At 38.5% G+C, this 576716-nt stretch overlaps 1 protein-coding gene across 1 annotated transcript; it reads left to right on the forward strand.

The window, feature by feature from the left end:
- Positions 1–36323: 36323 nt before the first annotated feature.
- SGCD (sarcoglycan delta) lies at positions 36324–485240 on the forward strand. The gene is made up of 8 exons (XM_053567126.1): positions 36324–36459; positions 60606–60794; positions 252497–252598; positions 328321–328408; positions 334360–334479; positions 378731–378803; positions 475103–475226; positions 476599–485240. The coding sequence occupies exons 2-8, from the start codon at positions 60606–60608 to the stop codon at positions 476770–476772; spliced, it is 870 nt and encodes a 289-aa protein (XP_053423101.1). The 5' UTR covers positions 36324–36459; the 3' UTR covers positions 476773–485240.
- Positions 485241–576716: the final 91476 nt, after the last annotated feature.

Below are 576716 nucleotides of genomic sequence, written 5' to 3' on the forward strand. Positions count from 1 at the left end.
TCTGTAGCATATGAAGCACTGAACTGGAATACATGATATAAAGGCAAATAATAGTTTGGCATAAGAAATTTTAAAAAGGTAGGTCAGGAGCCAGAAAGGTCGCAACATTAGGGATGATGCTTGAACTGAAATTTAAGATACCCAGAAGCCAGTCCTATTAAGAATAGAAGTAAGAACATTCTGGCAGAGGGAAATGCATTTTTTAAGGGCCTGAGAAGGAAGAACCAAAAGACGGTCAGTGTGACTGACACACAGAGAGTGAGATGATGCAGTTGTGGGGAGGCTGAGGTTTTTGAACCACGGTAAGAGCCTTGGCCTTGTTGTAAAGCAACGAGACATTATGGAAAAGTTCTAGGCTCAGGAGCAACAGGATTAGAATGACCTGTTTTTCTTTTTTTTTTTTTTTTGTAGAGACAGAGTCTCACCTTATCGCCCTCGGTAGAGTGCCGTGGCGTCACACAGCTCACAGCAACCTCCAAATCCTTGGGCTTAGGCAATTCTCTTGGCTCAGCCTCCCAAGTAGCTGGGACTACAGGCGCCCGCCACAACGCCCGGCTAAGAATGACCTGTTTTTCAAGGTTAGATTGGCTGCCCTTTCTTGCATAGATTGTAGTAGCATGGGTATGGATGCAAGGAAACCACTTGAAAAGGTATTGCCAAGGTATGATGCTTGTGACTCAATCGTATAGGGTGGTAGAGGACATGGAAACAGAGGATCAGCTAAAGATACTATTTTTTTCTTTCCTCAGGCAAAATCGGGGAGACTCCATGATGGTTTGGAAGTCAGGAGTAAATAAGAAGGAGGCTTTGTGGGATGTGAAACTTAAATCCTTATTATTTTAGTAAGTAATTCATGATGGAATCATTTTGAGGCAGCTTCATAAGTACTTTTGAAACCTAACCTCTTGGAAATTGCAGGTTGCTTTTTTTAGTTACCCTTTTCATGGCAGTGTAACCACAGAACCCTGTCACATAGTTAACTGTTCAAAAGTTATCAGCAATGTAGACCCAACAGTCTTCTCCAGTGTTTCCTTCCATAGCCAAAAGTTACTTGACTTTGATGTCTCATTTGTATTTGGAAAAAATGGCTTGCTATGGCGGTGAATGACCATTTGGGGGGACTGTTGAGAATTTCTGTTATATGTACAACTCTCCAGAAACCTGCAACATTGTCCAGAGTATTCAATTTTAGAGATTTTACAGGATAAATTAAAAGATTACATGTGAGAAATCAAATGTAAAGCTGTAGACTCTATTAATTAAAATCTAAAAATTTTATTAATAGCTTATATTTCAAATGTAGATCACGTTAGCAAATATAACACTTAGACAAAGTTTATACCCAATAGATACTCCTGAAAATTTCTCCCCAAATAGATATTTACTCTTTCCCTACTAGTTAACATGACATCATCAGAAATGCTCGGAACAACCCAATGGTGAAGTAGAAAAAATATATATAAATAGATCGTTCAGAGAAGAAGAAATGCATAAAAATAACAAACATATTCAAGAACTTCTCATAACCACCAGGATATGTTCCCCCCCCTTTTTTGAGAAGGGTGGTCATGAAAAGTGTTGGAAAAGTGTAAGTATCTTCACTTTTTTTTCCTTGAACAAGAACTGTATCATGCTATTTTATAAGTCATCTTTGACTTAAGATTGAGAGATAGAAAGTGATGAATAAAGAAGGGCCTTAATTAACTAATATATATTTAACATTCAACATTACTTCCTCCCACAAACAGGAATTTCTAAAAAGCTGCAAAGAGGAGAGTGGAGCTGTGCTTTCAGATAGCAGTAAGTCATGGTGGCTATCCCAGAAATAATCTGCGTAGAAATACTTTCTACTGTGGGAAATGCCCAGAGCCTAGGTCACATACTAGAAAGTGCTATTGAATAATTCTATGGGTGGTGCCTGTGGCTCAGTGAGTAGGGCGCCATCCCCATATACCGAGGGTGGCGGGTTCGAACCCAGCCCCAGCTGAACTGCCACCAAAAAATAACCGGGCATTGTGGTGGGTGCCTGTAGTCCCAGCTGCTCAGGAGGCTGAGGCAGGAGAATCGCGGAAGCCCAAGAGCTAGAGGTTGCTGTGAGTCCTGTGATGTCACGGCACTCTACCCAAGGGCGGTAAAGTGAGACTCTGTCTCTACAAAAAAAAAAAAAAAATTAAAATTATTCATATATATATATATATATGGATTTTTTTATCCTGCTCTGCCACTATTTAAAAATATTTTACTGCTGGATGCATTGTCTAGTGTTTTTTCCTTTTCCCAAATACGATAAACTATTTCTTTGATCAACATGTAGCAATTTCAGCAGTATGCATTTTTGCTGGTATTTTAATGAGGCAAAAGACCCACATTGGCCAACAACTGGCAACAGTGTCATGCTTCCCAGTTTTCCTCTTGTGATGCTGAGTACTGCTCATCCAACAGATTGTTTTTTGACGGTATTGTATGAATAGGTATCCAATCCATTATAACTGGAAACCCATAATGTGTGTCTGATTTGAGAATAAGAGTACCCATGTTAGAATGTGCAATTAGAATGGAAACTGTTGAAACTATCACCTATAGAATCACGACTGGAATGTGCCCAACAATTTTAGAAATTCTTCCTGAGTCACAGAAACTTCTGACTACTGAATCTATCAGAAGACTTCCTAATGGTATTTTTGTTTCCTAGTTTTCAAGTTGACGTTTATTCAATCTAATGAGAAGCCAGATTTTAGAAAATATTTCTTCTCTCTTTGGGTTCTGCAATTATGCAGGGCAGAGAAGAAACAGTTTTAATGCTCTGTTGGATTTTACAGTTGGATGATATTTTTCTTGTTCAGGGGCTGAATATACCCTGGTGTGCTGTTTTAAAAATCAATCAGAGATACATTTACATAGTTAGTACAAGCACAAGCAATCCACAGAGGGGGCACATTTTAGTGTCAGGAAAATAAGAATTAAGAATACAATTCCTGCCAGTAATATCTTGGACCCACTCTCCCCCCATTTTTCCTTTAATGCAGAGAATTTTTTATATTGAATTAGTTTTCCCGCTGCATTGCATTAGTTGGTGTAAAAAGTCATTAATTAGAGCAAACCCATAGAATGAGGTTACTTAAGTAGGAGGCAGTTCTCAAAGACATAGACATTGATGAAAACCCATTACAAAGTTTAATTTAACCAATTAACTAACATCTATTTAATATTCAACATGTATTGTGTGCATATACAATCCCAGAGACTATGTAGGTGATGTTGACACAAACATAAATCAGGAGAAAAAGGAAAAGAATTTACCTGTTGATGTTTTTGAAAGGGTTATTTTACAAAGTAAGTGCTGAGTTCTAATTCTACCACATTCATTAAGGGAGTGGGTCAATAATTTTAACTATTATAAGCCGTGGTATCTGATCCATGGCCCCCCCCCCAAAAAAAATCTGGCTACTGATTTCTTATCTCTCTTTGTGATAATGAAGATCAAGAAATAATGTTATAAAAATGCCATAAGTTGAATGCAAGAAATGATTATCTTAAGGGACTCAGGACATAGCATTATAACTGTGTTGATGGGTGGGTGTCCTATGTGCATTTGTGTGGGAAAAGGGCATAGTGGTAGCGAAGTAAAGGAAAGTTAGGAACAAATGGTGCCTATTATTTTTTGGAAATGATTTTTGAGTGCCTGACATGTGCTAAGTCCTATTCTAGATGCAGACTTGTGATAGTGAACAAAATAGACCTCTCCTCCCCTATCAAAATAAAGCCTTCATGAACTTTATATTCTGCTGGGGAAGAGGTCTGACAGAGGACAAATATGTAAAACATAATAAATGTCAGGTGGGAAAAAAAATAAGGATGACGGGGGTAAGTATGTGTGCCTTCCAATTTAAATCCAGAGATCCAGACACTGGATAGGATGATGCTATCGACACTTTTTGTTTCTCCATCTGATGCTCCATTTCCTTATTCTGCTCTAGACTCCCTTGCTGTAAGCCCAAGAGTTTCAAGCTTATATTCTCACAAAGCTAGTGAACTCAGCTAATAAAGCTTCCATTTTCCATTAGTGCCAACTAATGCATCTAACATGAATCTGAAGTGTTGAGTCTCTTTAGCATGGTCTGGGTCATCAGTCTGACATAAACCAATCATTGGTGAAAAGAAGGTGCTGGTAGACTAGGCCTGGGTCCTGTTACCTTTTGCTGGCGAGGGGTGGGGGGCAGTTCCAGGGGTAGAGTCAGCTCAGTCAAACTAGGTAACCTGGAAGCATGGAAAGGCTTGGTGCTAGGAGTGAAATGAGGACTCTTCTATTACTGGAAGGCAGAATGAGTATCTGGAAAGCAGATGCAAGAGTTATCTAATACCCTTTAATTTGCTCATCTTGATTTTACTTTCTGAAGCAACACAGAATAGAGCTATAGTGTTTGCACTATAGCTCGTGCAGGGGGAGAGCATTGTTTATCTTCTGGAGCATCTTATCTCTTTAGCATAGTCCTGAGATGAAGTAGGCACTCAAATACTTTTACTAAGTAAATGAGTGAAAAAATGAATGAATGGATGACTTCGTTACCTAATTGTGGCTGATGAGGTTAAATAATACTTTCTATCATAAGGAAGTGTAAGGCAGCAGAAGGAAGATTGTAAAGCAGCCATGAGTATTCAGCTGCCTTGTAGGGTGAACAAAGAAAAGTGACTCAGTTGTAATATTGTTGAGTGTGACTAGATATTTAATTGAATAATTACTGGTTTGAATACAACACCCTTTGCTAGAAATATTTCTATCAAGTTAATATACACTCTTAAAAATTCTTTATAAAGGAAAAGGGAATTCCCTTCTATTATAGAAGGAAATTATTGCTGTCTAAAATATTCAGTTGGATATTTACAATGAAAAATATTTATTTTAATAAAAATATGTTACCTAAATGGTAAATATCTTAACTGAGGAAAATGCACTGCTTTTCAAAGATTTCTGTATGTGGTATTATTGGCTGATTCTTAGCTGTGTTTACTATACTTGAGAAATGATTCCAGGTGATTAAATTAGTGTTCTTAGGAAGATGAAAAGGAACACTTTTCATTATGTCTAATAACAAACTCTGCAGGACTGATTTTCTTAAATTATTCCCTGGAGAACTTAGTATGTAATAGGGACATTTAACTAATTAGAAACAAATTCACAGATGGTGGTTGTGGAAGAGAGTGGGGAGAGTTTCTATGTAGTCTATTAAAGAGAAGGTGATCTGTATTGGTCCTGAGGAAAGAGTCACATAAGCATTTCATGCATAAATGGTATTTGGAAACTGGAATACTGGTTTTCTTTGCCCTAAATTGGGCTGTGCTCTGATTCAACATGATAAGTCCAGTTCAGAACACTAACACAGAAGTTTATTCATACTTTTCCTGCCCACTGCCTTTACTATTTTTTTTTTTTTTTTGTAGAGACAGAGTTTCACTTTATTGCCCTCGGTAGAGTGCCGTGGCGTCACACAGCTCACAGCAACCTCCAACTCCTGGGCTTAGGCGATATTTTTTGACATTACTTGTTCCATCTTCCATTCTTCCTACCATTTTTTTCTTAGAGAATTTATCATGGGACAGAAACAGTGCTGAGCAATTTACTACATCATCTCCTACTGCTGTGATCTCTGCTGATCTGGAAAAGTTCATTACCTGTGTTGTTTTGTACTGACCATTGCTCATTGAATTCTTCCTTAGAAGTAGAGTTTTCATTTGAATAGTCTATGATCTGGTGGGTTATGGTCCTAACTCACTGATACACTTGAGTGTGGACAAGCATCACCGGGAGGACTTGTTCAAACAAGTTTCTGGGCCCCTTCTCAGAGTTTTGACTCAATAGCTCTGCTGTTATGCCCAAGTATTTGTAGTTTTAGCCAATTTTTATGCATTGCTGATGGTGGCAAACCACACTTTGAGAATCATTGCTCAACACCAATGAAGTAGATGATTGTGATGAACCACTGTTTGGCACTGAGGAGAGAGTCAGAGGTAGAGTGAGAAGTACTGTTTCCACCCAGTTCTTTCATTTAAAGAATGAGTTGCTAAATTATTATGAACTTTACATTCCTGAAACATTAACATATGCACATGTATGCATAACTTTTTAGGTTTTTCTTGTGGGGATGCGAGTCTAAAAAGGATATGAAATATTTTTGAAAACTGATAGTACTCTTGGGAAGAAAGGTGCCAAAATATGATTCAAAGACCTTACAGGGTGCTGAGACAGGACCAGTGAGTTGTGCTGGTCCAGGAAGGGTGATAATTAGGAGCGATGTTAGGCTTAGAATGGACCCTTTTAAGACATGAAGTCCTGTTGTGTTGTCCTGGTTGGAATGTAGTTACTATTCGTAGGCATGATCATAGCACTACACTCGCAGACTCCAGGGTTCAAATGATCCTCCTGCTTCAGCCTTCTGAGTACCTGGGACCACAGGCAAGCACCACTCCACCTGGCTCAATGATTGCTTTTTGTCCCTGTTGATAATTTTTTTTTAATCAAAAAGTAAATTTATTTTAGGTTAATATGAGGGTACAAACAACCAGGTCAAAATATTTGTTAGGTAGAATCCCTCTTGTAGTTATGTCCCACACTCAAAAGGTATGCCAAACACCTTCACACCGTGCCCCCCGTTCAGTGAGAGCACCCCACTTCCTCATTACCTCTCCTCCCAACTTGAAATGAGTTTTTCTCCTATGTGGGCGTGCATTCCATCGCCTACTGGCTTTATATTAGTATTGAGTACGTTGGATAATTGCTTTTCCATTCTTGTGAAACTTAACTAAGCAGAATGTATTTCCACTCCATCCAGGATACTACAAAAGATGGGTAGTCATCATCTTTTTTTATGACTGAATAGTATTCCATGGTATACATGCCCCATAATTTGTTAATCCATTCCTGAATTTAGGTTGTTGATTTTAATTTCCTCACTGGCTGTATGTATTTTCAGATTTTCTGTTTCTTCATGGTTTAATCTTGGTAATTTTTTTATTTATTTCTAGGAGTTTGTTCATTTCATGTAGATTATCTAGTTTCTTAGTGAACTACTGCCACTAATACTCTCTTATTATCTTTTTATTTCTGTAGAATTGGCAGTAATGTCACTACTTTTATTTCTGATTTTAGAAATTTGAGTCTTCCTTCTTTTGTCTTTATCTAAAGATTTGTCATTTTCGTTATATTTTTGAAGAACCAACTTTTGGTTTCACAGATTTTATCTATGATTTTTCTATTCTCTATTTCATTCATCTCTCCTCTAGTCTTTATTATATCGTTCCTTCTGCTATTATTGGGTTTTAGTGTCTTCTTTTCCTAGTTTCTTAAATCATGAATTGTTGTATTTTCCTTTACTTTCATCTTGAGGTTTCTCTTGGAACAATTATGAACTCTAGACCTTCCTTGACAGGGACCCAGGGGATCTGAATATGGATGTTTACAGCATGTCTTTTGTAAGTTATTTCTTTATCCTGGCAGATGCCTTAATACATGAATGTCTTACCCATGACCTAGTGTCTGTTATAGGAAATTTGTTTATATTAGCAGATGCCCTTGTGGCTTTTATCTCACCCACGTCTAGTTTGTTCCTGCCAAAATTTCCAACTTGATCAGGAAAGAAATCAGGTTTGAATGTGTCAGTCAGGAGAGGGAACTTAATAAAACACATAAAATAGCAGAAGCAGTTTATTACTTACAGATGCAAGAGGGAAGAGAGCAGTATGATTTGCAGGACCAGTGGGCAAGGAGAGCCTTCTGAAACATGCTTGTTGAACCAGAGGGTAGGGAACAATCAACAGAGAATGGGACTTGTAAGCCAGCACCTTTATTAGGGTCCAAGGCATTAACCAAACAGGTTTCTCATGGAATGTTATAATTCGTGGATTTAGAGCAAGCTGGCACAGGTCTATGGAATTACATTGTGAATGAATGGTGGCCACTGTGGTGTATCTGCACAGTCCATTCAGGATGTGCAGGTCAGTGAAACACATCAAATGGGTTTCTAGCTGTCCCATAGAGAGGTGGTCACCAGGAGGTGGTTGTATAAGGCAGATATTTGTATCAACTACTTTGAGGAAATGGGAGGAGGTGGAAAACTGAAAAATATGTCAAAGGTGACCAATTCATTCTTCTTGTATGAGAAAATTCAACTTATATTCAAATGGATGTAAAGGAAACAAATAGTAGGATACGCAATGTAAAGTTAGGGTGTTTGTTGCAGATTTTTAATTTTTTATAGCATTAATAGCTATAAATTTTCTCCGTTAGCAGCACTTTTACTGTGTCACATAAGTTTTGGTATATCGTGTTGTGTATTTTTTTAAATTTATTTATTTGTCTCTAAGTATTTTTTTAAAGTCCTTCGTGATTTCCTCTTTGATCTGTTGGTTTCTCAAAAGTGTCTATTGTCCACAAATTTGTGGATTTTCCTTCTGTTTTTGAATTGTAATTTAATCTTCTGGTAGTCAGAGAATTTACTTTGTATTTTACTTATCATTTTAAATCCAGAGACACATTATTTGTGGCATAACACATGGTTTATCCTGGAAAATTCTCACATGCACTTCAAAGGAATGTGTATTCTGTTGTTGAGTAGAGTCTTTTGTGTATATATGTTAGAACTAGTTGGTTTAACATTGTGTGGAAGTCTTATATTTCCTTACTTATCTTATTTCTGGTTGTGTTCATTAGTTAGAGTTGGGTATTTAAATCTATTACTATTATTGTAGAAATAGCTACTTCTCCCTTTGATTCTTTAAATTTCTGCTTCATATTATTTTGATGGTCTGTTTTTAAGTTTGTAAATTCTTATAATTGTTATATCCTCTTGTTCTGTTGAAACTTTTATTATTATATAATGTCATGAATCTTCTGTAAACTTTTTTTTTCTTGAGACAAGTGTTTTACTTTTTCACCCTTGGTAGAATGCTGTGGCATTGTACCTCGCAGCTACCTCAAACTCTTAGGCTCAAGTGATCATTTTGCCTCAGCCTCCCATGCAGCTGGGACTACAGGCACTGGTCACAATGCTCAGCTATTTTTAGAGATGGGGTCTCACTCTTGTTCAGGTGATCCACCTACCTCCAAGAGTGCTAGGATTACAGATATGAGTTACTGTACCCAGCTGTTATGTAATCTTTTTAAAACAAATAATTTTTTTCTGATATTAATATAACTATCTCTGCTTTCTTTCCATTGCTCTTCTCATCCTTTTACATCCTTTTACATCCTTTACATCTTTTACATCCTTTAACTTTAATCTACTTGTGTCTTTAAAGTGTGTGTTTCCTAGACAGCATATTGTTGGATCACTTTTTATATTCATGTCTTTTATCAAATTTGAGGTTTCAGCCATTATTTCTTCAAATATTTTTCTTACTGGTAAACGATTCATACATTTGCCTGCTTGATGGCATCCCAGAAGTCCCTTAGACTTTGTTCACTTTTCTTTTTTTTTCTCTTCCTTGTACTTAATCATTTCTTTCTTTTTCTTTCTTTCTTTTTTTTTTTTTTTGTTAAATCATAGCTGTGTACATTAGTGCAATCGCCTGTACCCATTCTAAGATGCACCATAGATGTGGCCCCACCCATTACCCTCCCTCCACCAAAAAAACTCCCCCCTCCCTTCCCCTTCCTTGGCCCTTTCCCCATAGTCTTGTGCTATAGTTGGGTTATAGTCTTCATGTGAAAGCTATAATTTAGCTTCATAGTAGGGCTGAGTACATTGCATACTTTTTCTTCCATTCCTGAGATACTTTGCCAAGAAGAATATGTTCCAGCTCCATCCATGTAAACATGAAAGAGGTAAAGTCTCCATCTTTCTTTAAGGCTGCATAGTATTCCATGGTATACATGTACCACAATTTACTAGTCCATTCGTGGGTCGATGGGCACTTGGGCTTCTTCCATGACTTAGCAATTATGAATTGGGCTGCAATAAGCATTCTGGTACAGATGTCTTTGTTATATTGTGACTTTTGGTCTTCTGGGAATAAACCTAGTAAAGGAATTATAGGATCGAATGGCAGGTCTATTTTTAGGTCTCTAAGTATTCTCCAAACACCCTTCCAGAAGGAACATATTAGTGGGCATTCCCACCAGTAGTATAGAAGTGTGCCCTTTCCTCCACATCCACTCCAACATTTCTGGTTTTGGGATTTTGTTATGTGGGCTACTCTTACTGGGGTTCGGTGATATCTCAGAGTAGTTTTGATTTGTATTTCTCTGATGATTAAGGATGATGAGCTTGTTTTCGTGTGTTTGTAGATCTTGCGTCGGTCTTCTTTAGAGAAGTTTCTCTTCAAGTCCCTTGCCCACCCTGAGATGGGGTCACATGTTCTTTTCTTGTTAATATGTTTGAGTTCTCTGTGGATTCTGGTTATTAGACCTTTGTTGGAGGTATAACCTGCAAATATTTTCTCCCATTCTGAGGGCTGTCTGCTTGCTTTACTCACTATGTTCTTGGCTGTGCAGAAGCTTTTTAGTTTGATCAGGTCCCAGTAGTGTATTTTTGATACTGCTTCAATTGCCTGGGGAGTCCTTCTCATAAAATATTCACCCAGGCTGATTCCTTCGAGAGTTTTCCCTGCACTTTCTTCAAGTATTTTTATAGTTTCATGTCTTAAGTTTAAATCTTTTATCTGGTGAGAGTCTATCTTAGTTAATGGTGAAAGGTGTGGGTCCAGTTTCAATCTTCTACAGGTTGCCAGCCAGTTGACCCAGCACCATTTGTTAAATAGGGAATGTTTTCCCCACTAAATGTTTTTAATTGGCTTGTCAAAAATCAAATAACGGTAAGTAGCTGGATCCATCTCTTGGTTCTCTATTCTGTTCCAGACATCTACTTCTCTGCTTTTGTGCCAATACCATGCTATTTTGATCACTATGGATTTATAGTACAGTCTCAGGTCTGGTAGCGTGATTCCTCCTGCTTTGTTTTTATTGCTCAGTAATGTTTTGGCTATTCAAGGTTTTTTCTGATTCCATATAAAACGAAGTATTTTTTCAAGATCTTCAAAGGGTGACAATGGAGCTTTAATAGGAATTGCATTAAAGTTATATATTGCCTTGGGCAGTATGGACATTTTAACAATGTTGATTCTTCCCAGCCATGAGCATGGTATATTTTTCCATCTGTTAACATCTTCGGCTATTTCTTTTCTTAGAGTTTCATAGTTCTCTTTGTAGAGATCTTTCACATCCTTTGTTAGGTATACTCCCAAATATTTCATCTTCTTTGGCACTACTGTGAAAGGAATAGAGTCCTTGACTGTTTGTTCGGCTTGGTTATTGTTGGTATATATAAAGGCTACAGATTTATGGGTGTTGATTTTGTAGCCTGAGACATTGCTATATTCCTTGATCACTTCTAAAAGTTTTGTAGTAGAATCCCTAGTGTTTTCCAGATATACGATCATATCATCTGCGAAGAGTGAAAGTTTGATCTCTTCTCTCTATGGATACACTTGATCGCCTTTTCTTCCCTAATTGCAATGGCTAAAACTTCTATTACAATGTTAAAGAGCAATGGAGACAATGGGCAACTTTGCCTGGTTCCTGGTCTGAGTGGAAATGATTTCAATTTAACTCCATTCAATACGATATTGGCTGTGGGTTTGCTGTAGATGGCCTCTATTAGTTTAAGAAATGTCCCTTCTATACCAATTTTCTTAAGTGCTCTGATCATGAAGGGATGCTGGATATTATCAAAAGCTTTTTCTGCATCAATTGAAAGAATCATATGGTCTTTATTTTTAAGTTTGTTTATGTGTTGAATTACATTTATAGATTTACATATATTGAACCAGCCTTGAGACCCTGGGATAAATCCAACTTGGTCATGGTGTATAATTTTTTTGATGTGTTGTTGGATTCTGTTTGTCAGGATCTTATTGAGTATTTTAGCATCTATATTCATTAGTGATATTGGTCTATAATTTTCTTTTCTTGTTGGGTCTTTCCCTCGTTTGGGGATCAAGGTGATGTTTGCTTCGTAGAATGTGCTGGGTAATATTCCTTCTTTTTCTGTATTTTGGAAGAGGTTTAGTGGTATACGTACTAGTTCTTCTTTAAATGTTTGGTAGAATTCTGACATAAAGCCATCTGGTCCTGGGCTTTTCTTTTTAGGGAGATTTTGTATAGTTGATGCTATTTCAGAACTTGATATAGGCCTGTTCAACATTTCCACTTCATTCTGGCTAAGTCTTGGTAGGTGGCGTGCTTCCAGGTATTGGTCAATTTCTTTCAGATTTTCATATTTGTGAGAGTAGAGTTTCTTGTAGTATTTGTTAAGGATTTTTTGAATTTCTGAGGGGTCTATTGTTATTTCATCATTACCATTTCTGATTGATGAAATTAGAGATTTTACTCTTTTTTTCCTGGTTAGGTTGGCCAAAGGTTTATCTATTTTATTGATCTTTTCAAAAAATAAATCCAGCTTTTGGATTTATTGATCTGTTGTATAGTACTTTTGTTTTCAATTTCATTTAATTCTCCTCTGATTTTGGTTATTTCTTTTCTTCTGCTGTATTTGGGGTTGAAGTGTTCTTCTTTCTCCAGTTGCTTGAGATGTTCCATTAAGTCATTGAGTTCCTCTCTTTCTGTTTTCTTGAGGAAGGCTTGCAGTGCTATAAATTTCCCTCTTAGGACTGCCTTTGCAGTATCCCAGGGGTTCTGGTAATTCGTGTCTTGATTGTTGTTTTGTTCCAAAAATGTGGTGATTTCCTTCTTAATCTCGTCTGTAACCCATGCATCCTTCAGCATAAGGTTGTTTAGCTTCCATGTTTTTGTGTGGGTATGCAGGTTCCTGTTGTTATTGAGTTCAACTTTTATTCCATGATGGTCTGAGAAGGTACAAGGAATAATTTCTATTTTTTAAAATTTGCTGAGGTTAGATCTGTGGCCTAAGATGTGGTCGATTTTGGAGTATGTTCCGTGGGCTGATGAGAAGAATGTGTATTCAGTTTTTTGGGGATGAAATGTTCTGTAGATGTCTGTTAAGTCCAGATGCTGAATGGTTGAGTTTAAATCTAAAATTTCTTTGCTTAGCTTCTTTTTGGAGGATCTATCCAGGACTGCTAAAGGGGTGTTAAAATCTCCAACTGCTATGGAAGTGGAGGAAATCGAGTTGCTCATGTCTGTTAGAGTTTCTGTTATAAATTGAGGTGCGTTGTGGTTGGGTGCATAAATATTAATAATTGAGATCTCATCATATTGAGTATTACCTTTAACAAATATGAAGTGTCCATCCTTATCCTTAATTATTTTGGTTGGTTAAAAGCCTGTTGCGTCTGCAAACAGGATTGCAACGCCTGCTTTTTTCTGCTTTCCATTTGCCTGGAATATACATGACCATCCCTTCACCTTGAGTCTATATCTGTCTTTTAATGTAAGATGCGATTCTTGAATGCAGCAGATATCTGGCTTGAGTTTTTGTATCCAGTCCGCCAACCTATGCCTCTTTAGAGGACAATTTAAACCATTCACATTGAGAGTATTGATAAGCCTTTCGAGAGACCGGTGGACATTTTCAATCCTTTTTGCGACTGTGGAAGGTGGAATTTGATCAAAAAATTTTGGGTTTGTTTACTTTTGTGGTGGAGAATTATGCTGGTCTTTATGGAGGATAGGTCTAAGAATGTCCTGAATAGCTGGTTTAGTTGTGGCAAATTTCTTCAACATGTGAATGTCGTTGAAGCATTTAATTTCTCCGTGATAAATGAAGCTCTGTTTGGCTGGGTACAGGATCCTGGGTTGAAACTTATTTTGTTTTAGGAGATTAAAAGTCAATGACCATCCTCTTCTAACTTGAAAGGTTTCAGCAGAGAGATCTGCAGTTATTCTGATATTCTTCCCTAGTAGGTAATGGTTTTCTTTCGTCTGGCAGCTTTCAGAATTTTCTCCTTCATATTAACTTTAGTGAAGTTGATTATGATGTGTCTGGGGGATGTCTTATTTGGGTTGAGTCATGCTGGAGTTCTGAAACTGTCTGCTATCTGAATTTTGGAATCTCTTGGCATGTCTGGAAAGTTCTCCTTCATAATCTCATGGAGAAGAGACTCTGTGCCTTGTGAAGCCACTTTGTCACTTTCGGGGATCCCTATAAGACAAATATTGGTTTTCTTCAAATTATCTGAGAGCTCTCTGAGAGAGTGGTCTGTTTTTGCTCTCCATTTCTCTTCTTCTTTGAGGGTTTGGGAGCGTTCGGAAGCTTTGTCTTCAATGTCAGAAATCCTTTCTTCTGCTTGCTCCATTCTGTTACTGAGGTATTCTACTGTGTTTCTCAGATCTTTGAGGGATGCAACTTCTTGTCTCAATGTGTCGAAATCTTTGGTCATTTGGTCTTTGAATCTGTTGAATTCTCGAGATAAATTTTGGAATTCTAATTCAATCTTATTTGCTATCCAGATCCTGAATTCAATTTCTGACATCTCAGCTATTTGTTTGTGCATGTGGTCTTGTGCTGTTTCTGCCCCATTGATCCTTGGGGGAGTTGATCTACTCTGATTATTCATTTTGCCAGAGTTTTTCTGTTGATTTCGCCTCATGAGTGTTTTTCACCATTGCCTCTGGCTGTCCTCAGAGTTGGGGAGGTGTCTCTCCAAGATTAGACCCCAGCGGGATCACTCTATTGTTGCTGGATCTTTGTAGGGAGTGACCCTGTGTAGTTCCTCTGGGGCTGCTCTAGCTAGGGAGTTCTGGTTGTGCAAGCAGCTCCGGTTTGTGACACACCTGGATCCAGCAATAGGGCTGTGGGTGGTGCGCACGGTTCTGGGAGTGCCAGGCGCCCAGTGACTTTGGCACAGAGAGCCCAAGGCTCCAGCAGTCTCTGGCCAGGAGAAGAGCTCTGCGCAGAGGCAGGGAGGGCTCCAAAGGGCATGCAGATACCAGAGCTCCTATCCAGATGAACGGGCTAGTGTGGAAGCTGGGAGGATGCAGGGTTGCATGGCTCCCACAGTTCCTTGTCAAGGAATGTGGAGGCCCGGTGGGTGTGGGTCACCATCTGGGGGTCGCTGCACAGCTCTTATGGAGGTCTGGGTGGTGCCAAGCCCAGGAGTTTGAGGTTGCTATGAGCTGTGACATCACGGCACTCTACCCAGGGCAACAGCCCAAGGCTCCAGTGTGCCAAAACCGTCTCACTCTGCCCCTAAATATTAAGGCTGTAAGGCAGCTCAGTCCCCGCCTTTAGGCTGCTCAGTGAGTAGGTTACTTTGACCTGCCCAATCCTTGCTCTGAGACCCTGAGGGCGGAGCTTGCCCGGGTAGTTCTTTCACAATGGCTTCCTGCACCCAGCTCAGTGACTCAGTCTGGGGCCCCAGACAATGCCCAAAGTTCTCCACACTCCTGCTCAAGGTCTCCCCAAGGCAGTTCAACTGAGTGCCAAGTCCAAGAACACCGAAACAGTTCACAGGTAAGGCCCTTCTGGTTTGCAGTTTCACTGCTGCTTGTACTTACAGTTGCTGGCATGATTAGGTCGATCGAACACACGCAACCACTTGCCAGTTTTCCACTGTTTTTGTCCTCCTCTTGGGGTCCAGAAGTCCCTTGCTGGCTCCCTGTATGCTCAAAGGGATGATTATAGGCAGATCCCATCGGCTAGAGATGCCTGGAGTCTTGTCTCCCCAGATTCGCTGTTCCCAGTTGCAGGGAAGCTGTTACTCGGCCACCATCTTTAATCTCTCTCCTGTACTTGATCGTTTCTATTGATCACATCTATATATCATTTCTGTTGTCCTTTCTTCAATCTTGCTGATTCTTTCTTATGCCTATTTAAGTTTGCCTTTAAATCCCTCTAGTCAGTTTTTTTTTGTTGTTGTTATTATACTTTCCAGTGACAGAATTTCATTTTCACTTCTTTTATATCTTTATTTATATTTCTGTTTTGTTCATATATCATTTTCTTGAATTCCTCTACATCTTCTTTAATGCTTTGAGTGTCTCCAAGATAGTTATTTTAAAGTCTTTGTGTAGGAGATATGCCATCAGACCTTTTTTTATGTGACAGTTTCTGTTGTTGTTTTATTGTTTTCAATTTTGGAATATGCCATACTTTCCTGTTTTGTTATATGTCTTACAATTTTTTGTTGAAAAACAAACATTTGAATCTAATATGTAGTAATATGGTAACTCTGGAAATCAGATTATCTTTCTTTAGGGCTTGCCGAGTTTTCCTTTTGTTGTTGTTGTTTTATTTTTTATTATTGTAGGCTATTTCTGTGCCAAGAAATATTCTTAGGTGTCAACTGAAGGCATTTTTCAGTTTTTTAAGGCCTACCCCTTCTCCTGGGCAAGCATGGTAAATTTCAATCTTCTCCATAAAAGTAGTTGCTTCTTTTTAAAAAAAAAAATTTTTTTATTAAATCATAGCTATGTACAATAATGCAATCATGTGGTACAATGTGCTGGTTCCATATACAGTCTGAAATATTTTCACTGAACTGGTTAACATAGTCTTCATAGCATTTTCTTAATTATTGTGTTCAAACCCTTATACTCTTCACTTAGTAAACTTCACCTGCACCCTTCCAAGATGTCCTACTTCTTAATACCTGGCTTCCACAGTAGAAAAAAGAAAGAAAAAACAAAAACCTGATGGTAGAGACAACTCTTTTCATTGTCTTGAAAGTCGCTTTAGTCAGAAGAAGAGAGCTTAGGACATTTGGGCGGGAGAGTGCAACAAGAATTGCTGCTGCTTCTTTGCCTGCATCTCAGAGGAAATAATTCTTGGTATTTGGAGGGCAGGGTTCTTTATGCCCATCCCAGTTCCCAAAAGCTATGTGCAAGCTATTCCATGAGAGGTACTCAGCTGCCTGCTAATGTACTGAGCAGGCAGGAAGTGGGTAGCCACTACTGTGTTAAGATCTGAAAGTGACCAAAATTAATCACAGTTAACTGTCCCATCTTTCCCTTGGAAGTTGCAGCCCTTTAATAGACTCCAAAATAATTACATCAGATTCTATCAGTAATTTTCTTGTCTCATTGAGGAGAACTTCACCATTTTCCTAGTACTTTGTCTACATTTTATTTTTTTTTAATTTGTGAATAGAGAAAATGTCTTGTTCTTACAAAACTTCTATTCTACAGAAAGAGACAAAAATACAAAAAAGTCACAAGAATTAATCATTTCTAATTCTACAGAGGAGTATAGGATTTTTGAAAGCATACCAGGGGTAATAGGTAATGAGTGGTAAGAGAGAAAGATTACCACAGGAAGTGTCTTGTGGTGTTAACTGGGTAAAAGAGAGTGGGAAAAACATCTGGTTAGAGGGACAAGTGTCTGCAAAAGTTCCAAGGCAGAAAGAAACTTTGTGAATTTAAGAAGTGACTAAAAACTCAGAGTTGTATTACTAATGGATTAAATTCAGGAGAAAAATATTTAATTATCAAATGCTGTACTGACTGTAAAGCGTTTTTTCCGAGACATGCTTTCCTTTCTCTCTAGCTCTATGACACCTGCTATTTTACAACTACCTGCTTAAGAATAGTCTTACAGCCTTTCACGTTGTATGACATTTCACAAAAGCCTAGATCTGTGAGCTAAGCCATGAAAGAGACAGTGTCACTTTGAGGAGGTATAGTTGTTGATGTTGAGAAGGGACAGTCCTTTGATAAGACATGTAATTAGGTAAGAGACTTTGACTTTTAATGTCTTTACCTTTTTGTATATTACATTTGTTAGAAATCCAAATGGTTTACTAAAGTGATAAAATGTGTAGCAGTAAATATTTCCTAGAGGATTATCAAATGATTAAAAAAGTGTTCCTTATGATATCATAGAACATAGTTTCTCAGAATGAGAGTCCCTGAAGGACCTAGAAGGACTTTAAGAAATGACCCAGTTGAATATATTCTTCAGTAATGTTTAGAGATCTGCACAGAGGAGGGTAGAAGCCAGGCTTAGGGCAGGGCTCTGTGCTTCACTGCTCAACTCTGTCCAGCATAATTCTGATTGTATTGTTTCTATATTTGAGTTCTATATGATTTCAACATCTTTTGAAAAAAATCTTTTCTCCTTTTGCAAAAAGTATGAAAAACACTGATCAAATATCATAGATTTATTCAGTGGTATGCTATAGCCAACTCTTACCCATTGATGAAAACTGATTAAGCTTATCTCTTCTCAAATCTATGTTTGATGACATCATGTTGGTTGTTTGAAGTTAGCAAATGCTACAACTAGGGCATTCATTCATTCATTAGTTCATTTATTTATGGAGAAATAAGTCACAGCTGGCTAAATGGCATGTTTGGGTAAAGAGACTTGATCTTCTAACTCTGATTCCAGGGCCTTTTCTGAAATACTCAGTATCACAGGAAAGTGAGAGAAATTTACACCTGTTGCATACCTAAATTTACTGAAGGCACTCATGTTGGCTAAGTGATTTTATGCTGACAAAGGTGTTGAGAAGTTCAAATTCTATCCCCCCACCTTTTTTTTCAGGTTAGACACTGGTGTTGGAAAGGATTTATTTGTCCCAAAATATTTGCTTATGAGTTGTGGGGCCAGAGTTCCTAGATGCAGGGATAGCACTAGCGCCTTCCCTTCTACTGTACCAACATTTAGCCTGTAACCTTGAATAAGTCACTTCTTTTCTTTGAACATAAATTTCTTCACTGATATATTTAGAAAAAGATAATCCTTAGCTACCACATAGGGATATAGAAACCCAAGTGAAACATTATGTGTGAGAATGCATTTTATAAATTACAAAGTGCTATTAAAATTACATTAGTCTATTACTCATATAAAATATTAAATCATGACACCACTCTGCTTCAATTTCATATTCATTAATAGGAATGAGAAGCAGTTTAGCATAGCAATTAAGGATGCACACTTTGTCATCAGACAGGCTTGAGATGAATCCCATCTTTATCTCTTATCCATTATTCCACAGAGTGATTTTGGGCTAGTTATTTAACCTCTCTACACCTCAGTTTTCTCATTTATAAAATGGAGATAATTCTAACATCTTGCTCATAGGATTTTTGTAAAGGTTCAGTAAAACAGGAAAAAACACTTAACATGATTCCAGGTGAAGAGTTAGTTCTTAAAAAAAAACAATTGGATTTGTTATCATGATTTTTTACATTTTTTTTCCTAGGTGGTCTTAGTCTTCTCTGTGTCTTTTTTTTTTTTTATCATAAAGAGGTAGATCATGTATACATTAATGCATTTATGGGGTACAATGTATTGATTTCATATACAATTTGGAATGCTTACATCGTACTAGTTAATATATCCCTCACCTCATTTACATAATTATTGTGTTAAGACATTTATACTCCATACTTAATAGATCCGACATGTACCCTTGCAATATGCAAACTTAACTAACCACATGAGAGAATTGTCTTAGCTCTATTTTTCCCACAGATACTGGCTAGATCCTCCTATTTCCTTCTTTCACTATCTTTGACCTTAATTTATTTATAAAGAGAGATGGTATCTCTCTTCCAACCCATACTTGTTTTCATTTTTCTGAAATGAAAAAATGTCCTCTCATCTAAGCAGTCTATCCCAGATCCATGCATATCCCTTATAGCTGAGGTATCTTTCCCCCCTTTTTCTCTTCCATTTTCTCCTCCTTTTCCTCTTCCTTTTCCACTCCCCCTTCCTCTTCTCTTTCCTCTTTTCTTTCCTCTTCCCTCTACCCTTCCCTCTTCCCTCTTCTCTTTCCTCTGCCCTTCCCTTCTTTTCTTTGAAAGTATGTTAACTCACTTCACAGCCATTGAACAAATAATGTTTAGTTATTGAATCAGGATACCTGAAGCTGAATATTAAAAACAACCTATATCTTTTATCTTGAAATCTATGAAAACATTTCTCCTAAATTTCAAAAGATCCAAATTTTAAGTTGTACTTGATTTCCTATGCTTTTTCTTCCTCTATTTCTTTATTTTTCCCCTTTTCCTTTAGAAGTACTTGACTTTAATAGTTTTTTGAGATTTTAGCCCAAAAAAAGTCGTTTAAAAAGTTGTTTTCAAATTCTACACTATGTAAATATGTAATCATAGGAAAGCAAAATTGTTTTCATTTTAAGGACCAATGAGTAAATATAAGCACAATTGGTTAGTTTTGTTTTGCCAGAGCTTTTTTCCTTCCAAATGAGATAAAAGCTCCATTGAAGACCATACTCTGTGTTTGAATTCAGTTTTAACCCAAAGAAGAAACATACCTCCTCTGACATTCATTTGTCCATCATTTTAAGATCTTGGTTAGTTAGCCGTTCGTCTGTCTTCTTTAGAGAAGATTCTATTCATCTCTCTTGCCCAGTGATATAAGGGATTGTTGATTCTTTTTATATTGATTAATTTGAGTTCTCTGTAGATCTAGTTATTAAGCTTTTGTCTGATTCAAAATAGGCAAATATCCTTTCTCACTGGGTAGGTTGTCTGTTTGCTTTGGTTGTTATCACCTTAACTATACAGAAGCTTTTAATTTTAGTTAAGTCCCATTTGTTTATTTTTGTTGTTGTTGCAATTGCCATGGAAGTCTTCTTCACAAAGTCTTTTCCCAGGCCTACATCTTCAAGTGTTTTTCCCATGATTTCTTTGAGGACTTTTATCATTTCATGCCTTACGTTTAGGTCTTCTATCCATATTGAATCAATACTTGTGAGTGGAGAAAGGTGTGGGTCCAATTTTAGTCTTTTACATGTGGATATCCAGTTCTCCCCTAATTATTAGAGAAATGCAAATTAAAACCACCTGAAATATCATCTAACCCCAGCGAGAATAGCCCACATCACAAATTATCAAAGCTTCAGATGCTGGTGTGGATATGGAGAGAATGGAACACTTTTACACTGCTGATGGGACTGCAAACTAATATAACCTTTTGGAAGAAAGTGTGGAGAATCCTCAAAGAACTCAAACTAGACCTCCCCTCCTTTGATCCTGTAGTCCCATTATTGGGCATCTATCGAGAAGAAAAAGAAATCCTTTTACCATAAAGACACTTGCACTAGACTGTTTATCGCAGCTCAATTTATAATTGCCAAAATGTGGAAACAGCCTAAATCCCCACCAACCCAGGAGCAGATTAACAAGCTGTGCTATATATACACCATGGAATACTATTCAGCCATTAAAAAAGGTGAAGACTTTACATCTTTTGTACTAACCTGGATGGAGGTGGAACACATTATTCTTAGTAAAGCACACAAGAATGGAGAAGCAAGAATCTTATGTACTCAATTCTGATATGAGGACAATTAATGATCTAGTACATGGTGGGGGGTGGGGGACGGGGAGAACAGAGAGGGAATGTGGGAGGGATGTGGGCCGTCACAGTGCGTGGCACACCTTTTGGGGATGGGACACAATTATAAGAGGGACTTAACGAATACAATCAATGTAACCTGGTTCTTTGTACCTTCAATGAATCCCCAACAATTTAAAAAACAAAACAAAACATCTTAGTTAGATATATTTTAGCTTTTGCATTAAATATAAATGATGGAGGCACAAGAATCAAAAGGAGAAGGTTCTCTAGAGTCAGAATTAACTTTGATTTTTTTTCGTTATTGTTGTTGTTTTGCTACTGAGTCTCTCTGAGTTTTAATTTCCTGCCTTGAATATTTAGATAGTACAGAGGTTGGCAAACTTCCAGGACAAATTTGGCCTTCCACCTGTTCTTGTAAGATTTTTGAGCTAAAAATAGTTCTTACATTTTAAAATAACTGAAAAAAAAATACTTTGTGACACATGAAAAATGTAAAATTCAAAGGCAGGAATCCACAAAGTTTTATTAGAACAAACCATGGTCATTCATTTATGTGTTGTCTACAGTTGCTCTGAAGCTATAATAGTTGAGTTTATTAATTATAATAGAGACCTTGAGGCCTGAAAAATTTTATATGTTTATTATCCAGCTTTTCCAGAAAAATGTGCCAACCCCTTGAGATAGTATTGTTTTTGTTCTTTTGTGTGTGTGTGTGAGAGAGAGAGAGTGAGAAATGTTGCAAGTAAAGTAATTCTCACATAGTGGGTACTCCATAAGTGCTGGCTGTTATGGTTCTATGTAAATGTTGTGTTAATAATAGTATTACCTTTAGTTCATGGTTCCTGACAATGGTCAGATATTGTAATTCTATAGTAATTGAAATGGTGATGAGATGTTTCAAGTTCTGCATAGTTGCGTAAAACAAAGAGTTCTCAGGGAAAAGGAAGTTTAGTCAAAAATATAAAATTAATGAAACAAAAGGCTAAATGTGGAGGAAGTTTGTTGAGGAATTATTCCAATTGATTAAGGATGTGATATCCAAGGCTACACTAATCAATATAGCAGTTTGAAGTGTTCCATCTTCTGAAATTTAGCCTAAAAGCCAGAGAATAAAATTGAGATGGAAGTTTCATTGGTCGGCAAGCACTTTAGGTATTTAGGCAGAGCATAAAACGAATCATAACTTTGATTTAGTTTTATGACTTAAAATCAACTGCAATAGCAATATTGCCTTGTATTAAGTTCTCTAAGTTTTCTCTCCCTTCTCCTTCATCTAACAATTATTATAGTGCTGACTCCTGCCTTGACACTGTGCTAGGGCTCTGGGGATAGCAGATGAACAGGACAGACACAATGCATTGTTCTCAAGAGCTGACAATCTAGTTCAACATTCCAATAACAAGTGATAACAATAAATAATGGCACATAGTGTTAAAAGAAAACTCCAATATTTGTGTGGAGGGCATAGTAGAGGACATAATGTAGACTTGGTTAAAGAGGGAGGAGGAAGAAGAGACTTATTCTGGATGAAGAGACCTGTAAGCCTTTTCCAGAATGTTATACAGCAGACATGAAGTCCAGATCATTTAGTGTTTTATGTGGTTGGACAATTAAGTTCATGAATTCATCCTAGGAAAAGTGCTGCATACTTTATTTCTGAATATTTTTAAAGTCACCTTAAAAGTGCTCCCATTGGGAAGCTATGCACCAACACCAATGCCTAGGCCACCCTTCAAAGCAATTTTGGAACTCTTTTTTTTGTGTAATGGCCATTAGAACTGTCCTTGTATGAGGTCTGACAATTAGTTGATGTCATGTTCATAAATCATCCTAGAAAAACTGCTTTGAATGGTGGTGTAAGCGCTGGTGTTGGTACATAGCTTCCCAAGTGGAGTCCTTTAAAGGTAACTATAGTGATACTCAGCAGAGGGGCAAGTACTTTTTCTAGAATGAGTTAATTGTCCAACATTGTACAATTCCTTTTATTAAGTTCACATTTTTTTGAGTTGCATTTTTTGCTTCCTCCCAGTTTTTCGGAGGTACAATTGATGATTACATATTATATTTACAAAAAGTGTATAATGCAATATCTTGATGTATGTATGTGTTAATTAACATAGCCATCACCTCACGTATCATTTTTTCTATGTGTGTGGTAAGAACACTTGAAATCTCTTTCACAAAATTTCTAAGGTTTGTTATTAACTCTAGTTACCGTACTGTACGTTAAATTTACAGGACACTTTCATCTCATAACTGTATATATCCTTTGACCAATATCTCTCTTTTTACCCAATATGCCAGCCGCTGGTAACCATCATTCTCTGTTACTATGAATTTGAATTTTTTTAGATTCCGCATATAAGTAGGATTGTGTAGTATTTGTTTTTGTGTGTCTGCTTTATCCTACATAGCATAATACCCTTCAGATGTATCCATTTTGCAAATGGCAGCAGGATTCCCTTTGTTTTCAAGGCTAAATAATACTGTATTATGTGTATGTATCAGTTTTCTGATACATTTTCTTTATTCATCATTGATGGATACTTAAGTTGTTTTTATATCTTGGCTATTGTGAATAATTGTATGAATAACATAGGAGTGCAAGTATCTCTTTAACTTAGAGATTTTACTTTCTTTGGATATATATACAGATGTGGGATTGTTGGATCAGATTGGTAACTCTAATTCTATCTTTTTGAGGAGCATCTATGCTGTTTTCCATAATACATGTGCCAATTTACAATCCCACAGTGTACAAGATTTCCTTTTTTCACATCCTCCCTAATGCTTATTATCTTTTTCTTTCTTTTCTTTTTTTTTTTGAAAATAGCCATCTTTACAGATAAGAAGTGACTTCTCATTGTGGTTTTGATTTGCATTTCCCTGATGATTTATTGACTTTGAGCACCTTTTCATATGCTTTTCGGCCATTTGTATGTCTGCTTTGAAATACTATTTGTTCATAGTTTTGCCTATTTTTAACTAGATTGTTTTCTTCTTATTAAGTTGTATGAGTTCCTTAAACATTTTAAACATTAACCCCTCATCACACACTATACATATAGTTTTCTTGTCAGGCCAATTACATAAGAAAAACAAAGAGAAAGAATCCAATGCAGGAAGGAAGTGGTAAAACTGCGTCTGATTATGTATTATCTTGTTTTATACATAGGAGATCCTAAGGATGCCACTAAAAACCTGTTAAAATTAATAAATTCAATAAAGTTGCAGGGTACAAAATTAGATGTGTTCTATGCATTTACAACTAACTATCCAAAAAAGTAAGAACAATCTATTTATAATACCATCAAAAATATCCAGGAATAAATTTAATCAAGAAAGTATAAAACATGGATGCAAGAAATTGAACAAGATACAAATAACTGGGAAGATACCCTGTGCCCATAGGTTAGAAGAATTAATATTGTCAAAATATGCATACTATCCAATGCAATCTGCAGATTTAGTGCAATCCCATCAAAATTCCAGTGGGATTTTTCATATAAATAGAAAAAAGAACCTAAAATTTTTTTGCCTTTGTCTTTTTCTTTTAATTTCAAAATATAAGGGCATACAAATATTTTTGTTACATGGATACCTTGTATAATGCTTAAGTCAGGGCTTCTCCTGTGTCCATCATCTGAATAGTATTCATTATACTTAATGGATAGGTAGGTTTTTTGTTTGTTTGTTTGTTTTTATTAAATCATAGCTGTGTACATCAATGCAATAATGGGGCACCATACACTGGTTTTATATACAATTTGACATATTTTCATCACACTGGTTAACATAGCCTTCCTGGCATTTTCTTAGTTGTGTTAAGACATTTATATTCTACATGTAGTAAGTTTCACATGTATCCTTGTAAGATGGGGAGGGGAGAGGGAGGATGGGTGGAGGGAAGGTAATTGGTGGGACTACGCCTACAGAACCTAAAACTTTTTGAAGTCATAAGAGATTTCAAATAGCTAAAGCAATCTTGAGCAAGAAGAAGAAAGCTGGAGGCATTGGACTTTTTGATTTCAAATTATATTTCAAGATATAGCAATCAAAATAGTATGGTAGTGGCATGAACACAGGCCCATAGAACAATGGAAAAGAACAGACAGCTCAGAAATAAACCCATATGTAGGATGCATGATCAGATAATTTTGACAAAATTACACAATGGGGAAAGGTTCACTCTTCAATAAATGGTGTTGAGAAATGCAACTTTATCCCAAGAGAAATGTGCTATTTATTCTAAGAGTGAGAGTAACACTGTCTAAAGAGTAAAGAATGCACTGTCAAAGAGCTGAATGCGGAAGACTGGGGGCAGACATAGGACATAACTGACAAAACTCGGAAGAGTGATAATACACACTAAGATCCAACTACTTTTAAGGGAGGACCCATTGAAGAATTGGTATGGAATATTATCTTTTTGCTTCAGAAGTAAATGAGAATGACAATTCTGCTATATATGGCTGTAACAATGAGCTCAGCCAGTAAATGTAACGTCTAAATCATAGGATTTAATTATCATAATAAAATAACTGGGAAATTAGCAAAAGTAAGGTTAGATATTGGTTGACTTTGAATATAAACTCTTGCTTGGCACCAAAGCATACCTGTTTCAAATGTATTTATTTATTTATTTTTATTTATTTATTTTTTTGTAGAGACAGAGTCTCACTGTACCGCCCTCGGTAGAGTGCCGTGGCATCACACGGCTGACAGCAACCTCTAACTCTTGGGTTTAAGTGATTCTCTTGCTTCAGCTTCCCGAGTAGCTGGGACTACAGGCGCCCGCCACAACGCCCGGCTATTTTTTTGTTGCAGTTTGGCCGGGGCTGGGTTTGAACCCGCCACCCTCGGCTTATGGGGCCGGCGCCCTACTCACTGATCCACAGGCGCCGCCCTCAAATGTATTTAAATATCAACTAATAGGATTACTTAAATTGATAATTTAGCAATATCTGCTAATATTTGAGCATTTGTTGCATAAGAGGATAACAACCACTCTGGGTGCATTGTTATTATGTATGTAAAAAAGCCAGTTTTACAGAGAATATGTTTTTAACCCTTTCACAGCCTTATGAGATGGCTGCTGTCTCACTTTATAGATGAGGACTCAAGGATAAGATGGATTAAGTTAACAGGGTATTCTCCTGACAAGGCAGATAGTAATCCAGATGTATCAAATTCTGTACTAGAGCAAAGAAATTATAATTCCTGCAAATCACAAAAATGGCAAAAACTACAAAATTTTATCTTCTATAATTTCTTATAACCAAATATTAAGAATACTTTCAAGTTCATCGTATTAAAACGTAAAGGCTATAGTTTCAAAATCATGTAAGTACTCACATGAAATGTTGAAGTACAGTGAAATTCAAAAATCTTTCCAGAACTCCAAATACATTTGTTCAGTTTGGAAATGTTCTAGATTTTGACTTTTATCTTTTAAAAGCACACATTTTATTGACACCAATTATGTTACCACAAACTACAAACTGACATTTGATTTCACCCTTTACATTGAGCCTTAGTACTGCTGTGGCTCTTTGAATAATTTATCCTTTAAAAACATCTTTAGAATAAAATATTGATGCATGACAATATCTTAGTGACAGGATAACATGAAGTGGCTTAGCTCTCATTATCTCCTATAAATGTATCAAATGGTATGGCTAAGTAATTGACCCATTTTTCTAGCTATAATTGTTCCTGCCCAGCCAGATCCCTTGCTGCTGCCCAGATAGGGGTCAACATACTGAGACAACAGGAGTTACAGCAGACAAAGGGTTTAGTAACGCAAGGGGCCAAATGAGGTAATGGGAGATATTTCTCAAATCCATGTCCTTGAGAATTTGGGGGCTAAGGTTGTTAAAGATATCTTGGAAAACAAAGGGCTATGGAATTGAGTCTGTTGACTGGCTAGGGATGAACTTATAGGATTGGGAAGCAAAAATTGTCTTCTTAGCTGAGACAGTTCCTGGGTTGCAGGCCCTATTGGGTAATTTCCCATGCATGACAACTGGTCTGGTTGATGTCAATTGCCCCCACCAAATGTAGAGTCTGGAATACATTTCAAAGACAAGTCTTAGATTTTACAATAATGATGTTATCTTTAGAAGCAATTGGGGAAGTCACAAATCTTGTGTCTGTCAAGGACATATGACCCTTAGGCAATAAGCAATAATAGCAGTTAAGCAATTACAGGAAGGCAAATTAAGGAACCACAGTGGTTAACTTTTAACCATTTTTATACTTCTGCAGAAATTGGACTTTTATCACAGTTCCTGTCTTATGGCCTTACCTTACTTTGATGGAGACGGTTTCATAAACACTTGACAATTTATTCTGCGTCCTATATCTGGGAATTTATAGATGTTCCAGTAATTAATACTGGACAAGTCTCTTTCCTTAGAGTTCTCGCAGAATGTTTTTGTTTTTTTTCTTGAACTTCAATGAATATCTTAGAAGGCTGATTCTTTCAGCTCAACAAGAGGTCCTGTCTCTCAATGATAGACTCACACACGCCAACCTCATGATTTAGAAATACCAATTTTTAAAACATATAATGAGAAATAGCTCATTGGATAGAGGAAGATACTTCTTATCTCAATCTAATAAGACCTACACCAGAATAGGGACCATTAATGCACTTAGAATTAAAGAAAAGAGAGAGATAAAAAAGGATTCCTTAATGGCATCAGGCTAAATCAGCCAACAAAGATAATTTAATAGTTATACCCAAGACACTGAAAGTCTTCCTCACGAACACTTGTTAGTACCTTGAGGGTAAGGACCACAGCCTGACATGGTCCAGCCATTGAAACTCATAAAAAGGAATAAAATCCATTGGCTTAGACCCCTTCATTCGGGGATCAAATGAACTCCACCAATTTTTTCCTCTTTTATGGTTCTCTCGTCTTTTCTGTGCATCCAGGAATGGTCTCTTGAATGCCACATTCTTTCATTAGATATACCAACATAGTCAAATCAGAGTCTAGTGTATGCTGATCAAGTAGACAATCTCTTTATTCTTTTATATTTTCATTTTTATTCACTTGGTGTTTATGCTTCTTGCTGCTTTTGGGTGTGAGAAGTAGGGCATATCTCTATAGCCTGTAAGTATATTTTGCATGAAATATATCTCTTCAAATCCATTATACCAGCACTTTATCCTAAAATAGCATAGTAATGCAAGTCAGTCAGATTGGCTCAGTCCATTGCTTCTAACATTTTCTGCTAATTACAAGATAGGAGGCTCAGGATATTAAAAAGCTCTGTTGAAGTTGATCAGAATGAAAGCAGTGGGGAAAAATCTCTTGCCATGAAAACCTACAATCCACTGAAAATATAGGAATGTTTATCTTCATTTCATTCTAGCAGATATTTAATGAGCATTCATTCTGTTAAATATAGGCTTAAAGGTGTATGAGACAGCACTTGCCTGTCTTTAACATAAAATAACACTTTAAGCTCATGTTTTAATTTTTTAACAGCCTTATCTGTTTATATTTAGTTTTTATTAACTTACTAGTTAAAAATCCTAAAAATTAGATTTTAGAAACCATCGTGATTACTTAAAAGGAGGTAAGGAGGGTAGATAACCTGACACTATATCCTGGAGCACAAATAGTGTTTTAGGAAGTGAATCTACAGCAGAAATCCCCCAAGTGAGTGGAGAAGTGACACAGTGTCAGTCACCTCCTAGGATCACAGTAATTGCCCCAGGAAGGAACTAGGTATCAGAAAACTGACATCTGTTGCACAACTCCTCTTCTACTCATCTGTGTGACATTGACCATCACTTCTTTCCATTTTTCAATTTTCTCATAGAAGAAATTGAAAGGTTGCACTTGATACACTATGTCCCTCTAGATCAGAAATGCTATAGCAGTTGTGAGCTCTAAAAATTGCATAATCTTCTCTTTTTGGCAATTTACTGCAAAAATGGTACCAGAATATTTTTATGGTTAGTAATGTTCATTATTAGTGAGCTAATAAATATTTATGAAGCAACTATTATGTGCCAGACATTGTGCTAGTAATGGAGTTGCCCAATTACATCTCTGTGTCATATCTAGTGAACTCCTTCTAAAGATCAAATAATTTGAAATGTATCGTGTTGAATTTTCTGTCTTCAGCAGCCTTTGATTGTTTTTTTTTTTTTGTATGTAATCACTAGGGTTTGGAGTTGGATTTTGAAGTGACTTGCCTCTAGTATCAAGTAACATTCCACATTTAAGGAGCTTATAATTATCTTGGAATCCCTGTACTCAACAGTTGTGTTTTGTACCACTAAGCACTGATGTGACTGTAAAACTAAAGTTGAGTGATGCAATGCATTTTTACCACAGTTCTTATTAATTTATGCCTATTATGGAGTCTGGCCCATTTTTATTGATCTATAAATTTTATTTACAAATAAAAATGTGATATTTCAAGAGATTTACTTTACAGAAATTATGGACCAGAATTATTTTTAAGAAACTGATCAGTGTTTTACACCAAAAAAGAAAGAATGCAGAAAGCCATCCATTTATATCAGTATTTGCGTCATGCTCTGTAATTAATTTCTTTTGAAAAGGTATGTTTGCAATACATTTTATTACTAGTCACATTAAATTATCAAATATGTGAGTTTCTTCTCAAAGTAATGACTTAGCTTCATTGTGTACAGAGTATATATTTGAATTTCTAAAACAGAAGATGACTTCAGCTTAGACACTGTCTGACCAATAGAGATATCCTCAAAATGTGTGGGTCATTGAACCAAATGTTCTAGTCCTGATTCCTCCCACAAAAAGAAGTCTATTCAAAGTCAACCAGATATTTTACCCTTGGAAAGTAGCTTTGGATTTGCTCTGCTGTTCTGAAGAACTAAAGCAGGAATAGTATCTTTTCCTATCAGGTATTGTGAAATGAACCCTCAAATGAAAAGTTGGCACCATGTTAATCATCTGCCATTAATTTAACTGCTTTGAACTTGTATATAGTAAACACTTTTTTCTGTCATTTTACTAACTATTGTCTTATAATGTTTCTAAAAATATCTTTTCCTGGGAAAGATGCTCAAGTGTATCTTCTATACTTTGTTTGTCCGTAATTTGCATGGTACACCGACTGCCTTTTCTCAATTCCCTAATAACCCTGCTCAGCCTTTGTGGTACATATGCAGCTGATTGCTTCCCTTTTGCCTCCAGGGTTGTCATATGAACCGAATCTGGCCAACATGAGGACCCCATTCTCCTGGTCCATGCTCAGGATGGATGAGCATATGGCTCATGCTGTGCTATGCAGAGTACTAGTGGAAAGATTTATTTTCCCAATGAAAATGAGCTTAGGACCACCAGAGGATGCCTTAATATTCAATGGAGAGATCAAAACTCATAGTGAAGCCTAGAGAAGAAGAAGGAGATAGTCTTGACTTACATTTTAACTGACCTACACTCAGTCCTGCCTTTGGATCCTATTAGATTTACAGCTTTACTTATATGATTTAGTGCACTTCCCCCACCCCACACTTTTTTCCTTAGGCTAGTTTGAATGAGGTCTGTGTGCTGTAACCAAAGGGCCTGATAAGTACCTCTTTTCAGGTTTGTGACATAGCTACTCTGTGCCTCTCCTTATATGACCTCACTTCATCTTCCCCCATACTCCACTCAAAGTCAGTCAACCAGAGGTGCCCAAACTCCAGTTCTCAGACGAGTGCCAGTGTTTGACCTGTTAGAAACCAGGTTGCACTGCAGGAAGGAGATGAGTGGCAGGCAGTCAAGGAAAACTTTATCTGTATTTCCCAGACATTCCCCATTGCTCACATCACTGCCTGAGCTCTATCTCCTGTTAGATCAGAGGCGGCACTAGATTCTCATAGGAAGGGAACCCTGCTGTAACTGTGCTTGTGAGAGATCCAGGTTGCATGCTCCTTATGAGAATCTAATACCTGATGATCTAAGGTGAAGATGTAATACATTTGAATCATCCCAGAATCACACAAACCCCACACTCCCAATCCATGGAAAAATTGTCTTCCATGAAACCAGTGCTTGATGCCAAAAAGGTTGGAGACTGCTGCAGTATACTATCTTGTCACAGTAAATTAAATATAAAAAATCAAGATTTGAAAATTGGGAATATATGTATGTTCCTGAACTTGGGTCTTAAAAACAATTGTATTCACTTAACATAAAAATATCTATTATGCATAAAAATATCTATCTATGAGCTCAGTGTGGTACAAGAAATAAAATAAAATCCAGGGAAAGCAGACCTGGGCTGTTTATGGAAAGTATCCATGGTCTACCAAGAATATTGACATGAATCAAATAAAAATACAAGTAAATACAGCAAACCCTCTGTAAGTTGACCACCTGAGGGATTGTTAACAAATTACTTAAATACAGAGGTGGTCAATATAAGTAACTAGGTCTATTGTACTGACACTTACAAATTAGGCCAATTAATGAGGTGGTCAGTGTAGGGCAATGGTCAGCTATGGAGGTTCGACTGTATGTGATCTATGTTCAGTGCTAGTTTATAGGCATATGCATATAACAAGAGACTGTGGGTGTGAGGGTTTAGGGGGAAGAGAGTCATGAAGGAGGTGACATGGAGGATAGATGTGAAGGATGAATGGGCATTAAAATAGATGAAAACATGAGAGTGAGAGTAACTTCCAGGAAAAAGTGAAATCTTTCCAGAAGAAGAGAATAGCTTTTTTCAAGCTCCTGCCATGGAAAGATACCTGAGAACTGGAAGAAAGGTTGAGGGTAGGGGCAGGTGAGGATGAAGAGGTGGGCACTGGGCCAGTTCAAGGTGGGCCACTGAAGTCACAGGGAGTCTTGCCTCTTGTGGGGTACTAAGTCATTTAAAGATTTTAGTTCATAGAGTAGCACAATTAGGTTTATGGTTTTTTTAATTCCATAATTTAGTAATTCTTAATTCTGGCTCAAATTAAAATTATACAAGGAGCTTTATAAAAAATATTGTTGCCTGGTTGCCATCCCGTTCCAATGGAATCAAATGGTTCTAGTCATTTTAAAAAGTTTCCTCAAGTGATGCCAACATGAAACTAGGCTTGGGAACCACAGGTATAAATGAGCTTGATAATAGCACCTGCCATGGAGTGGTCCAAGCTGACTTGACTCAGCATGGGTGACTATGATTGCTCTCTCCAGACCTAATGTGCTCCTGGATTGCATTAACAGAAGTAAGAGTTGTTCCTCATCCCTCTGCATTAGACTTGCACACCTGAAATACTTGTTCTCGTCTCAGTACCACACTTAAGGAGGAAAGTAACCAAACTGAAATAGTTAACAGAAGAAAGCAAACAAGGGGATAGAAAAGGAACCTACACGATAATGGGGAGAAGTGACCCAATAGTACCAGGCATGTTTAAACCATAGTCACAATAATGCCTGTAAAAGGATGTTTGTTTTCGAGTAAGTCAAAAGCTGAAAGCTGTTATTTAATCAAAGGGTAAGTACAAGGACCTACTTCATACCACTCCTAGGCTTTGAAAAAAATGGCAGAAAATGACAGACAAAAATCCTTGCATTCAGGGAGCTTATATTACAGTGAAGAATGATGTTTTCTGCTTCACTTTATTATCAATTTCAGATTTTGTTTTTGAGACAAGGTTTCTGTTTCCTTGGCTATAGTACAGTGGCGTCATCATAGTTTATTGTAACCTAGAATTCCTAGGCTCAGGAGAGCCTCCTGTCTCTGCCTTGAAAGTAGCTAGAACTATAGGTACACATCACCAAATCTAGCTAATTATTTTGGGTTTTTTTGTCTTGTTTTGTAGAGATACTCATTATACAGATGAAGAGAATGCAATGGTGTCAAACTATAATTTTTTTAAAGTTTAAAACATGTATACAAACATGAAATGAAATATGTCAAAGATTTTATTTGACTCAGTATTTAACAAGGGTATTAATATGATGAAAAGACTGGTTCTAAGAACATTTGAGGACCTCAATGTTTATGGACACATTAATAAACAAAAGTTAGCAGAGATTGCTAGATTTACACAAAACTGGTATTTCCTATAGGGCAATAAATCATTACTTTTGAGGTTATTTTTTTCTACTGAAAAGAAATTATTTGTATATTTATCAAACAAAAGTATTCACGTTAACCTGTAACTTTACTAAATCTAGAATCTTTATTTAATAGCAAGCAGTGAGTGGCTCATTAACTATTTGCTTTGATTAACCCTAATGCAGAGGCTGTGGAACCCCAGACAGAAATCTGATTCTTTAGAATTTATAGCAGCTTATTCTCCAAAAGGTTTCTTACTCAACTTATAGGATTTTATTTGGCTGCTATTATTAATTTTGGACATTGCAGTTTCCAATCATGGGATGATTGTTAAGGGCTTTCTATTTTTAGAAGAGTAATTTTGAGCTCTTAAGGTATAAAGAGGTCTGGTTCTCTACGAATGGCACTTCATTCAGCTTCACGTAACTGACCGCAAATTTCATCCCACTGTTTTCCTTTCCTGTGAGTTAATCTTCAGGAAAGACTCTGGTGTTATGTTTAGGGAATAAATGAAAAGTAGCTGTGTGGCCGGCTTAATGTTCCAATAAGGCTTTAGGACAGTTTTCTGAGTTTGAGATGTAATCCCTGTTACATCAAGTTAAGGTAGCAGAAAATTTAACTAACCAATCAAATGAATAGTTTATTTTAGAACTCATACTAGATTTGAGAGCACAGTTTTTCTTTTTAGAGAAGAGTTCTGGTTTTTGCTCTGTTAAAAAAAAAGACATAAAACTAAACTGAAATGTATTCATACCTTAATAATAACTTTGCATAGATTGTCTCACTGAATCCTTAAAAATTGTAATTCTGTTATTCCCATGTCACAGAAGAAACCAAGGTCAGAGACATTAAGCAAGCTGACGAGAGTTCATAGCCAGTAAAACACAGAGAGAAGATGAGACCCACACCATCTGACTATAAGGCTTCTCAGAAAAGACTGGATGATATGATGACACCTTCTCAAATCATGCTGCAATAGGAAAGCACATAGAAAGAGCACCAGTTCCATGGTCTGGCCTTAGCTATGGCATTAACCGTCTTTGCCACCCTGGACAAGTCACCTTATCTGTCCAGGCTTCCACTTCCCTATATAAAATGAAGGGTAGACACAATTTGCATTGGATGGTCTTTGGGATTTCTTCCAGCTCTAACGTTTTCTGATTCTGTAATTGTATCCTGACCTTAGATGTGCACATGCAACCCACCACAGACACAGACACACACACACACACAGACACACACACACACACACAATGCTTCCTAAGGCCCAAATCTAATTGAATCCTGCTGAAAATGCCCTTTATAATTTGATGCTATAACCAAGGTCCCACTGAATTATTATTTACAACAGCTTCTCAGGAACACATGACACTTTAAATTTGGCAAGCCAGTTCTTTAGAATAAATTTCTAATGGGGTGTGATTTTTGGAAGCAAAATGTTAATGCTTAAAGAAAAATGAAAGGGAAAAAAGATAGTTCTAAACTAATACTGCTCTCTCTTGAAACTGTCTCTTTTCTTTTTAAAAAAAAATTAAATCATAGCTGTGTACATTAATGTGATCATGGGGCACCATACACTAGTTTCATAGACCGTTTGACACATTTTCATCACACTGGTTAACATAGCCTTCCTGGCAGCCCTATTCATAATTGCTAAATCATGGAAAAAGCTCAAGTGCCCATCGATCCACTAATGGATTAATAAATTGTGGTATATGTACACTATGGAATATTATGCAGCCTTAAAGAAAGATGGAGACTTTACCTCTTTCATGTTTATGTGGATGAAGCTGGAACATATTCTTCTTAGTAAAGTATCTCAAGAATGGAAGAAAAAGTATCCAATGTACTCAGCCCTACTATGAAACTAATTTATGGCTTTCACATGAAAGCTATAACCCAATTATAATCTAAGAATAGGGGGAAGGGGGAAAGGGAGGGGGAAGGTGGGTAGAGGGAGGGGGATTGGTGGGATTACACCTGCGGTGCATCTTACAAGGGTATATATGAAACTTAGAAACTGTCTCTTTTCTACAATGTTACCTTGACAACTTAGCTTTGGCTTTTTAAATAATTTTTTTTCAGGGTGGGAGAAGAGGGGTGTCCTTCTCTTATGTTTTTAGATTTCCTCTTGTTTTATGAAAAGAGGAAATGTCAAAGGTAGACCACAAAGGTGAACTACGTTTGCTGCCAGAATGTCCAGTGTACACAGGACATCTTGAGGGAGTGTCATCTAGAAATAATCACAAGTGCACAGAATTCACACACATTTTGAATCAAGGTACAGTGCCTTTTCCTCTTTCTTTCCCATAACCATAACACCATGCAACAGCCTATAAAATATTACATTTGGGGACCCAGCACAGTTACAGAGCAGAGAGCAACAAAAGTGCCTGAAAAATAATTGCATTATTTTTAGTTACTATAGCGAGAGATGCGCATATCAGGTTGAAGGGACAACTCTGAAGAACTGAACCAGTCTGGAAATGCTAAAAATATTGTTCCCCCTCTAGCAACTGAAATTTTGAGCAAAGACTTAGGAAGCAGCAGGTAGAGAGATGGAATTAGAATTCACATCTCTCAGCTGTAATAAGCTTGTTATCAGGGCTGGCAAGAGCTCAGGGGGGCTGACAGGGTCAGCTGGGGACTCGAGTGTAAGGAGCTAGTTAAAAAGGAACAGTATTGAGCAGAAGAAAGAGAGGTGTTATCTCTTGCATCTAGTACCATAGCGCAGAGCCTGTGTGGAGAATGGCTGAGAAATCAGAATTGGTTCTAGAAGCAGTTTCCCTTCTGGTTGCGAGTATGAGCCCAGCAGATGCCATGAGCACTGTTGCAGGGGACTGAGCCCGTGCTTGACACATGTGTTTCCCATTGATAGCTGGAGACAGCTCAGTAGCTGTGAGTCGGCCTGACAAAGCTGTATTGAAGTACAGACAGAGTACGGTTTCAAAGCAGTCAGAAAAAGAACGGGAATGCTGTTCAGGAAATTCTTCAGGCATGGGCAGGGACTTGGCTGCAGTTCTGCAGTTGGAAAATCTGACTGGGGCAGCTTCTGAACACAGGCTGGGCCTGCTCATGCTCAGCCTGCCGAGTGGCCGCCTCCTTCAGAGTGTGTCAGCACCCCCGGGGATCAGGGGCGATATTCTCCCGCCGATTTGTGCAACAGAGGAGAGAGGTAGGGGACTGTTCAGTTCTGGCATTTCTACGCCTCTTCACTTTCTAAGCTGTCTGCTGTTTGCTTGCAGGCACTCTGAGTGTGTGTGTGTGTGTGTGTGTGTGTGTGTGTGTGTGTGTGTGTGTGTGTGAACTAACAAGTTAGAACTTGATCACGTAGATCTTTGGTGTGGAGTTGTAATCTTTGCTTTCTCCAGTCTTCCCTCAAGATCTGATTTTCAGCAAGGCAGAGATACTTTTGAAAGTTAGGATTTAGCTGGCAATACTATTGTGTAAAGAGAAGTATATGTGTTCCGCGTTGTCACCCTGCTCCAACCGTCTGCAACTTTTCTTTTCTATGTGGAAGGACAGTTCTTGGCAGGAAGGATAATTTTAGATGAAACTATGTTTTTGCTTCACAAGAGTTTTGGGAGGGGAGGTTTTTCAGCAGAAAATGGCTCTCATTCTAGGAGGGACTCAGTTTGAAGTTTCTATTTTGGATCACACTTTCAGAGTTTAGAAGCAGATACGTGTGTATGAAATCCCAGCATCTCTTATTTTTATGTGGGATTTTTGACTGTCATTATCTGGGATTTGACTGTTCATGACCAATTTGTTTAGAAATATGCTAGATGACCGATATTTGTAATTCTGTCTCTATAATCATTTCCAATTTTTCTCACTTGAAGTAATTTGCAGTTTTACTCTCAAAAAGTACTTCAGTATTTTACGAAACATACATAATAGAAGAGTAACAGAAAACAGTAGTTTATTCAAAATTGTTGTTTAAAAGACGTAACACTGTTTTATTGATTGATTTTGCTTTATACATTACTGAGAAAAGTGCTTCTTTTTAGAAAGTCAAATTTTAAATAATTTTCAGCACAAGAGCAATCTCAGTTTTCCTCTTCAGTTTTTGCTTCTCCCTTATCCATATCGACTCTCACAGGAAAGTTCTATTTTATTCTACAGATAGCATTTAGAAAACATGCAATACATTGTAATTGTATTTAAGAGACTAGTTCAGCTCAGATAAAGGTAGACTGAACCTCACCACTGAGTTATGATACTAGCAGAGCCATCTGTGACAACACGATGTTTTCTAAAGGGGGCTTGGCCAAGTGTCTCATTGGGAGATAACACGAATGAATGGATCCTCGGATATTTCTCGAATAGGTAGGGAGTAACTAGACCCCTTAAAGGTGGATCTTTATGAAAACAGGGGAGTGTTTTCCTTCACTCCTAAAATCTCTAAACATGTACCTAATAAGAGACAGCAACTTTAATGGTGAACCAAGAGCAAAGGCCTGGAGTTTCTTCTTTGCTCTGCATAGAACCTAGAATGAATGGGCAGAAGTTACATCCTTATTATAGAAAGTCAGGATTTTCATTCAGCAGTTTCTTTTTATACTTGGAAAGGGGGATTGGGATATGACTAGAAGCATAATATCTTATTCTATGAGATGGCTCATGAGTGTTTTCTTTATGAACCTCATCTTTGTATGGAGTGGTGTGGGGAGAGTTTGGGGATTGCAAGATTTGGGGCTGGGAGATGGTGGTACAGTTAGAAGTCAGCGTGGTGACTTGATTTTATTTTTTGTTTTTCTAAAGTGCCTACTGAGTGAGTAAAATGCCAAGACAGATTAGGAACTGACATGAACCATAGCCAAGCCTACTGCCAATGAAAAAAGAGACTTCAGTGAGCTCGGATGTCGTACTCCTCTAAATTTAGTGCGTGTCAAGCGTTGAGCAGAAGAGGCGTGAAATAGCAACTCCAGGTTGCAGGATTATGAAGAGCAATGCCTGAAACTTGGAAGAAACTCTGTAGTTTCTCTTTTTTTAAAGTAAAGGGGATGAGCCAAACTCTGTTGACATTTAAAAGGAAAAAAAGAAAGCAGAGAGAGGGGAGAATACAGAAGAAGAAATCCAGGCCAGAGGTAGAGGCAGAGAGGACAGAGGGCAGCCACACTGCAGACTGGTCAGTGAGGCTGGAGGGAGGAGTCCTTTGCCCAGGAATGAAACACAGACATTCAAACAGCACAAACCACCAGGCACTGATTTACTGTTTTGGAAGCATATAGATAAACCACAGCCTCAGTAGAGAGACTTGTTTTACCCTCTTCGGAATGGTCAGCCTGCCCTGCCTTCTGGAAGTAATCAGGGTGCACATTGTGTAAAAATAGCATTACCAGAGAGTTCAAATTTCCTAAGGAGGGGGGAAGGCTCTAAAGGCTTTATTTTTAAATGCTATTTGTTCCTTACAGAAATATTTCTGTCCTGTTATGACTGTTGAGTGAAGGGACCAGGTGGAGATGGCTGAATGACCCCAGTGAGCAAAGTTTGTCCAAGACCCTGCCTGTGATTACTTTATTATTAAGATAAACTATCGAAAGTAAATGCAAAGTGCTATATATGCTTTATCCTGATGAAGAAATTTCTTTAATTCTACTTATTGTTTATTAAAAAAAAAAGGCAAAGGGCATATACCACATTGTTGGTTATATAATGTGGTATACGTTCCAAATCCAGACACCCCAAATCTAAAACTTTTTAAGTGCCAACATGATCCTCAAAGGAATGCTCATTGGAGCATTGGGGTTTTCTGATTTGAGATGCTTAACAAGTAAGTGTACTGCAAATGTGCTAAAATCCAAAAAAAAAAAAAAGTTGAATCCAAAACACTTCTGTTCTTGAGCATTTTGGACAAGAGATTCAGAGATACTCAGCCTATATTTGGATTCTCCAGAGAAACCGAACCAATAGACACACACACACACATACATATAGATATTTATTTTATTATTTAGGCAACTTCTGTTCTAAAATATGCACACACACACACACACACACATATAGTGGGTGTTTGTTTATATGGAGATTTATTTGGGGAATTGGCTATATAATTATGGAGGTAGAGAAATCTTATGCTATGGTAAGCTATAGACCTGGGAAAGCCAGAGGTGTGATTCATTCAGAGTCTGAAAGCCTGGAAACCAGGCAAGTTGACGGTGTGACTCCTCTTCTGACACAAAAGATCTGAGAATGAGATGGGGGCAGGTGACACTGATAGAAGTTTTAGAGTCCAAGGCCCAAGAACCAAGAGCTCCAGTGTCTGAGGGGAGGAGAAAGTGGATGTCTCAGCTGAAAAAGAGAGAATTACCTTTCTTCTGCCTTTTTATTCTCTTTGGGTCCTTGATAGATGGATGCTGCCTGCCCACAGTGGTGAGGACAGATAGTCCTCACTTAGGCTACAGATCGGAATGCTAATGTGCTCTGAAAACACTATCACATACACACTTAGAAGTAATATTTTACCAGCTGGCTGGGAATTGCCTAACCCAGTCAACCTGACACGGAAAAATAACCATCACACAGTTGTAAATGTTTGATATTGGTTTTATATGATTTTACAAGATTAGGAAGTTCCTAAAATCATAGTTTTGACCAGCTGATGTAGGCCTTCTTGTTCATTATTTCTTGACTATGAGTCCTGTACAGACAAATAAAAAGGCAGAAAGGAAGATCTGCGTTCTCACTGTTTTTATTATTTTATCATACTAATATTTAAGTATGTATATACTAAATAGGACAAGCCTCTTAGTCATTCATGAAAACTATAACACGAACACAAATGTATGAACTAAATAAAACCATGTAATAGTAGATTATCAATAATGGTTTCTTACATAGAAGATGTTGTACTGGATGTCCTTTGAGCTACACCTAAAAGGAATGTGTCAGTTTGTGTTATACACATTCTGTTTCTTTACTATTACTCATGACAGTTAGAATAGAACCACTGTTGCCAATGATCATACAATGAATTGTGTGGTAGTAGCCATTAGTCATGAATTGGATCTCTCTCTATATATATTTATATATGTATATATACACACACACATACATCTTTTTCTTTTTATTTGCTTACTTATGCAAATTCTATTCTAAAAGACATATACACACACACAGAGTCTTGCTTTGTCACCTTGATTACTAGAGTGCGAGGGTCATCAAAGCTCACAGCAACCTCAAACTCAAGCAATTCTCCTTCCTCAGCCACCCGAGTAGCTGGGACTACAGGCACATGCCACCACACCCAGCTAATTTTTTTATTTTTTGTTGAGATGCTGTCTCACTGTGTTATTCACGCTGGTCCCAGACTTTTGACCTCAAGCAATCCTCCTGCCTCAGCTTCCCAGGATGCTAGGATTATAGGTGTGAGCGACAGCATCCAGGAAGATCTATATTCTCTAGAACAGAATTTGTATAAATAAGCAAATAAAAATAACATAAAAACATGAGAACTAAGTTGGTAAAGAACTCTCAGCTCCCTGGAAAGATCTGAGGGTCCCTGGTGGCCTGGCATCTGCACCAGTTAAGATGTGCTGTTTCTAGCCAGTTCTGGTTGTGTAGAAGAACCCCTGCAGAAATCTGGGAAGAAATGCCTTTCGGAACACTGCTATCTAAATTTCTAATGCAGCTCAGGCACTTTTATTTGTTTCACATATCAGGGTTTTAAAAGAGATTTTATTTGAAAAGAGGGTTTTCATGCTATACCAGAGAAGATTGCATTTGGCTGTAAGTAATTGAAATCCTACTCACAGAAGTTTAAATGTATAAGGGCTTGCTATTTTGTGCATACAGATATAGATCAGACTTACATAGTCCAGGGCTATTGCCTGTCACCCAGGTGGTGTGCTCTGTACCCATTACGTGTGGGTACAAAGGAAGGGATTTTATCCCTTTTCTTCTCTCCTCTCTACCTGCTTGATTACCATTGAGTTTTACTTCCGTAAGTGCACATTATGCTTCTCCCTTTCTAAATAAGTAAACTTTGAGACTGTGAAAGTTTTGTTATTTACCTACTGAACACAACCAGTCCATGACAAAGGCAGTGTTTCAGGCCTGTGACTCTAACTCTGGCATGGAGTACCGGGTGCACGCTTTGGCTCAATAATAACATCTAAGTGAGACTTTGGAATCCATGCTAGAGAAAGTAACTTCATAGTGCAGGTTCCTCAGAAATCACCTGATTCCATGGTTTCACAGAACCTACTGAAACATAATCTCTGAGATTAGAGTTGAAAACTCATATTTTTCAAGCTTCCCCCAGTGATTCTGTTGAAACCATCCAGACACTGGCCCCCAGAATGGGGTTTATTAAAGATTTGTGTGGCTGAATCACTTATTGCAGAAACTCCTTTATAGCACTGCTGACAGGTGTCAGCCAGATGTTATGGGAGTGCCCTCAGAGGGAGCCTCATTACACTGTGAGGGAGCCTGGAATGTTTTTTCCCTCCTCAAGGTTCTTCAGATGCAGCCAAATTTATCACTCTGTCCTGTATAACCCCTTTCCCTTGCCACAGTCTCTCAAGCCGCACCTGAGGTGAGTGGTAGAACCTGGTGAAGAAGTGGGATCCAGCAAGAAAGTAAAGTAGAGGTGGTCAGAGGTCTTGGAATAGGTTCTGACTGCATTAATCTCTGGATCTCAGTTTTCTCATCTATAAAATGGGATCAGATGCCTTTAAGATGTGTTCTGTGTCTTACAACCTATGATTTTTTGTGATTCTGAGACTCTTCCATTTCTTTTCTTTTAAAAAGAAGAAGACTCTTTTTAAGACAAAAGAACACTCTACTATGTTATCCTCTGTAGAGTGCTGTGATGTTACAGCTCACAGCAACTTCCAACTCTTGGGCTTAGCGATTCTCTTGCCTCAGCCTCCCAAGTAGCTGGGACTACAGGCGCTCGCCACAACGTCCGGCTATTTTTTTGTTGCAGTTGTCATTGTTGTCCAGCAGGCCCAGGCCTGGTTCAAACCCACCAACCTCGGTGTATGTGGCCATCGCTGTCACCACTGTGCTACAGGCACTGAGCCAATCTTCCCTTTCTTTAATAGTGTGTCTTACTCTTTCCTTCTCAAGGCAGGCTTTTCTCAAATTATTTCACCCATCCCTCCACCTTTCCCTGCGTTATTCTGTTTTTCCTCCTCTAAACATATTCCTGTTACCCTCCCCTTATTGAAAATGTGGTTCCCTGAACTCAGTTTCAGTCATCTGACCAGCACCCCTTCCCTCCTGAGGACACCACACATCTAGTGCGGGAGAGGAGTCACAGCAAGAAGAAAGTGGAAGGTGGGATCATCTTGCAGCAGAAATAAAGGGTTAGGTTGTGAACTGAGCTCCTGCTCTGAGTCAGACATAGGGCAGGATCCTGACTCCGTGGCCTCAGGCAAGTTACTCATTGCCGCCTGCCGCGACATTCTCTCTCTAAGATGGACATGAAGAAAGTGTCTGCCACACAGTGCATGGTGAGATTGTGTTTCCAATGCACTTAGCACAGTCCTTGGTATACCAGAGGCACTTGACTATATTAGCTATACATATGTTAATGTTAACTGGATGGCACCACACAAATCACCAAAGAATGAAGTAGGGAGACAAGATAAAATGAAGCATAGAGACAACCAGCAGAGGGGGGAATGCTTTACATGGATTTGCCCACGCTGATTTCTCTAGAGATTCCACGGTTCCCTTTATTTCACCTTTGCTGCCACACAGAAAGGTCTTCATCGTTGTTTCAAATTCCTGTTGTAAAGCGTGAACTGCCTCGTAGAAAGCAAAGCTTGTACGCTGCAGCCTCTGACCTGCCTCTCAGACAGATCTGCGGGACTGGGAGAGGAGCACGTCACTGTGATTCACTTAGTATATAAATCCTGTGAGCTTGTTGCTCAGGAAGCTCTGCTGGTGGTGTATTAATGGAGCCCAGGGTGTGTGTGGGTGGATATGGATGTGATCACTTTATTCTTCTCTTTAACCAATAAAGCACCTATTAAAGCAAGGACAATCCCCTGATAAAAACTATATTGCCAGGGATTAGAAACTCCTGCCTTGTTCAGACTACTTTTCTTTACCCGTGTGATAGGATCAGACTGTCTCGTGAGCACCCTGACTTCCAAATAATAGATTGTGAATGCCTGGAAACCTTGTAACTTGCTAGGTTGAAGCATTCAGAGGCTGAAACTACTTTCATTGAGCTCAGAGTAAATAAATATCAAGGTGAGCTCCCTTCTCAAGGCGAATCATCGGGCAACATCCTGTCATACTCAACCTGATTGGGGTTGCAGTGTTGCGACCGGCATATGCTATGAAAGAAGATTGCTCAAGTGTGGGGAGAGCAGGGAACAGAGTGACACTGTGTTTCTGTTCTTCCTGTTCTGACCTATGGCTGCTTTTCTATCTTGTTCTATGTTCTTCCTAGGTCTTTCCCTCTTATTTCTTTATTCTGTTTTATCCACTCCTTGCTGGTTTCTTTTTTCACAGTATGTGCTGACTCCTGCTTTCCTCAGGTGTCAGGAGCACTGGTAATAGACAAGAGTATTATTTTTACCATGTGATAACAAACATCAACTCCTGAAGTTGGCTGTGACCTTTCAAGTCTGTGGCCTCTCTTATGTCTTTGACAAATCTAGAATTTTAGGCTGATGATCTGATCAGCAGGTTATAAACCAGCACCCTGGGGGTGCCTATTAGCTCACAAAGTTTTTTTTAATCGACTCAATTATGAAATATTTAAGTACAATCCAGATATATAGATCATCTAGAAAAAGCTGAAGATGGTCATCCCTCATCTGATTCTCCTGGCACAGTGACTGGTGGGTTTGGGCAGCTCCTCTTTCTTTGAGAGGACCTATGTCCATTCTTATGCTTGACCCCACCTTCCTGATCCCCACGTGTTTAAAGTGGCTCTGTTTTTCTTTTTAAAACATCTCAACTGAACCATGGAAGGTAGACAATGATTGAAGTCGTTATTTTTACCCAAAGGCAGTGCAGGTAGTACCATTCTAGATGCATAGGAGAGAAGTTAGGGTATAATTAAGCTATGGCTTCATTTTCTTGGAGGACACTGCTAAGGTGGGCAAAGTATCTGCCGAAAAGGGATGCAGAAGGAAATCCAAGAACATAGGTCTCAAAATTAGATATTCCTCAGAATAACTACCCCATAGTATTATAGCAAAGATTAAAAAAAAAAAACAAAACTTTAGATGTTTTAGAAATGAGTCACTTCCTCTGGGGATGGGAGTTGATTAAGAAGGGGCATGAGGAAGCTTTCTAAGGCAGTAGAAATGTTACCTATCTTTTTTGAATATTGTGTGCAAATATATGCATATTTGTAAAGTTCATTGAACAATATAATGTTAATGGCTGTGTATTTCACTAGAAGTGAATTATACCTCAGTGCACTCACACACACACACAGGCACACACACATATGTGTATATGTAGCAAAATGCACAATAACTTTTAACTATTGTTGTCATTCTTGTTTCTGGAAACTTTGATTTAAAAAATATTAAATGACCAAAACTGAGATAAAGAACATTTCCTTTCAGACCACAGGTTCTACTGCAAGCATTAGAAAGCACAGGTTATAGCTAGAGATCCTTGCCAAGCACAGCTGTCAAGGGAGAATCTACCAGATCAATGTTAATTTTATGGAACTACTGAATCGCTATAGCAGGATGTTCCTAAATTGTTGTAGCTGCTTTTCATGATGTTGTGAAAATTTCTGAGTTTCAAAGACATATCAAAAATGGTTTACTACCTGGGAGAAAATGCCTATACTTAAGAAGAAATTTCACATTAGTTGGATAAAGTAGTTGCTCAATAATTATTTAATAATTTGATTTAATCCTTGTTGAAAACTTCTAGATAAAATAATTACAAAAATATAGCTTTAATTAGTAATCACACTGTTATTCACCTATATGTGGAAGCATTTAGCACAACAATTAAGAGAACAGATTTCCTAGCCATGTACTCTGGGTTCAAATTCTTTCTGTGTCTTTAACAAGCAGAATGCTTTGGAGTAGGGTATTTAATCTGTCTCAGTTGTCTCAATAGTACAATAGGAATAATTATAGGGCCTGCTTCCCGATCATATGTGTGTGAGGATTCAATACACGTAGAACAGTGTTTAGCATGAACTGTCACTACACAAAGGTTTGTAATCATTTATGTGTGTTTTCTTTATGATAGAGAACTGATATTTGTTATGATTTGTCTTCAAGTATTGTGTATGGTGACTGGTGGGAGTGATTTTAAGCAGGAGTTCAAGTGGAGGACCCAGAGGCCTGGAATTATGAGAAACATACTGGTTTTCAGATTAGCTGAGTTTGATTTTGTTACTAGCTTGCTCTGTGCCTTGAGTAAGTCACTTCACCGTCCTGGAGCTTGTTTTCTCATCTGTTAAATGAGGATTTGGACTTTATATTTTCTATGTTCCCACGAGGCCCTGTTGTCCCTCTTTGATCTCAAGTGTTTGAATCATGCTCATCTTTATTTTATCACCCTGCCTGGTCCCCAAGTAACAGAAGAGCTGTAGCAGCTCAATGGTGATTGTCATTATCTGGTTCTGGCCTGAATCATCTGTGGGGATTTTTTTTTTTATTTTATTTTTTTTATTAAATCATAACTGTATACAATGATATGATTATGGGGCATCATACACTCACTTCATATACCATTTGACACATTTTTATCACAGTGGTTATCATAGCCTTTCCGGCGTTATCTCAGTTACTGTGCCAAAACATTTACATTCTACATTTACCAAGTTTCGCAAATACCCCTGTAATGTGGGGATTTAAAAAGCACTGGCATTGTACAGCACAGGGTATTTGGTTGGCTGAAGAGATCTACTGCTCCCCCTAAGAAGGCCAGCCAGAGAAGTGGCTGCCATAAGAGATATGACATGCAGCCTCCTTTGCATGCAAAAAATGACACCAGTAAATCTGTGATCGATGTCTGAAATTGTTTTTCCTGTTCAGGGATGTTCAGTTCACACATTCTTTTCTGGTCCTCCACTTGTAATATTAAGGACTCAGTTCAGAATGATGCCTCTGAGTTTTACACTTGTGATTCTGTCAAATCTTTGCTCAAGTGTTGCCTTCCTCCTGAGGTCAGGCCTTACCATGCTTTGAAAAATTGACCCTGCTGTACTCCCCACCCCATGGTACTGCTGATGTTTTCCCCTATCTCTTCAGGGGGAGGAGTCATAGCACACATCCTCTTTTAATATAAGTATAATACATTTTGGTTTTCATGTTTATCTGTCTCCCTCATCACTACCTCCTACCACTGCCTTGAGATTGGGATCTTTGCTTTTGCTCATTGATATATTATCCCAAATGCCTAGAACAGAGCCATGGGAGTGTTTATGCCCTTGGAAATATAATCCACACTAAGCATACCTTCATGGTAATTCTCAATACCTTACATTTGATTCAGAGAAAGCTAAGTCTTTGTGTCACTGTGAATGATGCAATAGAGAGAAAACTGGGCCTAAGCTTAAGCCCAGGCTCTGATGACCAACTTACTTAGCGGTCCTTGAGAACGTTCCTGTATCGTCTAGGACAGGCGTCCTCAAACTGCGGCCCGCAAGCCACATGAAGCGGTGTGAATTGTATTTGTTCCCATTTTGTTTTTTACTTCAAAATAAGATATGTGCAGTGTGCATAGGAATTTGTTCATAGTTTTTTCTTTTAAACTATACTCCAGCCCTCCAACGATCTGAGGGACAGTGAATTGGCCCCCTGTTTAAAAAGTTTGAGGACACCTGGTCTAGGACCTCAGTTTCTTCAATTATAAGGCAGTATTAATTATACTGATCTTTCAGAGTGTTGTCAGGACTCTGTCTACCATACACGAGATCTGATAACATCTAGTACAAATCTGTATTATGTGCCCCGCCCCCATCTGCATCACTAACTTGATTAGAATTGAGATTCATGATGATACTAAAATATCTTTTGGCTCATGAGAGATAAGTATTTTATACTTAAATATGAGTCATATTATTATTTGGGGAGTGCTTTAATAATAATGTCTGTTAAAAATTACCTCCATACTTCCATCTAGCACTTTGGTTTCCCAGGCAGGTGTACTTGACCATGTGTGAAACATGTATGCCCCACTCCTGTGGCTTTCAATACCACTCAGATGCTGCAGCCTTACATATTTAGGTCTCGGGGTTTGGTGCTCTTCCTCATGAAGTGCAGACTCTCTTCCAGGTGCCACTGAGATGTCACCCTCTTGGACTTTTACATGCACTCAGCATTAACAGAGCTCCCAACTGAACACGCTCCATTTGCTCCTGCCACACGAGCGCCTTCTGTTCTGCTGTCCCCACTGTAATAAATGGCACGCTCGTTCACCTGGCTGCTTAGGCTAAAGCCTTGGTGTGCTGCTCAACTCTTGTCCTTCCCTTACACCTGAGTCTCAGGCAGCAGCACATCCTGTTAGCTCTCCTTTTCCTCATAGATTCCAAACACAGCAACTCTCTACCTTCTCACCCGCCTCTGCGCAGGGCTGGGCTGCTGTCACCTCTCTCGGGGCAATCACAGTAATCACAGGTCTTTACTCTCTACGTTTCCATTCTTGTCCACTCCCATCTGTTTCCTAGAGAACACCTAGAGTGACTCCGAAGTGAAAATCTGATCATGTAATTCCCACACCTTGGTTCTCCAGTGTCACAATCACTGTCATACCTCAGGTTTTTCCTGGGATTTATAAGGCACTACACATTCCCCTTCCACCTGCACCTAAGTGTATTTTGAAATACTTTCCCCTGCTTCACTCTGATCTAGCCACCTGTCCTTCACATGTGCCAAGCAAGCATCTGCCACAGGGCCTTTGCACTTGCTGGTGCTGTTTTCTCCACTGGAATGCTTCCCCTCCTACCCTCACACTTTGCTCTCCTGCTCACTGATAATTCCCAATTCTCTCCACTACAGAATGTCTTTCCCTGACATTTCCTTACACAGGAGCTCCCCATGCTGTCCTCTTTTGCTGCTCTTTTTTATTTATTTATTTATCTATTTATTTATTTATTTATTTATTTTGAGACAGAGTCTGAGTCTTACTTTATCACCCTCAGTAGAGTGCTGTGGCATCACAGCTCACAGCAACCTCCAACTCCTGGGCCTAGGCAACTCTCCTGCCTCAGCCTCCTGAGCAACTGGGACTACAGGCGCCCACTACAACTCCCGGCTATTTTCTTCTTGCAGTTTGGCAGGGGCCGGGTTCGAACCTGCCACCCTCAGTATATTGGGCTGGCGCCCTACCCACTGAGTCACAGGCGTTGCCCATTTTGCTACTCTCTTTAAATGGCATAAGACTGATTCCTGAGAACAAGTACCAAAAGATACTTGTTTAATTTATCTGTTTCCTGTTTTTCCTCTAAAATATAAAGTCTGTGAGACAGGAAGTCTGTCTTGTTACTGCTGGATGTCTGATGCCAGCAGATGATAGTAGCTGGGAAGTATTTATTGGTTCAAATCTTCATAGATAGCAGAAAATTACCAGAAATAACATCGGTATTCATCCAAGGAATTCAAATATCCATAAAATTAAGAATGGTCCATCAGGGGTATCCAATCTGCAGCCCACAGGTGGCATGCAGATTATTCGAGAACGATTTTGCTTATCTGTGGTGTCAGATATCACAAAAAGTATGCCCAGATCTATTCTTTTGCTCATCAGCTTCTGTTAATGTTTTTGTATTTAATGTGTGGCCCAAAACAACTCTTATTCTTCCAATGTGCAACAGAGAAAAAAAAAATTGGACATCCCTGAAGCTGATAAAAAAAAACAGATTTCTCTACCTTTTTATGGGACTATTGCTTAGATATCGTGGACCAAGTTAGATTTAGAGCAGTGTGTAAAAAATGCCCTTGTTTGTATAAAAAAGAAAAATATTACAGTTTGTAATGTATATGCATTGAACATACATATTGAATAAAACCCACACATATATTGAATGTTTCTATAAAGTACTAGTGGTTGCCTCCATAGAAAGAAGCCGAAAGCATAATCGAGATTTTCTTTACTGTAAGATGGTTTTTAATTCTTTTTTTTTTGTGGTTTTTGGCCGGGGCTGGGTTTGAACCTGCCACCTCCGGCATATGGGACCAGCGCCCTACTCCTTGAGCCACAGGCCCCGCCCAAGATGGTTTTTAATTCTAAGTACATGTGCTTGTCTAATTTTTTTCAGTAAAAGTTGTTCAATGCTTAAATATTCTAATTCTTAGAAAGCTTAAATATGAAATACCTAACTGTTAATCCAAATTCTTTTTAAAATAACGAGATTCTATTCCTGGGCTATTTCAAATAAATGGACATTTACTGTTCTGCATAAATTTTATAAGAAAGAAAATGGTGATTGTTATGTCAAAACTAAAGAAGTGATGAGTTTTTTGCAAATGTCTGAATTGTGCCAAATATTTGCGATCCAAGACTAATGCCTTTTATTCAGAAGGCTGAATAAAAACAAGCCTTGAAAGCAAGTAAGTTTAAATCAGAGACCTCAAAATTAACATGGCTAATGGAAGATTGTTTATGTGCCAAGATAATCCAAAATGACTCTGATTCTACAATAAATTCCAGAAACTGTAATGAGCTTGGGAGGAGACCTATGCTTGATATTTATAAAAACTGTTTATAGTTCATAGTTATGTAATTCATGTTTACTTAAATTTACCCAAAATTTTATCAAGCACTAATACCCAAAATATTGTAGCTCACTTGATTTGCATCACTGTCTTATTTCTAAACAAGACAATAATAGTTTTTAGTCTTGCTGTATTTTTCTTTACTTTGTGTCATAACCTAATAGGTGCCACACCTGTTTCTACAAATTCCCCTTTCACCCTCTCCCCTGAGCTCATTCAATTGTATCCCTTGACCTTGAGCTCTAAGGGCTATAATGGTTGCTCTGCCCTCTGCTATAAATGTGTTTCCTTCTCCCCAAGTCAACCTTAATTTTCACCTGGTCAGAATGGCCTTCCATGATCAGAGCGAGTCACCCTCTATTCTGTGTCATGGGACCATCCTTGCACCTAACTTTAGTTCTAATGGCTTCATCTGTTTACTTGTTTATTGCTCATTTCTCCCATGAAAATATGAGCTTGATGAAAGCAGAATATAATTATATCTCCAGGACCTACTGGCACATGGTACAGATGGTAAAAAATGTTTTGTTTTTTTTTTATTTTTTTCTACTGCTGAAAAACCAGACTGGGTTGAAGGATTTCCTTGCAGGCCAGCTCTGTGCTTTGCCATGCCTCCTTCCCCCACAATATGCAACTAAACAGAGAACTGCACTCATTAGCACCCCCCTCTTAAATTCCTTTATGGAACGAGATATTATGCAGCCCTGTGGGCGCACACAGTCAAGCAAGCATTTGTGAAATGCCTGCCAGTGAATCTCTTGTTCTCAACTCTACCTTATTAGTGAAGTTGATTACGGCCTATAAAATTTTAAAGGCAAAAAAAATTAAAAAAAGGAAAATCTTCAGGAAAGTTGATGACATTGATTTGTTTTCAGAAAGTTGACTTTTATCATCCCTGAAAAGTAATGCATTCTTGCATAGCAAATTGATAATGCAGACACTGTATGTATTTTCCAGATACCTGTCTGACTTGGAGTGGGGGGAGGACATTTGTTCTTCTCTTGAAGACGAGCCCTGCTGGAAAAAAAACACCTGACTAGAGACAAAAAGCGATGGCTTCCAACAGTGTTAGACCAGACTATGGGCTTAGCTTCACAAAGTACACCAGCTGTGTACGTTTCTGCACCAAGAACTTCTATTGTTCCTACATCTTTCACTGAAATGTAGGAAAAGGGGTAATAGTAGCTATTTGATACCTGCCAGATATAGGGAAGGGAGTCAACATGGAGCACAATTCATGAATACCTGGGTATAATCAGGCCGGTTTCTCTGTTAGAATGTCAAAGACTTGTCTGAGAAGTAAGACTTATCCTTATAATGCTCATTGCAGCTTCCTTATCAGAGAGACAATGACTAGGTCCAGGTATCATTTAGACTGGGCCTCGTTCAAGGACCTTGGTGAGTCACAGTAAATGTGGGATTTGAACAAAGTTTAGGAGGCGCCTGAGACAGATGTTAAGCCCAGGTTACTGGAAACAGCTGCATGGGTGTCAGAAAGTCACTGAGGACAGAAGTGAAACAGAAGACGTTCTTCACAAGTCAAAGTCATAACTGTGAATCATTTCCTTGAGATTGTCACGTCAAATTAATATTGAGTCTTGGTTTTTTAATGTTATGTGATCTCAGGTATGAACATTTGAATGCCTGAGACCATGAGGTTACAGCTCTAAAAACTGTGCTATAAGGGCAGCACCTGTGGCTCAAGGAGTAGGGCGCCAGCCCCATATATCAGGGGTGGTGGGTTCAAGCCTGATGCCAGCCAAAACTGCAAAAAAGTAAAATGAAATAAAATTCTGGTGGCACCTGTGACTCAAGGAGTAGGGCGCTGGTCCCATATACCACAGAGGTGGTGGGTTTGAACCCGGTCCAGGCCAAAAACTGCAAAAAAAAAAAAAAAAAAAACCAAAAAACTGTGCTTTAGTAATATGCCCATGCAGAATGACCTTCTTTGGAAACTCCTCATCTCTTATTTTGGCAGCTATTTAATTAGCTCATGATTGTGGGTGGTTACATTATGATATTGTCTTCATAATTGGTAATTTCTTCTTACCGAATGGCAAAGCAACAGAAACTTTTAAATATACTCATTCTTGGGAAAGAGAATCCTGTTGCATTTGATGTTGCAAGAAACAGATTACCTTTAAGTCAACTGGATTTGTTAATAAACAGGTGAATACTGAAAATAGCCTCATGAAGAAATAGAGAAATGCTTTGGATCTAAGCCCATGTAGCATTGGTACAACGGTACGTGCCTTAGGAAGGGCCAAGTCATATAAGTTTTAATTTCTTTACTTCTGATATTATAGTTGTTTACTCATTACTAAAAGATATGCTTTTCTATTTAACATTGGCTTGATTTTTTATTCAATTAATCATTCATTGCACAGATGCATGTGTGTACACCTTCACATTGTTTAGATGCTCTCAGATTTCAAGGGTGCTTTAAATACTTGGGTGAGTTTGGGCTTTATTCAGAGAGATGACATAGATCACTAAAAAAAGTACACAACAATGTAAAGAAGTTCCCCCAAGACTGATGGAAAGTGTTACTGTCTTGTGATCCTTAAGGGTGTATTTGGAGATGGACTCCATTTTAAAATTCGTGAGTTCTATGCACCCCCATGGATGCAAGTAAGCCTCTGAAGAGGCATGTCATTACTAGTTGAGAATCATACTGCTGAATGATTCAACACTGAGGAGTGTTTGGGATGCATGATCATATAGAGCAGCGGTCACAACCCACAGGAACTGTATTAAAGGGTTGTGCCATTAGGAAGGTTGAGAACCACTGGTCTAGAGGGTGGGATAAAAACAGGTGGATAATCATCATCAAACAACAACTATTTATTTAGCACCTCTGGTAGTCAAATGGAACTTTACCCTGGAAGTGAGAAAACTATAACCTAAAAATTGTACCCTCCCATTAATTGTACCCTCAAGTAGACTACCAGTAGTCCTAAAATTATAAATCAGATTATCACTCCCCTGTTTCAAATACTGCTGTGTTTTTAGTTTGTGTGTTTTTTTTCTTTTTTGGTGCCCTTTCCCTAACAAACTAGGCATAGAAGGAACATATTTCACCATAATAAAGGGCACAAATGACAAAGCCAGAGCTAACACCGTAACATCAGCACTTCGTACTGTGGTCTCCAAGGCCCAGCGTCACCTGACTCCAGCCAACTTTTCTGAAATCATTTTGTGCTCATCCCCTCCTTGGTCCTTACAGGCCAGTCACATTGGTGTCCCATGCTTTGGGGCCCTTGTCATTGCTTTCTTCCCTCTGCCTGGATTACTTTTTACCTCTGTCTTTACTTCCCTGTCTTATCTTTCAAATTTCAGGTCAAACGTTATATCCTCGGAGAGTTCTCTCTTGTTCAGTCTATCTGAAGTATCTTCCATCTTGGGATGCTCTCTTTACTACTACCAGCTATATTTTGGTGTAGGCAATTAACACAATTTAATTTCTGTCCTTACGCATTCACAATGCCTATTGTCTACCAACATCCAGACTGTGAGCTTCATATAGGCAGGGTAACTCTGCTTACTTGCAGAATGTTGAGAATCTGGTGCCGTATGTGGAATTTGACCAATGCTCTACGATGTCTGGTGAGTGAGTAAATGGATAAAAAACATTGAGATAGCTTCAATTTGTGATGACAATTGGAGTTGAGGTGGTAAGATCAGTTTTATCCTCATAGAAGTACAAAATGAAAGTAGGACATTGAAATGTCATTGAGGGGAAAGAAAGATAACATTAACTTATAACATGAACTTGAAATAAAGAGCAGAAGGAAATCTGGAAAGACAAATGGCAATCAGAGATTTAGAAAAAGAACCCCAGCCTACAATGTCATGTATGCAAAGAGTTTCTGGGAGAGAAGGAAAGTTTGCACTGACCAAAAGTTCAGATGGTCCAAGGAAAATGAGCAATATGAAAAGTACATTGAATTTTTATGAGCGACTTTTAAATGAGCCATTTCAGTAGACAGATGAAAACCTGAGCGTCCCAGGGTTGACCAAGAATCTGGACGTCCTGGGCACTAATTAAAGTAAAAATGAAACAACAAATAGGATAATAAAGACAAGCTGAGACACAGATGTATCTCAGAGACATTGCAGGTTCAGTTAAAAAACAAATATTGTAATAAAGCAAGCTACACACTTTTTTTGTTTCTCAGTGCATATAAAATTTGTATTTACATTATACTATAGTCTATTAAGTGTATAATAGCATTATATCTAAAAATGCATACCTAATTAGATTTATTGCTAAAAAATGCTGAGAATCATCTGAACCTCCAGTGAGTCATGATCTTTCTGCTGGTTGAGGGTCTTGTCTGGATATTAATGGCTGCTCACTGCACAGGGCAGTAGTTGCTAAAGATCTGGATGGCTATGTCAGTTTCTTAAAGTGAGACAACAATGAAGTTGGACGTGGCAATAGATTCTTTCACAAAACAATTTCTCTATAGTGTGATATATGTATACTGTTTGACAGCCGCTTACACACAGAAAACTTCTGCCAAAATTGGAATCAGTCCTCTCAAATATTGCACTGCTTTATCAATGAAGTTTATGTACTATCCTAAATCTTTTGATATTGAACAATGCCCATATCTTCATTAGGAATAAATTCCATTTCAGGAGACCACTTTGTTTGCTCATCCTTTGGAGGCCATTCCTCATCCCTTCAAGTTTTATCATGACATTGCAGTAAACTCAGTCACACCTTCAGGCTCTACTTCCAGTTCTAGTTCTCTTTTAGTTTCTACCACATCTGCAGTTATTTCCCCCACTGAAGTCTTGAGCCCCCCCATAGTCATCCAGGAGGGTTGGAATCAGTTTATTCCAAACTCCTGTTAATGTCGCTATTTTGACTTCCTCTCATGAATCACAAAAGTTGTTAATGGCATCTAGAATGGTGAACCTTCTCCAGGAGGTTTTCAATTTACATGGCCCAGATCCATCAAAGAAATCACTATCTGTGGCAGCTATAGCCTTATGAAATGTATTTCTTCAATAATAAGACCTGAAAATCAAAATGACTTCTTGATCCCCGGGCTACAGAATGGATGTTGTATTAGCAGGCAAAACCAAACCAAAACATACACACAAATCTTATACATCTCACCATAGGTTCTGGGTGATCAGATGCATTATTAGTGAGTAATAATATTTTGGAAGCATTTGTTTGATAGACAGTAGGTCTCTACAGTGGGCTTAACATTTCCAGGAAGCCATGCTACTATGTATAAACAGATCTCCTGTCATCCAGGCTTTACTCTTCCATTTCTAGAACACAGGCAGAGTAAATCCATCATAATTCTCAAAGAACTAGGATTTTTTGAAGGGTAAATAAGCACCAGCTACAACTGGAAGTCACTAGCTGCATTAGCCTCTAAGAAAAGAGTGAGCATGTCCTCTGAAGCTTTGAAGCCGGGCATTGACTTCTTCTCTCTACCTATGGAAGTCCTAGATGGCATCTTCTGCATAGTTTAAAGTAATAGTTTTTAGTCTATCTCCTTATTCATTGATCTTCCCTAGAGCTTCTGTATAACTTGCTGTAGCTTCCCCATCACAACTTGCCACTTCTTGTTGCACTTTTTATGTTAAGGAGATGGTGTCTTTCCTTAAACTTCATGAAACAACTTCTGCAAGGGTACAAATTCTCATCTACAGCTTTCTTATCTCAACCTTCATAGAATTGAAGAGAGTTAGGGCTTTGCTGTGGCTTAGACTTTGTTTAAGGAGATACTGCAGCTGGTTTGATCTTCTATCCAGACCAATCCAACTCTCTTCATATCGGCCATAAGTTGGTTTCACTTTATCATCTGTGTGTTCATTGGAGTAGAGCTTTTAATTCGAGAATTTTTCCTTTACTTTCACAATGCGACTGTTGTAAGAGGCCTAGCTTTTGGCCTGTCTTGGCTTTTGATATGCGTTCCTCACTAGGTTTAATCATTTCCAGCTTTGATTTAAAGTGAGAGACACGTGACTTTTCATTTCACTTGAACACTTAGAGGTCACTGTACAGTTCTTTGTAAAATTAAATTAAATTTTTTTTTATTTCAAATTAATGTGTGGGTACAAACAACGAGGTCATACTATTTACATTTGTTAGGTAGAGTTCCTCTAACAGTTGTATCCTGCACCCAAGAGGTGTGCCATATACCTAGGCATTGTGCCCATTAAGTGGGAGTACACCCATCTACCTCCCTCCTTGCTCTTGCCACCCCAACTTGAGTTGAGCTTTTCTCTTGTGTAGACATGTTTTAGATCATCTACTGGCTTTCAGGTTAGTATTGAGTACATGGTATACTTGTTTTTCTATTCTTGTGATACTTTACTAAGTTTTCAATTTACCTAATTTCAAGAGGCTCAGGGAATAAGGAAGCCTAAAGAGGAGAGAGATGGAGGAACAGGTGGTCAGTGAATCTGTCAGAATACCTACAGCATTTATTAATCGAGTTTGCTGTCTTATATTGGTGGGTTTTGTGGTACCTCAAACCTATGTTAATAGTGATATCAAAAGTCACTGATCATAGATCACCATAACAGTTATAATAAAAATGAAATAGTTTAAAATATTGTGACAATTACCTAAAAAAGGAATGTCAGAGTAGAAAAAGAGTTTAGCTATTTACAATTAAAACATCTTTTCTCAATTTTACAAAAATGTGTGCCTATGTTCATGTATCCTTGGGCCTCTCCCACACCCTTCAAAGGGGCCTGTCCAAGTCAGGACATGCCCTTTAATTTCATTCCCTAGACAGTAAATTTCTTCTTGGAAGGAACAAGAAGAATCACAGTTCAGAGATCATCGTTCCTCCTTTGTTTTTATCATTTTAACATGCTTTAATTTTTGACTAGAAAAATTAACAGCATATGTAAATTTCCCCTTCCCATGAAGGGATTATTTACAACAGATGTATCCATTACCTTATACTTGCCTTGTAAGGCCTCCTATTATAATCATTTATCGAAAATTACCTCCTGTTCTGTTCCTCATTTATTTATTTTACAGAGTTGGACACTGGAGTATTTTGTTTCATGTGATTCATTAAAGCAGATGTTATGGAGGTGCAAGAGGCTTGTACCCTTCAGCTAAGAATTGTGTTTCCATCTAATTTACTGTGCGGTGGAAAGAGAGTTGCTGCTTTCTGGTTTTGAGCTCCTCGGCTGGTCGGTAATGGTGTTGGACAAAGTCAGTGGTTCTTATGAACCCAAAGCAGACCCTAGTTCCTGCTTTAAGGAGTGGAGCTTTGTTTTTTGCTATTTTAATTACAAGGCTTTTATCTTAAATTGGATACACTTTGAAAGAAAAAAAAAAAACAAAACTTTTTTTCAGGTGTTTGTCCCAAATGCTTGGAATCACCTGGGGAGCATTTATATAATGTACCACCCTGAGCCCCAGATTCTAATGCTGGAGCTCAGAATTTGTACTGTATTTGTTAAGTTTCTTTTGGATTCTGATTTGTTGTTGGGGTCAAGTGACATTATTCTAGACCAGTGGTACGCAGTCCTGTCTATTCTTTGAATTATCTGGGAAGCTTTTTAAAAATGTACATGCCTGGGTGCCACCCCTGTAATTGTTATTGAATTAACCAGAATGTATATACTTTTAACAGCTCCATGAGTGATTTTGGGGTGTACCCAGGGCTGAGAACCGCTACTCAAGATAATCACTTCATCCTGCCAGGCCTCATAATTTCTATGTGAAAAAAAAATTACAAGAGTGATATCCATATCCCCATCCTATCTTCTTATAAATATTTATTGGACACATCATTTCCATTTTATATCTAAGTTATATGATGACACCACTGGTCAGGGTGAATGACAGAGAAAAGGCAACTGGCATAGGGACAATGTCACTGCCTTCTGTACACTTATTTGAGAAGAGTTTCTCACTATTCATCATGCCCATAAAAAGCATAGATTATTATTTTTTGACTTGTCCGTCACAAACCCTGGAGCCCTGCACAAGAGGGTTAATTTCTCTAATCCTAATTTGGCTCATTCATAAAATTAGTTGATTGAAATCAGAAGACCTTGCAGATGTGATTCTAAGATTCTGATTATTTTCTTTCTTTCTTTCTTTTCTTTCCTTTTTTTTTTTTTTTTTTTGAGACAGAGTCACAAGCTGTCGCCCTGGGTAGAGTGCCATGGAATCACAGCTCACAGCAACCTCAAACTCTTAGGCTTAAGCTATTCTCTTGCCTCAGCCTTCTAAGTAGCTGGGACTACAGGTGCCCACTACAATGCCTGGCTATTTTGTTGTTGTTGTTCGCAGTTGTTATTGTTGTTTTTTTAGCTGGCCCGGACTGGATTCGAACCTGCCAGCCTCAGTGCATGTGGCCGGCACCCTACCCACTGAGATATGGGCACCGCCCTGTGATTATTTTCTTAATTCCCCAAATTTTGTTTAATAGAAAATAAAGCCCCAATATTCTGCAGCTTATAAAATGTTCTTTTTACTTTCATTTGATTTGGTATATAAAAAAGCCAATGATTGATGACTTTGTTTTGTTCCCCTCTTCCTACAACACATCCCTGATCTGTAGAAGATTTGTTAGCTGAGGTATAAAATTGTGATCCTCTTACAGTGTAAACTCACTGCTTGGCTGGGAACCCAGTGCTTTGGGAGCCTGAAGTGGAAATTAGCAAGTATACAAACAAGAACTTCCCCATGGTGTTTGGCTTGGACTTCTGTATATTCCTAGGCAGCAGCAAAGCTAGTAACAGATGGGAAATCATTCATTTGGTCATTCTTTATGCATTTGTTTTTTTCATTCATTCATTCCACACACATATTCTATCAAATATTCAGATAAGGCATCAATTTCCATGCTAGGGTAGAGTTTAGAAGGAGACAGATGCCGTGTAGGCCTTCAGGAGCATTTTGGTTGGCCATAGGGACAAATTCAGTCAATTTTTTAAATGGAATTCCACTGATGCCTAATGGCCATGAGTTCTCTGGGTTTTTTTTTGGGGGGGGTGGATTTTATGTGTACATTTCAATGATTATCAAAAAACCATAAAATAGTCATATTCTGAACCACCTAGAAGATGACCTAATATAATAACCAAGGATGTGATCTCAAGGTCCATATTTTGGTTTTTCATTGTGGTCATGTTGGTATCACATATTACCAATTTCGTTGCTATTGGATAAGAGGAAAATAAACAGAGCAAGCCTCATGTTCAGGGAATGCAGGATGCCTACCTGGGGCCAAAGTGAAAATGCCAAAATAATGACTATGCTTTTATCTGAATAGAGAAAGGCAGCAGGGGCATGTTGTCACACGGCTTATGGCAAGGGATGCCATGCTCAGAAGATGCCCAGACAAAGTCCTGGGTACCATATTTATATTATTTAATTTGAACAAATCATCTTTCTTCGCAGTGCTTAGTTATTCTCTGTTTTGAGTGATATCCGTTTTGTAGTTTTATTTGTATTTAATTTTAAAATTTGCTTTGGTTTTAGAATTTTATGGAAGTGATGGATTTATCTAGATTTGGTTGGTACCTAATCAGTAATGCTAGTATAAAGATAATTTGTGTCAACAGCAGGGATTTGGAAAAGCTTCCTTACTTTAAAGGGGATCAGTGTATTACCTTAGATTGACAAATACTTTTCTAATTTATCTCACTCTACTATGGTCTGTGTTTAACTAACTAGTTCATCCTCCCATTCGCTTGAAAGCTCTTGGACGGCAGGTCTACCTTTTGCTTGATTTTGATGATCCATGTGTTTCTTAAGTAAGTTGACAGATAACAGTTAAAATTGCCTAACTCATAAGAACTAACTCATTTATTTATAAAATGTTCTTTTTGCTTTTATTTGATTTTGGTATGTAAAAAGGGCTAGTGATTGATGATTTTGTTTTGTTCTCCTCTTCTTAAAACATGGCCCTGATCTATAGGAGACTTGTCAGGAGCTAAGATATAATTGTGATCTCTTTACAGTGTCAAGCTCACTGCTTGGGTGGGAACTTGGTGCTTTGGGAGCCTGAAGTGGATATTTGCAAGTAAACAAACAAGAACTTTCCCTCTGGTGAGGTTTTCACTAGACGATCACTGGCTGAAGATTTCTGAATTGAGTTGAAGCTTGAGCTTGTGTCCACCCGGACTCCTTTTAAATCTTAAATAGGGATACTACTTTTGCCACTGACTATGTTGCAATACGGAATGATTGCATTTGAGGTTTTTGTTTTTTTTTTCTTTTACCTTCCCAAATGAATTACCTGAATGGAATTTTTACACTATCAAGATGAACTGCCAGTGTTAATTCATTTTCTTGAGCCACTCTAAATTTTGCCTTCAGCCTTAAGTGTCTCCCTCACAAAGAGGTTGGAATTCTAAGAGCCATTTGGAAAATGACTTCCTGGGAATCCCTTTCCTCCCAGTCTGTGCGTGGGTCTCAGTACACATCAAGAGAGATGGCTGCATAAAATGAGAGAACTTAAAGCAAGCATCCAGAGCAGCTCCTTTAGTCCAGAGGAAGCAGATTTTTAGAGTTGTCAGAAGAGTGCAAATGTACAGACAGCAGCCAGCCATATCTCTTCATCAGTTGATTTTTTTTCTTTCTTTCTTTTTTTTTTTTTTCTTCTCTCAGCAGTTTAACGTGAGTGCTTCTCTCTTGCCTCATTTATTTCAGATGCCTCAGGAACAGTACACACACCACCGGAGCGCCATGACCAGCTCTGAGGGGCCACAAGTATACAAAGTGGGGATTTATGGCTGGCGAAAAAGATGCTTGTATTTCTTTGTCCTACTCCTCATGATTTTAATACTGGTGAACTTGGCCATGACCATCTGGATTCTCAAAGTCATGAACTTCACAATTGTAAGTAAAACCATCCAAGGTTTGTTTGGTTCTTGTTGGGGAAAGGGGAGACTCAAGCCAAGATGATGAAAAGATGTGGAAGAGTGATGGGAGGGGCATTCAACATATCTATGGCCTTGTGTTACATTGAAAAAGCATTTCTGTTCAGACCAATTGTGGGCATTGACTTCTGTCTAATCTCACTTCTTCAGAGGCTGGTAATCCAGTTTGGAGACATTTCTCTCCTTGGTGACCTTTTGTGGCTTTCTCTCCATTTTGATAACTGTGCTTTTGTATCGTATAGTTTTCAATCCCTTTGAATAAATAACACAGTATTAAGTTTTCCCCAATAATAGTAGTGATTTTAAAAGGTTTTGTGAGGTAGGAGGTCAAAACATCTTAGTACAATGAGGCTTTGACCATATTCTAAGAATTTAAACTGTCTCTCTGCACCGGGATCATCCATCATTATGGTTAGAGAGTTTCCACAGCTTTTCAGAGGGCAGTCCTCTCTGTCATAGCATGGATAAGATGGAAATGATAGGAGTGTCACTATATTACATTTGAAAAATAATTTGTATTTATGCTTCTTTGAAGAAATTCATGCTGTTGGCGCTTAGCAGATTGGGCATTTACTGTTGACGTGTAAGTGAAGAAAAGTACTGACAAAATGACTTTTGGAGTAACTGAGATTCTTTTTTCCTTAGAGATTCTGTTCTGTACTAGCAATATAAGTAATTTAACTTATTAATGAGAAGAAAGCAGCCTTTAATCTGCGGCACTGAGAATACTTTCTTGTTTTGATGAAAAGAAGTAAGTAGACTAGCAACAAAAACAGCTCCTGTTTGGTAAAGAAGCTTTCCCATTGGCTGGGCATGGTGGTTCAAGAGACCAAGGCAGGAGGATCGCTTGCAGCCAGAGTTTGGAAATCAGCCTGAGAGACAGAAAGAGAACCTGTCTACACACACACACACACACACACATTTTTCAAATTAGCTGTGTGTGGTGGCATGTGCCTGTAGTACCAGCTACCCAGGAGCCTGATGCAAGAGAATGGCCTAAGGCAGGAAGATGGCTTAAGCCCAGGAGTTTAGGCTGCAGTGAGGTATGATGACATCCTATACTCCAGTCTGGATGATGGAATGAGATCCTGTCTCTAACAAAAAAGAAAGAGTGACAAGAAACATGACCATAACAAAGTCAGCATAAGGTTTTTATGTGGTGGTCCCATGATATGTAGTGAATATTTGCCTTTTCTGAATTATGATGTTTATTTTTATCTTTGGCACCGTCTACACTCACAGTCATACTTCCTTGCCTTCGCTTGGGCAGTTTTTCTGCTTAGACTGCTTTTCTCTGTCTTCCCCGCCTCCATGATGCTCCTGTATCTCTGTTTCTCCCGTTATGCCTGTCATTCCAGATGATCATTCTTACGATTTGTGTCCCAGACTGTTTCTGAGAAGGACAAGGGCTGCATCTTTTCTGTGTGTGCCTGTGTCCATCACTCTTGGTAGGGCTTGTTGGTGCTTGATTTAATTAGAACTCTGTAAACCAAGGTTGCAAACACTTCTGCAGGCATTAGGATGGCTCCCTTTTTAATACTTGGGGTTAAAGTTTCCTTGATGTAACAGATTTCCTATCTTGAGGTGGGGGAGTTCAGTTCCTTTGAAAAATACAGAAAAGCATCTGTATTGCAATATTAACTTTCAAAGATTATACTGGTTGGTTTCCATGAGTTTACAAGGGTCCAAGGTGACATGTTCTCGAGTACTGGAGTATACTCAATTCTGTTTCAAAGTCAGACTTCACAAACTCTTTTTGAACCTGGACGTTCTTTGTGAGCATTCAGAATTCACAGAAGTATTTAAGCAGAGAAGAAAGATATGATTATTTTTATATTCTGGAGAACTTGTGCAGTCGAGGACTTCAGAATGGGGAAGTTTCTTAGAGCTGAGGACTATAAGGGTGCCCAGGGTCCATTTGGTCCTGAGTCAAAGTGACCACAATCGCCATCTGTTGACACACATGTTCTATAATGTTCTTAATTTGTATTTTAAAACATGTTAACTAGAAAAGCTTCTGCATTTCACTATTAAGTAGATAGTAGTAGCCTGGGGAGGAAAGAGGGAAAAGACATTTAAAAGATGGAATTGACACATTCAGACTACCAGTTGGATGTGGAGTTGAAGAATCAGAAGATATTTCAGAAGATTCCCAGGTTTGGAGTGATTACATAATTGAGTGGTAGAGTCCAAAAAGCAAAATAGAATGCATTAACTTTGCACTGGAATTTAGCTGGAACTCGGGTATCTCCCTAATCCTCTATTTGAGGCTAATCTCTCTAACCTCCATTCTTGTGTTTTTTTTTTTTTGTTGTTGTTTTTTTTTTTTTTTTTACTGAGTTTAGTATTAATTTAATTTAAAAAACCTAAAAGATGTAGGGATAAGAGATGGAAAATATGAGCTCAAACTTTGCTAACTGTGTTATTGTACAAATATGGCTTCTAAAGTCTGTTTTATCTGGCAAGCTTAATACAGGTATATGTAAATGTATATTGAGCCTCACTTATATGACATTAAGGTAATAATCTATATGAAATCGGCTCTTTCCTGTATGTAGTTAACTAAATTGATTGCCAAAGTGGAGAATTTTTAAAGCTTTACCAAACCAAGTACTTACTGAGGTAAGAAGAATGCTGTTATTAGCCATAATTGATGCTTTATAGCAGTAATGCATTTCAGCAAATAGAACTGAAGTGTTAGAAAATTGGTCTTGCCCCTGAAAGTTAAGAGCACATTTTCCATCAATCACAGCATAAAACGTATTCTTTTAGAATTATAATTCTATTACACAAATAATAATTTACTGACAGGGAAGATCCTGGGGAAAGAATGAGGTATTAAGCAATGTTGTATTGGAAAAAGAGCCAAAAAAAAAAAAAAATCAATGAGATAGCAATAAGTCATTTTATACAGAGATTTTTAAAAAATCGTTGATAGGAAGAAGTCACTATTTTGTATCCTTGGATCATTCAATAATTTGGGTTTTGGGAAAGCTCACACAAAACAAGAGAATGATGTCATCTGAAAGTATTTCTGAAGACTTGGTGATTTATCCATGATTGAATAGCTGGAATTTTACTTTGTTGTCAAACTTGTATTCTGTGCCATCCCCAAGGATCTGTGTCAGAAGAGTCCTTTCAGTCTAGCAATCTGGACTATCATCCAATCAAGTTTGCTTTGTCTCAGAGGTAAATCAGCAGAAAAATTATTTTGCTTTCCTCTGCTCTTAGCAGCGCATCCTGGTCTTCATTACTAGGCAGGAGATCAAGATTACACTTTTCAATTTTCTCCTATGCTAAAGAGTATGCAGTTTCCCTACACTGTAAATGTTCTTTAATTGACTTACCCGAATTTATCACATATTGTGCTATACCAGAGAACCAGTGTTTATTAAGTGTCTCTTCTCTGCTAGTCATTGTTCATGGCCCTTGAACAATTTCTCATTTAATTTTCAAACAACTCTACAAATTAGGTGTCATTCTCCCCATTGTACTAAATAAATGAAAACCCAAGTCTCAGAAGTTTTTGGCTTACTGAAAGACACACCATTCATAAGTGAAAAACTGGCATTTGACTTCATAGCACAAATCTTTCCACTATAATCTACCTCCTCTATGTACTAATCTGGTTTTCCAACAAAATTCTGAAGCTGACAAAATGGCTTTTTATCCTTGCCACTCACCCACCCTGTGTCATCAGTTCTAAATTTCTTCTGCTCTGAGGTATCCATTGGCATTTTCAGCTTAGAGTAGTTCCTGTTACAGTAAAACCTCCATAGTTGACCTACCATTGACCATCTCCTTAAATTGACCAAATTTTCATAGACTGGACATGCGCCACATGTACCTATCACTACCGTAGGCCTGGTTCCTTATCTTTGACCACCTCTGTATGTTGACCAGTTTGATATAGTCCCTGAGTGGTTGACTTACGGAAGTTCACTGTAGTTCCTAATCTTTGGTCGTCATCTCACTTCTCTTTGCATGCTAGCTGAGAACCTTCTCCTTGCACTGTTTTGGTGTGCCCTCTTGTGTTAGTGTAATAAACATTTAATATAAACTTCATATCTGTTTATGGGTTGGTGTGAAGACTCCATGAGTTAATTCATTTTAGGTATTTTTAGTGGCATCTGACATGTGGGAAGAGAGTATTGGCAACAGAAAGTCATGAAAGAACCTTCATGCCGGTGTAGTAGTTAAGAGCTCAGACTCTGGAGAAAAATAGTCCAAGCACAATTCTAGGTTCTGCTACTTACTGTGTGACCTTTGACAAGTTTCTCAACCCCTCTGTGTTACTGCTTCCTAGGAGTAATAACAATACCTACCTTACAGATCTTTGTGAAGATTAGAAGAAGTTATGGTCACGTAGTAAGAGCTTTCTAGAAGTGTTTGCTATCATCATTTATTGCTTTTTCTACACCAGGCACCATATTATTGCAATTTACTGGTTATTTACTGTTGCAGACATTTTTAATTTAGTTCTTGTTACAGTAGATACTATTATGATACCACCTTTCCAAGGGAGAGAGGCTCTTTTGAGAGCACACAGTTATAAGCAGCAGGGTAGAGATTTGAACCCAAGCTGTCTGACTCTGGAGCCTGATATCTTAACTAGTCTGGCATATTTAGGGGCAGTGCTGAAAGTGTCAGAGACTGTATATGTATAAACTGGCCATGAACTATATTACCTTTTTCCTCTGAACCCAGTATAAAATTGAATGAGTTGAACGATATGTCTCCTTCCTGTTTGGACTCTATGATATTATCTTTTGGTCTTTCTCTTGGCCTTGAAGTCTTATTCTATAGAGCAGTGATTTTCAACTGGTGTGCATGGCACACTGGTGCACTATGAGAGGATCTTAGGTGTGCCCCTCAAATTTTTAAAGATCATTAATTAAATTATTTTTGAAAGAAGGTCAAAGCACAGTAGGTATTTTTTATTTCTACTTTTTTTTGGGGGGGGATCAACGTAATTTAAGTGTGCCATGAAAGTTTAACTATAGGTTCAAGTATCCCCATCAGATTAAAAAAAAGAAAAAAGGTTGAAAAGCACTGCTATAGAGGGCTATTGCTTTTGCTAATACTGTCTGGTAGCTCAATCCCAATAACCTGGCCTCAGAGACCTTCCAAAACAACCACAGCATTGATCATCTATCTACACAATTATTTAGCACAAGTGGTTATTAACTGGCAAAACTGAAAAGGCTTAGCAACCATCAGTAGGTAGCGTGATCTCTCACCCCAGTGCCTATAAAATTAGATGAGATAGGAACCTTTGAGGTCACCCCATCAGATTTCCTTATTTTGCAGATGATGGAACTAAAGTGAATAACGATGTTTTCTGAGCCAGCTTGAGCACCCCAGTGACCCTGGAAACTTCTCAGGAGCAGGGACCATACTGTTTGCATTTTTGTATCCCCGCTAGTGTCTGCAGTACAATAAGTTTTCAATATGTGTTTGTTAATTATGAATTACCTTTTGCGGATAACTTTGTGCCAAGTACGTTGTCAGTGCTGGCCATATGGTAGGACCTCAATAAATGATAGCTACCTGTAACTATATTATATCAATAACCTGATTTCTATTTCTCTATCATTCCTTAAAGATTACAAAATCCAAACCATTGTCACTTGTGATCATGTAATATATAATGTCCATTTATTTAATAGAAACTCATACAGAACTTACTTTGTCATTTTCACATATCATAATCATAAAAGCCCTATGAGGTAGGCACTGTTGTTTTTACACATTTTATGGATGTGGACACAGAGGCTCTGAGAAGTGCAGTTGCTGGCCTGACACCACCCAGTTGGTGAGCAGTGCAGCCAGGATGGGCTGCAGGGAGTCTGGCTCCAGAGCCGCTGCTCTTCATCAGGACCCTATGCTGCCCATTTTCCAAGGGCTATTTTTCATGAAGACAAATTGAATTTGTTCAGTACAATGTCTAAACATGATTTATTTACCCTAAAGAAAGATAAAGATCCACTGAGGGTCAGAGGAAGGCATTCTAATACTTGTAAATTGGACACAGTGTAAAACAGTAAAAGCCAGAGCAAGTGGCCAATGTGTTCCATAACTCAGGACACTGACACATCATCTGTTTTGGGAAGGCTCAGGGAACTGTGACCAGTCAAACTAACTCAAGTAGAGAGCAGTGAGGATACACATGCAGTGGGACGGGGAGACGGGTCCCTTGGGAATGTAAGACAGTGGTGCCAGCATGGATGGGACCCAGGGCACTGTCAAGAGCTAAGACCTCTCTGGAATTCCCCCCCTCTGGCTTTCTTGGACCAAATGGCATCAGTCTTGCCTCAGCAGACCTTGTCTTTGCAGGCCTGGTTCCGTCTAATTCTTCCTTTGCTACTGATAAATCCTCTGTTTATTCATGTTTTCTGATTTCTTATAGCCTTCATCTGCCTTTGACCTTCCCTCTATCATTATCTTTTACTGACACCTCCACCTGGTGTAGTCTCTTGCTATTTCCCAGGTGAATTCCCAGAAGGGGAGCTATACTGGCCGAGTAGATTTTGCACATCACTTTGTGGTTTACTTGTATGTCCTAGACAGAGTCAGATGGCCTATTGCCTGTGCCCTGGGAGGGCAAGTTCACCTTTTCTGGAATCCTATTACCTGTGCAGCTGGTCTGGACTTCCTTATTGTAAGAGAAATCAGGATTAACTTGAAAATCATATTCACGCTTGATCTTCTATCAACATTGCCCTGTTTCATACTTTTTATTTTTCTCCAATATCCTCCCAATATAAGCCGATGACTCCTTCCTCTGTGCTTTGCTGGGCCTGCATTCCATTATTTTCCTGTCTCCCTACTAGGCTAGAAGACAGTAACCCTAAACTATTCATCTTGTATCTACAGCTTTAAACATCTTGCTTAGTACATAGTAGATATTTAAAATATGTTTATTGAAAATGTGAATAAGGGAAAATTATGAATAAGCCACTTTAAATTAGAATTATAAAGCTAGGTTAATAGAGCTTTTTATGGCTTTTAAAATGAAGTGTTAGTTGATTTATTAAGGTAGACAGATCATAAATGAGATGAGTGGTTGAATTTGATTTTGAAAGATATTTTTAATATAGACATTCCTGTGTATCATCTACCTGCTACATTTTAATTATATAGGAAGAAAACAGTAATAGACTCCATCCTAGTTAATATGCAAATTTGCTTAACAAATGAGAGAAAATGATATTATTGGCTTTAGTTATAGTTTTTATTTAATGCTGTTAATGAATATATTGTGTGTTTGAGTAGCATTCGCCTCAGTGTGGATGCCAGCTTTGCTTGGGGACTTGGAAGGGCTTCCTCTGCTGAGGATGGAAGAACATCACACTTCCATCTCTAAGTGATTTTGATTCTTGTGATCACTTTTAATCCATTGGCTTACTCCATCCATCTGAAAAATTGCCAAAATGTTATTTTTTGAAGCAACATAAAAATTGTATGCAGAAATACAGAAAATGAAAATTCATTATATTCCATGGTCAAGTCCTAGGTATGTCTCTTTGGTCTGTAGCATCCTTCATTTTATACCTTTTCAAGAATGTAAGTCACAAAAGATGATTTTGACATAATGATTGCTACAACATGGCATGAATCCAGACTGGCATATGATTATCCAATTTATTGGGCAGATTTGCTTCAATCAGTATTTCTTTATCACACTGTTCAATGTGCTATGCTTTGGATAGAAACTAAATTTTACAATAAAAATTATGTATTCTAATAATTTACTAGGGACAAAACCATATGCACAATATTAATGCCTTTTAAAAATGACATATATTTCAAGGAAGTAGAAAAGAAGAAATTAGCTTACTCTAGAAGGCACTAGAAGATTCTTGAGTCTTAAAGTATAAATAAGGCCTTTTGAGTTGTGGTTAAAGCAGAGAAAGTAGCATGATTACAGCCTGGAGGTGGGCGAGTTAAACATGATTTGGAAACCTCACATATGGTGGTTCTAGTATTGAGAATTCAGGCTGCTGAAGAGGAAGGAGAGCCTGGGGAAGGAAGAGAGAAGAGCTGACACTGGACAAGTCAAACAGATGCAAATTATAGAAGACTCTTAGGAGGTCAGACTGCAAAGTTTGAATTCCAATTATAAACAAATTACTGTGCAATTTTATCCTCTTATTTGGATAATACTCATGGTCTTTGCCACTTAATGAGAATTGTGATACAATCAAAATTATGTTTTGCAGTCCTAGAATTAAGAAAAAGAATGTTAGACAATCTCCCAGAAAGATTTTCTGTCTTCATGTATCACACATAGCTGCTCAGAAATAGAACTTCTGGGTCTTACTGGCCATGTTGTTGTGAACTCTGAATAATGCTCAGAAATCAGAAGCTGTTACCACATGTCAATGATCTGTTGTTTCTTACTGAGACATTAAGCAATCATAGGGAAGAAGTGGCAAATCCCAAGAGGCATTATACTAAAGAGAACTTGAGAGTTAGTTCTTCCACAGTTTTTTTTCTTTTCTTTTTTTTTTTTTTTTTTTTGTGGTTTTTGGCTGGGGCTAGGTTTGAACCCACCACCTCCGGCATATGAGACCGGCGCCCTACTCCTTGAGCCACAGGCACCACCCAGTTCTTCCACAGTTTTAACACAATGTTGACTGCCCCAATTTTATGCAGAAACTATTACTTATTATGGGGTGACTTGTGACTGGTTAACAGAATCCAGGGTTGGGGTATTTAGGAAGAACCTGTGAGCATGATGGGGTTTCCAGTCCATTGGTTTCCATGACATTCACTAGTTAGGATTTCGTAGGCTCAGGAGACCTTTGTAAATACTCTTTCTAGAGTGAACTGTCCACTATGGAATTAAAATTAAGTAACATTAAAAATTCATTTCCTCATTCACATTAGCCACATCACAAATTCTCAACAGCTAAGGCTAGTAGCTGTCATTTTTTGTATTTTTAGTAACTATCATCTTGGACAGAGCAGATAGAAAACATTTCTATTGTCACAGGCAGTTTCTTTTTTCAGAACTTGTCTAGGGTCTCTCCTATCTCTTAGACACATCTTAGAGCACATTCTAAGATCCTTGAATAAAGAAATTGTTCCTACCTCCTCATACACCAACCTTAGTCGTTCCTCTTTGTGCCCTAGACATTTCCAACCTGGAGCTGTGAGATTAAGGTAGGAAAACAAAAGCAATTTAATGAAAGAGAAGAAAATTTCTCATAATCTGATTAACAGATGGTAAAAAATAAGGACTTCATTTTTATCACCTTTGTACATTTTCACACACTCATTCTGTCTTCTCTGCCCTTCACTAGGCTTAATTAGGAAGATAGTGAGACTGTGATAGGTTTTTATCTTACCTGAAAGGAGCAATGTAGACCTCTTGCTTCTGTTAGAAGAAGAGCTGTATTGAGGAGAAAGGCTCAGGGACTCTTTCTCAGTTTTATTCTCCCAATCTGTAAAATATAGTTTGGATTAGGATATACAAAGTCCCCTGAGCTCAAATCATTTCAGTGTCTAATTACTAGGTCCTCCAATACTTCTTGACCCAGAATGAGAGAGATGGAAACCATTTTTTCCTCTACAAGTGTGTGTGCACACATGTGTGTGAGTTTGTGTGTAAAGGAGAGTATGTGTTTGCTCATTCTGTATGTAGTTAGGCAAAAATCCAAGATACTAAGTTCCAGGGAATGTATCTCATGCAGTCCCTTAAATTTTTAATCTTAATTAATTTATTTAATGAGTAATTGGTCTGGCTAGCTATTGCTACAGAACAAACTATCCCAAAACTTAGCAGCTCAATAAAAACAGCAGTGGTTTATTTTGTCAGGAATGTGCAAAATTCGTGTGTGTGCTTGGCAGAGCTCAGTAAAGATGGCTTGTCTCTGTTTCCTGCTGACAGTGCCGATGTCTGGCACTCAAGCTGGGTGACTCAACAGGTGGGTTTGCAGTGATTTCAAGGCGTATTCACTTACATGTGTGGGCAGTTGATGCTGGCTGTCATCTGGAACTTCAGCTGGCCAGAACACTTACACATAGCCTTTCCCTGTGGGCTAACTAGGGCTTGCTCTCAGCAGGGCAGCTAAGCTCCAGGGTGTGTTCCACTTAAAGAAGGTACAAATGGTATTGTTGTGACCAAGACTTGGTAGTTTGTGTTGCTTCCACTCTACTATGATGAAGACAGACACCAAGTACTGCCTAGATTCAATGGGAAGGCACATAGGAGCTACATCATGGAGGAATTGAAGGTTCTAGAAGAATATGTGAGCTGAAAGATTGTAATGGTTTGAGTGGTGGCTCCAAAAACGGTATGTCCATGGCCTAATCCTTGGAAACTTCAAATGTTACCTTATTTAGATAAAGGGTCTTAACTAAATTAACAATTTTGAGATAAGATTTATGCTGGATTATTCAGCTGGGTCATGAATTTAATAATAAGTGACCTGATAGCAGCAAGGCAGAGGAAAAATTGACACCTACGGAAGAGAAAGAGGCAACATGATCTTAAAGGCAGCATTTGGAATGATGAAGACACAAATTAAACAGTGCTGATGGCTCCAGGAAGGTGGAAGAGGCAAAGAACAGATTCTCCCCAGAGCTTCCAGGGGCATGAGGCTTTGGTGACAACTCGATTTCTGAATTCTGGCTCTCAGAACTGTGCAAAAATGACATTATGTTGTTTTAAGCCACTAGTTTTGTAGTAATTTGTTATGGTGGGCACAGAAGATGAATGCAGAGATATCGTCATTGCCATCTTTGGAAAGTACAATCTGGTACAACAGTAGCACCACTGACTGCTATTAGGCATGCAGACACCACACCTTGGATGGAACATTCTTTGGGGACAATGTTAAGTGCCTGCCTACGTTATCTCCCATTCCTCACAATGACCCTGTGAAGAATACTGTTATCTTCTCCTTCTATAAAGAGACTGAAGCACAGAGTTTAGTTAAGCTGCCCACTCTCACAGCTGGTAAGTAGCAGCGTCAGTATATACACCCAGACATGGCCTACTTCAAAGTTTCTGCTTTTAACTTTCTCCGAAAACATGTACTGCCAAAAAAATCTCATAAAGAGTAGTGAATTTACTTGTACAAGTTCAGTAGCATTGATGGCCAGGGTATAGGTAGCTAGGACTCATGAAGGATGGATGTATTAAAACACAAGACTTCAATATTGGTTCAGCCATTGGCTACTTAAACAGTTTTATCTTCATGAATAATGTTAAGGGGTCCTACTACATATCTGGTGTTATAAAAATCATGGTTTGGTTGCTTTTGAGTTATTTTTTTTTTGCCTCCCTTATGACACATACAAATGACTACTACTTGTTGCTTTGGAAATACAGAAGTAATAGGAAAAAAATTTCTCAGTAAGAGTATAGCTTTTCTATTTATTAGAGAAACCTAACTTCCTAGTTGTGCAGATAAAATTATGCATTTTTACCAGCCTTTAATGACAAACCAGCTTTATTAAGTGGAGGACTTCTCAGGTCTCATGCCTAAAAAGCACCACAGTCAACCTCCCAACTTGGAAAGAAGAGGGAGCAGTGGATAGCAGCACGAGGCAACTGCAGTGGAGCAGCGCTAGGCAACTGTAGCTTTTTGCACACTCAGGCAGAAGCTGAGTTGTGATAAAACGACTCAGCACATTCTTATCCCTTAGCTAACCATCAAATTTGAGCTCATCAATGTCAGGAAATGTTGACCATTAATACACAAGGCTCTAATCTGCCACTTGAAGTAAGCATGTTTTCTATTTCTGATCATTTCTTAATTATAAACTAAAATACAAAGCACAGTCCCTAAAACCCAAAGACAGAGAAAAAATATTATGAAGTAAGCATGTTTTCTCTTTCTGATCATTTCTTAATTATAAACTAAAATACGAAGCACAGTCCCTAAAACCCAAAGACAGAGAAAAATTATTATTTAGGTCCCTCAGTAACTAACTGGGTTAAACCAGCCCTGTGCCATACATAGTTGATTGCTATTTAAGAAATTAATGCTTTGTAGTTCATTTAAGTAATTTCAGGTATTCTCAATTGAAGTATTAATTGCAATTCTTGGCTAGGAGGGTTTCATGAAAGCTGAAATAATTTGTGCACAAGTGGAGAGCCTTGTGCTTCTGACTTTTTTAAATTTTTTAAAATTGATTTTCTAGTTTCAATTAAACAAATGGCTCCTGTTTCAAATCCTCACCTCTTCAAATGTATTTCTACTATAGTTACACACTAGTGACAGCCTAATGAATAACAGTCACATACTCAACAAAGGCTCGTTGAGCTCTCCCGTGGGCCAAGCACTGTAATGCGTCACAGATACCAGAATGAACATGGGTGAATGCAGTTCCTCCCTCATGGAGTGTTTGTCTACTGGGGGAGAGACTAGAATTATCCACATGATCAAATAACTATAAAAGGGCAGCTATGATAAGTGGATACTATCAGAATGTACAATGGAGTGGTTTAGTATAATGAAAATGAGGTTTTCAAGACAAGATGATTGTATACATGCCGAAATTGAGAATTTAACCAAAGAAGTCAAGAGAAAAAGAGGGGATGGCAATCTAGTAACATTGATTGTGGATTTCTGAAAAATCTGATAACACTGTCCTCATGGTGGTGGGGAATTGAATTGTAGTGATTGTGGACAGCAGGCAGGTGGGAGAGATGAACAGAAGCAACTTTCCTTTGCTACCTTATGCTGTTGAACATTTGGTGAGGAGAATGTACTTATGTAATATTTGTAAGATTCAAGAAAAATTAAAAAATAAAAGCTTAAAAGTATAAAAAAAGGCAGAATCATAAATAGAAGTAAGGACAAGTCATGATAGTTGCTTTCTTAAGGAACATTTGGCTATGTTCTGGTTGAATTGGGGATTTCACCTGTAAAGATAGATTCCTTGCAAGTAATAGAGATATTTTATGGGAAAAGGAAGATGACTTACAGTGAGTCATTTGCCTCCCTCATCATTACAAAACAGGGTTTGTCTACTCACAGGTACGTTAATATTGACCTCACATTTAACAGATCAATTATTGTCACAAATAGGATGAGATGTATTGAGAGGTTATTCTGTGCTAGGTACATAATATACTAAGCACTTAATGTGAGGGGTATTATCCAATCCCTGTTACAACCTTAGGAGATGCATCTTAGATCATCCCCTTTTCCCAGATGAGGCTTAGTGGAGAGGTCAAATCACGTTCCTAAGGCTGCAGCAAATGTCAGAGCCAGGGTATGCAGCCAGTGTGAACTAAGAACGTGGGGTTTTGACATATAATATCCTCATTATTGGAATTTCTTCATTATTGTAATTTCCTCAATAGGCTGCAGTCATAGTTTGATTTCCTCTTTAAAACGAACTCAGAACTCCCAGCAGTTATGCCACATTTCCTCCCAAGAAGCTCTGCAGGCTGAGAGGATACTGTCTTTGTTCCTCAGAGCCCTGAATCTCCATGCTTGTGGCATTAGTAGAAGGGTTCAAATAGTCAACAGCAGGACACATGAAGAATGCTGATGGTCTGTAGTATCCCTCAGATGCTCTCCTTTCTGAAACATTCTTAATGCACACACAAGGATACTGTCATGCACAGCTGGTGCTATGCTTCCCACACAGTTTATTGAGAAATTATTTTCTTTTTATGTTTTCTAATAGACCTTATTGATTCTCTTTTCTCATATGAATCACTTACCGAACTGGGAGAAGTTAAGAGGCCTCACAACCAGCAGACTTCATTACACTGGAAGAAATCCTCCGAGTCCAGACTTCCCAGGTTCTTGGCTCATTTTCCATTGGTCTCTCATTGTCCAGGATTACTCTGAAGCCATAGTACCAAAGGATGATTCAGAAAAATCATGTGATGTGCAAAAAAAAATGTTATTTTAGGAGAGAAGCACTATAATTTAGCAGGCTTTGGAAAAGGCAAACCTGGGTTCAAACTTCTACCCTGCTACTGGTGATCTAGGTGATACTGAAAAAGCAGCTAACCTTTCAGCCTCACTTTGGTGTTTTAGTAATGGGATTAACACCACTTGTGTCACAGAGAAGTGATGAAGATTAGAGATGACCAGAAAGTAGAGTAAGGTAGACACTGAGTGCTAGCTATTGTTACTGTTAACTTTAATCACTGGAAAATCCCCTTACAAAAGGAAAACAGGATTCAGTTGTGAAAATTCAGCATATAATCATAAGCTCACTTTTAAAGGAATGAATAATGGATTCTTAAAAGCACTCTTAGCTTGGGTGTTACTGAAAATCATCGTTGCTATGAGAATTATAATAACTTAGATATTTTATATGTATACATTATTTCTGATTTAACTTAAAATAGGATTCTGAAATACAGGGAATTTTAACTGTTCTGGTGGATAAGACGACCTATAAAAAAAGCAAACTTACTGATAGTGCCCGTAGCTCAGTGGGTAGGGTGCCAACCACATACACCAAGGCTGGCAGGTTTGAATCTGGCTAGGGGCCAGCTAAAAAAAAAAAAATATGACAACAACAACAACAACAAAATAGCCAGGCATTGTGGCGGCGGGTGCCTGTAGTCCCAGCTACTTGGGAGGCTGAAGCAAAAGAATGGGTTAAGCCCAAGAGATTGAGGTTGCTTTAAGCTATGATGCCACAGCACTTGCCCAGGGTGACAGCTTGAGACTCTGTCTCAAAAAAAAAAAAAAGAAAGAAAGAAAAGAAAAAGCAAATTACTAAATAAACAAAACAATTATTGGTTGTGATGTGTCCTCTGAAGTCATCAGAAAGATACACCTGTAATGATGTGAAATTGAACATGGCTTGCTTTAGACATGGGTCAGCATTTACGTCTCTGGAAATGTGAATTCAGGAGAAGCCTGAAGGATGAAACTGCGGCAGCTATAGGAAGAGCTGGGTGAGATTCCAGGCAGAGGAAAAGACAAGTTCAAAATCCCTGCTGGAGAAAAGGCCTGGAGTAAGCAATCTCTGTGCAGTGGCAAGAAAAGGGAGTTGCCACTCAGACAGTCACCAGTGTAGGAGACTTAGCAGAGTCTTAGGGAGGCAATGAAGGACCAGCACACATGCACACACTGCGCTGTGTCATTCGTGAGAGGCCACTTGACCTTTAAAGGTCAAATAGTCCCTTATTTCTGATTTGTATGGTGTGATGTTTACACCATGTTGTTTGAAATCCTTGCCATTTTGGAAGCCACATTCAAAGCCAATTTCCTAATATGTCAATGAGGATCTGAGTGTTGAAATGCTCTGTACATTAGGGTAATGGCATGATGGTTGCTAACCTCATGGCTAGCCCTGAGATCAAACATTGTAGAGAACTTTTCCAGTAAGGGACACACTGGAAGCAATTCATAAAAACACACTTCATTTGTGAATTTTGGAGTGCACAGCAATCTTAAATGGTCTCCAATAGTCAGGGAATTACAGCAATCTATTAATTGCCACTTCTGATTATTTGCATTTAATGAAGGGATGCTCTTGAGAAAATGAAGGACATGATAACCTCAAAATGTGGCTTTATATCTTGGATAATTGACTATAATTTCTGTATTTGCAGCTTTCCTTAAATTGTTTATTTCCCTAGTTGGTTCCTAAAAACGATGGCTTTACCTCTTTTCTTTTGATGGGTGAGCAGGGTTTTCTGATAAAAGCTTATGTGGTTTCATTTTTGCAACTAAATTAAGCTTAATTAGTCAAAAATCCAGATCTGCGATGTGTTTATGAAATTTATACAAGCGTGGTTAATTTCAGTTAATTGCACAAATAGCTTTTCTGTGTAAATGCTAACCTCTTTACTACTCACCTCTGTCAGATTTCAGTTTATCTACATTTCTGGCCTCCCCTGGTAATGCTACATCAACTTGTATTATTCTAGAGGTCTTTTGATTTATGACTTTTATCAAGGGAGTTAGTGATCACCTACACAACTCATGTTTCATGTTTTGAAAATGCAATGAAAAAAAGTATATTGAAATGGCATTGTTGAGGGAGACAAGATGATGGACTGAAGCCAGCTTTCAACAGAGGCTCCCATCCAGAAGGAGAGTTAAGGGACAGGAATTTAGTAAGTATCCTGGTGGACTTAAGCCACACCAAGAGAGAAGGTTGAAGAATGCACAGCAACACCGCTGAGGCAAGCTGTGATCACAAGGACGCAAACAAAAGGTACAAAATCCACCACCAAGCGGACGGGAGTCCCCCTCCCCCATGAGACCGGCTCAAGAGCCCCACAATTAAACAAACAGGCAGAAATTAAAGGCCCTCCCACTACACTCCACGGGAGAGACCTTCTAAAAACTGGACCTACCTCCCCTACTGGGGTGCCGTGGTGTTCTCCTGCCGGGCATAAAACTGAATAAAACTTTAAAAATCCTTTGCCGGCAACCCTGAATCCCCAACACTCCCCTCCCGCCCACGGAGGTCTGGAGCCCTGTCCACAAGCAGTTCGGATTCTTGAGTGATTTCTCAAGGGGAGTGGACAATCCCCGAGTTGCGACTGGTCAGCATTGACTCTGAGGCACGCGAGTGAGGAGAGGGCACCGGGCTGAGGGGGAGTCACGCCTCAGGGCACTTCCCTGTGGTGCGGTGCAGCAGCCCTCCCCATGCATCAATACAGCCAGACATAAAACTGAATGAAACTCTAGCTTCCCCCCCACTCTCACTCAGGGTCTGGGGGCCTGTCCCCCAGGAGTTCGGATCCTTGGGTGATTTCTCGAGGGGAGCGCACAGTGCCCGAGCTGCGACTGGTCAGCGCTGACTCTGAGACACGCAAGCGAGTGGGCTGAAGGGGAGTCACGCCTCGGCGGCATTTCCCTGCAGTGCGGTGCAGCAGCCCTCCCCGGGCAACATTAAGGCCGGGCACAAAACTGAATAAAACTCTAGCTTCCCCGCTGAGCGCCCCTACTCTCACTCGGGGTCTGGAGGCCTATCCCCCAGGAGTTCAGATCCTTGGGTGATTTCTCGAGGGGAGTGCACAGTACCCAAGCTGCGTCAGGTCAGCGCTGACTCTGAGACACATGAGCGAGGAGAGGGCACTCTGCTGAGGGGAAATCAAGCCTTGGCGGCACTTCCCTGCGGTGCGGTGCAGCTGCCCTCCCCGGGCAACAATACGGCCGGACATAAAAATGAATGAAACTCTAGCTTCCCCCCCACTCGCACACGGGGTCTGGGGGCCTGTCCCCCAAGAGTTCGGATTCTTGGGGGATCTCTTGAGGGGTGTGAACCCAGCATAAACTGCGGCTGCTCAGTGCTGACTCTGGGGCGCGAGACAGAGGAGAAAAGGGTTGGCTGAGTGCCCACACCAGAGCGGCAGTTCCCAGAGCGGCTGTCGTTTTTTCTTTAACGGCAGAACGGCTCACTTCTGGATATTCTGAGGCCACACCCCCTGTCTCCCTGGGCAACCAGAGGAGGCCACCAGTGAACAGGGGATTTCCTGACACTGCTCACAAACCTGGGAAGCTTCCAGGGCAGGGCCGACCCAGAGAGGTGATCGGACACAAACCTTCAGCAGCAAAGAGGACACAAACCTCCAGCAGCAAAGACGTTTGAACTCAGAACAGCCCGTCTTCTGTAGGTGATTTCGGCAGGAACAGAGACAGAACCCCGCAAAGTTGTCTGTTCTGTTCTGTTCTGTTAGCAGCATCCAACAGGGATGGGGCTAAACCTGAGCGAACACCTCCTTCCCATCACCTGCATCAAGCACTCAAAGATGTCAGGCCCCATCTCCTCCTGCTAAATAGCGGCAGTCTGCGGGGGCCTGGCAGACTTCCTTGCGATTCAGGCAGGTGCAAACCCCTGGAGTGTCTGTTCACTGCAGGCAACTGGGTTAGCCATCTGCAGAGATACCAGTGACTGGGTCTGATGAAGGGGCAAAGTGGGGAAGGAGACGTCAACCTTCCTAGACTGCTCTGTTTGCTGGGTGGCTCCTCCTGACTCCATGCTGCACTGGGGTGAGCCGTGTCAGAGGAGTCACCAGGCCCCTGTGATCCAGTTCCCAGAGACCTCTTGAACTCTCCCACCCGAGACAGGTGCCGATTGAGACAGTTGATTGGGACCTTTTGAACTGGGCTAATAGACTGAGGACTTTTCAGGCAGTGCCCTGGGTGTGCGGTTGAAGGAAGGTTTGATTCTCCTTTTCCAACTGGGGCCAGAGGGGGGCAGGTGGGGTGACTTAATTGCTGATTTTTCCACACAGCTGAGACTTCAAGCAAGAGTAGAAGTTGCAATAGGATTGAACAGAAACCAGCTGAAAACAAGACAGAACCACTTACCTCCAACACACAAGACAGGGCCCCAGTTTCTCAGGCCACAACACTGTACAGGCCCTTGATAAAGCCCCAGGGGAAAAATCAAAGGGAGTAAAATAACCATGGGGCGGAATCAGCGGAAAAACTCTGGTAACATGAATAACCAGAATAGATCAACCCCCCCAAGAAAAGATATGGCAGATGTGATTGAAGATCCCATTCATAAACAATCGGCTGAGATGTCAGAAATCAAATTCAGAATTTGGATTGCAGACAAGATTAATAAAATGGAATTAGGAATTCGAGGAGAAATTCAAAAGTTGTCTCAAGAATTTAACGAATTTAAAGACAAAACCACCAAATACTTAGACACACTGAAGCAAGAATTTACAGCCCTCAAAGATATGAAAAATACAGTAGAATCCCTCAGAAACAGAATGGAGCAAGCAGAAGAAAGGATTCCTGACATTGAAGATAAAGTCTTCGAATGCTCTCAATCTCTCAAAGAGGAAGAGAAATGGAGAGCAAAAACGGATCACTCACTCAGAGAGCTCTCAGATAATTCAAAAAAAAGCAATATACAAATTATTGGGATTTCTGAGAATGATGAAGTGGCCTCGAAGGGCATAGAGGCCCTTCTGCATGAAATTATGAAAGAAAATTTTCCAGACATGCCTAGAGAATCTGAAATTCAGATAGCAGACAGCTTCAGAACCCTAGCACGATTCAACCCCAATAAGTCATCCCCCAGGCATATCATAATTAGCTTCACTAAAGTTAACATGAAAGAGAAGATTCTCAAAGCAGCCCGGCGAAAGAAAACTATTACGTACAAAGGTAAGAATATTAGAATAACTGCAGATCTCTCTGCTGAAACTTTTCAAGCCAGAAGAGGGTGGTCATCGACTTTTAATCTCCTAAAGCAAAATAACTTTCAACCCAGGATCTTGTATCCAGCTAAACTGAGTTTCATCTATGATGGAGAAATTAAATACTTCAATGACTCATATGTTGAAAAGATTTGCCATAAGTAAACCAGCTCTTCAGGATATTCTCAGACCTATCCTCCACAATGACCAACCCAATCCTATACCACAAAAGTAAACTCACTCAGAAACTTTGGATCAAACTCCAACTTCCACACTGGCGAAAGGATTAAAAATATCCACTGGACCTTTGAAAAACTCGATACCCAAAATTCCACCAGACGTATCACTACTCTCCATCAATGTGAATGGCTTAAACTGTCCTCTAAAGAGGCATAGGTTAGCTGACTGGATACAAAAACTCAAGGCAGATATTTGTTGCATACAAGAGTCACATCTTAACTTAAAAGACAAATACAGACTCAGGGTGAAAGGATGGTCATCCATATTTCAGGCAAAGGGTAATCAGAAAAATGCAGGTGTTGCAATTTTATTTGCAGATACAGTAGGCTTTAAACCATCAAAAGTAAGGAAGGACAAGAATGGTCACTTCATATTTGTTAAGGGTAATACTCAACATGATGAGATCTCAATTATTAATATCTATGCACCCAACCAGAATGCACCTCAATTTATAAGAGAAACTCTAACAGACATGAGTAACTTGATTTCCTCCAGCTCCATAATCGTCGGAGATTTCAACACTCCCTTGGCAGTGTTGGATCGATCCTCCAGCAAGAAGCTGAGCAAAGAAATCTTAGATTTAAACCTAACCATCCAATATTTAGATTTAGCAGACATCTACAGAACATTTCATCCCAACAAAACTGAATACACACACTTCTCATCAGCCCACGGAACTTACTCCAAAATTGACCACATTTTAGGTCACAAGTCTAACCTCAGTAAATTTAAAGGAATAGAAATTATTCCATGCATCTTCTCGGACCATCATGGAATAAAACTTGAATCGAGTAACAACAGGAATCTGCATACTCGTACAAAAACATGGAAGTTAAATAACCTCATGCTGAATGATAGCTGGGTCGGAGATGAGATTAAGAAAGAAGTTGCCAACTTTTTGGAACAAAACGACAACGAAGACACAAACTATCAGAACCTCTGTGACACCGCAAAGGCACTTCTAAGAGGGAAATTTATAGCACTGCAAGCCTTCCTCAAGAGAACGGAAAGAGAGGAAGTTAACAACTTAATGGGACATCTCAAGCAACTGGAAAAGGAAGAACATTCCAACCCCAAACCCAGTAGAAGAAAAGAAATAACCAAAATTACAGCAGAATTAAATGAAATTGAAAACAGAAGAATAATACAACAGATCAATAAATCAAAAAGCTGGTTTTTTGAAAAGGTCAAGAAAATAGATAAACCTCTGGCCAACCTAATCAGAAAAAAAAGAGTAAAATCTCTAATATCATCAATCAGAAACAACAAAGACGAAATAACAACAGACTCATCAGAAATCCAAAAAATCCTTAATGAATATTACAAGAAACTTTATTCTCAGAAATATGAAAATCTGAAGGAAATTGACCGATACTTGGAAGCACGCCACCTTCCAAGACTTAACCAGAATGAAGTGGAAATGTTGAACAGACCCATATCAAGTTCAGAAATAGCATCAACTATACAAAACCTCCCTAAAAAGAAAAGCCCGGGACCAAATGGTTTCACGTCAGAATTCTACCAAACTTTTAAAGAGGAATTAATACCTATATTACTCAACCTGTTCCAAAAGGTAGAAAAAGAAGGAAGACTACCCAACACATTCTATGAAGCAAACATCACCCTGATCCCCAAACCAGGAAAAGACCCAACAAGAAAAGAAAATTATAGACCAATATGACTAATGAATACAGATGCAAAAATATTCAACAAGATCCTAACAAACAGAATCCAGCAACACATCAAACAAATTATACATCATGACCAAGTTGGTTTTATCCCAGGGTGTCAAGGCTGGTTCAATATACGTAAATCTATAAATGTAATTCAGCACATAAACAAAGCAGAAAAAGCTTTTGATAATATCCAGCATCCCTTCATGATCAGAACACTCAAGAAAATTGGTCTAGAAGGGACTTTTCTTAAACTGATAGAGGCCATCTACAGCAAACCCACAGCCAATATCATATTGAATGGAGTTAAATTGGAATCATTTCCACTCAGATCAGGAACCACACATGGCTGCCCATTGTCTCCATTGCTTTTCAACATTGTAATGGAAGTTTTAGCCACCGCAATTAGGGAAGAAAAGGCGATCAAGGGTATCCATATAGGGTCAGAAGAGATCAAACTTTCGCTCTTCGCAGATGATATGATTGTGTATCTGGAAAACACTAGGGACTGTACTACAAAACTCCTAGAAGTGATCAAGGAATACAACAGCATCTCAGGTTACAAAATCAACATCCATAAATCGGTAGCCTTTATATACACCAACAACAGTCAAATTGAAAAAGCAGTTAAGGACTCTATCCCATTCACAGTAGTGCCAAAGAAGATGAAATATTTGGGAATTTACCTAACAAAAGACGTGAAAGATCTCTATAAAGAGAACTTCGAAACTCTAAGAAAAGAAATAGCTGAAAATGTTAACAAATGGAAAAACATACCATGCTCATGGCTGGGAAGAATCAACATTATCAAAATGTCCATACTACCCAAAGCAGTATATAATTTCAATGCACTCCCTATTAAAGCTCCACTGTCATATTTTAAAGATCTTGAAAGAACAATACTTCATTTTATATGGAATCAGAAAAAACCTCAAATAGCCATGACATTACTCTGAAATAAAAACAAAACAGGAGGAATCACACTACCAGACCTCAGACTTTACTACAAATCGATAGTGATCAAAACAGCATGGTATTGGCACAAAAACAGAGAAGTAGATATCTGGAACAGAATAGAGAACCAAGAGATGAATCCAGCTATTTACCGCTATTTGATTTTTGACAAGCCAATTAAAAACATTCAGTGGGGAAAAGATTCCCTATTTAATAAATGGTGCTGGGTGAACTGGCTGGCAACCTGCAGAAGGCTGAAATTGGACCCACACCTTTCACCATTAACTAAGATAGACTCTCATTGGATTAAAGATTTAAACTTAAGACATGAAACTATAAAAATACTAGAGGAGAATGCAGGGAAAACCCTTGAAGAAATTGGTCTGGGTGAGTATTTCATGAGGAGAACCCCCCGGGCAATTGAAGCAGCTTCAAAAATACACTACTGGGACTTGATCAAACTAAAAAGCTACTGCACAGCTAAGAACACTGTAAGTAAAGCAAACAAACAGCCCTCAGAATGGGAGAAGATATTTGCAGGGTATATCTCTGACAAAGGTTTAATAACCAGAATCCACAGAGAACTCAAACGCATCAGCAAGAAAAAAACAAGGGATCCTATCGCAGGCTGGGCAAGGGATTTGAAGAGAAACTTCTCTGAAGAAGACAGGTGCACGGCCTCAGACATATGAAAAAATGCTCATCATCTTTAATCATCAGAGAAATGCAAATCAAAACTACTTTGAGATATCATCTAACTCCAGTGAGACTAGCCTATATCACAAAATCTCAAGACCAGAGATGTTGGTGGGGATGCGGAGAAAAGGGAACACTTCTGCACTGCCGGTGGGAATGCAAATTAATACATTCCTTTTGGAAAGATATATGGAGAACACTCAGAGATCTAAAAATAAATCTGCCATTCAAACCTGTAATCCCTCTGCTGGGCATATACCCAGAAGACCAAAAATCACCACATAACAAAGATATTTGTACCAGAATGTTTATTGCAGCCCAATTCATAATTGCTAAGTCAGAGAAAAAGCCCAAGTGCCCATCGATCCACGAATGGATTAATAAATTGTGGTATATGTACACCATGGAATACTATGCAGCCTTAAAGAACGATGGAGACTTTACCTCTTTCATGTTTACATGGATGGAGCTGGAACATATTCTTCTTAGTAAAGTATCTCAAGAACGGAAGAAAAAGTACCCAATGCACTCAGCCCTACTATGACACTATAATTTGGGGCTCTCACATGAAAGCTATAACCCAGTTACAACCTAACAATAGGGGGAAGTGGGAAAGGCGGGGGGGTGGGTAGAGGGAGGAGGATCGGTGGGATCACACCTGTGGTGCATCTTACAGGGGTATTTGCGAAACTTGGTAAATGTAGAATGTAAATGTTTTGGCACAGTAACTGAGATAACGCCGGAAAGGCTATGTTAACCATTGTGATAAAAATGTGTCAAATGGTCTATGAAGCGAGTGTATGATGCCCCATGATCATATCAATGTATACAGTTATGATTTAATAAAAAAAAATAAAAATAAAAATAAATATAAGAAATGGCATTGTTTTTGTTCCAATGGAAGCAAAAAACACATTAGAAATATGATTTTGCTATGTTCCCTTAAGTTCATTTCTTCTTATAAAGTTACCTAGGCTTTTTTTAGTCTATTTGAATGACAGTTCAAATTACATTGATCAGGTAAATGTCAAAAAGAATAACTATTACTTTTAAAATCTCCTGATATTTCGAGGATTCCATTCCTTGGAGGAATAACTTTACCATATACCCTGGTAAGCCAGGGTCTCTAGGTGCATTAGCTCTTGCTTTTCAGAAGTCTTTACCAAGCCATGTATAATCCTAAGGAATTATTATCTAAACACATCTCTTTGCATTCGATTGGCAAATAAGCTTTTTCATCATTTGCCTAATAATTCTTACACGTAGATTGAAACTGATGCATTCTCCCTTTTTCTCTCCCCCTTCGGGGAGGAGATTGGGTGTTGCTTCATGAGATCCTTAAGAAGACATCGAAGCTTCTTCCCCAGGAGCACCCAGAGAAACTTACCAATTATTTCACTGCCCTGACTAGAGTCACATGCCCAGGTCTGGACCAGGGTTTGTGACCAGGGAATGTGATTATGATCATTTGCTTAGGCCTACGTCATAAGCCCCATACCTAATGGGCTGTGCAGAATGGAATGAGCAGCAGAATGAAAATGAATGAGTCATCCCTGATGTGGGAGGAAGGAATGCACGGAAGGTGGTCACAGACCCGTCACAGAGCTCAGGGTACGCTGGTAGTATAGCAGCAGCAGCTGGAAACCTCTTGACTTAAGAGTCAATTTTGTCTTAAGATGGTCAGTATATGTGAATTTTCAGTCTGCAAAGTATTCTTTCTTCCTTGCTGTATTTCTCCAAGGTTCATTAACAACAAATATTATAGAACCAATTCTAAAGGAACATGTTTTGGTGCCTATCTTATTATTAGCTTTAGGGCTACATTTTTTTAAGTGCATAATGAAATCCGTAGAATATTTAGAAAAACTGTAGCACTTCGCAAAATTGGCTTTGGGGACAGTACATGGTTTATAGTTGAAAGGAAAAGTATCTGACAGTTGCATGAATTGAAAAACCATTGCTCCATTTCTAGGCCGCAATTATTTGCAAACAGTTCAAAAAGGAGAAATCCAGTATGTGTGTGACTTCCAAAGGATCTGTAATGGTTCAGCACCTTTTCAGTTTTGTGCAGACTATAGGAAGGTCATTTTTCCCAATGTGTGTGAGGTTGACATTTCTCCCTTTGTGGGGTTTTTGCTCATTTTAGAAGATGAGAAATGGGGACTGGCTATTGTTAGTGACAGGACAGTGCTTCAAGAATAATGAGAGTCACTCCTCCTTTTCCCTGAAGACTGGTAAGGCAAAAGTACACACTGATTCTGTAGGTGTATGCGGAGAGCTGTCATTACCATTTTCTCTCCAGAACCCTGTAGGGCTTCACCACAAGGACACTTAAGTCATGGCCTGGGTTTTGTCACAAGCTATGGGATAGTAGGCACACTACCTGTTCCCTCCACACACCATAATGTGCACGTGGTTAAAATGGAGAGTTACAAGGCCAGATAGAACCAAGTGAAACAAGGTTGAACAATTAAGTTTGCAAATTCATTGTAGAAAAAATATTTTGAAGGGTGAACTGGGAGGTAGCATTGGCACATAGCTTCCCAAGGGGAGTACTTCAAAGGTGACCATCATGTTATTCAGCAACGAGGTATATAGTGCTTTTTCTAGGATTTCACAAACTTAATTCCATGACATTTTATTTCAAATAGCTTTTATTTCTAACATTGTACATATCTGCCATGGGAAGATGTAAAAGAGACTTTTGGGCTCAGCGCTTATAGCTCAACAGCTTGGGCGCCAGCCACATACACCAGAGCTGGCAGGTTCGAACCCAGCCGGGCCTGCCAAACAACAATGACAACTACAACCATAAAATAGCCGGGCGTAGTGATGAGTGCCTGTAGTCCCAGCTACTTGGGAGGCTGAGGCAAGAGAATTGCTTAAGCCAAGCAAGAGAATCACTTGAGGTTGCTGTGAGCTGTGATGTCACATCACTCTACCAAGGGTGACATAGTGAGACTCTGTCTCAAAAAAAATAAATAAATAAAGAGAGACTTCTGAGTTTAAAACTAGTACTTGTAGAAATGAGCAAGAAACTTGAATAGATATAGCTCCAAACAAGATAAACAAATGGTCAGCAAGCACACGCAGAGATTCTGGACGTCATAGTCATTAGAGTTGTGCAAATAAAACAGCAGTGAGGTATCACTTCACACCCGCTGCCTCAGCCTCTCTGAAATTTTTACTAATATGCCTAAAGATAAAACAAAGAATGAGGGATTATTTTATCGTCAAAAAGTAGGAATAGTAATCAATCTTTTGACAGACTCAGGGAAGAGTTTTTATCAACTTGATGAAAATGATTTACTTTATAACAAATTAGAAGAAAGATTTAGAAAACAGATCAGGTGGTAGTGAAACAGGTAACAGTCATTGTGATTTCTTCATGGCAAGAGAATGAAAATTTAGAAGGACAGGTCAGGAAGACCCAAGAAGGTCTTAGAATCAAGGGAAATCACCTAGGAAACATAAGGGTACTAAAAGGCAACAGAAAAAGTAAAACCCACTTCAGAATCAGCAAAGAACTCATTTGAAGAAAAAGTAAATCAGCTAAATGAAGAACAAAATGGGGTGCTTTCCTAGAACCAATAAGGAAGAAAAATGATAAAGACAATAATTATGATTATTACAGAGGATAGAGAAAAAGTCCTAGAAATTCCTGAGACTGTGGAATAAATTTCCAAGGAAGAGGCTAGACCTGAGACCGACATGTCAGCCCCACTGAGGAGCAGCCTTCGGAGCTGCACCTGCTGAAGATTTTCACTGAGGGCCCAATGGAGTGATGGAGAGAGCCTCACCCAGATACATCCCAGCAAACCATATGTTACCAGTGGAAAAAAAGAAAGAAAGATCTTACAAACAAAAGGCATACTTATCAAAGTAGTTGCCTTTAGAAGAAAGCAGAAAACAATAATAAATCTAGACATTTTTGAAGGAAAAAATGAGTTTGCTCAAGCCTATTAATTACTAAATATAAAATAAGATCCCCCCAAATGAGAGGGTTGTGCTACAAAATGAATGTGGGGTGCAGGCTTTGGAACCATTAACCTATGAAAGGTTTCTGAACATTTTCTACAAACTATAAAATATAGTTGTAAGAAGTTGAAAGAAGATAGATATAAAATTATCTAAAATTTGGTGTCTAAAGTGCCAGATTTACATCCCTGAAGACCAGATGGGATAGATTGAGGATGTAGGGAAGGGCATGGAGCTGTAAATCTGTGTAAACCTCTATGTATTACATGGGAGCAATTTAAAAACTAGCATAAGTGACTTCACTTTGATAGTGAAATATAGATTTAAGAATTTAAAAATAAAAACCTTAAAAGGTTTATTTCTAACAAACCTTGGGGGAAGGAGTGGGAAATTGTAATTCAACAGCAACAGGCAGAGAGCACTGACTAGACAGTCAAATAAGCTTAGAGTATATTCAGGTTAATTTAAAAGACTTAATCCTAGGATTTGTTCATTGTAACATGGAAACAACAATCTCACTTTATGGCATATTTGAACACGCAGAACAAACATTTGGTTATAGATCTTTGACAAAGAAGGTACATTTAGAATATCTGTAGCATTCCCTCTTGTGGTATGGAATGTCCTCACGGGAGTGTGTCAGGCAACAGCCTCATCATGGTTCTAACCACATAACTAGGCAGGGGGTCACAGTAGCCCAAGCTGAGGCCCAGCCACTCTGCTGTGTTTACTGCTGGAAGCTACATAGTTTTGGGTGGTGCCACACAGGCTTGGCGATGCATTATGAACATCAGACCAGGGATAAACTGTGGGAATTATCTGAGCTAAATTTGACCTTCAAAACTCCTGTGAAATGTGTGTCCTTATATGGAAACCATTTGTTCATTTGTAGTTCTTTGGCACTTCAAGCACTTCAAAGGAGTTTCCCCCCAAAGTATTAAAACCCATTCTAGTCTTTACTGATTTGAGACTAGGGTTCCTCTTCAATTATCTTCAGCCTGTACTTTACAAGGTCAGACAATTAAGTTCAAGAGCTCAACCCAAAGAAATGCTACATACCCCCCTGCTGAGTGTTGGTAGAGACACCCCCAAAGTACTCCCCTTGAGAAGAGGTGCACTGAAACCAGTGCCTAGTCTGCCTGTCAAAGCAATTTTAGAACTCTTTTTCTGGACTGGCCATCAGAGTTGTCATCCTACGAGGACTGATAATTAAGTTTATGAACTCGTCCAGGAAAAAGGGCTTTGAAAGATGGACTAGGCTCTGTTGTCATTGCATAGCTTCCCAAAGGGACTACTTTGAAGGCGACCATAGTAACAGCAATGAGGTATGTGGCACTTTTTCTGAGATGAGTTCTCTAACTTAATTGTCCGACCTCGTATGCTTGAGCACAGAAGGATGTCTGTTATGTGCTATCTTATGTTGTGAAATGTCCCTTCTAGGGAAAACCTCTGCCCTAGAAAACAAGAAAACAGGGTTGTGCATTACTTACAACAAATGTCTTATTCTTTCTGGGCTTCTATAGCTTCATTTTTTAAAAAATGGCAACACTTTATGTGCCTCAAGACAGTGAGGAAGAGCAGATTATTCCCTGTAGTTCCTTCTAGCGCTAAGATTTGTAAGTGTATATGGAAGGCTGTGTAAAGGAGAGGATTTAGGCTTAAAAGAAAATATAACTGATTATTAACCTCTTCCAGGCAAGCACAGCAAATTCATGATTTTCACTCTCCCCCGCAGCTTAGAAAGGAGTTGTGAACATAGTTGGTGTTGCATACAGACTTGGGTTTGTGGTGTTGTATTTCCTCCTGTCACCTAAGGATACAAGAATAAGTTGAAGAGGAAATCAGGGGCTTTGGCTTAGGAGTCAAGAGATCACACTGCCAGATCTATATCTAACGTGGCCCAAAAGAGTCCACCTACGATTCTCTGGGTTAAATTTCCTGATTTGTTTAAAATGAAAGGTTTGGACTAGATTGGGGATCTGGAGTGGTAGTTGGCCAAACCATCTAACATAATGGTATATTAGACCCACAGAGTATTGACAATTTTCAGTTAATCTGAAAGCCATTAGAGGAGGTGCATGTGTCCTGCTTTTCAGGGTAGTCCTTGCCGCTGCTATTACATAATCCCAGTCTATTCCACCCATGTATGTTTCCCAGATGGGCCTTTATAGGCATTTGATAGTAATCAATACAAACCCTAAAGGAAGGAGTTAGATTTTAAGTCTAGAGTTAGTGCAAAGGTTTTTGCTTTTTTTAATAGACATTGCAGGTTAAAAACTATTAGACTAATTAGAATGGATTGATGTGGGGAAAAGTGTCAACCTAAGAAGGCACACCAGAGAAATTCCAAATGGGTTTTAAAATGGAAATAGAAAAGTTAAATCAGTGTACTTGTTTTCAGATGCCTTCTCTTCACAGCCATTAGTTTGGCCTGAACTACATCAAAATGGTCTTAATGGCCCCAGTCACAAGAGCTATTACAGATTGTCTAACTTGGTTAAATTCTTTTCTGCTCTAAATTGTTAATGATTCAGCATTTCATGGCTTGTGTCAAGTGCTCTCAGAGGGTGCCCTCTTTAAAGGTCAGTCACTCTCCAGATATCAGCCTCCAAATTTAAGATTACAGATTCCACTCAGTGACCTTGGGAGAATAATTATATGTTAGACATGGGCTTGGAAGACACAGTTTTATGGAGGGAGATTCCTGGTTGGCCATGCTAAGAAAAGCAAAGACATTGGTGAAAAAAACAGGGTGCCAAGAGGGGTAGAGCCTGTGCGATTGAGGACAGCTCCCCAACAGGGTGTGCATGACGCAATTGCAAAGAAGAAATGCCCTGTATGCCACACACAGCTGAGAGCATCACATGCCCGGTCTCCCTTCATCCTCTCAGGGAGCCTGTGAAGTAAGTGCTCTATCACAGCATCACAGATGAGAAAAATGAGGCTTGGAGAGGTGAGGTAACTGCCCGTGCAAGGATATTTTCAGAGTTTGCACAACATTCCATGAAGGGCATGTTACTATTCTCTGCACACGGGTGCCTGATGAATGATTTATTCATTTTATTCATTTGTTTTGATGTTACAATGTCTGAAAATAAGTTTCCAGTAAATGTTGACATGAGAACCCTTTTGTCATCTGCATGGGATTGTCAGTATGAAACTTACAAGGCCGAAACACACACATTCCAAGAGGGAGTGGGGTGGATGCATAACAATTTTTTTATGGAGTTGTTAAAGAGAGATCATTTTATGACATTAACAGGAACAAAAAAAAAGGAGGGGAGGAGATTTTCTGAAGAAACAGATGAGTGATAAATAAGTAGAATATTAAGACAGTCAATGAAGCAATATAAAAATAATTGGCCTCTAATTCCTTAGATTCCGTGGAAGCCTGATGGAGGATTTATTGTTTTTTTTTCCATTTGCGAACAGGCAAGTAGATGATGTGTGTACTGGAGGGAAAAGAAACAATGATATATTTTTTCCCCCTCATGACATGTAGTTACCAGCTTAGGTTTCTATTTTTACTCTACCCTGGTCCCTGAGCCTGTTTTTCCCTTATTTAGGAACCCTGCCTCTGCAAATGTATTGAATTCATTTTCTTACCTTTCTGCTAAATATAGAGAACAATGCTTGTGATTAGTGTCTAGTGATTATTTTAAGCAAAATTGAGAGCAGTTCAAATAGGCAGTGCTCTGCTTTTTGCATCATGCAAAACCAGTTATTTGGGGTTTGTTTGTTTGTTTGTTTTTTCCCTTAAACCCACTCTGGAATATATTTAGGAATAAATTTTTATATTATACATGGAGGAGTAAAATCATCTTTAATATTATTTTCTATGAAGAAAAATGGTTTTAGGATTGATGTTAATCGTGTAAAATTAATTCTATTAATTCTCTTCATAATACTTGCAAGGAATGAAAAACAAGGGAAAAAGCCATGAGTCTGGCACTTGGATAGCAAAAGTTAAGATTTCCTCTAGGAGACCATGTCTAACCAGGATAAGAGCTACAGGCAGGGAAGAAGGCGAGAGAGAGCCAAGATCAGATGCCTGCCATCCTGTTGTTGAGACTGTTCCTTCAAAGAAGTGGGAGGTGAGTGTAGAATCAAAAATGTGTGTCTCCTCCTTAATCTCCGGCAAACTTCCTCCCAGTTTTTTGAACTGACTCTCAGTACATTGGGGACGTTTATGTCCTTTTGTATGCTTTTCCTGTCCTCTCCTTGCTCCTCCGTCCTCACTGCCACCACTGTGACTCAGGCTTTCTTTATCTCATTTAATTTCCCTGGTTCCTGTAGGTCATACCCTGCTCAGCTCATCTTTCTTAAATGCTACTTTCATGCATCACTTCCCTCCTCAAAAATGCTTATCAGTTTGCAATTGCCAACAGTATACAGACAAAATTCCTCTGCATTGGGGAGCACCTTTAGTAGGGAGCCTTCCAACTGTGCATTCCCCACAACCTGGAGGATGAGGGAGTCACTGTCCCATGGTGTGCTCCTTCCAATCTCCATGCCTTACAGCCTGATGTTTATAGCTCATCTTTGACTTATAGGTAACAAAAGACATGATGCAGGTTGACTACACTAACCTGCCTTTCATATGGTGAATTGTCACATTTGTGTAGCAACCACCATTTCAAGCTATTATGTCATAAGGTGACTGCTGACCTTGTTTCCGTCAGGGCTCATGCCATCCATCTAAGAAGGCATTTCCTTTAATTCTCTTATTTTAAAAATTGGATAATAAAACAATTAATGATGAAAAGCAGAAGTCTCAAGAGTTGACAGTGGTGAACTTGTATTCTCTACTGTGCCCTCTTTGGACCTATGTCAGGTGATTTGGTGAGATTATAAAACAAAAGAGCAAAACTAAACATGGCAAAAAGCAGGAAAATTATCACTGAAGATTGTGTAACAGGTGCAGCATCAGAAGATTTATAGGGAGTTAATCTGTTATTTGACTTTCAAACTTTCCTTTGGCATACCATTTTAAGGATGTGGGATGCAGTACGAGAAGATGATCTGTAGCCATCAACAATGAGATGCTACATTGAGATGGGTGATCTCTTAGCACCCATCAGTCTATTAAGAAGCCATCAGTCAGGGTTCATTTGGATATGCTTCCTTCAAGAAGTCATCTTTTGTGGTGATTAGCTTTCCCCTCACTCTTCCATTGGACTGCTTCAAAATTACACTAGCATGTATCACCACAAGGAACCTTTACTTAGAGATTATTTTATATATACATCTTGTCTCATAAACTAAAGTATGAGTTTCTTGCAGGCAGGGGTCTCAATTTATCCAGAATACGCTGGGGGAAACATAAGGCTGTTAATAAGCTAATTATCTTGGAACTAGGAGACACAGCTTTGCCTTCTATGAATTAAATATTTGAAGCAAGGCAGGGCGCGGTGACTCACACCTGTAATCCCAGCATTCTGGGAGGCTGAGGCATTTGGGTCTTCTGAGCTCAAGAATTTAAGACCAGCTTGAGCAAGAGTGAGACCCTGTTTCTACTAAAAATAGAAAAAGAAAAAAAAGAAAACGAAAAAGAGCCATGTATTGTGGAAGGCACCTATATAGTCCTAGCTACTTTGGAGGATGAGACAGGAGGATCACTTGAGCCCAGGAGTTTGAGGTTGCTGTGAGGTAGGCTGACACCACAGCATTCTAGCCTGGGCAACAGAGTGAGACTCAAAAAAAAAAAAAAAAAAAAAAAAAGGAAGTAAATAAATAAACAAAAATAAATAAATAAGAAAATATAGATATTTTGAAACTTTTAAAGCTAGATTCAGCATTTATTCAGGGTGTTGAATCCCTTAAATTTGCCACCCATTGGGCATTAAAATTTATTTTATACGTTCTCAATGTATCTCTTTCAAGTTCAAAGAATCCTCTATAAGGCTTTGTATTTCCCTTCTCTATTTCCTTTAATTATGCACTTGTTTGCCCTGTGTTTTCAGCTTGAGATGCCCTAACGAAGATGACATTTTATAAAAAATAGAGAAATGTAAGGATTTGCATCTGCTTTTGTGCCATCCCAGAGGGATGAAATAGCAATCTTGGTCATGAGAAGTATTGGGTGCTTAAATGCATAGTTAACAGTCACTCATAATTTAGCTGTCCAGGCATTAAAGTAGGTTTCATTTGTGTTGGTGTTAGCATTCATGTCTTTTAGACAATTTACAAAACAGTATAATTTCCTCTAAAAGATATCTATAAGGGAGGACACTTGCTAATCCAATTACATTTTCAACTTCTTATTTCTTTTTCTAAACCCTTTAATAATGTTCTGGGCTTTTAAAGAAAAATGGGCTCCCATATTATTTTTGTATCTATCCTCAGTCAATGCTAATTTTAGTTTTAGTGTTCCCTCTTTGGTATCTCCTCTTCTATTGATTTGGTGAGAGTTACCTTTAATCACTTAAAAGTAAGTAATGCATTAAGACTGCTCAAGGTTAGCCTATATTTGGAAAAATCACTCTATTTAAGAATTAATTTAGCAAGTGTATATTACACATTTTCCCTTGGAAATTCATCAGGATTCCTTCCATCTCTTTGAAAGCATTTATTATTGAGAAGGAATTAGGACTCATTTTAAAGAATGCCACAGTGAGCAAAATTTCCTTACATTTCCAGAAACCTCCATGACTCTGACTTCAATAATAATATTTAAGAATCACAGAATTTCAGTGCTGAAAGAAAGCCATTCAGTGCTGGATAGCCATTGGAATTAGCATATTCCACCCAACTTTAGGTATTTTAAAGCTATTTAAACAGTAAAATAAGGCCCAGAAGAGGGGCTGTTGTTAACTCAGACCAAGAGGGTGTATTTCCACAGATATTTTTGTTTGTATTGTGTTTGTGACCATGTCACCTGGTGGTCCACAGTGAGGGCTGAGCATGGAAGGACCTGTGTTGCTGTGGTGAGGAAGTAGAACAAAGTTAATGATGCTGGAGAAAGAGGGAGTCTTAGGAGGAAAGAAAGTGTTCAGAAAATCAAAGTGCACGGCAGTATCCTTGGTGTTGAGATTCCTAATTCTACTCTGTAGCTTAAAATAGATGTTTGATTTAAGGGGGGGGTTCTTGCCCAAAATCTGTATCACAAAAGATATGTATGAAACAGTCTCACCCCTGCCTGTCTTGATAACAATAAGTGGGGTTTTGGATTTGCAAAGCTGTGGTGAAAGTAACTATTGACCAACTATAGCATAACCCTGAAGTAATCTGCGGGGTTCTTACCACCAGTTAGCAGAGGGAGAGAGGAAGGAAGAGAGATTGGTGAATCTTGGAGGAAGAGCTCTTGAAGATCCTTTACCAAGATCTAAGATTCGCCAGTTATTTACATTTTACTTCATTTGCTTCTTGTTTTCCCCTTTTCTCCCTTCCTTTTTCTATCATTGTATTTGTCAATCTCTCTTCCTTTTCCTCACCATTTTTCTCTGCTCTCTAATATGTGCTTTTAATTATCTCCTCTGAGAGTAATTTAGATATATTGTACCCCTTTTTCTCTTAGGTATTGCAGTGTAAATTTCCTAAGAAAACAATAAAATTCTCCTACATATGCATAGTACAATAATTAAACCTCAAGACACTTAAAATTACTACAGTGCTATTATCAAATCTATAGACCATTTACATTTTATTAATTGTCCCAACAATGCCCTTCATAGCTTTTTTTCTTTTTCTTTTTTTTTTTAACACTTGTTAAAGCATAAGCAATGTTACCTGTGATTCCATAGTCCAGTTCCTTTTAAAGGTACTGGGAAACTTTGAGAGAGAGCAGGATGGTCAACCTTGTATGATATTAATCTCAAGACTACAGGTGTAAACTGGAATAAAATTAGACACACACACACCCCACCAACTAAACAGACCCCTCTTGGCCAAGAGTAGCCCCCCAAAACTTAAAACATGATGAGTTCCTGGACATGAAGAGAAAGAAGGTAAGATACTTTATCACACCCCTTCCTTTTTTGAGTTTTGATATACCCATTGACCAGAATTAATGCTAAAACAAAGATTATAAGACTGACAAGACCTACTCTTTGTGACAATAAGATACTAAATTATTAACAGGCACTAAGGCCAAAGTTAAATCACTTGCAGACCATCAGTTTGCTTAACAAATCACTGGAGTCTGTATATGAAGGCGTGTCTGTAACTGACTTCCTTATTTTAAAAGATTCCAAGCCTTTAGAGACAGCTTCATTTCTTTAACCAATTACAAATCAAAGAATCTTTGAACACACTTATAACCTATAATGCCTTCATCCCCTTGAAGATGTCCCAACTTTTTTAGGTCAAACCAGTATATACCTTCAAGTTATTGATTTATAATTTTACCTCCAATTCCTATCTGTCTAAAATGTATAAAATCAAATTGTAACCCAACATGGACTTAGAATAAATCTGTTTAAATTTTTTTATGGAGTTGGAAGTTTTTTCTTTTTAAATAAGCATGCTATTGGAGCATGTCCCAAGTGTTCTCCAAAACATGCTTGTTTCAAGGAATTTTGTGGGAAAAATACATCTTGCAGTCTGAGGAAAGGAAAAAATGGAACAATTCTTGCTCCACCTAACTCTGTGCATTGGTTTGTAAAAGCATCTGAGTACTGACATATTTAACACAGAATTTCTTGAACTTATTTGACCATACACCATCCATCTCACGCCCTCATCTATTTACATAGTTTAATTTGAAAGCACAGTTCTGTATTGTCATGGTATGTGCTTCATTTTAAAAAATTAGTTCTCTTTTAATTAATTTTTGGACAGTGGTGATCTAGGCAACCTTCTTTTGGAACATTGAAAATGATTGTGTCATTCTATACTATAAAATGTAACATCTATACTTAAAATATGATTGATTTCTCTTATAGATACAATTACAGATAAAAGTTACATGACCTCACAGTAGTGCCTTCCTGTGTGAGGCAGGCACTAGATTCTGTAGCAATTAATTCCATATCAGTAGCTTAATAAAATAGTTTGTTGCTCATTTACTTGAAATACAGTGGCAGGTAGTGGGGAAGGCTCTGCTTCAAGGACCTAGGCTGAAGGAGTTTTTGCAATTTTTATTGCAATGACTCCCCAAAGCGTCTTGAGTTGTTAGAATCCAGATACCAAAAGGAGAGTGAGAGAGGACAAAGAATTGTCTGGAAATTCATGTGGAACTGGCCCATATCACTTTTACACACATCTATTGACAAGAACTCAACCATAAGGTTGCAAGAAGGGAGGAGTACCCAAAAGTTCCATTCCTGATTGGGTAACTGCCTTTAAGTACCCTGTTTCCCCCAAAATAAGACAGTGTCTTATTTTAAGGTGTGCTCCCAAAGATGCGCTAGGTCTTATTTTCAGGGGACGTCTTATGTTTCCTGTAAGTAGGTCTTATTTTCGGAGGATGTCTTATTTTCGGGGAAACGGGGTAGTAACTTCAAAATACAAAAGGTAAACATAAGTCTTTGATGAACTAGTCTCTAGAAATCTGTATTAATTCCTATATAATTTATAAGTTGAATTTTGTTATTATTTTGGATTGACCATGTTATCTTGATTTTTGCATTATCTCTATCAAGATTGGGAGGGCAGGTATAAATATACCCACTCATAAATGGAGCAACTTAACTTATTTAAAAATTAGAATAGAAGAAAATGGTTTATGTGTGTCAGATTTTTTTTATTACTAATCAATTTTTTTCATATTTTTAGCCTGAATTATACTTTTTAGGAAAAATTTACGCTGTTAAGAAAAATTGATTAAATATGCCAAATTCACCCAATTTATTGAGGAATTATATCAAAAGTGAACAAGGTGTTCTTTATTAAAATTGTTTAGTTAAAATAGAATTTAAAAATATATATATAATATTCATCTATTGGCAGACAATGGTGAAAACAGGGTTTGTGGCGTTTGAATCCTGAGTGCTCACATCTCCTATGGTTTCCCATAAGATGTATAAGTATATTTTGAAACCACTAAAACTGAAAATAAAATATTATAGAAGAAAAGAATTTGTATAGAATCCCAAGCCTCTACTTAAAAACTAAATCAGTATTATAGGGATAATGAACTTGGTACCTACTATTTAATTAAACTTTAAGCTAATTAATCTAGTTAATTCAGCTGATAAGCATCTTAATATTGCCAACATTATTCTGAATCATCTGGAGTGTGGTTTTAAATTTGAAAGGAGTAATCTGATGATGCTCAACATTGATTGTTTACATTGCAAAATAAATTTGATATTTTAACGGATGCCCAACTCCTATTATGTTATAAACTGTGTCCTAATTTTTGCTGCTTCTACGCTGCAGTCTAGCCTATTAAGTATTCTCACAGCACATTGTTTTATCATTAAAGCAAATATCACAGCCCAAAAAGTAAAGATTTGTTATGTTTTATGCATTACCAGACTGTTTTCTCTAAATAATGGTAAGCTCCATAAAAGCAAGAATTGCTTTTGTCTTGGTCACTGTTGAATTCCCAAAACCTAGTGCATGGCAGGCATTCCAGAGACAATGGGATACATAAATGAATGTCCTTGCTGAAAGTAAACTCAGCTGTGCACTTTGGGATGGGAATGGTGTGTTCTAGTGTTCAAACTCAAAAATGTGTTGGCATAAGCAAGCACCTACCAATAATGCTCATAGGTACCTCTATTTAGTTATATGTATATATTTTTTTTGTGGGGGTTAAATTAATTATATTCTTGCTGGTTTCATATTTTCCATTAATTGCAAATTCATCTCATGAATGTGAAATCTCTCTGGTGTAAAGAAAAACTCTGTTAAGTCCTATGAACTGTGTTCTTTACCTACTGCTGTGTAACTTACTGGCTTGAGACAACAATAAACACTTATTAGCTCTCACACAATATTTTTAATACAATATGATTCAGCTATTCCACTTCTGGAATATATACCCCCCAAATGGAGACTTTATATCCTTAGTATTAACCTGGATGGAAGTGGAACACATTGTTCTTAGTAAAGCATCACAAGAATGGAGAAGCATGAATCCTATGTACTCAATTTTGATATGAGGACAACTAATGACAATTAAGGACACAATGGGGGTGGGGGAAGTGGACAGCAGAGAGAGAAAGAAGGAGGGAAGGGTGGGGAAAGGAAGAGCAGAGAGGGAAAAAAGGAGGGGGTGGAGCCTTAGTGTGTGCCACAACTTTTGGGGGCAAGACACGATTGCAAACAAATGCAATCAGTGTAACCTGGTTTCTTGTACCCTCATTGAATCCCCACCAATAAAATAATAATAATAATAATCTAAGCATGCAAAAAAAAAGAAGAAGTGAAATCATGGGTATATACCCAAAAGGAGTGAAAACATGAACTAAAGCAAATATTTGTATACTTCTGTTCATAGCATCATTTTTACTAACAGCCAAAAGGTAGAAGCAAGTCAAATGCCCACTGGCAGATGAATGGATAAACAAAATGTGGTATAGACATACAATGGCATATTATTCATCCTTAAAAAGGAAGTAACTTTTCACCTGCTGTCTGATTCCACTTATATGAAGTACAATTGACTACCCAGGGGATTGTAACAGACTGGTCAACATACAGAGATGGTCAACATAAGGCCTCTTGTACTGATCTGTGTATGTGGTGCCTGTCCAGTCTATGAAAATTAGGTCAACTTAAGAAAGGATCAATGTAGGGAGGGATCAGCTGTGGAGGTTCTACTGTATTTAGAGTAGTCAAATTCCTGAAGAAGGAAAGTAGAATGATGGTTGCCAGGGGATGGGAGTAAGAAGAGAGGAGTTACTGCTTAATAGGTACAGAGTTTCAGGGATAAAAAAATTCTGGAGATGGATGATAGTGATGGTTAGACACCATTGTATAAGTTCTTAATATAACTGAAGTAAGTGTACACATGTAAAAAATAGAATGGTAAATTTTGTTATGTGTGTTTTCGCCACAATTTAAAGATATCTGTTAATTTTCAATTTTATGTCCAGATTTATATAAATCTACCCAGCTGTCCAGATCCCTGCAATCTCATTATCATCAATATACTCTCCATTTGTAGAGAGAGTTGAAAGCTAACTTCCATCAATTTACATAAACAAAGCCATCAGTCCTTTCATATCTTTCCACTTTTGTCACTAGCAGTGAGTTCCTGATAATTAGCTTATTTTCTTTTTGTCTCAGTTTTATAGCTATGAAAAAGGGAAATAATCCTATTCACTGTACCACCAGAGGATAACATAAGATGTGGTATGTGGAAAAAATTTATAAACTATAAAGTTCTATCCAGTTGAAAAATAATTTTTAAAGTTACTTCGTATGTGATATATGATAAAATATAGTTAATCCTAAAGTATACACTAAAATCATAGATAACACCATCATCCCAGACACTGCCATTTTATGATTTATTCATTTTTTAAATCCACTCAGATGATGAGTGTCTACTCTGGATCAAATCTTTCTACTTCCATTGCATCTATGTACTTCTTTCCCATAAACCTATACACTAATTACTTTATTTGTTTATTCTTTTTTTTTATTTTTTGGCCGGGGCTGGGTTTGAACCCACCACCTCCGGCATATGGGACCGGCGCCCTACTCCTTGAGCCACAGGTGCCGCCCTATTTGTTTATTCTTTCAACAATTATTTAGAGTACCTATCGCATGCCAAGCACTATTTCTGTGCCTGGCATGTGAGGTCTGACAATTAAGTTTGTAAACTCATCCTAGGAAAAAAATGCTACATACCTCGTTGCCGAGTGTCATTATGGTCACCTTCAAAGTACTCCCTTGGGAAGCTAAGCACTGAAACCAGTACCTAGTACGCCCTTCAAAGCAATTTTGGAACTCTTTCTCAGGAATGGCCATCAGAGTTATTGTTATATTACCCTTGATGTCCTGAATGTCATCAGAATGTCTTTCTTTCAATATTTCCTTTATCTTCAAGTAAATAAAAAAGGGAGTCAGATCAGGTGAGTAGGGAGGGTTTTACAATGCAGTCAACTGTTTCTTGGCTGAAAACTCCATCAGAGACAGGGCCATGTGACCTGATGCATTATCATAACATAAGAGACATGAGTTGTTGGCCAAGATTTTCAGTTGAGATTTTCCTGTTTCTCTATAGATGTTTTCTTAGTCTGCTATCCTTCTCAGTCAGCCAATGATTTTGATGTACAGTTCACTGAATTTTTGCAATGTTTTCATCAGTTTTGTATGTTACTATCCACCCTGAACTCTTTTCATCAGTGATGCTTTCTCTCCCCTCAGAAAAATGTTTAATCCATTGTACACTGCCATTTGCTTCATGCCATAATCCCCCTAAATTTGGGCTGACATCTCACTTTCACTCTTACTAAGTTTAACAAGAAATTTTTGAAAATTTGTTAGTTGCTCTAATTCAAAATGTGACATTCTCATGATGGCACATAAAAACATGAACGACAATAATAAATGCCACTTAGCAAAACACCACTCCATGTTGACACGAACATAACTATGAGACACTGATATACCAAGGTTATGAAACCTTACTAGGTTGTACAGTGTTGCCTGCATAAGCACATGGTAGAAAGTTCACAAACTTAATTGTCAGCCCTTGTATATTGTGCAAGGACACAGGGAGAGAGATTGGATGAGATAGAGTGTGTCACAGTGACTTGAACTCAAGGAGAGAGTGGCTTGGGCCAGAGTGATGATGAAGGAGGGAGGGAGATATTTTTAAAGAAGAGTTGTAGGATTTTCTGCTGGATAAGATGTTAATGGTGAGAAAAAAGAGAGGACTCCAAGATAATACCAGTCTTTTTCCTCTGAAGATTCCTTTGGGATAATTCAGGAAAAAAAATGTCTTAGGAAAAAAACAAAAACCTGACTACAAATGACATTTACGTGTCCCATTTCAGAAACTTGTTTGAGGCCTGGGGTACCTATTATTTAGCATGATTTTCCAGGATATGGACATGATCTAAGAGTTCAGTCTAGAGCCCATCCATCCAAGGCACTGCATTTGTGGTCATGGGTGGTTCCTAAAGCTTTTGGTGGTTGAGTGTTGAACTCTACCCTTTAATTTTCTGTTCTCAGTGGAAATTACCACTACAGAATCTGCTTTAGGTTATTTTTCCTATGTCTTTTGGGCTCATCTGTGTTCCCTCTGGGTCTCAAGAGGATTGCTGTAGTCACAAAGAAGTAAATGTACGGCAAACCTTACCAAAGCCAAATCAGGCATCAACAATGCTATGCTGCCTAACTGAAACTTAGAGAACTCTCATTTGATCAGCACATAATTTTCATTCCTTTTTCTTTTTATTTTTTATAAAATGTAAGTAAATACAACCTTCGTCTTCAAGCCTGCAGCAGAATAAGGTGAGCAGGCTGAATTTACAAAAGCTACAGAAGTGTGCTTACCAGGCACTCATACATTCATTCAAATCAAATCCTACCCAATAATCTGTGTGAGGCCTGGTGACTTGGGTGACTTATAAGGCTAGCAGGTTTAGTTTTTACTTTTAGGAGTAGTGACACCTGAGTAGCAGCTATTTGCAGCATGGATTGGAGTTGATGTAGGTTATGTACTAGTTCAGCTACTTCCTACACATGCTGCATTAAATATACCCTAAACTATGAACTTTGCTTTCATAATCTATAAAATGGGGACAGTAGTAGTAATCTCTCAAGATTTTTTGCTATGAAGCAAAGAAATTAATATAAATAGTATAGTACAGAGTCTAGAACTCTATATAAGTAGGTTGTGGTTTGCATTTTAATCTTAAATTATAAGGAAGTTCCTGAGGGTAAAGCCTGGGTAAAGATTCTAAGGATGCATCCTTTTCTCTCAAGTTGAGTACAAGCAATAAGCATTTGCAGAGGCATTGTGCACCCTGTCTTATCACTAGACTTTGAGATACCATTTCCGTAACTTAGGTCACAGAAAAATTAAGAGTAAATAATGAAATTCTCCCAACAGTCTCTCCCCTTCCTCTCCTGTGACATCAGCTAAAAAGAATGGTAATTGAGAAATCAGAGACCCAAACATTTCAGTAAGAATTTGGAGGTATCAAAAGAAGCCAGGGTAATCATGCTTGTGAATTGCCTGCAACATTGTAGTGGTTCTAAGGCTGTTTAAATAAAGGTAAAGAGGGTTATGAATTGAGAAAATGGTACTGCAGCAAAGCAAAGCTGGCTTGAGTACTCCTCGACATTATGTGATGGCCTCCAGAAAAAGAAAAAAGCCTCATGGATAAAAGGCAGAGAATGAGCGTCCTATGTGAATCCTAATCAAGTTGGAGTAAGTGAGAAAAATCAAATTGGTCTTCAGCTTTTATACAGAATATGAATATCCATCTATGCCCTGGAGATGGTGGCTTGGGAGGCTGGACACAAGGGCATGGCAGAATTTTTTTTTATTATAATTCACTCACAAGTATTAGATTCCATTATGACCATAGTACTTTGCTTAGACAGCCACATGCCCTCATGTAAACATACACCTACAGGTTTATAAGTTAAACAATTTCTTTTAGCATTTTGTACTGCTATGTGACACAACTAGTTGAGTCATCAGTGACTGCGTGGAAAGGCACACACATTGAGGCCAGGTGTGGTGGCTCATTCCTGTAATCCTAGCACTGTGGGAGGCCGAGGCAGGAAGGTCACTTGAGCTCAGGAAACCAGCCTGAGCTAGAGTTAGACCCCGTCCCCACTAAAAATAGGAAAAGAAAATTAGCTGGACATTGTAGTGGGCAGCTCTCGTCTCAGCTCCTTGGAAGACTGAGGCAGGAGGATCCTTGAACCCAGGAGTTTGAGGTTGCTGTGATCTAGGCTGACACCTTGGCACTCTAGGCTGGGCAGTAGAATGAGATTCTGTCTCCACAAAAGGGGGCTTACATTGCTATAGAAGTCATAGAATGATAGCATTTAGGACCTGAAAGAGACCTGTAAAGGGTTTGGTACTGAGCAATTAGGAAGGCAGTAGTTTGATTGGAAATTTTAGGAGCAGTCTACTTGAAGGTATATTAATGGCTCCACCATTTAAGCCTCTGTGACCTAAATCCTTCTTGCCTTAGTTTTCTCATCCATAAAAGGAGATACTGATAGTATATTCCAGCTGTGATTGTTAGAGAAGTATGGAGTGACTAATCTGTGTAAAACACACTGTGCATGGTGGTCAAGTCTGTTTTTACCATCATCGTTATTTTTATATTATCTCCTTTAATTCCCAGCAGTTGTTGAAGTATGTGTGGTTTTGTCCTCATTTTATGGCTACTACACTGAAGGCTCAGGAATGTTAAATTACATGCATAATGTTAGTGGAAACAGGAATCAAACCCAGATGCGTCTCATTCCAAACCCGCTACATAGTGTTCCATCGCCACTCGCCAGATACTTAATCAGTGTCTCGTAGATGGTCATCTGCCATGTTACCATACCCACCTTTGCCCTCAATTTTCCCCTGCCAAAAGAAGACAGCAAAAAGAAGGCAAAATTGCTTTTCAGCCTTCAAAGACTAGTAGAAGCTCACTCATATTACTATATAAGAAATAAAAGTAAAAAATACATCGAGATACATAAACGTAAGTACCAAGAAAATGCCAAAGACAAATTTTAGTGGAGTAATAGAAAGAACATCTTTGTGTCTAGATCCACTTGTAAGTTCAGGCTAAATTTTACCAAGTATTCCTATCTCCTTTTTACTCAAATATCAATAGGTTGCTAGTTAGAACCTTAGCCAAAAAATTGTGGTTTTCAAGAGCTATGTTGAGGAGTTTAAAATAAAAAGGAGTGAAAATCAGGAACACTCAGTTTGACTTCTTGTAAAGATATTAGTAGGAATAGCCATTTTCTAAATTCAGTAGAGGATGTATTTATATTGGGATTTCATTTGTGAGCTTTCCAAGCTCTATTCACTGAAACATGTAAACAAAAGCATATTTCACTCATTTAATTTGAGGTTGCTAGAACTGGTGATTTACATAAGGAATTTTATGGACTTTTCAAAAATTATACTATAATTTTAGGAAAAACACTTCTGAGATTTTAATCTAGTTGATAAGGACATTTTGGTGACTAAAGGTAAGGTATTCCACTCACAGTAAATAGCTATATTTAGTATAGTTGATCACATCCTTAGCAATATCCAAGCTTATCCCTGTGTGTAACAAACCCACCAGGCAGTGTTTTAGGGTTTTTTATAAATGAGATAGGCAGTCACGAATACCACCTGGTTTAAAAGACTGATATTATAGTAAAAAAAAAAAAAAAAAAGATGGAGTCTGGAAGGTTAACCCTGATACTGTCATGAAACCTGGCCTAAGGGCTGTGTGGAACAGTCTCTGCTCAACCCTGGGGTCCATCTACCCAGAAAGCTGGATGCTTAGAGACAGAGCTGTGTACTGGGAAGACAGATGTCCTGGGGCTGCTCCGCCTTCAGTCAACGTAGGGCTAGGGCGAGTCATTGATTTATTTTCTATAAAATGGAACCTTTCATTGAAGTATAAATAGACTAAATAGACTGAAGTCTATCCACTGCCTGTAATGCAAAACACAGATGTACACAAGATGGCCTTGGGCTGTCCCTTCCCATTAGCAATAACATGTCATCTCTGCAGACATCTGAAGCAGCTGCTTCATTCCTCCAGTATTGGAACAGATCATGGTTTCTTCAATTAAGCACCAGATGCCAGATGTAGTAATTGGCTTGTGCTCAGGGGAAGTCATATTAATGTTTATATATTGTATGTGTATATATACACAGGGTGTCCATTAAGTTCATGTGCAATTTAAAATAGTTGGGTAGAAGAGTAATGGCTGGGTAATTGGGAACATAGGGTACTAAACTTTCAGCAAGGGACCCATAACACACTCAGAAAGGAGAAGGAGAAAATAAGTTTCACCTCCACAGGGCAAACCAACCACCTTCCCTAATCTAACTGCCAAGCAGGAGTCCAAAGGTCTCAGTTCGCCTGCCTGCTGATTCTCCATGCAGGGCCAGTCTTGATGCTGGGTACCCTGTCTGGGCTTCCTCCAGGTCCTTTCATCTTCAGTGGTCTTGAGAAGGAACTGCAGAGATGGCCCACCTTCATGCTTCATCCTGAATTAGAGGCCAGCAGAGAGATCAGCCTGTCTACTTCCCACAAGTCAACTTGTTGCCCGAGAGCATATAGCTAGTGAAAGTCACAGCCTGAATTCTGAATCCTCACATCTAGCTCTTCTAGCAGGCAATGATGACTACACTGTTTCCTATTTTTTTCGGTGTAAAAATGCTCACAAAGCCTCTTCCAATCTGTGTTAGTGATAGTACAGTTATCTGGGCTTTTTTTAGTTTACACATTCACAAGTGCTGTTGGAGCACTAATTCTCTGAGCTAAAGTAGATTGTGGAGTCAGTGGTATGATCTGGGGGACTCTATAGTGTGGATGGTAAAGAGAGAAAATGGGTGCTGTAGCCACGCTGTCTGTGATTACTTTCTGACTGTGTGACTCAGGTCAAGTTTCCTGGCCTCTTTGACTCCAGATTTTCCCACCCATAAAAGCAGGTGATTACTCCATATATTTAGAAGTTTAATACAAATGTTACATAGTGTACAGAGAAAATACAATATGTGTGACCAAAGGTTATAGTCATTATCCACATTATCACATTTGATGGAGGAACTATGGGACATAAGTAGAAATATTTTTAAAGGCATGTTTGAAAAGTCAGGCGTAACTCAGGAAAATCACTTTCTCAACTGTGAGGTAGGAGTTGTAATAGTCTTTCATAAAATTGATATATGCTTAAATGTAATAAAGTACCATATTTTGCTGTGTATAATACATACATTTGCCCACGTTTTTGAGGGAAAAATAAGGATGTGCTAATTCTGTGTCTATATAAGTTTGGGCCAAATATGTGGGTGTGCATTATAGAGAGAGCACATTGGACATAGCAAAAAACATATGTGGAAATATTTTCAGAAGCACAAGGCCTCATGTGAAGGTCAGTGGTATGTTGCTTAGAGAATGAAGGGGTTAGGTGTGTGTGTCGGTTTCTCTGTGTTTGATTCCCGTTATATTGGGATCAGCCAAAACCACCTCATGCTCATCCTAGCAAGTCCAAAAATTTTTAGCACCTCTAGAAAGTATTTCAAAATGGTCAACACACTTAAGGTTTATCTATTATTTTCTCTTGTTTTGTTATATTTTTTGGGGGGGAACATAACACCTGTTTTAAAGTGTGCTCTTAATGCCATTCATGAACAGTCAAGAAAGAACATTCAGAAATGTCTAACAGATTCTGGAATCTTACTGCCCTAAAGAACTATCTAGCTCATGCTTCCAAATCAGGAAGGCCTTTGGGAATGTGCTTGACTCCCCTTTCCCTCTTTTTCATGCTCAGTAATAAATGGCTTCATGGTGAAGTGGGTAGCATGAAAGTACGTGAGCCTCACGCATCTGAGTATGTGGCATCTCCAAATGGTGTTGTCTAAAACCATGCTATGTTTAAGCACAAGTATAATCAATGTGTGGTGACATTTCAAAGTTGTGGAAATGCATATTCCATTTCTGCGAGCAGGATGAAACACTGGATACACAACAACTGTTGTCTGCATCACACTACACCAGGTGAAATTATTAATGTGTTTTTAGCTTAAATAATTGGGCAGTGAGGGGGGTGACACCTGAGGGAATGCTAACTATATTTTTAATTGCTATGTAGCTATTTCATTTCCCTGCTAATTCAAGTTCTGCATGGGAGGTTCCATGATACCAGAGGGGCTCTAGGCATGATGTATTGCACCCATAAGCTGAGTCAAAGAGCTAATAGGGCCCTGCTGAAGATAAAATATTCCTTGCTACCTCTGTCTTAGCAGATAAAGAATTAGATGTTGAAGCATGACATGGCTTTGTAAAAGCGGAATTATTGTTTGGCATAGAGTATGATCTCTAAATAACTTCTTGAGGTGTCAGGAAGAAAATGCATTTTCAATAAGAAAACAAGTGCCCAAAAACAACATCAAGAAAAATGTCTTTATTGAGCAGAATGTACATGCTGAAGGGAAACAAGTATTATCTTTGATGTAAGCAAAACATACAAGAAGATGGAGGATGTTAGTTTCCTGTTTCCCCAATTAATATTGCACTCTGAAACTGACCATATCAGTGTTGCTATCTCTGAATGCAAATATACCTTTAACTCCAATTCTTGTGCTTTTTTCTTTCCATTTCAACCTTTCATCTTTGAGAAGGAAAGAGATTCCAAGTAAGACTCAATAAGTATGAAGTGCAAAATTATCTTTCCAGGATCAGTTGATATTGATAGATTGTCTAGCCACAAGATCTGTATAAGTTGGGTTTTATATTCTGCTACAAAGGAGTCATATTTAAATTTTAGAGTGAGATATGAAAAATACAGTAGAATCCCTCAGCAACCGAATGGAGCAAGCAGAAGAAAAGATTTCTGACATTGAAGACAAAGCCTTTGAATGCTCCCAAACTCTCAAAGAGGAAGAGAAATGGAGAGCAAAAATGGATCATTCTCTCCGAGAGCTCTGGGAAAATTCGAAGAAGGCAAATATCCTAATCATTGGAGTTCCAGAAACAGATGAAGTGGCCTCGCTGGGCAGAGGCCCTTCTGCATGAAATTATGAAAGAGAATTTTCCAGACATGCCAAGAGATTCTGAAATTCAGATAGCGGTCAGCTTCAGAACCCCAGCACGACTCAACCCCAATAAGACATCCTCCAGGCATATCATAATTAACTTCACTAAAGTTAATATGAAGGAGAAAATCCTCAAAGCTGCCAGGAGAAATAAAACCATTACCTTCAAAGGCAAGAATATTAGAATGACTACAGATCTCTCTGCTGAAACTTTTCAAGCCAGAAGAGGGTGGTCACCGATTTTAATCTCTGAAAGCAAAATAACTTTCAACCCCGGATCTTGTATCCAGCTGAGTTTCATTTATGATGGAGAAATTAAATACTTTAATGACATTCATATGTTGAAGAAATTTGCCATAACCAAACCAGCTCTTCAGGATATTCAGACCTATCCTCCATAATGACCAACCAAATCCTATACCACAAAAATAAACTCACTCAGAAACTTCGGATCAAACTCCAATTTCCACACTGTCGAAAGGATTAAAAATGCCCACTGGACTTTTGAAAAACTCGATACCCAAAACTTCACCAGACTTATCAATATTCTCCATTAATGTCAACGGCTTAAACTGTCCTCTAAAGAGGCATAGGTTACCTGACTGGATACAAAAACTCAGGCCAGATATTTGTTGCATACAAGAGTCACATCTCAACTTAAAAGACAAATACAGACTCAGGGTGAAAGGATGGTCATCCATATTTCAGGCAAATGGTAATCAGAAAAAAGCAGGTGTTGCAATTTTATTTGCAGATACAATAGGCTTTAAACCAACAAAAGTAAGGAAGGACAAGAATAGTCACTTCATATTTGTTAAGGGTAATACTCAATATGATGAGATCTCAATTATTAAAATCTATGCACCCAACCAGAATGCACCTCAATTTATAAGAGAAACTCTAACAGACATGAGCAACTTGATTTCCTCCAGCTCCATAATAGTCAGAGATTTCAGCACTCTTTTGGCAGTGTTGGATCGATCCTCCAACAAGAAGCTGAGCAAAGAAATCTTAGATTTAAACCTAACCATCCAACATTTGGATTTAGCAGACATCTACAGAACATTTCATCCCAAAAAAACTGAATATAAATACTTCTCATCAGCCCATGGAACTTACTCCAAAATCGATCACATCTTACGTCACAAGTCTAACCTCAGTAAATTTAAAGGAATAGAAATTATTCCATGCATCTTCTTGGACCACCATGGAATAAAACTTGAGCTGAGTAACAACAGGAATCTGCATACTCATACAAAAAATGGAAGTTAAATAACCTTATGCTGAATGATAGCTGGGTTAGAGATGAGATTAAGAAAGAAATCACCAACTTTTTGAAACAAAACAACAATGAAGACGCGAACTATCCGAACCACTGAGACACCGCAAACGCAGTTGTAAGAGGGAAATTTATAGCACTGAAAGCCTTCCTCAAGAGAACGGAAAGACAGGAAGTTAACAACTTAATGGGACATCTCAAGCAACTGGAAAAGGAAGAACATTCCAACCCCAAACCCAGTAGAAGAAAAAAATAACCAAAATTAGAGCAGAATTAAATGAAATTGAAAACAAAAGAATGATACAACAGATCAATAAATCAAAAAGCTGGTTTTTTGAAAAGGTCAAGAAAATAGATAAACCTTTGGTCAACCTAAATCAGGAAAAAAAGAGTAAAATCTCTAATCTCATCAATCAGAAATAACAACAGACTCCTCAGAAATCCAAAAAATCCTTAATGAATATTACAAGAAACTGTATTCTCAGAAATATGAAAATCTGAAGGAAATTGACCGATACTTGGAAGCACGTCACCTTCCAAGACTTAGCCAGAATCAAGTGGAAATGTTGAACAGGCCCATATAAAGTTCGGAAATAGCATCAACTATACAAAACCTCTGTAAAAAGAAAAGCCCGGGACCAGATGGTTTCACGTCAGAATTCTACCAAACTTTTAAAGAGGAATTAGTACCTATATTACTCAACCTGTTCCAAAAGGTAGAAAAAGAAGGAAGACTACCTAACACATTCTATGAAGCAAACATCACCCTGATCCCCAAACCAGGAAAAGACCCAACAAGAAAAGAAAATTATAGACTGATATCACTAATGAATATAGATGCAAAAATATTCAACAAGAGCCTAACAAAAAGAATCCAGCAACACATCAAACAAATTATACACCATGACCAAGTTGGTTTTATCCCAGGGTCTCAAGGCTGGTTCAATATACATAAATCTATAAATGTAATGAGCACTAAACAAATTAAAAAACAAAGACCATATGATTCTCTTAATTGATGCAGAAAAAGCTTTTGATAATATCCAGCATCCCTTCATGATAAGAACACTTAAGAAAATTGGTATGGAAGGGACATTTCTTAAACTGATAGAGACCATCTACAGCAAACCCACAGCCAATATCATATTGAATGGAGTTAAATTGGAATCATTTCCACTCAGATCAAGAACCAGACAAGGCTGCCCATTGTCTCCATTGCTTTTTAACATTGTAATGGAAGTTTTAGCCACCAAATTTAGGGAAGAAAAGGCGATCAAGGGTATCCATATTGGGTCAGAAGAGGTCAAACTTTCGCTCTTCGCAGATGACATGATAGTATATCTGGAACACACTAGGGACTCTACTACGAAACTCTTAGAAGTGATCAAGGAATACAGCAGCGTCTCAGGTTACAAAATCAACATTCATAAATCAGTAGCCTTTATATATACCAACAATAGTCAAGTTGAAAAAACAGTTAAGGACTCTATCCCATTCACAGTAGTGCCAAAGAAGATGAAATATTTGGGAATTTATCTAACAAAGGATGTGAAAGATCTCTATAAAGAGAACTTTGAAACTCTAAGAAAAGAAATAGCTGAAAATATTAACAAATGGAAATACATGCTCATGGCTGGGAAGAGTCAACATTGTTAAAATGTCCATACTACCCAAAGCAATATATAATTTCAGTGCAATCCCTATTAAAGCTCCACTGTTATACTTTAAAGATCTTGAAAAAACAATACTTCATTTTATATGGAATCAGAAATAACCTCGAATAGCCAAGACATTACTCAGAAATAAAAACAAAGCAGGAGGAATTATGCTACCAGACCTCAGACTATACTACAAATCGTTAGTGATCAAAACAGCATGGTATTGGCACAAAAACAGAGAAGTAGATGTCTGGAACAGAATAGAGAACCAAGATATGAATCCAGCTACTTACCGTTATTTGATTTTTGACAAGCCAATTAAAAACATTCAGTGGGGAAAAGATTCCCTATTTAACAAATTGTGCTGGGTGAACTGGCTGGCAACCTGTAGAAGACTGAAACTGGACCCACACCTTTCACCATTAACTAAGGTAGACTCTCTTGGATCAAAGATTTAAACTTAAGACATGAAACTATAAAAATACTAGAGGAGAGTACAGGGAAAACCCTTGAAGAAATCCGTCTGGGCGAGTATTTTATGAGGACCCCCCCGGGCAATTGAAGCAGCTTCAAAAATACACTACTGGGACTTGATCAAACTAAAAAGCTTCTGCACAGCCAAGAACACAGTAAGTAAAGCAAGCAAACAGCCCTCAGAATGGGAGAAGATATTTGCAGGTTATGTTTCTCACAAAGGTTTAATAACCAGAATCCACAGAGAACTCAAACGCATTAGCAAGAATAGAAAAAGGGATCCCATCGCAGGCTGGACAAGGGATTTGAAGAGAAACTTCTCTGAAGAAGACAGGCATGTGGCCTACAGATACATGAAAAAATGCTCAGCATCTTTAATCGTCAGAGAAATGCAAATCAAAACTACTTTGAGATACCATCTAACACCAGTGAGACTAGCCTATATCACAAAATCCCAAGACCAGAGATGTTGGCCCGGATGTGGAAAAAAGGGAACACTTTTGCACTGCTGGTGGGAATGCAAATTAATACATTCCTTTTGGAAAGAGATATGGAGAACACTGAATGTTTATTGCAGCCCAATTCATAATTGCTAAGTCATGGAAAAAGCCCAAGTGCCCATCGATCCACGAATGGATTAATAAATTGTGGTATATGTACACCATGGAATATTATGCAACCTTAAAGAAAGATGGAGACTTTACCTCTTTCATGTTTACATGGATGGAGCTGGAACATCTTCTTCTTAGTAAAGTATCTCAAGAATGGAAGAAAAAGTACCCAATGTACTCAGCCCTACTATGAAACTTATTTAGGGTTTTCACATGAAAGCTATAACCCAGTTACAACCTAAGAATAGGGGGAAGGGGGAAGGGAGGGGACAGAGGGGGAAGGGGGGTAGAGGGTAGGGGATTGGTGGGATTACACCAGCGGTGCATTTTACAAGGGTATATGTGAAACTTGGTAAATGGTCTATGAAGCTAGTGAATGATGCCCCATGATTATATCAATGTACACAGCTATGATTTAATAAAAAAAAATAAAAAAATAAAAAAAATGAATTTTAGAGTGAATCCCTTTTTTGCTGATGCTCCCCCCAACCTGCAATCAATTCTGAATTATCATCAGAAACAAATGTATGTGGAGGCTATTGAGAAATTAAAGATGGAAGAAATCTGTTTTTTTTTTTTTTAATCCTCTTGATGATAGATTTTTTTTTTCCACTTACCATGGGAAGAGAACACTGAATGTTTATTGCAGCCCAATTCATAATTGCTAAGTCATGGAAAAAGCCCAAGTGCCCATCGATCCACGAATGGATTAATAAATTGTGGTATATGTACACCATGGAATATTATACAACCTTAAAGAAAGACAATTGGTTTATTAACAGAAAGACAATTGATGGATGAAAATACAGAAGGCAGATTCATTCAACTGTGTACGAGACAAATGGCAGTCTTTGGCAAACCCCGTAGTCTGATATAGACAGCAGTGAAATGACTATTAGATATGCCCAGTTACTATTATTTTATTTACAAGGACCTGAAGGTGTCATTTAAATTAAAGCCGAATGAAATCAGAAATCAATTAATGACTGATTGCTGTTTGTCCTACAAATTGATCTTGGATTTGGCAGTCTGAAGACCCTATTGTGCCAGAATCTATGCATGGGCTTCATTAAAATACAGCTCGGAGCTTGGATTAGTTAATTAGACCAGTTCTTCTAACTTTTTTCAGAAAAGCTCTGGATTTTACTTAACAAAATAAGTTTAACTTCTAAATTTTCTTTACTCTCACTTTTGCTAATCTTCCAAAACTTTATTAAGCTATAACTTTTAGTAACTGAAGAGAAATGATAGCAATCAGCTTACGTTTTAAATACCCCTAAGCATTTAAACCTAATACAGATGCGGTCTTGAAATATAGAATATTGAAACCAGAAGATTCCCACCCACATCAGCCTTGCAAAAATCAAAATTATGTGTATAATCTACTAAAATCTTATCACACGTACATACCTGAAATGTTGGTTTAATTTTGTAAGGGGCATGAGAGAGAAAGGGAAGATACAGTCCTTATCTAGAGAGAGGCAGACGCAGTACTTACACATTCCCTCCCACCATCCTCCCACAGATTTATAAATACTCAAATACAAATAAGTACAAACTTCTGCAGTTTCCCCTCCCTGAGCTTCTGCAAAGGTAAGGCTCTCTGTCTCCTTCCCATGGGCTTTCTGTTGGTTACTGAATCTGGGGGCAAATAGAAGCTTACCTTTTTGTGTTTATCTATAAGATATAATTTCATTTGAAGTATTATGGAAGGCTTTCACAAAACTGGATAATTGGGAGAAATTCTTGGCTCTTGTTTCACTGGTTAGGGGAGATATTTATATGTCCCCCAAATAGGATTGTTTCTCTCCTTATCAGTAAACTGGACGCCTATCCCAGAGACTTTTTTATTTTTTTTATTTTTGTATGAAATCATAGCTGTGTACATTAATGTGATCATGGGGCACCATACACTGGTTTTATGGACCGTTTGACACATTTTCATCACACTGGTTAACATAGCCTTCCTGGCATCTTCTTATTGTGTTAAGACATTTATATTCTACATTTACTAAGTTTCACATGTAACTTTGTAAGATGCACCGCAGGTGTAATCCTACCAATGACCCTCTCTCTGCCCATCCTCCCCCCTCCCTCATCACCCTCTTTCCGCTTTCCCCCCTCCCTCCCCCCTTCCCCATATTCTTAGGTTATAACTGGGTTATAGCTTTCATATGAAAGCCATAAATTAGTTTCATAGTAGGGCTGAGTACATTGGATACTTTTTATTTCATTCTTGAGATACTTTACTAAGAAGAATATGTTCCAGCTCCATCCATGTAAACATGAAAGAGGTAAAGTCTCCATCTTTTTTAAGGCTGTATAATATTCCATGGTGTACATATACCACCATTTATTAATCCATTCATGGATCGATGGGCACTTGGGCTTTTTCTAAGACTTAGCAATTATGAATAGGGCTGCAATAAACATTCTGGTACAAATATCTTTGTTATAATGTGATTTTTGTTCTTCTGGGTATATACCTAGTAGAGGAATTACAGGATTGAATGGCAGATCTATTATTAGATCTCTAAGTGTTCTCCAAACATCTTTCCAAAAGGAATGTATTAATTTGCATTCCCACCAGAAGTGCAGAATCCACGCCAACATCTCTGGTCTTGGGATTTTGTGATATGGGTAATCTTACCTGAGACTTTTTAAGATGATTAAAACTCCAACTTTTGAACAACTTGGACAAACTCTAGACGTGTTTACGTATAAGAGTTTTAGTACTGCTTGTTTTGTCAGTGGGAGAGCAGAGAATCTGGAGCCAGCTACCATTACTTTCTATATGACCTTGGACAAGTGATTTAATTTCTGTGTGCCTCAGTTTCCTCATGATAATGGCAGTCCACACAGGAGAAGGCTGTTTATGACTAAACGAATTAATAGAGCCTGGTATATTAGTTTCCACATATGCATACACACACAGTCATATGCCACATGGCAGTGTTCAATCAATGATCAACCACCATATACTTATTAAGATTATAAAAGAGCTGAAAAATTCCTATTGCCTGTTCATGTCATAGAGATCCTCACATGGTGTCGCCATATGTTACTCAGGTCTTTGTGCTGATTCTCATGTAAACAAACCTGTGTTGCCAGTTGTATAAAAGTGGAGCACATACAATTATGTATAGTATGTGATAATGATAATTAATGATTATTTTACTCCTGATTTATGTATTTACTATACTTTTATCATATTTTAGAATGTAGTCTTCTGACCTACAAAAAGAAATTAACTGTAAATCTGTCTCAGGCAGATACTTCAGGAGGTATTCCGGAAGAAGGCATTGTCACCATAGGAGATGACAGACAGCTCTGTACGTGTGGTCCCTAAAGACCTTCCTGGGGGACACAATGTGCAGATAGAAGCAGTGATGTTGATGGTCCTGGCCCTGTGAAGTTCTAGGTTAAACTGCTTATGTGTATCTTCATTTTTAACAAAAAGTTCAAAAAGGAAAAAACAAATTTAAAAATTAAAAAAAAAAAGCTTAGGGCGGCGCCTGTGGCTCAGTCGGTAGGGCGCTGACCCCATATACCGAGGGTGGCGGGTTCAAACCCGGCCCCGGCCAAACTGCAACCAAAAAATAGCTGGGCATTGTGGCAGGCGCCTGTAGTCCCAGCTACTCGGGAGGCTGAGGCAAGAGAATCGCTTAAGCCCAGGCGTTGGAGGTTGCTATGAGCTGCGTGAGGCCACGGCACTCTACGGAGGGCCATAAAGTGAGACTCTGTCTCTATAAAAAAAAAAAAAAAAAAATATAGAGTAAGGATATAAAGAAAGAAAATATTTGTGTAGAGCTATATAATGTGTTTTAAGTTAAATGTTATTGCAAAGAGTCAAAAAGTTAAAGAAAATAAAAGTGTATAAAGTAAAAACATTACAGAAAACTAATGGAAATTTATTATTAAAGAAGGAAAATATTTTTGAATCAATTTAGCATAAGGTACAAGGGAAATATGTGGTGCGGACACAACTGAGCAGTGTTTATGAAGTCTTCAGTAATGTCCAAAGCCCGCCTTCCCATTCACTCCATTCATGTAAGTGCCCTATACAGTTGAATGTTTTTAAATCTTTTATATCATGTTTTTATTGTTTGTTTTTTTCTGTTGAGGATGCACATACTGTGGTGTTCTGTTGCTTACAGTGTAGTAACCTGCTGTAGTCTGGAAGCAATAAGCTGTAGCACATCCCTCTGTGTGCAGTAGGCTTTCCCGTCTTAGTTTGTGTAAGTACACTCTTTGATGTTTGCACAATGGGGAATTTGCCTAATGATGCATTCCTCAGAACGTGTCCCGTTGTTGAACAATGCACGCAAGTATGTACAGTAAGCCTTCAGTATCTGTGGGTCACACTTTTGTGCATCTAACCATCCACAGACCAAAAGTATTTTAAAAAACTGATTGCATCTGCACTGAACATATACAGATGTAGAGACTTATTTTCTTGTCATTCCCTAAAAAATGCAGAATAACAACTATTTACAAAGCATTTACATTGCATTAGGTATTATAAGGATCTAGCAATGATTTGAAGTAGATGGCAGTTTGTGTGTAGGTTATATGCAAGTACCACACCCTTCTGTGTAAGGGACTTGAGTGTCCATGGATTCGGGGACCTGTGGGAAATTTTGAAACAAATCCACCACAGATACTTAGGGACAGTTGTTCTTGCTACTACTATCATTTTTTTGAAATTGCACAGGGAAAAACAAAATCATCTAACATTTTCTTTTTTGTTGAAATTTCTTTGTTAAATAGTGGACAAGAGTAAGTAGTGCCTTGTACAATACCACTGCAGTGCAGTTTACTTAATAAGTTATTTTCTGTGCTACCTTTTAATTCATAGTTTTAATGTATAGTGCTGTGCATAAACTGTTTGAAAGTGTGTTGTAATTGGCCCCTATCTGCAACCTTGCTCCTTTTTTTGTTCCTTTTAGCACTCCACATATTGAATGTATTCTAAGTAATCTCTCAAATGCAAGAAACATTAGATCACACTAATAAAAGACTTGCCCTTTTATGGCTCCTGTTTCAAACTCAGACACTTTCTGTCTTGCAGCATTACCATTATCATGTCAGTGTAAACGTGATAGTGTAGCAATGAGATATTCATATGTTTACTCCATGCATTCAAAAAACATTTGTTGAGGTCCAGCTATCAGACATATAAAGGTGAAGAACTGATAGGGGCTTTAACCTAATTGAGCTTACCATCTGGTGAGACTGAAAACATGATAAAAGGGAAATAAGTTGCAAGGAAGCACTAGACAGAGACAGACAATACCTGCCCACATAAGTACAATGCAAGGTAAGCTGGGCCTTTACTACATTATTGATCTAAATCTCCAGTATTATGTAAGATTATTCTACAAAAGTCATGTAGGCTGCATTGAAACAAGTGTCATACTATTTATGGCATGGTGATGCCATCTCATGCTGGCTCTTGACAGCCAATTACCAAATTTTTCTGTTTTATTGTTTGGGATTCATTGAGGGTAGAAAGAAATAGGTTGCACTCATTGCATTTGTTAGATAAAATCCCTCTTATAATTGTATCCCGCCCCCAAGAGGAGCCATACACTGTGACCCCCCCATGCCTCTCTGTCCTCCCCTCTCCCCACTTGCTCATTCCCCTACCCCCCATCTTATATTAGCTCATCTACTGCCTTCATATTAGAATTGAGCACATTGGATTCTTGCCTCTCTGTTTGTGATACTTTACTAAGAAGAATGTGTTCCACCTCCATGTAAGTTAATAAAAAAGATACAAAGTCTCCATCATTTTAGAGTTTGAATAGTATTCCATGGTATATAAATACTATAGCTTGTTAATCCATTCCTGGGTTGGTGGGCATTTAGGATGTTTCCACATTTTGGTGATTGTAAATTTAGCTGTGATAAACAGTCTAGTAAGAATTTCCTTATGATAAAATATTCTTTTCTTCTGGGTAGAAGCCTAGTAATGGGATTGCAGGATCAAATGTGAGGTCTAATTTGAGTTCTAATTGAGGTCTAATTTGAGTTCTTTGAGGATTCTCCATACTTCCTTCCAAAAAGGCTGTTTTAGTTTGCAGTCCCACCAGCAGTATAAAAGTGTACCCTTCTCTCCACCTCGACACCAGCATCTGCAGCTTTGACACTGTGATGTGGGCCATTTTCACTGCAGGTAAATAATATCTCAGGGTAGTTTTGATTTGCATTTCTCTGATGATTAGGCATGATGAGCATTTATCATGTGTTTGTTAGCCATTCATCTATCTTCTATTTTTTTCTTTCTTTTTTTTATATTTATTTATTTATTTATTAAATCATAGCTGTGTACATTAGTATGATCAAGGGGCACCATACGCTTGATTCATAGACCGTTTGACACATTTTCATCACACTAGTTAACATAGCTTTCGTGGCATTTTCCTAGTTATTTTGCTAAGACCTTTACATTCCACATTACTAGGATTCACATATACCCTTGTAAGATGCACCGCAGGTGTAATCCCATTAATCCCCCTCCCTCCACCTATCTCCCGCCTTCCTCCCCTCCCTTTCCCCCTTCTCCCTATTCTTAGGTTGTAACTGGGTTATAGCTTTCATGTGAAGGTCCTACATTAGTTTCATAATAAGGGTGAGTACATTGGGTACTTTTTCTTCCATTCTTGACACACTTTACTAAGAAGAATATGTTCCAGCTCCATCCATGTAAACATGAAAGGTAAAGTCTCCATCTTTTTTAAGGCTGCATAATATTCCATGGTGTAAATATACCACAATTTATTAATCCATTCGTGGATCGATGGGCACTTGGGCTTCTTCCATGACTTAGCAATTATGAATAGGACTGCAATAAATATTCTGATACAAATATCTTTGTTATGATGTGAATTTTGGTCTTCTGGGTATATGCCCAGTAGAGGGATTACAGGATTGAATGGCAGATCTATTTTTATATCTCTAAGTGTTCTCCATATCTCTTTCCAAAAGGAATGTATTAATTTGCATTCCCACCAGCAGTGCAAAAGTGTTCCCTTTTCTCCACATCCGCGCCAACATCTCTGGTCTTGGGATTTTGTGATGTAGGCTAGTCTCACTGGAGTTAGATGATATCTCAAAGTAGTTTTGATTTGCATTTCTCTGATGATTAAAGATGATGAGCATTTTTTTTTTTGCATTATGATGACTTGTTTTATTATGTCATAGATTACAATGAAATAACAATAGTAATTAAGTGCACAGTAAATGTAATGTGATTGAATCATCCCAAAATCATCACTCCTGCCCCAACCCCAGAATGATGAGCATTTTTTCATATGTCTGAAGGCCGTGCGCCTGTCTTCTTCGGAGAAGTCATCTATCTTCTTTATAAAATGTTCTATTCATCTCTCTTGCCCAGTGATACATGGGATTGTTGGGTTGTTTGTTGTTGATTAATTTGAGTTTTCTATAGATCCCAGTTATCAAGCTTTTGTGTAGTTCATAATATGCAAATATCTTTTCCGATTCTGAATGTTGTCTGTTTGCTTTAGTTGTTGTCTCCTTAGCTGCACAGAAGCTTTCCAGTTTAATTAAGCCCCATTAGTTTATTTTTGTTGATGTTGCAATTGCCACAGAAGTCTTCTTTATAAAATCTTTCCCCAGACTGATATATTCAAGTGTTTTGAAGATAACAGTCTGAGGAAATTTCCCCACAATTTCTTTGAGGATTTTTATTGTTTCATGCCTTATATTTATTTTTTTCTTTTTTTTATTGTTAAATCATAGCTGTGTACATTAATGCGATCATGGGGCTGATACATGGTTTTATAGACCGTTTGAAACATTTTCATCAGACTGGTTAACATAGCCTTCCCGGCATTTTCTTAGTTATTGTGTTAAGACCTTTATATTCTACATTTACTAAGTTTCACATGTACCCTTGTAAGATGCACCGCAGGTGTAATCCCACTAATTACCCTCCCTCGACCCATCCTCCCCACTTCGTCCCCTCCCTCTCCCCCTTCCCCCTATTCTTAGCTTCTATAACTGATTTATAGCTTTCATGTGAAAGCCATAAATTAGTTTCATAGTAGGGCTGAGTACACTGGATACTTTTTCTTCCATTCTTGAGATACTTTATTAAGAAGACTATGTTTCAGCTCCATCCATGTAAACATGAAAGAGGTAAAGTCTCCATCTTTCTTTAAGGCTGCATAATATTCCATGGTGTACATATACCACAATTTATTAATCCATTTGTGGATCGATGGGCACTTGGGCTTTTTCCATGACTTAGCAATTATGAATAGGGCTGCAATAAACATTCTGGTACAAATATCTTTGTTGTGACATGATTTTTGGTCTTCTGGGTATATGCCTAGTAGAGGAATTATAGGATTGAATGGCAGATCTATTTTTAGATCTCTAAGTGTTCTCCATACCTCTTTCCAAAAGGAATGTATTAATTTGCATTCCCACCAGCAATGTAGAAGTATTCCCTTTTCTCCACATCCACGCCAACATCTCTGGTCTTGGGATTTTGTGATATAGGCTAATCTCACTGGAGTTAGATGATATCTCAAAGTAGTTTTGATTTGCATTTCTCTGATGATTAAAGATGATGAGCATTTTTTCATATGTCTGTAGGCTGCATGCCTGTCTTCTTCAGAGAAGTTTCTCTTCAAATCCCTTGCCCAGCCTGCCATGGGATCACTTGTTCTTTTCTGGCTTACACGTATGAGTTCTCTGTGGATTCTGGTTATTAAACCTTTGTGAGAGACATAACCTGCAAATATCTTCTCACAGTCTGAGGGTTGTTTGCTTGCTTTATTTACTGTGTTCTTGGCTGTGCAGAAGCTTTTTAGTTTGATCAGGTCCGAGTAGTGTATTTTTGAAGCTGCTTCAATTACTCGGGGGGTCCTCCTCATAAAATACTCGCCCAGGCCGATTTCTTCAAGGGTTTTCCATACACCTCTTCTAGTATTTTTATAGGTTAATGTCTTAAGTTTAAATTTTAATCCAGTGAGAGTCTATCTTAGTTAATGGTGAAAGGTGTGGGTCCAGTTTCAGTCTTCTGCAGGTTGCCAGCCAGTTCACCCAGCACCATTTGTTAAATAGGGAATCTATTCCACACTGAATGTTTTTAATTGGCTTGTCAAAGATCAAATAATGGTAAGTAGCTGGACTCATCCTTTGGTTCTCTATTCTGTTCCAGATATCTACTTCTCTGTTTTTGTGCCAGTACCATGCTGTTTTGATCACTATTGATTTGTAGTATAGTCTGAGGTCTGGTAGCGTGATTCCTCATGCTTTGTTTTTATTTCTGAGCAATGTCTTGGCTATTCGAGGTTTTTTCTGATTCCATATAAAATGAAGCATTGTTTTTTCAAGATCTTTAAAGTATGACAGTGGAGCTTTAATAGGGATTGCATTGTCATTATATATTGCTTTGGGTAGTATGGACATTTTAATGATGTTGATTCTTTCCAGCCATGAGCATGCTATGTTTTTCCATTTGTTAACATTTTCAGCTATTTCTTTTCTTAGAGTTTCATAGTTCTCTTTACAGAAATCTTTCACGTCCTTTGTTAGATAAACTCCCAAATATTTCATCTTCTTTGGCACTACTGTGAATGGAATAGAGTCCTTAACTGTTTTTTCAGCTTGACTATTGTTTTTATATATAAAGGCTACTGATTTATGAATGTTGATTTTGTAACCTGAGATGCTGCTGTATTCCTTGATCACTTCTAAGAGTTTGGTAGAATCTCTGGTGTTTTCCAGATATACAATCATATCATCTGCAAAGAGTGAAAGTTTGATATCTTCTGACCCTTTTCTGACCCTGTATGGATACCCTTGATCGCCTTTTCTTCCCTAATTGCAGTGGCTAAAACTTCCATTACAATGTTAAAGAGCAGTGGAGACAATGGGCAGCCTTGTCTGGTTCCTGTTCTGAGTGGAAAAGATTTCAATTTAACTCCATTCATTATGATATTGGCTGTGGGTTTGCTGTAGATGGCCTCTATCAGTTTGAGAAATGTCCCTTCTATACCGATTTTCTTAAGTGTTCTGATCATGAAGGGATGCTGGATATTATCAAAAGCTTTTTCTGCATCAGTTGAGAGAATCATTTTGTCTTTGTTTTTTAATATGTTTATGTGCTGAATTATAATTATAGATTTACATATATTGAACCAGCCTTGATACCCTGGGATAAAACCAACTTGGTCATGATGTAAAATTTGTTTGATGTGTTGCTGGATTCTGTTTGTTAGGATCTTGTTGAATATTTTTGCATCTATATTCATTAGTAATATTGGTGTATAATTTTCTTGTTGGGTCTTTTCCTGGTTTGGGGATCAGAGTGAGGTTTGTTTCATAGAACGTGTTGGGTAGTCTTCCTTCTTTTTCTACATTTTGGAACAGTTGAGTAATATAGGTACTAGATCCTCTTTAAATGTTTGGTAGAATTCTGACGTGAAGCCATCTGGTCCTGGGCTTTTCGTTTTAGGTAGATTTTGTATGGTTGATTGTATTTCAGAACTTGATGTTGGCCTGTTTAACATTTCCACTTGATTCTGGCGAAGTCTTGGAAGATGACATGCTTCCAACTGTTGGTCTATTTCCTTCAGATTTTCATATTTCTGAGAATAAAGTTTTGTAACACTTTATTTACATAAAGTAACACTTTATTTAACATATTCATTAAGTGTTATTTGAATTTCTGAGTAGTCTGTTGTTATTTTGTCTTTGTCATTTCAGATTGATGAGATTAGAGATTTTACTCTTCTTTTCCTGGTTAGTTTAGCCAAAGTTTTATCTATTTTATTGACTTTCTCAAAAAACCAACTTTTGGATATATTGATCTGTTGTATAATTTTTTTTGTTTTCAATTTCATTTAAATTCTGCTCTAATTTTGGTTATTTCTTTTCTTCTACTGGGTTTGGGGTTGGAATATTCTTCTTTTTCCAGTTGCTTGAGATGTGCCATTACATTGTTAACTTTCTCTCTTTCCGTTCTCTTGAGGAAGGCTTGCAGTGCTATAAATTTCCCTCTTAGGACTGCATTTGCGGTATCCCAGAGGTTCTGATAATTTGTGTCTTCATTGTTATTTTGTTCCAAAAATTTGGCAATTTCTTTCTTAATCTCATGTCTGACCCAGCTATCATTTAGCATAAGGTTATTTAACTTCCATGTTTTTGTATGAGTATGCAGATTCCTGTTGTTACTGAGTTCAATTTTTATTGCATAGTGGTCAGAGAAGATGCAAGGAACAATTTCTATTCCTTTTAATTTACTGAGGTTAGTCCTGTGACCTAAGAATTGATTTTGGAGCATGTTCCGTGGGCTGATGAGAAGTATGTGTATTCAGTTTTGTTGGGATAAAATGTTCTGTAGATGTCTGCTAAATCCAAATGTTGGATGGTTAGGTTTAAATCTAAAATTTCTTTGCTCAGCTTTTTATTGGAAGATCTATCCAACACTGCCAAAGGAGCGTTGAAATCTCCGACTATTATGGAGCTGGAGGAAATCAAGTTTCTCATGGCTGTTAGGGTTTCTCTTATAAATTAAGGTGCATTCTGGTTGGGTGCATAGATATTAATAATTGAAATCTCATCATATTGAGTATAACCCTTAACAAATATGAAGTGACCATTCTTATCCTTCCTCACTTTTGTTGGTTTAAAGCCTATTTTGTCTTCAAATAGAATTGCAACACCTGCTTTTTTCTGATTACCATTTTCCTGAAATATGGATGACCATCCTTTCACCCTGAGTCTGTATTTGTCTTTTAAGGTAAGATGTGACTCTTATATGCAACAAATATCTGGCCTGAGTTTTTGTATCCAGTCAGCTAACGTATCCTCTTTAGAGGATAGTTTAAGCCGTTGACATTAATGGAGAATATTGATAAGTCTGGTGAAGTTTTGGGTATCGAGTTTTTTGAATGTCCAGTGGGCATTTTTAATCCTTTCGCCAGTGTGGAAATTGGAGTTTGATCCGAAGTTTCTGAGTGAGTTTACTTTTGTGGTATAGGATTGGGTTGGTCATTATGGAGGATAGGTCTGAGAATATCCTGAAGAGCTGGTTTGGTTATGGCAAATTTCTTCAACATATGAATGTCATTAAAGTATTTAATTTCTCCATCATAAATGAAACTGAGTTTAGCTGGATATAGGATCTGGATTTAAAGTTATTTTGCTTTAGGAGATTAAAAGTCGATGACTACCCTCTTCTGGCTTGAAAAGTTTCAGCAGAGACATCTGTAGTCATTCTAATATTCTTCCTTTTATAGGTAATGGATTTCTTATGTCTAGCTGCTTTCAGAATTTTCTCCTTCATATTAAATTTAGTGAAGTTAATTATGATATGCCTGAGTGATGTCTTATTCAGATTGAATTGTGCTGGGGTTCTGAAACTGTCTGCTATCTGAATTTCAGAATCTCTTGGCATGTGTGGAAAATTCTCTTTCATAATTTCATGGAGAAGGGCCTCTGTGCTGTGCGACACCACTTCATCACTTTTAGAGATTCCAATGATTCAGATATTCACCTTTTTCGAATTATCCCAGAGCTCTCGGACAGAGTGATCTGTTTTTGCTCTCCATTTCTCTTTCTCTTTGAGAGTTTGGGAGCATTCAAAGGCTTTGTCTTCAATGTCAGAAATCCTTTCTTCTACTTTCTCCACTCTGTTACTGAGGGATTCTACTGTATTTTTCAGATTTTTGAGGGCTCCAAATTCTTGCTTCAGTTGTGTCCAAATCTTTGCTGGTTTTCTCTTTAAATTCACTAAATTCTTGAGACAACTTTTGAATTTCTCCTCAAATTTCTAATTCTGACTTTTGAATTGCTCCTCGAATTTTTAATTCTAAATTTTCCTCTATTCTATTAATCTTGTTTGCAATCCAAATTCTGAATTTGATTTCTGACATCTTGGCCAGCTGTTTATGCATGGGATCTTCAGTTAGATCTGCCATATCTTTCCTTGGGGGGGTTGATCTATTCTGATTATTCATATTACCAGAGTTTTTCTCTGATTCTGCCCCATGATTGTTTTATACCATTTGATTTTTCCCCTGAGGCCTTGTTGAGGACCCACACAGTGCTATGGCCTGAGAATCTGGGGTGCTGTTTGGTGTGGTGTGGCTAAGAGGTTCTCTCTTGTTTTCAGCTGGTCTGTTTTACCCTAGTGAAACAGTTACTTTGCGTGAAGTCTCAGCTGTGGAGAAATACCAGCAATTAAGTCACCCCGTGCCCCACAGGCAACAACTGGAAAAGAAAAATCAAACCTTCCTACAACCACACACCCAGGGCACCACTTGAATAGTCCTCAGGTCAGTGGCTCAGTTCAAAAAATCCAAATCAATTGTCTCAGTCAGCACCTTTCTCAGGTGGGAGAGTTTAAAGGTCTCTGACAACTGGATCACAGGGTTCTGGTGACAACTCAGATATGGCTTGCTCCAGTGCTCTGTGGAGTCAGGAGGACCTGCCCAGCAAATAGATTAGGCTGAGAAGGTTAATGCCTCCTTCCCACCTTGCCACCTCTGTCACACCCACTCACTGATAGCCCTGCAGGGCTGTGACCCAGTTGCATCTAGTGAACAGATACTCCAGGTGTTTGCACTTGCCTGAATCACAAGGAAATCTATTTCTGCTCAGCCAGGCCGCTGTGCTCTGCCTCTATCCATCAGGGGGAAGTGAGGCCTGACAATCTCAGGCACTTGATGGTGGCTGGGGGGTGTTCACTCAGTACCAGCCCGCCCCTATTGATGTTACTGACAGAACAAAACAGAACAACTTTGCAGGAATTTGTTTCTGACCCTGGTAAATTCCCCTGCAGAAGAGAATCTGTTTTGAGTTCCCAGAGCCTGTGACTCAGGCCCTGTCTTTGTTCCTGCAGGATTGTATTCAGTTTGCTGTCAGTTCTAGCCTCCTGCCTTCCTTTGTCTATCGGCTGACAATCCCCTGAGGGCCGGGTGTGTCTTAGGCTCAGTAAAGCTGTCCTCTGGGTCAGCCCTGCCCTGGGAACTTCCTGGCTCTGCATGTGTGTTTCTAGTCCCCCATGCTTCACCCGGGCCCGTACCGCCTCAGGCAAACCCTTTACTCATGGGGCCTGCATTTCCGTCCAAGGTCTGTTCTGTGGTGGTTGCCACCTGAGAAGATGACCAGCCTCCTGTAGTTGCCCAGGAAGACAGGGGATGTGGCTTTGGAATATCTGGGAGTGAGCCCTATTGCTGCCAACAATGGCTGCTAGTCTGTGCCTCGGGGCACCGCCACTCCAGTGTGGTTCCCTCTCAGCCGACTGTCTTCTCCTCACTCCTGTGCCACAGAATCAGCACTGACCAGTTGCAGTCTAGGCCCTGTCCACACCCTCAAGAAATCACCCAAGTGTCTGGACTCCTAGAGGGCAGGCCTCCAGACTTCAGAGTGAGAGTGGAGGGGAGTGCTTGGAGCTCAGAATTGCAGTTAGAGAATATATACAGTTCTATACAGTTTTATGCCTGGCAGGAGAACGCCGTGGTACCCTAGTAGGGGAGGTAGGTAGGAGTTTTTACAGGGTCTCTCCTGTGGAGTATAGTGAGAGGACTTTTGAACGCTGCTCATTTGTTTGTGGGGCACTCCGAGCTGTTCTCATGGGGGAGGGGACTCCTGTCCACTTGGTGATGGATTTTGAACCTTTTGTTTGTATCCTTGGTTTTGTAGCTCGCCTCAGCAGGGTTGACGTGTGTTCTTCAACCTTCTCTCTTGGTGCAGCTCTAATCCACCAGGTTACTTGCTGAATTTCTGTCCTTTAACTCTCCTTCTGGACGGGAGCCTCTGTGGAAAGCTGGCTTCAGGCATACATCTTGTCTCTGCCCCTTGCCATTTACTGTTAATGAAGGCTCTGGTTCCCTGACATGTGTGTTACTTTGTAGATGTTTGTTCAGTAGAGATGCAGTTGATTCCCATTACATTTTGTTTTTGAGCTGTGGTTTTAATTTCCTTCAAATTTTCTCTTAGATAGTGCTGATCTAGCTCTTTTATCTACCATTCTCCTCTGGACAGAAGGCCCCAGTTTAAGGAAGGGAGGGACCCTCGAAAGGAGCCTGGTCTGCCCAGGCTGTGCCCTCAGCTGCCAGGGTGCTGAGAGACAAGCTACTCCTCTTAGCCCAGCTCAAGAGCTCAAAAGCAGCTCATGCCCTATGTTTAGATCTTTTATCCATCTAGAATCAATTTTTATAAGTACTAAGAGGTGTGAGTCCAGTTTCAGTCTTTTACATGTGATTATCCAGTTCTCCCAGCACCATTTGTTAAATAGGGATTCTTTTCTCCAGTGTATGTTCTTATTTGGTTTATCAAAGATCAGGTGGGTATAAGATGTTCATTTCATCTCATGGTTTTCTATTCAGTTCCAAATGTCAATGTCTCTATTTTTGTGAAAATACTATCCTGTTTTGATTATTATGGCCTTGAAGTATAGCCGAAGTCTGTACTATACCCGCATGTTTGTTTTTATTACTAAGAATTGCCTTGTCTATACGGAGTTTCTTCTAGTTCCATACAAAGTGAAGAATGTTTTCCAAATCTTGAAGGTATGATGATGGTATTTAATGGGGATTTCATTGAATCTGTAGATTGCTTTGGGTAGGATAGACATTTTCACAATGCTGATTCTTCTCAGCCATGAGCCAGGTGTATTCTTTCATTTGTTAATATTTTTGTGATTTCTTTTCTTAGAGTTTTTAAATTTTCTTTGTAAAGGTCTTTTCCTTCTTGTGTTATGTATATTTCTAGGTATTACTTTATTTTTTTGTTTTGAAGCCACTGTGAAGGGAATTGTGTCCTTGATTAGATTCTCATCTTGGCTATTATTGACATATACAAAGGCTACTGATTTGTGGACACTGATTTTGTATCCTGAGACATTGCTGTATTTTTTGATCACTTTAAAGGGTGTGGTGGTTGAGTCTTTAGGGTTCTCTAAGCATAAGTAATATCATAGGTAAAGAGCGAGAATTGGACCTCCTCTGCCTCCATTTGGATGCCCTTCATTTCCTTCTCTTGACTGATTGTATTGACTAGAACTTCCAGCACTATGTTGAATAGTAATGGCGATAGAGGACAACCTTTTCTGGTTCCAGTTCTAAGTGGAAAAGCTTTCAGTTTTACTCCATTCTGTATAATATTAGCTGTAGATTTGTTGTAGATGGCTTTGATCAGATTCAGAAATGTGCTGCCTATGCCTGTATTCTTAAGTATTCTAATTAGAAAACCATGCTCAATTTTATCAAATGCTTTTTCTGCATCTATTGAGAGGATCATATGGTCTTTGTTTATGCTTCTGCTGCTATGGTGAATTATGTTTATGGGATTGTATATGTTAAACAAACCTACCATATCTGGGATGAAATGTACTTGATAGTGATGAATGTTTTTTTTAATATGTAGCTGTAATCTATTGGCTAGTATTGTATTGAGAATTTTTGCATCTGTGTTCATTAGTGAAATTGGTCTGAAGTTCTACTTTTTAGTTGGATTTTTTCATGTTTTTTTGTATCAGGGTGATGTTTGCTTCATAGAATATGTTGGGAAAGATTCCTTCCTTCTCAAACTTTTGGGATAATTTCTGCAGTATAGGTATAAGTTCTTAGAAGGTTTGATAGAATTCTGGTGTGAAGCCATCTGGACCAGGGCATTTTTTTTTTTTTTGGCTGGGACATTTGTATTGTTTCTTCAATCTCAGTTCTTGAAAACAGTCTGTTCAAGAGATCTATTTCTTCTTGATTAAGTCTAAGGAGAGGGTGTGAGTCCAAGTATTGATCCATTTACTCCACATTGTCAAATATCTGGGCATAGAGTTTCTTGTAGTACTCAGAGATGATGTCTTGTATCTATATGGCATCTGTTGTTATTTCCCCTTTATTGTTTCTGATTGAGGTTATTAGAGATTTTACTTTTCTGGGGTTTTTTTGTTCATGTGGCCAAAGGTTTATCAATTTATTTTATTTTTTCAAAAAGCCAGCTTTTGTTTTGTTAATTTTCTGAATGATTCTTTTGTTTTCAATTTCATTAATCCCTGATTTAATTTTGGTTATTTCTTTTCTCCTGCTCGCTTTGGGATTAGATTGTTCTGCTTTTTCCAATTCCATAAGATGGTTCATGAGTTTGTTGATGCGTTCTCTGTCTGTGTTTTCAATGTAGGTATCTAATGTGATCATTTTTCCTGTTAAGACTGCTTTTCCTGTATCCCACAGGTTTGAGTACATTATGTCTTCGTTGTTGTTATGTTTGAATAATTTAATGACTTCTACTTTTATCTCTTCCTGAACTCAATTATCATTCAGCATAAGGGTGTTTAATTTCCAAGTCTTTGTGTGAGAATAAACACTTTTGTTAAAGTTGAGTTCCACCTTTATTGCCTATTATCTGAGAAGATACAAGGTGTAATTTGTATTATGTTAATTTTGCTGAAGTTTGATTTGTATCCTAAGGTAGGGTCGATGTTGGAGTACATACCATGCACTGACAAGGAAAATGTATATTGCTGAGCTTTGGGATGGTGTGCTCTGAATATGTCTATTAATCCCACCTGTTCTAGGGTCACATTAATGTCCTTTGTATCTTTGTTTAGTTTCTGTTTATAAGATTTGTCCAGTTCAGTGGGATCTTAAAGCCCCCGACTATTATGGTGTTATGGAATATCATATTGCTCAGACTCATCAAGATCTGTTTCCTAAATCTGATAGCCCTTATGTTAGGTGCATAAATATTTATAATTGAAATGTCTTCTTGTTGTATTGTTCCTTTGAACAGTATAAAGTGTTCATCTTTGTCTTTCTTAGCTTTAGTTTCTTTAAATCTACTTGTATCTGAAAATAAGATTGCAACATCTCCTTTCTTCTGATTTTAATTTTCTTGAAATACTGTTTTCGATCCCTTAATCCTAAATCTTGATTTGTCCTTCAAGGCTAGGTACATATCCTGGAGAAAGCATATGGATTTCCTGTGCTTTTTTATCCAATTAGCCAGCCTATGCCTCTTCAGTGGTGAATTTAGTCCATTGACACTTATGAGAGAATTGATAAGTGTGGTGAAGTTTTATACATCTTATTTTGTGAAAGTCCATTGCGTAGTTTTATCCTTTGCACCATTGTGGAAACTATATTTTGACCTTTAGCTTCTGGTGTTTACTTTGCTGGTGGTCCATTGTGGTGGTCAGTATTGAGAATAGGTCTAAGTACTTCTTGTAGAGTTGGTCTTATTGTGGAAAATTTTCTCAGTGCTTATATATCTGCAAAAGATTCTTCTTCAATTTTGAATCTTAGTTTAGGAGGATACAGAATTGTGGGCTGAAAATTGTTTACTTAGGAATGTTGAAGGTGGATGATTGTGCTTGGAAGGTTTCAGTTGAGAAGTCTGCTGTCATCCTAATGGCTCTGCCTCTATAAGTCTCTTGGTGCTTACTCCTGGCTGCTTGCAGAATTTTTTCTTTCATCTTGACTTTGGACAGGTTCATTACAACGTGTCTTAGAGAGGCTCTGCTTGAGTTGAGATGGCCTGGGGTTTGATATCTATCTGAAAGGAGTGTGTCTGGGTCTTTAGTAAATCTTGGGAAGTTTGATAATCTCCAGTAGGACTTCCATTCGTTTGGGACAGTCTTCTTCCCCTTCAGGAATCCCTATTATTCATATGTTTGACTGCTTCATGGAGTCTCATAGTTCTCTAAGCACCTATTTTGCTTTCTTTCTCTTCTTTTCTGCCTCTTTCACTACCTGGATTACCTCAAAAACTTTATCCTGTAGCAATAAGATTCTTTCTTCTCCATGAACTAACCTATTTTTTTGATACTTTCTACTGCATCTTTACATTCCCTGGTTTTCTCCTTCATTTCCTTAAGCTCTGCCACATTCTTTCCATATTCTACATATCTCTCATCCAACTTTTGGTTCTGTCTTTCCATTTTCTTATCCATTCCTTTTATTGTCTTTATAATCCATATTTTTTTGTTTGTTTTTTGTTTGTTTGTTTTATTTGTTTGTTTTTGTTTTTTGTTTTTTTTGGCCGGGGCTGGGTTTGAACCCGCCACCTCCAGCATATGGGACCGGCGCCCTATTCCTTGAGCCACAGGCACCACCTAGTTTGTTTGTTTGTTTGTTTTATTTTGTTTATAATCATATTTTCAATTACCTTTCTGTCAAATCTATTTATTCTTCCTAGGTGGAGGCTTCTTCAGTAATTGCCTAATGGTCCCTTCGGGGGGGTGGAGGGGGGGTTCATGTTATCTGAATTTTTCTGTTGATTCCTCCTCAGGTGTTCTTTCTTCTTGTTCACCTCCTTGTTCTCCTTTTTCTTCTCACTGTGTCCCTTGTTTCAAACAGAAGTCCTTGCTCTTGATGACAGTATGTTGCAATACTGTCAACCAGGTGGTGCTGTGGGTTTTTTTTTTTTTTTAGGAGACAGAATTAAGTTATTTAGAAACATACACATAAATAAAATAGAGCGTAAAAAAATAATCAAAACTTATCATTTCCTAATTATTCATACTACATTTTATGGTTATTTCTGCTCTTAAAATTATTTAATCTATTCTATCTACATGGTGGTGGAAATGACATATGATAGTGTGCTTCTGTATGTCTCTTCCCAGTTCCATGATCAGTGAAGTCATCTTGACACCTTTAAATTTGCCATGGTGAGAGTATTTAAGCCATAGAAATTGGCAAACACTATGTATCAGGATCCCCTTCTCCCAGAGCTTGTTGTTAAACAGTCACTATCAAAGTGCTGTCTATTTTCAATGTTTGAAATTGAGAATATCCATCTGCCTCTATGAACTGACTGGCTATTTTTGAGATGTTGTGAGATGAGCCAAAAAGAGGCAGAATCAGGAGCCAGGTGACTCAAATTCCAGTGCTGCTTTTGCTGCTGGTGAATTTTGCATTATTGGTGTGTCACTTAATAAATGTCAGTCTTTGACACTCAAATGAATGAGAGGTGACTCCTGTCCTCAAAGAGGCATATTCTAACCAGTGAAAGACAGAGGTTCATTTAATTACAATCAATCCTACTCTAATGGTGATTTGAGAGTAAGATGAGAATGTCTCCTATTGGACACTAGGGAGTAATTCATTAAGAATACGATATGTGAACCAGAAACCATGAAGAATTGATTAGTGCACAATAGGTGAAGGAAGACCTTGGAGGTTATGATTTTGTCATGTCTGTATTTAGAATGGGGGGCTTTTGGAGTGTGGTATTAATGAATGAACCAGGATTGTAAATTAAGAACATATATATTTGTGATAAGCAGTGTGTAGTGACAACAAAATGTTCTTTATATATTGGGTAATGATCTCTTCTGTATTTTGAACATATTAGCTCCTTACTGAGGAAAATATAAATTAAAAGATTAATATATCAGAAAATAGCTGGAAGACCAATTTGGGAATTAACATGATGTAGAAGATTATAAGAGGGAATCTGAACTAGACAATTGATAGTGACTATTACTTTACTCATCCACAGAAAAGACAATTATTACTTTTTATAACTAGGCCACAATACAACTTTTTAAGGCACTATACACTTAAGCATTTGTGGGCCCTTCCCTCACAAAAATAGATTTAAAATTATATTTTACAATTGCATTAGTGTAAAAACGAAAACATTAGTATTATATAAAATATTTTATATATTTTATTTATTTATTTATTTATGCTTTTATTCTTGATTTTAAAAGAGGTTAAAGCATTTTTGTGATCCTCTAAAGTATTGTGTCCTTGGCTTTGTAGTGTGCTTTATTTTATTTTATTTATTTATTTTTTAAATCTCCCAAACCTTTATTATTCTTTTTTTTTTTTTTTTGCAGTTTTTGGCCAGGGCTGGGTTTGAACCTGCCACCTCTGGCATATGGGGCTGGCGCCCTCCTCCTTGAGCCACAGGTAGTGTGCTTTAATGGATAAGTTGATTCTACCTCTGACTCATTCATAAAGTTGATAGTAAATGAGGGAACAATTTTATTCTTTTGAAAGAAGAATAAACACTATACCAACATATACTCATTTTAGAATTCATATTGGCCAGAACAGACTTGAGTCATCACATTGCATTGATTATTTCCTTGGCTTTATCAGTGTATTGAAAATCACAATACTGGCTGTATCTGTCACTAATGAATGACAGCATGTGTGTGATCATGTAGGGTAAGTATGTGTATATTGTGGAAATGAGCAAAGACCAAACAAATGGAAAAAGCAAAGGCTATTTATCTTGAGCTTGCTATAACAGGGAAGTCAAACGCCATCTCTTGTGTTCTGGTGGAGACTCAAAGGCCGGCAGAGGAGTGGGCCTTAAAATAGACAAAAGAGACAGTTTAGGTATGACCTGATTGAAGATCATTGCCGAGAAGAAGCTGGAGGCAGGTTAACTAGGAGCAGGGCATCCCATGCAATCAGCTAGGATATACATTTGGTTTCATCTATTTGATCCTAATTTGGAAGTAGAGACAAAAATTAGGGAAGCTGTCAATTATTAATCACATCATGGCCATTTCAGGCTGGATTGTTATAGAGTCATTGTTGAGCTTTCTGGATTGTCAGTGGAGATAACAGTCTGTATTCCTGCAAGTCTCACTTATAGCAGGCTGGCTTCATGAGTTGTTTATTGTAGATGAGGGGTTGGCTTTCTGGGAAGGCTGCTGCAGGTTGTGGGTCAAAGTTCTGTTTTCATGTATGATCTGATTATTTTTCATTCGCATATTAAGTCTTTCAGCATGTACCAAGCATTAAGCTAAATGGTGCTTCTCATCCTCTTAATGACCCAGTGAAGAAGGTACTCTAACATTTGCAGAGAGGTTAAGTGATTTGTTAGAAAATGTCAGAGTTCTGGTTTCAGATACATGTGTGTCTGCATTCAAGGTCTGTAGGTTTAACCCCCGTGCTGTACTGTGTTACAGCTTCCTTACTTGCAAAATTAGGAGATAAAGATGATTTCAAGAATTCCTTCTAGGTCAAACTCACTGATTCAAAACTTGACCACAATTGTCTCCCTTCTCAGTTATGACCTTAGTTGGTCTGTGAGAGCAACTATTTCCTGCCAACCCAGTGACGCCATGGGTTTAATTTTGGCATATCCACAGGACTTTGATGATGTTCATATTTCTTCACTTAGAATTTAAAAAACTCAAAAGAACTGAAGTCAAGCTACCTGACCAACTGAACCCTTTTTATGAAGCTGGCCCTGGAGGAGTTATGCTTCCATACTTTGCCACCACTGCAATCCATTTTCCCCTGGAATGATTTAATTTCATGCACAGAGATTTGGCGTAGGCGAAGAGAATGCACTATCATGTCATTTAGTCATGTCTGTGATTTCTCAGCTTCTCCCCAGTGCTGTAGAAATGATTAATTCCTTGGGAAGGAAGCCAAGAAAATCATGAAAATAGCAAAAATATTTCGACTGCAATTGTAGAGTGCATAAACTTGTCAGTGGAGAAAACTGCTGGGTTTCCTTTCATTAGCAGCAACGTATTTTATTTATATATGTGGGGTGTGTGTGTGTGTGTGTCTGTGTGTGTCTCTGTGTGTTTATTGTTGCAACAATGAGGCTATCAGGAGGGTCTGGGGCTTAGCTAAGCAGAGATTTAGAGAGAAAATATTTCATGCCCTTGTTGGACTTCTCCACAGAGGGATGCTGAGCCTTTTTCAACAGTATTGATTGGTTAATATGTATTGAGTGTTCCCTGGTGTGGAGCATGATAAGGTACTTTACAATGTATGACGTATTGACCTCTGCATGCTATTGTTGAAGCTGTTTCAAGAGGCAGGCACATGTGAAACATAAAAAGAAAGAGTGTTCTCACAGTCATAATGACAGCTTATACTGAAGACATGCTAGGCCTTCTGCTAAACACAGCCTCTGCATTGTTTAACATAGCCTTCTCTGTAATCCTAGAAGTAGCTACTATAATGATTCCCATCTTGAGTAATTGAGGTTAAGTAACTTTCCAGTGCCTATAAGAGATAAAGCTAGGACTCAATCTGAGTACCCCACCTCCCAAACCCAAGCACTAACCACTTGGATTCACTGTCTCCCAGCAATAACATAAGTCTGAGCTGAAAAGGGCTTTGTCAATATTTTGGTTAAGGCTTTCAAACTATACTTCAAGGAACCTAAGGCGTTTTCAAGGAAGCCCTAGGGTATTGATCAGGTTCTCACCCCTGAATCAACTTGAGCAGGTTGGCATTTGTTCCATATATTCAGTATTTGGACTCCCTATAAGATCTTTTTTAGAGAGATTATTCCTACAAGGGTTGGGGAGAGAACAAATTTTAAAACAAATAAGTTTAGGGGTTTTCCCCCCATAGTTTATATAGTCTTCAAGCCTTTTCAATTAAAGGCCAAAGTGTGAAATGATTATTCTTGAGGTTCATGTATAGTCTCAGTTGTATGCATTTGTCTTCGTTTTCCAATAAACTTGTAAAAATCTAAAAAATATTTTTTGTTCATGTAATATTAAAAACAAACAAAAAAATCAATCTACAGATTATATTTGTCCCACAGGATATAGCTTACTGAACCATGTTGTAAAAGATAAATCCAAAAAGTCCAGAGAAGGAAAGTGATTTCCCTAAGGTAAGACAGCCAGGAGCAGAACTTAGATTGTCAAGCATAGCCTTAGGGGCCCTAATTGGGCAGATAGGTGTTGACTGTGTGCTGTGGTGTGCCAAACACAGTGCTCAATGCTCAGATGGTTAGCATATGTAGGGAGAGGACTCTGCTTCCCCTAGCAGCTGAGAGTCTAAGTTTTTAACCAGCAATACAGAGCCTTCCCCACAGCCATATATGGGTCATTGCCAGGAATGTGACTAAAACTTTAAAGGGTGAGCTTCAAAGAGGCAGGATGAAGTGATTTTTTGACAGCTCACAACCCAGGGCAGGGGCAAGTTTGATGAGTTTCTGGGCAAAGGGATCTGTTCTTCCATATCTCTTCTATTTGCTGAAAAATGGTTTTGAATCTGTCCTGTGGCTGCTAGAGGTAGGGTTTAGTAACATAAGGGCCCTTTTACTTTTGAATTGCCATCTAAACCTTTTTAAACATGTTGTGCAAGTATTCTAGGGAATGTGAGAGTTGTCCTTACTGGGTAGGACCATCTCGCCTGAGACCCTGCCTGAAGTCCCCTTACTAATTATTCCTTCTGGTTAGGTGTTAAAGCCCTTAGTGTAATGTGTACATTTGTCCTCTGGGAGACATGGCAGTATGAAGTGATAGGATTGTGGGTATGGTTCACATGCATGTGTTAATAAGATTAATAACATCTTTTTACTTGAAAAAGAGAAATGGAAAGTATGGAAGGAATATGTAGTAAAGCTGCCCTGTGAGTCTCTTGAGGAACCTATTTAAAACTAGAAAAGCCTATAAGGGAAATGTTCTAGTAAGATGCTTGAACATCTGATGGATAATCAAATGAAATGATATATCACATTTTATCCAAGTCTAGTATTCCATGACTGTAGTTGGTGGGGAGGAGGTGATAAAGGATCCTATAAAACAATTTTTTTCTTCATAGTCATGTATCAGGGAGACAGTTGGCTATTCAACAAAATAATATGTACCTCCTCTTCTATCAGATGGAGTTGTTACTGCAGGTGACTCCATACCTACAGACTACATTTCCCAGAATCTTGCATTCAGATGTGACCATGTGACTAGTTTTCACTAATGGGATAGAAATGAAAATGCCCTTACTTGCCTAGGCCATAAAATTGCCCTACCCACATATTTGTGTGGTCTTTACCTTTTCTAAATTGTTTGGACACAGAACTTCCAGGGTGACCTAAATGATATATGTTGAAGGTGGCAGAGCCCCATCACCCTGGCTTCTATACCTCTTTTGGTGTGTTGTCTAATGCAGGGGCCATTAGACATAATAGCTATTTAAACTTAAGTAAAATTAAAACTCCAGTTCCTCAATCACACTGGCCATATTTCAACTCTTTAACCATTACATGGGACTAATGGCTACCATATTGGACACTGCAGATACAGAAAATTCCCATTACTGCAGAAAGTTCTATTGGATAGGTCTACTTTATTGTATATGAGCTTTTATATATTTTATCACCCATTTTAATAGCAGGCCTATACCTACTAATACACAGGTCATAGACAAGATTGACAAAGAAGCTTTCTTGCCCCCCTAAAAGACACAAATATTTAGTATTTGTTCAGTGCCTATTGGCCACAGTTCCAGTGTTTGGGAATTTATCAGCAAATACAACAAAGAAAATTCCCCATCCTCCGTGAGCTCATTGCAATAGGCCATGTGACTTGGCTATAAGATTTCTTTTCTTCTTCTTTTTTTTTTAATTGTTTCAGGTTCATTGAAGGTACAAAGAATTAGGTTGCACTGATTGCATTTGTTAAGTAAAGTCCCTGTTATAATTGTGTCCTGCCCCCCAAAAGTGTACCATACACCGTGACCCCCATCCTCCGCCCTCCTTTCCTCTCCCACTCCATAATTCCCCTGCCCCTCACTTTGAATTGAGTTTTTCTCTTATGAGGGTATGTATTAGATCATCTACTGCCTTCATGTTAAAATTGAGTGCATTGGATTCTTGCTTCTGCATTCTTGTGATATTTTACTAAGAAGAATGTGTTCCAACTCTATCCAACTTAATACAAAAGTTGTAAAGTCTGGCTATAGGATTTCTCAAGGTACAAGTCCAGGCTTTCTTTGTCCTTATGGCAGCAGTATCCTCTTTCCCAGTTCCTCAAGTTTCAACTTCATTCCAAGCTGCAGACACATCAAACCAGAGACTTGCCTTTCAGATGGCCTAACAAACAAAAACAACAACAACAACAAGCGCAACAAAACAAATCTGGACCTATCTGTGAGGGTATCCAATGTGGCTTTACTGAACAGCCTTCTTAATGACCATGACTATCTAGAGCCCTTGAACTTGGCACTTCCTGAAAGTGTGTCTGAGTAGAGTAGCCTTATGTCTGCAGGGGAAGGTACTTTAGTCTCTTGGGCCAAGGCATCTAAGACAACAGAAGGATGAAAATGGCTTGTGAAGTGAATTAATGACCCAAATAATGTTAAATTGTGCATTTTCCCCCTAATGTGCCTTCTTTTCTTCCTGCACGGTGTGGATTTCACATGTAGCATTCTTTACACGTTCAATGTTTATCTGTCTTCCTTACTAGACCCTACTAGAGTTTATGTCTTGGAAAGAAAGAGATTATGTCTGTTACATCTACCATGATATTTCTGGGGTCTGGCAGGTAGCATAATGCAATGAATATTTGTCCCTGTTACTAATCAAGTAAAGAATGTATTTGCTTTTTGTAATCTGGCATAGCAGTTTCTAATGTGCACCATAGGAATCACAGATTCTATGGAAGTTAAAGGTGTCACATGTAGAGGCAAAAGTGTATGAGTGAATCTGCTTTAAGTACGTGCATTTCATCACAACAGGCCTTTTTGTGCCATTCATATGGTAACATAGCAGTTCTTTAACTTCTCTAAGTACTAGACTTACCTGGAAGGCTGTTAACAATTCACTGTCACTGGAGTCCAGCTCCAGAATTTCTGACTTAGTAGGTTTGGGATGAGCCTGAGAATTTACATTTTAACAAGTACCCCAGTGATGCTGATGTCACTGGTCCAGTGAGCACACTTGGAGAACCACAGTGAAGGTGTATTTTTGATCCTTGGAGAAAAAATAATTTTTCCACCATTTCCCGAAGTGTTTGACAAGAAATCTTCTTAAACCTAGAGTTCTGTCTAACTTAAGTATATGCTGACCTACTTTATAATCAATTGCCAATGAATTACAATTAGTGCCTCCACATTGTAAAAGGGACAGCTAGGCAGAGAACTATTGAAGCACAAACAATGTGAGGCTGCTGATAGAATTTAGACTTCATTCCAAAATAATAAGAACAATATTTTTGGGTGGAGTATCAAAAAAAACCACTTACTTCTCCTAGTTATGAAATGAGTTTGATCACAACCTATATTGCTTGGAAAAGAATTGTTTATAACTCAAATCATTGACATTACTATTGTTTAAAGCAATGCTGAGGCCTCCTATCTGCAGCTGTTCTCATTTAAATACACATTGCTTGGCCCTGACCACATGCTGCTTTTTACTTCTTGGACTCCTCTGATTTGAAATGTGTTATTCATAAGTCTATTACATTCCAAATATTTGAAAGAACAGATGTGGACCTAAAGGAATAATCAACTTTTGCTGATATTGCTCTATACACACACACACACACACACACACATATTTGCATGAGAATAAAGAGCTGCGTTCAGTTCTTTATGTTTTGAGATGCAGGATGGCAGAGTTGCTTTGGGGTAACCCAGTGTTCTATGCTGTTTTATGCTTTTAAGAATATTAATCACTCAATTCAGCAATGATTAATCAAAAGTGATTACAAAATATATGATATAGTGATAGTGATATACAAAATATATGAGACACATTTCTTACCCTCATGGAGATTACAAACAATACATATTCATGAAGTAATTAGAGCAGAGGTTTCTACACTTGTTTGTATGGTAGCTTAAACAAATAAGCAATCAAAAATTCAGGTTCCCAGGGCTCATGCTAGATCTGTTAACCCAGCTACTTAATGTGGTGTCAGAGAATATCTCTAACAAGTGCCCTAATTGATGCTGAAGTCTGGGCAGAAGCAGAACCCACTAATAAAAGATGCTCTATTTTACAGTGCTGCAGGAAGTTCTTAATCCAGATGACACGTTGGCACTCTGTATTTATTCAACAATGTAGTCGGTACTATGCAATCTTGTTCTTTTATTGGTAGGGAGGACTGAATGGTACAAAGCTGTTCATGTCTTTTATTGGCTTAACTACATGGGGCTGCCTTGCCTAGAGAGGGCAGTCTGCAATTACAGCTAAGAATGAATATATTGAAAGAAGATGAATAAATTGTCAAAAAGCAAGATACCATACCAAAGACACAGGTGATGACACTGCACAAGAGGGCCAGGGGTTGGTTTAATTTTTTATTGAGAACTTTCTGAGTCCCAGGCACTGTGCGAGGCACAGGGAATTTGATAATATGCAAAGCAAGCGGCCCCTGCATACATGGGCCCCAGAGTCTAGCAGAGATACATGTAGAAAATAAGTAGCCAGGATCCCTTCCCTCCTTTTTAAAAAACTGACAAAAATATATATGGCACACAATTTACCATTTTTTAAAGCCATTTTCAAGTTCAGTGACATTAAGTACACTGATATTATTATGCGACTATCATCACCATTCATCTCTAGAACTGTTTCATCATCCCAAACTAAAACTCTGTTTCTATGAAACAGTAATTCCCATTGCTCCCTTCCCCCAGCACCTGGTAACCACCACTTTACTTTCTGTTCTCTGTGAATTTGACTTGGTTACCTCATCTGAGGATATCATTCAGTATTTGCCCTTTTGTGTCTGGCTTATTTTACTTAGTATGATGTCTTCATACTTCAAGTTTCATTTATATGGCAGCATGAATCAGAATGTCAGTCCTGCTTCAGAATGAATAATATTCCATTGTGTGTGTGTGTACATATACATGCGTCATATTTTGTTTATTCTTTGATCTATCCATGGACATTTGAGTTTTTTCCACCTTTTGCCTATCACACATCATGTTGCTATGAACATTCATGTACTAATATCTGTTTGAGTCCCTGCTTACCATTCTCTTGGATATATCCCTAGAAGTCGAATTGCTGGATCATATGGTAATTTTACATTTAATTTTTTAAGGAACTGCTATTCTGTTTCCCCCAACAGTTACACTATTTTATAACCATGGGAAGATAATAGAAGTTAGGTACCATTCCTATAAGGAGTTTGTATATTTTCTTCATAACTGTTTCAAAAACATTAGGGTTAGTTACTTTGGAGCCACTCTGCAGCCCCAGGTCCCAGATCCCACACACGTCACCTTCCGCTGTTCATCCCTCCATCTGTCTTCCCCGTGAGGGAAAGCCTCTGCACTGCTTTTCAGTTTTCGGAGAAAGTAATTGAGACAAGATTCTTCAAGCTGGGGGCAGGTAGACTATAATGTGTCACTCTGAATCACACTTTCTATGCCCCTGGTACAATTTTCTATAATTCTATCACAGTACCACAAACGAAAAGCTTTTGGTTTAAAAGAACTCAAAGGCCTGGGGCATAGGCACTGGGAGTTCTGATCTCCACTTGACTCTGTGTTACGCAGCACCCCCCAGGCAGGTCTTTCAACCTCCACCATTCCTCATTCTGACTCACTGAGATGATTATAATGACCTCCCTTTGGAACAAGCGATAAGGAGTAGAGTAAGGAATATTTGAAAGATCTTCAGCCAGATGTTCACTGGGCTGAAAAAGCCAGAGACTTTCTTGCTCCCCTATTTTTGTGTCCACATTTCAAATTGCAGTTCTCAAGGGCCAGTCACAGTGTTGCTCTCAGATAATTTCCTATCTATCTCATGAGGATGTATCTCTGTCTTCAAGTTCACCTATAGCCCTTGTAGCAAAACATATGGTCTATGGTTTGTTTTTGTTTTTGTTTTTTTTTTTTATTAAATCATAGCTGTGTACATTAGTGCAATCAAGGGGTACAATGTGCTGGTTTCAAATACAATCTGAAATATTCTCATCAAACTGTTCAATGTAGCCTTCATGGCATTTTCTTAGTTATTGTAGGTAGACATTTGTATTCTGCATTTAGTAAGTTTCACCTGTACCCATTCTAAGATGCACCGTAGCTGTGGCCCCACCCATTACCCTCCCTCCAACCTAACCTACCGTCTCCCTTCCCCTTTCCTTGGCCCTTGCCTCATAGTCTTGTGCTATAGTTGGGTTATAGCCTTCATGTGAAAGCTATAATTTAGCTTCATAGTAGGGCTGAGTACATTGGATACTTTTTCTTCCATTCCTGAGATACTTTGCTAAGAAGAATATGTTCCAGTTCTATCCATGTAAACATGAAAGAGGTAAAGTCTCCATCTTTCTTTAAGGCTGCATAATATTCCATGGTGTTCATGTACCACAATTTGCTAGTCCATTCGTGGGTCAATGGGCACTTGGGCTTCTTCCATGACTTAGCAATTATGAATTGGGCTGCAATAAACATTCTGGTACAGATGTCTTTGTTATATTGTGATTTTTGGTCTTCTGGGTATAAACCTCTGGTAGCTGTGTGCCCTCCAGAATCCTCCCTGCTTCTGCGCAGAGCCCTTCTCCTGGCTAGAGACTGCTGGAGCCTTAGGCTCTCTGTGCCAAAGTCACAGGACGCCAGGCACTCCCAGAACCATGCACACCACCTCCCGCCCTGTTGCTGGATCTGGGTTTGTCACACTCCAGAGCTGCTTCCACAACCAGGACTCCCTGGCTGGGGCAGCCCCAGAGAAACTACACAGGGTCACTCCCTACAAAGATCCAGAAACAATAGACTGATCCCACTGGGATCTAATCTTGGAGAGACACCTCCCCAACTCTGAGGATGGCCAGAGGGAACAGTGAAAAACAATCATGAGGTGAAATCAACAGAAAAACTCTGGCAATGTGAACAATCAGAGTAGATCAACTCCCCCAAGGATCAATGGGGCAGACACGGCACAAACAAATAGCTGAGATGTTAGAAATCAAATTCAGAATCTGAATAGCAAATAAGATCAAATTAGAATTCCAAGCAGTAACTCAAAAGATATCTCAAGAATTTAATGAATTCAAAGACCAAATGACCAAAGATTTAGAAACATTGAGACGAGAAGTTGTAGCCTCAAAGATCTGAGAAACACAGTAGAATCCCTCAGTAACAGAATGGAGCAAGCAGAAGAAAGGATTTCTGACATTGAAGACAAAGCTTTTGAATGCTCCCAAACTCTCAAAGAGGAAGAGAAATGGAGGGCAAAAACAGATCACTCTCTCAGAGAGCTCTGGGATAATTCGAAGAAAACTAATATTTGTCTTTAGGGATCCCCGAAAGCAACAAAGTGGCTTCACAAGGCACAGAATCTCTTCTCCATGAGATTATGAAGGAGAACTTTCCAGACATGCCAAGAGATTCTGAAATTCAGATAGCAGATAGTTTCAGAACTCCAGCACGACTCAACCCAAATATGGGTGTTTTTTTTCTCCAGTTCTTTAGAGAGAAAATGGAAAAGGATACAAGAAGGGGGTGCTTTTCTGACATCTTATTTCCCCCAGAATTTTCAGTATTGAACACAAAGTGTATTAAGAATGTTACTTTTATTCCCTTCAACTTACCTGTGCATAAGTGTGTGTAGAGCCTTTGTGTTCATATGCCTTCTCTCTCTGGTTGTACCACATCGTCTTTGGTGCAGAACTCAACACTGCTTTATATTTCTCAGGGAAAGCCTAGTGCAGCAGAAATCATTAGAAAGGAACATAGATTCTACTGAAGGTTTCATAAGCAGGACAAAGGGAGGAGTTTACTTTCTCTTACAGCAAAGACCTTAACATTTTCATCAGACATATCTTTCTTCCTAAATAAGTAGTGTAGGGACTCCCCATTCTCTGTCTTCCCCCTTGGTACATCTAGAATCCCCCTTCTCGCTTCTTGCCTCCTGCATTTCACCTCTTTAATCTGAAGTCCCGCTCCACTCCCCATATCATACAGAGCAGCTGTCAGACCAGCTTCTGTCTCAAAGAGCTTTCCATGTATATCTTTCCTTGGAATGCAGTGGTAAACCAAATATTTTGTTTACTTATGTAAAAATGGTTTTTCTATAACAATTGCTGATATCAATAATATTTATATCTCAAGAAGTTTTACTGATATCCTTTGGTATATTTTGGTCTGACTTCACTGCTTCCCTTCTTTGCATAGGTACACTGTGGTAGAGAGAATCTAAGATGGCTGCCAAGATCCTCGCCCCCCTGGTGTACATGACTGGGACACGTTCCTCCCATACAGAGAAGGAGGAACTAGAAATATGATGAGGTGTCACCCTTATGATTGTGTTATTGCCTAAGGGATTTTGCAGATGCAATTAAGACTATTAATCAATTTAATCAAAAGGGAAACTTCTGGGATGTTACTGGCCTAATCACATATGCCCTTTAAATTTGGGTTGCAGACGAAGAAAGAGAATGGAAGAGAGAAAGGGTACTTGGAAGGGAGGTAGCTACCAGGACCATTCAGCAAGACACTAGCCTTGGACCAGGTAAAACCTTGATTTTGGCCTTGTGAGAGCCTCAGCAGAGAACCTAGTTCTGATGCACAGAACCCATGAGATAATAAATGGCTGTTCACTGAAGCCACAAAATCTATTATAATCCATTACACAGCAATAGAAAATTATTACATCTGCTTTAGTCTGAGTTTGTTCTCCTTTCATTTTGGATGTTAGATTATTTTTTTATGAAATGAAGGTCCTAGGTGTGCTAGTAGAGGATACATTTTTTTTTTTTTTTTCAGCACAATATTCCTACTTTGGCTAAAATGTTTACAAACTCATGTCACTTCTCCCTGCTTTATAGGGTTTGTTTGGGAATTTTAGTAAATGATGAAATTTCCAAGTCCAGAAATCACAGATTGTAAAAGTCCCTTTTCCCCTTGTCATCTAAATTTTACTGCTCTCCAAAGCTCACTTCAAGGCAACTTCTTCAAGTGTGTTGAGGTGTCTCCTGTCCCGGAGAAATCACCTTCCTCTTAACAGTGAGTTCTTAAACCCGGTGCCTGAGTAGTAACATTTATTTTGTTGAGATGGTTTTGAATCCTGCATAAAGTTTCCCACTTTCTGTCTGGCCTCCCCAGTATAGGCTTAGAGGCAGGACCACAATTCCTAGCTCCTGTGTCCCCCACTGAGGCTGCCCAAGTACCTGGTGCACAGCATCGACTCCCATGTACTTTTAGATTGATTGATTTTTACAAGGCAAGGGCCCAAACTCCCTACTAAATAGCTGATTAGCACACCTTTGGGTTCCTTATCTGCTCTTGTGTATAGATGTTGCTTGCTGAATTTGGTCTCATCTTTGCTAAAGAAAGTGGAAGTAAGGAGGGTAGGAAGGAGACCTCTGGGCATAAATTCCTCTTTCAGAGAGAGAGAAATAATTTTAGCAATAGCTGGTCCGTGTCATTAAAGATTGAATGACTATAATGTGTTCAGACCATGGTTGACTTGTTAGGAATTCTGTAAGGCAAGAAATAACCTGAGAGCCAGAGACCTTGGAAATGGCACGAAAAAGATTGTTGGTGGTAATGTCCTTCCTTGAGGCATCACGTTATAATTCCTGCACCGTTAACACAGACAGCCTTCAATGACTTCTCATTAAGCGCAGGAAAACCCCCAACATCTCCTCTCCATGTGGCACTGCACCCTTCTTATTCCCTTGTAGCCTCTTCCCCCACTGCTATCTGTGTGCACACTGTGACAGTTTTACTCACCTACCTGCGGCTGTCCCATCCCCGGTTGTTTCTCTCTTCCCCGATTTTAGTGTGTGCAATTCCCTGTTTTGAAGTGAACTTTCCTAGTCTCTTCCTCAATCCCATTCATCCAATGACTTCTACATTTGTCCTCTAAGATTCCATGTAAGTATCATCTCCACTTTGCCTGACCTCTGCAGGGAGTGGACGTTTTGGGATATCATTTATTGAGTTTTTCCCTGGGGTAAGCACTTTATACAAGTTATCTCCCATAATGCTCACAACAGCTCAAATATCCCTGTTTTTACAGAAGATGAAGCTAAGGCTTAAGGAGGTTAAGTTATCTGCCCAAGTTTTTTATAGCTACTAAGCCAGAGCATAAGCTAGGTCTGTTTTAATCCAAAGCTGTGCTTTATAATGTCAAAGCCCTTCTCTTAACCTCTGAGCCACACTGCTTCCTTGGCCCCCACAACAGTGCTTTAGACATCGTCTCGGAGGAAGCAGTCAGCTCCTGCCCATCACTGTTCATGTCTGTCCCCATGATTGGTCTGAGAACCTCAGGGAGGAAGGTATCATCTCCTCTTTATAGTAACATATATCCCCAGCCTCTTATAAAATGTTAAACACACCTGAGCTTAATAAATGTTTTTTTAAAATGGCAAAGGGAACAAGATTCAAAGAGGAGAAACATCTAAGGGATATTCTAATCTGCTCAATTACATTTTCTATGATAAGGCCATAACTGGTCTTGCTAGGAGCACCTTGACTCAAGCTTTTGTTTAATTGAAAGGAAAAGAACTGCAAAGAGAAATTTCTCACACAGGTAAACAAAGGAAAGAGGGGAGCAAGTCAATTTCTCCCACAAGTATGTTGTATCATTGACGTTTAATCCCTCTTGTTTAATAATTAAATTGGATAAAGTGGGTTTTATGCTGTTGCAAAGTGTTCAGGGGATTGGTTTTAAGGCATTCCACTCCCAAAGTTCATTTTTACAAACTTTCCACCTTATGACATCATCTATAACACATGTGGAAAAGGAAGATTTTTTTCTTAAAGGGTAGGGTATAGCATTGAATATTTGGTTTCAGGAAAATAAATGTCCACTTCAAGGATGAAAGATGATATTATAAAGAAACAGGAGCTGTGAAGAGATATTCACACTCTCATTTTAATATTACTATTGAATATGTAATTTGAGATTATAACATCACACCACATCCTACTCAAAAGTTCATCTCTCCTCAGTTCTTTTGTCCTTTCCCCTTTGAGTATGACTGTTTCTCAAAGACTTAAGCATCCTACAAGGGTTATAGACAGCCAGTAAAAACAAGATGAAGAAACCACGTCTTGTACATTTCCTGGACTTGCTGATATAGGACTTCACAGTAAGTCAGTCCTCAAAGTGTCTGTCTTTAGTCAGTCTCTCCTTCTTCCCCATTCCAAAGAAAGGTGTGTGTTCATTTCCAAGGCCAAGACCTTGAGGTCTATTGAAGTGGTGCAGCCTGGGAATTGAGAACCCACGAATCAGATTTACCACTTCCTAGAGATTTTTGGCAAGTCTCTGAGCTTCTTAAAGTCTCAATTTCCACATATATAAAAGAAGGGATAACAGCCACTCTGTTGTACAGTTTCCCTCCAATGAACATAGTTTATGTTCTCTTGGAAGAAGACTAACATCAACCAGTAACATAAGAAAAAAATACAAAATATATAGTTAAGGCTCCTTTATTCTTTAAAAAGAAACAAACTTTTTAAACTCTAGCTCTTAAACCAGGCTTGCTTTTTTCATTTCGTTTGGCTACATTGAAAAAGAAAAACCCTTACTTTCTATCTTTGTGGCCTCATCCACCCCTTAAGCCTTTACAACCCCCCTTTTCCCTTCTTTTCCTAATTTCCAAATCCAACAGCCTTAGTTCATTGTTCTTCTCCTTGAAGTCGCTGTAGTATTTTATCCTGAAATGGTCTGATTCCTCTGATTTGAAACCACTAGGAACACTTTCCTTCATTCTGTCCAAAACGAGAGCTGTCTTTGTATTGTCATTAAAAAGAATGTAATTTTTCTGGTCTCCCAAGTTTCAGATCACATCATGAAGTGTGAGTCACCCTCCACTTTTATTTATTTATACTCTACTAATCCCCAGCTCTATGGAGTCCCCCTTTCCCTTCCTTCCTTTCTCTTGTTCTCACATTCTGTAAACAGATTACTTGTATTGCATCTGTGCCCAGCCTAAAAATAATTTTCTGGCCTTTGAGAAACAACTCACCTCGTCTGAGCTTTGGTTTCCTCATAGGTAATAAGAACAATAATAGTTTTTACCTCTGAGTTATTGTGAAGTTTAAAGAAAATAATAGATTTTAGTTCTATATGTTACTATTTTAAACTGTCAGCACACATTAACTGTTGTCTGTCCCCTGCCACCTCAACATTCTGGTTGGGTTTCTTTTACTGAGCAAGAAACAGTCATCTGAGTTCAGTCCTATTATTTTGCTTTCTTCTACTCTTTCTCATCTAATACTCCAGACCCCCTGTACAAATACTAGATCAATACTTCCATTGCACAGTTGAAAGACTTAGGAAGTCATGTGTTATCACAAGAGTATGGGCTTTGGAACTGGCAGACTTTGGCTTGAGGCTTCAGTCCACATCTTATTAGCTGAGTAATTTTGTTTTGGCTTCTGAACCTCTCTGACTTTCAATTGCCTGTTCTTAAAAATCTAAATAGTTGTAGCTACCATGCAGGAATGATACAGTAATTCAAACAGTCATAGTGCCAAGTATAGATTTCCCACTCAGTAAGTAACAGTTGATATTACATCAGCCCCCTACTCTCTTCAGTTCGGAGAATAAACTCATAAAAGCTTTGATAGACAATCAAGCCCCTCCACAGTTCAACCTCCAGCTCTCTGTACATCCACCATTATTGTCTTACTTCCTTAAATCCTTTACTTGGGTTATTTAACCATGCAAGGGGCCTCATTTTCCTGAGTCTCTGTCCTGCTATTTTTCCCACTCTTCTTTTCTGCAATCCTAATCTGTCCTCTCCCTCTTTCTCTCTCTCTCTCCCCCAACCACCACTGTACCTTCTTGTTCTCCCAGGAACAGATGAGCTCTTACTTTATGAAATGAAAACATACAAAAGATTCTAAGATTATTACTGATCTAGACCTCATAATACCAGTCTATAATTGGTACTCCTTTACAATTATTGTATAAACTCATGGCAGAAGCAAATAATTTTATAGTCTTTGGTATTATTTTTAAATCTTATTTATTTTTTAATTTTCCTCCCTTGATGGATTTTCCTTTGCTGCCTTGTTTCTGATGTATTGCCAAGGCAAGTGTTGAGCAGTCATACAATGAAAGTTCAGTAAACTCTTAATGTTGATTTTCTACATTAATTTTGATGGAATTCATGGCTCACACACCATCGGATCCTTAGGCTGCACCATTTACTGCTTGGCCTCTGCACAGAACTTTTTCTTCAAGATGTTCCATCTGTTTTGCAGATATTACCACATGAGTCGTTTAATTCCCCCACGCTTTTTTGCAAGCCATAAAAGCAGAAGTATGCAGCCCCTTTGGGGTAAGTGAAAGTGTAGGGGTCAGATGAAGTAGTAGGAAGTTTTTTTTCTTTTTTTCTATTTTTTTTTTATTTTTTTATTAAATCATAGCTGTGTACATTGATATAATCATGGGGCATCATTCACTAGCTTCACAGACCGTTTACCAAGTTTCACATATACCCTTGTAAGATGCACCGCTGGTGTAATCCCACCAATCCGCTTCCCTCTACCCACCTCCCCCCTCCCTCCCCTCCCTTTCCCCCTTCCCCCTATTTTTAGGTTGTAACTGGGTTATAGCTTTCATGTGAAAACCCTAAATTAGTTTCATAGTAGAGCTGAGTACATTGGGTACTTTTTCTTCCATTCTTGAGATACTTTACTAAAAAGAATATGTTCCAGCTCCATCCATGTAAACATGAAAGAGGTAAAGTCTCCATCTTTCTTTAAGGCTGCATAATATTCCATGGTGTACATATACCACAATTTATTAATCCATTCGTGGATTGATGGGCACTTGGGCTTCTTCCATGATTTAGCAATTATGAATTGGGCTGCAATAAACATTCAGGTACAAATATCTTTGTTATGATGTGATTTTTGGTCTTCTGGGTATATGCCCAGTAGAGGGATTACAGGATTGAAAGGCAGATCTATTTTTAGATCTCTGAGAGTTCTCCATATATCTTTCCAAAAGGAATGTATTAATTTGCATTCCCACCAGCAGTGCAAAAGTGTTCCCTTTTCTCCACATCCGCGCCAACATCTCTGGTCTTGGGATTTTGTTATATAGGCTAGTCTCACTGGAGTTAGATGGTATCTGAAAGTAGTTTTGATTTGCATTTCTCTGATGATTAAAGATGATGAGCATTTTTTCATATGTCTGAAGGCCGTGCGCCTGTCTTCTTCAGAGAAGTTTCTCTTCAAATCCCTTGCCCAGCCTGCGATGGAATCCCTTGTTCTATTCTTGCTAATGCGTTTGAGTTCTCTGTGGATTCTGGTTATTAAACCTTTGTCGGAGACATAACCTGCAAATATCTTCTCCCATTGTGAGGGCTGTTTGCTTGCTTTACTTACTGTGTTCTTGGCTGTGCAGAAGCTTTTTAGTTTGATCAAGTCACAGTAGTATATTTTTGAAGCTGCTTCAATTGCCCGGGAGTTCCTCCTCATAAAATACTCCCCCAGACCGATTTCTTCAAGGGTTTTCCCTGCACTCTCCTTTAGTATTTTTATAGTTTCATGTCTTAAGTTTAAATCTTTGATCCAGTGAGAGTCTATCTTAGTTAATGGTGAAAGGTGTGGGTCCAGTTTCAGTCTTCTACAGGTTGCCAGCCAGTTCACCCAGCACCATTTGTTAAATAGGGAATCTTTTCCCCATTAAATGTTTTTATAAGGCTTGTCAAAGATTAAATAACGGTAATTAGCTGGATTCATCTCTTGGTTCTCTATTCTGTTCCAAACATCTACTTCTCTGTTTTTGTGCCAATATCATGCTGTTTTGATCACTATCGATTTGTAGTATAGTCTGAGGTCTGGTAGCGTAATTCCTCCTGCTTTGTTTTTATTTCTTAGTAATGTCTTGGCTATTCGAGGTTTTTGCTGATTCCATATAAAACGAAGTATTGTTTTTTCCAGATCTTTAAAGTATGACAGTGGAGCTTTAATAGGGATTGCATTGAAATTATATATTGCTTTGGGTAGTATGGACATTTTAACAATGTTGACTCTTCCCAGCCATGAGCATGGTATGTTTTGCCATTTGTTAATATTTTCAGCTATTTCTTTTCTTAGAGTTTCATAGTTCTCTTTATAGAGATCTTTCACGTCTTTTGTTAGATAAATTCCCAAATATTTCATCTTCTTTGGCACTACTGTGAATGGGATAGAGTCCTTAACTGTTTTTTGAACTTGACTATTGTTGGTATATATAAATGCTACCGATTTATGAATGTTGATTTTGTAACCTGAGACGCTGCTGTATTCCTTGATTACTTCTAAGAGTTTTGTAGTAGAGTCCCTAGTGTGTTCCAGATATACTATCATGTCATCTGCGAAGAGCGAAAGTTTGATCTCTTCTGACCCTATATAGATACCCTTGATTGCCTTTTCTTCCCTAATTACGGTGGCTAAAACTTCCATTACAATGTTAAAAAGCAATGGAGACAATGGGCAGCCTTGTCTGGTTCTTGATCTGAGTGGAAATGATTCCAATTTAACTCTATTCAATATGACATTGGCTGTGGGTTTGCTGTAGATTGTCTCTATCAGTTTAAGAAATGTCCCTTCTATACCGATTTTCTTAAGTGTTCTAATCATGAAGGGATGCTGGATATTATCAAAAGCTTTTTCTGCATCAATTGAGAGAATCATATGGTCTTTGTTTTTTAATTAGTTTATGTGCTGGATTACATTCATAGATTTACGTATATTGAACCAGCCTTGAGACCCTGGGATAAAACCGACTTGGTCATGGTGTATAATTTGTTTGATGTGTTGCTGGATTCTGTTTGTTAGGATCTTTTTGAATATTTTTGCATCTATATTCATTAGTGATATTGGTCTATAATTTTCTTTCCTTGTTGGGTCTTTTCCTGGTTTGGGGATCAGGGTGACATTTGCTTCATAGAATGTGTTAGGTAGTCTTCCTTCTTTTTCTACCTTTTGGAACAGGTTGAGTAATATAGGTACTAATTCCTCTTTAAAAGTTTGGTAGAATTCTGACGTGAAACAGTCTGGTCCTGGGCTTTTCTTTTTAGGGAGGTTTTGTATGGTTGATGCTATTTCTGAACTTGATATGGGCCTGTTCAACATTTCCACTTGTTTCTGCCTAAGTTTTGGAAGGTGACGTGCTGCCAAGTATCGGTCAATTTATTTCAGATTTTCGTGTTTCTGAGAATAAAGTTTCTTTAATCCTTAATATTCATTAAGGATTTTTTTGATTTCTGAGGAGTCTGTTGTTATTTCGTCTTTGTTGTTTCTGATTGATGAGATTAGTGATTTTACTCTTTTTGTCCTGATTAGGTTGACCAAAGGTTTATCTATTTTATTGACCTTTTCGAAAACCAGCTTTTTGATTTATTGATCTGTTGTATTATTCTTTTGTTTTCAATTTCATTTAATTCTGCTCTAATTTTGGTTATTTCTTTTCTTCTACTGGGTTTGGGGTTGGAATGTTCTTCCTTTTCCAGTTGCTTGAGATGTCCCGTTAAGTTGTTAACTTCCTGTCTTTCTGTTCTCTTGAGGAAGGCTTGCAGTGCTATAAATTTCCCTTTAGAACTGCGTTTGTGGTGTCCCAGAGGTTCTGATAGTTCCTGTCTTTATTGTTGTTTTGTTCCAAAAAATTGGCGATTTCTTTCTTAATCTCATCTCTGACCAGCTATCATTCAACATAAGGTTATTTAACTTCAAAATTTTTGTATGAGTATGCAGATTCCTGTTGTACTCAGCTCAAGTTTTATTCCATGGTGGTCCAAGATGATGCATGGAATAATTTCTATTCCTTTAAATTTACTGAGGTTAGACTTGTGACGTAAGACGTGATCGATTTTGGAGTAAGTTCCGTGGGCCAATGAGAAGTATGTATATTCAGTTTTGTTGGGATGAAATGTTCTGTAGATGTCTGCTAAATCCAAATATTGGATGGTTAGGTTTAAATCTAAGATTTCTTTGCTCAGCTTCTTGCTAGAGGATTGATCCAACACTGCCAAAGGAATGTTGAAATCTGCGACGATTATGGAACTGGAGGAAATCAAGTTGCTCATGTCTGTTAGAGTTTCTCTTATAAATTGAGGTGCATTCTGGTTGGGTGCATAGATATTAATAATTGAGATCTCATCATATTGAGTATTACTCTTAACAAATATGAAGTGACCATTCTTGTCCTTCCTTACTTTTGTTGGTTTAAAGCCTATTGTATCTGCAAATAAAATTGCAACACCTGCTTTTTTCTGATTACCATTTGCCTGAAATATGGATAACCATCCTTTCACCCTGAGTCTGTATTTGTCTTTTAAGTTAAGATGTGACTCTTGTATGCAACAGATATCTGGCCTGAGTTTTTGTATCCAGTCAGCTAACCTATGCCTCTTTAGAGGATAGTTTAAGCCATTGACATAAATGGAGAAATTTGATAAGTCTGGTGAAGTTTTGGGTATCGAGTTTTTCAAAAGTCCAGTGGGCATTTTTAATCCTTTCGCCAGTGTGGAAATTGGAGTTTTATCCGAAGTTTCTGAGTGAGTTTACTTTTGTGGTATAGGATTGGGTTGGTCATTATGTAGGACAGGTCTGAGAATATCCTGAAAAGCTGATTTGGTTATGGCAAATTTCTATTGTTGAATGTCATTAAAGTATTTAATTTCTCCATCATAAATGAAACTCAGTTTAGCTGGATACATGATCCGGGGTTGAAAGTTATTTTGCTTTAGGAGATTAAAGTCGGTGACCACCCTCTTCTGGCTTGAAAAGTTTTAGCAGAGAGATCTGCAGTCATTCTAATATTCTTGCCTTTGAAGGTAATGGTTTTCTTTCTCCTGGCGGCTTTTAGGATTTTCTCCTTCATATTAACTTTAGTGAAGTTAATTATGATATGCCTGGAGGATGTCTTATTGGGGTTGAGTCATGCTGGGGTTCTGAAGCTGTCCGCTATCTGAATTCCAGAATCTCTAGGCATGTCTGGAAAATTTCTTTCATAATTTCATGCAGAAGGGCCTCTGTTCCCAGCGAGGCCACTTCATCTGTTTCTGGAACGCCAATGATTCGGATATTTGCCTTCTTGGAATTATCCCAGAGCTCTCTGAGAGAATGATCCGTTTTTGCTCTCCATTTCTCTTCCTCTTTGAGAGTTTGGGAGCGTTCAAAGGCTTTATCTTCAGTGTCAGAAATCCTTTCTTCTGCCTGCTCCATTCTGTTGCTGAGGGATTCTACTATATTTTTCATATTTTTGAGGGCTGCAAATTCTTGCTTCAGTGTGTCTAAGTCTTTGGTGTTTTTGTCTTTAAATTCTTTAAATTCTTGAGACAACTTTTGAATTTCTCCTCGAATTCCTAATTCCACTTTGTTAATCTTGTCTGCAATCCAAATTCTGAATTCGATTTCTGACATGTCAGCCAGTTGTTTATGAATAGGATCTTCAATTACATCTGCCATATCTTTCCTTGGGCGGGTTGACCTATTCTGGTTGTTCATGTTACCAGAGTTTTTCCGCTGATTCTGCACCATGGTTGTTTTACTCCCTTTGATTTTTTTCCCCGAGGCTTTGTCAAGGGCCTGTACAATGTTGTGGCCTGAGAAACTGGGGCCCTGTCTGGTGTGGTGGGGCTAAGTGGTTCTGTCTTGTTTTCAGCTGGTTTCTGTTCTACTCTAGTGAAACAAATACTCTGGATTGAAGTCTCAGCTGTGGAGAAATATCAGCAATTAAGTCACCCCACCCACCCCTGGCAAACAATTGGAAAAGAAACATCAAACCTTCCTACCACTGTGGACCCAGGGCACCACCTGATTTGTCCTCAGGCGATTGGTTCAGTTCAAAAAGTCCAAATCAATTGTCTCAGTCTGTACCTGTCTTTGGTGAGAGAGTTTAAGAGGTCTCTGGGAACTGGATCACAGGAGTCTGGTGACTACTCTGGTGTGGCTTGCTCCAGTGCTGCGTGGAGTCAGGAGGATCTACTCGGCCAATAGATAAGTCTGGGAAGGTTGCTGCCTCCTTCCCCACTTTGCACCACTGTCACACCCAGTCACTGATAGCCCTGCAGTTGGCTGACCCAGTTGCCTGTAGTGAATCGGTATCCAGGAGTTTGCACCTGCCTGAATCACAAGGAAGTCTGCCAGGCCGCTGCGCTCTGCCTCTCTCTAGCAGGAGGAGGTGAGGCCTGACAACCTCAGGCGCTTGATGAAGGTTGGGGGGTTTTCACTGAGGTCCAGTCTCACCCCTGATTAATGTTACTGACAGAACAGAACAGAACAACTCTGCGGTTCCCCTGCAGAAGGGAAGCTGAATTGAGTTCCAAATCAGCTTGTCTTTGCTCTTGTGTTGTCTATAGGCTGACGATCCCCTGAGGGCCAGGTGCATCTTAGGTTTAGTAAAGCGGACCTCTGAGTCAGGCTGACCCTGAGAGTTTCCCTGGTTTGCAAGTTGGAGTTGCCTCAGGCAAATGCTATACTCAGAGTCTCTGGTTGCCCAGGGACACAGGGGGTGTGGCTTCAGAATATTCGGTAGTGAGCCGTATTGCTAGCAAAAGAGGGCTGCTGTTTTATGGCTCAGGCAACTGCTGTTCTGGTGTAGCTTGCTTCCAGCCAACCGTCCTCTCTCCGCTCCCATACCCCAGAGTCTGCACCGATCGGCTGCAGCCCAGCACTGTCTACACCCCTCGAGCAATCACCCAAGAGTCTGGGCCCCTGGGGGACAGGCCTCCAGACCTTGGAGCGAGAGCAGAGGGGAGCGCGGGGAGTGCTGGGAGCCTGGGGTTGTGGGCAGAGAACACACACAGCTTTACACAGTTTTATGCCTGGCCGTATTGTCACCAAAAGATGGCTGTCGCACTGTGCCTCAGGGAACTGCCACTCCGGTGCGGTACCCTCTTCACTGACTGGGACTGGCCTCCAGACCTCATTGTGAGTGAAGGGGAGCACTGAGAGCTCATAATTCCAGGTAGAGACTATATACATTTTATACAGTTTTATGCCTGGCAGGAGGATGCCGTGGCACCCTAGTAGGGGAGGTAGGTCCAGTTTTTAGAGGGTCTCTCCTGTGGAGTGTAGTGGGAGGACCTTTGAACTCTGCCCGATTTTTGTGGGGCACTCTGAGCCATTCTCATGGGGGAGGGGACTCCCATCCACTTGGTCAGGGATTTTGTATCTTTTGTTTGTATCCTTGTGGTCACAGCTCGCCTCAGCGGGGTTGACGTGCGTTCTTCAACCTTCTCTCTTAGTGCAGCTTAAATCTACCAGGTTAATTGCTGAATTTTTGTTCTTTAACTCTCCTACTGGACGGGAGCCTCTGTGGAAAGCTTGCTTCAGTCAGCCATCTTGTCTCCTCCCCCCAGTAGTAGGAAGTTGAAGTAGGTTTAAGTTTATCAAATCCCAGTTTGGGATTATTATCCCCCAAGGCATGGAGAAATTAGGCAGGGTAACTCTGTTCAGTGGAAACAGGTGCTTTGCAACCAGACATTACTAAGCTCAGATCCTGGCTCTGTCTGTTCTGTGTTTTGAGACCTTTGGCAAGTCAATTAACCTCTCTGAGTCTTTGTTTCCCATTCCATAAAGTGGGGACAGAAATACCTGCCTACCTGCCTTCTCATCTAATAGTCATTTTCATCGTCTCTCTAATCTTGTAAGAGATTAATTTTGTAAGATTAGAGAGACTATGAAAATCTCCTAGCATAGTTCATGGCAGAGGGTAATATGAATACTATTATTCTTCAGTCCTGAAGATTTTTTAACATTTGAAGAAAAAAAAAAAAGAGAGAGAGAGAGAGAACGCAGCAGAAATCCTTGATGCATACACCAAAAACTTACAAATAACTTCTCAACCACATTCAGGCCTGTTGTGAAATCACGTTTAGAAGTTGATTATTTTGCTTAACAGGAGACACTTGATAAAATACACCTATGAGCTAGACCTGTTTTTGTTATTTCCTGCCTCACAGCTAGAAAGAAAAGTCTGAAAATTACCTTTCTCCCTTCACTTTAAATTTTCAAGAGGTGATCAATTTTTATGTTCCCTTAAGAAGAGAATTCAATAAGGCAGTTTGGAATTCAGCTAATATTTTGTTTGGTCGTGCATTCTAGGGTGGATCTTGATAGAATGTTGATTCCATTCACCTTTGTGTTTTATGTTCACTCTTTTAAACTGACTTAGGGAAACTGGATGTTGAACAGTTTGAGTGGGTAAGGGTCAGAGCAGCACCTGACATGACCACATCCTACCTGGGCGAGACACACCAGTGCCAAGGCCTTTAGTTTACTCATCATTTCTACTTTAAATGATTAGTGTGACCCTCAATTGACCCAACTTCCAAGGATTTCTAAGTGTAAAATTAGGCCAGTACATAGAAAAGTGCTTTTAAAACCTGAAGTTCTGTATGGATGTAAGCAATAAAATGGATATTTTCCTATCCATGTTTATAAATTGTAAAATAACATAGTAATAGAAATAATAGCTAAGGATAATTTTTTAAAGATATTCCTTGTGCCTCAGAACCAAACTAATTTGAACATCAAAAAATCCTATGGATTAAGGTGTAAATTTTTTTTGGTCTCTTACTAATGAACAAGAAAATTAAATTGCTTTTGACCAGTCTCATCTGTATCAGGTGTCAACACTCAACTGTAGAGTCTGTATCCAGAGTCTAGAACTTAGCAGTCATGTGGAGAAATTGCTTATTCTAGTATTTATTCATCCCTTGATGCAGCAAATATTTATTAATCTCTTATTATGGGCCAGGTGGTTCAAATCATGGGGGATGCAGAGTGAATCAGGTAGGCTTAGTTCTTGTTATCATTGAGTTCATAGCCTGGTGGTTGAATGAATAAACATGTAAGTGTACCTTTATTTACAAAATATTCAGAACTATAATTATTCATTTTCCTTATGTATGATGACTTTATTGTTGGCTTTTGGGACACTGTATAATAGTTGCACACTGTGATAAATGCTGTAACTAAGGCACCATGTGCTAAGATAGAGAACAAAGGTTGAGGAGAGGGCCCTATTTGTATCAGATGTTCAAGGAAGACCTCTTAAAGGTGTGACATCAAAGCTAAGACCCATGAGATGGGGAGAAGGTAGTCTACCACATCAGTGACACCTCAACTTAGCTGTTAAATAGGGATTTAGAGCACAGAGAAGACCAAACCTAACATCTTCCTTTAGACTACAAAGGCCAAACAGAGAATCCCACAAAGCTGGGGAGGCAGGGAACATTATATCTTCCAGATGAAACCTTGAATTTCTAACAGTAGCTGCTCAATTGCTCAATCATTTACCTCATTCTTGAGCCTTCTTAGCATTTAAACCAAACTTTGTCCTTGCCAGACCAGACAATTGAGAAGAGTTTCTAATAAGTTGGCCTCTTTGTGCTGATACTAGGAAAGTGGGGAAAAGGCAGCCTTTTTGATAGTAGCAAGTGCCTTTCACAAAGAGCTTAAGACTTATAGATGGGGGACGCAGTGCTGGGGTTTTGGAAATAGGAGTCACATGAGTTATTGTCCTTAAAACAGTGATAAAACCAAGTCATTTGAGTTTAGGTAACGCAGAGTTTCTGAACTTTCAGAAAGGCCAAATTTCAAACTCTGTTTGTATCCCATGTCTTTAGTTAGAGTGTAATGTTCAATCTAGACAACCCCTTTCTTTACTCCCAGGATTTCTGAGAGAAAATTTAAGATACTTCAAGTAACGTTAAACTATCTCAAGTACTCACGGGAAAATCCAGTGTGAGGTGCTTCCACAAACATTTTATTGCAGTTCTCTACAGCAGACTTCATATAGACTTGTATCAGGCTCCACCTTTAAGTACCTCTTGGTTCTTCTTTCTGGATATTTTTAAATCCATTTATGAAAATCATTTAAAAGGTCCATTAATAGGGCAGTGCTTCTGGCTCAGTGGGTAGGGAGCCGGCCCCATATACCAAGAGTGTCAGGTTTGAACCCAGCCCTGGCCAGCTACTCAGGAGACTGAGGTAAGAGAATTGCTTAAGCCCAAGAGTTGGAGGTTGCTATGAGCTGTGACGCTATGGCACTCTACTGAGGGCGACAAAATGAGACTCTGTCTCAAAAAAAAAAAAAAGTCCATTAATAGGATATCAGTTAAGTTATAAAATTTCTACAAAAGTGAATGATATGTATCTCTCAAAAAGAATGCAGTATATCGACATAAAATGATCATGAAAGGATATTCTTGATATAACATTGACAGGAAGTAAAGCTTATAAAGAAGAAGTTGGTACACCTTTTCCATAAAGGGCTGGATTGTAAATATTTTGAGCTTTGCATGGCCATATTTCTCATCTCTGCTGTTTGGGCAAGAAAGGAGCCATAGACAAATGGAAACAAATGAGCATGGCCATGTTCCAATAAAATTTTTTACAAGTTTTTACAAAAACAGCAGAGAGCTCACAGGCTATAGTTTGCAGACCCCTGTTACAAACTGTGTAGAGTGAAAAATAGTATATTATTGATCAATTAAATATTTGGAAGTATATGTAGCTGGGTACTGTAGTGGGCACCTGACAAGTCCCAGCTACACGGGAGGCTGAGGCAAGAGAATCGCTTAAGCCTAAGAGTTTGAGGTTGCTGTGAGCTGTGACACTACGGCATTCTGCTAAGAGTGACATAGTGAGACTCCGTCTAAAAAAGAAACAAAAAATTTGGAAGTATATGTACCAAATTGTTCACGTTTTATTATATTTTAGAGATGCAATAATGGAATCATTTTATGAGCAATTTGCTAGGTTATTAAAAACAGTTATTGGTTTTATAATCAAGAAAATAATGAAGACTAATAATCATTTTGATAAAAAATCAGATTTTCTATTATTCTGAGTGGCTCAGTCCAAATAAGTAATATTTAACTATATTTTTACTATGTCCTCAGAGCATTTGCTAGTATTTTATTCTTTGGAGTCAGCATCCAGGAGTAAAGTAATTAAATATACCTGAGAACAGAGTGTTGTGGTCAAGTTTTCAGTATTGCATAGAAGAGTATCTAGATATACAGTGAAAGTCTATCTTTAGTTATACTCTGATCTCATTCTCTTGAAGAAGATGAATCTTGATGGAAACCCTTAGGGAATGCAAAATTTAAAATATAATAAAACCTTAGAACTGTGACTATTCTTGTACTTCTTCAACCTGAATTTTGCTTTATCACAGCATCGTTCTTTTGCATGAAATTGCCCTAGATTAGAAGGCACCTTCAGTTGTTTTTTTTTGTTTGTTTGTTTGTTTATCATATGGCATTAATAAACACAACTGAAAGGAGAAAGCAGCTTACCTAAAAGTCAGTCCTGTGTGGTTATCTCTTTTGCCTGATGACAATGGTGAAGGTGGGATTTGAGCATGGACAGGATCAGTGGTTGGGTCCGACTAACTCTATAGGTCCCTTTCAACCCTCAGGTTCTCTAATGCCGTGATTCAAGTGGTGATCAGATTCAGTACTTTGCAAGGTTCACATCATTTACTGGTTTTGAGATAAAATGAATAGCCATAGACCATTCAATGGCTATTCAATGGCTCACGCCTGTAATCCTAGCACGATGGGTGGCCAGGTGGGTGGATTGCCCTGAGCTCCCAGGTTTGAGCCCAGCCTTAACAAGAGCAAGACTCCATCTCTAAAAACATAAAATAACCAGGTGTTATGCCGGGTACCTGTGGTCCCAGTTACTTGGGAGGCTGAGGCAAGAGAATCGCTTGAGCCCAAGAGTTGGAGGTTGCTCTGAGCTATGACGCTATAGCCCTCTATCAAGGGTGACAAAATGAGACTCTGTCTCAAAAATAAAAAATTAAAAAATGAATAGCCATAACTCAGTGTTTTAAATTCAATATCGAGGTCCAGTTGGCTGGACAAGAAAACTAAAATATAACCCAAGTTAGAGCTCATTTTAATGAAAATGGAAGCAGAAATTAAACTGTTGGGTGTTGAATGGCCTGTCCTCTGTTTGACTCCAAAATACCAAGCCAAAGCTTCCCTCCACCTGAGTAATGTTTCCATGTCAGTGAAGAATACTTTTGGTGGATTTCAAACAGTAGTTAAATTGAGCAAAGCTATAGTTTCTAATTTACTACTAACTAGAGGAAAGTCTCTTTAAAACTTTTAACTAAAATAGGCTTTGTATTGTCAAATACTTTGTATTGTCAAATATTCAATCACAAATATGTATTTAGTGAATAAATCGTTCATATACATTGTTCATCAAGTTGCTAGAAAAATTACTTAAGCCATTATTCCTATTAGAGCAATTATAATTATTCTGCTGTTTTTTCACAGATATAACAAATTCTCCATAAATATCACTAGACATATAAATTTGGCCTTATTTTCTGGGAAAAATGTCTGGGAGGAAAATAAAGTGCTTTGGCTCCTAAATTTGTTTATTTTTTCATTCACAAACACTTAATAAGGATCACACTATATGGCAAACCCAGTGTTATGTGCTGGAGGATGAGTCACTAACTTGCTGTGTAATCTTGGGCAAACTCCTTCACATCTCTGGTCTCTTTTGTTCTGTTGACCTCTTTAAAAAAAGAAGTCAAAGGTATTTATAGCCTCAAGGGGATCATAAGGATCCATATTGTCAAGTTGTTTTCCAAAAATTGGCGCAAATTTGCAATGTTATCTGCAATTGTAAACTACGCTAATTTCATCACAACCTTGCCATCAAGGACTTTGTGTTCCACTTACAACTATAGTCACTTAAATGAGCAAAAAAATGGCATGTGATCATTTTATTTTTTTTTCTTATTATTAAATGAGTTTGAAGAATGCACAACTTTGGCCCTAAGCCAAATGCAGTTTCAATTCTATATCATGGTCTTAGATTTTCTTTGCCAAAAAATAAAAATTCTATTTTAGTGGCAGGAAGTAGAAGGACAGCAAAGAACAATGCTAAAAAAAAAAAAAAAAAAAAAAAAAAACTCCTTTTAGGGGGAAAAAGTACTATTTGAGAAAACTTTTTCTATAACACGTTGCACATTGATAATACAGTGATGCTTCAAATGTTTCAATTGAATTTCATGCCATTCTTCAAGGAAAATCCTCAATTTTTCTGTTTTTACCCTTGTTCCAAATGCCACACGTTTATTTTCTTCCCTATTCCACTTTTGGAAATGATTTCCCAAGCATCAAGGTATATCTCTCTACTTGTTAATATTTGATCTTGAACACTTCAAAAAGGAAAACACAATAGATACTAATGACAAGAATACCTCACAGATAAGTGGGGAAAACAAATGAATTATTTGATGTTTGCTTATTTTTGCAAGCAATTTTCATGGAAAGCCTTGGGTGTCATCTTCATCTTCTTGGGCTGCTGTAATAAAACATATTTTTTGTTTTGTTTTGTTGCACTGCTAGTTGCTGGGAAGTCCAAGAACACGGTCTAGCAGGGTTTGGCTTGTGATGAGGGCTTTATTTCTGGTACGTAGATGGCTGCTTTCTTCCTGTGCCCTCATATGGTGGAGGGAGGGAGTCCTGGTGCCTCTTCCTCTTCTTACAAGGGCACCGGTTCTGCCAGATCAGGGCTCTAACCTGATGACCTCACTTAATCTTAATCACCTCCTTCCCCATATTCTTAGATTATAACTGGGTTATAGCTTTCATATGAAAGCCATAAATTAGTTTCATAGTAGGGCTGAGTACATTGGGTACTTTTTCTTCCATTCTTGAGATACTTTACTAAGAAGAATATGTTCCAGCTCCATCCATGTAAACATGAAAGAGGTAAAGTCTCCATCTTTCTTTAAGGCTGCAAAATATTCCATGGTGTACATATACCACAATTTATTAATCCGTTCATGGATCTATGGGCACTTGAGCTTTTTCTATGACTTAGCAATTATGAATTGGGCTGCAATAAATATTCTGGTACAAATATCTTTGCTATAATGTGATTTTTGGTCAGCTGGGTACATACCTAGTAGAGGAATTATAGGATTGAATGGCAGGTCTATTTTTAGATCTCTAAGTGCTCTCCAAACATCTTTCCAAAAGGAATGTATTAATTTGCATTCCCACCAGCAGTGTAGAAGTGTTCCCTTTTCTCCACATCCACGCCAATATCTCTGGTCTTGGGAGATATATTGTATTTCTGGTTGAGTGTGCACTAAGCTTGGAGAGAAAACTTGTATACTATGCCAATGAACTGTTTTATATTTATGCTTGCCCAGGATCACTTGATATCAGCAGGTGGCAGAACCTGGAAGGACTCTTGTGACATGACTCTGCTCCCCAGTATTCTCCACCACAGGCTCTCCCCTCCCAGAAACCAGTCTACCAGCCATGGGGCATCGTGGTTTTGCTTTCTCAACCTCTTCCCATGGTAACATTGGAAAAAGATTTACTCAGGTTTTGTCCTCAACTTTATCATTTCTTCCTCTTTATAACACCTGAGTCTTCTTTCTCTAAGTATTACCTATGTCCTAATTCAGTGAGTCCAGAACACTGATGGACCCTATCTTTATGGTTTGAATGGAGTCAGATAAAATTGTCCAATCAATTCCTACTGTATGATTTTATATCTGAAGATGTTTAGACATAAAAAATGCAATGGAAGCTTTTTTGAAGGTAAAGCTCATAATATCTAATGGAAAGCCAGAGGAGAGTACAAATGAAATTTGTTCTTAGAAAATTTTTAGTATGTCCATACCATTAGGAGCTTAGAGAATATTGGAAGAATTGTCTATAACATGCCAAATAATTGATTAATAATTTTGTGTGAATTTCACAAGACTGTGAATATTTTTTGCCAGATATTTCTATATAATTTGCATAAAAATTCATCTCAACTGAAGCCAGATTCTAGTTTAAAATTCTGCTGTACAAAAAAAATTGTGTGCTAGAGCAACAATGTTCAGGTTTTGCTGAGATAAGAGATCAATGTGATATTTCCATTATGGCTTTTTAAAGAGAGTCTATACTGTGTCACTGCAAAGACAATTAGCTGCAAGCTATAGTTATTACCTCTTAGAAATGAAGGCTGCTTCCCCATGTAAGAACTGTGTTGCCCCTCAATAGTGTTGATAAGATGAAGAGCCATTTGGGGTGCTATGATTCTGAAATGGCTGGTAGTCCATGCTTCTAAGTGGTTATGAGTCAGTTCTAGTCAACTAACAATTATGATTTTTAGGATCTGGACTGGGGCTTTCCATTCAGCTCAATCAGGTGTCTGCAGACAAGCATCTGTTATGTTTCAGTTTCTCAATGTGTTTTTTTTAAATTCTGTTATTTCCCCTAAATCAAATGCTTAGTTTGGCTGAGTTTCAGTTTTTCAGTTTGCCTGAAAATAAAAATGAAAATAAAAATAAAAAATTTTGAAGTTTAAGAAAGCACAAAATAACTTCGAATGGTCTCAATGGGATACTTATCTGAAAACTGTTACGAACAGACACAAAGAAAGTGTGCGAAAGAATGGAAATAGCCCAATTTCTTTCATGCCCATTAAACCTTTATTAATAAAGAGAGTAATAACCCAGCCCAGATTATACAGTATATTCAAGGACATTCCACCAGATCAGTTTAGTAAAACATCACAATAATAAGATTGCAATGGTACTTTTGCATGGAATAGGAAAAGCAGCCATGATTTCACAGCATGGAATCGCATTCTGAATTTACAAACTCCATGACCTTGAATATGTTGCTGATGGCATGTTAGCACTGGTTTCTTCATCATAAACTTGGGGGTTCCACTGTGCTCAGACACAGGTATTTATGAGCCTCTATTATGTATCTGAGACTACATAAATCATTGGAGATTCAGGTAAAAAGTCAAACAGCAAAAATTAGATCATGCTCTTGCCCTTAGGAAGCTTATATTCTAACCAGGTTTAAGAATAATCGATCCTGTTATTATATTCTAGATGTCTGCTGAGGCAAATTGCCCTTTGAGATTTAAATTAACTAAACTCAAAATTCTTATTATATATTCATTAAATAATTTAGCATCTCTCTTTGATATCATCAGAAATTCTTGGAGGAAGGAGACTTTGCATTTTTCATTTCTGGCTCTGAATTCGTACTTTCATTCCTTGAGTGAAATTTATTTGTCTTCTTGCTGATTAAGTTCTGCTGTCTCTGTTCTGTACACTGGGCACACTCTAAGCTTTCAATTTCCCAAGGTTTTCAACAACACAAGGCTATGGTAGAGCAAATGGTTACTTGTTCTTTGGGACCACAGAAGTAGCTTACATCACAAAGTACTTAAAATTTAAATTTCTTTCTTCTCTTGTCAAAAGCCCTTTGGCCATAGCCCTCCCAGAAATCTCTGATAGATTGTTCCTTTTCTGGGCCTGTCTTCCACCATATTGCTAAACTCCCCTTACCTTCAGTCTAAGAGCTCCAGGCCTTACCTGCCAAACCCATAGTAATCAAATGTATCACATACAGATATCTGTCCTGTTTAGAGGAATTCTGGTACTTGTAATTAAAGTCACATTTCTCCTTTCCATTATGTTATAGTTGGTGTTTAGCTTTTCAAATAATTGAGTTACCTTTATTACATACCTGCTAATTTTGTAGCCCATAGCATCATAACATGTGCTTCTGTAGCCCATAGCATCATCTTCATACTTAGACAGTCATCTCTTAAGTGGAGATGTTGCACAAAAGGCATAAACTAAGAGGGGAGAAGTAGATGACCACGGGAGCACACAGGTCACATCTCAATAACCATAGAATTTGAATTTCTAAAAGGACCCTTAAGAAAATGATGGCCTTTAGCAGTACTTCAGGCCCTCAGTTGTGGCATGAAAAGTCCCAGTTCAAAAGTCGTAGATGCTACTTACAAAGCCGGGAAATTCCTTCCCTTGCTCCTTATTGCCTTTAGAAAGATTTTTGATTAAGTTCTGGTTTTAGGATAAGCCTTAATACCAATCAGCAAGCCTTCACCAGGCCCAGTGCTTGGGATAAATGTGAAATGACAGCGTGTGCCCTCCAGAAATTACAGAGATAAATACAGCTTCATATTATGCTGGGCCCGCAAGCCCATAGAATGCTTTTGGAAACATACACCTTTCACCCACCAGCTCCGAGTGTTTTATCAGCACTTTACTAATGCGGTTTCCAACGAAGGTCAGAAAGTTAAACTTAATCACCCAGTAGCCAGGGTTGATAGTTCATATCTTGATTTTATCACTCTGGGCCTCTTTTTCCCATTCCAATTGCTTTTTAAGGACTTAGAGCTATTCACTTGGGGGAACTGTTTGCTGTGAGCAAGAGTCTAAGTAAAAATAAAAATCAAGTCATATAAGGCAGAAACAAAATGTCTGTAACAATATCGCAATTTGCTCCCCAACTATGGAATCTGACCCATCCATTTTTGTCAGAATAGCAAAATTACTATTTTTCTTTCGTCTTTGTGTCCTCTTTCTCAGATATTAAAGAAAAGCCTGTTCTGAACAGGTATCTGTCAAAGGAATCTTCTTTTGCTCTTTCCACCTTGTATTCAAATGTAATTGATGGCAACAGCATCACAAAGCCTTTTTTTTTTTTAATAAAGATTCATTGAAAATGGCTATGCAACTAGATCCTTGTGTGTGTGTGTGGGGTGGGGGTGTCCCCTGCATTATAGGGTGTTCAGCAGCATCCTTGGTCTCTGGCACACTGGGTCTCTGTGGCACACTTCCCACAAAGTTGTGATAACTAAGAATGTCTTCGGACATTGCCAAATGTCCCCTGGAAAGCAAATTTTCCCCTTGTCCCAGTTGAGAACTATTGATATAAAGTGAGGTTAATGCTTCCTTTTGGAGGTTGTTAGGAGGATTAAAGGAAATTTAATCCTTTATTAAATTAAAGGAAATTGTGTGCAAGGTGAAACCAAGAAATCTGCCTGTTGTGAATGCTGTGAGGCCTGCTGTCTTTACTCACAGATTGATTTTACTCAGACATAAAACGCATAGGGCAGGATTAGTCTTAGCAAAGGTACGTGAGGTTCTATTTCACAAGGCGTCTTAGAAACAGCTGAAAAAGGAAATATTAAATTGGCAAAGGGTGCATGTGAACGTGAGTCCCCTGCAATTTGGATGTGAAGGTGCACCTGGTACCTTATATCATTTCTTTTTAAATCTTCCAATTAGGTCTGTGAAAACACTGCCTGACACAGTATATTCTCCAAAATTTTAAAGAAAAGGAGGGAAGGCATTCTTTTGAGAAGAACCCAAGTAATTAGCCAGGCATTGTGCCAAGTACTTGTAGTCTCAGCTGCTCTGGACACTAAGGAAAGAAGATCACTTGAACCCAGGAGATTGAGGTTGCTGTGAGCTAGGCTGAGGCTATGTCACTCTAATCCAGGTGACAGAGTGAGGCTGTGTCTCAAAACAAACAAACAAAGAATATCCCCAAAACCTGATGATCATTTTGGTACAGGCTAAACCTCAACATCCTTTTATCAACTTCAGGATTTTGCTCATGCTTCAGACATGTTTCGACTTCTTCAGTCTACTAACTGTCAATCTTGGCAAGTCACTTTACTGCTTGTGCCTCAGTTTCCTTATCTGTAAGGTAGGGATGTTAAATGCATCCCTCAAAGAATTGTAGTGATAATAAAATAATGTGTGAAAGGTATATATTTGGTATATTAGATGTCCAAGTTTAGCTAATGATTATTTTTATCATCATTATTGCCATATAAGAGTAACAGAGCAAAGTAGATTTATTTTGGAACTCAGGTACAGAAAATTTTGCTAATCATACTCTTCTGTTCATGGCACATTTTTATTATTATTGACCTGTAAGAGACTCTACTTTTATTTTAATAATAAAATATTTGCTTTCATTCCCATATCCCATTTCTACCACCCTTCCCCCACTATATTATTTTCCTAGTTATTGAGTATCTTTTTATTTGTATATTATTACAACATAGTTATTATTTTATAGGCATATAACTTTAATTTTTATGATTTATGTTGTGTTGTATCTATTTTTTTAAACTCTGTTTCTGCAGTAGCAATATATCAAGATGATGACAGTGATGGGTATGTCTATTTATTTATTTTTTAATTTATTTATTTTATTGTTAAATCATAGCTGTGTACATTAGTGCAATCAAGGGGTACAATGTGTGGGTTTCATATACAATCTGAAATATTCTCATCAAACTGTTCAACGTAGCTACCTTCATGGCATTTTCCTAATTACTGTATGTAGGCATTTGTATTCTGCATTTAGTAAGGTATGTCTATTTATTGCATGCTTTTTAAAATCTGCTGGGTATTTCATGTTCCCAAGACCACCTTCAGGTTTGGTAATTTGCTAGGAGGACTCAGAGGACTCAGCATATAATCAGTTTTATTTTTTTTTTTCTCTTCAAAAAGATACTAAGCACATCAGCAAAAGAAAAAGGCAGGTAGAGCAAAGTACAGAGGAAATCAGATACAAGCATTCTGGGCCCTGAGTCTGGACCCACGCTGAATACACTCAATTCTACCAACAACAAGTTGTGGCAACACAAAAAATGTTGCCAGCCAGGGAAGCTTGTTTTTATTAGGGCTAGTCACATAGGCAGACTATTCCTGGGATGTACCAGAATTCCACACTCCCAGAAGGAAAGCAGGTATTCAGCAGAAACCATACTGTTTAGAGAAACAGTTGAAGAATAGACATTTTTATTAGTTCTGGGAATGGTGGGAACTGTCCCCAAATCCAGGTTCCCAAACTTCAGCCAAAAGCCACCCATATAAGCAGGGCTTTCAGAGGATAGCAGTCAGGCCTACCAGGTTAACTCTTTCCTACACATTTTGCTTTTATTATCCATCAGTACACACAAGTAGGTAATTATATTTTCATTTTAAAATGAGGAAACTGAGAGGCTTAGAGAAGTTAAGCAACTTGCTGTAAGTCAAAGAGCTCAGAAGAGAACGAGGTAGGATGGACCCTCAGCTTCCTAGAAAGCAGCCTCTTTTTTAAACAATTCAAAAATTGACATTTTCTCTGCTATGTATTTAGCCTCATCCTTAGTAATTAGACACACAATATTTAATAATCTTCATTTTCTTTGCTGAAAAAGCTTGACCTTTCATTTTCTTGTTTTGAAAACAACTCTAGAAAAACACTAGGTTATTAAAATAACCCAAATGTAGGGTTTGGCCATTGCTACAGTCCTGAGCAAGGACCAATTATTATTATTTTTTAACTGCGTAGGTGGGAACCACTGAGAGCAAAGTTAAAATTTTTGTTATTTTCAACAAATAAGAAGTTAGATTAATTCATACATAGCAGTCACTGTAGAAAATAATGTCTCTTTTTCTGATTAAAAAAAGAACCACTCACTCTGTGCTAAGGAATCTACCTGTATTGTCCTTGCCAGGTAGACACTAATGCTTAGAGATTACCGTCTGTAAGCATTGTGTCCACTGCATCTGTTGAAACCAAACTGTATCTATTTAGTAAGTGGGACAAGTAGGGATCTGAACCAAGCCCATGCTAAAGCCATGGTCGATCCATGTGTTCTCCTGCCATCCCCAGATACTGTTCTAATGATGATCTGGGATCAACTGTGTTGGGAAACAAGCCACCATGAATTAAGCAGGAGAACAAAGAGCCAAGGTGGTGGCTGAACCACCTTGAAACCCCAGTTCAACACTGACTTCATGAGCATTTGCGTACCCCTGTCCCTCTATTGTCTTGTTTTCATAATAAGCCCTACCATCTCTGTGGCTTTATTGTACAGATCAAATATGACTGCAGATATAAAAGTATACTAAACAATTAAAAGGGGCTTATCATTTACTACTATTCCAAATGTCTCCCCTCGTGGCTACAATGGCTACAGCACCTGTTGCCTCAGGAAAGATGGGGAAGCTTCTTACATAGCTCAAACTGTGCCTCCCAGAATTAAGTCTCATTGCTTCTGATTGGCCTCAGTTGGGTAACATGTCTGGCTATACACCGACACCTATTATCAGGATATCCTGAAGGCTCACTGATGAGACCCAGGCCACATGCCACCATTGCTGCTGAGGGTGTGGCCAACAGTAGCACAAGCACTTGGAAAGGTATCATAGAAGGCACGAGGGTCTCTAAAAGAGGCTGTTATCTGAAGTAGGATGATTATATTGGTAAAAAAGATTTGGTGGCATTTTTTTAGTGCTTTACTCTTATTAAAACATCATAAATCTAGGAACACGGTATGTTCCACAGCCTGGCTACTATGAGATAGGCAAACCTCAGATACACTTTTCTAAGTATAGAGTTGAGAGGCTTCCCACACAGGCACATACCATTTATTAACTATGCAGAGGGGAGTGCAATTCAGCAACAGAGGAATTCCATTCCTCTCCAATCTCATTTAAGACTTTATTTTTCAGCCCTTGTCATATTGGTCCACTTAGAGAAGGGTAACTATATAAGATAATTATGAAGATAGTATTTAATTAGTTTTGGTTTCAGAGAAAGGTATTTGTTGCAAACCTGGCCAGCAATGCTGATAGACATTAATGAATGAAGCCATGTGATTAAAACATCTGTCACTGTCAAACAGGGTCAATTCAGGGTGGGATTGCCCTGTCATTGGAACTATGACAATGGCCACAGAAAGCTAAATTAGCTAAACTTAATGTTTCCCTAATCATTAGGTGATTGGGCTGACAGTGATTGGTCACAAACCTCAACGGTGAGCAGTAATGAAGTTGCTACTAGATCAGTTCAGCATAGGTTTTTCAGGCTAATTAGCTAGACAAAAAAATGTTAATTTAATCAAAGAAACATGTATTCATTAAAGGTGTATAAGAGAGCTGTAGGAGAAAATTGGCTCAGTCATTGAGGAGGCGAAATTATAGCTGCCAAGCAAGTCATCTTGCTTCATGAAATCAATTCTTCAATTTACACTCTTAGGAAAGCCTAGTTACACTTAAGCACGTCACGTGGTCTTTTTTTCCTTCAGATCTGCTTATTGCAGAGAAGAGATCATCTTCAGAGCCATGGAGAATAAAAGCAAATGCTTATCTCATTTTATCCCCAGAGGATTAATTAATTCAGTAAAAATATTCTTTTATTTTGATTAATGGACTCTCAGAATAGAAAAAGTTCTTAGAGATTATCTCATTTATGCCATTCTATTTACAAGAAGAAAATAAGGCACAGAAAAGTCACATGCCTTGCTCAAGGCCACGCAGCTTGGCACGTTTTAATGTCTGCCTTAGACACAAGATTCTCTGTGTAGTCAGTGTCACGTAACCTGTGCGTTAAATAATGCAAACAGGGTTTTCCCCTTTTGTCACTATACTCAGGACATCCTGAGGTTTAAGGGGGTGTTTGTTTGTCTGTTTTGACAGAGAGACACTTATCTCAAAAAATTACAACCTAGCTATATATTTAATTGTGAAGAAAATGAAATCTGTATGATGGACAAATGCAATTTGTTTATTTCTTGGCATGGGATCATACATATAAAAGTGCTGGAAGTAGCAAGTGCTATTTAGATACTGCTCTTGCTACGTTACCAGCTAAGATTATTTTCTGTGTCTACTCTTGAATTTCCCTTTGGAAAGCGAAAAGGAGACACAGGTGCTCCTTGGCCAGCTCTGTATCCTATTATTAACATAAGCCTCCAGAGTCCAAGTAGACCAACATGGGCTACTAACCACTAAAAAAACAGAAAATTTCATTTATCTATTTGTCCACCCATTTATTAATTTCATTAATACTTCTGACAAGGGGTTTTGGAGAAACATTGCTCAGCTTATGCCTTTGAGGATCCTTTCTGGGTTGGGAAGGAAAGAAACTCTTGGGAAGGAAAGAAACTCAATGTTTACCCAGGCTATTTTCTGTTTAAGATGCTGTTTGTCCTCATTTTAACCTGATGAATTTCTGTTCGTCTTTCAATGCACCATCTGAATGTTGTTTCCTGTAAATAACTCTCTCTGGATCCAGGCCAAAGTGGGCGCCTCTTCTGTGTGCGCCCAACACTGAAAGCCTCCGTTTCTCATGGCTGTTATCCCTCTGGTTTAAAGTAACCTGCGTGGTCATCTGCTGCTCCCACTGCACCATAGCTTCCTAAAGTGTGGACCAACCACATCAAAATTGTCTGGATGATTTGTCCAAAATTTGAATTGCTTGTCTGTGCTGCACACTTAACCAGAGGGGAAGGGGAAAGGTATAAAGTGGTAGGTGATTCTTACACATTATAAGGGTTGTTTTTATTTTTATTATTTTCTTTTTAGAGACAGAGTCTCACTCTGTTGTCTAGTCTAGAGTGCCATGCTGTCAGCTTAGCTCACAGCAACCTCAAATTCCTGGGTTCAAATGATCCTCCTGCCTTAGCCTCCAGAGTAGCTGGGACTACAGGCACCTGCCTCAAACACCAGGATAGTTTTTCAATTTTTAGTAGAGATAAGCTCTCACCTTTGGTGAGGCTGGTCTTGAACTCCTGAGCTCAATTGATTCTCCTGCCTCAGCCTCCCAGAATGTTAGGACTATAGGCATGCACTACCTCCCCCAGCCAATTCCTATATGCTGTAAGGTTTTAAAGCATTGTGCTCTGTTCTCAGATAGCTGGAGGATGGACAGGATCACAATAAGTGCCCAATATATATTTATTGAAGGAATGCTTGAATAAATGGATTCTGATCATAATCAAAGTCAATAGTCAAATCATATACTAATATTCCCAAAGAATTTGCCTCATAGTTTTTCTGGTATAGTTCTCAGTTCTTACCTCTGACGTTGCAAAAGCTCAGAAATAATAACAATTATGAAGTTAAAAGAGTGCTTGGAAATCCTCCAATCCACTCTTGTGGTTGAGATGGCTAGATGGAAAGAGATTGTCCTAAGACCACAGAGCACGTTCCTGGTAGAGACTAAATCAGAGCTGATATTTCCACATGACTCTGTCACCGTTCCTATTAGAACATGCATCTGCTATGGTGGCTCTACCCTGGGAAGGAGCAAAGCTATCTTTCAAGGACATGTCCAAACTCTCCGACTGTATAAAGAATAAGAAACAAATCAAATTGTTGACACTTCACATGTAACTAACATCTACACCTCTTTCAAACTGAGAGGTTCTTATCAAAATGTCAGTGTGGTGATTATTTCAAGATGCAAAAGTCAATTAGGAAGGCCAGCCTCATGGAATTGGATCATCTTGTATCCAGAAAGGCCCACCCGCTCAATTTAGTCCGTGTCTAGTGTCTCACATATTTTGTTCATTCCCATTCATTGACCACATCCAAATACCAGACATTTCCCTTGGAATGAGATTTTTTAAGAAATATTGAGTTCACCATACATCTAATACCTATTTTAAAATATTATTTTAAATATTATCCTTGTAGTAAGTAAACCATCTTACATACATTTGATGTGTATGCATCACACTGTGGGCTATAACTTTGTCATTATTTTAGTTGGAGTCTATCATCTTCCAGTTACACCATGAAGGGAAATAGTCCTAAATTTTCAAGAAAAAAAAATTTAATTTATGGTCTAATTTAAATTAAAATAAAGATGTTATTCTGCAGTCATCTTAATTGCTCTGAAAATTGTCTATGGCAAAGCATGGTTGACAATCATCTATTTTAATACCATGCCAAGAGCTCTGTATTTATTTTTGGAGACAGTAGGCATAAAAGTGGCTAAGGTAGAAATTAAGGTGTCTTTGTATATTTGGCAAATTTTATAATCTATAAGGGCAGTTTGAATGTTGTGATTAAACAGTGCAGTGTTGCATTAGCATCTAAATATTACATTAATTTTCAAGAAGATTAATATTTATCTAGCTATAAAAGGGACTCACAATTAGCTGATTAAATCTCAACCCACAAGGGAGCTGGCAATTCAGGAAAATGAAAATGAGATAGCTAATGTATAGTATCACTCTTTTGGAGGGGGAAATAAATACATATTTTTAACTCTTGGAAATGATAGCCAAGTTTAAGTTTTGGAATCACCAGTGAGACCCATTACAAGGGGCTATTTGAATGGGTACTCCACATTGTTTTCAGCTACACATTTTCTAGGTTTGATACAGAGAAGCTATGAGAATCCTAGAAGCCTAAAGAATATTACATTTTTGAGGGATCAAAGGCTTATGCCTAAACTTGCTACCTAGAGGATACATTGAGAAGGCTGAATTTGCAACTTCAAAATGGTACCATGCTCAATTGGGAGTTTAAGGATCTCCGTGTGGGTTATGAATTAGAAGACCATATTTGCCAGATTTGGGGACAGTGGGAGATCAACCACTTTGGAAAATCATAAATGAGTTAATGTAGTGTTCAGGACAAGCTGTGAATTGGCCTCTCAAAGGAGGGTTGTTGTAATAACGTGCTGTAAAAATTACCACTGCTTTTCTGGCGGTTTTGACCATATGCTCCTGCTTTGAGAACTGACATTTTCTGGCGGTCACTGTAGCTTAAGGACCTATTATTCTGTGCAATGGACTTTGGCTCCATTTTCTATGTGCTTTCAGGTGGGCAATTTGCAGTAAGGGAAGGAAGCTAATGGAAAGTTAAGTAAAGATGGAAGAATCTCTTTCAAGAGGTGGTTTTGTGTGTGGCAGTAAGAAGAATATAACTCAAAGATGAGTGTTTATATTTCTAAATAATAGAAAGGAAACTTGACGTCCACTCTCACCTCTCCTAGGAGGCTTTCTTCAGCCCTTCCGACTCATGCTGTTCTCTATTGTTTATAAAATTGCAAAGAACCTACAATCTCTACTGCAATATTTGGCGATTAGTCATATTGTACCAGCTCTTTTCTTTTTCCCTTCTATTATTCATGGGGAACCCTAACTAAATGAGGTCCCATTTTCTACATTTAAAAAAAAAGTCTTGATTGAGGCAGAGCAAGATGGTGGCCGAGTAACAGCTTCCTTGCATCTGGGCACCATGAGTCTGGGGAGATAGGACTCCAGGCATCTCTGGCTGGTGGGAACTGCCTATCATCACTCCTATGAGGATACAGGGAGTCAGCGAGAGACTTCTGGACCCGAAGAGGAGGACTAAAACAGTGGAAAACCGGCAAGTGGTCGCGTGTGTTCAATCTGTCTAAACCCGCCCACAACTGTAAGTTCAGTAGCAGCGAGACTGCAAACCAGAAAGGCCTTACCTGTGAACTGTTTTGATGTCCTTGGACTTGGCACTGAGTTGAACTGCCTTGGGGAAGGCCTGAGCGGGAGTGCGGAGAACTTTGGCCGTTGTCTAGGGCCCCAGTCTGAGCCGCTGAGCCAGACGGAGCTAATAGTGTTTGGCAGTGGGTCACACGGAACCATTGTCAGTGATCTGCCCCGGCAAGCTCCGCCCTCAGGGTCGCAGAGCTAGAAACGGGTGGGACTGGTAACCCAGCAACCAAGTAGCCTAAGGGTGGGGTCTGAGCTGCCTTGCAGCCCTAACCCTCAGGGGCAGAGTGAGACCTGTTTTGGCACACTGGGTAAGTGGATAGCCACTTCAGCAGTGATTCCAGCGAGAAAGCTGGGAAAGCTTCTGCTCAGCAAGTTTACAAGTTCAAAGTGCCTTTTAAGTGGGCTGAAGAGAGATTTAGGTTGTCTACCTCCTGGGGTTTGAGAAATCAGCAGCCTCCAGTCGTACCAGAACTGTGATTAACATCTCATAACCCAGAAGACCACGTGTTGCCCAGACAATATTCAATAACATATACAAACTGCTTTGTTTTTGGTTGTGTATTTTTTTCATTTTTTTTGTTTGGTTGTTTTTTTTTTTTGTTTATCTTCACGTTGTTGATGTTCTTTTGTTTTTTAATTTCAATCTTTTCCATACAGATCCCTTTTTCTTTCTCAATTTTTCTAGTTTAATTATAATTTCCAATTGCTGCCTTTTTGAATAACTAGAACTTCATTTTTGCTACTGTTTCTACCGCTATCATTTGGTTTTTCACCCAATTTTATCCCCGTAAAGTTTTCTGTTTGCTTCTTTTGGTTTGATTTATAGCATTTTTGTCTTTCCTCTCTACTTGGTGGAGGTGGGGAACTGTGTCTGATCAGGTTAGCAAAGAGCCGCTGACCTCAAGGGAACCACCAACTGGGCACCCCCAGAAGGTGGGGTTTTTTAAGGTTGTGTCAAAGTACCCTACTGTACACCTATATTGCCCTGTCTCCGTCTTTCTGTGCCTCTTTTCTTTTTGTCAATATTCCTTATCCGCACCCCCTCTCCTTTCTCTATCTTTCTTTTTGTTCTTATCACTCAGTCCTCCTTTCTTACATCCCTTTTTGCTCTTCAACCTTCTCACCCTTCTGGTCCTGTAACCCTTAGTCCACAGGCACAAGAACTTAAAGAGCAAGAGGAAGTGAAAGGAAAATTAGGGCAAGGAAACAGATAAAAGAAATCACTCATGAGGAAGAATCAGCACAAAACTCCAGGCAACATGAAGAACCAGTCTAGAACAACCCCACCAAGGGACCATGAGGTAGCTACTGCAGATGATTCCACCTGTAAAGAAATGTTAGGAATGACAGAAAGGGAATTTAGAATACACATGTTGAAAACAATGAAAGAAATGATGGAAACAATGAAGGACATTGCTAATAAAGTGGAAAATAACCAAAAGGAAATCCAAAAACAGAATCAAATAAGAGATGAACGATACAAAGAGTATAAAAAGGATATAGCAGACCTGAAGGAACTGAAACAGTCAATTGGGGAACTTAAAGATGCAATGGAAAGTATCAGCAACAGGTTAGACCATGCAGAAGAAAGAATTTCAGAGGTAGAAGACAAAGTTCTCGAGATAACTCAGACAGTAAAAGAGGCAGAAAAGAAGAGAGAGAAAGCAGAACATTCACTGTCAGAATTATGGGACTTTATGAAGCGTTCCAACATATGAGTTATAGGAAGTCCAGAAGGGGAAGAAGAATGCCCCAGAGGAATGGAAGCCATACTAGAGAATATTATAAAAGAAAATTTCCCAAACATCACCAAAGATTCTGACACACTGCTTTCAGAGGGATATTGGACCCCAGGTTGCCTCAACTCTAACCGAGCTTCTCCAAGACACATTGTGATGAATCTGTCCAAAGTCAAGACAAAAGAAAAGATTCTGCAAGCAGCCAGGAGTAAGCGCCAGTTGACCTACAGGGACAAATCCATCAGAGTGACCACAGACTTCTCTAATGAAACTTTCCAAGCAAGAAGACAATGGTCATCTACCTTTAATCTACTTAAACAGAACAATTTTCAGCCCAGAATTCTGTTCCCTGCTAAGCTAAGCTTCAAAATTGACGGAGAAATCAAATCATTTACGGATATACAAACATTGAGTAAATTCGCCACAACAAGACCAGCTCTACAGGAAATACTTCAACCTGTTCTGCACACTGACCACCACAATGGATCAGCAGCAAAGTAAGAACTCAGAAATCAAAGGACAGAACCTAACATCCACACTGACGCAAAAGATAAAACTAAGCAATGGACTCTCACCAAATAAGACAAATAGAATACTACCACACTTATCAATTATCTCAATAAATGTTAATGGCTTGAATTCCCCACTGAAGAGACATAGATTGGCTGACTGGATTAAAAAACACAAGCCATCCATTTGCTGTCTGCAAGAAACACACCGGGCTTCAAAAGACAAATTAAAGCTCCGAGTCAAGGGTTGGAAGACAATTTTTCAGGCAAATGGAATTCAGAAGAAAAGAGGAGTTGCAAACTTATTTTCAGATACATGTGGATTTAAAGCAACTAAAGTCAAAAAAGACAAAGATGGTCACTTTATATTGGTCAAGGGAAAACTACAACAAGAAGACATATCAATTCTAAATATCTATGCACCCAATTTAAATGCTCCCAGATTCTTGAAGCAGAACTTACTCAGTCTGAGCAATATGATATCTGATAATACCATCATAACAGGGGACTTTAACACACCTCTTACAGAGCTGGACAGATCCTCTAAACAGAAATTAAACAAAGATGTAAGAGATTTAAATGAGACCCTAGAACAACTATGCTTGATAGACGCATATAGAACACTTCACCCCAAAGATAAAGAATATACTTTCTTCTCATTACCTCATGGAACATTCTCCAAAATTGATCATATCCTGGGACACAAAACAAATATCAACACAATCAAAAGAATTGAAATTTTACCTTGTATCTTTTCACACCACAAGGCACTAAAGGTGGAACTCAACTCTAACAAAAATGCTCAACTCCACCCAAAGGCATGGAAATTAAACAATCTTCTGTTGAATAACAGATGGGTGCAGGAAGAAATAAAACAGGAAATCATTAACTTCCTTGAGCATAACAACAATGAAGACACAAGCTACCAAAACCTGTGGGATACTGCAAAAGCAGTTTTGAGAGGAAAATTCATCGCTTTAGATGCCCACATTCGAAAAACAGAAAGAGAACACATCAACAATCTCACAAGAGATCTTATGGAATTGGAAAAAGAAGAACAATCTAAGCCTAAACTCAGTAGAAGAAAAGAAATATCCATTATCAAATCAGAGATCAATGAAATTGAAAACAAAAGAATCATTCAGAAAATTAATGAAACAAGGAGTTGGTTTTTGAAAAAATAAATAAAATAGATAAACCATTGGCCAGACTAAGTAGAAATAGAAAAGTAAAATCTCTAGTAACCTCAATCAGAAACGATAAAGGGGAAATAACAACTGATCCCACAGAGATACAAGAGATCATCTCTGAATACTACCAGAAACTCTATGCCCAGAAATTTGACAATGTGAAGGAAATGGATCAATATTTGGAATCACACCCTCTCCCTAGACTTAGCCAGGAAGAAATAGACCTCCTGAACAGACCAATTTCAAGCACTGAGATCAAGAATCAATAAAAAAGCTTCCAACTAAAAAATGCCCTGGTCCAGATGGCTTCACTCCAGAATTCTATCAAACCTTCAAGGAAGAGCTTATTCCTGTACTGCAGAAATTATTCCAAAAAACTGAGGAAGAAGGAATCTTCCCCAACACATTCTATGAAGCAAACATCACCCTGATACCAAAACCAGGAAAAGACCCTAACAAAAAGGAGAATTTCAGACCAATCGCACTCATGAATATAGATGGAAAAATTCTCAACAAAATCCTAGCCAATAGATTACAGCTTATCATCAAAAAAGTCATTCATCATGATCAAGTAGGCTTCATCCCAGGGATGCAAGGCTGGTTTAACATACGCAAGTCCATAAACGTTATCCACCATATTAACAGAGGCAAAAATAAAGATCACATGATCCTCTCAATAGATGCAGAAAAAGCATTTGATAAAATCCAGCATCCTTTTCTAATTAGAACACTGAAGAGTATAGGCATAGGTGGCACATTTCTAAAACTGATTGAAGCTATCTATGACAAACCCACAGCCAATGTTTTACTGAATGGAGTAAAACTCAAAGCTTTTCCTCTTAGAACTGGAACCAGACAAGGTTGTCCTCTGTCACCTTTACTATTCAACATAGTGCTGGAAGTTCTTGCCAATACAATTAGGCAAGACAAGGAAATAAAGGGAATCCAAATGGGAGCACAGGAGGTCAAACTCTCCCTCTTTGCTGACGACATGATCTTATACTTAGAGAACCCCAAAGACTCAACCACAAGACTCCTAGAAGTCATCAAAAAATACAGTAATGTTTCAGGATATAAAATCAATGTCCACAAGTCAGTAGCCTTTGTGTACACCAATAACAGTCAAGATGAGAAGCTAATTAAGGACACAACTCCCTTCACCATAGTTTCAAAGAAAATGAAATACCTAGGAATATACCTAATGAAGGAGGTGAAGGACCTCTATAACGAAAACTATGAAATCCTCAGAAAGGAAATAGCAGAGGATATTAACAAATGGAAGAACATACCATGCTCATGGATGGGAAGAATCAAAATTGTTAAAATGTCTATACTTCCCAAAGCAATCTACCTATTCAATGCCATTCCTATCAAAGTACCTACATCGTACTTTCAAGATTTGGAAAAAATGATTCTGCGTTTTGTGTGGAACCGGAAAAAACCCCGTATAGCTAAGGCAGTTCTTAGTAACAAAAATAAAGCTGGGGGCATCAGCATACCAGATTTTAGTCTGTACTACAAAGCCATGGTGGTCAAGACAGCATGGTACTGGCACAAAAACAGAGACATAGACACTTGGAATCGAATTGAACACCAAGAAATGAAACTAACATCTTACAACCACCTAATCTTCGATAAACCAAACAAGAACTTACCTTGGGGGAAAGACTCCCTATTCAATAAATGGTGTTGCGAGAACTGGATGTCTACATGTAAAAGACTGAAACTGGACCCACACCTTTCCCCACTCACAAAAATTGATTCAAGATGGATAAAGGACTTAAATTTAAGGCATGAAACAATAAAAATCCTCAAAGAAAGCATAGCAAAAACACTGGAAGATATTGGCCTGGGGGAATACTTCATGAAGAAGACTGCCATGGCAATTGCAACAACAACAAAAATAAACAAATGGGACTTCATTAAACTGAAAAGCTTCTGTACAGCTAAGGAGACAATAACCAAAGCAAAGAGACAATCTACACAATGGAAAGGATATTTGCATATTTTCAATCAGACAAAAGCTTGATAACTAGGATCTATAGAGAACTCAAATTAATCCACATGAAAAAAGCCAACAATCCCATATATCAATGGGCAAGAGACATGAATAGAACTTTCTCTAAAGATGATGAAGCAAACATCACCCTGATCCCCAAACCAGGAAAAGACCCAACAAGAAAAGAAAATTATAGACCAATATCACTAATGACTATAGATGCAAAAATATTCAACAAGATCCTAACAAACAGAATCCAGCAACACATCAAACAAATTATACATCATGACCAAGTTGGTTTTATCCCAGGGTCTCAAGGCTCATTCAATATACGTAAATCTATAAATGTAATTCAGCACATAAACAAATTAAAAAACAAAGACCATATGATTCTCTCAATCGATGCAGAAAAAGCTTTTGATAATATCCAGCATCCCTTCATGATCAGAACACTCAAGAAAATTGGTCTAGAAGGGACTTTTCTTAAACTGATAGAGGCCATCTACAGCAAACCCACAGCCAATATCATATTGAATGGAGTTAAATTGGAAATCATTTCCACTCAGATCAGGAACCAGACAAGGCTGCCCATTGTCTCCATTGCTTTTCAACATTGTAATGGAAGTTTTAGCCACCGCAATTAGGGAAGAAAAGGCGATCAAGGGTATCCATATAGGGTCAGAAGAGATCAAACTCTCACTCTTCGCAGATGATATGATTGTGTATCTGGAAAACACTAGGGACTCTACTACAAAACTTCTAGAAGTGATCAAGGAATACAGCAGCGTCTCAGGTTACAAAATCAACATTCATAAATTGGTAGCCTTTATATACACCAACAACAGTCAAATTGAAAAAGCAGTTAAGGACTCTATCCCATTCACAGTAGTGCCAAAGAAGATGAAATATTTGGGAATTTACCTAACAAAAGACGTGAAAGATCTCTATAAAGAGAACTATGAAACCCTAAGAAAAGAAATAGCTGAAAATGTTAACAAATGGAAAAACATACCATGCTCATGGCTAGGAAGAATCAACATTATCAAAATGTCCATACTACCCAAAGCAATATATAATTTCAACGCACTCCCTATTAAAGCTCCACTGTCATATTTTAAAGATCTTGAAAAAACATTACTTCGTTTTATGTGGAATCAGAAAAAAACTCAAATAGCCAAGACATTACTCAGAAATAAAAACAAAACAGGAGGAATCACACTACCAGACCTCAGACTTTACTACAAATCGATAGTGATCAAAACAGCATGGTATTGGCACAAAAACAGAGAAGTAGATATCTGGAATAGAATAGAGAACCAAGAGATGAATCCAGCTACTTACCGCTATTTGATTTTTGACAAGCCATATAAAAACATTCAGTGGGGAAAAGATTCCCTATTTAACAAATGGTGCTGGGTGAACTGGCTGGCAACCTGCAGAGGACTGAAATTGGACCCACACCTTTCACCATTAACTAAGATAGACTCTCATTGGATTAAAGATTTAAACTTAAGACATGAAACTATAAAAATACTAGAGGAGAATGCAGGGAAAACCCTTGAAGAAATTGGTCTGGGTGAGTATTTCATGAGGAGAACCCCCCGGGCAATTGAAGCAGCTTCAAAAATACACTACTGGGACTTGATCAGACTAAAAAGCTTCTGCACAGCTAAGAACACAGTAAGCAGAGCAAGCAGACAGCCCTCAGAATGGGAGAAGATATTTGCAGGGTATATCGCTGACAAAGGTTTAATAACCAGAATCCACAGAGAACTCAAACGCATCAGCAAGAAAAAAACAAGGGATCCCATCGCAGGCTGGGCAAGGTATTTGAAGAGAAACTTCTCTGAAGAAGACAGGCGCACGGCCTTCAGACATATGAAAAAATGCTCATCATCTTTAATCATCAGAGAAATGCAAATCAAAACTACTTTGAGATATCATCTAACTCCAATGAGACTAGCCTATAGCACAAAATCTCAAGACCAGAGATGTTGGCATGGATGCGGAGAAAAGGGAACACTTCTGCACTGCTGGTGGGAATGCAAATTAATACATTCCTTTTGGAAAGATATATGGAGAACACTCAGAGATCTAAAAATAGATCTGCCATTCAATCCTGTAATTCCTCTGCTGGGCATATACCCAAAAGACCAAAAATCACAACATAACAAAGATATTTGTACCAGAATGTTTATTGCAGCCCAATTCATAATAGCTAAGTCATGGAAAAAGCCCAAGTGCCCATCGATCCACGAATGGATTAATAAATTGTGGTATATGTATACCATGGAATACTATGCAGCCTTAAAGAAAGATGGAGACTTTACCTCTTTCATGTTTACATGGATGGAGCTGGAACATATTCTTCTTAGTAAAGTATCCCAAGAATGGAAGAAAAAATACCCAATGTACACAGCCCTACTATGAAACTAATTTGGGACTCTCACATGAAAGCTATAACCCAGCTACAACTTAACGATAGGGAGAAGTGGGAAAGGGGGGGGTGGGTAGAGGGAGGGGTATCGGTGGGATCACACCTGTGGTGCATATTACAGGGGTATTTGCGAAACTTGATAAATGTAGAATGTAAATGTTTTGGCACAGTAACTGAGATAACGCCGGAAAGGCTATGTTAACCACTGTGATAAAAATGTGTCAAATGGTTTATGAAGTGAGTGTATGATGCCCCATAATCATATCATTGTATACAGTTATGATTTAATAAAAAAATAAATAAATAAATAAATAAAGATGACAGACGAATGGCTAACAAACACATGAAAAAATGTTCATCATCTCTATATATTAGAGAAATGCAAATCAAAACAACCCTGAGATATCATCTAACCCCAGTGAGAATGGCCCACATCACAAAATCTCAAAACTGCAGATGCTGGCGTGGATGTGGAGAGAAGGGAACACTTTTACACTGCTGGTGGGACTGCAAACTAGTACAACCTTTCTGGAAGGAAGTATGGAGAAACCTCAAAGCACTCAAGCTAGACCTCCCATTTGATCCTGCAATCCCATTACTGGGCATCTACCCAGAAGGAAAGAAATCCTTTTATCATAAGGACACTTGTACTAGACTGTTTATTGCAGCTCAATTTACAATTGCCAAAATGTGGAAACAGCCTAAGTGCCCACCAACTCAGGAATGGATTAACAAGCTGTGGTATATGTATACCATGGAATACTATTCAGCCATTAAAAAAAATGGAGACTTTACATCCTTCGTATTAACCTGGATGGAAGTGGAAGACATTATTCTTAGTAAAGCATCCCAAGAATGGAGAAGCATGAATCCTATGTACTCAATCTTGATATGAAGACAATTAATGACAATTATGGTTATGGGGGGGGGAAGCAGAAAGAGGGATGGAGGGAGGGGGGTGGGGCCTTAGTGTGTGTCACACTTTATGGGGCAAGACATGATTGCAAGTGGGACTTTACCTAACAATTGCAATCAGTGTAACTGGCTTATTGTACCCTCAATGAATCTCCAGCAATAAAAAAAAAAAAAAAAGAAACCAACAACAAAAAAAAAATAATAAAAGTCTTTTTTTCCCTTTATAGCGCCTAGTTTAATTATGACAGCCGGATAGGTTTATCATGGTAATAGCTGCAGTAGTACTAGCGATAATAACAGTCATAGCAACTTAACGTGTATTGGATGCATTTTAGGTGGCAAACACTTTTAAGCTTTCTAGGAATTTGGTTCTTTTAATCTTCCAACAACCCTAAGAGAGTTGCTGTTATTTCCTTCATTTGACAAATTGCAAGGGTGTCCTAGACAAGGAATATGATAAGAGTATGCTCAAAGTCAGAACAAATGCTCACGCCCAAGTAACCTGTCCTCATAGCCCCCACTCCTAACCACTGGGCCCCTTCCCCTAGGGAATAAAAGTGAGGACCAGCAGCTGACCTTCCTAAAGGAGTCGGACTGCACTGGGCATTGCTCTGGGCATCATCAAGGTGGAATCACATCTAACTCAGTAGCCCGGTGAAGTATGTGCTCTTTCTAACCCCGATTTCCATTTGAGGAAACCGAGGTTCAAGAGGGTATTGGTGATTCACTGTAATGCAGCCAGAAAGCAGAGGACCTGGGGAGCTGGTCTCTCAGTCACTGTGCAATGTGGTGCTTCAGGATACACTTACGTTCATCTGAGGGGCACACAAAGATCATTTACCTGTGGATTCCTCCTTAAGGAAACATCCTCATTTCTCAAGAGAAATGGATTTTTCCGGGTTTTCTTTATCTACCCTGAAATTTCTGAATCCCTTGAGAGCTTGTTGAAGTCTTTTGGCATAATGGCCCCCCACTGTGACATACCACAGACAGACTGCATGTCTGTTATGTACTGCATGTGTATTTGTGCTTTATGCATGAGAAAAATAAGAAATTTTAGCCATCAGGAACTAATTTTCATCTCATCAGGGCAATATGATCCCAGTGAGAATGCCTAAGTCTCTACACCCCCATGTTTATGCTGCTCTGCATGTGCTTTTGCAAAGCCAGGTGCAGGAAAAATTTTGATGACAGTATGCTCAGGATGCAGGCTGCTCCACTTAATTGGCCAGGAATCCTTTATGTTTATACCCTTTTCTGGTTGTATAGATTGTTTCTATGAAAAAGAAAAAGAAAGCAAGATTTGCCTTCTGTGTCTTCCACTCTTTTGAGACCCAGAAATCATAGGCAACATATCCAGCAGAAAGTCTGTGCAGTTTTTTCAATTGAGGTGAAATTCATGTACATAAAAATAGTTATTTTTTAAGTGAGCAATTCAGTGGCATTAGGATATTCAAAATGTTGTCCAACTGCTATCTCTTTTCATTTTCACAAGGCATTTTCATGATCCCAAAGGAAACCCCATATCCATTAAACAGTCACGTCTCATTCTCATCCTTTCTGACAACCAACAGTCTGTGTTTCTGTGGATTTATCTATTCTAAATATTTCTCACAGATGGGATCATGCTGTGTGACTTTCTGTGTCTGGTTCTTTAACTTATCATAATCTTTCTGACCCAAAGCCTCATTCTTTTTTATGACTAAGTAAGATTTCTTTTTATAGATTATGCCATGTTTTGTTTATCCATTAATCAGTTGGAGGACATTTGGGTTGTTTCTACTTTTTGGCTATTATGAATAATGTTTCCATGAACATTTGTATACAAATTTTTGTGGGGGCATAGGTTTTCCATTTTCTTGAATGTGGAGAGAAATTGCTGAATCATTTGGTGACTCTAGGATTAAGTTGGGGAAGAACTGACACACTTTTCCGTGGTAGTTGTACTATTTTTCATTTCTACGAGCAACATAAACGGTTCCAGATTTCCTGCATCCTGGCCAACACTTACCATTCAGCTTTTTATTATTGCCATCCTAGTGGGTGTGAAGTAGTATCTCATTGTGGTTTCAATTTACATTTCCCCAAGAAGGAAAGATATTGAGTATAATTTCATGTACTTATTGACCGTATGATATATTGTCTCCAGGGAAATTTACTTAAATCCTTTTCTCCCCTTTTTAAAGTTTGGATTGTCTTTTTATTAAGTTGTAAGCATTCCTTATATATTTAGGACACCAGAGCCTTATCAGATATAAATTGCAAATATCCGCTCCCATTCTGTGAGTTGTTTTTGTTTGTTTGTTTGTTTTTTAACTCTTTCTTAATGACATCTTGTAAAACATAATAATGTTTAATTTGGGGAAAGTATGATTCATTGTCCCCCCCCCCCCCGTTTTTAGTTTGTGCTTCTAGTGTCATATGTAAGATGTACTGGCATTTCAGGGAATTCGTATAGCTATTAAACATAAAGGTTTGGAACGTTCTTATTGTGAAAGTTCCAGCCCTGTAGTAGGTTGGATCAAGACGGGCTTTGGTGCAAAGTGCCCTTGGAGCAGCATCTTTCTACTTGACACATCAGCTGCCTACTCTGAGCACGGTAAAGCCACCTGAGGACACGGACGATGCACTCTACCAGGTGTAGTTCCTTGTCATGGACACGAATTTGGAGGTGAATAGACCTGGGTTTGAATCTGGTATTTTCTTGCTAGCTGTGTGTAGCCATCATAGTTTCCATATTCTGCAAAGGGAAGATGATAATACTGTCATTCTTGTGGACCTTTTGTAAATAGCCTAATTCCACATGTGGTACATAGTGCATGCTTGCCAAATATTATCATCCCATTTATATTATTAATGCTTATTACTTTATTCCTTGCTAATCATTACATATGGTACAGAACTAAAAATGAGTGATCATTTCCACATTCAATGATTCTGCATTATCTATGCCACAGTTAGTATGACTAATTGAAAGATGATAATGTAGATAAGCCTCCTGTATTTTCAATCAAGATTTGCTGTTGCCATGTAGCTCAGATGTGTCTTTCTCTGTGAGTTTTATGAGAGGCCTATTGGTCACCTGTATAAGGGCAGGGACTGTTTGCCTAGAAGCGTGCATGGAATCCAGCCAAAGAAGTTTCCTTACCTAGCTCTCTGCAGTTTATTGTTAAGATGTGATCAGACCATGAGGGTTAATTTCATGTGCATCCTGAGTGCTGTAAAAATTCACACAGTCACCTTGGGATGGAAATAGCTGATTTAGATGGAAGAAATGACAGTGACTCAGTGTACTGTCATAAGAGCACTTTCTTTTCTGTGAAATCAACTCCTTATTCAAGGAGGAAAATAGCAGGCTGCTGTTTATAGTAAACTTCTACATGTGGAAGTCCACTCTGCCCTCAAAATAATGGTACGCTTGCCTGGGTGGCTGGCAGGACAACTAAACGAGGTCCAGGAGAAAACAACAGATTTAGTTTCGAATTTGGCAGCAGGGTTGTTTTTCAGGACAGGGGAGTGATTGAGTGTAATTCTTCCAAGAAATAGTGCACTGTTTTTCTTTATGTTCTGAGCTGATGAAATATATTTAAGTCAGTTGAGTATGTTCTGCAGATGTGACTGAGTTAACATGTAAGGACTCTAAAGATACTCTTAAACCTAGGAGTGGTGAATAGAATAGAAAAAGCATTAAATGGAATTGGTTTACACTGGTTTAAACATCAGTTGTACCATTCCCTATATCTAGACCTTTTATATGTCGCCCACATCTCTAGAAGTCAGTTTCCTCAACTCAAAGTGAAAAACTTGGAGTAAAAAAATTCTTTTGGTGGGTGTTCACATATTTCACGTTTTAAAGGCAGTGAGTATACACTGAAGCATAATATTCAAAGATACAAGACTGTATTTCAATCCATAATATACATAGAATTTTATAGCCTGCTCTTTTCTCTTTCCATGATATTTTGAGCATTTCCCTAAGTTCCCAAGTTATTTTTGTCACTTATATTCTTACCTAATAAATCCCTCTTTCCTTTTCCCAGCTGTTCATCTTGGTAAAAGCCCTTTCTTTGTCTTCTCTCATAAATACTTTCAGTTTTATTTAGGTTAATAAATAGTTCAAGCATTTACCTTGTATCACGTACCATGGACTGTATTGGGGATAATGACAGAAAATAAGACAGAAATCTCAATGCCCTTATAGGCCTTATGTTCTAGTGGAGGATTTAGAGAAAAGAATTTTAGACTGTATTTGATGTCTTTGAAGGAAATTAGCTGTGATGGAGCAAAAGAGGCAGTGGGGCTACTTTAAAGAAGATGTACCTTTCAATGGATGTAGCTTTTTCTATTTTCTTGTGGACTATTTCTTTTTAGTATATTTGAGACTAACATTTCAAGAGATAGTAACAATTGTATGGACCTGTGGTTGAATACACACTAAATTCTTGTTGGAAATAATTTTGTCAGCATGAATTAGCATGTTGGTTTTATAGTATCTCCTTCTCAGGAGTCACCAGACTGAGTCTCTGTCACCATTATCTGGGACCGTATTAGAAATTGGATTGGACTGATTGAAGGCTGGCTTCATGATCATCAACTGAAGTGTGTTTTTCAGGTTCATATTTTGTTCTACGCTGGGTCACAGATGATTGCATGAAAATGACCCTCTCATGACATAAAGACTCCAGAGTCACGGGAAGGAACACTTGTTATCTGTTCCAGTCTCTGACTCTGTTTCACTCTAAACTTCTCTGAAATTCAGTTCCTCATCTATAAAAATGAAGGGATTATTTGTCATAAAATAGCTTCTAGATTTGTATCCCATGGCCCATCGGTAGCCTGGACCACTAGGTCAGTGCCCAGTGAGAAAGAACACACATGCTGGTCATGTCTGCCGTGGGCAAGGGAGAGGGGAAGCTTTGCCACACTCAACTTGCTTTTGCCAACCCCAAATTAGATAATTTGTTCTAGTTATAAAAATCTATTACCCTCAAAATAAGAGAGTCTCAGTTAATTAAGATTGTGTGCATGCTAAAGACCCACCTGAACAAAACAGATACTACCTGTTTTTAGATACCCCACCAGGTTTTCAAGACCCATTGTTTCTATGTGTGTGTTGTATGTTTCCTTTTCCTTCCAACTGTCAACTAACTGAGATCATTAGATGTTGGTCATTCCATCATTAGAGGAATGACTATACCTATCAGGCTTTGTATAACTTCTCAAGAGCCTAGAAATGCTGTTTAGAAAATAACACTTCTATCCTTTGGGGTAGGCAGACTGCCTCTGCTGAAGTGCTTAGCACAGAAGCTGGTTAGGCTTCCAGATGTGCTCTGACTCAGAAGGTAGTCTGCACTTTGAAAGCTGGGCCCCCAACAATGCTGGTTGAAGGTGCACAGCTGGCTCGATGTGCTTAGAGGCTTGCTTGCTTCTGAGAGATGACTTACTTGAAAAGGCTGACAGACCTGAACAGAGAAATCTTTCTGTGGCTCTCCTAACCCCCATCCCCACCCCTATCCCCACCTCCAGACCTCTCTGCCACCAAAACAAATGCTTCTGTTGGGAGGAAGAAAAAGGCTCTCCTCTTTAACTATCATAAATTGCTTTTCCTTCTGTAAAGATTATGGCTAATTTCATTATAGTATATAATGGATGAAGGACCTTCAGCACGAAAATGTCTCTAACCACTGTAATTACATCAACATTTTTAAGCTTACAAAAAAATGTTAGAGAAAGAACTCATCTCACATCTATAACCAAGAATGCTCCACGTGTTTTTACAATAGGATAATAAAGACATAAATGGGATAGATGGGGCTAAGCAGTTTTACAGACGGTGGTTGCATATTAAAAATTAAATTGCTGTCTATAAATAAAACCACTTTTACATTAACTAGGTTACTGCTTTATCTTAATTTAGGTGTAATTGAGAGCATTAACATTCTTCATAATAGCCCAATGAATGTTCTTGCAGACTGTAAACAGGGCTCCATGGAACACTCACTGATGAATTTCCTTTGCCTCTTAGAGCCCCTAATGTAAAAGGTTACCCTAGAAACTCTGATGCTTTTCAGTTCTTCTCTTTGACTGCTCTGACCCAGCGGATTTTAGAAAAGCCTTCTGGGGCTCCACGAGGAAGCAGCATGTATCTCCATTAACATTGATGAGTGTGTGTGTTTTGTGCACTGATAATGTTTCATCGTCAACATTGGCTTTTCTTCAGTATTTTCTTCAGTATTGCTGTAGATATTCAAAAGTATTGATCATTAGATATTGACCTTCTATATTCCTGCTAAAAATAAGATCCATAAAATCAAAATGGTTACAGAATAGGAATCTATTTTGAAGTGTATTTATTTGACTTGAAGATGAGAAAAAAATGTAAAATACAAAATATTACCTTCTGGTTGGGAAGGGAGAAGTAAAAGCGTAACAACCACCTCCACCTTTACGGTATTTTCACTTCCTTCAGCCCAATGTCCATGAATGAGAATAAGGCAGTGTTAGCAGCATGACTCTAAGTGTGGTGTACGCAGCTGGGCTTGTTGGGTTAAAGTCCTCCCTGAACTGTTTGTGGTCTCTGTGACCTCAGAAAAATCACTTAATCTCTCTGTTCTTTGGTTTTCTTCTCTACAAACTGGCATCATAATAAAATCAGTCATACAAGATTGCTATACAGATGAAATGGGTTTATCCACGTAAAATTGTGGGACAATCATGATACATAGTGATAACCCAAAGGTTACACACACGCACAAACCCTTACACGCACCTCCACGTGCACGCGCTGTGCATGCACTCTCTGTTATTTCCATCACGTGCTCATTTTTATTAATTTATTTTTTTTTAACATTTCATAATGTTACAGGGGTACAGATGTTTTGGTTACATGCATTATTTTGTACAATTTGAGGCCAGGTTATAATTGTGTCCATCCCTCAGATAGGGTGTGTTGTGCTCGGTAGGTATGCATTTACCCATCCGCTCTGCCACCCTTCCACCAGCGTGATCACCACTGAATTTTACCACTATATGTACACATGTGTGTTGATCAGTTACTTTCAATTTAACAGTGAGCACACATGGTGGTTGTCTTTCCGTTATTCTCATACTTCACTTAGGAGAATGTCTCCAGTTCAATCCAGGTTGTTACAAAAGGTATTAGTTCAACTTTTTGTGGTTGACTACTACTCCATGGTTTACATATAACACATTTTATTAATCTGCTCAGGTATTGACGGGCACTTGGCTTGTCTCCCCATCTTCACAATTGTGAATTGTGCTGCTATAAAACATTTGAATGCAAGTGTCTTTTGCTTAATAGAATGACTTTCCTTTGGATAATACTTAGTAGAGGGATTGCTGGATAAAATGATTTGAATCAAATTATGGATCCTATTAGTTCTCTGAAGTATCTTCATACTATTTTCTAAATAGGTTGTGCTAATTTGCAGTCTCACAAATAATGCATAAGAGTTGCTATCTCTCCACATCCACACTAGCACCTGTTTCAGGACTTTTGGTTAAAAGCCATTTGTGTGGTCTTAATTTTTTTGGAGAGTATGTACTATGTAGTATGATAATTTCTAGGGAAAGAAAAATGTAAAAACAAACAAACAACAACAATAACAACAAAAATCAGTCTCCAATCTCAAGGGGTTTCTATAAGAATAGACGTTCCAAAAAAAGCAGGATCCTTGTCATTCTTGCCCAGTATCTTCAGTGCCTGACATGCGGTTGGTGCTGAAGACACTTGCCAAAGAGACAGAATGAGTCATCTAAGATCCTGAGCTCCCGCAAGAGAGCCCCAAGGGTTTATCTCAAAGCAAAGTTTACTTACTTTTGTCTAAAGAAGGCAGAATAGGGGCTGGGCATCAAAAATAAGTGCCCCTGACAAATATAAGAGAAGTCTTTATGGGAGAGTTCACACAATGAAATGGAAAACATGTCATAAGACAAGATGAGTTATCAAGGTGGTTGCCCTGGGGTAGGAGGGTAAGAGAAACCTGCTGTCAGGGAGAAGATTCTGATGGACTTTCAGGTGTGGAGAGAGTGTTGGTGGCTGAAGAGAACAGGGAGAATGGTGTTATTGTAGGTAGAAGGAGAAGCCCAGACATTCAGCTTGCTTCAGGGTTGTAGAAGAAAACAAATGTTACACATACATCTTTTTTTTTTTTTTTTTTTTTGGTGTTACAGTGTATGGTGTGATTTCACCCCAACAAGTTTACTTTCCTAATTAAATTTATCCTAAGCAACCCTTCAAAAACAGAGTCTGTAGTATAAAGGGACAGATAGGGTTCCATCTCCCTTCCCTGGCCAAAAGAGCAAGCAACATCCAGGAAAAATCTGGGTGGTAGGAATAATTGTTGTATAAATTAGCCTTTGACAAAACTCCAGAAATGGAGTGATTCCATGAGGATGAGGTAATGTGGAAAAGAATATTCATCCTAGTTAGAGAATCCTGGAGCCCAGTTAAAGAATCTTGGAATTTGGGCGGCGCCTGTGGCTTAGTGAGTAGGGCGCCGGCCCCATATGCCGAGGGTGGCGGGTTCAAACCCAGCTCTGGCCAAACTGCAACAACAACAACAAAAAAATAGCCGGGCGTTGTGGCGGGTGCCTGTAGTCCCAGCTACTTGGGAGGCTGAGGCAGGAGAATCGCCTAAGTCCAAGAGTTAAGAGGTTGCTGTGAGCCGTGTGACGCCACGGCACTCTACCAGAGGGCAGTACAGTGAGACTCTGTCTCTACAAAAAAAAAAAAAAAAGAATCTTGGAATTTTAGAGTTAGAAGAAACCTAGGAGCCCTCTGCTATTCCTTCATTTTATAGCTAGGGAAACTGAGTTCCAGAAAAATTAGGCAAATTTCCCAAGGTCTACATCAAATAGAGGCAAAACTAGAAGTTTAATTCAAGTCTCTACCAGCAAAGGCAGAGACCATGTGTACTTTATCTAAAAGAGCACTCAGAACACAGGTGGGTGTTGAATGGATAAGTAAAGGAGATGACATTCAGTTCCTTGTTTAAAAGTCCACCGAGTATTTACAGTATTTTACTGGAAGTCATGCAGCATTACAGAGACAAATACTTTAACAAAGTTTATTTGAATTACTTCTACTCACCATCGAGTCTTTCTTTAACTCATGAGAAAGGAAAGCATGATTTGAAACATCTCATTCCTGTATAGATAGAACCATATAAAATTGCCAATATCTGACCATTTTGCACACACAAAAATAGAAATTTATGCAGCATTCAATCCAATCCAATACAACACACAAATGAGTGCCTATTTGATATTCAAAGAACGTGGCAATATGACCATAAATAATTCATACTTCCTGAATCCTCTACCCAAATTTTTTAGTCCTGCTGTGGTCATGTCACCTTAATCAAAATTCTTCTTTCTCCTATAATTTGTATCTGCCTCACGGAATATAAATACCCCAATGGGAAACCTAAATGTTTAAAAATCTAATAATATTAAAAACATATTTAAGAGCAATAGGAATCATTACCTGTAACTAAATATTTACCATGTATCAGATATCATGCTAAAGGCTTTAGTATTGCGTTCTCATTACTATCCTCAAAGAGTAGGTAGACATTAACATAAACCTCTGTTATTGTCTGTTCTAGAGGAGGGAAAAGTCAGAAGGTCCACGAGATTATGCAATTTTGTACAAGGTCAAACCAGTTTTCAAGGCCCAGGAGACAGAATTTAAACCAGGTCTGCTGAATCTAGGTCTATAATCTTGATGTTCTTTCCTTTCTGCCTTTATAAAGTCTCATTGTACCTAGTCTTTTTCTCAAGTTATCCTTTCTCTATTTAAGCACTTCCTGGGGCATCAATATGATGAGATGATTCCAGCCATTCAAAAGTTTATTCTAATCTTGCCCCACAACACCTCCCACTCTTTCCCCCTCTGCGCCTTGACCAAGCCTTGCACTGTATTTATTGCATAAGATGTCAATTTCAGCTGGACCACCTATCTGAGTTCTCACAAGGTAAAATGAGATCACATTAATTAGAACACTCTATTCGTGAGGAATTAATACTGATCTCTTAGATCATTAGGATGGAAAACAGTCTTTAATTTCTTATTGGTATAGTCTATGGTATAATGCTAGACAACAGCAAGCTCCCCATGGGACACCTTTGCCAATCTTATCTTTTCACAAAGTAAAAGCAGCATGAGCAGAAAGGACTAGTTGAAGTAGACTCAGCTTGCCTGGAAATTTATTTTCAGGGAATTTCCATACACATATAAACTTACTGTACTGCCAGTTTCCTACTCCAAGGACAGGCACCTGCCCATGATGATGTGTATTGGCAGGAACAGCCTCATCCGGAGGAATGCTAACGTGTGGGAGAAAGGGTTAAGTCCTTGTTTTGTTTTACTGCAAGGATCACAACAAAGCACCCAACACATTTGTGCTAACCCTTCTTTGTAATTGAATTCTCACTTCTTAACAGTGTGTTCTTCAAAAATCAATTCTGTGGGATTGAGCAGGCTTCGCTGTGAAAAAGCATCTTTAGTCAGCTAAGTTTATTAAACACACTGAAGCGGGTTTCTTTACTTCCTTGGAATAATACATCGATCTTATTTGTCAGATTATTTGGATCATGTTTCACACTAGATCATAACTTTTATAAGAGCAGAACTAAATCTGAATTTCCTCATGTCTGAATCTCTAGTAACTAGCCCAAGACCTGAGAGGTTCAATGTATGTTTGTGAACAGAACAAATGACTGAGTGAAAGAATGAAATGAAGGGACTTAGGCAAGGAAGAAAAGGAGGGGGGGGTGTCGTGACCTGAGAATCTACCAGGTGAGAGGAAATAAAATGATGAGGAGAATAAAAAAGAAACTTTTTCAACTTCAGAATTTTTCCAAACCTGGCCCTGCTATACACCGTGTGTGTAAGGTTGGGGTAGTTTGGATTCATTAAGATGGATGGCTATATTTATTTTTAGGTTTTGAAAACCAGAAATTGTGTTTTCTAGATGGAAGGGAGTGTGGGAGCCTCGGGGAACAAACTTACCGTTGTGCCCCCACCCCCTTTCTGGACCCTTCTCACCCTGGCAGCTGGTCAGAGGGGCCCTCTTAACAGGTACTACTATATTTCAATATTCTTCTGCCTTATTTTTCTCAGAAAAGCTTCAGTGGGCTGCAATTTAGTTGCCCATTTTTCCTGGAGATTAGATTTGCCACCTTTGCTGGCAGCTTGTGATTGCCCCAAACAGTCTATTTTTCACATCCACTCACCCTCAGTGGGAACCCAGGTGCAGGCTAGGAATCGTGGAGCTGTGTTTAAAGCCTGCCCAGCTCGTACATGGTCCCATGCACATGACATAGAGATACTGAAGGGGAGTGAAGCTGCCGAAGGCAGGAATTGGTTCAGGAAGAGAGTTCTTAAAGTCATCCAAAACTCACTCTACATTTTTCTAGTGAACATAAATAAATAAGAACAAGGATTGTATACAGCAACCTGAGACATCCATTGAAAGATCAGATGGGTTAACTACATCAACTTTGGAAAGATTTTTTGTTTTCCAAATTAAGAGATTAAATAAAAACAATCATTTCAGTTGTTTTCTATTATTATTTGGGGGTAGTAAGGGAGGAATTGTATTGCTAGCAAAACAATGGTATTCATTTTCAAATCATAGTAAATATGTGTATCGTGTACAATTTTAATTTCTTAAATGAAAACGGATTAAGAGGAGGGTAGCTAGAACTTACATCAGTGGTAGAAACAGAGTAAATCAGTGTGTGGGTATGTGGTGTGTATTTATGTACACTATTTATGATTAAAAAGAATCTTTTCATATATAGGAAATATAGACATATAATGGAAAATTACAAAACAATTAGCAAAAAGTAAATGAATAAAATTTCCTCAGAATCTGATTATTCCTGAAGGAAACTTTTTATTTTCTTTTTCCAGGGATAGGCAAGCAGATTTGTGTACTCTGCCTGCATTTTCATTTTGCCCTCTTTCTCTTTCTTTCCTCTTCCCTTTTTTTCTCTCGTCCTTTCTTTTCTTCTTTCTTCCTTATTTCCTTCTATCCATTCTCATTCTTACTCTTTTTTTCTTTCTTTTTCATGATCATACTTTTTTCCAATGGCCTTTTTCAACTAAAAATTAATGGATTTGATTAATAGATCAGTTTAACAAAATATATATATAGTTATATAAATTATTCTAAAGATATATATATATGTGAGTCTGTGTTCAGTGAGGCATTTAACAATCTTTTGTTATGTTTATATACAAGATGGAGAGATACAGTCTGAATGGCAGGGCAATTAGGTGAGTTCACGGCTGGCTGAACAGTTATACTCAAAGGGTCTTGATTAATGCATAGATGTCACCCAACAATAAGGTGTCAGGGGTATTATAAGAGTATGTCTAGCAAATATTCAGACAGTACCCAGGGTACACCTTGATAAGGATTTTTTTTTTTTTAAAGAAATGCTGGTTTATCTACTCCAGATACCAAAATCTTGATAGCAGCTTTCAAAATCCATTAGATAATGATGGAGAAGTCTTCTGAGAATGGAATCATAAAACTGAAGATGGTGGGCTTGATATTACTATAGGCACAGAGAAATCTGCTTTTCAGCACTGATTTGCTACTAAATGTTGAGGAATTTTTGTAACTAAAGAAGACAAAAGTTCTGAAATATTAGCTCATCATTATTTAGTGAACTACCGAGTTTACTAAATAGTTAACTTGCTGTGGGATAAGACTATAGCATAGTTTAAGGCAGTTATCACACTTCATTCTGTCCATGCTGAGAAATTATTAGCACACTTAGCTGATGGCTAATGAGAATGCCTCTACCTAGTTCTTTGGGAGATAACAAAACTGTTGACCTTTTTGAGCTTTCATTGCACTCTATACCAGATACTCAAGACTTTATACAACTTATTTCATTTGTTCTTTTAACAAACCTATGGAACAAGTATTAGCATTATTCCTTCTTAGAGAAGAGAGAGTTGGGGCAGAGAAGCCCAGGATCACACAGTTGGCAAAGGCTGGAGCCCCGGCCAGGCGGCTGTGCAGCCTGTGCAGCTGCTCCGTGTGGTTGCAGGCCCTTGCCTTCACCTCCTGCCTTAGCCGCCAATCTCCACGCTGTTCCTACTGCCTGATGCTCGTGCTCATCTTGCTTCCAATGACTGCTTCTTTTTATTACCATTTTTTATCCTCATTACCAAGAGGTCATGATCTCTGCACTTATTCAAAAATCACACTCTAGGTATAGTCTCTCATCAAGTGTTTCTGAAGAGTTTTTTTCTCTTTATATTAGCTCTTTGCATAAATGCAACTCTCTGCATTTCTCTCTCTGACCACATTCTCTGCTTGCTTTCAACCCATTTCTCAGATTGTACTGCTACATTTAATAGCCTTTGTAAGCCATCAGCTTTTTAGAAGGAAAAAAACAGTTTCCTCTTTGATTTCCGCATTGTAAAAACAATCTTGAATTATGCAGAAACCAAACATTTCTTCCAAGGTAAACATAACAGCTTTTCTGTCCTATAGCACCAAAGTTTTTAGAAAACACTCACTACAGGCATGGCAAACCAGTGAAAGCCAGCAGGGTTCTTACATTTTCATCTTTAACGTTTGTTTTAAAACATAGAAGAAGAATTGGAAATTATTCTAAAGAAATTTCTGGATGCCACAAAGCTAAGAGACCATAGTAAATGACATAGTAGAGATTCAAATTAACCCCGACATGTTGGAATGACAGCTCATATCGATAAGATGAAAGGTAATGTAAAGGAATATGAAATCCTGTATTCGTTCCATCTCCCAAATAGTTGTAAAAGCACCAAATAAAAGAGATCCTAATTAATAGCAGTTTCCGTGGAAAAATATTGGAGATAGATTGACTTGACCATAAATTTACAATGAACCAACTCAATCCTCCACTACATTATGTAGAAAAGTTTTGCTTAGTGACTGTAAATATTCACCTTTTAAAACTGTTAAATAGTATTTAGTTCAGTTTGGAATATTGCATAATAAAAGTATCGTTGCCAGATTAAAATGTGTCCTAGAGAAGGTGAACAGAATAGTATGATTTTAGACACCATAGTTTCTGAAGGAAGACTTAAGAAACTAAAATATTTTACCCTGAAGAGGAGAAAAATCAGAGGAAAAATAAAATAATCTAACAAGAAAATCATGGTCACATAAAAGATGAAGCAAGATCATCACATTTTCCTCCAGTGTAAAGCAAATAGACAATTTCTCCTTCACGTAGAAAGCATGATGGAAACTACATTGTAGTGTCCAGTTGTAGACTGAGCTAGGTTACAATGTAGTGAGCACCCCTCCCCTTTACGTGTCCAGTTAGAGGCTGGAAAATTGTGTATGGTAGACACTATCGTGGAAAGTATACACAAACATGAATGTTCAGAGGAGCTTCATTCACAGCACCCCCAAACTGGAAACAAGTGTACATCAGTGGGTGGGTAGATAAACCAATGGTGCTCAATCTGTGGTGATTTTGCTTTCCTGGGGGGCATTTGGCAATATCTGGAGACAGTTTGTCACAGTAGAGAACAGGGATCCCAATGGTATCCAGGGATAGAGACCAAGGATACTACTGAAAATCCTGTAATGCAGGATGACAAAGAATTCTCTAGCTAAAAATAGCCATAGTGTTCAAGGTCGAGACACCTTAGAATAAATAAACTCATACATCCATACAGTGGAACTGGTCAGCAATAAAATACGTGCTGCTGATACATGCAGCGACAGGGATGACTCAAGTGTGTTGCACTGCATGGAAGAAGCCAGACACAGAAGAGCACATACTGCGTGATTTCATTTGTGCAGAGTTCTACCAGGGGTCCTCAAACTTCAGCCCATGGGCCACATGAGGCGGAGTGATTGTATTTGTTCCCATTTTGTTTTTTTACTTCAAAGTAAGATATGTGCAGTGTGCATAGGAATTTGTTCGTAGTTTTTTCTTCTTTTTTTTTTTTAACTATAGTCTGGCCCTCCAACAGACTGAGGGACAGTGAACAGGGCCCCTGTTTAAAAAGTTTGAGGACCCCTGTGACAAGGAAACTACTGTGAAAAACAGTATCGGTGATGGCCTGGGGCCAAAGGTGATGGGGGATAATCGGTTGCAAAGGATCATGGAGAATCTGTTGGGGACAGAAGTGTTCTGTGTCTCCATGGCGGTGGTGCTTACCCAGGTAGCTGGCAAGCTCATTTCATTGTGTACTTTAATAAAAGATGTGCTTGACTGTATATAAGTCATACCTCAAAAATTACTTTGAGGCACTCTTTATTAAAAAGAGTGCCTATGTTAAGAGGGGCAACACTCAGAATCTTCCATTTTGCTTCCCAATTCTAACATGCCGTTATTTTATTCCTTACATCCATTATGTTGCTGATCTAATGGACATAGAAAACATCTGTACAAAATATTTCTGTATCAATATGGGTCTACTCAGACAGAAAAAGCTCAATAAGTTAAAGACGGGAAGTTTGTTATAAGTAGCTAATAAATTCTAATGAAAGAGTCACTATAAGACAGAAGGAAATTCTGTCAGGGGTGTCCAACCTTTTTTTTTCTGTGCTGTGTATGGGAGAATATGATTTGTCTTGGGCCACACATTAAATACACAAACACTAATAAAAGCCAATTAACAACAACAACAAAAAAGGTCTGCATATACTTTTCATGATAGCTGGCACCATAGATGAGCAAAAATAAATAAATAAATAAATAATTCTCACAAAATCAGTATGTGGCCCACAGTTCATAGGTTGGAGACTCATGCTCTACATGGTACGCTAGAGCTAAGGGAGAGCACCCAAGGAAGGTTAAACTTGGAAAGGAGCCCTCTCCCCAAGGCTAGGATTCCAATTTTATTGGTGGATAGCAGAGAAGTATTCTCAGATAGGAGCTGATCCATGGTCATTGTTAAAGCAGCATGCAACCTTCTGGAGGGCACATAGGATACAGTCAATCGGCAACTGGTGGTGTGAGTATGCAAAGAAAGGAAGTCAGGGGGCACAGGTGAGCCATGCATGGATCTACAGAGAGAGCAGTGACTCAGTGGCAAGAGCAGTGGCCTTGTCAGTTGCAGAAGAGCTGAGTATGAGCTTGAAGAGGAAATTAGGGATTTCTGACTTCAGGAGAGTTGGACCTTGTAATGTGTGTATGCTGCTGATAAGTTGTTAGACCAGGCAAAGGCTATGATGTTGCTCAGGGACTATGTGGTCTGGGCACATGGCTGGGTCAGAGTTCCGCTGGGAGTACTTACACCCACAATGCCAAGCCACTGTGCAGCAGGCAGGAAGAGCAAGACAGCCTCTTCCTCCTGCAGTGTTTCTTCAGGAGAAAGCTCACCATCACCTTCCCTATGAAGAAGGGATGCTTAAATAAACTCTGACCCCTATTAAAAAGCATGTATTGAGTGGCGAATTTGGAATTGAGGAGCAATAAATTGATACTCAGCATACTCAGTGTTACGTTTGAAACGAGTCCCAAGTAAAGATATATCAAAGTCCTAACTCCTGGTACTTGAAATGTGACCTTATTTGGAAATAGGATCTTTGCAGATGTAACCAAGCTAACCTGAGGTGGGCCCTAATTCAACATGACTGGTGTCATTATAGGAAAAAATTCCAAGTGAAGACAGAGAAGCACAGGGAGGATCCCGTGTCACAGTAGAGTCAGAAACTGTGCCCAGGGAACTATGGGCCAGGGAATGCCAAGAACTGAGATCCACCACCAAAAGTGGGGAAGAGGCAAGGATGGATTCTACTCTACTTGGGTACTGCGTGTCCCACAGACACCTTGATTTCAGACAGCTAGCCTCCAGTACTGCAAAAGAATAAAGTTCTGTTGTTTTGAGCTACCCACTTGATGCTACTATGCTTTGAGCACACTAAAAAACTAAGACAGATTTTGGTACCAGGATATGGGGGACTAATGAAGATCTAAATAAGTAGAAGTGGCTTTGGAAAAGGACAGTGGATAGAGGCTGCCGGCATTTGCAGCACTGGATAGAAGAAAGCCTCGATGGCCTAGAAAAGATTGTTGGTAAAGTTGTAGTTGTTAAAAGTGATACTGCTTTCATGTGAAGGTCCTAAATTAGTTTCATAGTAGGGCTGAGTACATTGGATACTTTTTCTTCCATTCTCGAGATACTTTACTGAGAAGAATATGTTCCAGCTCCATCCATGTAAACATGAAAGAGGTAAAGTCTCCATATTTCTTCAAGGCTGCATAGTACTCCATGGTGTACATATACCACAATTCATTAATCCATTAGTGGATCGATGGGCATTTGGGTTTTTTCCATGACTTAGCCATTATGAATAGGGCTGTAATAAACATTCTGGTATAAATATCTTTGTTGTGATGTGATTTTTGGTCTTCTGGGTATATGCCCAGCAGAGGAATTATAGGATTGAATGGCAGATCTATTTTTAGATCTCTAAGTGTTCTCTATATATCTGCATCTTACAAGGGTATATGTGAGGCTTGGTAAATGTGGAATGTAAATGTCTTAGCAAAGTAACTAAGAAAATGCCAGGAGGGCTATGTCAACTAATGTGATGAAAATGCATCAAATGGTCTATGAACCAAGTGTATAGTGCCCCATGATCATATTGATGATTTAATAAAAAAAAAAAAGTGATACTGGAGAGGGCTCAGAAAGAAGGCTGGAGAGCTGCGGGGAAAGCCTCTGTCAGCTTAGGGAATACATATAGTGGCAGGAACAGATGTTATTAGAAAGATGAACCTTAAAGTTGTTTTTGGTAAGTTCTCAAATGAAAACAAGGAACATGGTATTGGACACTGGAGTTAAGATATGATACTTGTCGGCAAAGGATGGAGGACTTGGCTGACTTATGGTCTTCTGTCGGGAGGAAAGTAAAACTTTTAAGCTGTGAACTTAGATATTTAGGTGAAGAAATTTGCAAGCAAAGTATAAATGGTTCAGCTTGGATTCTCCTTGCTGCTTTGTAGTAAAGTGCAAAAGGAAACGGATAGTTTGAGGAATGACTTGTTAAGCAAAGAAGAACTGGGGTTACCACAAGGTGAAAGAGTTGAGGAAGGTTTCTCCCCTGCAGGTTGCAGCGGGGTTCAGCCCTGCTGACACCTTGATTTCTGACTTTTACCCTGCACAACTTTGAGACAGTAAATTTCTGCTGTTTTAAGACACTAGTTGTTTTCTAAGCAACCTTAGACAACTTAACACATTTAGCAAGTTTCATGTATTAATTCAGATTTTGAATTAAAACACTTCCATGATTACTTTTGGTTTGTTGATTAGAATACAAACAACATTTTATTTTAAATACTGTAATAAGGATCACTTTAATCCAAATGTAAATTGGTCTTAGTGAACCTGTCTGGGCTGTAGCCTTTGCCTAGGGAAATATTTTCACTTTCTAGATCAAAAAGACATTGTTATTCCAACTATATTTTCTTTTTTTTTTTTTGTAGAGACAGAGTCTCACTGTACTGCCCTCGGGTAGAGTGCCGTGGCGTCACACAGCTCACAGCAACCACTAACTCCTGGGCTTCCGTGATTCTCTTGCCTCAGCCTCCCGAGCAGCTGGGTATATTTTCTTTTTCATGTGTGGAAATCTGTGTTTCTTATATACCATCCAGAAGCTGTAATTTTTTGAAATAGTAAAGATTTCAGCAGGGACACTTCATTTTCTTTAATAATACAGATCCTTCTGAAAATAACCTTTTAAAAAAAATAATAAAACCTGCTTTGTTTCCTCAAGTTGGTCACTCCTGCTATACCATTGATTCCCCTAAAATAAGGTCTGGCATATATAAAAGGCCAACTTGAAGTTTACTGATGTAATATGCAGTAGTTATTCACATGAAATTTGATTATTTTTATGACTTTTACAACTTCCCAAAGTTAAATACTTAAACTTGAAGCCATTTCAATAAAAAGTACAAAAAATAAGTTTTTGACATGACCATCCAAAAATATATCAAATATGCCATCCCTGAATGGGGGCTTCAATAGTTTAGGTTATTCATCAAGTTTATACGTCGTTTCAGCTAACCCTAAGAAAAACATGGTAATATAATATTCTCTCCACTATTACGTCTGTCTTTGCCTGGAGACCCCCTGCACAGTGGTGTCTGAGCCTGGGGCACACAGTGACCTCAGAATATTTGAAAGCTGAATCCTTTCCCTGTGTCCTACTCTTAGGTCAGGATGGGAAAGTGTTCCTTCTGCCCTGCTTCTTACTGGTTAGAAAAGTATTTCCTGTTGGAGAGCTGGGGACCTGGGAGGTCATTTAATCCCTCAAACCTTAGTTTCTCATTTGGGGTGAATGTGTGCAAGTGATTGAGAGAGTGACCCAGAGTCCAGTTGAGGTTCTTCTACAACTTAGCTGAGTAACTTTGGGCACCTTGATGTACATCTCTAAACCTCAGATATTTACCTGTTAAAGTGTGAAAAGAAAATACAATAGTCTATTCGTGGAGATGTTGTCAAAATTCAATGAAGTAATTCATCTTTAGGATAAACAACTTGCCTTATGAGATCTCAATCATCATCAACTTCACCTATAACATAGGGACAGTGGTCATTTAGCCCGGATGACATTTTGAGTATCACACGAGTGAACCTTTGTAAAGGGTTTTAGATAACTGACTAGAACGTGGCAGTTTTTCAATGGGTTTTAATTTCTTCCTTTTCTTCAAAATCTGCAACTCTTTGAAAGAGGCCAATTTTAGCATCTTTATAGAGTAAAGATAGTCTTTTTTTTTTTTTTTTTGGTAAAGGCAATTGACCTGAATCATGAAGAATAAAATAAAATCCTTTCAAAGACTATTGAGATTATCTTACTTTTCATTCAACAGAAAGCATATAAGAACATAGGAACTCTTGATTAGATGCCAGAATCAGGAAAAAAATCAACAGAGTCCCAACGCCCTGAGTAGAATAATCTTTTTTTCCTTTCTCTCTCCCTCTTGCCTTCCTCTTCTCCCTTTTTTCCCATTCTCTGCTTTATAAGTACATAGTTGTGTGGACATTATATAAGATTTCTCCACTCACATGTCCTTTATTCTAGAAGAAAGTTTACAGTCTAAGTGGAGAATGCATAGTCTAATTTACTATTCCATTCCCTTAAAATGGTGCTTCTCAAACTTTGGTGTACATGAAAATCACATAAAGTACTTGTTTAAAAATGCAGAGTCTCTTCTTGAAAAAAGAGAGAGTCAAGAGTTGTGGCAGCTATTGTCCATTTTGCCTGTGTGTTTTAAAGGAATTATTTTTCTGGGGCTTCAAACTCTGTGGTTCAGTGGCTACATTTTATACAGGAAGAAGCTAAGAGCTCTTTCTCTATTTTCCACAAATACTCCAGAAGTATGTTTGTTCTAAAGAACTCTTAGTAAATGTCTGTCAGCTTTTGGTAAGTGCTTGGTGATTTTAAGAAGTGCATCTAATGCACTTAAAATACCACCACTGCACTGAAAATTAGAAAAGGCCAATTAACATCTTGACTTCACTTTTTAAAGTAAGGTAATTTTCGAGGATTAACTAAACCGATTTGGAAAATCCTAGGTTTGATTGGACAGAGTGCATTTACCTACTTCTCTTTCCCTCTGCAAGTTGGCTAAGATTTTCTTTCTATGTTCCCTGGAGATTTGAACAAGCAAGCAGGAATTGTCTCAAAGATTCCAGGCTCCTTTACAGGAAAACTTTTATTAGAGACACTCCCATTCTTTCCACCCAGACTATTGAAATGTGTTTCTTTATTGCATATGGCACCATTATAATGAAACCAAAGGCATCAGTAATGGATTGATACCATCTATAAAGCCTCCTCTTTGGCTGAGGTCTTTCCTTTCAAACCTGAGCTGAAGGTCAATTAGAACAATGATAGAAAGCAGTTAATTTCCTAATTATAAATAGACACTAGGAAATGCAGTATTGATTTCTGCATTTCAAAGAGGGGGACAATGACCCTCAAGAGTGGCAATCTAAGGTGATGTAATTTATAAGGCCAGAGAGTACAGTGTTGCTGCGTATATCAAGTGAATAATGATTTTTTGGACCAAGATGGCATTACGTCTATGAGTCTGAAATATATGAAACATAGTCCCTGCCTCTTAAATTAGGAGTTTAAGAATGTAGGCATCAAATCAAGATGTGGAAATAATTAAAGATATAGAAATCATTATCATAACCATGTGTACATTAAATTGGAGTTCAAATATGGGGAAAAATCCTTGGATAATAGGCATCATAATAAACTTCATAAAAGAAGTGGACTTTGACTAGAACTTTGGGGTCCAGTCCCAATAATGCATGTGACTGACAAGAGAGACCAGACCATGATATATCTAGAAGGAGGAGTCTTTTTTTTATTTTTATTTTTTGCTATTTTTTTTTATTGTTAAATTATAGCTATGTACATTAGTGCAATCAAGACAAGCACAATGTGCTGGTTTCATGTACAATCTGAAATAATCTCATCAAACTGTTCAACGTAGCCTTCATGGTATTTTCTTAGTCATTGTATGTAGAATTTGTATTCTGCATTCAGTAAGTTTCACTTATACCCATTCTAAGATGCACCGTAGGTGTGGCACCACCTATTATCTTCCCTCTACCCTAACCTCCCTGCTCCCTTCCCCTCCCTTGGCCCTTTCCCCATATTCTTGTGCTATAGTTGGATTATAGTCTTCATGTGAAAGCTATAAATTAGCTTCATAGTAGGGCTGAGTACATTGGATACTTTTTCTTCCATTCCTGAAATACTTTGCTAAGAAGTGTTCCAGCTCCATCCATGTAAACATGAAAGAGGTAAAGTCTCCATAATTCTTTAAGGCTGCATAATATTCCATGGTGTACATGTACCACAATTTGCTAGTCCATTCGTGGGTCGATGGGCACTTGGGCTTCTTCCATGACTTAGCGATTATGAATTGGGCTACAATAAACATTCCGGTACAGATGTCTTTGTTATATTGTGATTTTTGGTCTTCTGGGTATATACCTAGTAAAGGAATTATAGGATCAAATGGCAGGTCTATTTTTAGATCTCTAAGTATTCTCCAAACATCCTTCCAAAAGGAACGTATTAGTGTACATTCCCACCAGCAATGTAGAAGTATGCCCTTTTCTCCACATCCACGCCAACATCTCTGGTTTTGGGATTTTGTTATGTGGGCTACTCTTACTGGGGTTAGGTGATATCTCAAAGTAGTTTTGATTTGCATTTCTCTGATGATTTAGGATGATGAGCTTTTTTTCGTGTGTTTGTAGATCATGCGTCTGTCTTCTTTAGAGAAGTTTCTCTTCAAGTTCTTTGCCCACCCTGAGATGGGATCACTTGTTCTTTTCTTGCTAATACGTTTGAGTTCTCTGTGGATTCTGGTTATTAAACCTTTATCGGAGGTATAACCTGCAAATATTTTCTCCCATTCTGAGGGCTGTCTGCTTGCTTTACTCACTATGTTCTTGGCTGTGCAGAAGCTTTTTAGTTTGATCAGGTCCCAGTAATGTATTTTTGATACTGCTTCAATTGCCTGGGGAGTCTTCCTCATAAAGTATTCACCCAGGCCGATTCCTTCAAGAGTTTTCCCTGCACTTTCTTCAAGTATTTTTATAGTTTCATGTCTTAAGTTTAAATCTTTTATCTGGTGAGAGTCTATCTTAGTTAATGGTGAAAGGTGTGGGTCCAATTTCAGTCTTTTACAGACTGCCAGCCAGTTCACCCAACACGATTTGTTAAATAGGGAATCTTTTCCCCCACTGAATGTTTTTAATTGGCTTGTTAAAGATCAAATAACGGTAAGTGGCTGGATTCATCTCTTGGTTCTCTATTCTGTTCCAGACATCTACTTCTCTGTTTTTGTGCCAGTACCATGCTGTTTTGATCACTATCGATTTATGGTACAGTCACAGGTCTGGTAGCATGATTCCTCCTGCTGTGTTTTTATTGCTGAGTAATATTTTGGCTATTCGAGGTTTTTTCTGATTCTGTATAAAATGAAGTGTTATTTTTTCAAGGTCTTTAAAATATAACAATGGAGCTTTAATAGGAATTTCATTAAAATTATATATTGCTTTGGGTAGTATAGACATTTTAACAATGTTGATTCTTCCAGCCATGAGCATGGTATGCTTTTCCATTTGTTAACATCTTCAGCTATTTCTTTTCGTAAAGTTTCATAGTTCTCTTTGTAGAGATCTTTCACATCCTTTGTTAGGTATACTCCCAAATATTTCATCTTATCCCAGGGTCTCAAGGGTGGTTCAACATATGTAAATCTATAAATGAAATTCAGCACATAAACAAACTAAAAAATAAAGACCACAGAAGGAAGAGTCTTAACATTATGTCTGATGTCATTTTTCCTGAATGAGTGAGTGAATGAGTGAATGAATGAATGATGTTCTGGGGCTTGCTATATCAAGTCCATATATTCCTTACCCTGAAATGGTTAAACTAAGAGATGAGTCACTCTAGTTTACCACAACTCCAGATTTCTAAACTAAGAGATACCCCATAACACTTCTCCGTGTGCTCTACAGGATGTTACAAGATGGTTCATGAAAAGGAGTCTTCAGGCCAAATAAATGTTCCAAACACTGGGATGAAGTAAAAGCAGATTACATTTTACTACAGGCTTCTTGGAACCTTGAATAGGTGGCTATGCTTTGTGATCCTCTAAGAACTTAACGGAGTACATAACATTTCCCAAAATGATTCAGCTACAGAAAGAAATTAATTAAATGTGTATGTATATTAACATACACTTACTGGTGGTTCTCAACCTTCCTAATGCTTCCTAATGCTGTAACCCTTTAATATAGTTCCTTATGTTGTGGTGACCCCCAACCATAAAATTATTTTTGTTTCTACTTCATAACTATAATTTTGCTACTGTTATGAATCGTAATGTAAATATCTGAAATGCAAGATATATTTTCATTGTTACAAATGGGTCATGACCCACAGGTTGAGAACCGCTGACTTAGACAGACATAGTATAGATTTTTTTTCCATGGCATCTCATAGAGAACGTATTTCCAGAGCATAATTTGGAAAGTGCGTCAAGGAAAAAAGAAGTTATCTTTTGCTAGGATTTTCCTTAATCTATGAGTACCTTTCATTGTGAGTTTTCACCTGTATTCAGACTTTTTGTTTCTTATAACAACTCTCCCTCTTGATAATGTCAGTTCTAAGAAGCTCATGAAAAATATCAGAATATGTGACATAAAATGTACATTGCTTTCTCAAAGATGTGAATATTTTTGGTTAAAAATGCAAAAATGCATATAATTAGGCTGTTTGTTATGTTTTGTCATCCCTGTCTAGTTAACTCAACAGTCGTCAAAATAAGCATTGTATTTCTCATGGGAGTTTCTGTACCGGGACAGCATTACTAGAAATTCTAGAAGGAAGAAAATGAAGAGAACTTTATCACTATTAAATGAAAGTAAATTTAATGTGACTAACAATTGGCTAAAATTAAACAAGTTTATTATTTTTATTAAAGGCAGCTACAATAAAATCCAATTTCCTTAAGGAAAAAGAACAACCTTTTCATGCTGCAAATTACTTTTCATATATAAAATATTGTTAGGAAATTCATTTTTGCCACGGGTTTTCACTCTGTTTTTTCTTCTGGTCCTTTGCCTTCTTTCTTACTGGAAAAGACAGGGACTTTATTATGGAATTAATTTTTACAATCTCACTTCAAATAATTAAATCTCAAGTCACCCATATTGTAATATACTCAATGAGCAATAAGTCTTTGGCTTCTACTTAGAAAGAAGACATGGAGTAGAAATCTCACCCTCATTTGATTTTCTTCTCCTGAAAGTAGCCTTTGTGATTGACCAGGTGAACTTCTATTTCCCTTCTTCCTGGATAAATCAATTCCGTGTTTTCCTCAGTGCTCTATATTAAATCAAGAATAGTTTGAACCATAACTATACCTTGAGACCTTGTGTTTTCCACCTATAATTTTAGCAAATATTACAGATTTGCGCCATACGTAGAACTATGGATACAGGAAGAAATATGTGAAAGCTTTTTATAGGAGAATAACACCAAATTTTATATAGTCAAGTTCAATTATACATATGTATAATATTCCACAAAGGGCAAAAGAAATAAGGTATGGGTCAGGGGGTACAAGGAGAGAAATATTCTGTCTTCTTCTTCCTATTAAAATGAGACCTCGGCCTTTATATTTACGTGGACCAGGCATTCACAGCTAAATGTAACTAAAAATAAAAGCTAATTCTGAAATATTATGTTTGTAATAATCTAGCTCCTGATTTGAAGGGACTGTTTAAAAAAAAAAGTTCAAAATTAGGGTGGCACCTGTGGCTCAAAGGGGTTGGGCGCTGGCCCCATATTCTGGAGGTGGCAGGTTCAAGCCCAGCCCCGGCCAAAACTGCAAAAAAAAAGGAAAAAATTCAAAATTAGCTCAAGCTATGTTTATGTATATATTTCTTTCACTTTCAGTCTTGACTTCTGATACCTATCTCTACTTAACATACTACTCTACCGAACTTCATATTATATAACTGTAGGTATGAAGGAAACCAAAGAGCTTGTTTATTTTAACTACTTTTATTTTACTGTTGTGGAATCAGGACACAAAGGTAATAGCTTAATTTATTGAATTTGGGGAGGGTAGATACAATTTTGATCTCTTTAATTCTAAGGAAGTGTCTCTTTCACTGTGTTTAAAAATCAGATAACCTGGCTTGTTAGAATTATTTATTAATGAGGATTAAGTGGACTTTGAGTGGTTGGTAGTAGAAAAACACAAATGTTTAGAATATAGATTTTTGTCATAGTTAGATTCCCAGAGAAAGTAAGGCTATGATGGGCTCCTAAATTTTATGTATTTGTATAATAAAATTTTATGAATTTAGCCTTTATAGAAGGCTATAGTTTGATGGCTATGAGTTGATGCAAAATTGTGAAGAATAGACAATTATGACTAATATGAATTCTGGATAATTATATTATGATTCATTAAGAGTTTGTTATTCTTGAAAAAAGTCCACCATGGAGTAAGCCCATCTCTTCCTTCTTTCAAACTCTTCCCTACACTTGTAAAGATTGTTGCACACTTTGGCAGAATGGCCAGCTATGGGAAGTATCCAAGAAAATAGAAGCTAAAGCATTGACTTTTCCCATAGAAGTTCGTTTTAAGGAAATGATGAACTTGTAATGAAGATCTATGGCCTTTAGACTTCAAGGCACATTATTTTTTAGCATGAACTGTGCGTTCTTTTGAATTAGCCCTGGTATGGAATGTTGTCACTGAGGCCAGAATAGTGTTTGCTGAGGTGTGAGACAAGGGACAAGTAAGTAGATCTTTGTTTTCCTGATCCCTGCAGTTCACGACCCGGCGTGAGTCGCTCACCTTCTCTGTTTCACACGCTCACAATGTGAAAAACTTCCTCGCTGATGATGATAAGAAAATGTTAGCTAAATTTACTGTGTGACAAATACTGTGATAAATATTTTGTATGAAATATCTGATTTAAAGTCCACAACAGTCCTGTGAAATAGCTTCTTCTATGATATCCCTTTCACAGATAATGAGACTGAGGCCTTCAAATCATACCACTAGTAAGTAGAAGAATCTAGATTTAAATCTAAAACCACCGTTTTATACATGAAAGCATTCTGAGAATAGACATATACAGAAATACAGGGAATTTCTCTCAAAAGACTCTCATTGAAATCAAAGCAATGACAATGAAGAGTGCTTGATTCACCACGTCCCTTTTGTAATAGAAAATTGGAAATGGTGCTTTAACTTCTTCTTCAAGCTATTTTCTCCCTGAACAAATAAAGCTTATACGACACACCACAGTTCGTGAATGTTCCATGTTATGTTTGTCAAATAATGTAATGACATTTAGGAGTGCACAGAGTGTAGCAGGGGTGTTTCTGCCCCCAAATAATTGAAAGGCTTTTATATTGCTGTGGATTTTTTTAAGTCAAAACTTCAACCATTCCCTGGCTCTACTATTAATGACAGCATTTTTCTGCAGTTGAACCTAAATGCTACTTAGGGTAAGGTCATTTTGCACAGTTTGGATTTGTTTCACTCTGTTTGAAGCAAAGTCCCCGGTGTCTCAGCTGCGAGTTGAGAACAAATTAGCTACTGTTGGACACTCATAGTGCTCATTGCTGTGTCCAGGGGCTGTATGGTCACTAGAAGGGTTTCCCTCAAGGAAACCACCTAACTACTCATTAAGTAGGAATGTACTTCAAGTGTGTCCTAAAACCGTGCTTCTCAACCTTATGTGTGCATTGGTCACTGACAAGGCAGTGAACATGAAGATTCTACATTTTCTGTAGCTTTGAAGTGGTGCCAATACCTTCTGTATCCACGTGGAAGGTACTGATGATGTACCACCTCATCTTTGGGAGAAGAAAATCCATGGGCAACTTTCTATAATTAGTTGTAGTAAGGGTCATAGGAACATTATAAAATAATAATTTATTTTTACATATCCCCATAAATACACATGCGCGTGCGCACACACACACACACACACACACATTTTCTTTGCTTTTGTAGCTCGTACTCCCCAAGTCGTTGAACGTTCATGCTCTTCTACCCCTGGGTCCTCCGAAAGCATCTCTCTTCTCTTTTCACACAGCCACAAATCTCTAAGACTTCTGTCTTACCTCTTTCTCTAACCAGATCAAAAGTTAACCACCTCCTGTCTCACACTCTCAGAGCTAATCCTCAAGCTGGTTCCAATCTACTCCATTCACAGCCTTTATCTAGAAACAAACAAATCAGACATATTGGATAGAGAGAGATTTTTGGAGCAGAGATTCCTGGGACCCTTGAGATGGTGTCACACAAATACTGGTTACTGTTTGCAGCCGCAGGATTTAGCACTTTCTACTGGCAGAGAGTCCCTTGTACTCATTCCCCCTAACTATCAGGCTCTGTGCTAACAGACATTTTCTCTTTGTTTCATCAATTCTTGGTTGGGATAGGTTTGGAAAGAAAAAGAAAGCAGTATACTTGTTCCTTCCCTTTGGGATAATATCTTTCTAATCTCTCATTTCTGTGCAGCCTCCCGAGCCTTCTCTGCAGCCAGCAATGTCATATACAAGTTGTAGATAACACCACAAGGCAGGTTAAATTATTTTTCAATATATTCTGAGAGTGAAAAAGCCAAGTCATATATTTTAGTGAACAGATGCAACTATAAAAATTCAGTGTTTCCTTAACTGGGGAGCTTCAGTGGAGGACTAGGTGACCAGGAAAGTCATTTTATCTCTTCTCTTGGTAAAGATTCCTACAACTCGAGGGAGTAAAAACATTCCAGGAAATAAACATATTTAACCCTTGTCCACATTTTCAAAACACAGTATGAACACTAACTAAACTACCTCCTAACTTTAAGAACAAGGAGGACCACAAGGCACTCAGTTAGCCCTGGTGCCTTAATGGAAAAGCTTCCCTTCTATTTCTGGTGGTTCTTAATTCATTTACTCCACTCTTCCCTCTGTCAGGACAATGCAAGGTACCCATAATGTAAGAGTTCACACTCTATTTGGAGTTGGGCAAGACCTGGTTTGGGGCAATTGCTCCTTGTGCAGGGATGCATGGCTGACTTCAGATGCTTTAAGATCTGATTTCCTTGCTTTTATAATGGGACATTACTGAGTGGTAGAAATGTTATGATGTAGACAGAGCTGACTTTTTCATTAACCACAGTGGGTGAAGTGTCCACAAAAATATTTTAATTTCCTTGAAAATAAAAATAAAAAATGAGTTTTTTTTTTTGTTTGTTTTTTTTTTTTTTTTGAGATAGAATCTCACTTTGTTGTTCCTGGTAAAGTGCTGTGGCATCATAGCTCACAGCTACCTCAGACTCTCAGGCTCAAGGGATCCTCTTGACTCAGCCTCCCAAGTAGCTGGGACTACAGGCACCTACTACAGTGCCTGACTGTTCTTAGAGGTCTCGCACTTGCTCAGGCTGGTCTCGAACTCCTGAGCTCAGGCAATCCATCTGCCTCAGCCTCCCAAAGGGGGGAAAAATGAATTTTGAAGTTAAATAAAATGTTTTAGTATAGTCATAAAATATAATTTTTTAATGGAGGAGAAGGCCACAAAGGCGAAAGGGCCTACGACCCACCAAGTTCCTCTGGGACATAAGTCAGAATTGGGCACAGTGACTGGCATGTGGGAAACATGTTGCGGGTTGATAAACATCTAGGGCCAGACAGTAAATATTTCAGGCTTTGCAGGCCAGATGGTCTCTGTTGCAACTACTCAACCCTGTTATTGTAGTGTGAAAGTAGGCAATGTGTGAACAAATAGAGAAGGCTGTTTTCCAAGAAATCTTTATTTACAAAAACAAGCAGCAGGCTAGATTTGGTTGGTAGGTCTTATTTGCTGACTGCTACTTTAAGACTAACACTCTTATTAGTGATAGTATTGAAAACAATTACAATTGTATTCATTCGATTATTAAATATCCCAAAATAATACATTCAAGGGTGAAAGATATAAGTTATATACTTTGAGGTATTCCTGACAGTCAGATGGAATATTCCAACTTTATTAAAATCTCAGTTTTTTAGGATTCATCTAATTAAAACAGGCCATCACACTTTGCCTCACTGTATTAAAGGATGAAGTCAAGCATAAGATAACAAAATACTATCATCAGTCACACTTTGACGTTCCCAGAGACCACCTGTATGGAAAAGTAACACACTCATAAATGCAAATGTTCTCTGTTGAAGAGCAATATGTGTATTTATACAAATGCCTAAACAGAGATGGAACATGATGACATGTTTATTTAGGCTTTCCAACTGTTCATTTCAATTTCAGTTTGCCAATGGATCGTCTCTGTGACTTCTTTGGCAGAAGAGGCAGTTGTTTAAAGAGAAAGGACATCTGATAGTTATGTTGGAAGGACAAGCAAGTCCTCCCAAACAGTAAGTCTCAGTTCAGTTAAAAAAAAAAAAAAAACTTTAAGGACCTAAAGAGGAGGAGTCATATATTAAAGGTATACGTTTGTGCACCAGAGATCCATGTGCATGATCTGCTGAATCTTTAGTACTCATCAGCTTTGTCCTGAAGAACAAACAGCTTACCTTGTTGCATACCCATGAGTAGTAAATTTGGACTTAAATCCAGGGTTTGCTACTTGCTCATTCTGTGGTATTAGGCAGGTTGTTTTCATTTAAGTCTTAGTTTTTGTCATGTTTAGGAGGCAAAACAATATCTATAAGATATAGATGGCAAGTGAAAAGATTACCTGAGATTTTACCTGGAAAGTCTTTATGGCATTGATTGACATGAAAAAGGTGCTCAATAAATGGTTATGTCGTAATTCTTACCAGAGATAGAAATAATCACTGCCAGGAAAAATGACAACAGAGAAGACACTATGTAAAGAGAACAGGGGCTAAAACCATGGGCTCTAGAATTAGAATCTTCCCCTGATTTAATTGTTACATGTGTTACGCTACACAGGATACCTTACGTTTTCTGATCTTTGACTTTCCTCATCTGAAAAATGGGTATAAATGGAAAATACCGCATGATACTGTTGGGAGTATTAAATATGATAATGTATATAAAGCCTGGGATATTTTCTGGCATAATACAAAGGTTCCTGATTCATTGTAAATGTCTATTTACTCCCTTTTCCTGATTATTGCTTATTGTGAAGCGTGCGTTCTTGAAGTCCCCCTAGAGACAGATAGTGGCCTATAAGAGCATATAAATCCTCTTAAAAATCTTTGTATCTAGAACTTGTGTTGTTTTTAATTTTTTATGAGTTATTTTGTCCATATGCACATTTTTCTGGAGTAAAAGCCCATTGCTTTTATCTACTCAGAGAGATCCATAATTCAAAAGATTTTACAAATTGTATTATTGGACAAATAGTCCAGCAGCATATGCTTTGAGCACATCTATAATAGCCTGTATTATAATTACTAATGATTATAATCAACATTATAAAGAAATTGTTCCCTAAAATTAGTATGCCATATACCCAAGGATACATGGGTAATATATTTTAGCATGATTTCCAGATATCGAAGATCTGATTTTCATGTAAAAGAATGAGACTCCTGTTAAAGTATGAATATACGTACTTTCAAAAATTAACTTAAGTGCAGCAATTAATTCTTAATGAATTAAAAAGAATTAATGAATTAATATGAATTAACAATTGAATAATTCTGGCTAATGATCATGCCATGATAAATATTTATATTTATCATGGAATGATCTACTACATGATTACTACTACTATATATAGTAGTAATATGTATTTACCACTTTCCAGGTGCCTTTCTAATGAGTGACTTATATGTCTTGTGCCATTTAGTCCTCAGGACAACCCTAAGGTAATTCATAGTCATTCTTGGTTTCTTGACTGAGATCAATCCATTCATAGATTGGTATCACATGACAACTAGCCATTGTTCTAATTGAAACTGAGAGCAGCTGCAAAAAAACAGAAGTGATTCCATTAGTTATTGTTGGTGATGACTGCTTGGTCAGACTTGTTGTGAGGAAACATGGTGTGAGGGCCAGAGCTCTCATGAACATATTCAGACAAGTGTACGCATGAGCCAAGTAAAGCCAAGGTCTCTAGCACTGCTGGTTCTCCTCTTTCAACTTCAAACTGGGTTAATAAACTCAGAAAATATGCTGGTTGTAAAGAGGAGAATAGTTATCAACTTCTACTGGGAAGTTACCTATAAATTACATTCAGTGCTTCTATGCCAGGCTAGGTTGCTGAGGGCCTTGGAAAATGAAGCTGGCTTATACAATAAACTAGCCTCTTTCTAGATGGGAACAAGCTTTCTTTAAATTCAAATTTATTTACTTTTTGAAAACGTGGGAGGAAGGATAAATTTATGTATGAAAATACTTGTATATTCAACATTAGCTTGTCAACTCACTTCTGGGATATTATGTGAAAAGAAGAATTTATTATGTAAAACAGAAGAATTATTCCATATGCTATGTGTCTAACTATGAATGATTGCTACATAATTCACAAAGTTGCTGTTATTTTGAGATATTTTTTCTATCATTTCTTTTGCTCTGAATTTTCTCAAAAAGATAATTTGCCAAGTTACAAATTTGTGCCATATCAAAACATTTTCAAAAGCATTCATTATGTGGAATAATTTGAATCAAATTATACTCATCTCTAATAATGATAAATTATTAGAACTTTTTGGTCATAAGCAACAATTTGCTTATAGAATTTTTGAAGGGATACTAGATAACTCACTAAAGGAAAAGCTTAGCCTTTGAATTATATAGAGGTATAGAAGTTAGGTCATCTCTGAGGAGCTCGAACAAAACCCTAACCCATGTTTTTGTTTCTGTTTGTTTTGGAGATACTAAATCTGAAGAATTCAGCTTTTCAAATTTAAATTTCCAAGGGAGGAAATTAATTAGGTGACATTTAGCTGGGTGAAATAAAATAAAAATTTGTAAAATAAAATAAAAACCAAGGACTAACAATAGCCAGACCTATTTTTAAAAAGAAATAAGTTGAAGAATTTACACTACCAAAGTTAGTATAAAGCTACAGAATTAAGACAGGTGTACAGATTGGCAAACTGAAGCCAAGGTCTTTAGCAAAAGAAATAGCAAATGGAATGATAGTGCAAAAATGTAAAGTCTGGAAGTTGACTTCTACATGTATAATCAATAATGTCAACTAATTTTTGATAAGGATGCTAAGACAATTTGATTTAAAGAAATGAAATCCTTTTCTACAAATGGTGCTGGAGAAAACTTATTTTTTTAAAGAAGAACTTCACCATTTACTTCCCACTGCACATGAAAACATTTTACCTTGATGAAATTGATTTGAAATGGATCACAGACTAAAACATAAAAGCTAAAGCTATTAAACTTCTGGAAGAAAACATACGATTTTATCTTCATGAGTTTGAAATAGGTGAACATTTTTTACAATATAAAAAGCACTAAACATGAAAGAAAAAATGATTAGACTATCAAAATAAAAACTTGTGCTCATCAAAAGACACTATTATGAAATAAAAGGGCTTGCTTTCTCAAGAGACTTAGAGAAAGAATTTATATCAATAACATATATAAAAAACCTGTAATCAACAGTAAAAGAAAAAAGACAGTAATAAATAAGTGGACAAAAGACTTAAAACACAGCACAGAAGATTTATGAATAGCCAATAAGTACATGAAATGGTTCTCAACATCACTAGTCACCAGGGATATCCAAATTAAAATACCAATTAGATAGTTTCCACACACCAGAACAGCTAAAATTGAGAGGGTGACTGCACCAAATTTTAAGGAATTGAAATTTTAATTTAACTGGAACTCTCATACATTATAGCTGAGAGTGTAAACTGTTACAACTACATTAGTGGATTATTTGGTATTTTCGTAAAAAATCAAGCATATAGGTAAATGACTTTGACTAAGCAATCTCACTTCTAAGTAGCTAAGAGAAATGAAAATAATCTATGTATAAAAAGAAAAGAAAATAATCTATGTCCACAAAAGGGCTTTAAAAGGAACACATGACAAAGCTCTTCTCTATTAGCAGAAAAGTATAAATAATCAAATATCCATCAATGAAAGAATACATGAATTTTGGTATATTCATACTTATCAGCAAAAAATAAAGAACTACTGAGATATACAAGTTACAGATGATTTTTCTTAAATGCTATGTTGAGTGAAAGAAACTAGACACAAAATACTGTAAACTGTGTGATCTCATATATATGATTTTCAATCTATGTGACACAAATCAAAGCAGTGTTTGCCTATGGATTGTGGGACTTGACTAAAATACTAGACTTTAGGGAGTAATAGTATTAACTGAGATGGTTGTTTCACAAGTGTGTATGTTTATCAAAATGCATTATAAACTTATAATCTGTTCATGTCACTGTATGTAAATTTGCCTGCCATAAAAAGGAAAAGAAGTCAAATGGCTGGTGGGATTTATTGAAAGTCATCTAATATCATTGTGGTATATGTATATCATAGAATACTATTCAGCCATAAAAAGATGGAGACTCTACGTCTTTTATGTTTACCCGGATGGAATTGAACACATTCTTCTTAGTAAAGTATCTCAAGAATGGAAAAAAATATATATCCCATGTACTCAATACTAATATGAAAACAATAATAAACAATTACACACTCACATGAATGAAAAAACACAAAAATAGTCTAGTAAGAGGCTGGGGTGAGGAGGGAGAAAGGAGTGGAGAGGGCGATTGAAAGAAGGAGGAGGGCATTTGTGGGATCTCACCTACTGTGCACAATGTGAGGGTGTTCAGCACACCCGCTGGGTGTAACCACTTGTATTTGTATTTTACCTTGCAAGTGAGAACAATGTAACCTAAACTGCAACTTGTATTTTACCTTGGAAGTGAGAACAATGTAACCTAAAACTTGTATTTTACCTTGGAAGTGAGAACAATGTAACCTAAAAATTTGTACTGTTACATTAATCTGAAATTTTAAAAAGTCATCTAACATCAGATACTGCATTTATCCAATGACTACATTGGATAATTTCAGCTAGAAGTTTTTAACTGTTAAGCTCTTCAAATTTCACTGAAGAATCAAGTGACTGTTTCCGCATGTGGCCTCCTGTTTTAGCAACTTTGCAATACTTAGCGCTTTTACTTATCCATGTACGTACAATAGGACTCCCTTATTCTCAGGAGACACATTCCCTGATCTCCAGTGGATGTGCTGGAAACCTGATAGTGCTGAACCCTAGAAAGATATCTCTCAATTTATGATGGGATTACATCTCTGTAAATCCATCATAAGTTGAAAATGAATTCAATACACCTAACCTACTGAACATCATAACTTAGCCTACCCTACCTTAAATGTGCTCAGAACACTTACATTAGCCTACAGTTGGGCAAAATCATTTAATATGGTCCATTTTATAATAAAGTGTTGAATATCTCACGTAGTTTTTTGAATGCTGTATTAAAAGTGAACAATGATCCTATGGGTACTGAAAGTGTGGTTTCTACTGAATACATATTGCTCAGGACAATCTGTATTTACTGTGGTTGTTTTTTTATCTATTAATCAAAACAGTTACTGATTACATGACCAACAGCCAGGTAGCCTGTTGTGGAGGCTGGACAAAGGGTTGAGAGATAGTTGGCAGTATCTGCCTTCATTTTTGGTCATCCCTCCATGGGAGGGTGGGCATAGCTGCCGTTTAGTGAGTACGTACCACATGTTTTGCTATACCCTATAGTGTGCAGGACAGTCCCCAAAGCAGTGAACTGTTAACCCCAAAATGTCAGTGATGCAAGATGTAGAAACTGTGGCATAGACCCGTGGAATCTAACGGGCCAAGATGCACCTCACAGTGATTCAGCCTGTGCACACAGTAGGTGTGAGGGTCTCCTCCAGACTCTGAAGGCCATGCTATGTGCTTCTGCACACTCTCCCTGGCTCCGAACATGAGGCCTGGCGGCCAACATTCCTCTCCTGCAGACAGCTTGAGCTGACTCCTTAGCATGTCTGCAGCAGCCTGTCTCATTTCCTTGACAAAGTGTCTGCCAGCAGCAGGGCAGGGAGCCCTGAACGTGGGCCACTCCAGCCTTGCCGAAAGCTCTCTTCAGTGAGGTGGGAGATGCTCCAGCTGGTTGCAGAAAGAGGAAGCCAGCTGGGTTTAAAAGGAAAACAGATTTAATTTTGGTCCCCATTGAAGCAGAGTCCATCTCGAGATGTGCCCTCTCTAATTTGGGATTCTTAAAATGGTAATTGGGGTAACAGGTAGAAAGGGAACCTTATAACTCAGGATATAAAAAGGGATAGATGCTCGTTTGTGTGCCCAGAGTTTATCTGGCCCATTTTTGCTGTGTAACTAAGGTAGGATTAACTTGCTATGTGTGCAGTACGTGTTAGTGGTTCAGCACTTTCTAGCTATGTGACCTTGGGAATTTAATAAAATGCTGTAAGCTGTAGTCTTCAGACTACAGAATGCTGATGTAATACCAATACCACAGGATTGTTGTAAAGAACACATGAACTAATGCATGCAGAAAAAGAGTTTAAGAGTTTACCTTTCTCCTGCAAAAGGTAGGAGAAAACAAGACACTCTATAACTCCTATTTTCTCCCAGTCCTTCTTGTAGTGACTGATTTGCAAATAGCACTAAATAAACAATGGCCAAGAGCTATTATTCTGTTGCACCACTAACTTGGAAAATATATAGCCTCCAACAGAATCTCACTATACATTAAGCCCCACTCTTCTCTTTTTTATTAATGGTATATTGGCATAAGCTCTCTCTGCCTTACATACTGTAAGTCCCTCTTCAAGATACCCATTCATTATTTTTTTATTTTTCTTATTGTTGGGGATTCATTGAGGGTACAATAAGCCAGTTACACTGATTGCAATTGTTAGGTAAAGTCCCTCTTGCAATCATGTCTTGCCCCCATAAAGTGTGACACACAATAAGGCCCCACCCTCCTCCCTCCATCCCTCTTTCTGCTTCCCCCACCATAACCTTAATTGTCATTAATTGTCCTCATATCAAGATTGAGTACATAGGATTCATGCTTCTCCATTTTTGTGATGCTTTACTAAGAATAATGTCTTCCACTTCCATCCAGGTTAATACGAAGGATGTAAAGTCTCCATTTTTTTTAATGGCTGAATAGTATTCCATGGTATACATATACCACAGCTTGTTAATCCATTCCTGGGTTGGTGGGCATTTAGGCTGTTTCCACATTTTGGCAATGGTAAATTGAGCTGCAATAAACAGTCTAGTACAAGTGTCCTTATGATAAAAGGATTTTTTTCCTTCTGGGTAGATGCCCAGTAATGGGATTGCAGGATCGAATGGGAGGTCTAGGTTGAGTGCTTTGAGGTTTCTCCATACTTCCTTCCAGAAAGGTTGTACTAGTTTGCAGTCCCACCAGCAGTGTAAAAGTGTTCCCTTCTCTCCACATCCACGCCAGCATCTGCAGTTTTGAGATTTTGTGATGTGAGCCATTCTCGCTGGGGTTAGATGGTATCTTAGGGTGGTTTTGATTTGCATTTCTCTAATATATAGAGATGATGAACATTTTTTCATGTGTTTGTTAGCCATTCGTCTGTCATCTTTACAGAAGGTTCTATTCATGTCTCTTGCCCATTGATGTATGGGATTGTTGGCTTTTTTCATGTGGATTAATTTGAGTTCTCTATAGATCGTAGTTATCAAGCTTTTGTCTGATTGAAAATATGCAAATATCCTTTCCCATTGTGTAGGTTGTCTCTTTGCTTTGGTTATTGTGTCCTTAGCTGTACAGAAGCTTTTCAGTTTAATGAAGTCCCATTTGTTTATTTTTGTTGTTGTTGCAATTGCCATGGCAGTCTTCTTTATGAAGTCTTTCCCCAGGCCAATATCTTCCAGTGTTTTTCCTATGCTTTCTTGGAGGATTTTCATTGTTTCATGCCTTAAATTTAAGTCCTTTATCCATCTTGAATCAATTTTTGTGAGTGGGGAAAGGTGTGGGTCCAGTTTCAGTCTTTTACATGTAGACATCCAGTTCTCCCAACACCATTTATTGAATAGGGAGTCTTTCCCCCAAGGTATGTTCTTGTTTGGTTTATCAAAGATTAGGTGGTTGTAAGATGTTAGTTTCATTTCTTGGTGTTCAATTCGATTCCAAGTGTCTATGTCTCTGTTTTTGTGCCAGTACCATGCTGTCTTGACCACTATGGCTTTGTAGTACAGACTAAGATCTGGTATGCTGATGCCCCCAGCTTTATTTTTGTTACTAAGAACTGCCTTAGCTATACGGGGTTTTTTCCGGTTCCATACAAAACGCAGAATCATTTTTTCCAAATCTTGAAAGTACGATGTAGGTACTTTGATAGGAATGGCATTGAATAGGTAGATTGCTTTGGGAAGTATAGACATTTTAACAATGTTGATTCTTCCCATCCATGAGCATGGTATGTTCTTCCATTTGTTAATATCCTCTGCTATTTCCTTTCTGAGGAGTTCATAGTTTTCTTTATAGAGGTCCTTCACCTCCTTCGTTAGGTATATTCCTAGGTATTTCATTTTCTTTGAAACTATGGTGAAGGGAGTTGTGTCCTTAATTAGCTTCTCATCTTGACTGTTATTGGTGTATACAAAGGCTACTTACTTGTGGACATTGATTTTATATCCTGAAACATTACTGTATTTTTTGATGACTTCTAGGAGTCTTGTGGTTGAGTCTTTGGGTTTCTCTAAGTATAAGATCATGTCATCAGCAAAGAGGGAGAGTTTGACCTCCTGTGCTCCCATTTGGATTCCCTTTATTTCCTTGTCTTGCCTAATTGTATTGGCTAGAACTTCCAGCACTATGTTGAATAGTAAAGGTGACAGAGGACAACCTTGTCTGGTTCCAGTTCTAAGAGGAAAAGCTTTCAGTTTTAGTCCATTCAGTAAAATATTGGCTGTGGGTTTGTCATAGATAGCTTCAATCAGTTTTAGAAATGTGCCACCTATGCCTATACTCTTCAGTGTTCTAATTAGAAAAGGATGCTGGATTTTATCAAATGCTTTTTCTGCATCTATTGAGAGGATCATGTGATCTTTATTTTTGCCTCTGTTAATATGGTGGATAACGTTTATAGACTTGCGTATGTTAAACCAGCCTTGCATCCCTGGGATGAAGCCTACTTGATCATGATGAATGACTTTTTTGATGATAAGCTGTAATCTGTTGGCTAGGATTTTGTTGAGAATTTTTCCATCTATGTTCATGAGTGAGATTGGTCTGAAATTCTCCTTTTTGTTTGGGTCTTTTCCTGGTTTTGGTATCAGGGTGATGTTTGCTTCATAGAATGTGTTGGGGAAGATTCCTTCTTCCTCAGTTTTTGGGAATAATTTCTGCAGTACAGGAATAAGCTCTTCCTTGAAGGTTTGATAGAATTCTGGAGTGAAGCCATCTGGACCAGGGCACTTTTTAATTGGAAGCTTTTTTATTGTTTCTTTGATCTCAGTGCTTGAAATTGGTCTGTTCAGGAGCTCTATTTCTTCCTGGCTAAGTCTAGGGAGAGGGTGTGATTCCAAATATTGATCCATTTCCTTCACATTGTCAAATTTCTGGGCATAGAGTTTCTGGTAGTATTCAGAGATGATCTCTTGTATCTCTGTGGGATCAGTTGTTATTTCCCCTTTATCGTTTCTGATTGAGGTTTCTAGAGATTTTACTTTTCTATTTCTAGTTAGTCTGGCCAATGGTTTATCTATTTTATTTATTTTTTCAAAAAACCAACTCCTTGTTTCATTAATTTTCTGAATGATTCTTTTGTTTTCAATTTCATTGATCTCTGATTTGATTTTGGATATTTCTTTTCTTCTACTGAGTTTAGGCTTAGATTGTTCTTCTTTTTCCAATTCCATAAGATCTCTTGTGAGATTGTTGATGTGCTCTCTTTCTGTTTTTCGAATGTAGGCATCTAAAGCGATGAATTTTCCTCTCAAAACTGCTTTTGCAGTATCCCACAGGTTTTGGTAGCTTGTGTCTTCATTGTTGTTATGCTCAAGGAAGTTAATGATTTCCTGTTTTATTTCTTCCTGCACGCATCTGTTATTCAACAGAAGATTGTTTAATTTCCATGCCTTTGGGTGGGGTCGAGCATTTTTGTTAGAGTTGAGTTCCACCTTTAGTGCCTTATGGTCTGAAAAGATACAAGGTAAAATTTCAATTCTTTTGATTGTGTTGATATTTGTTTTGTGTCCCAGGATATGATCAATTTTGGAGAATGTTCCATGGGGTGATGAGAAGAATGTATATTCTTTATCTTTGGGGTAGAGTGTTCTATATGCGTCTATCAAGTATAGTTGTTCTAGGGTCTCATTTAAATCTCTTATATCTTTGTTTAATTTCTGTTTAGAGGATCTGTCCAGCTCTGTAAGAGGTGTGTTAAAGTCCCCTATTATGATGGTATTATCAGATATCATATTGCTCAGACTGAGTAAGGTCTGCTGCTAGAATCTGGGAGCATTTAAATTGGGTGCATAAATATTTAGAATTGAAATGTCTTCTTGTTGTATTTTTCCCTTGACCAATATAAAGTGACCATCTTTGTCTTTTTTGACTTTAGTTGCTTTAAATCCACATGTATCTGAAAATAAGATTGCAACTCCTCTTTTCTTCTGAATTCCATTTGCCTGAAAAATTGTCTTCCAACCCTTGACTCGGAGCTTTAATTTGTCTTTTGAAGCCAGGTGTGTTTCTTGCAGACAGCAAATGGATGGCTTGTGTTTTTTAATCCAGTCAGCCAATCTATGTCTCTTCAGTGGGGAATTCAAGCCATTAACATTTATTGAGATAATTGATAAGTGTGGTAGTATTCTATTCGTCTTATTTGGTGAGAGTCCATTGCTTAGTTTTATCTTTTGCATCAGTGTGGAGGTTAGGCTCTGTCCTTTGATTTCTGAGTTCTTACTTTGCTGCTGATCCCTTGTGGTGGTCAGTGTGCAGAACAGGTTGAAGTAGTTCCTGTAGAGCTGGTCTTGTTGTGGAGAATTTCCTCAATGTTTGTATATCCGTAAATGATTTGATTTCTCCGTCAATTTTGAAGCTTAACTTAGCAGGGTACAGAATTCTGGGCTGAAAATTGTTCTGTTTAAGTAGATTAAAGGTAGATGACCATTGTCTTCTTGCTTGGAAAGTTTCATTAGAGAAGTCTGCGGTCACTCTGATGGATTTGCCCCTGTAGGTCAATTGGCGCTTACTCCTGGCAGCTTGCAGAATCTTTTCTTTTGTCTTGACTTTGGACAGGTTCATCACAATGTGTCTTGGAGAAGCTCGGTTAGAGTTGAGGCAACCCGGGGTCCGATATCCCTCTGAAAGCAGTGTGTCAGAATCTTTGGTGATGTTTGGGAAATTTTCTTTTATAATATTCTCTAGTATGGCTTCCATTCCTCTGGGGCACTCTTCTTCCCCTTCTGGAATTCCTATAACTCGTATGTTGGAACGCTTCATAAAGTCCCATAATTCTGACAGTGAACGTTCTGCTTTCTCTCTCTTCTTTTCTGCCTCTTTTACTGTCTGAGTTATCTCAAGAACTTTGTCTTCTACCTCTGAAATTCTTTCTTCTGCATGGTCTAACCTGTTGCTGATACTTTCCATTGCATCTTTAAGTTCCCTAATTGACTGTTTCAGTTCCTTCAGGTCTGCTATATCCTTTTTATATGCTTCATATCGTTCATCTCTTATTTGATTGTGTTTTTGGATTTCCTTTTGGTTATTTTCCACTTTATTAGCAATTTCCTTCATTGTTTCCATCATTTCTTTCATTGTTTTCAGCATGTGTATTCTAAATTCCCTTTCTGTCATTCCTAACATTTCTATACTGGTGGAATCATCTGCAGTAGCTACCTCATGGTCCCTTGGCGGGGTTGTTCTGGACTGGTTCTTCATGTTGCCTGGAGTTTTCTGCTGATTCTTCCTCATGAGTGATCTCTTTTATCTGTTTTCTTGCCCTAATTTTCCTTTCACTTCCTCTTGCTCTTTAAGTTCTTGTGCCTGTGGAAGTTGTGGGCGGGTTTAGACGGATTGAACACACGCGACCTCTTGCCGGTTTTCCACTGTTTTAGTCCTCCTCTTGGGGTCCAGAAGTCTCTCGCTGACTCCCTGTATCCTCATAGGGTGATGATAGGCAGTTCCCACCAGCCAGAGATGCCTGGAGTCGTATCTCCCCAGACTCACGGTGCCCAGATGCAAGGAAGCTGTTACTCGGCTGCCATCTTGCTCCGCCTCTCCATTCATTATTTTTTTTTAATTGTTTGGGATTCATTGAGGGTACAAACAATTAGGTTAGACTGATTGCATTTGTTAGATAAAGTCCCTCTTATAATTGTGTCCTGCCCCTAAAGGTGTGCCATACATGGTGACCTCCCATCCCCCTTTCTCCTCCTCTCTCCTTGATCCCTCATTCCTCTACCCCCAAACCCCCACCATGTATTAAGTTATCTACTGCCTTTCTATTAGCATTGAGCACATTGGATTCCTGCTTCTCTGTTCTTATGATGCTTTACTAACAAGAATACAGTCTACCTCAATCCAGATTAATACAAAAGATGTAAAGTCTCCATCTTTTTTAATGGCTGAATAGTATTCCATGGTATACATATACCACAGCTTGTTAATCCATTCCTGGGTTGGTGGGCATTTAGGTTGTTTCCACATTTTGGCGATTGTAAATTGAACTGCGATAAATAGTCTAGTACAAATGTCATTATGAGAAAATGATTTTTTTCCTTCTGGGTAGATGCTCAGGAATGGGATTGCAGGATCAAAGGGGAGGTCTAATTTGAGTTCTTTGATGATTCTCCATACTTTCTTCCAAAAAGGTTGTATTAGTTTGCAGTCCAACAAGCAGTGTAAAAGTGTTCCCTTTTCTCCACATCCATGCCAGCATCTGCAGCTTTGAGACTTTGTGTTTTTTCTTTTTTTGGATTTTTTTTTATTATTAAGTCATAAACACATAGATCATGTATACACTAATGCATTTAAGGGGTACAGTGTGCTGATTTCATATAGAATTAGGAACGCTTACATCACACTAGTTAATATATACCTCATCTCGTTTACTTAATTATTGTGTTAACACATTTATACTCTATACTCAATAGATCCAACATGTACCCTTGCATTATGCACCATAGGTGTGATCCCACCACTCACCCTCCCTTGATCTGAACTCCCCCTCTCCTCCCATCCCCCTCCTCCCTCCTTCATCCTGGGCCATAGTTGTGATCCATTCTTCATACGAAAGTGTGAGTGATTGTAAATTGGTTTCATAATAGTGTTGTGTACATTGGATATTTTTTCTTCCATTCTGGAGATACTTTACTAAGTAGGATATGTTCCAGCTCCATCCATGTAAACATAAAAGAGGTAAAGTCTCCATCTTTTTTTAAGGCTGCATAATATCCCATGGAGTACATATACCACAATTTATTAATCCATTCATGGGTCAGTTGGCACTTGGGCTTCTTCCACGACTTGGCTATTATGAATTGAGCTGCAATGAACAATCTGGTGCAAATATCTTTGTTATAAAGTGATTTTTGGTCTTTTGGATATACACCTAGTAAAGGAATTGCATGTGGGCCATTCTCACTGTGAATCAACCCTCATACATGCCCACATATCAGTCTTTCAGCTGCAGCCATCATTACCCTTGACTAATCTTTCTCATCTGACCTGGATCCCTCTGCCTGCAGACCCATTTGGTGATGTCTCTGCCCTGTCATGGTCTGCGTTCAGCACATGAAAGCTCTTACTTATAGTTCAGACTGTGTGTTCTTCCAAGGCTACTGATATTAGAGAGATCAGAGAACATCTAGCATCTATGCAGAAAAGGAAAAAAAAAATCTCCTTTCAACTCTGTGCCGTTTTTTTATGGGCCATGGCAGAGTATACCTCTTATTTAGAAATATGTCCTGGCTAGGTCTATCAGCTCATTCCTCTAGCCCCTTTCTCCAAGGGACCTCAGTCCATCCAAAAGGTAGGAGAAAACAAGACACTCTATAACTCCCATTTTCTCCCAGTCCTTCCTGTAAGCCAACATTTCAAGCCAATGCTTCTAGACAGTCTATCTTTAACCAAGCAAACAACCCCAGACACACCAACAGCCGCAAACAATCCCTGGAGTGATGGTTGTGTATACAAAGAGGTCTATTAGAATCCTGGAAGATCAGCCCAGAGGCCTGGAAAGAGGAGCTAGGAAATGCTTCATGGTATGGAGACCAAACCTGAGGGAGTCAGAAAGAAGAGGAGAAAATAAGAAGTGGAAAAGCAAACAGCACATCCCTCAGAGAAAAATACATTGGGTTTAAAGTTTAAGTTCTCCAGGGCTGTAGAGGGAGAAATCAGAAGCCATAGCCTGCTTTGTTTTGCTTTGCCCTGGCTGAAGGCAAGAGTCATCTATTACCTCTTCTTCATGACTGATGCTGAATGGGCTTGGGTTGGCTAGCCTTAAGTCTCCATGTGATTTATAGTCAAACCAAGCCAAGCACTGGACAGCATTAGAGTGGTTCCCTGCATGGCTATTTCTTGAACTTGGAATATAGGAGAATAGCAGGGGGATCTGTGGAGACCTGCAGGTCTGTCAGCAGCCTCTAGTTGTAACTCTGAGTGTTTGCATTTGAACTCAGTAAAATAGTAAGTTTTCAGTTAATCTTTGAAAACTTGGCAAAATCTATAAAGGAATAAGGAAGAACATTCCAGAGAAGAATTGAGTGTATAGAGAGGTGGGAACGGACAGTTGGAAGCAGAATCAATTTGATAGACAAGCGGGGGATGGGTGACTTAGGAGAGTTTAAAGATTCAGCAATCTTTATTTTTTACCTGTTATATCTAGAAAAACCAAATAGTGTAGTCATTATTTTCAAGCATGGCCATAATAGACTTAAAGTTTAAGACTTTTCAAAGAAAACCATCTGAAATGAATTTTCAAATGAGGCCATTGAAGAAATCATATCTGAAACTGGAGAAAAGAAAAAATGCCTTCAAAAAATTAGGGCATAGTAAAATGCTTCTGTAGCTAAATTTTGCACACCAGAGAATTGGAACAGAGTGAATGGTAAATCCCAAACTTCTACAGCAAGATCATTGTAGAGGAAAATTGTCACCCAGGGGAGGAACACATCCAAGCTGCTTCAGTTATAACAATAACTCTGGGATTCCTAATCAGGTGTCTTACAGGTAAACTAAATCCTTTGGCTTTAAACATACGTATCCACACCAGTGGATATCACTGATCTAAGTCACAGGTTCGTCTCAAAATAGATCTTAGCACTCTGAACTCAGCAGGGATTTCTTTTTTTAGAGAAAGATTTTTTATGAACCTTGAAGCAGCTTTGTTGGAACTCACAATATCCTTGAATTGCAAGCAACAGCAATTTTAGAGCGTTAATTCAGAGAATTTAAGGAGAGAAAGAAAAAAGGGAAAACTCATACAATTGTCGGTGCTAAATGAACTGAAAAGTAGTTTGAGAGAGCATTTCAGACTCAGCTCTTCCTATATTCTATTTTTATGTTGAAGGAATCCTCTGGTATTGTTGAGCCCCATTGAGTAGAATGGTACCAACAAAACTTGGTATTTGTTAGATATGTATGTTTTTATGTAATAGGGTGATGTAACCAGTACATTGAGCAAGTGAGAGTCATAAGCTGCAATAGGACAGAGAGGTTATTCTTCCAAGTATCATAAACCCCATAGAACTCACTCTGTACCCAGAATTTCCCTGTCCTTGGATAAATGTAGGGCAGGCCCCAGGGCTTTTCTCAGATAATGAGGAGTCATCTGGACAATTTGAGACACAAAACAGTCTCAGTAATTCTAGGGAGAAGAGGAAAGGGGACAGAGAAACCTCTTTTGACTGACACTATTGTAGCTGGTGCTGGTGTTCTCTGCACTTGGCCTCTATTAAGGAGACTTTCTCTGGTAAGGGGCTTTTCAGGGATCTCTCACTGGCTGTTGCCTTGATACTGATAGCTGCATCTTCCTGGCTTCTTACAGCAAACATAGCTTAAAAATATAATCATAAAATACAATATCGAGGCCATACATACTTCAACTAAATTTTATTTTAATGATCTGAGCTAACAGTAATGCAGGTAAAATAGGAATCTGAAATTTACCTTTAAATCCACTATTTTCTATGTCATTAGGTGCAAAATGTGGCATTTTTCAAAGTATATTCTCTGGAAGACTCATTCCACAGATAGTTAATAGACAGTAGAAAAAAACAATGTTTTAATCAAACACTCTTGGAATCTCTGGACCACACTGCTACCACTGTGTAGCTAAAGGATGGGGAAAGGGGTGAAATACCAAAAGAACACTTGGAGAAGCATCATGACCACTGAGGTCCAGGTGCCGGGGTCAAGGGTGAGAGTGCAAAGGTTGCCCATGTGAAGTTTGGGTGTTATATAGCATTTCTGACTCTTACTTCATCTTTAAGCAGCAATAATACTTCTGCCTGCAGTGATTGTGGCCACTCCATGACATGTTGAATTATTTTATTTTCATGATTTATCTTTTTCCATTTTTGAGTATACCCTTACTAAGATTGATGAGTAGCTCATATCAGGAATTTGAGGAGGCTCCCTTTCCCCAGTAAGGAGATGGCCTCTGCCTCAGACCCTGCTAGTGGTCACTGATGAAGTTAATCCCCAACCAGGGAGGTCTTTTTGAAATGAGGTGCCTTGGTAGGCAGCTCTATTTCCCTTTCTACTACCCTGAGCCACAGGAATCTTTCTGAAAACTTCCAAGATTGCTGAGTCAAGATCGCAGTCCTAAAGGGAATCCATGTAACCATTGTCCTGTCCCCTCACATGTCTGTGTTAAGCCATTTGAGGGGATCCACACATCCTCCATCTCCCTTCCCCATCTTGCTGAATCACTCTCTGGTTGCCATTCTTGAAAGCAAAAAGCTACCATCTCATAGTCGTTTCTGACAATCCAACCAATTCCTCAATTGTCTTGAGCCTGAGAGCCAAATTTTCCTACTCCAGTGTTTTTATTGATATTCTCAATATTGAAAGGGGAGAAAATATACAAGGTCTAATAATTAAGTTCATGAGCTTATCTTAGAGAAAGTGCTACGTACTCATTGCTGAGTATCACTATGGTCACCTTTGAAGTACTCCCCTTGGGAAGCTATGCACTGATGCCAGCACCTACTCCACTCTTCAAAGCAATTTGCAACTCCTTTTCTAGACTGATAATCAGGGCTGTCATCATATGAGGTCTGATAGTTAAGTTTGTGAACTTGCCACCATGAGCTGATGTTGGCAGCACTGTACAGACAACTCAGTAAGGTTTCATAACCTTGTTATATCAGTGTCTCATAGCTGTGTTTGTATCGATATGTAGCAGTGTCTTGGTGAATGGTGTTCATTTTTGTGTGTTTTTGTGTATTATTTGACAGTTCTAATGAAGGGTTCTAAAATTGCTTTGAGGGGTGGACTAAGCAATGGCATTGTTGCACAGCTTTCCAAGAAGAGTACTTTGAAGGTAACTATAATGATATTCAGCAATGAGATATGTAGCACTTTTTCTAGGATGAGTTTGTAAACTTAATTATCAGTCCTTGTATATATGAGAAAACTTAAGAAAATTTTACATGATAAAAACAGATTTCAAGATCCTTATCAAGGATGTTTGAGTAAGGCTGAGTATTTTGTCCCTGGCAGGGTATGTTCTCTCTAGGTCTCCATGCAAGTACCTACATCATTCATTAAGGTGCTATTCTGAGCATCTGTGGGCATTTGAGTTTGGAACCCCTGCCTTACTTTTTAAAGCACGAAGACATCAGAACACCTTTTAGTCCTGCCCACTGTAGTACCCTACCTATACTCAGAAGTCCAAGAACCCCGAGATGCCCTTTTCCCTAGTACAATGGCAAGTAAAATAGAGAAGATACAAAAGCCACTGAGGAAACTGTCAGCGTGGCTTTCCTGAAAGTCTTGAAGTGATTTAATCCCTCTTCTCTCTTTGTCTAATTGTGTTCTCCTAGACTCGCAGCAGTTCTCAACCTGTGGGTCATGACCCCTTTGGACTGTATTAAAGGGTTGCGCATTAGGAAAGTTGAGAACCACTGTGACCTAGAGGAGGTACAAGGAACAGACACAGACCACTCACTCACAGGTCACAAAGTGGCATTATGGCAAGTGCCACCATCTGGTTTCTTGGTTCTTCCAACACTTTTTATGAAGAAGTTACCTGATTTGACCTGATATAGGAAGCTGCTACAACTTCAAACTAAAGCAGACACAAGCAGCTGCTAGCTTGCTGAGTGCAACAGCCTGGGAGGAGCCCTGTGGGTGAAAGGATCAGCCTGCCATCTGTCCTGCCTCACATTTCTTTCTCCACCTGACTGGCATGGCTGATGCAGCAGTAAGACAAGTTGCTGTCACAGACACTCTGAGTAGTCAGTGGGGAAATGTGCTGGTGCGCACATTCCCTTGGTCCTGTGGATTGTCTGACAGTCATTTCTCCAGATGTACCTATAAGCATATATCCATCTGTACCTAAAAGCTGTGGTAGATTAGACAGAGTGACTTGACTGGTAATGGAAAAGTACAGAATGAGTGAGTGTGAAGTTTTGATTCCATTCTTCTGGCATCCCCTCAGCTTTATCATTTTCTTTAGTTACATTCCCCTCAAATGTTTTTACTCATGATAGCAAAATGGCAGCTTCTACTCCAGGCATTACATGCATACCACACATCCAGAGCATAAAACTACTTCCCCTCTTCCCAAAGACCCCTCTATATAAAAATCCTGGGCTTTGCTATAACTGGACCAACTGGAATGAATCACAGTATAATGGGAATCACATGATCCTGATGGGTTTGAGTCAGGGTCTTCTTTTGGAACTAGAAGAGGAATTGAGTTAGTCTATTTTGCACTGCTATAAAGGAATACCTGAGTCTGGGTAATTCATAAAGAAGAGAGGGTTATTTAGTTCATGGTTCTGCAGACTATACAAGTAGCATTGCACCAGTATCTCCTTCTGGTGAGGGCTTCAGGGAACTTGCAATTAAAGCAGAATTTTAGAGGGAGCCGACGTGTCACACAGCAAGAGCAAGAGCAAAAGAAGGACGTGCTACCAGGCTCTTTAAACAACCAGCTCTCATGTGAAGTGGTAAAGTGAGAACTCTATCAGTATTTCAGGGAGGGCACCAAGCCATTCCTAAGGGATCTTCCCCCTATGACCTAACCATCTCCCACCAGGCCTTATTTCCAACATGGGGATCAGACTTCAACATGAGATTTATAGGGAGCAAACATTCTAACCCTATCAGGAGTTAAAACTTTGTGACTGCTACGCCAGATGGCATAAAAGCAATCATAGCAACTTCCAATGGCTTATTTAGTTAACTAGATTTTGAGGGGAATAAATTAACATTTTCTGAGCCTCTATTCCAAGAATAATGTTGGATGGGGCTTTATTTATTTACAATTGCCACTACCTAAAATTAGGGGGATTTTTTCTTTCTCTTTTTCTTTTCTTTTCTTTTTTTTCTTTTTCTTTCTTTTTTTTTTCCATTAGAAAACTCTGAAAGCTAAATTTCAGGAGGTTCAGAAAGTTGCTTGATGTGTCTTAAGAGCTCCATTAGGTATTAACACTTAAATTTTATTGCTTTAAAGGCCATACCTACAGAATACTATATAAAAGGTCATCAATATTTCCTGAGAATTAGGGGAAAGGAATGCTAAAATAATAGAAAGATGGTTCCAGGAACTGATTCTAACCCATTCACTAAACATTTTTTTTTTTTTTGTAGAGACAGAGTCTCACTGTACCGCCCTCAGGTAGAGTGCCGTGGCGTCACACGGCTCACAGCAACCTCTAACTCTTGGGCTTACGCGATTCTCTTGCCTCAGCCTCCTGAGCAGCTGGGACTACAGGCGCCCGCCACAACGCCCGGCTACATTCACTAAACATTTTATGTAATTATGATTTTGAGCCTATTTTTAAATCCCTCAGCATTGGTTTTGCCATCTGACAGATTAAGAACTCAATAATAAAATGAATGCTGAAATGTTGGGGGGACAATTGGGATCATGCATATGACATCAAAGCACACAGAAGGTTCATAACAAAAATAAGTATTCTTCTTGTATCTAGCATATTGATATTTAAAATCCTACTAGGAGAGCTTTATTTTGTAGGGTAAAGTCTTCCTCATTTAAAAAAATTAAATATGCTGAAAATCTAATACATTAAGCTAAGGCCTCAAACTCAAAAACCTAGAAGGTCTGGTCAGTAACAAATGGATAGGGGAAGACCCTTAGGAGGTAGAGGGGCCATGATACTCTGGACCCGGAGTGCTTAACTATGCCAAAAGGAAGGTGGCTGCTCAGCTTCTGCCTCCTGTAATCATGTGGGAATTTGGACCTTCTTGCTAAATGCTAGGATTTTTTAAGAGAAACCCATAATCAGAATGTCTTAGTTTTTGTTTTGCTTTATTTTTTATTGGAAATACTTTGTTGTTCCAAAAAACTATGTCTGCTAGGCCAAAATAACCCATAGACCCCTAGTTTGAAATATCTAATAGTCTATGTTTCTTGAACTACATGACCCTGGCATTTTCCTATCTGCATCTGTCAGAAGAATGAGATGATAATAATACCGGCCCCCACAGGATTTTAGGGAAGAAACAGAATGGAGATGTTTCTAGAGTGAGTTTCAGACCTCTTCCCGGGGACAGTTTATAAAAGCAGACTGCCCTAGAGGTGTATTCCATGGAATCACTAAGAACCCAGGATCAGGGTCAGAACCCAGAGCCCACGTCAGGCACAGAACCCAGTACCAGCCATCTGTGAAGAGGCACCTGCTTTCTTCTGCATCATTAATCCTGACAGCCCACAGACATTGCCTTCTTGGGCCACCTTTCGGGGCACCTGCAGACAGTGATTCAGGAACCAGCAAGACCCACAGAGTAGGCAAGCTGGCCCCTCAAAAAACCATCTTCCTTCTTTTTCCACTCCCACATTTGGGGTGTCTCACTGTGGGTATTTAATGAGATGTTGAGGAAAACGAACAATGGAAATCGTACCAAAATACCCATCTTGGAGCCGAGGGATCAGAATTCCAGTGTGAACAGTCATTAAGGTCACCACAACCTGAATCATCACTGAGTTCTTGCTGACAGTTTTCAGAAAGTAAATCCTGAAAAAAAATGCTAAAGAGTAGAAGATGCTTAGCTCTCTATTGTCCCATATGGTCCCACAGACACATGTGAGGGTGCTCCGCTCATTGTCTGGTATACAGGAAGGGATTGGTAAAGTGTAACGCTTTTCCACTTTATTGTTACTGAATCAATGAAGGAAGCTCCTGTAATTCCCATTGTTTTTTCCTTGAGGAAAGGGTCAGATGTTCTGTCTACTAATTCTGTTATCTGAAAAGCAGGGGCAGTAATGCTTGGTAACTAGGCTTTGATAAATAAGAAGCTGTGTATTCTCTTTAAAATAAAGATCCTCTTTAAATGCAAAGTGCCATGATTATTGTAAATGAGTAAGGTTATAAGCACCTTTTAAGCCCACTTGTATCATCTGAAGAAGTATCAAGGGCTAAAAAGAAAAAGCATACTTATAAAGCACTTTTTAAAATACTTTGTCCACTTATCAATTTCTATCCTCCCTACAAAATAGAGAGTTAAAGCGAGTGCAGTAGTATCTTTTTTGCTCATTTAAAAAACTGAGGCCTAGTAACATTTGTGTTGTCTAGGTAAAGGTTTTGAACCTCAGCACTTTTGATATTTTGAACTGGATAATTCTTTATTCTGTGGGCAGTCCCATGTTTGGTAGCCACCCTAATTTGTACCCACTATATGCCATTAATTCCCCTTTTCCCTAATTGTGATGACCAAAAATGGTTCCAGACTGCCAATGTCCCATGTGGGAGGGCAAAATCACCTCTAGTTGAAAGCCACTGGGCTAGACCTGTGAAGTTAGCGAAGTGAGTGGAAAATATTGTCGTAGAAGCTGAGCCCCAGCTTTCCCTTACCTCTAGGAACACAGTAGGGTGTGAACAGGAAGGCAGAAAGTGTACTCTTACTTGGGCACAGGGAGGTAGAAGTGGGAATGTGCAGGTTGGCTGGGAGATGTATTTCCCAGGAAAGGAGGATGGATGGAGAGATGACCTGACCTAAGACAGAAGCCAGTGAGCAAAAGAGTGAAATGTATTTCTTTTTAAAACTTGTTCTGTAGGGTGGCTCCTGTGGCTCAAAGGAATAGGGCACTGGCCCCAAACACTGGAGGTGGCTGGTTCAAACCTGGTCCCAGCCAAAAACTGCAAAAAAATAAAAAATAAAACATGGGCTGGAGATGTTAATGTCTCAAGTAATCTTTTACAATGAAAACTCCTCAGTTATAAGTGACAGTAGCTTTTTCCTGGTGTCCTACTAACATTTGAACCCACGTTTACAATGGGTACACCCTTGAGTTTGACGAGCACTAGCTCTTGTAGGATTGTCTCAGACGGTCCAACTATATCCGGTCTTGGCATCACCATGTATCTTGCATGCTCTGGTTTTCTGGCCAGTCCATAATAAATTACTCTGCTTATTTTTCTAATCTTAGTGTTTTGTTTATCAGATATACTTTATGTATTCAAATGTCAGGACTTTTCTGGGTAGGGTTCCTAGATAGGTATAGGATTCTTTACCTATCTAAAACTCTATAGCCAAAAATCAATTACAAAGTGTGTTCAGAAAATCTGTTCCAAACTGTGTCTGTTGACAGCTCTGCCCCCGTACCTACCACACCAATCATACCAGTTTTTGTTACATACCTTAGATCCTCATTTGAGCCAATGGGGAGCTTAGCTCCCCACCTTGGGGGCATTCTTCAAGGTGTTTGGTTGGAGGTCTTTGGTGCCTGGTACTCCCATATCCAGTATTTCCTTTTAATTACCAGCTTCAAAACTCTACCCTTGGCCCATTTCCTTCCCTTTACATTTCTAGTAAAGCCTTTTATTTATTCCCTTCTTCCATTTATCCACATGTCCATCCATGAAGAATTTATTAATGTCTGCACAATATCAGGCTCTGGGCAAGTCTTCCCAGTCAGTGCCTTTAGCCCCAAATTAAACACTAGTTGGGGAATTGCATCTGGCTTAGGTGTCTTTCATATGTTGACTGAAAAACAAAATTGTTTCTTCTTGTTATGGAGAAAATGATGTTACTTACCTCTAGAATGTTTCTGCTAGATGCAAGTTGCCTTTGGCTTCCATTGTACCATTTTCTGCTAACAGGATCATTTGGTTTGCTAAGAAGGATAGAAAACTTCCAAAGCGCCCCTGAGACTCAGACTTGCAGATAGTTCAGGCCACCTGTACAAAATAGTGTAAAAATTATCTTAAACTCATCAGGTCTTCATTTTCACCACCAGAATGATGATACTGGTAAAGTAACCTCTCTGAGCCACATTCATGAGCTATAAAATAATTGTTCTTAATGATTTATAAAGGAGCTTTTGGTTATAAAGTAAATTCTAAATAATTGGAAGAATGTTGCAATTTCTGTATATCTGAGACATTTTTCCGAAGGACTGAAACTCTGGGTTTCTGCAAACAGAACTCTAGGATAAGGTAAGGTTCCCATTTTAATTTATTGCTTGACATTTTATATTGTTCAGTTCCATGGTAACTTTCAAAAGATTGACTGATTTGGCTATTGCTCAGTACTAAGAAACAGAATGGAGAAGCGGAAAGAGCACTGGGCGAGTAGTCTGGAGACTTAACTCATGGCCCCAGTTCTCTACTAACTACTTGTGTGACTGCAGGCAGGTTACCCCAGAGCCTTGGGCCCCAATTTATTTTTCTGTTAAATGGCCAGTTTGGATTATTTCATCTCCAAGGATTCTGCTTGTTCTGAAATTCTTTAGATTTATATCTAGATATACATTGAATTTGCCTCTGATCTAATTTGTCTTCATGACACAGAATCATAAAACATGTTTTTAATAAGTCAATTTCCTATATCTTATGAAATGTGAATGTGGTTAGTGAGATGTACATTTTATTTGATGAGATCTTCAGTTTCCAGACTCACCTGCCAAATTCACTGTATTTTCTGACTATACATTAGTGAGCCCACTTGCATAAGCTTGTTTCTTTTCCCCTATAACATAACGCACCTGCCAATATCCCCAGGCTTTGAGCTGGCAATACCCTTAGGTAGAAAACTCCTGTGACACTCCCTCCCACCCCAAGCCTGAGCCTTGTGTGCATTACAATTTCACAGGTTGGATTCGTGGCTCAGGTTTGACCTCCTGAGGTTTCAGAGCCTGTGATTCATTGTGACAGTTTTGTTGATTTCCGACCAGTGATTGAGCTTGGACCTCTGGATTAGGGTCCCAACCAGCTACTCTTCAGGGTCCCTGGCTTGTGATCTTTAGATGCTGGTGTGATGTCATATCTGCTGTCTGACTTAATTCCCAGCTTTCTGAGTCAGGACTACACACTTGGTCCCATCTCCTTTCCTTTTATATCTCTTCTATAGCACCATACTACTCCATCCATCTATTTATCTGTCTGTCCATCCAACAAAAATTTATTGTACTTTAACTCAAGCCTGAAGAGAAAAAAATGAAATGTGATGGTCAATAGTTCACCCACTGTTAGAAATATTTATAAATCTAGCCAAGGCTTCAAAATCTATTGCCACCTATGGCTCGGATAGAACCAGTTAACAACAAAGTTGGAATAACAACTGCTGATATTTTAGTACATTTTATTCACTAAGGTAGTTTTTCCAATTATTTTAATTTTCTTGCAAAATTTGATAATGGGAGCTAGAATTATTATTCCATTTATAGGTGAAAAAATGACTTGGCTTTTGTGATTTGTCATAGTTAACAAATGATTTGTAAAAATTATTCATTGACCTTCTAGTAGTATATGTGAGGCATTATTCCCGTGATAAATCAAACAATCTCCCTCTCTTCATAGAGCTCCTACATTCTAGTGCGTAATACCAACCACGCACAAGTAAATTAAAATGAATGTGCAATGTTAAGCTGCCTAACAGGATAGATGGAACCAGGGCTGCTGTTGCAGGTAGCGTGGTCAGGGAAGAACTCATGAATAATGTCAGAGCAAAAACATAAATTAAGTGAAGGAGCCAGAAGAACATTCCAGGCAGGGGAAATAGGGAATGATGCAAAGGCTCTGAGGTTGGACCTGCTGAGTGTGTTCAGAGCACCAGCAAGAAGGTCAGTGTGGGTGGAGTGGGGCTGTGTTCTTTTCATCTGGCCTCCTGGCCCCCACGATCATGACTTGCCTTAGACAGAATCCTTCCTTTTCTTATGTACGTGTTTGATATTTAACAGGTGTTAGGCTGTGACATTTTTCAAAGGCAGCATGTCTCAGAAGTCTAACTGTGAAGGAGAAGGGAGTAATCCTGAGGTTGAAGAGAGAGGTTTGATACAAATTGCAGTTGACACAGTGCAGGGCATATTTTATAGGCAGTGCTTACTGACTCCTGCGACATACACAAGTTCACACATTACCTCTATTTTGTATTATGCACCTGCAACCAAAAAGAAGGGGATGTCTGGACATTCAGCAGCTTTATTTCCATGTGGAGTCGATCATGAGGGAAATTCAGATTGTTTTTCTTTTTTCTTTTCTTGTGTATATCTTAATGTCTCTCGAGTGGGTCTCTCAGTGTCACTTCATGTCTCTCAGTGGGTAGCTTGGTGCTGTGCTCATGCAGCACAATGAATAACGCAGGATGTTGTGACCCTCAAAATGAGAGCCAAATGCTATCTTCTCCGTTTAGACTGAGGTTGACTCTGTCTACCTGCCAGGTGATCTAAAATACATAGTTCTGGGGCATCCCCACCAACAGCGACTTTGGGACTGCGCTTAAAGCAAGTCACAGTGCTCTGAGCTAGATCGAGGTGAAGGAGACAGTGCCCTGTACCTGGTAGACTGGCCCTCTCGGCCTGGGCCATGTGACTATTTCCACGAGTCTGAAATTGACGTCCCAGAAACCAGGTCTTTCTTATAAACAGAGAAACTCCAGTGACTCTTTCATGTCAGGCCTGGACCTGAGGGAAATTACTCCATGGACTTCTCTAGATCAACTAAAGAATGCATACTTGAATACATGACATTATCTTTAATGAAAGAGAAAACCTGAAGTAATCCCAGCCTCAGAAATCTCTAGCCCTAACAGATATTCTTTTTTTATTTCCTAAAAAGAGTATGTGAAGTAAAAGAAATACCATTTTTGGAGCACCAATGGCATGCCATGCACTACAGTAGGTGGCTTAACTATATTGTTAAATACACCCATCTTCCTAGATAACTTGCTCATATTTCATAGAGGAAAAAACTGAAGCTAAAAGCAACTTGTACAAGGTCACATAGGTAATAAAGACTACAACTGGCATTTAAGAATAGTTCCTTTTGATACTAAAGCTGCTAGGACACTATTTTGTTAAAAAAAAAAAAAAGACAAATTAAAATCTGAAGTCAGGAAAGTATTGAGTTATTCCCTAAGCTAACATCTGCATTGTATAATTGCTTATTAAACTGTGCACCTTTTCAAGCTATTCACATTTCTATCTTACCCAGAGGCTCTGAAATGGCTTTTTTGGTGTTTTCTGAACATGGGCTCATTCTCACATATATAAGTCTTGGTTACATGAGAGGATTTTTTTTTTTTAAGTTTTGCCCATTACAAGGCATGGTATAAAGAAAAAGCCGACTGAGATGATAAAAGACGATTGAAGCGTTTTCCTCACACCTCTTAGAATGAATAGCACATGGCCATTTATGTCAAAGGGTTTTCTTTTACCTGAGCTTGGTAATTTCCTAGAGTCATCCTGGTAAAATTAGATTTTAATTCCAAATTATTGTTGCTGGAAATGTTCCCACTAGTCAATTCATATTTCCTGAATAATAGGATTTGAGCCAAAATTGAAAAGTGCTAGTAAAGTGAATGAGGAACATCTGCCACATGACCTTTGGAAACAAGTTTTGTGTGTGTTTTTTAACTTAGAGAATTTTACAAGTATTAGTTTTTATTCTTATATCTATATATATATACATATATATTCATACATATATATTTCTGCCATTCCTGAGAAACAGAGGTACTCGTCAGAAGAATCTTTTCTAGCTAAATTGAGGTCTCCCTCACCCTAACACTTAAGTGTGGACTGAGGGATGTTTTATTCTGTCTGCTCATTGCATGCATCTTTTTTTCTGCCAAGTTTGGGTACAAGAGTGAAGGCACCTTGCTTTTTAACCTTGCTTGTTAACAAATTCATGTTGCATAGAATGTTGGAAAAGTGAATCTTACTGTCTTCCTTACAATTAGAGCAGAGGCCCTCAAACTTTTTAAACAGGGGGCCAGTTCACTGTCCCTCAGACCATTGCAGGGCCAGACTATAGTTTAAAAAAAAAAAAACTATGAACAAATTCCGGGGTCAGTTGAGTGTAGCTGTCGAGTGACCACGCACAGTAAATGCAAACGCACGTGCATTCACACCATCTTCCAGGGGGGTACCACAGTCACCATTTTACAAGTGAAAAAAAGGTTTAGGAAAGACTATGGCTAGCAAGTAATAGCATATGGAGTCAAAAATTCCTTTTTATGAGGGGTCTAACACTCACATCAACAGTTTAATCTCTCTGGTTCTAAACCTGTGGTCTAGACCACTGCGTCTACACATTTGGCTGAGCAGAGAAAACAAGGCAGGCAATATACCCTGTTTCCCCGAAAATAAGACAGTGTCTTATTTTAAGGAGTGTGCTCCCAAAGATGCGCTAGGTCTTATTTTCAGGGGACGTCTTATCTTTCCTATAAGTAGGTCTTATTTTCAGAGGATGTCTTATTTTCGGGGAAACAGGGTAATAAAAGTCACATATGACAAACTCACAACTAATATACCGAATAGGGAAAAGGTAAGTTCTTTTATCTATGAACTGGAACAAGATAAAGATGCCCACTGTCACCACTCTTGTTGCTCAGCAGAGTACTAGAAGTTCTGGTCAGAGCAGTTGGGCAAAATTCCAAAAACTGTGGTTGAAACCATCATGTCTATGGACTCGGGTAGGCAAAGGAGGCAGAGAATCCATTCTGAAAAAAAGTATTTAGGTTGAAAAAATTCACAGAATCTATTGTTAGCATGTTCTCTAGTTACTTTCAGAATGAATTCTGACAAAGTGAATTCATCAAACTTTGGTTCTGTCCTTTTAAGGAAGTCTTGGTATTTAAATTGTAATGTAAATCAGCTCCCATCATTCCCTTGGTTAATATGTTGCATTGGTGTTCGGTCACACAAAGAATAAAAATCCAAACATCTTGGTAACATCTTCTTCACGATGTTGTTTTGATTCCCATCCCTTCAGTTCTCTCTGAATTCATCTCCTTCTCCGGCTTCCCTTACACGGAGAAATGCTGTGACTTCTCTCTGGTCACATTGACAATTGGCATTCTTGGTGATCCTCAAATGTACCAAACTGATTTCCTCTTACCTGGATCTTTCCATGACTTCCTTACATAATTTTGGTTTCTTCTTAGAGATTTCTTGGACCTCCAGTCTTAAGTGTGGCCCCTACCCTCTATCTTCTACTTTACTTCATTCTCCACAGCATTTCACAGCTCTGGCCATATGATGTTCTGGGAAATAAAGAAAGAGGTCATGTTTTTGTTCACTGAACAAACAGGATTCTTCAAGAGTTCAGTGATTTCCCATGCAGCTTCTAGTTATTCTACTATTTTGAGAACACATGCATGAAATATGGAAAAAATATAAGAGCTTAGGACTATAAGCAAACAAAACAGCAATAGACGTCTTCTCTGGACAACTACTTCTCTTTAGCTTAAGACAAAACATAATTGTGCAAATTGGTGACACATCTGAAAGACTGTGGGACCTCTGATGCTATCTTTTGGAAGGCCAATTTGGACATCAGAACTTAAAGAAAGGGTCAAATTAATAGGTAGGACATCGCTACTATCACGAATAACCACACTAGCTTTCATATTTCTGAACTTATCTCTTGGAAACCTTTCTCATAAATATCAAAAAAGTACAGAGCCTTTTGAAGCTATAGCCTTTAAGTCTCATGAAAGAGACTGTCATGTACAACTGACAACTTTTCCTAATGAAAACAGAGAGAAGACAGGACAGGTGGCTCCCTTGGGGAATACACCCCAGTGAAAAAATCTATTTGGGTAGGGATTTTCACAGTATGCACTTTTAATATCACTCAGAGCAGCATCTTTATCAGGCTTTACTGGTGGGAAGCACTCACCCAGGAGTGGGGAATGCCATAGTAGGAATTTAATCTGAACGCTTGGCATAGGTCTAATCATATTTCACTTATTTTCTTTTATGTGTCTGTTTAAGATAAATGAGTCCCCTCCTTTATCAACAATAGCTCAGGATTTATAAGCTCACATTTTTCACCTAGGACAGGGGATGTAGCATCTTGCACTTTATTATCCATCTCTCATTTTCTTGCTTCAAGCAATCGATAAATTCCTCACTGATGTCTCTTTTTAAAGGTTGCTTACAAGTTTCTGTTTCAGAACAAGGTGCTGGCATTGGTTTTATGACTAAATCCTCCCTAAATCAAGGTGTACATTTAGAACGATTTGCAGGAGCCTTTGTAAGTATTACGCTAGATTACAAGTCACACAAGATGCCCTAATTGTAGCCTCTCTGAGTAGTAGACACCAGTTCCCAATGACAGCTGAAAATAGTTGCTAAGTTGTATCTCATTCTTGTGCATCAAAAATAGGACCTATATTTCTTTTCTTGGAAGTACAATAGACTTTATTGTTTCTATTGCCCAGCTACTCATTGTAGGGTGGGAGAGAAACAAATCAAAGAGTTGAGGCTTGTCCGTGTTTATACTGCCAGCTAGTGGAAGGGTTCAGGTCAGAACGCAAGTTTTACACTCTTCCTATAATTCCATGTATGGGCTTACATGTCCTCCCACCCAGTCTTTAAGGATAATCTTTAATATCTGGAAGTATACACCAATACCCACACTAACCTAGTTATTTTCTGGAATAACCACCCAGCACAGTCCTGTTCTGCATAAATAGTGTCTGGGGGTTGTTGACTCTTAAACCAGATTTGACTCCATGTGGGAGCTATAACTGTGGTTCATTTTGGCTAACAGAAAACTTTTTAATCCAGTAAGTCAAAATTTACTGTCTTTTTTGAGTCAGGGACTATGATGTGTAATTGGGATAAAAGGACAGCTACAATACTGCCTCTGCCTGCTAGATGCTTGAAATCTAGACAGAGAAAAATGATAAGAGAGTGCGGTCAAACATGCAGTCACTACTTTTAAGCGCCTGTTCTGAATTGACTTTGCATTGCTTAAGTTTCATTAGCCAAACCAATCATACCTAGATGGAGAAATACAATCCTACATGTAACCAAAGAAACAAAGAGCAGTAAGATGTTTAAGGTGGTGGCTGCTTTAGCATTCTGTATCCTTGAGTGACTACCCTGTTCTTTTACTCTCCATGGACATGGAGCTTGGATGAAATGCCTTTGCTGTTCAGAGCTACTGATTGTCTGTTACCATAGTATATCCCTAGCCTCTTTTGACTGATACACCATGGATTCTTTGCCTTAACCCTCAATTTAGAAGCCTTACTTATCTTCATTACCCTAGTATCAGGAAGTGAGTGAGCCAGGATTCTGACCAACGCAATCTGATTCCAAATCTCATGGTCTTAGCCAATATATCAAAATTCTCTGTGTGTCTCTGTCTGTGTGTGTTTGTGTGTGTGTGTGTGTGTTCTTCAGTTATTGAGGAAAGATAGTTTCTAAAGCACTGAGGGGAATCAAGGAAGTCTTTCCAAAGAAATTGGTAGCTAAGCCCTAAAGGACAAGTAGAAACTAAGCAGTTTAGTAGGAAAAAAAATTAGACTCATTCCTTCTGCTTGTATTGGTGGTGGTGGGGGGAGTTGTGGATAATCTTCTCCTCTTTAATTTACCTTCCCCCAGGAAAAATGATAGAGCAAAGAATGCCTGTCCATACATTGCTGTTAGTAACTAGGAAATACAGAATGTTTCAAATACAGTGGTCTTGAATCTGTAAATCATTAACAGGAACATTATGAGATGTTATAAAACAGAAGTAAGAAATCACAATCTTCACCTACCAAAGAAATTTGACAGTTATGTATGTCCTGTGTTAATTCTTTCTCTCTCTCACACACACAGCCACACATGCACGCTATTCTAACCACTTTATGAGCTGTAGCTTTATAGAACTCAGACGTAATAAGGAGAAGAAAGAAAAACTCTATAATCTATCAACATCAGTGGCAAAAGGAAGAAAATATAGACTGAAGTTGAGTTTACACAGCACATGACGAAGAGAATCAGAAGCTGTAACCCAGACACTGAAGGGTCATCTGGTCCTCCCCTTTGCTGCTGTGTTGCCATTTATAATGCTCCCTAAAAAAGAAGGCCAGTGGCTGCCTCGCACACAATCTAGTTATCTTCATCACAAAATATTTCCTGTGTCTAATTCAGCGCTGTCTTGACCCTAGAAATCTTTCATCAAGTTTTCTTTGATGGAAACAGAACACTGCCAGCATATTCCTGTAATAACCCCATACAAAGCATGAATAAGTCATTGCTTAGCTGTTCCCTCTCTGACCTACTCTTTCCATAGCACAAACCTTTCATCTAGTTTTCTTTATTGATGTGGGGAGTCCCTAAGCACATCATGCCATGTCTTCTAAACTGGATCCCTTTTTTCTGTGAACATCATTTCATGTCTCTTACTTTAAAAAATAACTCAATCTTTTTAAGGTTAATTTTCATACTATAATATCTGCTCATTTTTAGTCTATGAATCAATATTTACTATTATACAGCTAATATCATGATCCAATTTTTTCCCCATTTATTATTTTTACGTGTATGCATGAGATACAAGTATAGTTTTGCTACATTGATAAACTGCTTGTGGTGGGGTCAGGGTCATCAGGGCCTGTATCACTGGAGCAGCCTACGGAGCAGCCTACCTTCCTCCCCTTCCCCACCCCTCAGGTCTCCACCGTCCAGCATTCCACACTCGGCTCCATCTGCACATGGTGTTCAGTTCCCACTTACTTGTCTTTCTAGTTCTGAATTGTTTCACTTAAGATAATAGCCTCCAGTTTCATCTATGTTGCTGCAAAAGATGTTATTTCATTCTTTTTCTCCAGGGTGTCTATATACCACATTGTCTTTATCGAATCTTCTATTAATGGACACATAGACTGATTCCCTAACTTTTTATTGTCAATAGTGCTGCAATTAACATGGGAATGCAGATATCTTTTTTATATATTGATTTCCTTTCCCTTGGGAAAAGGAGGGAAGTTACAAAGACTCAGGAAAGGAAACGGTTTGGAAAAATTGCTAGCATGTTATGTGACATAGTAAAGGGAAACTGGCAAGGATGGAGAAGTGAACCAGTGCAGATGAAAAGTGGACTAGCTATTACATTCAGGTGTTTGCTTTTCACTTTCGCTACCCCTGCCATATTATGTTTTAGGGTCTGAGGAGCTGCAAAGAAGATAGTTCAGTTTGCAAATGGTAGGAGTGACCATTTACAGGTAAAGGGATGGAAGCTACAGAGCTCTCAAAACTTAAAATACTCTAATGCAGTATTCCCAACTTTTAAAAACACCATTGTCTCTCCCCTCCCCCAGAAGCATTTTTTGACATTTTTTGCTATTTGCCCCACTCCATTTTAATATGAAAGGTATACTGTGTATATACTCCTATATAAGCTTATTTATGTTTTCTATATTAAAAGAGTAAAATGTTTTCATTTTTCTAACCCCTCAATAACCATTGTTCACCCATAGGGTGCCATATCCCCTTAGTTGGGGGAATGCATGTTCTGATAGATTAGAATCTGGTATAGGAATAGGTATAGCTTTTAACATTTTTATAATCCCTATACTACCTTTCAAAACACAACAGTTTAGAATGAATAAATTGTATCACTCAACAAGAATTTGCTAAGCAGTATTTTAGAAAGTGAGACTACAGCATGAGCAAAACAGTAAAGAAAATCCCATCCCGCATGAAGCTTACATTCTAATGTAATCTTGGATCAAAACTAAGGAATGCCTGCCATTAAAACTGCTCCAGCAAGAGACGGTCTGGAGACCTGCTTACTAAAACAGGACTTGGCATCCCTTCACATCTGCAAATGTGCTGACCAAATTAAAAACCTGTCTCATGCTGACACAGCAAGAAAATCAAAGGAGCAAGAAATAGCAAAATAGCACTTTCTTAAAAGCAACATCATAGCAATTTCGACCCCCCCACCCCACAAGGCCAGCAGGAAAGTCCATCTCACTCAGGACTTCATAGATGTCGTGGTATCTGGCCCAGCACCAGAAAGGCCCCCATGAGGGCACTGGTCACTGTTCTGGTCATGCCGAGGGAACTGAGGCTTCACCCATGCCATCCCTTGAAGTCCTGAGGTTCTACTGTCCCTCTGCCCCTCTAGGATAAGAAACCTGACAGACTGGAGTCCTGCTGCCGTTTCCCTATGAGGCCGATCGGGTTGTAATCAGGAGCCTCAACCTGGGAAAGTGGAATGAAGGTCTTCTCCCATAAGAATGGATGGTTTCAGTCTTGGTTTTGAGGATATTCCTAGCTAATATTGCCAAGTGCAGTCACCAAATGAGCCAAAATCAGAGACAGTAAGAAATCCAGCAAATTTAATATTTATATAAGGATACTACTTTGGCATATATTGAAGATTAGGTTAGGATAGTGACTAAGCATATACAGTCTGAATTGGGAAGACTTGGCTTGGAATTCCTAGTTCTGTCATTAACTAGGTATATGATTTTGAGCAAGTTACTTACCAACAAATTTATTCACTTATGTAATAAAATAAGAAAAATAACTTTGTCATAGGTTCATTGAGAAGATGACATGAGTAGCACTTGGTATGGGATATAAAGTATACATTCTTGGTAAGTGTTCATTTTTAAAATAAATCACTTAAGAACATTTTATTATTATAATTAATTTTTATAGAAAATTAGAAAGTACAGATAAGTAAAAAGAAGAAACTAGAAAGCACTCATAATCCAGACATGCAAAGATATTAAATGTTAACATGTGAGTATATCTCTGCCTAAAATTTTGCCACTATAAAATTTCCACTAGAATTTTTTGTTATTTCCACATGATTGAATGCATAACAATGTGCAATATAGGTAAAATAGGCTTATTATATATTTCTTTAACTGTTTCCCTCATAATGCGTTATGAATCATTTATACTCTTAAATATTTCTAGTATCTCCTTAATTTATTCTATTATTTTAACATGTAACTTTGTGATTGTTTCTGAGTTTTCATTTTTTTTCTCTTATAACTGTCGTGGTGATGAAGAAGTCTATACTAAATACTTTCACATTTACATGATTATTTCCTTATGATTATTTCAGTTCACATTTACATGACTATTTCCAGGAACATGGTAGTTTTTAGTAGTAATAAAGAAAATGAGGCAGTGAATAAAAAGGAAATAGTTATCAATGCATGATAAGTAATCAATAAATCAAACAATAAATAAAGGGTGGGGGATATATACGTAATGTAAGAAAACAAGATGTTGGAATTGCCTTGCTAAATACCACAGATCTTTTATTTAAGAATGTTTGAAAGTTCTTGTTTGTTTTGTGAGCACATCATGTCAAAAAAAAGTTTAGTCAGTTTATAGAAGTCTGGTTGAGTGTGTGTTTCTGTGGGAAGTTTGCCTCTCCAGCTAACAGAAATGAAGACAGTAACCTAACACAAGAGCTAATCTATATGTCTGTCTGGGCAGGGTGGGGGTGCCTTTGGAGGTTTGCTTTTGTTTCTTTCCTTTTTTTGCAAGTTCCACCTGCTGGTGAGACAGAAGCATGTTTTCTAGCCTATTGCCTCTCATACTGGGTTGGAATGCCCAATCTGGGGCCTTCTTGGCAGAGCTGTGTCCACCAGTGCCAGAAATAGAAATGTACAGATGGTACGCTGTCCATGAAGGAACAATATTGACCTACAAGTTCTGTTATAATCCACAGGCTGAAGTGCTTTAATGAAGGGGGGGCGGGAAATTGCCCATTTCCCAGTAGTCATTCAACCCCCAGTGTGGCATCTGCACTGAACGTATTGAGGAACTCCAGCACAATGGCAGTGCCAGAGGGGAGAATCTGCAGAAGTCTGAGGTAACACAGATCACACAGTGACACAGGTTGAGTGGAGACTGTAGCAAACTAGATACCACATGGTACATCCAAACAGGGCAGCGGCCGCTCACCTGAGTGACGGTAGCCACACGAGAAGGCAGGTCAAGAATTACCGGGGCTCTAGTTTTCACAAAGAGCTGGAAACTTGGCGTTTTTTGATTTAGATATTTTAATTTTCAAATGTTATTAGAAAATGGGTGAATACGTAAAAACAAAGCATAGCACAGCATGTGTGTATACAGATACAGCCGTACACACACGTTGCTGAGGGGTGAAAAATCTGGTAGAAGGAGGAAGACAGAAGCTAGACTTCTTTGAATAGGTTTTGTTTTATAGATTGGACTTGGGCCAAATAGTTTACATATCTATAAAATAAAACTGGACTTTAAAAATGTAGTCATGGAAAATTGAGAGGGAAAAAAATGAAACAATTGAACCTCACTGGGGTTCGGACTGGTGGTGTAAACATACAGAAGGGGATTATTTCAAGTGACTTTAAAGCTGATTGGTTTGACTATACTTTTTTCTTTTGGCCGGGGCTGGGTTTGAACCCACCACCTCCAGCATATAGGGCTGGTGCCCTACTCCTTTGAGCCACAGGCACTGCCCAGTTTGACTATACTTTATTAGTAGGATAGACCTTAGAGATTTTAAAAACTGACAAATTTTAAGTTTTTACTAAAATAATGTTAGTATAGTACTGGCATTAGTATTCTTAAACTGTTCTTTGTGTGTTATGGTTAAATCAAATGAGTCATCGTGTTGGTGTTATTAAGAACAGCAATGTGGGGTATGGAAGAAAGGTAACAACACCATAAAATTCATGAAGTCAAGTGGAAATCTTTAAGTTCTAAATTTGAATTAAAGTGCATGTAAAATCATAGTATATTTTAGTAAAACAAAACAAAACTTATCTTCTAGCTCTGAACACAGAAACAAAGGCTAATCTAGCAGCAGTGAGCATCCAAACCCTTCAGCTTCTGGTCTCTAAAGACCAGTCTCCACTATAATAAACCAGAGCTTCTTCCTAGAAATTACTGATTCCAGACCTGGGGCAGAACTGTATAGGATAATCGAGGAACATCTTATGCCCCAAGCAAGAGGGTCATCAAAAATCACCAGGTCATATTACAAGAACTCAGGCATCAACTTGAAGAGACTTTCCTGATCAAAGGTAGGAAAGTTAGATCCTGGGAGTAATAACTATGTCAGAGTGAAATAAATCAAAATGTTCATACTAATACTTTTAAAGTAAAAACCTTTATTGGTTTGGGAGATATTAGATGACGAATTCAATATTTTGAAGATCAGTAAAAAAAGGAGGAAAACTCAAGCTCTGTTAAGTTTCTCTATAAACTGCAGTTTAGGTAAGTAAATAGTTGCTGAGATGAAATTTCTCTTGATGGAATATTCTAGCTAATAAATTAGGAAGAAATAATAGAATTAGGATATAACCAGTTTGAAATTTCTAATGAAATCATGGAGCCTCACTAGGGAAGATCACAACAAAAAATGTTACGTGCTCAGAACTTAAGACAGAATTTGGTAGGCCAAGTATACTAAGTATACTGCATATATATATATATTTAATTTTACACCTAAAACAAAAGGATGTCATTACTAAAGATAAAAAATACATATGCAAGACTTAATGTACTCTTGCTTTGTCAACTTCATGTTACTCTGAAAAGTGATGTAATCTGATAGCAATGTAGTAGTTCAAATAAATCCTTTTACATAATTTTTCAAAAAGTTACATGCCTCCTAATGGAAGTATCCCATGTAGTAAACAGAAAAATACTCCCCATGTCCCAAAGGGCTCCATATCCTAATCTCAGAACTCATGAATATGTCACGTTACATTAAGAGAAATTAAGATTGCAGATAGAATTACTATTACTGATCTGGTAACCTTGAAATAGGAAGATTAAGTTCTGTTTGCTGGGATCTTATTGAATATTTTTGCATCAAAATTCATTAATGATGTTGGTCTGTAGTTTTCTTTCTTTGTTGGGTCCTTTCCTGGTTTGGGGATCAGGGTGATATTTTCTTCATAGAATGTGTTGGGAAGTATTCCTTCTTTTTCTATGTTTTGAAAAAGATTATGTAATATAAGGAGGGGACAGGGTATTTGATAGGATTTCACCTAGTGTGCACAATGCAATGGTACATTTCAAAACTATTAAGAGTAGAGTATAAACATCTTACCGCAACAAATAAGTGAGGTCATGGCTATATTAATCAGTTTGACGTAAGCATTCCACGTTGTATATCAAATCAGCACGTTGTACCCCATAAATGCGTTAATGTACACAGTTATGATTGCATAAAAAAATAGGGAGATTACTCTGGATTATCCAGATGTGTTCAGTGAAATCATAAGTCTTTGGAAATGGAAAAGGGGCACAAAATATTGAGTGTCAGAATGATTGGATGTGAGCAAAGCTCAATCAGCCTGACTTTGAACATGGAAGTGGGGGTGTGATCCTAGAAATGTGGACAGCTCAAAAGCTAGGAAGAACAAAGCAATGCATTGTCCCTTAGAGCCTTCAGAAAGGAGCACAGCCTGTCGGATACTTTGATCTGGCCCACTGAGTCCCGGGTTAGACTTCTGACATACATAACTGTAAGGCAATAAATCTGTGTTGTTTTAACCCACCGTTATTTGTTATTATAACCATATAAAATTAATATACCCCATTGCCTAGGAGATATACATATTCTTTCTAGAAAAGAGCCTGAATCTGATCAAGCCACTTGATGTAACTACCAATTTATAGAAAATACAGCAGGCACAAGATCACATTCTATGAAATTATGGAAATGTTTGGCAAAATCAAAACTCTCTGAAATTCTATTAAAAATTACATTTATCCAACAAGGAGTATGTGTATATATATGAGACACTGACTGACTTTGGAGATTTTAGGAAATGAATTTAGGAAAGATCTAGTATTTTATGTATCAACCAATTGCTATAGGGAACTTAATTCAAATAAGCAAATTGTAAAGAGAGAAAATGCATATTAGTGAAATTTGAACATTGACACTGGGCATTTGATATTAAGGAATGATTTTTATTTTAGGGGTGTGTGTGGAGTAATGAGATTATGGTTATAGTATTTAAACAAAGGAGGGGAAGGATGTTGGGTACAGTAGATAATAATAGTAGGTCAGGTTCAGTGGCTCACGCTTGTAATCTCAGCACTCTGGGAGGCTGAGATGGGAGGATCATTTGAGGCCAGTAGTTCAAAACTACACCGGGCAACATAAAGAGACCTCATCGCTACAAAAAATAGAAAAATTAGCCTGGCTTGATGTTATCACTTATAGTCCCAGCTACTAAGGAGGCTAAGACAGGAGGATTGCCTCAGCCCAGCAGTTTGAGGTTGCTGTGGGCTATCATCAAGCTACTGCACTCTAGCCTACAGAACTGAGATCATGTCTTCAAACAACAACAGCAGAATGATAGGAGTAACCATAAATTGATAATGGTAAAGATGAGTAATAGATATATAGATGTTTGCTATTTATTTTTCTACTTCTATATATTATTTACATAATAAATAAAATATTAATAGAAGTATTAGTAATATGATGTCTTAAATGTTTTCTGATTCAAATAAGGCAGGTCCAATGTCTGTATTTGGCCAACAGACTTCCACTATGAAATTCTGTGTAGAGTTTTGGAAACAGGATCTTTCATTTTAATCTGGAGAATCATCTTTTTCTTTCTCCTGGCTCACCTTCTGCCTCCATTCTTTTGGTGCTGCCTGGCAAAAAGGGCCTCTTCCATCTGTATGCATGAATGAGTAGGGGCATTACAGATTGCTTGGAATAGAAATTTCTCAGAATAAGTGAGCAAAAAAGATAGTATGCATAATTGCCTTGAACAAGGCTTTCTAGTGTTCTATGTGTTTGTACTCCCCTCATCCCATACCCTCAAGAAAAAAAAAGGCAACAGCTTTGTTTCAATTTTAACAACCATGAGGTATTTGGAAATTTTGGCTAACCACATTACTCTGGTATCTCTGTGTTTTTATTTTAGGATGGAATGGGAAACTTGAGGATCACAGAAAAAGGTCTAAAACTAGAAGGAGATTCAGAATTCTTACAACCTCTCTACGCCAAAGAAATCCAGTCTCGACCAGTAAGTTTCTGCTGAAAGAAGGAATTATTGTTCTTCTGGAATCTAAATCGGGGGAAATTGATCTACCCATCTCTGAGCATAGATAAAGGATCTGGATAGAAAGGAGCAATTCTGGTAGTGAGATGAATTTGCATTCATAGCTGAATCTTTGAATATACTCACTCACAGCAGTGGTGCTGTGAGCAAGTAAGATGACCTCTGAGCCTCTTTTCATGCCTGCATAATAGAGGGTAACCCCTGCTAACCCACTTTACAGATTATGCTGCAAATAAGGCAAGACAATACATGCAGAAAAGCTGTAAGTAGTATTAAAATGCAAAACAATATTGCTATTGTCTTTAACTGTCAAGTGCTTCAAAGCCATATCTGGAAACACAGAGCTGAAGAACTAGAATTTTGTTTTCCATTAAAACACTGGACCATGTAGCTAGTGATGGTTAGAATCAATTGAATATCAACAACTGTGTTCAGAAATGGTATTTAAGGAACTTCTGTAGAGTGCGTCCGACCTCCCAGCACCTTGATCTTTGCATGCCTAATCATTATGATAAGAAATGATAGATTGTTCCACTGGCATGGGGACAATATTGCCTCTGTTTTACAGATTAAAGAATTGAGTAACAGGACAAAGATAACAGACTTTTTCTATTGACCACCATCTCCTACCTAAGCTTTTTCTTTTGTTCTTTCTTTTCTTGTTTATCAGGATAGAGGTGATTCCTACATACCTTGCTTTTATTAACCAATATTATCAAAATGATTTTTATTTTTTAGTTGCTTGGTTTTGTCTCTTTAGTTTTAGTTTTTAGTGAGGTGATATAATTTCTGGTTAAAAAAGAATATTAATGCACATGTTCTGCCTAGGACTGATCCCTGTCCATTTGCAAGTAATGAACAACAGGAAAATTTCCCAATGTATCATTTGTACTGCACCCATTATTGAGCATAATTAATGAAATTCAGCAACTTGATGCAGTGGTCAATTTTATTTGAATGCTAATCTAAATCCTGAATTGTTTTAAACTGAGTGCGACTATTGAATTTCCAATAAAGTCATTTTCTTATGTGCCTAGGGAAAAGAGAGGGAGCCAGGATGTTACAGTTATCAAGAAGAGCAAGTCAATCAGTGATTATTTATAAAAATCAGTGGAACCTATAACACATTGGCTTGGGTACTTAAAGTACCAAGACTATTGTTAACATATTCACTGTCATTAGGGGACCTTTACCCTGGCAGTGGTTCTCAACCTGTGGGTCACGATCCCTTTTTTCCATTTGTAACAACCTGGCAATTAGGAAGGTTGAGAACCCCTGCTAGAGGGAGGACCGAGATGGCCCCGTGACAAAGAGGGTCAGGTGATCATTCTTCCTTGGACTGAACAGAGACTGGATCAATCTCAAGCATTTAAGAAATAAGCAGCATGCTCTTGATTTATATCTACTTAGTTATTCTAACCTGGCAAGTTGGCTAGTTAAGTCCCTGGCTCATTTTTAGTTGTAGTTTAGATTAATACTCTTATCCATATTAAACATGTTTAGTCATATCCATCTAGATATGTTTATTGTGAAGGGCCAGAGAGTGAACAAGGTTTTGTTTGTTTGTTTGTTTTAACAATTCTGTCACAGTATAATAAACCATTCTTATTTCAAAGGCTGTACAAAAGTAGGCCACAGGCTATAGTTTGTCAACCCCTCTAATCTGTGTTGGTGATATTTCCAAGCATATATGAAAGCTCTGAGTAGATCGGGTGGGTTAGACAGAGTATATTTGAAGATCATGGATAGAATAGTTGATATAGATTAAGTAAAACATCCTGAAATAAGTTTCTTTGGTGTGGAATTAGAGTTTTATAAAGGAATTGAGAATGTGTTTTGGAAGACCTGAAGCAGGGTACCTACCCGGTATCTCTCTTGAGTTCACATGCAGGAATTCAACTTTTAGCAAATACACCAACAAGCCTGTCTGAAGCTTAAAAAGTAGTGACGATAACAAAAAAACTTTAGCATTGAAAAATCTAAGTTAAACTTAATACTTTTAAATTACTATTTAAAGAAAATTGTTTGAATTTACTGCTTTCCATTGTTCTTAATAAGTTTTTTTTCCAAAGTAAATAAATAACATGTAAATAAATTACATGTTTCTGTTAACAAAATAAATACATCCCAACTGAAGAGAAAAAAATACCTATAAATATACAAACATAATAAAATTCATCAGTAAATCAGATGAGCTCTACCTGAAACCTGGGCCCAAATCCATCCACATCACATGCCATGCCCTACGTCAACCACCATGCTCTCTGTCTTGCAATAACTTGCTGCCTTTCACTTTCAGCCTCATTATCCAAATTGTAGCCAAAGTAGTCTTCAAAATGTCAAGTTGTAGGAGAATGTGGGAGTGTGGAGAGGGGAGGAAGGAGGGGCATCGAGGTTATGGTGTCTGACACACCTCTTGGGGGTGGGGCACAATTATAAGAAGGACTTTACCTAGCAAATACAATCAGTGTATCAATTCTTTGTACCCACAATGAATCCCAAACAATAATAAATAAATAAATAAACCAGGAAAAACCTTCTTTGCAAAGCGTTCTCCATTGACTTCTCTTTGCATCTGGGATAAAATCTGAATTTGTCACTAAGGACTATAAAAATTCTTTGCTAGATGTTTTCATGGAGAACTTCTGATCATACAGGCACCTCAGATGTCACCTTTGTAGAAAGACCTTCCCCCAATCAGTTCATTTAGTACAGTAGACACATCTAAACAGCACACTGTTTTCCCCCCTTATTACTGTCATTATTTCGTATTCTTCTGTGAGAATATATATTTGGAAGCACAGGAGGTTATCTGGATTTTTCCTACTATATGCCCCAGCCCTAATGCTGTGCCCACACACTGTGTGCTCAATAGACATTTCTGAAATTGTATCAATGAAGCACTAAAAATGAAGCTATCCCTTAAATCTACCTGGCAGAGGGGAGTGCTTTTAAAAGTTTTTTATGTTTTTCAGAAACTTCCCACAAGAATGTATTTTTTAAAAAAACCATACTTTTCATACTATTTTGTACCATTTTTCCCTTCCATGTGCTGCCGCTTAACATTGTTTTGGTCAACGACTGACTGCATATATGACTGTGGTCTCATAAATTTATAATACTGTATTTTATTGTGCCTTTCCTATGTTTAGCTATATAAATACTTACCATTGTGGTACAGTTGTCTACAGTCTTAAATGCAGAATCATGATGTACTGGTTTGTAGTCAAGGAGCAATAAATAGAGTGTACCACCTACCCTAAGTACATAGTAGTAATATCACCTAGGTTTGTGTAAGTACACTTTATGATGTTTGCACAATGACAAAATTGCCTAATAATGCATTTCTAATGATGTATACCTGTCATAGAGTGCCACATAATATATTGTTAATTTCCTGTATCTAATATTTAAAATTTTAAGAGTTTTCTTAAGACATAATTGACATACAATAACTACACATATTTAAAGTATACAATTTGATAATTTTTTTAAATATATATGTGCATGTGGAACCACCACAATCAAGATAATGAATGTAGCCACCAACCCTAAAAGTTTCTCCCTCCCTTATTTTTTTTTGGGGGGGGGAATATTAAATGATCCTTTATTGAAACATTTTCCCTTGTACTTTATAACTAGCCAGGCACTCCACTATACCACTATTGATGTCATCTATGATGTCAGGAGGGTGGCGGCCATCAACATTGCAGCCCAGTGACTGGGCAATTCTCAAGATCTCTTTAATGGGTCAAGAGAGTTCTCTGGCTAAAGATCAGTGCCGCATCTGTCTGGCAATGTTGACAGTCTCATCAAAAGTGATATTTCTGTTGTGTTCAATGTTTTTCTACTTCTTTCTGTCTCTTTGTGGTTCTTTGAGGTCTTTGATGATAAGGGCAGATGCAGAAGAGGCCACTTCAATCGGGGCTTGTGTGTTCTGGATAGTCAGTTTCACCGTGATCCTCAGACCCTTCCAGTCACTGCTTGCCTTGGCAATGTCATCAACCATTTTTGGAGATAATCCCAGGGTGCTGATCTTGGGGGCCAGGGCAGATGTGACACTGACTTGACTTTGATCTCATTGGGGTCGAACTTAGGTGGCATGGTAGAGGGGGCTGGCGTCAGATAAACCCAGATTGGGGACAACCAAAAAAAGCTGTACCTTCGCCTCTTCCAAGCTAAAAGCCAACAGCCCCCAGACCCATTTTAATCCCTCCGTCCCACTGCTTCTGTCCTATTTTCCCCACCCTGCTTCCTAGACAAGCACTGATCTGTTTTCTCCCGTACATTACTTTGCATTTCTTAGGACTTTACTTCAGTGGAATCATACAATAAGTGTATCTAAATAATTTTAATAATAAAATTTTAATTTATAAGGGTCTTTTTTTAAAAGCATCTATTTAATATCCAAGTTAAAGATGAATAAGTTTCATTTTGCCTGCAATAGGGTTTCTATCTTGATTTGGAGAGGAGAGATATGAGAAATGGTTTAGGGCATAAACCTTTACTATTTCTCTTTTACATGACAGAGAAGGAAAAAGAGAATAATATATTAGGCATGGCAACAAAGGTGGAATTAGTCTTGCTTTGAATTGGCACAAAAACTGAAAACGAGTATGTTGACACAAAAAAAGTGAAAGAAGAATCAAAGATGGTGATTTAGTCTATAAGGTTCCCCTCTCCTCAAGCACAGGGGTTGTTGTCAGCTGAACAAAACTGAGATCCTGGTAGCAAAGAGGCAGCAGGAATGACTGTTGGGCAGGCAACGAATGGATCTGCCATATTGATTAAATCATAAACTCATGGAGGCTCATTTGAACCTGACAAGTAATTTTGTTACATTTCCTTTCTCCGCTGTGTCATCTTCAGCTTATTGGTTGTTTTCTGATGTGCCTGACCATTGCTTGTAGACCACCTCTGGAAGACTCTCCTGTAGAATTAAAAACAGTATCATTTCTCTGTAGATCACAGCTGCTGCTTCTGTTTCCTGGGGCATCTTCGGCTTTTCCTATTGAAAAAAGATCGGTGTCCAGTTGAACAAGATTATTCAGCTACTTAAAGCAAGGATAACTAATGAAGCAACACTTGACTTAATTTTGGTATTTTGTTTCACTGATCTAGGAACAATTGAGATCAGTTAAGTAGTCTACACAATGTTCAATACTGTATCTGATTACATTATTGAAGGTTACAACCCTGGTATAGTCACTACAAATTGATTAGTGTGATAACAATCACTTAGGAAGATAAACGAGTGAGAAATGTTCATCTTTATAAAGATTTTCATGTGGGAATTGAATGAAAACTCTAGGATCTCCTAGTTTTCAGCCACCTGGAAATGTATCTTCTATGTAGTAAAATATCACATCACTCAGAAAACAGATTGAGAAGTATTATACATTAAATTAAAATTTTTACCATGACAGCCTGTCTTCGAAATGTCACTTGAATGCATTAGCACAGAAGTTTATAAAGAAAAGAAATTTACTGCTATAAAACTCTCTATTATAATCCCTATTTCAATGTGATTAGATATCTCTTTAATTGCTAAATACAACTATAAAATTTTTGGCAAGAGATTTTAGTAGATAGATTGAACGAGTACTAAAGAGACATTTACTCAAAAAGTATTACTTAGGCAAAAGTGATAGATCCCTATTTCTTCAGAGAAGCATCTTACCTTGTATCTCATGATGTGGGAATTAGATGATGCTTTTGTATAATTTAATGTAAAGTGACAAAGCAAGAAGAAAAAAAGCAAGAGTGCTTTTACTGAGCACTTACTTTGTTTCACACTGGTAGCAATAACAAAGTTGCGTAATGAATTTGTGTCTATCCTCAGACTACACATGAGGATGGATACAGAGGTCCTAGCCCACTGCTATATTGACTACGGAAGGTCAGGAGTGGAGGCGAGATCAAATAAAAGTAACTTACATTAGGAGAATACAGTGGAAAATTGTTATATGAGTTTTGAGAGCATTCATATGTCTTTTAAGTATTTTATCCTATTAAATTCTTAACTATTTTAAGATGTTCTTCTATCCAAATCAGTATATAGAATTATGAAATCACATATAAACACGATTCTTTGACTAAGATGCAGTCTAGCCCTGTGGTTAAGCACATGTGACGTCATGTTGGACTTGAGTCACAGCCAGTAGTACCATTTGCTCAGTTAGTGATCTTTGAAGAATTTCTTAACCTTTGCAAACACCTGCTTTCTTACCTGTACAACTGAGATAATATTAATACCTACATCATATGTGTTTGTCAGTAAGTAAGATAATGTTTGTTAATTGCTAATATAGAAGTTAAAATGAAGCGAGCATCCAGAAATGGTACCGGCTGGCCTCATTTTGTGATAATGATGGTGATAATAATTTTCACTGTCTTCATCGTTATCTAATCTAAATTTTATCTGATGTTTGAACTTCCTCTGAACCAGATGGTCTTTCATCCTCTTCTTGAATATCTTCTTAATGACAAACTCACTGCCTTCAAAGGAAACCATTTCATATTCAATAGCTTTTAATTTAAATTTTTTCTTTCACTGATTTACATTCTTCTTAAGTTTAACTCACTTTTCTCTCGTTTTTAGCCTTAAAATTTTTTGCTAGGTCTAGCATTCTCAGAAAAATAGCTTAACAGTATATGTAAAGTACTTTAAAAATGTTTACATACTTTGATTTTAGTAAGGACATTTTCACTCATTTTATGACATAGCAATAGCAAAATAAAATATTTAAAGATCAAAACACATATACACATACCATTGCTTCACAAAAGCCTGTGTAAATGTTGGTTCACATTAAAGTCAGAATTCTGCATCTAAAGTCGGTATTTTTATCCCATTGAAGGTATCAAAGTTTGCCAGTATTTATGAAAGTAGAAAAACATCTGTATACTTTTTTAAATTCTGGTCACCCTTATAAATTTTTACTTTGGGATTGGTCATCCTTTTTGTTTTGCAGAAGAATGAGGGTTTTATTTTAATCCATCTTGTTTTTAGTGTGAGATGTCAGTTGAGATTTATTTCACCAGCCTGAATTACCAAGACACGTCTTGGCTGGAAGTTGAAAGCCCTAAGAATTTAATTATTGAATAGGCCAGTCATTTCATTTAATGGTTGGGGCACTAAGGCCCAGAAATAGGAAGTGGGACTTCAGAACTAAAATCCAGGATTGCAGTATTCTTCCACATTACCACACTCTTTTAAGTGGTAATTGTCTCATGATGCCGTATTTGGTAGAAGTTGAGTTATACATGGTGATCCCCCTCTCATAAGGAATAACTTTGGAAGGCATATTGAGTTTTTAAGAGGCTTCAAAATCACTGAGAAAAGAAAACTGGAAAAAATAGTGTACAATGCAATAAAACTGAGCCTAATTATACCTAATCTAATTACTGTGATGATATTCTCTATTTAATAAATTTCTTGTAAGGGTTAAGTAGTTTAAATGACCTATTGAAATGAAGGCTTATAACAGAAGTTATAAACTGAATCCAACTCACAGACATTCTTTATTTGACTCACACAGTATTTTCCTTTTAACGTGCATATGTTTCTAATATTTAAAATCTGAAGATTTCACATTTTTTATAATAGATGTTTTCTGATTCTCATGAAAGAACAGAAAATCTGGCAGAGAGTTTGACGTTCTTAGGGGCTGGAGCTCAGTAGCATTTCCTTTATATAGGGCATTTGTTCTTCATTTTCCTATAGTCTCCATTGCCAATATATTCTTGGAAACTGTGACTTTAAGTAAAAATGACATATAGCAAAACAACTTTTGTCTCATCATTGTTATAACAATGTTATAACAAAACTATTTTATTTAAGGACCCGTTGTACGTCATTTTACTTAAAGTGACAGTTTTCAAGAACCTATTGACAATATCATGTGAAGACTACTGTATATACCTCATGCCTGAGTCCAGAAATAACGTTGGTTTCATAGGATTTATATTCACTTCTAATTCATTGTTCTTCACTTCTAGTTTCTCTCTTTTGTACCCTATTTTCCCTTAGTGGTCTGGCACCATGAGTTTTCCCTCTCAGTTTTATGAATTATAATTGCCAAGTTAAAAATTGTATATTTAAAATATACAACCTTAATGATGTTTTAATATACATTGTGCAATGACTGCCACACTCAGGCTAATTAGCACATCATCACCTCATGTAATTGCCTTTCTGCTACTAGGTTATTTTTCTTAGCTCAGTGTCCTCCAGACTTATCTATGTTGTTAAAAGTGATGGAATTTCCTTCTTGTTAAAGGCCAAATAGTATTCCATTTGTATATGTACCACATTTTCTTTTTTCATGTATCTGTCAGTAGACATATAGGTTGATTCGACATCTTGAATATCATGATAATGCTGCAGTGAATATGGGCATGCAGATATCTCTTTGAGACATTGATTTAATTTCCCTTGGGTATATATATACAAATGGGATTGCTGGATCATATGGTAGTTCTATTTTTAACTTCTTTTTTTTGAGGAACCTCCTGATAGTTTTCCATGAGGACTGTACCAATTCATGTTCACACAAACAAAACATAGGGGTTTCTATTTCTCATCCTTGCCAATGATTGCTATCTTTGACCCTTTTGATAATAACCACACTAAGATGTGAAATGATACTTCATTTTGGCTTTAATTTGCACTTCCTAATGATTACTGATGTTGAGCACATTTTCTTATATACATTGGACATTTGTATGTCTTCTTTGAAATAAATGCCTGTTCAGGTCCTTTGCCTGTTTTTAAGTGAGTTATTTGGTAGGGTTTTTGTTTGTTTGGTTGGTTGGTCGGGTTTTTTTTTTTTTGGGGGGGGGAGGTTGTTGTTGTTTGATTGAGTTCCATGAGTTCTTTATATATGTAATATTTTGGACATTAACTCCCCATCAAATATATCGTTTGCAAATATTTCCTCCAGTTCCATAGGCTGGCTTTTCACTTTCTTGACTGTTTCCTTTACTGTGTAGAAACGTTTTAGTTTAATGTAAGCCCTACTTATTTGTTGCTTATTTTGCTTTACTTGCCTATGATTTTGATATCATATATAAAAACAAGTCATTGCCAAAATCAACATCATGGAACTTTCCCCCTTTCACTAGTTTTCTTCTAGGGGTTCTACTGTTTCCAGTCTTATTTTTTATTTGATTTTCGTATGGTATAAAACAGGGATCCAACTTCATTTTTTACATATGAACATCCAGTTTTCCAAGCACCATATATTGAAGAGACTGCCCTTTCCCCCATCATAAATTCTTGAAAGCTTCGTTAAAGATTAGTTGGCTGTATGTGTGAGTTTATTTGTGGGCTTTCTATTTTGTTCCATTGGTTGATATGTGTGTTTTGATGCCAGTAACATGTTGTTTTGATTTCTGTAGCTTTGTGACATAATGTGAAATCAGAAAACGTGCTGTGTCACTTTTATTCTTCTCACTTTTGAAATTATATGCAAACTCAATACCAGGTAGTAGTGGTCTTTGAATTTCTGGAGGCTGAGACTATGGCCCACCACAGCCATTCCCACCCTGAGTCTCTCAGAACATGTTTCCTTTTTGTATTTATTCCTCTATCCAATGAAGAGCATGAGCTAGGGAAAAAGGCAGAGACCAGAAAGTGTGAAAATTTGGATTTTGGGTTCTGTGTATGAGGCAATGAGCACAGAAGTAACATGGAGTGGCAGACGCACACATAGTTGTGTACACGCTACACTGACAATTTAATTGCAATGAACAGAGTCTTATCTCTGCTTAGTTTAGAAATCAGATGAAGGCTGTGTGGCTTCTCCTCCGTAAGCAAAACAGCTTCAACTCCCAACTGAACATATTGCACACAAAACAGTATTTTCCATGCCACTTGCATGGAACATGAGCATCTTGCTGTCTTTAATTAAGGAGTTAACTGGACCATGAAGTATTGCCTGAGCAAATAAAAGTGATTTGTACTAAGTCAGAGTGGTACATTAGGCATTTTTGCATTTCTTTGCTCACACATAAATTATGGATATGATTAAAAATTGGAAGGGTCATCCATAAGCCCATCTGTACTAAGAATCCAATTGCCATACCCGAATGTATCTGTTTACATGTTGTAATTTATTATGAACAATAGTGTGAACCAGCTGCTTAGTTGTTTTTTTGTTTTTTTTTTAAACAGACACAAACTTTGAACAGATCAATACTTAAGTGGTATTGATACTTTTGTCAGTTTGTTTATCATGGAAAACACAGGTAGTTATTCAAAGGCTTTTGGTTGAAATGAGGCATATGCTAGAAATTCAAGAGTTATCGAGGGCTTTGGTCACATCTGAATTTTAACTATCTCAGCTAGAGTGCTGGTAGAAGTGGGTCCAAACTTCAAAGAAGGCCGAGAATGTCTGATTGTATAATATGAGGTCCATCGGGGCAGGTAGGCTTCCTCAAAGTCTTCCTTGTTACCTGCTATAGTGCATGAAGATCCATCAATAGAATCTCACTTGAGACTTCTGAATGTCTCTGAAATTTTGATTCCTACCAAATTGCAACTATATACACTCCTCTGGCCCATGCACACATACACATATCCACAAAGGATTGGAAATAACTTATAACAAATATATGTAGTAACATAGTTACAAAAGGGTGATGTGTTAAGATCAGGGAAAAGTATTAATCAGAAAAGAGGCAGAGATGGGGGTAAATTAATAGAATATCGGGGAAAGGCCAGAGTGTCCCAGGTGCTTGAAGTTACTAACTGCACTTAGTTTATCAATTTTCTGTGAAGAAAGACAGTGCATTAGATGACGTCTTCTATCTACACTCTCTAGAAATCTGAATGAAATGTTCCCTATGGGAAGAAGAGATACTGCTTGTTCTCACTGTCTGGTGTTATAGAAAGTGCACTATCCAAAGTTAGGGAATCTGGGTTCGCTTCTCATTGTCCTGCCCACCAGGAGTGAGCCCTGAGCTCATTATTTCTCTTCATGTCTCACTTTATCTGTTAACTAAAGAGGTTGGACATGATTAGTGGTTTTCTATAATTTTTTATTTTTTAAGTCATGGAATCTTTCTCTTTCTCTTTATTGTTGGGCATTCATTGAGGGTACAAAGAACCAGGTTACACTGATTGCAATTTGTTAGATAAAGACCCTCTTATAATTGTGTCCCACCCCAAAAAGGTGTGCCACTGCAATCCCCCACCCCGTTCCTCCTTCCTTCTCTCTGCTCTCCCCTCATAGAATCTTTCTTGAGCCAAATTTTACTTGGAACCACAGATCTAAATGAAATGGAAGTTTAGCTGTTGTAATCCAGGAGGGAATCTCTGCCTCTTATTCTAATTTACCTTTTTCCTGACCTTAATCCTTACAGCCTTTGATGCTACCCATCTAACCTCTCTGTTACTAGCCACAGGGTGCTGAGGCTTCAGCTTGAGGTTACAGACACCACAATTTAAAAACTGCCAGACTGGATTAAAGCCTAGCCTCATTATTCAGGTCTCAAATGGCAGTTTTTCATGAAGACCTTTCCTGACTATCCCATTTGAAATAGATATCTTTTCATGTGGCTTTATTTTCTTATGTCACATCTTATATTAATTATTTGTATGTATTTTATATATGAATTTATTATGCAATTATATATTTATATACTTCCCTGTTTGCTTCCACTGTTACTGTATGATCCCCATGACGGGTGGGGTGGACAAGGAGTACTAAGTGGTATTTAGGAGCAGGCTCTAGAACCCCAACTTTCTAGATTTCCTAGATTCAGTTCCTTGGCCAGCCATTTACTGCCTGTGTGACCTTGAGCAAATTACTTGCCTTTTCTGTGCTTTTCTTTACTCCTCTACAAAATGGGCATCATAATAGCACTACCTCATAAACTTATGATAGGACAATAAGAGTTAATTTACATGAAGTTTATAGATCAGTGTCTTGAATATAAAATGCAATAAAAATTTTGAGTATAATGATTACATATTATCATTAGTATATATTAGTATTATTACTGGCTTTGTTTCTCTCACTATCTCCTTAGTTCCTAGACCAGTTCTTGTCACAAAGTAGGAAAGCAAATTAATTGAATGAATGTTTTCTTAGTTTCTGGCTGAATGTTTCTGTAAGAAGCTTTTAGGGAGACAAAGACAAAATCTCTTTAATAGAAGCTTTTACCTATATTATCTTTATTAGCTTCATACTAAGTATTCAATTAGGTGAACAAAGCCATGAGCCACTGTGTGGTACAAGGCTCTGGGGCAGTAAGAATAAACTAGGTGGAGGATTTACGAGTGGACTGAAGTCCATCTTTTTCTATCTACCGTTTTACCCTCCTCTAGGCCTTGATTCATGCCATCCGTAGCCTGATGAATTGCCCAAGTGTGGAGCGATTAGGACAATTTAACACAACAAAATTGGCACTCCCAGTCCTTCAAATCTTGAGCTTCTCATCATAATCACTATGGCACATCAGCATCATCAAACACTTGATTTCAACAACATCTCAGCTGCCTCTAATGACTACTTGGTCCTGAGACTGTTTCTTTCTTAAAACTTGAAAGGAAAAAAATGCATTCATGTGTCCACTGTGGTTTGGTTTGCTATTTTAATAGTAAGACATAATACCTACTGAGTACTTGAGGAGAAAAAAGGTGAGAGAACCTAGCTTTAAGGATGGCACATATTTTGATATATTCTTAAAGTATGGTATTCTTCATCCCCAAACTGTTGGGAGTGGGGGGGAAAGTGTTGCTTTAAAAAATTATTATTATTATTATTATTATTTAAAACTTCAGTCAAAGAATACTCATCTCCCAACAACTCTGGTCACACCCAATGCTTTGTAATTGCTGTGGGTATGTTAAACTGTTAGTCTTCATTGTAAAAAACTTGTTCATTATATAAAACACTGATAATTTTTCAGAAGACACAGTTTCAGAGGCTGAAAGAACTTCCTTTTTCTATGAAATTATAAGAAAATACTATTACTTTGATTTTGTGATCTCTGTCAGCAGCTAAGCCCAACCTTTTGATGAGTGCTCTGTAAATTGTTACCAGTGATGTTTTAAATGGCAGTGGCCTAAATTAGAATGATTCTGTTTTTTATCACCATGATTCTGCCTCTAGGCAAATACCAAATGGTCTGTAAAACAAATTAGGCTTTTAAGCCTGATAAATATTTTGCAGATGCCACTTGTTGCATGTTGGAGGGAAAGAAGGAAGGAGAGGCAGACAGCGCACTACATTGAAAGAATGAAGCAAGCAGACTGCCATGTTTTCATTTTTGCTTGATGCAATAAGTAAGGTGAATTTCTCCACATCTACTAAGCCCCAGCTTCCATTTTGCAGCATTGAAGTCCTGAAAATAAAAAGTGCAACCTTTCTGCAGTAAAAGACAACTACAGATGGTACAATAAATAAAGTTTTCTACCATTAAGCTTTGTAAATTGGTTTTAGCCATCAGTTAAGGCTCAGACAGTTACGTTGAGAAATATGAGAGTAATATTTATGCAAAGAAAAATTATCCTCAGGCAAAGGGAGGGAAAAAAAAAGAAAAATGTATGCTTAGTTGGTAGCTCATTAAGAGATGAGAAAATGGAGTTGGGTTTATCTTTAAATCATTAATGTGTGGGGATTCATATTACTGGATATGAATAGTTCCCATGTTTGTCGCTGACATCAGTTGTTAACAAACCAAAGTCTTTCACTTATTTCTTAGCATGCTCAATTTTTTTTTAACATGTCTTACCAAGAGGTAGAATTTACCTCCATGCTTTCTTTCTATTGCTGCCACAAAGAGTTTAGTAAATCACAAAGAGTTCTTTTCTCCCTCATCATATCTTAGTAAAACTCAAGTTAGGGAGTGCTGTGGTTTGAATGTGTCCTCTGTAAAAAGTATTTGTTAAAATTTAATGGCCAATGACATAACATTAAGAGGTGGGACCTTTAAGAGTTGATTAGGTCATGAGGTCTCTTCTCTCCTAAATGGGACTACAACCTTGAAAGTGTGTGCACCCTTTCATTCCTTTGCCATGTGAAGGAAGACACAGTATCCCCACCTCTGAGGGAATGCTGCATCAAGGTACCATCTTGGAAGCAAATGAGTAGCTGTCACCAGACAACTGAACCTGCCAGTTCAGTGGGACTTCCCAGCCAACTGAACTGGCAGGACTTGGACATGATCTTGGTCTTCCTGGCCTGCAGAAACATGAGAAAATCAATTTCTATTGCTTACGAATTACTCAGGATATGGTATTTTGTTACAGTAGGATGGACTAAGACAAAAATGTATAATGAGGAGTTTAATTACAAGGAAACAGGATTTGGCAGGATTATTAAAAAATGGCCAACCCCAATGCAGTTATGGATGGAGAGGTATGATTACATTCTCTTAAGTGGATGAAGGTATTGGGAACTCTTTTTGTCATGGTTCTCACCTCCACAGAATGGCACAGGGCTCATGGGCCTGTGGGATCCAGCAATATTGATTATGTGGTATGTAAATCTGCATGTTTTGATCTTAAAGTTGGCTCATATGACAAAAGTATCTATTTTTAAAATTATACTTGTAAAACCCTTAACTCACCCACACTTACCCACAGTATCCATGGCTTTCTATGCACAGCCTTGTACAGTAAATCCAATGTCCAGGAGAATCACTGAGTAAAGGAACAAAGTAAGTAAAGGAGCAAAGGACTCTATAGATGTCTGGACACTCAGACTGTTTCGTTCTTGAGATACTAGCAAATTGCTACCAGATGATAGGGAATGCTTAGAAAATTTTAGAGTATTCCTAGATGACTGAAGGTTTTGCTCTCCTGATATTGACGATATTGTAACTTTAATACATATTAAAATATTTGCTATCATGGAAGTTAAATGAACTACTAGATGTGAAAGCACTTTGCAGAGGGCCCAGCCCATAGTAATTGCTCATAACTATTTGCTCAGTTTGAATCTACATAATGTTATGATTAATCCCCCATGTTGTAATAGCTAACAGGCATAATGCTAATGTAAAATTATCTCATTTACTCCTTATAGTGACCTTACGAAGGATATGTCAGTTTGATCTTCTATTTAAAGATGAACAAAAGCTTAGAAAAGCAAACAAAGAATATATATATCAAATACTCCAATCCAGGTTTACTGTTATACCCTGTACTTGACTGGAATGTTATACTGTATTGAAATAGTAGACAGTAGTTATAGGCTGGCCGTGCTGTTTATCTAACTTGCTTCTCTGTAGCCCAAAGAAACATGTAGGGTCCCTGCCAGTTTTATGAAGAAGAAAGCATCTTATTTTCTTTCTCTACCAATTTCTGATTCTCTGGGCATTTCCCAAGCCCCTTCCAGGGGCTTATCTTCTGTAGGTTTTCTTCATGTAGTCCCAGCTTCTTAGGGAACCCATTATTTCTCCATTCTAAGTATAGATCCTCTACATTGTACCATCCCCTACTACACCATTACTTTTCTCTGTTCATGCCTTTTATTACTTGCATTGTGTTATGTATTTGGAAATAATCAGAGACATGCAAATTAAGGCCTTGAGTCAGAAAAAATACCTTGATATTTCAGAGATATTAGGTTCTGTGGGTAGATAGGTTTTTATCCAGAATTTCAAATTACAAGTTAATTTTTAAATTCCTAAGTGCCTTATAAATTGTTGTCATAATAATAAATATAAGAACCAACAATTATTTTCATTCCTTGAACTGATCCTTCATTTCTTAACAACCCAAAGTGACATATTCACAATATAGTTAGAAGCCCAGAACACCACATATGCAGTAAATATTCTTGGATGAAGTTTTCTTCTTTTTTAAGATGAGGAACTTATTTTTCCACTTCCTTCAGATGGTGGGTACGCATATCAATGTAACTCCATAAATTTGTATATTTTTTGTTCTAATATTTATTAATGATAGCCTAAGGAATAGCTGAAAGTTTGCCTAACCATTTGCATGAATCATAATTAAATGTAGAGAATATATCCGGACACCATCTGTGTGCACATCATTCTTTGTTTGCTGTGAAGATTTACATGATGAACTTTCCTGGCCCTACCCAGCTCCTTGGAGCCATCAGGCATGTCCTCATATTGTGTAGCCTGCAGTGCACAGAAGTGGAAATCTAACTTTTCTGTGTGTCACAATTTTAGTCTCGTACTGACTGCCCTGGCGCAGCCTGGACTTCATTTTTTCACCTACCCTAGCCTTTCCTTACTCCCAAATCATCCTTTTGTTTGTGGCCTTGCCCTATCTTGCTTCTTTGTTCTCCTCTTCTGCTTCTCTAACTTTGATGTGGACTTTTTCCCCTCACCTGTTGTGTGAGTTTTCCTTATTTAATGCTGTGGTCTCCAGCCACGCTAGGAGGTCCTCTCTAGCTCCTCTATGGAAATGCTGTCTCTGAATATTTCCATTCCTGTAGGATGACTTGTGTTGGGCACTTGTGAAGACAATATGGAATAGTAGTAAAGTATATATAATTTAAAGTCAAACAAAAACTGTGTGAAGCTTGGCTTGCCTTCTCACTAGCTTTGTAACTTGGGGCATGTCACTTGGCATGGTAGCACTTTAATTTTTCTGGCCATAATATAGATAATTAATAGTACCATAGAATTGTTTTTAAAATTAAATGAGAAAATATATGCAGGGTGCCTAGAACAGTGCCTGCTGCTTAGCCCACCATAAATGGCTACTGCTATTATTCAAGGCTTCATGGTAAAAGAAACCCCAAGATAAGTCTTGATGGATTGGTAGTAGCGACACACTTATGTCATTAAAAATATAAACAGAGTTCTTTATATTCATTTTCATTTATTAATTCCAGTTATGCTGCTCAGATGACTGATTTTGAATCCTACCAAAATTGCACCTTCTGAGCTGAAGCAAATAGAAAGAGAAATCTTTCTTCTCCAGAAGCCAAAAGCCGTTTCCCAAGAGATGTCTGTTCAACCCACATATGCTAATACAGCTTTGATGGTTTCAGTCAGAGGTGGTTCAGAATATCACACACCAGTGTTAGCCTTAAAGAATGATACAGGACTTGTCACCTCTTGGTTCGTGGGGTATACCCACAAGGAAAATAGAAACAAAGCAAAGGTAGGTAGTCCCACTTGGCACAGTTGATTGACTTTAATAGGTCCTGATTATGCTGCTCATATTCCATGAAATTAAAAAGCTTACAAATGTTATGAGCCATTACCCTTCCATTTAAGGGAGCTTATGACATGTTAGCAACATTTAATGAAATTCTTTTTAGAGTGCTATTGGCAGACTCAGTGAAATTCCATGTTGAAATTCAACTTAAAGAATTGTCTGAGGAAGTTTGTTCTTTACCTGCCTGTCTTTGTAATATTTGTGACCCACTGCAAGGCCAAAAGAAGATTCTTATTAGTTGGAGGATAATTTGCCTGTGTCAAGAAGTATTTCTGCTTTGACTATGCGAGTTTTTCCGGTTGCAGAAAAGATGGCCAAGACGTCTGTGTTAATGTTTGTGGTTAGAGAGTCAGAGACTAGCCTGTATTTTTGCACCATGGCATATTTTAAAACCTACCTCCTTCCTTTTCAGTTCTGTCTATATTTGTTGACAATATTAAACATCATAGCAAATATTTCAAAATGCTGTTGCCTGCCCTGTCTTTGATTAACTATTGCAGTATAATTTTGGAGATAAACTTTTGTGAAAGAAGACAATTAAAGCATAAGAAATGAGGTAATTAAATCCTAGATCATATGGTACTGATTATTTATATAATAAATTTTAGGAAATAAAAATATTACAGTTGGAGGAAGGAGAATTTTTGTAGCCTGTAAGAAAATTTACTGGGGAGACTTAAATTATCGAGAGATTAATTGATCATTTCTATTGTGTAGTCTTTCATTTTGAATTGTATGATGGTAACATTTAATGGTAATAGTCATTCGTTTCATCTGGATACTAGCCATATCACCATTTGTTGGTAGTGGCCCCCCCTACTTTTTGAGATTTTATGGGTAAAGAAAGATACCATATGGTTTATATACATTTTCCTTAAATCCTCCTGACAATCTTCTAGTGTTGATAATACTATCACTGTCCTATTGAAACAGAGAACTGAGATGCAAAATAGTTGGGTAATGGTCTCCAGCCAGTATCTAGAACAATTGGAATTCAAACCCAGGTAGGAACTACCCAAAGATTATGTTTTCCATTTTGATATTGATCTGCTTTGAAGATTGTATCAAGGCAGCCTCTGCTGAGAACTCTTTGCAGGCAGGAGTCCTATGGTGTCACAGCCCACAGCTGCCACCTCTTGTCAGGGCCTGAGTCTCCAGCCCTGGCTATCTAGGTCTGGATGCAGACCGCTAAGCTACCTTGCTAAGGAATGATTGCTCTTAGGTGCCTGAGGACTATTTACTGTAGCAGAGGGAAGAGAGAGAGAGAGAGTCTTAGAGAGAGTAAAGCCGTCTTAGAATAGATCTTGACAGTCTTTAGTAGAGCTTGGTAATCTTCAGCAGAAAGATGCTGTGCTGGCGTTCTGCAGGCAGGAGAGGAGACAGAGTCACAGTGAGTGGGTCCATGATAGAATGTGCACGCTCTCAACTGCCTTCTCCTCCAGTCTAATATAAGGCTGATCTTGTACCTCTTAACACCACAGGTGTAGAGACTGCCAATTCACCTATGTTTTCATCTTGCGAGCTCTCATGCTTGTTAGGAGAACTAAATTCCTCTCTCTGCCCTTTTACCAAGGTGTTCCATTATTGAGCTGTACAGGTATTTCTTATAACTCTCACTCCCCCTAGCCATAGGCTACACAGGCTGCTACACTATGGTAGGACTTAGTCAATATGGTATTCATTTGTGCATGACAATGATTGACACTCAGCTAATATTGGATTGATTTGTAATTAGTATATTAAGAATAACTCATAACATAATTAAAATGCAACTTTATTTTGTTTTCACTATTCTTTTGAAGTATGTGTGTGGGGTTGGGGGGGGGCGGTATTGGTATTTTCTTTAACTTTCCCCACAAAAACGTGGGCAATTCCTACTGGATTTTCTGCCCACTCAATGGTGGTAAACAGGCTGGTGATACTCATAGGAAAAATAAAGGCTCAATTCAGACATTTTAAATGTCCCATCTGAGATATTTATCAGTGCTTCAAATCTCATTCAAAGTTGTTAAATGCTTTTAGTTGCTGGCTGCCTCGGAGGGGATTCATTTCTGCTGGCTGTGCCACTTCATCTTCCGACTCACCAGCTCTGTCTGTAGCCTTAGAGCCTACCAGGGTGGTGGTAATGAGGAGATGGCAGTTCTTGCTTGGTCACCTCGTGGAATTGGTAAAGGAGTAAGCTGACTTCTTCCCTAATGAAGCATTTTCTGGGTTCTTTGAAGATTTCCGGCCTCAGAACTGCAACCCGTCTCCTCCAACAACTCCTGTGGAAAAAGCAAGTAAAGCATTGCATTCTGGGGCAGGCTGCTTCACCTGTCATTCTATTCCTCGTGGAAACTTCTTTGCCTCCTAGAAGTCCTCTTGAGTTAGACTTCAGATGTCTCTAGGACAGCACTCTGCCCCTCTTGCCCACCTCTGTTTTGTGAAAAATGACCATATAACCTGATTCTGACAAACTGCAGTACAGTCTCTCTCTGAAGCAGTAGCCCTCTCCTGCCTCCAGTGTTCTCTGGATGCTCCCTATGGAAAGTTGTGATGACTTTGGTGACAGGAAACACAGATCAAGATCTCAGATAGGATTTACTGAAGCCACCTCTTCTCACTGGGCTTGAGGTTAGAAGGTAGAACCCCCTCCCTAAAACATTCTTATTCACTAATCCCCTTTCCTCTATTTCCATGACCCTTACATCTTCTTGAAACCAGTGAACATGTTCTTTGATAATTCCTCCGTTACTCCTGCATATTTGACCTGCTCCCTTCCTTTGTAGTTTCATATCAGTTTTATCTTCATGCCTGGTTGAAACTTCACGTGTACCATCCTCCTAAATGTGCCCTGTGATTGGCTGGCTTTCACAGTAAAATAGTTGGGTGTGCTAACATGCTGGTCCCTTGTCCTCCTGTATATAAGGTTCTTGATACCATAATGAAAGGAAGAAAATGTTGCTAAGCACTGGGGAAGCACAAGTGAATGGAAAGAAAACTAAGGACTCCAGCGGCTAGAAAAGATACACTCAGCTTCGTGGGGAGGCACATGGACTTCTCTTCTTATAAGGGTTAATGAATGAGAAATGCTGTCTTTTTTCCTTGCAGCTAGGCTTCTCTGGGCCTATTTTGGGGCACTTTCAGAGGGCACCTTGGTTAGTGATGAATTTTCCTTGGCTTTCTCCAGAGTCTGTAGAGTATTATTTTGGCCAAAACTGCCAAAGATAAACTAAGCGGGTGGCTGAAGTTGCAGCCGCTGAATGTTATGGTGATGTCATCTGGAAAAATCCACTGTATTTTTTCAAGAGGAGGAAAGCATATATTTGAAAAACAGGTGAGACAAACTGCAGTGAGACATGTTTCTAATGGAACTGACCAAAACATAGAATTGAGTATGCTGTGCTTTTCTGTTAGTTGCTTTCTTTTGACACTTTCCTTTGCTGGCTTCAGGAAGCAGAGATCGGGATTAAGAGGGGCATTTTCCCTCTGTACCTGGAGACTTCCTTCTCATTTTTGACAAGAGGTACAGCCTATGAGTTTGCTGCTGCTATTACAATTCTATCATTTCTGTTCTATGATTGCTTTCATTCCAGTCTCTTCTACTAAGAAGGTATTTAGCAAGTGTGTGTGGACTCAAGTTTTTGGACTTAATATGAATTAAGACACTGATTTCTTCTTGCCCTACCTTGCCTGTTATATAACACTTAAACCTCTCTGTGCTCTGTCTAGGATTGTGTTCAGTGTTTGGTTATATTTTGTGGCACAGTGTAAATGCTCAATAATGATTATTGAATCAATAAAAAGAGTTAAGGAGGGAGGAATTAGAGAACAAAGGGACACCCTCTCTTGTGATATCTTGCCTTTGCTCAATTTTTCAAGTTTCACACTGTCCCTTTATCCTTGCAAAATTTCTCTGTTGCATTCTTAATTCTTTTCCAAACAGTCCCTAGTTGGAGTTTAAGTCAGGAATATAGATAACAGATTACAGTTTCTCATATTATATCAAGGAATATATACAGTGTGACAAAGTACAAAAAGGACTCAAAAATTAAAATAATATATTTGGGGATTTTGGCAGAGCCTTTTGGGATTTTCTGAGAGAGGTTGCCATGTGAATCTTCTAAAATCATGGTGGAAAGGCTGCCACTCTCTCTGCCAATATCTGGATCTGACCTTTGTGTGTTGAATTGTCCTCAGATCTGTTGGAGGGAAGGAAGGGGTGGGTGTCTTCTGGACTGGGCACACTTGGGTCTCCATCTTGAAGTGAGTTCCAACTTTGATATTTTTCACAAGATGAACAAAAAGGGTATGTTGGAAAAAAAACACAGTCTTTGGAAAGAGATAGGTGTGAAACAAATTGTTGAACCTGTCTAAGCTTCATCTTACTCAATGGTAAAATATAAGTATAAGCTCGTGGAGTCAAGAACTTTGCAAGTACCCTTCAGAATATTAAGTGAACAATATATACCCTTTCTCTTTTACATACATGGTAGCCCTTCCATTATTAAGGAAGGAAATGGGTGCTGAGAGGCTTTAATTTGTCTGAAGATTTACAAGTGGTTTAGACTTTGACTCTAAACTCCCCAACTGAAAAGTCCATATTCTTGACGATAATGTTAAATTTTCTAATTTTTTTAAACTCAAGTTAGAAATAAAACAGAAATATTTCATGTAAAGCACTTGTCACAGTCCTTAGCTCAGCAAGATGCTCAAGTGGTAGGAAGGTATTATTATTTGTTACTTATTTTATTTAGAATTTTTCTTTGTTTTTAATAGCTAACCATTTAGGGGAGAGGTAATACTTATAACATTCTTTCTGAAAGAAGTAATTAGTGTGCTAGGTTTTTGTTCTGTACTTAAATCTGTGACAATATTTGAAACCAACAAAGCTAGAAAGAAGAAATATCTTCCCTTTTGTGTATAATTCCCTTAGCTAAGCCACATAATTTAAATAGGCATTTAAGACCTGTATCTCCTGGAATAAGGGACCTTAAACTACTTCTGCGCCTTGGTAGACCTTAAACTTGTAATTAATTTAACAAGTATTTATTGATTCTTATTTTGCATCATAGTTTGCTGCTTTGTCTCCATACCTACAAAAGTGCTGATCACATCCTAATGAGCTGTGCTCATTAGCTCTAGCTTGTCCATGCTAGAAGCAGTAATTCAGAATTGTGCTATTTACCCCATTGCCTTACTATCAACATGGTGGCCCTTTGTACAATTTTGACAGCAGTCAGTTCATTTTATCTACAAAGATGCATTGAGTTTCCCCTGGGTATTGGGAATGAGAGTATGCACTGGGGATATATATATATATATATATATATTAAAAGATAAGCATTTTCCTGCTTCCATGGAGTTAATAATAGAGTGGGAAAGATAAACAACAAACACAAGAAACACATAAATGTCAATCTGTGTTGAGAGCTTTGAAGAAGACAAAGTGTGATGTAAAGAGTGGTTAATTTAGATCTCGTGGTTATAGAAGATACCTCTGAGACCCAGAGAAGCTAGCCATCGGGAGAGTAGGCTTCAGGCAGAAGGAATGTGAATATAATGCCTCTAAGGTGAAACACTTGCTATGTTCAAGGAGCCAATACAATTGCAAGAGGAAGACAAGGGAAGAGTGGTACAAGCTAAATTGGAGCAAGGCGGTGCAGGTTACACTGGGAGGCTGTGGGTTTATCATGAATGAGCTAGGAAGTCATGAAAGAATTCTAAGCTGTGGGAGGAAGTGTATAAATCTTACAAAGTTGATAATAGCTGATGCACGGTGGGGACAGATCTCAGAGGAGCAGGAGAGACCGGGAGGGTGCTGCTCAGTGATTCATTTGAGAGACAGTGGCAACTCCCAGGGGTTGGGCGCAGAAGAGGGGGGCAGCTGAGAAATGTGGAAGAGGGAGAGGTACAGTTGACAGGAGCTGCTGAGATAACCACTGGGAATAAGGAGAGGAAGAGAAAGGGAGAAATGAAGGATGAGCCTGTGGCTTTTTAGTTTCTGGAGTGCAAAAGTAAAGAAATGTGTACTAGTCTTGCCTACGTAATAAATTAAGTCCTTGGGACAGATGGAGGACAGTGAAGGGACACGTGATTAAAAAGAAAAAGGAAAGCTCCAACATTTACAGAGACCCTAAAATGTATCAGGAATTATGTTAACCTTGCCTGTGCTATTCAATCCTCTGATTTATAATAATCCCATAAAGTAAAAATCATGACATGCACATTTTATATATTAGGAAATGAAGCCTTAGAGAAGTTAACTCCCAAAGATCATAGAGTTGGGAAATAAGGGAACCAGAAATTGAGACCTATCTCCACAATCTCTTGTCTTTCCACAACATCATGCTGTTTCCCAAGGCTAAATTAATGCCATATAGCTTTATATTTTATTCCTTGAAAAGTGACTAGCATTGTGCTAGGCATCTGTTGAATATTTGTTATATGCTGGTTAAGTAATAAATTTAAAATGAATACGAACATTTGTCATTACAGAAATTCCAAACATTCCAAAGTCTAGTAAACCTAGAAAATACAGTGTATTTCAAGACGGATTGATCAAAATAGAAAAAAGGCCTTTTGCATTCATTTCTATTGTGTGCAAGCAAATTGTTGGAATAAAGCACAAAACCACTTTCCCAATCTTTTAAAATTTAATACAAGCCAAATTATAAGATGACGATCTAGGATTGATTGTCAAATAGCGTTGGAAGAGGTAAGAGGAAGGGAAAGAGTTCACTGCATGCTGAGCTGCTCAGAGAATTGTGTCCTGTGTTTGGAAAGATGACTTCTGTTTTGTTTGGCTTTATATGTGTTAGTTTATCATACGATCTGGCTTAGACTACTCTGAGTCTAATCCACATGGTGTCTGAGCATCTTTACCTTGAGCAAGTCACTACATGTAGTTTATATGAGGAAAAAAGGAAGATAAGTTATCAAAACACTGGGAAGGAGTTTGCAAGTTGTAAAACAATAGGCCCACTTTGGAGGGTGGGTGTGTGGGTGTTTTTTGGGAGAAAGCAGAGGATATTAACTTTTTTTAAAAATCAATTCCTTTACTAAAAGGCATTCCCTAGATTTACATACCCCCAATTCTTTTTTGTCTTAATCCAGCTATTTCATATTTCACCTAGTTATAATAACTGTGGTGCCCTTCAGAGTATTAATAGTTTAGTTTGTATCAGATATATTAAATATAGTCACCTGTGAATTCTGCATCTAAATGCAATATTTTATTAGAATCATTTATCTGCATTAGTGGAGTGTAACCTGACTTTCCCAAACCAGCCTATGGAAGTGCAACCAGCTTTCTGGAAAAATTAAGTTAAGCCCTTTTCCATATATTGTGAGGCAATTTGCATTACACATATTAATTCTTGTAATGTTCCTAGCAATTCAGTCAGGTAGGTACTGTTTTTATTTCTATATAACAGGTAAAAAAGTAGTAAAGTGAGCCTGAGAGAGATGGAGTGACTTGTCTTTAAGATCATAAGCTACACACAACAAGTGTTCTCACTTAGACAGTGTGGTTTAGAGCAAACTTTAATTTCCCTTCTTTGCATCCTTTCCTTAACAATGACAAAATTCTTGCTTCCTTGCAACATACTGGCTCAAAATAAAGAATGATCCAAACTTTCACAGCAAATCAAGGGTAAATACAGAGCAAGAATTCTAAATCAAAAGAAGCAAGTACTCATCCACAGTCCTTTGAAATTAAAAACCTGCAGACCATGTAGCCTATGTATGTGAAGTCAGGTAATAAAAGACAAGCATCCAAGACATTGACAAAACTGCAGAAATCTGCAAGGTGTCCCAAAATTTGCCCATAAGGTGCCATCAATGGAGGAAGAATGGGAAATTGTAGCTAAATATGACTTTATTTACAAAATATACATTATAAAATTTTACACAGAGGTGGTCAACATGTAGAAAATATTTTATAAATGTTTTATAACATTTTCTAATGAATATTTTGTAAATAAAGTTACATTTAGGTACAATTTCCCATTTTCCTAATGTGTATGACTACTTCATGGGTGACTTTTGGGACACTCTGTAGACAAAGTTAAGAACAGATGGAGAAACCAAAGATGATCCTGATTCTAAGAAACATCTAAAGGCAGAGGCTTTATTGTCTATAAATATCAGCTTGGCTGGCTTTATTCTAGACCAAGGTTTTCAATCCTTGGACCTATTGATATTTTGGATTTGAAAATTTTTGATTGCAGAAGGCTGTCCTTCCAAAATAGGATCACTGGCCTCTACCCAGTAGGTAAAAGTAGCCCTCCCCCCCACACATCAATCACGAAAGTAAAAAGAAAAAGTCTGTTGGGGCGGCACCTGTGGCTCAGTGAGTAGGGCGCCAGCCCCATATACGGAGGTGGGATCGAACCCAGCCCTGGCCAGACTGCAAAAACAACAACAAAGTCTGCCAAGTGCCCCCCCAAAATTTATAGCCACTGATCTCGATGACAAAAAGATGTAACAGAGTCTATTTATTTGTTCAACAGGTGATTGCTGAATGCTAGGTGCCAGTTTTCATGTGAATATGAGTTCTTTCCCCAGTACTAAAGCAGGGCTCCTGGTTTATAATACTTCTCTGGAGACTTGATACAACTTGCACCTAGGAAGGAGGGCATGAGCTCTGGGTCATCTGCTCTGCATCTAATCCACTTAGAATTTGGGCATCTTTTCTTTGGGCAAGTTACTAACTCTGTTGAGCCACAGTGTTCTCTCTGCAAACTAGAGCTTGATAATAATAATGATGATGATTATGATAATAATAATAACAATAAACATGAGTTTGTTGTGAGGATTAAATGGGAAAATAAGAACCTGGCCCAAGTGCCACACACTGACTAATGTGTGTTAGTGCTTACGTGATACTTACTGTGGATGATACCTGCCCCTGCGCCTCCACGACCAAGGGAACACAGCCTTGGGACCTCTGAGCCCACAGTCATAGAAACTACCTTTGTGGCTTTACTTTTAGAATCAAAGTTTCAGTAAGTGGTCAGTGAAGAGTTTGTTCTCCCATGATTATGGAAAAACTTTTCAGTAAATGCTGGTAGATGCTATGGAGTCACTCCAAAGGGTGGACTGGCTCAGCATCCACTGCAGTTCTGTGATTAAAGGATTTAGGGGATTAACAACATCTCTTCAGGAAGTAGCTCAGAAAGCTCAGTTGGGTGTATTCCAGTGAAGAGGGATTTTCTGAATTAAATCTCTTCTCTGAAAAGTAGGATGTGTGTGAACATAGAAGTAAAGGAGGGAGACCTTAATTTCAAGTTAACAAGTTGTTCACCTAGGCTAAGCAATATCTCCTAGTCTAGATGATATTACCAAGAATATCAAAGACAAGCCATGAATAGGGGGCACCATTATCCTTCCTTTCCCTGATCTGGGGAAAAATATGAATATTGTGCAGTAAAAAGATAGCTAAATGGCTTGTCCTCAAAGCTCAGTTTTATGAGCAATTCCCTATGAAAATTATGGTGGATCACTCAACCTACCTGGACTTAAGTTTACCTCTCAATTAAATAAGAGGATTCTTTTCGAACTAGCAGATTGTGAAATTTGAAAATTCCTAATTCGTAAAATCCAGAATGTATAACTGCACCAAATGTAAGAATTGCTGCCCAAACCTAATCCCCAGCTCTTAGTCCACTGTGGCAACCCATAGGAAACAGTGGCTTACTGAAATGAATCACTGAATAGTGTCATGTGAGTGCTGCAAAGTGATCAACTAGAGAAGCAGCAGGTCGTCAGAAATGAATGTGGTCAAAATGACAAATTCCTTAGGCCTTAAGCTTTCCAACACTAGGGCCTGAGAAGACACCCCCAACTCAGAACCCCTCTTCCAGGTGTTCTAGATGTAATTATTCTGACTCAGTCGTTTCTTTCCATGCTAGTCTGGAGGCTCTGGATGCTGGTGGTAGTCTTCTTGCAATCCATATTTCTCAGTCTGATCCTTCCAAACATCTAAAGGCCCAGGGCAAGGAGTAGGCTGTGAATAACCCAGGGAGATGTTTTCTTCATCCCCAAGGTAAAAACAGACATTGTCAGAATTACATGTGTAACTACTCTCTACATACTGGGGACAGGACAATATTGTAGGAAGATTTTCTAGGGCCTGGAGGAAGAGTCTATCAAGGCCCAAGGAGAAAATAAAAGGGCATTTATCAATGGTAAAAGGCAAAGATGGCTTCTTCTGCATTAACCAGGATCTCAGATTCACCTCCAACACATACAGTGTGTTTACCATCCTGGTACCTTCAGAATATTGAATTTGTGGGTCCTAAGGTCACTATGTTCACTCCCCAGAATCTTAGGGATTGCTTTGTACTATTGTTGGGCCTTGAAGATGCTTCCACCAAGTTTGAAATAAATATGTGTTAGAATGTTGGCAGCAGCAAATGAACTAACAAAACAAAAATAAATGTCAGGATGGTTTTACTATTGGTCAAGAAGGTAAAATAGGTTTCTTTTTTTTTTTTCCTTCTGAAGAACATGGCCTTTATAGTTAAACGTTCACTGTAAGCACACATGTAGTGGCCAAGAGTGTCATAAACACAAAAGCAAACTTTGTGATGAAAATCCAATAGCAATGCTCTGTTATAATCTAATCAGGCCACCTACAAAATTCATTATTTATTTCATATTTGTCATCTAAATGAAACATTAAAAAATGTATAATATTCATGAAGAACTAGCTGCTGAGGATAAGTCCAATATTTGAGTCAAGTTTAAGAAATCCAGATCTAAAAAACACAATAGTATCAATCAAGAAGTAAATGAATGTACTCAATTTTGATATGAGGACAATCAATGACAATTAATGACACGGTGGGGGTGGGGAAGGGGAGAGCAGAGAGAGAAAGAATGAAGGAGGGCTGCGGGAAAGGAAGAGCAGAGAGAGGGAAGGAGCGAGGGGGTGGGGTCTGGGTGTGTGTCACACCTCTTGGGGCAAGACACGATTGCAAGAGGGTTCTTTCCCAACCAATGCAATCAGTGTATCCTGGTTTCTTATACCCTCAATGAATCCCCAACAATTAAAAAAAAAAAATGAATGAATGTATGCTTATGGTATGATAATACATATGTACAACAAACTGCACAGGATAAAAGTTCATCATCAATTAATAATCAAATGCTAGAGATTCTTAAAAAAATTAATTTAAATTTTTCTATCAGCCACAGTTTTCTGGTGGACATGTTAGTTAATAATATATAAACTCTTTAAAGTAGCAGATCACTGTTAAGAGAACCACATAGGTAAATTATCATAGTCAAATAATCACTCCCTATTTATTTAACTCCATTTTTTTGCACTGGGTTTACTTAAAATGAGAATAGTAAACATAAAATGAGAACATTTAATAATACAGTTATACTATAAAAGAACATCAGAAAACACATCTGAAACTCAATCTTGTGTTCTTTCACAGAAATATCCAGAGCTTTACATCCTTCGTAAAATAAGTTTCTTAAAAGGTGAAAAGAAAAGGAAAAAGAAAACACTCTAAATAAGGGGGGCAACATTTTTTTTACGTAAACATAGGATTGATTTGTCTGGGAAGAGGTGAAAGTGATGATGATAATTATATTATTTTGTGTAAGCTTTAACATGAATGCACAAGAATAATAAGGGTAATAATAGTAACAATACTAACAACTACTACTATCCTTGACCACGCTAACTTTCTATACATTGTCTTCCTCAGTCCTAATAAGCATTCAGAGTTTGATATAAATAGCCCTATTTTTTTCAGGAAAAAACAACAGTATATTAGCAAGTTGAATATGAAGGCCAGTAGTTTATACCTTGCTACATTCAAACTTTGTCAACAAATGATTTCTAGTGTTACAGAGAAAAGAGGAGGGAGTTTTGCAAGAGCAGTGGGTTTGCGTGAGGTCTAGAGCCTCAGGTTTCAATCCCAGCTCTGCCAGTGTTTCTGTGGCTGTGATGGAGATGTTAAGCCTCTCTGGGGCCTTGGTTTGGTCATCTAGCAAATGGGAACACACATGACCAGCTTCTCATGCAGAATTTGGAAGGAGAAGTATAGGTATGTCTAGGTGGGGTGGGTATTGGGGCTATTCCAAGCATGCCGACAGCACAAAGTAAAGTAGGGAAAGCTTCTATTGAAGGAAGCCTGGTTTCAGCTCCTGGTTCTGTATTATCCAATGTGTCATGTGGGTGTCAGTTTCTTCATTTAAAAAAATGAAAGCATTAGTTTAGATCAGCATTTCTAAAACTATCTGTCAGGAATAGATGTGCCTCAAAAATGTTTGAGGGACATACATTTGGAAAACACAACATACCCTCCCTCCCTCATAGACATGAGTATTGGCATGTTCTCAAATGCTGTGCAGGAAAGATACACATTTGCTTTTAGATAATGGATTTGCCAAATTAAGTTGAGCATGGAATTCTTTTTTCTGGAACACTTGCTATAATATTCCATGAGATGTATTTGGAAAATTCAGGGTTACATGCTGCAGTTCTCTCAGGAATTATAGAGATTATAATTACCTGTTGGATGATATATCTTCAAATGTTGGGAATCACGTTTTCTTTATTATTCTGTATTCTCTCTCTCTTTCTCTCTCTCTTTTGTCTCTCTCATAAAATTAATTTTACATTCTTATTTGAAGGGTTAGCAGGGATGCAAATGTGTATTCATGTGTATATTTTATTGGCAAGTATTTTGAACATGCAGTTGAGTCTGTTAACTGTGATAGATTCTATGGACAATGATGGAAGAACAATATAAAATATAGTTAGATTCTATGGACAATGGTGGAAGTACAATATAGAATACAGTTCTTTAACCTCTACTGTGGACATTACTATCAATGAATGAAAGCTTAATGCTGAGTGATTTCAGATTATTTTATTTCATTGAATTCTGTGGCACTAAATGCAACAGAAGTTTAAAATAAAAAGCAAAACAGATTATCATAGGTTGAGATAATCGTAGAAAGCTTTATTTTGTGGAAATTGAAAATGTATGAAATACGATGATGTCAGGTAGGAATTACATAGAATAAACCAGGGTGGAGCTAGGATTAGAAGGATAGAAAAAAATATCTTTACTTGTTACAGTGAACTGTTGCAGCCATCATAAGTTATTTAGCAAAGAAATAGCATGGGGACAAATGCGTTTCAGTGGAGAGAGAGCTGTGGAAGTAAGATCAGTAGGAGGCTGTTGATATAAACGCAGGAAAGGTGACTGGATATAGTAATGCATTGTCATGCAAGAAGGAATACATTGGATTTCAAATAAATATTAAAATTGTATCTCACTTCTTCCAGTTAGAAAAAGTCCCACCTCTATAAATATTTTGTAATTAACTTAAATTTCTTACAAGGTAGTTATATTTGTCTCCAGCATCCCCTTCTTCAGCCACCCGTTCCCCTGTACAGAGACAAATGTAATTACCAGTGTCTTGTGCACCTTTCCAGAGCATGTTTCTCAACCTTGACAGCATTACACAGGGGCCAGATAACACACTGTCTGGGGGACTGTCCTGTGCATTGTGAGATGTTTAGCCTCATTCCCTAGCCTCTTACCCACTGGAATACAAGTTGTTTTACACAAACTGAAAACTCCCAATAGAAGAATTTATTGAATAAGCATGAAGAAAGGAAAGAGCATAGGGGGAAAATACACAGGATTTGAAAGAAATTGGATATTGGTAATTAAGTCATGGTTTGAGAGCTTTGGTCCTGGTTCTAAACAGAACTGACTAAGCCACCTGCTGGGCATGTGATAGAGGCCAAGTCACTTTCCTCTCTGTGGGGTGTTTTCCTTATTTGCAAAATTTAGAAAATAAGACCTTCCTTATCACACAGCTAGGAGGATTAAGTGAGGTGCTGCGTGCAGATCCCTGAGTCAAGTGTTGAGCTTTGGAGCACATTAAGTGCACACTCCCTGGTGATGGTGGATGAGCCCATCATCTCTGAGCTGGAGGAGGGAAAGTTGTCCTCAGAGAAGGGGAAACTTGTGATGGTGGATGAGCCAATCATCTCTGAGCTGCAGAAGTGAAAGGTGTCAGCAGAGACAGGGAAGTGAGGACTCTGAACTCACAGGGCAAGTCTCTGATCTTGAGATGATACTCCTCAGACTTAGGATATCCTTAAAGAACTTTGAACAATATCCTAAAATACTCCATGTAAACATCAAAGCACTTTCAAATTTGCTTCAATCCTGAGCTATTTCCCATCCTGTCAACTTGGAAAAATTTCTAGCTCAGACAGCAAGTTATTTAGATCATCCTGCCCTTTCCACCACCTCATTCCCTTCCCTATGTCAAAAGGCAAAATCCAGTAATTTAAACTCAAAAAAAAAAAACCCAAAAAACAAACAAATAAATTCAACCTATACTTGGGAAATATATTCAGTGTTTTTAGGACTATTTAACATTCCGTAAGCATTTAAATTTGGAATTACCTTGCCCAAGGTATGATGTCTTTGATTACAGATAGATATTGAAGGAAAACATCTGTTCTATGGGATTTTTTAGTAAAACACGGTGTGGGATATTTCCATCAGCAAAGCAGGATGCGTTCAGATTGACAGCCTAATTGTGAAGTGGTGATATTTTATATCTCTGGATTATATAAACCTATTTAAATATTAATCTACTTTTAGCATTTAGCTATAGATGTCCATTTATTCCATCAAACACACATTTGTCCAGCATGTGTGAGATAAAGGGCATGGACTTAATTTAGTTGCTATGCAGAGACACTGAAGTGGGGTGGAGGATGGAGACCTGAAACTGGACCCACACCTTTCCCCACTCACAAAAAATTGATTCAAGATGGATAAAGGACTTAAACTTAAGGCATGAAACAATAAAAATCCTCCAAGAAAGCATAGGAAAAACACTGGAAGTTATTGGCCTGGGGAAAGACTTCATGAAGAAGACTGCCATGGCAATTGCGACAACAACAAAAATAAACAAATGGGACTTCATTAAACTGAAAAGCTTCTGTACAGCTAAGGAGACAATAACCAAAGCAAAGAGACAACCTACACAATGGGAAAGGATATTTGCATACTTTCAATCAGACAAAAGCTTGATAACTACGATCTATAGAGAACTCAAATTAATCCACATGAAAAAAGCCAACAATCCCTTATATCAATGGGCAAGAGACATGAATAGAACTTTCTCTAAAGACGACAGACGAATGGCTAACAAACACATGAAAAAATGTTCATCAGCTCTATATATTAGAGAAATGCAAATCAAAACAACCCTGAGATATCATCTAACCCCAGTGAGAATGGCCCACATCACAAAATCTCAAAACTGCAGATGCTGGCGTGGATGTGGAGAGAAGGGAACACTTTTACACTGCTGGTGGGACTGCAAACTAGTACAACCTTTCTGGAAGGAAGTATGGAGAAACCTCAAAGCACTCAAGCTAGACCTCCCATTTGATCCTGCAATCCCATTACTGGGCATCTACCCAGAAGGAAAGAAATCCTTTTATCATAAGGACACTTGTACTAGACTGTTTATTGCAGCTCAATTTACAATCGCCAAAATGTGGAAACAGCCTAAATGCCCACCAACCCAGGAATGGATTAACAAGCTGTGGTATATGTATACCATGGAATACTATTCAGCCATTAAAAAAATGGAGACTTTACATCCTTCGTATTAACCTGGATGGACGTGGAAGACATTATTCTTAGTAAAGCATCACAAGAATGGAGAAGCATGAATCCTATGTACTCAATTTTGATATGAGGACAATTAATGACAATTATGGCTATGGGGGGGGAACAGAAAGAGAGAAGGAGGGAGGTGGGTGGGGCCTTGGTGTGTGTCACACTTTATGGGGGCAAGACATGATTGCAAGAGGGACTTTACCTAACAATTGCAATCAGTGTAACCTGGCTTATTGTACCCTCAATGAATCCCCAACAATAAAAAAAAAAAAAAAAAGGGAGAACAAAAAGAAACAGGAAAAAAAAAATTAAAGAATAAATAAAAATTAAATTAAATTAAAAAAAAAAAAGACTTAGCACTTATTAGACATGTGCTCTATACCAGTAGATGGGCTAGAAATAAAACACATGAGATAAAAATATACATGTTATTTTGTCTAATCCACTTCACCACCTTGTTTTACTGGGCCATATTCATGGCATTGACTTAATTGTGATGTTAATTTTTCTTTGGTTACATGAAATGTACTTCCTTCAAATGCCACGTGTTCAGTTGATAGCCTCACAGACTCTCGGGTTTCAATGCCCTGGCTTTAACTCACAGAGCCAATAGGCAGTTGAACAGAAATTCTAATTCATGGTTGTCTAACCATGGCACCCAAGCCCATTTCACTAAATAACTGTGCTTCACAGATGGACCATGAAGTAATCAGCACCATTAAGAAATTTACTGGTTCATAGATGATTGAAAACTGAGCACAAACAACCACACCATAAGAATAATAATCAAGAGTACTGGACCTTATAAGGAGGCACCCTTCCAAATACTTTATTTGTGAAAACCCATTCCACCTTCTACCATTATTGCTCCAGTGTCACAAATGAGGAGAGTAAGTTGCAGAAAACTTAAATAAGACCTGGTGCACAGTTAGAAAAATGCAAATCCAGGATTTAAAACCAGATTTACAGCTTATAGCCAGGCATCTACCTCTCATAACCACATCACAAGGTTACAAGTGATGCAATTCTACAGAAAGCATAGATAATTTGTACTTATCTGAGAGAGTGGGCAAGGCATTGGGGGTGGAAATGGGATTTGATCTGATCTTTAAGGAACAGAGGATTTGGTTGTACAGAAGTAGGAAAGGGTGGTTCCAGGAGAAGAGCTTTCCAGCTATGAGCTAAAAGGAAAGAGATGCTAGAGCCTACTTTTGTGGTTAACTCTAGATGGCCTCGTGTCCCCTCTAGAGCTGACCACAGAAGTAGTCCCAAATCTAACTGCTGCCATTGCCGTCAGCACAGTACGAGCCTGGGACCCGCTGGTACAGTCCGTGAGAGCTGACTTTATGGTCACAGATTTATCCCCACCTCCCTCAGCCCACAGATACATCACCAAGCACTCCAGCTCCCAGAGTCAGTGAAGGGACGTTTATGACTCAATTTTATTCATTTGCTTGTGCAGACAAGTGAGTGGCTTCAGCTGTGGAGGAGTTGTTTCAAATAAAACATCATTATTAGATTCCCTTTCCCTGAGCTCCTTCTCTTGGCCAGTGGTTATCTCTGACTTAGGACCTGGTTGTGAAGTTTTCCTTTGCAAACTAAACAGTATTTATTAGCAAATAGAAATTTAAGAATTGTGGACATAGAGCTTTTTAAATGGGCTATGGAGGGACTCAGGGATAAGCATGCTGCACGAAGAATGGCGTTCAAATTCTCCCTTAGCTCTCCTGACTTTGTGGGTCATCTTTAAACTCCACTATTGCACTGGTTCATCCTCCCTGCACAGGGCCCTCTCCCCAGGTCTTCTCTGGCCTTGCCTTCTCCACCCTTGTCCCATCAGCTCTTTAGCCCTAGCCCTTCTAACAACACAAACACCCCTTACCTCAAGGCCTTGGCACTTTTTGACTTTCTACATGGGATGTTTTTAGCTGAGATATCTACCTGTCTCATCCCCACACTCCATCCAGACCTCTGCCAAAATTGCCACGGTTTCAGAGCATATTTTCCATGAAAAGTGTGCCATTCACAGCATGTACTGTTTTGTTTTTCTTCCTAGGGAATGATTCCTACTGGACATTTTTGTCAGTGAGTTAGTTTTTCTCTATCTCCTCACAACTCTTCCCTACACTAGTATGAGTGCTCTGTCCCCCAAGTGTTCCCCTTTGATCCTCCGTATTCCTTCCTCTCACAATGTTACAGTCAAGTCTGTCCTTCCTTGCTTCTCTCCTCCAATGTATATTGTCATAGGAAACAGGGTAGGAAGTTATCTGAAGTTTTTAGTGGCTAGAACAGTGCTTGGCGCATAGTAAAAATTGACAAACATTAAATCAATGAAAGGAAGAAAGGAAAAAATGGAGAAGAGAAAAGAAGAAAGAAGCAAGGAAAAGGGGAGGGAGGGAGAAAAGAAGGAAAGGAAGGCAGAAAACATACACAATCCTGCTTTTTCCATATGTGTTAGCTTAATCTTGTTACTGTGCCTTCCAGGACTGGGAGATACTTCCTTCCTGGTATGACAGTGTCACCCATGGTACTAATGTCACTCACCAATGTCACTTCCTTCCTGGTACTAGTGTCACCAATGTACAAATATACCTGTGCCATCCTTGATATGGAAATTACCATTTCCTGATATTCCTATTCAATGCTTTTTCACACTCTGCTTTTCCTATAGCTTCTATTATTTTTTTTCTTGTTTTTCAAGGGCCTGACAAAAACATTGTTTTCACCATAAAGCCTTTCCTAACCAACTTTCATAGAGGGCACTCCTGTTTAGTTTTTTCTTCACTTGACCTGACCACTCAGTTCAAGGCATTTCATTTAACTTGTTTAATTGTACCAGGGAGGAGGCATTGTTTATGAAATGCCAAGACTTTTGTCCATTGCATGGCCATCTGGAAGCAGATCTTCCCCTTTTGGGGTTTGTCATTCAACTGTGGAGCATCAACAAAAACTGCCTACAGCTCAGGCCACAGACACACAGTTCACGTCTCTCTCCAGTGTTCCACTGTTCTCTTCATTTCCCCTGAGAACATGGGGTGTGAGCAAGCAGGTTTCTCTGGGCAACCAACTCAGATAGAGTGGTCCTGCCTGCCTGAGTGCTGTGTTGAGAGATTATGAAGTTGAGTATAACTCAGTAGAGAAAGTGAGCAGCTTTTAATCAGCAGTGCCTGCTCTAGGCACAGCAGTGGTAGTTTATGATTCATGCCTGTCACCCCTACCTAGTGGCATCTAACATTCTGTATTTTTATTTCTGAATAACTCAGGGCAAGCATACCCATATGAATCATTTATCTTTTATTAGAGCCAAATCCAAATGGAAGACATTTGTTTTTGATCCAACTATCTGTATGTAAAGTGGTACAAACAAGTTAAATGGAAACAAGCTTGTACTATACTAAAAAAAAAAAAAAAGTCAGCTTATTAGAAAATAAGTATATCCTCCTGCAGTATCACGGTATCCTTGGATACCCCATCTCTTATTTCTCTCTGAAATAGCAATACTATTAATATGTAATAGTGATAAAAGTAGTGTGGAATGAGTTCTAGAAGGGCACAGTTGTCCTCTGTTTTTGTCATGAACTCAAAATATTTTTAGATTTGTTTTCAGAATCCCATTATACCCATTGATTTAAATCTAATTACCTTTTTTAGCTCATTTCTGCCTTCAAGGGTACTGCCTTGGTCTGTTTAACGTTGCTATAAAGGAATACTTGAGGCTGAGTAATTATAAAGAGAAAAAGTTTTATTTGGCTCAAGATTTTGATCTCCATCTGGTGAGGGCCTGAGGCTGTTTCCATTCATGGTGGAAGGTGAAGGTATGACTCTTACAGAGATCACATGATAAGAGGGGATATAAGAGAGAGAGGAAAGATGCCAGCCTCTTTTTAATAGCCAGCTTTTGAGGGAATTGACAGAGTGAGAACTTATGCCCAGGGAGGACATTAATCTATTCATGAAGGATCTGCCCCTGTGACACTAACACCTCCCATTAGACTCCACCTCCAACATTGGGAGTCAAATTTTAACATGAGTTTTAGAGGGGACAGACATCCAAACCATTGCAGATACCAAATTATACAAATGGCTTCCTTCTTTAAAATGTTCTGAAATCAGATAAGAGTATGTCTATCATAGAATGCTTTGACTTTGAGGTTCAGTATGGAGTCATTAGGTCATTAGTTAACTTCTTCTTTTTTTTTTCCCAAAGTTTCAAAAAAGTAGACAACTAATATTTATAAATAAAAATAAAAGATAATTTCAAAAAACAGATGTACTCTTATCTGACAATGTGAGTGTTACTTTTTTGCATTATTATTATTATTATTGCTCAATATTTTATTGCAGCAATCGTCTGATTTCTTTTCTGAATGTATTTATCTTCATTCGTTCTTTACGAGGTTTTTGTTCCTAGACCTTATCTTAAACATCGTTATTGTTATTAAATGTTAAGCCTTTTTAATTTTTCGAAGGCAAAAAGTGGAAACCAAATAAACACATGTATATGTATAGTGAAAATTAAAAAAAAAATACAGATAAAATGTTCTGAAATCACTTATTACCACACTTTGAATAAGTTTCTCTGATTTTATCTATTTGAAGATCACCCCATGCCCATCCTGCACCTACCTTCCAAACCCTATTTTTATTGAGATACAAGTCATATAACACAAAATCAACTTTTAAAAATAATCCTTTTCTGTGGTTTTTAGTATATTTATGAGGTTGTGAGGCCATCACCACTATCTAATTCCAGAACGTATTTCTCACCCCAAAATGAAACCCAATACCCAGCCACTCTCCATTCTTCCCTCCCTCTGACTCTGGGCAACCATGTATCTGCCTTCTGTCTCTATTGGGCCGAATTTTGTTAATATAATACACGAGCTTTTGCAGCTTTGCTTTTTTGGCTATTATGATAATGTTAATATACATATTTGCAGACACATTTTTTACATTTTTAATTCTCTTGGTTATGTACACTAGCCTCCCCTTTTCTGTAGTTGCACTTTGCCTAGGTTCAATTACCCACAGTCAATCAAGTGAGGAGACGCATATGCACACCACACTCACATCATTTTCATTAAAGTATGTTGTTATAATTGTTCTATTTTATCATTATATTCACATCTTCCTACTAACTTTAAATGTAACATTTATCATAGGTATGTGTATATAGGAAGGTATACCTAGGTAGCCGTGTGTGTATGCATATGTATGCATGGTTCTGTACCATGGGAAGTTTCCAGCATCCACCGGGGTTCTTAGAATGATCTTATGTTTAACTTATTGTGGAAATACCAAAATGTTGCCACAGTAGCTATACTCTTTTACATTCCTTCCAGGAGTATGTGAGGTTTTCATTTTTTTCCTTTTACCAATACTTGTAGTTTTCTGGTTTTGTTTTTTGTTGTAGCCATCATAGTAGTGTGAAGTGATATCTCAATAGGGTTGTCATATTTCCCTAGTGACTAAAGATGTTAGGTATGTTTTCATGGACTTACAGGCCATTTGTATATCTTTTTTTTTTAAATAAATGTTTATTCAACTCCTTTTCCCACTTTTTAATTGGCTATTTGTCTTTCTGTTATTCAGTTATAAGAATTCTGTATATATTCTGTACACTGGACACTTACCGGATACATAGTTTGCCAAATTTCTTCTCATTATTTGGGCTATCTTTTTACTTTTTTGATAGTATCCTTTGCCCTGAAATTTTATGTTTTTGATGAAATTCAGTTCATCTAATTTTTCTTTGATTTTACTTTTGGTGTCACATCTTGGAAGCAGTTACATAATGTAATTCAGATTTACACTTATTTCCATGTAGAAATTTTATTTTAACTCTTACATTTAAAGCTTCAATCCATTTTTAGTTATTTTTTTGTATACAGTGTTAGATAGGCAGGCAACTTCATTCTTTTCCATTTGAATATTCAGCTGTCCTGGCACCACTTATTGGAAAGACTATTCCTTCACTGAATGATTTTGGCACCTTTACTAAAAATCAATTGACCTTAATTGTCGAGGTCGATTGCTGGTCTCTCAATTTTGCTTCTACCTTTATGCCAATACCATGCTGCTTTAATTATTATAACTTTGTAGTATGTTTTGAAATTATAAAGTATAAGGCCTCCAAATTTGTTCTTCTTGTTCAAGATTGTTTTGATTATTTGGGGTTCTTTACCTTTCCATCTGAATTTTTAATAGCTGTCCATATCATTTTTAAAAAGCTGGACTATTGAAAGGATTGCACTGACTCTATGGATCAATGTAGATACTATTGCCATCTTCACAATATTAAGTTTTCTAATTTAAGAACACAAAGTGCATTTTCATTTATTTAAATCATCTTAATTTCTTTTTTTCAGATTAGTACAAAGGTATATATTATTAGGTTACATTGTTTGTGATTGTGAGGAAACGTCTGAGTTATGTTTGAGTTCTTTACACAGTTCTTTACCCGATCAATGTAGATAGTATTGCCATCATCACAATATTAAGTTTTCTAATTTAAGAACAAAAAGTATATTTTCATTTATTTAAATCATTTTAATTTCTTTTTTTCAGATTAGTATAAGGGTATATAATAGGTTACATTGTTTGTAATTGTGAGGAAAAGTCTGAGTTGTTTTTGAGTTCTTTACCCAGGAGGTGTGCCATATACACCTATATTGTATCCATTAGGTAGGGACTTACTGAGGGCTTCTCCCTTCTCTCCCCTCCCCCATTCTTTAATTTAATTATTTTTCCTCTGTGTAGGCCTGTAGTTGTTCATTATAATAGTTTCAAGTTAGTATTGAGTACATGGTATGCTTATTTTTCCATTCTTGAGATACTTTACTAAGAAGAATGTTCTTCAACTCTGTCCAGATAAATACAAAAGATGTGAAGTCTCAATTTTTTACGGCTCAATAGTATTTCATAATATACATGTGCCACAGTTTATTAATCCATTCGTTGATGAGTACTTAGATTGCTTCCAAAACTTTGCAAGTGTGAATTAAGCTTTATTTAATTTCTTTTAGCAATTTTTTTTAGTTTTCTATATGAAAGTCTTTCACATCTTTGCTTAAACATATTCCTAAGCATATTTTGATATTATTGTCAATGAAATTATTTTTCATTAATTTTTAAGCCTTGTATATTTTTTCATCCAAAAATCGATCTTTTCTGCCTGAAAATTCCCATTTCTGAAGTCAGTCATCCCATGCCACATGCTTATTTAATTGTGTTAATAGTAACTGGAATGCTTAGTATCTAAGAAAAATATAGAAGATAAGATATCTTCTGATATAGAAGATAAGAAAAAAGCAGATATGAGGGATGGTCTTCGTGTGTTTATTTACCTTTGTCCATATGTCTCAAGCCAAGTCAGATCTTACTATGTTCCCTAATAGAGCAGAGAAACCCTGAAAAAGATTAAGTTACCCATGATTATTTGTCACCTAAAGGCCTTCGTATCATTTTTGTACCTGTTGTCTCTCTTTGAAGGGGTATTTTTAAAAATTGACCTTTCCTGTGATTTTCTACACTCCTGCTATTCCAGTGTCCAGCTTGGGTATATCCTTACTCCCTTATACTTCTGCTATGTTGTAAAGTTTTCTTCTCTCCACTCTATCTTTATTTGTAGTACCAATATCTAATGCTAATCTAAAAATCAGGAAATTCTTAACAAATGCAACCATTGTAACCTAATTCTTTGTACCCTGAATGAATCCCAAACAAAAATAAATAAATAAATACATACATACATACATACATAAAATAAAATAAAAATTAGGAAATTCATCTTTGGTTTCTAGTGGTTTAAAATAACTAATGCTATTATTGAGATCTTCAAAGATTGTAACTTTTTTCTTTTTTTTAATTCCTACATCCCTGTGGTTCCTCTGTCTGGCAGGATTGTGGGCTAAATACATATTATTTGTGAAACATTTAAAAATCATTTCTTTAAAGTCAAGCCAGTTTAAAGTAAGAACCAATGTGGAGTCAAATCATGTCTATTTTACTCTTGGATGTGCCAAGTATACCCCTTAAGCCCTTCTTTAACATTTTCTTTTTTGATGGACAACTACATAACTTCTGTAAGTTGACCACCTATAGGATTGTAAAAAACTGGTCAACATATGGAGATGGTCTACATAAGGAACTAAGCCTACCATTCTGATATGTACATGTGCTTTACTTTCTTGTACAGCTTTTACTAGAGAGTATTATATAAAATCATACATAATTAAAACACAGTAAAATCATACCTACAATATCATACAAAATCAATACTCACTGTTTTCTCATGGTTTAATCATTCTTGCTGAAAAAGAGTCTATCTTTGTTTCTTATTCTTTCTTTTTCTTTTAGAGACAAAGTCTCACTTTGTCACCCTGGGTAGAGTGCTGTGGCATCACAGCTTACAGCAACCTCAAACTCTTGGGCTTAAGAGATTCTCTTGCCTCAGCCTCCAAAGTAGCTGGGACTACTTCAGGCACCTGCCACAATACCCGGCTATTTTTAGAGATGAGGTCTCACTCTGGCTCAGGCTGGTCTCTAATCCGTGAGCTCAGACAATCCACCTGCCTCAGCCTCCCAGAGTGCTAGGATTACAGGCGTGAGCTACAGCACCTGGCCTCTGTTTCGTTCTCTCCATGCTGGCTACACAACTCAGCCTAGCTGGGCATTTTTCCATAGCAAATTAGTTTACCTGCATTATCAGGTGCCTGACATCCTCTTCTTTTGGAGTCTCAACAATTTCTGTGTCATCCTCATTTGTTTCTTTCACTTCATCAGCTGCTTCATGAACTTTTACAATGTTATGTACTTCATTCAATGCTGCTTGGAAAATTGCTTCTGGGTCAGGTTTATTATACATGTAGTCACCTCATCATCTATTGCAACAAAAACTTCAAAGTCTACTTTTTCAAATTCTTCCATGGGAGATGGACTATCTGATGGGACCAAAACATCATGCTCTTGAATTGTGACAAATCCAACTTTCTTGAAACACTTCTGTATCATTTCTGGCTGAAGTTGATTCCAAATAGAACTGATCCAGAGGATGGTATTCAGAGCATTAACCGATGCAGTAAGTGAAGTTGCTTCCACAGGTGAACTACAGATTTGTGTTTTAGTAGTGACCCACTGCAGGATCTAGGCTTGACAGTGCATTTTAAATGTTGATGATGTCTTGGTCAAGAGGTTGGATTTATGAGGCCATGGTTAGGGGCAAATTTTTAGTGTTACATTTATGAGATGATTAACTTGTGGATATGCAGACAGTTGTTTACTGTTAGTGGAATAGACCATTCTTCTTCATTTTTTGATTTATACCCCTCACCCACTTCTCAAATAGGGTACATTTCATCCTTATTTAGTCTACAAGTGACAGGGAGGTCTTCAGGCATCAGGATCTTGAATGTGTGTGGCTTTGCTACTTTCTTTAGTTTCTTTTCAGTTGAGCTAGCACAAAGCAGAACTGTGAAACATTCTTTGGAAAGTTTTCTACTCATATTTGTCACCCTTCATTATAAGGCTCCTGTCACCTTATCAAGGATAAGGCACCTTGAAAATGATTCCTCACTCATTAGCATTAAAGATGTTGTCATCTTTGAAGCCTCTGAGAATTTTGAAGTCTGGGACCTTTTTTTTATTTCATTGTTGGGGATTCATTGAGGGTACAAGAAACCAGTTACACTGATTGCATTTGTTAGGCAAAGTCCCTCTTGCAATTGTGTCTTGCCCCAAAAAGTGTGGCACACACCAAGGCCCATCCCCTCCCTCCTTCCCTCTCTCTGTTCTTCCTTTCCCCATCCCTCCCACTTCTACTGGAACTTCACTGGATTCACCACACAGGATTCTCTGGGAGATCTCATGTTGTCGTTCAAGTTCCTTAAGCCAACCACTTCATGTTTGGAAATCTGCCACCTGAATTCCTGTATAAATTTTGACCAATTTCTTGGATCTTTGGCTGAGAGATTCATTCAGGCATTCACTACCTCATTTGTTTGAATCAGCTTCATGTGGCTTCACTGATTTCACCCAGGGAAGATTTCCTCCTTTTGTCCTGTAGGTCCTCTGCTACCATATCTCTCTAAGTACTCACGTTTACATTTTTGGATGTTGCTAACCATGGTCTTGCTAGTACCAAAATGTTCCATCATTTTTCTTTGGCTGCTGCTTTCCAGAAAACATAGAAGATCAACCTTTTCCTTCCTTTGAGCCATTATGTCTCAATTAACTGTAAAAATTTTTCAGTGATTATAGGATGTATGATTCAGACCGTCCTTCACATTGAAAAAATCTTCCATAACACATGATAAATAGCAGGACCTTAGGACTAATCCAACATATGAAAAAATACTTATACCAAAGAATAAGTAATGCAACTAAGAGGCAAAGCCTACACCTTCTACCCTTTGAGGTAGAATGGACTTAACTGGTCAAATTGTACAGGGTAGATTAATATTGCATGTTACAGTCCAAGGAACTGGTCAAGATAAAATTTACAGAGGTGGTCGATATGTAGAGGTCAGTCTTCCATTGAGTACATCTGGTCTGTGAGAAGTCTATGAAAATTAGGTCAACTTAAGGAGGTGGTCAGTGTAGGGAGGTGATCAGCTATGGGTGTTCTACTGATGTATCAGCACATAATGTGAGAATTTTCACAGTCTTAAAGAAAATAGCTGCTTTTCTGTAACTGTAGTTGCAGATTATTTTCCATATAGACACATTTACAAAAATAGAGTCTTATGTTTTACCACATGATAATTTATATTGTTCAGAAAGAAAATTTCACAGGTTCTAGAGTTAGGAGATCATGATAAGTATATTTTGGTTTGTCTAATCTTAGTATCTTGTATTTTCTCTAGTTTTAGTTATTTCCTGGCTTTTGAGGACACTTTTGATTTCTCTTTTTGCTAACAGATACTCCTCATTTGAGAAAATCAAACATGGCTCTGAATTTTCCATCTGCAGAGTATATCCATCTTTTAAATATTTTCCCAGGAAGCCACCAGTTGGTTGATCATTTTCAGCCTATAACCCACATAGTTACATCTGCAGCTGAGGAGGATGTTGAAGACTCCATAGCAACACCATCTGTCCCTTCACAGAGTATTTTCCCTCAGATAAAGATGGGAGATATTAGTCATAATTAGCCAAGTTGCATGCTGGGATATGAAGCTGATTTGATTTCCCAAGATTTCTGCACCAACAAGTACTGCTGGCCATGGGGGTATTCGTGAATCTGTAAGAAGGAGGAACTAATACTACTGTAGTGAGATCAAGTTTTTCATGCTAAAATAGAAGTCAACAAACTACAGATCATGGATAAAATTCAGCCTGTGACCTGTTTATATAAATAAAATTTTATGAAACATAGTCACACCCATTCATTATATATTGGACATGACAGCTTTTAAAAATACAGCAGAACTGAATGCTTATAACAGAGACTATATGGCCTGCAGAGCCTAAAATATTTACTATCTAATCTTTTAACAAAGTTTGCCTACCCTTGTACTGGAAGATGATTAGAAGATGTTTTGACCTCACTAAATCGGTAAGGCCTTCATGTGAAAAACACATCCACTGTAGATTTGAAACTGTTAACTTACAACAGAGTACTATTTCCTCCAGGAAGGCTTCCAAGATAGCCTCCCCTCTGCCACCTCCCTCCAGCTGAGTACAGTGTTCTTTTCCTGTCTTCTAATATTGTGGGCAGGTTAATGTTATTGCATATATCTTACTGTATAATTTTAATGATGTGTTATCTAAAAAAATACATCTCTGTGTCTATTATTTCCTGTAAACCTGTCAAAATTGTCATAGCCCAAATGAGCAGGGTCTGAGCAGTCTGGCTGCTGCTCCTGAGGAAGTGGGGGAGGCTCTTCAGGGCACCCTGCTGGGCAGAGCCAGCACATTGAGGGGGTGGTGAGCAATATGGGGCTTCTCTGGAGGTGGTTTGCAGGCAGGTCCAACTGCCCTCTCTTTCCTGTGTGTTCCTTCTGCCTGGTATTGTCTGAGCTTGCAATGAAGTAGTGGTAAAGTTAAATGTTTCTTCTTTTTCTTACAAAGAGCAATTTATACTTTGAAAAGGGTTTGTACTTACAGTCAAGCTCTACTCCATTCTGGACACTTTATGGGGGCAAGACATGATTGCAAGAGGGACTTTACCTAACAATTGCAATCAGTGTAACCTGGCTTATTGTACCCTCAATGAATCCCCAACAATAAAAAAAAAAAAAAAAAAGAAAACATTATCTTTCTTGAGGGAGAAACCTGTCTCCTTTGTATTCCCAACACCTAATATTAGTTCCTGGGGTGATAAACATACTCAAAAAATGGTGAATGAATGAAGGGGCTGAATAAGTTATTAGTAAATAAAAATAAAAACATCATTTGACTGCCCTTAAAGACAGTTTGAGATAGTGATTAAGTGTGTGGTCTGGACTCCAGTGGCTTACCCAGAAACCTGTTTCTTGGTATCTCTGAGTCTTTGGTTAATTTATTTATCCTTTCCTGCTTCTGCTTCCTTACCTGTAAGATGGAGTTGGCAATATTATGTCTCTCCTACCTTGTTATGGAAGAAAAAAAATCATGTTAGTCAATGCAAAGTTTCAGCATGGCACAAGGCACATAAGAAGTGTAATCACCCAACATGTGATGCCCATTACTGATGACTGTCATTTCTTTTAAACAAAATTCAACTCTTTGTCATGTCACTGTTAGTTTTCCCACAGTTGTAAGTTATTACCTGCATGTATGCATGAATATACCCTTCATACACACAACCAATATTTTGGCTCCTACTTGTGTCAGACACTGACTACACCAATTACTTTGTTGGAAAAATGGATCAGATGACATTATTCTTATGCATTTCATAAGCTCATATGCTGAGCTGAAATCTGCCACTTAGCACGTTAAGCTCAGCCACAAAGGGAAATCAGAGATTGATAATACTGAGCATTATTGACCTTCCAGTTTTATAATGGGAGGACAGAGCCCTAAGTGAGTGAAAAGATGCTATAGCTAAGGAATTTCAGGCTATCAGCCAAGGAGTCCAGTGTTGTGGGGACAGAAGCATCCCAATGCCCAGTAAATGTGGAGATACTGTTTCTATCCATGCAGGTGGCCATGGATAGAAAGACACTGAAGTGTTCTGAGCTAAGAAAAGTTTTGTGCTCATTGGACTTCAATAGTATGATTATGACTAACAATTCTCTGGAAGGAGAAAGCAGGCATCTGGTGGATAGATCGCCAGAGCCATGTTCCATCCAAAGAACAGGACTAAGATCTGTTCTGCATGAGACAGATGTGGTTAATTCTCAGCTCCACTATTCACTAGCTCAGTGACCTTTCACAGGCCCCTTTCTTTCTCTGTTTTCTCATCTATAAAATGTGAATGGTCATCACGTCATCTTTATCAGGTGGTTGATCCTAGTTTTAGCCTTAGGAACACAGGTCCAGTTTCAAAAGCTCTCCTGGCTCCCATGGACCAGGAGGTTTCTCATCCTGAAGGCAGCTGCTGTAGACTTCCAAATCTACCATCCTCCCCCTTCCTGGGCTCAGTCTCAGCCCAGCTGCTGCTTCAGCTTGTGACACACCAATGTGAGAGGGCATCAGGGAGTCAGGCAGCAAGGCTTCATTGGTACCCTGAAAAGTGCAAAGCAGAAGAACCTAGGTTTAGTAAACTGTGAAACATTAAAAAGAGAGGAAAAAAAAAAAGCGTATGCTGTTTAGATAGATATTAAGGCTTCTTCTGCATAAAAACGTATAGTGGCCCAGATACAGTGTTTCCAGAAGAGGCAGATTGGAATGATAATCGGTGTAACTGGCTTATTGTACCCTCAATGAATCCCCAACAATAAAAAAAAAAAAAAAAAAAAACACAGATTCAACAATAAGAAGTTTCAAATTTTCCACTTTCTAGACATGAGATCTTTAACTTCTCCTCAGTTTCCTTGTCTGTAAAGTGGCAATATGATCTACCTCTCTGGATGACCCTTCAAATCGAAGACTTTTTCATGCTCCTTAGTAACAGTGACTGTTAAGTAAGATACTGAATTTCTAAACCTCTGTAGGAAACATATGTCTATTCTCTAATCTTTAGCCTATTAGAGATCTGTGCCAGCATGCAGCAATTTACATTCCCAAAGACTTCTCAAGAGGGTTTTTGGCTTTAGGTCCATAGAGTACTAACAACACTGCATTTATTATAAAGCAGTGCCAGTTTCTGTCTAATGATGTTTCAATGATATTTGTCAACCATAGGGAGCAAAACGGATGGGTCTCTTTAACTTTTTCCTTCTGATGAAAGAGAAAAGAGGACAATGTCAGAAGTTTCCATAAAAAGCCTACAATAGTAATAGAGGTCAGAGGTTAGAAATACAATATACATTGCCATGGCGATTTTGCTCAGAGTCTGTTAGGAGCTTGTTTTATTTATGGTTAGTTATTTCTATCATTTTTCTTTCATCATCTTTGTTTTTTCTCAAATTACAAAATAATCAAAGAATTTGGCAAAGAAAATGAGCCAGATGTAACAGTTTCCTCTTAACATTTCCTTAATAGAAGCAAACATGCTGTAATGTGATTTTTTTGCTTTCCTCCGTCAAAATTGCACCCTCCCCCAAGTTCTCAGCTACAGAGCAGTAACAGAGCCCCTTGAAAGTACAAAAGCCCTTATTCTCAATGGAATGTAATTAAATTTAAATAATGTTGCATCAGCTGGTTGAAAAGGGAAAGAAAATCTTCTAGTTTCTGAAATTTACTCCAGGCGATACCCAGAAATCCTGCTAAGTGCTGACTTGAGGCTTCCGTGCATGGTGGACACTAATACCCCTGTGGGCTGTATTTATGCTGTAGTGAAGTGCGCTCAAGGAATCCATAGAATTGAAGGCTTTTATAATAAAAAACAAAAATTCAGATAGAATTTACAACTCATTAAATTAATGCTGGATAATTGTTATCATTTAGGATAACTTATTTTTTTTCCACCCCCTATGTTTTAGGCAATTGAAGTTAACTGAAGATAATTTTGATAGGAAACAACATAGTGCAGTAAAGTGACTTTGGAGTTAGTTAGAGAAACTCCTGCCCAATTCGAATCTGTGCCCTGCCCATGGTTCTCTAGATGGACTCAGTAAGTCAGTTTACATCCTAGATCTTTAACTTTCTCATCAGAGAGGCAGATGTAGGATAATAATGTCCATAACTAATGGCTTTCTGTCTTCATGTCTTTCCAGAAGATTCTCCAAGGATTATTCTGAGCCATTTCTGAAGCCATTGCTAGAAATAATCATCTTTTCCTGAATATATAGAAATAAGGAATGGTTCTTCATTTGAAAAGAACTAACCAGCAAGAATGTAGCAAGGGACTAGCTGAAATTTGTGCAGCCTTATGTCAGCCCAATAAGCAAAGCAATGAAACCCTTAGGAAAGTTTTTCTGACTATTCAGGCCTTGACATCTTGGTTTTGATAAGTTAGAAACATAGGTTAGGACTGTTTCTGTTAGATCAGGGACAGTCCCTGAAGGTAGAAATAATCAGCCTAATGGCATTGAATGGACTTAGGTGGTTTTTCAGAGATTGAGTGGGTTACTCAGGTCACTCCTTCCCGTAGGAATGCAATCTGCAAAGAGACCAATTTTTGTTATATAACATACAGGGTTTTCTTTCATCATATTACAATATGGTCTTATGGAAAGAAGGCTAAATTTAGAGTCAAGAACTTGGGTCTAAATCCCGGTTCTCACATCCATGATCTTAGATAAATTGCTCTTTCATTGAATTTCTGCTGCCTTCTCCTTAGTATGGAGGTAGTCTTCCTCATATTAAAGGATAACCATAAGGATTAAATCAGACAACTCATGCAGACCCCCAGGCATATGTGTTGTATATTGAAGGCACTCAGTAAATCAGTTAATGACTCTTCATTTATTCTTTTATTCAACAAATATCTTCTAAGCATTTACTATATGCTAGGCATTTTTTGAGCTACTTGGGAAACATTTAAGAGCAAAACAGACCAAGATCCTCTACCTTCAAAGCTTACTATCTGGGGCGGAAACACACAATAAACAATAACCATGGTAGAGCAAATAAATTATGTATTACATGTGAAAGTAATAATTATCGTGGGGAAGAGAGGAAACTGTAGCAAGGTGTACAGGATATAAAGGGCCCAAGTCAGTGAGCAGGGGTGTAGGGAAGGTTACAGAATGAAGGAGGGTGGTCAGGGTTGGCCTCTTGAGAATTGGCCATTTGAGCAAGGACATAAAGGAGGAGATGGGATTAGCCTCAAGGCTATTTACCGGAAGAGGGCTCCTGGCTAAAATGCAAAGGCAGGAGCATGGTTGTCACAGTGAGGCACACTCTGGAGGCCAGTGCACTCTGCCTAGAAGCAGAGTGACTTGGACCAGACCTACCAAGGGCCCTGGAAACTGTCATAAAAATTTTAGCTTTTATTCTGAGGAAGAGATGGGGACATTGAAATATTTCAAGCAAAGGAAACACATGATCTGGCTTACACTTTTTAAATGACTTCTCTAGTTGCCATTTTGGGCAACAATAGGGCTGGAGGCAGAGACAGGCTGTTGTAGAATTCCAGGAAACAGGTGATGGTGGTCTGGACGGTGAAGTGGTGAGAAGTAATCAGATTCTGCATATAGTTTGAAGGCCTTTCTTTCTGTTGACCTTCAATTTCATAGATTGTAGTAACAATATTTACCTAATTAACTTAAGAAAGTGATCAACAGAAAGAAGATGGTGATGATAGACAATTATAAATACCCTCACATAGGCACTGTGCTGAGTACCCATCAACCCCATCAGATAAGAGTAATTATTAGGTCCTTTTGACTGAATCTGAGGCATAGGCCAAGAACTATAGCCAAGGTCCCACAACATCTCAGTGGTAGGGCTGGGAGTCAAACCCTGTTGGTGTGACTCTATATCTATCCCATGAGGATGTGGTCTGCATGGTGTGAAGACCCATATAAGGCTGCACTCGGAAACTACCTCCCCCACACCTACCTGATTTCCCCTAAAGACAGTTTTCCCCCTATCCCTCAAGTTTTTCAGACTAAATCTAAGACATACTTGCCACTCTCAGTCTCTTCCCTGTCTGGAATCATTATCAATGGTGGAAGAAGTTTGCGCTTGAGGATTTGGTCAGTTTGTCCATTATTTAATGAATTGATTTATTGGAAAAAATAAGAAACAAGCAATTGTGTCACGACACTTCTTTTTTTTTTTTTTTTTACTCTCCTATGGTCTCAATGATTTTTAATTTTAATTGTGGTGGCATACACATATAAAATTTACCATTCTAACCATTTTTAAGTGTGCAGGTGACTGGCATTAAATACATTCATGTTACTCAACCATCATCACCATCTGTCTCTACAGAATCCTTTTCATCTTAAAAAAACTGAAATTATATACTCATTAATATCTTCTCATTCCATCTTCTTCCAACCCCTAGAAATCACCATTGTACTTTTTATCTGTGCAAATTTGAGTATTCCAGGTACCTAAATACAAGTGGAATCACACAGTAGCTGTCAATTGTGGCCAGTTTATATCAATTAATATAATGTCTTCAGGATTCCTTCATGTTTAATATGTATCAGAATTTGCTTATTTTTAAAGACTAATATTTCATTGTATGTTTATACCACATTTTGTTCATTCATTCGTCTCCTAATGGATCAAAACACATTTTAACAATCTTGTAGCACATTGACTTAACTGCTTGAATTTTACAGAGTCAAAACCAGAAAGCATCTTCCATGCTCCCAGCCTATAAAAAAGGATAGATTGGAAAGATGAGACTCAAAAACTGATGTGTTTAAATTAACAGGACAGTCTTACGTTCCTAGGACAGAAATTTCTGTTGACATTTCTTAGGTAGAATCAGAAATGTAGAACATTTCCCACTGTACTTTTTCATCACATTTATTATTTTTCATGTGCCTTAAGTTAAGCTAATCATCTTATTTGCACAACAATTTACTTTTTGGGTTGGATTTAGGTTTTGTGAAAAATCTTTCTTTTCATGGTGAGTAATAGATTTGTTCAAATAGTAACCTTGAGGAAATGCAATTTGACAGTTCTTCAAAGAATGTATAAAACTAATTATAAGTGAAAGTCATTTCAATTTCAATAATTAAAAAGAAAATCCTGCCAGCCCTAGATTATTCTCTTTCAACTCGTACCATAGCCCTGTCCATCTTTATGGTTCTACACATGCCTGCTGACCAAATGACATGAATCAAAACAGCAAACACTTAATCTTGTGTGTGTGTGTGTTTTATTCAGACTTTATTTTAAAATAAAATTTGCTTAACTTCATTTTAAAAAATATCTATCTACTAAAATAATCAGCATTTATTAAATAAGCCAAGTTACTCACATGGCTTATTTTACCGGTTTTAGATGGCATACTTTATTTATTTTTATTTATTTATTTATTTATTTATTTTGTAGAGACAGACTCTCACTGTACCACCCTCGGTAGAGTGCCGTGGAGTCACACGGCTCACAGCAACCTCTAACTCTTGGGCTTACGTGATTCTCTTGCCTCAGCCTCCCAAGCAGCTGGGACTACAGGCGCCCGCCACAACGCCCGGCTATTTTTTTTGTTGCAGTTTGGCCGGGGCTGGGTTTGAACCCGCCACCCTCGGCATATGGGGCCGGCGCCCTACTCACTGAGCCACAGGCGCCGCCCAGATGGCATACTTTATTATTATTGGAATAAGATCACACCAATTTAAAGGACCCAGCATGTCATCAACTCTCAGGGTAGAAGAAACAGTTAAAATTATCCTCATACTCAACCTGAGCTGAATCCACTTGGTGATCTGTGGTCTTCCAGCCTTTGCTTGAATGGCCTCAGGCCTTTTATACTCAAACTTTCACCATCTGTTTATCCCTTGGAATGATTTTGGATAGAACTATGCACCTTCTTAATGTTTACTTAGTATTTTCCTTTTACTAAACTTCTGTTTTTCTTTGATAATTTAAAAGAGAAACATAACCTTATTGTAAGGCAAAAATCAACACAAATTTCCATGAATAAAAGGTGGATATAAAAACAACTATAAATAGTGAGATATTATACCTGATCCATCTTTGACTTAGAAAAACCTGGAAGTGTTAACATTTTATGGAAGCATTCTTATCACAGACCCAAAATTAGACATTATCCTTAATACCATTAAAGATATTAGAAGAGAACAGAAAAGAAAGCAACCTTCTTACACCCAATACCAAACATTGTGACACCTAAAATCATCTTACATACCACCAAGTCCCAACTTTTAGAAAACAATGTTTCTTCCTCCCATTGCACCCTTTGGACAGCTTGGCTGTCAGAAAATTGCCTTCTCATTGAGTTGACATTTATCTGTATCCATGGAGTACCCACAAATTATTCTATACTTCAAAGTCACCCAGAGCAAGTTTGAACATTCTTTCTTATAACAGTCCTTTGGGTATCTGAAAGCAACTCTTATATCCAAACTAGCCTTTTTTCATGGCCAGACTCACTCAATTCTTCCTGTCTTTCTTCATATGAAATAGTTCTTTAGAATTACTTATTTAATTTAGGCTCCTTCAATATATTTTCTACATAGAAATTACGACAATCAAGTCCACAAACTCATCCTAGAAAAAGTGCAACATACCTCATTGCTGAATATCACTATGGTCACCTTTGAAATACTTTCCTTGGAAAGCTCTGCACTGATGCCAGCCCGTAATCCAGCCTTCAAAGCAGGATTGTAACTCTTTCTGGAATGACCATGAGAGCTTTTGTCATTTTACCCTTGACATCCTGAATGTCATCACCATGTCTTCCTTTCAATATTTCCTTTATCTTCTGATAAATAAAAATCTCTGGGGGCTGTATCAGTTAAATATGGAAGGTGTTTCAATACAGTTATTTGTTTACTAGACAAAATATACCTAACCGACAGTGTCACATAATTTTGTGCATTGTTATGATGTAAGAGCCATGATTTTCATTTAAGATTTTCTTGTTTCTCTATCAATGCTTATTTGGTTTTCTATGCTTCTCAAAGTCAGCTGACAACTTTGATGTAAATTAGATGAATTTTTGCAATGTTTTCATCAGTTCTGCTCATTACCCGCCACCCTGACCTTTTTTCATCAATGACACTTTCTCTTCCTTTAGAAAAACTTTTAGTCCATTTGTACAATGCCATTTTTTTTTGTGACATTATGCCCATAAACTTGGACTGACATGTCCCTGATTTCACTTCCACTCTTGCCAAGTTTAACAAGAAAATTTAATGTTTGTTCATTGCTCTAATTTATACTCTGACATTCTCATGACAACACGCAACAACATGCAATAACAATAGTGAATGCTGCTTAGCCAGACATCACCACATGTCGACAGGAACACAAAGTGAGATTCTGGTACACCAAGGTTACAAACTTTTACTAAGTTGTTAGTACAGTGCTGCCAATGTAAGTGCACAGTGGCAAATTTGTGAACTTAATTGTCAAACCATGTGTATTAGTCAGAGTTCTCCATAGAAACAGAACAAATAAAGTGTGGAGTGAGTAAATGTATGGGGGGATTGATAGATTATTCTAAGAAATTACCTCATGGTTCATGTGATTTTGCAGGCTGACAAGTCCATGATATACAAGGTGAGCCAGTGTGTAATTCAGGTCTAAAAGCCATCTGCTGTAGAACTCCCTCTTACTTGAGAAAGGTCAGCCTTTGTTCTAGTCAGGCCTTCAACTGATTATATGAGGCCTATCCAGATTATGGACAGCAATTTGCTTTACTCAGAATCTACTGATTTAAATGTAAGCCTCATCCAAAAACATAACTCATAATTGACAATATGCACTCAGAATAGTAAAGTAATTTGTCCAACACTTGTTAACAGCTTGTTAGATTGTAGTAGACCCCTGTACATGAAAAAGTCAGTATTCTTCTTTGAATTTGAACTAAGCAGCCCAGAGACTGGGCTGGAGTTATATTGACTCCTTCAATATATTTTCTACATAGAAATTACGACAATCAAGTCCACAAACTCATCCTAGAAAAAGTGCAACATACCTCATTGCTGAATATCACTATGGTCACCTTTGAAATACTTTCCTTGGGAAGCTCTGCACTGATGCTAGCCCGTAATCCAGTCTTCAAAGCAGGATTGTAATTCTTTCTGGAATGACCATGAGAGCTTTTGTCATTTTACCCTTGACATCCTGAATGTCATCACCATGTCTTCCTTTCAATATTTCCTTTATCTTCTGATAAATAAAAATCTCTGGGGGCTGTATCAGTTAAATATGGAAGGTGACAGATACAGGATGAGGACAGTGATGTTATGATCGTTATATTAGCCACATCAAGAATAACAGCTAACATGGATTGAGAGTGTGGTATCTACTAGTCATAATTTTTATCACTTGTCTGATACTGTGTAATCCTTATGATACTCTGTAAGGTAGATTCTATTTTTATTTCTGTCACAGGGATGTAGAACCTCAGTGATAGGAGAATTAAGTTACTTATCCAGGTTTATACAGACCTTGTAAGACGTAGGGATAGATTCACACTCAGGTAGTCTGATTCCACAGTCTATATCATAACCACTAAATGGCCCTAGTCTCTCCTCTTCCCCCACTAAACCATTGAAAAGCACTGCAAAATATACAAGAGTAGCCATGAAGTCTGGAAACCTAGGTGTCTTTCAGCCTTATTGTGCTGTTATTAAGTGACCAGTTAATGCCCATACTTAACTGGCTAAAAAGTCACTCAGAGTGGCACCAAGAGAATGGTACATCATCCACACTGGAGTGAGGAAGAACGTGTGGCTGATAATGTATAAAATCTGGATTGGACCATGTGGACATGTGTAGTGGGCTACCTGTGTGCCAGGTTTGAATCCTTCTGACATACTAAAAGTACAGGTATGTGTGAGGAAATCAGAGCCATGAATCATGTGAAACAATACATCCCAGACAGGAATTCAAGGTTGAAAAGGTATTAATGAACTACTTTTGTTTCAGTTTCTCACAGTTCATTGAACTATGCATTACTAACGAGGAACAACACATTGACCGTATAATGTAATGTCATTGAGCACATCATGTGTTACCATAAAATAGCGTGAAGCCATCATAATGTATATACACCAACATTTTCAGACTTTATGGATATACTGCCATTATCATTTTGATTTTTCTTTTTTCTCTGTCTCATTCTTTAACGTGTAGTATCTGGATCCAAGTGTAGTATTCCAAACATGTTGTCATTATATGTGGCAAAGCAGGACCATCCTTCCCCCTTTTTTAGGTACTAAAGTCTGAAAGCTTTCTGGCAATCAGCGAACTCAATGAAGTTATATTGATACTTATACTTATACTTATTCATCTGAAAAATACTTTTTTTAAATACCTACCACATAAGAGGCACCTGTTTCAGGGACTGGGAATATAATGGTGAACAAAACAAAGTCTCTGCCCCATTGATCTTTTATTATAGTAGGAGGAGACAGATTAAAAAAATAGACGATCAGATGTATGGTAATACACTAAGTCATGTTAAATGAAATAGGGCAGAGAAAGCAAAAGTAAGAGGATAGAGAATGAAGAGCCTACAATGTTAGACAAAACTATTCCTAAGCATTTTATTCTTTTTTATTCTATTGTAAATAGAGTTTTTTTAATTTGCTATGGACCCAAATATTAAGTACAGAGCATATTGAGGTATAAATTGCATCAAGAAGAAGGTCAAGGTAGCCAGGTGGATAGTAAGAGGGGAGGGGTAATTCCATGCACAGGGAATGTGAAGTGCAAATTCCTGGAGGACGTGAAAGAGGCCAACATCATCACTGGAGTAGAAATACTGAGGAAGAACACAGTAAGGAATAAGGGCTGGAGAGGTGGCAGCAGACTAGATCATGTGGGGTCTTGTGGCAGGTGTTTGAATTTCAGCTCAGCTGCAACAGGAAGCCATTGGAGGATTGTTTCTCCCCCATGGGATCTATATAATCTGTGTTGAATGTGAAAAGGGTTACCCAACTGGTCTAAGGATAACAGACTTTCTCAGAGGGCAAGAGTGGGAGCAGGGAAATCAATATGGACTAAAACAGTAATGTTTACATTTCTAAGATAAGTTCATTTTTAATTTAATTTATAATTTAACAGCACTGCAGTCAGAAAATGTGTTCTGTATGATACTGATTATTTGAAATTCCTTTGTGAACTAGCACATCGTTAGTTTTTAAAATGCTTTGGCGTATTTGATAATAATGTGGAGCCTCACTTTGTTGGGTGCAGAATCCTACATATCCATTAGTTCAAATTAGTTAAATATTGGTATTCAGATCATCCATATCCTTGCTATTACTTGGTCGGCAGAGCCTGTAATTTTCTAATAGATTTTTGTTCAGTTCTAGGTTTGCTAAATTGGCCTCACACTTCTGACAACTTTCATTCAATTAGTATGTTTTTAAGTTGCATTGATAGATACTATGTAGTCATGATTTGTATAGCTTCCTGTTAGACTTTTTCTTTCATATGCAGTTTCTATCAAGCACATCGATGCATTTTGCTTTAGATACTCTTTTGTCTAATATTGATAGTCCAATTTCTCTTAGTTTTTGCCTCAGATATCTTTTGTCATATATTTTTTCCCAGCCTTTACACATTGTGTTGTCTTAAATATTTCTTTTGTAAGCAGCATTTCCTTGCATTGTTTTGTTTGGTAGGGATATTTTGTATTCCTACCATGATGGTTTATATTTCTTCTTTACTAGCCTCTTTCTTCGCTCCTTTAAAAAAAAAAGTCTTTCCTGCTGGTGGATTTTTTTTTAATATTCCTTTCTTTCTTTACTGTTGGATCCAAGAATATAGAATATATTCCAGTTATTTCAATGGCCCCTGTAATTCTTACCATGTAGACTTGTTAAGTATTTATATCCTTCTTCTTAAATATAATATAGACATTAGCCTGCTTAACTTTCCACTGACCTCCTTTCTCCTCATTGATGAGCAGGGAGATTGATTCTGCTATCTAATTTCATAGAGAACTCTTAAGGTTCTCTCTGCTTTGCCGGAGCCTAAGCACAGTCACAATTTCCATTACTTGCTTTTATAGATCTTTGCCAGAAAGCCTAAGACGGTAGTCCATACCTTTCTTAGTATTTCTGCTTCTAGTCCATAAAGATGGTTATTAAAAAAAAATTATTATAATGAAATACAACATAAACTACACTATTTTAACTGAAGTGTACAATTCAGTGGTATAGTACATTTACAGGGTTGTTTCACATATTTTTCGTCACCTGAAACAGAAACCCCATACCCATTAGTGGTCATTTCCATTTCCTCCAGCCTCTTCTTTCTGACTTTGTGGATTTGCCTATTCTGAGTATTTCACTTAAATGGGATCATACAGAACATGGCCTGTTGTGTCTGGCTTCATTTGCTTAACATAATGCTGACAGGATTCATCCATACTGTAGCATGTATCACACATCCTTGCTTTGTATAGGGGAGTAATGCTCCTTAGTATGGTTCTACCACATTGTGTTTCTTCATTCATCTGTTTTGGACACTTGAGTCATTTTCACTGTTTGTAATAATAATAATAACACTGCTATTAATATTTGTGTACAAGTTTTTGTTTGAACACCTGTCTCCAGTTCTTCTGGGAATATACCTAAGAATACAATTGCTGGGTCATGTGGTAATTCCGTCTTCAATATATCAAGGAACTAAGACACTGCTTCTCATAGCAGCTGCTCCATTTACCTTCCCAACAGCAATGTTTGAGCTCTCCAGTTTCTTCACATCTTTTCCAACATATGCTCTCTTTTCGTTTTGCTTTTTTTTATGACAACCATTCTAGTGGGTTTGAAGAATTATCCAGGTTGCCAGTCCTACTATAGCTGATGATTGGTTTCCATTTGTGTTTTTGTTGTTACCCTAACATTGCTGTGGGGGTGAAGTAAAAGGGTCCACCAAAACAGGACCTGATCTCTCTATTTTGATTGGCACATCAAATCTTTTATCAATTCTAGCCATATTTCTTAAGTGAATGACCAAGGCAAAAACTCATAAGCCCAGTATCTGAGCATATAATGCCACTACTTTTCAACAGAATAAGGGAGGAAATCTTACCTTTGTAAGGTCAGATAGATCTACACCAATTTAATCCAAGGTTACTACAGCTAATTTCTTCCTTTGACATCATACCTTTTCAAACTAATGCAATGCAGACATTGTACTAGTTAAGTGAGTAGAGTGTAGAATGAATGTGATTTTTCTGTAAGAATTGAGGTTTTTTCTCAAAGGATTGGTGACAACTACAAAATCACTCTTTCTTTCTCTCTTTTGGCCTGTCCAAGAAATTATAAATTTTGACCTGCCAAGAGTGAAATTAAAACCACCCATAGACAGCACCTGTGGCTCAAAGCAGTAGGGCACCGGCCTCATACCAGAAGTGGTGGGTTCAAATCCGACCCCAGCCAAAAAATGCAAAAAAAAAAAAAAAAAAACCCACAAAAAAATTTAAGAAATATACAGGTTGCCTGTTTTTTTTTTTTAATACTTTCTTTTTCAATAATGTGTCACATTCTTTTATGAACACTGTAGAACCTCTGTAAGTTGACCACCCAAGGGACCGTAGCAAACTGGTCAATATACAGAGATGGCTGACTGTACTGATACCTACAAGTGGTGCATGCCTGATCTATGAAAATTGGGTCAACTTAAGGAGGTGGTCAGCTATGGAGGCCCTATTGTATTTTTATGTTTCATATAAAAATTTTATAAAATTATATTCATATTATCATGAACATATACTATAGTCATGATTTTTTATGATCATATGAATGATCATAAAATATATGCTCATTTCTTTTTTGAACAAGAACGTGAAAAGCACATATTATCTGCTACTCCAGTAGTGCTGTAAGTGCTCAGAGGTGGCATCATGAAGGTCACAGCCCTGGATTTGGAGAATGAGCCTGGTTCTAGATCAGTTTCTTTGTGATCTGAGGATTATTGCTTAACTTTTTTATAAGTTTGTCTCAAGTTTGAAATATTTTATGTGAATACTGCCTTTTAATCCATACCTACCCTTCATGACTGCCCCACCCAGGGGAGTCTGATCTAGGGGACCTTAGTGTTTCATGTCCTCATTTTAATCAGTAGTTATCTTGCCCGTCTCCCTTCTCCCCAAGTCTGGTTCTCCATAGCAACTGACAGGCGCATCCCTCCTTGCAGAAGGGAAGGCTTACAGGTAAGGAGCAGCCTTGACCATGGAGCTTGCAGACACCTTTTGTGGTTGAGGTGCCTCTGATGCCTCCTTAAATCATTCTGGAGGGCTGCTTGGATGCGTATCCAGTGTCAGACACTCTGCTTAGTCTTCAGAGTTAGTTACTGTGACCACATATTGAGTGCAAGCTCTTTACTAGGCACTGTGCTATTTGCACATCTTATCTTTTCTCACAGCAACCTGAAGTGGGTGCCGTTCTCTCCCCCATACTTTATGGGTGGGGAAACAGAGACACAGAGATTAAATTACTCCCAATACCACTGATGTGTGGAAGACCCAAGTTCAAGTTCAAGGCCTAGCCTGCCTCATTCTAATATTTCTGTCAATTTGGTGAGGCTGATAGACTTTATTTAGTGTCAACATCAATGATGAATACCTTTATTAAAAAATTACAACTGCTGTGAGCTGTGCGAGGCCACGGCACTCTACCGAGGGCCATAAAGTGAGACTCTGTCTCTACAAAAAAAAAAAAAAAAAAAAAATTACAACTGCAACAAAAAAATAGCCAGGCATTCTTGTGGGCACCTGTAGTCCCAGCTACTTGGGAGACTGGGGCAATAGAATCACTTAAGCCCAAGAGATTGAGATTGCTGTGAGTGGTGACGCTATGGCACTCTACCACGGGTGACATAATGAAACTCTATCTCAAAAATATGGATCTGTAAAGTAGTATTATTATCCCTGTTTTGCACGTTATTATCCCCATTTTCCAGCTGAGAAAACTGAAGCTGTGTGATTTAGGGCCACCAATTCAAAAATGGCAAATCTGGAGTCTCAACCCAGGATTCGGTACCCTCAAAGACCATAAGCACGATAGCATACCACAAAGAAAGATTCGAGTGACCCCTATGTCATTCTGACTAATTTTTTAGGAGGCTAAGCCTCCTTCAAGCCAGACAGCATTAAGCTGGGCGTATTTCCTCCAAAACAAATCAAATGATTTGTCTCCCATGACGTAAGCCAGTCCCTCTGCATCACTTGTTTTTCTGTCTGTTCTTAAGTTCCAGGCACAACTGTACTTCTCTCCAAAAGCCTCACATTGTCTTTGCCCCAACTTTTCTTGAGAGAGGCATTCTGACTTCTGAGAATGTCATGCAGCACTCTGTGAAAGGTCAAAACCCTTGGAGGAGGAACAGTGTGCAAACAGAGCTGAGGAATGTGTGGGGGCCAGCCACAAAGCCCAGACTGCTGCTCTCAGACCTGGGGTGCTCTGGGGCCACTGCAAGGCCAAGGACACCGCACATGCAACAGCCTTGTTTGCAAATGTGGCCAAAAGCCAGACGAGTTTTGCTTTAGAAGTTTCTGCGTCAAAGAAGAGGGGCATTGCTGGGTCATGAAAACAACCCTCCATCTGAAAAGCATATTTTAATCTTGCTGTCTGTCAAGTTTTAGTGCTTTAATAATGACATTGGAAAAGACAGAGCTGCCTCTTACACTGCAGGGTCTCTCTGCTAATTGGCTTTCCCAGAAACCCTGCTCAGGCCTCTCCCCCTGTATGAAGATTTCTCTAACTGTTCCAAACAGAAAGTCTTTCCTTCATCACAGCTCTTAACATTTACAGCATAGGCCCCACATCCCACAGCTGTAGCACAGGAGGGAAGTGCTCAATGCTGAGTCTCAAGACCTCTCTTTGCAACTCACCAGCATGCAACCTGGGTAAATTTTGTTCCCCACCAGCCTCAGTCTGTCCATCTATAAAATGGCAGTCATATATGCTTGTCATGATTGCAGACATTAAGCCAGCAATTCTCAACCTGTGGGTCGCAACCCCTTTGGGGGTCTCCTGCATATCAGATATTTACATTACAATTCATAACAGTAACAAAATTATAGTTATGAAGTATCAACGAAAATAATTTTATGGTTGGGGGTCACCACAACATAAGGAACTGTATTAAAGGGTCACTGCATTAGGAAAGTTAAGAACCACTGCATTAAGCCATCTGGCAAGCATCACTGAGAGCCCCTCCTGTGTCAGGTTCCCTGCTGAGCCCTTTCATGGTTTAAAAAGTGATATATGCAAAGGTATCTGAGGCCAAACTTGTGTATTCAAAGTAAACATTTATGTAGCATTCGCCAAAATGGGTTTTGCAGTGTTTCCTGTTAACATGTACTTCCAAAAAAAAAAAAATCTATGATAAAATTTTAAAAATAAAATAAATGTGATACACAAATACACATATGTTGATGTAGGTCTCCTCAGAACCAATCAAATACTAACATAGACTGTGCAATCACACAGTGGGAGGAAGTGGGTTGAAGTTCTTGAACTATTTTACACACAAAATCATTTAGGGGCAATTTATGTTTGTATGTACCCTGTTCCCTGAAAATAAGACATCCTCCGAAAATAAGACCTACTTACAGGAAAGATAAGACGTCTCCTGAAAATAAGACCTAGCGCATCTTTGGGAGCACACCTTAAAATAAGACACTGTCTTATTTTCAGGGAAACAGGGTATGTATGTAAAAATGACTACTTACATATTATAGGAAATGTTTCCACAGAACCCTAGAAAATGCTGAAGGAAGGTGTAGGCAGTTACAAAAGGTATTATTTTACATGTTATGAAGATGAAATTGTCCCCTGAGATAACGTCCAGAAGAATGCATTTTACCTTGTCAAATGTCCCCTTCCCAGCCTACTCTCTGATCTCATGGGGTTTGGGATGTCCCATGAGTGTTAGTTTTGTCTTTGTAAATACAGCACAAGCCTTTAGACTACCTCTGTTACAGTTCCTAGAACTATGATGGGCCCATCAAAGGGCAACCGACATAGCTCTGGCCTTCACTTCCCCAGCCAAGAAAACATAAAACATCTGCCTCTTTACACATCCTAAAATCAATGTCTGCAATAGCTACACTCGCATAGAATGGAGTCCAGGTCCACTCATCACTCTGGGCTGTCAGGCTGGATGCCATGGAAGTCATTCTTAGCCAAGGTGCCCCATTTAACACTCGTATCTGACCCCAACCTAAAATAAGAAAATGTATCAGCATTATTTTTCTCCCATATAGTTAGCTACATTTTAGGAATCTTGACTAGCAAATTAAAATTAAATCTGAATTTTATGTCTTCTTCTGATTTGTTTATTCAGGGCTCTGCAGGTGTATGTAATTTGAATCCTTACCTCACCAGTCTTTGGACACACACAGACACATATACACACAGTGGGAGAACAACCGATTTTTCCCTTCCCGAGAAGTTTCTTTGAATTCTTTGTAACCTCTAATGAGAAATTTGACTTGAGATGTTACCTTTAACTTCATGATCATATTTCTTAATATGTCTGTCCTCTCAAAGGATCCCCACTGATAATGTCTAGAGAGAGCAAAAGCAAATTTTAAGCTGCCAGAAAGGATCAACATGGAAATGCATAGATTTTTGTGTAGAAGTTGACAGCTGAGGTAGTGAAATAGTGAACAGTTTAATAAAGGAGCTCTTAGTATCCAGCGGGATGTACAGGGGAGCTTAAAAGATATGATGCAGGATTGAAAGAAATGCCAAGTCTGTACCCCAATACATCAGCCTCCCAGGCGTCTCACAATGAACATTTCCCAATCTGAGCCTTCACATCCCCACCCTCCCACCTACCTCCCAAGTTCTCTCATCCAATAGTCTCTCTCTCACCTACGACCTGGCACCTACCTCTCCAACTGCCAAGAAACATAGGAGTTATCTCTGGCTCTGCCCTTTCTCATCGCTAAGCCCAGTTAATTACTGACCCCCTGCCACTGCTGAAAATGTCTCTGTTTGATCTCTCTACTCATCTTCCCTTATCCAGTGCAGGCTGCCATCATTTCTCACCTTGGGTGACTGTAATGGTATCCCACCGGCCTCTCACATCGCAAAGTCCTCTTTCTGAGAGATCCCACAAGGTGACCAGAGTGAGCACATTTAAATGCAGATCAGGTCTCACCAATTTCTTGCTTAAAACCTTTCAATGACTTCATTTTTTTGAACAACATTCAAAACCCTTAAAATGGCCTATAAAAACAAGGCATGTGGACAAACGTCAAATATTTAGATGTGTCATGAAGCTACAGAAATAAAAACACTATGGTATTGTTCAAAAACAGATAGACAATATTACAGACCAGAAGTCTGGATCTGAACTCATGCATATTTGGAAATTAATGTATCATAGAAGTGACTACATATTAGTGGGTAAAATAACAACGGTTTGATAGATAGTGTTGAAGAAACTGGTTTCTGTTTGAATTCCTACCTAACTACATACTAAAGTAGACTCCAGGTAGAATAAAAACCTAATATAAAAGTAAAGCTCAAATGTTAATAGAAGAAAACATAAAGCATGAACTAAGACAGGAACATCTTAGGATTTTATGAAATCCTGAGACATCATCCATTAGGAGAAGAAAAGGTGTTTTCTTACATCAGAATTACACATTCCTGTTCATTAGAGGACAGCATGGGCAAGGCTAACAAATTTTCTGCCCTCCCTTGACTATCAAACTCATTTTTCTCTGTCCAAAGCTCCTTCATGCTGTGGGGCTAGGACACTTGACTATGGCTCTGTCTGAAAGCTCTTTCTCCTCTGGTTCAGTTAACCAATCCCCACTCACCCTTGTGACCTAAGTTAAAATGTCTCTTCCTTAGAAAGGCCTTCCCTGAGCAGCAGAATTAGGGGCGTGTCATACCTTACTGTGTGCGATCTCACTTTGCCTTCTATTTTGCATTCACTGCACACATTGCAATTGCAATTATATCATCAGTGATGGAACTCTTAGTTTAGTGCCCATGTCCCTTAGTAGGTTGTGTAAGCTAGGAGATCAGAGGCCACCTGCTCAGTACTTGGTACAGGGCTTTATGTTTAGAAGATAATTTTAAAATGCAAGTGGAATGGATTAATAAGGGATAACTGAAAGAGGGCACATTTGATGTCACCTGCCATGTGTGGTGTATGGTCAGGGACGATTCCAGGCATCATTTAACCTTTAACAGCAAGAATGCAGGGTGACAGTTTACACGCCTGCTTCTACCTGTCATCAAGAGACTTGACATCTCAGGTCTTATTTGAATCACCTACAGTTCTTTGCACTGCATTAGGTGACAAATATTTGCTGATTGTGCATCTGTGTTGCCTCCTCCCACCACACTGAGTTTTCTGTGCTTAGCTTATCCCACTAGTCGAGCTTCCTGGCTTGCCTTTTGAGAATTCTCTTTAACAGTTACTCTCAACCTTCATTTAATTACTTCTTTAGTTGACGACTCTCTCTCTCTCTCTGTCTCTCGACTCTTAATTTGCTCTACACATTCAGTTATTCAACAAATATTTATTGAAAGCCTAATGGGTGCCAGAACTGTGCCAGGCACTAGAAAAGCTGGCAGCCCTGACATATTAACATGATGCTTCAAAGAAATCATTGAGACAGAACAACTCAGCTTAGTGAAGTGCTGGGAGAGACCAAAATGCACCCAAATTTGGGCACAGCACAGAGAGTAGCTGAATAGGAATGCTACAGTGGAAAAATTGGACCCTTTCCCAGCTTATTTAGAGTAAGTGTTTCACAGTGCAGCTTCATTATTCATGACAGGAAAAATTTTCAAAATAATAGAAATCCCTCCAAGTATACTTATAAAGAGTGACTCCACGGTAAAATAGAAAAAAACATACTAAAGTACTGATTTTAGATGTTTATCATGCTTTTTAAAGGACCAGTTCAGAGATAACGTAAAGCTTCCTATTAAAAATTAATAGGATACTTACTGAAGAAAAAAACGAGCAAAGTATACTTTTGGAATGATTTTAATGGCAAGTCTAAGTTCATATCGGTTAGTTTGCTTCTAAGACATATCCAGGGTTAGTGTTATTTTTGTAAACACGGATCACCACAGCCAGTGTGTTGTGATGCCCCTGCATGAAGACAGCACCTTCTGATCACCCTGTTCTCTGGAAGCTGACCAGGGAAGAATGGTGGCGCTTAGTCGGGACTCCTGGGTCAGGTACTAGCTGCGAGAGTGTAGCCGGTACTTCTTTCTGCTGAGTCCTTACCCTTAGCCATTTGAGGGATGAATCCACGGACCGTGTGAGTAAGTGAAAGGACAGAATTTATTGAAAGATAAAAGAGATACGGAAAAGAGGTGAACAGAACCTCCGGCAGTGAAGCGGTGAGCCTAGCTGGGCAGACTGTTTGGGCCTTGTGTCTAGGGGTTTATATACGGCTTTTCCTATCCTGCAAGCAGGGGTTATGGGGGAGATGGAATGCAGGTCTGGAATATATCACAACCACGTGGCATCAGGGGTTTGGGCAGATGTTGATTTTAAAAGTGCCATAGTGCAGAGGAATATGGTCCCACATGAAGCAGTAAGGTGTTTTCCAAGAGAGGTGGCCCAGATGAGATACTGGTCAGGCTGCTTTCTGTGAATGAGTTTGTACAGAGAATGCGGCCTGCAGAGAACTGTTTGCGCCTAGAGATGGGGTCTGCAATGAGACTCATCTCTGAGCTAACCCAGGGCTAGGAAATGGAGGTTCCTGTCCAGCCCTGAATGGGGGAACCTGTAACAAAAGGCCCCATGAACTACCCCATGAAAGACAAAATCCTGTGAAAATAGATTTCATCTCACTATAAGGAAATAAAAACTTTCTTATGTGATCAAAAATGGACTCATTTGTCTACGATGTGTCAGACTCCCAGCCTGCTTGAAGATGGATGTATTTCCAAGGTCTATTCCTGAATTATAGACCTAAAAATTTGGCAGCCTAATATTGTTTTCAATTAAAAAAAGAAAGCTTTATATTTTATAGTAGTTGTATATTTACCAAAAAAGCTATGAAGGGAGTTCAGAGTATCTCTATAAAACCCATACCAGACTTCCCTATTATTAAGATCTACTATCAGTAGGTACATTTTGTTGTAATTAATGAACCAATGTTAATACATTATGAAAGAGTTATCTATGTAAATTATTTGGAATTCTTTTATATTTATAAAATATGGGCAGATTTGACTTTCTTCCCCATTTATTTATCTCTTCTTTTATTTATATCTACATGAACTCATGGATATTTATTTTATGCTCTGGGTTATAATCCAATGATACAACATTTAATTTTTGCTCAACTTTTTCCAGCTTTGACCATTGGACACTCTCTCAGTAGTGTCCTATGTCCCTTTGACATCCCCCTATAATTGTGAGATCTTTGCCTTTTGTTTGTTTTTTTATTTTTTTTTTTTTTATTGTTGGGGATTCATTGAGGGTACAATAAGCCAGGTTACACTGATTGCAATTGTTAGGTAAAGTCCCTCTTGCAATCATGTCTTGCCCCCATAAAGCATCAAAAGATACTCCAGGCTTATGTAGTAGATACCTTGCCCCAATACTAAAATCGGTCAGTTCTCTCAACAGTCCGCCTAATGTAGCTTTTTTTTTTTTAATTGTTGTTATTTGTAGTTTTGAAGTCTTTTTGGAGTCACTGTACAGGCACTTGACACATGGTGTTTTTTTGATTGTCTTTTTTTCTTTCAACACCATTTTGTCGTCTTTAACTTCATTTCACAGGTGCATAAACTGATACTCAAATAAATGATTTACCCAAGGCCACACGGCCACATGGTTTGTAGAGTTGTAATAAAAGTTCAAATCTGTCTGACTCCAAGCTCACATTCATCCTTTCTTTGACAAGCCCAGCCTAACTTGTTACCCAAGTTACCATTAGATGGAAACAGGGCAGCTGTGAGCCAGCCTGCTTTTTTGATAGAAGGAAAAGGCAAGTAAGTTAGGCACACTCTCCTCTGGAAAGACTGCCCTGAGGATTCCTGCCACACTGATTTCTTTTTTCTCTGTCTGTGTCCTGTCTCATTTTTTCTGTTTATCTAAATTCCTGGATCACATTGTTAGCTCTCCAGGGAGAAAAGATTATCAAGATAAGTAAGTCTGCAGCCACACCACTTCAGAACGGGCTGTGATGATAGGGTTACTATTAAATGCAAATATTAAAATCTGCACCTTTCAAACCAAGAGAGCTTAAGATTGAACTGATATCACATTATTGTTATGGATATTTTGCATTAGCACAGTCTTCCCTGGGCTAGGATTGTGAAATTTAGTAAATGTAGAATGTAAATGTCTTAACACAATAACTAAGAAAATACCAGGAAGACTATGTTAACCAGTGTGATGAAAATGTGTCAAACGGTCTATAAAACCAGTGTATGGTGCCCCATGATCGCATTAATGTACACAGCTATGATTTAATAAAAAAAAATTAAAAAAAAAAGATAAAGGTCATAATGTTTCCCATTCTTCAGGGCCTCAGACAATTTCCAACGTGTGTATATAGAATGCTTTAGAGAAGTTCTTTTGTCCAAAACCAGGGATGCTCTTGACTTTTACACAATTTTAATCAGCTCTTTTAAGAAGGCAGTAGTGGGCGGCGCCTGTGGCTCAGTGAGTAGGGCGCCGGCCCCATATGCCGAGGGTGGCGGGTTCAAGCCCAGCCCCGGCCAAACTGCAACCAAAAAATAGCCGGGCGTTGTGGCGGGCGCCTGTAGTCCCAGCTGCTTGGGAGGCTGAGGCAAGAGAATCGCGTAAGCCCAAGAGTTAAGAGGTTGCTGTGAGCCGTGTGACGCCACGGCACTCTACCTGAGGGCGGTACAGTGAGACTCTGTCTCTACAAAAAAAAAAAAAAAAAAAAAAGAAGGCAGTAGTACAAGGTGGCTTTAGAGGTAGGCAAACCGATGACAGAAATCAAGGGTCCCTGTAGCCTTCATAAATTTTACTGAAAAACACAGGGAGTGAAGAAAAATTAGAAAGGACTAAACTCATGTGATCATAAAGAAAGGGAGAGTAAATGATAATAGACAAGAAATGTCAACTTTATTTTATTTTATTTTTAATTTCAGATTAATATGAGGGCACAAATGATTAGGTTCATCGTTTGCATTCGTTAGGTAAAATTCAAGTTGCAGTTGAGACCTTCACCCAGGGAATATGCTGTATATCCTTTGTGCTCACTGTGTTCATGTGTCAAATGGTCTGTGAAGCTAGTGAATGATGCCCCATGATCATATCAATGTACACAGCTATGATTTAATTTAAAAAATAAATAGGAGTTTATCAATCCTTCCCTCCTCCCCTCCCCTTTCCCTCCTCTCTACCTCCCACTTGAATTTAATTGTGTTTTTTTTCTCGAGTGTGTAGTTGTTTATCTATTGATCTCATGTTGGTATTAAATACATTGGATACTTGCTTTTCCATTTTTGGATACTTTACAGAGAAGATAGTTTTTCAACTTCATCCAGGTAAGTTGAAGTTGTATGGCTGAATAATTAATCTATTCATGTATTCATGGGCACTTAGGTTGATTCCATATCTTAGCAATTCTAAATTCATACACGATGAACATCTTGTGCAAATGTCTTTATGGTAAAATGATTTTTTTTCTTCTGGTGGATATCTAGTAATGGGATTGTAGGATCAAAGATCTACTTCTAAATCTTTGAGGAGTCTCCGTACTTCTTTCCTTAAGGGCTGTATTAGTTTGTAATCCCACCAATAGTGTAAGAGTGTTTCCTTCTCTCCACATCTACACCAGCATCTGCAGCTTAGGGAATTCACGTTCTTAGTGGGGTTAGGTGAAAACTCAGGGTGGTTTTGATTTGCTTTCCTCTAAGGACTAGGGACAATGTGTTTGTTGGTCATTCGTCTTCTTCAGAAAAGGTTCTGTTCATCTTTCTTGCCCACTTGTAAATAGGATTGTTTACTCTTCTCTTGTTGATTAATTTGAGTTCTTTGTGGACTCTAGTTATCAGTCCTTCGTCGGATTCCTAGCAGGCAAATACTATCTCCCATTCTGAAGGTTGTCTGTTTGCTTTAGTTGTTGTACCCTCCCTACCTATGCAGAGCTTTTTGGCTTGATCATGTCCCACTTATTTATTTTGGGTCTGGCTGCAATTGCCAAAGGGGTGGTCTTCATGAAATGTTTTCCCAGGACAAATATTGACAAGAGATTTTCCACACTTTCTTCTAGAATATTTATGTCTTAAATTTAAATCTTTTAAATTAATTTAAATCATTTCATGTCTTAAATTTAAATCTTTTATCCAGCAAGAGTCAATTTTTATAAGTGGTGAGAGGCATGGGTCTAATTTTAGTCTTCTACATGTGGCTAACCAATTCTCCCAGCACCATTTATTAAATAGGGATTCTTTTCCCTAGTGTATGCTTTTGTTTGGTTTATCAAAGATCAGATGGCAATATGTGGTTTCATCTCTAGGTTCTCTATTCTATTCCATAGATCTATGTCTCCATTGTTGTGCCAGTATCATGCTGTTTCGATCACTGCAGACTTGTAGTACAACCTGAAGTCTGATAATGTGATACCTCCAGATATGTTTTATTTTTTTAGAATTGCATTGGCTCCCTGAGTGTTTTTTTTTTTTTATACTAGTTCCATAGGAAAAGAAGTACTGCTTTTTAAAGTTTTTCAACGTATAACATTGGTATTTTGATGGTGATTGCATTAAATCTGTAGACCATTTTGGGTAGTGTGAACATTTTAACCCAGCTATAGGCATGGTATGTTCTCCCATTTGTTAACATCTTCTGCTATTAGCCTTCATATACACCAATAACATTCAAGCTGAGAATCAAATCAAAGGTGCACTATCCCTCACAGTAGCATCAAAGCAAATGAAATAGCTGGGAATATACTTAACAAAAGACATGAAAGATCTCTACAGAGAGCACTGAAAGAACTAAGGAAATTTTACCCCAAAATATGACTACTTAATATAAAGAATATATTGAATTAAAGAGCATTCACAATCAGAAAGCATTGGGAACGGCTTTCCCTCTACCTATATAAAACCAGACTCACCTGATCAGGGGAGGGACGACTGACTTCCTTTCTTCCCTCTGAATACTAGGGAACCTGACCCAAACATTTAAAATGCAATACCTGTCTGTCAGGTTAACTTATAAGTCAATTTGTCCCATACCCCTCCTCCATCCTCCCTAACAACCACTTGCTACACCCGTACACTATATTCTCCCCACTCCCTTCAAAAAGGCATCTATAAAAGTATTGACCGTCTTTGAGAGATTAGGTAATTGTTCTTATAGTTTCCTCTATTGCAAAGGATATTTGGAAATAAATCGTTCTTTTATTAATCTGCTTTAATTGTGAGTTGATCCTTCAGAGAACCAATCAAGGGAAAAGGACAAGTTTCACCATGATCCTTATAGCACTACAAAACTCAAAGAAAAGAAATAAATAATTTTCAAAGATGATAAGTGAATAGATAAAAGGTAGTTGACTGGGCAAAACTGGAATCTACAATTTTGCACCATTGTGCCCTGTGGCATGGTTCACCATTTTAAAAACACAAAGCTTCTAGTCCACTTTTCGTATTCTCATTCTGAGGGAAGGTAGTATGACAATCAAATAAAGAAAGAATGATACAAAAACAAAGTTCAAACAATTTTTTTAAACCTCTAAAATTAGTAATAGAAATGTTTAAAAATTTAATAGAAAATCAAAACTGAAAGTTGAAGCTACTTCCCAGAGAATAGAACCTAAAGAAAAGGAATTGAACAATAGGAGAAGAGAAAACCGAGAAATCTGAACAATTTGTTTTAAAATATAGAATATTCATTGACTCCAGAAAGAGAAAATATATGTGCAATTAAAAAAAAAAAAAGGAAATGTAATTAAAGTACATTACTTGGCTCAGCTGTGGACAACATATACATAATTATAATAATATAAATTCTGAATATTAATTTAATTATATGGTATCAATACCAATGGAGAAATTCAATGGATAACATCTAAAGTTGATGAATCAGGAAATAACACAGAAGTGTATTTTGGCTGATGGGAAAGAAATACCTAAAGAAATATCCAGACAAGCGGAAGCACTGGCAGTGGTGGGAGCTGTGAATTGCTGCTCTTTGTTATAAGCCTCATATATTGTGTTTGACATTTACAGGTACTGTTTTGTTATAAGAATAAATAATACATTTTTAAAAATCACATGCAATAATCTTAAAATGTCAACACGATGGAGCCATTCAGTCATCAAATAGCCACATGCATACATAGGACAGTGGAGGACATAGTGGAACAAAGCATGTTCATTTCAAAGACCCCAAGTCATCAGGGAAAGGTTTCTACATGTTATACTTCAGAGAAATAGAGAGGTAGTAGAGATTTTTTTCCATCAAAGTATTTCTGTTATGAGAATTTTTGTACAAAATACTGCACACTTCAGTTATTGGGGGGGATAGGAACTATCCTCTCCACATGGGAGAAATGGTATGTTGCCTTCCTCTTTATCTCCTATGTGGCCTCCCCATGTCCAGAAGAATCACAGGCTGATTGACTACAGACTGACTTGACCTGCAGAACTCTGACCTTCATCATCAGAGGCAGGTCTGCAAGTCTCCTTTCTGCCCAGCATACCTTAGCCACCAGGCAGTGACCTGCAAGCCCAAATTCTAGTGTAGCCAGAATTTCTGCCAATTCCTTGGTCTTGGAGATTTGAAGAATGAATCCATGGGCCACACAAATAAGCAAAAGGGCAGAATTTATTGAAAGATGAAGAGATAGTTAAGTGAAAGAGAGGAACAGAATCTCCAGTAGCAGAAGGGAGGCCCAAGTAGACAGCCCATCAGGGCCTTCAGTCTAGAGGTTTGTATACTATTTTTCTTATCCTGTGAGTAGCGGGTTTGGAGGAGATGAAATATATATCTGGAACATGTCACAACTATTTGGTACTAGGGGCTTAGGCAGACGTTAATTTCAAAACTGTCATAGTGCAGGGGAATGTGGTCTTTGCGATCTTTGTTCCAGGCAAGCTCTTTTCTGCTCTGGGAAAAGTAGTAGGGTGTGTTCTGAGAGAGGCCACCCAGATGAGATACCACTCAGGCTGCATTCTATGAATGTGTCTGTACAGAGACTGCAGCCTATAAAGGGCCTACTTGTGCCTAGAGATGGGGTCTGGACTTCAGCAAGCTCAGACCTAGAAAAATAGGGGGTTCCTGTTCAGCCCTGAGCAGGGGAACCATGTATCATTAGGATGGATGAGTTCAGCTAGTGAAAGTCCTCAGCTCCTGAGATGGAAATTCACCTCCTCAGGCTTAGAGGCTACAGTGTTGAGTAAGAGAGAGTACTGGGAAAGAGAAGAGGCTGAGAGAGCCGAATTTACCTTCTCATCAGACACAAGAGAGTGTTTCTCCTACTTGTGCTAATAGCACAGAGACCTGAAGGATGCTTTGCTTGGCTGATATTTTTCTGTTTTAGTCTCAGTGGGCAGATTTGGAGAGCAAAATAAACATCGCACTGTCCTAACTACCATATGAGACTCTTCGTGTTTGCTAGCTGGCTCATGTTTTTTTCTTGGTGGTCTTTCTGTTATCAGGTATATGAGAGGATTACAGCAACAGGTCCCATGCTAGAATGATGTTCTTTGTTTAAACTCAGATGTAGCAAAGACTTTGTTTCCCAGGATGTTAGTGTATCCGAATAATTAATGCTGAACTATAATATTTTTGGCATGGAAAACATAAAAAAGGGGTAGGTCATTTGATATCCCTTGCTGTAAATCTTGATCAAAGCTGTTATGAGATGTGTCCATGACAGAGTTATTTGAACAATATAAAGAGCAGGCAAGTACTGGGATTTGAAAGATGGTGGTGAGCCAATTGCATATAAGGATACCCTTTGAAATATAGAAACGGAATGTGGAAAACAGAAGAAATCCCCTGACTCAGTCCCCAGATGGTTTGGAAAAATTAAACCATGTACGCAAGGTGTTCACCTCGTTTCTCTCCTTCCCTCCTCTTCCTCCCTCCCCTTCCTTCTTAGTTTTCCTCTTCTCCTCACCCTGATAATTACTGAGGACTTAATATATGCCTGGCCCTGGCCCATGTGTGTTCTAATAATTATATGTGGAATTCAACAATTTTAATAATATGTATATCTTCATAATTTAATAATTAATATTTTTTCCATCATACCTTTAAGCTGAGGCCGGGAACAATTAAAGTAAATCATCTAGTGTCACAAAACTTGCAAGTGCCAGACTTGAGATTGGAAAATAGGCAGTGTGACTCCTGAGTTCCCTGTGTGTGGCTGTCACATACTGAGTGCTCTATTATGTCAGTAATGAACTTGATAATGATACTGGTGTTGAGGGTGGAGAAGGCAAAGAATGAAATACAGAACAGCTAGGTGATATGCTCAAGGTCACACAGCATTCGGGGGCAGTAGAATTTATCCAGTTCTCTGAGTCCAGGAAACTCTTTTTTTCCTGCAGTGCCAAATTGCTGAATTTCTGAAAAGAAACAGTATGTTAACTTCTAGAAACAAAGAATCTTCTGTCTAGGTTCCAGATTCTACATTCTTACTTTACTTGAATCGTTCTGAAGTTTTAAACAGAACTGCTGAGTACTCTCTGAGATAATGTCAAAGAAACTATTTTAGACTAATATTTATTTATGGACAGAAAAAAAAAAAACTTGTGACGGTATTTGTTTCAATATACTTTTTCCCTGATCCAATAAAAAAAAGAAATCTTTCTCATCAGGAAAAATTTGAAATCATTGCAAGAGATCACACTGAATCTGTGGTCACCCATTATATCAATAGTTACTGTCTTTTCCCCAACACTAAGTCAATAGCTCTCACCCGGGATTAACTGGTTATTCAGGGACTGCGTGGACATGGCCGTTCATTTGAGCATTTAACCTTAGGTGGGAAAGACCATGACTCCAGACAGTCCGTAGTGGCTGCCAGTCCCTTCCCCTCTCCTCTACATGAGAAAGCCATCGGGAGCGTGGACACCAGCTGCCGGTCAGCGTACTGCCCGGCCATGCTCCATGTGGAGGCAGGGCTGGTAAATCCAGTCCTCAACCCCACCAGTGTTAGAAGGAGAAAGACATTTGACAGTCAGCCCATACTTTCCTTCCCTCTGTGACATTCTGGTCTCATTTCAGCTTCATGATATTATAGCTCTATTCTTTTCAAGACTCAGCTGACCTGTTCCTTCCTTCAGGAAGTCCCCTTTGCTTCCCACTCTGTAGCCTCAGGAATAATCTCACCTTTTGGGAGAATCCCTCAAGCACTTTTTAGTTTCCTTATCACTCTTAAAGTTCTCCATCTAGTAGGTTTGTGATCATCTCATTCCCATTAGAACAGAAGACTTTGAATGTAAAGACTGAATTTTGGTTATCTGCAGTTTCTTTTTTTGTTGTTGCAGTTTGGCCGGGGCCGGGATTGAACCCGCTACCCTCAGTATATGGGGCCAGCGCCCAACTCACTTATCTGTAGTTTCTTCACAACTTGTAGGATGATAGTTTTAAGTCATTTGGGACTCATGTATATAGGGTATATATCACATAGTGACAGAATTTCAGAAAGACAGAAATGACAACCAAATTCTTTTTTTCTGTTAATAACTACATGATGCTGACATGTTCTCTGCCTGAGATTTATCTTTTAGTTACTACTATGGTTTTAGTTTACGCCAAGAAAAGGAAAACTTCTAAACCAGAGGTTGGCAAATGATAGCCTTTGGGCTGTCCATCCCTCTGACTATTCTTATATCATGAGAAATCTGATATTGGTTTTTATATTTTTAAACAATTTAAGGATGAAAAGAAAAACTAAAAAGAGGATAATATATAATGCATATTTTTGTTATATTAAATTTTAAATATAAAGTTAATATTATATGAAATTTAGATGCCAGTGTCTGTGAATAAAACTTAATGGAATACAGCTGGGCCTTCTTTGTCACTGTATAGTCTAAGGCTGTTCTCGCACCCAAACAGCAGAGTTAAGTATTTACAACAGGGGCCATGCATTCCACAAGCTTAAAATTTTCAGCATCAGGTTCTTTACAGAAAAAGTGTGCCAAGATGACTCAAAACTGCCTACCCTTTTCATAAAGGGGAAAGTATGTGAAGGCACAGAGGATTTGGAGAAAAAGCAATCTGAAGACAAGAAAAGAAAGAAAGAAAAGGGAGGTGGCTTGCTTGGGGATGCGGATCTCCTGGGTTTTGTATACATGTGTTACAAAAATCTGCACAAAGGATTCTCACAGTTTGTAGGCACAACCAAGGTTGGGCAGACCTTGGGAATTTCACGAGAGCTTTCTGCTTTCCCTTGAGGAGTTGACATGGTTCCTTTGGAGAGTGGATGAGGTTAGGAGATGATCAGTAATCCTTGATAATTCTGTGTATGAAGGCTAATTACTGCAATAAGATCTAAAGGGCTAGATGTCCCATTTTTCTCTGATTCAACTATAAAAATGTTTGTGTTCTGAGGAAATCTACGTTGTGTGTGTCAGTCAGTCTGCTTGTCTCTTTAAGACAAATCTATTTTAGATGAATACCAATTATTACATGTATAGAAATCATTAAACATTCAGAGTTTTCAAGTAAAGATGCATTGATTGGAACTTGGCTAAAGCCAGTTCATCTCCTGAGAGGTGTAGAATGACAGAGGGGTTTTATTTAGAAGTCTGCCATTTTCATCTGTTTCTCTTTTTTTCTTATTGCAGGGTAATGCCCTATACTTCAAATCTGCCAGAAATGTTACAGTGAACATTCTCAATGACCAGACTAAAGTGCTAACTCAGCTAATAACAGGTAAGAAAAGGAGGAAGCTTAGCCATACCTGGTCCATACTAGGCATTCAGCAAAGTAAAGGTCAAAGGAAACCACCATGTGAATTTGAAAAGAATGTCTGCTAACATATTTATGTGCTGCATTAAGAAAGAGAATGTAGTATGTATTCCATGATTCTGCTAAAAAGCGAAGTCCCAGGTAATCTTTATAACTTATGAAATTTAATGATACCTGCTTGGGGGGAAAAATCTATTTTCCATAGAACATGGCTTCTAAATACAAGTTAGCTGGTTCATCTGGTGCTTAACCAAATAGAAACTCCCTGCTCCAATGCTGGAGGAAAATCTGTCTGTGTTGGATGGATCAAGAGAAGAGCACAGCATCCACAGAGCCACGCAGCATACTTTATGGGTTGTGAAAGGGTTTTTTAATGACAGTTTGAATCCATGCCATATTTGCCGTATGTGCTAACTTTGAACTTAACTCAATAGCAAGATGCAGATGTATCTCCACTGAAAATGTTTGTGCAGTTCCTTTTAATATAACAGATATGCTCCTAACAGCTGTGGAATGCACCCATTGGGTTTTAAGCTGCATATTCCTGAAATTTAAACAAGGGTTGGTTATTCACAATAGCGATCGTTATGATAAACTTGGGCCTCGTGCTCTGCTAATGCATTGAGCAGAATGATCAATGCCACCTCTGTAGGTTATAAGCAGCAATAAACAGAGAGGCATTCTGCAACCCCACAGTGAAAGGGAAAAGGAATGTTCTGTCTGAATGGCATTGTTCTACCTCCTGACAGAAAATGCCATTTGTTTGGCTTCAGGGCTAAGAGAAAAGTATACAGATGGACGTTTTGAGAAGCCAGTTACCCAAATGCCCTGAAATGATACTATCACTATGCCTAAAATATCCAGAGCTTCACCAATAGATAAACCACGAGGAAACAGGTAACTTTGTGCCCAGAGTCTTTTCTACTGAAAAGGGAGCCCCAGTCCCGGCACCCCCGCCACAGGGTGCTGCATGGATATCTAGACATTCACCACTGGAGGCTGATTTGGACCATCCTCCAATCCAGGAACTCAGGGATGGTGGGGACTGCTGCACAACAGAACCCATGATTCATAAACCTGTTGTTTCAGCGTGCGCCTACATTGCTGGCCTTGCTTATATAACATCTGGCCTGCAGGCACAATGCGAAATAATTAAATAAACAGCTTCAGTAAGCAATGATTGAAGCAGCGTATGTGAAGAGTGCCTCCAGGAGGGAAATAAATCCAACCTTCAGCTCCCAGATTCCTGCGTTCAAAAGGAACTTACTTAGCCTGTTGATCATTGCCATTTATTTGCAGTGGGAGATTTAGTTTACTTGAGAGATTTTTTGTTTTGATAAAGCTGGAACTGCCCAAATGACTATTATTCAGCAAAAAAGGTCCATGTCTCTCTCCCTCCCTCTCTCTGTCTCTCCCCTACTTTCTCCTCCCTCGTCCACCTCCTCCTTCCTTCCCTTCCTCCCTCCCTCTCTCCCTCTCCTTCTCTGCCCTTCTCGCTCCCATCTTTGCCCACTCCTCTTTCCTTTACCTTCACCCACTCTGTCCTCTTCTTCTTCTTCCCCTCCGCCTCTCTCCCTGTCCCTCCTTTTCTTCCTCTGTTAGCTCCCTTCCCCCGGCTCCCTTCTCTGTCTCCTCTCACCTCCTTTCTGTCTCTTTTCCTTCCTCTTCTCCCGCCCTCACCTTTCTGTCTGTCTTCCTCTTCCCTCCTCTCTCTTCTCTCTTGCCTGCACCCTCCAGCAGTGTTTGCTTCCCGTCTCCCCAACTTAGACCCTTTGGGAGCTGGATGACACCTATCCCTGACTCTGAAGGTCATGTACAAGGCAGCTAACATGAAAACAAGGTGGGCAAAAAGCCGTCCTGTTGCTAGCTAACAGAAACCTTCCAAGATAATTTCTAGGAAGGATAGTACATGATGTTAATAATTTCTGAGCATACACACAGACCCGTCAAGTTTTCCTTCAGGGTTTTCCTTTTACTTCACATTTCTGTACATAGTGGAGATCAGTGAGCTGTCCCAGCAGAAATACCTTCTGCTGCCTGGTATACTTGGTGGTGTCCTTACTGAAGACCCAGTCACACCTATCTAAGCAGTGAGGTCTACCAAGGCAATCCCGAGGGGTCAAAGATTCTCCTGATCACCTAAAGAACACATTAATAGTCCATTAGAAATTCTAATGTTAGATGCTCAGATAATGTATTTATAGCAAAGTATGCTTTCTTTACTGATATTTAAGTTCTTAAGTTTAGACCTCAAAAGAATATTTGACCCATAAAGCTGCTGACTTACTATCTTGGTACTGGGTCCAAGGAACCCTCTGAGCTGCAAGGGGTAAAGCATCAGGGGCACCTTGGATCTTGAATCTTTGGGGCTAAGGGGCTAGGATCAAGGGAGCTGGGGAGAGAAGTCAGGCTGGGTGGCCACCAGGCCTGTCCAGCTCCCAGATTCACAGTGAGGCTTGGAAACTGCTGATGCCTCCGGGTGGGTTCCAACCTTCCTTCCTTTTGAGGAGATTAATTAAGGAGGCACTTCACACATAGACTATCACACACAGAAGGGATTAACTGAAGATTAGTTTCACATTAGAAATAGTGATTTTTTTTCCATCCCTGGAGAGGAACAATGAGTTCAGCAAGGGACCTCCGGAGCTGTCTCCAGCTCCATTTGCAATGTCCTCTAGAGTCACTTTTTAAGATTCCAGCCATGTCCAGGGACATTTGGCAGCACTGGGTGAAATTGACAAAGGACAAGCCGTCTGCCCCATTGAGCCAGCAGTAGCTCTGTGGGATTTGAGCTAAAACTACCAATTACTGAGCTTTAGATACCCAGATGGTTCTGGCCCTTAGTGAATTCCATTTCGTGTTCTGTGAGGCCCTGAAAAGCAAGATAACTTAATTGTGCTCTGCGTTCTCTGATGGCTGTAGTCTCTTTACCTCACTCTCCTGTGTGTTTCACAAACAGTTCATGAGTTCATACGAAACTCACCTTATGCACAGAATGGTGTCCTTGACTCCTCAGGGGCCAAACTTAGTGATGCTGCCCAAGTCCCCAGGCATGATCCAGGCAGCTATCCCCTTCCTCCAGGTCACGTCCCATATTGGCTATGTGAATGGTTCCAAATTGGGCACACTATGCCCACCCGGCATCCATCCTGAGACCATCCATTCATTCATTAGCACCTCTTACCTCCCCATCTCCAATCCTTCCACCAAAAGTTGGTAACCCTAAATTATTGACAAATAATAAGGATTTTACTGAAGGTGTTGGTGCAATTAAGACAACAGCTCCCAGAAAAACTCAATCCAAACCCCTTATCAGATATTTCAGTTCTTTCAAGCTCTCCCTTCAACACTTATCTCTTCTGCTCATCCCTCTTCCCCCAAAGAGCTCATTTTCTAGCTGCTCCAGCCCCTTCTTCTTCCTAGACAAATAAACTCCTCCTTTCTTCTGTGGAACAATCTGGAGAGCTCAAGTCCAGATACCAATCTGCCATCACCTTACGTGGTGACCTTATGAGAGCCTCAGCCTCAGTGCCACTTGTCTCCCTCACCTGCCCTATGAAGGAAGCAGGGAGAAAGGTGACGCTTGGTCTCATGACACTTACCTCTTCTGTTTCAGTCTACAGCTCACTAAAGAGTCACTTTCTTTATGTCAGAAGACTAGTACTGGCAAGAGATGAGGTCTGCCAAGTAGGTGCTGTGTGGGCAGGAAAGTGTACTCACAGGTCACTCATCACTAATTCTTTTCAATGTGTTGTCACCATTATAGGAGAAAAATGGTAATGGCGGTGATGACCAGGAAGAGATAACCACAAGAGCTGGTACTCTACATTTCATAGCACTTTTCTACCCACAGATTTCTTTTATAAACACAGAGTCATGTGATCCTTTCCGTCTGTCTATGAAGTAGATAGAGTAGGAGGTAATAGTCCAATTTTAGAGATGCAGAAACTGTGAATCAGAAGAATCAAATGACTTACTCAAAGTCACATTTCCAGAAAATAAGAGTGAGTTGGAACGTGATTCATGTCTTCTGATTCCTAGTCTGATAGTCTTGACACAGAGAAAAACTGCCCCAAATGTCCAGGGAGCTGCCTAGCTAGGCCTTAGTGTTCTGCTTGAACGTAAACAGTTTCACAGAACATCAACCAGACCAGGCCACTCAGTCCATGATAGAGCAAGATAAACCAAAACAGAAAAACAAAGACAACTCTGATCATGTCTGAACACAGGTAAAAATATAAGCTTTTTGTCCAGATCATAAAGAAGACCAAACGTCTTTCTATCCTGGCTGGTGTGAGTGATCACTGTTTCTTTATTCATGATAATTTTAGCATTTATCTAGTCTTTCCTACCTCTAGATGAGATCTGTTAAGATGCCCAATCATAAAATTACTTCTACTTTCTAACAATATTTAATCCAGAGTAAAATCTTGTTTTCTTAAACTTTCTCCAATATAATCTAACATAACGTAAAATGCTATAGTAAGTTCTTTCTAACAGCTTCTTACTGAGATGCTTCATGGTTGCCTCGGGTATGCTCTCTCCTTCACTGCAATGAGTAATTAGCCCAATTTGGTTAACTTTAGGTGTGTTACCAGTGATCTATGGCTAGAAGTCATTGAGGACTCTTGCATTGCTCTTTATTATTAAGTAATATTCTCTTGAATATTTTCTTGAATATGAGATTTCCCTCAACTAACCATCAAAATGCTGTCAAATAGTTGTGGATTTTTGCTTGAATGTGTCAAAGCACAAGGCTCACCACTTCTTCCTCTGCTTATCCTTGGCTATTTCTAATTGTCAAAAAGAGCTCCTTTAAATTTAGCTTGCATATAGAAGGAAATAAAAGTTCTATATTCTCTTGAATATAGAAGGAAACAAGAGTTCCACATTAGAATCTCCTGGACAGTTATGAAAAATACATAATTTCATGACTCTACCCTCAAAAATGTTTCTGTAGGAATTTCTAGACCAAGAGATACATTTATTCTGATCTGAGTTATGTGACTGAGGATGACTGCACCCCTAGATTATTCTACTGTATTCTTTTGGTAGCCACCTAAAATTCAAGTATTCAGGTAGATCCAGCTCTGATTTGAACGATTCCTCCTTTTAGAAATTCTAACTTATTAATCTGTTTTACTTTTTTCATAGTACCTAAAACTCTAGAATTTTGGAGGATTACTTATAAATTAATTTTTAGATTTTTAGATTTATGTTGGTCTGTTTACAGCAGAATGTGAGTGCTGCAAGATCAGGGGTCTTGTCTTCCGCATGCACTACCTCCAAGAATATGTATTGTCATCGCATAAATCCTCCACCTTTTTTTTTTAATTGAATGAAATTCTAGTATAAAAGATTCAACAATTTACAAGGCAATTTAGTACAATATATTATAACTCTTCCTGTCAGGAAGTGATCTATATGCTGAACAAATAGATTTCCCTTGGTGTCTAATGCAGCCAGTGGGTTAAGGATACACAGTGAAAAACAGATTTCAGCTGAATTTAAAGAAAGCTTTTTCTGACAATTAGAAATAGCCAAAGATAAGCAGTTGCCTCAAGAAGTGGTGAGCCTTGTACTTTGATACATTCAAGCAAAAATCCACAACTATTTGACAGCATTTTGGTGGTTAGTTGAGGGAAATCTCATTCAAGCATTAGTCTAGAGGAAGGACACGATGGTCTTTAAAAATCATAGCCTCAGAGAATACGATTAGAAGTAATTGACAAGACACAGCTAAAGTCCTGAGACTAATTTTCACGGCTGGCTTTTGAAAACCAATCCACTTAACATGAAAGTCAAATACAATCTTGTCAGATGTATGTTCTGTGGAAAGCTTTCTGAGTCAAATGCGATGAAACTAATATATTCTCTCTCTCTCTCTCTTCCCACCCCACCCCCACTTCCTCTAGGTCCAAAAGCAGTAGAGGCTTATGGCAAAAAGTTTGAGGTAAAAACCGTTTCTGGAAAATTGCTCTTCTCTGCAGATGATAATGAAGTAGTAGTAGGAGCTGAAAGATTGCGAGTTTTAGGTAAGGAAGTTTTAATCATTTCATGGGTTTGATGCTACTATGTACATCTTAGAGGAAAGGTGAAATGGTTTAATGGACTGAATGTTTGTGTCTTCCTAAAATTCATATTAAATTGCAAGGTATTAGGAGGTGGGGCTTTTGAGGGGTAATTAAATGATGAGAATGGAGCCCTGGTGAATGGAACCAGTGCCCTTATAAGGGGGTGAAGAGACTGGAGCTCAAACTGCCATGGGAGCCTCGAAGGAGAAGCCAGCAGTCTGCAGGGAGAGCCCGTCACTGGAAGCAATGAGGCCCATACCTGATCTCAGGCTTCCAGCCTCCAGAACTGTGAGAAATAAATTTCTGTTGTTCATAAACCACCCAATCTATGGTGCTTTGTTATGGCAGCCTGAACTGACTAAGACGAATGGTATCTAAAAGAGAGATTTAGTCCAATTTCCTATATTCTTTTAAAACAAGGCAGTTGAACCTCTCTGAGGCTGGGCCCCTGGTTAAAGTCTCTCAGATTATGAAGCCTCTTTGGCATATCTTTCAAGACTAAGCTTTGATGAGGAGCTGTGCTCACATACATACTTGGCTTCTAACCCCTTTAGTCACCCACTGGTTTTGTAACTTTGGACAAGTTACTGGTTACTAAGCTAGTTTACTTTTCTGCTCAAGACTAAGAACAAACACAATCTTAAGTTGTTGCAAGGGTTAAATGAAAACATGTTATATGCACTTATTACAGTGCCTAAAGCAAAATAGTACTCACTCAACGCTCCATGGTGCCGTTCCTACTTGTGCTACTAACACCATTCATACTGTATTACTTTCCCATGTTTTACTCCCTAAGACTCACTGTGGCATAGTGGTCAGGCTCTGAAATTAACCTACTATGATTTTAATCCCATTTCTCTCCTGGGCCAGCTGTGTGACCTTAAGCAAGTCTTCTAACCTCTCTGTGCCTGCTTGCTTAGCTAGCTATAAACTGATGTAATGGAAGTATCAATCTACCTCCCAAGATTGCTGGAAAGAGTATATAAGATAATCTATGTAAAGCTGTAAATCGGCTAAAAGAATAAGTGTTCAATGAGTGCTAAGTGCTATTACCTTAAATGATCAAGTTATTTTTATTGGATGTTATTTTTTTCCACATTACTATTTGTACTCTGCATCTTCTTTCTCCTCTGTGATTCTTGTCCTCCTGATTGTCATCTCCTCCCTCAGTCAACTTGTCTGGTTGGTCTCTCTCTCCGTCTCTCTCTCCATCTCCGTCTCTCTCTCAACACACATTCATTTCTCATTTCCTGCTGGATGACCGTTACACCTCCACCCCTCAGCCCTGGTGTCTTCTCTGAGTCCTAGATCTTCCTTTCTATCTGGATATTCCACCAGCCTCTCAGATACACAGTGGGTCTTGAATGCCCAGCATGGTCACATATGCAGAAATGCACACACAGGTACGTACAGTCACACATTGACATTCATGCACACACATCGGTCACCCTCAGCCTCTGTTCTCCCACCTCTGTGTGGCCCTGACTTCTCTATTACTCTCCCTGGACCCATTATGCTGTTTTCACCCAGTCTCAAAACTCCAGCAGTGTCCTGATCATTGTCTGCTCAGAAGAGTCAAAAGATGGAAGTGACCATCTGTAGGGGGCTGCACAGAGGCAGGAATGCAGGCTACAGAGGCCAGAAGGCAGTCTAACCTTTAGCTGGCAGTTTACCTGCAGCATGATCTGAAAAAGGGCAGAGGTTTCTATAAAATTTTCCACTGACGGAAGCTTTTAAAAATAAAATTCAGGGCCAAGTATGGTGCCTTATGCCTATAATTCCAGCACTCTTGGAGGCCAAGGCAGGATGATAACTTGAGGTCAGGAGTTTGAGACTAGCATAAGCAATCGCAAGACCCCATCTATATAAGAAATTAAAAATTAGCCGAGCATAGTGATGCATGCCTTAGTCCCAGGAACTCAGGAAGCTGAGGTAGGAGGATCACTTGAGCCCTGGAGTTTGAAGTTGCTATGAGCTATGATGATGTCACTGCACTGTAGCCCTGGGCAAAAGAGTGAGACCCTGTCTCAGAAAGGAAAAAAAAAAAAATTGATATGTGGCCCCAGTTGGTAAAAATTCAGAAGAGACCAAGATTTGTCTGAGTTGTAGGTAAGAATTTAGAAAGAGAGATGTCAGACATTAGAGTCTGAGCTGTATAATTTCATTCTTTCTCTGTGTCTGGGGCCCACTTAGAACTTATTCTTTAAAACTCCTTAGGTGAAAAATCTTTTAGAACTACAAAGTCTATTGAGTACTTGCTATGATCTAGGTACCAAGTCTTCTATGCATTCTTAAATTTCCACCTCACAAACATCTTGGGAGATGGGCACTATTTTTATCACCCCGGTTTTACAGATGACAGAACTGAGCCCAGCCATAGAACAGGCTGACAGCCAGGAAGCCCAGCTGAGTATTGTGAGTGCAGAGGGCTTTACCTTAAAGAACTATTCTTTGTGCCTCTTCTACTTCATCTCATTTTTAGATGAGGAACCTAAGCCTTGAAAAGCTGAAGAAATTTCTCTAAGATCAAGTGCCAGTGAACAGTAGGACCAATATTCAAACCCCTGTGTGGACTCTGGCTTCCGTGTTCTTCACCACCCAGAAATATGTTCATTATGAGACCTTGCCACTCGCGCAATTTATGTTCTTTTCTATTTGTAGAAACATTTCATTGTTAATTCTAGGCTGGGTAGGGGAGGCACAAAAGCTTCAGGCTCTCCCCTTTTTCAAGAGTACTCTGCTGTACCAGCTCTCAAATAATTGCCTGGGGGAAAATATGATGCCATCTCACACCCAGATCACTTTGTGCAAGTGGATCTGGCTTTCAGATCTGACTTTGAAAAGATACAGCATAATTGTAAATATTCAAACACTTTGGCTTCATCAGTGTACAAAACTCTTTTTTTTTTTTTTTTGTAGAGACAGAGTCTCACTTTATGGCCCTCGGTAGAGTGCCGTGGCCTCACACAGCTCACAGCAACCTCCAACTCCTGGGCTTAAGCGATTCTCTTGCCTCAGCCTCCCAAGTAGCTGGGACTACAGGTGCCCGCCACAACGCCCGGCTATTTTTTGGTTGCAGTTTGGCCGGGGCCGGGTTTGAACCTGCCACCCTCGGTATATGGGGCCAGCGCCCTACTGACTGAGCCACAGGCGCTGCCCCAGTGTACAAAACTCTTGATGGTATCTTTTAAAAATGGCCGCCCTATCCCATGATTACTTAGACAAAGGACTGGAGGATGACTGTAGTTGTTGTTCACTTTGAAGCAGGTGGGTATTTTTGTTGTTTGTGGTTATGTTTGTGATATTTCCCTTAAAGAACAATGTAGGATAAAATCTGTCTCTCTCCATCACTGGGAGCAATTGTTTTTTTAATGTGAACATGTAGAAAGGAAGCATCAAAATAACTACCACTGCTGCTACCAATACTTAAAAAAAAAGGAAATGACCACCCGGCAAATCTCACATCAACCCTCTCAGTGAAAAGAGCCCAGTGTGTCGGAGGAATGAGCTTCCTGCAGCTGGGATTTGGCCATATGGTGTGCAATGAGAGGTTTAGGCAATTTCATTTTCTGCTTAATGAGAAGTTTGTCTTTTTGAGTTGTCAGAGTGCACACACTCTTGGGAGGCCTGCGTCTGGATGCACATTCCATGGCAGTGTCTAACCAGGCTGAATCGGAATCCTTGCTCAGCCACTTAGGATCTGAATGACCCTATTTAGTCCCATTTTGCTCCATAAGCTTTCATTTCCATCTGTATAAAACAAAGAGAAAGGAACAAAGTGTGGAAAGGTGAACGAATATAATAAAAAAATAAGTAAATGTTATGTGAAAAGTCAATTATTTTTAGTTGGTAGTTGAGTAGGAATACGCAGTGGGGGCCTCAAAAGATAATGCCTCTTGGATATGGTAGCTTCACAGATAGGTTCAGAACAATCTTTAAAATTCTTTTCTGGATAACGATACATTCCTACCTATTCAGGACAGTGACAACCTTGAGCACACTCAAGGGAGCTTGGGTAGAATGGCACAAAGACGCATAACGCATTCTTCATAAAGAATGGTTTGATCACCAGGAAACTTTTACCCTAGAAAAGATGTGTGTGTGTTCGCGCAAGTGCATGCATGCAGGAGGGTGGGGGCGGACACAAATGTAGGTAGCCTGTGGTCCCTCACCTGTCATATATGCCCGTCTTTCCCAGGGAAAAGAGAGTAGGCAAGAGCCATTCAGTTGAGTAACTGAGAGCACAGGTGTATTGTTAGCTCTGGCTCGTAATCCCGGTTTCTGTCCTTTGCTAGTCAGTGACCTTGGATATGTCACTTCACCTTTTTAGGCATCTTTCCCTGCTCTGTGACATAGCATAATAGTGCCTGGCACTCAGGCTTGTTGGGAGAACTGGACGGCAAATGCATTTTTTTTTTTTTTTTGTAGAGACAGAGTCTCACTTTATGGCCCTTGGTAGAGTGCCGTGGCCTCACACAGCTCACAGCAACCTCCAACTCCTGGGCTTAAGCGATTCTCTTGCCTCAGCCTCCCGAGTAGCTGGGACTATAGGCGCCCATCACAAAGCCCGGCTATTTTTTGGTTGCAGTTTGGCCGGGGCCAGGCTTGAACCCGCCACCCTCCGTATATGGGGCCGGTGCCTTACCGACTGAGCCACAGGCACGGCCCAAGTAAATAGGACAGTGTGTAGTGCACAAGGAGGCACTCAGTACTGTTGGTGATGGATTCTGATTTTTAATTGATACATTGTAATTAAACATTTGTGGGGTACACTGTTACATTTTGATACATGTATACATTATTTAATGATTGGATCGAGTAGTTAGTATACCCAACAAACTGCATTTGGTGTTTTTTGTGAACATTCAAAAACCTCTTTCCTAGCTATGTAAAATACGATAACTTACTGTCGACTTACTGAGCAACAGAACACCAGAATTCATTCTTCCTAACTGTAACTTTGCACCTGCCAACCACTCTTCCCCATTTCCCCTGTTCATCCCCTCCCCATCTTCAGTGCCCACTGTTCTGCTTTCTACCTCTATGAAATCAGCTTTGTCTTAGACTCCACATTATCAGTGAGATCATCTGGTATTTGTCTTTATTTCAAATGATAGGATATCATTCTTTTTTGGTGACTGACTAATATTTTACTGTGTAGATATAACACATTTCCTTCACCTATTCATTCATTCATGGCTGTTTAGATTGATTCCAAGTCTTGGCTATTGTGAAGAATGCTGTAATAAACACAGAGTGCGGGTACCTCCTTCACATACTGAGTTCATTTCTTTGGGTATCTACCCAGTCGTGAGATTGGTGGATTTTATGGCAGTACTATTTTTAATTATTTGAGCCACCCCCTATACTTTTTTTCCATAATGGTTATACTAATTTACATTCCCACCAACAACATTAAGAGTTCTAGTTTTTTTTTCCCCATCCTTGCCAACACTTTGGTTTTATTTTGTTTTGATTTTTCCTCTTTTTGATGGTAGACTTGTTTTGTTTTTGTTTTTGTTTTTTGTTTTGTTTTGTTTTGTTTTTGAGACAGAGTCTCACTATGTCGCCCTTGGTAGAGTGCTGTGACGTCACAGCTCACAGCAATCTCAAACTCTTGGACGTAAGCGATTCTCTTGCCTCAGCCTCCCAAGTGGCTGGGACCACAGGCACCCGCCACAGTATGCAGCTATTTTTGGGTTTTAGTTGTCATTGTTGTTTGGCAGGTCTGGGCTGGGTTCGAACCCGCCACCTCCAGTGCATGTGGCTGGCTCCCTACCTGCTGAGCTACAGGCTCTAAGCCTGATGATAGATATTTTAAGTGAAGTGAAAAGGGATCTCATTTTCTTTTTGTACTTCCCCAATGATTAATGATGTTGAACATTTTTGCGTATACCTGTTGGCTATTTATTTATTTATTGAGACAGAGTCTGACTATGTCTCCCTTGGTAGAGTGCTATGATATCATAGCTCACAGCAACCTCAAACTCTTGGGCTTAAGCGATTCCCTTGTTTCAGCCTCCCAAGTAGCTGGAACTACAGGTACCCGGCTATTTGTTGTTGTCGTTGTTGCAATTGTCATTGTTCTTTGACAGGCTTTGGCTGGGTTAGAATCTGCCAGCCCTGGTGCATGTGGCCGGCACTCTAGCTGCTGAACTACAGGTGTCGAGCCCTGTTGACCATTTATATGACTCCATTTGAGAAATACATGGTAAGGTTTTTGGCCCATCTTTCAATCAGGTTGTGTGTTTCTTTCCCAATAATTGTAGCTGTTATTGTTTTTGACCATTTTGACTTTTCACCTTCATACTAGAGGACTGGAAAATTTATATAACATCATTACAGCAATGGGGTATTCTGAATTTGTTTAGGAATTTACCTATACTGGTGCGCTTTATACTTGTAAGTGTTTTCAGAATAGTTGTTATTATCTTTCCATTTCCCATTGTAGCACTCCCTTAAACATTTGTCGTAAGGTTAATCTACTGGTGATGAATTCCCTCAGCTTTTGTTTGTCTTTAATTTTCCTTCATTTCTGAAGGATAGCTTTGCTGGATAGGTATAGTAATTTTGGTTGCCAGTTGTTTTCTTTCAACACTGACTATATCATCCCATTCTCTTGTGGCTTGCAAAGTATCTACTGAGAAATTTTCTAATAGTCTTTTAGGATCCTTGTACATAGCTTAATGCTTTTCTCTTACAGTTTTTATAATTCTCGTTGAGTTTTGATGTTTAATTATAATACACCTTGGAGACAATCTTTTTGGGTTGAATCTTTGAGCTTCCTGGATCTGGAAATCTTCTTATACACATGAGAAATTGTGAGCTACTATTTTGTTAAATAAGTTTTTTTGTCCCTTTTTCCATCTCTTGAAGAAGTTTTTGGCTTCTGAAAGTTTTCAGTTACTGTGTTAAATAATTTTTCTGTCCCTTTTTTCATCTGGTACTTCTACAATGCCAATATTTGTTAACTTAATGTTATCCTGTAAGTCCTGTAGGCTGTCTTTATTCTTTGCTATCCTTATTTTTTTCTGAGTATATTATTAACATTTCAAAATATCTGTCTCCAATTTCAGAAATTCCTTCTACTAGTCTGTTGTTAAAACTGCCAATTTCTTTTTATTTCATTTGTTGAATTCTTCAGCTGTATGATTTCTGTTTGGTTCATTTTTATAATCTATCTCTCTATTGAATTTATCTTTCAATCATGAATTATTTTTTTCTGATTTTATTGAATTGCTTGCCTATATTCTCTTAGATCTCACTGAGTTTCCTTAAGATCGGACTTTTAATTCCTTTTCAAATGTTTTGTAAATTTCCTTTGGGGGGATGTCTCTGTTACTAGAGAATTATTATATTCCTTTGGGGGTGCTGTGTTTCCTTGCTTTTTCGTGTTTCTGGTGTGCGTACATCAATATCTGCATATCTAGCAGAATAGTAACTTTTTTCTCACTTTATGGGGTGACTTTTGTAGGAAGAGACTTCTTTCTGTACATGGTCCTAAGGTGTTGTTTGGGTATGGTACCTTGGTTTTAGTGCTGTGTAGACTCAACCATTGCTTACCTGGGGGGTGAGGGTGTCAGAGGCTGACCCCACTGTTGTTTTGTTTTTGTATATTTATTTATGCAGGACAAGAAACATACAAAAACAAAATATCAGTGGTGTGAGTCCCAGCTCCCCTCCACTGGTGTGTGATGGTTTTAATAACAGTCTCTGTGCAATTTCTTTAGCTCCAATCTTTATCAGTGATGTCTGTGACTATGACAGTGGCCTAAGCTGCAGGAGTTTGTGATGGCAGAAGCACAGTTTTTCTGGGGATAGGGCACTGGCCAGGCTTTTAGGTTTTGGTGCATGTGGGTGCTGTGGGATGGCCATTTGTTTGACAGACTTTCCAGTGGCAGGGCCACCACCAGGCTGGCTGTCAGACCAAGTAGGTACAGGTGCAGTGGGCCCACCTGTGTGGCAGCTTCCTGGCTCTGAAAGTCTGCCTGTTTTTTTTTTTTTTTCTTAGAGCTGGGATTGCCACATGTTGCCTTTGGATGCTGAGATCCAGTTGTTTTACTGAACCTAGCTCTGAGCCACAGGGGTTTAGGTGCTGTATCCACTCCTGAGAGCATGGGGGCATGACAGCAGGGCCTCAGGGATGGGACAGGAAGTGGCTACTGACCCCAGGGCCAGACACACTCTAGCAGTGAATCCAGTTTCAAGATAGTGTTGTGCTGTAACAGCTTAGGTCACACTGGGGTGAGGGGTGCATGATATTGGGACCTACTCTGGGGCAGTGCAGTTATGTGAACTCCAGGTAACTCTTCAACTGAATTTGGGGACTTTAAGGACTGTGGAACTCTCTTGCAGTGAATCCTGTGGGCATGTGTGGTGGTAGTGGGAGGCCATTTATCTTTTCCCTGTAAGAAGTTGCTCCTAGGTCCAGCCCAGTTGCAGTGGCGGAGGCAGTATGGCAGAAGGAGGATGCTTCACTTCCTTCTTTGGGTGCTTTCCTGGATGTCTGTGCTCTCCAGGGATTCTGCTATTCCTTAGTCACTCAAGTCAAAATATAGTTGTTTGTTATTTCGGTTTCTTTTTGTGGGGGAAATAACTTCTAGCAACTCCAGTTGGCCACCTTGCATGTGTCACTGTGGTGACAGTTTCTCTTGGTCTGCTTGGGCTTCAGGAGCCTTCCCACTCACGTCCTGAAAGTCTACATAACCCTGTGTGTTCATAAAAGAATTTGACTTAGAACTTACAGGGGTATTCATGAATACTCCTATAATTTTGGACTAGCGGATTTTGTGGGCATAGCAAGGGCCAAAAGAGAGCCTCTAACTCCTTTAGAGGCTACGAAGTACGATGCTGCCAACTTTGCCCACGTGCAGGTAAGGCTGGTCTCACTGTCATAGTGTTCTGTGAATAATGGCGGGATTGAAGGCATGTTTGATTTTCCAGGACTGTAGGTCTTTGTCCACCACTCAATGAGATGGTTGTCCTTGGATGGGGAGCTGCAGCTGTGGTCTACTTATTAGAAATGTGCACCCTGGAGCCCGACCCCACACTTCCTTAATTAGAAACTTGGGGTGAAGCCCGGCCTTCCGGTGGTTCTGATGTGTGCTAAAATTTGTGAACTTCTGACTCAAGACAATTGTAGCAAAATCATTTTACACAATTCTGGTAACTATAAGGTGAGTTCAAGCCCAGTTTTTACCATTTTGCTCTAGACAAGCTGTAATATAAATATAGCTAAATATACATTGAATGTTTACTGTGTTCCAAGTGCGGCCCTAATCCTTTGCCACTATGCTCTATGACCTCTGTCACAGGAATCTTCTTTTCCCAGACTCCCCGTCGGCATGGCAGTGAGAAGGGGGAAGGAGGCAATAGTTTTCTGGATATATCCTGGTGTAACTAAACAAATGGATCCTCCTACAAACCTGCTGGCTGCTCACTGTTCCCACAATTCTCTGGCTTCTCTGGCTGTTGCCCTGCCTCTTTCACTGACTTCACTTCATACTTGAGAGCCCCTGTAGACTCCGTCAAGGCTTCATCCTTCTCTTTCTGTGGTCACATTTCTTTGGGAAACCCCACGTCTACGGATGCCCTCTCTGATTTCAGTATTTGCTTCTTTACAGATGACTCATAAATCTGTACTTGCCCGTAACTAACTTCTCAGTTCTGGTTCCAAATTCCCAGTAGCAGAGACTTTTATACCTGGAGAACTTTGCATTTCTTCTGCTCTCTACCTACATGGGAACTTGTGTTTCCTCCACCAAGCTCCCTGCCTCTCCACAGGCCGTACCCCCATTTCTCCTTATGGGGCAGCAGTTCTCCTAGTCTTCAAGGCCTCCCTTTCATTAGGTACCAGGCCCTGCCTTTTACCACATCAATACAGATGTTTTTCTATATAACAAAGGTGCTTGATTTTTCTATATTCTGAAGGTCTCTATTTAGGTCTTTCTATATTACAAAGGTCTCTATTTAGGTTTGGCACAAAATAATTTAGGTGTGTAGCAGGATCCTTTGGTTTAGTTACCAAAAAGCCATAAAATTTGTATGCAAGATGAGGCATGATATAGCTTAGCTTTAATTACAAAACGTAGTTATTAGATATCAAATAGGAATGGCCTTTATAAAGTAGCAAGAAAATAGGCGACATTAAAGCTAGTGCATCTAAAAGGCATCTTCATGGTGACAGCAGTGAAAACATGACTTTGATATTCATTAATGACCAGTTTCATTGAACAATCAATTGAATGTTATAGCATTCACAAACAAAGCGTAATTATAAAGTGCTATTCTAATTGTTAATTAGGTCTATTTATACTGGAGATTAGTTTTTTTAAGCATGTCCTCTAGATGCCACTTGATGCTAATTATGTGAGTTACATTATTATCACTTGAAAAACATTTTTAATTAAATCTAAAAGCCTTTTAAATTAGCATAAGATTTATAGAAATTTAAATGTGGTCTGATCCTGAACATTTTTTAGGTCTGCACCAGATTATATGTTTAGCCTTTTTCAATTTGTTTTTTGATTAAACTCTCTGCTGCAACCTGGCCAATGACAATTACAATGAAAAGAGCGAGGGAGTTCTTAGTAGTCCATTCACTGAATGTGTGTGTCATAGCTACTTTTGTATATATGATATCTCAAATCACTGTGGCTGTGCCATGTAAATACAGAGATGATTGCCACTGTTCCCACTCCATTGGTAAGCTGTCTGTCTGATTATGGAGATGATACACGTGCAGATATGAGAGTTCAGGAAGAAAACAAGGTGCCTAAAAGTACAGAAACAAAGTGCCCACAAAATCCAGCTTTGTGCGGTAGGGTGGGAGGTCATTAGACATCTTAAATTTTCATTGAAGTTTATTTGAATTAGGTCTTGAGTATAGATTAGGAAGGAAAAAATACATAGGGAGATTGTTTCCTTGGTGAATGGAATTGCATGTTTGCCATTCAGGACTCTCCTAGTTGTAAGTGATATAAATGCAGCTCAAAGGCAGAGGAAGCAGGGAAATGTATTACGTCCTGTGATTGAAAAGCCCACAGGCAGTTGGCTGCAGGCTAGATTCGGTGGCTCAAATAATGAGACCAAAACTTAGTCCCTCTTTTTCTTACTATGTCTTAGCTCTGTTTTCTATTCTTGTATTCTGTCTTCAACTCTTCTGGTGAGCAGAAAGTGTGCTTAACTTTCTAAAGTGAATCAAGCAAAGTCTTTACTCTGCCTGTACTGCCTGGGGCCATATGACTATTGCTGAACTAGGCTCTGAGACCAGCATGATAAAATATGCTGGTTAGCAAGGCTTAGCTCATTATCCCACTATTAGAGCTAGGGACGGAATGACTGAGAGTGAAATGCACAGGGTGGTTCTCCAAAGGACAATTCAGGTGTTGCCATCAGGAAAAGGAATGGATACTAGGAAAAAATAAAATATGTTGTAGTAATCAGGGGTATGATCATGGAAAATTATGATGCTCTACATGAAGAGAGGAACCCAAGAATTGTGAATGGTATTAGTGGAAAATACTTCTTAGTTCTCTTTCCTTTGCTCACTGAGCCTCAGACACACTGGCTTCCCCTACCACTGGTCCCAAGGGTGTTTTCACCTCTTAGCACTTTGACTTGTTTCCTCTCATACAATCCTCTTTCCCAGGATACACTAATGTAGCAGTTCTCAATCTGTGGGTTGCAACCCACAGGAACAGTATTAAAGGCTCACGGCATTAGGAAGGTTGAGAACCACCGCGCTGATGGATGTCTTCCTTTCAGGCTCTTTCCTGACCACCATGTACAGACAGCACATTCCCACTATCACTATCTACATCAAGAGCTGGCAAACTATGGCCCCTGAGCAAACTCAGGCCAAAACCCTGCTGGTTTTTTAAATAATATTTCCTAGGACACAGCCACACTCTTTTAAGTTCATCTTTGCACTATAGTGGCAGAGTTGAGTATTTGAGGCTGAGATTGTAGGGCCCAGAAAGAATAAATAATTACTATCAGGCCATTTATAGAACAAGTTTGCTAATTCCTGCTCGGTACCTTCAGTGTGCTTTATTCTTCTTCAGGCAGAGGTGCTGAAAGGATGACGTTATAGAGCAAAACAGTTTCTCCCATGGGGTGGGAAAAATGAAATCATTCATTCATTGATTTTTGAAAGATGAGAGTCTACCAATCTAATAGTAACCTTTGGGTAACAAATCTGCAGAGCCTGAAACTCACCAGGGCCCTCCTTTATCATAGCAGAGATAATCTAGCAGGGATTCAACTGTTTAAAAAGAATTGCTGGTTGTATAGTTCTTCGGTGATACCTTATTCCAAAGTTAGTTCATTATTTATGGAAATACAGGAATAATGTATTAGATCATAAAGATATGTTTCTCATAAATAATGCAGCTAGAAAGCCAATATAAAAAGGTCTCAGATGAACAGCCTGGACTTACTAAACCAGAGATGCTTAATGAGAAAAAGTGTGATTCTACAACAGTGAAATAATAATGGGGTTTCATTTGAAATGCTACAGGGAGTACAACTTGCATAATTCTCCATGAAAAACTTTTTAAAGAGCCTAAGTGATTCCACTGTCTGTTTTCACACATTAATTCATCCAAGTATGTAGCCATGGTGAGCTGCAAGCTTGAGGGGTTAATTCTTGATGCAGGAGGAAAAGGCATTCACTGGGCCCCACACAGTCCCCCTTTGGCATGAGAGAGATGTGATTTAATAGGAGCGTGATGGATTCATGGCCCACGTGTCTCAGCCGCAGGGTCTCAGCAGACTTCCTTGCTGATACACCTTGGGGTTGCCTTCAGTGATGGGAATGGAGGAGAATGAAAAGGCAATTGGAGACATTTGTCAGCTTTCTAGTTTGATTAAAGGGTTGATGATGTCAGCTATTTGGCTGTTTTGACAAGAACAAATTCCAGCTCTCACCAAAAGAGGGAGATGTTTTTTGGTTGTTTTTAGGTGTTGTTTATGGAACTGATGCGGCTTTGATTTCTCTTTCAAGCCACACTCAGTGTCCTTTTGGGCATCTGCTGGCCTTTTTTTTAATCATCATAATTTTCTTCTTGCCAGTTAATATCAAAAACAGACTATTTTCAAAGGAGGAGAAAAACCTCAGCCAGGCCATCTTCAATGTCAAAAGGCCTCCCATACAGTCTGGGTACATCATTTCCTTTCTTATTGATTATATTGACCAATGCAGAATATTCTTATGCCACCAGGAGTCAAAGAGTCACCTGACGAGAATTTTTCTTTCTTCTGTTCCAGCAGAGGCCACGGGGAATGTTGGTATTCCGCAATGACACTAGGAATTTAATGAGATGACAATGTGAATAAGAAATTCTCAGCACACAGAATAGGGAAGGAAATTAACTTTATTTTCCTTTGTTGGAAAGACTTGAATTTCATTTGCTTATTTGATTGGGAGAAAAGAATACTAAAAATACTCTCTTAAGCTCCTTATGTTTTCCCTCCCCGTTGCTCTATATCTTTGCCATGTATTGCCCTTCTCGTCTTAACTCCTTCTGCACCATCTCCCTGGAATAGCAGGTACGGTGGTGAGAGAGAATCTAAACAAGGGGAGAGACAGCAAAGAGGATATCCGCCTTCTTCAGGGCACAGGACAGACAGAAGCACATGCCTGTTTCTCTCCTCTAGAACAGTAGTATAGAACCGCAGCGTAAGGCAGTTTGTGGTTTGGACATATTCTCCTTATTCTACTGCTGACTCTAATGTTATACAGCCTTGGGTAAGTTCCTAAATCTCTGAAAGCCTCACATTTCTCATCTTTAAAATGGGGCTAATAAGAGTACCACATAATATACATGAAATACTTGGTATAATACAGAGTACCTCGTTAGAACCCAATATATGAATGCCTGCTGTGGTTTCTTCTACCTATTTTTCTTGAGCACCATTTGTACAACTATTAATATTACCAAACTAAGTTCAATGTCAAACTAAGATGTAAGGACACAGAATGAAACTTCCTCTTAAAAATGGCCCAGCTGGGTTACAATCAGTAGGAATATCAAAGCACGTACCCAGTGAAATATTACATGGCGGTGAAAATGTTTCCAAAAGCATTAATGAAAATATAAGATAGAGGCTGGTGGCAGTATTGCTGGGAGGACAAGATGGTAAGTGCTGAAGACAAGGTACAAAGGTGGTCAGGAGAAACTTCCTACAGGAGAAGGTGAAGGAGCATGGAAGGGATAAGCAGAGTTGGACTTAGCGGATGCAAGGGAATGAGCAGTACACCCTGTGTGCAACCGAGAATGTGGGGAGCTGCCATTGTTATTTTTTTTTCTTTTCCAGCAATTAGGCAGAGTTGAATTTCTCTTTGGGGAAGAGATTGTCATTACCAGTGACGATCACCCCCCCACCCCCACCAAATCCTGAGTTCAGGAGGCATCTCACGGTTCTATTAGAACCTCCAGGGGAATTTCTCTCTTGGCAGTACATGGTGCCAGGTGTGGCTGAAATGGTAATGGGGATGTTTGATCTTATTTTGATTCTGTAAGTCAAAGAGAAAAGACAAGTATAGTTAGATACAGACATTATTCATGATGCAGGAACTTTCATGGTTCAAAAAAGAAAGTAGAGAAGCAGGAAGCTTCTTGGCATTATTCAATCTGTAGCATAGGCAGTTCTCCTTTAAAAAGAAATCCAGTCACATGTAACTCGTGTTAATGGAGCACTTACTCCGGCCAACAGTTGCTGGAATCCACAACCTAGCAAGACAGACAGATGTTTTAAACATGTACATGAGAAGAATGTGTGTTATTCTGGGGCCAAAGTACAAAATGCAATGGAAACATACAATTAAGGGAGCCATTTAACCTAATTTTGTAAGTAAAGGAACATTCACTTCCTGAAGAAAGTGATGATTCTGTTGAAACTGAAGGATGAATTAGAGTTAGTCGGTCCAACAGTTGAAGAGCTGAGTGTGGGGCAGCCACAGCAGGCACTGGAGCACAGTGTATGCATAGTCCTGGTGAAGCATAACTTTTTAGGAAAAGTTTAAAAAATCCAACACAGAGCAGGCTAGAGATCAGGGAGCAGAGTGTCCAGATACGAAAGTGGAGAGATCATTCTAAAACAGCAGTTCTCAACCCGTGGGTCATGACCCACAGGAACTGTATTAAAGGGTTCAGCATTAGGAAGGTTGAGAACCACTTTTCTAAAAGGTAATGTCTTAGAAATGCTCACTTCATTCCAGGTAGTGTTCTAATTTCTGTATGAGGTGTTACTTCTCATTACAGTCCTCCGAGATATGTTTCATTATTACACTTATTTTACATACAAGGAAACTGACAAACAGGTAAGTTCACCAAGGCTCTATAGCAAGTTAAATGTCAGAAATGAGCTGGAAAGCCAAGTCATCAGAGTCTAGAACCTGTATTTTGTTTGTTTTCTAAAACAATATTATGGAGATATAATTCACATATCATACAGTTCACCCATTTAAAGCGCACAAGACAATTCTTTTTATAATACACAGAGCCTGTGCTTTTAACAAATATCATACAGGAGAGGAAAAGAAATATCTTTTCTTCACCTGTTGCAGGGTTCACCCGATAAGAAAGACAGATTAACAAGAGAAAAGCATAAGAAATTTATTTAACAAAAAATTTTGCATAGCATGAGAGCCTTCAAAAATGAACACTCCAGGGAAAAACTTTATGCTTAAGTTTAATGAAAAGTAGACATTTATAGAGAAGTGTGATTGGACAAAATATGGAATATGGTCTGAGCTAATGGTAGTAAACAGGGGGAAGCTCAGCAAGACCTGTTTGTTCTGATTGTTATGGGCCTCTGTGTGTCTTCATTTCTTTCCTCTGGATCAGCGCAGGACACCCATCACACAAGGGTCTCTCCGGGGGGAAGGGACGATAGAGGTCAGGAGTGACTTTCCTAGGTTTTATGACCTGCTTCAGGGGAGACTAGTGGGAACAGGTAAAAGGATCCTTCCTGCTTTTGCTGTCCTCTCAAATTTTCAGTGCCATATTTTGGGATAGCACATGCTAAACTCCAACAACCATGTACATATAGCCACATACATACGTAACTCTACAGTGTATGTTTTAGACGTGTGTAGTACTTTATTGTGAATATGCATATCATACATGTTATGGGCACATACATTATTTATATATTTGTATAGGGATTATTAGGGATTTATGTGTAGGTATATACGAATCTATCAGGAAACCCCAATATCACAGTGGGCATTGTGTGTCATATTAAGTCAGGCGTCCTCAAACTTTTTAAACAGGGGGCTAGTTCACTGTCCCTCAGACCGTTGGAGGGCCGGATTATAGTTTAAAAAGAAAAAAACTATGAACAAATTCCTATGCACACTGCACATATCTTATTTTGAAGTAAAAAAACAAAACAGGAATAAATACAATCACACCGCCTCATGTGGCCCACGGGCCACAGTTTGAGGACCCCTGTTAAGGTGTTGAAACTTCATTTTAAGGACAATAGTGAGACACTGAAGGGCTTCTAACTGGAGACCCACGAGATCCAACATGTTATTTTTAGGACAATGTGAGGAGGCTAGCCAGGGAGGGGCTGGACAGATCCACTACTGTGAGATATCCTTGACATCTATATGTTCAGTGGCTTAACCCAAAAAGACATTGCCAAAAGAAAGTGGTACAGCCTGCTCTACAAAGCTTGATGAGCTCATAGACAGTCCAGATTGCTCTTTTTCACCCTAGCACACAGGGAACAGGCTGAGCATATGAGGCAGGGCAGGAACACCCTCGCTGGGCATATCCGATGAGTGCTGAAGGCTCTACATTGTTCTTCCCAGTAAGGTGCTTGATGAGAGCCCATCAGAGGTCAAAGCACATTTAAAGTACTTGTATCGTATCATGGGCTTATGGAAGAGACTGCATTTAAGCAGACAAAGAAGAGCCAATATGAAATCAATATGCAGGGTGCCTATGAGCTATGAAGAAAGATAATGTGCTTTTCTACTTTGGCTGTTAAATGCTTCTCGGCTGCCAGGGAAAATGACTTTCCCTCTTGACTTCCTATCTATCTACCTGACCGGTTATTGGGAAGTGTTCAGGCTCTGGTGATTCATTTGCATGTTAAATGAGGAGTCCTTGCCCAGAGCCTAAGCAAGTTTCTCTAGGCTTATTCTTCCTTTCAGGACTCTGAAACCTGAGAGGTTGCAGATCTCTTCTTAGCAAATTGTGCTCAAAGATTTCTGGTGGAACAGAGAAAGAAGCCAGAGCTTATAAGGCAGATGATCTCCCAGGACTGGCTTTACAAGGCATGATCTCTACCTGCCCTTGGGACCTTATACTGGCACATGCATTAGAGAGACTTACTTGCAAGTGGCCCAGAGAATTGGAATCACAAGAATTTCAAGAAGAGACTTAACTTGAGTTAGATCTTTAAGGCTTTCAAAGAATAAAGTTAGAGAAAGTAGGAGAAGTTATTCCACCTAAGAGGAAATAACATCAAATAACACTCTTACGCTCGTGGGACAGTCTTGTAACTGAACTGTGGTTTAAAAATTTAGTCTTGTCTCTGAACAGTTGAGGAATAAAAAATGAATTATGCAGTAGGAGTTGAATTAACAGGTCTTTTTTTTATTAATGCTCTCTTTCCTTTTCTTCCTCTCCATCTTTTTCCTGGTCTCCTTTCCTTCCATGATTCTCAGAATAAATATACAAGTAAGAGAAACCAGCTCTGGGTAAAGCCTGTATTCATAAGTGGGCTAATATTGCACAGAGCTGAGGAAATCCCAGAGAACTGAACATGTAATCACATCTGCATAGCAGCATTTACTTGGGTCTGAATACTTGTACACTTTTGCCGTAATCTTATTTGATTCTCAAAACAATCCTTAAAGGTACTCAGAATAGGAGAACAGAGAGAAAAGGAAAAAGAAAGAAATCACCATCTTTTAGGAACGTACCAATAAGGTCCTATCCTAAACACTGTAGAGATGATGCAGAAAGTTCTAAAAGATAGACTATGTTTTCCAGATGCTTCCCTGATTTTTACTTTAGATAGTCATTCTGAATCAGAGATTATTCTCTTTTTTCTTCAATGGGCCCCTTCATTAGGATTATATTTTTACCTGCATTAAACAAAATTCTCAGGATTACCAAAAAAAAAAAAAAAAAAAAAAGAACAATTATATAAAGTTACCAACATAGTTCAGATATATTTATTCTTTGTCTAATAATTACTGTCATTTCCAAGGTGTCATGATCATAAACAGTATTTAGAGATGTATGCAACCACTGTGCAGGAATAGGAACTAACCTGTGATTTTTATTCGTGACAGAGTCCCACAGCGATTATTACTGCAGATAATTCTATACTTCTACACAAAAGACTTTTTTTTTTTTTTTGTAGAGACAGAGTCTCACTTTACTATACCGCCCTCGGGTACAGTGCCATGACATCAAAGGATTCACAGCAACCTCTAGCTCTTGGGCTTACATGATTTTCTTGCCTCAGCCTCCTGAGCAGCTGGGACTACAGGCGCCCACCACAACGCCCGGCTATTTTTTTGTTGCAGTTTGGCCGGGTATGGGTTTGAACTCACCACCCTCGGTATATGGGGCCCGCGCCCTACTCACTGAGCCACAGGCGCCACCCTACACAAAAGAAATGCTAGAATTCAGTTAGAGATGGTGAAAAGAATGATGTAAATTCTTCCCCTTCCAAGTTCACAGACACACTGAATTCTATCCATGAATCCCGGGGTCCATTGTCCCAGACAATGCCCCTGTCCTAATGTAAGTGTTTAGTGAGCACCTCTTATGTGCCATCACTATGGTAATTTGGGAATTCACCTGGAATATAACAAGAAGAGGACATGCTTCCAATGGTGAGATATCTCTATAGCATTGCATGTGTTTAGTATGGATCAGATGAATGGGGTCCCTGTTTCATGTGGAGGCCATCATTAAATTATGAGGATGAGGTTAGCCTAGGGTTAGCAGGGGAGGAAATTACAACACATGAGGACCTAATAGTAGTTCTTGACAGGGGGTGTAGTGAAGGAGGGTGGCATCTTTGATTGTCACAACTTGAAGAGGCTGGGTGCTCCTGGCCTCTAGTGGGTGTGGGGCAGGAGGCTGCTCAACATTGACAATGCTCAGGATAGCCCCCCTGCCAAGAATGATCCGGCCCTAAAGGTTAGTTAATAGGGATGAAAAGCCCTGGAAAAGGGGAAGGTATACAGACACTGACTAATGTGTCACTGTGAGGAAAGCTTTGCCTCCAGTCCAGAGGAGTGCGGGCACAATGGCTTACATTTGGACGTGAAGCAAAGAATGTAGCATCGTGGGTGAAACTAGTCCACTTCTACTTAATACAACATAAACTATGCCCATCATATAGGATAGATAACCAGTTTCCTTATTTATATAATCTTATCGTAGAAATAAGACTTCAAAAGAGATTCACAGCGGTACTGACATGTGTCAACCACTTAATATGTACCGAGCATTTCTTTACACCCTTTATTTATATTCACATTATGATGTAGGGCTTGTTTTCAAGACTGTACTCCCTCAACCCTCTTCCATTGAGAACCAGGGTTGTTTCTTCAGTTAAAAAACCCAGCTCACCCTGAGGCAAAGGAAAAGTTGGGCCTGTCGTTTTATGCATTTAAAATGGCAAATGCTAAGTTGTGTGTTAACTGTGAGATGCATGCCTTGTAGATGAATATGGCAACACAGATGTGGTTTCACAGTTTGATCTATTCCTTTACATTTCCTAGTTGTGCTGAAATTAGTGACATTTCCTTCTCTTTTAAGGCTGATTTGGCCCAATCCTGAAATGATTCCTCTAGTTATGATCAATGGCCCTGTGGGAAAATGATTTCAGTGGGGTCCTTAGGTCTCTAAAAGTCCTTTGCTGTAATGGATTAGTGGGAATGTCAGCTCCATCTGTTTAGTGAGCTTCTCTTTGAGCTGTTTCCATTTGTCATGAAAATCTAACAGGAGTTTTTGCATTGCCTGAGTAAGAAGGTTCAGAAAAATGAGCCTGGGCTTATTGATTTGTTAGTGTCCAGTGTCCTTAAAATTGGGGCTTGGGGTGGGATTTTTTGAGAACTATGAAAACATGGAGAGAATTAATAGTCTTAGATGGAAGTCTTGCCTCCGATCTTAAATTATTCATAGATAGCTTACTTTTCTGACTTTAAGGGAAACTGCTTGTAAAAGGGGCAGTTTTTAAAGATTAAAAGGAAGTCTTTATTTGATCCAGGGAGAATTTTCTGAGTGAAGCTATCTATCATTAACATTTGTATTTTGCTATACAGGTTGAAAAGCTCATTCCCCTCTCATTTGGTTTCCACAATGAACCCGGACTGTAGGTTGGGGTAGGGATAATGCTTTATAGGTACAGGAACTATTCCCAGAACAATTAAAAAATTTAGAGTCACACAGTAAGTTTGGTGCAAATCCAGGTCAAAAGTCCCAATATTAGAGCATACTTACAACTATGTTACAATGTGTAATAATAATAATAATAATAATAAACAATGAGTTCTAATATCCAGTTTGTGAGCATGGTGGTGGCAGGAGGAGGATGTTACAGCATCCTAGCACCAAACAATGATTTTCAGCAAAGCTGTAGTAGAGGAGGTTAGAGATTCTGCTCCCCAAAGGAACACTTGGGGATGTCTATTATAAATTAAGGCTACATCATTGGTGAAGTTCAGAACTAAAATATTCCGTATGGAAAGACTGTATCTCATCACCTGCAAAGATGAAGAGGCAAGAGTCAAGACAGACTTGGTTCAGTTTCCAACATAGAAGAGTGTGAAATACATTGAGAATGTAAAATCTGAAGGAAATGCCTTGGATCAAGTTCACTAACCCCTTGGTAACTTCTCATTTAGAGAACATGTTTCTTAATTCAAAATTTAGGAGTTCCAATATTTATATTCTTTTAAAAACCAGAACATGGGCTGAATATGCTTTTAAAATAAAAGGTAGTGGGGAATTACTTGGGATCAGGCATCTTTGACAGCTGAAAACTGATTCACATTTGAGCAGAAGGCATCATCATGTCAGTTTTTGTCTTTTCCTTCTACCATTCTAATCACTAAACCATGGAAAAGAAAAACAAAAATATTTTAATGTTTTCCAGTGCATGCAAGCACCACATTTGGTTCAACAGGAAATAAGAGGGAGGAGGTGAGGTGTCTGTGGAATAAACCACAGGTGGGATTGAAGTGACTGTCTTAAAAATGCAGCTCTCTGACCTCAACTAGATTTTTTTTTTGGAGACAGAGTCTCAAGCTGTCACCCTGGTAGAGTGCCGTAGCGTCACAACTCATGGCAACCTCAAACTCTTGGGCTTAAGCGATTCTCTTGCCTCAGCCTCCCAAGAAGCTGGGGCTATAGGTGCCTACCACAACAGCTGGCTGTTTTTTGGTTGTAGTTGTCATTGTTGTTTGGCAAGCCGGGGCTGGATTCGAACCTGCCATCTCCGGTGTATGTGGCTGGTGCCCTAGCCACTGAGCTGCAGGCACTAAGCCAGAACTCAACTAGACTTTAATATAGAGTGTTGGTGCTCCCACTTACCCGGCAGTAGGATCATAAGCAAGTCAGTAGCCTCACTGAGTCTGATGTGTACAATGGAGATGTCAGGGGTACATTTCTAGATAGTTACTGTGGGAATCAAATAAAACAACCTCTGTAAATCTCAGACTCAGATAAACAGAGTTCTCCCTAAGTATAAGTATGTTTATCATTTTAAAAAGTAACTGTCCCAAACTCTAGTTTCCTCTTCTGCAAACAGAGATAACAAGAGTATCTAAATCTTGGGTTGCTATAATGGTTGAATAAAATACTACAGGTCAGGTGCCTGGCATTACAGTCAATCATTGTTCTTGCTAGAGTACTGAATGTTTTCTGTAAGTCAACAGTTAGGTGACTACTTAAAACAATCATGCAAAATAATCTTAAATAAATTCTTACTTCCCAATAACATATCAACCTGCACAGACTTAAGCAATAAAAGTAGTATGTATCAAATACTATGGATCAAAACAACTTCTATCAGAGAAATACAGGAATGGTGTTCTCTGCCCAGTGACTCACATAATGGGGGAAAAATTGGGCCAAGCATGAGATCATAAGGGAACCAAAACTTGCTGAGACTGTTTGGGGCATAATAATGAGACAGTAGCCAGGAAGAGAGCAGTAGGACCACCCAAGAGTGAGTTCATGCTTTGGAGGAATGTTCTAATCTCACCAGGTCATCCACACCCCTATGGAGGGTGATAGAAAGAACTTCTCTGGAAAAATCAGTAACATCAAAATCATAATGTACTTGTCTGCATTTACAGCATGCCGTCAGATATAAACAAACTGTTTTGCCTATCCTAGCAAGCCATTGCTCTTATTTTTCAATTCCAAAGAATGCTAAGGAGGAACAACTGAGCGGCCAGAGAGTAAATACTTTAGATTCGTGGACCACAGCATCTCTATTGCAACTACTCAGCCCTTCCATTGTTGTGGGAAAGCAGCCATAGACAACATGTAACTGAACAAATATGGCTGGGTTCTAATGAAACTTCATTTACCAGAAACCAGATAATGGGACAGATTTGGCCCATAGGTTATAGTTTGACCAATTCCTAGTCTAGGCTCTGATTATGTTACCTTTTCATCATTTAGTCTGTGAAGTCTGGTAACAGATACCAATGACTGAAAATCTATACCATGAGAGGTGTGAGAGCATGGGATTATTCAACACAGAATGGTCATGTCTCTCATAGCGCTTGATACATGAGAAGGATTCAGTAAATGTTGGTTGGATGGACAGACAGACAAGTAGACAGATGGATGGACAGGCAACTTGGCAGTGGCTTATAATTCCTTGTTTCTGAACAAGAACATCATCGTCACAGTCAACGATGAATTAACATCATTGCACTCTTATTATGTACCAGGCACCATTCCCCACGTTTTACCTGTATTATCTCGCTCATGTTCTACAATGACCTGTGAGGTAGATATGCTCACAATCCAGCAGGGTTTAGTAGTATATCATTGTGTCAGCCCAACTCTGGCACATGAGCCAGCTGAGACAGTTCAGGATTACAATGTTTAACATTAGGTGTGTATTGACTTAATTAGCTTGGACAGACTGGGAAATTTTAGTCCAAAATGTGACACCCACAGATATGTCTGCTAATATTCATCATTATGTCCATAGAACCTAGGCCAGTGCCCACATATAGTAGGCGCTAAGTGAATATTTCTTTATAGATAAACTAACAAAAGGAGGAATAAATAAACAGCAAATTCACCTGTACCAGCTGAGGAAGGGCAATATGGCTATAGATAGTCTGAGAGTTAACTTAATACATCCCTCCAGCAACTGGGATATAGATCACAATATAAAATAATGGGAGATGTCTAATCTACTTACTGCTGCCTTGAAAGCTGAATTATTTCCATAATGGGTCAGAACAGCATTTTTCAGGATGACTTGGTAATTCATCTTTAATTCCTTGTATACACAGTGCATTCCATTTAAAAAGAGATGCTAATGCATTTACACTACAGCATATAGATTTACAGCCTGGGATAAAATATATTCATAGATAGTATACCTTAATCCTATTTAGGGAAAGGGAAGAATCAACTGGCCTCAGATTAGTATTGATTAACTGTCCATTCGGATTGACAAAGCATCACACGATACACTTAGCAAATACCCAAAGCGAGCTAAAAAGCTCTGCAGATATGGGTTTTGACACTTGCTTTTTTGTTGTTGTTGTTGTTTTGTTTTAAGATAATCACTTTAACATCTAAGAACATACTCTTTGGCACTAAATAATTCAGACTCCACAGATACTGTTTTTTTTTTTTTTTTTCTTTACTTGTGATGTTGGTGTTGTTTATGGAGATAAAAGGAAAAGCTATAAAAAGCTCACAAATATGCTTGCCCGGGGATTGTTAGAGAGAGAGAGATGCTAAGTGCCCTCAAAAATGTTAACCACTGTGATAAAAATGTGTCAAATGGTTTATGAAGTGAGTGTATGATGCCCCATAATCATATCATTGTATACGTTATGATTTAATAAAAAAAAAAAAAAAGTGTGGAAAGCAGTCTACAAGAACACCTTTTAGCATACTTGTTCACAACTCTTGTCTGGTAGTGAAAGTTGACCTGCTTCTCTTGTCCTGTGGATTTCCGTTGCCTACTTAGCAGGCATTTGGAATTGTGTTATAAAGAAGCAATGGTCACTCTCCAAAGGCAGACTTCTTTGTGGGCTCTAGAGGACAGGTCTCCTTGCTTTAGTGATGTGGAATGTTAGGGACAGTCAAAACATAGGATCTTCTATCTCCTGAAGAAAATGATGAATTCTGCAGGATGTTTCTAATTGAAGGTTTCTAATTGCAAGTGACACAAAGCAAAATTATTCCAGTTTAAGGGGAAAAAACAGTTTTTTAAACTAGAGATTTGCTGACACATCACTGACAAATCTAGACATGGCCAACTCTGGTGCTTTTAACATCTGTCCCTCTGCACAGAGAAGTCCTTAGCAGACATTATCTTAGAAGGAGAGAGAAACACTTTAATTCAGAGACCCAATTAGCCTCTCCTGGGTCACATGCCCTCTAGGGAATCAGATATTCTGATGGGCCATTCTGGATCCCATTCCCTTCTGTATGTTGGAATGGAGGGCAGTACACATGCAGACAGGTTTCTGCAAAGCAAATAAATGTTCTAATATCGAAAGGAGAGTGGAAAGTTGTCAAACAGGCAAAGGCATTATAACTGGCCTTCTTGCCTCCTCTCTCGCCTCACATGCAGAGGTGGCATCTTATTTTGAATACCTTTCTTGGGATATTGTTTCTTACAATGATGAGTGAGACATTTAAATTAAACTTTATCCTTTCTTCATGGCTGTATTCTCTGACCATGTTTAATACCAAGCTAGGGTTTGATGCCTATTATGAAGCACTGGAGGCAAAGGGAACTGGGAACTCGAGACTATTGCACTTGCATGGCTTGGAAGTAATGTAGCAAAGAGACTGAATGGGGAAACCTCAGCCACATTTCAGAGGTTTTCGCTCACAGAAAAACTGCCTAATGAATGGTATTTTTCTCTTCAAAGAGGCCACATGCAGGTCATGCTGTTCTGGCACGTGTACTGCTGGGCCCCTGGAGTGTTGGACATGGACGTACAAAGATTGGAGAGTCATAAAATAATGGTCAGAGACATGTTTGGAGGTACCTAAGGGCATGCTCATTTTTACAAAAACAACCCAGAATCCACTCCAGCTATGTCATGGGAAAAGTGTTTGTTGGAAGGTTGTGGGAAGACAATTCATGAGCAATTTATAAGATCTGAAGCAGGGAAGCTTCTAGAACGAAGATGTTCCCTCTTCTCCTCAAGGGTGACATTTCCTCTTTTTCTTCTGAATTGCTTTCTCAATATTCTCGTTGGTCTCTTGAACACTTTTCAAGATGGCTGCCCACCCCAAACCTATGTTTGGAAGTTAAAAATATGAACTCAGAGACTATTGATCCGGTTTCTTCTCCCAGCCCCATTACTGAAGGTGAAAGCAATGCTATCTTAAAAGCACTTAGCATGATTCTCAGTATGTTATTAATATCAGGGCTCATTGCTCAGTGACACTGTGCACTGTATTGTTCAGTTTCAGTTCTCAAGCTAGGATCTGATTGGTCAGGTCTGGACAGGTAGCAATTCACACAGGACCACCTATATGGCCCTTCAAAAGAGAAACAGCTGTTTGTAGGGAGGGTATTCACAGCCAAACTTTACTCTTCTATGGTGGTCTTTTCTTGGAGAAGATTATAGAGTCTGACTCAAAATTCCCAAATTCATGATTGAAAAAGTACTAATAACACATTTAGCAGGGAGTTAAGAACATAGGTTCTGCAGCTAGATTTGCCTGCATTCAGATCCTGGGGCCCACATTCATCCTTGGTGAAACCTTTCTGGTGCTTATGTTTCTGCATCTAAAAATAGGGAGATAATAATACCATATACCTATGAAGCGGGGAGTGGGAATTAAATTAGTTAATCCACGATATGCTTAGAAAAATGCCTGGCAAATAGTAAGCCCTCAACAGGTGTCAGCAATTCTATTCCCTGAATCTGACTTTGAGCTCCCCTAATAGTTGGGTAAGAAATTCCATCTCTATCATTATTGGATTGTTGAAGAATTTAGGAAGCATAGATGGTGTCAAGAATATCTTCACTTTTCTCACCTATGTGTTCATTTAAAAATATATCTACTTTCTATTTCCATGCTAAAGTTTCATAAGGGCGTCCAACCTTTTTTCATTTCTGCTGAATATTGGAAGAAGAGTTGTTTTGGCCACACATTAAATATACAAACACTAACAAAAGCAGATCAGCCAAAAAAGGTCTGTGCATAATATCCATGGTATCTATACCACAGATAAGCAAAATAGTCCTTATATAACCTGTGGACCACTTGTTAGGACACCCCTGCCAGCCCAGGAATCTCTGCTCAGGTGTGAGCTCCTGTGTTAAAGGTCCTGCCTCCTAGGGGTGTGACACAGCCATCCTCCCTGAGCAGTTGCCACCTCCCTAGGGATGCCTCTGGTCTTCCAAGGACCCTAGATCTCTAAATTCTTCTAAGTGAGAGGAAAAATCTGTCCTTTCCTTGGCTTCCTTCCCAGAAACTACTCTTCTCTTCCCACAGGGAAGCCAGCATACTTTCCACTAAGGTGAGGCTTTTATAAAGGGCAGGAGTAGCTATTCCTTTAAGGCAACTTCAGCTTTTGATCTAATGAATACCTTCTATCATAAAACTCAGATGCATTCTGCCAAATGAAAGAAGCCAGACCCCAAACTCTGTCTACAGAGTGATTCTACTTATGTTCTAGAAAAGGCAAAACTATTATACAAAAGTAGAAACCAGTAGTTGGGCCTCAAAGAATGCACTGAGTAGAAAGAGAGGGCACAAGGGGATTTTTAGAGTGATAAAATTGTGCCATGTTACTAATGGTGATAGATACAAAACATGTGTATTTGTCAAAAACCATGGATCTATGCATCACAAAAAGTACATTTTCCTTTATGGAAACAACCGAGCATTGAGGATATGCAAAGGGCCTGGATACTTGCTTGAAATGCAGGGGAAAAGAAAATATGGGGAGAACAGAACAAACACAAATTGGTATTTCAAAAGTTTATCAAACCTCTGACAAAGCTTAAGTGATGGACTAAGTTCAATTGCCATGTAATAAAGTGGAATTTTCTACAACAGGAACAGAAACTCATCAAAGTTTGGAAAGCAGGAGAAAGATTTGTCACACTGGGCTCTGGGTAGTGATTTAGATGACAAGGTAGAGAGCACTGTTAGAAACTAGAGGAGGTGATAGGAAGCTGTTCCGCTGAGACCAGCTGAGCCATAACTGTTCACTTTCCTGCACAGCAAGCTGTATCATAATCATATATCTGATACTAAACACCTTGTACCTCTCCCTCCTTCCAGAAACTTCTTTCTAATTCTAGATCTTTTCCTGGTTAAGTGAAATTGAATTCAAAATCCCTATGCTTGTGTTGCTTGTCTAAAAAAGCAAAGACGACTCCCATGGCAAGGACTTTCTTTAGTAGCTTACACATGTATTGTGGTGAAGGCCAGACATGCTCAGTGACCCCATCTCACAGGACAGAAGGAAATACGTGTCCATCAAGACGTATTAATAAGTCAGGTAGTATGTTCAGAAAGAGGAAGTACAGAAAGTGATCACTGAGGAAGGCGCAGAGAAGAGTGGAGGTGGCATTTGAGCAGGGCCGTGTAGGATTTGATGCACTGAAACAGAAAGAAAAGTACTTTGTGGCTGAGAAAACTGTGAACAAAAACAAGAGTGGGGAAATCCCAGCCCCGCTCAGCAGTGAGTGAGACAGAACTTCAGTACAGTATACAGCTACACTAATTTTCAACTTGGTCATTTGGTTTAGTGCCAAAAAGCTATAGGTGAAGAGTGTGGCCTTTTTGAACAATTAGTTTATTTCTCTGTCCTTAGTGATGGGTAGAGTAATATCTAATCTTAGGCAGGGACAAGAAAAAGAACTCTCTTAAAGTGTCTTAAACAAATAATAAATAAGGACTTCTTTCTATCCCAGAAGAGTAAATCCAGAGATAGCACTGTTGGTAGCTTTGTGTGTCTGGGTCAACATAGCTGAAATCCTTTCGGTCTTTTTCTCATGGTTGAAAGTTGACTCTTACAGCTCCAGATACCTACCATGCTGATATTTGGGTAGAAAAAAGAGTGGAACCAGCCACATCTGGACCCTTCTATGAGCAGTACAACCTTCCCAATGGCTGTCTCCAGTAGAGTGCTACCTACATCTCTTTAGAAAATAGTGTATCATGTGGCCACCCCTAGCCTCAAGGGAGTCTCGGAAAGTGATTATTTAGCTGGGTGTGTTGCTCCCATGAATAATACTGGGATTTTGTTGGGCAGGGAAAAGGAGGCAATGGTTGTTGCTAAGTAAATGACATGCTGGCCAACTGAGGAGAAAGTGGACAAGAAAAAAAATCATATAATCAAAATTAGTCTTTAAATTATCTAAGTTAAGGCTTGCTTTCCTAACAAGATTATTTTCAGAAATTAAATCATTTAATTGTTTTAATTCTCTGAAACCTTCAACACTTTACTGTCAACTTACTAATTCTCACTTTTCAAGTCATCATCTTTGTCTTCTGTAAATGATTTTGTAAGTTTCCCAATTACTTTTTAGATAGTATTTCTCTGTAGTCCTCAATTAATATTTCAATTTCCTTCTCCATAGGAAAGCGTCACCACCCACTTGCTTGGCCACAGGAACAACATATTCTATTTCTTTTTCAAGGACCAAGAAACCCTTAAAAATCATGCATGTGGTATTTTTTTTTAGGTCTCACAGGCAACAATTGACTGAGTCTTGACTGTTCTCACACTGTGAGAGACTTGAGAACTGAGCTCTCAGCAGTAGAAATTGCATCAGGGCTCCCAGGCGGTGCAGCAGGCAGAACCAAGGCTTTCCTGACATTGTTCATGCTGGTTCTCTCCCGGTTCTGATTCTGGCCACCTATCCCCTGAGGTCTCAAGGAGAGTATGGGGGTAGCGCCGCATTGATCTCCCTCACTCTTGGGTACACACTGCACTGTCTTTGAGAACCAGGGAGTCTCCCTTGAGCGTGGCTCTCAGCTGTTGGTGTCAAGCAGCCTTTTCAGTTTTTCGCTGATGTTCTGTTTTCCATACACTGACTATCCTTACTTCGAGGCTGCCTTGTTCCAGAATGTTCCATCAATGTTAAACACAACCAAGGACTTGAAATTATTTGTTATGCTGTGTAGTTTTATTTACTATCAAAAATAATGTAGTCATAAGAAACTGAAATGAGGTTCCTTGCTGCTTGGATGGTTCCTTTTATTTTTTCAGTTTTGGCTTAATGATACACCGAGCATGAGTTCTGGTCCATTGGTTTCCAGAGCAGAGTTTGTTTAATTAAACTCCTTGTCTCTTTGTGTCTTGCCAGAGTGTTCCTATACATGAATCCAAAATTGCCCTGCAGTTTCTCATCCTATACAAATGTTGAAAATGTGCACTTTGATGGCATGCCTAGTTCAATATTTGAAAGGGGACCTGTCTCATTTTATTCTTCTTCACAGTTGACATTGAATTATGTAATAATATTTTATTTTTCTGGCTTTCTATTCTTGTCTTCATGATTACCTATCGTAATAAATTTTTATAAATCTACCATCTACTGAGCACTTTGATATGGCAGACACATACAACATTTCTTTACATATAAATACTATAATGCACTTTTATATGATATGTGTAATATGTCACATGCATCCGTACATACATATGATCACTAATCTTCAGAATGGCTTGATGGGAGATGTATCTTTTTTGACAAAAAATGAAACTGAGGCTATAAGAAGTAAGTTAACTTGCCCAATATCATTTTTCTCTTTACAGTCTTCATGGAAAACTCTGAACTTGGTGCACTCTTTTTCCAGTGTATACATCTTGCAAAACTCTCAGCCTAGATGAGCCCAATTACCCACATGATGTATGGATGAGTTCTGGCAACCGAACACCTGTGCTGCTGTCCTGCCTGTGCCAGAAAGCAGACTGGTGCCTCTGTAAAAGTATGGTCTTTAACCATAACTAGGCCTTTACTATCTAGCATTGCGTATCTAGTACCCAACTATTTCACTATATTTTTCTGCTCAAAAATTGTAATGCTCGCTATTTCCATTTCTTTACCTTCCACTGATTCTTCTGCCATGATGGTCTACCTATCTCCAGCTTTTCACAGAACGACTCTTCGGATGTATCTCTATGCTGCTAAATTCAATGAACATTTAATTGCTGTCTTCACTTTCCAGCACTCTTTAACGCAGATAAACTATTCCCACCTTCTTGAAATTGGGATTTTTTTTTTTTCTCTTGGTTTCTGTGAACATCCCTTTCGTGGCCCTTTCTCTCTGTCTCTAGTTATTTCTTTTCTATTTCCTTTGATGATTCAGCCTTTCATGCCCGAAGTTGAAATGTTGGAGTACCTTAAAATTTTAACATTGGCTCTTGTTTATGTTTATATTATTCTTACCCTTCCTTACACTATATCACTCATTCTCTTGGTGTCCACGTGCATCTATATTCCCAAGACTGTTAATAATAATGCTTCCAGAGTAAAAAGTCCCAGATCCTTCCATGCTAGAGAAAGCCACCTGCTCAGTGCTCCATCAGCATCTTATGCAATTTCACAGCATTTACTGTAGTGCTTCTCAGTCCTTTTGCATTACTGTTCTTGTAAGGTTTTTTTTTTTTTTTCAGGTTTTATTTTTTACCTATTAAGTCCCCTTTCATCATATTTTACCATCACAGGTATACTGTATAACTGTTTATGTGCTACATATATGTGTATAAATGCGTAGGTATGTATCTCTAGATATATCTCTGTGCTTAATACATAAATACAGTAAGATTTCTTTTGCTCCTAAGAACCCATTTTTATCTACTTAGGAGTGACATCGGCCCCACTGAGAATACATGATTTACAATAATTGTTATTTTGTTGTTATTTTTGAAGGAAATTATTTGTGATGCAAAATCCTTTTCTATCTAGGTATTTAAAACAGAAATTCTCAGTATAAAGTTTAGAGACACATAGACTCATCAGAAATTTTTTACCTGTAAGGTTTAGGAAGTTGTTAATATTGTATTTATTTATTGAAAAAGGTTTGTTCTGAGCTGAATATGCACAACCATGGCCCAGAAAGCCAAGCCCCAAAAGCCTTGAGCAAGAGGTCTCCCCATGACGAAGATACAGTTTGGTTTTGTACATTTTAGGGAGACAAACATTACACAAAAAGTCATAAATCAATACATGGAACATGCGCATTAGTTTGGCCCCAGAAGATGGGACATCTCGAAGCAGGGACTCACAGGTTACAGGTGGGTTTAGAGATTCTTTGATTTGTAATTGGTTAAAGAAATGTACCCCCTTAATATTTTGAAATTAAAAAATTTTTTAAAGAGAAAGGAGAAATGAAACTTTATATGCTTGGAATACCTATATTAGAGAAATGTCGTTTTTTGTAAGTGGTTCCTGCAATTTCTTTTTTTATATTAACATTTAATTAAAATCATATCTGTATACATTTGTGGGGTACAATTTGATGATTTGATATACAATGCTTAAATCAAACTGATTAACATAGCCATCCTCACTTACTTATTTTTTGTTGTAAGACATTTAAAATTTACTCTTAGTTGTTTCGAAATATACCATTGCATTGTACACATTAGGTGAGAAAATAGTATCATTTTAATCAAAGGTCTACATTTCCTGGACCAATTAGTGAAATTTTTTGATTGTTATTTGCCAAATATATCTCAAGCTTATTACTGTACAGCATAAGGCAATCTTTTGTTACATTAATGAAAGAGAAAAGCTGTGGCATAGAAATGTACATGAAAAAGTACCCCAACATTATTTTTCTTGCTGTCTACTTTTTCCAACTTCTCTGTCTGAAAATGATGTGAACATTCATTAGGGAAAATTATATACCCATGTGAAATATGAAATGTGAGCCAGGCTTATCAAGAGAAATGGCAGCTCTGCACAGTGAGAAAGTTGAATATTGTTCCACAGGATACATAAGAACCAGGATAAAGAAAGCAGTATCTACTTACATTTTCATTTTTCTATATATTACAAGGTAAAATACTTCCAAGTAGTTATTTGATTTCTCATAACATCCTTTTCAAAGCAGCAAAACACTTTTCAATTCAATACAATAATTATTATTTTTAAATCAATTTAGATATCTTCTCTATCTAGCTAGAATAAATTACTTACAATAACTGTTATTTTATTGCTGTTGTTTTTGAAGGAAATTCTTTATTTGTGATTTTCTATCTAGGTATTTAAAACAGAAATTCTCAGTATAAAGTTTAGAGACACTTAGACTCATCAGAAATCAAATCTTTGTACTTAACACTGCCTCGCTGCTGTGCCATGCACATAGTAGGTACTTGTTAACTCTTCATAGACAATGAATGTTACAACACCCAAAATGACTACAGATTTTATAGACATTTTGAATTTTTCTATTAATTTGCATTCTCTGAAGAAGAAAATCTTTTTTTTCCACAAAAGCATTTACAAGTCGGCCCTACATAAATTATTTGTTGAATAAATTGATTATCTCTACCACTTAGGTTAGGAGAATCAATCCTAATTCCTAAAAAGAAAATATTTAGTACATATCCTAGAAACTGCTTGTAATAACTACAAATGTTTTGCGTTCATAGCTTATTAAATGCCACCAGCAGCCTGGGGAGATGCAATGGGATTAAATGCCCCAAGTGACATTTTCCAGTGAAAGCCACTATTGAGCAGCTATGCGTTGTCCATGCCTGGAAAGGTCTTCAGAAGCTGACAGCCATATTCAATGTGCTTCATCCTGAAACTTGTGGAAACCCCGCATCCTCACTGGTTACTCGGTGCATTTGAAATCTTTAATTAAACATAGCTCAACTCATTTCCTTAAAAAGAAGTTTTTCCTACATATTACTTTTAGCCTGATTCATGTTAGGAATTAAATACAAAAGCCCCTGTTTCTGAGGCATTTCCTCTGCTTAGTTGTCCCTCAATTTAGTCTCCTGTGACTGCCATGAACTGCTGTGGAAAAGATTGGTTTGTAGGAAAATGGGTCTCATATTCAAGAATATTTAAATACCACAATGTAAGTATGTTTCACTAGCCTGAACTTAGAGAGGCAAAACGTATTGTGTACACATTTTAGAAAATTTTAAACTTTTAAATTTTAATATTTCTAATGACATATTACTTTTCAAGTAATAAACAATAGAAGATACATGAAAATGTCCTTAGCTAAAACTCGGGAGTAACCAGAAAATTACCTTGCACAGCACAAATGTTCATTACTCAAAGAAGTGTTAGATTATACATACTTTTCTAATAAAACAGATTGCTTATAAATCCCACAGGAAATGTAATTTGAATTTTCTTTGTCATGTTGCATGTTCCTTTGTAAGAAAAATATAGATCCAGAGGATGTTCCTTTATTAAGTAAAGGCAATTTCTATTGTGATGTAAATATCACGTATCAAAAATGTTAGATATTATTTGTGGAATATAAGGTTTCCATGGGCACAGCTGGCTTGAACATCAATCCTTGGCTTTGATCATCCATTTCAGTTCTTCCCATGGGTTCTGTGATCATCCTTCAGTCTCCTTCCTGTCCAGCCCATCACCAGATCCCATTGGTTCTCCTCTTAAATGTCTCTTAAATACCCATTCACTCTTCTCTGTCCTTACTGCCAATTCTCTAGTCCCACCATATCTCCCCTGGTTTCTCCTTATTTACTCTTGACTTCCTCAAGTGTCTTTTCCACATTGCAGTGTCTCAGTCTGGACTGGTATAACAGATCCGTATGCTGGGTGCCTTAAACAATAGAAAAATTTCCCCCACAGTTCTGGAGGTTGGGAAGTCTGAGATCAGGGTGCCAGATGATTGGTTTGGGTGAGGCTTCCCCATCCTGGCTTGCAGACAGCTGTCTTCTTATTGGGTCCTCACAGAGTGGAGAGAAAAAGAGAACTCTAGTGCCTTACTCTTCTTATAAGGGCACTAACCCCGTCGTGGGGATGTACCCTCCTGCCCTAATATAAACATAATTATTTCCCTAATACTATCACATTAGAGGCTAGGGTTTCAACATAGGACTTGGCAGAGGGGCAGAGGGGCAGGGGGACAAACATGCAATCTGTAACATGCAGCCACAGTGATCTTCGAAAGATGCCCCCGTTCCATCAAGTCAGATCTCCTCCTTGACACCTTCACTGGGGCTCTAGGCTTGGCCTTCCCAGGGTCAAAGTCACTCTGCAGTCTCATCCCACAAAACTCTCCTCTTGCTGAATATGGTCTTGCCACACCAATCTTCTTCATCCTGACTTGTATTGCTCAACTCCAAAGTCTTTGTTCTTCTCTGCTGCTACATTCTCCTCTTGACTCATTCAGTCTCAGTTATTTTTCAAATATCAGCAAAAATTCACTTCTTTTTTTTAATTTTATCAATTTTATTACAATATAATTCACAAACATATTACTCACCAACTTAAGGTAAAAAGTCCAATTGTATCCACAATTGACGTACACTGATCCAACATAACACTGCATCCATAGTGTTTTTGTTTTGGGGGGGTTTTTTATTTGTTTTTATTTTTACATATACATGTGTTAATTAGGTTTCCATTTTTTTTTGCCTTCACAAAATTAAAAAGATTTAAAATATAATAACGATAACAATGTTTAAGATAAGGATTAGAAACAAAAACCTTGTAAAGAATGAACGAACATAAATACATTCAGAAAAGGAATCAGACAATTGCTACATTGAAATATTAAGCAATAATAATAATAATTCAAAGAAAGTAACATTCACATTGTCAAATAAGAGTATGTCTATTATAGAATACTTTGAGATTCAGTATGGAGTCATCAGTTAATTTCTTACTTTTTTTTAAGTATCAGAAAATAGACAACTAATATTTATAAATAAAGGTAAAAGATAATTTAAAAAAAAAGATCATGCTAAATCTTATAGACAATAGAAAAAGAAGAAATACATCAAAATCGTTCTACTTGATCTGAGTACACCCGACATTAAAGTTGGAGACGATATATTATTATAAAGGAGAAATTACAAACATATATCACTTATAAATGAGGATACAATATCCTAAACAACATATTAACATGTTGAGTTGAAAATTAATGTTTAAGTAATATACTTGGTCAAAATTAAAGCCAATTTATGTGAAGATTAGTCACCATTTTCTTCTCTTTTCTTGTTCTTTTTTTTTCTTCTTTGCCCTTCCCTCATTCCTTCCCTCCTTCACTTCTTTAGGAAACATACCTGCGAGACCAGTCTATGATTCCAAGTTTTGTATTTCTAACGACATATTACTTTTCAAGTCTTCATTACCTTTATCACTTCTACATATTTTTGTTTGTGATATTGTTTAAATACTTATTATTTAAACCAATTATGTACCCTAGTGGAGTCTCCTACATTCTGCAAGACTGTGAACTCTATGCTTTTTGCTTCATCACTAAAGCCTCCTGCTTGATAAATATACGTTAAAAAATTGAACATACAACATAACATGCTCCTCTCCTGGGCAATGGAGTTTATCCAATCAGTTATCTGGAGAATTTAAATATAGCACAGCTAGAAGAGACCTTGTAGATCAAGTAATCCACCCACCCCAGTGGATATAACAAATGGGAAAATAATATGGGAGGAAAAATTGAAAAGTCCATACAATGAGTATGCAAAATTAGACCTAAAAATCAAGTCTTTGGTTTCCTGGTTTTCAGATGTTTCAAGAAATCCAATCATCTTTCTCCTGTTTTCTTATTATTTTTAGAATTGACTTTCTCCATTTTGTAATCTAACATTACAAAATTATATAAAATAATCCTTACCAAGAAAAATACGTTATTAAGGTTGTCATTTGGGTTATACAAACCCAAGCATTGTGAATTAGAAAACTTAACAATGTTTTTGCTTCAAACACCATTCATCAGATATTTTAACTTTGCCTTTTGAGACTGTTGAACATTTTGGCACCATGGTTTAAACCTAAAGATGATTTTTAGTTTACGTTCATTAATACAAAAGCATCAATCATAATTATACCAATATTAATGATGTTCATTAGGAAAGAATTTACCAAAGCAAACTCCATTAAGTGACTTTAATTTCTTAATTAATTTTCTGAACAGTATACTTAATCATTTGGGATTTTTTTAAAGAAAATTTTTTTCAATTATTTTCTTTATGAAATCAGTTCTTCTTTATGATCAGAAGGATGTGATCATTATAAATTTTCTATATCAAATTCCACTGATTATAGCTGCCATCCTTGCGATTTTTCTCCTCAATGTTTCTCCCAAGTCCAATTTTCCAGTGTCAAATTTTGCAAAACTAAATTTTTCCTTTCAGTATTTTGTCCAATTTGTTTTTGTTACTTTTTTTAAATTTAATTTTCCCACATCAGTTTTTGGAGTTGGAAAGAGTCATAAACAATGTGTTTTGGATTTTGTTGGTTTTTTTTTGTTAGTTTCATCTACAATACATTTTTGCTGTCTGCCATTTTACTTCTTACGGGGTGGAGGTCATTTTCTGGTGATTATTTCGGCCAAGGAAATGTTCAAATTGGACAAAAGTCTGTTTGCTTTTGTTTTCTTCTTTGAACATTGAAAAAATACTTAACAATTTTCCCTTTTTTTCTATTTTCAAGTTTTTTTTATTATTATTAAATCATAGCTGTGTACATTAATGCAATCATAGGGTACGTGTACTGGTTTTATATACCATTTGAAATATTTTCATCACACTGGTTAACATAGCCTTCACCACATTTTCTTAGTTATTGTGTTCAGACATTTATACTCTACACTTAGTAAATTTAACATATAACCTTGTAAAATGCCCCATAGGTGTGGTCTCAACAATTACCCTCCATCCATCCATCATCCCCCCTCCACTCCCCTCTCTCTTCTCTTTCCCCTTCTTCTTGGGCTATAGTTGGGTTATAGCTTTCATATGAAAGCTATAAATTGGTTTCATAGTAGGGCTGAGTACATTGGATACTTTTTCTTCCATTCTTGAGATACTATGCTAAGAAGAATATGTTCCAGCTCTGTCCACGTAAACATGAAAGAGGTAAAGTCTCCATCTTTCTTTAAGGCTGTATAATATTCCATGGTATACATGTACCACAATTTGCTAGTCCATTCGTGGGTCAATGGGCACGTGAGCTTCTTCCATGACTTCACAATTATGAATTGGACTGCAATAAACATTCTTGTACAAATATCTTTGTTGTAATGTTTTTTGGTGGTTTTTTTTTTTTTTTTTTTTTTTTTTGGTCTTCTAGATATATACCTAGTAGAGGAATTGAAGGATCAAATGCCAGGTCTATTTTTAGATCTCTAAGTGATCTCCAAACACTAAAAGAAACTTATTAGTTTGCATTCCCACCAGCAGTGTAGAGGTGTTCCCTTTTCTCCACATCCACGCCAACATCTCTGGTTTTAGGATTTTGTGATGTGGGCTAATCTTACTGGGGTTAGATGATATCTCAAAGTGGTTTTGATTTGCATTTCTCTGATGATTAAGGATGATGAGCATTTTTTCATATGTCTGTAGGCCATGCTCCTGTCTTCTTCAAAGTCCCTTGCCCACCCTGAGGTGGGATCACTGGTTTTTTTCTTGCTTATACATTTGAGTTCTCTGTGTATTCTGGTTATTAAACCTTTGTTGGAAACATAACCTGCAAGTATCTTCTCCCATTCTGAGGGCTGTCTGCTTGCTTTACTGACTGTGTTTTTGGCTGTGCAGAAGCTTTTAAGTTTGATCAGATCCCAGTAACGTAATTTTGGTTTTGCTTCAATTGCCCAGGGGGTCTTCCTCATAAAATATTTGCCCAGGCTGATTTCTTCAAGTGTTTTCTCTGCACTTTCTTCTAATATTTTTATAGTTTCATGTCTTAAGTTTAAATCTTTAATCCAGTGAGAATCTATCTTAGTTTATGGTGAAAGGTTAGGGTCCAGTTTCAGTCTTCTACAGGTTACCAGCCAGTTCACCCAGCACCATTTGTTAAATAGGGAATCCTTTCCCCACTGAATGTTTTTAATTGCCTTATCAAAGATCAAATAACGGTAAATAGCTGGATTCATCTCTGATATTTTAGGGTGGTTTTCCAGATTGGGAAAGGAGGTAGCTAAAGATAGTCATCTGCTTAGCTTAGATTGTAACCTCTCGACATTTTAGTATTGGGGAGAACACTTTAGCCCTGACATTTATCTCATCCTTCATTTAATAATTGGGGATTTGAAGGCCACAGAGCTTATTTGATTTGCCTACATCACAGAGGTAGGATTAGAATTCAGGTCTGTTGACATCTAGGATGCTTTGAGGTGAAGGCATGACCAAACTGAGCTCTGGACTTGAGTATCCTTTCTAGCGAGATGTTGGCCTTTTGTTACTGTGGCAATGGAGTGCATTTGGGATTTTTTTTTTTTTTTTTTTTTTTTTTTTGTAGAGTGCCATGGTATCACACCTCACAGCCACCTCCAGCTCTTAGGCTTAGGCAATTCTCTTGCCTCAGCCTCCCGAGGAGCTGGGACTACAAGAGCCCACCACAACCCAGGCTATTTTTTTTTTTACAGTTTGGCTGGGGCCGTGTTCAAACCTGCCACTCTCGGTATATGGGGCTGGCACCCTACTCACTGAGCCACAGGCATGCCCGAGATCTTTTTTTTTTTTTTTTTTGACAAGTTTACCCTCTACCTATACTAGTAGAAGAAAAAAAAAAAAAGCCATAGAGCTGATCTTTATGATGATTCAAAACATTTTAGATAGATCCTGTCACATGCTTTATAAGTTCCTGATTGATTGTGTAGAATTAAGTTATTGGGCAGAGAACCAGCTAATGGAAACACATTGATGAAATCATTTTTGAGAGACATTAAATGGAACTTAAAATAAAGCTGAAATGGCTTTATGGATTTTTCACTCAAACTGTTTATGAACATTTATTGCTAGTAAATTATATTGTGTCAAAAGAGGGATTCAGTAGGTATGGTTTTAATAGAAGCCTTTTTGGAATAATAAAATTGATAATAATTTATTATCCAAGAATGGATACAGGATGGGATCGGGAATTCGATTTGATGGATGGTTGTCCACTCTGTCGCTTCTGGGAAAGTGAAAAATGGTGTGAAGTCAGAACCCTGATAGGACTTCGAAAGAAGTGGTCCTTTTGAGGAGTATTAACATTTCATCTCATTGTGTGCGTATATGTGAATTATTTTTAGAAGGGTAATTGGGGGTTCAGGGGACATTACTTGAGGATAGAAACATTAGCATTTTTTCATATCTGAGATTAAGAAGAGCAAGTAGGGAGTGACTTAATCTGAGGAAAACAATCTAGAGTAGTGATCAAAGCCAGCAGCCCCAGAGCTGAAAGATTAGAGTTCAGATCCCAGTGTGTCCACTAGTCCCCCATTTAGCTGTGTGACCACAGGAAAATGTCCTGCCTTCTCTGAGCCTTACAGATACTACATCCCAACCACCAGAATAGGGTTATCTTGGTCATCAAAGGAAAAACTGGAAAATTAAACTAGAATATTACAATTTCTACTTCATAGTAAATGCTTTCAAAATGTTATTTTCTGAAGACACAGATGTTCTGGGTAAGAAAAGGGAAGAACAAAAGTTGTAAACATTTTATTAATATTGATTGCTGTGGGCCAGAAATTTCATTCAATCTCCCAAGATCCCTGGCAAATAAAGGTACTACTAATATCTTTTCTTTTCAGAGAAGGAAACTGAGCCTCGGAGAGGTTGAGCTTCATGTCCAAAGTCACTCAGCAATTTGGTCTCTTCCCCTAGGAAGTTCCATGAACAAGTCTGACTTCCAACATGTGGAACTTATGAGTCCCCTTGGCAAAGTCCAGCAAAACAAAATCAAAGGGTATTTGGTTGGATGGTAGAAGCTGAGGAAGCAAGAATGTCTTTCATGTCTATCCTACATCCAAAGCCTATCAATCCCCCATCTCCTCTACCTACCAGAGCCACCTTCTCTAGTTTTTGCTGGCTTGCCATTCATTGGGTACCATTTTGGCCTGGAATTGAGAAAACAAGGCACTGGGGCCCTGTGGATAAAGTGGGCTGTAGGGTTAAGAACCTGGATGCATATCTCACCCCAGCATTCACTGGCCATGTGACCCACATATTTTTAGCCTTGATCTTCTCATCTGTAGAGAAGCAGATTCCTTGGACTGGGGAGGAGACTACAAGGCTTTTAATCTCATTTTACTTTAAAATAATGTTTTTAAATAGCCCAAATAATATTCCTTTATTAGCATAGCTATTTTGTTATTTTAGAGGTGGAATTAAGACGTGTTGGATTGTGATTTTCAACATTCATTAAAAATGTGACACACTGCATGAGGAGTTTTATAACATAATTTAGTGCTCCCATAAAAGCAGCCATACCAATTGGAAATGAGCGCAGTGGAAGCCTTAGGAACCCAAAGTCAGTCTGGCTTTATTGCACATATGACCTTGCCCCTGACCACACAGAACTTAAAATCTAGTCCAGAAAGGATGAATATATGCAAGGTAAATAAAAATTCCTAATAGTGTGTGCATAGTGCCAAAGGAGTGTTGTGGTCATTTCAAAACTTTTGTTGAGTGCCTACTCTGTGCCAGGCACTGTGCTGGACAAGGAGAATTCAATAGAGAACAAGACACACCCCTAGCAAAGAAGACAGCACATGTAATTACAGACCAGAGAAAGCTGGGGATCTGAGCTCAGGTGTTCCAAGGAGACCATGTTCTTTCCACAAACCTGTAGTGAGCACCCGTAATCTGCTAGTTAACTTTATCATGACTTTCTTATTCCCTCCTTGGAGTAGAAGGGTGGCAGACACCGAGAGCCACTAGTTTCAAGAGATAGTAAGTCCTTACTTAACACCATCAATAGGTTTTTGGACACTGCAATTTTAAGCCAAATGAAATAATAATAAAAATATCTTCCCATAAATTGATATAAACAAGAATTAAATTTCTAAGGCATTTTTCTAGTCAGAAAAACATGACCAAACCTCTGAAGAAAGGGCAAAATATTTCTAATAGTACACATTGAAATAAATTTGAGCTATACAAATAAATTTGAGCTATACAATACATACATACATTGAAGGAAGATTAGTAATTACAGTCAAGATAATTGTTTGTGACTTGGTGAATGACAGCAGTCATTGTGGTGGTGGGTTCACTTAGGGAATCAGAATTTGTAAATCAAAAATTTTAGAGAGCATCTCCTACCATGTGGTTCAAAAACAGTCACAAACTTGACAGGCTCACTCAGCACTTTTGGACCACATCATTTATTGTCATGCATCTTATGATTATTGTGTACTTAACAAATTTTTACTTTACAATCATTGGTATTAATCCCTTCATTCATTATCCGACCTGCTTATTTCAGTTCAGGTTCAGGCCTGGGAGCCTGTCCTGATAGCCCAGGGTACAAGGTGGGACACTCCCCAGGCCAGGATGCCGTCCTGTGTACACTCACACACACACCCAGGCTCACTCACATTGAAGAGAACTCTATCTGAGGGACTTCTCCAGTTCCTTCTTAAACCTCGTTCAGCCTGACTTAAGAAATCAAGCAATAGGTGAGTGTTCATCATTGTTCTTTCTGACAAATAAAGAAACAGGCTTAGCCCAAAGTTTAGACGGGATAAAGAAACTGAACCAGGCATTTTACATGAGAAAATGTCATTCCTCATTTTTGGATAATTGGTATGAATAAATATTCATGTGAATCCTACTATGTGCACTTACTTTGCATACAGAAGCTATAGAATAGATATATTCTTGGGCTTTGAAGGCCTTGTAAAATTACAGTAGGAGTTGGCTTGACAAATGAGTGGAACATTTAGCATCACAGCATCAAAATAACAGTTCAAATATTAAAATTGCCCACGGACTGTACTAATTGTTATGTGGATTAAATCAGACAATTAAGGCTGACTTGAATAGGGATATTTCTATTATAGTTTTCACAGAATTCTTGACAAAGGGAGATACAAGCTGGAACTAAAGAGTCTGTATAGTGTAAATAAACAAAAATAACTGCCCTTGTTTTATTGAGATATATATACACACGTACATACACACACAAATATAGTTATGCATCACATAGCTATGTTTCTCTCCATCACAAGCCTTATATATGATGGTGGTCCCATAGGAAGCTAAAAAATTTCAAACATTGTAGCCATCGTAATTTTGTAGCACAAATTATGGCAAAAATTTAAGGCATTACCTTTTCTATGTTTAGATACACAAATTCTTAACAATTATGTTATAGGTACGGGCTGGAGATGGTACCAAGAGGTAGTTAAGGGCGTGTACTTGCGTATCAGACAACCTGGGACTGCATCCCAATGTGTTACATTCACTGTCCTGTGACCTTTCTGGGGCCATTTCATCCTGAGCAGGTTCATAGTTCCTGCAGCCTATACAGCCCTCAAAGGATCACAAAAATGTTGGAGATGTGCATACTCTGCAAATCCAAACATTATACATGTTTACTAAAAGGTACATTATAGTCTATAATCCAATCCATTCTTATTCAGCCAACCAGAATATAATAAAGTTTAAATCTCAAGAACATGATAAATTATGCATAACAAAATATGAACATTTTTATGAAATGTACATCAAAATAATTGTAAAATTTTTATGTGTGTATTTGTAAAATGATATGGAGTCTGGAAAGAAAAAGCATCTGTGAGCTGAGAAAGATTTCAGTGGCCCCACAAGTAATGTCTGTATGTCAGTTTTATAGGGTTGTTTTAGAGAAAAAAAAAAAAAATGAGTTAGTACATGTGAAATATTTATGAGGATTTCCAGCATAGTAGCCACTATAAATGTTTCTTTATATTAATATTGTCATTATTATTAAGACTTTCTTTCAATAACCAAATACATGTTAAATAGATGCATTATTTCTGATTTTACCTATAATAGTCTATTACTTCATAAGATTAAATATTTCTATATTGCTACAAAAGTAAAGAAACCAAACCATTTTCCTAGATACATTGTTAGGCCATGGTATTATGCCAAAATATCTCAAAATAATTGTAAAATTTTTTTTACAGTTATTTTATAATCCTCGATCTAGATAATAGAGGATTTCTAGACATTATATTCATGTGACAATGCAAGAGAATTCTAGAAATACCCATGAAAGCAAGGAATTATTCTCCCCCCCATAGCATTGAATAAATGTATCAAATGTGACAAAAGAAAGACCTTCACTTCAAAGGATATGCCTTAGCTAAGTTTAATTGATAAACACAATTGGCTGTGATAAAGTGAGGCTTAAATGATTTGAAAACACTTTGGAAGCAGACAAATCAGATAATCACTGTCTTTATGGCTGGAAAGTTTCAGCTGGTGTTGACAAGTTGTAAAGATAAAAGCTTAGTGTACAGTTCAGAGCTAAATGCCTAGGCTGGGTTCAGGATCAATGTCAATAAAAGTGTAAAAGCACCAAATTTGAAATGATTTCTCATAGTGTTCTGTTGTGCTGAACTTTTCAGGATAATAGCACAGGACTTCACTTACTGGAAAACTTTTGCTTGTCATTAGGCCAATACTTTTCTCTGTTCTCTACCCCACTGCTTAGAAGTCTTAGGTGTTGTGTGTTGTACCCTGCATTGCAGCTGCTGGTTTGCAAACGTTTCCATTGGCTGACTGTTAATGACTTATGAGAGACATAAGTCATTATGAGAGACTCAGGTATTTTTTTCTTTCTGAAGCCAAGATGGAATTTGCCTCATGGCTTTACTCTGATCTCAGCAAGCACAATTTCAAAAGAAGTTTTCTCGTTTTTCCAAAGGCTGTTTGCATGAGTTGATTCCCTGTCGTGGAGCCTCAACGCTAGTGGGGAAATGTGTGGGTATTGGGTATAAAGGATTCGCTGCATTTAGCTCCAATCAGTGTACTGTTGTGCCTGTAGGTGACACCTCCAACATCTCCAACCTCTGCTTTTCTCTTTTGTTTACAGGAGCGGAGGGCACAGTGTTCCCTAAATCTATAGAAACACCTAATGTCAGGGCAGACCCCTTCAAGGAACTAAGGTAATCGTCTGACTTTGGTTTGCATTGATTAGTGGCTCTTGCCTTTTTCTGTGCAAGGGGCCAGTGATTCACTTTGAATAAGTACTAGCGTCACAACATGAATACATACATACATGAAAAGCAAGGTACTAAAATCAGAAATAACACCTTCCAGTTTGGAGAGGACTGGAAGATAAGTTGCAACCACAAGAAAATTTTTTCTAAGAACTTTAGAAAATTTAGAGTCTGCAATAAGAGGTTGTTGCCAGCTTTATAACTAGGAGGTTTGGATTCATTCATGGACGATGTTGGTTTCCTGCTGTAGTTTGGGTAACAAAAACCTATCCAGTTACAGAACTAGTTAGTAAATTGTGCTGATGATCTCAAAGAAAGGGATACCTAAAAGAGGCTAAAGACTAAACCCGCTGCAGATGTTTTCTATATAACAAGCCCTTCTTAACTTGGGGCTTTGTAACTAGGAGGTTTGGATTCATTCATGGACAATGTTGGTTTCCTGCTGTAGTTTGGGTAACAAAAACCTATCCAGTTATAAAACTAGTTAGTAATTTTTGCTGATGAACTCAAAGAAAGGGATACCTAAAAGAGGCTAAGACTAAACCCACTGCAGATGTTTTCTATATAACAAGCCCTTCTAACTTGGGGCAGTGGTGCTAGAAGTTCCTTCTGTGAATATTCCACATACTGGTTTCAATCTTAAAATACCTTAAGTGTGCTGTTTTAGCAGAGGATGTCTCTGAGATTCTGTGTACTCACTGGCAACTAGGGAAAACAGAAAGAAGAACAGATAGATAAATAGATAGGCAGACAGACAAGCAGTCATAGAGACATGGTGTAAAAACCAGTCCAGCCACCAAACAGCCATCACCCAGCCTACAAAATGGAAAACATAAAAAAGTCATGTCAATATACACATAACTGCTATTTCTATTGTATTGATATAATTATAACTGCAAAGAATTCAGTGCATACTGGCTTTCTTCACTTCTGGTAGTTTTTCTAACTAAAACCAATCATAAATCACAAATGACCCTTAAATGGCATTGAATAACTATTTCATAATAGATACCAAAATGGTCAAATATGGTCTGAGCTGGGTGGCTCACATCCTTAAACCTAGAACTCTGGGAGGAGGATTTCTTGAGCTCAAGGCAAGCCTGAGCAAGAGCAAGACCCCATCTCTACTTAAAATCTAGAAAAATTAACTGAGCATTGTGATGGATGCCTGTAGTCCCAGCTACTTAGGAGGCTAAGGCAGGAGGATCACTTGAACCCAGGAGTTTGAGGTTGCTGTGAGCTAGGTTGACACCATGGCACTGTAGTTTGTGCAAAAAAAAAAAAAAAAATAGGCAAATGTATTTGCATCATACACATTATCTCCATTTTTTCACAATGCCATCTCAAGATCTATGCTTTGCCAAAACAGCAGGAGCTATGTTGAAGTTTCTATTTCATATATCAGACACATTTTTAGTAAGTAGAAAATGTATCACCTCATTACAAAAACCATAGTGTTTTTTACAAGCCTGTAAGTCTATGTGAATATAGCAAAATAAATTAAACCAAAAGAAGAGGATAATTGGTGGGGAATGAGAACCTTCCTTAGCAAAATCCACATATAGTGGGCTGTATTTTTAAGGTTATACACTATAGCACAAGCTTGTGCCATTTTTAGAGATGAGGTCTCACTCTGGCTCAGGCTGGTCTCAAACCGGTGAGCTCAGGCAAGCCACAAACCTTGGCTTCCCAGAATGTTAGGATTACAGGCATCAGCCACTGCACCCAGCCTTAAAATAAATTTTCCATAGTTAAAAAACAAACCCAGCCTACCCCAAACAAATGAAAAGATAGCTCTCCATGCATTAGGTCATGTTAGAGATCCATTCTGTAAAGAACGTAGACCAGAGTATCTGCTCATACGGTGCTATCGCCATAATGAGAGTGTCAGTGCACAACCTACAGGAAACCTTGAAACTTACTTAAAAAATTAAACCTCCAAAATTTGCAAGTAAATCTCCTAAATCTAGTGCAACAAAATAAACATTTTGGCAGTTGTTTCGTTTCTTTTGCTTATTTTAAAGTTATAAGTATATTCTACAGAAATTAGAAATAAAATATTCTTATAGGAAGCATAAAAATATATTCTAATGTCACTCTAAAACTCTTGTTTGCCCCTGTTGTTAAAATCATGGCAGCCTGGACTGAGTCAGGAACTTAGAATTTATAGATTAGCCTCTTTCTCCTTTTGAATTTTTTTTTTCTTTTCTTTTCTTTTGAGATAGAGTCTCACTTTGTCACCCTCAGTAGAGTGCTATGGTATCACAGCTCACAGAACCTCAAACTCTTGGGCTTAAACGATTCTCTTGCTTCAGCCTCCCATAGCTGGGACTACAGGCACCTGCCATAATGCTCACCTATTTTTGTTGTTGTTGTTGTTGTCGTTGTCATTATTGTTTAGCTGGCCCAGGCCAGATTCGAACCTGCCAGCCCTGGTGTATGTGGCCGGTGCCCTAGCCACTGAGCTCCAGGCCCCAAGCCTGAAACTTTTTTAATGGTAGTTTGTAAGAGAGTCTCTCACCAATTGAAAAGATAACCAGTTGTGGTTGATATATTAGCCCAGAGCAGAATGTCTGTAAATGTTTCACATTTGTTATTTAATGCTGCCACATTTTACTTTATATTATGGATTGTTATTGACCTTGGATAGTGACTAAATAATTAATGAACTTGGTGTTTAACTTTCTGGCCTCTGATGCTATGTCGGCATTGGATCAGTTTTACTTGGCCACGTTCACAATGGTGTGTCTTCTAAGCCTAAAAAAGTATGGTAAGTAATTTAAGTGAGGTCCCTGGCCTTGTTCAGCAGGTGGAGATGAGTGAGCTCTTCAGGTGAAGTGAAGGTGGCCCACTCCTCAGTGGAGGCACAATGGAGGAAAAGAGCACCTATGTGTGCTGGGATCAGACACCTACTGCAAACCCCCTCTAGGGGCCAAGGGAAGCTTCCCTTCCCTTTCTGGAGGGTCACTGAACATCAGCTGACAACAGGCAGGTTAATATGAGAAAAGGCATACACATTTTATGCTAACCTACATAGCACAAGAATGACAACCCATGACCCCGTGAGGTAGAGATGCTTATATGCTGTTTTTTCATAGGAGAGAGGAAATGGGGGAAAGGTAGCAATTTGGGGAATAGTCAGTGATTTTTAGGGAAAAATGAATGCATCTGGAGAATATACAATGGCCTGGGACAAAGTCTGTTGGGCCTACAAAGGAGACAATGATTTGTGACAAAAGTCTGTCTAGGTGTGTTGACAGATTTCAATTTTTCTTTCTGTGATATGAGTTCTATTAATAGAAAACTCAAAGAAGAGACCAGAGTTAATTGTTCTCTTCCTTGTGGAGTCCAGACGTCAGGCAGCTAAGGGAACTTCAGAGAAAAGCTTCTGTCTGCTGGCCTCCCCGGGCCCTTAGTTTAAAAGCATCCGCCTACCGGGGTGCCATCTTTTGAGGGTATTGGTTTCTGAGCCCCAACATCACTATACAGCCTCGTGCTAATTATGAAGGATCTCTATCTGTAAAAAGCCAAGTCATTTCTAGCTTAGCTGATCACTTTATATTAACATTTTATTTTAAAAATTTTTTAAATTTAAAGAAAAGTTGCAAATTTATACAGACTACTCCCATATATACTTTACTCACTTTTCTCCAAAGTTAACACAGACAGCAGGTGCCTGTCTGTGGTACAGTTATCACAACTAACAAATTAACATTGTAATCCTCTAATATTGTACTTTATCTGGGATTTATTTAAAGGAATAAAGTGGGAAGGGAGGGGGGAATTTTGATGGAGGGTAAATGACAGGACCACACCCATGGAGCATATTGCAAGGGTACAAGTCAAATCTGTCATGTGTAGAACATAAATGTCTTAACACAATAATCAATGAGGTGAAAGCTATGTTGATTGGTTTGATGTCAGCGCGTTAGATTGTATTTAAAAATCAACATATTACATTAATATGCATATGCATTAATGTATTCATGATCTATGTGTTATATGACTTAATAAAAAAAATAAAGGAATAAAGTCACCCAAATGTCTTTTATATTAACAAATATATAAAAAGGAGGTTAGCAAACAAAGCTGTTTGTTGAGCTGTGAATGAACAGATTTTTAAAATTCTCAGTGCAATTAAGTTGGAATATCTTTAATAAGATTTTTTGTTTTTTTCTTTAATGTTCCATACCTAGATTTTCTTGGTCTTACTTATTATTAATGGGAGACAAACTGAGCGAAAGACCACAGCTTATTTATACATAGACTATCTTCTAAGATGAATAAGCAAAAATTTAAATATATGTATCTCTCACTTACCCAAACAATTAAATGTGAAAAATTACACTTGTTTTAAAAATTTTCTCCTCCAGGGTGACGTCCTCAAATCTCTATCTTGACTTCTAGAGGTTTTTTATAGTCTCTTTTTTGTGTGTGTGCTCCTTTGTTAAAGAAGGAAGACCAGAATTGAGGCTTCTGGCATTTCTTTCTGAAAGATGTCAGTTAAAGGAGAGGTAGCTTCCACTTTGCTGCACTTTTGTTTCATTGCCTTTTTTTTTCAGAGTTGTTATAGTTACTCTATTTGTAGTTTTTCCCTAATAAGTTTGTGAACAATCAGAGTTGATTGTTTTTGTAATCAAATTCACAAAAAGGAGAGTCGCTTCTCTTCAGACAAATAATAACAAGTGTTGCCAAGGTCTCTCCGTCTTAGGCAATGTTTACTGACTTCTCCCCTGCAGGGTAATTCTGAAGTAAAGACATTCTAGATTCAAGGCTATACTTAAAAATATACCACAGACCATACCCATTCCTTGAAATAAGAAAAACTAACATTGAATTGGAGTTGGATTTTAATAAATTCACAATCTTAAAATATGAATATATTAAATGTTCACTTGTTCACTTTTTTTCTTTTTCTCCTGAAGTCTATGTACAGAGAAATGGAAAAAAAATCACTGATCTTAGGCTGTTCATGATCTGAAACTGGAAAAAGGCTATTCAGTTTTGCATATGTATTTTCTAGAAGAACAGAGGCTTCCTTTGAATGCTTGCCTTGCTCTACAGATTCCTTTCAACTGTGAAGTCCCCTGTTGGATTCTGATCCTACAAGAACAGGAAGTAGACTATGAAACCTTATTTCCCAGACACATGCAAATGTGAAAAGAAGGAAGAAGGTTATATAGACTACTTACTACCTTTACTCCTATAATGAAGTAGATTTTCTAAATATCTTCTTAAACCGTGGAAGGAACCACAAAAAAGCAAGAAGCCAAAACATCTTCATAAGAGAATTCTTCCCATCCTCACTCAGCTAATGTGCTGATGTTCTTTTACTTTAGATACATTTATAACAAAGATGGTGACCTGATTATCTGGCTCCTTGAAGGTCCAGAACTGTCTACCAAGTATTTGTTGGACACTTATTTCAAGTCAAGACATGTGATAAACACTTGGAACCCAGGGATAAATAAATGAGAGCTCAAATAATTTATAGTTAAGGAGAATACAGTAAAAATGTAACCCAAAAATATAGTACAGAGTGATAATTTCTAGGATGGAGATATGAACCAAGCCAGAGAAAACACAGATAATGACAAAATCAACTTAAAATGTGACACAAGGCTCTCCAAAGAAAATGACACTGGATCAAAAAAGACAGACAAGGTAAAAAGTAATAAATAGGTCTTAGAGCCTGGGAACAGTGGCTCAGACCTCTAATCCTAGCACTCTGAGAGGCTGAGGCAGGTGGATTGCCTCAGCTCAGAAGTTCGAGACCAGCCTGAGCAAGAGCGAGACCCCATCTCTACTAAAAGTAGGGGAAAAGAAAGCATCACGGCAGCTGCCTGTAGTCCTAGCTACTGGGGAAGCTGAGGCAAGAGAACCACTTGGGCCTAAGAGTTTGAGGTTGCTATGAGCAACTCTATCCAGAGTGACAGTGTGAAACTCTATCTAAAAAACAAAACAAAACCTTAGGGATGATAAATAATTATTGCTGTATTAAGCCACTACATTTAATACATACATACATAGGTCTTAGAATTCAAAAGGAATGGTTTTCTGGCACCATTTAGGCACCATATAAGGGCGCATACACTGACTTATTTCTGGAGTTCCCCAAAACATTACTGGGTATTTACATAAATGGGGATTTATAACATAAGTTTTCTTATGACAACTGTATTCTTGTATAAATTGTGTGGAGGCAATTTTAGATATGGTTGCAAAAGACTTTAAGGATTTTTATGTCAGAAATTAGGACATCATATAATTTAGGACTGAAAAATTTACTAATTTCAATACTATTCTACAGCTCAAAATAAATAAAAACATTACTTGTTGCTGGTTATTTTTCTCCACAATATTACCAGGGTTTTAATGATAAAGCAGTAAGATTTGAATACACATCTGTTACTCCCAGTATGCACTTCAACATTCTGTAGGGGGTTTTGTTTTTTGTTTTTTGTTTTGTTAGTGGGAAAGTACTAAATCTGAACTCCTTTGAGAAAGTACGAGATTTAAAGTCTGTGTATATCATAGGGAAATAAGGATTAGAAAAGGCTCACACAAGTTGGCAAAAAATGAATTTATTTCTTTAATTTTATTTTATAATGTCTATGCCAACAAAATATTTATTGGCTCCCCCTGATTTATAAATTTAAGCTATCAAAACAGTCTGTCAGAGCCTGAGGGCTAAATTAATTAAAGGCTTGGTGAAACACTGTCCACCCCCAAAGTCAAAACATACAAGTTGTGCATCCCACATGCAAAAACCTAAAATCTGCAATAACCACAAACCCAGAGTGTTTTGAGTACCAACATAAAGCTCAAAGCAAATGCTGTGGGAGCTTTTCAGATTTCAGATTTTTGGATTGGAAAATCTGGAAAAAAGTGCAAAATCCAAAACACTTCCAGTCCCACATATGTAGGGTAAAGGATACTCAACCTGTATAACATATATATTAAAAAAGAGAGACAGAAGATATACACACATACAGAGGAGTGGATATTGAGCTTCTTAGCTGTGAGTCCATGGTATATGAGCAATACCATTGAATTCTGGAAGAAATTCTTTTTTCTTTTTATTTGTCTTGTCTTTTTTTTTTTTGAGACAGAGTCTTAGTTTGCTGCCCCTGGTAGAGTGCTCTGGCATCATAGCTCACAGAAAACTCAAACTCTTGAACTCAAGAGATCCTCTTGCCTCAGCTTCCCAAGAAGGTGGGACTATAAGGCATCCGCCACAACGCCCGGCTATGTTTAGAGATGGGGTCTTGCTCTGGCTCAGGCTGGTCTGGAACTCCTGATCTTAGGCAATCACCTGTCTCAGCCTCCCAGAGTACTAGGATTATAGGCGTGAACCACCATGCCTAGCCCCAAAAATTCTTAAATGTTCTCCTTTCTGAACATTTTACAGACATGCTCTGTAATTTTCTTAATCTCATTTTTCCTCCAGTATTCCATGTACTTAGACTATGTACTTTTTAGTTTCGATTTACATTTTTAGATTAAAAAGTGTTTGATCATATATCACAAGTATTGAAGTGATTCAAAGGAAACTTGAAAAAACATAGCAGACCAAATAACAGCACAGTTACTCGAGGTCCTTACAAAAGACTCATAAACAGTGTCCATGTTGGTCCATAGCCTATGCTTTCTAGATATTCTGTACTGGGGTGAATTTGGCCCCAATCCCTACCTGTTTTGCAAATTTGGGCAGATGTCTTAAGCTCTGCTAGCCTCAGCACCTAGAACATAAGAACAGCTCCGCGAACATAAGCTCAACAAGTGTTAGCTGTGGGGAGGAAAGGCTGTTTTTAATCAGGGTTCAAGAACTCAGACAGTAGTTCCCAGAGTTTAAAATTTCATCAACCAGTAAAAAGTTTCCATCAAGTCATGGTAACCTGAATTTTTTTGTCAATTGAGGATAAAATCAAACATCAAAACAACTCCTGTACTGACATCTACTGTTAACAACCTCCTATACAGAGTAGAGAAAACATAACCTTAGAATAAAAGACAACCCTTTAAATCAAAAACATTTAACTGCATTGGCATGTCATTCTGTTGCCTCTCTATTTTCTCATTTTGCCAAAAACACGAGTGATTTTATCATAACTTTCCTCTTCAGACATTCTGGAATATCTGCCTGGAAAACAGAATTTCAAACAGTTGAAATGTCTGAAAGCCACTAAGGTATGATGTGGTCCACTGGGTTTTCAAGTTGTCCTGTTAGAATTCCCCAAACTAATTCATGTTGCCTCTCTTTCCATACCTATTAATCCAAACACATCTGCCCCTTCATTCTGTATCCCCACTAGTCTTAATGAGTATGGCTGCTTATTTCCATTTTCTCCCGTATCCCCAGTATTTCTGTAGGATGCCCTTTTCTTCATGATTCTCTTCATGCATAGACAGGGAAACAGTTGGGACAAAGTAAAAGCGAAGCTTCAATGTTTGAGATATTTTCATCTTCCCCCTTGAACTATGTATCAAAAGTTCTTATTTCACAAATGTGATTAAAAATTATATTTTGAAGATATTAAACACACGTGTTCTGCATTCGTCTCTTTTGTACATTGTGATGCTGCCATTGGAGACCAGGGAAGGATAGAAGGCCAGTAGCATCAGTGGGGGAAATGAGGCAAGGGCAGAGGAGAAGCCCCATGGAGAAAGGAAAAGGAAGATGAAAGCTTTTCTCTTCTGTCCTCTGGTGAAATATAGGAAAAGGAGACAGGAAATGTAGGAAAAGCAAGTCCTGGAATGTATGTGCTGGTCACCTCTATGTTCTGAGTCATGAAGGGAAAAAAGCCAATTACATGGGTTTTAAGAAAAGTCTCAAGCAAAGCGTCATTGTACATTTTCATTTGACACTTTGGGAGGAGGCCAACGTGCAGGGTGGTCCCATACCACCTGGACTGTCACGCAGCTAGAGAACAAAAGGCCTAGGTCAGCAGTCTTGCATCTTCAACTCCTGGAAGAAGTGGGATGGTTTATAAAAGGGCCCACATGGAGCCCTGTTGAGGAATGTAGATGGGGAATTGAAGGTGAAGGCTGGGAGGGAGATACCCTGCGATGGGGCTAAAGGCTTTAAAAGAGAAAGTCAGCTTGTTGGTGGCATAGGAGGGGTGCCTAAACCTCGCGATCTACCAACAGCATTCATAGCGGACATTTTGTGTGTGCTGAGTGGGCGCAGAGAGAACCAATCAGAATTCATCCACTGAGGGCCTCACCACGGACTACTAGCCGGATACCTGATGCAGACAGGAACTACATCATCTCCCAGAATTTTCTTTCTTCCTATCACCAGGAGGTTACATAAGCCCCTTCCGCCTCTATCTTCAAAATGGTATCCCAAAGAAGGAAAGGAAATTTGAAAGACTGTTTATCCTAAAGAATAAGTTTAAGTTTTTAGATCACAGAGAGATTGCCAGAATAAATTCAATTTAACTTTTACCAACAACTCATAAGGATTAGAAGTTTGAGAGAAAAATTAAATCAGATAAGAACAATAAAGAAATGCTATTGGCTTTGCATGGATAAAAATGGTTTGTCACTTGACCAGCTTTCAATACAGGGTATTATGCTGGTCACAGAGTGTTTTATGTGACTTTGCCAAGCCTTAAAGGCCATGAGTTTTCCCTTCTGAACTACAGCATCAATGATACATGTCTGCAGCAAGGCCTTGACTGTCTCTGTCTCCATCAGCCCGTTTTCATCTGAATTTGGGAGAGACAATGAGACAACATCATTGTAATTATCCCAGACAAGTGGCTTTTATCTAGATATTAAAATTATGTAATTTAAATTAATTTTCTAATATTTATAAAGGATCAAAGTATGAAAAAAAGCATCCAAAAAGATAAACCCTAATGGAAGAGTGTAAGATTGCACTTTCATCCATGTGGTCAAGATAGATATGACATCTTAAAAAAGTAAGTGCCAAACTTCTCAGTCTTTTAGAGCACAGCAGCCAGCGTGGAGCTGCCTTCTGCCTCAAAACAGAGCGCTGTGCCTTTATTATTGTTTTTACCTTGATTAAAATGTCAGCTGCTATCATTTGTTATGTAAACTGTATGGGGTATATTGTTCTGTTACTCTTCAGAAACACACAAATGTTTTTGTGTCTCCCTTTTTCCCCCTTCAGTATGATGGCCCTGCTGGGTGTATCAACACAAAGCCTTGCTTAATTGTTTTAATCCAATTATAATCTTTTTAAAACAAAGAGTAATGTGAGTTTAGAGAAACAAGCTGGCAATAGATTTTACCTGAAATAAGTTGAGAACCAAACGTACATTTATTTTTCAGAGACAGAGTCTCGCTCTTTTGCTCTGGGTAGAGTGCCCAGGTGTCATCATAACTCCCAGCAACCTCAAACGCCTGGGCTCAAGTGATCCTTTTGCCTTACCCTCCCAGTAGCTGAGGGGCCTGCCACAATGCCCAGCTAGTTTTTCTATTTTTGGTAGAGATGTGTTCTCACTCTTGCTCAAGATGGTCTTAAACTCCTGAGCTCAAGCAATTCACCCACCTCGGCCTCCCAGAGTGCTAGGATTACAGGCCTGAGCCACTATACCTGGCCCAAAAGTGAATTTTTAAAAAAAATCAGCCAATGGAGATCTTTTTTTCCCTCGAACCAGAATTTTCCATGGTTCATTAGAATATAAGGTAAATGATAATTAGACAATCAAATCTGAGAAAGAACCAGATAAACTTGCCTCATTTCCCAGCCATGGACTAGGTATCATGTTGGGCCAGATGTCACTCCTTTCTTTGCTGTTCTTCAGTGGCTCCCACTGACTTAAAGATAAAATTTCAAACCAGAAGCCTGGCCATAACCCTAATGTGACTGATCTGTCATCTCCCATTACCTTTTCCCTCTCCTTCGGCTCTCCCTCTGTCAATGTTCCATTCCTTCCACTGAACCTTTAACTCTTGCTGTCATATTTTAACTTCCAAAGTTCTTTATTCTATGGTGGTTCCCTTTTATAGCATCCTATATTAATTTTATGGATATACTGTCTCCTCTTTTCTTTTTGAATTTATATTAATGATACTTTCTTTCAAGTTACTTCTGTTCTTTACCTCTTTTTTTTTTTTTTTTTTGAGTCAGGTCTATGGATTTCTGATTGGAACTTTATTAAATGGTTGGTGATTCATAGATGTTGACTCATTTTATTTTTTTTTAAATAGGATATCACTCTATTGTCCAAGCTAGACTGCAATAGCATCATCAAGTTCACTGCAACCTCAGACTTTGGGCCTCAACTGATCCTCCTGCCTGAGACTCCTGAGTAGCTGGGATTGGAGGCACCCACCACAACACCTGGCTAATTTTTCTGTTTTTTTGTAGAGACAGGGTCTTGCTATTATTCAGCCTGGTCTTGAACTCCTCAACTGAAGCAATCCTCCCACTTGGCTTCCCCAAATGCTGGTATTATGGGCATGAGCCACCATGAGCCTGTCCTTAAGAGTGGAGCACTAAGAATTTGATGGAAAGATTTATGGGCATGAATGAGACTTGTTGGGTGGTAGGATTTGAGGTGGAAGAACTGCTGTGATTTTAGATAGATGACCCCAAATGTTAGAATCTGTAGGTGTTGGGGGAGGAAACTAGTTAGTTTCCTCACAGAGGACTTCTAACCTCCTGCTTGGGAGAAATCTTGTTGTCAGTATGTTCACAGAGGATGAGGCCTGGGAAGTTTCACACTTCAGTATGTAAGGTTTTCACTTACAGGTTTCCATCCTGCACTGATGCCCTCAGCTGTCCTTGAACTGGACAGACCAGAGTTAACTTCATGTCTTCCACTGAGGGAAGCCAGGCTGCCAGGGCATATGCAGTAAAGAAATAGTTCTCTCAGGGCCTGAGAGTTTCCCATGGAGACTCGAGTGAGTCTTCCTAATAGCAGCCCCACCAGATCCTCCCAACTGCTTCGGTGCCTGGTAGCTCTGATTCCTGGGTCTGCTCATGATTTTGCAGCTTGCATCCACTTGCAGCTTAGATGTCGCCGAAGCCACAGGCACTCAGCTTTCCCTTTCCTATTATCTGCTATGAAGTTACTATTTGCTGTCAGCTTTCCAACTTGCAAAGCATTGTCGACATCTTTCCTCTGTTTCTATCTCTCCCATTTTTCTTCATCATTGTGAGTTTGGCCTTTCTTTGGGTCCACGTATGGCCCCTCTATGAGTATGTCAGGAAAGAGAAGAGAGGGGGAGAGGAGGGTTGTTCACTTCACTGTTTAACCAGATGTCCTCTCTTTCTACCTGTGGGCTTCAGCCATCCTGCTGAAGAATGTGTGACAGCCTCCATGTTGCTATTTCCTTTTCTTAAAACACTCTTTTCAACTGGCTTTCTGGATAATTCTATTTACTTTTCAACTCTCAGGTTAAACATCTCTTCCTAATCTTTCTTGGCATACCCTCAAAGCTCCTTACGGTTCCCCTGTCATAAACACACATAGTGCCCTACTCTTCTGCTTCATTTTTCCATTCAATGACTGAGATGTCTTCCACCTTTGTCATTGAGCACAAGGGGTTTCGGATTAGTGGAATCATTACAAATCTTTTTCCCTCAGAAGCGTGTGCCCAGGCAACATAAAGTTCAGTCACTGCCTCCAACACAATGTTTGTGAAAGAAGGCTGTCAGAGTTTTCCCGGGACTTCCAGTATTGTCTAAGCACTTATTTATCCTATGCCTTTCTTTTTTATATCCATAATAAGTCATTTCCAAAAGAGAATAATCCATTTCTATTTCATTTACTGACAGCAGTTTGAAAACTTCACATTCCTTTTTTGTCTATGGGCTGTGCACTGGTCACGCTCCAGCAGAACTGTGCTTAGCTCCGAGCACCTGGCCTCCAGCTCCCATTCATCTTTTCAGCTATGGTTGTCATAATTCATAGAGGAATGTCAAGTCCTCTTTTACCCAGTTATACCTTTCATCACCAATTCCTATTGACAAAGGAAGATGAGTTTCTAGCTCTTTGGGATTTTTTTCACAAATACAACCTGACTCATTAATGATAATTTTCCTTGCCTGGCATTTAAGCTCAGACACATTCACTCCAGAATAACAAAGCACACAGGAGTTTGAATCCTTCAACAATCCAAGTGCCATAACCCTAACCTTGAGTAGAAAAAGAGATGCTAATAAATTCAGGGTCTTAAAAATGTGAATTATAGTCATTTCATACTTCATGGCAGCTTCATGCTGAAGAAATAGCTTAAAACTTAATTACGATTCTTGTCCCTTCTTTAAGGGCAAATGACAGTCCTCAGATAGATTTTTGCAGTGACATCTGAGGAACAGAGTTGAGAAGCTAATTAGTTATTCATGATGGAGAATGTTGATTGTGTACTGATTAAAGCAAAGTCTTGACACCCTTCCTAACACGATGCATCTGTCTATTAGTTTATGGTTTTCCCTCTGGTCCTCATGGAAAGCTCTTTGGGAAATGATGAAAATGCCATTCAGCCTTTGAATGCAGATGTGTGTAGAAAATGTATGTGATGAGTGGGCATGAAATGGAAAGCAGAAGGCATTAGCAAATGACTGGGCTATACTTTGAAGACCATTTGTGAAACATGACCATAATGGATTGGAAACGGCCCAGTCTTGGCACCTAGGAAGCTATTACAGTACATTCAGTACTTCAGTGTCTCTTTCTAAAGCTGGAAGTCAGTTAGAAGAGGGTGATGGAGGGTTCTGTCCCCTGTTACATAATAATCCCAAAGGCCATGGAACCACTAAGTTAAGTGAATGAGTAAAGGCAACTCCCACCTCTGTGTGCAGGGTATGACCTTCTTACAAAAAGAGAATCTTGCTTTTTATTCTTAGACTGGCTCAGGAGTGAGATCGATGGAACCAAAAGTGCAACACTTTACATAAGAAAGCAATTTCTGATGGTCAGAGTGGTCACTTAATTCCCTTAAGTGTCACATACGTCCCATCAGTGATAGACCCCAGGCACACGGTGGCAGCAGGCTGGGGGTGGGGGCTGTCATAGCAGGACTATCACAAGGTGTGTCCAGCATCAGAGAAGGCATGCTTCAGCTAAAGGATGTTCACGTCCGCTTTCATATGAAAATTCTAATCCCAGTGCTACTCAAGGATGTGATTTAACCAAGTTCTATTGATTGAGTAGTGGAAGGACAGGATCTGTGACCCTCATCGATTCCTTTTTCTTCTTTATACTATTGGTATTTAGAGAACAACTCACATGCTTATAGTGGTTTGTAAATTTCAAAGCATTTTCACAAATGCTCTTTCTGAAACTTCCTGCACTTAAGTGGGAGGCAAGAGTGACTTTATTCTCTTTATGAGGAGACTGAGGGAGGGGTTAATATGAAACTACTTTCTCATAGCGCAATAAGATTTCCAGGTATCTGTTCACTGAAACCCCCGTCTCCCCCTACAAATGGCTGAGGAGTCAAAAGGAGAGTATTTTGTCACTCTTGTGTTCGAGTTAGTGGGTTTTAAAATATTTGATATTAAATGCCATTTCCCCCCATTTTTAGGCAATGCTATCACCTCTATTTCTCAAGAGCAGCAGCAACCTGAAAAGTTGGATTAAAAAGGGGATTAAATAACATGATGTATATGCACCACTTCAAACATTACCTAGAACAAAAATGTTAATTCCATGGACTTTGTTATGGAAACAACAGACTGTTACTCATTCTTAAGAATGGCCAAGGAATTGGTCCCAAGAATTACACAGTTTGCCTATATATGGCTTGTAGCTGGTCAGCAAGAGATTAATAGCCTGTTCTGTATAACTCAAGATAATAGACACAAGAGTAAAACAAATATGAGCCAACTAATTTGCCAGGCTGATCCCCAAATTAAAGTGAACTAACTTTAGCCCTGTTTCAAGGTATTTTTATAGCAACAAAATTTGCCACCGTATGAAGGCATGAAAGAACCCTATTTCCCCAAGGAGAGGCAAACTGAAAAGCACAGCCCAACACAGACAGGATGAGGTGGCATGCATTGTAATTATGAATGAAAGAGCTTTTGAAGTTTTTTCTAAGTTTAATTGCAGTATGGTGAGAAATAGAGGTGGTAACAATGCCTAAAAATGGGGGGGAAGTGGCATTTAATATCAAGTATTTTAAAACCCACTGACTCGAACACGAGAGTGACAAAAATACTCTCCTTTTGACTCCTCAGCCATTTGTAGGGGAAGACGGGGGTTAAATCCAGCTGCCTAGAGGACCAAACCAAGCAGAAAATTTCAGAAGTAATACTCCTTGTCTGGCCACATTTTCTTCCCATTGCCAACTGCTGCCAGGAATCAATAGCTCTCTCCTTACCATAGCAGGAAAATGAAATTACACATTAAACTCTAATGAGATTTTGTTTTAATTTTTCAATTGAATATTTTGTATCATCCTAGAGATTGCCCTTTTTTTTTTTTACATGCATTCATGGAGTTTTTGATCCTCCATCAAATCATACGTTGTTCTCTTCCCCCAAAAGCCAAATGAGTGCCATTTTTCATGATGCTGGGATAGATTTTTTTTTTAATCTCATAACCACAAGTTGTTGCCATTGAACTCTTGCTTCCTGCCTGCAACCTATTGCTTGGCCTGGATTAACCTGTAAGATATAGTGGCTGCTATGATTTTTCCAGGAACATTAATTCTTCTTGGTAATAACAGGTAGTTAGACACCCTTATGGCCATTAAAAACAAACCTCAGGGTATTTTTCAAAGGGCTGATGTCACTTGCACAGATACTGCTAATGAGGTCTAGTGCATGAATATTACACAGTCAAAATGCTGGTTCCTTGTGCTTTCTGGGGCAGCACTTGAAGCAAGTTGAGAGATTGTAGACCAGGACCTAAATGAGCTAAGCAATACGAAGGCTTTGGTTCTCCAGCACTCTTGTGTCCCTCTTGACACAGCCTCGGCGGTAGGAAAAGTTGAAGCCGCCTCAGTGCCATTTCATAGTTTGAACCCATCCAAAAGGCTTTGAGATGACATTTGCTGCCAGAATCTGCACATTTCAGCTGAATAGGGTTCTAGCTGGACTTGCCAGGCTAAATACATAAATATAACTCATGTGAATTCATTCCTTCTACAAATATTTGAATGACTGCTATTTGTCTGGCATGTGTGCTAGTGATATTAGTGACATGAGGATTGGCAAGACAGACATGGCCTTTGCCCTCACTAAGTCTGGCCTCTGTGTTCCAGCAAGGGAGGCCTTGAATACCCAGACAAAGTGATCAGCCTTTTAGGGTACGTTGGGCCTAGCAAAACCTAGTTCCTTTCTGTATCTTATGTCATTTAATCTTCACATTAGGAGACCCTCCTTTGGGAGAAGGCCCTATATTTACCCCCGTTTTACAGATGAGGAGCCAGAGTCTTAGAGAGGCTCAGGGACCTATACAACGACATTGTTGGAGCCAGGAAGCAGGGGTGAGGGGAGAACCTCATGTATGTCAGAATGTCTATGTCTGACTACAGCCATATTCTTCCTGCTAAATCCTACCACCAGGCAAAAAGGATCTGCTCTCAGGACAGAGGGGATCTGTCATATTGCATTTCTTATGTGGGAAGTTGCATTCATTCAGAAAGTCCACTTTCTGATTAGGAAATGTAACTTGAGGACATAGTAAGAGAAGCCTGAAGTTAAGCTTTCTGCCAATTGCTTCATTGATTTTCTGTCAGAGGAGAAATGTCTATTACTACAAACACAATCACAGCACAGGAAAATGTATAAAGACATAGACGAACAAAATTTACTTTTCAGTTACATCCTTCTAACCCTTAGGCTTTACTTTAGAAGGGATGTTGAGAGAGTGTCCCTTTTTCACAGTCTTTCCCTTCTTCATGGCCTGTGCATCAGGTCATTATTATTCATTTCCTTACTTTGTAGTTGATCTCCCTTGTAGCTATGCCAGTGATTCCCAACATTTCTTTTGTGTTAGAATCAGCTGGAGAGTTTAAAAATCCACATCCTAGAACAGTTAAATCCAGGTCTTAAGAAGTGCCACATAGACATTGGTATGGTTTAGAAGATGGTTGGGGATTCCAGGGTATGGCCAAGGTTGAGGACTAAACTGGATCCTAACAGGACAGGTACTGAGTCACATGGCCTCATCAACAAACACACTGATCTTGTAAGCTGCAAAACAATGCCTGGCATGGAAGTCAACACTCAGGAAATACTTGTTGAATCAGTGGGCGGGTAGAGAGATGGAAGGATGGGTAAGTGAATGAATAAAGAAACCAATGATTATAATAGTTATTAGAGTTAAGTTCTTAGAATAACTATCATTAGGTAATTATTTATGGTGGACCTTATAAAGATCAGATTCTATATTATAGTGTATCCCCCAAATATCATTATAGGTTTTAGATAAATATATAAGTATATTAAAAAGTAAATAGCAAACTGCAGGATACTCACACATCATCTAGAAGTGTAATTCCTTGGGCAGCGCCTGTGGCTCAGTAAGCAGGACGCCGGCCCCACATACCAAGGGTGGCGGGTTCAAACCCAACCCCGGCCAAACTGCAACAACAACAAAAAAAAGAAGTGTAATTCCTTGATATGCATTCATCTCCAATCTTGGTACACTCCCATCTCCACAGCACAGGCAGCCGGTACATCAAAGGTAATGGTTCATTACTATTTCTTTGGTGAAGCATGTTTGTCTGAAGGAAACAAAGATAACAAAGAGAAAATTATAGTTCATGTGGAGTGATATGATTGCCTGTAAACGAAGCAGTAAAAGGGATGCGTATGTGAGCAATTGAGAATTCCCTCTGTCCTCCAGATGCAGTAAATGAGCAAAGGGAGCAGTTTATGCTCCATTCACACTATGGATCTCCCACACCTAGGAAACCCACAATTTCCTTGTATAGGGTTGGTTACACCCCTGCATAATTTTGTGGAATACTAATGCCACATGGGCTCATCAATTTTTTACTCCAGTTCTGATTCACATAAAAAAGTTCAAGCACATCTGTGCATATAACAAGGAGGGAGCACATCTGTATGAATGCCTGTCAAGGTACCTGGTAGAGCTTTGTCAGTATGTTACTTTGATGTCAGCTGAGATTATCTTCTCCTTAAATATCTCCCTAAAAGCAATCGATGCAAAACACTTTTGACAGATACTGGGAAATGCAGTGCCCTTCCTAAGGACCTCCTTCTGGATTCATGATTGACTGAAGTGAACTTGTGTTCTGTGGATGTGTTCAGTTTAGGACCAAGCACCACCACTAGACCACATGGCACTTTTGTTTAAATTAGAAAAATACACCCCTCTCTGAGATCACTTTACCTCTATCTGTTCAGAAATTGTCATAACGTAGTGATTTTATTAGAACAAGATGCCGACGGTCACATACTGGAAAATTTTCATTAATGCACAGGTCTAGGACGTGCAGGGTTTGAATTGCCCCTCCACACACATGCACACACGTGCACACACATGCACACACATGCCCACATGTGCACACACATGCACACACATGCCACCCTTGAGCAACCCACAGCCTGCGTGGAGTCCCTGAAAGACCTTGTCTCTGTCCTGCTCAGGTGGCCATCTGATAATGCATTGACTGGGATTTGGAACTCAGCCACCAAAAAGACAACTCATGCGTGGCTCTGGTGTACACAGATTTTACTAAAATTTTGAGAGAGCAAAGCAAGCTAAAATTCAATAGTAAATACTGTTGTTCCCCGAAGTTTCCAGTACTCTGGCTCTGCTAGCACTCTTTCCTTCTTTCTTGCTTCTCTGCTCCACTATCTAATCCTAACTCCCCAGGTTTCTAGATTTTTTTTTCTTGAATATGAATTTAGTTTTTTTCTTGGTGACTGAGGTTCCTAGACATCCAGGCCTTAGGGTCTTAACTTCCCCTTGAGCTGCAACTCAAAGCATTTTTCCATGCAAAAAGAATTCTTTTCATTCTCTTTGTTTGGCAAAAATTCAGGATAAAGCATTCAGGAATTTTTTTTAATATTGTTATAAATATTTATATTGGAATTGGGGGTTTTTCAGTTGAGCAGCTTGTTTCTGTCTACTAAACATTCCATAGGCTGCAAATAGGAAGGAATCATTACGGGAGGAGAATTCATAGGAATGGTAAATGTAAATGATCCTTGGATATTATGTGGTTCAGTTCTGTCATATTACAAGTGGGAAAACTGAGACCCAGAGCAATAGTGTGACCTGCCTCAAGTCACAGCTAAGTGGAATGGTCACCACTGGAATCACAATCTCTTGATTCTTAGGCCTGGGTACTTTCTGGTACGAGTCTGCCTCTTACAGCATGTAATCTCTAGTTTATATTTGGATTGCATGCCAGCCTGATGGATTGCATGTAGCCTGACCTTGTGAATTGTGACACTAAAGTCAGATAGTACCAATGTTATTGCTTATTACCAGGCACTTAACCTCTCAGAGATTTTCTTTTTGCAAAATGGGGATGCTAATACCATTAAGTAAGAAAATCCAGGTGGAAATGTTCTGTCAGAATCCTTGTCAGAGTTTTTAAGAATCCTGTACTTCATCCGCTCAACTAGCAAGTATATCTTACACTCGCTTGGATATTAGGCTTGCAAAGATGAATAGCTGTGGTTGTGCCTCAGTGAACACATCACCTACAAGTATGAGCGTCAGCTTTATAACAGGCCCACATGGAAGGAGAAAACACAGAAGCAAAGATACATGTGCTATGTCTCAAGAAAGAGAGAAAATATGACAATCTTCCAGTCAGGAGATGCAGCAGCATCTGGTCCAGCCCAGACACATAAAACTACACATGTGATATGTTGGAAGTGTGATGAAAATGTCAGAGAGTGATAGCAGATGTCGGGGTGGGCTGACCAACCCGTCACATGAATAAGTCTGGATTTCAACCAATAGATGATGGGGGAAGCCCTGCTGATAGTCTATATTGAAAAGGTAAAAAGCTAGGTGCATTTTTTGTCTGATGTGTTTCTCAGGACTTTACTTACTAAGGATCAAATGTGACAAATGTCATTGATTTATTTGAAGGCTTGTAATTTTAAAAGGAAGAAAAAAGATAATGTGGAATGTCTGCATAATTTAAAAGCATATATATAGTAGTTAGAGTAGAGAGAAGGAAGAAAAAAGATACTGTGGAATGTCTGCATAATTTAAAAGCATATATATTAGAGAGAGAGAGAGAGAGCACTCTGGTAACATTATTGTTGCCAAAGCTATAATGGCTTAAAAACTCCTAAGTAGTAAGTTTATAGATTTCCTTCTCTTTGAGAAATAAAATTCTATTTTTTATATGATGTTACAAACATGTGAAGATATTAAAATGAAATTCCAGGAGGCATTGGTAGAAGTATACACATTAAATAACTTCTAATGTGGGCAAGTTGCAAGAATAGAATTCTTTAGAAAAGTCTGTTAGACTGAAATAGGTTTTAAAGAAAAATGTGTTGACTTTTGCTTGACTCTTATTCTCCAAAATCAAATTGTATAAATGCAAAAGTCTTTTCAGCTTCTGCCAAAAAGGCAGAATATATTCAGACTCACTTTAGAGTTTAATGTGGTGACCAAGACGAAGAAAAGAAAGCAGGATGGATAAGGAACGTCAAAAGACTAAGCAGAAAACTAATGGGAAATGTTGGAAGAAACCAGCATATCCAGCTGTGAAGAGAGACGGAGGGCATCATTGGATCAGCAGGGCTCTGTTCTCCAGGGCTTTGTGGTATTAGGGTCTGAGGACTTAATAATGACTTTGGGCGCAGCATCAGTGCTGATGGTCTCCACAGCCTCCGCCCAGGATGTACGCAGACACATGCTGGATTAACAGTCAGTAAGCAAAGCTGATGCCAGTGTTTCCCTTCCCCATGCATTCACCCCTGCACACATTCACAGGGGAAGTTTACCTTAGAATCCCCAAGAAAGCAAAAGATATTAAAACGGTTGACGCATCTCAGTGAAAGAGGGAACTCGCCAAAGCCTCTGATTTAATGTGGAAGAAAAAAGCGAATAAGTCTGGATTTCTTTTCTCAAAGAAAAGATTCAGGAGCAGAGCATCTGAGTGAGTGACAGGAAGCACCGATCGTAAAGGAACGGATGCCCAACATAGAGAATTGTTTAGTTCTACCAAAGGAACCTCACTGGACTGTAGGAAATAACTGAATGTGGGATTGTTCATTCTATAAGATGTTATAGAGCTGAGAAGCTGCATAAGCTTTTGAAAAAAATCACAGGCCCATTTACATTTGTTTTCATTGCATATTCATTTTTAGATATATTTTATTCATGCTTTATCCCTAATTAACCAAAAGCATCATGAAGACAGGGTAACTGTCTTTCCTGTGTTTTATTCCCAGTGACTAGCACGGTGCCCAACACGTAGAAGTTAATAAATAGTTGTTGAAGGAGAAATAAACAAATGAGAATGAGTCAGAGCTGGCTGATATAGAGAACCCTAGCAGAAGGGACCGGTAATCCTACGGACAAAATTATATTTTCCTAGGGTCTAAATGCCTTTACTATACAAAACAAACATACAAACTCCCCAAACTGGCAACTTTAACAAGAACAACAAAACTAGAACTTACAAAGCAGCTAAGTCCCCACATAGTACCTTGAGCTGTGGACTCATAAAGACCTGAGTTAAATCCCTGGGTGGCCACTTAACAGTCATGTGACTTTGAGCAAATCTCCTAACCACTTAGATGCTCAGTTGCTTCCTCTGTAAAGACAAATCACAGTAGATTCATCTCATTAGGCCTGTATGAGTTTTGTCAAATAAAGTGCCAGCCCATAGAAACATCTAATGTAATAAAATGGCTACTCTAATTCAACAGAACCTTTGGAGAGTTTAAGGTCCATTCAATGAGTCTCAAAGGAATGATGAGGCCAAACTGCAAAAAGGACAACTCAAAAATTTTATTTGTTCACTAGTTGACTGTCTCCTGTATAAAACTGTATGATCCGTAAGTCAGGGACTAAGTTGGTGTTCATTCCCAGGGGCTGCTACGCACAGGGCCTTGCATATGGAAGAACATTAATAAACATTTGATAAATCAATGAATGGATGCATGAATAAGTAATCCTCAGAGAAGGCATCATGAATTGTCAAAGTAGTTAGAGTAGTTTATGGTCTACACTAGAGTTTAGATCTGCAGGGTGACGGCGTTCTGGAATGGGAGAGCAGGGAGGATGATGGAAGTGAGAATGCTGTAACTAAAGGGAAAGCCTAAGACTGGTGACTCTCTTGAGGTCATGTGTGGGAAAGTTGGGGATTAAAACTGGATAATTTCAGTTTTTACTTTTCTCCGGAGTAACAGAAAGCCCAATGAGATATTTCTATATCTCACAAGTAATAGAACAGAAGTACAACTGAGAGAAGGCAGGGCCTCGGAGGACGCCAACTGCCAGGAGAAAGAAGAATGAAGGGTCAGAAAGACAAACATGTATCTGGGGAACAGAAGGAAGAAAAGGAGCTGACAAAGGAATAAAATATAGAAAGTGAGAGGATAAAAATGATTCTCAAAGGAGTAGATGTCGTCGAACCTGCGAGTGGAAGTTTAAAGCACCATTACAGGAAAGGGGCAGATGCTGAAAGGGGATGGAGGGTGGAACAGAGTCACCTGCTACGGTATCCCAGGCAGTCACCAGACAGGCTACTCAGCCAGGGGAAGCTGATGCCCAAACAAATTAGACTGACCCTGGTGTCAGACAGTAAAAGGGGAGAGGTGGACGATGACAGAAAAACTGCAGGAGGCGAACGTGCAATGGAAAGTCACTGGTGGTGTTCTATTTTGTCTCTGAAGCGTTTTTGTTCCTACGTTCCTTTCCAGTGGGGAAATGAGTTTAGGCGTCTTGCCTTGTGGAATACCTCTGCTGTTTTCCACACATCTGAGGAAGCAGGCAGCAGAGTGGTTGGAGAGGGGCAGGAAGGCCATCTGCCATCCTGATGAATAGATTTTTGCCTTTGTTCATAGCTCCTAGGGATTTGGTATGTCAGCATCCTCAGGAACTCCAGCTTGCTTACGTACTGCCTTGGAATCCTTCCTGTTTCCTTCATGCACACGTGCCTTGTCAGGAAGTTTGTATAATAGTAGAGTTGCGGTGAAAACAGGAATATTGTCATTTACTTTAGTATCTTGGCAGGAACCAGAATCTCCTGCACTGACGTCACCAATGTTTACTGAAGTGGAGTCAAGCTGGGCTGACGTGTTTTTATGCCATGAGGCTTGACCCACTCGTGTTCTTTCTTCTAAGTGGGTGAGAAACACTTTAGAAAAAAAATTTTATTTTTCTATGAATTATTAAGAACAGCAGCTACTGTGTACTGAACACTATGTGAAACACTGCACGGGCATTTAATCTTCAAAACAATTCTGTGAGTTAGGTACTATTTTTATCCCCATTTCATTGCTGAGGAAACTAAGGCCTGGGCAGGTTAACGAGTTTATTAATCCAAGGTCATATAGCAAGCAAAAGCTCAGCAGCCATTTAAATTCAGGTTGTCTGACTTCAAAGACCCCTGGCATTAGACGGCTCCCAGCATGATCACCTCCTCTCTATGCCTCTCCATGAGGTGTCCCCCCAGAGAATGGCAGGACTACAGGAATTTACAAGGACACAATTCTACCTTTTTCCTCCTTTGCTCTCTTGCCCTAGTTAAGGCCAAGGTTACTGACATGATTAGCCAGACACTGCCTCATTCTGCCGTTGAACCCTGATGGATAATCTCTCTAGGCAGGCCAGTATCTTGTACATCCTGGGTCCCCGGCTGTCGTCATCCTTGAACAGAATTCCTACTTAATACAGAACAGCCATAGTATTTGATACAAAACCTACTAAGTTGCTGACAGGTTTGCAAATGTCTAGGAGACAAAGTAGCAGCTGATTTTAAATTTTCTTTAGATCTATCAAATGATTTAAGTAAGGCACTTGGAACTAACCAATTTGAATAACTCCTTTAAGTAATTGGGGAAGGCTCTGCTTGAATCTCTGATTAGCTTTGCTTTTAGAAATTCTATAGGCAAAACCAGAGCTACAAGGGAATTTGATCTTGAAGCCTTCACAGGGCTAGTCCTTAAAACTGACCATTTCTTCTCTCTTTGTCAGCTTCTGTCAGGATTTAACAGCCATGGCTGTGATTTATTAATGTGTCTGATTCCCTCTGGGGGCAGTCCCATTTTTCAAGAATATCCCATGCTCCAAGCCCTTTGTACAGTGGCCGTCCATCAGAGGCACCTGCTCCAGCAATCAGCAGCTCCAGATATACTCATCAGACAGCACTACGGTCTCCTGGGAACCGGCACACAGAGGACTAATGGATTTAGAGAAACACACTACTGTTACAAATTTAGAAGAAAGATTAGGTGGGGGGAAAGCAGAGCAAGCCAGAAGCTGAGAAACATGAAGACCAAATTCCAGGAAACCAAGCCACACAGTGGTGGCCCTTAACAGGACCCTCAGATCCCAGGGTATCTGTCTTACCTGGGAGGAGGAATTAGCATTTGAATAAATGAGGGGATCTTAAGGACTGGAGTTGCCTCAGATGGGATGGTGGCAGTCTGAAAATCAGTAGAATTAAGAAGTTTAAATTTAAAATTAAACTTTACAGGGCTAGTCCTTAAAACTGACCTTACTTCCCGTCATTTCATTCACGGTAGTTTTCTTTTCCTCTTTGAACCATTTTGCAAGGATCCTGCAACAGAACAAAGAGAACAGGGGAGGCAAGCTCTTTACTAGAGCTGGGAAATTCAGCTTGTGCTGGCATTATGTCACTGAACTGAATAGCTATCTGAGACTCTCTTTCCACAACTTTAAATGGGCCCCCAATGTCACTGCTATCAAAGCTGCACATTGAAGAAATAGCAGATAATGTGCCTGGTACCACAGGTAGCCACAGCTAGGAAAACGTGTAGCATTTCCACTCACCGACCCTCCTTTCCCTCTGTATCGACTCATGTCCTAAGTCACTATTTGCTGACAGGCTATACTGATATGAACCCAACGCTGGTTCCAGCACAAGAGACACAGGCCATTTTCCTAATACCAGAGAATGTCAGCTTTCCTCATACAAGCCGATACCATGTTGCTGGCTAATGGAGAGGGGAAAGATGGTAGCCATCATCCGTCACAGGCCTAATTCCCAGATTCACACTTCAATAGCATCAGTGACCAGAGCAGAGACGTTAAACCCCTCTAGGAAGCCTGAGAAACTATGCTGACGCCTACCGCAGCCCTTCTTCATGCCTTCAGCACACACCACCTCCACCGTCTCACTGCAGAGAAGTTCTATGTCCCAAACACTGATAGTCACAGTGAAATTCTGTGGTCATCCAAACATCAAGATCTTATAAGCCACCAAACACTTGCTGTTTTTGTTACCTTGTAAAGCAAGTTAGATTTGGAATTTCACTCACGGTTTGTTGTAGTTTGTGATATCTTGATAAAAGATTACCAAAGTATTATCCCTTTCATCGTATGAAATGGCTATTATTATTTCCAAAGCATAATTAGCATGATTTTTGTGTTTACAATGTATGACATTTTAATTTAAGCACATATTTAAAAGTTACTATCTTCCAAGCACTGTCCTAAATGCCTTACAAGTATTAATTCATTTAATCTTAATTGTGTATAAACTTAAGAGGTGGATACTCTCTTATCCCTGGATGAGAAACCTGGGGAACCAGGGAGTTTAGGTAACTTACCTAAGTACAGAGCTAGTAAAAGTAGAGCTCAGAGTCAAACCCGGGCAGCCTGGCTGAGTCCATGCTCTGGATCTAAGTTTACAATTAATATTATTTAAAAGTTGTGATTAAAACAAAACATGATAGAATAGCAGTGGGATGCCAAGCTTATAATCCTTGTAACTGAAAGTTTTTTTCTGAAAAATTTAGGAAAAAGAGATTGCTCTGGGGACAGAAAAGGATGGTGAAAGATAAGCTTGGGATTGTGTGCTGGTGAGTTGTGTGAGTGGAGAAGCCCACCCCGCAGTCACACCCGTCAAGAGTGAGTGCAGATAAGAAGGCCGTCCCTTAGATGGCTTCTACAGAGCTGGTGCCACTGGAGTAGAAGTTATTGTCAAGAAACAACTTGACATGATAGAAGACATGGCAAGTCATTAGTAAAGGCTACTTTTAAGGGGAAGAAAAGAGTCTGCAATTTAAAAAGTTAGAAAGAAATTTCAGATGCATGGAAAAGAGAAAATCATTGGTTTGATGTAGAAGAAATGGAAGAATTATGAACTGGATTTGGTAACTTGAAGGTCACTTGTTCAGTAAAAAAAATAGGATGGCTCTGAAGTTTAGAAGATTAAGAAGATGGCAAGAAACTGTGGTCTTTGAGGGTCCATTCCAGATGCAAACTGGCATTATAGACAAACCACATGGTCCACTAGGTGCATGTGGCCATTATTTGGAATTAATAAAATTAAAACTTCGGTTTCTCAGTTGTACTACCAAATTTCAAGTGCTCAATAGCTGCATGTGGCTACTATATTGGACCGCACAGAGACAGAACATTTCCATCATTGCAGAAAGTTTCATTGTACGGAGTTGAACTAAAATAAGGATCAGGATATTTTTTCTGTGAAGGGTCAGATAGTGTGGGAAGGTGTGGTACAAGGGCTAAGAATCTGCCGTCCCTGCGTGAGCAACGGGATACAGTGGTGGGAAATATAGATTATGAACTAGTGAAGACCTAGCACTGCTATATACAAGTTGTTTTGCTCAGTTTTTAAAAATTACTATGGAAGATTTTAAACATACACAGAAGAGAATGGTATAAATGAACCTCTATGTACCCATCACCAAGCTTCAACAATTATGAACTCATAGCCAATCCTTATTTCACTTCCCACCCTCATATTGTTTACAAGCAAATCACAGACATCATAGCATTCATGAGCTGTTTTCTGAGTAGTTGCTAACCCCACCTGATGTGTCTTTGTTGTTATACAGTAAGTGTATTTAAATTGTGAAATGTTCGTAAGTGTGTAAAACAAGACTGAGATAAGCTATGTTTTAGCCACTAAAAGTTAATGATTAAAAAAAAAAATCCTTCAACTAACTGCATTGTAATCTAATAAACCTCTGGTACTTGCAGGTAAAAATTTGTAGACAAGATCTGCAGTGTGTACTTGTAAGAATGCTGTATCCTCAGGCTCAGTTTCAACTCCCCTGTGCCAACCACGTGCCAAACACTAAGCTCAGCACAGGCAGCTCCTTCCTTCCTCTTCAGAGCCCTGTAGGACAGTGTAATCACAAGGCACACTGAGGCACATGTGTGCTCAGCAATGGACCTGAGATCTTTTGGCCAGAAAGAAGCAGATAACAGAGTAATTTAGTATACTGGCCTCCAGCACACCCTGAACACTCTGCCTTGTCCAGCCAGACCTCAGAATTTTCTGATGTCCCATTTGGTAGATTTTACTTTATTTTGCCCAGGAATCTCTCAAAGACCACACCACCAGACAAGTCCAATTTAAAGAGGAGTCCTTTTATTGAAGAGTTAGCTGGCAGCTGCCTCAGTGTCCCAACATGAGGTTTCTGAGAGCAACCCCGACTTGTCTATAGCCCTGATTTTTATAAGGCAAAACTTTTTCAGGGGGCAAGCAAGGGTTATTACAGAAGAGAAAAATAGCAGTTAAAGGGGTAGGGGGAATCATGAGGGTAGGGCAGTTAGTCCTAAAGGGGAAATGCAGAGAGGGGGCACTTAAAGGTCATAAAAAGCTATAATCTCTAGGGCCACAATCACAAGTAAATGATTTACAATTACACAATGGGAGGACAAACAAGAGGACCTAGTTTTGAAGGTAAAAGGGAGTAAATAGTGAAATGGAGTCAAGCTTGTTCTTTTAACATTTCAATATCATATATGGATATGAAGACCACCTTAACATAATCACGAGGGTTGTTGTCACAAGGGTGGTTGGTGACTTTCTACACAATACTAATAATTCTAACAGTTCTAACCAGGTTCGCTTAAAATACCATGCAGTGGGCCGGGAGGCAAGCAGAACCGTTTTTTAAAAAGCAATAGAATGTAATAAAACAACAGTATGGAGTCAGGCCTGCTATGCCTCCCCACTGATTCTCAGGAATAAGAGTTACAACAAAATGGAGTTAAGCTTGCTTCTCTTTCACCCTAACAACTTTGCCTACTCAACTTGACTTTGAAAACCTGAGCCCAGTAGCTACATGGAACAAAAACCTCAAAGAGAGATGTGAAGTGGGACAAGTGAATTTAGAGGTAATGTTTGCTTTTCATTAATCATTTGTTTTTCACACTGTCAGTGAGATAGGGGATATGCTGTGACTACCTACAGAAATGACCGGTGCCTCCTGTTTCCCCAGACTTTAGAAAAGAACTATGTGAACTAACTTCTAAACCTTCTTTACATTCCCCATGGTACTTTAATTTCCACTCGAGAAATGATTAGGAAGGTGGAAATGAGAGTCAGGAAATATTCTTAACTTTAAGAATATTTGGAGGACAGTTATACATTTTACGTTGAATAATCAAAATGTTGGGGACATGGGTACATCTCAACATAGCATAGTAATGAAAAGGAATGGTTTAGAGGCAACCTCTAATTGTCTGGTTACCTCTGGGCCTGTCACTTTCTCTGATCTTGTTTCCTCGTTAGTAAAATCAGAAGAGTAGTCTCCATCAGAAATGTGATTGACAGCTTGTAGGTGCCTAGTGTAGAATGTGAGTAGTGATTTGGTTTTGGTTTTCTAATTTGAATTAGCCACCAATATTTAAAAATTTGTGTATTTCTCATGTTTTCTAGATCCCCATTCTTATATGGCAAGAATTGATGATCTCCAAATAGAACTGCTGCCTTCAGAAAGGATGGGTGGTCTGTGATTCTCCCTAGCTCCCATCACTCCTCATTATCTCCCCGACACTGAGCCAGGGGGTCAGTTGACATTTATCACTGTGCTTGCAAGGACTTCTGATGTAGACATATATATATATATATTTTTTTTTTTTTTTGGACACAGTCTCACTATGCCACCCTCAGTACAGTGCTGTGCCATCACAGCTCACAGCAATGTCAAACTCTTGGGCTTAAGTGATTCTCTTGCGACATATGGGAGAGGTGGAGAAAGATGGCAGCCGAGTAACAGCTTCCTTGCATCTGGGCACCGTGAGTCTGGGGAGATAGGACTCCAAGCATCTCTGGCTGGTGGGATCTGCCTATCATCACCCCTGAGAGGATACAGGGAGTCAGCAAGAGACATCTGGACCCCAGGAGGAGGACTAAAACAGTGGAAAAACGGCAAGTGGTCGCATGTGTTCAATCCGTCTAAACCCGCCCGCAACTTCCACAGGCACGAGAACTTAAAGAGCAAGAGGAAGTGAAATGAAAATTAGGGCAAGGAAACAAATAAAAGAAATCACTCATGAGGAAGAATCAGAAGAAAACTCCAGGCAACATGAAGAACCAGTCCGGAACAACCCCGCCAAGGGACCACAAGGTAGCTACTGCAGAGGATTTCACCTATAAAGAAATGTTAGGAATGACAGAAAGGGAATTTAGAATACACATGTTGAAAACAATGAAAGAAATGATGGAAACAATGAAGGAAACTGCTAATAAAGTGGAAAATAACCAAAAGGAAATTCAAAAACAGAATCAAATAACAGATGAACAATATGAAGAATATAAAAAGGATGTGGCAGAGCTGAAGGAACTGAAACAGTCAATTAGGGAACTTAAAGATGCAATGGAAAGTATCAGCAACAGCTTAGACCATGCAGAAGAAAGAATTTCAGAGGTGGAAGACAAAGTTTTCGAGATAACTCAGATAGTGAAAGAGGCAGAAAAGAAGAGAGAGAAAGCAGAATGTTCCCTGTCAGAATTATGGGACTTTATGAAGCGTTCCAACCTACGAGTTATAGGAATTCCAGAAGGAGAAGAAGAATGCCCCAGAGGAATGGAAGCCATACTAGAGAATATTATAAAAGAAAATTTCCCAAATATCACTAAAGATTCTGACACATTGCTTTCAGAGGGATATCGGACCCCAGGTCACCTCAACTCTAACCGAGCTTCTCCAAGACACATTGTGATGAACCTGTCCAAAGTCAAGACAAAAGAAAAGATTCTGCAAGCAGCCAGGAGTAAGCGCCAGTTGACCTACAGGGGCAAATCCATCAGAGTGACCGCAGACTTCTCTAATGAAACGTTCCAAGCAAGAAGACAATGGTCATCTACCTTTAATCTACTTAAACAGAACAATTTCCAGCCCATTATTCTGAACCCTGCTAAGCTAAGCTTAAAAATTGACGGAGAAATCAAATCCACAGGAAATACTTCAACCTATTCTGCACACTGACCACCACAATGGATCAGCAGCAAAGTAACAACTCAGAAATTAAAGGACAAAACCTAACCTCCACACTGATGCAAAAGATAAAACTAAGCAATGGACTCTCACAAAATAAGACGCATAGAATACTACCACACTTATCAATAATCTCAATAAATGTTAATGGCTTGAATTCCCCACTGAAGAGACATAGATTGGCTGACTGGATTAAAAAACACAAGCCATCCATTTGCTGTCTGCAAGAAACACACCTGGCTTCAAAAGACAAATTAAAGCTCCCAGTCAAGGGTTGGAAGACAATTTTTCAGGCAAATGGAATTCAGAAGAAAAGAGGAGTTGCAAACTTATTTTCAGATACATGTGGATTTAAAGCAACTAAAGTCAAAAAAGACAAAGATGGTCACTTTATATTGGTCAAGGGAAAAATACAAGAAGACATTTCAATTCTAAACATTTATGCACCCAATTTAAATGCTCCCAGATTCTTGAAACAGACCTTACTCAGTCTGAGCAATATGATATCTGATAATACCATCATAACAGGGGACCTTAACACTCCTCTTACAGAGCTGGACAGATCCTCTAAACAGAAATTAAACAAGGATATAAGAGATTTAAATGAGACCCTAGAACAACTGTGCTTGATAGACGCATATAGAACACTCCATCCCAAAGATAAAGAATATACATTCTTCTCATCACCCAATGGAACATTCTCCAAAATTGATCATATCCTGGGACACAAAACAAATATCAACACAATCAAAAGAATTGAAATTTTACCTTGTATCTTCTCAGACCATAAGGCACTAAAGGTGGAACTCAACTCTAACAAAAATGCTCAACCCCACACAAAGGCATGGAAATTAAACAATCTTCTGTTGAATAACAGATGGGTGCAGGAAGAAATAAAACAGGAAATCATTAACTTCCTTGAGCATAACAACAATGAAGACACAAGCTACCAAAACCTATGGGATACTCCAAAAGCAGTTTTGAGAGGAAAATTCATCGCTTTAGATCCCTACATTCGAAAAACAGAAAGAGAGCACATCAACAATCTCACAAGAGATCTTATGGAATTGGAAAAAGAAGAACGATCTAAGCCTAAACTCAGTAGAAGAAAAGAAATATCTAAAATCAAATCAGAGATCAATGAAATTGAAAACAAAAGAATCATTCAGAAAATTAATGAAACAAGGAGTTGGTTTTTTGAAAAAATAAATAAAATAGATAAACCATTGGCCAAACAAGGAATAGAAAAGTAAAATCTCTAGTAACCTCAATCAGAAATGATAAAGGGGAAATAACAACTGATCCCACAGAGAAACAAGAGATCATCTCTGAATACTACCAGAAACTCTATGCCCAGAAATTTGACAATGTGAAAGAAATGGATCAATATTTGGAATCACACCCTCTCCCTAGACTCAGCCAGGAAGAAATAGAGCTCCTGAACAGACCAATTTCAAGTACTGAGATCAAAGAAACAATAAAAAATCTTCCAACCAAAAAATGCCCTTGTCCAGATGGCTTCACTCCAGAATTCTATCAAACCTTCAAGGAAGAGCTTATTCCTATACTGCAGAAATTATTCCAAAACATTGAGGAAGAAGGAATCTTCCCCAACACATTCTATGAAGCAAACATCACCCTGATACCAAAACCAGGAAAAGACCCAAACAAAAAGGAGAATTTCAGACCAACCTCACTCATGAATATAGATGCGAAAATTCTCAACAAAATCCTAGCCAATAGATTACAGCTTATCATCAAAAAAGTCATTCATCATGATCAAGTAGGCTTCATCCCAGGGATGCAAGGCTGGTTTAACATACGCAAGTCTATAAACGTTATCCACCATATTAACAGAGGCAAAAATAAAGATCACATGATCCTCTCAATAGATGCAGAAAAAGCATTTGATAAAATCCAGCATCCTTTTCTCATTAGAACACTGAAGAGTATAGGCATAGGTGGCACATTTCTAAAACTGATTGAAGCTATCTATGACAAACCCACAGCCAATATTTTACGGAATGGAGTAAAACTGAAAGCTTTTCCTCTTAGAACTGGAACCAGACAAGGTTGTCCTTTGTCACCTTTACTATTCAACGTAGTGCTGGAAGTTCTAGCCAATACAATTAGGCAAGACAAGGAAATAAAGGGAATCCAAATGGGAGCAGAGGAGGTCAAACTCTCCCTCTTTGCTGACGACATGATCTTATACTTAGAGAACCCCAAAGACTCAACCACAAGACTCCTAGAAGTCATCAAAAAATACAGTCATGTTTCAGGATATAAAATCAATGTCCACAAGTCAGTAGCCTTTGTATAAACCAATAACAGTCAAGATGAGATGCTAATTAAGGACACAACTCCCTTCACCATAGTTTCAAAGAAAATGAAATACCTAGGAATATACCTAACGAAGGAGGTGAAGGACCTCTATAAAGAAAACTATGAACTCCTCAGAAAGGAAATAGCAGAGGATATTAACAAATGGAAGAACATACCATGCTCATGGATGGGAAGAATCAACATTGTTAAAATGTCTATACTTCCCAAAGCAATCTACCTATTCAATGCCATTCCTATCAAAATACCAACATCATACTTTCAAGATTTGGAAAAAATGATTCTGCGTTTTGTATGGAACCGGAAAAAACCCCGTATAGCTAAGGCTGTTCTCTGTAACAAAAATAAAGCTGGGGGCATCAGCATACCAGATTTTAGTCTGTACTACAAAGCCATAGTGCTCAAGACAGCATGGTACTGGCACAAAAACAGAGACGTAGACACTTGGAATCGAATTGAAAACCAAGAAATGAAACTAACATCTTACAACCACCTAATCTTTGATAAACCAAACAAGAACATACCTTGGGGGAAAGATTCCCTATTCAATAAATGGTGTTGGGAGAACTGGATATCTACATGTAAAAGACTGAAACTGGACCCACACCTTTCCCCACTCACAAAAATTGATTCAAGATGGATAAAGGACTTAAATTGAAGGCATGAAACAATAAAAATCCTCCAAGAAAGCATAGGAAAAAACACTGGAAGACATTGGCCTGGGGAAAGACTTCATGAAGAAGACTGCCATGGCAATTGCAACAACAACAAAAATAAACAAATGGGACTTCATTAAACTGAAAAGCTTCTGTACAGCTAAGGAGACAATAACCAAAGCAAAGAGACAACCTACACAATGGGAAAGGATATTTGCATATTTTCAATCAGACAAAAGCTTGATAACTACGATCTATAGAGAACTCAAATTAAAAAAGCCAACAATCCCATATATCAATGGGCAAGAGACATGAATAGAACTTTCTCTAAAGATGACGGACGAATGGCTAACAAACATATGAAAAAATGTTCATCATCTCTATATATTAGAGAAATGCAAATCAAAACAACCCTGAGATATCATCTAACCCCAGTGAGAATGGCCCACATCACAAAATCTCAAAACTGCAGATGCTGGCGTGGATGTGGAGAGAAGGGAACACTTTTACACTGCTGGTGGGACTGCAAACTAGTACAACCTTTCTGGAAGGAAGTATGGAGAAACCTCAAAGCACTCAAGCTAGACCTCCCATTTGATCCTGCAATCCCATTACTGGGCATCTACCCAGAAGGAAAAAAATCCTTTTATCTAAGGACACTTGTACTTAGCTGTTTATTGCAGCTCAATTTACAATCGCCAAAATGTGGAAACAGCCTAAATGCCCACCAACCCAGGAATGGATTAACAAGCTGTGGTATATGTATACCATGGAATACTATTCAGCCATTAAAAAAATGGAGACTTTACATCATTCGTATTAAGCTGGATGGATGTGGAAGACATTATTCTTAGTAAAGCATCACAAGAATGGAGAAGCATGAATCCTATGTACTCAATTTTGATATGAGGACAATTAATGACAATTATGGTTATGGGGGGGGGACAGAAAGAGGGAAGGAGGGAGGGGGTGGGGCCTTGGTGTGTGTCACACTTTATGGGGGCAAGACATGATTGCAAGAGGGACTTTACCTAACAATTGCAATCAGTGTAACCTGGCTTATTGTACCCTCAATGAATCTCCAACAATAAAAAAAAAAAAAAAAGTGATTCTCTTGCTTCAGCCTCCCAAGTAGGTGGGACTATAGGCGCCCACCACAACACCCAGCTATTTTGTTGTTGTTGTTGTTGTTTTTGTTGCAGTTGTCATAGTTGTCACTGTTGTTTAGCAGGCCCTGGCTGGGTTCAAACCCACCAGCCTAGGTGTATGTGGCTGGCACCCTACCCACTGAGCTACAGGCGCTGCCAACTTCTGATATATTTTACTCTCACATTCTCTGCCTGGGCCCTGGAGACATTTGCAATTGTAGTCTGGACTTTGAGGTCTAGACAAGGGTCCTCAAACTTTTTAAATAAGGGGCCTGTTCACTATCCCTCAGACTGTTGGAGGGCCAGACTATAGTTAAAAAAAAAAAAAAAACTATGAACAAATTCCTATGCATACTGCAAGTATCTTATTTTGAAATAAAAAAACAAAACAGGAACAAATACAATCACACTGCCACATGTGGCCCACGGGCCATAGTTTGAGGACCCCTGCTCTAGAAGGTTCTATATTGTCTCATAAAATATAGCTTCTCAAACGGCTTCAGTTGCAATATATTGTCTAATTAAAGTTTTCCAGCAGTAAGAACTTTGGAGTCTAAACTGCAGGACTCACCTTCTCACCCAGGTCACTGTCTTTTTCGGAGGAAATGCTGACTTCTGGATCAGAGAGTCCCTCACTCTGTTTAATTACATCCGCCTGTGCTTTGCTGTGGTATTTACCCATTCATTCACTGAGGGTTTCTTGTTAAATTTCTCAGATAGTAATGTTCAAATCTGCACTATAGCCAGCTAGACAATTAGGCCATTACTTTAGCACCAGATATTTATTTGTATGGTCCTTCATAATTTTCAAACTTCTCTTTTTTTTTTTTAGAGACAGAGTCTCACTTTGTCACTCTCGGTAGAGTGCTGTGGCATCACAATTCACAGCAACTTCCAACTCCTGGGCTTAGGTGATTCTCTTGCCTCAGCCTCCCAAGTAGCTGGGATTACAGGCCCCTGCCACAATGCCTGGCTATTTTTTGTTGCAGTTTGGCCAGGGCCGGGCTTGAACCTGCCACCCTAGGTACATGGGGCCAGCACCCTACTCACTGAGCCACAGGCGCCGCCTCCAAATTTCTCTTTTTTTTCAGATCTTTTTTCTTTCAGACTATTACAGGGATACACACATTTCAGTTACATAGTTTGCTTTTGTATATTTGAAGTCAAACTCCCCTCTTCCACCCACCTAGTTTTGCTTCCATATGTGCACATAAGTGTTGGTCAGCTAGTTAAAATTAAGCATTTTGAGTACATGTGGTGTTTGTTTTTCTATTCTTGCAATACTTCATGTAGGAGACCAGGCTCCAATTCCAGCCAGATTGTTACAACAGATACTAGGTTTTTTTATGGCTTAGTATTCTATGGTATACATATACCACAATTTATTAATCCATTCATGTACTGATGGGCACTTGGGTTGTTTCCATATCTTTGCAGTTGTGAATTGTATAGCTATAAAACATTTGCGTGCAAGTGTGTTTATAATAAAATGCCTTTTTTTCCCCTTTGGACAAATACCAAGTAGTGATATTCCTGGGTGAAATAGTAGATTTAGCCTCAGCGCCTGCAGCTCAGCAGCTAGGGTGCCAGCCATAGCTGGTGGGTTCAAACCCAGCCCGGGCCTGCCAAACAACAAGGATAACTACCACCAAAAAATAGGTGGGTGCTGTGGTGAGTGCCTGTAGTCCCAGCTACTTGGGAGGCTGAGGCAACAGAATCGCTTAAGCCCAAGGAGTTTGAGCTAAGACACCATGGCACTCTACCATGGGTGACATAGTAAGACTATGTCTCAAAAAAAAAAAAAAAATATATATATATATATTTAGAGAGAGAGAGATATTGACTTAGCTCTTTGAGGTATCACCATACTAGTTTCCACAGAAGCTGTACCAGTACATCCTTGCCAGCATCTACTCCTTTGGCACTTTTTAATACGCTCTATTCTCACTCAAATTCTCTTCTAAATATCATTTGCTTTTCACACATACCCTATCAGAGAGATAGATCAAATATTATACACACTTTACAAAAGTAAGCAAAAATTGGGATATTATTAACAAAGGTTTTTACACTTTAGTCTGTTTCCTTAAAACCTGATCCTAGTACTTTGTTTTTAAAGCTAGTTCCTAAATACAAAAATAAAAGCATGTTATTTAATTAAAACACCATTCTCCAAGGCCTAAAGATTTCCAGACTATATTATTCTCCCCCACCCCACTGAGGCATAATTGAAGATTGATACGATACATTTTATTACTTAGGCCTGTCTGGTTTTCCCACAGAGAAAAAAGGAATGTGTCATCTTTGATGCCGCTGATTTAAATAAAAATCCACTTGGATTTACCCTTTTCAGGCTGGTGCTACACTGAAACGACCAGGATGCATAATGTGAAATATTTGCCTTTTATCTTTTTCTCTGAAAGAAAAATATGAATCATTGTAGCAAAATATTATCTCTGTCAGAGCTCTGGGTAACTGGGGATAATGCAGGATTTCTATACTCTCTTCCCTATTCACTGCAAACCAATCAAAACAATTTAAGTGAAATCTTGAAAAGGAATACAGAGGGGAGAGTGCCTTTTTTTTTTTTTTTTTACTTCAGAGGATAATGTGTTGGGGGAGTGGTTAATTTTATGTGTAAACATGGCCGAGCCAGAGTACACAGATATTTGGTCAAACGTTGTTCTAGATGTTTCCGTGAAGGTACTTTTTAGATAAGATTAACATTTATAATAGTGAACTTTGAGTAAAACATACTAAGCCCCATAATGAGGGTGGACCTCACTTAAAAAGTTGAAGACCTAGATAGAAAAAGAGAGGGGAGGGAATTCTGCCAACATGTCGCCATGGGACTTGAATGAGTTTGGATCTGCCAGCCTCCATAGTTGCATAATCAATTCCTTAAAATAAACCTCTTTGTGTATACACACACCAAAAAATGTATATATGTTTTAAGAGAACTCGATGGAAATAAATCAATCATTCCCCCAAAGCATACAAATTTCAGGTAAAATGGATGCACATAGCCTGTCTAGGTATGCTTGACCAGTGACAATACCTCCAGCTGAACTTTGAAAAGTAACGCTCAAATACTCTTAAAAATGGATATGGGTGTGTATGTGTGTATATACACACTCATATCTTGTTGCTTGTGTTTCTTTGGAGAATTCTAATACAGTGAATGAGCACATGTGTGCATGCAAGCGCGCGTGTGTGTGTGCGTATGTGTGTGTTATATAATATAATAATTAAGAGTCTCCCCCAGGAATCGGTAAACTGCAAATTTCTGTAAAGGGCTAGTCTGTATTTTGGCTTTGAGGGCCGTACGATCTTTGCTGCAACTATTACGCTCTGTTGCCTTTGTTGCTCCAAAGCAGCCATAGACAAATGATATAGCTGCACCCTAATAAAATACTTGATTTATAAAATTAAGTGGCAAGTTAGATGTGGCCCACAGACCATAGTTTGCCAACCTCTGCTGTCTAACATAGTCATGGCACATTTATTGGCTGGTAGATATAATATGGAAAATCTTCCACATACTTGAGCATTTTGTGACATTTAATATGAAACATTTCAATCAAAATTCAAACACACAGGATAAATAATGCCTTATTTTTCTGTAACAATATTATCTAATTACAGCTCTCATTCCATCAGATTGACAAAACTTAAATAACAACTATGATTTCTCAGGGCTTATCTTGTAAAAGGGAATGTGTCCATGTGGCACTCGATGTCTTCTGTCCTTGCTGATATCCAATGAGGGGTTCATTGTCATATCTAGTCCCTAGTCTTGACGGGTGACCTTTGAGAAACTCCTCGTCTTGTCTGCAAAGCTCCTTCATGTCCAAGCATGCTTTGTATTCTCTGCATGTTGCTCTTGATAGTTTTTCTATTCGCATATCACATGAGGGCACAGAAAATGTTTTAAACCAGTGTGGCGGCTTTCCTGCCTAATACACCACAGCCAACCTTACTCAGGGTCTAACTATTCCTGGGCTCCTTCTAGCATGAATTGATTGGATCTCATAAATTTTCCTTTCTCTTTTTTTTTTCTCTCCTTTAGGATCAGCCTATAGGACAGGGTATAAGAACTATTACTCCTCTCAGGGTATAAGAACTATCACTCCTATCAGTCTTTTATTCTTCCTCAACCCCGGGCAATTTTATCCTGGTCTAGGAGTGAGAAAACCTCACGCTTATTCATCATGTCTTAAATCCTTCCATTCTCCTCATCAGCTAAACTTTTAAAACTCCAGAGGCAGCCAAATACTCTTATTTTCTCTGCTTTTTTTCCCTATAATATTGTGAACAAAACATGCCTGACTCTTAGATGGAAGGAAGGGGTAAATTGAGAAAAAAATACCAAGATGAAAAAACCAAGTTAAAAAAAAATACCAAGGCAAATATTTGATAATCCTATCCTGTCACTTTCATTTCTCCCAACACCCAAAGTAATGTGAACTCCTATGCCTGACTAGAGTTTGAAGAAACTGAACTTTTGCCCAGGTAGTAGACCTAGAACTCACACACCAGTTATCCTGTCTCCATCCAATGGGTTATATTAACTCAATGTTTAACAGCATGTTTTGCTATAGGAGTAGACTATAATCTGTTATGTCTAAAAACCGATCTAAGAGTCAGGGTGAATGGAAAACAAGCAACACAGGCTTTCTCTTGGTGGGAATGAGTAGTATAGACAAGGCCTAAAGTTTACAAAAAGCAGAGATCACTATGAGTCAGGTTAAGGCTTTAAAAGTCTTTAAGAACTGGCTGATGCTGTGGCTCATGCCTATAATCCTAGCACTCTGGGAAGTTGAGGCATGTGGATCATTTGAGTTCAGGAGTTCAAGACCAGCCTGAGCAAGAGCAAAGCACAATGGTTACAGCACCAGCCACATACACCCAAGGCTGGTGGGTTCAAACCCAGCCCGGGCCTGGCAAACAACAATGACAACCACAACCAAAAAATGGATGGACATTGTGTTGGGCACCTGTAGTCCCAGCTACTTGGGAGGCTGAGGCAGGAGAATCACTTAAGCTGAAGAGTTTGAGGTTGCTGTGAGCTGTGATGCTGCAGCACTCTACTGAGGGCGACATAGTGAAACTCTGTCACAAAAATAAATAAATGAATGAATAAATAAATAAATAAAATATAAATATAAAAAATAGTCAGGCATTGTTCTGGGTGCCTATAGTCCCAACTACTTGGGAGGCTGAGGCAAGAGGATTGCAGCCCAAGAGTTTGAGGTTGCTGTGAGTTATGATACCACGGGCACCCTACTGAGGGTGACAAAATGAGACTTAGTCTCAAAAAGAGTCTTTAAGGACTAACAGGATTTACTAGATGGGACATATAAATTATGGGGAAGAATTCCCCATCTTCCTGACTTGGGGAAAGATGTCTGGTCCATGCTCATCAGTACATGTCCTTCCTCTTGGGATGAGCTGCTGGTTTTAAGCATCAGCACCTGTCCAGCAGTGTGAAACATCTGTGCTTGTTTTATCCCAACCATGAAGCCTCTTGTGGCCAACCAGCCAATTCTCAGCCCTTTACCACTTCTGTTGGTGCTTAGGAAATGTTAGGATGCCTCTGATCTAGAAACTCTGAAACTATCAGAGTGGAATTAGCACCCTAGTCAGACCACTCATCCATTGCTACTTAGACGCCAAGAAAGGCCCGGATTTTCTCACTGAGACTTTTGGTTTCCTCTAGTGCTAATTGTGAAGCTGAGTAATGGTTGATTCTGTTATGGAAAACTTTCCCAGGCATGCGTAGTCCCTATTTGCTGATGCTACACTTCTCATCTAGCATACTTGAACCCTGGGCCACAGGCAATGTCCAAATTTTGCGTACGTTCCTCCTCAATTCTTCTCCTGATTATTTTTATTAAAGCTTCTCCCTTATTATTTTTATTAAAGCTTTTATTATTTAGAGATGTATTCTTGGGGTTTTCAAACTCATTTGCCTTATTATTCCATTTTTGAGGGCTTAACAAGCAGAAAATGAAACATTCTCTCCTAAAATCAATTCTTGAAATTAAATACTTCTGCTTTCAAAAGTCTATTGTAGAGCTAAAAATGAAGAATCTGACTTGTTCTTCTTGATCTATTAGAACCCGCTTCTCTCCCCATTCACCCTATACACACATACACACAAACACACACAGCCCTCACCACTGCAGGAAGATTCTAAACGTTTAGTTTTCTGGCTGTTCGTTCTCTAGACTTATTAAATAGCACTTAACTGTTAAGCTTTTTTACATACAAAGATCGTTTACATGTTTAAAACTGATTGGGGTGTATTAAGTAAGGAACAAAGTTTCCTTTTGATGATGAGAATGTTCTAAAAGTGATTATGGTCATGGTTGCACAACTTCATAAATATAATAAAAGTCATTGAATTGTATACTTTACATGGGTGAATGATATGGTACATAATTTATATCTCAACAAAATTGTTTAAGAAACAAAAGATTTTTTTTCGTGGTGCAGCTCTCTGGGGCTCCTGACTCTGTATCTGAGGTAGACAGAAGTTTCTCAGAAATGTCCTATCCCCTGAACACTGTACGTTGTTGTCCTCTTCACTTATTTCCTACACCACAATACTCTCCCTAGCTCACTTGTGCCCCTCATCCCCAAATCCCACACATTTGTGCTTGTTCTAGGTACCAATTTCAAGTAATCTTTTGGGAAACAATTCGGACATTAGCTACTTTCATGAAGTTGTCCTTCACCAGCCAAATGTGAGTTAAGAGGCCCTGCCATGTGCTCATATGCGGCCTTGAAGATTCCCTCTCATAGCCTATTTCACATACTATTACGGTTCCCTCCTTACGGGACTGTGACTCTGCAAGAACAGGAATCCCATTCATCCTGTCCATTAGTATAGCCCCGATCCTGGAGATAGTAGAGGATGGTGGTAGGATGGACAAAAGCAGGGACACATAATGTATGCACAACCTAGCCCCTCAGACACAGGGCTGTCCAGAAAATATCCAGGCATGTAACATGAAAAATAGTATTAACAATGGCTGAGTAACTTCTGGACAGCCCTCATATAATTTAGGATTTTATCTCTATGGGATAAAAACTGATGGAAGCTACAGAGAAGGTGTCTTTTCCTCTTAAGCCAGGAGAAAAAGAGAGAGAGCAAAGGAAGTTATGATGAAGATTGGTCATTTTCGTTTTTCAGAATCTTTATTTTTTTGAGTGATGTGTAATGAAGGTTTTCTCTGGGCATCGTGCTCTTCCACATTTGCTTATAATTGACCTAGCTCTGCTGTCCTGCTGCTTTCCCTGCTTGTCTATAAATTACAGGGCATCTTTCAACTTGGTCGGGGAGCTGTAGTCTAACACAGAAACAGTAAGAGGGCAATATGTGTGGGACAATTTAGAAACATCCTTGCAGCTCAAAGACGTTGTCCCACATGTTCTAAGCAAGAAATCACTCACCAGAACAGGACCGAGCAGAATGAAAATTTATTTGCAGGACCCACAATTTCTAAACAAACTAGAAGCAGGGATAACGTGTTCAAAAAGTAAAGATTTCTGTGGTGACTGCCTCTTCCTTTCTGTCTGTTTTCTTCCTAACGGTTCCCACAATGATCTCACTTGTTCACCAACTCATTACCCCAAGCCCAGCTCTAAAAGTATTCCAGCCTTTTACCAAAATATAGCAATCCATTGGAATGAATCTCAGAGGCCACATGATCCACCCTGCCGCAAAGTAGGCATCCTTTCCACAGTGTTCTGAACAGATGGTATCCAGCTTGTTCATTGTGCATCTCTAGCGATGATCACTTGTTACCCCAAGACAACTGATTTCGCTTCTGGTTGATGACTTAGGAAGTTTGTTTCAGAGAAGCAGACTCTAAAAGTACACAGCTCTGAAGACATACCAGCCTTGAAGTCCTGGCTCTGCTCCTGGACAGCTAGGTGCCCTTGAGCCAGTTACTTCTCACAGCCTCATTTCTGTTTATACAAAAGGAAAGTCAGTACTATCTTACTATATTGTGAAAATTAAATGAAAAAAATATATAAAGCATTTAGTGTGTTTCCTGGCACATAGGAAATACCCAATAAGTGGTAGCTTAAAAGTCCTTAAAAAGAAGAAACCTTTCTTTAACTTCGTGTTGCCCTTGGCAATCACCCTGGTTATGGGTACTTGATATTAGCCAAAAGGCAGTTATCTGTTTTCCTACAGGAAAAGTTTTAGAAAAGCTTAATTCTACTCTGTCTTCATTTCTTTCCCTCCCCTTTTTTCTTGGCCCACTCTGGTAGATGTTTGTACTACTCCAGGAAATACTTTTTCCACAATTCACCAATGAACTCCTCCATAGGTAGATTTACCTTGAAAGTAATAAAGAGGAAGTGCCCGTGATCCTCCTCTTCACAAGCCCTTCCAGGGCCCTGTACTTAACTTATATTGTCTCTCTTAAAAAGAGTCCCAAATTACATCAGCTTTGGACTTCACCAAACCTAGATCTGCCCCTGACTTCCATATTGCTATAGCCAGTGGTCAGGATTGTTTTTAGTCCCTTTCTTATTAAATTTCTCAGCAGCATTTGCAGTGGTTTGTCACTCCTCATTCTTAGGGGAGTATTTGCTGTGCTTCAGGTTTTCTTCTCTAGTTTCCTCTTCTGTTGTGCTAGCCTTCCCTTCTTGGTGTCTTTGGTGTTTCTTTTTATCTCCTAGCCTTCTAATCATAGTTATGCTCCCAAATTCAACCCTTGGACCTTATCTATGCTTACCTCCTTGGTTTCAGAATTTTAAATACCATCTCTCTGCTGATGACTCTTACTTACTTTTAGCCCAAGACTTTTGTGAACTCCATATTTGTATGTATAATTAGTTGGATGTCTAACAGGTTATCTCAAATCCTAACCTGGCCTCCTGATTTTTTTTTTTTTTCACCAAGTCTGAACTCCTACAGTATTTGCTGTCTCTCAATAAATATCAATTCTATTCTTATATTTGCTTGGTGAGGGTGGGGGGAAGTCTCTTTCTTTCATGCTTTATATCTAATTTGTTAGAAAATCCTGTTGCTTCTATCTTGAAAATAATATCCAGCATCTGACCACCTTTTGTCTTTATCACCACTACTCTGCTTCCCTAAGCTGCCATTATCTCTTGCCTGGATTATTATATTGTAAATCATCTACCTGCTTCCACAATAGACAGTTCATATTTTCTATGTTTTAGCCAAACCCAGATCATTTGACTTCATCGTGCAAAATCGTCTAATTGGGGACAGGGAGGGAGATGGAAAAGAGATAGAGGGTAAGGCAGTGGCACCAAGGGAAGACTAGATGGAGAAGGGACCCATAAGGGCTTTTGAGGAGCTAGCTAAATCATCATCCTCAGTAAAATGGAAAGCCTCTGAAGAAATTTAACAGGGGACCTGGTAGAACAGTCTCAAAATTTTTAGTATTCTCTAGAATTTGAGACCTTAGAGTTATGCAATAACCAATATTGTAATTTATGTTTATAAAAAAAGCTAAAAACAATAGCATCTGCATGCACAATGTTTTTCTTTTTTAAAAAAAAGAACACATTAAATAGATTTGATCTTTCCTGATTCTTAATACTTTCATAAAAAAAATAAAATTTAAAAATTTCAGATGGGTAGATAGAAAATCCATACAACCAACTCAGCCTTATTTTTTGAGATTATGTTAGTGTTGCTTCTATGTTTACCTGATTTACAAATGAGGCTTCTGCTGATAAAGTTCTTAGCAATTGGTTGAAATTGTCTAATCCTTCTTTGATTCTAGGTACATTTGTTTTGGATATTATAGGATTCTATTGAAAATAAAAATATTGATTTAGCACTTTAACAGTAATTTAAAATAGTATTTAAGGACTAGGTAACTAAAATTGGCTTCATTCATGCCAATGTGCCCTCTGTTTGGAATTAATTTTCTACTTCAACAGATACAGGTCTTAATTTCCAGTCCTCTTAACAATTCCTTATTTCTCAGCTCAATGTCCTTCTCTCTATGAGTTTTTTTATACATTTATCATAAATTCTACCTGGGCATCAAGTTAATGCTCCATCAAAAGTGTAGATACTTTTCCTCCCTAAGTCATCCCCAAGTACCTCAGGGGGAAATGTATTGAATCTCATGCTAAAAAAACAAAAGCCAAAAGCATCTAACTTTCTTTGGAAAATGATTCTCGATAAAAAACAATATGGTTTTTACTTTTTATTCTTCAAGAAGGTTCAGAGCTAAATGGGCTTCGTACAGCTTCTTTTTTTGATATGGTAAGAGTTGTATTTGTGGGAAAATTAAATATTCAAGGTTTAATACAGTCAGACTTTTAATTTTTAATTTATATTTTCCTTTACTTCTGTTACAATGGAGGAAGGACTCTCATTGGGTTTTTTTTGTATTTCTGTATGTCTTGTGAGTAAAGCACTAGCTGTCCTTTATTCCAAACTCTCTTGTCAAGGATTTTTAAGAGGTGGGCAGCTTTAAAAGATAGGGACAGTGTCTCACTATAAGGCAAAGTGCAGCCATGCTTACTGCCCAGTATAATAAAAAATAATATCCCCTGGCAGAGCAAAAGACATATAAGTTATTTCTCATTTAAAAAGAGTTGGGTTTCCCTAAGCTCAGGGATCTGCTCTTGTAGGATAAGACACTGCATTTGTAGATTTCCATTTGGGTATATCTGTATTGATCCCCACCCAAGGAATTTGGAGCAAGGGAAATTGACTGACATGACATTGCTTATAGACCTTGTTGCACTATGAGTAAGAAAGTCCCTTGTCTCTGACCCAGGATCCTCGTCTTCTGCCAGCATCCATGAAACTGTGGCAAGCTACCTTGTTAGGCTGCAAATAGATTGAAATCTCATATGGTTCACAGTCACACAGTCATTGCTAACTATGAAACACATATTTTAAAATACTGTTAAAACAAGGAAAAATAAAGCACTGATTTAAAATTTATAGTGGTTAATTCTGGAAGATGGAACATATGCCTCAGTATGGAACTTCTGCCTGGAATTTCCTTCCTTCAAGCTATCCTTCTGCCTGGAATTTCCTTCCTTCCACATATATTATTGAGTCATTCAACAGCTGGCATTTGGAAAGTTTTTAAAATATCATTACTTTTTAACATGCATTTGAGAAATCAATGGCTCATGCTATGAAAACTGATTGAAATAAAGGGATTCATCTTTAGTCACATGTTTGTACCATGCCAGGCAACACTTCTACTAGTGAATATTCATTCATTCTTTTGCTCAAACATTTACTATGCACCTAACGTACAAGGGACAATGTTGGACCTTGCAGATAGAGATAAGGAACTTGAGTTTAGCGATGCCCAGTAGTAAATGAATATAAAATGATAAGAAAAAGATGAAACAAATCTGTGACAATATAAATCTTATAATTTTCTCCCATCATAAAAGTGGGAGAAATTGCCCCGAAGTCCCATGGGTGGGGATCAACACAGATATGCCCAAATGGATGCCTCATAAAACACAAAGTTTCCGTGAGCCATGGCTTTGCACTGCTTTTGTGGCTCAGTGTGGAATGATGACTCTTAACCTGTCATTTCTTCTTGGTTCATTGTTATATATCCCTGAGGGAGAAATGAACCAAAATGTAGACTGTTAATTAGAACTTTGGTCACAAGTGAAAGAACACCTAATGTAAGCAGATTTTTAAAAGGGTAGAGAATGGCCAGGCATTGTGGCTCATGCCTGCAATCTCTAGCACTGTGGGAGGCTGAGGCAGGAGGATTGCTTGAGCTCAGGAGTTCAAGACTAACCTAAGCAAGAGTGAGATCCTGTCTCTACTAAAAATGGAAAAAGTATCCGAGTGTCATGGTGCATGCCTGTAGTCCCAGCTACTCAGGAGGCTGAGGCAGAAGGATAGCTTCCACCCAGGAGTTTGAGGTTGCTGTGAGCTAAGTTGAATCCACAGCACTGTATCCCAGGTGACAGAATGAGACTCTGTCTCAAAGAAAGGAAAGAAAGAAAGAATGTGTGGAGGGTAATCTTTGGCTCACACTACTGAAAAATCCAGTGGGTAATATGCTTCAGACACTTCTGGATCCAGGCAAAGAAATTATATAATTAAAATTCTACCTTTCTCCTTTCATTTCCAAGTTCTGTTTTCCCTTGTATGGCTTTCACTCTCAGGCAGACTCTCTCATAGTTCTGTTGAGGAACTAGCAGGCATTCATCCTCTCCATTAATTCACCCCATAAGGAAAGAGAAATAATCTCTTCTCAACAGTTCCAATAAAAATTCGGTATTAAATCTCAGTGACCTAACTAGAATCACATGCTTATCCCTAAACAAATAATGATTAACCAAGGGAGTACAATGCTCAGATTGGCTAGGAATAGTTTATATATCTCTTCCCTGGAGTTGGAGATAAAGGTATAACCACCCAAGCCATATTACCTGACATATGAAAGAGGTAGATCCACCAAGAAATTTGGGAAATGAATAGCAAACAGGCAAAACCAAAAAAATGCCTTTTGTTTACTTGAAGATCTTAACATGTTCAAATATAGAAACTATGTGTAAAAATTTTGTGAAGTCCTAAAATTTATAGTGAACTAGAAAAGTGGTTACTTAGGTCTGTTAGTAAAGCAGATATCAACTAAGGAATTACTGACAAAATATAAAATAATATCTTCATTTTTTTTTTTTTTTTGTAGAGACAGAGTCTCACTTTATGGCCCTCGGTAGAGTGCCATGGCATCACACAGCTCACAGCAACCTCCAACTCCTGAGCTTAAGCGATTCTCTTGCCTCAGCCTCCCGAGTAGCTGGGACTACAGGCGCCCACCACAACGCCCAGCTATTTTTTGGTTGCAGTTTGGCCGGGGCTGGGGCCGGGTTTGAAGCCGCCACCCTCGGTATACGGCGCTGGCGCCTTACTGACTGAGCCATGGTGCCACCCAATATTTTCATTTTAAGTGCTTTAGATGTCAGTCTGAATTGCATAACAATATTAAAATGTAATGAAAGCTTAGCTGTACATTTTCCCTCTTTCTTCAACTAAAAATATTTGTAGGGTGCCTATATAGTTATCCTCAAAGTACTAAATATCATCTATCTGGTGGCAGCTTCCCTAGATTAAAAAAAAAAAATTGAAGTACTAATCTCAAAGACCTACCTAGATATTTTCTTCCTATTAGCATCAACCCAAAGAACAAAATCTAATGTGAAAGTTTGGGATATATTGGAAGAAGTGAAATGACATGTTAGCTCTTTTTTGAAGATCCTTAATTTATAATAATTCATGCATAATAATGATTTAGCAAATCTTTATTGAAAACTTCCCTATCTTAGACACTGTTACAGGCATCCTTCACATGACAGTTAATCCAAGTGGGAACTTCCTTTCTTACAAATTAAAGTTCTTACTTATAAACCGATCCATCTTCTTATTTAAATAGTTTTATACATAGATTGCTAAAATTTTACTTCTAATAATAGAAAAAAGATATCTATGTTGCATATAATCTAAATTATATTATCGTTAAATATATGATGTGTTATCCTTCTCTGGAGGGGATTTACCAGTGTCCTACCCGTGACAGGGAATCATTTAATTGTCTTTGACCAATGGTGTGTGAGATTAAGTGACACATACTGTTTCCAAGCTAAAACTTTAAGAGCCATTGCTTGGTTTTGCAATTTTCTCTTTCCTTCAGGTATCATATCAGCAATTGTTTTTGTAAACCATTGAAATACTGGATCCTTGTTATTATAGCCTAGCAGCCTAAACTGAAACTGATGTAAATCCAAAGATAAAAAAGATATTGTATCATTCTAAATGTGATTACCCTTCTGATATGCAAATAGAAAATCATTCTAATCTCTCCCAGGTGAAGGTCAGAGAGAAACAGTCTCAATAAGTAGGATATTGGCAATGAGCTGTGTACAACCAACATTGATTCTGCTTAGACATTGCATACCTCTTAAAGAAGAGTTTGTCATGATTCCATGATCACAGGTGTTGAATAGTCACTTATTAATTTATTTCAAAGAACTCTGATATTTGATTTCATGTTTTAGCCAGTCCTTTATTTAATAGCAATATGACTTACATCTTGCCCTTCACTATCTTGTAGTTTCTTGTTTTTATTTATGGTGAGTTCAGATATGTTTACTAAAAGACTTTAATCAACCACCTAGTACAATTATATTCAATTTTGTAAGAAATTCTAAAGTAAACGTCTCTCGAAGGATATATTCAAACCCATAGTTTCTATTTTCTTTCCCCTCTCTATGAAGGATGTAGTAGTTTGGCATATTTTATAATCTTAAATTGTATGTAGCCATAGCAGGTGCAACTTCTAATCTGCAAGGATGAAATTTTTAAAGAATAAAATTTTTAAAAATTCATACAGAAATACCTATTCTGCTAATTCAGAATATATTATTCTCATTTGAATTCTGCCATCCTGATTGAGTCAAGGATAAAGTTCTGTTGGTGCTACTTTGGAGTTACTTGTTGTTACTTTCTCCACTTTTTAACAAAGAGAGTAAATCTTGAAATAACACTTTTTTGGTATGTAACAGTTCCTCCATAAAACATTATTGTGTGTTCATTTTATTTCCTGTTTATCTTTCTTGACGAGGAATGTTGATTTCCCACATGTGGTAATAGAACACATTTGCCTTTTAAAATTTGAGAAAAGTATTTATTTAAAAAAATAAAAAATAGGGGCAGAGCAACGTTGTGGATTAGAAACATCTCCTTACTAGCTACTTGTAGCAAGGGAGGGGAAAGAAAACTTCAGCCACCTCTGGCTGGGGGAACCCACCCAAGGACATCACACTGGGGGCAAAGTGAAACACTGGTGGACTACAGGAGCCAGTGAGGAGGTCCAGAGCTGAGGAAAACCAGCACAGGGTGAGTGATTGAGAACGGGAGGGAACTGGCCGGCCAGGACTGGGGACAGGAACTGGCTATCTTGCAGTTTTTTGATGCGGGGCTAAACCTGCTCACTAGAACAGCCTTGGAAGTAGATAGACTCAAACAGTGTCCAGTGGGCAGGATTGAATACCGGGTGGAGTGGATCTCCCATTGGCTTGGCTGCTACAGAACTTTTTCTGAGGAAGACAGATGAATGGCTCACAAATATACAAAAAAATGCTCATCATCTCTAATCATCAGAGAAATGCAATGAGTTGTATATATTGAACTATCCTTGCCTCTCTGAGATGAAACCCATTTGGTCATAGTAGATTATTTTTTAATGTGCTGTTGAATTCAGTTTGCTAGTATTTTATTTAGGATTTTTGTATCTATATTCATAAGGGATCTTGGCAGTTTTCTTTGTTATGTCCTTTCCTGGGTTGGCTATCAAGTTGATATTGGCCTCATAGAAAGCATTGAAAAGAATTCCCTCCTTCTCTCTGGTATGGAATAATTTCTATAGTAGAGGGACCAGCTTTTCTTTGTAGGTCTGGTAGAATTTGGCTATGAATCCATCTGGTCCAGGGAAGTTTTTAATTAAAAAAAAAAACAAAAAAAACTGAATTTATCTGGTCCAGGGATTTTTGATGGAAGAGTTTGTGAAGCAGCCAGGAAGGGTCCAGTATTGGCAGTCCTAAAGTTTTCATTTAGTGTTGCAGCTATAAGAAACTGGGGAGCATTTTCTTATTTCCTGAGTCCCCATTTCCTTATCAGTCTTGTCCACCAGGGATTGCAAATGATATTCCATGCCTGATAATAGAAAACGCCTGGAGTATGGAGATTCCTCTCTCCAGCTCTTTCTCACTAGCTTTAAGAGTAATGATAGATAAAAAGGAAAGCTAAGATTTTTTTTTTAGTACAAAAACTGTACATATTTCTACCTAGACCTAGGCTTGATGGAGAATGGATGCTCCATTGGAGATGGAGAACCAACACTCAATGGATGTCAATGGCAATTCCATAACCCTCAGAAAAACAAGCCAAAATGTGCTTCTCTGAGAAAACAAATTTTTTTTTTTGTCCTGGGACAGTATCACTTAATTAGACCAGGTACCTTGAAAAATACTTCCACTCTTTAAATCCAGAGCAATATTCTAAGGTGCTTTATAATGTTTGCCTTGTAGAAGGAGAGTTCTAGAATTTCCAACTTCAGTAAACAGTCACTGTTGAGGCAGCATCGATGGCTTTCTATCAAGTTAACATTAAATTCCTACAAATGTATCTCTCATTATCTTCCCTACAGAGCAGGCAGAGATAAGAGAGAAAATGAGGTTAGGGAAAAATAACTTTTTGATGCAAGCAGGTCTGGGTGCCATGAGCATCAACATAAGTACTTCTTAATCCATTGTATTTTGCCAGAGGATAGCCCTGTTAGGAATGGCAACTGCTGCACTTGACTTTTTGCTGTGGCTTCAGGAAAAGGTTTTCCACAGGCCCTGACCTGCTTTGCTTGGTGAGAGATCCCTGGGAGTTTTAACCTAGTACATGCAATTGTTTATTTTATCAAGTTTTCTATGTTAATGACTTTCTGAAATTCTCCAAGGCAAAGACACATCATAAATACATATCTCTACGGAGGTGTGACAGTCTCGTAGTTGGGCCATTTGTTACAGAATGGGGTAAGGTATGCTACAGTCTCAGCAGATCTTTGGAAAGCCTTTAATATGAGCTGTTGGCATGGAGATTGGTATAGCAGCCAGATAACAGTCATTATTTTATCAACTGGTATTTATTAAATTAAACTTTGTTTTTCAAGCCAAGGTTCCAATTTAACTATACCAATCAATTTCCCTATTAGGTAGACATGTTGGTTGCAAATATTAGAAATTAGACAGATGCAGACTAAGAAAAAAGAGAGAAGCTATTGTAAACTTGCTGGGTGACTCCCAGAAGGCAAAAACTGGTCTCCCAATTTCTCAGGAAACACTAGAGGCAAGGTCTAGGCTTCCCTTGCTCTCCTCCCTGCCCTTGCCTGTGTGTGGCCCGTGGACTGGAGTGAGTCCTTCAGGGTCTCCTCATCTTCCTTCACAGCAGCATTCTTCATCTCCTTTTTAGATGAGCCCAGGCCACCACCCAATTGCTTTCTCTGTTGTCACACTCTTCCCCATTATCTATCCCCTACACTCGAATATAAGCTTTATAAGGAGCTTGTTCACCTCCAAATCACATCATCTAGAAAAGGCGTCCTCAAACTCCGGCCCACGGGCCACATGAAGCATTGTGAATTGTATTTGTTCCCGTTTTGTTTTTTACTTCAAAATAAGGTATGTGCAGTGTGCATAGGAATTTGTTCATAGTTGTTTTTTTTTTTTTCTTTTTAAACTATAGTTTGGCCCTCCAACGGTCTGAGGGACAGTGAATTGGCCCCCTGTTTAAAAAGTTTGAGGACGCCTGATCTAGACAGTGCTTCCCACATAGTCTGTAGTCACTAAATGAGTTCAACTAACATAAATGTAGGCTCAGCTGTGAAGGGCCCACCAACCAATTTTCCTGTTCAGCAGAAATCCCCTACAAATAGGAGGGACTAGACAGGTAGAAGAGATTATTGTGAATGAAGAGATATTTCCCCAAATATCCACTACCACTTGGCTATATAAAGGAGACCAGAATTTCCTTTCCTTCCCCTTTATGAAGATTTGATAATTTAAGTATATATAATTAGCTGCTAGTAGACAGAGGAAGAGGAGATAAGGTATACAAATGTTTTAATGTACTTATGGACATGGAAGCCTTTCACAAAATGTGAGACTCAAGGAAAAAAACAGGTGACTGAAATTTTTATACCATTTAGAGGTTATAGGAAAAAGAGGGACTTAAGGCCTGGCCAGACAGGTTATGATGGGGGAAGAGAGGAGAACAGGCCTAGCTGCAAAGGCTATCTTGTTATGCAGATGAACCCACACAGAGAGCAGCTCTTATAGATTGGTAACATGTGATAAAGTTTCTCTGCCAGACCTTTAAAAGTATCAGACTTCAGTCTCCATTTTCAGTGAACTATTCTTTCCTAGATCCTGATCAGAGGGCCCTCAGAGATGCACCTGCTGTTTACTTTATTTCTTCCACAGATGCAAATTTCCCCACAATAAGAAAGCTTTCCAAGGCTGCTCTTGTGTTTGTAGCCCCTTTGAATAGCCACCTCAAACTATGCCAAAGAAATGTATTTTTGGATGAAATACTCTGGTTTCTTTCTGCCACCTTTATCAACTTCTACTATTTTCTCAGCTAAGGAAGAGACTAGATACTGTGCACAGGCTCTGCCTTGAAACTGGTGAAATCTAATCAGCTTTCACCAATCTAGTCAACTACTTCCCCAGTTCAAAGAGCTAGATAATTGTGCCATTCATAGAGGATCATGATCTGGTCCCAGTCATGTCAAATAAATGCTCTAGTGACCTGTTCATTCCAACAAATATGAAAGCAATCATGACTAAAAACCTAGGATCAATATTTACAGTTAATCCTCATTATTTGCAGATTCCATATTTGTGAATTTGCTTCCTGTTAAAATGTATTGGTACCCGAAATCAATACTCTCTGTGTTTACAATTATTCATGAACATGTGTAGAGCAGTAAGAAGTCTGAGTCTTCCCAACACACACATTCCCAGACTGAGGTTGAACAAGCCAGCATTCTACCACCTCGTTTCAGCTTTCATACTATAAACATCTTTTTTGTAGTCTATGTGCTGTCAAATGTTTTACATTTTTTGTACTTTTTCTTAGTGATTTTGCTGTTTTAAATGGCCACAACCTTGGTGCCAAAGTGCTGCCTGGTGTTGCTAAGCACCAAAAGACTATGATATGCCTTACAGAGAAGATACTCATGTTAGATAAGCTTTATCAGGCATAAGGGACAGTGCTGTTGGCCATGAGATCAATGTTAATGAATCAGCAATATATAAATTAAAGAAGGGATCTTTAAATAAAAGCACACATAAAGTTACATATTGATCAGTTGATGAAAATGTCATAACAAGAAGCTCCCAAGAATCTAACCCACTACTTCACTGAGGAGCAATGGTTTATATGATTCCAGCAGTCAGGTGACTTGATAGAAAATAACTATTGTGAATAATGAGAATTGACTATGTTTAATCCAATGGGACTTAGGGCAAGAGATTTTCATACCTGTTTTTATTCACCATATCATATAGACTTTACTTGAAGCATATCTTTGTTTCTTCAAAACAATAGCCCAAATATTTTATTGTAAAATAAATGGGCATCCTTTGAATGAAGCATGTTGGTTTTCATTACTATTTGTGTAAGTTGATCTCTGGCCATTGGTGTCAGGTTTATGAGAACTATATATACCTCAATTATTTATATCCATAAATAATTGAGGTTTTTCTACTGTTGACTAGAGAAAGAGAGATTGTTTTCCTTATAGTTCACTGTTCACAGGCTCAGGAAAGGGCTTATTGAGCTGTGAAAGTTGACATTTGGCAGAATTCACTACCTCTGGAGTAGAGAAGCAGCATGAAAACATGTCACTTGCTTTCTAATGTATCTGGTTAGTTATTGTAGGGCTTGCCACTTGTCTTGGTCCTAAAATTAATTAAGAAGTACTGATGGGGAAGTAGGGACTACATAAGATGAATGATGAAGATTAAATTCCATGCAATTATTATGAACTGACCGACTGTAGAGTAAATGGAAAGGACACGAGATTATAGCCTTTACGGCTGGCAGAAGCTCAGCAGCAAAGGGCCATTTGGTTGCTAAAGTCAAGCCTCCAACTCAAGGATGATTATGCAGGAGACAGCGAAAAAGAGAGGTGGACTCATCACACTCGCACATTTATGGTTTGTAAGTTGTCTCCTCTTTGGACAGGCTTGGCTTGCTCCTCATGCTGGCTTTCCCCTATTGTGGGTGACTAATCTACATTGCCGCTGCATCATCAATCTCACCTTCATGCAATGCACATTTACTTGGAACTGCTAGGAGACCCAGGCAAGATCAAACTTGTATTGTGTACATTTTAAGTGTTTCAGATTGTGATGTGAAACTACTTTGGGTTTGAATTACAGCTAGCCACTTATTAACTGTCTTGTCCTAAGCTGGTTAATTAACCTGCCAGGGCCTCAATTTCCAGAACTGTAAAGCGTAGGTAACAGCACTACCCACCTCATTAGGTTGTTGTGAGGATTATGTGAGATAATCCACATATCAATGCTCAGCACAGTGGCTGGCAGAGAGTGAGTACTTGTCTGAGAAGCAGAAGGTTGGCCATTGTGCCAACATGTCCTTAGCAAAGAAAGAGTGGTGCAAGATGGAGTAGGTGGGCCAAATCCTACAGGGACTCATAGGTAGCCAAAAGTAAGAATGTTTAAAGTAATTCTCAAAGTTTGCATGGTTTTAAGTAGGACAACAGAGAAGAATGTCTGTACTAAATATAATTTCTGCAACACACTAAGTTTTTTTAACTAGAACAATTTGCAAGACAGCCTTGATACTTTAATTCTCTTCAGTTCCAATGGTTTTCTGAGCTACCTCACAGAGCTCCTAAATACCCAGACACAAAATTCTGCTGGGACTCACTAACCTTGCCCAGTGTTGATGGTGGAAGTACTGATGAAAGAAGTATCCCTTACCAGGCTCACACAAATTATTATATTCAAACCTTGCAAATATGAATTATTGTATTCAAACCCCACAACTACCTTCTAAGGCAGTGGTTCCCAACCTTCCTGATGCCTGACCCTTTAACACTGGTCCTGTGCGTCGCAACCCATAGGTTGAGCCGCTGTTCTAAGGTATCATGTGGTATTATGCCATTTTATGATGAAGAATTGAAGCTAGAAGTCTCGCAGCTAGGAAGCATCTGTAGTTCAAATGCACATTTTCTGCTCCGTGGGGTTAGGGTCTTCTTACTGATTTCTAGAAGGAACCGGAATGTGATAGAGAGGAAGCCCTGAAGTCAGACACTCTGTCTTAGATCAGCCTCTTGCCTCTGTGCTCTGTTTTCCTATTTTAAAAAGGTGAATAACAGCACAGTAAGGAATCACTGTGTTGTTATTGCAAAGTGGTCAGAACAGTGCCAGACATTCAGCAGGCCTTCCATAAATGTTCTCCTTTTGCCTTTATTTTGCTACATTGCCAGTTTGCCATTGTGTTCTCTGAGTCAAGTGCACAGAAGTAACGGAAGGTTTTGTTTCCTGAAAAGGCTTTCTCTTCCCTTTAAACCATCTCCCTTGTCTCTGAGGCAGGGAGTCATGCATGAGGAAGCACAGCCCGTCCCCTGTGAAGGACTGCTCTTACATCGTTCACATATCTGCTTCTGGGTGGAACGGGGAAGCTTGCTGTGTACACGTTCAGGATGCTAAGCCCCAATTCCTTCTAAACTAGTTTTCTCCAAATTCTGCTTTTTAATTAAACCTTTCAAGGTTTAATTAGGAAACAACATGAGTCATCTGTGTTTCTGAAAATGTATTTGTGGTTTGGCTAATTATGTGGTGAGATTAATATGATTTCTCTTCATGTGTGAAATTAATACATTGAATATTTTAAAAAGGAGAACATCTAAAGCATTTACCTGGCACCAGGTTGAGAGCAGATAAACAGTTCAAAGCAGTTCCTCTTCAAGTAAATGCTGGAACAGCTGGCTGGTTTTAAATGGGTCATTTTACCTGGGATGCCTCAAAAAAACACACACGTTTTCTCTTTCTTAACCAAGACATCTAATCATGCAGCCTTTAGTGTTACCTCAGCGCTGGAGATAAGATCTAGGCTTCCCTTTAAAATGGATGCTTTGCTCTAATTCCACTTCCCACCCCACCTCCTACAGGAGTCTATGACTCTGTCGTTCTCTAAAACCACCAGGCTCCTTCATGGTTCTGTTCATGGTATGTCGCTCCCTGCAATGCTTTGTCCCATCTGTTTTGGATAAATCCTCACTGCATCAATAACGTCTTTATTTTCTGTATTTTCATGTTTTTACCATGGGGCATTGCTGACCCTGAAAAAAATGCCCTTTTCAGGGTTAGCGAATGTCTATCCACAGCAGACAACTGCCTTCCTGCAAGCTCCCCTTTTATCCGCAAATCAAGAACCTTCCCGGTTAGAGTCTCCCTAGGGATAGCCCCACACCAGATCCCACTGAAATAGCCTCAGACTGGCCTATCATAAGCAGTGGCATGTCATGCGTCCTGCCTCTCAGGGTCTGTGAGTATAAGCTTCTTCCTTCCTGGCAGTCATTTCTCTGCATATCTTGTCATTACTGATACAATTAAAACAGCATGTTTCAAAGTTCAGCTCAAAGCCACTTTCTGGGATGATTTCCCCATTCCTCTCGTGAAGACACTTGCCATCTGTGCAAGCTGCGTTGAATACAAACATGTGTTCCTCCTTAGGCTGGGCTTCCACAGATTCCACACCATGTTCATCTCTGAACTCCCAACCTTTAGCCCAGGGTCTAGTGTACATAGTCCATATGAGGAATAAATGAATGAAATGAAAATAATGCAGCCTTTCAAGCTAAATCCATTCATAGTTGAGTCAAAAAATGGTTCGGTATGAATGTTTCCCTAAAATTCCAAACTTAACTGTGACCCTCAGCATGGTAGTGAAGAGTGCAGATTGCTCAACCCTGCCATGTCCCAACTCTGTGGCCGTGGACAAGGTGTTTCTTCTCACAGGCTTTGCTTTTCTCATCTGACAAATAGGGACAGTACTAGTATCAATCTCTAAGTGCTTGGAAGAGGAACAGGACAGAGGCCACAGGTCTTGTCACAAATTCTTTCCTCTAATACTCTTTTCTGCCCCTCCCCCCCTCCTGATCCCTTCTTACCCTCAATGTCACAGTTCCAGGCCACTTACAGAACTTTCTCCAACTATCTTAACTAGGGTGAGCCTTCCTGAATCATGTCTCTTTAGCAATATTTGTCATTGTTTCAATTTTACATGGACAGTTGTGACTTTTGAATAATGTGTATCCTCCTCACTAGACTGTGTGTTAATCAGGGTTCTCCAAAGAAACAGAACCATTAGGATGAAAATGTATATAAAATATGTGTGTGTCTCTCCCTTCCTCTCTCTCTCTCTCTCTCTCTCTCTCTCTGTATATATATATATAAAACCTCCTTAAAATCTCTCTCTGGTAAATTGGTTCACAGGATCATAGAGTCTTGGCATGTCTGACATCTTCAGGATAGTCCTGCAGGCTGGAAACCCAGGGAAGGCTCAGTTTGAGTCTAACTCAGCTTTTTGAGAGAATTTTTTTTTTTTTTTCTTTCAGGGAGGTTGGCCTTTTTCTATTCAGGACTTCAGCTGATTGGCTGAAGCTCACCACATTGTGGAGCCCCCAAACTGCTTTACCCACAGTCCTTTGATATAGGTGTTAATCTCCTCTAAAACCGTCTTCACAGGAACTTCTAGAATGTTTGACCAAATATCTGGACACTGTGGCCTACCCCAGGTGACACATAAAATTAACCATCAGCGTATGGGGGCAGGATTCAGTCTAATGTTGTTAACCATTGAATCTAACAGATTGTATCCCCTTATTTGTTGAGTGAACATAAAGTACCATATAGTGCCAGAGTGCACGCCTAAATGTGGACTGAGTAGTGCTACAATTCAGAGAGATATGAGATTGCCGGGAGACACAACTGAAAATAGCTCCCAGAGTACCCACTCAATCATAGCTACCACCAGAAGATCATAGGAAAGAAAAGGTGATGGTGGAGGGAAACGTAGTTAGCACAGGCCCTCCGTACAGAGAATAGGGGTGGCCAAAGGGAAAGTTTATTGCTAGCTGTTGGCTTTTGTCCCCAACCCTCATGTAGGTTTTAATAAGCAGAGGTGGATCACAACAATCTTTTATAACCTGTGTACCAAAGTGGTCCTCCTGATCTCTTGGTCCCAGAATCCTACTGAGAGAGAAACACTGTCCAACAGAGAGGCCCCCTTTGGATGTGTCACTTCCAGCCCTTATATTCCAAGTGCTTTGACTCTAAACCTGGCCACCCCCAAACCTCTACCCCCTACTCTTTCTTCATGAGGGAAGCAGAATTTTGCAAGGAGGAGGAGAAGGAGCTGAAGACCACATTTTTATCCATTACTTTTTAATCTCACCTAGTGTAACCTTTTTTATCTCGTGGCACACTGGAGATAAACTTCTGTGGCACACTTAAATTATGTCGATCAAGAAAACAGAGTAAAAAAAGAATATACTTATTGTGCCTTAAACTTCTTCCAAAATAATCTAATTAATGATCTTTAAACTTTTTCATGGCACAACTAAGATCCTATCATGGAGGGTCCTGCCCTGGCACACTGGTTGAAAATCACTGGTCTAAGCTTTTCATTGAATACTCGCTAGGCATTAATTCAACAAATATTTACTTAGTATCAATTATACGGCAAGTAGATGCCATAAACTGTTAAGACTACTACACAAATGTCAGGTAGTAGTAAATACTAGGGAGGAATAACAGGATAAGCAGGAAGGATCTTCTTGCAAGTAGGTGGTCAGGGAAGCTCCTCCCACCAGCTGACATTTGAGCGTGCTCTGGAAGGAAGTAAGGGAGTGAGTTCCCAGCAGAAGAAACTGCAGTGGGAGCCTGCTTCGTGTGTTCAGAGAAGAGCAAGGTAATCCACAGAGCTAGAATAGAGCAAAGAAGAGGAAGAATATTCAGATGGAAACAGGGAGGCAGCAGGGGCCAGCATTGCAGATAACATAAAGGCTAGAGCTTTCACCCTGAGATGGCTAGAACCGTTAGGTTTTGAGTATTGTAGGAAATCAGGGCTATGGAGAATAAGTAAGGTGTCTAGCAGAGGTCTGACTTCTCCTCAAGAGAGGCACAAAAACACAATCTCCCAAAGAAATGCTTGTTTATTTTCTAATTCATTCAAAAGTACCTTTTGCTTGTAAAGTTTGCATCCCAAGGATTATTTTGGCACAGATGTACACCTGATTATTAATAAATTCTAGCTTCTGTGAGGAGATAAGACTGTGGGGAGCAGGGAGGAAAGCCAAGAAACCAGTTAAAGAGGCTTTTGCCAACTCCAGGGAGGATATGACAATGGCTTGGGCTAAGGTGGTAGCATAAGACATTTGAAAAGGGTTTAGATTCTGAATCTGTATCAAAAACAGAAAAAACAGGATTCCCTAACATATTAATGTGCAAGTGTGGGAGAAAAAAAGGAATCTATGAGAGGCTTAATGATTGTGTGACTGTGCCCTAAGCAAGTGGATAGTGAGGCTATAGGAGGAACATGGGCATGGGGGTTTGGAACCAGAAGTCAGGAGTTTAAGTGTATTAAATCTGAGATGTGTGAAGTTGGATATTGAGATGTAGAAATTAAGTGGACAGATGTTAAGAGGAGTTCTGTGCAGAAGATGTGAATGTGGGCATCATCTGTGTAGAGATGTTAACCAGGCTCGGATGCTGGTTAAATCCACCTGGGAATATTTGAGCTCAGAGAAGTGAGATGGAACTAGCCTGTAAGTCTAAGAAAGCTCTGCCAGTGATATAAGAGTTGGAAGAGATATCTCAGAAGCCAAATGTTATAAGCTTCAAGAAGAAGGAAGCAATGAATGACATCAAATACTGCTGAAAGATTGACTAATGAGATTGAGGCTGGACCATTGGATTTTTCCCCATAGTAGAAGAGAAGGGAGAGACATTAGACAGTAGACAGAGAGGTGTTTGGCATCAACACATCTATGGAGAAGGTCTGTATGCTGATGAGAATGATGGCAGGGGAGAAGGGGAAACAGATGATACCAGAGAGAGTAGCACGATGACAGACTCCGGAGGGAGAGAGAAGACCCGGAGTGCAAGCAAAGGGTTAACCCTGGGAGCCTGGGGTGAGGTTGGGGCACCATGGTAGTGAAGGAAGGCCAGACGCAGGTTACGGGGCAGTGGGAACAGATGAAGTCCTCTTCTGATTATTTTTTCCTTAGTGAAATAGAAAGCAAGTTTGTGAGCAAAGAAAAGGAAGACTATTACTTTCTCTTTTGGTTCCAGTTTCTCCCATAGTGGACTCCAGAAAAACAGGAACAATTGATTATGAAAGTACTTGACACCTGAAAAACAAGAGTGAATGATCGCAGAGATAATTATTATGTCTTGAATGACTATATAAACCCTTGCAAGCCTTGAGTCCCAGATGGTTTATTCCTAGACTGGGATCACATCCCACAAGCGAAGGTGATTAAGATGGAATTGCACTCATTACTTAACACCTCTCAAAGAACGTGACACGGAAGCAGCCTCGCAGCTGACAGCAGTGCATACTGGTACCCCATTTCCTCCACATCTCCAGGCCCAAACCTATTCTGCCATCCCTGAAGCCCAGGGGGTTGCTGGTTCTCCTGCGTTCCTCTCTTTTTGACTAGGTAGATCAAATTGGCTTCGCCTCTCAAGATGTGACTCCTAATTCTGAAAGTTTTGGAGAAGAAAACAAAAACCAAAAGAGCAACAAAGACCAACTGTGCAGAGGAAGGGAACAGAGTAGAGAAGAGAATGTGATCAGGCAAAGACTGATTGATTTTCTCGCAGACATGGGGAGGAGGGAAAGCTGTGAACATTCACAGGTTATAGTTGTGGCAATACAAAAATTATTAATCAAAGCCCTGATGATAGTGTTGTCATAAAATCTGTACAGCCACTACTCTGGGCTTGAGTGTATTCTATAGCCCAGGCTTCAGGCTTAGAATTCACCATCACAGCTCCTCAGGCTGTCCTTAGCATATAGTCTTTTAGTACCTCTTCCCAAACTTAAAATGCAATGCAAACATAGAATCTCAGGAAAGGATGCTGGGAGTTCCTCTTCTCCAATGCTTTGTCCAGTTCTGAAATTCTAATTTCCCTGACAGCTAGCCATTCAAACTTTATTTAAAAAGCAGCCTTAGTTGTAGGCCTTAACACATCACAAGGCAGATCATTCCACTTATGGAATGTTTTACATTATAAAAAACTGAAAACTTTCCCTAACCTTTGAATCTCTGATTACCCTTTTGGGTCACACAGAACACATACATCCCATCCCCTTTTTATGGGGGCCCGGTCAACATTCAGTCACTTTCTGAATCATAAGCACATCCACTTTCAGAGTGAAAGCTTTTTGCCTAGTCTTTGCCTGCTAGTAAATTAAACATTTTAAAAAAGAATATACCCACTTGAAGTGGAGTTCCAAGAAACCCCTTCCCTAGAAAGCATTAAAAGCTTCTTTACTGCCAGCACTATCAAATCTAATGAAAAGGCTAGAGTGGATAAAATTATATTTTTAAATGCTACATCTTCCAGGACTACTACAAGAAATGGAAGGGAAGGGTCGGCCCAATTGCCTAAGATTGAGAAGCAAGATGAAAGTGAATCACTCACTTTCTTCCTGTTGAAGCTCAGGTCTCAGGTGGCACCTGTGGCTCAAAGGAGTAGGGCCCCGGCCCTATATACTGTGGTGGGTTCAAACCCAGCCCTGGCCAAAAACTGCAAAAAGAAACCCCCAAAACAAACAAACAAACAAAAAAAAACTCAGGTCTTAGTTCTGCCCCTCTTGCATCTTTCTTCCATTACATACTCTTGGGTGCCTACAGATTCCAGTTTTTGAGCTACACAGCAGGGTTTCAATGATGAGCTTTCCTGTATTTACTTGGTAAAATACCTATTTGTTTTTGACCCAAAAGTTACCATCACCATCTTGCCAATGGGATATAGAAGTGAAAAAAAACAAACAACCCCCCTCTTTGTACTACTGATAGTCTAGTGAGGAAAGTAAATGAATCAAATAATTACACAAATATAAGTAAAATTGCAACAGTTGCAAATGTTGGGAAAGAAGATTCAGGATTCTACCAGAGCTTGTAATAGGAAGAGCCTGAGCCCCGTACAAATGATGAAGCCAGAAAGGATGAGCAAGAAAAGGTCCTTGGCAGGGGAGCAACTTGTGTGAAGGCTGAAAGGAAGGTAGTAGGGGGATCAAGGTCACAGGTGAAACACGAAAGGTGGGCAGGATCCAGACAACATAGGGTTTTATGGGCCATGGTATGGTTCTCCATGTTCAGCCTCTGAGGAGTGAGAATCCACCAAAGTGTTTATGCCAGGTATGTTCAAAAGTGCAAGGAGGTCAAGTTTATATTTAGAAGAAGTCACTCTTGCTACAGTGTAGAGAATGGCCTGGAAGGAACCATGAAGAAGATAGAGTTAGGAAACTATCAACAGTGATCCAGAGGAGAGAAGTCAGTGACTTGGACCAGGTACTTGGTAGCAGTTGAGGTTGGAAACAAGATGACAGATTTGCAAGAGTTCCAAGAGATAGACCCACTGGATCTGGATACCATGGTGATTTGGATCCAGGAGACAAAGGAGAACACGATAACTATTGCCATCCTTGGCCAGGCCCATGACCTTCACCTATTAGTCATCTGGCGTGGAAGATAACTTACTACATGTGGCCAAGTGCTGGCCATTATTGCAGGGTTGAATGTGATGTTCATGGAAGACACCCAATTATCATGAATTGGCATTGGAAAAATATCATAACTGGGTATTATTCAAGATGATGTGGTTTTCTAAAGACATTTTGTTATTATGTGCAAATATATAAGTTACTTGTGCTGGAATTTCAAAGTTATATGTTTACAGGGTATATGTACTTATTCTGCCTCCATGTAGGTTTTTTTTTTTCCACACTAGCAGGAACTTATACTGAACTGACAAGAAATTGGTAGCCATCAATCCAAGCTCATCTTAGGGATGATCCAGAGGGCTTGAGAAATCGTTAAACAACATCCAGCTTGAGACCTCCTGGGGCTTTACTGAGGAGGTATCTTTTATGCTTAGTGCAGTAAAATATAACTTCTTAAGAGAATGTGCCAAGGTGCTCATTTTCACTAAGCCTTTCACATGGGCTTAGTGGGACATCTGCAGTCTCAGGAATGAATCCTAGGTGCTGGCTAAGGGTGGCAATGCCACTCACTGGGACAGAAAACACTATAAGAGGAGAAGATGCTGTGGTTGAACTGGGGACATATTGAGTTTGGATATTTAAGATGAAACACAATAATGGAGATGTTGATAAACAATATGATTCTGGAGTTTAAGGAGTGGTCTAGAATTGTGGCTCTAAGAATAACTTAGACCATCTCAAGGGAGGGTCATGCTTGATCAACTAGCATTGTGTATTGGAAGTGCTGCAGGAGTGTCCAACCTGTAGCCTGTGTGTGATTTGAGGACTGTTTTGCTCATCTATGGTATTGAATATCACAAAAATTATGCACAACTTCTTTTTTAATTTTTTTTTTGCTCAGTTTGTGTATTCAGTTAGACACCCTTGTGGGGTCATTTATCCAAGGAAGGCTAGACCAGAGCCTGCCTATTCTGAGGTTCTATGTTTTATTAATAGATAGTCTTAAAACCACTTAGGCATCTGATTAAAGCTGCTATAGACCCAGAAAGAAATAAGAGTTTGCAATGGAATCCAAAGACAGCTTGGCTGATGGGATCCATCTGTAAGTAAGGCAAATCCTCTCTTCCTCTGTCATGAGGGTCCCCTTCTCCTGTTGTAGGTAAAACACAATGGCTGCCTCAGCCAGAGTGGTCCACAGAGAATGGCTGGTCACACATTCTTGCTTCAAAGAAACAACCCTCTCAGCCCACCTCTAAGCTTCTCTGTCCGGGGAGTCTTCCCTGTGCCCACTGCTTATGCAGCAGGGGTTGCAGGCATAGAGTTTCCAAGAGGGGACAGCAGCAGGCCTCACAAATTGACTAACGTGTCTGCATCACAAAATAATTAATGATCTTCCACTCTTTGAAGAAGGGGGAAGAAAGCTTTCTGCTCTATAATCAACAACTCTAAATTATCTTGATGGTTATTAATTTGTACATCCATATTCTCCTTGGTCAATTATTAATCTTATGCTTGCTGTCTACTGTATTTTCTCTCTATCTGTCACTTTCAAGTACTGGATATTAAGATTTCCTTTTACAAATTCTGGTCATCTCCCTAGAATTTTACACTTCTCAATTGAATTAATGTCATGATTTGATCTTGTGTTGTGGCTAAGTAGTTATCTGCATGTAATCTATCTTGAAGATGGCTATACTTTAAAAAATCCAAAACCTTGAAATATTTTAGACATAAATACATCCTTACTTCTGAGACCTGGCCTATCACAGTATTATGAGCAGGGTTAGCCTCTGACCCTAATATAACTGCCCACTAAGATGTTTATCCTTCCTGAAAATATCACAGGCACCTGGACGTGCCTGAAACCGAACCCGTTAGCTTCAGCCTGCTCCTCGCCCTGTGCCTTCAAAGTGACATAAAGATGGAAATCTGGTTCCCATGTCCTCTTTCTTTGGCCCTTTCACCTGCGTAAGTACTTTCTGTCATACCTACCACCCTCTTCAATATTTTCTCTGCCCATCAGGTGGTCTCTCTAAACACAGCCCTACTATGTCACTCCCTGTTTAATGGCCTTCGAACAAAAGGCACCACACTCCTTCCCTTGGCTATCCAGGCCTAAGGGCCCATTCTCCTCTCTGGGGTATCTTTCACCCCAACCCTATCCTCAGTGCGTAACAAACCCCTATTCTTACTCTGTTTGGAGAAACTTCTTCCCTATCTCTTATTACTTTCTCCTTGAGAAACTTTGCTAAGCTCCCTCTCCCTGCAAAAACCTTCCTGAGATCCTCTGTCTCATTTTGCTTTTCTGACAATAAATGCTTTCTGCTATATTTTAATTGTCATTTTACAAAGGAGAGGCAGGTGTAACAAGCACTGATTTTAAAGCCAGAATGCTTGGGTTCAGATCCAAGTTTTGCCATTACCTGTCTGTATGAATGTGGGCACATTTATTCTCTGTGCCTCAGTTTGCTCAAATGCAAAACAAGGTTAATAACAGAATCTATTAAATGGTGTGTACTCCACATTCAGTAAAGAGCCAACCCTCTAGATATCTGTAGAGTGGTGTTAAAAATGAAGACAGACTTTATTCAGGATCAACGTGATAGATGCAGGGACCACTATAATGAGGGTTTACAACCAGGGAGAGAAATTGAGCTGAAGCCTAAATACAGCTTAGGCAACTGGGAATTTATAACCAAGGATCAAGGTGGGGAGCTCAGTGGGTAGAAAATCACTAAAAGGAAACATCGGGGTAAAGAAGGCTCTGGCTAAACTGACCTAACAGGATTCGGACACTACCTGGAGCATAGTGGAGGGACCCTACTGATAATGGGGAGCGGGGTGCTCTAGCTAAACATGGACTTTACAGGGAAGGGCACAGATGGCTCAAGGATAAAGGTCAGAAGCCTGACTACAGTTGGGTGGAGAAAAGAACCTTTGTAAATGGACAGTCAGTTAATGCTCAATATTAATACAGATAAAGGCAGACATGTTAGAATGTAGATAGACTGATAGTATCTTCTGGTCAATTCTTTAACACATGCAGAACTCAAGAACACTAAGACTCTTAAATGTTGGTAAGAATTAAACATCAAATGACCAGATATATGTTAGAAACTAAATGCTGGATTACACTGGAAAGAATGCAAACTATGATGTTAGATCTGGGGTTGAGTTCTACCTTTGTTGCTTACCTATATACTTTAAAAGGTAAGCCCTTCTCTTCTGTGTGTCTCAGTTTCTTCCTATATAAAATGGGACTAATAATACTATGTGTTTGTTAAGTCATAAACTAAATCAAATTGTATGCACAAGTTACCTGCCACAGAGGTAAACAGAAAGGTAATCGATGCATTGTATTTCTCTTAATAAATCGCCTTCCTTGTCTTGTATAAGTTTACTTTCAATGTAAAGTACAGAAGATTGTTCTAGGAGATAAGAACAGGTAAATATTTTCTCTTTATCTTGTGAATATTAAATCATTAAACTCTATAAACAGTAAAATAGCTAAAATTTTTAACTATCAGAATAGCTATGAACTATTCTACCTTAGCAAATACATCATTTATCCTCCCAATACTATGAAGTCCCTACTAGTGTTATGCTCATATTACAGGAGTTTGTGTAAACTAAAGCTCAGAAGAGTTTTTAAAGAAGATCAAAAGATAATCAGAAACAGACACAAATGACTTCATGACAAGTCCCAGAGGTCATTTAATGGGGCAGGAAGCTGTCTCACAACAAACAAACAAACAAAAAATAGATTTTAGGACTCTCAGAGTAATGATACCTTGTTCCCATCTCCCTCCAACTAACAGTTACTCCAAGAGATGGAGCCACTTCACAGGCTTGGCACTGGTAGAACTTGGTTCTTCTTCATCAGCATCCCTCAGATAAAGCTTTTTAGATTAATAATTGACATTTTCCTTTCCTAGTTGTTGACCTCTTGGCCACTAAAGAACCCAACAGCTACTTAAGAGCATGATTTTTCCATCTTCTTTCCCCATTACCCAACATTAATTCAACCACATTAACAGACATGCTCAAGAAGCACTTTTATAACAGAGTTGCACTACAACTGTTGGAAATTACCTGATGATTAATGTTGTCTCACCAAGAGAACTATATTGCAGTGAGGCTGAGGATTTATCGATAACTGTGATAATAATCCTCTGTCTTTGTTTACATCTGTAATTAATGTAGTTCAGGAGAGAGCCCTTGAAACCTTATATAAATAACATTTATCCCCACTGGAATAGATTACAGCCATGTGTCACCATTCAAAAGGTAATTGGTACATTTCATTAGAAAGTAATTGAAAAAATGATTTATTTTAATGCCTTATAATAAATAATCTTGATAAACATTATTGTTAGCAGAGATATCTGCACCATGTAGAGAATTTGTTTTACATCAAAATATAGTATATACTATATATCATTCTTGAGTTTTTCTGAGAAGCTTTTATTTACCTTGTTATTCTAAGTAAAGAATAACACATAATTATACTATGAGCTTTCTTTTAAGAACAAGTTTTCCTTCTTATGGCCATATTCCTTTACTGTTGTCATGATTTACTTTAACAATGAGACCACTAGTTACTCCCTAGCCCTCAAATGAAAATCTCCTACATGAATAAACACAAATGTTTCTATCCGTGGGTCAGAGAAAAGGCCTTAGAGTCTGGGCTATGAGGTCTCTCACTTCAGTGAAATCTCTTAGGATTATGGCAAGCACGCAATGGGGTGCTACACAGTCTTGGAATATAGGAAGCAGCCAATGAATATTAAGAAATGGTATTATCATTATTATGATTTATATCAGTGTCTTGCTGCCCTGATCTTTTAAAGAGAGACATCCTGAGTTCTAGAACAAGCTTTTATTTAAATTGCATAATAAAAGCAAGAGTGGTATGTGCAAGCCTGTTTTTCTCCCATTTCTTATGGCACCAAGGCAGTGAAATGTATAATATTCTCATCACCAACCACAGGAAGGACTTTTAACCTTCCTCATCCTCCCGCCCTGCAAAGGCCCTAAAGTAAATACACAACAATTATTTCTAGAGTTTTAGTGACTTAATATAGATTCAAGCTATTCAATTTAGTCCTTGAAATGAAGTGGAAAAATCCAAAAAGGCCATCCACAGATATAAATGAAATTGTTCTTCTGGCAGAGAACCAATTGAAATATCAAAACAATGGCCAGAAAGAAGTGAGTCATATAATTTCAGTTTGCATCCCCAACAATTTCTCTCCATCTGCTTTCACAATTTACCACAATAGAAGCATCCAGATCTGTACTAAGCACTACATAAATGTACACTATAAAGATACTGTTGGAATCATCTCTACCTTTATTTTATAAGCAAAAAAGTTGTGCATTTATCCAAAATCACTCCTGCTGAGCAGCATGACAGACCCCAAATTCTGTTTAATGCTTACTCTACTGCATTTTTGTTCTTCTTGGAGAATATTCAACCTAAAGATTTTAGGGTAGAAATCAATTTATAAATAATAAATCATATTTCCATTAAATAGGGATGTTTTATGTGGCAGAACACCAAAAATGTTAAACTTTTTCAGCTGAACACAGGGGACTTCAAAGAACCAATGGCCTTTTCATGGGTCTGTGCCACAAGCACTCACAGGACATGCTAATCCTCTGTGACAGTTGGTAATTCAATGGGAAGTTCCAAGAAGGCTACTTGGAAGCCAGACAGTGGTAAATCAATGACTGGGTGGCCTTGGGCAAATCACTCCCGACCCTCACACCTTACCGACTCTTATCTGTTCAATGGAAGATTCTACCACACACCGTGTAGGACTCCGGGACCATGTTGCAGTCTGAAAGCCCAGTAGGTGTTCAGTACATAGTTATTATTAAACATCATCACTTTCAAAACACACCCTGTGATCTGTTTGGTCACTGGCTTTTACATAATCTGCCAGCTAAGCACACTGAACCCAAGATCAGAACCATCTGCCTCTTTCTCCATATGATTTATTTTTTAATTTCAAAATATCAAGGAGGTACAAATGTTTTTGGTTACATGGATCGGTTTTGTAATGTTTGAGTCAGAGTTATGATAGTGTTTCCATCTCACTTCAGGCTTCCCATGTTATCATTTACTTTCATTTTAAATGGATACATCCATTTTAACTAAAATATCTTTCAAAATTAATTATCTACTCCCTAAATTTCATTTAATGATAATTTACGTTTTCCCCCCAGGAGCCCTAAAACTTTGTCTACCATTTTCTCATTCTTAGTAAGTAGAGGCAGTTTTATAGTAGCATTTTAAAGTGTGTACTCTAGTGAAAGAGATAACAGTGAACATCCACTGGGCTGCTAGCTGTGTGACTATCAGATTTCAAATCCCCAGTCTGTATAATAGGGGTAATAATAATATTAATAGTAGTATAATAATTCCTCCTAGAATTATTTTGCTTAGCACATTGCCCAGTGCATAGGTAAATATGCAATAATTTTAAGTTATATTTTTTATGAAATGGCTTTTACAAAATTAAATTTGAACAAATTATAATTATTTGTATGTGAATCATTAATTTCCCTTCCCAGCCTTGTTAGAGCTGTGTAGCTCACCCATTTGGGTCTTCACAGATAGGGATTCCTGAATACCACATAAATGAGTGGCTGCAGAGTACTCTTGAGGATGTCTACCAAGTGTTAGCATGGGAGACAAAGAAAGTTCATTGTGAACTTGAGTCAGTGCAGGACATTTCTTGCATTATACTCATGAGGCAGGCAGTATGCTTATTTGTTACTAATCTTCCAAAATATACTTGCTGATAAGTTGAGAGAAGTACCCTTCCAAATGCCAGTCCAATCCATTCTATGGAGGAGAATGGGGCCACATGGCAGTGGCAAATTCAGTGACAGGAATCTGCTCCTGGTGCCCTGTTCCTTCTGTTACACACTGTCACAGGGCTGAACTGACTTCCAGTCCTGATCAAAGCTGGAGATTTCATTTAAATGCAAAATACAAATAGCATCTGGAAATTTCTTAATTTAATTGCTAATTAAAGTAATTGACAGCATAGCTGTTCCCAAAGAGTCAGATTAGTTGCACAGGTCATTAAATGTCCTGAGAGCATTAGGTCTTACTGGGAAGATTTGAAAATTAGTATTCTGATGAAAGCTGAAAATGTGGAGATGTACACCATTTCTTTGATATTCAAATTAATTATTTAGCTTCTATCTCACTTAAAAAAGAATTACAGTGTAAAGAATGTAATGGTTTGGGGGTGGTAGTGTATGGGCAGGATTATAGAGTTCCTCTGGAAACTGCAATTATCATGCCTATAGTTTCACGTGCATCACCTTGGAAACCTCAGGTTCTAAAGAAGACAGTTTTGCTGCAAAATCCACAATTCAGAAGCCCATGTTAGACTACTAAGGCACAGTATTTGTGATCAGTTTTGACCTCTGGCAAAGGTAATTGACAAATTCTACAGTGAATCTGTCAAGAAGTCCTTAAAGTTTTTAGTAAATCTAATAACAATCACAAACATAGCATGGAAGATGGAGGAAGAATGAATTTCTTTGACTAACTTGCCTTTGAACATTTTGTATTAAAATTATTCTCTGCATTAGAGCTCTTTGTAAAGTCTGTTATGTGGCCGCTATGTAAAACAGGATGCCTCTTATGGATGATGAAATGTCAAGAAAGTCAGAGAAGGGATTTGAGTTAAGAATAGAAGAAATCATCAGTTCTAACCAGTTTAAGAGGGAGAATGAATAGGTGTGACTGAATTTTTACATGGAAGAATATAATAGACCACTTAACCAGTTAATACTACCTCCTATGTACCATTTACTTGACTGAGGCTTAAAGTTCCACTTTCCATCTTTATAACAGTTCTATGAGAGAGATACTAATATCCTCTATTGAATATGAGAAATAGCTCAACTCCAAAAAGGCTTCTTGAAGGTCAAATATCTAGCAGATGGAGGTGCTTGGGCTAAAACTCAAGCTTTAAACTACTATTTTACATTTCCCTCAAAGAAATTTGGAATAAGAGATTGTCAGGTGGCATAAAACTGCTAATATATTAGAAGAAATCATGAAGAATTTGAGAAATTTAAGAGGAAGAAACCATGGCTCTCTTAGAAAATCTAAAAGATAACATAGCAAAATATTGGCCTGGAGGACAGGTTTTTTTAATCTAAAATAAATATAAGGCAACTCTAGTATAACTGCCAATTCTAAGAAACTAGACTGCAATAATAATCTTACATTGTTCAGATTCAGAATTATACCAAGGAGGTAAGGAGAAGAAAGGAATGAGGGGATTTTTCTGTCTCTGGACCTTGCTCAGAACATTGCAGTCAATGCAAGGTACCAAATTCTAAGAGGGGCATCAATTCGACAAATATATATTGAACTAGGCAATCTCCTTAATGCTGTGTATAAATCAAGTAGAAGCACTACTCTTACAGAGCTTAATCTAGAGGGAGAGAGAAATTAAAACAAGTAAACAGACAAATAATTATAAATTGCAGCCAGTGGCATGAAGGAAATGTCACTAAGTGATAGAAGGGGTGGTTAGGGAAGGCCTCTCCAAAGAGGAACATTTAAGTAAGACTTGAAGGATGAGAAGAAAGTAAACATACAAGAGTGACGGTATGTATAGTGGGCGTACATAGTCTGCAGGGCAGGATGACCAGGAGCATTTGAGCCCACTTGCTGGGGGAACTGTTGAAGATCCTTTTTAGCTTGAATATAACCAGAAGGCATGTCTTTACAAATTTGGTATATTAACCTACAAATGCTCCAGATGGCATTGCAGGTTACAGAAAGAGATTTTTGCTCAATGTCTAAAACTGCTTTTCAACAGTAAGAATCATGGAACACTAGCATATTGGCTAGGAACCAGGGGATCTGGGTTTGAAGTACAACTCTCTAGGCATATGGTCTTGGCCACAATGTTTAACCATTCTAAACCTGCTCTCATAAATGGGGCTGGTGGTGAATACCAGATGGGGTACCTTACATGAAAAGCACCCATGTATATAATTTGGATTTACTAATGCCATGTAAATCTAAATCTGTCACTAGGACTTGACATAGGATTTTCATTTGAAACCCCTAAGCCTCTTCAGGTTCCTTTAAATCAGACTCTGAAAAAGCTTAATTCAGAAATATGGGATGAGTTGCAGGGGTTTCAGGAAAATGATGTGACAGGGTACATCATTAATTTTCAAGCTGAAAGATAATTGGACCACATAGTTTGACATGATAGTAGTCAATGCCACACTGTTAAAGTTGTCTGGCACTAAAGTCGCACTCACCATGACTTTAAAAGGACCATTATGTTGCTATAGGAAGGTTCTTCAAATGGCTGTTGGTTAATTAGTGTTTATCAAACAATGCAACTAGCATATGGGAGCAATTTTTTTTTTTTTTTTTTTTTTTTGTAGAGACAGAGTCTCACTTTATGGCCCTCGGTAGAGTGCCGTGGCCTCACACAGCTCACAGCAACCTCCAACTCCTGGGCTTAAGCAATTCTCTTGCCTCAGCCTCCCGAGCAGCTGGGACTACAGGCGCCCGCCACAACGCCCGGCTATTTTTTTGTTGCAGTTTGGCCGGGGCTGGGTTTGAACCCGCCACCCTCGGCATATGGGGCCGGCGCCCTACTCACTGAGCCACAGGCTTAAAACCTTTTTCTTGAAATAGAAATTAAACTTTAAGTTAATGAACTTCAGATCAATGAAACAATTGTTTGAGAAACATACACATTTTAGAAGTCACCATAAATAATTCCACCTTCTTGGAAATACATACCTTTTCAATAGAGAATTCCACTGATTTGCTAAAGTTTATACACACAGTGCTTTTCAACTGACAACACAGAAATGCAAAGGGCCCACAGAGAGGCACTGCAGATCTTTGTTCATCAAATGTATTAACTTAGCTACTGTGGTTGCAACTTGTATTACATGTTCCCAAGTGACATAATAACCATGCTGTTTTCATCAGTGGAGGGGTAGGGGTCCATATTAAAGTTAGAAGACCTACAACACACACACGCATATCTTGTCTATGTCAGTGGTTCTCTGTACAGAGAAATTTAAAAATCTGTAAATGCCTCCACATTCCAATTTAATTTGTGTGGGACATGATCCAAGCTTCAAAATCTCCCCCATTTGATTCTAATAACATTGAAATTTCCCAGCCAATGTTGAGAACTCCCTCAGTGCAACTACTTTGATAGATCAGATACCCAACTTTATAACCCTTCCCACCAGTTTTTTTCCTAATGTTTTTCACTTTCAGTGATAACATTTTTTGGTTAATTCTTCCCTGAAACTTACAACAGAGTAAATCCTAGGGGTTGGTGTGAATTTGATGTTTCCTAGGAAAGACTAAAGCTAACATTTTTCTATTTCAGCTACCACATATATTATTTGGTTTTTATGATGTTCTGAAGGTCGCTCCCAAAAGTAACAAAAGCCATTGTCTCCATTCTCTGAGGATGGAAGCAAAATATGATCTAAAAGCTTGTCTAGGTTTGGAGGTGATTAATGTAGATTCATATGATGAAGGAAATGAAAACGAGAAATCTGGATAAGTAATCACTGTTTCAACAAAAACAATTTCAACAAAAAATGAGCCTGAGACAGAGAGAACAAACTGATAATGCCAACAGCAAATAAATTATTCTCTGAGTTTTAAAACAGACCTTGTGATAGCATTTAAAGTTTTGTGGGGTTTTTTGATTCATGAGACTTCTGAGTATAACTGAGAAGGAAAGGGACACAGTTGCTGTTCTGTGTGTCACAGGTACTGAAAATGGATTTGGAGCAGAAAGGCTTGAAATGAATGCAGAACTGTGCCACTGGCTCGACAGAGAAAAATCTCTTTAGAGCTTCATAAACCTAGGGGACATGACCGATTTTCTCCTGGTCATATTCCCTGGGACGAAGACAGGGCTTCTGCAAATAGGAGCTGTGAAAGCATCTCTGAGGGTGAAAAACAGAGGCTAGGCAACCAGCTCCCAAAGTACAGTTTCTCACTAGCCAAAGAGTCGGGGGACACTCCATAGAATCTGATTATGTTTTCAAATACTTCTGTTGAGCTTTGATATACAATGTACCATTAACTGTTCAATACAGAAATACACTAGCCACCATCCAATACACCTCATATCTTACAGTCTCTGCCCTGTGTGTCCATATTTCCACTTGAGGTCTCAAATATCTCCACTTCAACAGATCTAAAATGGAAATCACTATTTTCTATTCTTATACTCTAGAAGAATTCCACTTACTCTCTTCCTTTTCTCAGTGGCTGGCCCATACCAACCCCCTAGTTACAAAAATCCACACTGGAAATCACCTGTGATTCATTTTTCATCACAAAATCCAAAGTACTATCTTCTCCCACCTGGACAATAACAGACTTTTAGCTACTTTCCTCGTAATCCTCTTGTCCCTTCTTAACCACTCTTCACTCAGTAGGAAGAGCAACTATAATAGAGAAAAAGAAACAGTAGGAGACAGATTTATTATAAGAAGTTGGCTCCTGCAATTATGGAAGCTAAAATTTTCCCAGTCTGCTGCCTGTAAGCTAGAGACCCAAGAGAACTGATGGTGTAGTTCAGTGCATGTCAAAAGGGAGAAGACTGATGTCTCAACTAGTCAGGCAGGCAAACTTCCCTCTGACTCAGCTCTTTTGTCCTATTCAGAACAAAATTCGTTGATTTTGTTCTATCAGAGGATTGGGTGAAACCCATCCACACTAAAGAGGAAAATCTGCTATATTCATTTGGCAGATTCAAATGCTAACCTCATCTAGAAATACTCTCACAGACACTCCAGGAATAACATTTGACCAAATGTCTAGGCACCCCTGTGGTTCAGTCAGGTTGACAAAAGTAGCCATCACAGTAGTCTTTGCACCATAGAAATGAGATCATGTTGCCTATTTCTTTTTTTCTTGCCCCCTTATACCATCACTCCATTTAAAATATTTTATTTTCTCACCATATTATGCAAAGCCACACTTCACTTGCCTCCTACCTTTTATTAATACCACATTCTCTATCTGCCTTCTTTGAATTTCTTTTAACTTATAAAATTATTGTGCTCCTAAAAGTCTTTGTGCTACATGATGCTCCCTCTGCTTGGAACTCTCATCCTATTAACTCTTCACCCTTCAGGTGTCAGTGTCATCCTTCCCAGACCCCATGTCTTCCCACTACCCAATCCCCAGTTATAGGTTCATACAATCTCTTATACTTCTCTATCAAGGACTTCTGGCTACCATAAATAAGTAATTTATGTGTTTCAGTCTTAGAAGCTAGGAAACTAACAGGGGAAGGAATTAGGTTTGTCTTATTTATAGCTGAAACCCCAGCAATTTGCACATAGTAGGAAATGTCTGCTGAGCCAATACCTAATGAACTTGCAAAATCAAGACTGTCAGTTTAGGATACAGGCCACTTACCTGTGTCATCTTTGTTTGAGTATAATAAATGTTTTTTAAATCAATCAGTCAAGTTCTACATTGAAAAAGAAGCATTGATTCAAAAGAATTTTTTATGGCTGGGCATGGTGGCTCATGCCTGTAATCCTAGCACTCTGCAAAGCTGAGGCAGATGAATTGCCTAAGCTTAGGAGTTCGAGTGCAGCCTGAGCAAAATGCAAGACCCTCATCTCTGCTAAAAATAGAAAAACTAGCCAGTCATTGTGGCAGGTGCCTATGCTCCCAGCTACTCAGGAGGCTGAGGCAAGAGGAACACTTTAGCTCAAGAATATGAGGTTGCAGGGAGCTGGGATGATGCAAAGACACTCTACCCTCTACCCAGGGCACAGAATAAGACTCTGTATCAAAAAAAAAAGGATTTTTTATGATGGTAAAAGCTTCATATTCATGAAAGCAAATCTCAAAATGATTTTTCTCTAGAGGACAGAATATCACTGCTTTTCTGAGAGGAATAGCTTTCCAATGAGACTATCCAATTCATTTCTGAAATCTTTACAGCAGAATCCTAGAATATTAAGCATAGAGTTTTTTAATAGAAGTCTACAAATCAGCATTTATAAAATGTAAATACCTGTTGCAGATAGGAGGAGCTTGAATTTCAAAGTCACCCTTGTTTGACTTAAAAAGTAGAACTCATCTAATTAGAAAAGCTTATGTTTTTTTCCCCACTTTTTTTATTTTCAGATACATGAGTATCATGTGTTGAAGCCAAAGCAGATGTTTAAAACACTCATGACATGGGGCAGGGGTGGATTTGTAGCATATCAATTTAGCTGAACTGGGAATTTAGCTAAGCCAGAATTCCTTCCTTGAGTCAAAACTGTAGCAGCACTTTGTCTTAGAAAACGAGTGCAGAACACCTAGCACTGCTGGCGGTCACCCAGTGGATCCCCTGGTTAGTGTGCATCAGCAGTCGAGCTTTAGGGCTTCTGGCTCTCACTGGATCCTCCTTCAACTTCTTCAGTGCCTGGGCCAAGTACATGCTTAGTTTCAGGGAAAAGGGAAGAAGCTTTTTCTCCCTTGAATTGGAGATTAGAAATGGTGGGAGATTGTCAAGGATACTAGTTCATCATAGTGGGTTCCGGTTCATCCTCCCACATCACATCCATCTTTCTTTCTTCACCACCTGCCCTGCTGACTTCAGACTCCAGCATCAGATACAAAGACAACTTTACATAGGCTAAAGTATAGCCAGCTCTCCAATTCTATAAGGCCAAATTCCTATAAAAAACTTATTTATACATCTCCATCAGAGAGGTTCTCTCCAGGAAGTCTTCTAGCAAAATTACCAACTCTAAGCCTAGATATGATTCTCAGAAAGAAAGATGAGGTGATTTCACTATACAAAGTCAAATGCCACCTTTGAAAAACTGGAAACATACACCCCTAATGCAGCCGTAGGGTAGTTTAAGTAGTCTAACTAGTCCACCCTCTGAACACAATTAAAATTACTGGAGAAAATATAGGGTCCAGCAGAAGTAATGCCTTTCTGTGCTTGAGTATGATATTATTATATCACAGAATTACATATAAATAATGCAAATTGCAAATAATGACACAAATAACACCCCCTTTTTAATAAATAGAAAATCTATGCCAACATTTTATTACAAAATCATAAGCATATAATTCTGTAACATAACAATATCACACTAAAGCACAAAAGGGTGTTACTTATGTGGGACCCTGTATATTTTAGAAACATTTTAATCACTCTGATGTTATGGAAATTAGTTAAAATTATTCAGAGTTCTAACCCTAAAGAATTATGGGAACCCAGAGAAGTCATCTAATCATTGAGGCCAACTTTAACTTTATAGATTTTGCTGACCTAAAGGAAATTCAACTTTGGTTTTCACAGACTAGTGCATCATGGAAACAAAACAAATCTCAGGGCCCTTTGTGGTGAGGAGTGTATTAAGAGATCTCAAAGATGAAACTGGAACTCCAAAGTACCAAACCCTCAGGGTAAGGGCGAAATAGAATTCAACCTACTTGGTCTTCTCTACTTCCACCCAGAGGACAACAAAGAAAAGAAAAAAAATTTCTCCACAGTTTGGTAACTTCACCCTGGCCCTCAATCTGGTTTGTAGTCTGAATTCATTATTACATAGGTTGGCCTGAAATTAAACAAATCAAGCAAAGAAATTAATCTATAATGGACCCAAGATGATGGTAGCACCAGTGATTAATGGAAACAAATGCAAATTCTCTCTAGAGATAACTACCTTAAATGCAGGTTTAAAATAATTCCTGCAGTTAAAAATCCAAGTAATATGAACTCACAATACACTCTCAGAAACAAGGCACTATCCACAAGAGAGCAAGGCAGCCAGTTCATACGCATGGAGGTATCAGATACAGGAATTAGGAGAGAAAAAATATGAAATATGTTTGCTATGTAAAAAGGAAGAAAAAAATGAATAAGTGAATGAAAATGTAACCTCAGAATGCAAAATCACAATAGATATGAGGAGAAATAGATGAAGAAAAAACTAACTCAACATGAAAATATACCCAAATAATTATCCAGAAAGCAGAGAGGCAGAATAACAGAGATGCTAGAGTGAGAAGGTCTAATCCATGTTACAGAGTGAGGAGAGAGAGAGAATGGAGCAAAAATAGTTTTCAAAGACGTATCAGCTAAGTATTATTGTCTAAAAATAATGAAAGACAAAAGGCAAAATTTAGAGTAAAAAAAAAATTCAAGACAAAATTTAAAATAAAAAAAAAACAAAAGTAAAGTGAAACCCACATCTAGACACATCAGAATGACACCACAGATGATCAAAACTGAAAAGCAGTAGGAGAAAAAAAACAAATAGTACTTCTAGTATTGAAGTTAGACTGACAGCTGATGTCTTAATCACAACAATGAGAACCAGAATACAGAAGAATAATATTTTTAATTCTTAAGAGAAAATAACTGTCAGTGTAGAGTTGTGCATCCAGCCAAAATTCCTTTCACAAAGGAGGACAAATTAAAGGTTTATTCCAGTACAACAAAACTGAAGGCTTACCCCAGAAGACCCTCACTAAAAGAAAATATCAAGGACTCTGTTGATGTTAACAAAAAAAAAAAAAAGAAAGAAATAGAAAGTCTAAAATAACAGAACGGATGAGACAGTGGTAAATACATGGATACATATAAACATTGTATAAACAATAGTCTTGTAGGGTTAAATAATATAGAATCATGATGCAAAAAATAACATAAATCAATAGTAAATTTGAACAGTTAGATTTTAAAAAAATCCTTTAAAGTATAAATATTAAGATCACCTCTCCCCTGAATTTATCTATGAATTAAGCATAATCTCAACCTAAATCACAATAGGCTTTGTAATTTTTTAGAAACTGAAAAGTTAATTCTAAGATTTATACAGAAAAGTAAAGGACCTAGAATAGCCAGAATAATGTTTTTTCTTTTGCAAAAGTTAAGAGAATCCCACTACTTGATTTTAAGACTTACTATAAAGTAATGGTAATCAATGAAACCATGTGTTAGCATGAGGCTAGACAAATAGATAAATAGAACAGGAAAAGAGTTCGGAAATAGATCTACACATACAGTGATATGATTATCAACAAAAGCATCAGTGCTGTTCAATGGCAAAAGGTTTGTCTTTTAAATGAATCATGCAAGAACAACTGCCTAAACCTAATGGGGAAAAATGACCCTAAAACTCTTCCTAAAAATTAATTTATAATGGATGAAATTTAGATGCAAAAGCTACACCTATAAAGCTTCTAGAACAAAACATGGGAGATTATCTTTATGACCTTGAGATAGGCAATAGATTTTTAGAGAAGGCATAAAAGTACTAAACATAAAAAATGTTATTAAATTGAACTTTATCAAAATTAAAATCAAAATTCAAAACTTCTCATCAAAAGGCACTGCTAAAAAAATAAAAGGGCAAGTCATGAATTGGGAGAAAATACTGAGAGAGAAATACATGAAAAAGAATTTTTACCTAGGATATATGACAAAATTATGAACAGCCTAATTGTAAAAAAGTTAGGCAAAAGTATTGGATAGACACCTTCCAAAAGAACAGACTGTATTTGAATAGCCAACAGCACATGTAAAGGTGTTAAACATCATTAGTCATCAGGGACGTGAAAACCATAATAAACTACCTTTCTGTGAGCCACTAAAAATTTGACAATTTATTATTGTATTATTAATCTATTGCTTTGTAACACATTACCCCAAAACTTAGCAGTTAAAAACTACAAATGTTAATTATTTCTCAGTGTCTGTGAGTCAGAAGTCTAGTTGCAGCTCAGCTGATGCCTCTGACTCAGAATCTTCCAGGAGGTTGCATGTAAGCTATTGGCCAGGGCTGTGACCTTATCAAATGCTTGCCTTGGGGAAGATCCATTTCCAAACACATTCCTGTGAGTGTTGGCAGGATTCAGTTCTCTGTAGGCTGTTGGATTGAAGACCTTAGTTCCCCCTCTCTTGGTTTCCTGGGCCTCTCCACAGAGCAGCTATCAACATGGCAGCTGGCTTCCTCTCAGAGTGAGGGATGAGAAAATGAGCCCAAGATTGAAGCCGCAATCTTTTTGTATCATTATTTCAAGTGACAGCTCATTCCTTTTGCCATATTCTATTTGTGTAGAAGTTAGTCACTACATCCAGCCCATATCCAGGGGAGAAAATTACATAAGGACGTGAATACCAGGAGTCAAGGATCACTGGGAGCATAGTAGGTGCTGCGTTACCACACTTTTTAGAGACATACCCATCTCATAACTTAGTAATTTCACTCAAAGCTTCTTATTCAAAGCAAGTGAAAACTTTTCCTCAGAAATACTTATCTAAGAAAATTTTGTACTTTGTACAAAATAGCCAGAAACTGGAAACAACCAGATGTCAATTCACAATTGAACAGATATACAAATCATGGTCTAGTCACACAGTCGACCAGTGTGAAGCAATAAAGCGAATGAACAGCATTGAACACAGCTATGTGGAAGAATCTCCAAAGTTTCAAAAGTCCCACAAAAGAGTAAAACCTATTATTCTCATTATATGAAGTTCAAAAACAAGCAAGTCCAATCAGTTGTGATAGAAATCAGAAGAGCCTTTGGAGGGTGGGAGGTATGATTGCAAAAAAGCATGAGGTCACTTTCAGGTTGTTGATGTTGGATGGAGTAGTGATTATATGAAACTATGCATTTGTTAAAATTCATTGAAGTGTATCATTAAGATTGATGCATTTCAATGCATGTAAATTTTACCTCAATAAAAAGTCATTTGAATTTTTGTTAATAATTCAGTTACATGAAAGTCACATCTAAAACACAGCCATACAGAATGGTTGACATTTAAAAATATGGAAAAAATGTGCCCAAGGCAAATAACAGAAATAGAGAGGGACAACTATACTAACAGACAAATGGATCTTAAGACTAAAAGCATTACAGGAAATAAAGACAATCACTATATACTAGTAAGAAGATAAGGAAGACAGAACAATGCTAGCTGATACACATGTAACAACATACCTCTTTTAGTAAATGATAGATCAGTTAAAAATGTATATGGACATAAACAAATTGAACAATTAAATATTGAATTAATAAGACATATAAAACATGGCACCAAAAATGAAGAACAGATTCTCTTCAGGCAGGCATGGAATATTTATAAAAATTGTTACATATTGGGCCAAAATATTAGTCTTAATTTTTGAAGAATTGATTTTATACAGAAAAGGTTCTCTGACCATTATAAGATTGTGAGTTCAAAATCAAGCTTCAAAAATTCAAAACCAGTGAAGAAAACATACTAGAAATATCTAGTAATCTATAACAAGAAATGTTGTATAGTAAGAAATTAAGGATTACCCTTCATAAAATTCATAGGCCACAAGAGAAGTCAAAATTGGAAAATAATTATTCCTATTTTATAAGTACTCCTTTGCAATGCTGTCAAAGAAAAATGCATAATATTAAATGCATATATTAATATTAGGAAAGGCAAAAATTAGCAAAGCAGCACGTTTTGGAACTTAGACCTAGAGAAGTATCCTAACTTATCTGGAACAAGAAGACAAAAACAAACATAAAATAGATCATACTAACAAAACCAAAACTTAGCTCTTTGAAAGGACTGATAAACTTCTGACCGTACTGTTCAAGGGAAAAAGAAGACATGAATAAAAACATTGGGAACAAAAAGAAGATACGGCTACAAATGCGGGGGGAATTTAAAAAAGGAGAATATTACGAAGAACTTTACCAATAAACCTAAACTTTTATATGAAATGAAAAAATAAGAAGCAAAAAAGATAACTTTTAAAAACCAACCTAAGGAGGAATCTTGGAAGATGGCGGACTGAACCCAGCTTTCAACAGAGGCTCCCGTCCAGAAGGAGAGTTAAGGGACAGGAATTTAGTAAATATCCTGGTGGACTTGAGTCTCACCAAGAGAGAAGGTTGAAGAACGCACATCAACACCGCTGAGGCAAGCTGTGATCACAAGGACGCAAACAAAAGGCACAAAATCCACCACCAAGCGGACGGGAGTCCCCCTCCCCCATGAGACTGGCTCAAGAGCCCCACAATTAAACAAGCAGGCTGAAATTAAAGGCCCTCCCACTACACTCCACGGGAGAGACCTTCTAAAAACTGGACCTACCTCCCCTACTGGGGTGCCGTGGCGTTCTCCTGCCGGGCATAAAACTGAATAAAACTTTAAAAATCCTTTGCCGGCAACCCTGAATCCCCAACACTCCCCTCCCGCCCACTGAGGTCTGGAGGCCTGTCCCCCAGAAGTTTGGATCCTTGAGTGATTTCTCAAGGGGAGTGGACAGTCCCCGAGTTGCGACTGGTCAGCATTGACTCTGAGGCACGCGAGTGAGGAGAGGGCACCGGGCTGAGGGGGAGTCACGCCTCGGCGGCACTTCCCTGTGGTGCGGTGCAACAGCCCTCCCGGTCCATCAATACAGGCAGCCATAAAACTGAATGAAACTCTAGCTTCCCCCCCACTCTCACTCGGGGTCTGGGGACCTGTCCCCCAGGAGTTCGGATCCTTGGGTGATTTCTCGAGGGGAGCGCACAGTGCCCGAGCCGCGACTGGTCAGCACTGACTCTGAGACACGCGGGCGAGGAGAAAGCACTCTACTGAGGGGGAGTCACGCCTCAGCGGCACTTCCCTGCGGATTAGGTGCAGCAGCCCTCCCTGGGCAACATTACGGGGCCGGGCACAAAACTGAATAAAACTCTAGCTTCCCCGCTGAGAGCTGAGAGCCCCTACTCTCACTCGGGGTCTGGAGGCCTATCCCCCAGGAGTTCGGATCCTTGGGTGATTTCTCGAGGGGAGTGCACAGTGCCCGAGCTGCGTCAGGTAAGCACTGACTCTGAGACACATGAGCAAGGAGAGGGCACTCTGCTGAGGGGAAATCAAGCCTTGGCAGCACTTCCCTGTGGTGCGGTGCAACAGCCCTCCCCGGGCGGGCATAAAACTGAATGAAACTCTAGCTTCCCCCCGACTCCCAATCGGGGTCTGGGGGCCTATCCCCCAAGAGTTCGGATTCTTGGGGGATCTCTTGAGGGGTGTGGACCCAGCATAAACTGCGGCCGCTCAGTGCTGACTCTGGGGCGCGAGATACAGGAGAAAAGGGTAGGCTGAGCAGACCCTGGAGGTAGATCAACAGCCATTTTTTCTTAAACGGAAGAACGCTCACTTCTGGATATTCTGAGGCCACACCCCCTGTCTCCCTGGGCAACCAGAGGAGGCCACCAGTGAGTGGGGGATTTCCTGACACTGCTCACAAACCTGGGAAGCTTCCAGGGCGGGGCCGACCCAGAGAGGTGAAACCTCCAGCAGCAAAGACGTTTGAACTCAGAACAGCCCGTCTTCTGTAGACGATTTCTGCGGGAACAGAGACAGAACCCCGCAAAGTTGTCTGTTCTGTTCTGTTCTGTTAGCAGCATCCATCAGGGACGGGGCTAAGCCTGAGTGAACACCTCCTTCCCATCACCTGCATCAAGCACTCAAAGATGTCAGGCCCCATCTCCTCCTGCTAAATAGCGGCAGTCTGCGGGGGCCTGGCAGACTTCCTTGTGATTCAGGCAGGTGCAAACCCCTGGAGTGTCTGTTCACTGCAGGCAACTGGGTTAGCCATCTGCAGAGATACCAGTGACTGGGTCCGATGGAGGGGCAAAGTGGGGAAGGAGACATGAACCTTCCCAGACTGCTCTGTTTGCTGGGTGGCTCCTCCTGACTCCACTCTGCACTGGGGTGAGACGTGTCAGAGGAGCAGGCTCCTGTGATCCAGTTCCCAGAGACCTCTTGAACTCTCCCACCCGAGACAGGTGCCGATTGAAACAGTTGATTTGGACCTTTTGAACTGGGCTAATAGACTGAGGACTTTTCAGGCGGTGCCCTGGGTGTTGTAGGAAGGTTTGATTCTCCTTTTCCAACTGGGGCCAGAGGTGGGCGGGCGGGGTGACTTAATTGCTGATTTTTCCACACAGCTGAGACTTCAAGCCAGAGTAGAAGTTGCAATAGGCTCGAACAGAAACCAGCTGAAAACAAGACAGAACCACTTTGCTCCACCACACCAGACAGGGCCCCAGTTTCTCAGGCCATAACACTGTACGGCCCCTCGATAAAGCCCCAGGGGAAAAACCAAAGGGAGTAAAATAACCATGGGGCGGAATCAGCGGAAAAACTCTGGTAACATGAATAACCAGAATAGATCAACACCACCAAGAAAAGATACGGCAGATGTGATTGAAGATCCCATTCATAAACAACTGGCTGAGATCTCAGAAATAGAATTCAGAATTTGGATTGCAGACAAGATTAATAAAATGGAATTAGGAATTCGAGGAGAAATTCAAAAGTTGTCTCAAGAATTTACAAAACCACCAAAGACTTAGACACACTAAAGCAAGAATTTATAGCCCTCAAAGATATGAAAAATACAGTAGAATCCCTCAGCAACAGAATGGAGCAAGCAGAAGAAAGGATTTCTGACATTGAAGATAAAGTCTTCGAGCGCTCCCTATCTCTCAAAGAGGAAGAGAAATGGAGAGCAAAAACGGATCACTCACTCAGAGAGCTCTCAGATAATTCGAAAAAAAGCAACATAAGAATTATAGGGATTTCTAAGAACGATGAAGTGGCCTCCGAGGGCACAGAGGACTTTCTGCATGAAATTATGAAAGAAAAATTTCCAGACATGCCTAGAGAATCTGAAATTCAGATAGCAGACAGCTTCAGAACCCCAGCACGATTCAACCCCAATAAGTTATCCCCCAGACATATCATAATTAGCTTCACTAAAGTTAACATGAAAGAGAAGATTCTCAAAGCAGTCCGGCGAAAGAAAACTATTATGTACAAAGGTAAGAATATTAGAATAACTGCAGATCTCTCTGCTGAAACTTTTCAAGCCAGAAGAGGGTGGTCATCAACTTTTAATCTCCTAAAGCAAAATAACTTTCAACCCAGGATCTTGTATCCAGCTAAACTGAGTTTCATCTATGATGGAGAAATTAAATACTTCAATGACATTCATATGTTGAAAAAATTTGCCATAAGTAAACCAGCTCTTCAGGATATTCCCAGACCTATACTCCACAATGACCAACTCAATCCTACACCACAAAAGTAAACTCACTCAGAAACTTCGGATCAAACTCCAACTTCCACACTGGTGAAAGGATTAAAAATGTCCACTGGACCTTTGAAAAACTCAATACCCAAAATTCCACCAGACTTATCACTACTCTCCATCAAATTGAATAGCTTAAACTGTCCTCTAAAGAGGCATAGGTTAGCTGACTGGATACAAAAACTCAAGCCAGATCTTTGTTGCATACAAGAGTCACATCTCAACTTAAAAGACAAATACAGACTCAGGGTGAAAGGATGGTCATCCATATTTCAGGCAAATGGTAATCAGAAAAAAGCAGGTGTTGCAATTCTATTTGCAGATACAGTAGGCTTTAAACCATCAAAAGTAAGGAAGGACAAGAATGGTCACTTCATATATGTTAAGGGTAATACTCAATATGATGAGATCTCAATTATTAATATCTATGCACCCAACCAGAATGCACCTCAATTTATAAGAGAAACTCTAACAGACATGAGTAACTTGATTTCCTCCAGCGCCATAATCGTCGGAGATTTCAACACTCCTTTGGCAGTGTTGGATCGATCCTCCAGCAAGAAGCTGAGCAAAGAAATCTTAGATTTAAACCTAACCATCCAATATTTAGATTTAGCAGACATCTACAGAACATTTCATCCCAACAAAACTGAATACACATACTTCTCACCAGCCCACGGAACTTACTCCAAAATTGACCACATTTTAGGTCACAAGTCTAACCTCAGTAAATTTAAAGGAATAGAAATTATTCCATGCATCTTCTTGGACCATCATGGAATAAAACTTGAGATGAGTAACAACAGGAATCTGCATACTCATACAAAAACATGGAAGTTAAATAACCTTATGCTGAATGACAGCTGGGTCAGAGATGAGATTAAGAAAGAAATCACCAATTTTTTGGAACAAAATGACAATGAAGACACAAACTATCAGAACCTCTGGAACACCGCAAAGGCAGTTCTAAGAGGGAAATTTATAGCACTGCAAGCCTTCCTCAAGAGAACAGAAAGAGAGGAAGTTAACAACTTAATGGGACATCTCAAGCAACTGGAAAAGGAAGAACAGTCCAACCCCAAACCCAGTAGAAGAAAAGAAATAACCAAAATTAGAGCAGAATTAAATGAAATTGAAAACAAAAGAATAATACAGCAGATCAATAAATCAAAAAGTTGGTTTTTTGAAAAGGTCAATAAAATAGATAAACCTCTGGCCAACCTAATCAGGAAAAAAAGAGTAAAATCTCTAATCTCATCAATCAGAAACAACAAAGACGAAATAACAACAGACTCATCAGAAATCCAAAAAATCCTTAATGAATATTACAAGAAACTTTATTCTCAGAAATATGAAAATCTGAAGGAAATTGACCGATACTTGGAAGCACGCCACCTTCCAAGACTTAACCAGAATCAAGTGGAAATGTTGAACAGACCCATATCAAGTTCAGAAATAGCATCAACTATACAAAACCTCCCTAAAAAGAAAAGCCCGGGACCAGATGGTTTCACGTCAGAATTCTACCAAACCTTTAAAGAGGAATTAGTACCTATATTACTCATCCTGTTCCAAAATGTAGAAAAAGAAGGAAGACTACCCAACACGTTCTATGAAGCAAACATCACCCTGATCCCCAAACCAGGAAAAGACCCAACAAGAAAAGAAAATTATAGACCAATATCACTAATGAATATAGATGCAAAAATATTCAACAAGATCCTAACAAACAGAATCCAGCAACACATCAAACAAATTATACATCATGACCAAGTTGGTTTTATCCCAGGGTGTCAAGGCTGGTTCAATACACGTAAATCTATAAATGTAATTCAGCACATAAACAAATTAAAAAACAAAGACCATATGATTCTCTCAATTGATGCAGAAAAAGCTTTTGATAATATCCAGCATCCCTTCATGGATGTTTCTTGGAACACTCAAGAAAATTGGTCTAGAAGGGACTTTTCTTAAACTGATAGAGGCCATCTACAGCAAACCCACAGCCAATATCATATTGAATGGAGTTAAATTGGAATCATTTCCACTCAGATCAGGAACCAGACAAGGCTGCCCATTGTCTCCAATGCTTTTCAACATTGTAATGGAAGTTTTAGCCACCGCAATTAGGGAAGAAAAGGCGATCAAGGGTATCCATATAGGGTCAGAAGAGATCAAACTTTCGCTCTTCACAGATGATATGATTGTGTATCTGGAAAACACTAGGGACTCTACTACAAAACGCCTAGAAGTGATCAAGGAATACAGCAGCGTCTCAGGTTACAAAATCAACATCCATAAATCGGTAGCCTTTATATACACCAACAACAGTCAAGTTGAAAAAGCAGTTAAGGACTCTATCCCATTCACAGTAGTGCCAAAGAAGATGAAATGTTTGGGAATTTACCTAACACAAGACGTGAAAGATCTCTATAAAGAGAACTATGAAACTCTAAGAAAAGAAATAGCTGAAAATGTTAACAAATGGAAAAACATACCATGCTCATGGCTAGGAAGAATCAACATTATCAAAATGTCCATACTACCCAAAGCAATATATAATTTCAACGCACTCCCTATTAAAGCTCCACTGTCATATTTTAAAGATCTTGAAAAAACATTACTTCGTTTTATATGGAATCAGAAAAAACCTCGAATAGCCAAGACATTACTCAGAAATAAAAACAAAACAGGAGGAATCACACTACCAGACCTCAGACTTTACTACAAATCGATAGTGATCAAAACAGCATGGTATTGGCACAAAAACAGAGAAGTAGATATCTGGAACAGAATAGAGAACCAAGAGATGAATCCAGCTACTTACCGCTATTTGATTTTTGACAAGCCAGTTAAAAACATCCAGTGGGGAAAAGATTCCCTATTTAACAAATGGTGCTGGGTGAACTGGCTGGCAACCTGCAGAAGACTGAAATTGGACCCATACCTTTCACCATTAACTAAGATAGACTCTCATTGGATTAAAGATTTAAACTTAAGACATGAAACTATAAAAATACTAGAGGAGAATGCAGGGAAAACCCTTGAAGAAATTGGTCTGGGTGAGTATTTCATGAGGACAACCCCTGGGCCATTGAAGCAGCTTCAAAAATACACTACTGGGACTTGATCAAACTAAAAAGCTTCTGCACAGCTAAGAACACAGTAAGCAAAGCAAGCAGACAGCCCTCACAATGGGAGAAGATATTTGCAGGGTATATCTCTGACAAAGGTTTAATAACCAGAATCCACAGAGAACTCAAACGCATCAGCAAGAAAAAAATAAGGGATCCCATCGCAGGCTGGGCAAGGGATTTGAAGAGAAACTTCTCTGAAGAAGACAGGCGCACGGCCTTCAGACATATGAAAAAATGCTCATCATCTTTAATCATCAGAGAAATGCAAATCAAAACTACCTTGAGATATCATCTAACTCCAATGAGACTAGCCTATATCACAAAATCTCAAGACCAGAGATGTTGGCGTGGATGCGGAGAAAAGGGAACACTTCTGCACTGCTGGTGGGAATGCAAATTAATACATTCCTTTTGGAAAGATATATGGAGAACACTCAGAGATCTAAAAATAGATCTGCCATTCAATCCTGTAATTCCTCTGCTGGGCATATACCCAGAAGACCAAAAATCACAACATAACAAAGATATTTGTACCAGAATGTTTATTGCAGCCCAATTCATAATTGCTAAGTCATGGAAAAAGCCCAAGTGCCCATTGATCCACGAATGGATTAATAAATTGTGGTATATGTATACCATGGAATACTATGCAGCCTTAAAGAAAGATGGAGACTTTACCTCTTTCATGTTTACATGGATGGAGCTGGAACATATTCTTCTTAGTAAAGTATCTCAAGAATGGAAGAAAAAGTACCCAATGTACTCAGCCCTACTATGAAACTAATTTGGGGCTCTCACATGAAAGCTATAACCCAGTTACAACTTAACAATAGGGGGAAGTGGGAAAGGGGGGGTGGGTAGAGGGAGGGGGATCGGTGGGATCACACCTGTGGTGCATCTTACAGGGGTATTTGCGAAACTTGGTAGATGTAGAATGTAAATGTTTTGGCACAGTAACTGAGATAACGCTGGAAAGGCTATGTTAACCACTGTGGTAAGAATGTGTCAAATGGTCTATGAAGCGAGTGTATGATGCCCCATGATCATATCAATGTATACAGTTATGATTTAATAAAAAAAAATAAAAAAATAAAAAAGGAATCTTGAAAAACAATTAAAAAAATAAAAACCAACCTGAGGTAAAAACATATAGCCTAGATGATGGCATTTCTTAAATGGAAATAAGGTATATTTTTTATGCTCAGAGAGTTAATCAGTGAGTTTAAACATAAAGGGAGCAATAATTCTAATCTTTCATAAATAATTATGAATTATAGAAAAGTGATAGAACCTGACAAAAGTAAGACAGAAAAATTAAGGTTATTTATGACCATAGGTGCAAAATCCTAAAAAATATTAGTTTCGAAAAATAGAAAAGATGATACATAATGAGAAAATTGGGTTAATGCCAAAAACACAGGAGTGGATTATTATTGGAATACTAATATAATTCAACACCTTAATATGCCTATATTGTAAAATGAAATAATTGATGAAATTGACATTATTAATTACAGAAACTTTTAGCAGAATAAGAAGAGAATGGAACTATGTACCTTATCTTGTTAAGAGGTATTTAGGGAAGGAAAAACCTTGAACAACAACAAAAAATTCTTAATGGTAAATTATTGTGTTTTCTCTTTAAGTTAGGAAGAAGCAAAATTTCCATCTCTTTACTCCTAATTTAATCATTGGATAGTCCTAGATTGAAAGGAGATAGTCTGGAAGGAGAAGGAATTAAAAGGACTAAGAAATGAAAAGTTATGAACCTATTATAAATTAAAATAATGAATGGTTACAATGAAAACCTAAAATAATTTGTACACAAATTATAAAAAATAATTTACCCAGGTGTTGACTATAAGATTAACTTAATAATAATAATAAGTGGGATTTTTATACTCCAGGAAAAAAAGGAATGGGAGTATGAGAAATACTTTTTAAAATATATCGTTTTCAATAACTGAACTTGTATAGAGAAAACTGTTAAACCATGGAAATACATCAAAGTAAACATAACAAATTAGAGATAGAATGATAGATTCATAGATGGAATGTGAATCCAATCAAAATTCCAACTGGGTTTCTTTATGAAACTTAAGTTCATTTGAAAATTTATGTGGCAGATCCAAGAATAACTAAGATATTCTGAGAAAGAACAAGGAGGAGGACTTGCCTTACGAAATATACAGAATTTTAAAACTAATAAATAAGCTAAAATATTTAATTAAAGACTTTTTGCAGAAAGAAACAAATAGAAAAATGAGACAGACTAAAAATCCCCAGGAGACAAACACAAAGGTATGGAAATAATCATATACAATGGAACTAAATATTAACTTTCCAACATATGTTGAGAAAAACTGCATTTCACTAGACCCGAACCTCAGACCATATACAAAAATGAATACCTGAAGTATTAAAGAGTTAATGAAAAGACCTAAAACTTTTGAAAATAATATGGAAGAGCCTCATGACCTTAATATAGGGTAGGATTGCTCAAATAAGGCACAGGAAGTGCAAACTCTAGGGTAAAAAATCATCAATTTGTCTACATTAAAATATGAAACTGTTCATCCACAGATGCCAAACACAAACCACAAACCAAAAGAAGAAATTGTCAATACGCAGAACTGCTGAACACTTTTCAGTATGTTCTACAAATCACACACAATAAAAAGTTAAAACAGACAAAAACTAAAAATAAAATCAATAAAAATAAAAACATTTCAAGATAAAAAAATCTCAAATAGCTGTCAAACAAATGAGAAGATAACTCCATTTTAACTAGTTGAATGTGATTTTAAAAGACCCCTACCATTTCATACACATTTATGCTTAACAATATAAAATGTTAGCAAGAAACACAACTTGGGAACTCTAGACACTACTAATGGGAAAGTCAACTGGAGCAATCACTTTGGAAAGGTATTTGGCATTATCTAATAAAATTTTAGGTATGCATACCATAGGACTAGAAATTCTACTTTCCCATGTGTGTTTGAAAGAGATTTTTGCCTATTTACAGCAGAAGTCACACACAAGAATGTTCAAAACCTGGAACCAACCCACTGTCCAGGAGTAGCACAGACACATACATCACGGTGCATAACCCCAGGGAAATTGAATAAATTACAACTATGTGCTAAAATGTCAATTGATGAGAGAAACAACATGTTTGGTGGTGAGGAAAGAAACTCACTAAAGAAAGAGTAAGTGGAATTATTCTGTGTGTAAAGTCAAAATTGTGGTAATACTAGAAAGAAAAACAAGAAAGCAGCCAACGTAACATTCCTAACAGTAGTTACTCCTTGACAAGAAAGGAAATGGACAGGACCAAGAAGAGGAGCTCAGGGTGCTCCAGAATTGTTTTCTTTAAAAATGTCAGTTTACAAACCCCCTGATGTTCTTTGTGTTATATTTATAATGTTGTAAATATTCTTTTACAGCTATTCCTGAAATTTAGTAATTCAGAATAAAATTGAAAATGTTTTAAATTTGGAGGAAAAAAAAAGCTTTTGCAACAATTGACCTGACTCAATTAGCAGCTACCTCCTGTAACATCATCACCACCTCATTCACATTTTAGGCCAGTGCCGCTAGCCAGATGTTACTGTGCTGAGACTCTTACTTTACTTACGGCTTTCTTATGAGTCACTCATTGACATCACCCCTTTAGTCCTGAGGGGCATCCAAGTGTGTGATCCTTGCTCTGGAGCAGCGCTTCTCAAGGTGTGGCCTCCAAACAAGCAGCCTCAGCATCCCCTGGGAACTTGTTACAAATGTGGATGTTTGGGCACCACTCCTAACCTACTGAATCAGGAACTCTGGGAGCGGGGCCAGCACTTTGTGTGTTCACACACACACACCCCAGGTATCTTGATGCTTGTGTTTGAAAACCATTCCTCTTTAGGACATGGCCCAGCCTTCTGTGTGCCCCTTCCTGACCATCTTTTTTTTGGAATCTCTTCAGTGAAATTCTTCATTCTCCTTCTCTGGGAGGTTTGCACTCTGGCCTAATGGAAGCAATGTTCATTTCCAAGAGTCAGAAGAACCCTCAGTTGCCACACAATCCCCCACTGCTCTCCTGCCACCATGCTTTGCTCCATGCTGTCTGAGCAATTGTGTTGTGGTCATTAATCTATGCTTAGAAACTGACATCACTTCAGGAGTGCTTTGTCTGCTCTCTGCAGTTTCCACAGAAGCTTTTTCTCAGTGCAAAGATTAGCATGGGGACAAATGTACTGAGACTGTCTGAACATCAAAGGACATTAAGACAGGCTTTGAAATCGAAAGCCACTTACCTTTTTGTCTTTGCTTTCAGGAAATTATGATCTCCACCTTGTTGTAGCCTTTCACAGTAGGACATGTTTATTTTATTTCTTTTTTCTTTTTTTTTTATTAAATCATAGCTATGTACATTAATGTGATCATGGGGCACCATACACTGGTTTCATAGACCGTTTGACACATCAAAAGGACGTGTTTAGAGTAGCTCTCTCTCAGCTCCTTGCTTCTTCCAAGGCTGAGAGAGCCCAAAGGCAGAAGTCATTTCAGATTTTCTCTGGCCTGGGGGCCCACCGGCCTAGGCAGTGATGAAGAATTAAGTAAATGCCTGTCCAAAAGGCCACCACTGCATCAGATAAAGTTCTTGAACATCCAAATTTTTTTTTTTTTATATTTCAAGCTCTTTGTTTTTTCCCCCAGTTTTTTTAATACTGCCTCATACTTTGAATGCTGTGTTCCAAGTGTGAATATATTCAACACATTCTAAATTTGGTACGAGGTACCAAATTTGGTTAAGGTACGAGAAATCTTGTATACTGTGCAGTATGCATCATTCAGCCAGATGTGGCACTAGCACCTTACTCTTATTTACTTAGATTGGTTTTAGAAATACAAGTATTAATTCCATGAGGAAAGAGGTAGCATTTAATCACAGGCAATAGGATGAAAATATGATGGACAGAAAGTAGTCTGTTTTTTCTGAAAGCAATTTGGTATAGTAAACAAATCTTGGCTTTGGGGTCCACTAAATTGAGTTCAAATCTTGGCTCTGTCATTTAACTAAAAGCGTAACTCTGAGCAAGTCACTTAGTTTACTTTCCTTGTTTGTATAATCGGGACTTCAGGAATACCAGATTGATAGGGTTTTGTGAGGATTAAATAAAATAAAACACATAAAGGCCTTTGCACAGTGTCATAACCCAGTAAACTGGTACTAAAACATAGCTGATGTTTACAGCATGAAATAAGACCAAAGAAATAGGTCAAGTCAAATAAACTTCAGGAGCCCAGGTCTTATCTAAGGAACTTGTGAAGGTTTCAATAAGGAAAGAGACATATTTAAAACTTCAAGAAGATGTATTTTCATGGGAAATACACGGAGGAAAAGGAAAAGTTAAAGACGAAACTTGCGAAGCAGTTACAATAGTCCAGGTAGGAGATGGCCTAACGTACTGGCAAGGGAGATGCTGGTGAGTCAAAAGCTGAGGTCCTCGATAAAGTGAGAGAAGAAGGCCGGGCACAGTGGCTAAGGCCCGTTATCCTAGCACTCTGGGAGGCTGAGGCGGGAAGATTGCTTGAGCTCAGGAGTTTGAGACCAGCCTCAACAAGAGTGAGACACTGTCTCTACTAAAAATAGAAAAAAAAAAATGAGGGAGGGAGGGAATAAAGAAGAAAGGGAAAGAAAAAATAGCAGAAATGGTGGTGCCTGTGGCTCAACGGAGTAGGGCGCTGGCCCCATATGCTGGAGGTGGCGAGTTCAAACCCAGCCTCTGCCAAATACTGCAAAAAAAAAAGAAAAATAAAAAATAGCAGAAAGACTCTTACCTGGGGAAGGACTGAGCAGGGAGTATTATAAGAGTATAAGGTGGCCAGTTACAGTGTCTCACACCTGTAATACCAGCACTTTGGGAGGCTGAGATGGGCCTCCTTGAGGCCAGGAGTTCAAGACCAACCTGGACAACATAGTGAGATCTCATCTCTACAAAACAATAGAAAAAATCAGCTGGATGTGGTGGTGCACACCTGTAGTGCCAGCTACTTCGGAGGCTGAGGCAGGAAGTTCACTTAAGTCCAGAAGTTTGAAGCTGCAGTGAGCTATCATGTCACCACTATACTCTAGCCTAGATGATAGAACAAGACTCTCTGAAAAAAATAAACTATTTCTAAAAAAGAACATAAGGAAGCTTATGCTACAAAGAGCATCAACATTAGAAGAAACAAAAGAGTTAAGAAATCTCAGAGTATAGATTTTATAAGAGTCAATCAGGAGAATAATAAAAATGACACAAAGCCATCATCATATTTCAAAAGGGACAGGAGGTCAGGAACACAGGGGAGTTCCACTGAGCTGGATTAAGGTCCCAGGCAAGATGGCACTGGTAAAGTCATCCCCTGTTGCTGCACTAACAAGACCTCCTCCTCAATGCACTTGACATCATTGTAGAAATAACTTCATGCAAATGAAGTCAACCATCCTCACAGGCAGAACCACACCTGGCTCAGGACAACCTGGTGAGGGTCTTATGAGAAGGAGAGGTAGGGGTAGAGGGTTTGTCACACATGAAGGGGTGAGGTCAGAAAGGAAACAATTCCTTAAATAGAAGCTCGAGTCACTCATAAGTACTGTAAGCCTGTCACTTCTCTGTAAGACTCTAGTTGAGTCATTGCAGGAGTAAAAAGCTCACGGAGGAAGGCTCCTGCCTGGAAGCAATTAGCCAGAACCCAGACCTGAGAAGTGTGGACAGACAAGCCCACTGTTGGCATCTGCGTTGTGTGGCTGAGGGGTGCTCAGTGGCGGTGCCCACCGCTCAGCTTGTTCTTCCCACCACTTACTGAGGCCAAGAGAATTTGTACTGCCCAGCAGGAGTGGGAGTAGTGAAAACAGAGTAGGAGTCAGCAGAGGGCAAAGAGGATGATGTTCCTGCTCAACATGTTTGAAGTGCCTACAAATTAGAAACCTAGAAATAACTCTGTAGTAACTAGTCTAAAGCAGAATGGTTGGAAAACCATTGTGGAGGCCTTTGCTTCCTAGGCTGGGGGACTTTCTTTGTAACAAAGAGGAGGATCTTCATACACTCCTATCTGGTAATAATATTAAAATATAGCATATGCAAGTTCTGGTTGAGTTTCAGTTAATATTTTATTCATCAAATGAATTAAGAAAAAAATTTATACAAAGTAGTATCCTCTGTTTATAAGTACTGTAAGCCTGTCACTTCTCTGTAAGACTCTAATCCATCATAATTATCATAGAGTTTAGCTGATTCTTTTCATTCTTACCTTACAAACTATAAAATCCACTCAGTTGTGAATTTTCACAAATACACAGAGACATGTAACCACCACTGCAATCCAATATACAGAACAATTCCATCCCTCCAAACCTCCCCTGCTGTCCATTTGCAGCCAAACCACCCTACCCTCTATAGCCCTTGGCAACGAATGATCTGTTCTGAATATGCTTTTGACAACTGCTCTGATGGGTAATGCCTGAGACTTCTTCATGATTCGCTGGTATGATAAAACTAGTGGCAGTAATATTTAAATTACATCTGCATTTCCAACATATCAAGCACCATTTGAAGTACTTTATAGATGAGGAAACTAAGGCTTTAAGCAATTTTGGAAAGAAAAGGAAAGGGGACACACAGGAAGAAATATTTGCATGTGGTCACATAGTAGCTATTGCATGGCTTTATTCCAGCCATGTCTGACTCACTGATCTATTTTCTCAACCACTGATTCTACCTCCATGGAAGACAGAAAGGAGGACAGAGTAGAAGACACACCTGTCAATTCCAGGAAGCTCAGCTGAGACCTGGGATTACCCCAGTCTTAACTATATATAAAAAGAGGCTTAAACACTTAACAAAGGCTTATTTAAGAATTTGGTTAATTATGCCAGTAAAACAAGAATGGTAGGTAAGATAAAATGAAATCAGGATCCTAGAACACCTCCCCTACAACCTCAGTATAATGCAATGAAGATAAAGTCTAGAACTGTTGTGTTCTCTCTCCTGAAGTTGACCTAGTGTGTAATGCAAAACTTAGAATCATTTCTTGGTCAATACTGAAATGCTTTTTCAGTGCCCTGAGCATGAGCTTCCTCTTTAATTTATCAAGAAGGAAATGGAATCTTTAATTTCAGCCTTGTGTATATTTCAGGTTGGAATCCCCGACCCGGTCTCTGGTAATGGAGGCCCCAAAAGGAGTCGAAATCAATGCAGAAGCTGGCAACATGGAAGCCACCTGCAGAACAGAGCTGAGACTGGAATCCAAAGATGGAGAGGTGAGGGCTGGGAAGGACAGAAGCCCACAAAGGCTCCAGCAGACCAACCTTATCCATAGTTGGTTTGCCACGGAGGTAGTACCTAACTGTATCAATAAAAGGTGCCAAGCAGAAGTCTTTTGTCCAAAAAAAAATAATTAAACAGCATGATTAGAAGCCAAAGCCATAATACGTAAATGTTATGATTCACTATTTGTAAAGGAGTAAGCTAATAGCATGTATTCCAAATACAGAACTATATGACCGGAAAAATGAATGCTATTTTCAAATTCTCTCAGTTGTCACCTTAAAATAAGATTCAGCTAGCCAGCATAATTAGGGTGTATATTACACACAGATCTGACTGAAGATGAACTTAATTTACTTGTAGTTATTTCATGCTGAACATTTCTGTTTTCACTGAGAATACAGAATCAGATCCAACAGCTATTCAAAACCAGAACAAGCCAAAACTTAATAGGGTAAGACCAGGCAACAAGAGAATGAAGGATTGCAGATATTTGTTCTCTTACCCCAACACAGTCCCAGCTGGGTGAACAGAATTGGTACTTTTTTGCAAACAAGGTAAACCAACTCCCCCCATCCCCCCAAAAAATTATTTGATTGCAAACTTAAAAATGCCTTCAAAGTATTAATAAGTCAACTTGTCCTTAAGAATGAAAATAAGAGGAAAAAAAACCTATTTCTTTTTTCAGAGCCATCCTCTATTCCACCTTATATTCAATGAGAAGGGTTATCAGCCTCCACCTGCTTCTGTACATCCACTCTGTGGATATAAAAGCCCCCCTTTTGATTGGTGTGGCATTTGCTATTTTGTTTTAAAAGAAATAGCACATTCGATGATCCCAACTGCCTCTTTAAACAGCCACAAACTGCAAGCCACACACATATAAACACGATGACTACCTTGCATACGCAGTTTATAGCTATCAGAATTTGAACGGAAGAATCAGTTCTATTCATAAATCTAATGATACTTTCCAGTACTGCTTATTTTTATAGGCATGTTTTTCTCAAAGTGTATTCTATAGAATATCAGGCACATAAATTCTTAGAAAAAGAAAAAAATGAAAGAAGGCTCACTGGTCATTTAAAACTTGAAAACCATTGCATATTCTACTCTTCTTGAAGACTCCCCTTGCACATGTGCACATATGGAAGCTGAGATGTCCTATTCATAGTCTATGTGACATTCTTTTACAAGATTATCTTGCTGGAACATAAGCTTTTGTCTTGTTTATCTTCCAATCCCAAGAATAATTCTTCGAGTGCCAAGAATAATTTTAAGTTGAATTGAACCCTCATATTGTTTCTGAATATCAAAAGATGACAGCCTCTGACTGACTCTTTCCTTCCTATTCACTCTCTTTAGATTAAGTTAGATGCTGCAAAAATCAGACTACCTAGACTGCCTCATGGATCCTACACACCCGCAGGAACAAGGCAGAAGGTCTTCGAGATCTGCGTCTGCGCCAATGGGAGATTATTCCTGTCCCAGGCAGGAACTGGGTCCACCTGTCAGATAAACACAAGTGTCTGCCTTTGAAAGACTATCCATAGTGGACATTGTTGGCAGCATAAAGGCCTTTTTTGGCTTTAGACACTGACTGCCAGCTATTTTTACTAGAACACAGAAAGCCTATCAAAGACCTTTTGTGTGTGTGTGTGTGTGTGTGTGCGCGCGCGTGCGTGTGTGTATGTTTGAGTGTGTTTGTGTGTGGGGGTGGATATAAATATATATAAATATATATAAATAAATATATATATATCCTCTGTATAAAATGAGGTTTCAGTACAAAAGGAACCATGGGTGACCCTGTGATATCCACTGTCATTTTCCATCCCATCCCTACCACCCAAGTGACAAAAATCTAAACACTAATTCAGGCCCAACATTCCCCAGGCTGTTCAGATTCACACAGTGTTTTGGACACTGACAGAATGTTCACCCACATGTTCAGCTAATAGTGTATCTTCCCCTTTTGTGTCAATAGGAGGGAGTGATGGCGGGAATCTCCAAGTCACACTCAAGCTCTCAGAACCTTGTATCAAAACAGAGGTTTGGTTTTCTTTTTTAGCACTTACAAGGCTGGCCAACTTCCCTCTCTTTAAGTGAGGGAAGGGGTAGCTTCATACAAGTCAGTGCAAGAACTCAAAAGGGCTGCCCTCCCTTTGTAGCCAAACATATCAGGGCTTTTGTACTTGGAGGAGGATGAATTTCAACAACTTTGGAACTGCTCACAAACTTCTGCTATCTTGCTTTCCCACAGTCAAATTAGGAGCTGTAAATTAGCGCAAAATAAGATAACAGCTGCTCCTCTGTTGGCTGGAAGCTACTCAGTGGCCTGACAGGCAAAGAATAAATGGGTGATACTATATGTACATCCCTGTTTAAATGAAAAGCAGCTCACAAGCTGTTATGTTTTCCTTCTGACTTTATCCAACAAATCCCAACCCCAAATGATCAGGTCAATCAAAAATGTCTAACAGCAGAAGTCCTACCCCAAGAGAAGCCATTTCAAGATGGAAGTTGAATTAAGAACAGCATGTGGAACCCACATTTTACAGTTCTTGGGAATGGCAGGTAATGTGGAGACATGCTTTTGATTTTTAAAAGCATGCACAAACATTCTAGCTTTGATCTTCTTGTATGTTTTATCAGTGCTAGGGCTTCACATTCTTAAATCTACTGTTTTCTCCAGGAATCATAGATCCAAAATACTACATGTTGCCAGAATTGCTCACTGAACATTAACGCAGAATGAGTCAAGTGTCTTTATCAGAATTACTGTGTGCCCTGGGGCCCAGCGTCACCCACTGCCTCATATGTGGGAGCAGTACTCTAATTCCCGCCATCAGCTACCTCTCCTCAACCTACCTTCATCATCATGCTCCAGGGTCACCCTGGCCGGCTCTTGTGCTGGGACAGGGGATTACAACATCTCTGTTCAAAGAGGGGGAAATGTGCCTATGCCTTAAGTCAATGCACTCAGCAAGGAGAAGCACATCTTATTTATCTTGTTACCTGTAGTTTATTTTGGGTGATTGGTGGGGAATGGTTTAGTCATGACTGGGCATCTTTTTTTTTTTTTTTTAACTATTTGCAAGTTTTTATTTTCCTGCCAAACAAATGAACATCACATACCACTTACATTATTTCAGAAGGCCAAAATTAGGGGGTAAAAATATCTTAGGCTTGACGATGCCTACGTATGCTTCCTGTTTGGCCCTTCCTGGGCATCTTAAGAGCTGACAGACAAACCAAGTAGCTGACAGATGTGGACTCTAAGAAGCCCAGCATGGAGATGTTGCTGTCTTGGAGTCTGAGATTGCCATTTGGAGAGCCCCACAATCAAATGAAGTGATATTTATAGGCCTGAGTGGTGTCTGTTGATTTTGTTTCTTGTTTTTTGTTTCTCTCAATGAGATTCTAATGTTTCTTACTTCACAAGAAGGGAAAGTTTTGTCATAGGAAATGAATGAGAGATTTGATGGTTTTTAGATGACATTCAAACATCAGGCTGAGGCTTGCACACTGTGTGTCGCCTGGCCACTAAGAAGGGAGAAATGGGCAGGCCTGGCCTGGCCTGGCCACCAATGCTGTTGCCAGGCTCACTCCAGGCAGAAATCCCCACACAGAAGGACAAGACCATAGGATTGGTTAGTTTACAGCACTAGGGTCTAAAAAATGAAAACCATAAAAGATATCAGATTACTTTATAAAAGTATTATTAATACCCTGTAGGCCCATGCTGCCAGAACCTACGTATTATCACATACAGGGTTTTTACAAGACAGAAAAGGCCCTTCTTGGCTACTGGGAGGACCTGCCCCATGTCATTTAGGTAAACAATATTAGCTATAAGGTCTTTTGTGAGTAACTACCTAAAGGTAGTTCTTTTTTTTTCTTTATTTTCAAAGTAGAAAGACCATTTTTGCACTTCAACACAATCTATGGGTGACGAGAAAGCAAAAGGTCCCCAGAACCTCTTTCCTCTCATTTTTTTCTATCATCACATGAAAGACCATGATCAGCATCTTGGAACTTTTATGTTAATTTAAAAAAAACATGCAAAATTTGATCCTAGAGGTAATCAGATAACAAAAAAGAAGAAAAATAATAATAGCAATCAAGAATATAAACCAAGGACCTATTGGGAATAGCCATGATATAAAATTCAGGTTTTCATTCAAGTAATAAGTAGGAAATTTGTTATTAAATTTGAAATCATGTATTTCAATTCAGACTTTTACTAGAAATTAGTAAAATATATTCTAAATTCCTCAATGTACATCTTCTGTCTCTTAACACCCTCCAACTAGAGTATTTTTCTGTGGTTATCAGAGAAAGTTTTATCTGAATTGTGGGGGGAAATAGCTTTTACATTAAAGTCTGCTAGCCCCTACTTTAAAAAATGAGATTCTTTCTAATCTTTATAAATATTTTCTAGACAATCACACATTTGGGTATATTAAGCAGCTGGCATAACAAACAAAGAGTTCAAACAAATCTTCAATATACTCAAAGTTCTAGTATGTTAACACTCTTCAGAAGATTTTTATAAATTAAAAATTGATCCCCAAATGTGTTTAGTACTTAATTCTATTTGATATCTGCTCAATAAGTCATAAAAGGTCAGCCTTGGGAAAATTTAGAGTTTGACAGAGGTTTTCAAAAGCCTTATGGAGGGGTGGCATATATCTATGTAGGTGGAAACCTGACAGCAGTCTTATAATTATTATATTGCCCAAGGGATAAATCTTATAAACTTGAACTGGCTTTTAATTTCCATTAGGTCTTCTTCCCTTTGGATATTTTTCATCATCTATCTAGCAACCATACGATCAAAGATCGCTTGAGGTTTGACCCCAGAATGGGGGTCAGCAAACTATGACCTGGAAACCAAATCTGACTGACTCACCACCTGTTTTTGTAAATAAAGTTTTGTTGTAACAGCCACATATGCTCACTTACATGTTGTCTATGGCTGATTTCACACTACAACAGCAAGGTTGAGTAGTTGTGTTAGAGATTTCACAGCCCACAAAACATAAAATACTTACTATTAGATACAGCCCTTTATAGAAAAAGTTTGCTGACACATGATATGTGTTGGAAATAGCAGGAAAAGGAGCAAATTTCCTGAGGGTAGGTAGTTACCCTACATTTCCATATGGGCTTGGGAATGTGAATATTTTGCAAGGTATCGTAAGAGGGAAGTTATCCTTTATACTATATGCAGAAAGCCTGCCCTACACTATTTGGGGTTGTGATCCACCTGTCAGAGAAACAGACTCAGAGGATTCTTGGGAATAAAGAGGATAAAGTAAAGGGAAAAGGAGAGATGTGATCCTCCAAAGGTCATTTCTAAAGACTGTTAATAGATGGTGCTTCCTCAGGTCAGCACCATTGTGTGACAAGAAGGAAAGCAGGGGAGCCTATGATTTCAATTTAGAATCTATTTCCTGAAGAGATTATTTCTGCTGTCTCCTCATGTACAGAGGTTTCCACCTCACTTTCCCATACTCAAGATGCCTATTCCATGGTCCTACTGACAACAATTTTGACTTAACATCCCCTTAGTTATCCACACATCAGGTGAACTAACTTGTTCCTCCTTCCACACTAGGTATTGGTGGAAACAAGAAATAATTGTATCGGAAGAAGCATCTTAAAATATGTAAGAACAAAATATAAATTCTTTTTATAAAGCTATTACTGGGAGAAATCAGATTTATTCCAGTTTAGTTTTGTTTCCAAGAATCTGAGTATTTGTTCTCTGAGTAGAGAGAATGCAAGGAAAGGACATACTTTGAATTGTGACATCCCTGCTTCTATACCTTTTGCTAATACAAAGCTTTGTACTCAATATTGTCAAAATAATATCATTTATGAATGACTCTTGTAAGTGTATGCATGTTGGGGAGGATTTTTTTTAATGCAAACAACCATTTAAGAGACCCTAATCAATGTCACTAAAGGGAACCCCTCAGCCTTTTATCTGGATACAGCTGAAAGAGGATTAATTTGGCTACACTGCCCTTAACAGGAGCGTCTAGATAAGAATAACTTGCTTTAGGCAAAAGGTAGCATGATGTTTGGACCAAACAGATCCTTTCCAGCCCCTGATACTTATTTTTCAAAGCTCTGTGAAAAGTGCAAAAATCTCATTTCATCGGATTGTAAACAAGACCAGTTTACAATCTTCTTCCCTCTTCCCCTTGCCCCAGGAAATCTTAGGCGCCAAAAGGATAAGGAAGCAGTTCCTGGAATGATAATATTTGCATGATACCTCAGTAGCAGATGGGGGAAAAGTTATAATAAAAGAAACACCCTTAGAAAACAGACCTTTTATCTGAAAGATAAAATGTCTTTCTTATGGTCTTTCATCACTATCTCCTTGGTGGAAGGTTCCCCCAGTTCCAACATATTTCCATTCAAATAGTCAAAGTTCCTGCTTTGGGATGTCAGATGCATCTCTTTCTTTATGGTATTTGGAATTTAAAATTACACAGTTACCTCTGAATTTGTCATGCACAAAGCCAAACCATTGATAAGAGATAAAGCAGTCTGAAGCCTGCGGCTTCAACCGCAGCACACCACACACATTAGCACTTTCCAAAGCAATGTGATTTCTATGGTTCTTAAAAGCTTGCTTCATAACGAAGTCCTTGAAGTTTCTCAAGGCAGGTCTGAATGGCAAAGGGGAAAATAATTACTTGTGGGAGATTCTCCTTTTGGTTATTGTTAGAGCACAAGTGTAAAAGAAAATACCCTCCTTGGGACAACCCAGGCTCACATATGATATTTTTTGGTGTTCTCCCCCACCTTCCTTCTTTAGATACTGACAGTGTAGGAAATTAGCATCTTCCTTTGAGAAAGAGTGAAAATATTGCAAGCCCTTGAGGCAACAGGAAATATAATGTTGTAATAGTATTAACAACACTATCAAATCCATCAATAAACCAACAGCAATACTTGCCACTCCTCAACTTGAGCCCAGCAGGTACTATTTTCAGCACCCACTTTCAGGTTAACCATTGTAATAGAACAAAGGAAGATTTGCTATAGACAAGAAGCATGTTTACTTAGAGCAGCGGTTCTCAACCTGTGGGTCACAACCCCTTTGTAACAATGAAAATACATGGTGGCATGAGGAAGGTTGAGAACCGCTGACTTAGAATCTGAATCCATCTGTTATAATAGGGAGCTAGGGTGGTGTTCCAAATGCCTCAACAGGCATGTAGACACCCTCACTTAGTAAGGGAATGGTGTTTCTTCATCACTCAACATGTGGTAATCTAAGGTCAGCTACATAATACAAATATGAGGCTTCCTTCTGGGAGAAGAGAAAAAGAAATAGCTCCTCTATCTAAAATCTACCCTGCATACTTCATACCTAGAATTATCTAGTAGCCCCTAGTTATACTTTCCTTTTCCTTTCCTTTTCTTTCTTTTTCTTTTTTTTACTTTTTTACTTTTCTTATACTTTCTTTCTCCTTTTCTTTTTCTTTCTTTTTTTTTTTTTTTAGATCAAATAGCTCAAATTTCATAAAGTGAGTAACTCCAAACTGGTTTATTAGATTATATAGGAGCATCATACATAGCAAAGGATTTGTCTGAGGTCAGGAAGATGACAGTTATCAGTAATGAAGACAATGTTTCTTTAGTTCTTGATTCATCTTACTCATGGTATTCTAACATTTTGGGGGCAATGGATTCCTTTGGCAATCCTATTAAATCCATAAAACTTCTTCACCAACCCCCCCCAAAAAAAACTCATACAAAATTTTGCATATAATTTTGTGATTACTAGGTTTTCTTGGACCCAAAGCCTATCCTAAAATAAGGAAAGAATTGGATTCTATTCAATTATAATTATCAATTAACAGCCATTGAGCACTTACTATGTGCTAGACACTGCCCTAAATGTGTTACATACATTCACTTATTTCATTCTCAAAACAAATCCTCTGAGGAGTATTCTATTATAGTTCCAATACACAGATGTAAAAACTGAGAGATTTAAAGACATTAAAAAAACTTGCCCTAAGCCCCTAGCTAGGAAATGGCAGAGCTGGAACTTAGGTCTAACTCCTGACAACAATGCTATAAAGGCACAAACATGTCAAACTGTTGAAAGACATTCCTTACCAGATTTTAGACTAGCTCTTCTTCATGGGGCTACAGAACATTTATCTCCCTACCTTTCCTAGTCTCTCACCATGATGGCATAGCTACTAAAGTGCAGGTATTGAAAGTCTGCCTGAATAGTAGAAATTTAGAACCGAAAAATAAGTTTGTTCTGTGATTCTTGTCAAGTCAGTATTATTTTCCTTACAGGTTGGAAGATACTTAGGTTGTTAGCCTCATGTTTAGGAAAACGGTTTAATACTCAATGATCTCTGGGAGCAGCTGAACAAGTCTGTGTTTCTGTCCACATATATTTCCTTGACTTAGTACCTCCCTTCAGAAGACAAATGTTTTACTTTAGGTGTGGTCTTTGATACTGATTAGTCATTGTTCTTTGCTGCCTTTAATTGAGGCAAAACTCAAAAAGGGAATCAGATAAAGGACTCAATTAGCATTAGAGCTTCAATGTCAGGGCTGAGCTGGCCACTTTGGCTCTGTGATAGCTTAAGCCCCAAACCTCATACCTTGCCAGTCATCATTAATGGGCGAAAGCCTTCCCTACATGCAGAATTCTTACCAGAGGACTCGGGCTATTACTACCAACTCATCTGAGTTGGAAATGGAACCCATTTGTCAATTTTGGTTTAAACAATGGCATCCTTTAACCTAGAACCTGCTCACTTTACCCTGATATGTTAGCTTTAGCAATGAGGTTAGTGGTATTCCAACGAGAAGGGAGAAAATGAGTGTATCAGAAGTTCCTTACAACTTTGGATACTTCCATCTTCTGAGCAAAGAGATCAGGGTTTGATCTGTAAGAGTTAAAAGACAAAGTCATTTTGAAGAATTAGCTCAACCAGGGATCATCCAAATAGGTTATAAACCAGAACGCCCTTGTCAGGTCCTGCTGTCAAACCACCGTCACCCAAAGCTGAGAGGGCCATAGCAGCAAAGAGACTGGGGTCCATTTTGTTCTTACGTGACTTTTCCAGAACACATTTATGATCCTTTGGGGGGATTGTGCATAGAGTACCTCACTGTACCAAACAGACTCAGTCCTGAGGGGAGTGCCTATCTGGCTAAACCTCTCCATAAAAGCTTAGAAAAGGATGACCCCATAAATGTCAAAGCCTCTATTTTAGGATAAGTCAGCCAAGAATTTTCTTTTTAATGGTTTAGATGTCCAAATGGCAAGCCAGGAATGGGTACCTGTAAAGGATTTCATTGAAATAACCTCACCAGAGCCAGATATCTGGCTACCTGGAAGACAGGGAAAATCCTAGCAAAGTAAAGAGAAGCATTGGCACATCTAAATTTTGACAAATACAAAACTAATTTTATTTTTATTCAGTGAGGAGGGAATGATGTTTTCTGTGTGTTAACCACAGGCCCCTGTCAAGTTTCTCCCTTTTTGAGATCATGACAAAGCAGAAACACACTTCTTAAGGGGGTCATCTTTTAGAAGGAAAAGGCAGAGGATATCCATCATTATTCTGGCTAGATGCACTGTTGGAGAAGCCAGATTCTAATGTTCCTAACAGAACAGATGAGGTCATAAAGTCTCACTTGCTTGGAGATTTTGAAAAAGGAACCCCATCCCATAAATCAATTGAGTTCAGCCTTTGGGTTATTTTTTGTTTTGGTTTGGTTTTTTCTCCGGGTTTGGTTGATGTAAGAAGAGCTTTTTAGTTTTGTTTTGAATAACATCAATCCTTGCACACTCTATGCAAAAATTTTGTAAGCATTGCAATAATGCTATGAATTACAAGGAACTATTTTAACTTTATTACACTTTCTGTATAAAAAATTTGTATTTAATATTATTTCAACTGCAGTCTTGTAAAATATATTAATAAAAATAATGATTGGTAAGAAGGAAAGCACCCTTGTCCACTTCTTTAGGGAATTCCTCCCTCACAGTTAACAAATCAGTCACTCCTATGGACTCTACCTCAGAAATAAATTTTCAGATTAACTTCTCTTCTGCTTCTTTGTTCAGTGGCCTAACATGTTGGTAAAGCTACTTTGGCTCTCAGGAAAAGATTCACACAGGCTGCCGTATTGGAAAGAGAGTTTTTTATAAGGTAATACATGGCCTGGAATTTTGGAGTCCCCAGGATTTAGAGCAGGTCAAGTGAATGGCCATCATCAATTGCTCTCCCAGTGACTGACACAGTATCCTCTGGCTACAGTTTAATACCCCCCACCCACATCTTGAAGAAACCTGTCTGTTTCCTATTGGGTAAAACCTTTTTAACCAAGCCACTTTAGCATTCTTAGTCAGCTAATGGATAAGCCATCTTTGAGTCAGGTTCCTATCTCTGGTCCAATATGCTGTTCATCCTTTTCCAAAGACCATCCCAGCACTGCTCCCTTGGATGGTGCCATTTGAGACAATTTATGATAGAAGGCATCATGGCGGGACCACTCTGATCTATCCACTACAATCAATCCTTGGTTTTGAGCATATTGTCTCTCCTGGCCTTCCATAAGGACAAGGTATTACACATACTAGATCTGCCTAGAATATTCTCCTATATAGCACCACCCACCCCAGGATGCCATCCTTTACAATCCCATTCACATGTGATTGTCTCTCTGTCACCATAATCCTTCCTCAATTCCCTCATTAATTTGTTCCCATTTCCTTTATAATCCTACACTGTACTATGATTTACTTACCTATCTAGCTGGGACCTTAAAATGCTTATAGTCATTTTAAAACTCATACAGAATTGATCATAATATCTCAGTTGATATCTGCAATAACATTATAAAGTAGATAGGTGATTTTCCCACCTAGAAAACCTAAAACAAATTTTACATACCTAATACATGACAGAACCAATGTCCATTCCTAATTGTATTTTCAGCCATGGCTATGTCTCATTAAATTTACCTCCTGACTCCAAATCACACTGAAGCAACATTACAGAATTCTCAAGGTAAAAGGTGCATAATAAAATTTTTATTCCCAGGCAAGGTGCAATTTATTTCCAACAATGCAGTCATTTTATTACCTAGTTTTTCATTTGGGAAAATTTACCAAAAAGTAAAAAAATCTACCAATGATTTAATAAAAAAAAAAAAGAAAAGAAACTGAAAGTAAAAAAATCTAATCATAGAGAAAAAATTCACCATTCAGGAGACTACTGGGGGTGGGGGTGAATGTTAAATCTTAGTTAAAAAGATAAACACTAATGAGAGAGAAAGGCTACTACTTACAAATGAAACTAATTGATATCTTTGTTTATACAAAATTATTAATAGAAAGCAGATGAAATAGCAGGAAGCTAAAGAAAAGTTCTGTCCCTTTTTGTCTAAGGAAGGAAAGTTTTAAAAGTAGGTATAAAGCAGCAACTTTTAGATATCTCCCAATCTTGACATTTTTAAAAAAGATATAAAATACTATAGCCTACTCAACCCTAGGAATAGAACCCAAGATAAAGGGGGAAGGGAACAGAAATCAGAAAACAAAGAAATAAACTAAACATAGTTCAGAAAAACTTAGCGACATACATGAATTTCCATCTCCAGTTTAAGTCCCATGATAGGTTAATTTTAGTTTGTGAGTGCAAAATTTGAATTACTCTCAGTAACAATGAACACTTGGAGTTGAGAATCAATTTACAACCCCCAAGAAAGATCCTATGTCCCATCAAGAGACAGTCAAAAGATAAGCCTTTGGGACACCTTGGCACAAATAATAAACATAGATACAGAATACTTGTGTGATATTTCTAGATAAGGAAGGAAAGTTTTTACTAGAATTTAAAAGGAATGCAAAAAATGTGAGAGTAGAATCTTCCAAATTATATCTTTCAATAGGAAGTAAGCGTTTGGAGCAGCAAAGTTTAGGATGCTTTACATCCTACAGTTTATTACACCAAATACAGAAATTATAACACTAAATAATCTGTTTTAACAGAGGAAGAGACCAAATCAAAAGTTGTGTTTAAAAAGATGTTGAGCAGGGCGGCGCCTGTGGCTCAGTCGGTAAAGGCGCCGGCCCCATATACTGAGGGTGGCGGGTTCAAGCCCGGCCCCGGCTGAACTGCAACCAAAGAATGGCTGGGCATTGTGGCGGGCACCTGTAGTCCCAGCTACTCGGGAGGCTGAGGCAGGAGAATCGCTGAAGCCCAGGAGTTGGAGGTTGCTGTGAGCTGTGTGATGCCACGGCACTCTACCGAGGGCTATAAAGTGAGGATCTGTCTCTACAAAAAAGGAAAAAAAGAAAAAGATGTTGAGCAAAAATTAATCTACAAAAATTAAATAAAAGAGAAATTAATGTTTTAAAGCAGACATTATGTAAAAAGTATTAGGACACATTTAAATTAAAAATATATAATAATGAGATGTCTGGTCTTATTGATGAAAAATGATTAAACCACTATATTGAGCAGGCAAGTAATAAAAACCAAAAATCCAAAGCTTAAAAAAATAAGAATAAAAAGAAAATTAACAAATATAATTGTAGGTGCAAATTTTTAACCATTCAGTATCTTATGACTTTTGAATGGATAAAGCATGTAAAATTAACTCATACATACATGCCCCTCCAAACACAGAAGGAAAGAAAGATTATTGGTTATTATATAAATTAAACAAATATAATCTCAAAATTAAAAAGCTAAAAAAACTTTTCAGGCTATATTCTTTATAAGTAGATGATATATTTTATATTAACATAAAATCCCAGGAATTTTAGAATTAAAAAGCACTTCCCTAACTAGTGATTTGAGAAAGGAATCAACCTATTTAAGAAATAATAATTTAAAATGCTATAAATCGGCTGGGCACAACGGCTCATGACTATAATCCTAGCACTGTGGAAAAAAGAGGCAGGTGGATTGCTTGAGCTGAGGAGTTTGAGACCAGACTGAGCAAGAGTAAGACCCCCATCTCTACTAAAAATAGAAAAACTAGGCTCAGCACCTGTAGCTCAGGCAGCTAGGGTACTAGCCACATGTACCAGAGCTGGTAGGCTCAAATTCAGCCCAGCCCAAAAAATAGCTGGGTGTTGTGGTGGATGCCTATAGTCCCAGCTACTTGGGAAGCTGAGGCAAGAGAATTGCTTGGGCCCAGGAGTTTGAGGTTGCTGTGAGCTGTGATGTCACAGCACTCTACCCAGGGCAACAGCTTGAGACTCTGTCTCAAAATAAATAAATAAATAAATAAATAAATAAATAATAAAAGTAAAAATAGAAAAACTAGCTGGGTGTTGTGGAGAGCACCTGTAGTCCCATTTACTGGGAAGGTTGAAGCAGGGGCCTCACTTGAGCCCTGAAGTTTGAGGTAACTATGAGCTAGATGGACACTAAGCCACTGTACCCTGGAGAAACAGAATGAGACTGCATATAACAAAAAAAAAAAAAGAAACAAACCAAAAAGCTACCAATTATATAACTTTGCCAATGAAGTTTTTGACATAATAAAAGCATTTCAATTTACCAAAAGAGAAGTGAGTAAACTATTAAACTTAACATTTCAAAACAATCAACAGAACAAAAATTGAAAAAACTAAGATAGGATAAATCTCAAACAAAACTACTGATAAATCCTAAGAAAACATACAAATGAACTTAAAAATCACATTAAATAAAAAATGTTATTGCACCATGTTATTTTCTAATTAAAATGGAAAACCTCTAGCCGGGCGTTGTGGCGGGCGCCTGTAGTCCCAGCTGCTCGGGAGGCTGAGGCAAGAGAATCGCGTAAGCCCAAGAGTTAGAGGTTGCTGTGAGCCGTGTGACGCCACGGCACTCTACCCGAGGGCAGTACAGTGAGACTCTGTCTCTACAAAAAAAATAAATAAATAAATAAAATAAAATGGAAAACCTCAATGAAATGCATAATTTCAAAAATTAACAAAAATTAATAAATTCCTCTGTAAGTAGACCACTCTAGGGAATAGAACAAACTGGTCAACATATGGGAGTGGTCAACATAAGGAACTTGGCCTACTGTACTGATAAGTACTTGTGGTGAATGTCCGGTCTATAAGAATTAGGTCAACTTAATGAGGTGGTCAACACAGGGAAGTGGTTAACTATGGAGGTTCTACTGCAGTAAAATTAGTAAAAATTGGTGTTTCTTTCTTAAGCAAAAGTAAAATAATTTTTGTTTGGGAAATTCTACCAAAGATCTACCTTTTCTGATATATACAAATAAATATTACATATATAACATACTACATGCTTATACATAATAATTCATTAATTTATGTGTGAAAAGATGAAATAAGATCTGCCATGACCTATATTGAGAAAAACTAAAAATTTTGAGAGATAGAAGTTTAAAATGAAGAGACCAACACTTAGCCTTATGGACTAAAACTGGCAAAGATCTTGTTTTCCTTCAAGTTAATTTATAATTTAATAAAATGTCAAAATCCCAACAGAAATTTTAAGGGTAGTAAACAAAATAATTCTAAAATGTATCAGGCAAAATAAAAAATAGAAAGTAAGCAATGTCTACAAAGAGACATTGAAATAATAAAAATTGAACAGACTATTGAAAATCATAAGACAGGAATAATAAAGATGATAATGTTTTAGAAACAGAAATACCAATCAATTGCATTTGGTATTCTTTCCCTACCTGGAAAATACCCTCAGACTTCTTTGCCTGGCTTACTCCTGCTCACCCTCTAAGAGTTTGCTCAGATACCCTCCCTCCAGGAAAGCTTCTCTGCATTGTTTTCTTGACAGATCAACTAAAACTGTCATTTCAGAGCACCCTAGACATACTCTATCATGATTTACATCTGGTTGAAGTAATATATTAATTCTTCTGCCCACCATGCTAGAAAATGGCCTCAAGAACACAGGCCCAGCTTCCTCATTATTTTATGGCTTATGCCTAGCAGAGTGTTTGGCACCTAAATAGAAATGATTTAATTGAATAGACCAGAAGGCCAAGAAGTAGACTCAAGTGAATATAAGAATTTGTCTTTTATCAATGTATCAACCTATCACTTATTCTTAAACACTCCAAGATAGAAAGCAAGAACAAGATGCTAGTCTTCATACCTATTCAGGTCACAAATGGGTGATTGTACAGTGAAACAGCCTGTTGCTGATATGGAATAAGCAGTGATGGTTAAGAACATAGTTCTAGGGAAGCAAACTGCTGGGATGCTATTTCAAACCAAGGGAAAAGGCAATTTCCTTTTTTTAATTATTAAAAAATAAATGATCAACAATTTGGGGGGTGAGCTTCAAGGAGCTTCTGATTCACACTTTAAATCAACTACAGTGGGCCAGAGTTCAATATATTTGTTCATCTAGCATTTAATGAATATTTATTCTTTTATAAATAAATAACACACTTGCCTTGATCTTGAATAATATCTCAGAGCCTAGTGAGGTAGACAAGGAACTCAAATGATCAATTACAAGACAGTATGAAAGAGCTGTGATAAAGAAAATACAAAATAACAGGAAATGGAATAACAACCTACCTACAATCTGTGGAAGATTGATGAAGGAAATCTCAAAGAGGAAAAACTGGCACATTCAAGCGTATGTAATTCTACAGTCCTTTCATTCCCCTGCCCCACCCAAATTCTTATTAAAAAATAAAGAATAGGAAAAATTATTAGGAATTATAAATAAGTGAATGAAAAAGCCAATAAGCACATAATTCACACAAAAGAAAATGTACTTTTCCCTTCTAAGATAGATACCGGAACATCTAAAAAATTAACTACTTTTCAAAAAAACAAAGGAGTACTATTAAGTATTCACCTTGACTTAAAAATGCACTCTGATTTAGAAATGGTGAAAAGTACAACTTAGAATCTACTAAATATATCAAATAAATCCGATTAAACATGGTCAATTCCTTGCAGAATAAAATGGAATAGAGTTTCTTTTTTTTTAACTTACTAGATTGGTTAAATAATGACTGTATTGAGGGTGATGTAATAAGTCTGTTTTGTACTTTATATTTAATCCTGAAAAGAACCCTGAAAGGTAGAAATTATTATCTCCATTTTATAGAAATATTGCTCAAAGAAATTATGGAACTCACCTAAAGTAATTCTGCTTGCAGACAGCAGAGCTGAGCTTTAATTTCAAGTATAATTAATTCCATTAAATGAAGTTATCTACCTTTTCTGTCAAAAAAGAGTATGATGAATAAACATCTGTGTTGGGCACTGGTATATTCTTTCAGAAAGCAACTGGTCAGTACTTTTAAAGAGTCATAAAAATGTTCATACCCTTTGGCCTAATAAATTCATTTTAAAAAATGCATCCGGGCAACAATATTAAAATAGAAAAATATTGTCAGCAGCAGAAATATGCATTGCAGGAGGATTTAAAGATGGAAAAAATTAGCAATGTTACCTAAGCAGCTGAAAGAGAAGGCTAAATAGATGATGGTTATTTCAACTTACTTACTGAAATATCATGCTGCCTTTAAAAAGATTTGTGAGGATTTTATTTGAATATGGTAAAAATTAATGTTAAATATGTAAAAGTAATGTATTCACATGAATCAAGAGTTTTAGGGAAACTGAAAGATGAAGTAAGTTGATTTATTTGGATGGTTATATTGTAGGTATTATTATCATCCTTGTGTTTATAATATTTGTAAAATAAAATTTTTTCAAAAAACATTAGTATCTGTTGTTTTCATATAAAACAGAATTAATGGTATATACTTTGATCACACAAATAATGTGGAAAATTTTAGACACAAAATTGTTTCCTGCCGTGTTATAAAGAAAAAAATCTGGAAATTTCCTTTTTCTACCAATAGTAGGAGCAATAAGTAAATAAATCATGGCATATCCAATGAATGGAATATTATAAGTATTAAAATATTTTAGAAACCATAGAAAAATGTCATGTGTTTAAAATAAATCAAAAGGACCTAGAATTACATCAAAGATAATTACAGTTATATTATGTGAGGTAGACAGACTGATCTCTCTGCAGGCCCTCCAATTCAGGGTAAAGCACGCAGGCAGGCCATCCTTGCAGGTCCCCATCAAGACCACCTAAGATGAAAGGAGCCCTGAGGTAGCCCAGACAGGGTAATGTCATCAAGACCATCCCCGTATGGAGAACCAGCAGGCAGGTGGGCTAAGACCTTTGGTTTGTCTACCTTGTGGAGATGAAAGTCATTTCCCCCTATCCCTTTCTAAATGTGTTATCTGCCATTGTTGACAATTTATTACCCTATGCTCCCAATTACCTAGCAGTTACTCTTCTACCCAACCTTCTAGAGGGTTTGGAATTCTTTTTAAATCCTACTTTTGAATTTTGACACATTTGCATTTTTTCATGAGTGCTTTGTTTTAGAGATCAGTAAAAGGTTTCCGAGGAATTGCAGTGCTGTTGCACTACCTCAAGCTGCCACTCAGCATGTGAGACAGTGTGTGCTTCTCCAGGCTACCCAGGCTCTATGCATTAAGTTGGTATGATGTCTCCTTCCTCCTTTGTCACACCCCAGACCGGGTCAAGGTCCCCCCAGAACCCTGACATTGTATCTTGAGGTCAATTTGGGCCACTACAGCAAAGAACCAAAGAACAGGTGCCTATAAACAATAAAAATTCATTTCTCTCAGCTATAGAGCCTGGGTGACCTAGATTAGGTTAGCAGTACGGTCGAGTTCTGGTGAGGACCCTGTCCATGTTGCAGACTGCCAACTATCTATCTAACATCTAAATCTTCCATGATTTCTAGACTTCACAATCAACCTCCCTTAGCTATCACAATACTGAAGCGCATGGTTCCATCGGACTTGATCCTTCTCCACTGAAAGACCATCAGCAGGATCCTTGGTATTCAATGATCAATCAATCCCTGCTTCAGTTCCACAGATGGTTACCACAAGAATATTCCCTCTCTACCCTTGAAAAGCTAAATAACTGATACACTGTAATATGGCCCAGCTGGCTTTAATTTTGCCCCCTCCAGTCTCATGGGTATTCTCCAACCAAATTATGCCTTTTAACAGCAAAGGGGCTTAACACGGGCACAGATTGGTACAGACACTGAGGAAAGACACTGGCTTTGGTGTCAGCTAAACGTATCACTAAGCTAGACCTGTGTTTAAAACCAACTTTCCTCACAAAGAAAGCTGATAAATTCTAATCTCAACAACCTAGGTTCCTGACACCTTCAACCACCCTCACTTAGTTTTTTACTTTGGTTTTTCTTACATTGTGTGTATAATTTATTCTCTTCTTTGAATAAATACATATTCCTCTTCTTTAGCCTCATTCTCTTTCTCCTTGATCTTGCTGTATTTTCCCTACCAGGATAGTCAGTTTTCCTCAATAACACACACAGACCCAGAAGTATTCTCTTCACTCTTCCTACCTTAAGAAAAGTCACCATTCAAATTCTTGAAATCATAGTCTATTCTGTCTTCTTCACCATTTTTATGCAAAGATATCCTCTAATGTACTTTTTTGCCCCTATCTCTAATATCACACTCTCCTTTAAAAAGTTCACCAGTAATCATCTAATGGTCAAATCAGTTCTTTAATAGCCATTTCTTCATCTTGACACCATCTAGTCCTAAATCCAGTTTGTAGTAGACTCTCTCAGTGGCCTAATCAGCATCTATTTACTCATCCTATTTGCTTGTAGAACCCCATCTGGCTCAGGCACTCACCCTGCCTCCATAACATCCACACAACACAGGGAAACATAAAATATTCTCATCAATCATTTATCCAGAGATAAATGAAATCCCTCAGAGATCTTTGGTTTTTATTTTGTAATTTGATGAAAATTTGGTAATTACATGGCATCTCAGATTACATACATTTTATGATTTTCATAGTTTCATTTTTTCTGACAGTTCTATCATAATTCTGATAGTTACAAAAGCACTCCCTTAGAGGACCACAAAGGGTCCCCCCAGTCACCTTCTCAGTCACCCGAATAAGTTTCTATACCAGCCTTTCACCATACCTTTCTCCTTGCCTAGCTACAGTTTGAATGTTTGTCCCCTCCAAAACTCATGTCGAAATTTAATCCACAATGTAGTAGTGTTGAAAAATGGGACCTTTAAAAAGTTATTGGATCATGAGGTCTCTACCCTCCTAAGTGGACTAATCCATTTATGGACTAATGGGAAAATATATTAGTGGGTTATACTGGGTGAGGAACTAGTGGCTTCATAAGAAGCCGAAGAAAGACCTGAGCTGCCCCTGAGCTCTGCTATGTGATGTGTGGTGCCACCTCAGAACTCTGCAGAGAGCCTCCATCAGCAAGAAGGCTCTCTCCAGATGCAGCTCCCAATCTTGGACTTCTCACAATCTGTAGCTGTAAGAAATAAATTCCTTTTATTATAAATTACCCAGTTACAGGTATTCTGTTATAAGCATTAGAAAATGAACTAACATATCTATTAACTCTTTCTTCAGCTTTTAGAGTTCCTATAATATCTTCCTCAGCTCTTAGCTATCAATTATTCTTTGTACAAAATGTTGATAGAAGGGCAGTGACATTCCCTTTGTGCTTCTTTTATTGACTAACTCTGTCAAAATCAGTTTTCAAATGCATTGCCAAATAATCTTTTAAATTATCTAATTTAATGGACACTTACATCATCTTCTGCACAGGGAAACTAAGTTCCAAAAAGACTTAGTGACTTTGCAAATTGAGCTGTGCAAAAGCAGCATACACAGATCTGGAATCTGTTCCATGTACTGTGTTTACTAAGCACCAGGCATGTGACAGGGGTTCCAAGGTCTACTGCTCTTTCAAAACCTATTGACATGGCATGGATAAAAGAAAGTCAGCAGTGTTTCCAGTACAGTCACAAGTTATGTGACTGTAACAAACCTTGAGTATCAGTTCCTTCTCCTCTGTGAAATGAAGGTGTCACATGAGTGACCTCCACCAGCCCTCATTTCTGATGATTTCCATAGTGTCTGTGAACATTGGTCATCAGAGTAAACAGGGCTCAATCATGAACACAACTAGATTATTCATTCATCAGCAAGTATTATTAATGACTGTGTACTATATGTTGGCATGCTTCTTTCTATATGTTTTGGGATTATAACAAATAATAAGGTAGGCATAGCCTCTACCATCATGGAGATTATAATCTAGTGAGAAGAGGCAATGCAAAAATATTCAAACAATCAAGATAATTTCCAAACAATGAAAGATGCGGTATTAGAATGAAATCCCACCATGAGGAGGTGACATTTGACCTGGGATTTGATGAGAAGAAGTCAGGCACAGAAAGATTTAGAAGACTGTTTCAGCAGAGAAAACAGAAGGTTCTCAGAAAAGTACGCCAAGTTGTTAGTTTCATTACTTAGAAAGACTGAACATTCAACTGCTTTGCACATCTTCATTTTCTTCTGTGAATTAGATGTATAAAATGCAATTATTACCTTTAACCTGCTGGGAGCATATGAACATTAATTTGTCCAGGAAATAAGAACATTTTTTAGGTTCTAAGAATGGTTTTTGTAGTTGACCATCAATGACTATAATAAATGAAGCAAAAGATAAGGGAGTGTCTTTGAGGCCAATAACAAGGGAGAATATAGAGATACTTTGAGGTTAACATGAAGGGGAAAAAAGCCAGAGGTCACCTCTAGCAGACATTTAACACTACACCAAGAAGGGGCCAACACTTCAGAAGCCCACATACAGGGTGGACATAAAGTTTGTGTGCAATTTAAACTAATTAAACTAATTCAAATTGCACATGAACTTTATGTCCACCCTGTATGTACCATGAATTTTTGCCAAGGAAGTTGGACCCCCTAGGGACAAAATCCCTTACTTCAGGACAAAGTCTTGTGCTTCAATGTCCAGTGAAGATGATGTAATGAGTTTACAACTTAAGGCCTACTTTCTGCTTTAAGAACACATCAAAATTAAACATAAGAAATGGAAAAGTATAAAAAGAGATAAAATGTTCTCTATAACAAACATAGTGAAAACAGAAACTGATAAAATTGCAAAATATATAAGCTAAAACTTCAGGAATGCTCAGACCCAGGACCAGGAGCAGGCAGATATTGCCTATGGGTAATATGTTGAGTGCTTACAACTAAGAACAAGATTGAGGAGGGAAGAAAGTTTGCACATTTCTTTCTACCTCTGTGCCTACACGATAGGTAAGAAGCTGCTCCCTGCCTACAACATAAAGATTAGACACAGGCTGGGTGCAGTGGCTTATACCTATATTCCTAAAACTCCAAGGCTGAAGTAGGAAGATTCCTTGAGCTCAGAAGTTCCAGACCAGCCTGAGCAAGAGTGAGACCCCATCTCTACTAAATTAAAAAAAATTAGCCAGCCAGGCATCATGGCAGGTGCCTATAATCCCAGCAACTCAGAAGGCTGAGACAGGCAGATCACTTGAACCCAAGGAGTTTGAGGTTGCTGTGAGCTAGGCTGATGCCAAGGTACTCTAGCCTGGAGCAACAGACTGAGACTCTGTCTCAGAAAAAAAAAAAAAAAATGTAGTCCCATTACAAGCACCTGAAGGTACACAGAATTTCCCTGAAGTTGCTCTAGGGAAAGAGCTTTAGTGATATAAATCCTTGCTCTGGACTAAGGATTATTATGGACCCTAGAAAAAGACAGACAAAATATCATTTGAGTAGGAAAAAATTATCAAAATAAAAAGCTCAAACATATGAAGGAAAATAATACTAAGATAAACAAGCTTTAAGTTACTAATAAATTCAATGTAGAGAAATAAATGGTATAGGAAAAGTCTGAAAAATACTTTAATATAAGTAGTTATAAGATTCCCAAAGGAACAATTAAAGAAAACCATTCTTAAAAATGGAAAACGGGTATGAAACCAAAAAATAGTTCCTTCTTCCTCCCCCTTATAGATAAAAATACATATCTATATAAAAAGCTTATACAGATATATATCTACATACAGGAAAATCTCTATAAGTTGACTACTCCACAGACTGTAACAAAGTGGTCAACATACAGAGATGGTTAACACAAGGAACTGGGCCTACTGTACACTGAGTACATGTGGTGCACATCCAGTCTATGAAAAATTAGGTGAACTTACAGAGATGATCAATGTAGGGAGGTGGTCAACTACGGAATTTCTATTGTAGAAACATATATAGATAGACGCATATGTATGAGGTCTAACAATTAAGTTCATGAAATCATCTTAGAAAAAGTGCTACATACCTCATTGCTATCACTATGGTCACCTTCAAAGAACTCCCCTTGGGAAATGATGCACCAACACCAGTGCCTAGTCCACCCCCAAAGCAATTTTGGAACTCTTTTTCTGGAATAAACATCAGAGCTGTCATTGTACAGCCCAGAAAAACATGCAAACAACAATGAACACTGCTCAGCAAGACACTGGCACACGTCAACATGATCAGTGAGACACTGATATACAAGGTTATGAAACCTTACTGAGTTGCTTGTACAGTGCTGCCAATGTAAGTGCACAGTGGTAAGTTCATGAAATTATTTATCAGACTTTCATATGATGACAGCTATGATGACTGTTCCAGAAAAAGAATTCCAAAATTCTTTAAAAGGTGAACTAGGTGCTGGCATCAGTGTATAGCTTCCCAAGGGGAGTACCTCAAAGGTGACTGTAGCGATATTCAGCAATGAGGTATATAGTACTTTTCTTAGGATGAGTTCATGAGCTTAATTGTCAGACCTTATATGTAAGTATGTTTCTTTATATAGGAAAGTATCAAGTAACACCTTTGAAGTAAAGATACAGTCAGAAATAGTGTAGTCTGTATCACTGAAATAGTTAACAGAAAAGATAAACTCTAGAATGGACACAGTCAAAAAGAAAATAAGTGAATTACAGAATGGTATTACAGAGTGCAGCCTGGGAAAAAAAGGATGACAATGAAGTATTAAGAGAGATGAAGATGAGAGGCAGAGATACTGATAAGTCTAATAGAAGAGGAAATGTACGAGAAACCACCTTTGCACACTAAGGATTTTCTAAAATAGAAAATGCACAAGAATTATCAAGTTGAACATGCACCGAACAAGATAAACTATAATTGATTCATACATAGATATCTTTTTACAAAGGAAAGACTCCCAGTCCCTCAAAGTTTTGTCACTTAAAGTTCAGTATTTGTCCTCAAGGCCAAATCAGTGAGAATGAAGAATAAGGACAGGTGGTCAGGGGAGAAGTTAAGAGGAGTTTATCAATTTGCTGGCAAATGAGGTGGGTGATGGATTAGCATCTGCAGGAGGTAAAGAAATTTCAACCCAAAATACAAGTGAGAAGAGACAGAGAAAGGGGGATGGGAGAAAAGCCTGCCCTGATGGATAAGGAAGTCTGGAGGGCCCATAAAAATGTTGTGGAAATGTGGAAATCCTCAGCAGTTTTGGACAAAAAAAAAAAAGGAAAAGGAAAAGAAAGTGGGTATGAGGCAAGTAAAGTAACCAATGATCAATTAAAAAAAAAATACACAATGACCAACAGAAAAGGATAGAGCTGCCTGGAGGCACAGAGAGATAAACAATTTGAAACAGAAAAAAGGAGGATATTTATATCTCTACACAGCCCTTGTCTGCATCTCTCTCATCTCTTCTCATTCATGACACCCATTTCCAACTCTCTTTGGAAGTGCTCTAAGCTTTCTCTTTGTTCGTAAATAAAATTTCTCTTTGTTCAAATTTGTGCAGGTTCCTTTTGCTTTCTGTTCACGTGGCCTGTGCTGGGCCTGCGCTGCTCCAGTTTTACTTTTGGTCTCTACCTGCTTTCACTTTCAATTCCTGCCAAATCTCAATTGACCCTTCTAGCTCTGCTGAGTAATTGAGCCAGGTCAACTGGATTTAGGGAACCAAGACCCTTGACCCCCAACAATGAGTCCCTGGTATAAAGAATTTTTGAATTGAAGATCATTCAAGATCAAGAAACATTGAAGGAGGATTTCTCTCTATATATAAACTGGACTGGCCTGAATGACAGCACATGTGGTGAAAATAAGATGGAGTCGGTCAGGCTAAGGCCAACATGACACAGCTGCTCTGGTCCATTTAGGTACTACATGACCTTCACCTCCTGTCTCCCATTCACATTGTTTTATAAATTTAGCTCCTACCCCAAAGATGCCCATCTTGAATAGTTTAGGAAGACTGATTTAGGAAATGGACTTTTGAATCGAAATGTGGTAATATGTCACTGAGTTACGCTGATTATTATTTAAAATAAGAGTTAATGTGGTCTCTGCTTGAATTTTTAGATATAAAACTGTGATTCTGAGAATGGAAGACAGAGCAGTCTCGGAAAGGCTTCTCTCCCTGTTCTCCAGAATCATTGGCCTTCTGACAAATAAGTTTGATGGACCTATCCCCTTCTCCATCTTGTCATATTGGCTGATAGTGACAGGTGGCTTGATCCTTTTTGGTAACATGATCAGAGGATTAAAGTAGACAGTTGATACCCTTTCCCAAATATTTTAGGAATAAGGTTCCCAAATATAGGTATGCCAGGCCTAAATCATTTGGGTCATAAACACCTGTCTCCCAGGTTAATGTACAAGTCAATCTATTTTCTTTTCTTTTTCTTTTTTTTTTTTTTTTTTTTTTGCTGTTTTGGCTGGGGCTGGGCTTGAACCCAACACCCCCAGTATATGGGGCCCTACTACTTGCGCTGCTCAAGTCTATCTATTTTCTCCCCAGCCATTTATCCTCCCTAGCAACTATCTATGCCCTATAATCTTCAATTTCCCCCTCCCCCACTCTAAAGGACCATATAAAGATACCTGAACACCATTGGAAAATTAGGTTATCACTTTGTGATTTCTCCCTATGCGCCTTTCTCTTATTAATCTTTTTTACTTGTGAGTTGATCTTTCAGTGAACTTTTGGGGAAAAGGGCAAGTTTCCCCTTACCCTTACACTGCCATCCTGTCTTTAAGCAGAAATAAAGGACTTTTTGACAGAAGACTTTTGGCAGTTGGACTCAGGTCTATGTGACCAGTGTCAGAGTGGCTTTAGTCTATTGTTGTTGAAATGTTACCAGATGAAGAGGGTCCATCCACCTGTCACTATCAGCCAATAGCAGAGAAAGAGATAGGTTCACCAAACTATTTGTTAGATGGCCAGTGATTCAAGAACAGTGAAAGTAGCCTCTCCAAAACGGTTCTGTCCTTCCATTTGCAAAATCACAGTTTTATACATTAAAGCTCAAAGTAAAAACAATGTTAGCCTTTATTTTAAACAATAATCAGCATGACCCATAATAAAAAATAATTGACATAACCCATGATCCAAAACAACATTCCAATTCAAAAGTTAATCTCATAAATCAATTGCCCTAAACTACTCAATATGCACACTTTCCAAATAAAGGTGAATTAACAATACAGCAAGAATGAGAGACCTAAACCTAAGGTGAAGGTCATGTAGGACCTAAACCAACTAGACCAGCTGTGTCATCTCAGCCCTAGCCAGAATGGCTCTGTCTTATTCTACTACATGTGCTTTCATAACTCTAATTGGTGGTCTCAGCAGACCTTTTCACGTGACGACAATCTTAACAATTCTATTCAGCCATCTCCAGTGGCTTAAGATACTAGAAAACAAACAACAAAGTACTATTTTATGCCCCTTCGATTACTGGCCTTGGGAAAGAATTCAGGTCTTAATTCCCCAAAAGGGTGGAGGGCTTTAAAGAGACAATGAAACAACTGGTAAAACTTTTCCTTGCCCTTTTCAGACCGTTACCTCTGTCACAGTCTCACCATTCTGTAAAATCTAAGGCCCTTGTCCCCATGTATGGTGAAAAAAATCACTAATACAAGGCAGATTGATTAATAGGATGAATAGATACAAGTTTATTTAATGTATATACATGGGAATTCTCAGAATGAAGATACAGCTCTTCAATGAGGTACAGAGATTTTTAAAATTTAAAGAAAGAGGACGGTGAAAGCATTAAGCCAGGGAAAAGGAAGAGACTAGACTAGCTAGCAAAGGTGGTCTTGTTGTATAAACGAACCATATGTGTAGTAGCTCTTATAGAGAATAGATGTCTCTGTTTAGAACTTTAAAGGTATCAGAGTCTCAATCTTTTCTGGATCAGGTAGGAAACACTTATCTGCATTAATGCAGTTTCTCTATAAATGCAAATTTCCCCTGATTCCTGCACAAGAGAGGGCTTTGTATCATGACTTCTATCTGTGAGACTCATGGCAGCCATCTCAAACTATGCCAAAGAAATACATTTTGGAGTAAAATATTCCTAAATTCCTTCATATTGAAGTAAAACTGCAGAAATCATAGATAAATAAAAAACTCTTAAATGCTAACTGAGGAGGAAAAAGTTATAATCCAGAAAGTATTAACAATGATAAAGCCATCAAGATGTATTATTTCAAGTGCATGTAGAACATAATTATGATTGTAAAATTATACACACATCTACACTATCATTAGAGAAAGGCAGGAGGAAATTAACACAAGTATTTATATATACAATGACAAAGAAAACAAGAAACTCTCTGAAAGAATTAAGAAATGACAAATTACCCTAGGAGGAAAGAAGGTAAGAAAGTAGAAAAAAAAATAAACAGAAAAGATGAATAAATAAATAGTAAGAGTGCAAATTAAAATCCAAATATAAATATAAATTGAATTTTATTCTAAATTAAAGAGTATCAGTTTAAATTACACAAATATATATACATATAAATACATACATATATATATACTGCTTGCCAGAGACATATCTTAAATATAAGAAGAATAAAGTTATAAAGTTAAAAATGGAAAAAAGCATTTACACACAAACTTTACAAATATTACATTTGGACTACTATATCATTCCCCATAGTATCAGACAAAATAGCCTTTAAGAAAGTATAATTCAACATAAAACGGGACATTTCATCATGACAAATGGGTCTATGTAAGTGAAAGATGGAAGTTTTCCTAATGATAGCTTCAAAATATATAAAGCAAAAAATAATTTTTTTTAAGACTCATAAAGACTCATAAAAAATTTAAAAAAGATTTAAAAAATTCAGAAACTGAAGTAAATAACCAATTTTTTTTTTTTTTTTTTTTTTTTTTTGCAGTTTTTGGCTGGGGCTGGGTTTGAACCCACCACTTCCAGCATATGGGGCCACCACTCTAAATAACCAATTTTGAAAAATCAACGATGCTGACGTTTTGACCAGAACAATTAATAAACTACATGTATTTAATAGAGATGGAACATTTCACACAACAATTGCAGAATTTACTTTTTTTTCAACTTTAGATACAATATTTATGTACCAAAGACAACAATTATCTGGCCCATAAAGAAAGCCAGAGTGAATGTATAATTAAGCTAAGAATTCAAACATACCTGGGAAATACCTGTAACACTAGCACTGTGGAAAGCAGAGGCAGGAAGATTGCTTGAGCTCCAGAATTCAAGACCAGCCTGAGCAAGAGCAGGACTCTGTCTCTACTAAAAGTAGAAAAATTAACTGGGCATGGTAGGTGCCTATAGTCCCAACTACTCAGGAGACAGGAAGATTGCTTGAGTTCAGGAGTTCAAGACCAACCTGAGCAAGAGCAAGACCCTGTCTCTACTAAAAACAAAAAAATTAACTGGGCATGGTAGGTGCCTATAGTCCCAGCTACTCAGGAGGCTAAGGTAGGAGGATCCTTTGAATCAAGGACTTTGAGGTTGCTGTGAGCTAGTCTTATACCATGACATTCTAGCCTGGGCATCAGAGTGAGACTGTCTCAAACAAACAAACAAACAAACAAAATATATATATATATACACATATATACACATATATATATAGTAATAAGTAGAGGAAGCCATATATATATATATATATACACACTTTTTTTCACACACATATATATAGTCATATTTATATAGGTACATAGTTACATACAAAATTGATTTATATAGAGAGACTATCAGCTAAGTGGAAATTAAACAAATGTTTCTTAACAACGTATGAGTCGAAAACTATAAACAAAATTATTTTTACCTGAATGATAATGAGAATATAAACACAAACAAATGATGCTGGGACAAGTAAATATCTCCTTTAAAAAAAAGGATACCTACTTCACACTATATGTAAATATTAACTCAAAATGTATTGTAGGCTTAAATGTAAAAGCTAAAAGGATTAAACTCTTCAAAGAAAACTTAGGTAGAAACTACAATCTTGGGTTAGGCAGTGGTTTCTTAGATATGCCTCAAAACCACATGTAACAAAAAAAAATCAGAATATATTAAGATTTAAAACTTTTGTATTTCAAAGTAACTATTGAAAAATGAAAGGACAACCCATAGAATCAAAGGAAATACACTAGAACCTCTGTAAGTTCACCACCCAAGGGACCACAACAAGCTGATTAGTATATGGAGGTCGTCAACATAAGGAACTAGGCATACTGTACTGATATGTACATGTGGTATATGTCTGTCTATGACAATGAGGTCAACTTAAGGAAGGGTGAAGGTAGGGAAGTGATCAACTATGGAGGATCCTCTGTATTTGTAAATTGTATGTCTGATGTAGAAATAAAAGATACTTTATATACTGACATAAAAATATTTATATGAAGTACTCTAACAACTCAAAAATAAAAAGACAAATAGCCCAATCCAAAATAGCTAAAAGAGCTTATATAGGCATTTCTTCAAATAACAAATACAAATGACCAATATGCACTTGAAAAGATGCACAATAGCGTTTAATCATGAGGGAAATGCAAATGAATAACATAAGATATCACTTCACACTCACTAGGATGGTTATAATTAAAAAGAGAAAATAGGTGTTGGTGAGGATATAGAAGAAATGGAATTCTCATACATTGCTAGAGGGATTGTAAATAGTCCAGCAATTTTGGACATTATATTGGCAGTTTCTGAATAAAGTTATTATTGATGCAAAAGTTTCACTCTTAGGTATATACAAAAATTAAAATGTTACATATGTCTGTATAAAAACCTATGCACAAATGTTCATAGCTACATTATTCATAATAGACAAAAAAAAGGAAATAATCTAAAATCTACCAACTAAGGAATAGACAAACTGTGGTATAACCATGCGATGGATTGTTATCGATCATGAAAAGAAATAAATTACTGATATGTGCTTTAAAATAAATGAAATTTGAAAACATTATAATAAGTAGAGGAAGCCAGATACAAAAGACGACATTTATACAAGATTTCATTTGTAGGGATGGGGTAGGGGAGAAATTGCTAAAGTATATGAGATTTCTTTTGGAATGAAGAAAATATTCTTAATTCAGACAGTAGTAATATTTACACCAATCTGCTAATATACTAAGAATTACTAAATTGTACATTTTAAAATATTGATTTTTTGTTTTATGTTTTATAATAAATTATCTTTTATTGAAGTGGTTTATTTAAAAAATTAGAGGGTGAGTGGCTGCAACTGAAATAGTGTGTAGGTCAAAATGTATAACCTTAAGTGCATATATTAGAAAAGAAAAATGTTTGAAATTGAATTATCTAAGCATCCACCACAAGAAGCTAGAATAAAAATAACAAATGAAATCTAAGAAAATAAAAACAGCAGTCGATTAAAAAGAAAACAAATATACCCAGAGAAAAATCAGCAAAGTTGTTCTTTATAAAGATTAATAAATTGATAATCCCTTAGAAAATCAATTAAGAAAAAAATCAGAGGTGGAGCATGATGGCGGACAGGACGGACATGTAGCCCACCTCTCCCAAGCCACCAGGTGAGAGGAAAGGCGGTCTGGACCTTCCCTGTGTGTGGATTATTGGAGTGGACAGACAGCTGGAGATGCCCAGCGAACTGGAGGTTTGCTATATATGAGGGGTAATTTAAAATCCCAGACTCTGTTGTAGAGATTCTTCCCTGCTCAGCCGGCCGGCCAGCAGGCCCCTCCCCTAAGGAGGTCAGCAGCTTGTAAATGCTGACAAAATCCAATTGACAAATAATTAATCCTGAACTGAGGGAGGCTTCCAAAAGGAGAGCCACTCAAAACCACAGGGAGCTGGGCAAACTGTTGGACAATTGAAGGGAAGGGATCCTGCCCTGGGAAACAGACATTTTGAACTACCCAAAAGGGCGGGCACCTTTCCCCTGGGCATTGGAGGGGGCTGCCCGGCGAACTGGCGGGCACCCATCCAAATGGGAAACTCTGATCCATAAAACTCAGAATAAGTCCCCAGAGCGCTCCAACCATGGGAACCAGCTTGAAGCCTAGGACCCAGCTTTGGCTTCTGGAGCTGCGAAGCTACTGAAGCCGTGGACTGGCTTTGGCTGCTGAAACTGCGGGAACCAGCTACAGGAGATAGAGCCAGGAGCCCGCCAACGAAAGTGCTAACTCAGCACCGCTCCCCTTATGGCCGATTGCAGTTGCCAGTTTGCAGGGGAACCTGGGAACAGAGTGGAGGGACTTAGGAAGCGTGGACACCTGCACTGAGTGGGAAAGTCGGTCGCAAGTGCTGTCTGGAAAACAACAGCCAAGGTTGCACAATTCTTATGCCACAATCTTTTACGGAAACTCCAAAATGGCGATCGGCCATGGAAGGTGGTTACCATGGTAACAATATAAACTGTAAATCAGGTATAAGTATTGGAACCACTCACAGCGCCACCTGGTGTCCAGAAAGTATATCACAGTATGAATATATTCCTATGAAAGTTGATGCCTACAGCAGACATATAGATATTTATAGGTATATTTCTACGCATAAGAATACTTTTGGAGTTGATGCCTTTTTTTTGTTTTGTTTTGATTTTGGTTTTCGTGGGTTTTATTTATTTATTTTTTTTTTGTCTTTTTTCCTCACCATTTTCTTAGAGGAGATTTCAATAATTTTTTATTATTACTTTTTATATAGATATATCTTTTATTTCTTTGTCTTCTAATTTTAATTTCTTCTTTATTCTCATTTAACATTCCTTCTAACACCACTTTTTTCTCTCTTTTTTTTTCCTTTCTTTCAATTATTTTACAATTATCACTATTTTTATTGCAGTTGTTCTTATATTGCTGTTGTCGTGGCTGTTGCCTGTATGTCTGTGTGTCTCCGTCTGTCACTGTATCTATGGGCCCATGTGCCTGGTAACCTTTGTGTCTGTTTATTTGTTCATTTGGTCTCAATGAGCTTGGTGTTATGACCTGCAACTCTGAGCTCCTAACACTCCCCTCCACTCTCACTCTGTGATCTGGAGACCTGCCCCCCCAAGAGTCCAGATTCTTGGGTGAACTCTCGAGAGGTGTAGACAGGACCTGGACTGCAGCTGGTCAGTGCTGACTCTGTAGCAAAGGAGCGAGAAGACGATGGTTGGCTGAGAGGGAATAACACTGGAGCGGTGGTGCCCCGAGGTGCAGAGCAACAGCTGTCTTCAGCAATAACAAGGCCCACCCCCAGATAACCCATAGCCTCTCCTCCTGTCTTCCTGGGCAACCAGATGAGGCCGAGCATCTTCTCAGGTGGCAACCACCATGGAACAGACCTGGGACTGAAACACAGGCCCTGTGAGTAAAGGGTTTTCCTGAGACGATACTGACCTGGGTGGAACACGGGGACTAGAAAACACACCCGCAGAGCAGGGAAATTCCCAGGGTGGGGCTGATCCAGAGGACCGCTCTACTGAGCCTAAGATGCACCTGGCCCTTAGGGGATCACCAGCCTATAGACAAAGGAGGCCAAGAGGCTACAGCCATAAACTGATTGTGCTGCGAATACAAACCCGCAGGACTAAAGACAGGGCCTGAGGCACAGGGTCTGGGAACTCAAATCAGCCTCTCCTCTGCAGAGTAATCTGGCAAGGTCAGAAACAAACTCCCACAGAGTTGTTCCCTTCACCCAGTAACATAAACTAAGGGTGGGGCTGGAACTGAGTGAACACCTCCAGCCTCCATCAAGTGCCTGAGGTTGACAGGCCACACCACCCCCTGCTGGATAAAGACAGAGAATAGCAGCCTAGTCGAGCAGACACAGACTACCCTGTGATTTAGGCAGGTGCAAACCCCTGGAGTATCTGCTTACTGCAGACAACTGACTGGGTCACATCCCTGTGGGGCTAGCAGCGACTGGGTGTGACAGAGCTGCAAGGTGGGGAAGGAGGCATCAATCTTCCCAGACTTATCTATTTACTGGTGGCTCTTCCTGACTCCACGCAGCACTGGAGCAAGCCATTTTAGAGCAGTCAACAGACCCCTGTGATCTAGTTCCCAGGGACCTCTTGAACTCTCCCACCTGAGGCAGCTGCTGACTGAGACAATTGACGTGGACCTTTTAAACTGAGTCACTCACCTAGGGACTATCCAGGTGGTGCCCTGGGTGTGTGGTTGTAGAAAGGTTTGATTTTCCTTTTCCATTTGTTGCCCGTGGTGGGTGGGGTGACTTAATTGCTGGTATTTCTCCACAGCTGAGACTTCAACCCAGAGTAACTGTTTCACTAGGGTCACATAGAAACAAGCTGAAAAAAGACAGAACCACTTAGCCACTCTACAGCAAACAGGGCCCCAGTTTCTCAGGCCACAGCACTGTACGGGTCCTCAACAAAACACCAGAGGAAAATCAAAGGGAGTAAAACAATCATGGGGTGGAATCAGTGGAAAAACTCTGGTAACATGAATAACCAGAATAGATCAAACCCCCCCCCCCAAGAAAAGATACGGCAGATGTAATTGAAGATCCCATTCACAAACAACTGGCTGAGATGTCAGAAATTGAATTTAGAATATGGATGGCAAACAAGATTAACAAAATGGAATTAGGAATTTGAGGAGAAATTCAAAAGCTGTCTCAAGAATTTAACAAATTTAAAGACAAAACCACCAAAGACTTAGACACACTGAAACAAGAATTTGTAGCCCTCAAAGATATGAAAAATACAGTAGAATCGCTTAGCAACAGAATGGACCAAGCAGAAGAAAGGATCTTCGACATCGAAGATAAAGCCTTTGAACGCTCCCAAACTCTCAAAGAGGAAGAGAAATGAAGAGCAAAAATGGATCACTCACTCAGAGAGCACTGGGATAACTCGAAGAAGGCAAATATCCGTCTCATAGGAATTCCTGAAACAGATGAAGTGGCCTCACTGGGCACTGAGGCCCTTCTGCATGAAATTATGAAAGAGAATTTTCCAGACATGCCTAGAGAAACTGAAATTCAGATAGCAGATAGCTTCAGAACCCCAGCACGACTCAACCCCAATAAGACATCCCCCAGGTATATCATAATTAACTTCACTAAAGTTAATATGAAGGAGAAAATTCTCAAAGCGGCCAGGCGAAAGAAATCTATTACCTTCAAAGGGAAGAACATTAGAATGACTGCAGATCTCTCTGCTGAAACTTTTCAAGCCAGAAGAGGGTGGTCATCAATGTTTAATCTCCTCAAGCAAAATAACTTTCAACCCTGGATCTTGTACCCAGCTAAACTGAGTTTCATTTATGACAGAGAAATTAAATACTTTAATGACATACATATGCTAAAGAAATTTGCCATAACCAAACCAGCTCTTCAGGATATTCTCAGACGTATCCTCCATAATAAACAACCCAATCCTCTACTACAAAAGTAAACTCACTCAGAAATTTCTGATCAAACTCCAACTTCCACAATGGCAAAAGGATTAAAAATGCCCACTGGACTTTCGAAAAACTCAATACCCCAAATTTCACCAAACTTATCAATACTCTCCATTAATGTGAATGGCTTAAACTGCCCTCTAAAGAGACATAGGTTAGCTGCATGGATACAAAAACTCAGGACAGACATTTGTTGCATATAAGAGTCACATCTTAACTTAAAAGACAAATACAGACTCAGGGTGAAAGGATGGTCATCCATATTTCAGGCAAATGGTAACCAGAAAAAAGCAGGAGTTGCAATTTTATTTGTGGATACAATAGGCTTTAAACCAACAAAAGTAAGGAAGGACAAAAATGGTCACTTCATATTTGTTAAGGGTAAGACTCAATATGATGAGATTTCAGTTATTAATATCTATGCACTCAACCAGAATGCACCTCAATTTATAAGAGAAACTCTAACAGACATGAGCAACTTGATTTCCTCCAACTCTATAATAGTCAGAGATTTTACACTCCTTTGGCACTGATGGATCGATCCTGCAACAAAAAGCTGAGTAAAGAAATTCTAGATTTAAATCTAACCATCCAGCATTTAGATTTAGCAGACATCTACAGAACATTTCATCCCAACAAAACTGAATACACATACTTCTCATCAGGCCATGGAACTTACTCCAGAATTGATCACATCTTAGGTCACAAGTCTAACCTCAGTAAATTTATTGGAATAGAAATTATTCCATGCATCTTCTTGGACCATCATGGAATAAAACTTGAGATGAATACAACAGGAATCTGCATACACATACAAAAACATGGAAGTTAAATAACCTTATGTTGAATGATAGCTGGGTCAGAGATGAGATCAAGAAGGAAATTGCCATATTTCTGGAACAAAACGACAATGAAGACACAAACTATCAGAACCTCGGGGACACCGCAAAGGTAGTTCTAAGAGGGAAATTTATAGCACTGCAAGCCTTCCTCAGGAGAACAGAAAGAGAGGAAGTAAGCAACTTAATGGGACATCTCAACAGACTGGAAATGGAAGAACACTCCAACCCCAAATCCAGTAGAAGAAAAGAAATAACCAAAATCAGAGCAGAACTAAATGAAATTGAAAACAAAAGAATAATACAGCAGATCAGTAAATCAAAAAGCTGTTTTTTTGAAAAGGTCAACAAAATAGATAAACCTTTGGCCAACCTAATCAGGAAAAAAAAGAGTAAAATCTCTAATCTCATCAATCAGGAACAACAAAGACGAAATAACCAGAGACTCCTCAGAAATCCAAAAAATCCTTAATGAATATTACAAGAAACTTTACTCTCAGAAATACGAAAATCTGAAGGAAATTGACCGTTACTTGGAAGCACGTCACCTTCCAAAACTTAACCAAAATCAAGTGGAAATGTTGAACAGGCCCATATCATGTTCGGAAATAACATCAACCATACAAAATCTCCCCAAAAAGAAAATCCCGCGACCAGATGGTTTTACGTCAGAATTCTACCAAACCTTTAAAGAGGAATTAGTACCTATATTACTCAACCTGTTCCAAAAGGTAGAAAAAGAAGAAAGACTACTCAACACGTTCTATGAAGCAAATATCACCCTGATCCCCAAACCAGGAAAAGACCCAACAAGAAAATAAAATTATAGACCAATATCACTAATGAATATAGATGCAAAAATATTCAACAAGATTCTAACAAACAGAATCCAGCAACATATCAAACAAATCATACATCATGACCAAGTCGGTTTTATCCCAGGATCTCAAGGCTGGTTCAATATACTGGTAAATCTATAAATGTAATTCAGTACATAAACAAATTAAAAAACAAAGACCATATGATTCTCTCAATCGATGCAGAAAAAGCTTTTGATAACATCCAATATCCCTTCATGATCAGAACACTTAAGAAAATCGGTATAGAAGGGACATTTCTTAAACTGATAGAGACCATCTACAGCAAACCCACAGCCAATATCATATTGAATGGAGTTAAATTGGAATCATTTCCACTCAGATCAGGAACCAGACAAGGCTGCCCATTGTCTCCATTGCTTTTTAACATTGTAATGGAAGTTTTAGCCACCACAATTAGGGAAGAAAAGGCAATCAAGGGTATCCACATAGGGTCAGAAGAGATCAAACTTTCACTCTTCACAGATGATATGATTGTATATCTGGAAAACGCTAGGGACTCTACTACAAAACTCTTAGAAGTGATCAAGGAATACAGCAGTGTCTCAGGTTACAAAATCAACATTCATAAACCGGTAGCCTTTATATATACCAAAAACAGTCAGGTTGAGAAAACAATTAAGGACTCTATTCCATTCACACTAGTGCCAAAGAAGATGAAATACTTGGGAGTTTATCTAATAAAGGACGTGAAAGATCTATATAAAGAGAACTATGAAACTCTAAGAAAAGAGATAGCTGAGAATGTTAACAAATGGAAAAATATACCATGCTCATGGTTGGGAAGAATCAACATTGTTACAATGTCCATACTACCCAAAGCAATATATAATTTCAATGCAATCCCCATTAAAGTTCCACTGTCGTACTTTAAAGATCTTCAAAAAACAGTACTTCGTTTTATATGGAATCAGAAAAAACCTCAAATAGCCAAGACATTACTCAAAAATAAAAACAGAGCAGGAGGGCGGCGCCTGTGGCTCAGTGAGCAGGGCGCCGGCCCCATATGCTGAGGGTGGCGGGTTCAAACCCAGACCTGGCCAAACTGCAACAGAAAAATAGCCGGGCGTTGTGGCGGGCGCCTGTAGTCCCAGCTGCTCGGGAGGCTGAGGCAAGAGAATCCCGTAAGCCCAAGAGTTAGAGCTTGCTGTGAGCCGCGTGACACCACAGCAGTTTACCCGAGGGCGGTACAGTGAGACTCTGTCTCTACAAAAAAAAAAAAAACACAGCAGGAGGAATCACGCTACCAGACTTCAGACTATACTACAAATCGATAGTGATCAAAACAGCATGGTACTGGCACAAAAACAGAGAAGTAGATGTCTGGAACAGAATAGAGAACCAAGAGATGAATCCAGCTAATTACCGTTATTTAATCTTTGACAAGCCAATTAAAAACATTCAGTGGGGAAAAGATTCCCTATTTAACAAATGGTGCTGGGTGAACTGGCTGGTAACCTGTAGAAGACTGAAACTGGACCCACACCTCTCACCATTAACTAAGATAGACTCTCACTGGATTAAAGATTTAAACCTAAGACATGAAACTATAAAAATACTAGAAGAGAGTGCAGGGAAAACCCTTGAAGAAATTGGGTTGGGCGAGTTTTTTATGAGAAGGACCCCCCGGGCAATTGAAGCTGCTTCAAAAATACACTATTGGGACTTGATCAAACTAAAAAGCTTCTGCACAGCCAAGAACACAGCAAGGAAAGCAAGCAAACAGCCCTCAGAATGGGAAAAGATATTTGCAGGTTATGACTCCAACAAAGGTTTAATAACCAGAATCCACAGAGAACTCAAACACACTGGCAAGAAAAGAACAAGGGATCCCATCGCAGGCTGGGCAAGGGACTTGAAGATAAACTTCTCTGAAGAAGACAGACGCACGGCCTTCAGACATATGAAAAAATGCTCATCATCTTTAATCATCAGAGAAATGCAAATCAAAACTACTTTGAGATATCATCTAACTGCAGTGAGACTAGCCTATATCACAAAATCCCAAGACCAGAGATGTTGGCATGTATGTGGAGAAAAGCGAACACTTTTGCACTGCTGGTGGGAATGCAAATTAATACATTCCTTTTGGAAAGAGATATGGAGAACACTTAGAGATCTAAAAATAGATCTGCCATTCAATCCTGTAATCCCTCTACTGGGCATATACCCAGAAGACCAAAATTCACATCATAACAAAGATATTTGTATCAGAATATTTATTGCAGCCCTATTCATAATTGCCTAAGTCATGGAAAAAGCCCAAGTGTCCATTGATCCATGAATGGATTAATAAATTGTGGTATATGTACACCATGGAATATAATGCAGCCTTAAAGAAAGATGGAGACTTTACCTCTTTCATGTTTACATGGATGGAGCTGGAACATATTCTTCTTAGTAAAGTATCTCAAGAATGGAAGAAAAAGTACCCAACGTACTCACCCTTATTATGAAACTAATGTAGGACCTTCACATGAAAGCTATAACCAGTTACAACTTAAGAATAGGGAGAAGGGGGAAAGGGAAGGGAGGGAGGGGGGAGGTAGGTGGAGGGGGGAGGATTAATGGGATTACACCTGTGGTGCATCTTACAAGAGTGTATGTGAATCCTAGTAAATGTCGAATGTAAAGGTCTTAGCAAAATAACTAAGAAAATGCCACAAAAGCTATGTTAACTAGTGTGATGAAAATGTGTCAAACGGTCTATGAACCAAGTGTATGGTGCCCCATGATCATACTAATGTACACAGCTATCATTTAATAAAAAAATAAAAAATATTAAAAAAATAAATAAATAAATAAATTTTTTATAGAAGCATCTATAACACTGATGGGCTAAGAATAGCTAAAACAATTTTAAAGAGTAATAATGCAGGAGATCACTAACTAACAAGATAACAAGAGTTATTATGACACTATAACAAGTGCATATTATGATTTAAATAGTGCTATTACTGAAAGAGAGATAGGCAGTGATCTGTGCAACAGAACAGAAATCCCTAGAAACAGATACATATATAAATGAAAAATTAGAAATAACATAAATGGCACTACAAATTGGTGAAGAAAGCTGATGGATTTAATAGATAATATTGGGAAATCTGTTTCCTGTATGGAAAAGAAAAATCAAATTAGATTCACACCTCAGGAGATTAATTGAAATAAATTTTAAGTAGATAAAGATCTAAACAGGAACAGTAAACTTTACAACATTTAGTAGAAACTATAAGAATATGATTTTTTAAGACATGATAAAAAGAATTTCTTAGATAATACTAAAGGAAACAAGTTACAAATTTGATTACTTAAAAAATTTAAGTTTCTGTACAACAACCACTACCATAAATAAAGTAAAATGACATGCCAAGGCTGAAAAGAGATATTAAAAACTATTTACTTGGTTCAGTGCCCATAGCTCAGTGGTTAGGGCGCCAGCCACATACACTCAGTCAGGCAGGTTCAAACCCTGCCCAGGCCTGCTAAACAACAATGACAACTGCAACAAACAAATAACCAGAGGTTGTGGCCAGTGCCTGCAGTCCCAGCTACTTGGGAGGCTGAGGCAAGAGAATCAGAGTTAAGTCCAGGAGTTTCAGGTTGCTGTGAGCTGTGACATCACAGTACTCTACCAAGGGGGACATAATGAGACTCTGTCGCAAAAAAAAAAAAAAAGGCATTTACTAAAACAAAGAACTAATATCAAGAATATACAAACAATTCTACAAATTCAATAGTAAGGGATACACAACCCAACAGAAAGCAAAAAGAAGGTGGGCAGACGTCATTCGCTGAAGAGGAAATGGTAAAGACTAATAAACGTATGACTAGGGCGGCACCCATAGCTCTGTGGGTAGGGCGCTGGCCACATACACCAAGGCTGGCAAGTTCGAACCAGGCGTAAGCCAGCTAAAACAACGACAACTGCAACAACAACCAAAAAAATAGCCAGATGTTGTGGTGGGCACCTGTAGTCTCAGCTACTTGGGAGATTGAGGCAAGATAATGGCTTAAACCCAAGAGTTTGAGGTTGCTGTGAGCTGTGGTGCCACAGCAATCTACCAAGTGTGACATAGTGAGACTCCGTCTCAAAAAAAAAAAAAGTATGACTAAATGTTCCACCATGCTACTAAAAAAAAAAGGAAATTCTGATTAAATTTACAAAAAATAGTTTTGCATATACCTCAGATCAGTTGGAAATAAAAAAAAAAAACTCATCATAAGCAATGTAGACATTGGTTGAAGGATATACTGTCCATCAAAGGAATAATGAGTAAATAAATAGTGCTGGAAAAATCACAAGGGGGTTTCATCCTAGGTCTGTTTGCCCATTACACAAAAATCCAATTATTAAGATGAAGATTGCCAGGAAAGGAAGGAATTTTTAATATAAAAAACATCTTGTTAAGAGACTGGGAGAAGTTGCCCCAAATCCATCTCTCTGACTATCTGAGATTATGAACTATTAAAGGAGGGGCCATATGCCTTGGGGAAGGTCATGATGTACCTAACAATGGGCTCTGCGCTTTTGGAGGAGGTTGTGGGGGATGGTTAGTAGTCAGGAAGTCTGCCCAGGGGCCTTTAGAATCTCAGCGTCTTTGTCTTGCAAAAAATCCATCATTTCTTGGAAACAATTCAAAAGTTCAAGTAATTAGTTAAGGAAAAGAATTATTAAAAACTGTATGCAGTCACTGAAATTTGTTCTTGGGGCCAGTTATAGTTGTGTTTTTGTAACAGAGCCAAAGTCCTGAAAGCAAGCAAAAACATTTTACAAGTGGTCTCTTTAAAACCCCCTCACCCTTTTTTGAAATTAAAACATGTATTCTTCCCTGAGCTCAGTAATCAGAAGGTCCAGGGAGCATTCTTTTTATTTTTTTTTTCTTGTACTACAGGAGATGGCCCAACAGAATGGCCCAGGCAGAAGTCCCAATATTATTTTTGCTGGACATGAGGTCAAACAGGACCATCAACTATAGTTAAACAACAAAAGCCTGAAGCTGACCCACCCCTTTAAAGCTCTTTATTTCTGCTTAAATTAGGATTATGGTATTTTAAGATGAGAGCCTGACAATCTCCTCGTTTGTTGGCAAATTAATAAACTTCTCTTTCCTTCTACTCAAACCACTTGTAATTGTTCTTCATTTGGCTACAGGGACAAGTACTCAAGTTTTGGTAACATTTTTATACAAAAAAGGATAGTATTCAGAAATTATAATGGCAGACTCCAAGTTGAATAGGCCAAATTGGAACAATCCTCAAAACATCATGATGAGTTAGAAAATAAGAATTAAGGGCCAGTCAGGGTGATTCAGACCTGTAATCCTAGCAATTGGAAAGGCTGAGATAGAAAGATCACATGAACCTGGAAGTTTGAGGCTGCAGTGAGCTATGATGATGCCACTGCACTCTGGCCCTGGTGACAGAGTGAATGAGACACTGTCTCAACAACAAAACAAAATGAAAAAAACAAGAATAATATATATAATATACTTAAAATTAAAATTTTAAATACAGAAAAAATATTAGTTATCATTTATGAATATCTGCATGTGTTTAAACAAGTATAAAAATATGCATAGAATTCTCACCAAGTTTAGAATTATACTTCTGAGGAAGTATATAAACTGAGCTTGGAATGTTCTGTTTTTTAAATTTTATATTAATATAAGGGTACATATGATTAAGTTACATTGTTTGCATTTGTGAGATAAAACCCAAGTCGTAGCTGAATGTTTTAGCCAGAAGTGTGCCATGTACCTGCACATTATACCTACTAGGTGGAAACTTACTGACTCTCCCTCTCTGTGCCTCCTTATTGAATTTAATTGTGTTTTTCTCTCATGTGGTCCTGGCTTGATTCTTTATAGATTCTGGTTATTAACCCTCTGTCACATTTGTAACATGAAATATCTTCTCCTGTTCTGACAGTTGTCTAGTAATTTTTAATCTACTAGTTTCAACTTTGTATTGAGTATATGGAAATCTTGATTTTCCATTCTTGAGATACCTTACTTAGGAGAATGTTCTCCAAATTCTTATGGGTAAATACAAAAAATACAAAATTTCTTATCATATTTATGGCTGAATAGTAGTCCATAGTACCATAGTATATATAGTATAAATATATATATAATATATATCACATTGTATTAAACCATTCATGGATTAATGAGCACTTGGGTTATTTCCACATCTCTGCAATTGTGAATTGAACTGCTATACAAATTCAAGTGCAAATGTCCTTATGGTAAAATACTTCCTTTTACCATACTTCTGAGTAAATGTCTAGTAATGGAATTATGAGATCAAATGGAAGATCCACTTTTAGTTCCTTGAGTAGTCTCCATACTTCTTTCCAAAAAGGCAATACTAGTTGGCAGTCCTACCAAAAGTGCATAAGTATTCCCTCTCTCTGCTCTCCTGCCAGCATCTGCAGCTTTGGGACCTGGTGATGTGGGCCCTTCTCATTTGGGTTAGGTAGTATCTCAAAGTAGTTTTGACTAGTATTTGTCTGATAATTAGGGATGACAAGCACTTTTTCATGTATTTCTGGGCCATTTGTCTGTCATCTTAGGAAAAGATTCTATTCTTGTCTTTTTCCCAATGATTGATTAGTGGGATTTTTGCTATGCTCATGTTGACTGGCTTGATTCTTTATAGATTCTGGTTATTAACCCTCTGTCACATTTGTAATATGAAATATCTTCTCCTGTTCTGACAGTTGTCTATTTGCTTTGTTGATTGTGTCTTTAGCTGTGCAGAAACTTTTTAACTTGATCAGGTTCCATTTATTTGTTATTGTTGTTGCTGCAACTGCCAAAAAGGTCTTCTTCATAAATTCTTTCTCTAGGCCAATATCATTAAGAAAGATTTTTCTCCCACACTTTCTTCAAGAGTTTTTATTGTTTTGTGTTTTAGATTTAAATCCTTTATCCAGCATGAATAAGTGGTGAAGATCCAGTTTCAGTCTTTTGCATGTGGCTCACAAGTTCTCCCAGCACCATTTATTAAACAGGTTTCTTTCCCAAGGGCATGCTTTTGCCTAGTTTATCAAAGGTCAGATGGCAATATGAGGCTGGTTTCATCTTTAGGTTCTCAATTTTATTCACAGATCTATGTCTCTATTTTTATGCCAGTACCATGCTGTTTTGATCACTGTAGACTTGTATTACCTGAAGTCTGGTAATGTGATGCCTCCACATTTGTTCTTATTTTGTAGAATTGCATTGACCATTCAGGGTTTTTTCTGATACCATATGAAAGGGAAAATTATTTTTTCAAATTCTTCAAAGTATGAAGTTGGTGTTTCAATGGGGATTGCATTAAATCTACAGCTTGTTTTGGGTAGTATAGGCATTTTAACAATGTTGATTCTTTTCAGCCATGAGCATGGTATATTCTTCCATTAGTAAAGGTCTTCTGCTATTTATTTTCTCAGGGTTTTATAGTTCTCTGCATAGAGATCCTTCCACATCCTTTGTTAGGTATATTCCAAGGTGTTTCATTTTCTCTGAAGCTACTGTGAAGAATATTGTGACTTAGTTTTGATTCTCAGCTTGACTATTCTTGGTATATATAAAGGCTACTGATTTATGGACATTGATTTTATATCCCAAGACATACAGTATTTCTTGAGTATTTCCAGTAGTCTCATGGTTGAGACGTTGGGATTTTCTAAGTATAAGATCATATTATCAGCAAAAAGTGAAAGTTTGACCTCTTCTGTCCCCGTTTGGATCTGCTTGCCATCCTTCTCTTGCCTGATTGCATCGGCTATGATTTCCAAAGTGTCCACAGTGTTGAACAGTAGTGCCCATGGTGGACATTCCTGTCTGGTTCCAGTTCCTAACACAATTCTTGGAATGTATTTGTGTTGCTTGGTTTCTTAAACTTCTTAAACAAAATATCTAAAGTAACAATTACAAAATGTTAAGGCAGTGTTTTTCAACCATTTTTATCTACTGGTATACTTGAACCTATAGTTAAACTTCCATGGTGCACTTAAATTATGCTGATTTAAAAAAAAAAAGGAATAGAAACAAGAACATAATTACTGTTTTTTGAACTTCTTTTTTTTTTTTTTTTTTTTTTTTTGAGACAGAGCCTCAAGCTGCGGCCCTGGGTAGAGTACCATGGCATCACAGCTCACAGCAACCTCCAACTCCTGGGCTCAAGCAATTCTCCTGCCTCTGCTTCCCAAGTAGCTGGGACTACAAGCACCCACCACAATGCCTGGCTATTTTTTTTTTTTTTTGGTTGCAGCCATCATTGTTGTTTGGCAGGCCTGGGCTAGATTCAAACCCACCAGCTCAGGTGTATGTGGCTGGCGCCTTAGCCACTTGAGCCATAGGCACCAAGCCTTTTTTTTTGAACTTCTTTTGAAAATAATTTAATTAATACTCTTCAAAAATTTTCGTGACACACCTAAGATCCTCTAACAGCACTGGTTGAAAGTCACTGTATTAAGGGTTAGTAAATCTGTGAGGGTGTTTTTTACATAAACTTCTGAACTTTATTTTGTTGTATTTTGAGACAGAGTTTCACTCTGTTGCCCAAGCTAAACTGCCATGGTGCCATAGCTCATAGCAAACTCAAAGTTCTAGGCTCAAGCGATCCTCTTATCTCGACCTCCTGAGTAACTGGGACTAAAGGCACCCACCACCACACAGAGATAATTTGTCTATTTGTAGTAGAGACAGGGTCTCACTTTTGTTTAGGCTTGTCTTGAACTCCTGAGTTCATACAATCCATTCACCTTGGCCTCCCAGAGTGCTAGATTACAGGAGTGAGCCACTGCACCTAGCAAAGCTCTGAACTTTACAGAAAAATTTAAAATATTCCACCAAAGTACACTTTTAAAAAAAGTTCCCTCCTGTAACAGTAGCATCTCCATATGCAAGTACCCATGTTAGTGGAAGAAGCAGGACCATCCCACTTCTGAGGCTCCAATCACTACTGAAAATAAATTTCCTGCCTGTCTCAAAGAAACAGACTCAAAATTGATATTATATTGATTTAAGTAATATTTTTAGAATATTTCTTACAGAAATGCATCATGAAATTTATGCTTACTATACATGTATGTCAAGAAAGTTGAGGAAAAAACAAAAACACATGGAGAGAAAGTACCATATTTTGTCCTAATAGTTTTCATGGCAGCTCATCATTGAGAAACTACATCAAAGTGAGCACCAGGGGAATAAATTAGGGTACAACCATACTATGCTGCTTTGTTCAATAATTAAAGTGTTTTCTAAGAGTATGGATGCCATGAAATACTGGCAAATCTTATAATTTTATATATGAAAGTAACTAAAAAACATATAATGCAAAGTTAAAGCAGCAGCATATTTTTTCTTGAGACAGTTTCCCTTTTCACCCAAGCCAGAGTGGAGTGGTATTATCACAGTTCACTGCAATCTGCTCACTGTCCCTGGGCTCAAGTGATCCTCCTGTTTCAGCCTCCTGAGTAACTGGGACTATACTCACATTCTACCATGCCCAACTAATATTTCAATTTTTAGTAGAACCAGTGTCTTGCTCTTGTTCATGCTGGTCGCAAGCTCCTGACCTCAAGCAATCCTCCTGCCTCATCCTTCCAGAATGCTATGATTACAGGTGTGAGCTACCTACCATACCAAGCCTTAGTAGCAGCATTTTAAAAATCATACAGAAATGTCACCAAACCAAACCAGGATCTGCTCACCAGGTGCAGCAAAGCCAGACACTGAAGCCAAGAGTTGCAGTGAGTGCAAAGAGTACAGACAGCTACGGCTTAGAACCTGAACTCCCCTAGGGCTGCCAAGCCAAGGATTTTAAAGGAAGAAGAACATTTCAGGCAAGCAGGCAAAATTGTGAATGAATACATGGCCTGGCTCAAAAAGACAGACTACCCTGAAGGCGGTTGTGGGAGTAAGTAGATTCAGAGATTCTTAGATGGCAGAAAAGAATGTTGAAGTGGGTATGTCCCTCAGGGGGAAATTTGTTAATAGAGCAAAAAACGGAAGTCAGAGGTCAATTCCTCTGTTTCCCCTTATTTTAAAAAACAACTCAGGAACACAGGTCAGGAAGCCATCTTTTAGTTTTTATAGGAAGCAAAAATATCTCTTGAGGCTGGCTCACTTGGAGGGCAAGTGTTCTCATCAGGTTGCCCATTCACTTCTCAAGTCTAACCAGTTGCCCTCAACTTCTGCTGGAGGGACTCCAGATTTTATTTCTGTGCCTGAGACTAGAAGGGCCCATAGCTACAGGCCCTGTATCAAAAACATCAGTGGGCAAAAAGGCCTTATCCCTCAAACTCTTAGTGTCTTTCTCCTCCATATTTCTATACTGTTATATACTTTCCCAAACTTTTCAAATGTGTATTTATTCTTTTTACATTTTGAAATAAATTCATTTATTGAGAAGAGCAATATACCTCTTCTTTAAGATATAAAGAAATTATAGTTTATCAAAGGCACATTTCTCTGGCTTGGAAGTTAACTGCTATTTTTCATTCTGTTTTGACACATGCTGAGTAGGCTTAAAGTTTTAATCTTGATTTAAAAAGTAAGATATTCTGCTTATTTATTCAGATGTTAGAATGCACAGCCTGTGGCATCACTCTCTGTTCTGTTAAGGAGAATCATTCTCTCATTTGAACATCATAGAATCTCTCACGAAGCCACCCAGCTGGTCTCTGGAAGCCTGGCAGATGGATATTTTAGTATTAAGAAATCAGTGCTTAGAAATGCTAGAATGTCACACTTATAAGAAGGAAATTCAAACTAAAGAATAGAATTAGATAAAAGTTGTATTTCTTCTTAGCTACCCTCTTAGGAATGTATGGAAAAAGAAAAGAAAGCAAAGAGGAAAAGAGGAAGCAAACAAGCAGAGGGAGAAAGAAGAAGAAAAAAGGGAAGAAACACGAGGAGAGAGAGAAAATCATGATGGAAAACACAAAACAGAAAAAGCCATAGGGGAGGAAGATAATCATGAAGAGATTAGATTAAAGGAAAATGAGTGAGTGAGAGAGGGGAATGCAGGTAACAGACAGAGGAGAAAAGAGAGTAAGGGGTAGAAGCAGATAGCCAGAGAGAGAGAGGAGGAGGTGGTAAGAATAGGGAGAATGAGCAAATAGTGAACTCAACACCTTCCATGGATATTCACCATACGAAAAATAAGATCTGAAACTCTCTTGTGGCATTGCAAGTATAGAACTTTCCAGTCTCATTTCTCCTATTCATATCAGCCCATGTGTCCACTTGAGTTTTCTGGATGCACTCTGACCTCTTTTACTTGGCTGGCTTTGTCACATACTACATATATATCCTCATTTTGGAAAGTTCTCCCTCACACCTTTTCCCTTGAATATATGAGCCATACTTCAGTACAAAGTTTAAACACACCACCTCCAAGAAGCTTTTTGAGATATCCTAGTTGAAATTAATTCCTTCCCTCAAGATTACTTGGTACTATTACTTTATTATGGCAGTTATTTGCCCTTTAGGCCTCCTTAGTTCCTAAGGACCAGGAGAACAGGAACTGTGTCTCAGGCATCATCTTTCGAGCTCCTTTCACTGAGTTCTAAGTTCTAAGTGTTTCACATGTAGAAGCCACCCAATACACATTGACTACATTCACTTGGATTTAAATTTTTACCTCAGTAGCTGATAATATTGCCAAATAGCGACTCTCTTAAAACACACCCAAACACCTGGAAAGATAAACCTGAGTTTCTTCTTACCAGGGAAGGAAGAACCCTACCTTGACAGTCTTCATATCCTCTCAACAGAGGAAAGGCAAATTTGAGTTGTTATTGAGACTTAACATGCACTTTTAAGCAGGCCTTTCAATGTGGGAAGCTTGATTAGGATTGCACAAGAATTACAATATGGTGGTTTAAGATTGGTGGGCACAGTATGGTAGGAATTTTGAGGGGAAATATTCAAAAAGTCTTTGAGCAGAAACATATTAATGCTTTTCTATTAGAAAGTTGATGGGTCTTCAAATGAACAATGTTATTATTTATAATATTTATCTTCTTGGCCACGCATTTCCTAGAAAAGTGAATTTGTCTTGATGAAGACAGTAGAATAGTAAAGTCATGTTAAAGTGAACAGTAAGCTTGTGGGATGGGAGGGAGATGGCTGGCTTCTTTTCCAACATCAGTAAGAATTTAACAGGGTGGCACCTGTGGCTCAGTGAGTGGGGCGCCGGCCCCATATACCGAGGGTGGTGGGTTCAAACCCGACCCCGTCTGAACTGCAACCAAAAATAACTGGGCATTGTGGTGGGTGCCTATAGTCCCAGCTGCTCAGGAGGCTGAGGCAGGAGAATCGCGGAAGCCCAAGAGCTGGAGGTTGCTGTGAGTCCTGTGACGTCATGGCACTCTACCGAGGGCAGTAAAGTGAGACTCTGTCTCTACAAAAAAAAAAAAAAAAATTAACAGTCATCAAGTGACAGCCCTGTATAGATGGATTTTAGAAGAAAACCAGAAGTAAAACACCCATTATGTCTTTATCGTCTCATCATCCTCTGTTTTCAATTTGCAAATTGCCTGATTCTTGTAAGTGGAACAAGAACAACAAGGGACACATCCTGTAATTTCAACATACCTGCACAGACTCTACTAGGAAATTTAAGTTCAGCCGTTTTTAGAATTTCAAAGATGGTCCTAAGGTTCTGAAATGTTAGAGAGGACAGTAGAGAAGAATGAAGAATGGAAACATGGGGTTTTGCAAGAATGCTAAATAAGAGTACTTTACATACCAGTACTGAATTCCTAGAGAACTGTTGCGAAAAGTTTCTGAGGCAATGCCTGGGCTTAGCAGAAAGAGAGCAATATGACCACTGATGCTTGCCCACAGCCCAAGAAGGGTAGTGGTGGTCCATATTCCAAGTGTTTGCCATTTCTGAATTACTAAGTTGAGGAAAGACCATACTCATTGTTATACTCAGCTCAGATATCTTGTTTGATTTTACTTTCCTTGTATTTCCCATTCTTCTTTGTAAAACCACATCAATTTCAAGAAGCTATTGCATCTTTCTTGCAAAAACCTTTGAGTATAGGCTCTTGAAGTTTCTGTGAAAATACAGGTATTATTTCAGAGCAGTAACATAGTGAAGGAACATTCTTTAAATGAATAGAGAATATAGAGTCTATGAGAATAGACTCAGCTGCCCAGAATTTTGAGAGAATTGAGGTAAATGCCAAGAACATTCTGATTGGTATATAGGACTAAAAATAATACCTTCATGTCCTTTGACCACTGGTTGGCCCACCTTCCTATCTGTGGAACTAGCCAAGAGAATGCTTCCTTAGAGTTTTGTAATCTGATCCTAGAAAAAAATACAGTCTCATACTTCTTGGGTTGTTAAATTGGGTTGGTTTCTATTACAACAATGCCACTGCCCCATACCTTACCTTTCACCTGACGCTTGGAAGAATCCAATCTGACAAAGAAAAAACTGGGATATCTCAGATTAAAAAAAACATTACATAGAAAGCAAAAGTGATAGCAACTCGATGACTGTAAGTCTTGAGGATTATCCCAAATACAGAATGTTCAATTACCTGAACTAATAAACTTCTTTTGTGTAACCCAGTTTCTATCATTTCAAACTCAAATTCTGATAATATAGGCCTGTACCTAATGATCAGCCTTAAATTCTGGAGACATATACAACTTTGAGGTTCTTCAGGAATTCCTATCTCTCCTGCAGTCCTCCACCCATTACAAATGAGAAATAAAGGTTTTCATTTCACATAAAAAACACAGATTTCATGCCAATCAGCTGTATCTTTTATACTGCATGCAACCCAAATTAAAATTTACAGAAATTAACAAGAGGCCAAATATGCCTTTTAGTGATAACTGCCTGTTAGTAGATAAAAGAGAGATCACAAATCACACTGAACCATTTTGGAAGAAGAGAAAATAGAAGAATATTCACCTGATCCATAGCCGTCTCTCTCAGATTCTGAAAATGGTCAGGGGTTATATGATCATGGAATTGAAAACATTCAACAACGGTCATATCTTTCTTTAAAGCAATTTTGTGAAAAGAAAGATAACAGGAAAAGCTTGATCCTCTCAGGGATGGTGCTGTTTTAATTAGCCTATAGAGGTCATGTCTAGTCAATGCAATCCTCTTCTGATAATGAAAATGTTTCTTTAGCCTTCTTAGACTAGTGTTTTGCAAACTCTGTTTCCTGCAGCCCATGAATTGTGGTGAGATACAACAGAGAATTCATAAGAGTAAAGAGGAAAGCAGCAGTCTCTCTTACCATCTTGCATCAACCAAAATATCTTTTGTTTTTTTTGTAGAGACAGAGTCTCACTTTATCACCCTCAGTAGAGTGCCATGGTGTCACAGCTCTCAGCAACTTCTAGCTCTTGGGCTCAGGCGGTTCTCTTGCCTCAGCCTCCTGAGTAGCTGGGACTACAGGAGCCCACCACGCCTGGCTATTTTTTTGTTGCAGTTTGGCTGGGGCCGAGTTTGAACCTGCCACCCTCAGTATATGGGGCCAGCACCCTACTCACTGAGCCAAAGGCACCACCAGGCCCTGCCAAAATATCTTTTTAAAGAATTATCTTTTACATATTGGGGTCCCAAGGGAAACTCATGTGAAAGAGTGGTTCAACTGCTTATAAAATTAGAAATTAGCAGCTTTAACTATGTAAATAGCATAAATCTACATATTGAGTTCTTAGGTATCTCAGATAGTGAGAATCTTAGACAGTGGAAGAAGGCACTAATGGTTTCACACAGATGGAGGTACCCCTGGCACTGTAAATTACGTGCAATGTATTAATCTGAAAGGATCACCCACTTTTGCCAACTCATTATTAGAAAATGAGATTCTGTTAATCTTGCTCTCCAGAACATGCATTTGTTAGGGAGTAAAATAAAGATTGGGAAAGGACACTAGTGCTGCCTCTGGGGTTTGTTTAATCACTTGGACTTACCAGTCCTGATGTGAAATTCTACCATTTGACATCAGGAGCTCAGCACACAAGTAAACCTCTATTGTTCCAACATAAAGATTTCCATATATAAGTAACATTTTTTCAAGTCATTCCTTTTGCTTGTGATCAATAATACAAAATATACCCAGGCTAGCAATCTTGGGTGCAAGGTTAAGTAGGAAGAGGCTATTTGGAAGCAAAGGTCTAACAAGCCTTTAAATACATTATGTATTTAATAGACCTACTCCTCAATACATCAGGAACTAAAGTTATCATGACCTTGTTAATTTTACAATTCTGTCCTTTTCCATAACCAAAGAAAGGCCTTGAAGAAAGAGAAGCACCCCTGATTCTTCATTTTACTCTCCATCTTCAAAGTGAACTTTCTTTTCTCCCTTGAATTTAGATTCCATTCTTCTGTTTGAGGTAGTAAGTTCAGGGAATTTTCAAAGAGACGAAAGCTACTCAAAAGAATATAAATGTCAAACACATGTAAATTTCTCCTGCTTCATTTTTTCCCAAGTCAGGAATGTCCTTTGTTGTCTTCTGGTATGTTTCAGCTGGCTGACATCTCTGGCTGAGGAGCAATCATCTGAGCAGTATCCTTACGATGTAATGACAATCAGTTACCAAAAATGTGCAGGCACTGATAAGAGGATGCAGAGGGTCAGAAATGACTAGAGGAAAATAGGTATTTCAAACAAGTGCACAGCAGCTGCTGCCGACCTTGGCTTAAGATTGTATCCAAAACATTTATTAATTTTCTCCTATAAAACAGAGGGAAGCTAAATGAAATCCTGATAAAGGGACATTGTGAAGAGGGGGAGAACACTTTACTTTAAATGATATTCCTGCACTTGAATTAAATTCTTCTAAAAACACCTTTTCTCCCTTTTATTCAGCCAAGGAGGGGGAGGTGCTGAGGAAGAGGCAAGACATATCTTCAGATTTATACCTTTAGAATGATTCTGTAGTTTTTATGGAATTGGACAATCAAACCAGGTACATATAAAGAACAAATACACAAAATATTTCAGAAAACCCATAAGAACATAACCAAGAATTTATCCTGATTTTATGCCTTATCAAGGAGATAACAAGTATGCAATTATAAAACCACCTGCTGCAGCTAAACTTTATTGAGTGCCTAGTATAATAAGGGCACTCCTTTAATTCAAAATTACTATGCAAGGTAGGTAGTATTCTTCACCTTACAAGTGAAAAATCCAAGGCTTACGTTAACTTGTTCATGGTCAAGCATTTAATATGAAAGATCTTAGATTTAAAAGTAACTTTTTTATTTTCCAAAACCAGAAATCATAATCTTTGTGCTGTCCACTTAAAATTGAAATAAAAGATAAATTGGAAAACTAGAATGGTGAGAGGTCTGTGAACATGTCACATGAAAGAATTTTAGCCATTTAATCTAGGGAAAAGAGACTTGATAGGCAGGCTTTACAGGAGCTGTGGGAAAACATCTGAAAGGTCACCATATGGGTGAAGAGAAACTTCCTTTTAATCCATATGTTTTATTAAAAACAAACAATAATTTGCAGGTTCTTCGGGCTATGACAGAGAAACCTGATTCATAGTAAACTTAACACTGAAAGCAACCATAAAAGCTAGATAAAATAAATTAACGTTATAAAAAACTGATTATATTGACCAGAGAACAACTAAGGCAGCCAGGATTCAATAGATCAAGATCTCTTTTTTTTCTTCTCTTTTTGAAATAGAGTCTCACTCTGTGCCCTGGGTAGAGTGCCATAGTGGCATCATAGCTTATAGCACTCAAACTCTTAGGCTTAAGTAATCCACTGGCCTCAGCCTCCTGAGTAGGTGGGACTACAGGCACCCACCACAATGCCCAGATAGTGTTTCTATTTTTAGTAGAGACAGGGTCTCACTCTTGCTCAAGCTGGTCTCAAACTCCTGAGCTCAAGCAATCTACTTGCCTGGGCCTCCCAGAGTGCTAAGATTACAGGCCTGAGCCACTGTGCCCCGCCTAGATCAAGATCTTGAAGAGAAGGAAAATGTATTGAGAAAATCCCTAAATTACTCATTTTTTCCCTCTGTGATTGCCCTTGCCAATTTTTAGAGGAAGCATAGAAACAGTAGAAACTAGAAATCAAGAGGATTCTGGTGATCTCTTTGCACTGGAAAGACAAAAATAAATGAGCTCAAGCCTACCCCAGAAGCCAGGATTTAGGAGAAAATAAAAAGATTTCCAGATAATCCTTCCTAAAATTGAGATAATTTGTCACTAGTAGGTTGACATTAGAGAAATATTAAAGGAGGTTCTTTCAGGAGAAGGAAGATGAACCCTGGTAGAAGAACGCTATTGCAGAAAAAAATGAAGGATAAAAGCAGGGATAAATCTAAATAAATATTGACTTATCTTGTGGAAATAAATTATACACACACTCAAATGAATACACTATATTTTACACATAATTTAAATATGTGGCAATAATAACACAAGAAGTAGGAGAGAATGGTGAATAGAGTTAAAATTTGTAAACTTTGATTTATCCTGGAAGTAGCAAAAGTAAAATTTAAGGTAGAATAAGTCAAAGATTTATTTTGTAATCTTTAGAAGAAAATAAAAAATATAAAAGAATATGTAGTTATAAAATAAAACTTTAAAAAAAGATCAGAAGGAAAATGGAATAATATAAAAATATTTGATTAATTCAAAGGAAGACCAGAAAAGTGGGGGGGATGTATAATAGGTGGAACAGACAGAAAATAGTAAGATAATAGGTTTAAATCCATATACATTGGCAATTACATTAAATATAAATGAATTAAATATCCTATAAAAACATAAACATGACTAGAATGGAAAATAAAGGAAAAACAAACAAACAAACAAACAAAAAAACCCAAATGTTGCTTCCATGCACTCTGTCACCCAAGAATTCCCTGAAAGATCAACTCACAATTAAGGTAGATTAATAAAAGAAAGACGTTTATTTACCATGCACAAAGGTAAAATCACTAAGTGATTACTCAGTATCCCAATGGAATCCAGATATTTTTACAGATGCTTTTTAGAAAGGATGAGGGATATGAGGAGCATAGGTAATTCTGTTTACAGGCAATAAATGGTTGCTAGGGAAAATGAATAGATACATGGAAGTGTCGAAAGAAAAGAACCCATACTCTGTAAAATGATTTAAAGAGATTTATTCTGAGCCAAATTTGAAGACCATGAGCCAAAGCCATACCCAAGAAGACTTAAGCAAGTGAACTCACTGTGGTGCAGTTAGAGTTTGGTTTTATACATTTCAGGAAGACAGTAACTACAGGTAACATCATATATCAATACATTGAAGGCATACATTGGTTTGGCAAAAAAAAATGTGGGATATCACAATGTAGGGGCTTACAGATTATAGATGTATTTAAAGATTCTTTTGTTAACAGTTGGCTAGAAGAATTAAGCTTTGTCTAATAGGCCAGGAGCCAGAGCAAAGGACATCTTGAGTTAAGATAAGTGTTTGTTAATCATAGATAAACTACCAGACTTATGCCCCAAATCACATAGTTTATTATGTATGTAAAGGACCCTTAGGTATGTCTTGAATAGGCTTAGGCCTATTAATGAATCACAAAGGACATCTCTAAGAAAGCAAAGGGCATGATTAGGCATGTCTGATCTCCTTTCTCAAGGTAAGCACTCAGTTTTAGGGATCCCCTTAGGCCAGAGAGGTGGTTCATCCACTAAGTCAGCTGCTAGGGAGTGTGAGCCTTAGGATTTTATTTGAGTTCACAGAATAATGAATTAATTTGGGGAAAGAGATTAACTTGCAAATTAACCTGAGAGACAGGTACTATTTTTAAAATAATTTGGGCCAAGTCTGGTTGCCTTCTTAATTTTCTTTCCTTCCATATAGTGAGATAATGGGGAAGAGAAAGGGAACTCAAGTGTTTCTGTGATAGATCTACCTGGTTATGCAAGTGGGGGTAGAGGAAGCCTCTTAAAAAGGCCTGTTAATCTAGGAGCCTTTAATTCAAAATACCAAAAGAGTCATATATTGAAGTGAAATTTCTTGAGCTCCTTCATAACTAATATATACAAACCAGAAAGTGTGAAAAGAGGATACTCTGCAAATACTAATAAAAAGAAAGTTGGTATAAGTTCACTAATATAAAACCAAGAAGAGAAGTATTATTACCAATAAATAGGTATAGCTGATAGTAAGAGATTAAATCTAGTATAATATAAATGCATATGCACCTAATAACATACACACAAAATATATAAATCACAAACTGACCAAACTAAAAGGAGAAACATAAAAGTACACATTCATAACTTGAGAACAATTCATATATCTACCAAGTGATAGAACAAAAAAGAAACACAAAGAGTAAGATACATTTTTATTTTATTTATTTTTTTATTAAATCATAGCTGTGTACATTGATACAATCATGGGGCATCATTCACTAGCTTCACAGATCATTTACCAAGTTTCACATATACCCTTGTAAGATGTACCACTGGTGTAATCCCACCAATTCCCTTCCCTCTACTCCCTCCCCCCTCCCTCCCCTCCCTTTCCCCCTTCCCCGTATTCTTAGGTTGTAACTAGGTTATAGCTTTCATGTGAAAACCCTAAATGAGTTTCATAGTAGGGCTGAGTACATTGGGTACTTTTTCTTCCATTCTTGAGATACTTTACTAAGAAGAATATGTTCCATCTCCATCCAGGTAAACATGAAAGAGGTAATGTCTCCATCTTTCTTTAAGGCTGCATAATATTCCATGGTGTACATATACCACAATTTATTAATCCATTCGTGGATCGATGGACACTCGGGCTTTTTCCATGACTTAGCAATTATGAATAGGGCTGCAATAAATATTCTGATACAAGTATCTTTGTTATGATGTGAATTTTGGTCTTCTGGGTATATGCCCAGTAGAGGGATTACAGGATTGAATAGCAGATCTATTTTTAGATCTCTAAGTGTTCTCCATATCTCTTTCCAAAAGGAATGTATTAATTTGCATTCCCACCAGCAGTGCAAAAGTGTTCCCTTTTCTCCACATACATGCCAACATCTCTGGTCTTGGGATTTTGTGATATAGGCTAGTCTCACTGCAGTTAGATGGTATCTCAAAGTAGTTTTGATTTGCATTTCTCTCATGATTAAAGATGATGAGCATTTTTTCATATATCTGTAGGCCGCACGCCTGTCTTCTTCAGAGAAGTTTCTCTTCAAATCCCTTGCCCAGCCTGTGATGGATCCCTTGTTCTATTCTTGCTAATGCGTTTGAGTTCTCTGTGGATTCTGGTTATTAAACCTTTGTCGGAGACATAAACTGCAAATATCTTCTCCCATTCTGAGGGCTGTTTGCTTGCTTTCCTTGCTGTGTTCTTGGCTGTGCAGAAGCTTTTTAGTTTGATCAAGTCCCAGTAGTGTATTTTTGAAGCTGCTTCAACTGCCCTGGGGCTCCTCCTCATAAAATACTCGCCCAGACCAATTCCTTCAAGGGTTTTCCCTGCACTCTCTTCTAGTATCTTTATACCTTCATGACTTAAGTTTAAATCATTGATCCAGTGAGAGTCTATCTTACTTAATGGTGAAAGGTATGGGTCCAGTTTCAGTCTTCTACAGGTTGCCAGCCAGTTCATCCAGCACCATTTGTTAAATAGGGAATCTTTTCCCCACTGAATGTTTTTAATTGGCTTGTCAAAGATCAAATAATGGTAAGTAGCTGGATTCATCTCTTGGTTGTCTATTCTGTTCCAGACATCTACTTCTCTGTTTTTGTGCCAATACCATGCTGTTTTGATCACTATTGATTTGTAGTATAGTGCGAGGTGTGGTAGCATAATTCCTCCTGCTTTGTTTTTAGTTCTGAGTAATGTCTTGGCTATTCGAGGTTTTTTCTGATTCCATATAAAATGAAGTATTGTTTTTTCAACATCTTTAAAGTATGACAGTGGAGCTTTAATAGGGATTGCATTGAAATTATATATTGCTTTGGGTAGTATGAACATTTTAACAATGTTGATTCTTCCCAGCCATGAGCATGGTATGTTTTCCATTTGTTAATATTTTCAGCTATTTCTTTTCTTAGAGCTTCATAGTTCTCTTTATAGAGATCTTTCACGTCCTTTGTTAGATAAATTCCTAAATATTTCATCTTCTTTGGCACTACTGTGAATGGGATAGAGTCCTTAACTGTTTTTTCAACTTGACTATTGTTGGTATATATAAAGGCTACCGATTTATGAATGTTGATTTTGTAACCTGAGATGCCGCTGTATTCCTTGATCACTTCTAAGAGTTTTGTAATAGAGTCCCTAGTGTTTTCCAGATATACAATCATATCATCTGCGAAGAGCGAAAGTTTGATCTCTTCTGACCCTATATGGATACCCTTGATCACATTTTCTTCCCTAATTGTGATGGCTAAAACTTCCATTACAATGTTAAAGAGCAGTGGACACAATGGGCAGCCTTGTCTGGTTTCTGATCTGCGTGGAAATGATTTCAATTTAACTCCATTTAATATGATAATGGCTGTGAGTGTGCTGTGGATGGCTCTATCAGTTTAAGAATGTCCCTCCTATACCGATTTTCTTGAGTGTTCTGATCCTGAAGGGATGCTGGATATTATCAAAAGCTTTTTCTGCATCAATTGAGAGAATCATATGGTCTTTGTTTTTTAATTTGTTTATGTGCTGGATTACATTGATAGATTTACATATATTGAACCAGCCTTGAGACCCTGGGATAAAACCGACTTGGTCATGATGTATAATTTGTTTGATGTATTGCTGGATTCTGTTTTTTAGGATATTGTTGAATATTTTTGCATCTATATTCATTAGTGATATTGGTCTATAATTTTCTTTTCTTGTTGGGTCTTTTCCTGGTTTGAGAATCAGAGTGATGTTTGCTTCATAGAACATGTTAGGTAGTCTTCCTTCTTTTTCTACCTTTTGGAACAGGTTGAGTAATATAGGTACTAATTCCTCTTTAAAAGTTTTGTAGAATTCTGACGTGAATTCTGGTCACGGGCTTTTCTTTTTAGGGAGGTTTTATATAGTTGATGCTATTTCTGAACTTGATATGGGCCTGTTCAACATTTCCACTTGATTCTGACCAAGACTTGGAAGGTGATGTGCTTCCAAGTATCGGTCAATTTCCTTCAGATTTTCATATTTCTGATAATACAGTTTCTTGTAATATTCATTAAGGATTTTTTGGATTTCTGATGAGTCTGTTGTTATTTCGTCTTTGTTGTTTCTGATTGATGAGATTAGAGATTTTACTCTTTTTTTCCTGATTAGGTTGACGAAACGTTTATCTATTTTATTGACCTTTTCTAAAAACCAGCTTTTTTATTTATTTATCTGTTACATTATTCTTTTGTTTTCAATTTCATTTAATTCTGCTCTAATTTTGGTTATTTCTTTTCTTCTACTGGGTTGGGGGTTGGAATGTTCTTCCTTTTCTAGTTGCTTGAGATGTCCCATTAAGTTGTTAACTTCCTCTCTTTCTGTTCTCCTGAGGAAGGCTTGCACTGCTATAAATTTCCCTCTTAGAACTGCCTTTGCTGTGTCCCAGAGGTTCTGATAGTTCATGTCTTCTTTGTTGTTTTGTTCCAAACACTTGGTAATTTCTTTCTTAATCTCATCTCTGACCTGGCTATCATTCAGCATAAGGTCATTTAAATTTACTGAGGTTAGACTTGTGACCTAAGACATGATTGATTTTGGAATAAGTTCCATAGCCTGATGAGAAGTATGTGTATTCTGTTTTGTTGGGATGAAATGTTCTGTAGATGTCTGCTAAATCCCAATGTTGGATGGTTAGGTTTAAATCTAAGATTTCTTTGCTCAGCTTTTTGTTGCAGGATCAATCCAACACTGCCAAAGGAGTGTTGAAATCTGTGACTATTACGGAGCTGGAGGAAATCAAGTTGCTCGTGTCTGTTAGAGTTTCTCTTATAAATTGAGGTGCATTCTGGTTGGGTGCATAGATATTAATAATTGAGATCTCATCATATTGAGTATTACCCTTAACAAATGTGAAGTGACCATTCTTGTCCTTCCTTACTTTTGTTGGTTGAAAGCCTATTGTATCTGCAAATAAAATTGCAATACCTGCTTTTTTCTGATTAGCATTTACCTGAAATATGGATGACCATCCTTTCACCCTGAGTCTGTATTTGTCTTTTAAGTTACGATGTGACTCTTGTATGCAACAGATATCTGGCCTTAGTTTTTGTATCCAGTCAGCTAACCTATGCCTCTTTAGAGGACAGTTTAAGCCGTTCACATTAATGGAGAATATTGATAAGTCTGGTGAAGTTTTGGGTATCGAGTTTTTCAAAAGTCCAGTGGCCATTTTTAATCCTTTCGCCAGTGTGGAAATTGGAGTTTGATCCGAAGTTTCTGAGTGAGTTTATTTTTGTGGTATAGGATTGGGTTGGTCATTATGGAGGATTGGTCTGAGAATATCCTGAAGAGCTGGTTTGGTTATGGCAAATTTCTTCAACATATGAATGTCATTAAAGTATTTAATTTCTCCATCATAAATGAAACTCAGTTTAGCTGGATACATGATCTGGGGTTGAAAGTTATTTTGCTTTAGGAGATTAAAAGTCGGTGACCACCCTCTTTTGGCTTGAAATGTTTCAGCGGAGAGATCTGCAGTCATTCTAATATTCTTCCCTTTGAAGGTAATGGTTTTCTTTCTCCTGGCAGCTTTGAGGATTTTCTCCTTCATATTAACTTTAGTGAAGTTAATTATGATATGCCTGGGGGATGTCTTATTGTGGTTGAGTCATGCTGGGGTTCTGAAGCTGTCCGCTATCTGAATTCCAGAATCTCTAGGCATGTCTGGAAAATTTCTTTCATAATTTCATGCAGAAGGGCCTCTGTTCCCAGCGAGGCCACTTCATCTGTTTCTGGAACGCCAATGATTCGGATATTCGCCTTCTTCGAATTATCCCAGAGCTCTCGTGGAGAATGATCCATTTTTGCTCTCCATTTCTCTTCCTCTTTGAGAGTTTGGGAGCGTTCAAAGGCTTTATCTTCAAGGTCAGAAATCCTTTCTTCTGCCTGCTCCATTCTGTTGCTGGGGGATTCTACTATATTTTTCATATCTTTGAGGACTGCAAATTCTTGCTTCAGTGTGTCTAAGTCTTTGGTGGTTTTATCTTTAAATTCATTAAATTCTTGAGACAACTTTTGAATTTCTCCTCAAATTCTTAATTCCAATCTGTTAATCTTGTCTGCAATCCAAATTCTGAATTTGGTCTGACATCTCAGCCAGTTGTTTATGAATGGGATCTTCAATTACATCTGCCGTATCTTTCCTTGGGCGGGTTGATCTATTCTGGTTATTCATGTTACCAGAGTTTTTCCACTGATTCCACCCCATGGTTGTTTTACTCCCTTTGATTTTTTAGCCTGGGGCTTTGTCGAGGGCCTGTACAGTGTTGTGGCCTGAGAAACTGGGGCCCTATCTGGTGTGGTGGGGCTAAGTGGTTCTGTCTTGTTTTCAGCTTGTTTCTGTTCCACCCTAGTAAAACAGATACTCTGGATTGAAGTCTCAGCTGTGGAGAAATACCAGCAATTAAGTCACCCCACCCCCCATGGCAAACAATTAGAAAAGAAAAATCAAACCTTCCTACCACCGTTCACCCAGGGCACCACCTGATTTGTCCTCAGGCAATTGGTTCAGTTCAGAAAGTCCAAATCAATTGTCTCAGTCTGCACCTGTCTCGGGTGAGAGAGTTTAAGAGGTCTCTGGAACTGGATCACAGGGGTCTGGTGACTACTCTGGTGTGGCTTGCTCCAGTGCTGCGTGGAGCCAGGAGGAGCCACCCAGCCAATAGATCAGTCTGGAAAGGTTGATGCCTCCTTCCCCACCTTGCACCGCTGTCACACCCAGTCACTGATAGCCCTGCAGTTGGCTGACCCAGTTGCCTGTATTGAATCGATACTCCAGGAGTTTGCACCTGCCTGAATCACAAGGAAGTCTGCCAGGCCACTGTGCTCTGCCTCTCTCTAGCAGGAGGAGGTGAGGCCTGACAACCTCTCGTGCTTTATGAAGGTTGGGGGGTTTTCACTCAGGTACACTCTTGCCCCTGATTAATGTTACTGACAGAACAGAACAGAACAACTCTGTCCTTCCCCTGCAGAAGAGAAGCTGAATTGAGTTCAAAAACAGCCTGTCTTTGCTCTTGTATTGTCTATAGGCTGACGATCCCTGAGGGCCAGGTGCATCTTAGGTTTAGTAAAGCGGACCTCTGGGTCAGCCCCGACCTGGGAGTTTCCCCAGTTTGCAAGTTGGAGTAGCCTCAGGCAAATCCTATACTCAGAGTCTCTGATTGCCCAGGAAGATAGGGTGTGTGGCTTCAGAATATTCGGTAGTGAGCTGTACTGCTAGCAAAAGAGGGCTGCTGTTTTATGGCTCAGGCAACCACTGCTCCAGTGTAGCTCCCTTCCGGCCAACTGTCCTCTCTCCGCTCCTATACCCCAGAGTCTGCACCGACCGGCTGCAGCCCAGTACTATCTACACCCCTCGAGCAATCGCCCAAGAGTCTGGACCCCTGGGGACAGGCCTCCAGACTTTGGAGTGAGAGCTGAGGGGAGCATGGGGAGCGTTGGGAGCCTGGGGTTGCGGGCAGAGAACACACAGCTTTACCAAGTTTTATGCCTGGCCGTATTGTCACCAAAAGATGGCTGTCACACTGTGCCTCAAGGAACTGCCACTCCGGTGTGGTCCTCTCTCCACTGACTGGGACTGGCCTCCAGACCTCAGTGTGAGTGAAGGGGAGTGCTGGGAGCTCAGAATTCCAGGTAGAGACTATATACAGTTTATACAGTTTTATGCCTGGCAGGCGGACGCCGTGGCACCCTAGTAGGGGAGGTAGGTCCAGTTTTCAGAGGGTCTCTCCTGTGGAGTGTAGTGGGAGGACCTTTGAACTCTGCCCGGTTGTTTGTGGGGCACTCTGAGCCACTCTCATGGGGGTGGGGGACTCCCCTCCGCTTGGTGATGGATTTTGTACCTTTTGTTTGTATCCATGTGGTCGCAGCTCACCTCAGTGGGGTTGACGTGCATTCTTCAACCTTCTCTCTTAGTACAGCTCAAATCCACCAGGTTACTTGCTGAATTTTTGTCCTTTAACTCTCCTACTGGACGGGAGCCTCTGTGGAAAGCTGGCTTCAGTCAGCCATCTTGTCTCCTCCCCCTTAAGATACATTTTTAAACAGACCAATTAACCAACTTGACATATTTGGTATGTATACACAGCATTATACCAAACAACTTTGGAACACATATGCTTTACAAATGCTCTTGTTATCTTTAACAACATAAACCATGAAACAAAAAAATATCCTTTGACCACAGTAGCAGTAAGTTAGAAACCAAAAACCAGGAGAAACTAGGGTATCCCTAAACATTTATAAATTAAGCATTGTTTTCTAACTTACCCAATAGTCAGAAGAAATAAGGCAAATTCAGAATATTTTGAACTGAACAATTATGAAAACATAGGCATCCAAATTTGGACAGTGGTTACAGAGAAATTTATAAAATAAAATGTACACTTAAAAGAAAAAAAACTGAAAACATTAGGTAATCATCTTCTAGTAAAAAAAACTAGTAAAAACAAAAACATCAAATAAAATGGAAAAAATCAAATTAAATGCAAAAACAAGTAGAAGATAAAAAAAATCAAATTAAATGCAATAACTAGTAGAAGAAATGTTAGAGTGCAAAGAAAGATACAATGACAAAACAAAAATATGGCTTTTTTGAAAACTTTAATAAAATTGATGAACAGCAAGATTAATTACCAAAAAATGAGAAAAACAATTAAAATTTTCAGGAATTAAAAAGGGACATCATTCATATTTGTTAAAGGTAATACTCAATATGATGAGATTTCAATTATTAATATTTATGCACCCAACTAGAATGCACCTCAATTTATAAGAGAAACTCTAAGAGACATGAGCAACTTGATTTCCTCCAGCTCCTTAATAGTTGGATATCCTTAAAAGTTGGATAGATCCTCCAATAAGAAGCTGAGCAAAGAAATTTTAGATTTAAACATAACCATTCAACATTTGGATTGGACAGACATTACAAAACATTTCATCCTAACAAAACTAAGTACACATTCTTCTCATCAGCCCACAGAACATACTCCAAAAATGATCATATCTTAGGTTACAAGTCTAACCTCAGCAAATTTAAAGGAATAGAAATTATTCCTTGCATCTTCTCAGACCACCATAGAATAAAAGTTGAGCTCAGTAACAACAGGAATCTGCATACTCATACAAAAACAGGGAAGTTAAATAACCTTATGCTGAATGACAGCTGGGTCAGAGATGAGATTAAGAAGGAAATTGCCAAATTTTTGGAACAAAACGACAATGAAAACACGAATTATCAGAACCTCTCAGATACCGCAAAGGCAGTCCTAAGAGGGAAATTTATAGCACTGCAAGCCTTCCTCAAAAGAATGGAAAGATAGTAAGTAAACAACTTAATGGGACATCTCAAGCAACTGGAAAAGGAAGAACATTCCAACCCCAAACCCAGTAGAAGAAAAGAAATAACCAAAATTAGAGCAGAATTAAATGAAATTGAAAACAAAAGAATTATACAATAGATCAATAAATCAAAAAGTTGGTTTTTTGAAAAGGTCAATAAAATAGATAAACCTTTGGCTAACCTAACCAGGAAAAAAAGAGTAAAATCTCTGATCTCATTAATCAGAAACAACAAAGATGAAATAACAACAGACTCCTCAGAAATTCAAAAAAATCCTTAATGAATATTACAAGAAATTTTATTCTCAGAAATATGAAAATTTGGAGGACTTTTCACCTGTTAATCTGCTTTTTTGTCAGTTGATTTGCAGTGAACCTTCAGAGGGTAAAAGGGAAGTTTGCCTTTTGACCTTATAATACCTCCATCAAAACAGTCAAGAAAGACTCCATGTTTTTTTCCTAAACTCTCAACCATTCCCCTCTCATTCAACAGTCACTATCTTTCCCTCATGCTTTACCTGGAGATGATAAGACTTTCTCTCTGTATAAACTTTATGCCTATTACCACAGGAATTCAGGCCCTTCAGTGAGTCCCCAACTCAAAATACCAAATTTCTGGAACATAAGCAGAAACATTGAGTTTTTAATAGGGAGGGCTTATTGTCATCCACAAGTACAGTTAATGATTCTAATGTTCCCATCTCTGCTGAAGACAAAGCCAGGACTCCCACCCCCCTGGGAGGCCCATGGGCCTCCATCTTCAAGTCACACAGTTCAGCTGAACTTTTTCCTGTAGAACAAAGAACAAAAGACATTTCCCTGTCCCTCTCAACCCCTGCTCAAGGCAAGGATGCTAGTCTCAGTTTCAAAAAAGAGGAAAGTTTTAAAGAGACAGAAAACATTTTTGCAGTTCTTTTTCAGACCATTCCCTCTGTTATGCACCTGGCTGGCAAGGATTGGGTAGGACAAAGTAAATGCTAGGGAGGCACGTCTCCTCCTCCCCTCCACCCACTTCTACCTTACAGCACCCACTACAGCAAGAATACAAGAAAATACTGGAAGCCTACAAACTTGACAAGAGGTAGGGGTGGACAGCAAAGGGACCTATGGCTGGGAAACCATCTATGTGAGAAAGACAGCACAATTACACTCACATCTGCAACAGGCAGTAGACCACCATGACCAGCTTTATAATGAAATTTTACTGTGGCTAAATGGGAGAGAAAAACTGCAGAAAAAATAACTAAGAAAGGTATTTGGAACTTGTTGCATCATTTGTGCTAATAATGAATAATTTTTCAGGGAATAAGGTCCTACTATTTTTTATGTATAAATATACCCCTGGCTTCATTTACAAGTATATTATCTATGAAAAGTTACTGAACCATCTGATAAATATTTACAGAGCACTCTTCTGTGCACCAGGCACTGTGCTAGTCCCTGAGGAACTGATGTGCAGTAAGATAGATGATGCCTTCAAGAAATTTACAGTCTAGTGGGAAAGCCAGGCAATAACCAAGTCACCTGAACCACAGATACAGTCATTTCAGGCTATGATCTGTGATGCAAAGGGGGAATCTGGGGAGATCTGCTTGAGGATGGGCACAGAGGAAGGCAAAGCAGAGAGTACAAGGGCCTCCCCATCCTTTTGATAGACCTTGGCCCTACACTGCAGCTGCTTGGTGCTCACAACGTGATTCCTCAGAATAGGAGCAAGGGCATTATCTGGGAGCTTCTTAGAGCTGCAGAATCTCAGATTTCCTAGAACTCCAGAAACAATCTGCATTTTAACAAGATCCCCAGGGTTTGTATGCACACCAAACTTTGAAAACTATTGCTCAGGATTGCTTTTAACTGCTGTATTTGCATATTTCATCTGCTCTGTCTGAATAACATGGAGCAATCCAAGTGCCCTCTCCCTCCTGCTATGGTCAGGCTCCCTGCATCCTCCTTGGGGTAACTTTGAGGCAGCATTTTACAGTCCTCCCTGGGCTTCCCACAGGAGTCACCCGGGGGCCGCTGTAGCTGGTTCCCTCTGTCTGCTGCTCTCTGTTCTCCTGCCTTCCCCCCACCTCCCAGAAAAAGCACTGCCTTTGGCTGGAAGATGGAAGGCCTACCTGCAGAGGTGATGTTGAACTGAGAACTGAAGGACGAACTCCCACCTGGTGAAGAGCTGTGAGTCAGAGCTCTTGACAAGAGGTAGGGATGGACAGGAAAGGGCCCTATGGCTAGAGAGGCAACAGTCAGAGGAAAAGCTAGAGTCTGGGAAAAGAAGTGCCATGCCCAGTGCTCCGGACTAGAATCAGGGCCAGTGAGGAGACAGCACAGTGGGAAGTTGTGCTAATACTGCCTGCAAGGCGAAGACTGATGCCTCCTGCACTAAAGCAGGTGACAGATGACTGTGGCCAGGAGAAGTCAGGTGGGAGCAGTGTCAAAAGATCCTAAGAGGCAGTGAGTGAGTCTTGACCTGTTGCCAAGTCTGGGTTGAAGATATCTGCAAAATATTCACATGCTCAACTAAATTTTGACAAGTGCTGTAAAATTAAGCCTGTCCTCCAATCTTACCTGTCCCTAATATGAACACTAAGGATGTGTAAGCTAATGACTACCCCCCCCAAAAAATGATTGCTACTCATGTAAAAATGTTCAACCCAGCAACTAGCATAGATTAAGTACTCAGTAACATTTCCTCCCTCCAAAATCTAGTAAATGTCCAAAGAGAAGTAACAGTAACTAAGTTATTCACTAACTCATCTCCTGGCTTTTGTGTTCCTGAACTTAGACTAATTTTCATTCATGGCATGTATGAGACACCATCTCTTGGCAGCCATTATGCTGGGTACTGGGGATTTCAACAAGAGCAAGATAAGGTTGCAGAGGAAAGCAGCCCTGGGAATTCTAATTCCACGTGGTAAGCATGATAAACATGCTATAAACAAAGGACTATTCGGCTAGAGGAAGAAGTATCTAACCCTTTCAATGGGAGTTGGGGAAAGGTTAATAGAAAAAAAAATACAGAATAAAACTGGTGCTTGAGTTGTACTCAAAGAGTAAAAGTTTGCCAGCCAAGGAAAAGAGGAAAAAAAATAGCATTTATCCCAGGAAATGGTCAGTGGGGCTGGAGGACAATGGCCATCTAAGTGACAGGAGGTGGGGTGGGGCTGTGGCTTAGGGAGTTTTCTTAACTTCAAGAAAGACCTGAAGCTCTTAATGTGTGCTTTATGGTTCTCTATGAGAAAGGGATAATATTTAGGCTTCTGCATATTATTTGACCACGGATAGTGTTTTCTAATGTTTTAATTAAAAAATAAATTAGTGGATTACCACCACAATGCCCATTAATTTTTTTTTTTTGATGCAGTTTTTGGCCAGGGCTAGGTTTGAACCTGCCACCTCTGGCATATGGGGCTGGTGCCCTACTCCTTTGAGCCACAGGCACCGCCCACACCCATCTATTTTTAGAGAAGAGGTCTCATCTGGCTCAGTCAGGTCTTGAACCTGTGAGCTCAGGGAATCCACCTGCCTTGGCTCCCCAGAATTGTAGGATTACAGGCATGAGCCACTGTACCCAGCCTCATCTATAGTGTGTTTTCTTGCTGTAAGTCTGAGGCCTGCTCTTTCAGACTCTCAGCTCTCCTATCTATATAAGAGGAAAATTCTCAGGATTTAGAGAAACTTTTAGATGCTTCCCTCCCATGGTTTCCCTAATAGTACTGTTCAAAAAATTACCTAGCACTTAAAATTTGGTAGTAATCTAACTTTCCCAACCTCTCTCGGATCAAATGAGGTTGAGTCAACATTTCTGATCTACCGTCCTCACAAACAGCTATGCAACATATTTTCTTTTCTTCGGATAAAAGCCTTATGCAGTTGCCTAAGACAAGTAAACACCCCACATCTCCCAAGGGACCTTTCCTCATCATACTGGATCCAATTGATTAGCTCAAACCAGACGATGTAGACAAAAGAATCCAAGTCAGGAGAGAAAACATTCAAGTTATAGTACAGACATTTACAGTTTATTATCTAAAAAGTCCCATATCTGGCCTATACATGGGTTTTGATTTTTTTTTCTTTTTTTTTTTATTGTTGGGGAATTCATTGGGTTTTGATTTTTTTAAAAAAATGCTTGAACCAGTTTAGGTAAATGAAAAAGTTCACATAAAAATCCAGATTTCCCATTTCTCTTTAAAAATTATAAGCTCCATCTATGCTAGGACCCTGTCACCTTGCTAGCTGCGATGCTGCTGCCTCCTGTACACATTCCCTTTTATAATCATGGATTTTTCAGTCTTAAAAAAAAATAGAAGAAATTTTTTTGAATCAGTATTGAGAAAATAAAAGATACACCAAATGGACTGATCAAGAAAAATGGGAAAGAGAATATTTCTATGTAGAAGAAAAAAGCACCCTTTCTTGTTTATTAGGCAAATGTCCAGCCCACTTTACTCTTCTGCAGCCTGACCTGATGGGCATTTAAGCTTGAGAACCTGACTAATGATGTGGGAAGGCTGGGCTGGTGTAAACCACCCTGAATAGGAATCACCTGTCTCTTCTTCATGATTCAGTCCCTCCTTTTATGAAGAAAGCTGATTGTACTAGATGGTTCCTTTTGTTTTGGACAGAAAATCTAAAACTCTGATTCCAATAAAGCCCAAAGCCTCTAAAAAGGGCAAGATAAGCCAATTCAGATCCTGCTGGGGTAATAAAAGACACTACTGACACCCAGTGGTCCATTAACTGCTCCAATTTTATGCCCTAACATTTCTCAGGACTGCAAGATATTCAGGTTCATTCTAAATCTTAATTTTGTCTTTAAGATGCAGGAAACAAAAAGTCACCAAAAGTTAACAACTCTTTAAAAATAGCATGTACTAGTTAACTTTCTAAATCTCTCTAATAAGAATCTGGCTATATCTTCTTTGGCTTAAATATATGCATTATATCAAAGCATTTGTATTCTACAATGTATTTCTTTTACATCGTGAAAACAAATATGCTTTTAAAATTCAAGATTTATTTCCCAGGAGGTAAAAGCCAAACACTCTGAACTGTTCCATAATTATTTCTTTGATTTATTAATTAGTCTTTTAAGCCTTGAAAAGTAAATAATAAATATCTGAGATTATGAGGACAGGGACTCGGTTTAACTAGTTTTGTGAAATCTCTCAGCACAGCCTCAAATCTTAAATCTTCTATAAGAAGTGACGGCCGAGGCAAAACTGGAATAATGAGTGACAGCCGAGGCAAAACTGTCAGGAGAAACGCATTTTGAGAACTTCTTTCACTTCCAGTGGGCTAATAATTACCAGAGCTTTAAAATCAGCAAGATCTAAAATATAACATTTGGGTGACATGTTGTCTGCCTAGCGAAGTAAAATAAAGGAGTGAAAATGTATTTTAATAATTATTGTTTCACATTGTAAGTTTTTGATTTTGACTAAAAGGATAAGTGGTCTGGTCTTCCAATCCAAACATAAGGTGAGAAAGGTGGGGGATTTAATGCTAGTTACAAAAATATCTAAGGATCTCTGGCCTTTTTATTAATGGAAAAGACACTAGCTGGTATCATGCCATAACTGAGAGGCTCCAGATAGACATTCAGGTAAAGAAAACATGAATTGAATCATAGGCACTTCCTCCTCTCAAAATAAAGGTGTAAAAAGAAGTAACAACCAAACAAGAAAATTGGGTGCAGTATATCCAAAAGGAAAGTGAACAGTCAAATTGATCCATTTGTGTAGAAGCACAGGCTACTGGACTCCATGCTAAATTGGATGAACAGTCTAGAAGATATTACCCTCTGCTTCATTAAGTGAAGCAATCGCAGGCTTAGGAGAAAAAACAAAATGTAAGAAAAAGAAACAGAAACCAGTTTCTCCAAAAATGGTTGCACCCAATCCCAGCTGAATTTTCCCTCTCCCACCTGATCCACAGGCTGCAGAGAGAGGGATGGAACACACTGACACCTTTCAGCTACAGCTGTAGGATGAGACTGGTCTCAGATAATAGTGGGTCAAGGGCCAGAGAGAATTTGCTCAGAGGAAAAGGTAGGATACTGAGCAGCTCTCCTCAATAGGAGTAATACAAATGGGAGCAACGTGCTAACCTGAAAATATCCAAAAGGTACCACAGAAAAAAAGATGAACATCTTTGTTGCATAGAAAACATATCTCAAGAATCATTTCCATGTACTTTGTCAAATAGAATAAATTAATGAGAATAATATTTAGAAAGCAATATAAAAAAAAAAACCTCTCAAAGTCTAGCCAATAAACAAAATAGGAAGGTATATGGCAGACCTAAGGGGAAAAATTAAGAATAAAACTGAAATAATACCATTTTAGAACTAATGGATAAATTAGAAACTGTGAGTCAGGGAATAGATATAATTGAAAATGATATGATGGACATAGAAGAAGGATTTAAGATAGTCACAGTAGATACAGAAGGGGCAAAATAAAGCTAATGAAGACCAGATAAGATATATAAAATAGAAAGCTATTGTAGTCTAAAGAGAGAAAAATCCCACAAGTAGTGTAGGTTGAATTGTGTTCCCTAAAAAGATCTGTTGAGCACCTGTGAGTATGATTTTCTTTGTAAATAGGGTCCTTTTATTTTGATTTCTGTCTTGATTGGCTGTTCAAATGTGATAGAGATTGTAAATGTAATCAGCTGAAGATGAGATCAGACTCATTTGGTGACCTCTAATCCAGTGTGACTGGCGTCTTTATAAAAGAGAACAGAGACCCAAACAGACAGCACCAGGTGAAGACACAGAGACACACAGGAAGGTGATGACCACCTGAAGATAGAGGCAGAGATTAGTGTGAAGTATCTACAAGCCAAGGATTGTCCACAGTTACCAGAAGCAAGACAGACACGGAACAGATTCTCCCTCAGAGCCCGCAAGAGGAATCAACACATCTGACATCCTGATTGTGAACTAGTAGCCTCCAGAATTGTAAAGGAATAAATTTCTACCATTTTAAGCCCCTGTGTTTGTAACAATTTTGTTATAGCTGCTCTCAGAAACTAGTACAAATAGCCAGTCTTACATATGAGACAATAGCATGAATCATTTAGATACATATATTTTAGCACGATTTTGTAAATTTAAGAAACAAGAAAACTACATATTGATATGACATAATCATGTTCCAGAAAGATTTGAAATAGTTGTTTGATACCAAACTCTACCACGTTAAGCAACTGAACCTTCAGAATATAAAATTCACTCAGCTTAGAGGCAAAGAGGGGTACCTATCTGTAAGTCCTCCCTTTAAAAAAAAGAGAGAGAAAAGAAAAAGTTGTTTTTGAGGAGGTGATGAAATACAGCGAATCGAGACAGAAATCAAAATAAAAAATCTCAACTTAAATGAAACAATTTGGAGTAAACGATGAATAAATTTAAATATAATACCACTAAAAACAACACTGGGAATTAGGATTGGGAAATAAAATAGAAATATTATAAATATTGGTGATATCTTAAAAAGCAACTCATAGTATTTTAGAGAGGTATAGGAGTCGGACACTGGGAATTCAACATGAGTGGAGCATGGTCCTTCTTGTCCAAAAGTTTATAACCTCTGTCACATTTGAATATTTTATTAGATTTTTTTTTTTTTTTTTTTTTTTTTTTTTTTTTTTGTGGTTTTTGGCCGGGGCTGGGTTTGAACCCGCCACCTCCGGCATATGGGACCGGCGCCCTACTCACTGAGCCACAGGCGCCGCCCTGAATATTTTATTAGATTTTTATGTTAGAATCATGATAGCCACTCACATCCTAGCACGTAGCAGGCATCAATCAAGGTGCTTTGTGTGTACACATGTACATTATTGTCTTCCTTTTGCCTTTTATGAAGAAGTATTTACCTAAAGTTTATGAAATTTAATTGAAGTTTCTTTTTTGTTTATTTGTTTGCTAAATCTATTTTTATTTTTATCTTTTGAGACAGAGTCTGCCTTTGCTGCCTGGGTAGAGTACTGTGGCATTATAGCTCACAGAAGCCTCAAACTCCTGGGATCAAGTGATCCTCTTCCATCAGTTTTTCTGTTTTTACTAGAGACAGGGTCAGGCTGGTCTTGAACTCTTGAGCTCAGGGGATCCTTCCACCTTGGCCTCCCAGAGTGCTAGGATTACAGGCATGAGCCACTGTGCCTGGCCTGCTAAATTTAAGTAAAATTAAATTTAAGTTTTTTTTTTTTTTTTTTTTTTTTAATGAGAAGAAGAAAGAAGGAAAGAAATGAAAAGGAAGGAAAAATGAAAGGGAGAAAAGGAAAGGAAGAAGCCTGGGATCCAGTTTTAGCTTAACCATCGATTAGCTGCTGTGCGCCCTTAGACACAGCCTAACGCTTCTGTATCTTAGACCAGGAGGATGGCGCCAAATGCTACCATATGAGTTTCCTTTTTCTTCCTTTAATTACAGAACACCAGATTTTAGTTGGGTACATGATTACCCAATATAAGGATTACAATTCCCAGCTGGTGTGACTGTGTGACCATACCACAACCAAATGGTATGTAACCATATTTTGTATAATTTCTGAGAAGAGGTCTTAAAGGGGAAGGGTCTGCCTCCTCCCCTCCCCACTCACCTGCCATGCAGATGTGAGAAGTGGAGCTCCTTCTTCCATAGTGATGATAAGGCCATATGCTGAGCAGGCAGGAACGGAAAGCTGTCAGCAGCCTGAATCTCAGAAGATTATGGAGCTGTCACACCAGTGCTGGTCTGCCTATTTCCAGACATTACAGGAGAGAGAAACAAATGTCTGTCTTCAGTTATAGCTAATTCTAATCATCACATAGATAAGTGACGTTCTGTTTTATCATTTAAAGCACCAGAAACCCTTAACTCACAGTAAAACAATCACAAAATAACTGTCAGGTTGAAGTGGGGTGGGGAGAAGCCCTTATCAGTGAGAAAGGTAAAGTTCAGAGAGGAAAATGATCTACTAGCAAAGAGCAAAACTCACATCTGGGCCTGGCTCAGTGTGATGTGGCTGGTACTCACCAGCAACACAACAGTGTCTCCTGTATCCTCCGCCCCTTCCCTCAATCCTCCTCAGTTCAAGAAATATGAAAGCAACTTTCTCCCTCATCAAATGTGGGGACCTGACAAAATATTTTAATCATGCAAAAATGAACAGGCCAAAAGACAATGAACATCATTTTCAGAAGCTGACAAACAATTTTTGACCAAGAGAGAAAAGGAATAATGAAGGGAAGGAATCGGAGAGGAGCTGACAACCAATTCTAAGCTCTCTCAGCTTCTACTCTATCCACCTTGAGTTCAACTCGTGATTGCCTCCCAAACATTTGTCTCCAGCCACATCTCTCTCCAGCTCTAAGGAGAGACTCAAAGCCATCCATTCAACAAATAATGGTAAAGATCTACATGCGAGCCACTGTGCTAGACAGTAGAAATCCAGTATGTGTAAGAAGTGGCCCCTGCCTTCCAAAGGTTTATTCTCTTGAAGAAACTATCATATTTGAATGCTTTATTACATGTTTTATATTAAATCATGATAGCTGCTCACATCCTAGTATGAAATAGGCATCGATCGAGCTGCTTTACATGCATACTAGGAGTTTCAAACAAGAAATACATAAGAAATGTATATTATTATCCTCATTTTACAGAAGAGGAGGTAAGGCACATTGCAATGAAACAATATATCCGAAGTTACACAGCAAATTGTATACATTATGTCATTTAAAATTCACAATAGTCTTAATTACTAGAACCTGTATACATATAATATCCTCGTTGGCAAAGGGGTGGGAAAACAGGTGCATGTAGATGAGTGTTGGGAGTATAAACTGATATGGCTTTAGGGGAAGAGGTATGATGATAAAATGACTTACTTAAAAATCTTATAGGAAATGGAACTCAGATACTGAATTCCAAATTGAGCCTCTTCTAAAACCTTACAGTGTAACAAGTGCTACTCTATGAGTAAGCAGTGAACCTAACAGAAGCACTAAGGGAGGGACATCCAAGGAAACAGGTCGGGAACATTCATAATGTGTGTCTTAATGGAAGAGACATACAAACTGAGTCCAAAGTGGTGATTAAGCCCTTGCTGGGGAACGGCTTTCCAAGTTGAGACAACTGAATACAAAATCCTGCAGGCAGACAGAACACTTGCTTCATCTGGGGAAGGACCAGCCCCATGACTAGAAATTAGAATGGAAATGGCATCTCTCTTTGAGGGCCTCCTTAGTCTCCAAGTGTCCACAGCTAAAGACAATCTTTCTCTAATAGTTTACTCCACTTCCTGCTTCTCTGGTTTCCTTATCTTAACAATTCATGTTTCAAGCCTTAAAATCACCTCAGACATGCCCCTCTCCCTGTGTCTATATTCAACTCCTTACCATGTCTTATTAAATTATTTCACATTTATCCCTTTTTGTTATTCCCACTGCCACATCGTGGGCATACCCTTATCCACCACAGGTCTGGACGAGAGCAAAATCCCACCAGCCTAGAACTTCCAGCCTGCTTTCCCAAAGGCCACAGCCACCCGAGATCACAGGTCTCATGGGCATACGGCAAAATGTGGCATTTCCCCCACGTACACAAACACCGAATACATAAAGCACTAAATATGTGGACTTAGCCTTACAAGCCACCTGTGCAGATAATACAGTTATTTTTCTTCTCAAACTTTGAAAGATTAAAAACATCAGTGATATCCATTGTTGACAAAGATGTGAGGAAATGGGCATACACAGATTTCTTTGGGAATGAAAATTGATACAATTACTATGGAAAGCAGTCGAGTCATGTGTATCAACAACCTGACCTTTCCCAGTAATTCCACTTCAAAGTGTTTCTCCTTGAGAAGAATGGTGGACCTGAGTCCCAATCAGAGCCTATGAGGACGCTTATTATAGCATCATCAAAAACTGAAAACTATGTTATCAATCATTAACTTAATTTTAAAAACTATATTTAAGAGAATGCTGTCCAGCTAATATAGTGCAGACACACATTTATTGACATGAAGAATTGCCAGTGTGAATACATGTGTGTTTATACACAGAGTGAGAAAAAAAAAATCTGTAGGCAATAAAAAAGCTTGAGTAGTAAGGTCTCATTTTTGTATATAATCTATATATCAGTAACCCCAATAAATTCCATAGTCAAACTTAGTCCCAATAACATAACTAAAGAAAAGCAATCCGTCTATTAGAGAAAGACAAAAGGCTAAAATCAAAGAAGCACAGTCCTGAAACTGAGATCGAATTCTTGTTTGTATCTAAGGAGAGCCAATGCATCACCCCAAACAACTCTTCTTACTTCATTCATCCTTTGTTCCCTGGTCTCTCTGTATCTCACATCCTGGTGCCGCACAGAAGCTTTCATCTCCCTCCATTCCTCACTCTCCACCACACACCAAAATCTCTCCGACACATGCCCTCTTTCTAGTAATCCCATTTTCCCTCCACGCTCTTGTAAATCAGCCACATTCTTCTCCAAAGACCACTGTGGGTCGTCAGTGACCCTTGGCTGATGAGCCAGGGAAGGGAGAGAGGAAAGGAATGGGGAATAAAAAAGTATCGGGAAAGTTGTCAGAAGCCAGTGTAACAATACTCATTAGATGTAAGTTTTGTGAATGGAGAGTCTTGGAAATATCATTTTTCTGATCAAACGGGGCTGGCACAAAATTTGTAGAGACAGAAAGTAGATTAGAGGTTACTGGGGACTAGGAGAAGGGGAGGAATGTGTTACTGACAATGATTACGGAGTATCCATTTGGGGGGATAAAACATTTTTGGAAATAGTGGTAACAGTGATGACTGTAGCTAATAATAATATATCACATATTTAAAAATAGCTAGAAGAGAGGATTTTATTATTTTATTTATTTATTTATTTTATTGTTGGGGATTCATTGAGGGTACAATAAGCCAGGTTACACTGATTGCAATTGTTAGGTAAAGTCCCTCTTGCAATCAGGTCATGCCCGCATAAAATGTGACACACACCAAGGCCCCATCCCCCTCCCTCCTTCCCTCTTTCTGCTTCCCCCCCCATAAACTTAATTGTCATTAATTGTCCTCATATCAAAATTGAGTACATAGGACTGACGCTTCTCCATTCTTGTGATGCTTTACTAAGAATAATGTCTTCCACTTCCATCCAGGTTAATACGAAGGATGTAAAGTCTCCATTTTTTTTAATGGCTGAATAGTATTCCATGGTATACATATACCACAGCTTGTTAATCCATTCCTGGGTTGGTGGGCATTTAGGCTGTTTCCACATTTTGGCGATTGTAAATTGAGCTGCAATAAACAGTCTAGTACAAGTGTCCTTATGATAAAAGGATTTTTTTCCTTCTGGGTAGATGCCCAGTAATGGGATTGCAGGGTCAAATGGGAGGTCTAGCTTGAGTGCTTCGAGGTTTCTTCATACTTCCTTCCAGAAAGGTTGTACTAGTTTGCAGTCCCACCAGCAGTGTAAAAGTGTTCCCTTCTCTCCACATCCACGCCAGCATCTGCAGTTTTGAGATTTTGTAATATGGGCCATTCTCGCTGGGGTTAGATGGTATCTTAGGGTGGTTTTGATTTGCATTTCTCTAATATATAGAGATGATGAACATTTTTTCATGTGTTTGTTAGCCATTCGTCTGTCATCTTTACAGAAGGTTCTATTCATGTCTCTTGCCCATTGATGTATGGGATTGTTGGCTTTTTTCATGTGAATTAATTTGAGTTCTCTATAGATCCCAGTTATCAAGCTTTTGTCTGATTGAAAATATGCAAATATCCTTTCCCATTCTGTAGGTTGTCTCTTTACTTTGGTTATTGTCTCCTTAGCTGTACAGAAGCTTTTCAGTTTAATGAAGTCCCATTAGTTTATTTTTGTTGTTGTTGCAATTGCCATGGCAGTCTTCTTCATGAAGTCTTCCCCCAGGCCAATATCTTCCAGTGTTTTTCCTATGCTTTCTTTGAGGATTTTATTGTTTCATGCCTTAAATTTAAGTCCTTTATCCATCTTGAATCAATTTTTGTGAGTGGGGAAAGGTGTGGGTCCAGTTTCAGTCTTTTACATGTAGACATCCAGTTCTCCAAACACCATTTATTGAATAGGGAGTCTTTCCCCCAAGGTATGTTCTTGTTTGGTTTATCGAAGATTAGGTGGTTGTAAGATGTTAGTCTCATTTCTTGGTTTTCAATTCGATTCCAAGTGTCTATGTCTCTGTTTTTGTGCCAGTACCATGCTGTCTTGACCACTATGGCTTTGTAGTACAGACTAAAATCTGGTATGCTGATGCCCCCAGCTTTATTTTTATTACTAAGAAGTGCCTTAGTTATACGGGGTTTTTTCCAGTTCCATACAAAATGCAGAATCATTTTTTCCAAATCTTGACAGTACGATGTTGGTATTTTGATAGGAATGGCATTGAATAGGTAGATTGCTTTGGGAAGTATAGACATTTTAACAATGTTGATTCTTCCCATCCATGAGCATGGTATGTTCTTCCATTTGTTAATATCCTCTGCTATTTCCTTTCTGAGGATTTCATAGTTTTCTTTATAGAGGTCCTTCACCTCCTTTATTAGGTATATTCCTAGGTATTTCATTTTTTTTTGAAACTATGGTGAAGGGAGTTGTGTCCTTAATTAGCTTCTCATCTTGACTGTTATTAGTGTATACAAAGGCTACTGACTTGTGGACATTGATTTTATATCCTGAAACATTACTGTATTTTTTGATGACTTCTAGGAGTCTTGTGGTTGAGTCTTTGGGGTTCTCTAAGTATAAGATCATGTCGTCAGCAAAGAGGGAGAGTTTGACCTCCTCTGCTCCCATTTGGATTCCCTTTATTTCCTTGTCTTGCCTAATTGTATTGGCTAGAACTTCCAGCACTATGTTGAATAGTAAAGGTGACAGAGGACAACCTTGTCTGGTTCCAGTTCTAAGAGGAAAAGCTTTCAGTTTTACTCCATTCAGTTAAATATTAGCTGTGGTTTTGTCATAGATAGCTTCAATCAGTTTTAGAAATGTGCCACCTATGCCTATACTCTTCAGTATTCTAATTAGAAAAGGATGCTGGGACTTGGAGGGAGACAAGATGGTGGACTGAACCCAGCTTTCAACAGAGGCTCCCGTCCAGAAGGAGAGTTAAGGGACAGGAATTTAGTAAATATCCTGGTGGACTTGAGCCTCACCAAGAGAGAAGGTTGAAGAACGCACATCAACACCGCTGAGGCAAGCTGTGATCACAAGGGCGCAAACAAAAGGTACAAAATCCACCACCAAGCGGACGGGAGTCCCCCTCCCCCATGAGACCGGCTCAAGAGCCCCACAATTAAACAAGTGGGCAGAAATTAAAGGCCCTCCCACTACACTCCACGGGAGAGACCTTCTAAAAACTGGACCTACCTCCCCTACTGGGGTGCCGTGGTGTTCTCCTGCCAGGCATAAAACTGAATAAAACTTTAAAAATCCTTTGCCGGCAACCCTGAATTCCCAACACTCCCCTCCCGCCCACTGAGGTCTGGAGGCCTGTCCCCCAGGAGTTCCGATCCTTGAGTGATTTCTCAAGGGGAGTGGACAGTCCCCGAGTTGCGACTGGTCAACATTGACTCTGAGGCACGCGAGTGAGGAGAGGGCAGCGGGCTGAGGGGGAATCACACCTCGGCGGCACTTCCCTGCGGATTAGGTGCAGCAGCCCTCCCCGGGCAACATTACGGGGCCGGGCACAAAACTAAATAAAACTCTAGCTTCCCCGCTGAGAGCTGAGAGCCCCTACTCTCACTTGGGGTCTGGAGGTTTATCCCCCAGGAGTTCGGATCCTTGGGTGATTTCTCGAGGGGAGTGCACAGTGCCCGAGCTGCGTCAGGTCAGCGCTGACTCTGAGACACGTGAGCAAGGAGAGGGCACTCTGCTGAGGCGGCAAGCCTTGGCGGCACTTCCCTGTGGTGCGGTGCAACAGCCCTCCCCGGGCGGGCATAAAACTGAATGAAACTCTAGCTCCCCCCCACTCCCAATCGGGGTCTGGGGGCCTATCCCCCAAGAGTTCGGATTCTTGGGGGATCTCTTGAGGGGTGTGGACCCAGCATAAACTGCGGCCACTCAGTGCTGACTCTGGGGCATGAGACAGAGGAGAAAAGGGTCGGCTGAGTGCCCACACCAGAGCAGCAGTTCCCAGGAGGTAGATCAACAGCCGTTTTTTCTTTAACGGAAGAACGCTCACTTCTGGATATTCTGAGGCCACAACCCCTGTCTCCCTGGGCAACCAGAGGAGGCCACCGGTGAGCGGGGGATTTCCTGACACTGCTCACAAACCCGGGAAGCTTCCAAGGCGGGGCCGACCCAGAGAGGTGATCGGACGCAAACCTCCAGTAGCAAAGAGGACACAAACCTCCAGCAGCAAAGACGTTTGAACTCAGAACAGCCCGTCTTCTGTAGACGATTTCGGCAGGAACGGAGACAGAACCCCGCAAAGTTGTCTGTTCTGTTCTGTTGTGTTAGCAGCATCCATCAGGGACGGGGCTAAGCCTGAGTGAACACCTCCTTCCCATCACCTGCATCAAGCACTCAAAGATGTCAGGCCCCATCTCCTCCTGCTAGATAGCGGCAGTCTGCGGGGGCCTGGCGGACTTCCTTGCGATTCAGGCAGGTGCAAACCCCTGGAGTGTCTGTTCACTGCAGGCAACTGGGTTAGCCATCTGCAGAGATACCAGTGACTGGGTCCGATGGAGGGGCAAAGTGGGGAAGGAGACGTCAACCTTCCCAGACTGCTCTGTTTGCTGGGTGGCTCCTCCTGACTCCACGCTGCACTGGGGTGAGCCGTGTCAGAGGAGTCACCAGGCCCCTGTGATCCAGTTCCCAGAGACCTCTTGAACTCTCCCACCCGAGACAGGTGCCGATTGAAACAGTTGATTTGGACCTTTTGAACTGGGCTAATAGACTGAGGACTTTTCAGGCGGTGCCCTGGGTGTGCGGTTGTAGGAAGGTTTGATTCTCCTTTTCCAACTGGGGCCAGAGGTGGATGGGCGGGGTGACTTAATTGCTGATTTTTCCACACAGCTGAGACTTCAAGGCAGAGTAAATATTACAATAGGCTCGAACAGAAACCAGCTGAAAACAAGACAGAACCACTTTGCTCCACCACACCAGACAGGGCCCCAGTTTCTCAGGCCACAACACTGTACGGCCCCTCAATAAAGCCCCAGGGGAAAAACCAAAGGGAGTAAAATAACCATGGGGAGGAATCAGCGGAAAAACTCTGGTAACATGAATAACCAGAATAGATCAACCCCCACAAGAAAAGATACGGCAGATGTGATTGAAGATCCCATTCATAAACAACTGGCTGAGATGTCAGAAATCCAATTCAGAATTTGGATTGCAGACAAGATTAATAAAATGGAATTAGGAATTCGAGGAGAAATTCAAAAGTTTTCTCAAGAATTTAACGAATTTAAAGACAAAACCACCAAAGACTTAGACACACTAAAGCAAGAATTTACAGCCCTCAAAGATATGAAAAATACAGTAGAATCCCTCAGCAACAGAATGGAGCAAGCAGAAGAAAGGATTTCTGACATTGAAGATAAAGTCTTCGAACGCTCCCAATCTCTCAAAGAGGAAGAGAAATGGAGAGCAAAAACGGATCACTCTCACTATTCACTTTTGCAAATTAAGCTTTATAAAAACTCAGAACTTGCCAATTTTATGATTTCTTAGGTTGAGTCAGTCTGGATATTTATAAAGGAGAGAGGAGGTGGCATTTATAAATTGAGACAGAATACTGATTAGAGAGAAAGTATTTCCACTAAATTTCCTTACCTGAAAACTTATATTTCTAAACAGGATGAAAAGGCTTCCCCAACCTCCTGGTTGGTCATCAGTGTCTCACCCGTTCCTACCTCTTCCTGCCCATAATCGCTCAATCCTGGTAAAATTCCATTCGATTGGTTTCTGTTTAGTAAAGTTACTTGCACTACTTAGATGGTGCCTTCCTTCTATTAAGATTGGATTGTCCACATAATATTACTAATTTTTCAGTCCGTAATATTTTTTAAATTCACGTTTTATAATTTTCTTTTTTACCTAGGGTTATTTAGAAGTGTATTTCTTCTTATAACTTTCAAACATATGGGGTTTTCTAATTACCTTTCTGCTTTTGATTTCTAGCTAATACTTGGAAATATGCTAGATTTGCTTCATGTATGTGTTTTGTTTGCATTAAAAATAATTTACATTCAAAAAAAAAAACGGATCACTCGCTCAGAGAGCTCTCAGATAATTCAAAAAAAAGCAATATAAGAATTATAGGGATTTCTGAGAATGGTGAAGTGGCCTCCTTCTGCATGAAATTATGAAAGAAAATTTTCCAGACATGCCTAGAGAATCTGAAATTCAGATAGCAGACAGCTTCAGAACCCCAGCACGATTCAACCCCAATAAGTCATCCCCAAGACAAATCATAATTAGCTTCACTAAAGTTAACATGAAAGAGAAGATTCTCAAAGCAGTCCGGCGAAAGAAAAGTATTACGTACAAAGGTAAGTATATTGAATAACTGCAGATCTCTCTGCTGAAAATTTTCAAGCCAGAAGAGGGTGGTCATCAACTTTTAATCTCCTAAAGCAAAATAACTTTCAACCCAGGATCTTGTATCCAGCTAAACTGAGTTTCATCTATGATGGAGAAATTAAATACTTCAATGACATTCATATGTTGAAAAAATTTGCCATAAGTAAACCAGCTCTTCAGGATATTCTCAGACGTATCCTCCACAATGACCAACCCAATCCTATACCACAAAAGTAAACTCACGCAGAAACTTCGGATCAAACTCCAACTTCCACACTGGCGAAAGGATTAAAAATGTCCACTGGACCTTTGAAAAACTCGATACCCAAAATTCCACCAGACTTATCAATACTCTCCATTAATGTCAACGGCTTAAACTGTCCTCTAAAGAGGCATAGGTTAGCTGACTGGATACAAAAACTCAAGCCAGATATTTGTTGCATACAAGAGTCACCTCTCAACTTAAAAGACAAATACAGACTCAGGGTAAAAGGATGGTCATCCATATTTCAGGCAAATGGTAATCAGAAAAAAGCAGGTGTTGCAATTTTATTTGCAGATACAGTAGGCTTTAAACCATCAAAAGTAAGGAAGGACAAGAATGGTCATTTCATATTTGTTAAGGGTAATACTCAATATGAGGAGATCTCAATTATTAATATCTATGCACCCAACCAGAATGCACCTCAATTTATAAGAGAAACTCTATCAGACTTGATTTCCTCCAGCTCCATAATCATCGAAGATTTCAACACTCCTTTGGCAGTGTTGGATCGATCCTCCAGCAAGAAGCTGAGCAAAGAAATCTTAGATTTAAACCTAACCATCCAATATTTAGATTTAGCAGACATCTACAGAACATTTCATCCCAACAAAACTGAATACACATACTTCTCAACAGCCCACGGAACTTACTCCAAAATTGACCACATTTTAGGTCACAAGTCTAACCTCAGTAAATTAAAAGGAATAGAAATTATTCCATGCATCTTCTCGGACCATCATGGAATAAAACTTGAATTGAGTAACAACATGAATCTGCATACTCATACAAAAACATGGAAGTTAAATAACCTTATGCTGAATGATAGCTGGGTCAGAGATGAGATTAAGAAAGAAATCACCAATTTTTTGGAACAAAACGACAATGAAGACACAAACTATCAGAACCTCTGGGACACAGCAAAGGCAGTTCTAAGAGGGAAATTTATAGCACTGCAAGCCTTCCTCAAGAGAACGGAAAGAGAGGAAGTTAACAACTTAATGGGACATCTCAAGCAACTGGAAAAGGAAGAACAGTCCAACCCCAAACCCAGTAGAAGAAAAGAAATAACCAAAATTAGAGCAGAATTAAATGAAATTGAAAACAAAAGAATAATACAACAGATCAATAAATCAAAAAGTTGGTTTTTTGAAAAGGTCAATAAAATAGATAAACCTCTGGCCAACCTAATCAGGAAAAAAAGAGTAAAATCTCTAATCTCATCAATCAGAAACAACAAAGACGAAATAACCACAGACTCATCAGAAATCCAAAAAATCCTTAATGAATATTACAAGAAACTTTATTCTCAGAAATATGAAAATCTGAAGGAAATTGACCGATACTTGGAAGCACGCCACCTTCCAAGACTTAACCAGAATCAAGTGGAAATGTTGAACAGACCCATATCAAGTTCAGAAATAGCATCAACTATACAAAATCTCCCTGAAAAGAAAAGCCCGGACCAGATGGTTTCACGTCAGAATTCTACAAAACCTTTAAAGAGGAATTAGTACCTATATTACTCAACGTGTTCGAAAATGTAGAAAAAGACGGAAGACTACCCAACACGTTCTACGAAGCAAACATCACCCTGATCCCCAAACCAGGAAAAGACCCAACAAGAAAAGAAAATTATACACCAATATCACTAATGAATATAGATGCAAAAATATTCAAGATCCTAACAAACAGAATCCAGCAACACATCAAACAAATTATACATCATGACCAAGTTGGTTTTAACCCAGGGCCTCAGGCTGTTTCAATATATGTAAATCTATAAATGTAGTTCAGCACATAAACAAATTAAAAAACAAAGACCATATGATTCTCTTAATTGATGCAGAAAAAGCTTTTGATAATATCCAGCATCCCTTCATGATCAGAACACTCAAGAAAATTGGTCTAGAAGGAACATTTCTTAAACTGATAGAGGCCATCTACAGCAAACCCACCGCCAATATCATATTGAATGGAGTGAACTTGGAATCATTTCCACTCAGATCAGGAACCAGACAAGGCTGCCCATTGTCTCCATTGCTTTTCAACATTGTAATGGAAGTTTTAGCCACCGCAATTAGGGAAGAAAAGGCGATCAAGGGTATCCATATAGGGTCAGAAGAGATCAAACTTTCGCTCTTCGCAGATGATATGATTGTGTATCTGGAAAACACTAGGGACTCTACTACAAAACTCCTAGAAGTGATCAAGGAATACAGCAGCGTCTCAGGTTACAAAATCAACATCCATAAATCGGTAGCCTTTATATATACCAACAACAGTCAAGTTGAAAAAGCAGTTAAGGACTCTATCCCATTCACAGTAGTGCCAAAGAAGATGAAATATTTGGGAATTTACCTAACAAAAGATGTGAAAGATCTCTATAAAGAGAACTATGAAACTCTAAGAAAAGAAATAGCTGAAAATGTTAACAAATGGAAAAACATACCATACTCATGGCTAGCAAGAATCAACATTATCAAAATGTCCATACTACCCAAAGCAATATATAATTTCAATGCACTCCCTATTAAAGCTCCACTGTCATATTTTAAAGATCTTGAAAAAACATTACTTCATTTTATATGGAATCAGAAAAAACCTCGAATAGCCAAGACATTACTCAGAAATAAAAACAAAACAGGAGGAATCACACTACCAGACCTCAGACTTTACTACAAATCGATAGTGATCAAAACAGCATGGTATTGGCACAAAAACAGAGAAGTAGATATCTGGAACAGAATAGAGAACCAAGAGATGAATCCAGCTACTTACCGCTATTTGATTTTTGACAAGCCAATTAAAAACATCCAGTGGGGAAAAGATTCCCTATTTAACAAATGGTGCTGGATGAACTTTCTGGCAACCTGCAGAAGACTGAAATTGGACCCACACCTTTCACCATTAACTAAGATACACTCTCATTGGATTAAATATTTAAACATAAAACATGAAACTATAAAAATACTAGAGGAGAATGCAGGGAAAACCCTTGAAGAAATTGGTCTGGGTGAGTATTTCATGAGGAGAACCCCCCGGGCAATTGAAGCAGCTTCAAAAATACACTACTGGGACTTGATCAAACTAAAAATCTTCTGCACAGCTAAGAACACAGTAAGCAAAGCAAGCAGACAGCCCTCACAATGGGAGAAGATATTTGCAGGGTATATCTCTGACAAAGGTTTAATAACCAGAATCCAGAGAGAACTCAAACGCATCACCAAGAAAAAAACAAGAGATCCCATCGCAGACTGGGCAAGGGATTTGAAGAGAAACTTCTCTGAAGAAGACAGGCGCACGGCCTTCAGACATATGAAAAAATGCTCATCATCTTTAATCATCAGAGAAATGCAAATCAAAACTACCTTGAGATATCATCTAACTCCAATGAGACTAGCCTATATCACAAAATCTCAAGACCAGAGATGTTGGCGTGGTTGCGGAGAAAAGGGAACACTTCTGCACTGCTGGTGGGAATGCAAATTAATACATTCCTTTTGGAAAGATATATGGAGAACACTCAGAGATCTAAAAATAGATCTGCCATTCAATCCTGTAATTCCTCTGCTGGGCATATACCCAGAAGACCAAAAATCACAACATAACACAGATATTTGTACCAGAATGTTTATTGCAGCCCAATTCATAATAGCTAAGTCATGGAAAAAGCCCAAGTGCCCATCAATCCACGAATGGATTAATAAATTGTGGTATATGTATACCATGGAATACTATGCAGCCTTAAAGAAAGATGGAGACTTTACCTCTTTCATGTTTACATGGATGGACTGGAACATATTCTTCTTAGTAAAGTATCTTAAGAATGGAAGAAAAAGTACCCAATGTACTCAACCCTACTATGAAACTAATTTGGGGCTCTCACATGAAAGCTATAACCCAGTTACAACTTAACAATAGGGGGAAGTGGGAAAGGAGGGGGTGGGGAGAGGGAGGGGGATGGGTGGGATCACACCTGTGGTGCATCTTACAGGGGTATTTCCGAGATTTGGTAGATGTAGAATGTAAATGTTTTGGCACAGTAACTGAGATAACGCCGGAAAGGCTATGTTAACCACTGTGATAAAAATGTGTCAAATGCTCTATGAAGCGAGTGTATGATGCCCCATGATCATATCAATGTATACAGTTATGATTTAATAAAAAAAAAAAAGAAAAGGATGCTGGGTTTTATCAAATGCTTTTTCTGCATCTATTGAGAGGATCATGTGATCTTTATTTTTGCCTCTGTTAATATGGTGGATAACGTTTATGGTCTTGCGTATGTTAAACCAGCCTTGCATCCCTGGGATGAAGCCTACTTGATCATGATGAATGACTTTTTTGATGATAAGGTGTAATCTATTGGCTAGGATTTTGTTGAGAATTTTTGCATCTATATTCATGAGTGAGGTTGGTCTGAAATTCTCCTTTTTGTTTGGGTCTTTTCCTGGTTTTGGTATCAGGTTGATGTTTGCTTCATAGAATGTGTTGGGGAAGATTCCTTCTTCCTCAATTTTTTGGAATAATTTCTTCAGTACAGGAATAAGCTCTTCCTTGAAGGTTTGATAGAATTCTGGTGTGAAGCCATCTGGACCAGGGCATTTTTTGGTTGGAAGATTTTTTATACTTTCTTTGATCTCAGTACTTGAAATCGGTCTGTTCAGGAGCTCTATTTCTTCCTGGCTGAGTCTAGGGAGAGTGTGATTCCAAATATTGATCCATTTCCTTCACATTGTCAAATTTCTGGGCATAGAGTTTCTGGTAGTATTTAAGATGATATCTTGTATCTCTGTGGGATCAGTTGTTATTTCCCCTTTATCATTTCTGATTGAGGTTACTAGAGATTTTACTTTTCTATTTCTAGTTAGTCTGGCCAATGGTTTATCTATTTTATTTATTTTTTCAAAAAACCAACTCCTTGTTTCATTAATTTTCTGAATGATTCTTTTGTTTTCAATTTCATTGATCTCTGATTTGATTTTGGATATTTTTTTCTTGTACTGAGTTTAGGCTTAGATTGTTCTTCTTTTTCCAATTCCATAAGATCTCTTGTGAGATTGTTGATGTGATCTCTTTCTGTTTTTCGAATGTAGGCATCTGAAGTGATGAATTTTCCTCTCAAAACTGCTTTTGCAGTATCCCACAGGTTTTGGTAGCTTGTGGCTTCATTGTTGTTATGCTCAAGGAAGTTAATGATTTCCTGTTTTATTTCTTCCTGCACCCATCTGTTATTCAACAGAAGATTGTTTAATTTCCATGCCTTTGGGTGGGGTCGAGCATTTTTGTTAGAGTTGAGTTCCACCTTTAGTGCCTTATGGTCTGAGAAGATACAAGGTAAAATTTCAATTCTTTTGATTCTGTTGATATTTGTTTTGTGTCCCAGGATATGATCAATTTTGGAGAATGTTCCATGGGGTGATGAGAAGAATGTATATTCTTTATCTTTGGGGTGGAGTGTTCTATATGCATCTATCAAGCACAGTTGTTCTAGGGTCTCATTTTAATCTCTTATATCTTTGTTCAAGAGTATCTGTCCAGCTCTGTAAGAGGAGTGTTAAAGTCCCCTGTTATTATGGTGTTATCAGATATCATATTGCTCAGACTGAGTAAGGTCTGTTTCAAGAATCTGGGAGCATTTAAATTGGGTGCATAAATATTTAGAATTGAAATGTCTTCTTGTTGTAGTTTTCCCTTGACCAATATAAAGTGACCATCTTTGTCTTTTTTGACTATAGTTGCTTTAATTCCACATGTATCTTGAAATAAGATTGCAACTCCTCTTTTCTTCTGAATTCCATTTGCCTGAAAAATTGTCTTCCAACCCTTGACTCGGAGCTTTAATTTGTCTTTTGAAGCCAGGTGTGTTTCTTGCAGACAGCAAATGGATGGCTTCTGTTTTTAAATCCAGTCAGTCAATCAATGTCTCTTCAGTGGGGAATTCAAGCCATTAACATTTATTGAGATAATTGATAAGTGTGGTAGTATTCTGTTCGTCTTATTTTGTGAGAGTCCATTGCTTAGTTTTGTCTTTTGCATCAGTGTGGAGGTTAGGTTCTGTCCTTTAATTTCTGAGTTCTTACTTTGCTGCTGATCCATTGTGGTGGTCAGTATGCAGAACAGGTTGAAGTATTTCCTGTAGAGCTGGTGTTGTTGTGGTGAATTTCCTCAGTGTTTGTATATCCGTAAATGATTTGATTTCTCCGTCAATTTTGAAGCTTAGCTTAGCAGGGTACAGAATTCTGGGCTGGAAATTGTTCTGTTTAAGTAGATTAAAGGTAGATGACCATTGTCTTCTTGCTTGGAATGTTTCATTTGAGAAGTCTGTGGTCACTCTGATGGATTTGCCCCTGTAGGTCAACTGGTGCTTACTCCTGGCATCTTGCAGAATCTTTTCTTTTGTCTTGACTTTGGACAGGTTCATCACAATGTGTCTTGGAGAAGCTCTGTTAGAGTTGAGGCGACCTGGGGTCCGATATCCCTCTGAACGCAGTGTGTCAGAATCTTTGGTGATATTTGGGAAATTTTCTTTTATAATATTCTCTAGTATGGCTACCATTCCTCTGGGGCATTCTTCTTCCCCTTCTAGGATTCCTATAACTCGTATGTTGGAACGCTTCATAAAGTCCCATAATTCTGACAGTGAAGTTCTGCTTTCTCTCTCTTCTTTTCTGCCTCTTTTACTATCTGAGTTATCTCAAGAACTTTGTCTTCTACCTCTGAAATTCTTTCTTCTGCATGGTCTAACCTGTTGCTGATACTTTCCATTACGTCTTTAAGTTCCCTAATTGACTGTTTCAGTTCCTTCAGCTCTGCTATATCCTTTTTATATTCTTCATATCGTTCATCTCTTATTTGATTATGTTTTTGGATTTCCTTTTGGTTATTTTCCACTTTATTAGCAGTTTCCTTCATTGTTTCCATCATTTCTTTCATTGTTTTCAACATGTGTATTGTAAATTCCCTTTCTGTCATTCCTAACATTTCTTTACAGGTGGAATCCTCTGCAGTAGCTACCTCATGGTCCGTTGGTGGGGTTGTTCTGAACTGGTTCTTCATGTCGCCTGGAGTTTTCTGCTGATTCTTCCTCATGAGTGATTTCTTTTATCTGTTTCCTTGCCCTAATTTTCCTTTCACTTCCTCTTGCTCTTTAAGTTCTCATGCCTGTGGAATTTTTAAGGGACTCGAGCTTCTGTGTGAAGGATAGATGCTGGAGGGGGAAGCAGGAGCCAAGAAAGCAGTTGGCAGGCCACAGCGTAGATCCAGCTGAGCAGGGATGCCACTCACATGGCGTGGCAGCAGTGTCGGAGGTGGGACAGCAAAGCAAGCAAGACTTCCCGAATGTTCAACCTGCAGTGGTTTTCAAAATGTCTTCAAATTTCTTCACATGCTTCTCACAAAAATGTGGAGATCTCTGTCCTCTCTCCTCGGATTTGGACAGGTTTGCAACTTCTTCAACCACTAACATATCATTAGGAGATATTCTTTTTGCTTTCCTATTCAGGGATGCTTTCCTAAGCAGTGGCAAATATTTTCCAGATTTCCCAGAAAACAGCAGGTTTCCGCCCTAGCCCAGGCTTATCCTCCACTCCCAGCCGTTCGCCCAGGGACCCCCGCAGAGTGGGGCGGACGTGCGACTGGATTCTATGTCCCATTTATCAACAGTATCAAATCCTTTGCAAGTCTTTTTAGATCTGTTTTCATACTACATCCCCCCAAACCACTTCCCACCATGGCTACTTGTACCACTGATTTCAAGCCCCTTTTAGCTTTCATCTGGACACCCAAAATAGGCCCCAAATTTTATTCTGGCCTCTTTATTCTATTCTTACCTCCCTTTCTCAAGTCCATTTCTAATACGGATGCCAGAATAATCTTTTTTAAGATGTTAAGTCAGATCATGTCATCCCCCCCTGCTTAAACCCTCCAGATGGTTTTCAACACCCTTGTAATGAAATCCATATTTCTCTCCTTGGTCTGCCAGCCCTGGTCTCTGTGATGTGGTCCATGTCTGCTTTTCCAAGCCCAGTTTTCACCCCTTTCCACGTGTGCGCTTTCATAAAGCCATGCTAGCCTTCTGTTCCTTGAGTATGCTGCCCTAATCTCAGCCTTAAATAATTTGCACATGGCTTTCCTTCTGCCTGGAATGACATCCTCCCAAATCCACATGTAGCTGGTCCCCCAGTTTCTTAGAAATTCCTGACAAAATGTCACTACCTCAGGCAGGCCTGCCCCAACCACCTTAACTAAAATAGATACCCACAACACACTGCCTGACCCTCATTGAGTTTTGTGAATTTGTGAATTACAGAATTCCCCCTGGGACGTTAGCTCAGTCAGGGCAGGGCTGTGCTTGTTCATCACTTTATCTCTGGTACCTACCACAGGGCCTGGCATATAGAAGGCATAGCTGCTTTAACTTGTCTCATTTACATTCTATTTGTCATCATTGCCACTAGATGGACATTTGCAACTTGAAGTCACAGTCAATATTTTCTCCATCTCAGCCTCTATCTCTGTCTATCCCACTGTTTATCCCCTATTACGAAGTTCAGAACATCCAAATATTGATAAAAAATGAATATTTCCTTTTCTCATTTTATTTTTTCAGGAATCTCTTGCTTTTTTTTTGTTTTGTTTTTTTTGAGACAGTCTCATTTCATGCCCTGGGTAGAGTACCATGGCGTCATCACTCACAGCAACCTCAAAATCCTGGGCTTGAGCAATCCTCTTGTCTCAGCCTCTCCAGTAGTTGGGACTATAGGCACCCACCATGACACCCAGCTAGTTCTTCAATTTTTAGTAGAGAGTCTCCCTCTTACTCAGGCTGGTCTTAAACTCCTGAGCTCAAGCGATCCACCCGCCTTGGCTTCCCAGAGTGCTGGGATTATAAGTGTGAACCATCACCCCTGGCCAGGAATCTTTTGCTTTGTCTGTGATCTTACATAAGCTGACAAAAAAATGTCCTTCACCCATACTTACCCACTTTCCCAGAAAATGGTAATAACTTGGTATCTTCTTCTTTCCATTTATAAAGAGCCTTCTGTTTTAAATAAATTTGATATTAAATGATGATGTCATTTTATTCTATTTTTCTCTTTCATTGGAGAAAGCAAAGTTCTATTTTTCTATTTCTTTAGAAAAAGCAAAGCTACTTTGAATGCTTCAAAAAAAGAGATGTAAATACATTTTTAGACAAAAAAGATAAAGTTTAAAATATTAAGAAATAGAAACAATAATGGTGTGCTATTTAAAAGGACAGGGTCATAAGCAATCACAACCTATCCATATAAATATTTGTTTGCTCCTCTGTTTCTGCTTCAAATCATTCTACTAGATGGCTACTGACAACTCTAAGTTTCCTAGTTTCTTAAGAATAGATCCTAGTGCCAGCCTCATTGATGACAGCAGATCTCATGGACCTACACCCAGAGGTTGTAGTTCTGAAGACTCATGTCTTCAGCAGCATGACCACTTTAGATAAAGTTATAAAAACCATAGTTCCCCTTAAATGCACAGTGGTTAGTGAAAGAAGGCAGTCCAATAGGCTTCACCCTGTGTGATTCCACGTGACATTCTGAAAAAGGCAATAGTATAGAGACAGCAAAAGGATTAGTGGTTCAATGTTCTTAATGCCACTAAATTCTATACTTAAAATGGTATAAATGATAAATTTTTTATTATGCATATTTTTACCATAATTTTTTAAAAAGCAAAAAATAGAAAAAATGAGTGATTGCCATAGGTTCAGGAAGGGAGGAGGGGAGGAATGAATAGGTAAATCACAGGGGTGTTTTAGGGTGGTGAAATTATTTTATATGGCACTGTGCCAGTAAATACATCGCAGCATGCTGGTGTCAAAAGCCACAGAACTGTCAAACATAGAATGAAGCCTAATATGAACTATGAACTTCAGTTAATAAGAATATATCAATATTGTTTCATCAATTGTAAGAAATGTGCCACATTAATGCAAGAGGCTAGTAACAGAGGAATCTAAGAGGAGCTAGGGAAAGAGGGCATATGGGAATATTCTGTGCTTTCTGCTTAATTTTCTGTAAACTTAAAGCTGTTCCAAAAATAAAAAAGTCCCTTAAATAAAAAGAAAGAAAGAAAACATAGTTCCCTTTCTGATTATTAATGTTTATTCAAAAAGTTGTTTTAAAAAATCCTTAGTGGCAAATTGTAGATTTAGGGTGGCATTACCTTAATTGCATGTTTATATTTCTTTTTAATTTATAGATAAGTTATCTAGGTACCTTTATTTTTAAACATAAGACAACTCATTTGGGCAGGTATTATGTGCTTACTCTTTGCAAGTCTTTATAGTTGGCCCTCACATGCTTTCAAATAAATAAAGCAAAATATTTATTCCAAATCACCCTTGAGAAGGTAAAAGAAAGATTTCCATGGGATTTCCCCAGAAGCTTTCTTCAGAGCGCACGGGTCACCTTGCTCCCAAATCATTCTTCCCAGTCATCTCAGAGGAAACTGGAACTCTCTCCTATCTCCTGCACATTGTTATGGATTCCTCAGCTCCCTCTCTACAGAAAGAAGATAATTTCTTAGAGCAAAGGGCCACATTGATATTCATGGGATAAACAGTTTGTAACTGAACAGCAACACCCCACTAATGTAAATTTCATACATAGCTTCCAAAAGGTTAAACAATGCTGCTTAGCTCTGCTGTGCCCAGAAAGCAAATGACAGCAGAGGCTCAATCTTGGGGCCAGCTTGAGTCCTCATGCTAAAGTTCCCTCGGCAACATGCTCTTGCTCTCTGCTTGGGGGAGATGTTCAATGCCCTTCAACAGGCAGAGTCTCCTGGAAACGAACAACCCAGCACACGCACAAACAAACCCCACTCAACTTTTGGGACTCAAAAATGAAAGGATAGGGGAGAAGCAAAGATGGAAATAATTTCAAGTGTTCTTTGCTAAATACCATTATCCCTTTCACTGGTCCTTACCTTAGCACTCTGGCTCTATCCTCTCTTACTTTGTGTTTATTAAGTACATACTATGTGCCAACTACCCCTAAAGGTGCCGAGGGTACAACAATGAGAAATTCAGACAACCTCCTTATATCCCAAGGGGCTTATGTTCTGGAGAGACAGACAATAAAGAGGTTAATTTCAGATTGTGTTAAATGCTATGGAGAAAAATAAAACTGGGTAATTACATAACCAGGAGAATGTTGGTGGTGGGGTGTTTGGTATATAAACTTTAGATAAGTATGTCATGAAAGACCTCTGTAAAGAGGTGACATTTAAACTGAGAACTTGGATAATGAGGAGGCAATCCTTTAAAGATGTACAAAGGCCCCCAGGCAGGAATAAACAATCATCTTCAAGACTGGGTAGGCATCTGCAGAGCAAAGTGAGGTGGGAAGTGGGGGGAGGGGTTGAGCCATGAAGGTCATACTATGTACAATAGGAAAGCAAGGAAGGCTGCTAATCAGGAAGGTTAAATGAACTGACGCATGTTTTGAAACAATCCACTTTTCTATGGTGTGAAGATAGGATTGCAGAGGAACAAGCCTGGACGCTGGGAGGTGCATTGGAAGAAGACTGACAGGAGTAGACCAGATGGCTTCTGCTGCTGAGTCTGCACCACACATGTACCTAACTCAGGGCACAGATGGAGTTGAAATCTAGCCCTCACTGACTTGCCAAGCCCTGAACCCAACTTGGCAAAGGGTTGATTCTGGCTGGAAAGAGGAGCTTTTTGACCATTTGTCCACTCTGTGGAATGCCTTTTATCCTATTTATGAAGATGACTTAAATGCTTAGGAGCCTGTTGGACTATGACAACACCAATATGATAGAGAGAAAAGCCCTGATAGAAAGAATATTATAGAAGATGACCTGAATAGGGCTTACTGATGGATTTGATGGGGAATAAAGTGACTCCTGGTTTTGTGGCATGAGCATCATGGTGAATGGTCCAGAGGTGGGAAAGACTGAAGAGGAACCACTGTACGAGGCTAGAACACCTCAAGTTTGTTTCAAACATAATAATTTGATGTGTGTATTAGTGTGTAGCGAAAGAGTGGGAATGAGGAGAGAAGACTCATCCCCTACTGAGAGTAGCAACAGTAGAGGTCAGACAGAGGAAAAGTAGCCAGCATAGTCTGTGCCCGACTCACAGAGGGCTGACACACACTCGTGCAATGAAACAGGACACGAAGACCATTTGTTCTAGAAATGGCTGTATGGCAGGTGGGGGCTGGATGTTGTTCACTCAACATGTGTTTTATAGCTCATTTTCAATCAAGGGCTCCCATATAAACCCAGACAGTAGATCATCTACAAATTTAATTAACTATATTTGTTCAGAATCTCAATTTGCCCATAAAAATTTAATGCTTAATATAGTTTAAGTTTCAATGGCCTTTCCTTTTACAATGAGTCAGATGAAATGGCTACAGATTAATTTTTTCAGTCATCCTCAATATATCAGAGTTATGAAGACAACTGGAAAGAGTGGATGCTGCAAGTGCCAATCTGAATATTGGATAAAACACAGAGTTTAACAGCCTTCTACCAAACTTACCTTAAACAAGAATTGTTTTCTCTAATTAACTTTTTCCTCATAATAACATCTAATGAGTGGCTCCTGAAGCTATTCTCTGAAGTCTGGTAGCTTATGTCCAGGCAGAACAACCACATCACCTCTGACATCCCCTCCTCTTTGGGGACACACAGGCACTGTGTGTGCTAATAATGGGCTGGGAGATCCTGCAATCTGTACATATTTTTGAGGCCTAGCATGAATTCATTCACAGTTTTAGGTCTTCTAATTTAATAAAAGTTATCATAAAGAACATTGGACCTGATTTTATCCTTCCCTTTGACATTTGTTAATTGTGTGACCTTGGGCAAAGCAGTTATCATCAGTTTCTTCACCTGTAGACAGGGGAGAAGATCACCCAGTCTGGCTACTTCACTAGATAGTTAGGCAAAGTAAATTAATTCAGTATGTGTAAAATTACCTGTCATTTCTGTTACCAGAATAAATCAATTAGGTGTACAAATGCAATGTTGTTCTGGAACAGCTTACCTTCTTAGAGTGCCAGAAATGGGATAAGCAGACCTGATAACAAAGCAACACAAAGCCTGTATTCTTTCACACTAGCACACAATGGCTGATCAATAGTCATTTGCTTGCTTCTGTCTATGCTTCCTCTATTGCTTACTGAAAGAGATTTTACAGATTAACTACTTCACACTCGTTTTAAATAGGAAGAAACTAAGGCTCAGAGAGGTGAAATGACATAGTTCTGGTTCCACAGTGTCTATCTCATCCAGGCTTCATCAGCTATTAAATAAGGGGCTTAGAATAGATGAATCATTATAAAACTGTGTTTCACAGCAGAGCCCACCCACAGGGTTAGGGGGAAAGAGAAAGAATATGGACTCATTCACCCAGAGCAGATCTGCTTTCAGGGCACTATATATTTCAGGTGCTGAAAATTAGTTAGAAAAGAGAGTTTCATGCTGTTAACAACAATAAAATATTTTAAAAACAACTCTTTGCTTATGGGAATTGACAAACAGGCTTGGCCAAAATTCAATAGCAGACTATTTTTGAGCTGAAATGTGATATAAGTGTAATGTCTTCATGCAGGTCACAGCTCTACAATTCCACTGGTCCCCACTTCCAGTTGTCTTCTAACAGCTCACTTCATTCAATCAAATTATACAGCTGGCCCCAGAATGACTCCCCCTCCACCCTGCTACATTTCAAATGTTAAGAAATTCTATGGTTCACTTGCTTGAGTTGTTATCTCCATACTTAGGTTGCCAATTAGATTGCTTTAAAATATAACAGAAGTTCAATCAAGATCATTCATTTCACTCTCACACAGCAATTTGAGTATAAGTACAGGGCTGATGAACAAGGTTCCTCCTGTCTTGTTGCCGCTGCCATCATCCACCTGACAGTAGACATCGTCAGCCCGGCTGAAACTCAGGATTCCTAAAGAAAAAAAAAGAGAAAGAGCTACTGGTTTGTGCCACATTTTCTCTATTAAATTTTAAATGTTGTGGGCAGAGATTATGAGACAAGCTTCTACATACCCAATGTGGTGCCCGGTTATATACTGAATCTATGTCGGTAACTACTAAACACTCACTTACTAAGAATGCAAACAAAGAGGGAAAAAAAGATTGTAAATGGGAAAAGCAAGTTGGGTATGTGGGAGAATTTTGGTTTTGAACATGTTTAACTTGAAATGTCTATCAGGCATCAAATGGAGAAATCAGGTTAAGAGCTGTATAGCCTAGTCTTCAGAACAGGAGAAAGAGTAAACTGGGAATGCAAATTTAGAGTAATTCACACTTGGACTGTATTTAGAGCCTGGATGACCTATGGGGATGAATGTAGATAGAAAAAAAAAGAATGGTCCAGGTAATGTGTCATGGGATACATCAAAATTTAGAAGTTGAGAAGTGACAGAAACCAGCAAATGAGACAAAAATAAAAGCCCTTGATGTAGGAAGGGAGAAAGGATGAGATTTCAGATACCAAGGAAAGTGTTTCAAGGAGGAGATAGTGATGAATTGTGTCAAATACTTCTAATAGGTGGGAAATACAGAATCAGTAGTAAAGATTAAATTATCAAGGGGAGGTCATCAGTTATTGGTCACTGTTCTAGTCGAATGCAGGAAGCAAAGTCTGTTTGGAACAGGTTCAAGAATGAATGAAAGGAAGAGATTTGGAGACAGAAAGTATCGATGATTCTTCCAGAAAATTCTGATGTACAAGAAAGCAAAAATAATGCAGCTGATGAGAAAATGGGAAAGAGGATCAAGAAAACTTTTTTTTAAGGTGTGAGAAATAACAGGCTGTTTCATTGCTAATAGGAAAAGATCCATTAGAGAGATAAATTTTAATGACGTAGGTGAGAGGAATGAATTGCAGCAATGTTCTTGAGAAGGCAAGAAGTGATTGGTTTTAAGTAGAAGGGAAAAGACAACGTAAGATAAGGGCATGGAAAGCTCATCCTTGGTCACAGTTGAGAAGACAGAGAATATCGATGTCAAATCTGGGAAATGAGTAGATGTGATGAGAGAATCGTGGGAGATTTCTCTCATGTCCATTTTTTCAGTGGAATAGAAGCAAGATCATCACTGAATAAGGATGGGAAAGAGGATATTGAAGTTTTTAAAGAAGACAATGAGATATGAAATGGTTATTAGGAAATGGGAGAGCGAATGGACTAACAATGTGTACTAATGACTGCCTGGCAGCACTGAGAGTCCCCTTGAAAATTATGGTCATGAATTTAAAGTGAGACCAAACCAGACCAATTATAAGTTTTATTCCAGCGACATTCAGTGGCCCAGATACAAGCATGAGGAAGTGAGAGCAAGTCAAGGGTGTATGAAAGGTAATGATTTTATAATGACTGACCTTGGAATTTAAAAAGGAAAGGTCATTATGGTGGTGAGTTTAGTGAAAAAAGCCAGACAATTAATAAATTGAAAGTCCAGGTGGGCTTAAAAGACTATTACAGTTGAGAGCTAGAGGCGGTGAGTAGAAAGATAGAGGTAGTACTCAGAGACTAGGTTATAGGAAATAAAATTATGGAAGGGGTGCAGCCATGTGTAATGGTACAATCTAGAATGAGACTGTGTGAGCACCTGACAAACAGAGGGAAAGGAAGCCTTGTCTCTGGGACAAAAAACACACGTGTTCTGAGTCTTCTATCCCCATCATAAAGGCTGAGGAGGGGCTTCTGCACCCGGCTTCCCCAGAAGTCAACATGCCCATCAGCAAGGTCAGACAAGCGTACACACTCAAAGTTGTTTGCTCTTTCCCCAGCAATCATCCAAAAAGAACAAGTACATGAGATTAGATTCTTGACTTGCATAATAAGGGTTAAGAGTGAGGCCATAACCTCTAAAACTTACAGTCTTACCAGTGTTATATCCTTTGACTCCACCAAGTTGAATTTCCTATGCCTTTTATTAGAAAATCACATGGACCTCCAAACACAGTTCAGACCCCTGTCTTTTCTGCACATCCTCTGCGAGCCTTCATCTCTCTCCTATCTCCAGTTTGGAACCTCTTTGATAAACTCACTTGAATTTATGGTCCATCAACAGCAAAACTTGTATCACCAACCTCTGCTTATAAGGCTGCTTCACCTTATTACTCTATTCGTAAAACCTGGCTCTCTGCTAGGGCTAAAGATTGCTTGCAGCCCTCTCAAATGGTGGGTAATATTTTTCCCCAAACCTCCTAACCACTGGCTGTGGATAGGTGGGGAGTTTTTCTCTTTACTTCTCATTGTGGCTTCCAGAAATTTTCCCTTTTCTTCTCAGTTTAAAAAACAAAAGCTAACAAATGAGTTTTAAGCTGCATGTGATCAGATTACATCATATGTTATCCGTCCATACTGCTGTTGTCAAATGACCATTGGGTCACTCTCCTAAATTCTCTAACACTTTTAGCTCCTGTCTCACTATCAGTTTTTTCCTATCACCATTCCTACCTTAGTTTTTGAAAATTTAATATAAACATGAATAAATTATCCAGCACTCTGGCTTCTTAATTCTCTAGTCTAGTATCCTCCATTTCTTATATCCACTTCTATTCCTCAGTACTGTGGGAGGACCAAATTGTGTTACCCTTCAAAAAAATACATATGTTAAATCCCTAACCCCCATTGTGATACTATTTGGAGCTGGAGTCTTGGGAGAAAATTAGGTTTAGATAAGGTTATAAGGGTGGGCCGTCTTAATGGGATTAGTACCCTCACAAGAAGAAATGATGGAACGCTTGCCTTCTTCCTGCCCTGTGAAATCACAGTGAGCAGGTAAGAAGAAGACACTAAGCAAACTGACCAGGCCAGCACCTCAGTTTTGGACTTCCAACCTCTAAAGCTATAATAAAATAAATTGCTATTGTTGAATCCACTCAGTCTATGCTATGTTTTTACAGACGCCCAAGCAGACTAAGACTCTCACCTACTCACTCCTATGAGTATACCTAAATCTGGTCATTCAGTGTTAAGTGAAGACTGTAAAGATTTATTTTTTAAAAAATCATATGCTTTATTTCCTGCTCCTTGGCATTCGTGAAAGGGACATAGACACAGGTGAATTTGACTCAAATTCTAATTCAGACTTCACTACTTACTAGCTGTATAACCTCAAGCAAATTCCTTAAGATTCGCTTTAATTTCCTTATTGGGAAAGGGTTATTTGAAGATTAAATTTTGCATGGCAAAAACACAGCATCATGCCTGAAACTTGAAATATATGGCAGTTATAAAATTATAATTTTCTTGCTACCTTTCCACTTAAAAGACAGTATGATACACTGTTAAGAGCATAAATTCTTTAGGCTGACTTCCTGGTTCAAATTTCGGTTGCACTACTTTAATCATGTGATATTGAGAAAATATCTTAGCTATTCTGTATCCTGTATTCAAATCTGAAAAATGGAGATAATAATAATATCTACCTTGTTATGCTAATGTGAGAACTAAATAAGAGAATATATGCCAGGGGTTGGCAAATTATAGCCCCACAGGCTGAGTGGCCTACTGTTTCTTTTTGAATAAAGTTTTATTGAAACACAGTCACATCATTTGCTTAGGTATGGCTTATGGCTGCTTTCCAGTTATAATGAAAGACCATCTTGCATGCAAATCCTAAAATACTGACTGGTTATTTGAAGAAAAACTTTTTAGACCCCTGGTATATTCAACTACTTTAAATAGACTGATACAGTGTAAGCTCTCAGCAGGCAATAACATTTTTCTTCTTTGTAAAAGCCTACTTTAATTTGCTCAATAAATTTTGGGGAAAGTTGGGTATAGGAGGGCAGATAGAAATTAATCACAGGCATTGTGAATCCCAACATGGCCCTACATATGAGGTCAGATTTCCCGAGGTGCCATGGCAAAGTTTTTATATTGAGCACAGGGCTGGGTAGGACTTTTACTGGATTTTCACATCATTTCTGATGCTGTGACCATTATACTTATACCCAGTATAAATTATATTCACAAGGCTATAACAGAAAGAACATGACCAGCTAAACCTAAGATTCTCACAGCAACACAGAGAGGGCAAGCCTAAGAGTGAAAAACTATAATATTATCAGAAAATACAACCACTTGAAAACAGTTTTATTCTGCATTTCTAGTGGCTTTCAAAAATAAAAGTAATGGATTAGCAGAATAATTAACAACAAAGTCTAAAAGCCACTGGTGTGTTATACTTCATTTGAGTGTATATATAGAAATATTCTTTTGTCACAACTTGAGTCATGCAAGAAAATAAAACCACTATATAAAAATGTGTTTATATGCCACACATTGAAACACTAAAAAGAAAAAATAAAACTTTAATATTCCTCCAAATGCTTCAATGCTTCTGCCCAGCCCAGGATATATTGCATTGTAGAAACTAGAGCTTACACAGAATGTATTTCCTTATTCTGAGAAATAATTCATGACGAAAGGTCCAATGGGTTTATGACTGACTATAATTAACAAAGTGGAAGGCTGTGTTAATTGTAGAGATGGCTCCCACTTAGGCTCAGTAACTGAGGAGTTCAGGCTCAAATTTTAGAACTGTGACTTACTAACCTAGAAGGGAATAGTTACAACCTTAAGGTTATTTCTATTTCCTAATACCCCCGCCATAGAATTATTGTGAGGACTTTATGAGATGATGTATATAAAATACTCAGCACAGTTTCTGATACATACTAAGTTCTCAATAACTGTTAAGTCATCTTAGCAAGTTCAACATTATCATTGCATTGCAAAAACTGTAAAATACAATATTGCAGACTTTTAGAAGTGTTTTCAATTGTGGATGATTTAACTCTTACTACTGCTGAGGAGTTTAAAAATCCATGGCCAATTCTATATTGTTTGACATATGGAAAATAAAAAAAAAAAAATCACAGGTAATATGTCTTAGTATTCCTAAAAAGTAAATTTACGTGATAGTTTAATGCACTTTTATCTTGATATTGATTTTAAAAAGACAGTTTAGAATTTCTCATTTCAAAATGGTGATGTAGAAGTCAGTATGACTGACTTCACCTCTTCCCCTTACCACTGAAAACCAAAACAAATACACAACACCAAAATAACCATTAACAACATCTCAGAACTCAAATATAAGGATAGGACAGTTCCTGGGAACATAAACAAGTGAAAAAACTTTGAGCACATGGATGGTGCCTGTGGCTCAAAGGAGTAGGGCGCCGGCCCCATAAAAAAAAAAAAAAAAAAAAGAAAAAAAAAAAAAAAAAAAAAAAAAAAAAAAAAGTTGATAAAAAAAAAAAAATAAAAAAAAAAAGAAAAAAAGAAAAAAAAAAAAAAAGAGAGAGATTGCCTGACAACAAGCACATGAAAAATTTTGTCACAACATGCTGTTTCTTACAACGGAAAAAGTAAGATCAGGCAGACAACCATCTTCCTCACCATCTTGAGTTCTCTCTCTCAACCCACAGGAAACATTGCAAATGCCTAAAGGAACAAATATCTTTAAGGAAAACCAGAACCAAAAGAGGCACGTGAGGCTATTATCTCCAGCCCTAGAAAGTCCGCCTGTAACTTGGCCAAAGAAGACACCAAATCAGAGTGGCTGCTCAGCAGCACCAACCTGCAGGAAGTACCACAGGACCCCTGGGAACTAACCCCTAGCCAACCTTCCCAGAATGCTGGAATGTCCCTTTGAGGAACTCCCTAAATTAGAACTGGCAGAGCTGTAATTGTTTACTACATCCAAGCCCAAGGCAATCTGGGCTTAAGGTGCCATCTAGTCCTAAAATGAAGCAGCAATTTAGCAGGAAAAAAAAAGAAAAAGTGAAAGAAAAAGAAATGCAATAGCTAAACTCAAATAAGCAAATGTATCCAGTAATAAACAAGCCAGACACAGAAGACTGCAGTAAATAACTAATCCTTCAATGCAAAGACGTAAACATACATTCATAAGAAACTGTTTTATGGAAATTCAGTGATCTCAAAGATAACATAGAATAGTAATTCATCACAGAAATTTAACAGATTGAAATATTAAGAAATAAAACAGAAATCTTGAAACTGAGCTAAAAAATTAGAAGCACTCTAATTTTACCCAATGAGTTGTGGTTGTTTAACATATTGGTTACACATTTATTATATGATCATTCATTATTCCTGTTTTATTGTCCACATATATACCTGAGAACCTTTATTAATATAATTTTACCAACTCATAAAAAGATGAAAAATTCAAATGTAGTTTCAATAAAATAAGATTATTAGAAGCTCTCAATTACAGAATGAATCAAGCAGAGGAAAGAATCAGTGATCTTGAAGATAGGCTATTTGAAAATTCACAGTCAGAGAAGAAGAAAGGATAAAATGGAACAAAGATTGCATACAAGATATAAAAAAACTACCTCAAAAGACCAAATCTGAGAATATGGGTGTTAAAGAGGAAGCTGAGCAAGAGAAAGTGAATAGAAACCTTATTCAAAGTAATACTAAGATAATACTTCACAAAACTAGAGTAAAATAGCAATATACAGGTACAGTTGTTTAGCTGGCTTAGTTTATATGACTATGGTGCTAATAATAATATCCAGAGGCAGAATACCAACCAGGTTAGACCAAATAAGACTACTCCAAGGCATATAGTAATCAAATTCTCCAAGTTCAAGGACAAAGAAAAAAATCCTAAATGCAGCAAGAGAAAAAAAAAGAAAAAAGCAAGTAACATAAAAGAGCTCCAATTCATCTGCCAATATATTTC

This window comes from Nycticebus coucang, chromosome 17 (genome assembly GCF_027406575.1).
Source record: "Nycticebus coucang isolate mNycCou1 chromosome 17, mNycCou1.pri, whole genome shotgun sequence".
In the NCBI taxonomy this organism is placed as follows: domain Eukaryota; kingdom Metazoa; phylum Chordata; class Mammalia; order Primates; family Lorisidae; genus Nycticebus; species Nycticebus coucang.

What these genes read in the sequence shown, in the direction of transcription:
- SGCD (XM_053567126.1), top strand. Translation starts at nt 60,606, where the DNA reads ATGCCTCAGGAACAGTACACACACCACCGGAGCGCCATGACCAGCTCT. An exon ending in GCTAACTCAGCTAATAACAG is followed by an intron (nt 328,409 to 334,359) that starts GTAAGAAAAGGA and finishes CACTTCCTCTAG; the next exon opens with GTCCAAAAGCAGTAGAGGCT. An exon ending in TGGAATCCAAAGATGGAGAG is followed by an intron (nt 475,227 to 476,598) that starts GTGAGGGCTGGG and finishes CACTCTCTTTAG; the next exon opens with ATTAAGTTAGATGCTGCAAA.